This window comes from Typopeltis vanoorti, chromosome 9 (assembly GCF_054136105.1).
Source record: "Typopeltis vanoorti isolate ZY-2024b chromosome 9, IOZ_Tvanoo_1.0, whole genome shotgun sequence".
In the NCBI taxonomy this organism is placed as follows: domain Eukaryota; kingdom Metazoa; phylum Arthropoda; class Arachnida; order Uropygi; family Thelyphonidae; genus Typopeltis; species Typopeltis vanoorti.
In genome coordinates this window covers 19,301,001-19,788,587 of record NC_143557.1, presented here as the reverse complement: position 1 = coordinate 19,788,587, position 487,587 = coordinate 19,301,001, and the positions used below count along the sequence as shown (strand labels likewise).

General features: G+C 36.0%; 1 protein-coding gene across 4 annotated transcripts; it reads left to right on the top strand.

The window, feature by feature from the left end:
- The first annotated feature begins 5,821 nt into the window (after positions 1 to 5,821).
- Positions 5,822 to 465,135, top strand: LOC150102911 (DNA-directed RNA polymerase III subunit RPC5-like). 4 transcript variants are annotated; one of them, XM_090397864.1, is made up of 17 exons: positions 5,822 to 6,214; positions 33,100 to 33,228; positions 85,971 to 86,086; positions 103,215 to 103,297; positions 116,692 to 116,805; positions 136,030 to 136,202; positions 177,989 to 178,110; positions 215,426 to 215,523; positions 235,686 to 235,806; positions 271,879 to 271,960; positions 296,435 to 296,494; positions 332,208 to 332,311; positions 355,885 to 355,979; positions 360,941 to 361,443; positions 411,893 to 411,958; positions 437,163 to 437,288; positions 464,988 to 465,135. In XM_090397864.1, the coding sequence occupies exons 1-17, from the start codon at positions 6,182 to 6,184 to the stop codon at positions 465,048 to 465,050; spliced, it is 2,088 nt and encodes a 695-aa protein (XP_090253990.1). In that variant the 5' UTR covers positions 5,822 to 6,181; the 3' UTR covers positions 465,051 to 465,135. The 4 variants fall into 4 exon arrangements, with proteins under 4 accessions (XP_090253990.1, XP_090253991.1, XP_090253992.1 ...); XM_090397865.1 differs by lacking the exon at positions 411,893 to 411,958; XM_090397866.1 differs by lacking the exon at positions 437,163 to 437,288.
- The last annotated feature ends 22,452 nt before the right edge of the window (positions 465,136 to 487,587 follow it).

The following is a 487,587-nucleotide window of genomic DNA, read 5'->3' as shown; positions in this document are numbered from 1 at the left end:
ATTCTAATATTCCTGGGTTATAATGTTCGTTAGCTGAAACTGCTTTTATTAATTTCTCCTGGTCAAAATTAAAATTCCGAGCATCATTAATTTTTCCTTGTTTATTAGATGAAATTCCATATTTATCCCAACACAATTGCCTTTTGGTGTCCTGGCTGATCATACGAAACGTGTGTGCCGATTTTCCATATAACTTCAAGTCATCCGTTTACAGTAAATGGGAAACTTTAATATTATTATTAGAAATTTCATTTCCAAGTTTTGTTTTCATCATATACATGTTGAAAATTTATATATAACGGTGTTAGAGAAATGTTGAAGTATAATGGTGACAAGGAATCATCTTTGAATTTCCCGTGTATAATGCTAATATTTCCGAATGTTCATTATTGACTGTTAGTTGTTTTCCATGAATTAATAGCAGTAGAATAAAAGGAACATATGTTCAGAATATTTTTGATGATTATAGGATCCAGGAACGTGGCAAGGAGTCGGACGCTTTCTTGTAGTCTGTGTGATGTTTAATTTCGTTTTTCTTCTTTTTCAATTTCTGAAGATCATTTTACCATTAAGGATCTGGTCTCTTGTTCCTGGAACTTTTTTTTTTTAATTGCCGTCTTGTTCAATCGGATAAATCTGATCATCTGATAAGTAGGTGTGTATGCAATTTGCTATGATTTCATAAGCAGAGTTGGCAGACATGTTATTGAGCGATAGTTAATTTGGTCCGCACTCTTATTCTTATCTTCAATCAGGAGAAATGCACGCCGAGATATCATGTCATTGACTGAGCCTAACTTCAGCAAATAATTAAATTGTTCTGCCACCGAACTGTGTAGACTAATTAGATCCTTTAATCAAAATCTATATAATTCGACTTTGCCAGACACTTCCAGTTTTTTAACTTTCTAGCTTGTGAAATTGACCATTTATTAGGTAATTAACGACACTTTCCATTTCTGATTCGATATCCTTAATCAATGAAGCAATTTTACTATGTTCAATGGGATTGTACATTCCAAAATTTTACCGCGTCTTCTTTTTTTGGCGATTGATTATTTGCATTTACCACCAGGTATTTCTTCAATACAAATTGAACATTTTGTATATTTTGGTTATTTCTTATCTTGTAATTCTTTGTTCTTCTTTTTCATCCGGCAGTTTGAGACCCCTATGTTCAAATCTTTGCACATATTATTATTATTATTATTATTATTCTTGACACCTCCAAGGAGTCCGAAGTCTAATCGCGGGAGGACACCTATTGTACAATCCTCCGTCTCCACCACTAACCGAACCTCTACTACCAATCATCTACATCAGCGGCATCTACTGTCCAACACCACCACCACAACTAGTTTTTTTTGTCTGTAAATCGCGTGTGTTCTGAAGGGCCGATTTGTCTACTTGGGGGATGAAAAACCGAGTTTCCGAGAAAAACCCTGCTACCTCCGTATGAGATCGGCTAACTCACCTTCGTTTGAAAAAGTCTATATAAAGATTCCTCTCGTCATGACGCGACTCGAACTTAGGCCTTTTCCAATTGACGGGCGCAACGTACTGTCGGTCTTCCAATTGCACATAGGGGACCTATGTGCAAAGATTTGAACCTCTCCTTGGAAGACTGCAGCCGAGTTATTTTTAATCTACCTCTTCATCGTCTTCGTCCAATGTTTACATTTCAGACTATTCGGTAATCTTTGAAAAGACTTTCTCTGGAGGTGTGCAAACCATCTTAATTGCTGTTTAAAATTTATAGCTATGATGTCTTCTCTATAGTTTAATTCGTGTTTGACGTATTCACTTGTTTTGTGTTCTGACCAGTGAGTATTATTTATTTTTCTTAAACATTTCATTTCAAACTCTCTGATTTTCTGTATTTCCTTCTGATTGATTGTCCAAATCTCGGCTCCGTACGTTGCTGTAGGTATAATAAGAGTTTTATAGAGTTTTAGTTTGAGGCTTTTTGAAATGCTGTTATTTTTCCATATTTTGTTTAATTTATTCCTATTAGATCATCCTTTGTTAAGTCTGTGTTTTACTGTTTCTGTGTTGTCGAGGTTCTGAGTAATAAGACTTCCAAGATATGTAAATAGTTCTTCTTCATCAAGAGTATGTGATTTTCTAAATTTATTGAAATTTTTATTTCACCTCTTACTAGTTTCATTATTTTATTTTTTTTAGTTGATTTTCATTCTAAAAGTTTCCAAGTTAGATAGGGTAAACGGCCCCGCCTACTCCCTATACGAGAACAACATAGGCGTTAGCTGATTTTTTTTTTTTTTTTTTTTTTTTAAGTTTCCAATTTTCATTTAAGATTTCCATTATACCGGAGTCACCACCCTTATCGGCGGGTAATACGTTCAAGACCCTATACATACACACCTAATTTATAAATTAAACAATGAAGTTTAATTTATAAATTAGGCAGAGTAAGAGACTAACAACAATAACTAATAATAAAACACAGCAAATATAACAACATACTGTAATAAAAGTTTTCCGAATGTGAATGGAATATTAACAGCATCAGCATACGTTTCTTTCTTTTTTTTTTCTATTCTTATTATTTATTTATTATTTTATAAAGTCCAAAACTTTCACCTTTTCACTTAAAAGGAAGCCCTTTTCGACTTCTCTTTGACATATCCGAATTGCCAGCGCTTTGGGCCATTATTAAGTAAAATAAGGGTTATATTACTTGAACAAGCACTGTGGATACGCGACAGTCGATCTGATAACCGGGAACTGCTCAGAATGGCGCGCAATTTAAAACTTATGAATTGTCTATTACTGAAAGAAAGAGACATGCGGCTTCATTTCGGTGATGTAAAATTATATCGGCAAAGAGGATATTAGACTAACATTATTTGAAAGACGAATGTTTGTAGAAACTATGAAAGTTCGTAAGTTGACCTGAGAGCGTACAAGGATATAATTCTCGGCATCCTCTAGTTACCTTAGCTACTCAAGTCAAGTAGTACAAGCTAAAACACCTCGGAAATGATGAGGTTTGTTTATCGTACTCTCTTAGGTTAACTTACGAAAGTTTCAGTCTCTACAAACATTCCGCTTTCAAATAATGTTGGATCTAATATCCACTTTGCCAATGTAATTATAAATTGTTTATTTCTGGAATTTTCCATATAATATATTCGGATCGGAGTTGACCGCGAAGAACGGGTGGGGGACTACGATATTTTCCAATTGCTCTTTAGATTCTACAAGAATAATATTGTCTGCGTGTTTCATGTGGTTGATTTTCGTGCCATTTATTTGTAGACCTGGTTTTTTAGCTATCGATTTGCATATTTCTTCGAGATTATTATTATTATTATTATTAACGGAGACCCCTAGGAAGTCAGAGACTTCCACAGGGATACCACATACTACACGCACCAAGCAATTACAAACTTAATTTCTTTAATCGCTTAATTCTAGTGTCTGCAGTCTAGTCTACAAGTTTTCAATCTGTCTTCATAATCAATATTCCACAATCCTGATATTTTTAAGACTCATTTGCACTCTCTCCACGGTATCAGACCAGCAGACCAGACTGGCGCATATTAGCTCAAGTGAGCCCTTATGAAGGCCTTGTAAAGAGGCACCTTCGAGATACTTGTAAAGTGGCAAAATTCGAACCCGCAAGGCTGCAGTTCGAATCCCGCCGTGGGCGTGGATTTTTGTAATTTTCTGTGAAAATACTAGCGGTGGTGGTTGGCAGTAGATGGCGTTGGTGAAGATGATGAGTTTCGCAGTAGTTGGTAAATTTCGCTGTGGTTGGTGGTGATGGGGAATTTTAGTATAGGTGGCCTTCCTGATCAGTATTTGGACTCATTGTATGTGTCACATAATAATAATACAGTATTGATTAATTAATTTATAAAAATCCGCTAACGCCATTTATTCTTCAAAGGAAGTAGCAGAGGCCATTTCAGCCTTATCCAACTTTTAGAGACCGATTTAACACTCAAATTCCACCTTAGCTACTCAGAGACAGCTCACCCAAAAATATCAGTGATTATTAACTGCATCCGGGGAACAGAGTACTGTAGTCACCTGCCGCCATATCGTGGTTCCAACTCCTACTCAATATATTATTTTCTGAAATAGTGTATTTTAGTTCTGTAATAGTGGATTTCTAATTAAGTAATTGAGTACAAATAAGAAATTAAAGACAATTGTAGTCCCGTTTGCATTAATGGCCCTAGGACGCACGAAGAAACTCTTAAGCTCTGTTCTAGTTGCCTATAAATGTAGGTTTCGTAAGCCTTTCTTCGTCGTCCGGCCTCAGTTTAGTACATGTCTGGTACAAACAAGTTTTTTTTTCCCCTCCCATTAATACGAGTTTTTCATCCCGTAAACTGAAGAAAATTGACCGTGTAACCCAAACTATTTTAGAAAATGATGTATCATGTTAGAGATAGGGACCACGAGAAGGTGGAAGCCATACTCTCCTCATTGGATGCAGTTTACTATCATTGATAATTAAGCAGTAATCTTCTCCCTCAGTCTCCAAAAATGTAGATCGGGTTAAAGAGCCTTGTCTAATTCGTATAAGGGAATAAAAGGCATTAACTGATTTGATTTAAATTTTAATCTCTGACAGGCGAATGTGGAAATCGACTGACCTTCTCTCTCCAAATGTTAAATAAGGTTGAAAGTGTCTCCCACTGGGGAATAAATGTCTTTAGCGATTTTTTTTCGGTTAACAATGGCACTTTTTTTTAAAATATCTAATTTCATTGTCATTTGCAATTGCGATTTTTCCAGTAAAATAGTAAATTTTAATCACTGAAAGTACTTATTAAATTTTTTTTCAGAAAAGCAGCACCCTCCCTTTCTCTATCTCTCCCCCCCCTCTTTCTCCATCGACAGTTAACATCCTGCTATTTGTTTAATATGTACATAAATGATACAGCAAATAATCTGAAAGGAAATATTCAGTTGTTTGCTGATGATGCGAAATTGCCGTGTATCATACTGATAATACTGTACTCCAGGAAATAGACAGAGCGAGAGATTTAGGTATGGTGGTAGACAGAGGGTCAATGTTTAGAGAACGGATTGCTAAGGTAGTCCATAAGATAACTTGGCTATTGAAGAACACATTAACAGGTAGAGAAAGGAAGTTGTTATTCCTTGTGATAAGCCTTGATAGGCTCACCTCTGGATTACTGAGCACAGTAATCCAGATGTGAGCCTAAATTACAATATATAAGCCTATCAAGGCTTATATATTGGAATGTTCCCTATGAGAATTCATTGAGGGTGTGTGGATTGCAGAAGTTTGTTGATAGGAGAAAAAGAGGTGATATGATAGAAACGTTCAAGTTGCTTAAAGGATTTTATAGGATAGACACAGAGGAAACGTTTCAGCACTTGGCTAGAGGGAACAGAACAAGGGAATATCCCTGAAAGTTCAATAAAGGTTTGGTTAGTAGGGGTGTCCCGTCTACTACTGCTAATAATAATAATCAGTAGCGGCATTAAGGTCTTTGCCGCCCACGTGCAATTTCTATTTAAACGTCCCTGTAACGATCCTGGCGTGTGTGCGGTGCATGCGGGTACCCCCTTCGTAGCGGCGCCCGCACGCTAGGATTACCCGCTTCCGTCGGCCCTGATAATAATAATAATAATAATTATTATTATTATTTTAACGGTGTCTCCATGGAGTCAAAACACTCATCGCGGGAGACCCGAAAAATAAATAATAATAATTTATTTTTAAATTATGGGTATTCTAGTTTACTACCACGGGATGGTGGCAGTTGTGTTCCGTCCTTTCTGTCTCGGTCTCTTTCTTTCTCCCCTTATAATCCTTGATTCATTGATAGATCGGGCTAGCATCATGAAGCATGATGTCTGGCTATCCTTCTATCTTCAAAAGTTGGGGTATATAGCGCCGCCCCATTCCATTTGAGCAATTAAAGGCTTTAGTGGATTTATTTACTAGTATTTATATTTATTTTTATTCAAATGTGTTTGATTTCCTGGATAACGAAATAAGTGATAACGAAAGATCTTTACTGATCCCCTATCGGTCAACACTGTGAATTATGAAAGTTCTTCTGACATAGTTGTCATTTTGCTGATTATGATGCTAAGTGGTTAATTTTCAAAATGTAATGAGTTAAGGTTTATGTCAGGAGTATATTGGTCATGACAAATCATGTAAATCATGACTGATGGATCTGAATCAGTTATTAAAGAGGTTTGTTTTCTTTGGGCTAAATAGATTGTGAATGTATCTTGACAATCAGTTCAAAATTTTTCTTTAAGCCTAGTATATACTAGTCTTTACACCTTATTAAGCGTTTGTAAATCTTATGGATGAACGCATATCAATATTCTAACGAAACTATAAATAGTTTGCGGAGACGTGAGATATTTATGTGCAGAAAATTTACCCAGCCCAGTAATTTCATTTGAGCAATAGTTACTCAGTCCATATAAGATAGTGAAATTCACTTAAGATTCAGAAAGTACTATGAATGATATATATTCAAATAGGTTCATTTGAAATTTACTGATTATGCTGCTACGTGGTTAATTATCGAAATGTAATGAGTTAAGGTTTTTGTCAATTTTATGTCACAAGTCAATTTTCAGATGGATTCATTTGAAAATTGACTTGTTTATATCCGTTCCCGTACAGTTCTTTTCATGCTTAGTGGTTTTTATTATTAAGAGAAGCATCCAGCCAGTCAGGGCCTCAACAAGGGAGGCCACATACTACATTCACCAGCTGTCGTACTTATTCATGAATTCGTTAACACTGCTTGCACTCACAACATCCAATGGCAATCCGTTCCAATCATGCACTACCCTATGAGAGAAAAATCTAGCCCTTACTACATTATTAGCAGCATTCATTCTCAGTTTCCAAGGATGCCCTCTTGTCCTTTATCCACCTCATAAAATTGGAAAATTCTATTAGCTGAAATCCTGTATGACCCTTTCAGAAGTTTGTAAGTCTCAGGCCTAATCCCCCAACCCCTCTTTCTCCTGTTTTCAACTTACAAATTCTCAATCTGTCTTCATAATCTGTATTCCACAATTGTGATATAATTTTTGACACTCTCCTTTGCACTCTCTCCACTGTATCAGAATCACAATGGAGACCAAACCTGTGCACAGCAGTTCAAGTGAGGTCTTAAATGGCCTTTTAAAGAGGCAAAATTACATCCTTATCTTTACATGTGAAAGTTCATTTCAGCATTGCAATTATCTTTTGAGTTGTATTTGCAATCTTTGCTACATGGCCCTGAACTTCAACTTGCCATCTACCAACACTCCAAGAACCCTAGCCTGATCAGTTTCTACTAGCATAATCCCATCAATATAATACGACATTGAATATCTAATCACGCCGAAGTGAATCACTTTACATTTACTGACATTGAACTGACATCCATTTCCCCATGCTTACAATTTTAGCCTATTCAAATCATTCTGCAGGTACCGTATATCAGCAGCATTCCTGGTTTCCCTACTTATCTTTGCATCATCAGAATATAGCTGTATGTTGCTTGTCAAATCTTTCCCAATATCATTAATGTACAGATTGAATAACAGTGGATTAAGCACTGATCCTTGTGGTATACCACTGGTTACCTTAAATCTTGCAGACTCGCCTCCCCTTCCTCCCATATACCACTTATTGATATCATCAGCCAGCCATCCTCTTATGCTGATATTCTACAACTCAAACCCATATTCTCCAATTTGTGCAGCAGTCTACCATGCTGTGTTCTGTCAAAAGCCTTTGCAAAATCCAAAAGTATCATGAAGTATCCATTCCCTTTGTCTAGTTCAATGGTAACATTGTTATAGAATGCGAGCAAGTTGCTAAAACATGACTTTCTCTTTAGTAAACCCCTGTTGGTCATTGCAAAGTAGAAATTCACTTTTCTGAATGTGAGCTGTAACCAATTTTTGCAAAATCTTCACCACCACTCCTGAGATACTAATTGGTCGATAGTTGGATACATCAGTCTTTGCATCACCCTTGTGTAATGGAATTACTATACATTCCTGCAGAATCTTCCCTGTTCTGAGACTCATTAAACAGTCTGTCAAAGGAATAGCCAGTTGAGTTAAACACTCTTTTAGCACACATGCAGATATCCCATCAGTTCCTATTGCTGAATTCTTATTCAGCTTATACAACAGCTTTAATCTCATACACCTGAGTTTCTTCATCCAGTAAAGAGGTAACAGTGAGCTCAATGTTGCTACACCAGGTTGATGGTTTTTAACAAAATGGGCACTCCTTAGTTGAACAACATCTGCATCTGTCACCCTTACATATTTCTGCATTTAGGACAGTTATTCTTTCATATTCATTCTTTGTTTTACTAAAGTATAGCAGGGCATCTGTTAGCATTGTTTTTAATTTCTTTTGTATACTTGCTTAAATGAAATTGGTAGCAAATTTCAATTTCTTATAATTCCCACAGTAAGCTTTCATGTTTCAGCTTGAGTGTATTTTTCAGGGTTCAATGGAACCATTGAAAATTTTTCTCTTTTTAAGCAAATAGGTAACGCCCTATTCAGTATCCTTATTAAAACCTTGTAAACATTCTTCCATGATTATAATAATTTTAATATTACAGTACTTTGTGTAAATCCTGAAAATGCCACAGCTCTTTACAGTTTTTATGCTATTACCTATTTACATAAAAACAGATAAAAAAAAAAAAAAGGAAATATGCACCAACTAAAAGCTTTCACCATCTGTGCAGCAAAGAAGAATGATACATGCATTCCTTCGTTGTTAAGACTAGAATTTGAATACCACTTAGGATATAAGAAACTTTTATAAGACATTTTCAGCTTAAACAGAAAAGGTAGTTTTTTTTTTCTCCCTCCCTTTAAACAGCCAAACCAAACTGAACATTAGCACTTGACAAATATTTCCTTTTGGATGGTCACCAGCAATAACACTATCAGTTGTTTGTATATCTTTAGAAAAGTCATTTTCTGTTATACTTCATTATGTTATCTATAGCAGCTACTACAATCTTTTACTTGTCAACTTTTATTATGTTGCAGTTAATGGTCTTCCTGAGGAGGAGAGAGAGATGCACAGACCTTTAATTCTGAAATAGGATGTTGAGGGAGGATGATCTGACACTATAAAAAGTATGTCATGTTGAAGTATAGGTTGATAAATCCCAAAAGTTCCTGCCAGTGTTATGTATGAACTCAAGAAAGGGAACATCCCCCACCTCCTGGATATTTACTGATTCATTGTTTCATGAAATAAACAAAGCCCAATTAAAATTTCAGTGAATTTTAATTTTAATTTAAAAAGTTTTAAAACAGTTTATAATTCGCAGTGAAACACAAAAACACAAAGAAATATAACAGCAATAATAATAGTAATACAGAGATGTAGTAAGCAACAATGCTGTAAACAAACTGTTCATGATCCATGAAAACTGTGCATCAGTTGATTAATATCAGCATCATGCCATTAAAACTGTTGTATGAGTAAATGTGCCATTGTATAAATGGGCATTGATCATAATTGAAGATTGTCATGAAGTGTAGCCTTACTGTACTATGAACATAGGAGCATTATTGAAAACATCAAACATTCTGAATGGAGAACCTATTAAACCATTTCAGTTATTTTGGCACTGTTTTTAGTGAGAGTGAGGGTGACAAATTAAATATAGAAATAGACATCGGAATAAGTGAAGCTGTGAGGAGAGTGAGATGAATAAATTTATATGGAGTAAGAAAACAAGTAATCAAAGCACCAAGTTCAAACCAGCCTTAACTGAGAACTGGATTAGAAGCAACTATCTCTGAGAATACCCCCATAATTTTTCTCATCAATGATGTAATCTGTTTGCATTGGCATTTGTATTAAAAATGATTATATTATTGACGACATAACATTATTAGCATTTATAAATCTCCTAACAGAAGTAATTTTAGGTGGTATAGTCATTTAATCAGAAATAATAAAAGAAACATACTGAGCCTCCATAGCTCAGTCGGTATAGACGAAGCCCTTTGGTCGGAAGGACCTGGGCTCGATTCCCATCAGTGACTTGAGGAACCTTTGTATGGTTTCTTTCAAAAAAGGTAAGTTAGTCGGTCTCTTAAGAGCTAGAGTTTTTTTAAGCACCTCCATAGTGCAATTGGAAGAACGACGATACGTTGCGCCCTTTGATTAGAAAAGGCCTAAGTTCAATTCTCCTCATGAAGGGAGGAATCTTTATATGGACATTTTCAATTGAAGGTGAGTTAGCCGATCTCATATGGAGGTAGCAGGGTTTTTCATCCTGCATACAGACAAATCAGCCTTTCAGAACACACACAATTCACAGACAAAAAATACTAGCAGTGGTGGTTGTGGACAGTAGATGGTGTTGATGTAAGTGATTGGTAGTAGATCGGTGTAGTAGTGGAGACAGAGTTGTACAGTAGGTGTCCTCCTGCGATGAGTCTTCAGACTCCATGAATAATAATAATAAAAACAGATATGCAGGAAATCCATATGAGGCCTGATTAAGGCCTTACAAAGGAATCAAGAATCCCAACCTCTTCTGCTTGAAAAGCAGATCATTGAAAAAAAGATCATTGAAGCATATGTTTGATGTCAGGACGGCAGAAATAAAAGACCTAGAAGAAGACTAAGATATAGATGGATTGATTACTTAAGAAGGCCAAAATATAAAATCTGATAATGTTGTAGTCCTGACAAATAGGAAGATAATAATGTAACTTTTCATTAACTGAAAATGTGTGTGAAACATTAACTGAAAAATGTGCATAAATGTGCTGCTAACATAGCATCCCATGCAGTCCTCTGGATACATATTAGGAATTTGATTCATTAATATCAGACCCCCGTGAATTCAAAAGACTCATTGTGGAAGTTCCCCAGGATCACACAAATCTCGTTGAATCTTGCCCTAAACTTATTGTCTCTTTACCACCTCAAGACATTCTCAGACAATGCTTTTTATCATCCTTGCCATTATGTTCTTCATTCTGTAAAAAAAAAGAAGTCTGTTATACATTAACCTGATAATAACCCCTTATCAACTTATGTTTGATAATGGGTTATTCATGATGTCAAATTGCATTCATGATATGCAAATTGCACTCCATCAGTTTGTGTTGGTACCCCATGTTCCATAGACTAGAAACCATTTTCATCAACAGGGAGGCTCAGGGCAGACAGAGGAACACAGCGTGAGAAAGGTAGATGCCCCAAAAAGATGTGAATGCATGTATAGACAAAAAAAGGAAGAGAATGACCTGGGATCAAGGGAAAACAGTTGGATCTGACAAAGGTTCGAAGATGAATTAAGAGAAAAAGAAATAGCTCGAGTTAAGCATGGAGAAGTCACATCAAATAAGTGGTGTCAGTGGAACTAGCTATAGTTCCAGGAATAAGCTGCTGTGTTTGTATACAAATACTAGAAGTGTAAGAAACAAGGGAAATGAAATGATTGCATTAATTCAGTCTGTTCACCCAGAAATTGTTGGAATAAGTGAGACATGGTTGGATGAGGACAACATCCTGACAGGAATAGAGATGGAAGGGTATAATGTCTTTCGTAAGGATAGGAAGGGTAAAAAGGGAGTGGGAGTGCTATTGATGATAGAGAAAGAATTAAGTCCATAAAAAGTAGAGATGCAAAAAGGAAATAGTAGCAGTGGTTTTGAGGCAGTATGGTGTGAGAAAGAAGTGAATAGAATGAAATACTTAGTTGGATGTTGTTAAAGACCTGCTAATGTGGATGGTAGTGACTATGAAATGTATAATCAAATTAGCCAAGCAAATAAGAAAAGGGTGATTATTATAGGTGATTAACTATGGCAATATAGATTGGGATGATGAGATACTGGAAGTAAAGAAAATGAGTTTCTTGAGTTTTTGAGGGACAACTATCTCAGACAGTATGTAACATAGAGCACATGAGGATTGAGGGTCTAGGATTTGATCATCTCATCAGAGGATTTAATTATAAATGAGGTGTCAAATCACCTTCCAGTTAGTGAGAGTGACCATGAGGAGTTAGCTGGACATGAGATCAATGTGGCTTGGAGGATATTCAAGAACTATCTAGTAGAGGCAATGTCTAAAGGTATTACAAGGGCCAGAAGGCTAAATAAGGTACGTGTGAAATGAACAAAGAGATTAAGCACGATACAGAGAAAAAAAGGGCATTATGGAGGCAACATAAAAGAAGTGGTTATAACCAATTCCATGAGGATTACAAAGACCAAGCAAGGAGGGTGACTTGGTTGGTAAGGATAGCAAAAGTAAAGTATGAGCAGCAGTTAGCTAATGAAACCAAAAAGAATCCTAGGGAGTTCTTTCGATATGTAGCCAGCAAAAAAAAAAAAAAAGAATGATTATGGAAAATGGTATAAGGACAACTACTGCAGAAGATATAGTGGAGATACTTAATGAGCAGTTCATAATGATCTTTCATTCCTGTGAATGTAACTTCATGGAGAGATTGAGAGCAGTTGATGATGGGAAAGAGAGACTGACTGTAAGTGAGCAAGAGGTATATGGGGAGTTGAGCAAACTTGATGTTAATAAGGCTGTGGGAATCATATTAAAAATATATATCTACATGTATTCTGAAGGAATGTGCCAGGGAGTTGACATCTGCCTTGACATATTTTTTAAATGAGTCTTGTATTGGGTCGAGTTCCAAACGAGCAGAAGGAGGGCAAGATTGTGCCGCTTCATAAGGGAGGTGATAGAACTCGGGCATCAAATTATAGGCATATCTGTGTATCATGTGTTGTGGTTAAGTTGTTGGAGAAGCTGGTGAGAACTAGGATCCAGAATTTGGTTGATGACAGTGGTATTATCTTTGATGGACGGCATGGATTTGCTAAAGGGAGGTCATGTTTTAGTAATCTACTTACTTATTACAATAAGGTGACGGCTTCCGTGAACAGAGGAGAGGGATACACAGTAGTATACTTAGATTTTGCTATGGCTTTTGATATATTACTGCATGATAAGTTGATAGTCAAACTAGAGCAGATGGGATTGTATATTAGATTAGTGCAGCGTTTCCCAACCTTTCTAAGCCTGAGGACCAGTAAAATGCCTAAAACAATTCTACGGAACACTAAGTTATAGAAGCATAGCTGGGAGAGGGATACTCCTCGGGTGGCACTTTTTTTTTGGCGTTTAAGAAATCTTGTCATACCGTCTATAAAACAGCAACTGAGTGATGAAATTGACTTCAACAATGTCATCGACAATTTTGCAAACAGAAAAGCAATAAAAATAACATTTTAGAATGTTGGAATTAAAGTTTTACTTCGAAAATAAACATAGTGTTTTTAATTTATTTACCTGTACATCGTTTTGACTTTTTATAATTTTTTTTAAAAACCAATGGGAATTTCCAACATTTCGGGAAAAACTGTGCTATTAGAACATTATAAATCTAAATGCATGTTTTGAATACATATGGAAACATAATTAAATTGGAAGTGAACGATTAAAAGTGTATCAAATAAAAAATATATTATGATTATGTTACTACTTACTTTTAATGAGATGGTTGAGCTTCTCGGCCCTTGCAGAGTTGCTGGATATCTGGCTCAATATTGGTCAACTTAAGTCGAAGGTAAGCACACACACACACACACACACACACTAAGACGAAGTCTGCATTTTGTTTTTATTTGAAGGAGCGATGAAAATCCTTTCTCACAAAGATAGGTTGCAGAAAACTACATGACAATTTTCAATGCTTCAGATAATTCATTCAGGAAATTCACTTCTCACTGAAGGCAAGATCCAAAATCAAGCCAAACCAAGATCGCGGAATTGCATTTTAAGCCCACTGTCACTTGAAAGCTCAATTAACTGTTCTTTTTTCGATTACGAAAGGGTCATTCTCGTGACTGTAAGCCTGAAATGGATCGCGAACCCACAGAAATTTATTATAAAAGTTATTCGGAAAATATGTTTCAAAATTCTGTTTCAGATTTTTGAGGTGGTCACAAACCTTTTCGAGAATCTTAGAATAACAAAATTATCATTTTTCACTAAAAAGGATTCCAATGTTGGAAAAGGTGCAAACTGTCTGTCTTTTACATAATTAATCCATAAAACCAGTTTTTTTTTCTTGAATGCTTTATTTTGTCGTACTCATCAAGAACAGTTAAAGAATTTCCCTGAAGGGAGAGATTTAGTTCATTTAATTCACTGTAATTGTCTATGAAAAATACTAGTAGTAGTGGACAGTAGATGTAGTTGGTGGAGACAGAGCTGTGGAGCAGGCGCCCTCCCTCGATGAGTCTTTGAACTCCCTGGAGGTGTCAGTAATAATAATAATTTTAAAAAAAATGTCTGAAAGATAGGATAGTGTTGATAATCATGCTTCGTCAACAAGGAGTAATGCAAAATCAGAATTACGTTCATTTACAAACTATAAAACTTCGTGCCTTAATTGAAATAGCCTTGTTAGTACTTTGCTACTGGAAAGCCAGCGAATTTCAGAATGAAGCAAAAGTTGTATATATATTCACTGCCCATTTCATTGCAGAGTACTGAAAATAACCTGTTATTTAACGGTCGAGCTTTAATAAAATTAACTAGCTTTACAGCATTGTATAGCACAGTTTTAAATTCTGGTGGTATTCCTTTGGAGGATAACGCTTCCCTATGTATGGTATCCAATTCATATCCGGACCATAGAAACAACCCCGCTATGCCTGCCTGTAAGGGAGTGAGCTCCATCCGAACAGAAGCCTCTACATTTTTCCCACCAGATCTCTTTGTGTATTATGTAATTATTGAGAGTGTGAAATATTTCTTCTCCAGTTGTCCGGGATGGCAAAGTTCAACAAAACAGAATATCATCATGAATGTTGTTATAATGCGCATATCTTATGTAACATATTAACTGCGCATCATTTGTAACATCTTGTCTATTTTTAACGCATAATAAGGGCTCTTCTTTAACTCTTTTGATTAACTGAGATTCTATGTCACCTGCCATATCATTAATTCTGCGACCGGCAGTGTCATTTGAAAGAGGAATCAAATAAACATCTTTTAGTAACTTGTTGCCAAACATAGTTTTTACCACATCTTTTATAGCTGGAAGTAGTAAATTTTCCCAGATAGAATGAACTTTTCCTGTTTTCGCTGTGCGCAAACTTAAGAGAGGGGATGCTTCTAGTGCTTTGCTATTAATGGAACCCATGGCCGAAACTATATCTATCTAAATCCCATGATTTAATGTCCCTAAGTGTCGCTGAAAAAATTCATAATTTTTATCACAATGTTTAGTTTCTAAATGTCATCGGAGTTTCACAGGTTTCATGCACTCATTCAACAACATTTTACTTTGAACTGCTTGTTTCTTCTACTTTAATAGTATTAGATTTATTCATCGTTACAGCATGTGTATCACAATTAGGGTTAGCATCACCTGCTTCATTTGCTCTTTTTTTTCAAAGTCCTAGTTCTAAGCCACTTTTCCAGTATTTAAAAATGTATCTGAAAAATATATAATATATAAATACTGGGGTTAACACGTTCGCTACCATGCTACTTCGGCATAGTTTGCTCCCGTACGCCAAGCAGTTTCACTTCTTCAAGGTCAGTACAGTAATATCATTGCTGGCGGTAATCGACATACGAGTATACTCGTAGTTGACTTGTGCGGAGCATATTCCATCTATGAGTATACACAGTTTTGCTGCTGGCTCCACAAGCCTAGCATTTTCACTTCTTCAAGGTCAGTACGGGTAACCTCATTGCCAGCGGTTAGCATCATACAAGTATACTCATAGCTGGCTTGTGTGGTCATATACCAACTACGAGTATACTCGTAGCTGGCTTGTGTGGTTCATATACCAACTATGAGTATACTCGTAGTTGGTAGCAAACGTGTTAACAACAAGCAATTGGTTGAAATGTAGATAACACATGTTCACTTGAAATCTTACAAAACAGCAATAAGGTGGAAGCAATAAAACTATATTGTTGTTCACTTCACCCCTCTTTTATTATTCGTAATTCTGCCGTACAAATTTAACGTAGAATGACGAATAATAAAAGAGGGGTGAAGTAAACAACAGTATAGTTTTATTGATTCCACCTTTGAACATTCTGACGCTATTCATTTTTTTTAAGTCTCCATTTGATTTCAATAATTTTTACTTACTTATTCAATTTTAATTTGTTTTGTTTGGATAATTAAAAAATATGTATTTAATTTAAGTCTGCCTGCGGACCACCTGTCCCACCGTCACGGACCACAGATTGAGAAACACTGGATTAATGCATTGGATCAGAGACTGGCTGTCTGATAGGTATCAGCAAGTTGTGTATCGGGGAGCAATATAGAAGAGGAAAGTCACTAGTGTTGTGCCTCAGGGGTCTGATTTAGGACCGTTGCTGTTTAACAAATCCATGCTGTCCATCAAAGATAATACCACTGTCGTCAACCAAATTCTAGATTCTAGTTTTCACCAGCTTCTCCAACAACTTAACCACAATACCTCACACATAGATAGACCTATAATTTGATACCTGAGTTCTATCACCTCCCTTATGAAGTGGCACAATCTTGCCCTCCTAATGCTCCTTTGAAACTCGACCCAGTACAAGACTCATTAAAAAAATATGTCAAGGCAGATTTCAACTCCTTGGCACATTCCTTCAGAATATATGGAGATATATTTTTTTAATATGATTCCCACAGCCTTATTAACATCAAGTTTGCTCAACTCCTCATACACCCGTTGCTCACTTACAGTTAGTTTCTCTTCCCCATCGTCAACTGCTCTGAATCTCTCCATTCAGTCACATTCACGAGAATGAAAGACCGTTATGAACTGCTCATTAAGTTTGCTCAACTCCCCTACATCTCTTGCTCACTTACAGTCAGTCTCTCTTTCTCTTTTCCCCACCATCAACTGCTCTCAATCTCTCCATGAAGTCACATTCACAAGAATGAAAGACCTAGGTCTGTTTTAGGATCGTTGTTGTTTAATGGCTAAGATTTGGATGGGAATATTCGGTTGTTTGTAGATCATGCAAAGTTGGGATGAACTATGAAAGGTAGAAAAGATGTTGTGACCTTACAAGAAGACTTGAATAAATTGAGTGAATGGGCATGTAAATTGGGATGCAAGTTCAGTGTTGCAAAAAGTAAGCTTTTAAAATTTGGGAAACAAAAATGGGATATAGATTATAGAATTTAGAATATATACTTGGTGGGGATATATTGTTGGAGGTGGAGGAAATAAGGAATCTTGTGGTGTTAGTGGATAAGGATCTGAAGTTTAGGGGGACACATTGCCAAAATTGTGACATTCAAATTGCTAAAGGGTTTCTATAGGATTAATTCAGAGGATATTTTTGAGATCAGGACTGGTGGTGGGAGAACTAGGGGACACCTATGGACGCTGGGCAAGAGTGTGGTTAGCAGTGGTGTTAGAGCTGGGTTCTTTACTTTTAGAGTGGTAAATGAGTGGAATAAGCTGCCAGAGTCTGTTGTGGGTGCTATGACGGTGAGTGAATTCAAGGCAAGGTATGATAGATACTGTGAGAATGTCGTATAGTTGTGTGGACATGATGTTTAGGGCCTCCCTCGATGAGCCTAAGGACTCCCTGGAGTCGCCCGTAATAATAATATTATTGTTTTGTTTTATTGATGTTCATTATCAGCCCATATTTATTTCCTTCTTCACTTAGCTTCAGCACTGTTCTTTTTACTTCCTCATCATCTTCAGCACTGTTCTTTCTACTTCCTCATCTTCTTCAGTAACGACTGTGTCATCTGGAAATCGCATTGTTTATTTTTGTACCTTGAATTGAAATTCCCATTATATTATCCTCCTGTATGATATTCATTGTTCTTTCTAAAAGCATGATAAAGATGCTTGGGGATATCATGTCTCTTGTTGTCCAGAACCATCTTCTTATTTCTTCACAGTTTCTTACAGCAGCCTCTGCATTGTCATTGATGTTCTGTAAGAGACATACCTGGTTCCTTCCACTCCATGAGATTTGAGCACAGCCCCTGCAACTGTTTGATCTATACTGTCAAATGCTTTCTGAAAGTCAACAAAACATGTATAAACATTTTTATTTTTACATTGACTGTGGAAAAAGTCAATATTAATATTTGGTGCACAGTACTTCTCTGTCTCTTGTAAATCCTGCTTGCTCATCTTCCAGATTTTCTTCCATTATATCCTTATTCTTTCCTTTAATATCATCATAAGTACTTTTCCCACTTGACTTGTTAGAGCTATTGTTCTGTAATTTTTACAGTCCATTTTGCTTCCTTTTTTATGAATAATTATTAGGATTGATCTTGTTCATTATTTTGGTGTTTTGCCCTCCTCCCATGCCATGTTACAGAACCAGGACAGTTTGTCTCTTATCACCTTGCCACAATGTTTCAACATCTCTCTCTCTCTCTCTAGTGATCTCATCATTCCAGACTTTTTATGGTTTTTCTGATGCTTGACTGCCTTTACAACTCCATCTCTCAGTATATCTGTTTCTCCTTCTCTGTGCTTGGTGGTGATATTTTCCTGAATCCATCAATTAACTTCTTTTGTGAGATCCACCTTTGTGTCTTATATAACTCTGAGCTGTATCTTGTCCATATCTCTCCTATTTCTTCGGTGTTCATAACGATTTCACCATTTTCATTATTCATGGTTCTCTGCTTTGGCTCCATTTCTTTTTTGTTTCTGATCATCTTACACACTTCTTGTTTTCTGTATTCACCGTAGTATTTATCGATATCCGCACACTGTTCCTCTAGCCATTTTGATTGTCTCTCCTGTCTTCTTCACATCATTGCATTTTGCTCTATACAGTTCTTCCATTTCTGCAATGATCTCTCTCTCCTAATCTTTAATTCTCTTTTTTCTTGAATTATCTTTAATGTCTCCTGTGAGATCCACCTCTTCTTTGGCTTTTCTGACTTCAGCACCATTTACCCCATTGCCTTCTTGATTGCAGATACCACTGTTGTTTCTATCCTGCAGTAATGGGTTTTAGTTCATCCTTGAGCACTTTTCTATACACTTTACCTGTAATTTCCTTGCTCGGTGTCCTCATATATCTGATTCTGATACTGTGCCTTCACTTGAGTTTCAACTTATTGACACAAAGCTATGATCTGATTCCACGTTTGCCTCAATGTTCAACACTGCTGAACTGATATGGTCTATCTCTTTCTTATGAGTATCATGTCTAACATATTTTTAGTTCTTCATCTGGTGATTGCCATTCCACTAACTGCAGTCTTTTTGCTGAAATTGTGTGTTGCAAATTACCATGTCAGCTTCAGGGCAAATTCAAGCATTCTTTCTCCTCTTTCATTTCTTTCTCCATATCCATGTTTGCCCATTATTCTTTTCCATCCTTCATCGTCCTTTCCAATCTTCACATTCCAATCTCCTACAATAATTAGTATATCTTTCTTTGGTGTTAATTTCAAGGTTATTTCCAACATGCTGTAGAATAACTGTATTTCTTTTTCTGCACTTTCTGAAGTAAATGAATATTCTTGAACTGCTGTGACAAAGAACATCACACCCCCTCATTTCTATTTCCATCAGGATATCATTGTAATCTTAATGTGACATGTAACTTATTCCAACAGTTTTTTGTCAAATAATTTCAGTGAAACCATTTTGTCTCCCTTTTTCCTGATGATGCTCCTATCATAAATATCAGAAATAAAGACAAATGTAATCTTTAAAGATACCTGTGGCATAACTATAAATAATAAATTACACAATAACCACAGTAATTAACTTTAATGAAATAAAGGTACAAATATTTCATACTGAAATTAACAGTACATTAGGCAAGTTTTTAATTGGTAATCCACACTGTTATGTACTTTGTATTCCATTCCTTTGAACTGCTTGTTGTCTACACTGATGATGTACTGCTAATTTCAGTACAAAATATTTGTACCTTTATTTCATTAAAGTTAATTACTGTGGTTATAGTGTAATTTATTATTTATTTGTAAATAAAGACAGCACTTCATTTTAAGTCTCTGACCAACCCTATCCATGCCACCTCTCTGCTGTACTTCTCCACATCTGCTAATTGCCTGGCCACCTTTATCACCATTTGTCCCATATATTTTCTCATACTCAGCTACTTCTTTACATCCCTGGCAATTGTATTCTTATGATCATCCCCATATACACACATTCACTACTGATTTCAGCATTCATTACTTCTTTCAACTCCTCCCATATCTTTCCTTGTTGCAACCTGTTCGCTCACATTACTATTTTCTCCATTCACAAGCACTTGCACATCACCTTTCACATCACCTCTTACTCTCTGATCTTCTGTTCAGAATACTGATTACACTCCCTTCTAGCAATCTCTTGACTCACACAAAATCTATTTAAATGTATCACCCACATTTTATATTATTCCATCCTTCCCACAGATGCATCCCACATATTAACAATCTGCACACTTTTATCCTCACATAGCCTACTAACATAACATTTATGATTCTTGCTGAATCTCTCAGCTTATCATCATCGTAACTTAGCAAAACGCTTCCTACCATTTTGTTGTCTTTGAGTCTCCTCATTAAACTTTTGATCTTCTTCTAATCAACAAAATTTGTTCCCACAACTCCTACAAATATGCCTGCATGTTTCTTTTCATATCTAAAGTGGCAATCATCTTGTTAATCCTTCCTCCTGGAAAAAAGATCGTGCACCTTCTCATTTACCACATCTTTAATAATGAAATTGCCACTCTAGACTAATTTGTCACCTCTTTTTTTCTACATGCAACATGGAGTACAGCTTCAGAAAGTGTGCAAATACATAAAACCTTTGTGGCATTGCATATCTTGCAGCATGACTGCGACATATGCAATGTTATTACCCTAAATGATATATCAGATCATTTAGGGTAATGTTATTATGATGTGATAATTTTAGAAAGTGTATAGCCAATCCATTACAATGGAGAAATCATATTGCAGGAATATATACATACACATTGATTCCACACCACTGTCATTTAAAGTCATATTCTCTGACTCAAGTAACAGAAAGGTTTCAATAAATTGTGTTCTAGAAACTATCACTTTTCCAAGAGACAGTCCTTTGTTGTTGCAGTGCAAATTGGACATCATGTAAAGCAAATAGACACAATACAATCAATGAATCACATGATTGTAACTAGAATCACATGAAAGAAGTGTACCATGAGTTTAGTTCATTCTGATGGCTTTTCTCTGATTGTCTCTTCCTGAACAAGTGGCAGTTGCTATTTGTTTCAGTGTTCTAAGTTGTATGTTGATGCAGTATAGGGAAACTTCATATTTATGGGATAGGCTGATACACATTTATGGATGCACCAAATGTAATTTAATTTTTAAATGTGTTTTATTTTTAATTTGCTTAATTTTTTTTAAAACCATCTCTGTACTTATGTATACTTGTAACAAGCCACGAGTTGCCTAAGTTTTTTAATCATTATTTTCCAGTGGATAAATATTTTTGTTAATAACTATGTTTACAGTTTCTCCCAGATTCCACATTGTATCATGACTAGCCAGAGATCAGTAGAATGGAAGCACTCTGTATTCTGTTCTTGCTTTGTGTAACTCTCCCATTCTTTTTCTCTATTTGCTTTGATGAGATATTCATCACAAAATGTGTTTTATATTAAGAACTTCATTTATTTTTATACAACTTTTGTGTATAGTCAATTTGTCATGTCTATGAATTATGTTACTATTAATAATCATATCTGCCAGGAACTTTTGAGTTTATGCAGCATTCAGCTGTCAGATGCCTCAGTGGCTGTTTGGTGGCTCCAGATAATTTTTAATGCCTGTTGTAAGGTGTTCATCCTATAAGGTTTTCTTTTGCCTTTTTACCAAGTGATTTTACCAGTTAAGCTTATTTCTCAATATTTTATCTTCTGTCTGCATTGCATATTGTCTGCACGTGTGCTGTCACTACAAAAGGTTTTAATCCACACCTTTTCAGTCTTTATGAGTTTATAAAAATATATTTGAATGTTCTTGGAATGAAAGCTTTGTAGAAACTTCATATTTAAGATGCTTGAAAAAGCCCTCTTCAAGTGTCTTAAATAGGAAGTTCTGCAGATCTTTTTCTTAAGAACATTCAGGTGTAAATGTGTGTGTGTTGTATAAATAATCACTGTTCACTATTCCCACCATACTGAACACAACTCACCACATGCCTCCTCTGATCTTCTGCCAGAAAGACACTAAAAAATCCTCAAGTCTAGATACTGTATATATATATATGTGTGTATGTGGTGTGTGTTTATTTATTTTTTTAATTTTTATTTTGTATTTTCTAAAATAAATTTTAACTGGAAACCTAACTTAGGTTTGCCATAGTTTAGTAATCATGGCATTACACAAAATTTGTGTCTCAGAAATTCTATTTGTGCTTTCAGTTTAATATAGCTATTAAATTAATTTCCTTTCCTTTGATACAGACTTACTTCCATACTGTTGGGTTGGGTAGATGCCAGACAAGTATCAGCTTATATAGGTGATATACAGTGACTCTTAATTATAGAGCATAACTTTTAAGCAAAATAGCACATTAGGAGGAATCATCTGGACCAGGAGACTTATCAGTATCCAGACTATTGAAGATTTTTCTAATGTCTTTCTGGTTGAAGATCAGAAGAGGCATGTGGTGAGTTATGTTCGGTATGGTGGGGGGGGGGGTAGTGTACGGTGATTATTTATAAAATAAGTGGAGGAGATTGATGCCAAAAGGTCATCCTAATTGTTGTAGAAAGTGCAAGCAATTGTAGTTAGCATTAATAAATGTTAGTGAAATGTTAGAATAAGGGTTTGTTATTCTTTATTTTTTTAAACTCTCTCATAACTGCTTCAAGTGGTAACTTTATGTTCTCACATGAAGTCACTTGATTACTCTTGATTATGTATTTCAAACTTTCATTCTGAAAACTTTGATAGTGCATTGTCAAATTTGAGAGGATAACAATGGAAAAAACACAAGTTCTCATAAGAGTATATAAAATTTCTAATAATAAGAATAACATAAACTAATCTCCTTTGTTTTTGGAGCTTCACTTTTTGTATTTCATTATTTATGATCTCATCCTAAAGTTGTTCTGTGTTACACTTTCCATTAATTAAGGAACAAAGAGTAAAATCGTGATAACTCAGATTTTATGATGAAATTTTGTGCAATTTGGTAAAAAGCAGTATGATATAAGATGTGAAAGAAACATGCACAAAACTTGTAAATAAATAGTTTAATTCAGTAACAATTGCCAGCCTGGTTTGCCCAATTGTTAGCACATCCATTCTACAAAGAAAGGGCTGTGGATTCAAATCCCGCTGTGGGCATGGATGTCTGTGATTGTCTTTAGACAATCATAAACATCCATGGCCATAGGTGGGTGATGAATTTCATTGTCTGGTGTGAGACTATCACCCCACTTATTGGTAGGCTTACAATACGTCCCGGTTTGAAGGTATGATCCCGGCCAGTTTGTCATTTTGTCCCAGTTATTTGGTAAAAATTTAAAAGTGCAGAACATGCATGCAGTACAAAAAGTACAGCCTCGGAAAATGGCGATTAGGCAACACGAATACCCCACTTTGACTCTGGCCTGTACGCTGCGTCGCAAGTCATTGTTGAGCATGCGCAATCTTAGTTAAGTTTAGATTGCGAGTCAGTGTTTCTTTTCGGCGTGTTGTTTGTGATTTTTTTTACTTCATTAAATTAATTTAACCCCAAAATGAAACTGTGTGTTTATGGATGAATTAAAAAAGGATTATCTGTTTTTGAAAAAAGTTTGTGGTCATATTGATAAAGTGAAATGTGAACAGTGTTCTTCAGAATTTTCTGTGGCTCATGATGGACGTTCGGACATAAAAAATCACTTGACATCTGCAAAACATAAGGCTAGTCTAACAGCGGCAGGAACTTCCTCAAAGATATTGTCATATTTTAAAGGTGCCGATCCAAGTGACAAAGAATTTTTAATAGCTGCTAAAGAAGCAACTTTTGCATTTCATGTTGCTATTCACAATCTCAGCTTTAAGTCTGCCAATTGTTCATCTAAATTGATATCAAAGCTTTTTGAAACAAAGTTTAGACTGGGTAGAACAAAATGTGAAGCTGTCGTTGTTAATGTGATTGAGCCACTGTTGTTTCAGCAACTTTGTGAAGATTTAAACAAAACAAATTTTGTGACAATATCAATTGATTCTTCCAACAGGAAAGGAATTAAAACTGTGCCATGTGTTGTGCGGTATTTTGTACCAGAATGTGGAGTAAAAGTTAAACTTTTAGACTTTCAATCGGTTCCTGGTGAAACTACAGAAACACTGATAAACCATTTAATGTCAGTTATGAAAACTCATAATATAACAAAAAAAATTATTGAATATTGTGGAGATAACTGCAATAGCAATTTTGGGGGTGTAAAACAGAGAGGAGAAAACAGTATTTACAGTCAATTGAAGAAGGAACTAGGAAGAAATATTGTGGGCATTGGTTACGGTACTCACATCATTCACAACTGTCTTCAAACTGCAGTTGATGTTATACCTATTGAAATAGAAGCTTTAGTAGTCAAAATTTATAAATATTTTCACATTTATGTGGTTCAAGTCACTCAACTAAGAGCGTTCTGTGAATTTGTAGATGTAGAGTATAAAAAGATTCTTCAACATGGCTACACCTGTTTTCTTTCGCTACCTCCAGCTATTGACAGAATACTTGAAATCTATGAGGGACTGAAATCATATTTTATTTCACAAGAACACTGTCTGGTGATGATAAAACAGTTCTTTGATAATGATTGTGGTAAAATGTATTTGTGGTTTGTGCATGGGCAACTCAAATTGTTTAACAAATCTATCTTGATTATGGAAAATACAAAAGCGAGTGCAACAGATATTGTCATTGAACTTAGAAAATTAAATACAAATCTTCAGGAAAGGCATGATAATAAATTTATACCTCAAGAAGCAAAAAAGCTTTTTAGAATACTGGAAAATAATGGAAGTATTAATTCAATACTACAAGAGTTTAAAAATTTTATGACAGATGTATTTCTTACATTGAATTTGGGAAAACAGTTTTGGTGGAGCATACTTGGATAAACAACAATGAATTAACTTGGTCGGAAATTGAAGCTTCAGGTGAAAAAATTAATGAAACTCTTGCAAATAATGCAATAAACATGGATGAACTGTTTGATGACGTGGTGATTTCAAAAGTTTTTGGTTGGCAAACTATGACATTTTGAAAAATACAAGTTGCGAAGAAAAATAGATACAACTATTCAGTCATTTCAAAAAAAAGAACATTTCATTGCCCAATCTTGTCCAAATTATAGAATACATTTTCAGCCTGCCAGGCACATCTTCACCTGTTGAAAGGATATTCTCAATAATGAATAATAACATATGGTCTGAAGAAAGAGGTTGTTGTTGTTGTCTTGTCCTTTGAAGAGTCTTAGATGTTTCCGTGTGCTCTTTGTACTGCTTTGGCTATGTCTGTGATTTTGTTTGTATAGAGCTGTTGTTCAGGATTAGGATCTATTTCTTGCAAGGCTGCTGTAATTGCTGGACAGGTAAAGATGTGAGTGGGTGTCAGTTCAGTATTGGGGCAGTTGTTGCAGTTTCTATATGTTCTCGTATCATCTGTATTGATCTTCATTCCTCTATAATGTCCTGTTCGTAGTCTTGCTATCGTGGTGGAGGTCCTTCTGTCAGCATTGATCTCGGGAATTTGATGTTGTATCACTGATTTCAATGGAATTAGTTTAGCTTTTGCTAGTGCATTGGCATCAGCAAGAGTTATCATATGAGTTTCTTGGTTGAGTTCTCTGGCCTCTTTTGCTAATTTATCAGCTGTTTCGTTGTGATCAATGCCTACATGGGCAGGAATCCATTGTAAAATGCAACTTTTACCTAAACACTTTAGATGATTTAAGAGTTTATGGATGTCTTGTGTGAGCTTGGTATTGCCATTTTTGATTGCCTCCATAGCTGATCTTGAGTCACTGTAAATTATAATTCCTTCAGATTGTTGAGATGATGATAGATTTAAGTAGGCTTCTAGTGCTTTAATTATTGCGTAGAGTTCGCTGGTAAAATTGGAAGCGATTCTCCCAGATCCAACTTTTATTGCAAGTTTTTCACCTTTCGGGAGTAGAAGGAGAACACCAGCGCCTCCATTAATCATATTGGTGTCTGATGATCCATCGGTATAACAAATAACCTGTTTGGAGGATGAAAGAAGGTTGATGGTATTTAGGCCTTTTTCTTTAAGCATTTCTTTTGGTTCTTTTTTTGTACAGAGTTTGGTAAGGTTTAGATTTATGGAGGTATTTGAAGGTAAAGGACTGGAAAATAGAGGTTCTTTGTTTATGTGGACATTTAGCTGATCAAGACCTATTTCTTTCCTGATAGCGTCATCATATTGTAAAGTCGATGATCTGTGAAGTCTGCAAATTTGGTTCCAATGTTCATAAGTTTTTAGGGAGATATGATCACTTTGGTAGCTTCTGATATTATTTATGAATTTTATGGTGGCAAATTTTCGTCTGTCCTCCAGCAGGTCAAGCCCACATTCCTGTTGGGCTCTGATGTTGTTAGTGGATGAGACTGCACCAATGATAATCTTGGATGCTTTTGCTTGTATTTTGTCTAGTTTTTTCTTTACCGATGAGGCCGAAGGTGACCAGATAGGTGCTGCATATTCCATTATTGGCCTTATTAGTGTAGTGTAAGTAGTTTTGAGGATTTTTGGCTTTGCGCCCCAATTTGTTCCACAAAGCCTTTTCAGTATGTTTAATTTTTTTAGAGCTCTGTTGGAAGTGTTAGAGATGTGTTGTGCAAAACGTAATTCCTGATCAAGCGTAATACCAAGGTATTTTGGATTTGTGACTTTTTCAATTAGCTTGTTATTGATCATGACTTTGGGATTGTAGGAATGTCTATTTTTCCTGTCTGTACTAAATGTACTTAGTTTTGTTTTGTCTGGGTTGATTTTGAGTTTGAGTTCGTCTGACCATTTTTCTAATCCTCTCATGGATTTGTTTAGAATTTCCTCTGATTCTTTGATTTTAGCACTAGTGTGCCAGATGGCTATATCATCTGCATAGCAAGTTACTTTTGTGTCTTCTGTAAGGTAGGGATGAATATTATTGACATATAGAAGGAATAGTAAGGGACTGAGTACTGAGCCCTGGGGAACACCAGCCCAGGTTCTCCGCTCTTTTGATATTGCTGCATTGATTCTGACTTTGATCTTTCTTCCTCTGATGAAATCAGCAATCCAGATTAAAGCATTTCCTCTAATTCCAATATCATGTATTGTTTGTATTAATTTTTTGATCCAAACACGATCGAAAGCAGCAGTCATATCAAGGAATATGGCAGTTGTCTTTTTTGTTGGTTTTTCCTGAAATGAGTCTATTATTGTTTGGCAGAAATGGAATAATTGATCTGTTGTCGAATGACGAGTTCTATAAGCAGTTTGGTAGTAGTTGATTTTCTTATTTTTTGTCAGCCAGTGCATAAGCCTGGAGTGTATGATTCTTTCAGTAATTTTACAAAGTATGCTAGTTAATGCGATAGGTCTGTAACTTTGACATTCTGCAGCATTTTTGTCAGGTTTCAGGATGGGTACAATAACTGATGTTTTCCATTCTTTTGGAAGTTTGCCTGTTCGCCAAGAGGTATTGAGAATGTCCAGAAGTTGTTCTTTGGCATTTTTGCCAAGGTGTTTGACCATATGACCAAAGATAAGATCATTACCAGGGGATTTATTAGGTGCAGTTTTCTCGATTGATGAATTTAGTTCACTTAGTGTAAATTCTTCGGAGAAGATGTCAATAGTTTGGTATGTTCTTGCTTGTTTTAGCATTTTACTTGTGAGTTTATTGAGGCGCTTGTCCTCTCTGTTATACTGAAGTTTGGAGTTGTTTGAATAGGTTTTTGCCAGTGTGTTTGCAATTTCTTGATCTGTAATAGCTTGTTTCCCAGCATTTATGATGAAGTTTGTTTTCTGTCGGTTCTCTTTTTTGATATTGTCTAGGATTCTAATAATGTTCCAGTGTTGGCTGTCTTTTCTTGGATCCAGGTTACTGCAAAGTTCTGCCCATTTCTCTTGTTTGCACTTCCAAATTTCCTGCTCTATTTTGTGTGTTATGTCCATTAATTTCTTTCTGTAATCATCAGTTTTATTAATTCTGAATTGTTCATTGATATTGTCTCTTTCTGTGATCATTGAATCAATATTGTGATCTTTCCAGTATGGTATCCAGGTGTTTTTCCGCTGGCCTCTTGGTATTGTTGCTTTGGCAGCTTTACTGATGTGTGAAGTAAGGATTTGTAATTTTCTGTCGAGGTTTCCAGAGACAGGTTCATCTTGACCTTGAAGAAAGAGGTAGAATGGCTGAATCAACAGTAAAAGCTGTATTGCGCTGCAAACTTAATAGTGAACTAAATTGTAGTGAATTTTTCTATGCGATTAAAAATAAAGAATTTTTAAAGAAAGTTCACGCTAGTGATAAATATTAATAACTTTTTAATAATAGGTTATGTTCAGTTAAGAGTAATTAAAAATTATTACTACGAAATGTTTTTTGTTAACCACTCCATTATTTAGCCTTTTGAATCATAAGTACTTAGCGTAGAGGGCATTACTTTCTGTTTTGAACAAACTCTCAAAAATATCCCGATTTGATAAAAAAAATTTTACGGTAAGTCTACTTATTGGAGGCCTGAAGTGGCTTGAAAAAGCTCCATGTTTGGCTCTACAGCAGGGTTTCCATACTGTGCAAAAAATAAAAATATATAAAATCAATAAAAAATAATCCTTACCCCCACTCATGGTATGAGTGTACTATTGATTTAAAAATAATTGAATTGGAATTCTTAATTGTGTAAGAATGTGGTCACCCCTCACATCAATATAGTGCTCATAATGGTGTTTCATACTGTTTATAATGGTGTTCACGAGCTCAGTTGGTAATAATAATCATTGCTCCCTACAAAGCTCTCCTAATACATCAAGGTTTTAGGGAGGAGGGATTGACAGTAGCAACATATTTACCTAGAGTAGGGGTCAGCAAACTTTTGAGATGGAAGAGCCAAACCTGTCTCTCACAACAATTTAAAAATTATTTGAGAGCCATAAATATATTTTTACAAATAAGGAAAATTTAAAGTAATATTATAGTAAATTTATAGTAATATATAACAAGTTATAATATTAATTATATCATTATTAAATGAATAAAAAATCACACAAAAAATTGCTCTCATTGGTTTTAATCAGTGTGAGCAGTGAGTTTGCATTTCCTTACAAAGTTTCTGTGTGGCTGGTTTGTAACAAGTCGTTTTTAATTTAAGGCACGATTCCAAGTTGGCATCAGTAATTTGGCTTCTCAGTTTACATTTAATGAAATTCATGTTAGAAAACTTGTCTGCTTGCATTGTGAAATCAGACTGCATTTTTCTTTTTCCAGTTCTTCTATTTCAGTACCAAGACGTACAAATTCGGAGCTCCATAAGTCTTTGTTTGTCAAGGCCAGCAATTGTATTTCAAAATTAGCCGTGTCAATATCAAACGGAGAAAAATTTAATTCCTTCACATTGGCATTAAGAGGATTTGTAATAAAAGCTAGAGTCGCTTTATTATTTCTGAATTCCTGAAACCTTCTCTCATGTTTAAAACTGCTGTCTTGAAATAATCTTTGTTAATGAGGACATTGTTTTCTCGGCGATATTGAGACAAGTTTGGGAAATGAACTAAAGTTCCCCTCTCTAAATCTTCAGTGAACAGAATCAATTTCTTTTCAAATGAAATAACTTCCTATAGCATTGAAAAAGCAGTATTTCCCTTGCCTTGTAATTTACAATTGAGCTGATTCAGTTGTGATGTAACGTCCACCAGATCTTTTCCACCATAAAGTACAATTTTTGCAACCACTGATCTTCTGTTAATTCTGGATATTGAACATCCTTGTTGTCGAGGAATAGTTTGATTTCATTTATGCAAGATGCAAAACGCTTCAACATGTCGCCTCTGGAAAGCCATCGAACACTGTTGTACTGGAGAAGATCTGAATACTCGCTCTCCATTTCACTTAGCAACTCTTTAAATTGTCAATGGTAAATTAGTAAAATTATGGAATTGGTAATTAAGATTACCAACACCATTATAGCAAGGTGTTGGTAATCTTAATTACCAATTCCATAATTTTACTAATTTCTTCTGTAAATATTTGTGCACAAAGTGCTTCCTGGTGGAGTATACAATGGAAAGGAATCACTTCATTATTAATTTTTCCTTTTAAAATTGAAACAAAGCCCTTTTTCTCCCCCGTCATACTTTTTGCACTATCGGTTGCACCACTGCCCTGCCTACCATGTGCTCAACCATCCCCTCTACTCTATCTGTATATCCCCTCCAAGCTCGCTTTCCCCTTCCTGACATCTCGCATCTTAGTGCCACGAAGTTTTGCGAAACCTATAAAACAAATGAAATCACCATTATGCAAATAAAATCCTTTAAAAATTTTATAAATGAAACTATGATAGTTTTATTTTCATTTTCAATTTTACTTCAGAGCCACATGTACGTACCCAAAGAGCCGCAGTTTGCCGACCCCTGACCTAGAGCATCCTAGATGTGCTCAATAGGATTAAGGTCAGGAGACCTGGCTAGACACTCCATATGATAGTCTCCTCTTGAAGATATTGATCCACAAACTTCTTGATGAGGAGTGGCATTGTCATCCTGTAGAATATTTCTCCTATTGCATCCACATACTGACGAACATAGAGGTTCAGTACCTTATCTCTATACACAGTGTTCCTTAAGTAATGAGACAATTATTATATCAAAACAAAGAACTGTATTTAGAATTGTCAATTGCACAGATTCAAAATAATCTCCCTCCAACTCCACACAACATTTACATCTGTCCTACAGCTGTTCAAAGGCACGGTGGAAGTTATGAATGGGAATCTCCTTCAGTCTCTGGGTTTACATCACATTTGATGTCTTCAGTATCGCTTTAGCACTCTCCTTTTAAGGTGCGCTTCATCTTTGGAAGAGGAGAAAAGTCTGCAGGAGTCAAATCTGGTGAATAGGGGAGATGGTTTGATCACACAGATTGACTTTGAAGCCAGAAACTGCTTCATAGGCAGCACACAGTGTGCAGGCTCATTGTTGTGCAGCAGAAATCAGTTGTGGAACATTTCTTTCCTGAAACATCACATGTGGGCATACAGATGTTATATTACTCCTAAATAATACTTTCCTAGCTTTCACTACATTTTCATTTGTCTGTGCAGAAACCAGCCATCCATAGCATGGTTCATCATCCAGGGACTTCCTACACTTTAAATATTGAAAACCAGCTGAACACCTGTTCACAGTTCAGACAGTCATTGCCGTAAACTTTTTTTTTAGGGCTTGGAACACTTCTGTAGCAGATTTTCCTAAATTACAGTGAAATTTTTTCACAGTTCTTTGCTGCATGACACAACTTCTGACACGCTCCACTCACACACTCTTTCTTCATTGGTTGCCACACGAAAACTGCTTTGTCACCAGACTCGAAAGTTACACCTACGATTATAACACGCTCTAGCAGTCAAAACTATAGACACATTTGTTATGTTTATTCAATGGGCTGTCTTGTAAAAAATCAATTTCATTACTTAACAGGCATGCTGTGTAAGTTACAGCATTCATGGTTCTGGTAGAATGCACATACAGGTTGTTGTGTCCACCCAATAAGATGCTTCCTCAAACCATCACATACCCTCCACCATAAGTGGCATTTTCACAGATATTAGAAGGATGATGATGTGTCCCTGGTTCCCTCCATATCAGAATGCACAAAGTATCACTTTGTAGAGAAAATTAGTATGTATGAACAGTACTGACTTCTCCTATTGGTCTCAGGTCCAATTGAATTGGAGACTGGCCCATTTCAGACTTTCTCTCCTGTTGTGTGTTGTTAGTGGCATACAGACTATTGGTGCCTAGCATACAAACCACCTTTGCGAAGCCTTCTGGGCACAGGGGAACCAGATAGCAATGTTCTTGTATCTGAAGTTAGGTTGGATCATAGCTGATTTGTGTGGCATTCCTGTTTTGGCTAGCAGATAATTGGAAGTATCGGTTACCCACTGCAGTTATAGCTGGTGGCTTTTTTTCACTGCATCTTTAGGATGCTGTTTGTGACTGTTGGAATTGGTTCTGCAGTGTGTGAACCACAGACCGACGCACATGCAACCTTTTGAACCTGAAAGTACATCCGTACTATGATGCAGGTTAAGGATTATTTTTTCTTTTTTTATTGATTTATATATATATATATATATATTTTTTTTTTATTTTTTATTTTTTTATTTTTTTTTTTTATTTTGGTATTTTTATTTACTTACGTGATCCAGAAACCCTTGCTCTAGAGACCAAACATGGAACTTTTTCAAGCCGCTTCAGAGCAGTGGTCTAACTGGATGAGGAAATTCATATCTCATTTAAAGGCATTCACAAATATCTATGCCTACAGCAGAATTTGAACCTGCAACCTCCTACTCTATTGATTGGAGAGTGGATATGCTAACCACACAGTCAACCAGGGATATTCGGCTGACTTTGGCCAGCCTGCAATCTTACGATGGCTTTCCACCTGAATTAATCAGTTAAATGATGTCTTGTATCCATATCTAAGAATGTTGCTATCACAAAATGTTTTGTTTTCATTCCAGACACAAAATGGAAAATCACTCCAAAATGCCCACTTTTATGCTCTGTGGCTCATTTACATATATTGCCAATAACACTGCTCATTTGTATATTCTAACTAGACTCAGCATCATTTTTTACACAATGTTCCTAACTTTTATATGCCCCCCAAGTTATTGCGATTTTTCTCTTTGTTCTTTAATTTATGGAAACAGGTGTATTTATAAAATTTCATAGTTTTTAACTTCAATATTTTGTTTTTTACATTTTATTAATCAAAATATATTAACTTTTTTGTAATTTTTTATTTAATAGATTGACGTGTATCTATCTAAAGTCCTTGCTAAACAGCTTTATGTTTTCCAATATCCTTTGCACCCATTCTTCAAATTATGTACTGAGAGAAGTTACTTACAAGCCAGAATAAAGCCGAAACATCAGAAGGTATTATGAGTTATAGTAATGCAGTTTCATAAATTTTAGATACGTTTATAACAAATATTTTTAGGAATTTTTGTTCTTATTATGAGATTTACTCAGTATACTTCATTTTGCTGAAGTCCTGTAGCAGAAGAAGCAAAATAGTGTATACATGCACTTTAAAGAATGCTGCACTCTGGAAGAGATACAAGAAGCAGGTATCCTTTTTTTGTTGCTTCTTTTGAATGGGTATCATGGACTTAAGGTAAAGAGAAAGTAATAACATAGACATAAGAATAACTTAAATGGAACGGAGAGTGTAAATAAGAAATGCAGGATGAAAGTAGTGATGAAAGGATAGCAAAATGAAAAGAGAAGATGATGAAAGAAAAAAAAACAAAGTTGCAGGATGAAATCAGAGGTGTGACCATGAGTGGAGTGGACAAAGTTCAGCATTTCAAAGTATGCCATTATGACATTCTTTGAAAAGTATGTCAGCGAGACAGAGATAAAGCAGCAGAAGATATATGAATGATCTGGATGATTGGAGAGTGTGAAAGGGTGCAAGCCAAGCATCGTAACTGGAGAGTAAATGGAAGGGGTGATGAAAGAAGTATGAAAGTTATTGTTTCAAAATGTGCAGAATGAAAATAGGAATGTTCTAACATTCCTATTTTCAGGGATACTGATGGTTTGCAAGGAAATGTGATATTGATGTATGAAGACTTAGTGATTCTACAGGGTGGCCATAAAATAACTTTCTCTCTTTGGAGGCATCTGTAGCTGAAACCAATAAACAGAATGAGACCAAATTTTATATTGAGACTTTTGAAGGCATGGGGAGATGATTTCTGCGAAAAAAAGATTCAGTACCAAAAGTCGCCGATAGGGGAAATTTTGGCACTGGTAGAACTGAAAACAAGCGGATAATTACATTAAAGGCAAATAAAATGGAATAATAACATTTTGACGGTGTTACATTTCGTAACATTTCGACGGAGCGTTAGCGCGAAGGTCATGCGCTTATCATAATCTGCAGTAGTTAGTGCTTGCTCATGACTGAATTTATACGGATAGAAGTGAAGCATTTTCCGTAAGATTTTCCAGACTGTACCATAAGCCATATCAAGTTTGCGATCTATAGCACAAGCGCTTGGACCAGTATTGGTCCTTGTGTCGTCGAACACCACAGTAGCAACGTCTGTTACTGTCTCTTCTTGCACTGCTTTCAGTCCTCTGCCAGGTCTAACTCCTAGTGATCCAGTTTCTTCAAACTTCATAGCTCTCAGTGCTACAGCTTGTCATAGAACCTGTACACAGGTTATGAATCCTTCTAAATTCCCGAAAGGCTGCTACGGCATTGCACTGTTTAAGGTAAAACAACTTAGCAAGTAAAGCACTGAGGCAAGGTAGGACGCATATTGAGCACAATTCGTGAGTCATTCGAATAACTGCCTGAATCCCAATTCCTTTTTTTAAGTGGAATTGGTGACACTGCTGTCACGTACGCACAGTAAAATTTGCATAATCCTTTTTACCTGCGTTTACTGCAAATATTTGACTGCTTTCGGCAGTCAAATATTTGATAGGGGAATTTTGATAGGGAAAGTCACTGATAGGGGAATTTTGTACTAAATCTTTTTTTTGTGGAAATCATCTCCCCATGCCTTCAAAAGTCTCAATATAAAATTTGGTCTCATTCCGTTTATTGGTTTTAGCTACAGATGCCTCCAAAGAGGGAAAGTTATTTTATGGCCACCCTGTAGATATGCTAGGTCTTCTTGTGGTTGTTTGAAAAAATGGTTAGAGAGGTAATGTTAATCAAGTTGAATAAGATGTGAGAGCAATGGTGGAAATTGTAGGTGTGTTAGTGAATCCGTATAGAATAGTCATATGACAAATATGCTTCACACATCTTCATACTCCTCATACTCCAGAACTCATTTTCTGCAAATTCTACTTAGTGATGAATGATACGATGCCAGAATAGGGTATGTGAATTCATTTGAGAGGTGAAAATATGCCAAGAATGAGCTGCATTTGAGTCACTATGGGAATTCATACAACAACTTCACAAGACACTTGTGGAGTTGTTGTATAGCGAAAGGTTGAATGTATCAAAATTAGAGAAACTAGTTTCATATATTGTAAATATATAAAAAATTATATTTTCTCAGGATATAATTTTTTCCAAGACACAGTACTGGACTGTGGGCCACACTTGGGACTGCACTGTCTTCAAAGAGTATCTGCTTCATGTTGATCAACATTATTATGTTCATTATAAACTCATCAATCCACTGCAAGTAGTTTGTTATGCTTCTAATATTATGTATAAAAATATGAACATGTAGAAAAAAGGATTATTGATAAGATATATAACCAAATATATACATTATATATATATATATATGTCTTCAGCAGTAAAAGTTGTCTTAGCTTGCATTACTTAACCTTTTGATTACCAAGAAGTAAAAGCATTATATATACTATATTTTTTTATTTTAATCTTAAATTTATACAGTTAAGGAATATGTTTACAGAGTTTTTTAGTAAAAATATTTTTGCATGTGGTTCCACATCAAAACCACTGGGAAACCAGGTGTTGCTAACTTTTTGTGATAGTCAGCAAAACAATTCTTGTTCTTGCTCATATAGAGTCTAATTCCACATATTTGACACGCCCATTTTGTACGGTGTGGATTTTTAGCTGTACTGCACAATGCACACCTTCTGAATGTTCCCTAAACAGTTCATATGTGCATCTTTGTCTAATCGTTTCTCTCAAAGAACATACAGCTTGAAGTTGCGAGTTACCAATATGCTATTCTTAGGGGAACCTAGTTGTGTCCCTACAAGTACTGCAATTACAGCTCGTCGAAAGTCTTTGAGGTTCATGCCCTCCTCTGGATTTAGCTCCTTGAAAATAATGCTGGAATTTACCAGACGTCCAGGAAATGCCACATTATGCAGTGCCACCACTTCTTACTCTTCCGGTCAATTTTGTAACAGGACTTCAGCATGTCTGCTTTATCCACAAAGCCCATATGGGCATTGTAATTCCTTACTAATGCTGGTCATGTGATGTCCACATGCGAGCCATCTTTATTTTTGCATGACACCACTGTTGTGTCATCAACATCATGGAAATTGGAAAGGAATTGAATTCCTTTTCTGTCTTTTCAAAACATTGCCAGCAGTTCCTCTTCTGAGCACCGGAATTGGAATTCCCCTCTTTCCATACTGTTTTAGTTTTTAAAATCTGAAGAGAATCCTACTCTCCCCTTTCTCACTGTTCTGCAGGCATGCACTTGGTTCTGCCTCAAGTACTTCATCAATGGGACAGAGGTGAAGTAATGGTTGAAATATACTTCATGATTTTTTCCAATTAGTTTCTTGGTGAGGGTTTTGACAACTCTTTCCCCCAGGCACTTTTCAGTTGAGGATCCTATTTTCCCTGTGTATATTTCGAATTGTGAAACATAACCATTCTCATTAGCTCATATCCACCCCTTGTAGCCATGTTTTGTGGGTTTCTGGGGCATGTATTGTGTTAGGCTTGAGCAACCCCTGAACCTTATCATAGACTCATTGACAGCCTGCCTCTTGGTTGGTTTGTAGGAGGACAGGAATGTACCCTCCAAGAAATTGAGCAGTGGACGAACTTTGTAAAGTTTGTTAAAAGACTCTTCCCCCTTTTTGGGTTGCTTACTGTTATCATTTATATGAATGTTGCTCAAAAGCCATGCAAAACGATTTCGGGACATAACAAAAGAAATGTAATTATCCCTCAACATTAGGTCTGAAGACCAATAGTCTACATAGCTGGGAAGTTTCTTCAAACCCATAAGCAAATTTATTGCAAAGAATTTCCTTATTTCTTCTGCACTTGTCTGCTGAAAATTCGTTGATCCACACATTTTCTGCATTGCATATAAATTTGTTTGATACACTATATGATCAGTAATTTCCGAGGGAAATAAGCACTCAAAAACCTTTAGCAGTAATGTTATTCCTTCAGGAATATTTGGACCAACTTCTGCTGAAAATTCAGAGGCAGTGTTGTACACCCAGTGACGCAACCAAACAGTTTCTGCATTTCCTGCAAATTCATTATTTTCACATGCTGGCACTTGTGTGCCATAGTGCACTGTAGCCCCTTCTAAATCTTCTGTTTTATCAGCCAAATCTCAAGGTAAATGTCCTGGATTTTCAAATTCACCTTCATTGTCACTTTCGGATATACATGACTCGTCATCACTTGGTATTTCATCCAACAAACTGTACACATTCTCACTGTTCACTTCAGTCGTGCTCAATTTCCTCGATCCCATTTTTGAGGATCTGCGGCAGTACAGTTGCTCACACCCCAGTGGTTACAATCTGAAACCACACACCATTTTGTGATTTTTTTATGAAATTCTCACCAGAATAATGATTTACCATAATGCAAATGTAATTTGAAACTTAAAATTATACATTCCTTGAAAACAAGTGAAGTATCTTGTTTTATATAGTCACATGTAAACAGAAAACTAGCAACAGCACAGCAGTACATGTAAACACAACACTCACCTCACCAAACTACGAAAAAGGGGGGAAATACACACGATCTTACATTAAGTGCAACAGACCACGGCTGAAGGTCAGCAGCTGACAGTGTAATGTTCGGTTATGCTAAGAAACCACTGGGAGGCTAGGAAACCAACTTCAAAATGGTGGTTACTCACCGAAACCACTAGTAAAAAAAGGTTTAAAGAACTTTCCATGTTTCTATATATATATATATATATATATATATATATATAATTATATATGTAGAAAGTTTTTTAACTTGGGTATATTTTGTATTCAAGATACTCACAGTACTGATACCTCTGTACTAATACAAATGCAGGTTTCAAATATGTATTCAGTACATGAAACAGTCCTGGACATCTCTTAACATATAACGGGCATCAGTCTCTCTAATGTTACAAATGTTCCTACTACTGCTGTTCTCAGTAGCAGGAACATTAGAGAATGTAACCAACATTATATTTCAGCCATGTCTACATATTTTTAAGAAATATAAACAAATCCTCTTTATCATTATTATTAATAATAAACACATTCACTGTAGTTTGTGGATTAAGTGATAAAGATGGAGATTTGTAAAGTAGGTGCCTTCTCTCGATGATTCTTTGGACTCCTTTAAGGTGTCCCATAATAATAAGTGCATGTGTACACTGGTGCCCAAAAGCTAAGAACGAACTACATTTTGACCTGTGTATGAAAAAATTATAAATCTCATATCATCCTGAGATTTTATTTAATAAGGTCAAAGCACCTTGTGGCAACTTGTTTAGGTAAAATTCATAAGCTCTGCATTACTTCAACCTTAGCATTGTCAGGTCTGGCTCCCACTGACGAGACCTCAATAAAGGTCGAAACCTGTATGGGTAATGACCATTGTCTTTAATGCATAGCATCATACATCTCCGCAAGGGGATGTGCTTTACATTAAGGGAAAAATACTAAGGAAAGTGATCAGAACTTAATCCACCTTTACCACGAGTTGCCTAGAGTGGCACTACCATGAGTTGCCTCAGACTTGCACTACGTGCAGGCACAAACTTAACTTACTTGTCTGTTTGCTCACTTGGGAAATGGATTAAAAACCAAGTTTATATAAAATTATTTGGTATCTTGAATATATATATACATACGAGGGCTGTTCAATAAGTAATAAAACTAATTTTACTGTTGCGAAACCACTCATCACAATATTAATTTCTGTGGAATAAAGAAATGTTGCTGTCTGTATTAACGAAAGAGGTTGATAGATGGCATATACGGGCTGATGTGCCAAAGTGTCACGTGACTAAACGCAAGCTTGTTTAGGTGCGCCTACGAACGCGACCAGTCGTCGAAATGGAAGCGTCCTTGGAACAGCGTTATGCAATTAAATTTTGTGTGTGTTTGCAAAAATCGGCATCGGACAGTTTTAACATGATATGCGAAGTTTTCCACGATGAAGCAATGTCGAGGGCAAGTGTTTTTTGCTGGCATAAAACTTTTAAGGAAGGAAGGCAAAATGTGGAAGATCTTGAACGTGAGGGAAGACCTTCAACGTCCATCACAGAGACAATGATCAACACAGCAGCGATTATCATCAAGGAGGATCGCAGAATTACAGTATGCCAGCTGTACGTTGTCCTGAATATTTCTGAGGGAAGTGTTCACTCAGTCATGGCTGAATATTTGGGACTGAAACGTGTTTGCGCCCGATGGATTCCCAAACTCTTGACACCAGAGCAAATGCAGCATCGAGTGGATGTGTGCACAGAATGGAAAGAAAGACTGGAACAAGAAGGCAACAACTTCTTAAAACGCATCATTTCAGCAGATGAAGCTTGGTTGTATCACTATGACCCTACAATGAAACAACAAAGCAGTGAATGGAAGCATCCGTCTTCGCCTACCCCCAAGAAAGCAAAAACTGTAAAATCGGCTGATAAAGTTATGACCATAATGTTTTTTGACTACGAAGGCATTGTTTACCAACACGCTGTAGAATCCGGGAATACTGTAAACGGCTCATACTTTGCCGATGTTTTACGGACAATAGTACAGTACGTCAAAAGGAACCATCCATTGCTGAAGAATGGCTTCTTATGGCACCACGATGATGCAAGGCCGCATATTGCTGGTTGTGTAGTGGACGTTTTGCAGAAGAACAACATAGATATCCTACCACACCATCCATACAGTCCTGATCTTGCACCGTGCGATTTCTGGCTGTTTCCTCAGCGCAAGAAACCACTAAGTGGCCACCATTTCGAAAGCAACAAAGCATGTGTAAAAGCTGAGGAAGCGGTTTTGAAAGAACTCTCAAAAAACGGACTTTCACATGTGTTTAAGAAGTGGACGCAGCATTGGGACAAATGCATCGCATCTCACAGTAGTAAAGACCATGTAAATGATGACGATTAAAGGTAATCTGTTTTCTGTATAAATATAGTCTTTTTACTTATTGAACAGCCTAAGTGTGTGTGTGTGTGTGTGTATATATATATATATATATATATGGGAATAAATTTTTAACTTGGGTATATTGTATATTAGGATAACCAAGCAATTTTATATGCTTGGTTATTTTAGCACCTAATCCCAAGTATGCAAACAATTAAGTTTGCGCCTGAAACAAAGTTCAAGTCTAAAGATGGTACAACACCAGGGCAACTCATTGTAAAGGTGGGTAAAGCTTTGATCACTATTCTTAGTATTTTCCATAATGTAAAGCACATCTCACTAGAAGATGTATACTGCAATGCATTATGGGTGGGGTCACTACCCAGACCGGTTAAATAACCAAGCATATAAAATTGCTTGGTTATCCTAATATACAATATACCCAAGTTAAAAATTTATTCCCATCAATATCTCCTCCAGAGATTTTTATTAAAACTTAATACACCTTGTTGCAACTTATATAGGTAAAGTTCATAAGGCTTTGTATTACTAAAACCTTGGTATTTAGGGTCTAGCTACTCACTGAGGAGACCTCAAAAAAGGTTGAAACCAGTCTGGGTAGTGACCCCACCCATAATGCATTGCAGTATACATCTTCTAGTGAGATGTGCTTTACATTATGGAAAATACTAAGAATAGTGATCAAAGCTTTACCCACCTTTACAATGAGTTGCCCTGGTGTTGTACCATCTTTAGACTTGAACTTTGTTTCAGGCGCAAACTTAATTGTTTGCATACTTGGGATTAGGTGCTAAAATAACCAAGCATATAAAATTGCTTGGTTATCCTAATATATATATATATATATATATATATATATGAAAAAGTTTTAATGACTGTTACCGAGAGATAAAAAGATGACAAATATATTTAAAAAGATACTACTAGTTTACTAGTTTCGTTGAATAGATCAATATCCTCAGGTATCACAATCAAAGAAATATGTAAAAAAATTTTACTGTGTATATATATATATATATATATATATATATATATACAGTAAAACCCCAAATTTACACGGTAGGTGGGACCAACAAAAAGTACGTAAGTCGAATTTGCGTAACTTGGGGTAATTTTGCATGTAATTTATATATATAAACATACAATTGGGACCAAAGGTTTACAAAAACACCTGTATTTTTTAAGAAATATAATCATAATTGTAGTTTTTCGTACATAAAAAAAAGAAAGCTATTTCGATGTCGATGGTTTCATAAAATCTAATAGATTCGTCTGATGGCATAATGTCTTTTTCTTGTCACGCAAAATTTCTTCGTAGCAAGCTAATGATTTTTTTATTCCTTGCCTTGTGGCTACAATTTGTTCCTCGTTAGAATCTATGTCCTCCAAAATCTGCAGACCTTTCTTTTATGATTGTTCTTACTGTGGATTAATGTAAATCGAACTTCTTTGCTATCTCACAAATTTTCATTCCGCCTTCAAAATCCTTAATAATGTTGCGTTTTGTTTCCAAAGTTAATGTTTTTCTTTTCTTGCTAGCTGTAGAAGAATCGGATTTGCTTCTTTTGGATGACATTATTATTTTTAGTGATAAAATTTTTATCAAGAACATAACATTAAACAATCGCAAGGTTTGTAGACTATAAAAATCGTGTATGAATGGAGACCATGCGAAACATGTCAGTGCTTGTTCACAGCATGTGCGACACTGGCACATGCGGCCGGTACCTGAAAGATACGACTAGTGGTGAACCAGGATGGGAATACGAAACTGCGAATATAAGAAATATAAGAAACCGCGTAACTCCGGATTTGCATTAGTCGGAGTATGACTGTATATGAATATTAATATGGTTTAAATGACTATATATATATAGGAAATACAATTACAGTGTCAAAATAAAAGACTTTATTTTGACACTGTAAAAAACAGATCAGTCCATATTTTAGAGCCAAATATATATATATATATATATATTATTATTGTTGTTGTTGTTCCAGGCAACTCCAAGGAGTCGACAGACTCATCGAGGGAGGCCCTAACATCATGTCAAGAACAGCTATTCGACATTCACACAGTATCTATCATACCTTGCCTTGAACTCATTCACGGTCGTAGCACCCACAACAGACTCTGGAAGCTTATTCCACTCATTCACTACTCTCCAAGTAAAAAACTTAGCTCTAACACCCTTGTCAACCACGCTCTTGCCCAGCTTCCATTCATGGCCCCTAGTCCTCCCACCACCAGTCATATTTTCAAAAATATCTTCTGGATCAATCTTATAGAAACCCTTCAGTAATTTGAATGTCTCAATCATATCACCCCTCCTTTGCCTATCGACCAATTTCTGCAACCCACAAATCTTCAACCTATTCTCATAAGGTTCATTCCACAGACCTGCTATCATCTTGGTCACTCGTCTCTGGATCCTCTCCACTTCCTCCCCATCACGAAGAAACCCTGGTGCCCATAACTGGGTACAGTAGTCCAGATGGGATCTTATCAATTCTCGATACAGAGGAACAACTTGTTTGTCTCTGCATGTTAAAGTATTTTTCAGAAGCCAAGTGATTTGGTGAGCTGTTTTAGTCACTTTTGCAATGTTTCGCCTAAACTTCAATTCCCTATCCACCAACACTCCCAAATCCCTGGCCTCATCAATCTCCTGGAGTGCGGTTCCACCAATGCAATATACTTCTGCTATTCTTTTCACCCCAAAGTGCATAACCTTACACTTTGGCACATTAAATTGACATCCATTTTTCCTAGCCTAGTCCTCCAAAGTATCCAAATCATCCTGTAAAATTTTGACATCCTGTGTGCTCATAATTGCTCTACCCAACTTTGCATCATCAGCAAACAAGTGAACACTTCCTCTCAAATCCTTTCCTATATCATTGATGAACAAATTGAAAAGCAGTGGTCCAAGAACAGAGCCCTGTGGCACTCGACTAGTCACAAGCCATCTTTTAGATTCCAATCCTGAATAAACCACTCTCTGGTATTTCTCCTTCAACACCCTCCTATCCATCTCACCAACCCTATATCTATCCCATCTGCTCCAGTTTACTGATTAGGGTTCTACGTGGTATCCTATCCAAAGCCTTGGCAAGGTCCAGTAGTTTTACTGTAAACCCATTACCCCTATCCAGTTCAGCCGTCACTGTGTTATAAAACGTGAGCAAGTTACTGAGGCATGATCTACCCTTCACAAAACCATGTTGTCCCCCATACAATATCCCATTTTCATCTATCCAATCCTGTATTCTTTTCTTGACTAATTTCTCTAAGACCTTGATAATGATTCCTGATATGCTAATCGGTCGGTAATTTACAACAGCAGTCTTGGAACCACCTTTATGCAGCGGAACTATTTTCCCCTCTTTCCACCCCCTCGGGACTCACCCAGACCCGAGACTCAAATTAAACAAAATGGTCAAGGGTACTGACAATTCTTTAGCTGCTTCTCGTACAACACGAGCTGGTATACCATCCAATCCTAGATGTATTGACATTGAGGTTATGCAATAGACTACTCACCTCCACTTCATTCACCACAATTCCCGTATAATCTACTGGTGCATTCGTTTCTGCAATGTCACCACCTGGATGATATATTCTTGCAAAGTGCTCAGTCAGTAACTCAACTATATCAACTGATTCAGTTACCTCGCTACCATCAGCTTTCTTTAAAATCATTCTGCCATGTACATTATTCCATTTACTTGCTACATATCTAAAAAACTGTTTAGGATTCTCTTTAGCCTGCATGGCCAATGTTCTTTCGTAATCCGTTTTTGCTTTTCTTACCGCACTCGTTACCCTTCTGGCCTGCGCTTTATACCGTTTGTGTGCCTACCGGTCACCTTTCTCCTTAAATTCCCTCCATAGTTGTTTCTTTTTTTGCATCTCAAGCTTAATGGTGTTATTCATCCATTTAACCCCTAGTTGATTTATTATTCTGACTCTAGGTATACAGTCAGCCATTGCTTCATGCAAACACTTAACTACCTCCCATGCACTATCGACTTCTAGTCCTTACAGTTGTACATGCCATGGCACTGAACCAATCAAACTCCTAAGCTTGTCATACTTTCCAGCCCGATAATTCCACATGTACCCTGTCTTAATTGAAAATTCTACACCTTTAGCCATCTCCCAAGTCAAGACCCTATGATCACTCTCACCAATTGGTGGCAATGTGGTCATATTTGTTACAGCCAAATCCTCAGATGTAATTATTAGGTCAAGCACTCTCTGACCCCTAGTATTTTCCATTACATGCTGTCACAGATAGTTATCCCTTAATAACCGCATAAAATCCAATTCCTTCCTCCCGTGTGTCCTCTCCTCACTCCAATCAATGCGACCATAGTTGAAATCTCCCATAATAATCACCCTCCTTCCACTCATTTCTTCTATTTGCTTGTGCATACTGTCACCACCATCTTTTTCATCACCTGGTCTATAGCATTACCCAATTGTGTGTTTAGTTCTGCTAGCCACAATCTCACACCAAATGGCCTCAAATGTGCTCTTTTCTCTATCCTGCAATTCAACTTCTTTTCTCCTTGGCTGTAGCTTATCAGCTATCATCAACAATACTCCTCCCCCCATTTTATTCTCCCGGTCATTCCTGAACACACTATACCCATCACATTCAATCCCACTAGCTATATTATCTACAGTCAGCTATGATTCACTAATACCAATAACCTGTGGTCTGGAAGTGCCAACCATGGCCAAAAACTCTTCCTTCTTGTTCCTAATACTCCTAGCATTAGTGTACATGAATTTAAGACCCCCATTAGCCCCAACCTTACCTTGATGCCTTATATTAACTATTCCACTCTGATTTGTTGTCCTTATTCACTCGGGCATATTATATTCATTCATACATTCAACTGCCTCCCTAAGACTGTATATCTAGTCCCCCCTACCTTAATAAATCTAATTTCCCTGAATTTGCACATCCACCACATTCAGCAACACTTTCTCAAGTCTTCTTACACCGTAACCATTCAAATGCAAGCCATCCATCTTATATAGATCCTTTCGCCCATCGAACTCACTCCACACGTCTACGAATTCCACACCACTCGTCATACATAACCCACGCATAAAGTCATTCGCAATTATGGCCCTCCTTTTAAACATTTCACTGTCATACCGTGGCAAAAGACTAATCATTCTAACTCTCTCACTCTTTTCTTTTGCTACCTCAAACAATTCATTCAGGTCTTCTATCATTTCCATTTTGTCTCCTTTCAAATCATTCGTACCTGCCACAACAATCATTTCTTTCACCCTTTCCTTTTGCTTTCTAATAGACTCAGTTACATCCTTTATGGTTGCTCCAGGTTGGTATGATTTTTTCAAATCCTCTACTATCACACCTCGTACTAACGAGTCACCATACAGCACTCTATCCTTCATTTTGTTCATGTTCACACTCATATGTCTATTTTTCCTGTCATACTTTTTATTATTGGCTGGTTCATTCAGTCGACTTTTGTCATACGCTCTAGCTGCTGTTTTGCCCTTTGTATTGCACCATTCAACAACACGATCTCACTCATTGCGTCTATTTCATCTTTTTTATTCTCAGTAAAACCATTAATACTATCATTCACACTTTCTACATTCACACTCTGACAATTCTCTGGTACAACCTCGCTGTTTCTTGTCATATCCCTATTTTCTTCATTCTGAAGTTTGACAAAAATATCACACTCACGAAGCGAAATACTCTTCAATTTCTCATTCTCCCTACATTTTCTACACACATTCACTCCTTTATTATCATCTTACCAAACTCCGACCGCACTCCGCAAAACGTACGTTTCGCAGCTAGTACACTGAATCATCTCTTTCATACTACCGTTCTTTGATAAAGATGCCGAACCATCATTACTGGCCGCCATTTTCCTTCGTACTGGAGCCATACTTACTTGCAACGTATTTTATCAAATATAAATTATAACACACCAAAAACACACAAAAAGATGCACTAAGAGACGCAAGGCAAACAAAACTACGCAATATTAAATAAATTTATCAACGATAACTGAAAATAATACTTATCTTATCCGGAGCTTTCACGAACACTACACACTATGAATCCCTCTAGCGGTGACAGCCCCAATAAAATATGTTATAAAGACACACAAAATACTCTAAAACACGAAAATCGTTCTAATATACTATAAAACCGATTTTCTAAGGAAAAACACACACAAAAAACACCAAAAATCACCAATTTTACACAAGCGCTAAATTACACCGACCACTCACCATATAACCTCGAACCCAAGACCAAGATGCACTGATAATAGACAAATATATGGACACCTGGGCAGTACTCACATATTTTACATATTGCAAGCTAAGACAACTCCACTGCTATGTATTATATTCTCATAAGCTCTCTGGTCATTTTTGAAACTTTTCAAGTTTACACACGCACATATGAAGAAGTCCACAAAACTTACAGACAAAGAATGGAAACAAATATAGACTTTCCTGACAATGACTCGTTTGCAACTAATGAAATCGAGTCAATATTAAGATCAATGCATCCAAGAAAAACTCCTGGAGAAGACGGAATAAGCAGCGACGTACTCTTAACAGCGTTTCTCGAATTCTCCGAATTCATAACAACAGTTTACAACAAATGCCTAAAAAGAGGACGATTTCCTTCAATATGGAAACCCTCAAAAATTATACCTATAATCAAACCAGGAAAAGAAATATCCGACGAAATTAACAAATACAGACCAATCAGCCTCATAAATGTAGCTGGCAAGGTACTAGGAAAACTTCTAATGAACCGAATAATGCACTACGTCTACTCAAGAAACTTATTAAGCAGCAATCAATACACATTCGGGCCCTCAGTTCAGCACAGTAGACACAATTATGGAGGTGAAAGAGTTCGCAGAACACAGTCTACAGCAAAAAAATGACATACTACTGATCTCACTCGACATACAAGGAGCCTTCGATGCTGTATGATGGCCAGCCATAATCAATTAATAGATTTAAAATGCCCTAAAAACATACTCAACCTTGCAAAAAATTATTTTTCAGACAGAAGAGCAACTATGACACTAAAAACCACAACTATAACTGAAAAAAGTCAAATGAGGCCATCTGCAAGGTTCCTGCTGTGGGCCAGGTTTCTGGACCATCCAGTACGACTCGCTTTTAAGACTTCCTTTCACTGCTGAAACAAAAACCATTGCCTTCGCTGATGATGCAATGATAATGATTCGGGGACGCGATGGCTTACAGTTAGAAGTAACATCCAACGCAGAACTTTAAAATTGCAGAGTGGGCATGCGAGAAGAAAATGACCTTCAATAGCACCAATTCTAAAGTGCTCCACATCTCACGAAAAAAAATCAAAACAACCTGTAATAACAGTCTTCCTAAATGGAGAAGTTCTTGAGGTAGCCAGTGAGCTAAAATATCTAGGAGTAAAAAATTCACCTTCAATAAGCACATCTCATATGTTGCTGAAAAAAGCTTACAAATAGTAAACCTCCTAGCTAAGTCGGCAAGGATTAAGTGGGGATTAGGCCAACAAGCGCTAAAAATGATATATACGGTGCTATACTATCACTGATATCTTATGCTGCACTTGCCTGGAAACACTAAAATCAAAGATAAACTGACAAAAACTAAACAGAGTTCAACGTCTTATAGCCATATGCATAATTAAAGGGTATAGGACAATATCTTTTGAGGCAGCTTGCGTTATTGCAGCTCTAACACCGATCTGCCTGAAAATACAAGAATTATCTCTTATATATGAAGTCACGTCCGGAAGATATATCGAAAGTTACAACATCGATCCAAATAGCTATGAATGTCTGCTTCATTACGGTAAGTGGCCTCACCCAGCAAAGAAAACAAATATTAAGGAGAAGGAAAGCTCTGAAAGTGACGAATTCCAAATATACACTGACAGAAGCAAAACCGAAAGGAACGTCGGTTGTTTCTTCACTTTATTTATTTATTCATATGGAGTTTGCTCTCTTTTTCTCCCCCATTCCTATTGGGGTGAGTTGAGCCCCCTCATGGGGGTTAAGTATTTATGATGTAGATCTGTGTGTGTTCACGGGGCCAGTTTGCCTGCTTGCGAGATGAAAAATGTCAGATAAACTGGCGGAAAAACTCTACTGCCCAAATTCTTCACGTCTTCAATGGAAATCGAACCTGGGACACTCCTTCCCCAGTCATGGTTGTGAAGTGCACAACCACTAGGCTAACCGCGCGGCCTGTTCCTTCACTGCATGCAGTAGACCGTCCATTATACAAGAACACCGCTCTAGACTGCATCCTCTCTGTTCCAACAACCAAGCAGAACAATTGCTATAGTTCAGTCACTTAAATATCTCCAGGAATTAGAACTCAACACCTCTCAACAAAAGACAGCAACAATTTACGGTGATAGCAGAAGCACTATAGACGGCATAAAAAACCAGAACAACCATATTGCATTAATAGAACAGACAAGAAATCTGGTTCGAAATCTCACTCTAGAGGGATGGGAAATCAAGTTCTGCTGGATGAAAGCGCATACCAAAATAGCAGGAAACGAGAGAGCGGATCAGTTGGCTAAAGAAGCAGCTAGAAACGAACGGCTAGAAACAAGTTATCAGAAATTCTCGAAATCTGCTATAAAAACACTTGCAGAAGAGCCTAGACATGTGGGACGAAGAATAGAAAACATCAAAAAACGGATCAACGGCAAAAGAATTCTTTCCTAGCATCGGAAGCAGACTCCGGCTGAAAAAACATGCCATTTCTCCAGGTTTAACCACACTACTAATGGGACACGGAAAGCTAAGACACTATCTACATACTATCTACACAGATTCCATATCCTGGAATCACCATTAAGCATCTGCAGTCCACACCTTCAATAGACTGTTGACCGTGTCCCGTTAGTAGCGTGGTTAAACCTGGAGAAATGGCATGCTTTTTCAGCCGGAGTCTGCTTCCGATGCTAGGAAAGAATTCTTTTGCTGTTGATCCGTTTTTTGATGTTTTCCATTCTTCTTCCCACATGTCTAGGCTCTTCTGCAAGTGTTTTTATAGCAGATTTCGAGAATTTCTGATAACTTGTTTCTAGCCGTTCGTTTCTAGCTGCTTCTTTAGCCAACTGATCCGCTCTCTCAACTATTGGACTCCATCCATACCCCTAATACAACACATCATCACTTCCAGAGACAAGTGGCCAGTGTCAAAACAGCAACATATCGAAAAGTATAACATAGAATTAATTAAATTTGCTAATAAAATCAACTTACAATCCTTGTGATCTAACATAAATACTGATATTATGTGAATTATACTGTATAGTGTTATTATATGTATATATAAAAATATAAATGTAAATATGAAAATTGATACAAAAATATAAATATAAATGTTAATCAGTACTTGTAAGCTACATGTAATATAAGCATTGTAATGCAATGGAGCATGTAGGAATAAATTATAGAGAGAGCCAATAGTAACCCTACCTCCTGGTAGGGTTACTATTGGCTCTCTCTAAGGATGGCTCTTTTTATTTTTGCATTTTAATGTAGTTACATAGTTAGGTGAAGTATTAGATACAAATATTTTTCAATCTTTTTCATTTTGTAATTTGGCTGAAACATGCTGAATTAAATTTAAAACATTCTGAATTAAATTTTATAAGCAAATGTTTTGAATAAAAATATACACATATTAAGATTTTTTTATCGTTTTCAATGAGTATATTTTTTTGTCCCACAATATTTGTTTATAAAGTTTAATTTAGCTTGCTTCAGCTGAATATTTGGTGCTTCAGCCAAATTTCAAACTTAATATTTGAAATATTCCATGAAATACTCCAATATTAATAATATTCCATATTTGATTATATATGGAAGTGCTGAGTAATATACATATTATTCAGCAATTTCATAATAATTGTGGCTAGTGCTGAACAGAACTCCAACAGATATTTAGATTTATTATTAGCTTTACTTTTTTTCTCCAAATTTTTCCAAAACGTTTTTGTATGTTTGGTATTCATTTCCTATTCTACAAATCGCTAGCAAAATCAGGTTTTCCTTCCTTTTTTTATATCAGCTGCTTTCTCTGATGACGTGAAAAACTGCATTCTTCTCTGGTAGCATCTGCTGTAGGATTATATGCACAAATACATCTTAATGTTCACTTCCCCATTTTGATGTTTGCCCAGTCACTACTTGAAATTGCTTGCTGTTCAAGAAGATTATCTTCATGTTTATTGTTGAATATTGTATCCTACTTCCCTTTGGTTACTATTGCTTGAATCTCTCCTACATAGTGTGTGAGCCTGTTAAGTGATGAGATTGATTTTTATCAGGACAGCCCTTTGAATAAAAGTAACAAATGTGTTTATAGTTTTGACTGATAGAGTGTGTTGTAATCGCAGGTGTAACTTTCGAGTTGTGGGACGCAGCAGTTTTCGCGTTACAACTGTTGAAGTAAGAGTGCATGAGTGGAATGTGTCAGAAGTTGCATCATGGAGCAGTGAGCTATGATAAAATTTAACTGTAAATTAGGAAAAACTGCTACAGAAGTGTACCAAGACCTAAAAATGTTTATGATGAGTATACTGGCTTTCAACGTTTAAAGAGGGGGAGGAAGTCCTTGAAGGATGAACTATGCTGTGCATAGTCAGTTTCTGCACAGGCAAATGAAAATGTGCTGAAAGCTAGGAAAATTGTTGCCCATGACAGGTTAATAACCACTAGGCTACTCGTTGTACTGCTTTATGTTGGTAAGGAAACAGCCAGATTAATCTTAGAAAGAGATTTAAACAATAAATTACACGATAACCACAGTACAGTCATACCCCGACTTACGTGAATCCGGAGTTATGCGGTTTCTTATGTACATATTTCCGTCCCGCTTCACGCCTCACCACTAGTCGTATCTTTCAGTCGCCGGCTGCATTCAGCAGTGTCGCAGATACTGTGAATAAGCACTGACGTGTGTCGTGCAGTCTCCGTTCACACATGATTTTTATAGTCTACAAACCTCACGATTGTTTAATGTTATGTTCTTGATAAAAATTTTAGGACATAAAAAATAATAATGTCATCCAAAAGAAACAAGTCCGATTCTTCTACAGCTAGCAAGAAAAGAAAAACATTGACTTTGGAAACAAAACTCAACATTAATAATGATTTTGAAGGCGGAATGAAAATTTGTGAGCTAACAAAGAAGTTCGATCTACAGGAATCCACAGTAAGAACAATCATAAAAGAAAGGTTTACAGATTTTGGAGGACATAGATTCTAACGAGGAACGAATTGTAGCCACAAGGCAAGGAATAAAAAAATCATTAGCTTGCTATGAAGAAATTTTGCGTGACAAGAAAAAGACATTATGCCATCAGATGAATCTATTAGATTTTATGAAACCATCGACATCGAAATAACTTTCTTTTTTTATGTACGAAAAACTACAATTATGATTATATTTCTTAAAAAATATAGGTGTTTTTGTAAACCTTTGGTCCCAGTTGTATGTTTGTATATATAAATTACATGCAAAATTATACCCCAAGTTACGCGAATTCGACTTGCGCGCTTTTTGTTGGCCCCACCTACCACGTAACTTCGGGGTTTTACTGTACTTAACTTTAATGAAATGAAAGTACAATAGTACCTTGGTTTGCGAGCATAATTCATTCTGGAAACATGCTTGTAATCCAAAGCACTCGTATATCAAAGCAAATTTCCCCATAAGAAATAATGGAAACTCAGATGATTCGTTCCAAAACTCAAAAATATTCATATAAAAATGATTAATACAAAATACATATACCTTCGTATACCTTATAAAGGGTGTCCCAAAATTCACGCAAGATTTAAATTTAGCGCCATTTGTGCGGTAAAGTGTTGCCAACTTCTTCCGTCTTCACGAGAATGGCTACTTACCTTCAGCTGAAAAAACTCCATAAAGATTCCTCACTTTCTATACCCGGTTCTTTACAACCAAACACAAAATATCGTGTAGAATTCTCGACCATATTACTGCAATGCGCTTATACAGGGTGTCCCAAAATTCACGCAAGATTTACATTTAGCGCCATTTGTGCGGTAAAGTGTTGCCAACGAGAAAAAAAAGACAGCATGACAGCTGACAGTTCAGGGTTATTAAAAATGGAGCGCTACACGAAAGAACAACGCATTTTCATTGTTGAGCAATATTTTAAAAATAATGAAGGTTTGGCAGCTACAGTTCGCAATTTTCATACAAAATATAGTCGGAATAGTGATTTAACTTCATCAACTGTGAAAAGATTAATTAAAAAATTCAAAGAAACTGGATCAATTAGTGATGTTATACACTCTGGCCATCCTTCAACAAGTCGTTCAACAGAAAACATTGAAGCAGTTCGTGAGAGTGTTGCTGAGAGTACAGGATCATCAATTCGGCACCGTGGATTAGAAAGTAGTATACTAGTATATATAAAACATTAAATTTTCTCTGCAGCACAGTACTCTTCTTTTAGTTTTTGCTTTTATCAAAAGAAATAGTGGAATGGGGGTCTAAATCATCACCTAGCAAGAAGGGAAGAAAATGGGTGGCATTAAACATTCAGCAGAATATCAATATCATAAAAAAAAATCAAAGGGATAGGTGTCAAAGGGATACAAAAACTCTGGGATCTAGGCAAAGTGCCCAGATTTCAATATTCGATACTGTAGTAGATATTTTAGTAAAATCTCTCTCCTGCACAGAATAGTATAAGTACTCTTATTTTATGCACTTCAATTTTGTTAATTTTTTGTACCAGCAAAAAAAGGGTTCTTCTACTGCTTTATTTAAGTTGCTAAATTCCGTCTCCTTTTCCAGATAGATCTGGCATCCTTAAGACAGATGAAATTTTCCAATCAGCATTTCCTTTCCTCGAACATTTCTATAGAACATCAATTCAATATTTTCTTTTATTTACCAATACAGGAGGTCCTCAACCTACGTCGTCCTCGACATGCGTCGTTTCAACTTTACGGCGGTAATCCCATAAATAATTTTAAAAATAAATTTCGACGCATTTTGAGAAGCTCTCTACAGCGTATTCTCACGAAAGATTTGCATCTTTATGCTTACAAAGTTCAGTTGACTCAAGAACTGAAGCCTACTGACCACACACAGCAAAGAGAGTTTGTTGAATGGATTATGGAACAACAACAAGTGGATGCTTATTTTTCGAACGAAATCATCTTCAGCGATGAGGCTCATTTTCATCTTGATGGCTTCGTTAATCGACAAAATTGTTGCATTTGGGGTTCAGAAAATCCACGAATGATTGTTGAGAAACAAATACATCCACGTGTCACTGTTTGGTGCGGATTTTGGACTGGAGGCATCATCGGTCCATTCTTTTTCGAAAATGTGGCTGGTAAGGCAATAACAGTTAATGGTGCTCGCTATCGCGACATGGTAATCCAGTTTTTTGTGCCTGAATTGCAAGATATGTATGTGGATGACATGTGGTTTCAACAAGACGGTATCATATGCCATACAGCTCGAGAAACAATTCAATTACTGCATGAGTCATTTCCTGGTCGTGTAATTTCCTGTTTTGGTGATCAGAATTGGCCGCCCAGATCATGTGACTTAACGCCGTTGACTTTTTTCTTTGGGGTTTTTTGAAGTCTAAGGTTTATGCCAACAAGCCCACAACCACCCACACCTTGAAGGAGGAAATTGAGCGCTGTATCAACGAAATCCAGCCACATTTATGCAAAACGGTCGTGGAAAATTTCGACAAAAGAGTGCGTATGTGCCAGCAAAGCCGAGGAGGCCATTTACTTGATATGCTATTCCATGCATAACCCTATACTGTATACTTTTTGAATCAATAAGAAATTACAATTTTTAATTAAAAACCTGTTTTCTATCAAAATTACTTCTTGCATGAATTTTGGGACACCCTGTATATGTATACCTTTTTATATTTTTATTATTTAAATGTAACATACATAAAGTAATCAAATTTATTAATTATATTACAATTACATATTACAGTAATTGTATTGGGTAGGACGACTGTCATTGTCACTAACGGAATTACTGCTATCTGTTGATTCTTTTTGTGCGACTTTAACAAGGAACCTATCCAATGACACTTGCTTTTACTTCCTTTTGAGGATTTCATGGAAATATGACATTGCATTGTCGTTAAACAGATTCATTGCTCGCACTGCCACAGCCTTACTTGGGTGGTTCTTTTCTACAAAATTTTGCACTGTTTCCCACATTTTACACACCTCCCTAATCTCATTTGAAGAGAGGAATGTCTCTGTCTCTTTCTCCTCAGACGAGATCTCCTCCATAACCTCTTGCTGTTGCTCGGGATGCAAATCCATCAGTTCGTTGGTGGTAAACTACTGGCCATGTTCCTCCACCAGCTCTTGAAAGTCGTCCTCATTCACCTCCAGTCCCATGGTCTTCCCCAAGGACACAATTTCATCGACAACTGGCAGCTCCTGTTCATGAGCAAACCCCTCGACAAAATCAGACCACAGTTTTCTCCAAGCAGAAATAAGGGTTCTCTTGGTGACCCCATCCCAGGCTTTATTGATGATCTTGATGCAGTTTACGATGTGGAAATGATTTTTCCAAAATTCTGGGAGGGTAAGGTTAGTTCCTTCGCTCACCTCGAAGCATCGCTGAAATAGTGCCTCGTGTAAAGCTTTTTAAAGTTCGAAATGACCTGCTGATCTATGGGCTGGAGTAATGTTGGGAGGAAGGAACTTGACTCTAATGAACTCGAATTCTTCCAGTAAGATGTCCTTCTCATCCTTTAGGCCTGGAGGATGAGAAGGAGCATTATCCATAACCAGCAAGACTTTCAGTGGCAATTTTTTTTCTAAAAGGTATTTCTTCACTGCAGGACCGAAGACCTCGTTAATCCATTCAACGAACAAGATATGAGTGACCCAAGCCTTGCTGTTGGACCTCCACATAACATTTAACTGGCTCTTCTGCACCTTGCATTTCTTGAAGGCTCGTGGATTCTCAGAATGATACACAAGCAGGGGCTTGACTTTGAAATCACCGCTTGCATTAGCTTACAGCAAGAGGGTGAGAGACAGTCTTTCATGGGCTTGTGACCGAGCATTGCATTCTCTTCTGCTGTAATGTAGGACCTCTTTGGCATCTTTTTCCAAAAAAGCCCTGTCTCATCGCAATTAAAAACTTGCTGCGGCAGGTAACACTCGTAAACCATGAGCTTCTGGAACTTGGCAATGAATGCCTTTGCGTCCGAACTCGTAGCCTCTCTGTGCCTCACAACACTGGATGCCACTTCTCCTCTTAAAGTTATCAAAACATCCCCTTCTCGCTTTGAAGCCTTCTTCATTTTCTGTAGACGTACCTGGCAGTTTACTTACGAGGTCAGCGTACATGGCCTTTGCCTTCTCACAGATCAAGTTCTTGGTCACAGTATCACCTGCTAGTTGCTTCTCGTTTATCCACACAAAAGCAACTTTTCTACATCTTCCAGAATATGTGGCCGTTGCTTTGATACTTTCGTGACTCCTTTTGCTATATCTAGACCCCTTAGTTCTTCTTTCATCTTTAATACTCTGCAAATCGTTGACGTAGACTTCTTATAAAATCTTGTTCATGCTTCCCGATGATTTCCTTCTTAATTTCCACTATAATCATCTCCTCCTTCTTACCACCTTCCTTTTCAACCCTTCATTGGGTCTTTTGTCGTAGTACAGTTAATAAAGAACAGTCACTACATTTGGACACAAAATAAAAAAATGCATTACGCACACAACACTAGCACAAATGAGGTATGCCGACTGAGACTGAGCATGTGAGACGATTACCCACAATCCTGAGCGGCTTGTAATCACGTGACGCTTGGCAGACAAAGCGTATAGGTAATACTTGTATTGCAAGACCTTGCTTGTTTATCAAGTTAAAATTTATTAAATATTTTTGCTCATCTTGCAAAACACTCGCAGACCAAGTTACTCGCAATCCAAGGTACTACTGTACATATATTTTGTACTGAAAATAACAGTACATCATCAGTGCCTAGAAACAAGCAGATCAAAGAAACAGGAATACAAGGTACACACGGCAGTTGGTGGTTTACCAATTAAAAACTGTTGTGCTTGCTAGAAATTAATATTAATAAATAATATTATTAAAAACTATTTTTGATAGTTACATAAAAAAAGAGGAAGATTTGTTTGAGGTTTGTGCAACACATGTTGACATACAAACAGTTAGAGAATCAGGTTGAATGTTTCATCCATGCAGTTGATTAGATTCATGATGCATTGCAAAAAATTGTCACCGGTGATGAAAGTTCTCGTTTTCAGTTTGATCTAGAAACAAAATACCAGAGCATGGAATGGCATAGAGTGTCTTCTCCCTGGCATTATGAAACTTTTGGAAACAACTACCATGTTAGAGTGAAACTTTAGTTTAATATAAACCAAAATAGACACTCGATGTTTCTGACAGTTTTATTTTGATATATATTAAACTAAAGTTTTACTCTAACACGGTAGTTGTTTCCATAAGTTTCATAATGTATTCTGATCACTGTGTAAGCATGAAGGAAAGGTCTTCTCCCTGACAGAAGAAAGTTACGTTGCAAAAACATATCAAGACAATGATTATTGTTTTTTTCACCGCTGCTGGAATTATCCATTGCAAATTTGTTCCTGAGGGCACCACAGTGAATGGTCAGTATTATTTGGGAGTAATGCAATGTCTATACACCAGCATGAGATGTGTCAGGAAAGAAATGTTCCTTTCCCCAACAACAATTGATTTCTGTTGTACAACAATGTACCAGTGTGCTGTGCGCTGCCTGTAAAGCAGTTTCTGGCTTCGAAGTTGATCCGTGTGATCAAATATCACCAGATTTGGCTCCCACCGACTTTTTCCTCTTCCCAAAGATGAAGTGCCTTGAAAGGGAAGTGTTTCAGCGACATTGAGGACATCCAACACAGTATGATCCAGGGACTGAAGGAGGTTCCCATTCAGGACTTCTGCTGTGCCTTCGACCACCTGTACAACAGATGTAAATGTTGTGTGGAGTTGGAGGCAGATTATTTTGAATCTATGTAACTGACAGTTTCAAATATAGTTCTTTGTTTTGATATAATTGCCTCAATATTTAATGGCACACTGTGTAACGTGTAGTTATTATTTGAAGGATCTCACTTGTTTTTGCCTTAGCTTCGGTAACATTTCCGAATCATCAACAGTTATATTGGCATGTACTTCTCTTTTTCTACCAGTTCTGCTTCTTATCTATGGATACTTCTTACATTGGCGGCATATCTTGAATTCTGCTGAGTTTGAACTTGTTACTGTTCACCCTACTTCGCTGACAAAATCAGTTGTGGATTGTTTAATCAGGTGCGTTCCTATGTGGCATGATATTTCATTGTGTTGAAACATTATTTTTTTTGGTTTAAGTTAATACAGTATGTTGTTTTGCTAGTAAAATCCCAAATTGTCAGCCCATTCTGCATCCAGGTGGATATATTACAGGAGATATATACATATTATATTCAGTTGAGAGCTCTACAATGAGAGCCCTACTGCATTCAGTTTGGACCAGAGCTGTCATAGTACCCATATACAAAAAGGGAAATAAAACTGAATGAGAATTACACAGGTATTTCCCTACTGAGTGTTCCTGGTAAGATTTATGCAAGTGTACTTGAGAAATTGTTGAGATGGATTTTGGAAGATAAGCTTGGTGAAGAACAAGCTGGATTCAGGCCAAATAGAGGCTGTCAGGATCAGATTTTCACTTTATCACAAATAGTTGAGAAATTGTGGGAATATAAGAAAGATCTGTATTTAAGTTTTGTCATCATCATCAAATTTGTGGCATGTACCCTCAAGGGATATACAGGATATTATAGTACTACATGAAAAATTTAGATTAGTTTCCTCCAAATCAATCTGTTACCTGTCAGGACTCCAATCAGATCTTATGTTTCTAGTTTCTAAGGCACTTTTTACTGTATCAATCCACCTATATCTTGGTCTTCCTCTGGGTTCCTTGTGGCATGATATTTCATCATGTAGCATCATTTTCTTTTGGTTTAAGTTAATACAGTATATTGTTTTGCTAGTAAAATCCCAAATTGCCAGCCCATCCTTATTCATTCTGCACCCAGATGGACACCTACTAGTAGTGTGCAAATCACAAGATGGTGAGGATCGACATTAAGTGAGGACCCTGGTTGGTTTTCCATATTCCTTGAAAATGCTATATGGAGAACTGCTCATTCTTATATTCTTTTTTAAATCTCATAAAAACACATGCATTGGCTACTTGTAATTTTAATATCAAACTCACAAAAACATTTTTTCTTTCTTTCTTTTCTTTGGTAAATCTTCTAGTCTTATGTTTCCTATTTTCTAATGACTATAATCTTCAGGTCTTCATATGTAATGCATGTTTGTTTTTCCAAACATGAAAGAACAAACTGTCTTCTTCCCCTTCTCACTACTGATGTAATATAAGTTGAACATCCTACTTCCTATGTGACTATCCTAAAAAAAAAAATAAATAAAAAATGCTAAAATGTACTGTTTGAAAATTGCATTAACAAATAGTTTTATATGTGCTTTTGTTGACCGTTTAGGTCACAAAGAATGTTTTTACAACGGTACATTTATTTATGCTGCATTCGAATAATTAACAGTGAGATTAATCAAATTATACTTTCTTTAATTAGATTACCTCTAATATTGGAATACCATTTTTTTTTTGTTTGTTTGTTCCAGTATTAATATTCTTGTGATTGCTAAATCACAAGAATTTAGTGATGGCATGGTGAACTACAAAAGAATAATATAATAGTATAGAAGTATGTTACAACATTCAGGCTTTTACAAAATATGGTGTTTCTGCAGGAAGCTATACATAGGGCAGACAGAGACAGAATGAACAGGTGAGCATTTGAGTGAAGTTGAACAAAAAAAGAGAGAATATGAGTTAACAGCACGCATTTCAAGATCTTAATTCTTTGAACAGTAAAACAGCTGTTGTGCCTTTTTATACAGACATTAAATGAGAAAATTTTGCAAGTGAAGTCACCATCACTGAAAAAGGAATACATGAATTTCCAAATCTCTCTCTCTCTCTCTGTGGTATTTGAATCTGTTATCATTAGAACTTGGCCACACTCAATAATACATGTGTGAATGATTAGGAACAGTGAATAGCCCATGTATAGCTCAGACATGATGTGTATAATGAAACTGCTTGTTTTAAATTTGTATAGTTTTGTCATTATATGTGAACTGCCCTTATATGAAGCCTTTAAACCATCTAGTAACCTGAAAATGTGATGAATATATGGTGCATTCATTAATGTAATTATCTAAAAGTAAAATAAATATGCATTTAAATAACCTGAGCAGTTCAGTTGAGTGATGATGATGATTTATAGAAATTATATGTATTGGATATATCTGCATTTTCCCAATATTATTACTATTATGAACACGAGACCGCCATGGAGTCAAGACTCATCGTGAGAGGTACACATTGTGTAACATCTGCATTCACAACAGTCAGGCAGTGCATTCTAATTAACCATTCCCTGCAGAGCAATCCAATTAACCCGTTTCTTATGCCCTTGTTCATGCCCTCTGAATTAAGCTTCCAGGGATGTCTCCTTATTCTACCCCATTTTCCCATTCTGCAAAAAAATTCTTCCATATTAACCCAGTAACAACCCTTTCCCAACTTAGATATTTTAATCTCTTGTTATTTGCAAATCTTTGCAAATTGCATTTCCTTCATATTCCACATCACAAGACCAGTTATCACCTTAGTATTCTCTGGACACTTTCTAATATATCCTCGTTACCAAATCCAGGAGACCAAATCGGTGCATAATAATCCATATGAGGCCAGATCAAAACTTTATGAATGGAACCAGAATCTCTCTATTTCTGCACATTAAGTTCATCTGCATCATTGCTGTGAACTTCACAACTTGTGCAGTGTGACTTCTGAACTTCAGATCAATGTCCATCACCACCTCCAAGGTCTCTTGTCTCTTCAAAGTTCTCCAAAATTGTTCCACCAAGTGTATACTTTGTATCCCTCTCTTGCCTAACAAATTTCAGATGCTTACACTTTTTGCAACCTTGAACTGACTGTTCCATGCTGTTGGCCACTCATGCAATCTATTCAAGTCCTCCTTTTAAGGCCACAACGTATGCTTGATTCCTCATCACACTTTAGTTTTGCATTATCTGCAAACAGTTGTATATCACCAGTTAAACCCCTCCCAATGTCATTAATGTATGAATTAAATAACAGTGTTTCCAAAACAGACCCCTGCTGAACTTCACTAGTGGCTTTCCTCTTCCAGGATACTACATCCCCATACACAACTTGCTGATACCTGTCTGAGATCCAGTTGCTTATTCTTCTCACTAATGTCATACAATTCCATCTACTGTACTTTAGTTACCAATTTATGGTCTGGCAGTCTATCAAAAGCCTTTGCAAAATCTGATTATACCACTTTATATGCATTTCCCTCATCCAGTACATTTGTCACATTATTATACATAAGTAAGTTAGTAAAATGTGACCTCCCTTTAACAAATGTAAGCACAGAGAATACTGCTGTTATCAACCCACTTTTGTATCCTTCCTGTCACCAACTCCTCTACCTTAACTACAACTCCAGATATACAGATCAGCTTAGAAGCCTTAGCCTTATCACTACCTTTGTGAAGCAGAATAATTTTACCATCCTTCCACTCCTTTGGGACTTGTGCTGTTTCAAAGCTCATGTTAAACAGGTAGGCTAAGGCTGATGTTAACTCTCTGGAACATTCCCTTAAGACATGGGGTAATATGTCATCACGTTCTATTACCTTATTGACATATAGCTTACTTAACTCCTCATATACCTCTTGTTTGCTCATTAAGAGAATACTTACTCTCATTTCATTCTTTACACTTGAGCTTCTGATTTCACACTGAGGATGAAACACCTTGATGAACTACTCATTGAATACCTCAGCTATGTCTTTTGCAACAGTTATCAATCCACCACTTGAATACATTAACGTCATTTTACCATAGTCATTCTTCTTTCTGCTTGCCACATATATTCTTATTTCTGCTTGTACTACACTTTTGTTGTCCTTACCAAGTGAATCACGTTCTTGGCCTACTCTTTTTATACTTTTTGTGCAACTGATAATTACCATTATTCATCTTGTGCTGCTTCCAGTGTGTCGTCTTCTTCCAGATTTCATGCTTAATCCCCTCATTCATCCATTTGATGCCTACCTTCAGCCTTTTGACCTTAGTAATACATTTGCACATTGATGCTGTTAACTGTCTCTTTGTCAGTTCCCAAGAAGCATTTAATTCTTTTCCACTCAACTCCTCATTTCATGCTATAGCTCCAAGCAGTCTCCTATGCTTCTCATAATCACTGTCCTTGTAACTTCACATATATCATTTCCCCATAGAAGTATTCACTTGGCCAGTCACAACCTACATGATCACTTTAATCAGGGAAGTGCAAAACCCAAATCACAATTACATCATCTTCTCTTCAAGGATTAGGCATTTGCCTGTTCCAGCTTTACTGGTCTTCTCTTCGTGTAGCTGTTTTTTTTTTCCTTCCCCTTCCTTTTATAATATTTTATAATATAAATATAATATTTTCCCACCTTTTTTGGTAGCAATATCTTTCCATCCTAAATAGACTTTCCATTTCTCTCTATATTCCATGATCTTTTTGTTTACATTGTCAATATATAGCTCTCTTCTGATGTCGTTTTTCATATTGTCTAATTTTGTGCATTCTTTTAATTTCTCTTAAAAATCTAATTTCTGCAGCTTGTATTTTACTTTAATCTTTCTTTTTAACATTCCATGTTTCTGAACAATATAATAGAGTGGAGCGGCCATTACTTTATATATATCATCATCATCATCATCAAATTCCTGCCATGTACCCTCAAGGGGTGTACAGGATATGACAGTACTACATGAAAAAATTACATCATTACTAACTTCCTATCTACAATTTTCCTCCAAATCAGTCTGTTACTTGTCAAGACTCCAACATTATCAGATCTTATATTTCTATCGTCTAAGGCACTTTGTACCGTATCAATCCACCTATATCTTGGTCTTCCTCTGGGTCGTTTTCCTGCCAACCTGGCAGAGAACACTTGTTATATATATATATTTATTTATTTATTCAGTGTCCTTTTAATTGTTTCACAGATTTTCTGGAATTTCTTTATTTTTTCATCTATATTTTTATCTTTTAGATATGTTATTATGCATTCTAAATAATTAAACTGCTGTCACCTGTTCTGTTATTTTATTTTCTCTGACTATTTTTGATCCAACATGATCTCAATCTTTAAAATGTCATAACTTTTGTTTTATTTTGTGGAATTTTTAAATTATATTGTTGGCTCATTTTGTTTAATTCATAAACTGCTTTTTGAAGGTCATCTTCATTGTCTTGTAATGTAATCTGATTATCTGCATACAGCATTGTGTTGATAAGTTCTTCTGGTTAACTGGATACCCTGTTTTATTGTTGTTTTCCATATTTTAATAATTTGATCAGTATACTGTATATATTGAGTAGAGTTGGAGATAAGCTGCATCCCTCTCTAACACATTGATTAATTTCAATCCCTTCTGTTAATTTATTACCTTACTGTAACTATTTTTGTATCTTTATATCAACTTTGTATAGCTTGTACTAATGGATATGTAAAATGTTTTTTCATTATATTCCATAATTTTTCTCTGTATTTTATCAGAAGCTTTCTCATAATCTATAAAGTTCAGATGAATCTCTAAATTAAATTCTCGTCTTTTTTTCAGTTATTTGTTTCAGCACATAAATATTGTGTATGTGCAATCTATCATGTCTAAAACCATTTTGTTCTTCTGAGAGTAAATTGTTTGCAATATTTTACAGTCTTTTATTCAGGATTTTACTAAATTTTGTAACTTGTATTTAATAAACTTATTCTTTCACAATCATCTCTGTCTCCTTTCTTAAATATACATATTATAACCTTACCTTTTTGAAAAATAAGATGGAACCCCACATTTCCTCCAACAGTTATTTATTAATTTTATGAATCTGTAATGTAAATATTCTCTGTCATATTTCCAAAGCTCTGTATTTATGCAATCTATATTGTCATAATTAAATTCATCGATAATAACGACTTTGCTCTCATTCACTAACCTTGATCTAAATTCGATCAGTGAAACAATATCATCTTTCTTATTTCTGATGTTCCTGGCATTTGTAAATAAACACACAATTCACGTTTAGGTCTGTAACCAGTGCTGCCCATGCTACCTATTGGTTGCAATTTCCCCCACTGCTTTTTATTTTATTATTATTATTATTATTTTTTTTTTTTATGTGGCTCCTTCCCTTGAAAGGTTTATTTGTAAACCTATGTACATTCATACCATGGGCTAAGGATATTTTTTCTATTTTTTACTGATTTTATTTATATTTTTTGTATATATTTATTTTTTACGTAGTCTGGAAAGCCTTCTCTAGAGGCTAAACATTGTAGTTTTTCTAGTTAGTTCATACCTCCAATAGTCAGGGTAGTGGTCTCACACTGGGCGATGAAATTGATCTCCCACCTAAAGTCAGTTGCAAACATTCATGCCCACAGAAGTATTTGAACCCACAACCTATTGGTTGGAGAGCAGATATGCTGACCAACCAGTCAACTTACCCCATATATCTCCTCAGTCTCAATTAATCCACCCCTCCCCACATCCTGATCCATTCCTATTTCTATACTGATCATCCCATATATGCATTCACTTCTACTTACAACATCCATTCTCCTTATGCCATGTCCCACTTCCCCGTTTCTCTCCTTTTACCAAGTACTTCAATCTGATGTGTTCCACTCTCCTGATCTTTCACTTCACCTGTTACTTCCTCTGATATCATGCTTCCATCTCACACACACACACTACACTCCCCTCTAGTGATAGCTTCTTTTTTGTAGAAATCCATTTTTTTCTTCAAATACAAACGAACACATCTACAAACTGCAATCTTTTCTCTTCATGCAGTTCTGCTAGGATACCATTAATGATGCTCACTTTCAATCTCAACTGATTGTGATAGTTAAGAACAGAGATCTGCAAGTCGTTGAACTGTGTCATACAGACCACAGACAAGTGTATGCAAAAGAGCATGCAGGTAATTTAGTGTGACTGTACAGGTAATTTATTATGTCTGATACTCCTAGCATTTGTTAGGAGTATCAGAAACAAAGGAGTAGAGTTTGTTGCCTTAGTTAATATATTGGGACCTCCTATGTAGGCATCAGTGAGACTTGGCTATCAGAAGTAGATGTACTAACAGGTATCGAGTGCAAAGAGTACAGCATTTTTAGGAAGGATAAACCGGATAGGAGAGGGACATTTTGCTGATGATATGAAAAGTCTTGAATCTAGTTAGAGTTGAAATTTATGACTGTAATACTGTAACAATTTTTCATGTGGCAGTGAGTTTGAAGCCGCCTGGTGTGAGGTGGAGTCTAACAAGATTAAATACAGAGTGGAATGTTGATGAATTCCATTCATAAAAGGTTACATGCTGAACTACAAAGCAGGAAATTATGACTACCTGAAGGATATGTCATGGTATCAGTTATTTGATGGGAAAGATATTGACAGTGTGTGGGAAGTGTTTAAAAAATATTTAAATGATGCGGTATCAGAATGTGTTCCTAGAGTTCTAAGAATAAATACAGTAGGAGTGAAATGGATGTATTGTAATCTAATTAGGCAAGAGACTCATACGAAAATGGTGATGTGGAAGGAATATCACGTGCATAATGATGACAGTTATGATAATTATAAGCAGCAGGCCAGAAGAGTCACAAGTGTTGTATAGAAAGCTAAGTCAGAGTATGAAAAGAAACTGGCTCTGCAAGTTTAAAACAATCCAGAAGAATTCTGTTGTTATGCTGCAAGTAAAAGAAAGAATGAATTTGAAAGAATAACTCTACTGAATGCAGAGTATGCAGGTGATTGATGCAGAAGTGATTGTTGAACTAATGAGCAGCCATTTTGCTAAAAGCTATCAGCCTGGTATATGCTACATTGAACCCACTGCTCTCTTCTCCGTATGAGGAAACTCATATGGAGAAGAGGTAGTGATGTGGATGGGGAGTAAGCACTAGAGCTGTTGCATAAACTGAATAAGAATTCTGCAGTGGGAACTGATGGGATATTAGCACGAACGCTAAAAGAGTGTTAAGCTGAACTGGCCATTTCCTTGACCAGACTATATAATTTGAGTCTCAGAACAGGGAAGATTCCATAGGAGTTGAAAGAATGTATAGTAATCTCATTGCACTAGGGTGATGCAAAGACCGATGTATCCAGCTATCGACCAATGAGTATCTCAGGAGTGGTAATGAAGATTTTGGAAAAGTTTGTTAGGGCTTGCATTCAGAAATGGGCTTAGAGAATCTCTACTTTGCAATGAATAGCAAGGGTTTATTAAGGGAAGGTCATGTTTTAGCAACTTTCTTACATTCTATAATAATGTTACCACTGAGTTAGACAAGAAGTATGGATACTTTTGGATTTTGCTAAGGCTTTTGACAGTATACAGCATGGAATACTGTTGCTTTAATTGGAGAATATGGGATTGGATTATAAACTATTGGCATGGATAAGAGGATGGCTGACTGACAGATATTAAAAAGTGGTATATTGTGTGTAAAAATTGTTTTACGCACAATTTTTAACACAGTGTTCACACTTTTAGATAAGTTAATGTTCAGTGTTGAGGTACTTGGTTTAGGTAATCCTGCTTTGAAAAAACTCTGAAGTTTTTTTGAACTTTTGAATTCTGCTGTCTTTTTAAAATTAACTCCCTAAAATTCTGAAAATGTGTGTGTGTGTGTAATAAAACTCTGCAGAAAGTCACTCAACGCGACAAAAGAACCAATTACAGTGTAATTGTTGTGATCACGTCCTAATCATTCGCCGAACATGTTTTATGAGCAGTGACTCATTTATGTCGGCTAAATTACTGCATTGTTTTTCCAACATATGAGGGCCTATCGCCACAATTTGTTAAAAAATAATAGGAAATTAACAACAAAATAACCTGTTAATTTAATTATAATTATAAGCAAATCTTGGTTAAAAGCATTTTAAAATTAACAGGGTGTTAATTTTCTCATGTGACATACGGACCGGAAATTTCGTCCGTTAAATCCGAAGTCTGTTAAATCGAGGGGTTACTGTACTTGCAGAGTGATTTGAATAGGCTGAAATTGTGGGTATGTGAAAATGGCTGTCATTTCAATGTTAATAAATGTTGGTGTGATTAGTTAGATATCCAATGTCGTATTATATTGGCAGGATTATGCTTGAAGAAACTGATGAGGCTAGAAATCTTTGAGTTTTAGTGCACAGGAAGTTGAAGTTCAAGGGTCATATACAAAAATTGTAAATACAACTCAGAATAATGGCAATATTGAAATGATCCTTGGATATGTAAAGATAAGGATGTCATATTGCCTCTTTAAAAGGTCTTGATAAGACCTCACTTGCACTATTGCACACAGGGTTGGTCTCCTGATTTGCACAATGATTCTGATACACTGGAGAGAGAGAGAGAGAGAGAGAGTGTAAAAATGATATCACGATTGTGGAATATAGATTATGAAGACAGATTGAGAATTTGTAGGCTGCAGACACTAGCAAACAGGAGAAAGAGAGGTGATATGATTAAGACTTACAAACTTCTGAAAGGGTTATACAGAATTTCAGTAGATGGAATTTTTCATTTTGTTGAGGGTGGGGAAAGGACGTGAGGGCATCCATGGTAGTTGGGAATGAATGCTGTCAAGAAGGGAGTTAGGACTATATTTTTCTCTCATAGATTAATGTGTGATTGAAATGGATTGCAATGTGTGTGTGTGTGTGCAACTAGCACGAATGAATTCAAGAACAGATATAACAGCTGGTTCAAATAGTGTGGCCTCCCTCGATGAGTTCCTCTCTCCCTGGTGGTTTCTCTTAATAATGATTCCTCGGCATCCCACTGACAACATTTCCAATTATACTGTTATCTTTCACACTTCTCAATAATCTCCTGACATCCATCCTTACATTTTCCTTATGTCCAACAAAATCATTTATTTCCACAACCACTACTAACTCTTGCTTGTTTCCTCCACATGCCCAAAGCATGAATTAACTTGTTTTCTACCTCCTGGCTATGGATTTGCTCATTAAAAAAACCTTGGATATCCATACATATCCATTCAGTTGATTGGAGTAGAGCTGTCATAGTACCCATATACGAAAAGGGAAAAAATAAAACTGAATGAGAATTACAGAGGTATTTCCCTACTGAGTGTTCCTGGTAAGATTTATGCAAGTATACTTGAAAAACTATTGAGAAGGATTTTGGTAGACAAGCTTGGTGAAGAACAAGCTGAATTCAGGCCAAATAGAGGCTGTCAGGATCAGATTTTCACTTTATGACAAATAGTTGAGAAATTGTGGGAACATAAGAAAGATCAGTATTTAAGTTTTGTCATCATCATCATCAAATTCCTGATATGTACTCTCAAGGGGTGTACAGGATGTTATAGTATACATGAAAAATTTACATCATTACTAACTTCCTATCTACAATTTTCCTCCAAATCAATCTATTACCTGTCAGGATGTGAACATTATCAGATCTTGTATTTCTAGCTACTAAGGCACTTTTCACCGTATCAATCCACCTATATCTTGATCCTCTGGGTCTTTTCCGGGCAGAGAACACTTGTTTTGCTAATCTTTCCTCTCCCATTCTGTTTCAGTGACCACACCACCAGAGATTAGCTCTGCTAACACATTCCTGGATGCTAACAATGTCAAGTTCTTTCCTAATATCCTCATTTTTAATATGATATTGCCATTGATGCCCTCTGTTCACACCCCTAATCTTTCTTAGGACTCTCATATCTGCGGTCTCTAGTCTTTGGTCAAGTGTTTTACTTCTGAACCAGCTCTCAGATCCATAAGTTAAAATTGTTTTGAACACTGTCTCGTAATACAGCTAATTTAGTGTTTTGGCTAATTTCTCTCTTATTCCATATAAATTTATTCAGTTCACTTCCTACCATACCAGTTTTGTTAATTCTGTTGTCTATTTCCATATTTATAATACCATCTTGGGGTGTTTAAGGGGCAAAGCTGTAAAACTGAGAGGATACTTCCACATAGCCTTTAAAGGAATGTGGAGAACCGACCAGGGCTTCTGCCCTAATGTCCAATCCTCACCTTCTTGTGGTGCACCCTATTGGGTATCTACCTGGATGCTGAACGAACGAGGATGGGCTGACAATTTGGGATTTAGCCGACCAAATTGTATTCTTATTGGCTTAAACCAATATACAAAATGATGGTACAACATGACAAAATTTCATGCCGGCTTGGGCATCGCCCGGTTAAACAAGGCCCCCATTGTTTTTGTCAGTGAACCAGGGCGAACAGTGGAAAGTCAGCTACTGGAACAAATCTGAAAGCACAACCCAACTCAACATCACCAGAGTTAAAGATCGGTACTATCAACTTAAAGAAGCCTGAATGGCAAAGAAATGGAGCTAGCTGAGGAATTCAATAAGTACCAGGTCGACATAATAGGGGTGACTGAAACAAAAAAGACAAAAAGGTGAGATCTTTCCGAGCAATAAATATAAAATGTTATATTCAGGCAATGACAATCAAGGAAAAGAAGGAGTAGCCATAGTATTCAACACAAAATATGGGTTCATCATCTTGAATGGCAGGCAGTGTCAAGTAGAGTGATGTGGGCAAATATGAGAATGGGGAACGGGACAATGAGACTTATTTGTGCCTATGGTCCCACAGAAGGCTCTACTAAGGTAGAAGTGGAGGAATTTTTTTGAGGCTCTAGAGAAAGCTACTGACACAATGAAAAAGGAATAGTTGGTCCTTGTTGGGGATCTAAATAGCAGAGTAGAAATTGTCAAACATACAAAAATGTTTTGGGAAAATTTGGAGAAAAGAGCAAAGCTAATAATAATGGGAAATACCTGTTGGATTTCTGCTCAGGACATGGACTGGTTATTACCAACACCATTTTCCAACATAAAAATGTGCACAAATTCACATGGAGAGATGAGGCAAGGAATAAGAAAAGTCTCATTGATTATGTTATTGTTGATAGTGATGTTTCCTGGTGCAGGACACCAGAGTGTACAGAGGACTTGAAATTGGAAGTGATCACTATTTGGTCTTGAGCAGGATAAAATTGAATTTCGTATTGAAAAGAATGACATGTAAGAAAGTTTTAAAGCGAAAAAAGTTGAGCGGCTCTCATATGTGAACTGTAGACTAAAATACACAAAGATTATTTAAGAAAAAATGAAAGGGCTTGAGAATAAGAACCAATTTTGCACTCGATTTTGTACCAGAACATACCGCTTTTCTAATAGCCTATATGTTCTACATGGAATTCTGTCAGATGCCTTTGTAAAGTCCAGCAGCATCACTGGGTAAGCATTTCTTTTTCCAGCTCCACTATTACTTTATTATAGAAAGTAAGTAAAATACTAAGGCAAGACCTACCCCTTACAAAACCATGTTGCCCCTTATAAAGTATCATATTTCTGTCCAACAAGTCAATTTATTATTTAAGAAAATAATAATTGTGCTTTTCTCACAAAATAATTTCATAACAAAATAAACTGGTTATTATAAACAAAAATTAAAATTTGCACAATCTATTAAATACTGTAGTACATCTGTATATCTTTTCTTCCAACACCTTTTCCCCTTAATTAGGTATGCAGTCGTAATATAGTATTGTCCTATGTTTATTTTCACAGTTCTCAACATGAATAAGAAGTATTCCACAGACCTGCCACAATCTTTCTCACTTACTTCTGGATCCTCCCCACCTATCTTGCAAAGAGAAGTTTTTGACTTGTCTTTGCAAGATAAATGTGAAATGAGTGAAAAGTGCATTGTGAAAAGTAGCTCTGGTTTAACATCTAGTGCTACCTACTTTCTTATTTTTGTAAATTTTATTATTTGTCTTCCCTGTTAAATTATTCTTTATTGATAATTTATATAAATTCACCTTTCATTATGAACAATATAAACACAAACTGAGTTATGATAAGCTATGTTGTGGTGTACATTTTAAACCCACCTTAAAGGAAAGCCTATTTCTTATAATTACATGTATATTGAGAATTAAAAAATGTAGATGATAGCTTTGGCAAGTAAGCTTTTTTTCTGCCTAGTAGATATAAGTTGTATTTCTGGAGATTTGGACTGGCTTATAGTTTGACACATCTAACCTAGATTCTCCCTTATGTTGCAGCACTACCTTTTTTCCACTCTTCTGGGATTGTTCCTGTTGTCAATCTTTTGTTAAACAACCAAGTCAAGCACTGCCAGCTCTTTTGCACAAATTCCATATTATATATGGTATTATTCCATCTAGTCCCACAGTCTTATTAATATGAAGATTATTTAATATTCTAAATACTACCCATTCCTGAACTGTTAGTCTTTTGCTTTCTGTACTATTGCTATTCAACACCACTCTTAACCCTCCCTACATGGAATTTAGTAATGAAATAGTCATTGAACATTTCCAGTATATTTTCTGCAGATGTGACTCGTGTTTCATCTCCAGCAACTAAAGTTAGTCTTCCATATTCATCCTTTCATCTACTAGCAACATAACTGTAGAATTCTCTAGGGTTTTGCCTTACTGCTTCAAACATTCTTTTTTCATATGCGAATTTCTCTTTCCTTACTGTACTCATAACCTTCCTAGCCTGCATCTTATACTCTTCAAGCTGCTGAGGGCTAGTCTTCAAGCTAGCTCTATAACATGCTCTTTCTCAGAAGCTCCTGCTTATTTTCATGATTCATTTATTTTACTCCTTTATTTATCCTCTGATCTTTTGGAATACAATCTGACATTGCCATAAGTAATTGATTCCAGACCAAATCTAAGGCACTGCTGATTTTTCTCGCCTTCAACTGCACATTACCAATCTTTCCTTAATTTTTTCATAGTCTCGTACTCTGTAATTCCCCATATTTCTTGCGCTGTGAAACTTGTATCTGCATGGCTGCTTCCCATGTCAAAACTACATGATCATTTTCCCCAGGTGGTAGCATTGTGGCGACATCCTCTATTATCGCTTTATGAGATGATATTATTAAGTCTAACACACTAGTTCCACGTGTTGTTTTTTTCCTCTACATGCTGCTTAATTTATTTATCATCCTCCTGTTGCTTGCCAGTCTCATCTTTCTGAACATTTTTGAATCATCTCCCTGCCCTGTTGCAACATCACACTAAATATTTAAAATGTGTGCTTACTTTAACCTCACACCAGATAGCCTTAAAAGCATTATCATCTGCTTTCTTGAAGTTCCAAGTTGGAAGGACACAACTCTCCAGAACTCATCAGTAATACCCCACCTCCACTTTTATATTTTGTCTTTTTGAAAAATGCTGTAACCATCACATTCTATTCCTGTATGTCATCCTCTGTTAACAACGTCTCACTAACACCAGAGATGCATCGACTGACTAACTGTATCAAGGCCGTAAACCCTGCACCCTTATTCCTAATACTCTTTGCACTGGCGTATAAGTGCAGTAGTTTTCCCCTGGTCCCCCTTCCCACAATTCCTTACCTCATCATTCAAATAATTTGACTCTGTTATCCCATTGAGGTCATTCCTGCATTCCTATTTTGTCTTCCTTTGTTCATTATACTACACCAAGTATCTTACACTTACAGTCCACTGTCTAACTTTTGTTTCCCTGACTGGCTACATCATGCTCTCCTCCTCTCATCAATAATCTACCCAGCTTCACACTACCAATGTCACTGAAATGCAGCCCATCTGCAGCAAATAGATTCTGTTCTATCTTATTATAGCAGTTATCTGTTTTAGTTAGGGAATCTTGCAGACTTTTACTGGATTTATTTTAGGAGTATAAAATCTTATCATATAAAATATGCAGGAAATAAATTTCACCAACGATTTCTTACTTTAATAAAATATATATATGTATATATATATATAACACTAGGAGAATTACCCAACGACTGGAACCATGGAACCAGGATTCCTATCTTTAAAAAAGAATTAAGAATAATTGTGACAAGTATAGATGAATAAGTTTATTAAACACAGCTTATAAGATATATGCAAAATACCAAAGACAGAATCAACCCTATACTATAAAAAATTTATAAATGAACTGAATAGTTTTAGTAAAGAATGATCCTGAATAGATCCTATATTCAGCCTCAAACTACTTATTGAGAATTCAACTTAGAAATGCATCTAGCATTCATAGATTATATAAAAGCTTTTAACAAGATAGGTAAATAGACATAAGCCCTTTGATATACTTAAAAATCACTTGCATGGCAAACCTGAGATACTCAAGCTAGACCTGATCTTACTTTGTACAATATACACTTGGTTATATCATATCTGGAGATTGGTCTTGAACTCTTCTTTCCCCTCTACTCTCTCTTCTTACTCCTTCTCCTCCCCCCCCAGTGCTATTAGAGCAATTTGAGGGGGTGACTCTTTCCCTCAAACTGTAGTTTTCCACTATCTACTAAAAAAAGGCAAGCCTAGTTGTCTTAAGGTGGCAGCCCTGACGATAGGTATCCACTAGGATGCCTATCGTCATACTAGTCACTTGACATAGGGAAACACAGTACTTTCAAGTCTCAACGAAATCCAAACTGGACAGAAAACATAGGAAATGTCCGCAAACTGGAAAAGGTTAAGAAACTTTGGAATAAGAAAAACGTGGTGAAATATGCTACATGGAACATTAGAAGCATAGCACATAAAGAAGAAGAATTAGATAAAATTTTAAATGACAAAAATATAGAAATTGCAGTTCTTACAGAAACAAAAAAGAAACTTAAAGGAACAAAAGAAACAGCTAACTACAATATCATATATAGTGGAGTGGACAAACAAATACATGCAAAAGCTGGTGTAATGATTTGGATCCATAAATCAATTAAAGCAAAAATAACTCATTATACATACTGAAATGAAAGGATATTAGGTGCGATTAAAATTAAATAAAGAAAATTTAGCAGTTGTTGGAGTGTATACCCCTGAAGAAGGAAAAAAAGAAGAAAATGATTACTTTTACAAAGCATTACAAGGAATATATGAAAAATTAAATAAAACAGACCATATAATTATATCCAGAGATCTTAATGTGAGAATAGGAATGAAAAAAATTAACTCTAATATACAAAGATTTGGAGAACCAACAGTAAACAAAAATGGAAACCGACTTATTGATTATACAATATATAATAATTTAAAAATAATTAATACATTTTACAAACATAAAAATATACATGGTGTGCAAGAGGACAAAAATCAATAATAGACTACTTTATAGCAAATGAAAAAGCAGAAACCCTCTTCCTAGATGTTAAAGTCAGAAGGGAGCTAGAAATCGACACAGATTACTATTTAGTACAGGCAAAACTAAGATTTCTACCGAACTGGCTACAAAAAATACAAAAAAATAAACTAGAGAAACAAAATCTAATTACGAAGTAAGACTACTAATTGATTCAAGTATAAGAAATTTATACCAACAGAGGATTAATAACTACTTAGAAAGAATACAAGAAAATGAACACATTGAGAAAGAATGGAATAATATAAAAGAAATTATCGCATCAGCAGCATATGAAAGTCTAGGAACACACAAAAAATATCATAAAAATAAAAAATTACATATATGGGACAATAAAATAAAAACAATAATTGAAAATAAAAAGCTGGCTTTTAAAAGATGGTTAAGTAGCAAAAAACAAGAAGATGAAATTGAATATAAAAAAAAAGACTAGCAATAGCCAAAAGAGAGACCAGAAAGAGACACAGAGAAAGATGTGAAAAATTTGCTTCATATATAGAAAATGACATACAAAATAAGACCGAGTGCGTATAAAATACTTAAACACATGAATGCAGATATGAAAGAAGCTGCAAATATAAATTATGAAATAGATATAAAAGAATTCTTGGATTACTTTACAGATCTTTGGACAGATAATACTGGCATCAAAAATAATTACACCAGAAACTTACGAAATACCTTAATGATATGATAATAATGAACGAATTAAAGGACAACCTAAATAAAATAAAATATGGCAAATAAGCAGGAGAAGATGGGATAAAATCCGAACTATAAATTCGCTGGAAAAAAATTTCATCAAAGATCAAAATTTTTAAATAAAATATATATAAATGGACAAATACCAATAGAATGGAATACAAGCATAGTAATACCTATATTTAAAAAAGGGGGATAAAACAAAACCTGCTAACTACAGCGGTATTAGTTTCTTGAATACATGCTACAAAATATATAGCAGAATACTTAATGAAAAACTAAAAACATACAGTGAAAAAATATTATTAGAATGTTAAAATGGATTTAGAAAAGAACGCTCTACAATGGATGCAGCTTTCTGTTTAAAACTACTTATAGAAAAGAGAAGAGAATTTAATTTGGAAACTCATCTTTTGTTTATAGATTATGAAAAAGCATTTGACAAAGTAAAAAGATATATACTATTTGATATATTACAAAGAATAAATATATCTAATATTTTACTAGTTGCAATGTTGAATGTATATAAAGATAATGAAATAAAAATAAATGAAAAGTTGTATGAAAAACAATCTATAAACCCAGGAGTAAGACAGGGATGCCCTCTGTCTCCAACACTTTTCAATATTTACATTAATGAAATATTAATACAGTGGAACACCTTAAACAATCAACGTATAGAAATTTCCCGGAATAACAAAATAAATACGCTATTATTTGCAGATGATCAGGTAATAATATCAGATAAAGCAGACAATTTACAAAGAGCAATATATAATTTAAACATTATAGTAGAACAGTTTGGAATGAAAATTTCCATAGATAAAACTAAAACAATGTCATTTTGCAGACAAACTCCAGTTATAAGCAAAATAGTTATTAATAATAAAATAATGGAAAGATAAATACTTTCAGTTACCTTGGATGTGAAATATCATATGAAGGAGAAAAAGACATAAAATTAATAACTTCAAAATTTTTACAGATTATAGGCCATAAATAGGCCACTCAACCCAAATATAGTCCAAAAAGAAACACACTTGAAAATATACAATCCTTTAGCAGTGCCCACATTATTATATGGCAGTGAAATTTGGGCAATAAACAAACAAGATAAACAAAGAATAAAAACAAGTGAAATGAGATTTATGAGAAGAACTGCAAAATGCACATTATTAGATCAAAAAAGGCACGAAGACATTTTAAAAGAACTAAAACAAAATCAGTAGAAGAAAAACTAAACAATTATTAACAAAAATGGATTGAACTTGTAAACTGAATGGCCAACACTCGACATCCTAAACAAATGCTAAAATATAAGCCAATTGGAAAGAGAAGGCAGGGTAAACCTCAAAAAAGGATATTGGATGGATAATGAGACCGGAACAGACCAATATGGTCTATACCCGTATTTAGTGTTATGATGATGATGATGGATAAATTTATTAAGGCCACTACAGCCTATGTGAGAAACAATGATAAGCATAATAAGAGGTGAGAACAGAATCAAAGCATTTGAAGTAAGAGGAGTTCTTAGACAAGGATGTCCCCCTTTCTCCAATATTAGTTGGAATATATATGAATGAACTGATAAAAGAATGGAGGTTAACTAACAAAGAAGTTATTCATATAGAAAAGAATGTCATCTTAGATTCCTTACTTTGCAGATGACCAAGTGATATTTGGAACACCTGAGGACATTCTATAAAAAGCTGTATATAAACTGAATTTAATAATAAAACAATATATGTCAATCTCTCAAGAAAAAAAAAAACTAGAACTATGGCATTCAAAGAGAAAAAATGGCCATCTGAATAGTAGACAAAGAATCGAACAAATCAACAATTTTAACTATTTGGGTTATAAATTAAGATAAAATGAAGATTTGGACATTTCTAACAAAATTAAAATTTCTCTGAAGTAAATGCAATAATAAACAAATCATTAAAGCCAGCAATAGTTATCAAAAAGAACAGAATAAGAATGTATTTTATCAAAACCAACATTATTATATGACAGAGAAGCATGGACAATGAGAGAATGAGATAAGAAAAGAAGCACTGTGAGAGAAATGAAATATATGAGAAGAACAGCAAGTCATACAAGACTAAAAACTAGAAATAAAGATATATCGAAAGAACTAAACCAAATATAAATAATGGAAACCATAGAAAAATACAGACCCAAATGGAAATAGTATGTGTAATGTATGGCATGTGATAGAATACCCAGAAAGAAAGATGGTGAACTACAAACCAGAAGGTAATAGAAACAGAGAAAGGATCAGGCCACCTGGCCTAGATTTGTGATAGGAGGAAGAAGAGGACATTGCAAAATGTATAGAGCTCAGGTTAACATCTCCAATTTTGATATTAGGTTTAATGACTTTCCTTCATAATGCAATTCATGAAAACAATGAATAACTGGAAATAATGTGCATCCTTGTCTCACACCTGATTTAGCATCAAACCTTCTTCTTGTACTTCTTTCATTTCTATCTGTTAATAACTTGAATATAAAATGTGTAATACTCAATATCATGTCAATTTTCACCATGTAATTGTGTTTTTAACAGCTTTTTTTCTTGGCACCTTCTCATATGCATTTTCTATATCTACAAACCTTAAATATAGATCCTTCTTTATTCCTATGATTTCTGAACTATTTTCTTTAAGTGAAGGTTTGTTACTGACAGCTACTATTCATCCTGTATTTAGCTTGTTCTTTTCAGTCTTTCTTTTCATATTTTTTCTTAGCCTATTCTCAACTATGCTTGCATAAATCTTACCAGGAACACTCATTAGGGAAATTCCTCTGTAATTCTCATTCACTTTTATTTTCCTTTTTGTAGGTGTGTGTTATGAAACTACTCCAATTATATGGAATTTGATTTTCCTTTTTGTAGGTGTGTGTTATGAAACTACTCCAATTATATGGAATTTGATTCTCTGACCAGGCGTTTTGAATTATGGTGTTGCTACTGTGAAACTTTTATACCTCTATAGTTGAGCATTGTCAAATGTCATCTAGTCGTTTCAGGTTCTTGATGGCTTTTTTGTACCTCAAATATGAATTTGAACTCCTGATTACATTCTTCTTGAATATTTTCTACCGCCGTTCTGTCTTCTTGTTTTATTTAAGTCTTTTAGGATAATTACCATCTCTGATTACTTCTACATGATTCTTTCTTGCACTTCTATGCTTTTTTCAATAGCCTCCAGAATATTTTGCAGCCTTCCTGATATTTATTTTCTATATTCTTACCAAAATCTTCCCATGATTTTTTGTTTAGCTAGTTTTACACAGTGCATCACTTTTTCCTGCCATCTTACATTTTTTTTTTCCTGCATTCTCTTATGGCACACAAGTTGCAGGAACTTTTGTTATACTTGTTTCTTTTCCTTTACTGCCTCCTTACCTTTCTGAGTCATCCATGGAGTTCTGATTTTTCTACACTTGCAGACTACATGCTTCTCTTTCTGAATCAGTCAGTTTTCCTGTGGGTCTGCTGCTGAACATCCAGGGTTTGGTTGTTGTTTTCAAACTCTTTCATTTATTCTTGAATAATATCTGCATATTTGAGTCTACATTTCATCTATGAAAGCTGCTCAATGTGATAAATTTAGATTATTAATTGTCTTGGTTACAGTTTTACTCCAAATTAATCTTATTTGTCAGGACCTCAATATTAACAGATCTTAAATTTGATGTCATTAGTCTCACGAGTCTAACATCATCAGTTTACCTACATCTGTATTTCTTGTTCTTCTGAAGGAAAAAGACTGGATGGCCTTTTTCCCTGCTTTCCTAACATCAATTACCATTTTATGGTAACCTTTCCTTTTCATTTCTCTTTGAACCTCATTAATTAGCTCTCCTCACATTCCTTGAATGCTAACAATATCTTATTTTCTGCTGTTGATAACATTTGTTTACTTCCCTAATTTTTCTCATAAATCTCATATCTGTGGTCTCTAATCTTTGATCAACTGTTTTATTTCTAACTCCACTCTGAGATTCATGAAATAATTTATTTGAAAAAAGGTATTTTGTAAACAGTTAGTGTTTTGGCTAATTTCTCACTTATTCCACATAAATTTTTTAAATTATCTGCTTACCATACCACCTCTTCTTATTAAATGTATATTTCGATGTTTATCATCTTCACTAAAAATTCTTCCTAAAAATGTTTTACTTGTTCTCTAGGGTCCACATTCCTGCCTATTTTCATCATCATCATTTTACTGTTATGTATCCTCAAGGGGTGTTCATGCTATTATTACAGCACTGCATGATTAAGTTTACATTATTAATAATCTCTTATCAACAGTTTTCATCTAAATTAGTCTGTTACTTGTCAGCACTCTAGTATTGTATCTAACATTTTGTTCTAAGGCACGTCTGACTGATCAATCCACCTAGACATTGGTCTTTCTCTCGGTCTTTTTCCTGCCATCTTGGCATCAAACATCTGAGTTGCTAACATTTCCCCTCTCATTCTGGTTAAGTAACCATACCACCTTAGATTAGAAAAGCCCTGCTCATACATTCTTGAATGCAAACAATGTCAAGTTCCTTCCTAATGCCTTCATTTTTAATATGATTCTACCATTGATGCCATCTGTTCAGGCCCCTAATTTTTCTCAGAACTCTCACATCTGTGGTCTATAATCTTTGATCGAGTGCTTTATTTCTAACCCAACTCTCAGATCCATAATTTAACACTGATTTGAACATTTTCTTGTATTCTTCTAGTTTTGTGTTTGTTTATATTTGATTTAAATTTATTCAGTTGTCTATTTCCAAATATAATTTTCCATCTTCACCAAAAAAATGATGCCTAAATAGTTGAAAGTTTTACTTGTTTTGTAGGCTTTCCATTCAGATTGCAGCTAAAGTTTTCTATGTTTCTGCCCATTTTCTAGTTTTAGTCTTTTTATTACTGATTTTCATGCCAAATTTGTTACAGCTGTAATTGTTTAGTTAAAGAATCTTGGAGACTTGTACTGGATGTGTTTAGGAGTACATCATCTACATAAAGCAAAGAGCTCAGTTTGATATCTCTGATTCTAATATCAGGTAATGCTACTTTGTCTTTAATTCTTGCAGTCAGAGCTTTATTCCCTTTTTTTTTTTTTAATAGATGGGAACTATGGAGCTCTTCTCCAGTCTTCGGGGACCAGGCCCTCTGAATTTATGCCTTGTAGCCATTGCAAATTTTTTTATACTTCCATATTTGAGCATTTCTTATCAAATATCATCTATTCCAGTTGCCTTTCCATATTTCATGTTTTTGATGGCTTTTCCTATCTCAAGTATTGATATATATTGCTATTTGCATTCTGCTTGAAAATGTTCTAGTATGGTTCTGTCACTGCTTGTTTTATTTAATAGCCCTTCAAAGTAATTACTTCGGCACCTACTATATCCTTATCTTAAGTTTTCATGTCAACTTTATTATATTTAATTCATTTTACAGTACTCTTTCTTCCATTTCCAAGCTTTTTCAATAGCTTCCAGAACAATTTGCGACCTTTCTGATATTTATCTTCTTTGGCTGGCACAAATGATTTAAAAGGTGAGAAATCTGCAATGAGAGAAGATATGAAAGAGTTGTTAGTGGAAGCAACAATGAAAAGTAAGAAAGTAAAGATTGTGAGTCTGTTGCCTCAGTATGATTGGGCAGAACTGAGTAGGGCCATGATTGTCAATGAGAACATTGTGCAGGAGAAATGGTGTGCAGTTTATGATGTATGGAGTGAGTTTGATTGATGAAAAGACTTGTATATGCCTGACAGACTGTATTTGAATGGTTTTGGAGTTAGATGTTGGGAGAAAGTGTTGTTTAGTGTGAGAGAGTGATGTGCAAAACCAGGGAAACTAGAGATATTAAGGAGGAAATTAGCATGTGTCTGGCCACCCCTGTGATAAATGATCATGGGTGCAGTAATGCTTATGCAATGCTGAATGGGATTTCGCAAGTCTGCAATTTAAATGGGTTGGTAATGGCATTTACATAAGGGTAACTATGGGTACAACTTATTTACTGTCCTCTTCCGTCGAGGACAAGTTGGGTCTTCCGTGTTTCCACAACAACCTCCAGGAGTCTCGGTTTCTTGCGTGGCTTGTGAGCTGTCTATATGTTTGTAATCCAGAGTTGATCTTTATTGATATTATCCATTTAGTTCTTGGTCTTCCTTTTTTCTTTTAATCTTGCATACAGAGCAAGGTTAGGTAGCCTTTTTTGATGGCATTCTCTTGACATGTCTGTACCATTGACGTTGTCTATTTTGATCTTTTCTGTTAATGAGTCTGTATATTTTAGGTCTTACAGTTTCATTTGTTTTCTTTTCTATCCATTTTGTTTTATTTTTTGAGACATTTCATCCCAAAAGCCTCCAGTTTTCATATCTCTGTCTTCTTGAGTGTCCAAGTTTCTGAATCATATAACACAGTGGGTATTATAATTGCATTATATAATTTTATTTTTAGAGGTTTGAAGATTTTTATTATTTTTCCAGATTTTTCCTAGCTTATTAAATGATGACCATGCAGTCGATATTCTATGTTTAATAGTGGTCATGGTATCTAAGTGGTCTGTTATTACTGTTCCTAAATAGTGGAATTGTTTTAACTGTTCAATTCTTGATCCATTCAAGGAGGTTTACTTTTTTCTTCGTTTTTTCCAATTAACAAGATTTTTGTTTTGTCTGTATTTATGGTCATGCTGTATTCTTTAGCCGTATTGTTTAGTTATTAGGTTCACCATTTTTTTTCTTTTGTGTCCGCTATCATTACAATGGCCATCGTTGTAATGTAATGATATGGATACAAAGGTATGTTGAAATACATGTACTCGAATGCAAGAAGTATCAGGAATAAGGGTGAGGAGTTTTTGGCATTGGTAAGCTCAACTTGGCCAAAAATTATAGACATCACTGAGAACTGGTTGACTGAAAATGAAATAGTTACAGGAATAGAATGTAAAGGATACTGTATTTTCAGGGAAGATAGAAGGAACACGACAGGAGGTGAGGGTATTGCTGATGTTAGCTGCAGAATTAAACCCAACAAAATTAGAAGTTAAAGAGGATATTAGGTCTGAGGAAGATGGTTCATTTGAGGCTGTCTGGGAGACAAATAAGACAAAATATGTTGTTGGGTGTTGCTATAGACTGGGGGGTCCACAGGAAGATGTAGATGCTATGTATTGGCAGATTAGCACAATGATTATAGGCCGAACAGTTATTATGGAAGGCTTGAGGATATTGATTGGAGAGAGGAAAGGGGACATGGTAAGATGGAAGTGGGATTTGTACAGTTGCTAAGGGATAATTTCATGAAACAACATGTTATAGAGACTAGTGGTTTGAGAGTGTTGGATCTGATGATAGCATCAGAAGATGTATCCATAACCAAGGTAGACACTCTGCCTCCAATTGTGAAGAGTGATCATGTGGTCTTGTTCTGGGAAGTTGCCAAACACGTGGAGTTCTTTGTTAAGAAAGGGTTTGTGTTCAGTTATAAGGCTGGTGATTGAGAGACTCAGGAGTCATCTTGGAACAGTGCCATGGATTGAGAAGCTACAAGGAAATAATGTCAGTAGTGCATGGCAAGTGGTCAGAAATTGCTTGAGAATAGCAGTATCAGACTGCATACCCAAGGTCAGGAGGGTAAACCAAGTTGGAATTAAGTGGATGAATAGGGATATAAAGCAAGAGCTGAAAAAAAAAAAACATTGTGGAAGAAATATAAAAGAAAAAGTGATTAACATATGAGCAGTATAAAGTGCAAGCAAGAAGGGTGACTAGTATGGTAAGGAAGGCCAAATCAGACTACGAGAGAGAATTAGCCAAACAAGTCAAAGTCAACCCAAAAGAGTTTTTTCATTATGTAGCAAGCAAGAGGAAAAATGGCTATGATAGAATGACTTTAAGCAATGCTCATAGTAGGAAGGTGACTGAACCGAAAGAAATAGTTGAGCTGAGTGATCATTTTGCAAAGGTGTATCATCCAGGTGGTGATTTTACAGTTGCTGATGTTACAGAGATGCATATTAACATTGAGATAGATGAACAGGAGGCATTCATCATATTACAAAATATGAAATTTGATTCTTTAATGATACTTGTGACATAATGATTAGAAATATATACACGTTTACACAAGAATAATGTTTAATTTGCCAAATATTTCGGTCTGAATATTACAGACCATCTTCATTGGCTACATAGGAACTTCTATAATATTCAGACCGAAATATTTGGCAAATTAAACATTATTTTTGTGTAAATGTGTATATATTTCTAAAAAATATGAATGTGAACACAGCAGTGGGACTGGATGGTATATCATCCTGTAATCAAGAAAATTGGCATTGCCTCTTACGAAGTTGTTCAATCTAAGTCTCATCTGTGGTAGGGTTCTTAGGAAGTGGAAAGAGCATAGATAGTGCCACTGCATAAAGGTGGTTCCAAGAGAGAGATAACAAACTACAGACCAATAAATATATCAGGAGTGGTTATTAAAGTATTGGAAAAGTTGGTGAAAGGTAAAATGCAACGGTGGGTGGATTGGGATGTGATACTCTATGGTGGGCAGCATGACTTTGTAAAGGGTAGGGTCCTGTCTTAGTAACTTATTCACACTTTATAATAAAGTGACAGCAGAATTGGATAAGAGTAATGGCTACACTATGATACTGCTCGACTTTGCCAAGGCATTTGACAGAATACCATATGGAAAACTTACAAAAACTGATGAGGATGGGAATGGATATGAGGCTAGTAGCATGAATAGGGGGATGGCTGACGGACAGATACTACTCTCTGGAGTAGAGCCTAGGAGAATAATAGTGACTAGTGGAGTGCCTCAGGGTTCAGTACTAGGGCCACTACTCTTTAATTTTTGTATATCAGTGACATAGAGAATGATTTAAGAGGTGATATTCAGTTGTTTGCTGATGTTGCTTTGTTGTTGATGCAAAACTGGGAAGAGCAATAGTTGATAGAGATGATTTTGATATCCTCCAGGATGATTTAAATAAATTGGCATTATGGGCACAGGATAATGATTGTCAATTTAATGTTGCAAATTGTAAGGTTATGCACTTTGGGTTGAAAAGGTTGCACACGGTGTATCATATTGACGGTATTGATTTGCAGGAAATTGATGAAGCTAGGGATTTGGGGATAACGGTGGATAAAGAGGTAAAGTTCGGAGAGCATATCGCAGAAGTTAGTAAGATAGCTCAATGAATTACTTGGATGTTGAAAAACACGCTAACAAGTAAAGATGAGGAAGTTATTATCTCGGTTTATAAGGCTATGATTTGGCCACATCATGACTACTGTGCACAGATTTGGTCACCTGGGTTTCATGGTGATCAGGAGGTTTGTAAAGAAATTTTGAGCTGAAGCAGATCATATGGGGAAGGGGGGGGGAGAATTCAAGGTTTTTTTTCAGTCTCCGACATGACGTGTTAATTCTGATGAATACACTAGTGTTACCCTGATGTGCCCAGGCCAGGATTAGATGAATAGTATCATTAAGCAGCAAGCTACAAAAAAAAAAAAAAGTTGATGATGATGTATAAAGAGGAAGGTGATCAGAAGGCTAACACACAATAAAAAGCACAGGCAAGAATGCTAAGAAAGGCAAAATGAGATGAGTAGAAATTAGCCAAGAAGGTCAAACTAAATCCCATAGTTCCTTCATTATGTAGCTTGTAAAATGATTGGTTATATATATATATATATATATATATATATATCACTCTGTATAATTTTCCATTTCCACTCGGTAATTAGTGTTTTGTATGTTCCTTTTCAAGATGTATAAAACTTAGTTTCTTGTTATATTCCCATGATTTATTCACTATGTCTTAGTCTGAAAGTAGTACAAATCTGCAGGATTCCTTAACAAAATTGAATATCCGCAATAGCAGATTTAATATGAAAGCAATAAAATGACAACATTGCCTATGAAAATAGGCAGAAAAATTGAAAACATCAGTATGCAACTATTTAGGCACAATTTTTAAAAATGGAAAGTTAAGTTTGGAAATGGATGATACAATAAATAAAGCTGATATGGTAAGGAGTGAAGTGAATGCATTTATATGTAATAAGATTGAAATTTAGCCATGATACCAAAGTGGCAGTATACAAGACAGTTTTCAAAGCAATTTTAATTTATGGATTTGAGAACTGGGTTAGGAATAAAAACAGATGATTAGAGACGACAGATAATGGGAGTTGTGAGAAAAATTAGGAGACTGGACAGATGGCATCAGTGACAAAATCATGTTAAAATGGAGATATTAGGAATGAACTTTATATTGTTAGCATTCTTCTCATCCAATTCCAAAATAGATGACCAAGGTAAGTCACCTCCTCTTTAACCTGGATCACTGCATTGCTAACCTCATCCTCTGACATTCTACCAGCAATCTTGAAAAACTTGTATACTAAAAAAGCTTCTAGACCTGATGGAATCCCTCCATTTCTGCCCAAGAGATATGCTCTTGAACTAACACCTGTTCTTTACATCTATACACTATTATACTCAGCCGGCATCCACATACTGCCGATTTCAAAGAAAAAGTGATGTATCTACCTTCACACTATTGATTGTTCTCACCTCAGTGTTGTCTAAAAGTAATGGAGAAGGTCATCAGTAGTGAACTTATTTCACACCAGGAGAAACTGTCAACTGATCAGTCACCAATACGAATTTTGCCAATCAAGAGCCAGTGGAATAAATTGAAGATGAACTGTCATCACCAACCTTTGGACGTGTGCCATGGAAAAGTTTATAGAAACTTGAAATTACCCTTCTTTTTAACGCATTCTAAAAAAATTAGGTTCATATTATTTGCTGATATGTGGATCAGCAAACCCAGAAGTTCCTTGGAATTACAGTTCAGTGGTAATTTTCATACAACCAGATGAAGAGACAGCATTTCTCACTAAATGCCGAACTGTTAATATTTACCCTCATTTCGATCCCAGTGTAAGTTTTTTAAATGTAAACAAATAAGGAATTTTTGTTACCAAAAGATAGCTTTTGAACTAAAGCTATTTAAGGTTTATAAAGGTTGTTTTAATCCTTAAAGCATCCCTTGTTTTAAACTTGTGCCCAAATGATGTGGCTTATAAACTAGATATCACTTTTACACAACGTTGTAAGCTTTTTCTTTTTAGTCATTACCACTTGAAAGTTGAAAATTCATTACCTGGGAAATGTTTTGGCATATGATGTATTGATTGGAAATGAAACAAATTCAATTCATAGTACAGATTTGGGCAACTACTGGTAATGAATGCAAGGTAGATATTAAGCAGAGATTATGTAAATTGAAGATCTCATTCACATATGTGGGACATTGTAACTTGAAATATATGAGAGTAAACTGGGATGACAATTCTAAATTACAGATTAGCCTAATTATGTTATATAAAAATCATTTTTGAAATTTACACCATCCTCATTTATTACTTATGTAGGTAGAACTTGATCTTTCTTTAAATACTCGAAGTGCTAACTATGACCATAACAAGGGAGAGCAAATTGCACTGAATGTTGATGGAAAAAATCCGTCTGAAAATATGCATTTCAGAAAGTAAGTATTAATATTATATAATGTATGTTTGCAAGAATGATAACTATAAGAAATAATTTTCTCTTAATTTTCAATCAGAATATTGTAAACTTTGTATTAAAAAAATACATAAAAATTAAGCTCCAGAATTAGCAGCAGCTGTTGTCCATGTTTTATTAATTAGATTATTATTATTATTATAGGCTATTCCAAGGAGTCCTTAGATTCATTGAGGGAGGCCCTAAACATCATGTTAATAACTATCCAACATTTGTATGGTATCTATCATACTTTGCTTTGAACTCTTTTACAGTCATGACACCCACAACAGTCTCTGGCAACCTATTCCACTTATTCATTACTCTCCAAGCAAAAACATAGTTCTAACACCCATGCTAACTACACTCTTACTCAATTGCCATGGATGGCCCCTAGTTCTCTCACCACTAGACCAGTTTTGAAAATTTTTCTCTGAATTAATTAATCTTGTAAAAATCCCTCAGTAATTTGAATGTCTCTATTATATCACCCCTTTTCCACCTATCCATTTCTCTGAACCAGTTTCTGTAACCCACAAATCTTCAACATGTTCTCATAAAGTTCATTCCATAGATCTGCCGTCATCTTGGTCAGTCTCGTCTGGATCTTCTCCACCTTCTCCTTATTGCCAAGAAACCCTGGCACCCAGATCTGTGCACAGTCGTCAAGATGGATCATATCATGGCTCGATAAAAAAGTAAAACAATAACCTGCTTGTCTCTACTCGTCAAAGTATTCTTCAGTAACCAAGTAATCTGATGAGCTGCTTTAGCCACTTTTGCTATGTGTCCCCTGAACTTTAACTCAACTCCCTATCCACTAACACTCCCACGTCTTTGGCTTCATCAATTTCCTGGAATACAGTTCCACCAATTTGGTATACAGCTGGTAATCTTTTCACCTCAAAATGCATAACATTATACTTTGCCACATTAAACTGACATTCATTCTCCTTTGACCAGTCTGCATTCTATCCAAATCTTCCTGCAAAATTTTGACATTGTCTGTATTTAACTATTGCTCTATCCAACTTTGAATCATCAGCAAATAACTGAACAATTCCTCTCAGATCCTTTCCTATATTGTTAATGTGTAAATTAAACAGTAGCATTCCTAGAACAGAATGCTGCGCCATGCCACTAGTCACAGGCCTTCTTTTGGACTCTGCTCCTGCTGAATAATAACCTATCCTCTGATATCTCTTCATCAACCACCATCTGATATCTCTCCATCAACCATCTTCCTATCTCTCACAACCCTATATCCATCCCCATGTGCTGCAGTTTACTGATTAAAATTCCATGTGGTATCCTGTCAAAGGCCTTTGCAGAGTCATCATCATTATCATCATCATCATCAAATTCCTGCCATGTACCCTCAAGGGGTGTACAGATATGACAGTACTACATGCAAAATTTACATCATTACTAACTTCCTATCTACAATTTTCCTCCAAATCAGTCTGTTACTTGTCAAGACTCCAACATTATCAGATCTTATATTTCTATCGTCTAAGGCACTTTGTACCGTATCTATCCACCTATATCTTGGTCTTCCTCTGGGTTGTTTTCCTGCCAACCTGGCAGAGAACACTTGTTTTGCTAATCTTTCCTCTCCCATTCTATTTAAGTGACCATACCACCTGAGATTAGCTCTGCTAATGCTGACAATGTCAAGTTCTTTCCTAATATCCTCATTTTTAACATGATATTGCCATTGATGCCATCTGTTCACGCCTCTAATCTTTCTCAGGACTCTCATATCTGCAGTCTCTAGTCTTTGGTCACGTGTTTTACTTCTGACCCAGCTCTCAGATCCATAAGTTAAAACAAGTTTGAACACCGTCTTGTATACAGCTAATTTAGTGTTCCGACTAATTTCTCTCTTATTCCATATGAATTTATTCAATTGATTTCCCACCATACCAGCTTTGCTGATTCTGTTGTCTATTTCTATATTTAATTTACCATCTTCAGTAAAAATCGTGCCTAAGTAACTGAAATGTTTTACTTGTTTTACAGGTTCTCCATTCACAACACAGTTGACATTTTCAATGATTCTGCCTATTTTCATTGTCTTTGTCTTTTTATTGCTGACCTTCATACCATATCTATTACAACAGCTATTCAATTTAGTCAGAGAATCTTGCAGACTTGTAGCGGATTTATTTAGAAGTATAACATCATCCGCATAAAGCAAGAGCTGACATTAACATCTCCAATTTTGATATCTGGTTTAATACCACTTTCCTTCATAATGTGATCCATATAGATAATGAATAACAGAGGGGATAATGTACATCCTTGTCTCACACCAGATTTAACATTAAACCATCTTCCTGTACTTCCTTCAATTCTAACTGCTGACTTACAACTCAAATAAAGACTAAGTATTGCTTGATATAATGCCCCATTGACACCATATAACTGCAGCGTATTGAATAGCTTCTCTCTTGGCACCTTGTCATATGCCTTTTCCAAATCGACAGAACTTAAATACAGATCTTTGTTATATTCCCATGCTTTGTCGACTATTTGTCGTAAAGTGAAGATCTGATCCTGACAGCCTCTATTTGGCCTGAATCCAGCTTGTTCTTCACCAAGCTTTTCTTCCACAATTCTTCTCAACCGTTTCTCAAGTATACTTGCATAGATCTTGCCAGGAACACTCAGTAGAGAAATACCTCTGTAATTCTCACAATCAGTTTTATTTCCCTTTTTATATATGGGTACTATGAGAGCTCTACTCCAATCATCGGGAATTCGTCCCTCAGTCCAGGCTTTCTGAACTATGCAGTGCAGCCACTGTAAGACTTTTATACCACCATACTTCAGCGTTTCTGGTCGAATATCATCTACTCCTGCTGCCTTTCCACATTTCAAGCCTTTGATGGCTTTTTCTGTTTCAAGTATGGATATGTATTCCTGACTGCATGCCTGGTCAGTGTTTTTTTATCACTGTGCTGTCTTCACTGCTTGTTTCATTTAGCAGTTTTTCAAAGTAATTACTCCATACTTCAAGGATATCTTTTTCTCCTGTTTTCATGTGACCTTTATCATCTCTAACTCCTTTTACAGCACTCTTTCCTCCATTCCTAAGTTTCTTCAACAACCTCCAGAATATTTTGCCACCTTCTTGATATTTATTTTCTATATTCTTGCCAAAGTCCTCCCATGACTTTAGTTTAGCTAGTTTTACACACTGTTTAGCTTTCTTACATTTGCCTCTGTATTCTGTAAGAGTAAAAGCTGACTTATTTGCCAGGAACTTTTGATATGCTTTCTTCTTTTCCTTCACTGCCTCTTTAACTTCCTGTGTCCACCACGGAGTTCTGATTTTTTTATCCTTGCACACAACCTCACCACATGCCTCTCTGGCAGAATCAATCAATGTTTCCTTCAGAGTTTGCCACTGAATCTCCAAGGTTTGATTCCTGTTCTCAAACTCTTTCATTTTCTTTTCAATAATCTTTATGTATTTTAGTCTACAGTTCACATCTGAAAGCTGCTCAACTTTTATTCGCTTTAAAACTTTCTTACATGTTATTCTTTTCAATATGAAATTCAATTTTATCCTGCTCAAGACTAAATAGTGATCACTTCCAATTTCAAATCCTCTGTACACTCTGGTGTCCTGCACCAGGGAGAAAACATGACTATCAACAATAACATAGTCAATGAGACTTTTCTTATTCCTAGCCTCTTCTCTCCATGTGAATTTGTGCACATTTTTATGTTGGAACATGGTGTTAGTAGTAACCAGTCCATGTCCTGAGCAGAAATCCAACAGTTATTTGCCATTATTATTAGCTTTGCTCTTTTCTCCAAATTTTCCCAAAATATTTTTATATGTCTCAAAATTATATCCTACTCTGCTATTTAGATCCCCAACAAGGACCAACTTTTCCTTTTTCATTGTGTCAGTTGCTTTTTCTGAAGCGTCAAAATATTCCTCCACTTCTACCTTAGTAGAACCTTCTGTGGGACCATAGGCACAAATAAGTTTCATTGTCCAGTTCCCCATTCTCATATTTGCCCACATTAACTCTACTTGAGACTGACTGCCATTCAAGAAGATTAGCCTCATATTTTGTGTTGAATACTATGGCTACTCCTTCTTTTCCTTGATTGTCATTGCCTGAATATAACATTTTGTATTTATTGCTCAGAAAGATCTCACCAGTTTTGGTCTTTTTTTGTTTCAGTCACCCCTATTATGTCGATCTGGTACTTATCTAATTCCTCAGCTAGCTCCATTTCTTTGCCATTCAGGCGTCTTACGTTGATAGTACCGATCTTTAACTCTGGTGATGTTGAGTTGGGGTTTGTTTTCAGATTTGTTCCAGTAACTGACTTTTTGCTGTTCGCCCTGGTTCCCTGGCGAAAACAACGGGGGGCCTTGTTTAACCGGGCGACGTCCCAGCCGGCATGAAATTTTGTCATGTTGTACCATCATTTTTTATTTTGGTTTAACCAATAAGAATACAATTTGGTCGGCAAATTCCCAGCCCATCCTCGTTCGTTCAGTATCAAAGTAGATACCCAACAGGATGCACCACGAGAAGGTGAGGATTGGACATTAGGTCAGAAGCTCTGGTCGGTTCTCCGCATTCCTTTAAAGGCTATGTGGAGGTCTCCTCTCAGTTATACAGCTTTGACCCTTAAGCACCCTCTTTGCAGAGTCAGCGGTATCAATGTAAGTCCACCTTTATCCAATTCCTGCTATAATATTAAACAGTATTGACTTGCTCCTACTTGTTTCGATTGCAAGGACTAAGGACCTTTCTTGCAGTAGTATACAAAATGCTGTGTAATAAATACTGCACAAATGCTGTAATAATAATATATATAATTTGCTAATATAATGATATATTTGCTCCAGGCAAAATTACTTTGCTCTGATAACACTTAACACAGAACTCAGCCACATGACTCACTTACTTCTGACCAGCATCTGGTCAGAAGGTCAATTCTAGGTGATCGGAGTAGAGCTCTCATAGTACCCATCTGTATACAGGGAAATAAAAAAATGTCAGAATTATAGATTTTTTTTCTTCTGAAGGATGGCTAAGAAATGTTGTGTGAGAAAACATTGGCAAAGGACAAGGTTTTGTCTTAAAGTAAAAATCTGATCTGACCAAATAAGAATGGTCAGATTTTTACTTTAAGGCAAAAGTTGAGAACTCCTGATAATATAACAAGGATACGTAAAAGGCACATGATTATGTGCCTAGAAAACAGCTTGGAAATGTACCATCATAATAAACGTATATGTACCTATACTGACATTTCAGGCCAGCAGTAATCAAAGATGATTTAATGTGAAATCAGATTTGAGATTAGGATGTTTGCTACTGTAATAATATCTGTCTTTTAATTTTAATATTATTAATATTATTTTGTTATTTATTATTATTTAACATCAGACTGCACCTTTGTAATGTCTCTTTCTTATCAGTAAGAATGTGGATTATTCTTACTCCTTTTATTCTTTAGTTTTACTCCCCCTTTCTCTCAAGGCCATAAGTAAGCTATTTCACGTGCTCAAAGTGTAGACACAGGAAAAGCTTCTGGCTGGAATCAATTCCCTAATCTACCTTGCTGTATTTCTCTGCTATTGATCCTTATTCTTTTCGACTGTGCTATTAAGGATCGCGTAAAGAATTGTTTTTCTTTCCCCTACATGCAAGAGAAACATTCAGCTAAACACGAGAAATATCTATTAAATTAACTCTAATTCAAGTAACTCCTAATTCTTAATATCAGTCAGTTGTGGCTATCACTATTCTTTGGTTACACAGGTTCTATATTTTTATGAAACAGTAAGTTGGTAAGGCACTGTCTCATAAAAATCAAGCAAGCTATTAACAAAACAAACATGTTAATTCATTCTAAGACAAATTAATTACAAAATTTAAACTGCACATATCAAGTGTCTGGTTCAGCCTAATACAACTAGATAACAATGGAGACAATACAAATCACATGTCTAATTCTCCATACGATCATTCAAGTATTTTTGCTTAAGTTTTAAGACATAGACATTAAAATTTCACATAAATTTTCAGACACATGGATAGACTTAAACACACTTTATCTTTACTCACTCTATAAACAGAAAAAACTTAAAGCTTAATCCACATTCATTTTTTTTTTTGCATTACACAACATTAGCAAATTCCTTAAAACTCTATATACTACTTATTCGCATTCAAACAGAAGTACGGCTTTCCGACTTCTCTAATTCTTTCTTTGCTAATCGACAATAGAACCAACATTCATCATTAATTTTCACAATCTAGGAATTAACATAAAACATCTTACTTGTAATCTTGCCAGCTCATTACATATAGTCCTAGATCCTAAAGGTATACTGGCACGTTCCACTTCTTCCAAAAAAAAATTCCGATTGGGCTCTAGGTTATGGCAGCAATACTACAGCACACAAGTAGATCATTGAAGAATCATACGGTAGGACACATCTCGGAAAGACCGTCTCCGCTGCTATCTAACTTCCCATCTTCATCGGAACTGCTACTCTTCGCCAAGTGTGATTCTCTCTGTCTTCGGGAAAGACTTGGCACACGAATTAGAAACAAGCACCCTTTGGCCCCTCAATCTGCCTTTTACCTCACTCTCCCGACCTTGGCCCTTCTTCATATTAAGTCTCCCGGATTTACTGGAGAGTTTTTCTCTGCCACCCATGCTATCGTTGAGTTTTGGCTGGAAAACTCTTAATCTGGTGACCTTGTCGCTAGCCTTAGGTCTATTTGTCTAATCTAGTTTCTTATAAAAAATATTCTAACAGTTTGTTACCAGATTTAATACAGCAAAGTGAGTTATTACATTAATTTAATTACAAGTATTTTATGTAAATTTAATTTCCCATGTAAAATCGACATAGAAAAAATTTAAAAGTAAAATTTTTTCTATTTGAGATTTTACAAAGGCCAACTCTCTCTCAAAAACTTTTTTCAGAAAAAAATTTTCCTAACCCCTTGCCTGCACATTTTCTGGAGAAGACACGACTACATTTTTTTGATTTACCATTTCTCTGTGTATTTCTATTGTCTGATCTCCTAGCCTTGGTGTCACTTTCTTTTCTATACCCACAGTTGAGATATTTTGAGTAAAATCTCCCCTCTTGTGTTTAGTTCTCGAGCAGTATGCATTATGCTCATCCTACTCCAGTTTTTCCTAGGATCTCTGATATGGGCCTCCACAACACTTTGCCTGTTCCACATCAGTTGATCATAAAATTTGATTGTCCTTCTAGGTCTCTCAATCATGTTTATCTCAATTGTATTTTGATTACCTTCCCCTAAAAGCTCTCCCGTTTCTTTCTGATCATTCACTAGCTTGACGATCGATATATATAGTAGGCCTCCGAGTGACTGTTCCCTTCAGATGATGAACTTAATGAAGAGTCAGTGTGGTCATTTTGACATTCTTTGTTATCTCTTTCATTCTATTCAGTAGGCTTGACCTTATTGTCACTCTTTTGTTCTCTCTCGTCACGTGTTCTCGCAACCTGATTCTTTAAAATATTGTTTCCCTTTCCTGAATGTTTGTTACTCATTAGGAACATCTCATTTCTAGAAAAATCGCAAGAGAACTTGTATTTCTCTAGAAAGTTAGTTCCTAAAATTATTTGTATGCTTGACCGAGATGCCCTAGCGAGGACCAATAACTCTTGCCAGACACACAAATTAAACTCTGGTGAGTATAATTTAACTCTCAATTTCTTTGTCGCACATATCTCTGGTGTTGAAACTCCCGAGATAGTTTAAATGGTCTCTTTAGTTCAGTTATACCCTTCCATACATTGGATTTTATTCCTTGATAATAACTTCCAGTTATGACAGAGATCAGGGAACCTGTATCTAATAAGATGTCACAAGGTATTCCTTGAACTTTTCCCTTAATGGTCATTTTTGACTTCCCTGGGTATTCTCTGATCTGGTTCTCTCTTTTCCATGGTCTGTTTGCATAACCATGAGGAGTATGCACAAGATTTGACTCATATTTCGTATATCCGTTGGTGTGTATCTTATTTCTAAAAGAGTTGCGAGCCATGTGCCCATATTTGTTACAAACAAAACTTTTGGGAGGCTCCTTTCTGTTCCTTGCCTCATAATTCCCCTCTTTTTCAGGTGGAGTTAATTCAGAGGTCTTAGCTGTTATTTCCCCCAACTGCTTAATAACTGCATCAAGTCGTTCCATCATAGACTGTTGTAAGCTTTCTACTTCTTGTCTTATTATCGTTCTTAATTCCTCCATGTTAGTAGGTCTTAAGTCCTTCGGGATGGTTATCTGTCAGTTATTTGTTCAATGTTGAACAAATTTTCTCCTTCCTCCTTTTCTTTACGATCTTTAATTGCTTTCCCTTACCTTTGTTTGAGTCCTTCTCACACTTACTTTCACAAGAGGAATCATTTGCCTTTTCAATTACATTAATTTGGATGTTAATAGAAGTGGGACGAATGTCTCCAAGCTTCTCTTCTCTCTCCTTCACAGCGAGGTAACATTCCTCAAGATTTGTGATCCTCTTTTTGTGAGCAGTCTCCTTCAGTTCTTCCTTGACTCCTAATCCAAACTAGTGGAATACCACCCATTCAAGGTGAGGTTTGTCTTCCTTGGAGATGCTTAGACTGTTTGCAATTGTCATCAGTAGTCTGTTGTAAAAATCCATCACACTTTCTTATCCTGAGCACACCTCTGCAATTTCCAAAGGTTAAGGCTCAAGTTCTTACTTTGGAGAACTGGGAAATCAAGGTTTCCTTAAACTTCTTGTACTCCAAGTTGTCCCTAAGTATTGGGGATGAATACAGGAAGTTCTTGGCCTTCCCAACCAGTTTGCTCCTAAGTATAATTAACAGTTGGAAGTCTGACCACTTTCCAACCTTTCTTATCTCTTCAAGGAAGCTAAAAAATGCTAATACATCATCATTTTTTCGCCAGAAAATTGCGGGATGACAAGTTCAGGGTTAATTGTGCAGAAAAATTCTATGTCGTCCATTTTGGCATTATTTGATTGGTCAATACTTGAAACTTCACAATCCATTATTAATTTACAAAAATGTTTTTCAAAGTTAAAAATTGTAACTTTCTAACCTGTTACCAAAACTGTGTCAAAAATCCACAATATTTTCTGTTATTAAGTGGATTTAAATCCTGTCGGCTGCACCTTTGTAATAATATCTATCTTTTAATTTTAATATTTTTTTTTTTTATTATTATTTAATGTCGGACTGCGCCTTTGTAATGTCTCTTTCTCATCAGTCGTAATACTGAGTTTATCGTCGTTGCTTGAGCTAGTTCTTCATGCCAAAACTTGTGATTATTATTAATCCTTTTAGTCTATAGTTTTACCCCCCCCCCCCTTTCTCTCAAGGCCGTAAGTAAGCTATTTTACATGCTCGAAGTGTTGACACAGGAAATACTTCTGGCTGGAATCAATTCCCTAATCTACCTTGCTGTATTTCTCTTGTATTGATCCTTAAAAATTTATTTTTTCTTTTCGACTGCGCCATTAAGGATCACGTAAAAGAATTATTTTTCTTTCCCCTACATGCAAGAGAAACATTCAGCTAAGCACGAGAAATATCTCTTAAATTAACTAAGCACGAGAAATTATCTCTTCTATCTCACTCTCCCGACCTTGGCCCTTCTTCAGATTAAGTCCCCCTTATTTACTGGAGGGTTTTCTCCGCCACCCAAGCTGTCTTTAAGTTATGGCGGGAAAACTCTTAATCCGGTGACCTTGTTGCTAGCTTTAGGGCTGAGCTTATTTTTTGTGCATTTTTTGAAAATTATGGAGACAACTACTGTGTTTGAATAAAAACTTTAGTTTAATATAACTAAAATCTACATTCGACGTTTCGACCTTTATGTCAAGGTCATCTTCTGGAGCATACAACTGTGCACAGGAAACAAGCTATACTACAATCAAACTGGTTTGTTAAAGACACTGACCAACCGCTACAACAATTGTTGGCCTGACTTCTGGTGAGAAAAATAAAATAAAATAAAAATAAATAAATAAATAAAATAAAAAAATAAAATAAAAAAATTGTACATCAACACTAGAGTCCTATTATTAGTGTTGTCTACTATATACATATATTAACATCATTCCAGCCAGTTGGTATGGAATGGTTTCTAATACTAGCTAAGGATTGGCTAGAGTCCTGACTTATGCTGGATCTTTCATATTAGGGAGGCTGAATGTGTGCCATCCAGATCCTTGGAATTTTCATGCCATCTTTGTTGTTGATATTTGGGTGGTTTATCAGGATTTCGCAGGATTCCTTAAGTTTCCTTTCGTACCAGGTTTTTGTGCGGTGTAAGGAGCAGGTGCTTTTCCAGTTAATTTAGTGTAAGGTGTTGAGTGCGTGGTCTGAGAGGCCTGCTTCACCATAATGGTTATATTTAATGTGTCTAATGTGTTCTTTCTTGCGTATAGGGATTGTCCGTCCTGTTTCACCAATGTACAGTAAGTTACAGGTGCAGCGGATGCAATAGACTCCAGAATGTGCTAATGGGAGGAGAGGATCCTTAGAGGAGTTGAATATGGTTTTAAGTTTAGTGGGTGGTTTAAAGGTGGCATTGAGGTTATAATGTTGTAGGATTCTGTTGATTTTTTCTGATAACCCTTTAATGTATGGGATGGCTATGGTTTTACTGTAATCTAGATTCGTTTTTGTTGTAGTTTTATAGAGTATTTTATTAACAGTATTTTTGTTATAGCCATTATTTATGAATGTGTCACTAATGATTTTTAGTTCTTGTTTCAGGGTTTGCTGGTTAGAGCAAATTGTTGTGGCTCTGTTTTTAAGGGTGTTAATGACTCGATATTTTTGTGATGGGTGGTGGTATGAATTAGCATGTATGTATTGGCCAGTGTGTGTCGGTTTTCGGTAGAACGTGAAGGATAGACTGCTTGAAGGAAGACTTGTGACTAGTGTGTCTAGGAACGGGAGCGAATTTTGGTTTTCAATTTCGATGGTAAATTGTATGCGTTCATGTTGTTTGTTCAGGTGGCTGAGGATTGTGTTTAGCATTTGTCGCCTGTGCGGCCAGATCCTGAATACATCGTCAACGTATCTAAGCCAGACTGTCGGTCTTAGCGTGGCGGAATCATTTTCTCACCAGAGGTCAGGCCAACAATTGTTGTAGCGGTTGGTCAGTGTCTTTAACAAACCAGTTTGATTGTAGTATAGCTTGTTTCCTGTGTATAGTTGTATGCTCCAGAAGATGACCTTGACATAAAGGTCGAAACGTCGAATGTAGATTTTAGTTATATTAAACTAAAGTTTTTATTCAAACACGGTAGTTGTCTCCATAATTTCAAAAATGCATTCTGATCACCATGTAAGCCTAAAAGAAAGGACTTATTTTTTGTCTTTACAATTCTAGTGGTTCTTATAAAAAATATTATAACAATTTGTTACCAGATTTAATACAGCAAAGTGAGTTATTACATTAATTTAATTACAATTATTTTATGTAAATTTAATTTCCCATGTAAAATTGACATAGAAAAAATTTTACTTCTAAATTTTTTCTATATGAGATTTTACACTATGTATGCTATTATTCATAATCTGTATGGCACACTTCATTAAGGAAAGTGACATTAAACTTGATATCAAAATAGAAGATGATAATTCCACTTGTTATGCTATTCATATGATATTTTTCTCCTAAATAAATCCATTTTAAGGCTTCAGAGCTGTTTAACTAAACTTAATAACTTATGTAACAAAGCTTGATGATAATCAGCAATTTTCATACAGTCAGGTCATTAGCATAATGACCTGACTATTTGGATTGTTGGATTGCATGTGCTTGACAGAGAGGAAGAGGTCTGAATGGTTTTAAGAGTTTGGAGACTAATAAATGCAGCAGATGAATGTTACTGAATGGAGCAATGAAACCTTGATCTAGAGGAGGTCAAAAACTCCTGATGTCATTGTCCTTTGACACTACAAAGATGCAAAGTGGGATGACCTCTGAAATTTCTACTCTTCTTTTCCATGGTCTGATTATTGCTTACACTCTTCTGATCCAAACACTTGCCCCAAACAAGTCATTGAAATTATGATCCTCAGTAACGAAGGACTTCATTTTCCCTTCTCCTCAAAATTCTCATCCAGTTTCTATGCTCTGTTTCAACATAATGTATACCAAAGCTGTTTAAGAAAAAATTCAGCTTATGCAGATGGTTCGCATTAAGAACTCCAGCTTCATTCTCAGATTATGCTGAAGACACAGTAAGTGCAAACCAGTCATATGCAGATCTAAATCTGATTTCATGAAGACCAACAACAATCCAGATGGAAGCCGTGACTTCTGGTCTCCCTTACTAAGACCATTTGGATGCAACATATGCTCACCTGTCTCATCCAGATGGCACAACTGTTACAACATCTCAAGATAAATCTGACCTTTTTGCATCACTCTGCCTCTAACTCCTGTGTAGATGAAGGCAAATTGCTCCTGCCATAAAATCTGAGCATATGCCTGCTATAGTTTTTGAGCCAAAAAGACATCAGAAGAATAATGAATAACTTGAACACACTAAGAAGTCTTCTGGTTCTGATGGCATCTTTCCAATTATACTCAAGCATTGTGTTTCAGAGCTTGCACCTATGCTGTATCATCTCTCGTCTCTACAGAGCAAAGGATGACAATTTGTTTAGCAAGCCTAGATGCAATCAAAAGTTCTGGAAATGTCAAGAGCAACAGCACATTTCTCTGAATGTTTTCATCATGCATGTCCAGTGATGGGCAGTGTAAGCTCAAAGGTCAGCCATGGACCTTGAATGGCAAATTGCATACTGATAATCATTCTTTAACTGATGAAACTATAGATAGTAGAAAAGTTGGCTGTTGATGACTTTCTCCATTATTTTGGAGAGAACTGAGGTGATGACAATCGGTCAATAGTTTTTTTTGGAATAGACTGGATATATGATTGCTTCCACACAATGTGGTTAGTACCAGTTAAGTAAAAAGTACTATAGAAATGATACAGGAATGAGTATAATTGGAAAGCTGATGATAGTACTTTCCATTTATTTTGCTCATTTGACAGACCATGATGCTCTCGGACATTCCAATCTTCAAGATAATTTTAACCAGTACCTTGAACGTTGAACTGCATAACCCCTTTTAGTGGAATGAGGACAGTATAGCCACATTATGTGCCACCAAACCTCAGTCTTGCCTTTTCTATCACCAAATGGAGCTCAGCTCACCTACCTTTACCTTCAGTAATACATAGATCACCAGACAGGATCAGATTCCCCTATTTGCACTATATTTATCTTTGGCCTCTCCTGGCATAAACACATCACATCAATAGCTTTTTCAGCATCCAAAAATTAGTCCTTCTTTTCTGCTCAAGATGGTATTTTACACCCACCCAACTGCTAACTATACAAATCTCATATTCACCAATCTTGTGAGTCCCAAACATGTGAGTACTACTCACGTGTTTGGGATATTGCACCTAAAAACCTCTCTAGAAATTCTTGATGCTGTTGAAAGGAGAGCAGTTCGGCTCATAAATGATCCTCCCTTACAGACTTCAATCTCGAAATCACGAGTGCAGTATTTCAGTATTTATTTTACAGTTACTTCCATGGCCACTGCTATTCTTAACTTTAAATTATCATCCCTCCATTTTGTGTTGGGCCTGTTAAAATAAGAGCAGCAACTTCCCAGCATCCTTTTTCAGTACAGCTGAAGCCACACCGAACCTGCTTCTCCTCTTCCTCCATCCTCTTGAACAGCTTTCCTCTTCCAAACAACTACATCCTTCAACACTCTTGAGAAAAATGTCATTAACTTCTTTCCCAGTCCTGATCTGCATGCTTCACTCACACTGATGTGCTTATAGGGTCTTCAACTTCTTGTGTATGAGATCAGTATAAAACAATACAAATATATATACATGCATACATACACAAGGGGTATCTGGAAGGTGCTGATAAACACCAAACAAAAATTAATTAAATTTATGTCTTCTTATATATTTTAAAAGAAAAGGATCAAATTATTGCGATTTGATGAAACCTGGAGGTTAAAGGGTTTTAAGATACTTTCTATCTTGTGGTTATATCAGTTGCTTTATTATCATTTTTGTTCTAGGTGTTTATCAGAACTTTCCAGACCTCCTTGGTATATATATTATAATTAAATTAATAATAATATATATAGATATATATATATATATAATTTAAAAGAAGGAGAAACAAACTGCAAAGATATGAAGGGAATGTGGGAACACATCAGCTGCTTTCTTTCTGAAGTTGTTCTTTCCATTGAGAACACAACATTTCAACCATTTAGGCACAATTTTTAATGAATGGCATATTAAATAGTGAAATGGATAATAAGCAAATAAGAATAAGCTTGGTGGAGAGGTAGTTGGATACATTTATATGGTATAGGAAAGAAATTAATAGCCAGCAAAGGTTGGTCAATTAGTAGAGCCTCTGCTACTAATGGCTCATGCAAAAAGTTAAGTATGTTTGAGTGCGGTTAGTAGTTGGAAGGGATTTCATTTCTTTGATGCTGTTGGCACACTCTCCCTCGATGAGTCTTTGGACTCCCTGGAGGTGTCACATAATAATAATAATAATAATAAATTAATCAGAATGTTAAAGGATACCAAGGTATGTGGATGTGTAGTGGAGATGGCTGAGTAAATTACAGATGTGATGTGTCTAAAAGTAATGTTCAGTGCAAGAGATTAGATCTGGTGATCTGTGTATGTAACATCTTCGAGTTTACAAGACTGTCTTCAAACTGATTTTAACCTTTTGATCTGAGAGATTTGTTAGAAATAAAACAGTTGATGAGGAACCACAGAGTGAGGATGCTGAAAAAAATTAGCGAAGTAAGCAGATGGTATTGATGTCACAGTTATATTAAAAATAAGTATTACAAAGGAAAGGAACCTTGCATTGTTCACATTAATGAATGTATGAACAGAACTAATCTAAGGTGGTGTGGGCACCCGAACACAGTGGGAGAGGAAGGTTAGAGATGTTTGCCAGTGTGTCTGGAAAAGGCAGCCTTAAAGAGAAAAAATTGTAAGGTCTGATAATATTGAATCCTGACAAATAATTAATTTGGAGAGAAGTTGTCAGTAAGCTAGTAATCATAGTATAATCATAGTGTCCAGTAAGAGTCCTTTGAAGCATGCTATCAGGAATTTGATGATGATGATAATGAACACCAGGGAAGTGTGTAGGAAAGGCACAATGTAGAAAGAGACCATCTAGGCATTGATAGTATAGCTAATGACATCTAGAATTGCCATTAGCGATATTTCCTGTTTTGGATACAATCAAAAATTTTTTTAGTTCATTACTCCAGATATTGGTGGTATTCAATATTGTGAAAAGTGAGATGCAACATTTTAAGCAATAAAGGATACGAAGCTGTGTGTTTGGGGGGGGGGGGGGTGTTGAGGAAGTTGCAGGTGTGATGTGTGTATGTACCAGGAAAGTCTAAAAGTAACATTCAATGCAAAAGATTAGGTCTGGTTATCTGTGTGTTATAGGCAGGTTAATTAGGATCACTTTTGGAGGAAAAAAACACTTGACCATGTTTTAGTAGCATTGAAAGTGACTGTTGTCATCACTCCTTCGAAGGTTTATGCAGCAGTTGGGGTTTGGAATACTGATTGTAGAATGAATACCTTGAAGCATGGGATGTGGGGTTTGTTCATTTGATTAAAAGGAACAGAGCATGCTGTCATCAGCAAAACAAACTATTGATAGGGTTTTAGGTAAAGTGAGAGAAGTGCAGTTCACTGAATGCAGTGAACAACAAGAGAGAAAACTTGCTACCCGATTGCTAATTATGGTAACTAGGTAGCAAGTTTTCTCTCTCATTGCAAATAGGGCAAGACACCATAAATGACAATTGTTGAGCACTTCTCTATGCCAGCCTCTTCGGTGTTAATATAGTGCAATGCAGACATTCAGAATTTATCCTGTGAACTTCAGATTTGATTATTTCAGTCATAGTCCATTATTTGTTTTATCAGGTGCTGAGATCAGATGGAATTTGTGACTGCATCTACAAGAGAAAAAAAAAGTATACATATAATGATTTTTCCTCATTGTATTAGTGTTTTGTACATGTTACTCTCAAATCATTACAGGACCTATTTAGTATTTTTTAAAATCCTTTATGCTATTTTCTAGTGGAATCAGAATCTTCCATCTAGCAAGAACAAAAAATTGCAAGTTGAAGCAAATGTTATTTACTTAAAGCAGTGCATCTGTCATTTTGAAAATCTTATTCTTTTTATTCTTTTTTTTTTTTCCATAAAAATACTTGGCCTCTTTGTTTAAAAATTTGAGATATTCAGTTGGACTAAGATTCAAGAAGGAACATTAAAATATAATGTCACATTAATGTGACATAGCAGTCACATTAAAAGTGTGACTGCTATGTCACACTTGAAAACAGTTTAGTAACAAAAAAAAATAATAAATAAAGTAAATTGAATTTCTGTATATATGATTAAAAATTAAAAACCACCATTTCTTAAGACAAAATTAGTTAAGCAGTAGAAATATAGTTTGGGGGAAGTGGGAGGATAAAACTTCTAATTTTCAAAGGAATATTTTTGTTATCCTAGTAAATCTCATTTAGTTTCTGTGTAATTTTTTCTAATCAAGAATAATCCAGAGTTCCTTTCCATTGCAGTGTTTTTTCTGCTCCACATTAGTATAACTTAAAACATTTCATTGTTTTGCCCTTTTTCCATCTCCCCTCTTCCCATTACATATGTTTTTTTCGCTCATCTCTCAAAATTAAAATTGTGGTTCATAAGAGTATTTTATTTAATTTTTTTATCTTAATTCTTTTGCTAACTATTCTGGCATTGGAAAAGCAGATGGCCAGATCCTTGATAATTTTATTGGAGATTGTAGATGGAGAGATCTTATTATCATTAAATTATATATATATGGTTAAATAATCATCAGTTAATTATTTTTAATTAAATCATAATTAATAAAAAATAATAATTGATATGGTTAACTATTATGTCTATTTAATTTTTTCACTGTTACCTGTTGCAGTTTCATAATGGACAAACAAGTTTTGTCTTCCACCAGAGCAGTTAATTGTACTACAAAATATGCTATTGGATTATTGAAAAGAGGTGAGACTTTCTTTGAATCTGGAATAGAATCACTTGGAATTGTTTATGATTGATGTATTTTAATTATAATAGGTTTCCAATATAGAATTTTTATTTGCACAATGATAAACATATGGAAGTAGAAATTTATATATTTTAATTCTATTTGACAGTTACACTTTGGAAAAAGTGCCATTTTTTCCAAAGTATAACTTTATTAACTTATTTGACTTATGAAAAGCAACACTTATTTAATTTGTGTTTCACTCGTTATTTGTTAGCTTTATTTGTATGTTTACTCCAGTAATATTGTAGAGGTTGCTTACATGTTCGAGCTAGAATGCTGGGAGGAGACATTTAAAGACTGGAGCATTGACTATGACTTCTTCTTTATTGTCCACTCTTCATCTTCTTGTGGTGAACCTGTTAGTCGATATCAACTGGGATGTTGAATGAACAAGGATGGACTATCAGTTTTGGATTTTACTGACCAAATTATGTTCTCTCTCTTTATGAAACAACAAAATGAACATTGTGATATATAATATGATATCATGCTCATTTGGACATGTCACAGATATGCATTATCCTCCACTGTTTTAAGCAGGAGACCAAGAACAGCTTTTGAACCAGTCTAAACAGAAATGAAGATATGCATAATCAGCATATGAACCATCAGTGCAAAGAGGTGGGACTAGCGAGGAATTATAGAGATATTATGTTGACAAAATGGGTGTTTATTCAAGAAACTAAGAAGATAGAACCAGGTGAGAATAAATGAACATGAATGAGGGGGAAAAAAAAAAGATGCAAAGCCATTACTGTTACTTGAAACTTCATACCATTGAACACTGATATAGGTAAATTTAAAGTTTTTTTTTTTTTTTTTTAACTCTATCCCTTTGTTTCTGATACTGCTAGCATTCATGTACAGACATAATAATCTACCTTTTTGTTCTTTTGTATTGTCTTGTCTGCAGTCTGCCTGACACACAGTTGGACAACTTGCCCATCTCTATTCTTCTCTAATGCCTTACACTTATAGACATCTTTGCACACATTTGATGGGTCCAAACCAGACGAACACAAACCAGAACTCATTCTCTCCTCATCAACATTTCCATGACAAAGCCCATTCATGTCATTAACACAGTAATAATATTGTCGCTCTGACATTCACACCATTCCTCCCTTTATAATTTAGTTTCCCTGACTCTCTGTGTTAGGTGTCATACCAGTTATTAGTTTTTCTAGACTCCTGATACCAAACGCATTCAGGTGTAGGTCATTCCTCTTATACAAATCCAATCTTCCCTCAAACTCACTCCACACATTCAAACACTTGCATCCATTCCTTCTACACAGCCTATGCATCGAATTGTTTGCCATCATAGCCCTTCTTCCTAATTCATTTTTATCATAGCGAGGTAAAATACTGATGATTTTCACTTTCTCGCTCTTCACTCGTGCTTTTTCCAACAACCCTTTCATGTCCTCTCTCTCATACTGAACTTATTGCCAGTTAAATCGTTAGTATCTACTACAACTACGATTTCATGTACTTTTCTTTTCTGTTTTTGAATTGCTTGTGTTATATTTTTAATTTTCGCTCCAGGAAAACTCTATGTTATAACTCGCTCATCTATAGCATGTTTTATTATAGAGTCACCATACCAATAACTTCATTCATTTTACTAACAATGTCACTTACCTGATTTCCATTATTTCCTGACTTACCTGTTAACTTGCTTTGTTGTTTCTTATTTTTTGTTCATTTTTCTTTTTCTCCCTATGCTCATTTAAATGCCTCTCAACTTTTTGCAATTTCCGTGCGTCTCTGATGATCTGCTTCAACTTCGCTATTCTGATGGCTAATTTATTTTCATTAACCTCCTTTATGTGCACAATAACCTTGTTGGCAGGGCTAACCTTCTTGTTAAAAAGCCTGTGATGTTTTTTGGCATTACATTTCTTGCCCCTTTTTTGGTGCCATTTTAAAAGTATACTAAATATTGAAATAGTTTAATAAAAATATGTGATAAAATACTAATTACACTATAAAACACTAAAATCTAGTGTCTACTAGTTTACACTAGATTTTAATGTTTACTAGTATACTACGAAACACTAAAATCTACACTAGTATACTACAAAACACAATAAAAACAGACAGAAATCACCAAATGACCAAATTAAATGGTGTGAAGAAATGACAGTGGATGAAAAAGAGAAAAGAGAAGTTCTGTTCATGTTTTCATGAGCTTAGAGGAAAGTGGGAAAATGAGGATGACCAGTTCAGTGAAGCATCATTCATGAATATATCTTTAGAAAAGGGTAAAGTACAGAAAAAGAACATCAAGTCAATTTGGAGTCAATCACTTGTGGAAGAGTGATCATCCAATCCAGTTCACTTATTAAGTGAACTGGATTGGATGCACCACGCTAAATGCAAAAACAATATTCCACTGATGAGCAACTTTCATATTTATTTATTTATATACATATATATATATATATTTAATGATATCAATCCTAACCATAAAAGATATAATCATGTCATATATAAGTACTCTGTGTGGACTATGGGTTAGATAATCCAGAAACCTCTAGTGACCATTCTGTCACTAGATGGAGGCCTTACATGGCTTTTTTTAAGCCATGTAAGGTCTCCAATTATTGTGATGGTCTCATTGTAGGCAATTTGTTTTATTTATTTTTATGAATTAGTATTCCTAAAGGAATACATAGCAGCTACATGTCAATGTCCAGGCCAGAAAGCCAATCCAGGGCCTCATCCATTACCTCGTCTTGGAGGCCGCCACCACCATGAAATTGGCACCTCGGGCAGTCATTCACAATATGAGTGATCGTCTGGGCCATGGGGGGGGGAACAGTCACAATGAGGGCAGTCTGACAGTCTTCATTTATGTAATAGGTAGCCACATCTGTCCTGGTTAGTTCTGATCCTATTGATAGATGAGCAAATCTTCCTAGGAAGAGCAAAACCAGGCTGCACAGCACAGAACCTTCAACCAGGAAGCCATTTGTTGGACAAGTGTTCTCTAAACATGTCAGGTTTGATGGTAAGGCAGCTGAAAACAGTTTGTCCATGGACAAGAAAGGGTTTCTTGATTTTAGGAAAAGACTAGGTGGATTTATGAGTCTGGTGTAGGGGAAGGACTGGGTTGCTCGTTACTTTATTAAATTCTTTAATCGAGGCTTGTTTTCTCCGTATATTTGGTGCAGCAATGTTAGAGAGAACAGGGAGCAAGGGGGAGAGGGATGCTTCTCAGTGTCCCATTAATTATGTGCATGGCAGAGTTTAGTTGAGTGTCTAATGTTAGTGTGCACACTTGTTTTCCAGATGGGGGCACAGTATTCTGCTGCAGAGAATGTGAGGGCTAGTGCAGACAACCTTAGGACTTCTGCACCGAAACCCCAGGTTGTTCCATCAAGCCTTGAAATGATATTATTTCTCATTTTAATTTTGTTGAACAGGTTGGTAATGTGCCTTTTATAGGTTAGGCTTATGTCCAGGCATACTCCAAGGTATTTCAGGTGAGACTCATGTTCTACCATTTTGCCACATGAAGAGAGGTTAAGGTGTCGATTTGCCTCTGCATTATTCGGGTGGAATGCTGTGGACACAGTTTTTGTTGGATTTGGCTTCGGGCATTACTGCTTGAAGTACTCTTCCAGGATGTTCAAGGTTGTTTCCAGGTTGGCAAAGAAGGTAAATTGGTGTAGGATCGCTAGGTCATCGGCATACATATATTTCCTTGAGCTGGTATGCGGTAAGTCAGACATGTGGATGTTAAAGAGCAAAAGGGTTAACACAGAGCCCTCTGGGAGACCACTATGTAGGAATCTGAGCCTGCTCCTTTTTCCACAAATATGAACTCGGATCATTCTGTTGGAGAGAATGTATTCAAAAAGCTGAAAAGTTTTTTTGCACCTCACAATATTGCCTAGCTTTAGGAGGAGGTCCCTGATCCAGACTGTGTCATAAATGTTAGGTCAATGAAAGTGACTTCGGATTTAAGTTTCTTCTGGAAGCCTGCTTCAAACTGTGTTGTCAGGGCCAGGACCTGGTTAAAGCAACTTCTTCCCAGCATGAAGTTAGCTTGTTCAATATGATGGCAGAGACTTTGGTTTGATTTCTTATCCACATATTACTTTTGTGATCCAATCTTGTGATACCAAGCATACTTCTTTCCATACTAAATTGAGTTGTTCTTAATTTTTTGAATTTCCTTTGCATTTAGTGTCCATGTATCACAGCCATATGTTAATATAGGAAGAATATATTGGTTAAAAACTTTTCTTTCAGGTATAATGGTAGTTGGCTTTTGAATACTGAAAGTAATTTTCCAAATGCATTCCACCCAAATATCTGATATCTGATTGATATCTGATACAACAGATATCAATTCGTTCCAGTGATATCTGTTGTCCTCCTAAGTATATGTAATGATCTACTTGTTTAATTTCATAATTACTGATTTTTATTATTATTATATTATTTTGGAAAAATTTGGAGAAAAGAGCAAAGCTAATCATAATGGCAAATATCTGTTGGATTTCTGCTCAGGACATGGACTGGTTATTACTAACACCATGTACCAACATAAAAATGTGCACAAATTCACATGGAGAGAAGAGACAAGGAATAAGAAAAGTCGCATTGATTATGTCATTATTGATAGTGATGTTTTCTCCCTGGTGCAGGACACCAGAGTGTTCAGAGGATTTGAAATTGGAAGTGATCACTATTTAGTCTTGAGCAGGATAAAATTGAATTTCATATTGAAAAGAATAACATGTAAGAAAGTTTTAAAGCGAATAAAAGTTGAGCAGCTCTCAGATGTGAACTGTAGACTAAAATACACAAAGATTATTGAAGAAAAAACGAAAGACTTTGAGAGAACAGGAATCAAACCTTGGAGATTCGGTGGCAAACTCTGAAGAAAACATTGATTGATTCAGCCAGAGAGGCATGTGGTGAGGTTGTCTGCAAGGATAAAAAAATCAGAACTCCCTGGTGGACATAGGAAGTTAAAGAGGCAGTGAAGGAAAAGAAGAAGGCATATCAAAAGTTCCTGTCAAATAAGTCAGCTTGTGCTCTTAGAGAATTCAGAGACAAATGCAAGAATGCTAAACGCTATGTAAAACTAGCTAAACAAAAGTCATGGGAGAACTTTGGCAAGAATATAGAAAATAAGTATCAAGAAGGTGGCAAAATATTCTGGAGGTTGTTGAAGAAGCATAGGAATGGGGCAAAGAGTGCTGTAAAAGGAGTTAGAGATGATAAAGGTGACATGAAAACAGCAGAAAAAGATATTCTTGAAGTATTTAGTAATTACTTTGAAAAACTGTTAAATGAAACAAGCAGTGATGACAGCACAGTGGTAAAAAAACACTAACCAGGCATGCAGTCAGGAATATATATCCATACTTGAAGTAGAAAAAGCCATCAAAGGCTTGAAATGTGGAAAGGCAGCAGGAATAGATGATATTCGACCAGAAATGTTGGAGTATGGTGGTATAAAAGTCTTACAGTGGCTACACTGCATAGTTCAGAAGGCCTGGACAGAAGGATGAATTCCAGATGATTGGAGTACAGCTCTCATAGTACCCACATATAAAACGGGAAATAAAACTGATTGTGAGAATTACAGAGGTATTTCTCTACTGAGTGTTCCTCGTAAGATTTATGCCAGTACACTTGAGAAACGGATGAGAAGGATTGTGGAAGAGAAGCTTGGTGAGGGAACAAGCTGGATTCAGGCCAAATAGAGGCTATCAGGATCAGATATTCACTTTATGACAAATAGTTGAAAAGTCATGGGAATATAACAAAGATCTGTATTTAAGTTTTGTAGATCTGGAAAAAGCATACGACAAGGTGCCAAGAGAGAAGCTATTCAAAGTGCTACAGTTGTATGGTGTCAGTGGATCATTATATCAAGCAATACTCTGTCTTTATTTGAGTTGTAAGTCAGCAGTTAGAATTGAAGGAAGTACAGGAAGATGGTTTAATGTTAAATCTGTTGTCAGACAAGGATGTACATTATCACCTCTGTTATTCGTTATCTATATGGATTACATTATGAAGGAAAGTGGTATTAAACCTAATATCAAAATTGGAGATATTAATGTCAGCTCCTTGCTTTATGCAGATGATGTTATACTTCTAAATAAATCCGCTACAAGTCTGCAAGATTCCCTGACTAAACTGAATAACTGTTGTGATAGATATGGTATGAAGGTCAGTAATAATAAGACAAAGATAATGAAAATAGGCAGAAGCATTGAAAATATTAGCTGCATTGTGAATTGAGAACCTATAGAACAAGTAAAACATTTCACTACTTATGCACGATTTTTGGTGAAAATGGTAAAATAAATATGGAAATAAACAACAGAATTAACAAAGCTGGTATGGTAGGAAGTCAACTGAATAAATTTATATGGAATAAGAGAGAAATTAGTCAAAAAACTAAATTAGCTGTATACAACACAGTGTTCAAACCAATTTTAACTTATGGATCTGAGAGCTGGGTCAGAAGTAAAACACTTGACCAAAGACTAGAGACCGCAGGTATGAGAGTCCTGAGAAAGATTAATGGCGTGAACAGATGGCATCAATGACAATATCATATTAAAAACAAGGATATTAGGAAAGAACTTGACATTTTTAGCATCCAAGAATGCATTAGCAGAGCTAATCTCAGGTGGTATGGTCACTTAAACAGAATGGGCGAGGAAAGATTAGCCAAACAAGTGTTCTCTGCCAGGTTGGCAGGAAAAAGATCCAGAGAAAGACCAAGATATAGGTGGATTGATACAGTAAAAAGTGCCTTCAAAGATAGATATATAAATATAAGCTCTGACAATATTGTAGCTTCGACAGGTAACAGATTTATTTGGCACAAAATTGTAGGTAGGAAGTTAGTAATGATGTAAATTTTTCATGTAGTACTGTCATATCCTCTACACTCCTTGAGGGTACATGGCAAGAATTTGATGATGATGATTTTTATTATTTCTGGTTGGACATAGCAAATGAACATAATTTGGGTCTTCTTTAGGTTTATTGTTAGTCCAGCTGTTTTGCTAGCAATTTGGAGTTCTTGGATACAGGTCTGTAATTCATGCAGTTAAAGTAAAGGTAACTATGTTATCTGCAAAGTGCAAATGATTTAAATATCTTCCATTTATCTTCAGACCTTTTCTTTCCCAATAAAGAAGTTTGAATATTTCTTCTAGGCATGCTGTGAATAATTTCAGAGATATTGTGTCATCCTGTCTTATACCTCTCTTTATTTTCACAAAAAGAGATGTTTCCATTGAAATGAATTGCCGCTGTCACATTGGTATATGCTGATTTGATGGTTCTGATGTATGGCTCCTCCACTTATTGGTTTCGTATTGCTTTAAGTATTGCACAAGTTTTTACTTAATCAAAGGCTTTCTCATAATCACTAAAACCAAGACATAATGGTAACTGATATTCATTACACTGTTCAATAATATGTTGTACAACTTGAACATGGTTCACTGTACTAAAGCTTGCCTGTTCTTTTGGTTGTACTAGGTCCAGTCATACAAAATGAATGGTATATGCACATTGGTATATGCTGATTTGATGGTTCTGATGTATGGCTCCTCCACTTATTGGTTTCGTATTGCTTTAAGTATTGCACAAGTTTTTACTTAATCAAAGGCTTTCTCATAATCACTAAAACCAAGACATAATGGTAACTGATATTCATTACACTGTTCAATAATATGTTGTACAACTTGAACATGGTTCACTGTACTAAAGCTTGCCTGTTCTTTTGGTTGTACTAGGTCCAGTCATACAAAGCCTATGAGCTAGGACTTTTGTAAACATTTTTTGTAAACATTTTATAAACCATCAATAGTAAACTGATGGGTCGGTAGTTCGCCAAGTCTTCTACCTCACCTTTTTTATGTATCAGTAGAGTAGCCTTCTTCCATGTTCTTGGTACATCATTTTTCTTCAGGCATAAAGTAGTTTTGCTAAGAGTTTGTAGATCATTTCTCCACCTGCTTTTAGAAGTTCAGCTATAACTCTTTCTCCACCAAGTTAACCAAAATTTGTAATGACTCGAATGTAGAAGATCTAGAATGAGAACTGACTAAACCATGTTTCATGACTAAAGAAGAAGCTGACTGATTTTGTCCCAGTGGCATTCTGTAAATTGTCAGAAGTAAATTCAGCGATTGAAGTCAACTTGTCAGAAGTCAAGTTGACTTCAATTGCTGAAGACATATTCATCAGTTACAAAAAAACACAGAACAAGAAGCCCACATTTTATGTAGATTTTGTCTTACAGAAGCTAAATGTCTGTTTTAGACAAAGGTGGTCTAGCCTCCCCTTGGTTGTAGGCAAACCATATATCATCACCAAGAATGCAGACATTTCTAATGGATTCATGAATGGAACCTTGGATCAACTCCCAAATCCAGCCAACATTGGAATACTGCTCTCATATATGGGGTAGTGCACCTAAGACCTCCCAAAAATTCTTGATGCTGTTCAGAAAATGGAAATCTGGTCGATTTCCATTTTCTGAACAGCATTTTAGAGACTCCCTTTAGCCACTGTCCCAAAGAAGATCAATTTTTGTATTCTGTCTCTTCTACAGATATATCCATTACCAATGTTCAGCAGAACCAGCATCCATTATGCCTCATGTTTCTGACAGATCTACAGGAACTCTTACTACAGCTGCTCAGCATCCTTTTACAGTCACTGCATACTCACCAAACCTGCTTCTCCCAGTCATCTTTCATTCTTTGCATCTCAAATTTTGTGGAACATTACAGTTCCACAAAGGTAGAAAAAAACAAAACATGACTAAAAAGGTAACAAGAGTAAAGCGAGAAAATGACTAAAGACATGAAAGCAGAGTTGGAAGAGGAGACAAGAGATGAAGCACATGTGGAGTGAAATGAGGTTAATTAGAGATATGGAAAGAGTGAGGAAGAATAGATATGATCTAGACTGCATTTAATGGTTTTGGGATGAGTCAAAGAGACTTGCAGAAGGAAGAATAATGGAATAAAAGATTCCACCATGTCTGTTTAGGGATTCAATTACTAGGTGTGTGTGAGAGAAAGAGAGAGATGAACAAGGTTTGTTTTCCTGGAGGTAAAATGACCAGAGTGATTGAGGCACTGAATATGAGGAGCAAGAAAGCAAGAGTTAATAGTGGTAGTAGAAACAGACTGGTTGAGAAGAAGGAGAATGTGAGAATAGATATCAGGAGGGTGTTGAGGAGAGTAAAAGATAAGAAAAATAACAGTGTGGAAAGAAGTCAGTATGTTACCCAGATATGACAGTGTTGAATTGGAGCAGAGAGCAAAGATCATCGACAGTATTTGAGCAGAGATCTGCAAGGAGAAAGGAGCGCATTTTGTGAAGATGTGGAATGAATTTGAGGGATAGATATATATAACAGTATAAGAGACAGACTGCATTTAATGGTTTTGGGGTGAGTCAAAGAGACTTGCAGAAGGGAGAATAATGACTGCAGTGAATAGAAGATCTGAGGAAGTAAGAGGTGATATGGAAGAGAAGGGAAGTAAGGTGGGAGAGCTTGTGAATGGAGAGAGGCGAGTAGTGTGAATGAGGAGAATGAGAGGGCAGGAGCAAAAGATAGACCAGGGAACCAGAATGGGGTGGGGGAGATACTGTGTGAGTTCATACTGGATTTAGAAGTGAATGAGTGAGTGGTCAAGAAAGGATTAGGATGGCCTGGGATGTGGAGGAAGAATTTTGGTCCAAGTAGGATTGGTAGTGACAAAGAGGAATGGTTTGTTTTCCTGGAGGTAAAATGACCAGAGTGATTGAGGCACTGAATATGAGGAGCAAGAAAGCAAGAGTTAATAGTGGTAGTAGAAACAGACTGGTTGAGAAGAAGGAGAATGTGAGAATAGATATCAGGAGGGTGTTGAGGAGAGTAAAAGATAAGAAAAATAACAGTGTGGAAAGAAGTCAGTATGTTACCCAGATATGACAGTGTTGAATTGGAGCAGAGAGCAAAGATCATCGACAGTATTTGAGCAGAGATCTGCAAGGAGAAAGGAGCGCATTTTGTGAAGATGTGGAATGAATTTGAGGGATAGATATATATAACAGTATAAGAGACAGACTGCATTTAATGGTTTTGGGGTGAGTCAAAGAGACTTGCAGAAGGGAGAATAATGACTGCAGTGAATAGAAGATCTGAGGAAGTAAGAGGTGATATGGAAGAGAAGGGAAGTAAGGTGGGAGAGCTTGTGAATGGAGAGAGGCGAGTAGTGTGAATGAGGAGAATGAGAGGGCAGGAGCAAAAGATAGACCAGGGAACCAGAATGGGGTGGGGGAGATACTGTGTGAGTTCATACTGGATTTAGAAGTGAATGAGTGAGTGGTCAAGAAAGGATTAGGATGGCCTGGGATGTGGAGGAAGAATTTTGGTCCAAGTAGGATTGGTAGTGACAAAGAGGAATGGTCAGGGAGAGTTATGGAGTTATTGAGAGACAACTACCTTAGGCAGTACATAACAGAGGGCACACACAAGGATCTTGGAAAGGATCATCTTATCAGAGGATATTATTATAATAGAGGTGTCAAATCCTCCTCCAGTTGGTGGTGACTATGAAATGATCACGTGAGTAGTGGCGAGCACTATGACAACTTAATGATTACTGAAGGATGAATGATACTGGTTGGTGAAAATGGTAAAATGATAACCAGGATATGTAGAGAAAGGAGGCACTAATGGTATATAAGGAAATGAGTAAACTTAATATGAATAAGGCTGTAGGTTTAGATGATATATCACCATAAGTTTTGATTGAATGGTCCAAGGAGTTCCCAATCTAAAATGCATGTCAGTTTTAACAGTGCTGACATACCATTTTAACATGATTGGGCCAACTTTCAAAGAAGTGGAAAGAAGGCAAAATCATTCCCCTTTGTAAAGGAGATAAGATTAAGCCTTTCAATTATAGGTCAATCTGTATGTCTGTAGTTGTGGTTAAGGTGTTAGAGAGGTTAGTCAGGATCAAGACTCAGAAATGGATCAACAACAGCATTCTCTTTGATGGACAGCAGGGGTCTGCTAAGAGGATCATGTTTTAGCAATCTACTTACTTATTATAACAAGGTGACAAATGCAATGCACAAGGGAGATGCATACACTGTGGTATTAGATTTTACAAAGGTCTTTAATTGATTACAGACTGTTGAATTAGAAATGGGTTGTCTGATAGGTATCAGAAAGTTGTGTATGGAGGAGTGATATCCCAGAATAGGAAAGTGACTAGTGGTATGGTCCAAGGGTCTGTTTTGGGTCAATGTTCTTTAACTTGTAGGTTAATGATATGTTAGATGATCCTGATGAAGGTTTAAATGGTGATATGTAGTTGTTTGCATATGATACAAAGTTAGGAAGCAATAGGAGGAGTGGAACAGAAGCTTTGCAAGAAGACTTTAATAGACTGGCTGAATGCAAGTGTGGAATTTCCACTTTAATGTTGCACAGGGTAAAGATTTAAAATTCTGGAAGCAAGATCAAATGAAGAATGTGCAATTGACAGGGGGTATCTTAGAGGAGATAAGGTCTGGTGGAGGATGGCAGACAAGAACCTGAAAAAAAGACTTGATAAGAAGACAGAAAGAAATATAAACAGATTTCATTACACTCTGGATTTCAGGTGTGTGCGTGCGTGCGTGTGCGTGTGTGTGTGTGTGTGTGTGTGTGAGTGAGAGAGAGAGAGAGAGAGATCCAGAGGATAATGAAGTGGATGGCTGAGGTCACAGAAATAGCATGATACATCTAGAAGAGCAGAGAAAATTGGCCTTTCCCAGTAGCGGTGGGATGCAATAAGCTGAAAATAACAACAATGACATTTTCTGTCCCCAGAAACAAAATGAACACATAATTGCATTCATTCCTGCTGAAAATTTCTATTGTAGTTATACTACTGCTGAATTTTTACCCAGTAACTTCTTCAGGGATCCTTATCCTTATTTTCAGTTTTTATATCCCATTTATCATCATTATTTCTGCTAGTGGCACTGGTTTCCCCTCATTTCTAATAATTTTTGATAGTCTTCAGAAAGATTTAACCAGCTAAAGAATAATCATATTTTATATTCCTTTCCAAAATCTTTTTTCTTTGCAATTCAAGAAAAATCTTCAACATATCATAAGCAGCTTGAGATAAAAACTCCAGTTTCACACCCAACCTATACTGCAACTTACTGCAAGTGCAAAACTCAGTAAATCCAAATATGGTTCAAAAAAGAACTAAATTCAGAGATATTACCAGTTTAACCTTCTGGTTTCTCATTAATGCCAGTGGATGCAACTGCTGTCCTATCATGCTCTTCTTTTTCGTGGTCATTCTAATAATAAGAATGATGTATAACTCAAAGACAAGGCAGACCATGAAACCTAAAAACTTTGGTAAGTAATTGACAACCAACGTTTGATTATAGTCAGTGTAACCTTTAAGAAACAAATGCATTAATGAATATGGTTTTGATATTAAATAATTCAAAATTTTCACTATAAAAAAAAAAAAAAAGATCCATACAATAAAAAACAGAAGACAAAATCACAATATACATGTCCAAAAGGAATTTCGACATGCATATTGTGCACGTGATACTCAGGTAGCTGATGATTTTAATCCTTTAGACAAGCATAATATGTATGCCTTGTTTCATATGTTTGTGTAAAGGATTAAAACAAGAATATCATTTCTTGTTGTAATTCTTTATACAAGCTTATCAAGGTTCTTATTAATACCAGATTTTGTTTCTAGTACTCAAAAAATTCAATGACTACTCGGACATAACAATTATTTAAAAACATCGGCAAATTAAATAAATATATAAAGAAAATTTAAACATTCCGCATTTCAAGCCATCAAAGGCTTGAAATGTGGAAAGGCAGCAGAAGTAGATGATATTAGACCAGAAATGCTGAAGTAAAAAAATTCTCTAGAAATTTAAATAAAGATTTGTGGGAGGGCACAGCAATGATATATATATATATATATATATATATATATATATATATATCATACTGGTACGATGACATCTACAAGACTTAAAAGAAGCAAAATTTCTTGAATGGGCTCAAACTCTGTGAAGATTGATTTTAATCATGATAGTAATTAATGCTTTGATTGCATTCTTGTTTCTGAAGTATAGTAGATCTAGGAATAGTGATAATGGTTGATTTTCAGATGCTTTATTAATAGATGTGATCCTGTTAATATTTGAGTTTTTTTCCTGGCATAATTTAACCTCCAGAACTTTTATAATAGTCGATAATTATACACTTATAAAAGTTAATATTTATATATGTCTGTATTTCTTTTAATAGGAGAACTTCACCTAACGCCAGTTCATGCTATAATTCAGTTACGACCAAATTTTTCATATTTAGATTATTCAGATAACAGATCAAAAATGGAAAGTCCTTTCCCAGATGATGAGGGTAATGTATTTTTTATATTCTTTTCTTTTAATATATGTATAGTTTTTATACTTTACTTTCTTTGTTTTTCTTACATTCATCTACTCACTCACACTTGACAGCTGAGTGAGCAATAATTCATTTGCTTCTATCATTTCACTGTGTGTTTGAGTTGCACTATGGCCTAAGGTGAGAAGTCTTTTAGCATTTGAAGTATATTTGATTTGTTAAGTAAAGACTAATCTATAAATTATGTAATGCTGTTTTCCATATTCCTTTCTTTTAGTGTTACACGGTGATCAGCATTCATTTTAGAAATTATGGACTTTACAACCGTGTTATAAATAACTCTTTTAATATCCTGACGTTTCGATCTTCATATTAAGATCATCTGGAGCATATACAAATATACAGGACAAGCCTAAGTTACATTACATACAGTAAGCTAGAGAAACAATGAATTGATATCATAAGTTATTCTACTTGCATGACCTCTAGTGAAAAAAAAAGTAATAATTATTTATAAACTACATCAAGCTGAATTCTATTTCTGATAACATGAATAAACATTCTTTCTTACAGATAGTTTTCTTTCAGTAACAATGATGTCCTGCTTTTAGCATTACAATTGTTATTTTTGATTTAGGATCCTGGATTTTCTACAGATCTGTTTATAGTTGCTCTTAGAGAGAAAGGTTCCATTGTTCGAATATATGCCTTCCATATGTTTGGGATTTTTAGACATCATTATTGTTCGGATTGGGGTGGTTGGTAATAATCTCACAGGCTTCCTTAAATTTGCGTTCATACCATGTTTTAGTGTAAAGTAGACAACTAGTGCTTTTCCAGTCAATTCTATTTAAGGTGTTCAGGGCATGATCCGAAAGGCCAGATTCACCATAATTATTATATTTGATGCGTCGTTTATGTTCTTTTTGTCTGATAGGAATTGTGCATCCTGTTTCTGCTATATATGGTATGTTACAAGTGCAATAAATACGGTACACTCCAGGGTGGGCCAGCAGAGGGAGTGGGTCTTTGGATGAGTTGAGTAAGCTTTTTAATTTTGCAGGAGGTTTAAAGGTGGCTTTGTGGTTGTATTTTTGTAGTATTGTGTTTATTTTATCTGATGTCCCTTTAATGTAAGGAATGGTTATAGTTTTATTGTAGTCTGGTTTGTCTTTGTTTTTTATTGAGGTCTTGTAGAGAATTTTGTTAATAGTGTTTTGGCTGTAACCATTTTTTTGAAAAGTATTGCTGATAACTTTAAATTTGTCTTTCAGTGCCTGTTCACTGGAGCAGATCTTCAAAGCCTTGTTTTTTAGAGTATTAATGACATCTATTTTTTTGTGTTGGGTGGTGGTGGTAGTAGTAGATGTGTATATATTGTCCAGTATGTGTTGGTTTCCGGTAAACCGTGAAGGAAAGATTGCCAGAAGGAAAACGTGTGACAAGTGTATCTAGAAACGGAAGTGTGTTCTCTTTTTCAATCTCAATTGTGAACTGTATGCATTTGTGTTGTTTGTTTAGGTGGCTAAGGAATGTGTCTAGTGTCTGGCGTCTATGGGACCAGATCGCGAAAACATCATCAACATATCTAAGCCAGACTTTGGGTTTTAATGGAGAGGAACCTAGAGCAAGTTGCTCAAAATGTTCCATATAAAAGTTAGCAATGGGGGGGGGGGGATAATGGCGAGCCCATGGCTGTGCCTTCTTTTTGTAGGTAGAAAGCATTTTGCCATACAAAATAACCCGAACGCAATACATGTGCAAAGAGCGCCGAGATATCTGTTTTCCATATTTTTTAGATCTGCCCTTCTCTGTCATAAATTATTACATAAACTTTCTAAATAAATATGTTTTCCTTATTCCTCTGAACCCCAAGTTTAATCAAAAATGAATAATATACATTTATATGTAATGAATACACACACACACATACAGGATGGTTCAAAATTCCATGCACAACTTTGATGGGAAGGTTAAGAACATCAAAATCAACCATATTCACATAGGAAAGCATGACCAGAAACGCTACCTGAAAGTGATAGGCACTGTTCGCCACCGCTCCAGGTGAGCAATTGGGGCTTCCTCATTCAGGCTTTTGATGTCGTACGAAGAACATGCGTCGTTTTACGAACACTGAGATGGCAGACCATATTATGTACCCAACTACTATTGAACTGTTCAGTTATGCCTAATAAAGTTTTTTACACTACTTACTGCCTTGTGTTATTTCTGTTTCTTTGTGTCCCTGTTAGTACCTCCCGGCGACGTTTGCGATCATGCTTTCCTATGTGAATACAATTGATTTTGATGTTCTCTACCTCCCCTCAAAGTTTGTACGTGGAATTTTGAACCACCCTGTATATATATATATTCTATCACTCTAATTCAGCAATTTTTCCAACTAATTATTCCAAATGTCGAGAATATCTTTAAATTCAATGGGAGAGATTGACTTCAAATTGAGTTTATGTAGGTCAAATTTATTTGAAACTAAGTAAGAAAATACCGACAAGTTTTGCCAACTTAGCTGTTTGGCTTCTTCAGGGTAAAAATAGATGTAAAACAACTTAAACGCTAAAACTGTTCACTAGAACTTCTACGCTAAATGCTAAAACTGTTCGCTAGAACTTCTAGTGAACAGTTTTAGCTTTTAAGTTGTTTTACATCTATTTTTACTCTGAAGAAGCCAGACAGCTAAGTTGGCGAAACTTGTCGGTATTTTATTACTTAGTTTCAAATAAATTTGACCTATATAAACCCAATTTGAAGTCAGTCTCTCCCATAGTTCCGTTTGGTCAAAAATAACTCTTTATCATTATCTTTAAATTCAGTTTTTAAGTTGCTTTTTCAAATCTAGTTCCTTTAACAGCATGCTTTCCTCTATTTCAAAGCTTTATCATTAGCCTCCAGATCTCTCTCTGGCTGTATCAATCAAGGCTTTTTTAAGAGATTATTGCTGGTTTCTGAGATTTGATTCTTATTTTTCAAATTCTCTTATTTTTTTCTTGGATAAAATATATTTCACCTCAGAAAGCTGCTCAATTTGGATTATTTTTAAAACTATATTTTTCAGTATGTAATCTCCTGTGTCCTGAACCAACATAATGATATCACTATTAACAATAATATTGTTATGAGGCTTCTTATTTCTTGTGTTTTTTGCCTTGTGAATTTGTGCACATCTTTATGTTGCAACGTGGTAATGGTAATGACTAATTCACGTCCTGAATAGAAATTCAGCAGGTACTTAGCATTATCATTAGCTTTGCTCTTTTTTAAAAAAATTCCTCAAAACATTTTTGCATGTCTGATATTCATTTCCTTTTCTGTTGTCTAGATCTCTAACGTTGACCAACTTTTGTATTTTCTTTATGGGAGCTGCCTTCTCCACTTCTTCTTTAGTAGAACATTGTGTGACATCATTGCCACAAACATGGTTCTTTTGTCCAGTTTTCCATTTTGATACTTGCCCATCACTCTACCGGTCATTCAAGAAGATTATGTTCATGTTTAGTGTTGAATACTACAGCTTCTCTTCCCCTCCCATTGCTATTGCCCAGATATAACATGTATTTGTTATTTAGAAGTATCTTGCTTGTTTTTGTCATCTTTGTAACATTAATTATGTCAATATAATATTTCTTTAATTCTTCCACCATTTTCACTTCTTTTATATCGCTACTTCTTATGTTGTTGGTAGAGTGCTGCTTAAGTCAATTTTAAGTTTGTTCTAGTAGATGACTTTTCACTGTTCTCCCAGGTTACAAGATAAAATGTCATACCAACTAGTATGACATTTTATCTTGTTGTACTATTGTCTTTTGGTTTGAGCCAGCAATGAATGCAGTTTGATCAACTAAATCCCAAATTGCCAGACCATCCTAATTCATTCAGCATTATCCAGGTAGGTGCCTGCTAATGAGGTCCGTCACAAGAATGTGAGGATTGGATATTAGATTGGAATCCCCACTTGGTTCTTTGCATTCCTTAAAAGGCTTTGTAGAGATCTCCTGCCAGTTATCTGGATTTGACCCTTAAGCGAAGCTCAAAAACATAAGTATACTTTAGTATTAGAAGGAGAAAAAAATAAAATAAAACAAACAGCCAAATCATATTTAAGTACATGCATACTTTACTTTTATGTTGGGAGCTCTTTGTAAAGACATCTAAATTATTATCATTATCATTGATATTCTGTAACACCTCCAAGCAGTTCAGTGATTCATATCACAGGAGGAGACTCCACTCCACACAACCCATTTACACACATGAAGTCTACATACACATTAGTTGAATTACTAAATTATAAAAGATGTATAAAAATAACATTATGTTAATACAGTTTGAATTTATCTTGTCAGAATGATATTTCTTTATAAGGAGAACTAAGTAGCAGTGCTTGTGGATTTTGCTATCAGTAGGAGATAGCAAAATCTTCTACTGATAGCAAAAACCACTGCAACCTAACCCACACACACCTTAAGATAAGGGTCACAGTATACATATGTATCTTTTACATTAGTATGCTGTGTAAAAGTATAGTGGAATTAAAATACAAGCAGGCATTTTTCTGTAGATTATATTAAATAAGCATGAAGTGAAAATGAAGCTTTGTATTCATCATGCTACATATCTTGTCACCATTACATCAGGTCCACTAATAACGTTATTTTCATGCATTCACAATTGAAAATTGAGAGTATGTTATATTATAATGAAAAGAATAAAATTTAGAAAGGAACTGAGTTTAAGAATTCCCTAAAAAATAAATAAATATAATGAAAGAATATTGGTTTTCTGTCCGCTCGGTTAGCTAGTGGTTATGCTCTTCACAACCATACCCTGGGGAAGGAGTGTCCTAGATTCAATTCCCGTCCACGACATGAGGCACTTAAGGATCACCTTCAGCCATAGCCAATTTAGTCGGTCTTGGGTGTGTGGACAGCAGTCCCCCCCCCGGTTTATCTGGGGGTTTTCAACCTGCAAGCAGGCAAACCAGCCCATGAACACACATGGATTGCAGTCATGAATATCGCCCTTAGGGGATGCAGCAGAGGAGTGGTGAACCGGCTGCATTAATACACCAGTAATCTCTCGTTAGGAGGGGACTCAACCCGTCCTAGGATGGATGAGAAGGATTGATTGATATTGGTTTTCTGTGTTTTTGCTGTTTTGAAATTTCCTTTTTCCTAATAAAGGAAGAATTGAATCATCAGAAATTAAATTTCTGTGCAGAACATTTATATTTCTGAAGGAGTCACAATAATGGACAAAATGAAAAGCAGCGAGATCAGAAAAAAACTTAGAATTACTACCTCCCTAAATGAAACAGTTATTTGCTATAGAGAAAAATGGAAAGAACGCATACTGAGAATGAATAGAAGCAGAATACCTAAACAAATTTTAAATTACCACTCAAAAGGTACTCGATGCAGAGGAAGACCCTTAAAAAGATGAAATTGAGTCCAGAACAGGCCACTTGGCCTATAAGCCTGGAAAGGTAGAAGAAGAAATTTCTTTTTGGAAAATTAGTTTTCCTTTAGTGGTAAATGTTATCTGAATATCTGTGATTAACAATTGAAGGTGAAACAGTATAATGTATGCATGGTACTAACAGCAGGCAAATAGAAACAGGAATGTTTCAAAATAATGGTATTCTTCTTTCTCATTACTATTAGTTAAACCTTCTGAAAATAATTATTAGTGTATTTGGTTCCGACATAACCAGAGATTAAATATTTACAATAAAATACAACTAGAGAAACTGAAAATAACACACAAAATGTGATAGAGCCAATTTAGGAATAATAGATAAAATGAATAATTAAATAAGGAAGCAAACAAAGGTAATAGATATTGCATCTCTAATAGAAATACAAATGGCTCTGGTTAGTATACGTAATAAGGTCTGATAACAGATTGACAGAGAACAACAAAATGGACACCATGAATGGGTTATCAGCACCTAAGTAGACCAGTGGTAAGATGCGATGATGAGATAAAAAAGGTGTTATGGACATTAATGGTGGAGAGATGCACCAGATCAGCCCAAATGGAAGAAGCATAGAGAGGCAATTGTCCAGCAGTGGACTGAAAAAAAGCTGCTGTTGATGATGACAGCTGTAGGTACAGGTGCAACATTTGCTTTTGCTGTTTTCTATTTCTCTTAGGAAACCACCACTAAATCATATTGTTGAAGAATTGCTGTGGGACACATGCATTTTAAAAATTAAGGATGGGAGAGAGTTTTCTTAAACCATTGATATTTTGTGTGTGTGTGATTCATGGGTGGCATATCTTAATTTTTGTCTCCATGGACAGTTTTTTAAAAATAATATTAGAAACAGCTTGACCCATTTATTATTTAGGTATGAATGTGCAAGTGAGTGAGTAAAAGGTTCATTCTGTATACAGTTGTTCTACTTTTCCTTGTGTTGAATTTGTACATATACTATCATCGTCATCAAATTCTTGACGAAAGTGAACAGATGGTGAACAAGATATTATGATGGTACTAATGAAGAGAGCACACAGTTATGAAGATCCTGTCAACAATTATCCTCCAGATTAATCTCTTAACTGTCGATATTGTCAGAACTTATATTTTTGTTTTCTATTGCACTTTTTTTGTATCACTGCGCCTAAATCTTGGTCTTCCAATGTTTCTTTCTTTTTTTTTTTCTTTCCAGCCATCCTGTCAAAAAATACTCATTTTTCTAACCCTTCCTCATTCTGTCTGAGTGACTATACCAACTGAGATTAGCTGTGCTCACACATTTCTGAATGCTAACATTGTTCCTTTCTAATATCCTCATTTTTAAATCATTCTGCTTGATGCCATCTGATTTTTTTCAGAGCTGTGTTATCTGTAATCTCTGGGCTTTTTAATGTTTTACTTCTGCTATATGTTCTTTTCTCAAGTATGCTTACATAAATCTTATCAGGAACACTCCATAGGGAAATTCCTTTGTGATTCATTTAGTTTCATTTTAATTTTTTATAGATGGAAACTATGAGAGCTCTACTCAATCATATGGCAATTTTCTGATTATGTTTTTTGAATTGTGCAGTGTAAATGTTTTATACATTCATATTCAAATCAAATGGAAATGTTTTATACATCCATATTTGAGTATTTATAGTTGAATATCATCTATTCAAGCTGCCTCGAGTATTGATATTTACTCCTGAATACATTCCTCTTGACTGTTTTCTTGCAGCATGCTTGTTTCATTTAACAATCTTTCAGTGTAATTATCGTAGACATCTAGAATATCTTTATTTTCCGTGTGCACATCACCTGTACCATCTCTGATTCTTTTTACGGTACTCGTTCCTCCATTTCTATGCTTTTTCAATAGCCTATAGAATATTTCATCACTTTCCTAATTTTTTTATTATTATTATTATGTGACGCCTCTAAGGAGTCCAAAGCCTCATCGTGGAAGGGCCCTCTGCTACACACATCTAACCATCTCTCCTACTACTTAATTCGCCTGCTATACACAACTATCATCAATTCCATCTACTGCCCATCACCACCAACAGTAAATTGTGTGTGTTCTGAAAGCTGATTTGCCTGTATGATGTGGGATGAAAAACCTGTTCCTGGGAGAAATAACCCTACTGTGTACTTATGAGATCAGCTAACTCACCTTCAAATGAAAAAGCCCATATAATGATTCCTCTCATAATGATGAGAATTGAACTTTGGTCTTTTCCAATCGAAGTGTACAATATACAGTCTTTCTTCCAATTGCACTACTTAGATACTGCTTATCATTCCTATATTCTTACCAAAGACTTACCATGACTTGTTGAGCTAGTTTTACACAGTGCATTGCTTTCTTACATTTTCTCTGTATTTTCTTAGTGTCCAAGGTGACTTACTTGCCATGAACTTTCGATACACATTCTTCTTTTCCTTGACTGCCTTTTTAATTTCCTGAAAATCACCACCACGGAGTTTAGATTTTTCTCTCCTTGGAGACAATAATCTCACCAAGCAGAGAAAAATCTAAACTGTGGTGAATTTGTACACATCTTTATTATTGCAACATGGTGCCAGTAATGAATAGTGTATGTACCCAGACTTCCAGCAACTTTTCCCTAATCCAGAGTCATTTAATAATAAGGTGAGACACCTTTTGGCAACTGGTATAGGAAAATATGATTTCTGCATTACTTCAACCTTAGTATCACCTCTGGGTCTGGCTTCCACTGAAGAGACCTCAATAAAGGTAGAAACCGATCTGGGTAGTGACCCTTCCCATAATGCATAGCATTATACATGTCTGCAAGGAGATGTGCTTTGCATTATGGGATACTAAGGTAAGTGATGTGAAGTCATACCACCTTTACCATGAGTTGCCCAGTCCTGAACTACTTCAGGCACAAACTTTGTTTGCCTACACTTGGGTAAAGGATTAAACTAAATTTATTACAATGAGTGCTCTGTGGAATGCTCCTTTGAGGTTAAATCTAGGATTTATGGATTGCAAAAGTTGGTTGATATTTAAAAGAGGGAGATGATAGATACATTTAAGTTATTTGAAGGCTTTTACAGAATTGATGCAGAGAAAATGGTTCAGCACATGGCTAGAGGGAGTAGATCAAGAGGTCATCCTTGGAAATTGGGTAAGACTATGATTAGCAAAGGCATGAGGACTAGATTTTTCGTTTAGAGAGAGGTGAATGAATGGAATGAGTTGGCTGAGTGACTTGTGAGTTTGTGTTAAACATCTTCCTGAAGATGTTGTCAGCCATAAAGACAGCAAAACATATTGCAGTAACATTCAGTTAATCAATAAATGAATAATAATATATATTTTATTATTTTTTATGAATAATAATATATGTTTTATTATTCATAAAACATATATTGTACTTGTATTAGTATAGATTGAGGGTTTCACTGGTTTGACAATTGATTCACACTGTTGGTTCTTAGGAAACCACATTCCATTTACCTTAGTAATAACTTGTGATTGAAAGATATGTTTTCATAAATACTTGAGATAATTGCTCTATAATTGAATTTTTGAAAAATAATCAAGAACTTGGCTGGATAAATAAAATAAAGATATTAAAATACACAAAACGTTTTATAATTGTGCATTTTATTATATTTTTGTTTTTACATTATACTTTTCCTTGTAAATCTAAAATGTTGCTTTTTTATTTATATGCATAATTGTAACAAGCAGTTTTCTATTTTATCTTGAAGTCTCTTGGCCTGAATTCATTCAAACCTACGAAATTCATTCAATTATACAAAAGTAACATTGTACAGTTGCAAATTAAAAATACATAATCGCACTTGCATGTGTGTGTGTGTGTGTGTGTGTGTGTGTGTGTTTCTTTCTGTTTCAGACTTAATTCTCAGAATCAAGGCCACATATGCAAGAACTCAAATACAGTGTTCCTTTCTATAAAATGTTTAAAATTTTTGATGATACATTGTGCTATTGGTTGGATAACAGTACTATGGTTTGGTGCAGGACATGCAACACAAATGTTCTTACCGGTGAGAGTTTGATCTCTTTGGAGGTATTTTTTGTCTAATAATAAGACCCTGGTAATTTATGCCAGAAATCTATTCCTTTACTTTGGATGCATGATGATTCTTGAAAGATTCCTGAAATATCTGTTTCATCATCTATGCATTTTGACTATAGCTGTGCATTGAGGATGGTTGAGTTATATATATATATATATATCTGTATAATGCAAGAGACTGCTGAGCCTGATATCAGTTCAGAAGTGTGTGTGTGTGTGTGCACCCGAGTGTCTACATACACACTCCTCAACTTTCAGCATATGCGATTACAACCACTTGTTCTTACAACGTCCATCCCATTAGCATCGCTTACCAAATACTACCTCACTCCTGTAACTCATGGACAAGGATGTTATTTCTACTTCGAGGCATATTTAAAAAAAATTGAGGAATAAGAAATTTCTGCTACTTACAGGTAAGAAACCTCAGAGACTTTTGAGAGAAATACAGTATAATATTTGTAGATGCATCATGGAGTGAGGTGACAACAGAGTGTTTGGTTGGTATTTGGAAGAAGTTGCTGAAAATATATGTTCATGCATTCATAGCGTTCAACAAAGGTAAAGCCATACAAAAGTTTGGTGATAGACAGTGCTCCTGGCTAACCAGTTGGAGATTGACAATGAAGATGCAGGGTATTTTGTTGGACGTTGTGGAAGAAGAGCTCTCAAATGAAAATCCATTAGAGCTGGAAGCATAGAAAGTTGCAGAAGAAGAAGAGGGAAAAAAAAAACAGAACAAGAAATACAAGGAATAAAATGAAAGGAAAAATGCAAGGACAGATTGAGAGAATGCAGATTACAGAGCCTAGTGGATAGAAGGAAGATAGGAGATGTGACTGAGACGTATAATTTGGTAAGGGATAATTAAGAGATTAACGTGGATGAGATTTTTCATGGAATATCTGGAGACGGGAAGAATGAGAGGCCATCCCTGGAAGCTGTATAAGCTGGGTGTGATTAGTAGATTTTATGCATTGTCTGAGAGTGTGGTGAGTGCAGGGACAGTGAATGTATTTAAGTTGAGGTATGATGAGCTGTGCACGTGAGAGTGGGACCTCCCATGATGAGTCTGTTGATGATAATAAAAGTTCACAGTAAAAAAATTTGCAATGACATTTGTTAATGAGGCCATTTGTTGTTTGAAGAAATGGATCCCAACAGAGAGATTTAGTGAAGTAAAGAGAATGATGTAAGCTGCAATTGCATGCTACCGAGAAATCTATGTAGAAAAGAAAATGAAACATGTGCATGCTGCGTTGAGTGTAATGTACACATTTTTAAAGAGTCCCATTCCCGCTGACACTTCTACCCCCTGAAGGTGATCCTAGACCTTCCACCATTTATACATCTGATTAATCATCCTCAAAATGCTGTATTGCATCTCTTAAATTTGGGGAATTTGTTATTGATAACCTGGTCTCCCTGCCTCTTCTGATGATTTTCCAATCAATAAAGTAGTCACTTTGAAGAATTACTCATGCTCCATGGGTTTCCATCTAGTAAGTACACAAAAGTAGTGTACACTTATGTTTCAATATTTATTTATTACAGTACAGTTTTGTGTAGGGAAATTTTAAGTGTAATCTGCAGATTGGATTATTTCACTACAAACAAAGAGTAAAATTAGTTAAAAAAGTTTAGCAAAACAGCCACAGTTAGCATTCAGACATGTTAATTGTTAACATATCCTTATGGTTTATATAGTGATTTCCCAGTACTCTCACAGTAAATTCTCAGAACTCTCCTTTTGTATAGTGAATTATGAGGATGTAGTTCAAAAAAAAAGTTAAAAAATTGCTCTCTTTGTGGATTGTATCAATTCTTCTACATTTAGAATGGCAAAATTTCTATCATGTTGTCTAATAATGAGACCCGGGAGGACACCCACTGTACAACTCTCTGTCTTCATCACTACACCAAACCTCTACTACCAACAATCTACATCAATGGCATCTACTGCCCACCACCACAACTAGTAATTTTTGTCTGTAAATTGCGTGTGTTATGAAGGGCCGATTTGTCTGTATGTGGGATGAAAAACCCGTGTTTCCGGGAGAAAAAAACCCTGCTGCCTCCATATGAGATTGGCTTGTTAAATTCGGAATGAAAGAAGATTGAACCTATAAGCGCCTCATAGTTTAACAGGAAACGTCATTCCCAGAGTCAGTATTGGTTTATCAGACTAAATAAGATGATGTTAACTTACCAACATAATTCCTTTTTCTTTGTACATACTCTTTTGAGTCATTTAATTGTAGATAACTCTTATAAATCTCCTAATGTAATAACTGTGTGCTTTCTATAAATGTGTGCAAGAGGGAGAACGAAGTAATCAGCTTATAAAGGGAAATGGCCCGAAGCAAAACATGTGAGCAGGGCAGAGTAGCACGCGAGTTTCTCCAGGTAGCTCACCAGAGTACAGTATGGCGCCAGTTGCCAGGCAGAAGTAAGTGCCGTGCACAGTGAAGGAAAAGCAGTGACGTAGGAAGAAAAACATAGGGCGCGCAATATAAAATCGGTTGCGGCACCTACAGAGCCCTCTTGGTCCTTTTCTTTTCAACGAAGTCAGGAGGTCGGAAGGCCAAGTGGATGTGTCCAGGGGAATTTGAAAGTCAACCTATAGCCAAGCAGAGCAAAGTTCCCGATCCAGCCAGGAACCCATCGGACATTAGAATGCCATGCCGAGCTGATTGACCTGAGAGCGGCGAACCTACACTATTGCTTCCACGAAGATGTGCCATACCTGAGACCATTGCAGATTCGTGTAGATGAAGTCTCATAAGAATTAAGACGAGACCAAGGATGTGCTGCTTAGACGCACCTGTAGAAGGCCAAGTATCTCTTCATGCCTGGGTAAAGTAGACTTTTGATATGTTTTATAACTGTACTGAGAGAATCATGTGTTGCTAGTGTGATGGACTTTCAAATTGCTAAGACTGAATAGTGATAGGACTTTAGTGTTCTCACTCAAGAAATTAGAGAAAGTTTAAGCTGAAGAGCTGTGTAGAATTGCTTTAGAGATATTTTCATCGTGTTGAGTGCAAATCTCTTTCAGAAATGCATGGCGGAGTATAAGATTACCTTGTAATTGAACTGTATTCTTTAATTTATGTCTTAGAGAATGTGTAAAAATTTAAAATAATTAACAGAGTACTCTAGAGCCTTAGTATTGATATAATAATATGCTTGAAATGATTCATATCTGTATACTTTCGTGAAATTGATGATTAAATGTTTTTTTGTTATGTTAATTTATTGACTTGCCTGCTACAGAGAAATTCCAATTTTCTTCCTATTGAACTGCTCATAAAAGTAGAACCAAGGCAGGGAAAGAATAAAAGTAAAGAAGGCTACGACTGCAAAGCAAATCTTGATAGTTTAGATGATCTAAGCAATTAATAGTTTCGGTTAAGATAAACATTGTGGTGTGCTAAGCTAGGAACTAATTCCTTGATATTGCATTGTTCAACTATCTAAGACATAGAGTGGCGCAGCTAAAAATAAATTTCTCTATCTGAAAGGGAATTAGCACCAGTGCAGAACAAAGGAATTGACGTTAAGCCATGGCAGACCCTTGATGTGCTGATACACATGCACTACCGATTGGATTGATTTATGGCCTAGACTGAGCTATGTGACTTCATTGAAATTAACGTAAACTGAATTTGTAGTAGGTAACTTAAGAATGAAAGGACATAGCATGTTAGAAAACCTCAAAGATATAAAATTCACATAAGAGCGTATTAAAACGAAGTCACGAAGGATACAACAGCGCATCTGACAAAGGCGAAGCCGAGCAAGAATTAGTTAAAGTAATTAATAACAACAAGCATTAACGATACAGAGATAAATTTTACAGGCTAACTCACCTTCATTTGAAAAAGTCCATGTAAGGATTCCTCCCATCACAACAAGAATCGAACATAGGCCTTTTCCAATTGAAGGGCCCAACATACCATCGTTCTTCCAATTGCACTACGTAAGTGTTATGCCAGAAATCTATTCCATTACTTTGGATACATGATGATTCTTGAAAGATTCCTGAAATATCTGTTTCATCATCTACACATTGTGACTAGAGCTGTGCATTGGGGATGGTTGAGTTATTTATATATATAGTAGCCACCCCCCCCAGGCGCCTACGCCTCCCAACCCCCTGAGTTCCGGGCTGGTAAGTCGGTAAGACAAAACATGTGACATAAAAACGTTTCAAATTTCGGCTTATCTTTTTATATATAGAGAGTAGATATATGTATATATAATGCAACAGACTGCTGAGCTTGATATCAGTTCAGAAGTGTGTGTGTGCGAGTGTCTACATACACACTCCTCAACTTACAACATATGTGATTAGACATTAGATTCCAGATCTCGTGCACACTTTTCTGATAATTTGGCTAGATTTCACATTCTTCTCACAAACATCCCTTTTGCTCAAACGATTTTGCTAATGTCTGAAAATTTTTCTTCCTGATGTGGTGAAGATATTTGCTTGTTATACTGTTGAGTTACATCACTAGATAAAATTAGATCTACAAACAGATTTAAAGTATTTCCATGGACTATGCCTTCTAGTCGTTCCCTTGGCTGAACCATCTAGCGGATACACTTGCCACCATTCATCCTCAGTTCTCCTTCTGGACTTGCAATGTAGACAATATATTTGCTGTCTTGCCTCACTCTAAAAATGAACTAACCATCTTCTTACAACAAATCTGTTGTCTAATCTCCAACTCCCTATGGAAAAGGAGTACTCTGAGAGTTTATTTACTGTGTTAGACATCCTGCTTACTGTTACATCCTCTACTATTCTATCAGTGCTTGTTATAAACTTCTTCCACTGGCAGGTATATATATACACCAGATTTCCATTCATAATTCCTCCCAGAAGATTGGAGTTAAAACTTTAGTTAGAGCACACAACATGTGTTTTGATCTTTCTGTAAGAACTTTTTGCATTTGATGCCATCGATTCACTCCCCTAATTTTTCTCAGAACCCTCATATCTGTAGTCTCTAGTCTTTGATGAAGTGCTTTATTTCTAACCCAACTCTCAGATCCATAACTTAAAACTGGTTTGAACACTGTCTTGTATATTGCTAGTTTGGTGTTTTGGCTAATTTCTCTCTTAGTCCACATAATTTATTCAACTGGCTTCCCACCATACCTGCTTTGCTTATTCTGTTGTGTATTTCAAGATTTAACCTGCCATCTTCACTAAAAACTGTGCTAAATAGCTGAAATATTTTACTTGTTCTAGAGGATCTCCATTCAGAATGCAGCTCCTGCCTATTTTCATAGTTTTGGTCTTTTTATTGCTGATTTTCATGCCAAATTTCATGCCAAACAGCTGCTATTTAATTTAGTTAGAGAATTCTGGAGATTTACACTAGAAGTGTTTAGGAGTACACCATCATCTGCATAAAGAGCCAAGTTTGATATCTCCAATTCCAATATTTTTAGGCCTTTTCCAGATCTACAAAACTTAAGTACAGATACTTGTCATATTCCCACAATTTCTCAACTATATGTCTTAAAGTGAAAATCTGATCTAAAATCTTCTATTTAACCTGAACCCAACTTTTTCTCAAAGTTTCTCTTCCACAACAATCTTTCTGACCTCTATTCAAGTATGCTTGCATAAATCTTACCTGGAACACTAAGTAAAGGAATTCCTCTATGATTCTCACATTCAGTTTTATTCCCTTTTTTATAGATGGATACTAGGAGTGCTGTACTCCAGTCATTGGGAATTCGACCTTCTATCCAGGCCCTCTGAATTATGCAGTGTAGCCACTGCAAAACTTTTATACCTCCATACTTCAGCATTTCTGGTCAGATATCATCTACTTCAGCTGCCTTTCCACATTTCAAGTTTTTTAAAGTTTTTTCTGTCTCAAGTATTGATATGTATTCCTTTTTGCATTCCTCTTCAAAATTTTCTAGCATGGTTCCGTCACTGCTTGGTTCATTTAACAGTCTTTCAAAGCAATTACTCCAGACATCTAGAATATCCCTATCTTCATTTTTTTATGTCACCTTTATCATCTTTGATTCCTTTCATGGTACTATTTCCTCTATTTCTATACTTCAATAGCTTCCAGAACATTTTGCCACCTTCTTGATATTTATTTTCTATATTCTTACCAGTCTGACCATGACTTTTGTTTAGCTACTTGTACACCTAGCTTAGCTCTCTTACATTTCTCTCTGTATTCTTTTAAGGCATCTGTGGACTTATTTGCTAGGAACTTTTGGTATGCTTTCTTCTTTTCCAGGACTGCTTCTTTAACTTCTTGTGTCTGACATGGTGTTATTATTTTTCTATCCCTGCAGACAACTTCACCACATATCTCCCTAGCTGAATAAATCAATTTTCTTCAGAGTTTGTCACTGAGACTCCAAGGTTTGCTTCTTGTTTTCAGTTTGTTTCGTTTTTTCTTCAATAATGTTTGTATAGTCGAGTCTACAATTTACTTGTAAAAGCTGCTCAACTTTAATTCTTTTTAAAACTTTCTTACGTAGTGTTCTTTTGAATGTGATATCCATTTTTATCCTGCTTGGTACTAAGTAATGGTTACTTCCAATTTCAAATCCTCTGTACACTCTTGTATCCTGAATGAGCCTGATGATATCACTATCAGCAGTGACATAATCAATGAGGCTTTTCTTATTTCTTGTGTCTTCTCTCCATGTGAACTTGTGCACATCTTTATGTTCAAACATAATGTTCGTAATGACTACTCCATCTCCTAAGTAGATGTCCAATAAATATTTACCATTATTATTGGCTTTGCCCTTTTCTCAAGATTTTCTCAAAATGTTCCTATATGCCTGGTGGGATTCATTTCCTACTCTGCTGTTCAGATCTCCAACAAGGACCACTTTTTCCATTTTCTTTTATGTTCACTGCTTGTATGACTCAAATTCCTCCACTTCTTCTTTAGAAGAACCTTCTATGGGACCATAGGCACAAATAAATCATTGTCCGTGTCCCCATTTTGAAGTTGCCCACATAACTCTTGAAACTACCTTCTAATCAAGAAGTGTCTTCATGTTTGGTGTTAAATGTTATCACTATTCCTTCCTTTCCTTGATCATTATTGCCTGAAAACAACATCTATACTTATTATTTAGTAAGATCTTACTTATTTTTATCTTCTTTGTCTCAGTAATGCCAGTTATCTATACATGGTCCTTTTTTAATTCTTTGCCAGTTCTTCTGATGTTGAATTTATTCTTCTTCTTTTAGATGTTGATTTGGAGCTTGTTCCAGTAGTTGAGTTTTCACTGTTTTTCCTGGTTCCCAATAAAACAGCAGGAGTCTTGTTTAACTGGGCAACGTGCCAGCCGGCATGAAATCTCATCATGTTGTGTCATCATATACATTTGTGGTTTAAGCCAATAGAGAGTACAATTTGGTTGACTAAGTCCCAATTTGCCAGCCCATCCTCATTCATTCAGTTCTCAGTAGATACTAACAGGGTTCACCACATGAAGGTGAGGATTGAACATTGGGTCAGAAGCACCAGTTGGTGCTTCTGAGCTGGTGTTCTTCCTGTTTACTAAATGTGTTATATTAAGATGAAAAGCCAAAACGGCTATTTTTTTCTGGCAAGGTTGATATAAGTTAAGGGGATAAAAATCCCTTATTGTTTTTCAGCCAGTAAGCGAAACTAAGATCGAAAACTACGATCTGTAACGTTTAATGCCGACGAACTGTCAGCGTATCCAAGCGTAAGTGACCACTTGGTAGTGCCACACCACGGCAACTCGTTGCAAAGGTGGAGCAAGATCCCTCACTGTTCTTGATATTTTCTCATAATGTAAAACACACAGCTCTTAAGAGATGTAGTACTGTTTTACATTATGAGGAGAGGTCACTACCCAGACCGGTTTCAACCTTTTTTGAGGTCTCATCAGTGAGTAGCTAGACCTAGAATATCAGAGTTTAAGTGAAGAAAACTTACGTACTTTTGCTATACGATTGACCGAAAGGTGTGTCACTATATTATATTATAACATAGTATAACTAAGATGAAAAGCCAAAACGGCAATTTTTTTCTGGCGAGGTTGATATAAGTTAAGGGGATAAAAATCCCTTATTGTTTTTCAGCCAGTAAGCGAAACTAAGATCGAAAACTACGATCTGTAACGTTTCATGCCGACGAACTGTCAGCGTATCCAAGCGTAAGTGACCACTTGGTAGTGCCACACCACGGCAACTCGTTGCAAAGGTGGAGCAAGCTTCCTCACTGTTCTTGATATTTTCTCATAATGTAAAACACACAGCTCTTAAGTGATGTAGTACTGTTTTACATTATGAGGAGAGGTCACTACCCAGACCAAGGTTTCAACCTTTTTTGAGGTCTCATCAGTGAGTAGCTAGACCTAGAATATCAGAGTTTAAGTGAAGAAAACTTACGTACTTTTGCTATACGATTGACCGAAAGGTGTGTCACTATATTATATTATAACATAGTATAACTAAGATGAAAAGCCAAAACGGCAATTTTTTTCTGGCGAGGTTGATATAAGTTAAGGGGATAAAAATCCCTTATTGTTTTTCAGCCAGTAAGCGAAACTAAGATCGAAAACTACGATCTGTAATGTTTCATGCCGACAAACTGTCAGCGTATCCAAGCGTAAGTGACCACTTGGTAGTGCCACACCACGGCAACTTGTTGCAAAGGTGGAGCAAGCTCCCTCACTGTTCTTGATATTTTCTCATAATGTAAAACACACAGCTCTTAAGAGATGTAGTACTGTTTTACATTATGAGGAGAGGTCACTACCCAGACCGGTTTCAACCTTTTTTGAGGTCAAGGTTGAAACCGGTCTGTTATATTATATTATTAAATTAAATTAAATCAATTTAATATATTATTATATTAAATTGATATTAATCATATCAATTTAAATACTGTAATTTTAATATGAAAATACCTGTTTCTTATTTTCAACAAATCTTTACTTGTATTAAATGTTCTTTTTATCATCTGTATGTATTGGCTTTCTGTCCTCTAACTCTATTTTTGTTCATGTGTATGTGTGTTCTTCATACTCATACATATGGACAAAATGGGCAAAATGAAAGGTGAGTTTCTTAGAAATATTTAGCTTTGATAAACCTACTACTACTACTACTCAAGACAGGTTCACTTTTAATTTATAAAACAGGTGATCAAAATTGTGTAAATATCTTTAAGATTATGAAATGATATTAAATTTTCAGTAAGATTATATACTGTTTAATTTAATTAAAAATTGATCAAAATTAAAATAATTCAGATATTATGAATATATTTATTCATATATTCTGAAAATTAATTCATGAATTGTCATATTATTTCATATGTGGTAATATGATATGTGGTAATATGAAATTAATCATTTTTTTTGTTGCTTGATACTGAGTACTTTTCAAGGTATTTTAATTGCTTTATTATAAAGAGCATTTATTGTAATACTGATTTTTCTGACTTTTGATCTTTCATTATAATAGATTTTTACTGTAAAACTAATCTCTGTTGAACTCTTTTGTCATATTTGATGTTTCTTCTGCGAGTTTTCACTAAAGTATAGCTCTGCTTAATTCTTTCTTGGCACATTGTTAAAAATGTTGCTGTATTCTGGCTCATGTTTTATTTTATTTTATTTTTTAAAAATCTTCAGGTAACTTTTCCCAGGAAGAAGAAGAAGAAGAAGAAGAAGCAAAGGCAGTTATGGTAAAATTTGTTGGGCCAGATTCAGAGAAAGCTAAACTTGCTAAAGAACGCTCCTACAAATACCTGCAGCAGAAAATTGCTAGCGAGTGTTGGGTGAATGTGAATTACCATTCTCCATTGGTGAGTTTATTAAATAACATGATAAATCAGAATGTAACTATTGTGATTATTGTAAGATAATTAAATGCATATCTAAACTTGCATATTTTTTCATATCATATTGTAAACATGCTTATGATTTTCATTCTTGTGTATTCATCTTTTTAAATGCTGGCAGACAATTGTTCATGCTAAATACAACTATTCAAGCTAAATTTATTCCTTAATTTAGCCAGCAGTTCCACCAGGAATGTCCATATAAATAATTTGATTAATCAGATATTTCTGGTAATTTTATCCAACTCACATCTGCAAAAGTCAATGAACTCTAAATTAATAATTAATTCATACTCGCACACTTTCTTTCAATTTAAACTGTGCAATAAATCAGCCTGTACATTGAGCTCAGTCAAATTAAACAAATGCATAATGAGAAACATCTGGGCCATGAATAACAATCCATCAAATGATTATCAAATAGAAATTCATCAAACTGCAGTTCAAGCAAATTTTTAACACTGTTTTCTCTGAGTGTACATACAGAACTCCCCCCCCCCCCCCCCATTAAGAAAGAGCATTTAACAGAAGAATCAAAATAATCCTCCCTTCTAGTAGTAGAAGAGAATTTTCATCAACAGATACATTTACTTCCAGGCAATATTAAGAATTAGCGTTCTTACATAGAATAATAGAAGCATGTATAATAAATTCAACTCACCGATGACAGGAATTATCAACATTTGCTTTGCTTTCATCAATTATAACAAAGAAATCATGTAAGAAGTAATTTAAAAGTATCAGCATATCAGTTGCATTTAATAGGCTTTGTATCCATATGCTTTTTAATAAAATTTCCATTTTATTCCTTAATTTTACAGAAAGTCTCATTTCATATTATTACACTCTCCTGGCAGACTCATCATAGGAGGTTCATTCAACTGACAAGAAATCAATCATATTGATTATGTTGGAGGTTTAATGGATTTTTTACAACACTCAGAAAGAATTAAATTAGAATTTAATACTCCTATATTTCGTCCTAGTCACTAGGACATCTACGGGGATTACAAACAATTAATGTAACATGCACACAAAATCTTACAATACTAAGTCCAACCACGTGGGTGACCCTAAAGTCCTATCTAGGTGGAGCGCCCTCTAAAGGCGGTAGTAGGTGGCCTGGAATGTAAGGTGGGACCTCTGGTGATGAGTGTTTCCCAAATCTTCGGAAGCTTAATGCAACCGTATTTGTTAAGATTTGGTTGGTTTCTGAGAGCTGCTGCTGCTTCTAAGAAAAGTCTCTCTTTCTTGAATTTGCTGTGGTCGAGGACATTATGTTGGAGGTTTAATGGATTTTTTACAACACTCAGAAAGAATTAAATTAGAATTTAATACTCCTATATTTCGTCCTAGTCACTAGGACATCTACGGGGATTACAAACAATTAATGTAACATGCACACAAAAACTTACAATACTAAGCCCAACCACTTGGGTGACCCTAAAGTCCTATCTAGGTAGGATTCTGCCTACTCAAGAAAGAGAGACTTTTCTTAGAAGCAGCAGCAGCTCTCAGAAACCAACCAAATCTTAACAAATACGGTTGCATTAAGCTTCCGAAGATTTGGGAAACACTCATCACCAGAGGTCCCACCTTACATTCCAGGCCACCTACTACCACCCTTAGAGGGCGCTCCACCTAGATAGGACTTTAGGGTCACCCACGTGGTTGGGCTTAGTATTGTAAGTTTTTGTGTGCATGTTACATTAATTGTTTGTAATCCCCGTAGATGTCCTAGTGACTAGGATGAAATATAGGAGTATTAAATTCTAATTTAATTCTTTCTGAGTGTTGTAAAAAATCCATTAAACCTCCAACATAGTGTCCTCACAGCACTTAAGCCTCTACACAAGAATTCAATCATATTGAATCTTAAAATTCTTAACATTCCCTGCATTAACAACATATTCTGGTAGTGCATTCCATTCACTGACAATTCGCCATGTCAAAAGTTAACTCTTCATCACACTCTTACACAGCTTCCAGGGATGACTTCTGGTTCTTTCCCTCTCGTCTTCTACTCTTTTTATAATACCCTGTGGATTAATCCAATAATATTCCCTCACTAACTTAAACATCTCTATCATATCACCCCTTTTCCTCCTATCCACCAAGCTCTGCAATCCACATTTCTTCAACCTCTCTCCATAGCCAGCATTCCAGAGTTCTGATATTGTTTTAGTCACTTTTCTCTGGACTCTCTTCATTGTTTCCACACCACATCAAAAACCATGTGACCACATTTGAGCACAGTAGTCCAAGTGTGGTCTGATCAGTGCTTTATACAGTGTGTCAATATATACAGTGCTTTATACCTTGCTCTTCCTTAACAGAATTACAAGTATCATCAGTGCTACTTGTAATTCTCCCCAACTTTGCATCATCAACAAACAACTGAAGATCTCCTGTCATTCCACTTGATATATCATTTACCAACACATTAAACAGTAGGGTCCAAGAACAAAACCCTGGTTCACACCACTGGTTACCTCTTTTTTTTTTGAGACACTGCTTCGTCATACACGACTTGCTGGTATTGTTCAGAGAGCCAATCTCCTATTCATCTAATCAATGTACTATCTATTTCCATCATCTGCAGCTTGTACATTAAATTATCACGTGGCAGTTTATCGAATGCTTTTGCAAAGTCTAAGCATATCACTGTATCTCATTCTGCCTTATCTAACACACTTGTCACCTTGTAATAAAATGCAAGTAAATTACTAAAACAAGACCTACCCTTTACAGATCCGTGCTGACCATCATAAGTATACTATGTTCATAAACCTCATCTTGTATTCTATTCCTAACCAATCTCTCCAACACCTTAACCACAACTGCAGTTATACAGACTGGTCTATAACTGGAAACTACTGCCATTGAACCATGCTTGTGGGGTGGTACTATTTTGCCTTCTTTCCATTCTTTAGGAACCTTACTCACTGCAAGACTTTCATTAAATAACCAGGTCAAGAGCATATCTAACTGTTGTGCACATTCATTAAGAATAAGTGGTGATAGGTCATCTATTCCCACAGCCTTATTAACATCCAACCCAATCAACATCTGATACACTCTGATTCTTTCACTTCTCCTAATACTTGCCTCTCTTCTATAATTTTTTTTTTTTTTTTGTATTGCATGGTATCATTTACACCAATATGGTATATGCTGATAAAATGCTCATTCAATAATTCCACTATATCCTTTGCAATGGTCACTCTTCTGACCAGTGTCAACCTGCCATAATTATTCGTTCTCTTGCTTACCATATACTAGAAGAATTTCCTGGAATTAACCTTGGCCTAACCAGCTAATCTCCTCTCATACTGCACCTTTTCTTTCTTTACCATGTTTGTTATCTTCCAAGCCCACACTTTATACCCTTGATGGATCCGATCGCGACCAACTGTCTTATATCTCCTCCACAGTATTTTTTTTTCAGAAAAGCTTGTTTGAATTCATTTGTTTCACTGTACTTGTGTTGTATTGTTCATCTCTTTTACTGTATTTACTCACTTAACCCTTGGTATGCAGTTATACTTGTGTCAGATTCTGCCTTATGAATTTCCATGTGATGTTAACATCTTTTCTGCACAGCTCATTGACCCAATGTATCGATGCTAGTTGACTACAGAACTACTCATAATCACCCCTTATACTTTCCCATATATGCGTTTTTTTTTGGCAGTACCCTTTTCTTTTCATAACTTTTAATTTCCACCACTTCATTTTCTCTATGCTGTTTGCTCTCAGCTGTTATTTTCTAGCATCCTTCCATTGCTGGTCAACTTGCTATGTGGTATTATATGGATTGTTTCTATCAGATACGGATTCATCACTCTTCTGATTGCCACTGTCGCTGCCAACATGCACCATTGATGAATAATTTCTTGTAACTTTTCTAAAAGATTATACTTTTAACCTTTTTTTTTTCAGTATTTTCTTCTACCTTATACAAAGTCTATTGTATGTGACAAAAGAATTTATGATATAGAATTCTGAAAATATTTCAGATAAGTAAACTTTACTATATATATTTTTCAAAAGAATTTACTTTTGCAATTGCCCTGCTATGATGTAAATAACATTTAGCACTAATGTTCATGGGGTGCTTAAAGGTCAAAGCTGTATAACTGAGAGGAGACCTTCACATAGCCTTTAAAGGAATGCCGACCAGGGCTTCTGAAATAATGTCCAATCCTTACATTCTCGTGGTACACCCTGTTGTGTATCTACCTGAATACTGAACGAACAAGGATGGGCTGGAAATTTGAAATTTAGCCGACCAAATTGTATTCTTATTGGCTTAAACCAATATACAAAATGATGGTACAACACGACAAAATTTCATGCCGGCTGGGGTGTCGCTTAAACAAGGCCCCCAACGTTTTCGCCAGGGAACCAGGGCGAACAGTGAAAAGTCAGCTACTGGAACAAATCTGAAAGCACACGCCAACTCAATATCACCAGAGTTAAAGATCGGTACAATCAACATAAGAAGCCTCAATGGCAAAGAAATGGAGCTAGCTGAGGAATTAGATAAGTACCAGATCGACATAATAGGGGTGACTGAAACAAAAAAGACAAGAACTAGTAAGATCTTTCTGAGCAATAAATACAAAATGTTATATTCAGGCAATGACAATCAAGGAAAAGAAGGAGTAGCCATAGTATTCAACATAAAATACGAGGCTATTCTTCTTGAATGGCAGGCAGTCTCAAGTAGAGTGATGTGGGCAAATATCAGAATGGGGAATTGGACAATGAGACTTATTTGTGTCTATGATCCCACAGAAGGTTCTACTAAGGTAGAAGTGGAGGAATTTTTTGATGCTTTAGAGAAAGCAGCTGACACAATGAAAAAGGAACAGTTGGTCCTTGTTGGAGATCTAAATAGCAGAGTAGGAAATGATTGTCAGACATACAAAAATATTTTGGGAAAATTTGAAGAAAAGAGCAAAGCTAATAATAATGACAAATACCTGTTGGATTTCTGCTCAGGACATGGACTGGTTATTACTAACACCATGTAACAACATAAAAATGTGCACAAATTCACATGGAGAAAAAAGGCTAAGAATAAGAAAAGTCTCACTGACTATGTTATTGTTGATAGTGATGTTTTCTCCCTGGTGCAGGAGTACAGAGGATTTGAAATTGGAAGTGATCACCATTTAGTCTTGAGCAGGATAAAATTGAATTTCATATTGAAAAGAATAACATGTAAGAAGGTTTTAAAGCAAATAAAAGTTAAGCAGCTCTCAGATGTGAACTGTAGACAAAAATACAGAAAGATTATTGAAGAAAAAATGAAAGAGTTTGAGAACGGGAACCAAACCTTGGAGATTCAGTGGCAAGCCTTGAAGAAAACCCTGATTGATTGATTCAGCCAGAGAGGCATGTGGTGAGGTTGTCTGCAAGGATAGAAAAATCAGAACTCCATGGTGGACACAGGAAGTTAAAGAGGCAATGAAGGAATAGAAAAAAGCATATCAAAAATTCCTGGCAAATAAGTCAGCTTTTACTCTTACAGAATACAGAGGCAAATGTAAGAAAGCTAAACACTGTGTAAAACTAGCTAAACAAAAGTCATGGGAAGACTTTGGTAAGACCATAGAAAATAAATATCAAGAAGGTGGTAAGATATTCTGGAGGTTGTTGAAGAAGCTTAGAAATGTAGGAAAGAGTGCTGTAAAAGGAGTTAGGTGACAAGAAAATGGGAGAAAAAGATATCCTTGAAGTGTGGAGTAATTACTTTGAAAAATTGCTAAATGAAACAAGCAGTGATAGCACAGTGGTAAAAAAACACTCAACAGGCATACAATCAGGAATACATATCTATACTTGAAGTAGAAAAAGCTATCAAAAGCCTGAAATGTGGAAAGGCAGCAGGAGTAGATGATATTCGACCAGAAATGCTGAAGTATGGTGGTATAAAAGTCTTACAGTGGCTGCACTGCATAGTTCAGAAGGCCTGGACAGAGGGAGGAATTCCTGATGATTGGAGTAGAGCTCTAATAGTACCCATATATAAAAAGGGAAATAAAACTGAATGTGAGAATTACAGAGTTATTTCCCTACGGAGTGTTCCTGGCACGATTTATGCCAGTATACTTGAGAAACGGTTGAGAAGAATTGCGGAAGAAAAGCTTGGTGAAGAACAAGCTTGATTCAGGCCAAATAGAGGCTATCAGGATCAGATCTTCACTTTACAACAAATAGTTGAGAAAGCATGGGAATAAAACAAAGATCTGTATTTAAGTTTTGTCCATCTGGAAAAGGCATATGACAAGGTGCCAAGAGAGAAGCTATTCAATACACTACAGTTATGTGGTGTCAATGGGGCATTATATCAAGCAATACTTAGTCTTTATTTGAGTTGCAAGTTAGCAGTTAGAAGTGAAGGAAGTGCAGGAAGGTGGTTTAATGTTAAATCTGGTGTGAGACAAGGATGTACATTATCCCCTCTGTTATTCATTATCTATATGGATCACATTATGAAGGAAAGTGGTATTAAACATGATATCATAATTGGAGATGTTAATGTCAGCTCTTTGCTTTATGCGAATGATGTTATACTTCTAAATAAATCCGCTACAAGTTTGCAAGATTCCCTGACTAAATTGAATTACTGTTGTAATAGATATGGTATGAAGGTCAGCAATAAAATGACAAAGACAATGAAAATAGGTAGAATCGTTGTAAATGTCAACTGTGTTGTGATTGGAGAACTTGTGGAACAAGTAAAACATTTCAGCTACTTAGGCACGATTTTTAGTTGAGATGGTAAATTAAATATGGAAATAGACAACAGAATCAACAAAGCTGGTATGGTAGGAAGTCAGTTGAATAAATTCATATGGAATAAGAGAGAAATTAGTCAGAACACTAAATTAGCTGTATGCAAGACCATGTTCAAACCAGTTTTAACTTATGGATCTGAGAGCTGGGTCAGAAATAAAACACTTGACCAAAGACTAGAGACCGCAGATATGAGAGTCCTGAGAATGATTAGAGGTGTGAACAGATGGCAACAGTGGCAATATCATATTAAAAACAAGTATATTAAGAAAGAACTAGACATTGTCAACATCCAAGAATGCGTTAGCAGAGCTAATCTCAGGTGTGGTATGGTCACTTAAACAGAATGGGGCGAGGAAAGATTAGCAAAAGAAGTGTTCTCTGCTAAGTTGGCAGGAAAACGACCCAGAGGAACACCGAGATGTAGGTGGATTGATACGGTACAAAGTGCTTTAGATGATAGAAATATAAGATCTGATAATGTTGGAGTCTTGACAAGTAACAGACTTATTTGGAGGAAAATTGTAGATAGGAAGTTAGTAATGACGTAAATTTTTCATGTAGTACTATCATATCCTGTACACCCCTTGAAGGTACATCTCAGGAATTTGATGATGATGACTAATGTTCATCACATATATTGCTCTAATGAATTACATCAATTCTTGATGCTCTCACATTACATTTCACAATATAGATATATTACAATAAAATCTATTTTATCTAATTTTTTGCATGTAGAGGGAAGAAGAATGGAATTCACTACCTGAGTGGGTGATGAATGTGCAGACAGTGGATGTGTTTAAGGAGAGTGAAGTGATAGGCTGTGTTGACCTCCCACAATGAGTCTCGTGACTCCATGGCAGTCAGGAAAATAATAATTAATTCAAACAGTTTGTCTTTAACTTGAGGAAATCTTCAAGAAAAATGCATTGTGACATCAGATTTCTGTCTGTATGATTTGCCTTCTGTCTGTATCATTTACCTTTACCTTCATACTGAAGGTTTATCCACTTTCTTTTTTCTTACACAGTTTTCTAGGATGATCTGCTTTTAGTGATAAAAGATAAATTTCATACACTTCTCTCCAATAGAGTTGGAATAAATTAATAAATAAATATGTTGGAAATTTTTTTCACTTGGTTAGACTATAAATTATATATATTATATATTGCTTCAACTTTGGTATCACCTGGGTCTAGGTAGTGATCCTTCCCATAATGCATAGCATTATACATGTCTGCAAAGAGATGTTCTTTGCATTATGTGATACTAAGGAAAGTGATGTGAACTGAATCCACCTTTGCCACGAGTTGCCCCAGTCCTGAAGATACTTCAGGTGCAAACTTTGTTTGCTTACACTTAGATAAAGGATTAAACTAAATATATAATTTATAAATAAATAAATAGTTTATCACCTCATTTGTAGTGGCTGCTAAACAAACACTCGAATTATTCAGAAATTGGATCACAAGATGTAGATATAAAACATCTAATATTTAGTGATATCAGATTTTTACGAGGGAGGAGAGGTCTGGATAGTTCATAAACACCGAGAACAAAAATTAATTAATTTTATTTCTTCTTATGTATTTTTTCTAATGAAGCTCCAGCATTGAGAATACTGGCTAGTATACTCAATGCTGGAGCTGCATTCAATGCAGCCCTTATGGACGAGCTGCCACTGGTGGGTGGGTGGGTGTGGGTGTGTGTATCCTAAAAGAAAAAAAAATCAGCTAACGTCTTTTTATTCTTGTATAGGGAGTAGGCGAGGCTGTTTTAGCCCTATCTGACTTTTGGAGACTGAGTGAGCAGTTCAATCTCCACTGGTACCCAATGAGAGATAGCTGGCCCAAGGCTATCACTAATTAAGCGGCACGCAGTGAAGAGAATGGCTCAACAAATGCCTTCATCTCATGGTAACTAACACAATATATTTAATGCCTGAAATAGTGCGGGTTCTATGGCCGATTTTCTTGAGTTTACAGGACGAAAAATCTGAGTTTACGGGAGAAAAAACCTGCTTGCCCGTGCCAGTAATCGACTAACTCGGGAACCGGTTAAAAAAAAAAAAAAAGGCTTAGAAAAATTTCCTCTAGTCTCCGACTAGACTCGAAACCAAGTCTTCCTTTGTGCGGTCAAGCACCGTGGTATGCAAACGCCACAGCCCCTGAGCTACACAGGCTCCTATCCTAAAAGGGATAAAAAGAACAAATTATTACAATTTGATGATGCATGGGGGTTAAAGGGTTTTAAGATGTTCTTTCTTGTGGTTATGTCAGTTACTTTACTTTAATATCATTTTTGTTCTAGGTGTTTATCAGAACTTTAGAGACCCCCCCTGTATATGTAGAAATTTTTGTCCTTTTTTTATATGTAAACGTTTAATTTTTAAATGTTTAATTTAAATTTCATTTAATAATGAAATATTTTCTTTTTAATTGATATTTCTTTAGTAAAGGCTCTTTAAACATTTTTCATCTGTCATGACTATTTGGTTGTAATATTTATTAATATTAAGAAAGGTTAAAATGGCTCATCTCAAAAATTTTATCTCCTAAGAACTTTAAAACTTAACAAAAAAAAAAAAAATTAAATTTCCAACTAACTCATATAATTGAAAATTATATTCTTATTCTTGTTTCCAAAAGAAAACCAGTATTTTCATTTTCATTACCATGCTGCTGTACTGTGCCAGGCATTAGTTTGCTTGCATATGCATGATTCTGAATTTCCAAACAGGAAGTTCAGAATAGTTGAGAGAATGAAAACAGTTGTTGATTAGAATACATTCTGGAAAAAAAAAAAAGATAGAAATTTGGTGAGAACATTAGTATAAGGTAAGAGCATTTTGTAAATCATAAAGGAGGATAAGATCATTGTTATTGTTAAATGGTCATCTCCATGTAGTCCATGGGCTTTTTGGGAATAGCCCTAAACATTTCACCAAGCACTAACCAACATTTACACAATATCTGTCATACTTTGCTTTGAATGCATTCATTAGCAAGGCACTCAACTAGTAATCTTTTCCATTCATCCCCCCCCTCCAAACAAAAAATCTTGTCTTTACATCTTCTAACCATACTGTTCAGTTTCCAGTATTCAGTTTCCAGGGATGACTCATAGTTCTCCCCAAATATAGTCAGGTATTAAAAAATTTCCTCTGTATCAATCCTATAAAAACCTTTAGGGAACTTGTGTGCCTATCATAATCAAGATGGAAATTTGGTGAGAAAATTAGTATAAGTAAAATAAATATATTAGAAAATTAATATATTTCCTGCGCTTCTTGATCCCAACAGATCAAGTGGTGCAACAGCACCGGCTGCTGTGCACAGACTTTAAAATAAGGTCGAAGATAAGAACCTTTGGAAGCCATGGGATGAAGACAATTAAGTGGTTTCGTTTAAAAGAAGAGAGTGTGAGGAACCTTCTGAGCTGTGCAATCGAGGTGCTTGGTGAAACATCTGGAAAGATTAGAGAACAGAAGGAGGGTTGGTGGTGGAATAATAATCTACAAGAAGCAGTGAAGACTAAGAAGAAAGCAAAACAGAAGTGGGACGAGTCAAAAGTGGAAGAGGACAGAGAGGAGTACAGAAAGAGAAAGCAAGAAGCCAAGAGAGTTGTCGTGCAGGCAAAGGCCATGGCATATCAAGATCTTTATGATCAATTAGAAACAAAGGAAGAGCAGAGAAAAATTTATCGATTGGCAAAATGTAGAAATAAGGCATTAAAGGACATCTTATATGTGAGGCAGATTAAAGACTCTAGAGGAAGAGTATTAAGGAGGGATGTGGATATAAGAAACAGATGGAGAATATACTTTGAAAGGCTTTTGAATGAGGAAAATGCGAGGACTCACAGAGAAGATGGCAGCCTTATGAGGGGATGGTGCAGAACATCAGTAGAATGGAAGGGAAGGAGGCCATAAAGAGGATGAAGAATGGGAAATCGGTGGGCCCCGACAGGATCCCAGCAGAGGAATGGAAGGCACTGGGGGAAGAGGGAATTGACCTACTGTGGGACCTGTTTATAAAAGTTTGCCAACAGGAAAATATACCCGAGGAGTGGAGGGAAAGTACTCTTGTCCCCCATCTACAAGAGTAAAGGGGATGCAAATGACTAAGAATTACAGAGGAATAATGTTGATGTCCCACACAACAATGAAAATCCTAGAAAGGGTTCTTGATGGAAGACTAAGAAAGGAGATGGAGATTGCAAAGGAGCAATTTGGCTTCATGCCTGGTTGATCAATGACAGATGCTATTTTTGGGTTACGGCAGGTGATGGAAAAGTTTCAAGAGAAACAACGAGAGCTACATCTGGTGTTGATTGATCTGGGGAAAGTGTATGATAGAGTGCTAAGGCAAGAAGTCTGGAGGTGTCTGAGGGAGAAGAAGGTACCGGAGAAATATGTCAGGTTGGTGCAGGAGATGTACAGAAATGTGAAGACGAGTTTGGACCTGCCTGGGAGAAACAGAAAGTTTTCCAGTGACAGATGGCTTGCATCAAGGGTCAGCATCAAGTCCATTCCTTTTTAATATTGTGATGGAGGTGGTAACGGAGTAGGTGAGAGAAGATGCACATTGGACAGTGTTGTATGCGAATGACATCGTGCTGTGTGCAGAATCAAGAGAAGAAGTGGCAGCTAAACTGGAAACATGGAGGAAAGTACTGGAAGAGAGTGAGGTATGAGACTGAGCAGAAGTAAGACAGAGTATATGTGTTGCAAAGTAGATGGCAGCCAGGAGACAGATCTGGAGCAGGAAGAAAATGTCATCTGGAAGGTTAGGGATTGTAGATACTTAGGTTCAACAGTGAAAGAGGATGGAGAGGCTGAGAAGGAAGTGGGAAGCAGGATACAAGTGGCATGGAGGATACAAGCAGGATGGAGGAACTGGAGAGAGAGAGAGAAAAAGATGGCTGGAGTGCTATGCGATAAGAGGGTGCCATCAATCTAAAAGACCAAAACTATAGGACAGTAGTGAGACCAACTATGATGTATGCTATGGAAACTGTGGCCCTGAGGAAAAATAACATCAGCAGGATGGAGGTAATGGAGATGAGAATGCTTAGGCAGATGTGTGTTGTGACCAGAGAGGATCGTCTGAGAAATGACTATGTAAGTGGAACGGTGAAAGTTACAGACTTAGGAGCAAAGATACAGGAGGCAAGGTTGAGATAGTTTGGTCATGTGATGAGGAAGGAGGACAAGTATGTGGGAAGAAAGGCCATGCAGATGAGTGTGCTGGGAAGGAGGAAGTGCAGGTTGCCAAAAAAAAGAGATGGCGGGAAGGTGGAGGAGGATTCGAGGATGAAAAACTTGGATGTGGTTATAGCCCAAGACAGGAGGATGTGGAGGAGACTCACTAAAAACAGCGACCCTACTCAACCAGAACAAGATGCAAAAGAAGAAGTGTGCCTATCATAATCTCTCCTTTTTTGCTTATCAGCTAATTTCTGTATCCCATAAGTCTTCAACTTATCCTCATGAGGAACATTTCATAGACCTGACATCATATTGGTCACTTGCATCTGAATCCTTCGGTTACCTTGGTTTTCTTGAGGAATAGGAACAGGTGGAGAGGCTCCAGAGGTAAGTAACCAAAGATGGGATGTATGGAATGCTTCTTGATTGATAGTCACAAAAGAGAAGATATGATGAGACATACAAGTTTCTATTGAAGATGGAGCCTTATCAAGGCCTTATAAAAACATTTTTTTTTTATGTCACACCCATACACGAGAGGTTGGTTGATCCACCTATAGTACACTACTACTAACGTATATGACTGACGGGTTGGGAAAGGAGGAACTTGTTTACATTTGATTTAAAAGACTGTATATTGTATTCCATGGGAAACACAATAGGGGAAAGACTGTTTTACAATACAGCAGTTGCAGGGATGAAGGAGGTGGAGGAGAAGAAACGTGTTCTGTGGGTTTCAAGGTGCACTGAGAAGGGATGTTGAGCAGAGCTGCACGTGTTCCAACGAGCTTAGCACTAAGTGGGGGGAAATATTGATGCTGTTTCAGATGAATATTTGCCATGGAAATATTTGTAGAATACACATAATGTGGAAACCAAATGTCTGTGTGAAAGTGGGGGGAAAGTGAGTTTCCTCCCACTTTCACACATCAATAGCTGGGTGGATTTATGATTTGTATAAAGTTAACAGCTGTTCATGGGTGAAGTAACACTTTGAGCGAAAGAGAAATTATAGTTTTTTAGAAGCTGAGGATGCAGTGGTTGTGATGTGTTTATGCCAGGAGAGGCTTGATGTCAGGGTAATTCCAAGAAGAGAAATCTCATCTTGTCTGAAAATTTGAAGGTTTTCAAAGATAATACTGGGAGAAAATGGTTCTTTTTTATGAGCAGTAAGATAGAATTGTGTTTAATTAGCATTGAAATTGATGAAGTTATCTGAACCCCATTGGAGGATGATTGGTGACCAGAATCAAAGGAGGTGGTGGTTGTTGATGTTCTGAATATTGAGGTGAGTTATGTAGAGTAAGGTTTATCAAATGAAAGGGAGAAGTGCAATGTGCTGTTATCTGCAAAACTGTGTATTAGGTTGGAAGTAGATCATTGATATATAGCAGGAATAGGATTAGTGAGAGGACAGAACCTTGTGGAACGTCAGCATTAGTTGAATGGTAGGAGTTGGGAATTGATGATTTTTTCCATTGCTTTAGACAGGCCTGAGGTGAGTGAGATAGGGCGGTAGTTGGACGGCAGAGACTTGTTGCCCTTCTTGGGAATGGGTTGAATATAGGCCATTTTCCAGGCTGTGGGGTATATACAAGCGACATAGTATAATAACCTTTTTATTTTTTGCTTGTCAGGGTGTTCTTCATTTACAAGGTAAATTCCATGGGCTATTTTAGTCACTTTTGCAATATGCTCTCTGAATATGTCCATCCTTGTGGAGCATGTTCGTGGTGGAGGAGACCTCCCAATGATGGTACTGGTCCTTTTCATTCTTAGTCCTTTACTTTGCTTTTCTTCCCATATTCTTTGCTGTACTTCTCCTGAGACTTTTTACTATCTGTCTTCTAGACCACCATCATTGGGATCCAATGCCCTGCTTCCATTTGCTGTGCAGTGCAACCCATGGAAATCCTAGTAGTCATGCATTACTTTGGCCTGTTCTTCAGAAAGATGGGCAGTCCTGGATGGCCCAGCCAGAATCATTTGACTAGGAGCTGGCCTGCAAAGGTCAGTGTTGTAGCAGTAAGTCTCCTATCCCATGGTCTAGGGACATAGCCCAAAGCTTGCTGTGGTGCTGGTATATTGTTTGGGGTAACCCTAGCATTCTACTTCTGAGTGCATTTACTGCTTGCCAGGTAGTGGGCATCCATATGTACTTTGATATTCTGCAAAGAAAGCTTACAACCATGTGGAGGAGATCTCTGATACCAAAGGGTTGGAAAAACCCTTGAGCATGAATTCTCCATCCTTAGATTTTTCAGGATCCCTCACAAAGTTCCAAACAAGTACTGATACTATAGATACATCATTTGATAACAGAAGTAGGAAACAAAAGATGTATCAGTGTTCCCTATTATCCATATAACATACGAAAAGCCAGAACTACTGTAAGCAACATCAATGGGTCAAATACCATTGATGTTGCTTATTACAATGATACCTCATAAAACACTGAACTCTTCTAGAGGAGTGATATCAGAAAGGGATCTCCTTAATGTTCCAAATGAGGAGATATGCTCACTGCTTAAAGATGGAGTGACAGGTATGAGATACATAGAAATGGTCACCTGGTTCTGACCAGGAACACCATCCAGGTATCTCATCTCCCCTGTTAGGCTGTACATCCCTAATCCACTGAGATGCTTTAAATGTCAGAAATATGAACATGCCCAAACTGCCTGTCATGGCTTGACCATCTGGGTCCAAAGAGCATGATACAAATATTCTGCAAAGAAAGCTAAACGTGTCAATTATCAGAGAGATAATCCAGCTGACTCCCGTGCATATCATAATGGATGGATGAAAAATAAATACAAAACATTAAAACAGAACAAAATATATCATACCAGGATGCAAAAAGTAAGTTAAGCCACTAACATATATGTCCTGAGATCCTCTTATGTTGAGAAGGTGGCAGTTAAAAAATGTCATCAGCAGCTTAAACTTGTATGTCTATTTCACAATCTGATAATTTCACCATACCTGAACTTTATAATCATGAGTGCTTCTCTGTAGAGTACATCATTCCTTTGACCTATGATCTAACTCCAGAAACCACTCCAAATATGATTCCATTTAATGAGAGCCCATTAGTCAAAAAAAATTGTGTCAAGGATATCATATGAAGATAAACCACCAAATACCCTCACATAAAAAACGGATACTTCAGTATCCTTACCAAATGATCCTGACACATCAAATGATATAGTGAAATTTTTTTTGTCAGAAGATATTGACACTGACTATCCATACTTCCCAAAATCAATTGATAAATATAAATTTGACGCTTTGATTATGGAGAGCTCTTCTAATCCTGTGACCAGATTCAATACTCTTGTGACCTGAGCCCCCTCCACCACACGAAGCCTCAAGTAATTATCCCTCGGTACTGTCTGACTACAGATGTGAGACCCCTCGACACTTCTGCGCATGGCAGAAGAAGACAAATTCATTCCGATAATAGGGTAGTCACTATCGACCTGACGTGAACGTGATTAAACTTCTACAAAGCCAAAATGATAGGTAGATTTTTACAGTGGAACTGTAATGGGTTTTGCCAGAATATCATTGATGTCAAGATTCTACTGCAGAAATGCGAGCCCCTCTGTTTTGGTCTGCAGGAAATGTTTAAAAGCCAGTGAGAAATTTGCTTTAAGGAATTTCATAGTTACTTGTAGATGTTCCTGTTCATGCTGTAGTAGCTTTCCTAGTGGACAATCATAGTCCTTTCATGTCCAGCTTAATACTGCTCTTGAAGCAGTAGCGATTCGCCTATCCATGGGATTTCTTATTACAGTATATTCAATATGCTTACAACCAGGTTATGAGTTAAATGAGATCGAACTTGATAATCTTATATTACAACTTCCTCAGCCTCATACTTCTCATAGGTGACTTTAATGGGCACAATACTCTGTGGGGTAGTGCCAATATGAAAGGATGAGGTCACATCATTGAGTGAGTGCTCAACAATCATGACCTCTCCCATCTTAATAATGGAGTCAGTACCTTGTACCATGTGACCACTTGCTTTTATTCTGCAGTGGATCTTACAATCTGCTACCCCTGCCATTTTCCCTTTGCTCGTGTAGGATGTCAAGGAGAACATATATGGAAGCAATCATTTTTCTGTTATTTGCACTGTCTTTGCAGGAAGCATTTTCTCCTACATGGATTCCCATGTGGAAAATAGACCAGACTGACTAGAATACTTTTTTCTATCTTGCAAAATTTAATGCTGCAGAAGACAGTCAAGCACCTATCAGTGAAGCATATAACAGATTGTATTCTCCACTCAGCAAACCTCAATTTCAAAAACATTATCTCAATTCCTTCTCTATCATCATCATCATCAAATTCCTGCCATGTACCCTCAAGGGGTGTACAGGATATGATAGTACTACGTGAAAAATTTACATCATCACTAACTTCCTATCTACAATTTTCCTCCAAATCAGTCTGTTACTTGTCAAGACTCCAATATTATCAGATCTCATATTTCTATCATCTAAGGCATTTTTTACTGTATCAATCCACCTATATCTTGGTCTTCCTCTGGGTCTTTTTCCTCCCCACCTGGCAGAGAACACTTGTTTTGCTAATCTTTCCTTTCCCTTTCCCATTCTGTTTAAGTGACCATGCCACCTGAGATCAGCTTTGCTAACACACTCCTGGATGCTAACAATGTCAAGTTCTTTCCTAATATCCTCGTTTTTAATATGATATTGTCACTGATGATATCTGTTCACATCCCTAATTTTTCTCAGGACGCTCATATCTGTGGTTTCTAGTCTTTGGTCAAGCATTTTATTTCTAACCCAGCTCTCATCAGATCCATAAGTTAAAACAGGTTTGAACACCGTCTTGTATACAGCTAATTTAGTGTTCCGACTAATTTCTCTCTTATTCCATATGAATTTATTCAATTGATTTCCCACCATACCAGCTTTGCTGATTCTGTTGTCTATTTCTATATTTAATTTACCATCTCCACTAAAAATTGTGCCTAAGTAGCTGAAATGTTTTACTTGTTCTATAGGTTCTCCATTCACAATGCAGTTGATGTTTTCAATGCTTCTGCCTATTTTCATTGTCTTTGCTATTGTTTTTGCCAATGCCTAATAGAACCCTGAATGCCAAGCAGCCACAGTAGATCAAGACAGAGCATGGGGTAGGTTTCATAAATACATCATCTCATCAAATCTAATAGCTTTTAAACATACTCGAGGCCAAAGCACGTTTTGTAAGACATCACAATTAAAAGCAAGCTTGGATCCAGTTTGTATTATTGATTAATCAAACAACCACTGCAGAAATTGTATCGAATAAAGTCTGGAAAATGAAAAGTAGATATAAAACATACAATTTGTCTACCCTAGACTATGGTGGATGTGTTGTTGCTGATAACAAAGCTATTGCAGACACTTTGGAAGTAAACGTTTGCTAGAATATTCATAGTAACTTCATATCTTCCTGAATTTTTAATATTAAAAGAACAACAAGAGAAATAACTGCTAACCATTTTTACCAATGGACTGGAGTCATACGATCAGCCATTTGTTAAGGAGGAACTAAAAAGAACTCTTATTTTCTTAACTCAGAACAGCAGGTCATGATGCTATCTATTATGAGATGATAAAACATCTTCCATCATATTCTGTGGATCTCCTTCTCTTATTACACAACTGAATACTTACAGAGGAAGAGTTTCCAGATTCTTGGCATAAGTCAATTGTCATTGTCATTCTAAATCTAGGAAAGGATCCAACACAAGCAAACAGTTATCAACTTATCTCTCTGACCAGCTATCTTTGTAAGGTATTAAAGAAACTGGTTAATGCCAGACTTCTCTGGTAACAACCTGCCATGGAGGAATACTGTTATGTTTGGTGCAGGTAATATTGTCAACATTCATGCTAAACAGCTTGTATAATATCTCTTTAAAATGCATGCTAAAAGGATGTATGGCAGTCTGATGTATGTGTGTGATACTGATACGTGTTATATTTGAGGATAAGAAAATAAAAGAGTTATTTTGCTGATACTGATATATGTGATACATAGGATGTTCTGGAAGAAATTATTTTTAAGGCATAGTTAAGAGACAACTGTTTCCTTTTAAGTGACAGAGCCAGTTCATTTGTTTCAACATTCCATATATCCTGATGATGGATGGTATCCCACCACTGTTAAGGCTACTATGCCTTGCAGAACCATAGACTGGAGACCAATAATCTAGCATTGAACATGCATGTGCATGATAAAGATAAAGTAATGAAGATAGAGTATGAAAGAGATTCAATATTTTCTTCTCTTGCAGGGTGAACTTGTTAAAAAGTGATCCGAAGTATTAGGTGAGTGAAGAGGGTTGTCAGGAATTCGTGTAGATAGGTGAATGATTTGCAATAGGTCATTACTTATGGCAAACGCTTTTGATCAAAGCCTTTTCATCCAAGCTGGATGAGAGGCAGAAAGCTTCTCATCCAGCTTGGATGAAGTTTTCCAACACCATTGGCCAATTTCATAGTGGATGAAATTGGCCAATGGTGTTGGAAAAGGGGACCCAGTTGGAATCATAGACCTTGATGGAGAATTAATTAGGTCACCAAAGATGACCTCACTATTAGGATGGCTTGATTGTAGATGGTCGAGTTTTATGGAGAGGAATGTGAAGAGGTCTGAGTAGTTATCGGAGTTTGGAGAACGGTAAATGCAGCAGATGAATATTACTAGATGGGGCAAGGAAACCTTGAGCCACAGGTGTTCGAAAGCAGGGAATTCTAAATTAGCCCCCCCTCCCTCCCTCCCTCTCTCTCTCTCTCTCTCTCTCTCTCTCTCTCTCTCTGGAATGCAATGTCAGATCTTTGTGGCAAAAGGAATTGTGTGATTTTAGTAGTGGTTTTTAGATGCTATTTGGGTTTCTGTCAAGAGTAGGAGGTCTGGTCTAGATGACTGTAAGTGTTAGTGAATGTCATTTATGTTGGTGTTAATGCCATGGATGTTAGTGAAGTGGATATGTGAGTTTTTAATGTGGAGCATGGATTGGGTGTCCTGTTCTGACATGTTTTGTATGAAGGGATTGGGTATGTTGTCTATTTTTTATTGGAATTCGTTTATGTTTATAAGGGAGATTGCTTTGCATCGCAGTGTCACTCTCATTGTTTGTATGGTTCATTATAATTTTGTTCATAGTTAGATGAAAGGATAGAGAGAAGGTAGTCTCTTGGACATCCATACAGAATGCATCTGTCATTAATATACATAAAGGGCAGTAATTCCTGTAGACCCACAGCAGCCCTTACACCTTGTATTAAGTATCACCTTGTGATTTGTTACTTTTGGTACTAAAGATAGGCAAGTGAGTGTGAGAATGAACAAAAAAATAATTTTTTGCTCATTCTCACATTCACTTACCTCATTAGTACCTGCACACATTACTCAAACCTGTTTTTTTCCCTTAATAGTCTTAATTTCCCTGATTTTGCATTGCCAGTTTCACTCTATTCAGCAGTACTTTTTCCAAATGCCATGCAACGAATCTATTGAAATGTATACCAACCACCTTACATAAGTCTTTTTTGCAATCATGATCATCCTCTTTTTTGAACTCTGCTCTCTCTCCCTCTCTCTCTCTCTCTTTTACTGTGGAATTAGACTATCTTTATTCTCTTCTCTTTTGCTACTTTCTTTCAGTAGCTATTTCATATCATACCTCATTAAGTGGGAATAGTTTCCCTGTATTAGTGGATGAATTTCCTTTTAAAGAATACTAAATTGAAAATGGGGATTAGACTGTAGATAGAATTACAGAGTTTTCGTAAAGTAACAGCGAATATTTAAAATATGTAACAGTGTTCTTGTTCTGGTTAAATGTTCTAAATAAGAAAGAAGATGAATTTCTTTATATTCAAGGATAGCATTAGAGTTTCTAGAAGAGAATGGAACGTTAAGAATGCCTTACTGTGTTGGTTTTGAGTGAACAAAAGGAAACTGCATATTTGAAAGAGGCATTAAAAAGAGAAATATTGTTTTATTCACCAAGTGCAGGAAAGAGATAGGATTCTCACTGAAGTGCATGTTTTAGTAAGAAAAATTAGGTATAAGTTATCTAAATTGGAAATGATTTATTGTTGCAAAACAGTAAATCAAGAAAAAAAATGCCTATCAGTTTTAAAGGAGTTAATTGTGACTGTTGTTTCTGCTCATATGAAGTCTTGTGGTTTTAAAGAGAGGAAATTGAATTTAATTTTGTTCAGATATTTATGTTTGTTGTGAACTTACTGTCTAAGCCCTTTTAGACAGTAAGTTCAATTTATTAAGACCAGTCTTGTCATGCCGGCTTGGTGTTTCTTGATGTTTCTACAGAAACACCAAGCCGGCATGACATAGCCTTCACTTTTCCCCATGAGCTCTGAAGACAATGCACTGTCGAAATGGCTCGCATCCCGTTCTCTCACCCCTGATCTTTTCCCAAATATCTTTCTCCTTCTCCAAAAATTTCTATGTTCACTCCCATTCCAAAGTATTCTCTGCACACCCCTAATTTTTTAAAAAATATGAAAAAATCTGGGTTTTTCAAGGATGGAAAAATAAGAACACTGTGGTAAACATAAGAAGTTAAAGAAGTGGTCCTGGAAAAAAGACAGCATACTGAAAGTTCCTAGCAAATAAGTTGGGAGAGCCCTAATTTAAAGAAGCCTCTAATATTCTTATCAACTACTCTAATCTTAACAATAATGATGGCCATAAAAACTCTCAAGAATATGGATGCACATTCAATACGTAACTTCTGTTTCAAGTTCTCCAGCAGTCCCCTACTTCCAGGACTCAAATTATACAGCCACATAGGAACAGCTATTTCAGTTGTACATCTTTCAACATCTCTGCTGATATCCCATCAGCCACTATTGCCGAATTCTTATTCAGTTTATGCAATAAGTCAAGTACCTCCTCCTCATACACCTGAGTTTTTTCTTCCATTGTTGAAGTAGTAGTAAGCTCAATGTTGCATACACAAGATGGATAGTGTTTAGCAGAATGAGCACTTTTTAGTTGAGCAATCTCTTCTGCTTCTTTCACCTGCATACCATCTGCATTCAGTAGTGTTGTTGTTTCTCATTTATTCATTCTTTCTTTTACTTACAGTGTAATGGTATATTTGGAATTATCTTTAGCTTGAACATGTTTCTTTTCATACTCACACTTAGCTTTCTGTGTAATAATTGCAACTCTTCTGGCCTTATAATTTGGTTCTCCGAAAGATGTGCCAAGGCTGTACAAATGAAAAATCAAGCATACTACAACGCTAAAATTAAGAACATCATCCTCCTTCAATGTTTATACTGAAGTCCAAAATAGATGCAATAAACCTATCAATGCTTCCATGACAGAATTTAAATGGGCAAAAAGCAGGAAACTTGCAGCCATGCCATATGGTCTCTTGTCAATGCAGTTGGTCGCAACTTTTGCTATGCACTATTCCCACCCCTCTCATACCCAGATGGCCCTATTGCCTCATCACCCACAGAAAAAGCTAATTTCCTGGCTTGACACATTGACTCCAATGCACACATAACTGACAATGGTAAATGCCCCCACCAATCATTCCAACTGTCCAACATATAATGCTCCCTATATCCTTTTGCCAGAAAGAGATCAGAAACCGATTGTCTAAATTAGACACAAAAAAAGTCTCCTGGCCCTGATTGCATTCCTCCAATTGTCCTGAAGGTCTGTGCACCAGAACTGATTCCTATCCAATGCCACCTGTACATACTCTCTTACTCCACTGGTATCTATCCCAAACCCTGGAAATTGGCATAATATTTAACCTATTCCTAAGAAGGGCAACAAATCACTGCCATCTAACTACCGACATATCTCACTCACCTCAGTCCTATCTAAAGTGATGGAGAAAACCATTAATTCTCAACTCCTACACTACCTTGAAGGTACCCAGCTATTAAGTGACCACCAGTATGGATTCTGTCGCTGCTGATCAACAGGAGATCTACTCTCATATATCTCTCACCCATCTCTGGACATTCACCATGGAGAAATTTAGTGAATCTCTAAGTGGTTGCAGTTGATATCTCTAAAGCTTTTGACTGGGTCTGGCACAAAGGCTTACTAAGCAAACACTTATCATTTAGACAGTCCTGCAGTTGGATTGCCAACTTTCTGTCTGGATGCACACTGTCTGTGATGGTAGACGGTTCCTTATCCTCTCACCATCCAACTAATGCTGGGGTTCCACAAGGTTCTATTCTCTCACCAACCCTCTTCCTTCTGTATATCAATGATCTACTTGAGTTGATTCACCTCCAACCCAATACACAGTTTTGCAGATCATAGCACATTGCACTCTTCCCTTTCATTTGACAAACTTTACCCAACTCACTTCAACCTATGAAACATCAACCACCACTGCCCTCAATTCTGTCTAAGCCATCCTCCAATGGGGCTTAAATAACCTCGTCAACTTCGATGTCAGTAAAACCCAGTTCTATCTTATTTCTCAGACAAAAGAACCATTTTCCCCATTATTATTTTTGATAACACTCACATTTTCAGACAAGATGACATTTCTCTTCTTGGAATTACCCTGACATCAGGCATCTCCTGGCACAAACACATCACAACCATTGCGTCCTCAACTTCCAAAAAACTAGGATTTGTCTTTCGCTCAAGACGTTACTTCACCTCTAAACAGCTGTTAACCTTATACAAATCACAAATTCACCCAGCTATTGAATACTGCTGTCACATTTGGAGTTGGGCTCTTAAAAGCTCCCTCAAAATTGCTTGACTCAATTCAGAGGAGAGCAATCAAGACTTATTAATGACCCATCTCTTACCAACTCACTCTCCTCACTTTCGCATAGACTTATGGTCTCTGCACTATGTGTATTCTATAAATATTCCCATGGCAAATGTTCATCTGAAATAGCATCAATCATTTCCCCACTCGATACTAAGCCCATTGGAACATGTACAGCTGCTGCCCAACATTCTTCAATAGTACACCTTGAAACGCACAGTACAAGTTTCTTTTCCTCCTCAAATACATCAGTCTTCCCCCTGGTGTATTTCCCAAGGAATACAATATACAGGGTTTTACTTACCAACTCACCAAATCTCTTACCATCTCACTCCCTCCACTTTCGCACAGACTTATGGTCTCTGCGCTATGTGTATTCTATAAATATTCCCATGGCAAATGTTCATCTGAAATAGCATCAATTATTCCCCCACTCAGTACTAAGCCCATTGGAACATGTACAGCTGCTTTCCAACCTCCTTTCACAGTACACATTGAAACCCACAGAACAAGTTTCTTTTCCTCCACATTCATCCTTGCTACTGCTGTACTGTGGAACAGTCTTCCTGCTGATGTATTTCCCAAGGAATACAATATACAGCCTTTTATATCAAATGTAAACAAGTTTCTCCTTTCTCAACCCACTACTCATATACGATATCAATGTACTATAGGTTGATCAACCAACCTCGTGTGTGTTGGCCCAACATAATAATAATAATTTATAATTAAAAGAAGCTTCCCTTGCAGAAGGGGAAAAAAAGTATGATTGTATGTCTCTGATCAGGGTCAATTGGATTGTGTCACACAACGTTGCTCAGCAAGATTTTCTTTGGATTTCAAGAGAATTCAGATATTTAAAGAAGATTCACTAAATTCGAAGGAATTATACCATGATATATTTGAGAATCAGTTGATGAGATGTAATTTGTTGAATTTATTTAACAGGAGCTGAAGTGGAAATTTATTTTGAAGGTTTATGAGTTGGTTTTGAGAATATATGAATCCTTGGAGGAGAATACATAATAATAATAATAATAATAATATACATACCCTGTTAATGGAATGCATGTGAGGTTACCATAATGTTATGCATTATAGTGAGTTACACTATCCAGCCTGGTTTTTATCTTTATGGATATCTCATCATTGGTATCTAGTCCCTTATGGTGATAGTCATATTTCACATATACAGAAATCAAAAAAAGGAATATTAACATGTTATCACTGTAGTTTAAATTCTAGATAGTTGTAGCATGTTACATTAATTAGCCCACAAAAGTTTGCATGTGAAGTACAGGGTGGCCATAAATTAACTTTCCCTCTTTGGAGGTATCTGTAGCTAAAAACTAATACACTGAATGAGACCACATTTTATATTAAGACTTTCGAAGGCATGGGGGAGACAAATTCCACGAAAAAAAGATTTAGTACCAAAACTCGCCGATAGGGAAATTTTGGCGTTCAGAGCCGAAAGCAGTCATAATTTTCATAAATCCATAACTTTTATGCAGGATGGAGCATGGCCACACATTGAATGTTCAGTACAGTGCCTTTTATGCCAGCATTTCAGTAATGAGAGGGTTATCAGTCAGTTCTTTCCGACTGCATGGCCACCTCGATCCCCGGACATCACTCCATTTGACTTTTGGCTGTGGGAGTATTTGAAATCCATTGTGTATGTTGGTGGCATTCCCAACTTGCATGTCTTGAAAGAGAACATAAAACGGGCTGTTATAAACATCCAATCCAACTCCTTACGCTCAGCTGTAGGATGTGTCGCACACCGGATGCAATTTTTTGTACACAAGAAAGGTCAGCACATTGAAAATCGTGAATGTGGTTCAGGGGACCCTGATTCTGATGAATAAAACATTATTTCCTGTGAGTTCAATTGCTACATTAATTTCTATGTCTCTCGCAAGTTGTTGTTTTAGTTTAAATATTATTATTCTTATTATCATTGTAACGCGCCACATATCCAGCTGGAATGAGTGATGTGGCTGTCGCTTGCACTGTCGAAATGTTATTATTCCATTTTATCTGCCTTTAATGTAACTATCTGCTTGTTTTCGGCTCCTCCAGTGCCAAAATTTTCCCTATCGGCGACTGTTGGTACTAAATCTTTTTTTCGCGGAAATCATTTCCCCATGCCTTTAAAAGTCTCAACATAAAATTTGGTCTAATTCCGTTTATTGGTTTTAGCTACAGATGCCTCCAAAGAGGGAAAGTTATTTTATGGCCACCCTGTACTTTCATAACAAGTCCCATATAATATTGTGATATCCCATTTTGCTACTTATGAGAAGTCATATTTCTCATATACAAGACAGCTCCCAACTTGTCTGCAGGTCTGAGTCTGATTCATAATGCCTCAATAAAAAAAAAACTACTCTGGATAGTTGCTCTCACCATAATGTATGACATGACATATGTCCTGTAAAGTGGGTGTACTGTGCATTTTGAGATACATAGAGGAGTATATACAAGTAGTTTAGCTATAAAGATAATTCACACACAGACTGTTTACTCATGGTAGGATAAAATGTGGATAAACAAAAATATGATCTCTTGTCATGTCTAATATATATTGAGGTGTAATTAATATACACATACTATTTAGTATGAATGATACTAAATTTATGGAGACAGAAACATGTGTTGGAGTAATTACTTATAATTAAAAATAACACTTGATGTTTTGACCTCTATATCGAGATCATTATCAGGAAAGCATACATATACACAGGACACAAGCTACATAAAAGTAAGACAAATCTAAATCGAACAAAACATCACCTAATAGACAGGAAAAACATAAGCATAGGAACATGGAATGTAAGAACTCTTCACCAGGAAGGAGCATTGGAAATATTACTGCATGAATTAGACAACTACCAATGGGAAGTGATTGGACTCTGTGAAACCAGATGGACTGGAAAACGAGAATTCCACCATGGACAGTAGAAAATCTTAACTTCGGGCAGGGAGGACAACAAACACCAAGAAGGAGTAGCACTTATATTAAAACCAAAGGCTCAAAACTCTATTGTCCTACAATCCTATCTAACCTAGGATAATTAAAGCAAGATTTAAAACATCAATCGGATCATTAACTATTATTCTAGTATACTCACCAACTTCGACATCATCAGAAGAAGACATTGAGGAGTTCTATATAGATTTGCAAAAAGCAGTACAGCAAACATCAAGTCAGGATCTCCTAATTGTAAATGCAAAAGTAGGCAAAGACTGGGATACCTAGCCAAGAGTAATCGGAAAGTTCAAGTATGGAGAAAGCAATGAACGTGGTGAAAGACTGCTAAACTTCTGCTCAAATAATAGACTAACAATAACCAACACACTCTATAAACATCTAAAACCCCCAAAGAAAATGGACATGGATATCACCAGACAGACAAACAAACCAAGAATATGATAGACTATATTATTGTAAACTAAAGATGGAAATCAAGTATCCTAAACTGCAGATCCTTCTCTGCAGATTGTGGATCAGACCATAAGCTAGTATTAGCAAACCTAAGAATAAAGTTAAAATCTGGAAGCACTTTTAGAGTCAAAAGGAGACTTAATGTAAAAAAACTACAAGACAACAATATTCTAAGAAAATATCAACTAGAACTAGATAAAAACATGGAGGAACTACCAAAACAGAATATAAACATCGAAGAACATTGGTACAAATTAAAGGAAATGATATTAAATTCGGCAGAAAAAAACAATAGGTTACACAGAAAGAGAAAGTAAAAAGGATTGGATCTCGAATGAAGTAAAAAGGTTAAGCGATCAAAGGAAAAGCATGAAACTATAACAGAAATAAATATAATAGATTAACAAGAGAAATTAGAAAACTAGTTAAAAGAGACAAGAATAACTGGTTAGAAGAAAAATGCAAAATGGCAGAAAAGCTATCAAAAGAAAATAACCTTCATGGATTATATAAACAAATAGACCAAATTAGTAAGACACAGACAACAAAAATTATAATGATCAAAAACAAAGAGGGACAACTAATTGAAAGTAAAACATAAAGAATGGCCAGATGGGAAGAATACTTCAAAGATTTATATACTAAAAACAGCTCCCAGGATATTACGATTCCAGCCACTGAAATGGAAGAGGAAACATATATCTTTACCAAAGACATAATAGCACACAGCATAGAAAAACTCAAAACTAGGAAAGCACCTAGCATTGATCAAATACATACAGAATTCTTAAAAGCAGGAAAATAACAACTTTTGGAACCATTAAAAGCATTATTTGAATGGATCTACAAAAACGAAGCAGTGCCTACTGATTGGACCAAAACAGTCATAACTCCTATATACAAAAAAGGAGATAAAACAGAATGTAATAATTACAGAGGCATTAACCTCCTCTGTATTCCAAGTAAGGTTTTTATGAAAGTACTCCAAAAATAAATTAAGCCATATATAGAACTGGCACTAGGAGAAGAACAAGCCAGTTTCAAACCAGGGTGAAGCACAATTGATCAACTATTCACCTTAAGCCAGCTAATAGAAAAGACACTAGAGTACAACCAAAGTTGCTACATAGACTTTCATCAGGCATTTGATTCAATCTGCAGAAGAGAACTATGGAAGAATATGGAATTCCCAACAAAACCATAAGAATAATAAAGAATCTGTATGAGAAATCTGAAAGTGCAGTACGAATGGAGGACACCTTACTGTCACCAGACCTGTTCAATCTTACACTGGAAGAAGCAACCAATAAGGCCTTAAACAATGAAGACTCCAGAATCAAAATATATGGGAAAAATGTGAGAAATTTAAAATTTGCAGACAACATTGCATTACTTGCAAGCACAGAAGAAAATCTACAGCAAATTTCTGTTAAAATAAAGGAGTGTATAAAATCTGGATTAAACATAAATATAGACAAAACAAAAATTATGCAAATAGAAAAAAGAAGCACCAATCTGAAAATTGAAATTGATAGTAAGAATCTAGAGCAGGTAGAAAACTTCACCTACCTTGGAGGAGTTATTGAGTACGATGGTGAAATTATAAAAGATATAAACAGACGAATCAGTGAAGCATCCCAAACTTTTGGACGACTTAATAAAATATGGAAGTCAAGAGACATCAAACAAGTAAGAAAAGTAAGAATCTATGAAACAATGGTCCTCCCAATACTCCTCTATGGAAGTGAATGCTGGAATCTCCAAAAGGCTGAAGAGAAAAAAATTATTAGTTACTGAAATGGGTTGGCTAAGAAGATTACTTGGAGTATCTCTGCTGGATCGACTAAGAAACGAAGACATAAGGAAACGACTAAAACAAGAAATAACAATAATAGACAAAATCCAAGAATGAAGACTGCAATGGTTTGGCCATGTGACCAGAATGGGAACAGAAAGACTACCATCTAAAGCCCTGAATACAACGATGGAAGTTAAAAGATCCAAAGGACATCCCAGAATTAGAGATAGACAAAATGAAAGAGGACCTGAAAACCAAATCACAACAAGTGACACCAAACTGAACAGAATTGTTCGGACTCTCCCGGGACAGACAGAAGTGGAAAGAGTTCATTTGGCCTCATCATCATCCACATAGATGATGGAAGAGAGAAGAAGAAGAAATCTAAATGCTTTGTTAATTGTTTACTCTAGCTGCCCTCAAGTGAAAAAAAAATTACAATAATAATAAATAAAAAATTATACACAAATATAAATTAACAAAATAAAATAATTTTTATACATATAAGTATAATAATACACAGATGATAAAAAAAAAAGTTTTATAGTGGAACTACATTAAACACATCTCTGCAGTCCTCTATGTTAAGGTTTTCTTGTGTTGGGGTTCTGCCATCGTGTTCTGGTTGCTATATAGGTTGCAGATGGGTCCTCCAGATTCTTGGAATTACTAATCCATCCACCCTTGTTGAGATTTGGATGATGTTTCAGCATCTCACAAGCTTCCTTGAACTTGTTTACAGACAAGATTTTGGTGCATTATAAGGATTTGGTGCCTTTTCAGTTGATTCTATGACATATTTGAAGTGCAGGGTCTGACAGGCCTATTTTACCATAGTGGAGGAATTTAATGTGGCATTCATGTTTGTCTTTTTTTATTGCAATGGTGTGCCCCGTTTCTCCTATGTAGGATAGGTTGCAGGTGCACTGAATTTTGTAAACCCCTCGATGGGCAAGGTAGGGAAGGGGATTTTTGGATGAGCTGAGTATCCTTTTAAATTTTGCAGGAGGTTTGAAGGTTGCCTTACTGTTGTGTTTATGTAATCTTTTTTTTTTTTTTTTTTGCTTTTAATGGTATTATTGTAGAGGATTTTGTGAACTTTTTTTTTTATTATAGGCATTTTTTATAAACATTTGGCTAATAATTTCACATTGTTTCTTCAGCGCTTGCTCACTGGAGGATCAAATTGTTAGGTCTCTGTGTTTGAAGGGGCTGATGATCCCTAGTTATTTGTTGAATAGTGGTATGAATTTTTGTGTATGTATTGGCTTGTGTGTGTGTAGATTTGCAGTAGATGTGAATGAAACTCAGCCTGATGGAAGACATGTGACAAGTGTGTTTACAAAAGGAAGAGAGTTATTGTTTCAATCTGTATGCTAAATTAGATACATTTGTGTTGTTTGTTCATGTGACTTAGGAATGTATTTTATGTTTCACAGCCGTGAGGCCAAATGGTAAAAATATTATCAATGTATCTGAGCCAGACATCGGATTTTGGGCTTTCTGTGTCCAGAGCTTGTTGCTCAAGTGTTCCATGTAGAAGTTACCTGTAAGGGGAAAGAGGGATGTGGCAAGCCCATGGCTGTTCCTTCTTTTTACAGGTAGAAATTATTTTGCTGCACAAAATACCCGGAGTGAAGTACATGGGCAAAGAGGGCTGTGATATCAGGTGGAAATATGTTCTGTATGAGAAGATTAGTATCATTGATTGGGACATTAGAGAAAAGGATAGTTATGTCAAAGCCAACTACCAGATTTTCATTGTTGAGTGTTATGTTTTAATTTTTTATGTAGAAAGGGGAATGGCCTACCAACTCCTTGAGTGTAGCTTCTAGTTTCGTGGCTAAGTGATAATTGGGGCTGTAGATTCCTTCCACTAATGGTCATAGCGGTGTGTTGTTTTGAGTATTTTAGACAGGCCATGAATTCTGGGAACATGGGCATAATGCAGTAATAGTTTTTTTGTTTTTAATTGTTTCTTCTTGCAGCATGACCACTGACTTAATTCTGTTGTTTTCTCTTTAATGCAGTTTGTAGGATTGTAATTAACCAATTGGTATGTGTTGTGGTTGGATACCAATTGGTTAATTTTTTTTCAGGATATGTTGTCTGATAAAGAATGATGGTAACATTGTCTGCCTTGGTAATAATGATCACTAGGGCTAATTGCAATTTAGTTGTTTATTAGAATTTAGTATATTGAATGTTTCCATCTGTATTTCATGAGCTATATTGGAGGGGAGAGATTTTAGACCTATTTCAATGTGGTATATGAAGTCTAGTTTGTTTACCGACCTTGGTGCTATATTGTAGTTTAAACCTTTTTGCAGAATTGAGAGTTCTCCATCATTAAGTTTATGGCTGGATGTGTTGATAACTTGGCCGTGGTCTTTTGGGTGGGTGGTTGCTTCTTACTTTGCTTGTTTGTTATTGGCTGCTCCTCTGGGCAAGGCTTCCAGATTGTTTCATTCTTTGGAACTTTGCTATTAGTTTTTCTTTGTTTTTACATAAGATATGCTTTGCAGAGTTGTCTGTGATCGTCTCTGGAATATCGTGATTTATATAACTCAACAGTTGGATAATTGTTAGTTTTCTGCAGGCCTCATGGATTTGTTCTCTCAACATGGATTTACAGCAGACCTTCAGCCCAACGGCCAAGAACACCTACTTAGCCCTCTAGAGGGCACCATCAGGACTTTTAGGAGAACAGTAGCTTCATCTCTTCATTCTCAGTTGCTGTGTTGTAGTGCCTACGTGCACGTGCCTTTTTTAGTAAGTTCCTTTTGAAGATGGCAACGTGACGTTGCAGAAATATTTATTAAAGTGTAATTTAATTTATATTCATATCTATGTTGTTCAATTCCTTAAGTGATTTAATAATAATAGAGCATTGTTAAAAAATCTTCAGTTACATTATCAAAATACTGAGCACAATCGGCGAGCAACATATCTACCTGGAAGATAACTATAATATGACTTATTGATCAGATGTCTGCTGCATTGCTCCCACCCAAAACTCCCCTCCAGAAAACAAGATATATAAACTCATGTCATTATATTTTTTTATTACAACAAGGCATTTAAACAAACAACAAAGGAGACAGCCCATTCCATAGTCCAGAATGTTTTGGTGATCTAGGAAAAGGCAAGAATATTTACAAAGTTGAGAAAGCATGTCTTGGACAAAGTCAAAGGCATAGAGATCCCAGGAATGACTTGCAGTTCCTGAAAGACATTTAACTGTACAAGGAAGTAAATAAAGCAATTTTTGCAAATGATGCACTTTCAAAATTCCTAGGTACCTTTCAGAGGAAGTGATCACATTTGCTCTTTTCAATAGCAGAGTTTCTTTTCAGATGAAGCAAAAAAAAAATGTTGCAGCTTTGAAGAAGTCTGAAGAAGACAGTTCAATGCAATCAGCTACATTTGCTACAGAAACCCAGCTGTTATCATTTCTGTGAAACTGGAAGACTTTGTGACATCAAAAACTCTGTAGTTCTTCTCAATTACTAGACTTTCTACTGATTCCTGAACAATAATGGAATATTTTTTAGTAAAAAAAAAGGCCATTCAAGGCATGACAGTTATCAGTGACATTGCAGAAAGAAGCATGGCCCTGAGGGATGTATACAACAACTGCACACCAACAATAAAGACTAGCAACATTCTTTTGTTGGCCATAAGTGAGTACAGGAAGAAGTATCTCGACTGCAAGAAAGTAACACTTCTAAAATAACAGCAACAAAATCAGTAAATTTAAGAATTTGTAAACATTTGAATAATATAGTTCCCTTTTGTCATTTTTGGTATAACTGAAGTTGATGTTTATATTGAAAAAATAAATGTAAAAAATTACTAATTAAATAAAAAATTCACTTTGGGTGCTAAAGTAGATTTTTAAAATAGAAAAAGAAAATTACATAATTTTATTGGGAGTCATATTAAAAACGACTTTCACAACCTCTAAATCATTGCAAATTTTAAGATTTTTTTTCCCCTTATTATTATTATTTGTGACACCTCCAAGGAGTTCGAAGACTCATCGCAAGAGGACACCGTGATGAGTCTTATTGCAGAAATGAGTAGGTGCCTTAAAAGAAATTGAAAACATTTAAAATTTGCTATTTTTAAGAAGTACCCTAGTGTGGCTCTCCTGTTGTTTGATAACATTTAACCCCACACCCAAGTACTGATTTAGGCATTCTTGACTGTGTAATTGATGCTTTGATATTCATCTCATAAACATCCATCTCAGAAATATTTATATGCAAGTTAAGCATGAAGTTGTGATTTAAATAATTTGTGGATTCCATTGTTTCCCTAGATTGACTTAAAGCTTCTGATGTTATTATCTGTTCATTGGACATCCACAGATCACTCCAATACTTGGTGATGTGCCACACCATTCCTCACCATGTAGTCCCAGTTGTATGCTTTCCTGGAGGCTTCAACTCTCAGAAGATCAGTCACTCCACACACACACACACACACACACACACACACACACACACACACACACACACACACACACACACACACACACACACACACACACACACACACACACACACACACAATCCATCTATCTCATTGATGGTCTACCCCTTGCTCTTTTTTCCAGGAACTTTACCTTCTATTACTGTTCTGAGAAGTCCTTCCATCCTTTCAATGTTTTCAAAATATTTTAACTTTCTTTTGTCAGTATCCTTTAAAGTTCTACTGATCGTTTCTAGCATCCATCCATTTGTCTGCCGTGCAGTGTATGATACTTCAACAGCCTTCTGTAACACCACATCTCAAAAGCTGCTATCCTTTTCTTATCTGACTTCTTTAGGTTCTGAGTGTTACCTCCATAAATCACTGTTGGAAAAACAACTGCATCCAAAATCCTCAACTTTTTTCCTGTGGATCCATCCTTCCAGATTTTAGGCAAGTCTTTGACTATTGTTTTAGCCATTCTTAATATTCTTCTGAAAGCAATTCTTCACATTAAAAATGGAGCCCAGGTGCTCAAACTTGCTGACTTCCTCAATTCTTTCTCCATTAAGGTACACTTGTTTCTCAAGAGCTTCCCTGTCTGTATTATTTCCTTTGAGAATTATAATCTTTGTCTTGCTAGAATTGAGCTGAAGTTTTCTGTTATTACTGATCACATTAACTTTATTGAGAATTTTTCCTAGTTTTTCCTTGTCATTACAGATGAGTATGGTATCATCAGCATTCTTCAGATTACTGATCAATCTACCACCTATCCTAATTCCTGTCTTGAGCTCATCTAATGCTTCACACATAATGTTCTCAGCATAGATACTGAGAACATTATATCCAACCTGAAGCCAATCAGTTAATCCAACATCTGTTCTTACTGTGACTTCTTGCTTCCTGTACAAGTTAGCTATTTACCTGATTGTGTTGAGGAAAACCCATTACAGTGGAACCTCGGTCATCAAACATAATTCGTTCCTAAAGACTGTTTGCAAACCGATTTGTTTGAAAGTTGAATCCATTTTCCCATAAGAATTAATGTAAAATGGATTAATCTGTTCCCGAGTCCCAGATGATTGCTTATTTAAACCTTTATAACAGTACTTCATGCATAAAACCATATACAAAAACAATGGAAATGCATAAAATCTTACACAAAAAGAATAAACACAATAAATAGATAAAATATAGATGTAAATTTAACTTCACTTTACCTGTACGGAGGAGAGTTGATGGCATAAGTGGAAGGTGGTGAGGAAGGGGAGTCTCCTTCCATAAAAACATCAGGTAACTGTCCTGGAATTTTTTCTCTTTTCTGTCTCTTGGCACCACTCGACTCTGTTTGAGATACACTGGGCCTCTGTCTTACTAAAAAGCTGTCTAATGAGTTTGTTTTTGCCTGCATTTTAAAATGTTTCTGAAGTGAGACATGGCATTGTCATTGAAAAGGTTTATGATGCAATTTGCTGCAGCTTTCTGGGTGATATCTTTGCACCCTACCCCATTTCACACACATTTCGTTGATCAAAGAACTAGGAACATCCTCCCTTCTTTCCTCTGTCTCTGAAGACATTTTCTCCACCACCACCGTCTTTTGCTGCTCCTTCTGAGGGTGTTCCAGTTCTTCCATGTTGAGCTCATTCCTGTGGTCTTTCACTAACTCCTCCACATCAGTATTGTCAACTTCCAAGCCCATGCTTTTGCCCAGGGACACTATCATCGACAACAGCAACATACTCAGAATGAAAGTCCTCAATGTCTCTGGCTGAGTTCATGGTCCTGTAAGTCACTTGCACCCAGGCTTCGTCAAGATACTTAAGCAATGGAGGATGTTGAAGTGATTTTTCCAGAATTCTCTGAGTGTTAATTCTGTGTCAGAGGTCACTTCAAAACATTGAAACAGTATTTTGTCGTAGAGTTTCTTAAAGTTGGAGATCACCTGCTGGTCCATGAACTGGATTAGAAGAGTTGTGTTAGGAGCAGGAATTTCACTGTGATAAAATCACATGCCTCGACCAACTCGTCCTCCAAGCCTTGAGAGTGAGCAGTGTTGGATTCTAATTATATAGAGATTAGAGTAATTATTATTTGGTTCAGAATCCAACATGATCTTCCATCACAAAGGCTAGACTTGTAAATATTATTTAATGTAAACAACTTATTTTACAATTTAATATTCATATAACTACTTTAATTTTGTCTAATATCTAATTATTTAATCAAAGATATATGTATTAATAATGAGAAGACTGTATTTAAATATTATTAAGTTTATTTTATTTATTGCTATTTTAATATAAGAGTTTGTATTTAATAATTTAACTGCACATTAATTGAAAGGTAAATATTCTCTATTTATTCCTATTTGTAGAAATTTAACATTATGTAATAGCTCAATTTTATTATGTTTTGTTTTGTTGTCATGGAGACGCATGTAAGTAAGCAGCACGTTTTTGGAACACCACGTGAGGAGAAAGCTTATTGAAAAGAGTTTTTAGTTAAAGAAATCACGAGAACAATTTAGGCAGGAAGAATGGATATAAAAAGCAATGAATGCTGAAATTATATGATTAAGAGAGAGAAAGGAGAGGATCAGCATTAGGTTGGAATCGGAGCATTCAGGAATCACAGTGCGATAATAGCGAGTCGGCAAGTCACTCAAGCAGCTAATAAAGTCTACTAGTCGAGAGGCGGTTAGCTAATAAATTGTAGAAAAACAATTATAGCTACAGAAGACAGCTGAGTGACTACTAAATAGACTAGCGATATTTGAGGCGAGATTTAATTTCACGGCCGACCTGTCAAGGACACACAGAATCTTGAAATAAAGCATTGAGTAACTAGGGAATAGTAGAGCTGTAAATTTGAAGTTTACCGTTAGCTGTGTTCAGAATTGTAGGGTCTAAAGAATTAATTGAATGCCGGAAGAGTGAACAACTGTGCATATAAAACCTCAAGTTAAGAATTATTGTGTGTTGCCTTATTTCATGAGTGATCAGTAGTACATTATGCAACAACTTTATGTGTATTGTGACCGATGATTAATTCAATTATTGCTTAGAAGAATTTATTTAATGAGTGCTGTTTATTGTTAAAAGTGTTTACAGTTATAAAAAGTGTTTGTGTGTAAGTTGATGAAGGAAAAAGATTATCAGTAAGAACATTCCAACCATTAATATTCCTATGCTGAGATGTGAGTGTGTTTCATCCTAGAATTTCCTTATGTTAACAGTAACTAATGTGAAGATTAACTGAAGTGTAAATTTAAAAGTGTTTGTTTGTAAGGAGGTGTTACTGTGATTTTGTTGTATTTGGAACTTAAGGAACTGCGAGAAGACTGTATTAGAGATAACAAATTTGCCATTGTCTGAGTTTGTATGACAGTATTATCAGAAAGGCTGAAGTGTTTATAATATCTTAATTAGTGATTTGATCTTAAGCGTAAAATTTGTGATTTTAAAATTAAATGTTTGTTTTTGTTAATCAAAAGTTGTATTTTGCCTGAATCTCTTTTACTGCACCATTCATAAAATATTCGAACCAAAGCGGGTAAATTAAGTAAGTCAAATATACATCATCATCATCATCATCATCAAATTCCTGCCATGTACCCTCAAGGGGTGTACAGGATATGACAGTACTACATGAAAAAATTACATCAGTACTAACTTCCTATCTACAATTTTCCTCCAAATCAGTCTGTTACTTGTCAAGACTCCAACATTATCAGATCTTATATTTCTATCGTCTAAGGCACTTTGTACCGTATCAGTCCATCTATATCTTGGTCTTCTTCTAGGTCGTTTTCCTGCCAACCTGGCAGAGAACACTTGTTTTGTTAATCTTTCCTCTCCCATTCTATTTAAGTGACCATAACACCTGAAATTAGCTCTGCTAATGCATTCCTGGATGCTGACAATGTCAAGTTCTTTCCTAATATTCTCGTTTTTAATATGATATTGCCATTGATGCCATCTGTTCACTCCTCTAATCTTTCTCAGGACCCTCATATCTGCGGTCTCTAGTCTTTGGTCAAGTATTTTACTTCTGACCCAGCTCTCAGATCCAAAAGTTAAAACTGGTTTGAACACTGTCTTGTATACAGCTAATTTAGTGTTCCGACTAATTTCTCTCTTATTCCATATGAATTTATTCAATTGACTTCCCACCATACCAGCTTTGCTGATTCTGTTGTCTATTTCTATATTTAATTTACCATCTTCATTAAAAATTGTGCCTAAGTAGCTGAAATGTTTTACTTGTTCCACAGGTTGTCCATTCACAACACAGTTGACATTTTCAATGATTCTGCCTATTTTCATTGTCTTTGTTTTTGTATTGCTGACCTTCATACCATATCTATTACAACAGCTATTCAATTTAGTCAGAGAATCTTGCAGACTAGTAGTAGATTTATTTAGAAGTATAACATCATCCGCATAAAGCAAAGAGCTGACATTAACATCTCCAATTTTGATATCAGGTTTAATACCACTTTCCTTCATAATGTGATCCATATAGATAATGAATAACAGAGGGGATAATGTACATCCTTGTCTCACACCAGATTTAACATTAAACCATATTCCTGTACTTCCTTCAATTCTAACTGCTGATTTACAACTCAAATAAAGACTAAGTATTGCTTGATATAATGCTCCATTGATACCATATAACTGCAGCGTATTGAATAGCTTCTCTCTTGGCACCTTGTCATCATATGCCTTTTCCAAATCGGCAAAACTTAAATACAGATCTTTGTTATATTCCCATGCTTTCTCGACTATTTGTCGTAAAGTGAAGATCTGATCCTGACAGCCTCTATTTGGCCTGAATCCAGCTTGTTCTTCACCAAGCTTTTCTTCCACAATTCTTCTCAACCGTTTCTCAAGTATACTTGCATAGATCTTGCCAGGAACACTCAGTAGGGAAATACCTCTGTAATTCTCACATTCAGTTTTATTTCCCTTTTTATATATGGGTACTATGAGAGCTCTACTCCAATCATCGGGAATTCACCCCTCTGTCCAGGCTTTCTGAACTATGTAGTGCAGCCACTGTAAGACTTTTATACCACCATACTTCAGCATTTCTGGTCGAATATCATCTACTCCTGCTGCCTTTCCACATTTCAAGCCTTTGATGGCTTTTTCTACTTCAAGTATGGATATGTATTCCTGACTGCATGCCTGGTCAGTGTTTTTTATCACTGTGCTGTCATCACTGCTTGTTTCATTTAGCAGTTTTTCAAAGTAATTACTCCATACTTCAAGGATATCTTTTTCTCCTGTTTTCATGTCACCTTTATCATCTCTAACTCCTTTTACAGCACTCTTTCCTCCATTCCTAAGCTTCTTCAACAACCTCCAGAATATTTTGCCACCTTCTTGATATTTATTTTCTATATTCTTGCCAAAGTCCTCCCATGACTTTTGTTTAGCTAGTTTTACACACTGTTTTGCTTTCTTACATTTGTCTCTGTATTCTGTATGAGTAAAAGCTGACTTAATTGCCAGGAACTTTTGATATGCTTTCTTCTTTTCCTTCACTGCCTCTTTAACTTCCTGTGTCCACCAGGGAGTTCTGATTTTTTTATCCTTGCACACAACCTCACCACATGCCTCTCTGGCAGAATCAATCAATGTTTTCTTCAGAGTTTGCCACTGAATCTCCAAGGTTTGATTCCTGTTCTCAAACTCTTTCATTTTCTTTTCAATAATCTTTCTGTATTTTAGTCTACAGTTAACATCTGAGAGCTGCTCAACTTTTATTTGCTTTAAAACTTTCTTACATGTTATTCTTTTCAATATGAAATTCAATTTTATCCTGCTCAAGACTAAATAGTGATCACTTCCAATTTCAAATCCTCTGTACACTCTGGTGTCCTGCACCAGGGAGAAAACATCACTATCAACAATAACATAGTCAATGAGACTTTTCTTATTCCTAGCCTCTTCTCTCCATGTGAATTTGTGCACATTTTTATGTTGGAACATGGTGTTAGTAATAACCAGCCCATGTCCTGAGCAGAAATCCAATAGATATTTGCCATTATTATTAGCTTTGCTCTTTTCTCCAAATTTTCCCAAAATATTTTTGTATGTCTCACAATCATTTCCTACTCTGCTATTTAGATCCCCAACAAGGACCAACTTTTCCTTTTTCATTGTGTCAGTTGCTTTTTCTAGAGCGTCAAAAAATTCCTCCACTTCTACCTTAGTAGAACCTTCTGTGGGACCATAGGCACAAATAAGTCTCATTATCCAGTCAAATATACTCGGCCAGTATGTATTTTAAGGAGAAATAGTTGAAGGTTGATTTTTCTTCAATTCTTGAACTAATTCAGATATAGAGTGGTGCAGTCTTTAAATATAAATATTCTCTATATTTGAATTAGAAATCAACTCACAACTTATCAATTAGTTAAGAACATCGTAATTGTAATCATGTCGGATCCAAGGTAAAGATTTAGAAGAAGTAGGATCCAACAGCAGGAGCGTTGTCCATCACAAGAAGACATTTCAATGGCAAATTTTTTTCTTGAAGGTATTTTCTCACATTTGGGGCAAAGACTTCATGGATCCACTCAATAAAAATTGCCTGGTTACCCAAGCCTTACTATTAGCCCTCCACATAACAGACAATTTACTTTTCATCACATTATTTTTCTTAAACACCCTCGTATTCTCAGAGTGGTACACAAGCAATGGCTTAACCATGAAGTCCTCACTTGCGTTTCCACATAGCAAAAGAATCAGTCTGTCCTTTATTGGCTTGTGTCCTTTCATTGCTGTTTCCTCCTGAGTGATATAGTCCTCCTTGGCAAATTTTCCAAAATTGGCTGTTTTCATCACAGTTGAACACTTGTTAGGAAAGAAAATCCTCAGCCTTTACATAGTCACTAAATTCTTGTGCATATTTCTCAGCAGCTTCTTGATTCGAACTCGCAGCCTCCCCATGCCTAATCACACTATGTATGCCACTTCTCCTCTTAAATTTCTTGAGCAACCCTCCACTAGCTTTCAGTGCATCAGTATCACCACTTGTACCAGGATTTTTCATTAACAGGTCATCATGTAATCGCCTCGCTTTTTCACAAATTACAGCCCCAGAAACACTATTACCAGCTAACTGTTTCTCATTTATCCAAATTGGCAACAATTTTTCCACTTCTTCAATCGTCTGATCTTTGTTTAGTAAGAACTTTCAATCCTTTTGCAACATCAGCTCCCTTGATCGCCTCTTTATTTTTGAGTATTGTACAGATCGTTGATTTCACCATACTGAACTGCATAGCAAGATCCGAGACATAAACATCATTTTCATGTTTGGATATGATTTCTTTTTTCACCTCTGTCGTGATTCTAACAACTTTTCTTTTTGCTTTGCTGCTATCACTGTCCTTCTTCAGCCCCATGGTGGCTTATTTAATAAAATAATAATGGAACACGTATAGACCACAGTAATAACTTTAATTAAACAAAGGTACAAATATTTCTTACTGAAAGTAACAGTACATCCTCATTGTAGAACAAACAGTTAAATGAATGGAATACAAAGTACAGAACAGTCGGTGGAAGTTCTGTTCTGTACTTTGTATTCCATTCCTTTAACTGTATGTTCTACACTGAGGATGTACTGTTACTTTCAGTAAGAAATATTTGTACCTGTATTAATTAAAGTTATTACTGTGGTCTATACGTGTTCCATTATTAATTTATTATGCCACAGATACCTCTAAAGATTAGTCTTGTTTAATAATAATTTATAAAAAACAACAAAACACAGAAAATCAAGATAAAGCACTGCAAATTCAAGCAGGTGTCTGCACTGAGTGGAGGCTGTGGCGTAACTGACACTCTCCCACCGTACATCTCAGCCTGCAGAGTACGTGGTTGCCGGTTTGCCTGTTCAGAAACCGGTGCATTTTTTGTTCGGAAAATATGTTTGGGAACCAATTTGTTCGAGATGAGAGTCATTCTACAACCAAGGTTCCACTGTATTTTCATTACTTACTACAGTTTCACAAAGACAGTCAAAAGTTTTAGAGTAGTTTATGAAACATGTGACTATAGGGAGTCTAAATTCTTTATACTTTTCTATGATCTGTCACGGCAAAGGATCTGATCTCTGTTGCCCTTTCCTTTCCTAAAACCTGCTTGTTCCTTGGGCATCTCTGCCTCAACTTTGGCCTCAATTCTGTTTAGCATAATCTTCAATGAAATCTTGCTTGCATGAGAGATTAAACTAATAGTTCTATAGTTCTTGCAATCCTTCATATCTCCCTTCTTATGTAGTGGTATGAAAACTGACTTCTTCTAGTCTCTAGGCCATGATCCTGTCTCCAGTATTATTGTAATCAATCTGTGAAACACTCTTATTTCTCCACCCCCTGTGACCTTAATTAACTCTGCTGTGATTTCATCTGCACCCTGGGGCCTTATTGTTGTTAAGCTGTTTAATTTCCTCTTTCAACCTTATTCCTAAGTGGAGGAGGTTCCAAATCAAAATTTTCCTGTTGAGAGGGCTCTTCCAAATTTTGTTTATCCACTCTGTTGTACATTTCCTCACAGTATTCTTTCCATCTGTTTTTGATTTCCAATTCTTCTGTTGGCTGACAATAAAAATAATATATCTTTTTTAAATAATTATTTTCTTTTATATTCACAGCCAGCCAAGCCTTATTTATATATTGTGCTCAGACATGGAACATCACTACTCAATGAGCAGTTAATACCATCGGTAGGCTTTGGGACAACATGTCTTCAAACAATACTAGGGTATACATGGTAAGATCACATTCCTAATACTGTCATTCTTGAAGAAAATCAGCAAAGATCCCTAATAGAAGCAATTCAGAAACGTCAGCTAAATTTGCTTTCTTTAGGCCAACTAATGGACACAAAAGAAAACCAAGAAAACAGTTTTGGCAATAGATGAAGCTCATAAACTATCTGACATTCACCATTTGGCTCAAAACCTGAGCAACTTGGCTCACTTTCATCCAATAGACTTATCTCTATGAGTTTTTGTTATGTGAATATTTCTGTGTATATTTCCCAATTCATACACGAATGAATGATGATACACATGGCAACACTTGTACTTATGCTGAAATTTCTGCTTCTCGATATGGAGAAATGAAAAATTAAAAATAGGTATTTATATTTTTCAGAATAAGACTTCAAAAGTGGAGAAATTGAAATTGTTTTCTTCTCAAGTAAAACAAGATTCTTTGGTTTCTTCATTAAGAGCTGAAGACTGTCTTAAAGCTCTTTTATCAAACAACATGAACTCGTGAGTATTGTACTATATTTTATATTAACAAATATTTATTTTATGGAACATTGTTCTTTCTTTTAGAATAATATGCACATCACATCATTCTATCAGCTCATTGCAGATACCCACATGATAAATGGTGATAAATTATTGCACAATCAATCACATTTACTTTTGATTGCTTGCACAGTAATTTTTTCTCTTAGGTGGAAAGAGAGACTGCTTCTTATAGGCTTATTATTGTTTCTTTAAATGTGGAAAAGTAGTCCTGTTTTCATACATCTTTATGTAGTCTCTCTTGTTACAACATAGTATTGTAGCAGTTTACTGCTCAGTAGCATATACTCATAATTCTCTACTTGGAGAACATAATCACATTGATTATGTTTGCTTTTAATTTATACATTCCTTAATTTTACTTTTGGTCCACACATGCTGATATGTTATAGGTTTTTATAATTTACACGTGGGATTAATATTTAAATAAAATCTTCCTGTAAGTGTGTAGCCACTTTTATTTTTGCCTGTCATATCTGTACTTAAAATGAAGAGAGTGAACATGAAGTACAATAACTAACTTCAATGAAAGTAGCACAATATTTCACACTGAAACTAGCAGCATGTCATCAATGTATGTGGAACAAACAAGCAGTCCAAAGGGACATAATACAAGGTAAATACAGTAATTGGTTAGCCAGCAGAACAGACTGGATGCTAGAAGGATCATTAAAAAAGTAAATAGATAAAATCTTCTGATATTTATGTAGGATGAGAATTTCCCAGATTTTTTGGGGGGGGAGGGGAGACAGCCATTCTAATTCAAATTAGGTGTATTAAAGGGCTTCAGAACTTTCTTTGAAGAGATGTTCATATTTAAAACTGCTTATATGGAGGAGGTGAGCTTCATTCTAAAAGGACTGTTTGGTATCAGTATTATGTACTTGCAAGCCCAAACCTTTTGAGGTTGAAGATATTCAATGTAGTATTGATGTTCTTTAATTCTTTTTTCCACAGAATGGCTGTGTCCACAGTATGTTAGATTACATTTACAAGGAATCTGGTAAACACTAGCTGGAGATGGAGCTAAAAGTTTATCTTTTGTAGATGATAGAAGATTAGAAATTTTGTTGAGAGGAAAATATGTTGGTATGAGTTTAAACCTCTTCAGGATTCTTCCTGTAGGGTCAGAGATAGCAGAAAAAGGATCGGTAACCTGCATTCTGTTGAAGTGTCCTTCAGTGTAGGATAGACTGTTGGAGTCGGTTATCCATCATTTGGCATTCAGATTGCCATTTCACCTCTGAAATCTGAAAAGTCAATGATACAGCATGATTAATATGTCATGCCAACAGTGTCACATTGTTAAACAATGCCCCCCCCCCCCTCCTCTGTTTTCATCACTGAACCAGAGCAAAGAGTGAAAAGTCAGCTGCTTAGACTCAACATTATCAGAATTAATAGGCTTTGTCAGCATAAAGATAGCAGTAGAAGAATTAGAAAATAATATATAGATGTAAAAATATAAATGAAAATATGAATGTTGATACAGAAACAAATGTTAATCACTACTTGGAAGCTACATGTAATATATACATTGTTTACAATGGAGCATGTAGGAAATAAATTACTTCCTGGTAGGGTTACTATTGGAAGGAAAATGCAAAACGCACACAGATAGTAAGTTCATTCCATTTATTCACCACTTGAAGAGTGTTTGTTGAACAGAATAAATGGAGATTAGAAAGGTTGGTAAGGTATCTTCCTTATGGGGCCAGATGCTGGAAATGTCATCGACATAGCACACCCAAAAGGAAGGTTGAAGCTGTTAAGGAGAATGGGTGTCTTTTAAGTGTCAAAGTCTTCTAAGAGATTGGGCTTACCATGGAGGTCCCTTCTGTTGGTTTGTAAAGTTTGTTTTGACAGATGAAATAACTGCAATGGATTTTGAAGTTCAATAACTGTACTAATCTGGAGGAATGGCTTGTGCAAGCAAATGGAGGGAATCTTCAAGAGGCACGTTAGTGAATAGGGGATTCACTGTCACAACTAACTATTAAATCTGTTGGTTGAAAGGATAAATTCCTCACTTTTACTGCTAAATCTGAAGAGAGTCTTACGAAGGAATGGAAGTTTTCCATTTGGAAATTTAATAGTCAGGGAAAAATTTAACTGTGTGATCAGTTGAAGAATAATCAGTGCAGTCCATGAGCAGTTGAGACAAACCTTCTTTATGGATCTTAGATAGACCATAAAGGTGGGGGATATGAGCAGAATAGGTCTTTAATTTATCTATGGTGTCTCTGTCAAGACCAGTGACTTTTTCAAGCAGTGAGCATGTAGGGTTGTGATCACTTTCCTGATAGGTGGATCTATCACATAGTAGAAGAGAGATTTTCTTTTATATTCAGAAGCATTCATTATCCCAGTAGTTTTCCCTTAAGGCAGACATTACCAGCCTTTATATTGACACTTCCATATAAATGGGGTGTCGATATAAAGGCTGTCTATTATTTTTGTGGGGTGTAGATAATCAAAATGGCCTGTGAAGTTCAACTCTCTGTCCACCATTATCCCGAAGTCCCTAGCCTTGTCAATTTCCTGCAATTCAGTACCATCGATACCAACAGTATGTAATCTTTTCAACCCAAACCTTATATTTTGAAACATTAAATTGATAACCAGTATCCTTCACCCACAATACCAATTCATTTAAATCATCCTGTAAGATATCTACATCACCTTTATCAACTGCACGCCATGGTTTTGTATCACCAGCAAACAATTGAATATCTCCCCCTATCCTTAAATCATTCCCTGTAACATTAATATACAAATTAAAGTAGCAGCCCTAGTGCAGAGCCCTGAGGCATTTCCCTCATTCTCTTCAAATTCTGTGTGTATGTCATTCAGCCACTTTCTTATCCATGCCAGCAGCTCCATATCTGTTCCCATTTTCTCCAACTTTTGTAATAGTTTTCCTGTATTATTCTGTCAAATGGCTTTGCAAAGCACATTAGTATCATGAAGTAGCTATTCCCTTATTTAATTCTGCTTTTGCTTGATAAGGCAGGATTTACCTTTTATAAAGACATGATGCCTACCATAGAGTATTGTATTCCTATCCACCCGATCAATAGATTTTTCCTTTAACTAACTCTTCCAATACTTTAACCATCACCACCACTGAGATTTTAATTGGTCTGTAATTTGCTACTTCTGTCTTGGAGCCACCTTTATATAATGGAACTATTTCTCTTTCTACTCCCTTGGAAAAAGTGAGAGAGGCACTGCCAGTTCTCTTGCACATTTGTGTAGCATGCAGTCTGAAATACCATCAATCCCACTACTGTATTGATGTTATTTTTCAATATGCTGAGCACATCAGGTCCATTTAACTAATTTCTCAGACCATTCTCTTTCAGAATCTCCACTTGGATGATACACCATTGCAGAGGGATTACTCAGCAACTCAACTATTTCTTCTGCTTCTATCTTCCTCCTACCATTACCAAAAAATAATTTTTTTTGTGATATAGCAAGTAAGAGGAAGAATGATTATAGAGGGATGACTTTAACCTGTTTAGCTAATTTTCTCTCATATGATATTGTCTTTCTCACCATACTTCTCACCCTTCTTGTCTGCACTTTGTACTGCTTATGACATGCAGATCACTTTTTTTTTTATATATTTCCTCCACAGTGTTTTTCCAGCTCCTGCTTTATATCTCTTCTCATCTGCTTGATTTATCATCCTACCTGTGGGTATGCAGTCTGAATACAGCTTCTTTCAAACAATCCATGATCACTTCAAATACACTACTGACATTCTTTCCTTTAGCTTCTTAAGCCATGGTAATTCTCCAAGCTGCCTCCTATTATGTCTGTTCATAATTACCGCCTTTATAGTTCAGCATAAAGATTCTGTTATATTTGTGTGGTCTGCTTTTACTTTTCTGTTTATATTGTGTGTTCTTCTGCTTATATTACTTATCTCATTCACCTTTTTCACAGTTATATCTATCCACACAATTTTAGCCGATTCTTAGAATGGTTATGTATATTAAATAAATGACAAAGGATTGACTTCTGAATAGAGTTCGATCCTCAGCAATAACGGTCTGGAGTTACCTCCTAATCGAGTTCTGGCAATATTTATTTGTTCAAGCTGCGCCAGCCAGATCCCTAGGTTAGAAATTCCTTTTAACCAAGAAGTAACCCTCAGAAAATATACAAAGTAAATCAATCTATTAATTACTCCTTATATCAATTTTATGTATCTCTCTTAAAACAATTTAGATTGCAGTCGTGGTCTCTGTCATATATTTCTCTCCCGCCCAGATTTAAATATTAGCAAGCGGTGCATTGGATTCAAATCAAGGCACAAAACAGGTTGAGATAATCAAGATAATACATTGATTAGATTCAAAAGATTATACATTTACAATAAAAAAAAGCACTCAATAGGAATAAAGTTATCCCAAGTTATAAGGTTGGACATATCAACTGTAATTCACATATCACATCTAAGAATAGGCTCATTTCTCTACACAAAATTCTAGCTAACATCCCTTAAATATCTTTACTATCTTACACATATTCTATAGATCATTACTTATGGCAAATTAACTACTACTCATTCAGACAAATATTAAAGAAACAGCTATTTGGTTCTAAACACTGGTATCTAAAATCTCACTATAATCCTTCATACAAGTTTAGAGTTATATAACCTAACATCTTGTTTCTTCCATGACACATTATTCTGTTCTTTGTTAACAAAGGAATTATAAAGGATTTTACATTACCACATTCCTGTAACTTATTCCGTCTATCCTTTCTTTATAATTTCCCTCTGAATGTTCGATCTCGTCCTTGGTGATTATAACTCACGACTAGGTTTGGCCTTCTTTGTTCTGTCCTTTCATTGCATTCTCAACTGGAAACAGCATGGATTGAATCGATCCACGTGGACGTATGTGATGGCCAGTTTCTTCGGGCTTACTCGGAAAGGTACCTAACATTTCTTCGGCTATTCCTTCCTCCCGACATCGCGAAACGACAGCAGAGAATAGCTGCCCGCTATCGACTAGATCTCGAACTGGAACTCTTCCATACTCCACTGGAACTTCTCAGCAACTCCAGATGAAAAATCCTAAAAAGCCCTGAACTGAACGGGGGGGGGGGGACAAACCCATTTTATACCTCGTATCTCTAGCACCCCCTTTCACTCAAAACTTACTGCCCGACTCCTGTTTCATTCCTAACTTCTGTACGATTGCCGCATCTTCCCAGAAAAAAAACACTGTGCACGTGCCATTCGCACATAAGCAAATTGCCATGGGCTACAATTTATCCGAGGTTGTCGTAAATGGACTTTGATCCTTCGTTATTTTTATAGAGAAACTTCTTACTTTATAATCTTTTTACAGAAAAATTACATCTTTCACCTTTAATTAATATTACAGAGTTTGTATTAGTACAATTCTTTAAACAGAATTGGTATCTTCACTTATTTACAAGCATTTCCCCTTTTAGTTTTTTTTTCTTCTTGTTAAATTCTGAATGAGATATTTCTTAGTAAAAATATTTTCATTCAAAATTCAACAATTCCACGTTATGCAATCTTCCAGTACAAGACTGCTGTCATTCTCTCCGATTGGGGTGGAGTGTCTACCTTGGTTATTAGGGTATGTTCTTATGCTGTTACAAGATCCAGCACTCTCAAATCCTTGGTTCCTTCCACGACACACTGTTTCAGGTAATTATCCCATAGCAACTGTGTATAAATTCCATTTCCATCTTGGCATGTTCCCCTTTCCTTCCTTTATGTCTCCATAGTTGAAGTCCCCCATAATAATTGCACAGTCTGTACTTATGCTAATCTACCAATGCATGGTATCCACGTCATCCTGCAAACGCACTGATCTGTAACAGCAACGAGCAATATATTTTGTTCTGTTGGCCTCTATCTTGCACCAGATAACCTCAAATTAACTATCTCCCCCCCCCCCAGCCATAATATACTGCTTAACTTCAGTCTTCATTGGTTGAGGTTCTTCAGCTATACTGTCATCAGCAATACTCCACCTTCTGTTCTCTCTAAAAATGCTAATACCTGCTACATTCTTTCCCTGTAACTATATCATTTTCTATCATCCAAGTCTCACCGATGCCTATAATTTTTGATGAAGTTGAGATGTCAAAAACTCCTCTCTTTTATTTTTGATACCTCTGGCATTCTTGTACATGCATTTCAACATCTTTTTGACCCATACTTACCTTTATGTAATCTCATTACCAACCTATTCAGATTTGAACCTGTGAAACTGTGTTCAGCATTGCATTATTTTTTCTGTGCGCATGCGCTCACACACACACGCTCTCTCTCTCTCTCATTTGTCCCATAGGCAGCTGAACTCATTTAACAGCAAACCCTTCCCCACCCATCCACAGTACTTCTAGCTTCCTGAATTTTGCAATTACAACCTCCCACTGAACAACACTCTCTCCAGACATCAACTCCAAACCCATTCGAATGCAGTCCATCAGGAATATACAAGTCCTTTTTTACATCGGATTCACACCTATGTAAAGTGCCCACAATTCCTCCTGCACCATCTGCTCATTGACTGATTAGCAATCATGACTCTTCTTCTCAATTCAGTCTTATTATATCGAGGAAGCAGATTATACTCTCTCACTCCTCTTTTTCACTTCTATCAGCAACTGTTTCATATCTTCTCTCATTGCATATTTTTCACCTTTCAAATCATTTGAGCCAGCCAAAACAATCAGTTCTTTCACCTCTCCCAATTGCAATAGCCTTTAAAGGAATACGGAGAACTGACCAGGTCTTCTGACCTAATGTCCAGTCCTCACCTCATGGTGCACTCTGGTAGGTATCTATCTGGAAATACTGAATGAACGAGGATGGGCTTGCAATTTGGGATTTAGCCAACCAAATTGTATTCTTATTGGCTTAAACCAAAATAAAAAAATGATGGTACAACATGACAGAATTTCATGCAGGCTGGGACGTCACGAGGTTAAACAAGGTCCCGTTGTTTTCGCCAGGGCAAACAGCAAAAAGTCAGCTACTGTAACAAATCCTAAAACCCACCTCAACTCAACATCACCAGAGTTCAAGATAGGTACTATCAACATAAGAAGCCTGAATGGCAAAGAAATGGAGCTAGCTGAGGAATTGGATAAGTACCAGATCGACATAATAAAGGTGACTGTAACAATTTTAGTCTTGAGGAAGATAAAATTGAATTTCATATTGAAAAGAAGAACATATAAGAAAGTTTAAAAGCGAATAAAAGTTGAGCAGCTCTCAGATGTGAACTGTGGACTAAAATACATAAACATTATTGAAGAAAAAAGGAAAGAGTTTGGGAACAGGAACCAAACCTTGGAGATTCAGTGTCAAACCCCGAAGAAAATCTTGATTGATTCAGCCAGAGAAGCATGTGGTGAGGTTGTCTGCAAGGATAGAAAACTCAGGGCTCCATGGTGGACATGGGAAGTTACATGCAGCGAAAGAAAAGAAAAAAACACGTCAAAAGTTCCTGGCAAATAAGTCAGCTTGTGCTCTTAAACAGTGCAGAGACAAATGCAAGAAAGCTAAACAAAAGTCATGGGAAGACTTTGGTAAGAACATAGAAAATAAATATCAAGAAGGAGGCAAGATATTCTGTAGGTTGTTGAAGAAGCTCAGAAATGGAGGAAAGAATGCTATAAAAGGAAGAGATGATATAGGTGACACGAAAATTGAAGAAAAAGATATGCTTGATGTATGGAGTAATTACTTTGAAAAATTGCTAAATGAAACAAGCATTCATTTAGCAAACAAATGCAAACAAGCAGTGGTGAAAAACACTGACCAGGCATTCAATCAGAAATACATATTCATACTTGAAGTAAAAAGAAAAAGCCACTAGAAGCCTGAAATGTGGAAAGGTAGCAGGAGTAGATGATATTTGACCAGAAATGCTGAAGTATGGAGGTATAAAAAGTCTTACAGTGGCTGCACTGCATAGTTCAGAAGGCCTGGACAGAGGGATGAATTCCAGGTGGTTGGAGTAAAGCTCTCATAGTACCCATATATAAAAAGGTGAAATAAAACTGAATGTGAGAATTACAGATATATTTCCCTACTGAGTGTTCCTGGTAAGATATATGCAAGTATACTTGAGAAACAGTTGAGAAGGATTGTGGAAGAGAAGCTTGGTTAAGAACAAGCTGGATTCAGACCAAATAGAGACTGTCAGGATCAGATTTTCACTTCACGACAAATAGTTGAGAAATCATGGGAATATAACAAATATCTGTATTTAAGTTTTGTTGATCTGGAAAAGGCATATGACAAAATGGTGCCAAGAGAGAAGCTATTCAATACGCTACAGTTATATGGTGTCAGTGGGGCATTATATTAACCAATACTTAGTCTTTATATTTGAGTTGTAAGTCAGCAGTTAGAATTGAAGGAATGATTGAAGTAGAGCTCTTATAAACCATCTGTAAAAGAAGGGAAATGAAACTAAATGCAAGAATTGTAGAGGAATTATCTACTGCATATCTCACATGAAATTTTGCAAGCATACTTGAGAAGAAACTAAGGAAAACTCTTGAGGAGAATCTGCAAGAAGAACACAATAGATTCAGGCAAGTTCGGGTTGTCAACATCATATTTTCACTTCAAGGCAAATAGTGTAAGAAATTATGATGATATAAAAAATCTTTCTGAATTTAAGTTTATTAGATCTGGAGAAGTCATTTGACCAGATGCTAGGGAAGAAAATAATGTTTTTAATGTTACGGTTATATATTGTACATGGAACATTTGTATGAGCATCACATAGACTATATTTAAGTTCTAAGACAACGATTAGAATTGAAGGAGGCAGGAAGATTGATGTAAAAAGTGACTAAGGTGCTTACTATCTCTCCACTATCAAAAAATTAATTGTATGGATCACATGTTGAATTAAGTAACATTAAAGTTGATGACAAAATTGGAAATGTCATTCTTGTTCAGCTTAATGATGGTAAATATTACAAATATTCAGGATTCATTAACTAAATTGAATAACTGCTGTAACAAGCTTGGTATGATCCGCAATTAGACGACAAAGCCTATGAATGCAGTTTGTAGCAATGAAAACATCACTTGCATTCTGTTGTGGAAGTTACTGAAAACGGGTTCAAAAAACTTAGCTGTTTAGGCACACTTTTTTTTTTGTAAAGATTGAAAATTAAATATGGAAATATACAACATAATAAGTTAGGCTTTTTGTGCGAGGTCAGCTGAATAAATTTATATGAGATATGAAAATTAGTCAAAACACTGAACTAGGTGTATACAAGATATACAGTGTTCAAACCAGTTTTATGTCATGACTCTGAGTGTTGGGTTAGAAATAAAGCAATTGATCACAAACTAAAGGCACCGATATGAGAGTTCTTAGAAAATTATTGAAGCGAACAGATGGCATCAGTTGCAGAATCATATTAAAAATGAAGATATTAGGAAGGAACTTGAATTGTTAATATTCAGGAATATGCAATGAGAGCTTTGAAAACAAGAACCAAACTATGGAGATTCAGTGGCAAACGCTAAAGAAATAATTGATTGATTCAGCCAGAGAGGCAGGTTGTCTGTAAGGATGGAAAAATCAGAACTCCATTGTGGAAATAAAAGAGGCAGTCAAGGAAAAGAAGATAGCGTATGGAAAGTTCCTGGCAAGTAAGTCAGCTTGTGCTCTTAGGAAATAGAGAGAAAAATGTAAGAAAGCTGAGCACTGTGTAAAGCTAGCTAAATAAAAGTCATTGGAAGACTGGTAAGAACATGGAGTGTTGTGGGTCTTTTGGAAACACGCTGGACTGGATAATACAATATAAATTTGAAACATAAGATATTATATTACTCAGGCAGGAATGATTTGGCACACAGAGGAGTAGCTCTCTTAGTCCATAGATCACTTTCCCACAGTTTTAGAAGTTAAACCATGTTATCCAGAATCATAGCCATTAGACTACAAGCAAAAGAAAGAAAAACTTTTTTATTTAAATAATATGAATATGTACTCCTGATTCTTCATGTTCATAAGATCATATTGATTTCTGCCAAAACTACAAGAGGAAATTTGCTAATAATTATGGGGGATTTTAATACCAAAGTTGGACAATATTCAGATGACATGCATTATTTAATGGGTAAATATGGAATAGACACAAGAAATGAAAGAGAGAGAGAGAAGAGCATCTTCTTGATTTCTGTTCAGGAAATCATCTCATAGTTGCAAACACTGTGTTTTATCGTAGTGCTTGCCCACAAAATACACCTGTACTTCTCCAGACTCAAACATTAAAAACTGCATAGATTACTTCGTTACTTGCAAAACTGGAAAATCCTCTGCTTTGAATGTCAAAATTTTGTGATGCTGAACTGGATTCATGTCATGAGCTTTTATCTGCTAAGATCTAAATAAAATTTCATAAAAAAAAGAAACAAAGTAAAGCACTTCAAATTTTGAAAAATTCCACTTGGATACTGTTAAAGCAGCATATCAAAATGAGATCAGTTAATGTATAAAAGAAAGACAAAACAAGGAAGAAGTTAACATTGAAATAGAAAGGAATTTCTGAAAAATATATATCCAGCTGACAGATTTTTTTAGAAAAAACAATAAAACCAAGTAATCATTGAATAGCATCTGAGATAATGAGATTATGGGAGCAGAAAAGGCAGACTAAAAAACATCTGAATGAACTATGTAATGACCAAACAGAGTATATTGCAGAAGACTACACTACCATCTAGACAGGATGTACCGAAATCCAAAATGAGATTGGCTGAATGATAAAGCAGACATTGTATAAAAGCTTGTTTATGTCACGACTCTAATTTCTCTACTCTACAATTAATGAGGTTACCAAAGACTACATTCCTTCACCACTCACCATGAATGATTCTCAAAGCAAGGTAAGTGAACATATTATAGAAATGGAGAACATCTGGTACAATTACCTCTCTAATATCTTTAAAGATAAAAGCTTTCACCTACATATACTGACCAGTGAGAAAGATACAGTACCTGTAATGCTGGAGGAAGAAGCAGTCCTTTCACTTAATCAAATGAAATCATCAAAAGCACCTGGAATTGATGAAATATCCACAGAGGCCTATAACAATGGTGTACCTCATCTAATTAAACAACTAACCAAACTTTTCAGTAATATTATTTTCACTGAGGCTATCCCAAATGATTGGAAAATAGGCAAAATCTTGCCTATACTTAAAAAAGATGATGTTCAAAAATGTAATAATTATAGACCATCTCGCTCATCTCAGTCCTGTCTAAAGTAATGGAAAAAATCATCATTTCCCAACTCCTACACTACCTAGAAGGTACGCGCCTAATAAATGACCACCAGTATGGATTCTGTCACTGTCGATCAACAGGAAATCTGCTCACGTATGTCACCCATCTCTGGACAAATGCCATGGAGAAGTTTGGCAAATCCCAAGTGGTTGCACTTGATATCTCCAAGGTGATTGACTGGGTCTGACACAAGGACTTACTAAGCAGTCTACCATCATTTGGTCTGTCTCAAGACTTCAGTAGTTGGATTGCCAGCTTTCTGTCTGGATATACACACACACACTATGTGTGGTGGTGGATGGTTCCTTATCATCTCACCATTCAACTAATGGTAGAGTTCCACAAGGTTCTGTCCTCTCACCAACCCTCTTCCTTCTATATATTAATGACCTACTTCAGTTGATTGACCTCCAACCCAATACACAGTTTTGCAGATGACAGCATATTGCACTCCTCCCTTTCATTTGACAAACCTTACTCTATACAGCTCACTTCAACCTATAGAACATCAACCACCACTGCCCTCAATTCTGACCTCCAAACCCATCCTCAAATGGGATTCAGATAATCTAGTCAATTTCAATGATAATAAAACCCAGTACCGTCTTATTTCTCATAAAAAAGAACGATTTTCTTCCAGTATTATTTTTGACAACACTCAAATTTCCAGACAATTTGAGATTTCTCTTCTTGGAATTATCCTGACATCAAGCCTCTCCAGGCATAAACACATCACAACCGTTGCATCCTCGACTTCTAAAAAACTAGAATTTCTCTTTTGCTCAAGACGTTACTTCACTCCTGAACAGCTGTTAATCTTATACAAATCACAAATCCAACCAGCCATTGAATACTGCTCTTGCATATGGAGTGGGGCCACCAAAAGCTTCCTCAAAATGTTTGACTGAATCTAAGGAGAGCAGTCAGACTTATTAATCACCCATTTCTTCCATTCACTCCCCCCCCCCCCCACTTTTGCACGGTTGAGTGGTCTCAGCACTATGTGTATTCTATAAATTTCCATGGAAAATGTTCATCTGAAATTGCATCAATAATTCTCCCACTTAGTACTAAGCTTGTTGGAACACGTGCAGCTGCTGCTCAACATCTCTTCACAGTGCACCTTGAAACCCACAGAACAAGTTTCTTCTCCTCCTCCTCCTCAAATCCTGCAACTGCTGAACTATGGAACAGTCTTCCCCCTGTTGTATTTCCCAAGGAATATAATATACAGTCATTTAAATCAAATGTGAACAAGTATCTTCTTTCCCAACCCACTACCCATGCATGATACTAATGTACTATAGGTTGATCAACCAACGTCTCGTGTCAGGAAACAACATTTAAAAAAAAACAATTACTGCTCTTTGCCACTCTTTCAAAGTCTGTAGAAATAGTACAGAATCATCTAAATGACATTTATGAACTGCTAATAGAAGAAGATCGGGCCAGTTTTAGAAAAAACAGGTCAACAATTGACCATATCTTTACTCTTCATAGTCTGACTGAAATCACATGAGACAAGGGGTGGGGGGAGAGACCTTTATTAATGTTTTGTGGATTTTAAAAGTATTTGATTCCATCAATAGAAGAAAACTTATTCAGGTATTAACAAAGAAAAACATAGACTTTGAAATGTTAAGGCTTTTTTTCAAACTACTCTCAGAATACAAGTGCATTAGTTCAATATAAAAATATTACAATAAAAAACATGAAATCATGTTTTTTGTTGTAATATTTGTTGTAATATTGAAACTCCTCATTTCAATTTGAAATTGAAATGAGGAGTTATGCGAGGATGCCTTTTTAACATTTTCATCCAAGAACTCTAAAAAATTATTGTCCTCAAAAAAGGAGTAATAAAAGTCAATGAAACACATATCATCTAAACAGGTGATATAGTAATTACAACAGATAACAACAAATCAATCAAATCTCCAATACCAGCTTACAAAATTACAACAAACCTGCAGAAATTATAATATGATCATATATTCAAGTATATGCTGCTTGAATCGTTTCACTCAACATTCAAGCAATAATAGCAAATACCTGTTGGATTTCTGTTCAGGACATGGACTGGTTATTACTAACACCATGTTTCAACATAAAAATGTGCACAAATTCACATGAAGAGAAGAGGCAAAGAATGAGAAAAGTCTCATTGACTGTGTTATTGTTGATAGTGATGTTTTCTCTGGTGAAGGACACTAGAGTACAAAGGATTTGAAATTGGAAGTGATCACCATTTAGTCTTGAGCAGGATAAAATTGAATATTTCATATTGAAAAGAAACATTTCAGCTACTTAGGCACAATTTTCAGTGAAGATGGTAAATTAAATATGGAAATAGACAACAGAATCAATAAACCTGATATGGTAGGGAGTCAACTAAATAAATTTATATGGAATAAGAGAGAAATTAGTCAAAACACTAAATTAGCTGTATGTAAGACAGTGTTAACCAATTTTAAATTATGGATCTGGAGCTGGGTCAGAAGTAAAACACTTAACCAAAGACTAGAGACTGCAGATATGAGAGTCCTGAGAAAGATTAGGAGCATGAATACATGTCATCAATTTCAATATCATATTAGAAATGAGGGTATTAGGAAAGAACTTGACATTGTTAGCTTCCAGGAATTTGTTAGTAGAGCTAATCTCAGGTGGTATGGTCAGTTAAACAGAATGGGAGAGGGAAGATTAGCCAAACAAGTGTTCTCTGCCAGGTTGGCAGGAAAAAGACCCAGAGAAAGACCAAGATATAGGTGGATTGATACAGTAAAAAGTGCCTTAGAAGATAGATATATAAATATAAGCTCTGACAATATTGTAGCTTCGACAGGTAACAGATTGTATGGAGGAAAATTGTAAATAGGAAGTTAGTACTGATGTAAATTTTCATGTAGTACTATGATATCCTGTACATCCCTTGAGGGTACATGTCAGGAATTTGATAATGATGATGATGATGATTCAAGTATAATAATGTGGACAGGAGGAAGAGGGGAGATATGATAGAGACCTACAAGTTGGTAAGGGATAGTTATAGGATCAATGCTGGAGAAGTTCTACAGGAGATCGGGGAAGAACCTGAGGTCACTCTTGGAAACTGGATAAAGAGGGTGTGAGGGGCAGTTTTTTTTCGTGCAGAGTTGTAAATGATTGGAATGCCTTGCCTGAGAGTGTGGTGTCTGCAAGGAGCTTGAATGTGTTCAAGGCACGGTATAATGAGCTGTGTGTGCGATAAAAGGAACTCCCAGATGAGTCTTTGACTCCATGAAGTCTTGGGGTAATAATAATAATAATAAAACAAAGATAATGAAAATTGGAAAACACCTGGAAGATATGCAAATAACAATTAATCAGGAAATTATAGAACAAGTTAATGGTTTTAACTTAGGTCTAGGAGCTTACTTCATTTCAATATTAAATGCCGTAGAAACAGTAAAACACACTCTCCATAACAATGGTCCATAACATGGTCAATGATGAATAAAGTTGATGAAATTTGGAAAAGAACAAAATTTCTACAATTCTAAAAATAAAAATATATGAAAGTATAATATTACCAGCAGCTTTTCAGATTCTTGGACCTTAAAAGAAGAAACAGGGAAAATATTCTTTTAAAATGAAATGCTTTTGGAAAATAAGCAGACCTAATTGGACAGAACATAAGACTAATGCACAAGTGCTGCATCATCATCATCAAATTCCTGCCATGTACCCTCAAGGGGTGTACAGGATATGACAGTACTCCATGAAAAATTTACATCATTACTAACTTCCTATCTACAATTTTCCTCCAAATCAGTCTGTTACTTGTCAAGACTCCAACATTACCAGATCTTATATTTCAATCATCTAAGGCACTTTGTACAGTATCAATCCACCTATATCTTGGTCTTCCTCTGGGTCCTTTTCCTGCCAACTTGGCAGAGAACACTTATTTTTGCTAATCTTTCCTTGCCAATTCTGTTTAAGTGACCATACCACCTGAGATTAGCTCTGCTAACGCATTCCTGGATGCTGACAATGTCAAGTTCTTTCCTAATATTCTCGTTTTTAATATGATATTGCCATTGATGCCATCTGTTCACTCCTCTAATCTTTCTCAGGACTCTCATATCTGCGGTCTCTAGTCTTTGGTCAAGTATTTTACTTCTGACCCAGCTCTCAGATCCAAAAGTTAAAACTGGTTTGAACACTGTCTTGTATACAGCTAATTTAGTGTTCCGACTAATTTCTCTCTTTTTCCATACGAATTTATTCAATTGACTTCCTATCACACCAGCTTTGTTGATTCTGTTGTCTATTTCAATATTAGAAATATTGAATATATTGAATATTAGAATATCTTCACTAAAATTCGTGCCTAAGTAGCTTGAAATGTTTTACTTGTTCCACAGGTACTCCATTCACAACACAGTTGACATTTTCAATGATTCTGCCTATTTTCATTGTCTTTGTCTTTTTAGTGCTGACATTCAGACCATATCTATTACAACAGTTATTCAATTTAGTCAAGGAATCTTGCAGACTTGTAGCAGATTTATTTAGAAGTATAACAATGTCCACATAAAGCAAAGAGCTGACATTAACATCTCCAATTTTGATGTCATGTTTAATACCACTTTTCTTTAATGTGATCCATATAGATAATTATCTATATGGATCACATTCATTATAATGAATAACAAAGGGGATAATGTACATCCTTGTCTCACACCAGATTTAACATTAAACCATCTTCCTGTACTTCCTTCAATTCTAACTGCTGACTTACAACTCAAATACAGACTAAGTATTGCTTGATATAATGCCCCATTCACACCATATAACTGTAGCATATTGAATAGCTTCTCTCTTGGCACCTTGTCATATGCATTTTCCAAATCGACAAAACTTAAATACAGATCTTTGTTATATTCCCATGATTTCTCCACTATTTGTCGTAAAGTGAAGATCTGATCTTGACAGTCTCTATTTCTGAATCCAGCTTGTTCTTCACCAAGCTTTTCTTCCACAATTCTTCTCAACCATTTCTCTAGTACACTTGCATATATCTTACCAGGAACACTCAGTAGGGATATACCTCTGTAATTCTCACATTCAGTTTTATTTCCCTTTTTATATATGGGTACTATGAGAGCTCTACTCCAATCGTCTGCAATTCGTCCCTCTGTGCAGGCCTTCTGAACTATGCAGTGCAGCTACTGTAAGACTTTTATAATACACAATACTCCAGCAGTTCTGGTTGAATATCATCTACTCCTGCTGCCTTTCCACATTTCAATCCTTTGATGGCTTTTTCTGTTTCAAGTATGGATATGTATTCCTGACTGTATGACTGTTCAGTGTTTTTTACCACTGTGCTGTAACTTTTTGTTTCATTTAGAAATTTTGTGAAGTAATTACTCCATACTTCAAGGATATCTTTTTCTCCTGTTTTCATGTCATCTTTATCATCTCTAACTCCTTTTACAGCACTCGTTCCTCCATTCGTAAGCTTCTTCAACAACCTCCAGAATATTTTGCCACCTTCGTGATATTTATTTTCTATATTCTTGTCAAAGTCCTCCCATGACTTTTGTTTAACTAGTTTTACACCCTGTTTAGCTTTCTAATATTTGTCTCTGTATTCTCTAAGAGCCCATGCTGTCTTATTTGCCAAGAACTTTTGATATGCTTTCTTCTTTTCCTTCACTGCCTCTTTAACTTCCGGTGTCCACCATGGAGTTCTAATTTTTCTATCCTTGCAGACAACTTCACCACATGCCTCTCCAGCTGAATCAATCGGGGTTTTTTTGAAGGCTTGCCACTGAATTCCCAAGGTTTGATTTCTGTTCTCAAACTCTTTCATTTTTCCTTCAATAATCTTTGTGTATTTTAGTCTACGGTTCACGTCTGACAGCTGCTCAACTTTTATTCACTTTAAAACTTTCTTACATGTTATTCTTTTCAATATGAAATTAATTTTATCCTGCTCAAGACTAAATAGTGATCACTTCCAATTTCAAATCCTCTGTACACTCTGGTGTCCTGCACCAGGGAGAGAACCTATCAACAATAACATAGTCAATGAGACTTTTCTTATTCCTTGTCTCTTCTCTCCATGTGAATTTGTGCACATTTTTATGTTGGAACATGGTGTTAGTAATAACCAAGCCATGTCCTGAGCAGAAATCCAACAGGTATTTGCCATTATTATTAGCTTTGCTCTTTTCTCCAAATTTTACCAAAACATTTTTGTATGTCTGACAATCGCTTCCTACTCTGCTATTTAGATCCCCAACAAGGACCAACTTTTCCTTTTTCATTGTGTCAGTAGCTTTCTCTAGAGGCACAAATAAGTCTCATTGTCCAGTTCCCCATTCTGATATTTGCCCAAATCACTCTACTTGACACTGCCTGCCATTCAAGAAGATGAGCCTCGTATTTTGTGTTGAATACTATGGCTGCTCCTTCTTTTCCTTGATTGTTATTGCCTGAATATAACATTTTGTATTTATTGCTCAGAAAGATCTCACCAGTTTTTGTCTTTTTTTGTTTCAGTCACCCCTATTATGTCGATCTGGTACTTATCTAATTCCTCCACCAGCTCCATTTCTCTCCCATTCAAGCTTCGTATGTTGATAGTACCGATCTTTAACTCTGGTGATGTTGTGTTGGGGTGTGTTTTCAGGTTTGTTCCAGTAGCTGACTTTTCGCTGTTCGCCCTGGATCCCTGGCGAAAACAACGGGGGCCTTGTTTAACCGGGCGACGCCCGAGCTGCCTGAAATTTTGTCATGTTGTACCATCATTTTTTATTTTGGTTTAACCAATAGGAATATAATTTGGTCGGCTAAATCCCAAATTGCCATCCCATCCTTGTTCGTTCACTATCCAGGTAGATACCCAACAGGGTGCACCACGAGAAGGTGAGGATTGGACATTAGGTCAGAGAGTCCTGGTCGGTTCTCTGCATTTCTTTAATGGCTATGTGGAGGTCTCCTCTCAGTTTTACAGCCTTGACCCTTAAGCACCCCACAAGTGCTGCAAGATTTGAATATTCCTTACTCAACAGTTAACACAGTTAAAAAGTATCAATTCCATGGTTTGGCCATGTTGTGCAATAGGAACCAGACAGATATCTTTGTGTTGTATTTGGGGGTGCTATGAAGGGTACAACACCCAAGGGTAGATCAGAATTAGCATTGTGTTCTCCGCATTCCTTTAATGGCTGTGTGGAGGTCTCCTCTCAGTTTTACAGCTTTGACCCTTAAGCATCCCACAAGTGCTGCAAGATTTGAATATTCCTTACTCAACAGTTAACACAGTTAAAAAGCATCGATTCCAGTGGTTTGGCCATATTGTTCAATAGGAACTGGACAGATTTCTTTGTGTTGTATTTGAGGGTACTATGAAGGATAGATCAGAATTAGCATTACATAAAGCCCTTAGAACTGCATTGGACTTTCAAAGCTGTTAGAACCACCCTCCCTGTCCAAAGTAAACTCTTATGAAGAGCTTACTTTGGACAGGGAGGGTGGTAGTCTTATCCATAACGGACTCAACCTGTCTTGAGAACAGAAGAGAAGATTATCAAGTAATACTGTCTAATGATGCTTCTCATGATGATTTTGCATTATGAGATAATGAGGCAGTTAATGCGACAATAGCAGCACCTATATGCAAGTAGTCTAGACATGCAGACACTTTAAATGCAAGCTTTATTTGCTTAAAATTCGGAAATTAAAACCAGAATATAATTTCTCAAGTATAATATACAGCTACACTAGATATCAGTATGGCAGTGGGAATGGATGATATATTATGACTGTATATTTTAAGGAAATGGACTGATGAATTGAGTATGCCATTGACCTGGTTATTCACTGAAAGTCACCCCTAAAGAGCAGAAAGATAGTAAGTACAAATCACTGAATGAACAGTTCATCGAAAAATGAATTATAAGACATGAAGTGTAGTGTATTCATCAAAAAGAACTGAAGTTTTTAATTGATTAATTTGCGATGTAATTGAAGCTTATCATGATATTCCTTTATGTATGTTATCTAGAAGTTTGTGGTAATTTTTTTATATTTTGTGTGTTTTACATAATCTGGAAAAGATTATGTAAAAAATTTTATTATTATTATAATTATTATTCCTTCTTATTCTCCCCCCCCCCTCCTCAACTGAATGGTTGGTGAGCTAGCATTCCTATTCTACTAGGGAATAATTGGAGAACAAGATGGTTTCCCATTGTCTTCTTTATCCAGTAAGTGTTTTATGGTACGTAGATATGTGTGTTCATGGAGACTAGTTTGTGTGATGAGTTTTCAACAGTAAAACCTTCCATCTCTATATGAGACTGGATAATTCACCTTCAGTTGAACGGGATTGATAAAAATTCTTTGCATCATGCATGGATTCGACCTCGCATATTTCTAACTAAAGGGTTTAATTTCTACCAACTGAACTACGAAGGCTCCGTTATTATTAGTAGTAATAGTAGTGTTATTTTGGTGACGTCCGTGCGCGCACACACACACACACTAGTTATATTGTAAAATATTAATTATTTAAATTTGATTGTCAGCTACCTTTGTAAAATTTATTAACTTATTTATTTTAACTTAACTTTGTCTTGACTTAACTTGACCTTACTCTACTTCTTTCAACTTCACTAGGTTAGGACTATAAACTGCTTTTACATAAACCACTGAAGGGTAATCCCACCATGACCAATTTATGCCCCCCCCCATGCTGTTAATCAAACTTTGTGTTCTAAGTTTAATTAATGTATGCAGTTCCCTACTGGGGTGCTTAAGGGTCAAAGCTATATAACTCAGAGGAGACCTCCACATTGCCTTCAAAGGAATGCGGAGAACTGACCAGGGTTTCTGACCTAATGTCCAATCCTCACCTTCTCGTGGTGCACCCTGTTGGGTAGCTACCTGGATACTGAAAGAACGAGGATGGGCTGGCAATTTGGGATTTTGCTGACCAAATTGTATTCTTATTGGCTTAAACCAAAATACAAAATGATGGTACAACATCACAAAATTTCATGCTGGGTGGGGCGTCGCCCGGTTAAACAAGGCCCCCTTTGTTTTTGCCAGGGAACCAGGGCGAACAGCGAAAAGTGAGCTACTGGAACAAATCTGAAAACACACCCCAACTCAACATCACCAGAGTTCAAGATCGGTACTATCAACAAAAGAAGCCCGAATGGCAAAGAAATGGAGCTAGCTGAGAAATTAGATAAGTAATAGATCGACATAGTAGGGGTGACTGAAATAAAAATGACAAAAACTGGTGAGATCTTTCTGAGCAATAAATACAAAATGTTATATTCAGTCAATGACAATCAAGGAAAAGAAGGAGTAGCTGGAGTATTCAAAACTAAATACGAGGCTAATCTTCTTGAATGGCAGGCAGTCTCAAGTAGAGTGATGTGGGCAAATATAAGAATGGGGAACTGGACAATGAGACTTATTTGTGCTTATGGTCCCACAGAAGGTTCTACTAAGATAGAAGTGGAGGAATTTTTTGAGGCTCTAGAGAAAGCTACTGACACAATGAAAATGGAAAAGTTGGTCCTTGTTGGGGATCTAAATAGCAGAGTAGGAAATGATTGTCAGACATACAAAAATATTTTGGGAAAATTTGGAGAAAAGAGCAAAGTTAATAATAATGTCAAATACCTGTTGGATTTCTTCTCAGGACATGGACTGGTTATTACTAACACCATGTTCCAACATAAAAGTGTACACAAATTCACATTGAGAGAAGAGGCAAATCCTCTGTACAGAGGATTTGAAATTGGAAGTGATCACTATTTAGTCTTGAGCAGGGTTAAATTGAATTTCATATTGAAAAGAATAACATGCAAGAAAGTTTTAAAGAGAATGAAAGTTGAGCAGCTCTCAAATGTGAACTGAAGACTAAAATACAAAAACGAAGAAAAAATGAAAGAGTTTGAGAACATCGACCAAACTTTGGAGATTCAGTGGCAAGCCTTGAAGAAAACACTGATTGATTCAGCCAGAGAGGCATGTGGTGAGGTTTTCTGCAAGGATAGAAAAATCAGAACTTCATTGTGGACACAGGAAGTTAAAGAGGCAGTGAAGAAAAAGAAGAAAGCCTATCAAAAGTTCCTGGCAAATAAGTCAGCTTGTGCTCTGAGAGAATACAGAGACAAATTTAAGATAGCTAAACGAAAGTCATGGGAGAATTTTGACAAGAACATAAAATAAATATCAAGAAGGTGATGAGGTATTCTGGAGGTTGTTGAAGAAGCTTAGAAATGGAGGAAAGAGTGCTGTAAAAGGAGTTAGAGATGATAAAGGTGACATGAAAACAGGAGAAAAAGATATCCTTGAAGTATGGAGTAATTACTTCGAAAAATTGCTAAATGAAACAAAAAGTGATAGCACAGTGGTAAAAAACACTGAACAGTCATACAGTCAGGAATACATATCCATACTTGAAGCAGAAAAAGCCATCAAAGTCTTGAAATGTGGAAAGGCAGCAGGTGTAGATGATATTCGACCAGAACTGCTGGAGTATTGTGTATTATAAAAGTCTTACAGTAGCTGCACTGCATAGTTCAGAAGGACTGCACAGAGGAACGAATTCCCGATGTTTGGAGTAGAGCTCTCATAGTATCCATATATAAAAAGGGAAATAAAACTGAATATGAGAATTATAGAGATATCTCCCTACTGAGTGTTCCTGGCAAGATTTATGCAAGTATACTTGAGAAACGGTTGAGTAGGATTGTGTAAGAAACGCTTGGTGAAGAACAATCTAGATTCAGGCCAAATAGAGACTGTCAAGTTCATATCTTCACTTTACGACAAATAGTTGAGAAAGCATGGGAATATAACAAAGATCTGTATTAATGTTATGTAGATCTGGAAAATGCATATGAGAAGGTGTCAGTAGTGAAGCTATTCAATACGCTACAGTAAAATGGTGTCAATGGAGCATTATATGAAGCAATACTTAGTCTTTATTTGAGTTGTAAGTCAGCAGTTAGAATTGAAGTACAGAAAGATGGTTTAATATTAATTCTGTGGTGTGAGACAAGGATGTACATTATCCCCTCTGTTATTCATTATCTATGTGGATCACATTATGAAAGAATGTGGTATTAAACCTGATATTAAAATTGGAGATGTTAATATCAGCTCTTTGCTTTATGCAGATGATGTTATACTTCTAAATAAATCAGCTGCAAATCTGCAAGATTTCTTGACTAAATTGAATAACTGTTGTAATAGATATGGTATGAAGGTCAGCAATAAAATGACAAAGACAATGAAAATAGGCAGAATCGTTGAAAATGTCAACTGCGTTGTGAACGGAGAACCTGTGGAATAAGTAAAACATTTCAGCTACTTAGGCACGAATTTTAGTGAAAATAGTAAATTAAATATTGAAATAGACAATAGAATCAACAAAGCTGGTATGGTAGGAAGTCCATTGAATAAATTCATATGGAATAAGAGAGAAATTAGTCGGAACACTAAATTAGCTGTATTCAAACCAATTTTAACTTATGGATTTGAGAGCTGGGTCAGAAGTAAAACACTTGACCAAAGACTAGAGACTGCAGATATGAGAGTCCTGAGAAAGATTAGAGGCGTGAACAGATGGCATCAATGGCAATATCATATTAAAAATGAGGATATTAGGAAAGAACTTGACATTGTCAGCATCCAGGAATGCATTAGCAGAGCTAATCTACAGTGGTATGGTCAATTAAACAGAATAGGTGAGGAAATATTAGCAAAACAAGTGTTCTCTGCTAGGTTGGCAGAAAACGACCCAGAGGGAGACCAAGATATAGGTGGATTGATACTGTACAAAGTTCCTTAGTCGATAGAAATATAAGATTTGATAATGTTGGAGTCTTGACAAGTAACAGACTGATTTGGAGGAAAATTGTAGATTGGAAGTTAGTAATGATGTAAATTTTTCATGTAATGCTATCATATCCTGTACACCCCTTGAGGGTACATGGCAGGACTTTGATGATGATGAGTTCTCTACTCTTGTACAAATCAAATTAGAAAATTTATTTTATTTTCGACTGCATCATCGAATTTGAGTAAATATTGTTTGAAAGTTAGGGTAAGGAAAAACAGGAATTAATCACTAAATATATATCCAAATTCTCTACATGCAACTCGTGACTATTCATATCTTATTATACCGGCAGGTTCGTATATTTTGGAGATAGTGCATTAGCTAAAGAACAGGCCATGTAGTTACAAAACAAAATCATTTATTGTGAAACTAGATAAGAAGTACATTATACATGAGATACTGTGAAATCTTTTTACTTAACCATTTTACAGGCAGAAAATCAATTGATAAGACAAAACTCACAATACACACTGATATTGGATTAAATTGTTGGTCATAACTTGTGCACCTACTCACTCACTGTATAAACAGGTTACTAAAATCTGTCCCTTGAAGACAGACTTAACAACTGCCAGACTACATATACATTCTTAATTGCACGGCTCCCAATTTTCAAACTAAGCACACATTCATTATTTAAATATACAAGTTAACAAACAATCTTTCCACAGAACTTGTGGCTTAGTTAGCGCCTGTTTACAATCTATTTCTTGTAAGCACGTTCACAATATTGAGATACACTTTTTAAAAAATACAAAAACATTGAATATTTACAATTCTACCATGAATAAAGAGTCCAACAAAATTGCAGCATACTACATCAGGTTTTTAGGGTCTTCTTTCTGGTTTAACTTCCTTGCTGCATAGATATCACAGGTGGTCTCTTGTAGATCTTACCTCTTTCGGATATTCTAAAGAGGAAAGATCTACAAGATCTTTCTTCTTTCGAATATCAGCTGGGCTTGCGTGTAACTGCTCTCTTTCTGGAGACTAAACCTTGAGAACCATCGACGAGGAGATCGGTCACTGCAATCTGGAGATGAAGATCCTACAGTGCTCCACAGGTAGAAAACCTGCGACGGGAGAAGAGCCTCGGTGATGGGAAAGGAGAAAGCCTCAACGACGGGAAGGAGCCTCAACGATGACCGAATCTAAAGTCTTGTCGACCAGCAGAAGAAAAGCCCTAGCAACAGGAACAAAAAGCCTTGAGCCAAGAGCCACAATCTCCTTTTATGCAAATGATCGCTCTTTGTTCTTTATGCTGTCTTTTCAGATTAGCCTCTAGCAATGATGTCATTCTTCCTGTTCGGTCAACATCGGTTAACCTTGTAACCTTTGGTTGGTGTTTTGCTATCGTTTATCTGGCATAATCCCTAGTTACAGCTTTACATACAGTCAGTGTACATGCACTTTTTCAGTAAGAATTTTTTTTTGTACATTATATTTAAATAATACTAAATATTGAGGGAAAAAAACTGGAAAATCGGTTGTGAAAAATTCCCAAAGCAAAATTTTTCCGCAAGAGATTTTACAATACAGTATTCAGTTTTCAGTTCAGCAATATTTGGGGCTACAAAGAAACAGCATATCAACATTTTATATTGTAATAACTCTGACTTGGAAGAATTTCTTGGAGAAGATCAGTTTGGTTTCAGGAAGGGTAGGGGAACAAGAAATGTGATTGGACTGTTTAGAATAGTAAGTGAAAGAAGTCTGGAAGTAAATAAAGAAGTTAATATCTGTTATATAGATTTTGAAAAAGCTTTTGACTTTGCAAAATGGGATAAGATGGTGGAAGTAATGGAAAAGATTGGTATAGATTGGAAAGACAGAAGGATAATTATTTCACTATATATATATGGGACAAACTGCCATGGTGAGAGACATATGTGGTACAACAGAACCAGGTATCGTTGGATGAGCAGTAAGACAAGGCTGTTCTCTGTCACCAATTTTGTTTAACATGTATTCCGAAGCAATGTTAAAAGAAGCACTGGAGAATTTGGAAGAAGGAATAAAGATTGGAGGTAGACAGATATTTGCAATAAGATATGCAGGTTACAAGGCATTATTATTAAATACTGAAGCAGGACTACAACATCTGTTGAACAGATTACTGGAATCCTGTATCGATTACGGAATGAAAATTAACATAAGAATAACAAAGGTAATGAAAATAGCAAGGAAAGAGGCAAATATGTATATCAGAATAAATGGGGAAAAATTGAATCAAGTAAAGATATTTAAATATTTAGGAAGTGTTATTAGCAGTGATGGAAGATGTAAATTACAGTGACATAAAATCAAGAATTGCGATGGGAAGAGATGCCTTTAATAGAAAATGGAATTTATTCAGAAGTAAAATGGATAGAAAATTAAAGAAAAGACTAATAAAATGTAATGTGTGGAGTGTTGCCCTCTATGCAGCTGAAACTTGGACATTGAAGAAAGAAGAAATTAAGATTTTGGAAAGCTTTGAGATGTGGATTTGGAGAAGGATGGAAAAAATCAAATGGACAGATAAATAACTAATGAAAAGGTCTTAAAAAGAGTAGAAGAAGAAAGAAGTCTAAGAAGGAGGATAAAAAGAAGCAAGGGAAACTGGATTGAACATATTCTCAGAGGGAACGGAATCATCAGAGATGCCATCGAAGGAAAAATAGATGGATAAAGACCCAGAAGAAGAGTAAGGAAAACAATGCTAGATGACATGTTGAATGGAGACAGGTACACAACTTTGAAAGAGAAAGCTCAGAACAGAAGCGAGTGGAAATAAAGTTTCTGCTACTAAAAGACGAACCTGCTCAATTGCAGAATACTCAAGAAGAACTCTAACTTATTGGAATATGCACAAATTTCAGAATTTGTAAAACGTGTGGTTTAGTTTTATTTCCAACAGAATCTACTTTTATTAGAAAATTTTGGTAAAGAAGTTTGTAATATTATTAATAATTCTGCTCTAGCTGGATGAAAATGAATGAAATTTGTCAGTTTTGATTTCAATCTGATTGCAATCTGTTGTGAAAAAATTAGGTAAAACGAACTTTTTCGTTTAGAGATAAATCACTATCCTCACAATGAAGTAACAAATGTTGTAAAAACAACAAAATAATTATAACGTCTCAGTGTTATAATTATTTTGGCCTACATATGTTGTCTTCATCTTTGGTGATGTTCGGTATTACTGAGCACTTTAGAACAATAGTTTTCAAGAAAATTCATTTATTGATGATTTATGAAAGAATTTATCTTTTGATGGATTATGAAAAAATTCATTGAAAAATTATGGGTGTATTGTTTTTTCGATCAGTTGCATTTGCAATGAACTGTCATTCGACAAATTGTTTATTCGATAAATTGCTTTTTGGGTGAATTGCCATTTGTTAAATAGTTCCGTTTTTGTCGTTCCATGAATTGCCATTTGGTAAACTGTCTTTTGATGAATTTTCATGGAACCGTTTCAAACACTGGATATTTTGATCCACATAATTTCAGAGATAATATTTTGTTATTTGTGATTTATAGTTTATGACTTTGTTTATGATGTTAGTATTTTACTCAATGTATTTCCTCTCTTACCTCGTTGTTTTCATGATTGCTTGAGCTTGTACAAAATGCCTATAATCTCTAACTCACGTATAACACTATTATTTAACTTTAGTCCTTTCGTAATCTACTTAGCTTTACCCCCCCCCCCCCCTTTTCAATGCCGTTAAGTATACTCTCACATGTGCTAGTATCGTAGACTGAGGAAAATCCTCTGGCTGGGACCAAATCCTTGATCTACGTTGCAATAATTCAAATGTATTAACCCTTAAAAATTTATTTTTGTTAATGACTGAGCCATTAAGGATCGTGTAAAAGAATTTTCTGTCTTTCCTTTGCATACAAGAGAAATAATTTAGCTAAGCACGTGTATAACCTTTAAATCAATTTTATCTCAAGCAACTCTGAATTACTCAGTCGTGGCTTTTACTTAGGTCACACAAGTTCGATTTGTTTTTATGAGACAGTGCATTGGCTAACAAAGATCAGGCAAACTATTAACAAAATTTTAGCTTAGACAATTTATATACAAAAGTTAAGAGACATATCACGTGCTTGATTCTCTGCACATTCATTAAAAACAACTCACTTTAAGTATTAGACAAAGAGATTATTTACACTCAACTTATTAGACACGTGAATGGATTTTAGCACACACAAATAATGAAAGGAAAAATTATACTATACATGTTCTAAGCATTATATAACACAAGCACTATTCAAGATTACAATATTCTATTATACACATTCAAACTGACTTTCGGCTTTCTGACCTCTTCAATACATTATGCCATTAGTTAAACAGAATCAACATCTTTCGTCTGTACACACAATCTAGGTTAGTAACATAAAGCAATCTACTTACAAGCTCACTATTTCATTGTACAGTCCTGAATCCAAAAGGTTTAAGGATGAATTCCACTGGTTCCTTTCTTAAATTTGCGATCGGGTGCTATCAGAAGGTAGTCGCTGAAGAAATGCAGTACTGCATTTCTTCAACGATTTCAGCAACTGATTACATCTGTAACAAATCAGCACGCATGTGGATCGGTACATTCATCGAAGAATTTTACGTTAGGATATCTTGAAATACACTTTTCTGCCAGCAAACTCCCCATGATCTCCAGAACTACTGCTCGTGGGACCCCGACTCTTGCCTGCCTCAAAAAGTTTGCCACAGGAACAAAAAATAAGAGTGAGAGAGAGCTTTCACCCCTCAATCTCTGCCTTTTATATCATTTGCTGTCCCTTGGCCTTTCTTCCAAAACTTCCCGGATGTACTGGAGGCTCCCTTACGTCACCCACTCTTACGTTAGGTTTTGGTAGCAAAACTCATATAATCCGGTGACCTTTGAGACTGTTGTTGACCTTCAGTTTACTAGCCTAATACTGTCTGATCTTTTTAGTTACAATTGCTTGTGGTTCTCTACATTCAGTTATTCTAACATTATATTACAAAATTTATTACATTACAGTAGGTTACATACATTTATAATTATGTGTATTTTTTATGGCCTATGAAAAATCGATATAGGTGAAAAATATTTATATTTTTCACCACAAGAGATTTTACACTATGGTGTATTCAAATCCATTGAATTCCATGGCAGTGGTAATATATGGAAGTTTGCTGTCATATTTGGTGAACCACTCTCATATGATAACAGCAACACAATGTGGTGCATTATCCCAGTGGAACATACCTATACTCTCTTGAAACTCAGCCACTATGAAGGAATGTATCTGATCAGCCACAATGAATAGGTACTTTGTAACATTCATAATTCTGTGTACAGGGGTATCATATCTCCAAGAGATTCAGAGGAAAACATATCCCATACTATAATGCTGCCATCTCCCTCCTTTAAAAACTGCTTTTCAGATGGATCTTATTTCCAGTTATTCTATGTGGATGGTAGGTGAAGGATTGGGCAAAAACTGGAGAGTAATCATGTTAACATCATGGTGTAAAAGAAAAAGTCTTTTATACCATGATGTTGAAGTGATTCCTCTTCCAGTTTTTGTCCAATCCTTCACCTATCATCCACATAGCATAACTGGAAATAAGATTTATCTGAAAAGGCAGTTTTCCTTTTCCCAGTTGTCACTGGTCCACTGATGTCTTTCAAAGGTATAGGATGAAGGGAATATTGTGATTTATGCATACTAATGGCATAAGTATTTGAAGTAAGGGCAAGGAATTATTGGCATTGGTTAACTCAACTTAGCTGAAACATTATAGGCATTAATAGCCCAGATTGACTGAAGATAGAGTCATAGGAATAGAATGAAAAGGATATAGTACTTTCAGGGAGAATACAAGGAACAGGATGGTGGAGTGTTTGGCCAAGGAATTGAAGCCAATTGAAGCCAGGGGTGGCAAAAAGAGTAGAAGTACATTAGAAGGACATGAATGCAGAGGACAGTTAAACAGACAGAGGCCAACAGGATGAAATATGTAATTGCTTGCTGCTATAATCCAGAAGGTATAAGGGAGAATGCATATGACATTCATTGGCAAATTAGCACAATCAGCAAGACATGGTAGATTTCAACTATAGGGACATAGATTGAGAGGAGAAATTGTCGCAGTTAGGGAAGGAAATGGAATTTATACAGCTGCTGAAAGATAATTATCTAAGGCAGCATGTAATAGAGGAGATACAAGGTTTGAGAGTGCTGGATTTGGTCAGCATAAGAGAACTTAGCAGTAAACAACCTAACTTGGCTTGCATTCAGAATTTTCTGTTAAGAAGGGATATATATATGTGGAATTACAAAGCAGGTAATTGTGACAAGTTGAGGAGTCAACTTTCATTAGTGCCATGGCATATGAATTTGGATTGGAGAGATATTGGTGGTGATCAAGGAATGTTTGAAGAAAGCAGCATCAGAATGTACACCCAGAGGCAGAAGGATGAATGAGGGAATATGAATAGCTTTATTAAGCAGGAGTTGTACACAAAGAAAAGGTTGTGGAGGGATTATAAAGAAATAGGTGATCAGTATGCCCATGAGCAGTACAATGCACAGGAAAGAATAGTGACCTCTATGGTAAGGAAGGCCAAAGCTAATTATGAGAGAAAACTAGCTGATGAGACTAGAAGAAATCCTAAATGAGTTATTTTGTTATATGACAAGTAAAAGAAGGAATGACTATGGAAGGATGACTTTAAAAAGTGCTGATGGTGAAGAGGTAACAGAAGCAAATCAAATAGTTGAATTACTGAGTGAGCATGTTGTGGTGGTGTACCATCTAGGTGGTAATGTTGCATTGCCAGATGTGACATTGACTGATGCGAGATAGAGGTTGAACTAATGAAGATTCTTAAGATATTACAGAACCTCAATTCGAACATGGCCATAGGATTAGCTTGCATAGCAGCATGTGAATTACAAGAATGGGCAAGGAAATCATTAGCTCCTCCAACCAAACTCTTTAATTTAAGTCTCAGTACTGGGAAGGTGGTGCCAATGGAGTAGAAACAAGACAAAATAGTCCTATTGCATAAATGAGGCTCCAATACAGAAGTGGCAAATTATAGGACAGTCAGCATCTCAGGAGTGGTGGTGAAGATATTGGAGAAATTGGTGAAAGACAGAATTTAGGAGTGGTGAATAGGAACATGATACCCTGTGAGGGACTGGTTTTGTGAAGGGTAAGTCATGCCTTAGTAAGTTGCTTATTTTTTATAATAAAATGACATTGGAGTTGGATAAGGGTAATGGCCATCTAAGGATATTGATAGACTTTGCAAAGGAATTTGACAGGGTTTAGCTTAGAATCTTGTTGTAATAATTGGAGCAAATGGGGATTGTTATGAATTTAGTTATTTGGAATACGGGGTGGCTGATGGACAGATATCAAAGAGTTTATGGAGGAGCTGAGTCCAGTAGAAGGCAGGTGTCAATAAAGATTTATAAATATTTCTGTTTTTGAACAGATATTCTCCTTTCTAACATTACAAATTTACTGAAAGCTGCTTTCATCCTACTTCTCCTGGAAGGGCACCATATATAAACAGATAGATTTATATAAGGTGCCTTTGGGTCCGTGCCCCCCCCCCCCCCGGCCAATTTCTATATGAGTATTTTGAAAAACATACTGATAGTGACAGTCTCAAACTTCTGTTTAGTTAAGGTATATTGATAATGTGTTCTGTATTTGGCAACATGGCTCAGACACATCAGACTCCTTCTCCACTGCAACAGTCAACATCTCAGAATCCAATTCACTATTAACAAAGGAAAAAAAATCTGGCTAATGGTACCCTTTATTTCTCAGTTTACAGAAAACTCACCCACACAGGTAGATACATACATAAAATTCCCCATCATCACCTTTCTCAACTATGGAGCCATCAAAACCCTTATCAGCAAAGCCTCCAACCTCTGTTCCACCTAAGCTTCCCATACAGTGGAACTTGCCTTTATTTGCCAAACCTTCCTGTCCAATGGTTACACTGTCAAAAATATCTACAAATTATCTGTCCCTTCCAATTTCTCAGATCCCTTTCAACATAACGACTATGAGGGTGGTTTGAAAAGTTTTTGGCCTAGCAATGAAAAAACGAATTTATAATTTCAAACTTACTTTTATTTTTCAACATAATCTCCCCTAAGACTAATACATTTATTCAGTGATGCTCAATTGCCATTATCCTACCCCTGTAGTGGTTCTCATTAAGAACTGCAACCACTCTACAGCTGCAATCACCTTTGATTCAAAGAAAAGTGTTGACCAGCAAGAAAGAGTTTTAGTTTTGGGAAGAGATAGAAGTCAGAGGGAGCCAAATCTGGGGAATAGGCTGGATGTTCCAACAATTCATAGTGCAGATCCCGTAATTTTCCTATTGCCAAAACACCTTTGGGGGCAGGTGCATTCTCCTGATGAAAGATGATTTTTTTTTCTTCTGCAAATCGGGTCTTTTCTCACAAATTTTTTCGTCTAGTTGGTTAAAAGATTGGAATAATATTTCCCGGTTATTGTTTTACCATTTTCAAGATAATTAATAAACAAAATGCCTTTAGCATCCCAAAACACCGATGCCATGACCTTTCCTGCTGATGGAACCGACTTTGTCTTCTTGGCGCTGAACAACTGGCTTCTGTCCACTGTTTTGACTGCTGTTTGGATTCTGGTGTGTAGTAGTGAATCCAAGTCTCATTCTTAGTAATAAATCAATCACAAAATCAGTTTTATTCTTGTTAAAACGCTCCAAGCACTGTTCAGAGATTTTCATGCAAGTGCATTTTTCATCTGCTGTGAGCAAGCTCGGCACCCATCTTGTGCCAAGCTTTTTCATTTGCAATTCTTTATGCAAAATATATCCTATACGTTCTTTTGAAATGCCTATAGTCTCAGCAATTTCATGCACTTTGACTCGCTGGTCATCCAATACCATATTGTACTTGATCAATGATTTCTTGTGTTGTTACACTTTTTGGACATCCTTCACGTGGATCATCTTCAAGGCTGGTATGGCCACGTTTAAACTCTATTTTTTGGATATTTCGTATGTCAAAATAAATTTTATAGCCAAATAGAAGGAACAGCCATGGGAAGTTCTCTTTCTCCTGCTTTAGCCAACTTTTATTTAGAACATTTAGAAAAAGTCCTTTTCTCATCTATTTTCCCTCAACCATCCTTTTGGGTAAGATATATAGATGACATCTTTACTATTTGGCCACACAGCAAAAACTCTTTACCTTCTTTTTTAAACAGTATCAGTTCCTTGCATCATCGTATAAAGTTTACTATGGAATTAGAAGAAAACAACCAGTTATCTTTTTTAGATGTTCTCCTAATCCGGTCACCTTCAAATACTCTTACATCTACAGTATACAGGAAACCAACATTCACAGGTCGTTATATTCTTAAAGAATCAGCCCATCATCCTTGTCAAAAAACAGGAATTATAAAATGCCTCATCAGAAGAGCCAAAACTAATCGTTCTACTTTTGATTATATACAGAAAGAACTTTCTACTATTCAACAACACATGAAACTCAATGGCTTTTCTGAAAAAAGTATTCAGCATCTTATCAATTCTTATAATCCTCCACAAAACGACAAAGTTTCAATACGTCGAGTGCCAATTCCTTATATCTCCGGTATTTCAGAACCTATTGCAAGAATTTTAAAGAAATATGATTTAACAACTACTTATTCACCTATTAACAAATTGTCTTCTCATTTTCCTTCTCCTAAAGACAAATGCTCAACTTTATCTCTTCCTGGAGTTTATCAAATTCCTTGCAACTGTGATCTCTCCTATTTTGGACAGACTGGACGTTCTCTTGAAAAAAGAATCCAAGAACATCAATCCTCCATTCTTCACAACAAACCTGAAAAGTCTGGATTGGCTCAGCATGGGATTGAAACTGACCACAGCATTCTTTGGTCCAGGACTTGCCTCTTGCATAGATCCTCAAGGAAAGCGTTGAGGCCTGGCTCCATCGTCCTAACCTGAATCATAATGACTGTATATCTATTTCAAAAATCTAGGAAAGTAATCAAGATTACTCATTAAATTTTTTTTTTTTTTTCCAATCATGTCTTTGCTTCAAAATATTCCGTTTCATACTCAGTGATATAACATCATGCGGCGTGTTCTATTTTTAAACGATCTATTGTTAGTAATCTAGCTTGTATTTTTTAAAACTGTTCTTGATACCACTGAGGATGGTCTGCTATTTCCAGACCGAAATATTTGGTTAATTAAATATCTTTCTTGTGTTTACGTGCATTTATCATTCAGTCTTATGTCACAAGTATCCTTTAAACAGCAAATTCATTTCTTCTAATCTTATTTCTTCCACTTATTGTTTCTTGTGTGTTTTTGTGTGTGTGTGTTATTATAATTTTAACATTATATTTCCTAAAGATGTCTATGACTGAGATGAAATATTGAAATGATGAAAACCTGTTAATTATTTCTCTTTGTGCTGTAATTATTCCATTAAAATTACAAACATTTTGGAAGGTCTGTTTAATGCTCCCTAGATTGACAGTCTGTGGGTTTCAAAAACTGATAGACAAAAAAAGGAGACATGATAGAAGCATATAAGCCATTAAAGGTGTTTTATGGGATTGACACTGAAGACATTTTTACTACATAGCAGAAAGGAAGAGAATAAGAGGTCACCCATTGAAATTGTTAAAGTGTGGTTGTTCCATCCATCTATTCATTGGACACCATCAGATGCTGTATGGTCACTCAGATGCTTGGTAATGTGCCACACCAATCCTTGCCAGGTGGTCCTGTTGTATGCTTTTCTGAAGGCTTCAATTCTCTGAAGATCAGTCATCTCATTGATGGTCTACCCCTTTCTCTTTTCCAGAACTTCAATTCTCTTTAAACATTCTCAAAAACAGCTATTGTTACATAAGAAAAGAATAGCTGTTTTTGAGATGTGGTGTTACAGAAAAGGCTGATGAGGATATCATATACTGAAAGGAGGACAAGCAGATGGGTGCTAGAAAGGATAGGTAGACCTTTAAGACCCCTTCTATTACTCTTTTAAGAGGTCCTCCTTGCATCCTTTCAATGTGTCCAAAGTATTTCAACTTTCTTCTGTCAGTATCCTTAAGGGGCCTTAAAGGTCTCCCTGTCCTTTCTAGCACCCATCTGCTTGTCCTCCTTTCAGTATACGATATCCTCATCAGCCTTTTCTATAACACCACATCTCAAAAACAGCTATCCTTTTCTTATCAGATTTTTTTAGGTTCCAAGTCTCATCCATAAGTCACTGTTAGAAAAACAGCTGCATCCAAAATCCCCAATTTTGTTTATGTGGAGATGGATCTCTCCTTCCAGATTTTAGATGAGTCTCTGACTGTTGTTTAGCCATTTCTAATCATCTTCTGACTTTTTCTGAACAGGAATTCTTCACATTAATAATGGATCCTAGGTACTCAAACTTGCTGACTTCAATTCTTTCTCCATCAAGGTACACTTGTTTCTCAGAATCTTCCCTGTCTGTATTTCCTTTGTGAACCATAATCTTTGTCTTGTTAGGATTGAGCTGAAGTTTATTTTATGAAATTTAGTCATTATAAAGGAATACTGTATCATCCTCAGATTACTGATCAACCTACCTTCTATCCTAATTCCTGTCTTAAGCTCATCCATGATGTCCTCAGCATAGATACTAATTAGGTAAGGAGAAAGTTGGCATCCTTGCCTAACTCCCAACCTGAAGCCAATCAGTTAATCCAACACCTGTTGTTACTGTTTTCTTTCTCACTATATACAAGCTAGATATCAACCTGAATCTGTGTTGAGGAAAACCCATTTTTTCATTACTTCCCACAGTTTCACATGCTGAACACAGTCAAAAGCTTTAGAGTAGTTTATGAAACACATAACCATAAGGAGTCTAAATTCTTTATACTTTTCTATGATCTGTCTAAGGCAAAGGATCTGATCTCTGGTGCCTTTACGTTTCCTAAAAGCATCTCGGCCTCAACTTTGGCTTCACTCCTATTTAGCATGATCTTCAATAAAATCTTGCTTACATGAGAGATTAAACTAATAGTTCTTGCAATCCTTCATATTTCCCTTCTTATGTAGTGGTATGAAAACTGACGTCTTCTAGTCTCCAGGCCATGATCCTGTCTGCTGTATTATTGTAATCAATCTGTAAAGCACTATTATTCTTCCATCCTCTGTGGCCTTAAGTAACTCTGCTGGAATTTCATCTGCACCTGGGGTCGTATTGTTGTTAAGCTGTTTAATTTTCTCTTTCAACCTCATGCCTAAGTGGAGGAGGTTCCAAATTGAAATTTTCCTATGAAGAGTTCCTTCAATTTTTCTTTATTCACTCTGTTGTACATTTCTTCACAGTATTCTTTCCATCTGTTTTTGATTTCCATTTCTTCTCTTAGTGCCTCTCCATTCCTGTCTTTGATGACATTCAATTTGGCTTAAACTTCTGTTTTAGGTCACATATTAAACAAAACTTCCTTTTATAATTGTGCCTCCTCATCTGGAACTCTATCTCTTCACATTTATTAGTACAAAAAAATTTTCTTCCTGTCTGATGGCTCTTCTGACTTCTCTATGTAATCTGTTATATTCTCCAGTTTCTCTGTCTCTCTCTATTTCTCCTTTTGATTAGATCCCATGTTGAATCGGATATTCATCGATCTCTTGATCTTCTAATTGGGCTGACATACCTCTTGGTTGTATCCTGTATTATAACCTTTATTCCTTCTCAAAGCATTTCAGGTGAGTTCAACTCACTAGTCTCCAAAAGGTCATCCATCTGAGTTGATATTTCTTCTGTGAACCTACTAGGGATTACTCTGACATCCAGTCTAGTGGGATGTGCCTGACTTGGAAGATTTTGGAGTCTTAGTCTTACTTTGATTCTTACTAGCAGATGGTGTGAATCACAATCTGCTCCAGGACAAGTATGCCCATCAGCTTGTCTTTCATCATTGGAGAGCCAGGATGTAATCAATCTGGTGGTGCCTTGATCTATCAGTGTTAGATGTCCAAGAATAGGTCCATCATGGATGTTTCTGCAAGCAGGTATTAGTAATAATTAATCTGTTAGCATGAGCAAATTCCAGCAGTACCACAGGTGTTATGTTCACCCAAACCAAACATGCAGCACTCAGAGACCTAGTCTCTAGGCCATGATCCTGTTCTAACTCTCATGCTCTTTCTCACTTTTGCATTAAAGTCTCTCTGAGATGTATATCTCTCCTTGTTAGGCAGTCCAAACAGTCTGTAGGTTTTCATAGAATTCCTCACTCTCTTCATCAGACCTATCAGTGTTGGGTGCATAAACTAGCACGATTCACACTTTGGTAGGAGTGTGATTACAAGGGTGTTGGGACTAGGTTTTTTCTTGGCAGCTAGTGATTGGTTTGCCAGAGGTAGTTGTGTGTGGTTCATCAGTGAATGAATTTAAGGAGAGTTATAGTAGATATTGTGTGAATAATGATTCTCATGTTTGTGGTTGCATAAAATGTGGGTGCATAAACTACCACGGTTTACACTTTGGTAGGAGTGTGGTTACAAGGGTGTTGGGACTAGCTTTTTTGCTCGGCAGTTAGTGAATGGTTTGCCAGAGGTAGTTATGTGTGTGGTTCATCAGTGAATGAATTTAAGGAGAGTAAGGAGGTTGCTGAAAGCTGTTTACCAGATGAACACTAAGGAGATTTTTCAAAGGATACAACAAGAGAAGGGACAAGGAATCATCTCTAAAAATTGATGAAGTAAGAATTTTTTATTTTATTATTTTTATTTTTTGTTGTTTTTTTTGCATGTAGATTGCGGGTATCTAAGAATGCTTTGTTTTAGATGGTTTTAGTGTGTAGATGATAATTGAGTTTAATCTCTTTACTCACTGTGCAATAACAACTTATTTTTTTAATGATGTTATTTAAATTTATAGTATACAATGATTCTACCATATACCAGAATTGCAATTAATGAAATATCACAAATGTTATTTACAGTAAAGGAACAGTTATTTCCAACATGAAAGAACCAGTTTCTTTACATAGCATCAGGAAGTTGCCACTTTCAGATCAGATACGGAGACTTTTGTTAAGTGGTAAGTAAAGAACAAATAGTTAATTTCCTTTATATGATATTTATGAGGATAGATGTAGTGTCTAGATCACTAATATGTAACAAGTTATTGTTTATTTTTTGTTGGTCATTAAACATAGCTCTTGTATTTCTGGAAAGCACTCTTATTTAAGAGTGCTTAGAAAAATAAATATTTAATAATTATATTTTGCTAAGCATTTTATTCTCCTTGTTGATGGCATTATCAAGACTTAAACAAAAAATTGTGAATTGTTACTAATCCATTACTGATCATTGACTCAGGGGCTCACATTGGTGAGTACGGGCATGGCAAACCCGAGATACCGAGCTCGACCCGATCTTACTTCCTACAATATATCATATATATTGTAGGAAGTAAGGAAGTATCATATATAATATCATATCTGTAAACTGGTCTTCTACTCTTCTTTCCTCTACTCTCTCTTACTTCTTACTCTCCCCCCAGTGCTGTTAGAGCAATTCGAGGGTGAGGGGATGACTCTTTCCTCTCAAACTGTACTTTCCACTATCTACTTAAAAAAAAAAAAAAAAGCAATCCTAGTTGTCTTAAGGTGGCAGCCCCACCACTAGGATACCTATCATCATGCTAGTCACTTGACATAGTGAAACACATGTTACTTTTAAGTCTCAACAAAATCCAAACCAGACAGAAAACATGGGAAAAGGCTAAGAAACTTTGGAAAAAGAAAAACATGGTGAAATATGCTATATGGAATATTAGAAGCATAGCACATAAAGAAGAAGAATTAGATAAAATTTTAAATGACAAAAATATAGAAATTGCATTTCTTACAGAAACAAAAAAGAAACTTAAAGGAACAAAAGAAACAGCTAATTACAATATCATATATATAGTGGAGTGGACAAACAAATGCATGCAAAAGCTGGTGTAATGATTTGGATCCATAAATCAATTAAAGCAAAAATAACTCATTATACATACTGGAATGAAAGAATATTAGAAGTGCAATTAAAATTAAATTAAGAAAATTTAACAGTTGTTGGAGTGTATGCCCCTGAAGAAGGAAAAAAAGAAGAAAATGATTACTTTTACAAAGAGTTACAAGGAATATGTGAAAAAATAAATAAAATAGACCATATAATTATAGCTGGAGATCTTAATACCAGAATAGGAATGAAAAAAATTAACAATAATATACAAAAATTTGGAGAACCAACAGTAAACAAAAATAGAAAGTGACTCATTGATTATATATTATATAATAATTTAAAAATAATGAATACATTTTATAAACATAAAAATATACATGGTGTACAAGAGGACAAAAATCAATAATAGACTACTTTATAGCAAATGAAAAAGCAGAAACCCTCTTCCTAAATGTTAAAGTCAGAAGGGAGCTAGAAATCGACACAGATTACTATTTAGTGCAGGCAAAACTAAGTTTCCACCAAACAGGTTACAAAAAATGCAAAACGATAAACTAGAGAAACAAAATCTAATTACAAAGTAAGACTACTAATTGATTCAAGTATAAGAAATTTTATACCAACAGAGGATTAATAACTACCTAGAAATAATGAAGACAATGAAGACATCAAGAAAGAATGGAATAATATAAAAGAAATTATTGCATTAGCAGCATATGAAAGTGTAGGAACCCACAAAATATATCATAAAAATAAACAATTACATATATGTGACAATGAAATAAAAACAATAATTGAAAATGAAAAGCTGGCTTTTAAAAGATGGTTAAGTAGCAAAAAACAAGAAGATGAAATTGAATATTAAAAAAAATGAGCAATAGCCAAAAGAGAAACCAGAAAGAGACACAGAGAACGCTGGGAAAATTTTGTACTATATCTAGAAAATGACATATGCAAAATAAGACCCAATGTGTATAAAATACTAAAACACATGAATGCAGATATAAAAGAAATTGCAAATATAAATTGTGAAATAGATGTAAAAGAATTATTCTTGGATTACTTTACAGATCTTTGGATGAATAATACTGGCATCAAAAAAAAATTACACCAGAAACTTAGAACCAGAAAATATTTTAAATGATATAATAACAATGAAAGAATTATAGGACAACCTAAATAAAATAAAAAATGGCAAATGAGCAGGAGATGATGGGATAAACTCTGAACTGTACAAACTTGCTGGAAAAAAATTTCAAAGATTATTAAAATTTTTAAATAAAATATATACAAATGGACAGATACCAATGGAATGAAATACACGTATAGTAATACCTATATTTAAAAAAGGGGATAAAACAAAACCTGCTAATTACAGAGGTATTAGTTTTTTGAATACATGCTACAAAATATATGGTAGAATACTTAATGAAAAACTGAAAATATACAGTGAAAAAATATTATTAGAATATCAAAATTGATGTAGAAAAGGATGCTCTACAATGGATGCAGCTTTCTGTTTAAAACTGCTTATAGAAAAAGAAGAGAATTTAATTTAGTTACTCATCTTTTGTTTATTGATTACAAAAAAGCATTTGACAAAGTAAAAAGATATACAGGGGTCCTCGACATGTGTCGTTTCGACTTTATGGCAGTAATCCCATAAATAATTTAAAAAATAATTTCGACTTGAAGCTGCACGACGTAAAATTCAAACGTTGCAGGCGAACTTGTTTGTGAGTGCGGCGAAAGAATACTCCGTTATGCGGCGTTTGTTTAGCAGAGGTGGCGTTGCTTGGATCCCAGCATACACTGTTTGGGTACCGCGTGCTTTGTTTACATCCTCTCTCTCACTTTTGTGTTTGTGTTTTTTTGTGACTTTTTACCCTTCAATATGGCTCTTAAATGTAAGGCAGACTCTTCTGATGGCAGTGTGTTGAAGAAAAGGAAAGCTATTACATTAGAAGTGAAATTAGACATTAAAAGGGCAAAAAAGGGAGAAACGCCAATGAACATCGGCCACGCATTGAACTTAAGTCGTACCACAGTCGGGACTATTATGAAGGATAAAGTTCACATCCTTGAACACGTGAAAGGATTGGCGCCCATGAAATCGACTGTGATTACGAAAAAAAAACGCAGTACAGTTTCATTTTTGTCATTTTTCTGTACTATACAGTAATTATGTTCTCCCTTTCATTTTCCTATGGCCTAGTTCTGTTTCTTGATATATACGTATGACTTTAGGGTGTTTTAGGTTAGGTAAGTAGCTTAGGCTATGGTAATTCCGACTTGCATCGAAAATCGCCTTACGTCGGTCCATAGGAACGGATCTCCGACGTAACTCGAGCACCCCCTGTATACTGTTTGACATATTACAAAGAATAAATATACCTAATATTTTACTACATGCAATATTGAATATATACAAGGATAATGAAATAAAAATAAGTGAAAAAAAAAAGTCTGAAAAACAATCTTTAAACCAAGGAGTAAGACAGCAATGCCCTCTGTCTCCAACACTTTTCAATATTTACATTAATGAAATATTAATACAGTGGAACACTTAAAGCAATCCAGGTATAGAAATTTCCTGGAATAACAAAATAAATACGCTATTATTTGCAGATGATCAGGTAATAATATCAGATAAGGAAGGCAATTTACAAAGAGCAGTGTATAATTTGAATATTATTAGTGAAACAGTTTGGAATGAAAATTTTCATAGATAAAACTAAAACAATGCCATTTTGTGGACAAATTCCAGTTAGAAGTAAAATAGCTATTAATAATAAAATAAAATAAAATAAAAATAAGTTTTAGATCATAGGCCTGATAAATAGAACACTCAATCCAAATATAGTACAAAAAAAAAAACACTTGATAATATACAATTTTAGCAGTGTCCACATTATTATATGGCAGTGAAATTTGGGCAATAAACAAGCAAAATAAACAAAGAATAAAAATAAGTGAAATGAGATTTATGAGAAGAACCGCAAAATGCACATTATTAGACCAAAAAAGGAACAAAGTCATTTTAAAATAACTAAAAACGAAATCAACAGAAGCAAAACTAAACAATTATAAACAAAAATGGATAGAACATGTAAACCGAATGGCCAACACCCGATATCCTAAACAAATACTAAAATATAAGCTAACTGGAAAGAGAAGGCAGGGTAGACCTCAAAAAACGATATTGGATGGATAATAAGACCGGAACAGACCAATATGGTCTATTCTCGTAATTAGCATTATGATGATGATTACTGACCATCTTGAATATACAAAAAATATTCATCATGCATTTCCAGGATTTAGCTTATTATATGGCTTGTTCCCACCTCAGAAGCTATTGGCTAGTCTTTCATCAATGGATGACCTGGTCTCCTTTTCCATTTGGTTTTTAACATGTTCTATCAATTTCTGTTTGTATTTTGTAATTTTATATATTACTTGTTCTTGATTTTGTTATTTCTTCATTTCTTTGTATGATTAAAAGGCTGTAGTTTGCTGTTTTTCATTTAAATATCACTTATTGTACTGTTAATTTATATTCATTTTGCTATATGTTCATATTTCACTTCAAGAAAAGTAGTGTTAGCATGGCTATTATATTATAGACTTTTAAAGTCTCTCTTATTGATTCAGTACACAGGAGATGGAACCACCTATAGCATGCATCACTAACGTGGGGGACAACAGGTGAGTATTGGGAATGAAGAGTACTTATTGGCATTTTTCTTGAAGAATTAGAGGATGTAGTTGTTTGAAAACACTTCACAAGGAAGGATGTTCCACAGGACAGAGATAAATGGTATAAAAGAGGAATAGGCAGAGCAAATGTGGTGTGTTTGCATTTCTACTGAAAAGGGATGTTGGGCAGTTGCCACTCTTTACCACTACCAGAAAGTGAAGAAATGATGGTTGCCAACTCAGTGAATCAGTGACTATGAAAGTACCTGTAGGAAAGACATAGTTGTGTTGTGTCCCAATTTACGATTTCTACTCTAATCTTACAAATTCCTTTTATCTATATTCTTCTAACTTCTATGCCCGAGATTTTATCAAAACTTATACCAATATCTAAGTTATTGCTCCCCATAGTACCCCTAATATTTGTATTTATACTGCGCCTTTTGGGATATTTAGTTTAGGATATTACATACATAAACAAGGAGAAAGAACTCAAATATATCTGAAAGTGTAACTATTGCAGTCGTGACACTTAACTCGATTCTCAACTTAAATTTTCCGCGTGACTAAGTACAATATTTTCAAGTGGTTATCAACTGCACCATTTATGTTGTCATAAATAGGGAGAAAGTCAATCTCGAATATATCTCTTAGTATTTAAATATTATTGCAGTCGTGACTCTTAATCTCTTTCCTCAACATTAAATTTCCCGCGTGATTAGGTACGATGATTTTAAGCGGTGCATTGGATTAGCAATATCAGACAACTCTTTTATCATTGAACAAAAGGTTTATTAAGTTTCTAAACATGGTACAATTCAAATACTAAACTAAAATACTTATAGACTAACATTAAATCATTACAAGCAATATGGCTATTTGTGATTATGCCGCCATACACATTAATTCATAAATTCACCTGATGTGAACAAATTAGATCAATTCACACTATCTGATTTTTCATACTGAAGTAGATTAACACATTATTCACTGCTAACACATACTTGTGACATTTCAATTATTTTATACATTACATTAGGCATTCAATCCTTAGGATACGTAATTACTTAATTCACACTATTCTGTTATACCGTTATTTGCGCTAACACACAATTATGTCATTTAAATATCTTGTGCAATATAATAGACATGCAAAAATACCTTAGGACTCTTAATCATTCACAAATCTTTAACACTAGTCAATCTACACATAACACATTCTATCATATACTAAAGTCCTAGTATAACTTCAACAGTTCTATATTGGAATCACGATACTTTTCACAGACAAATTTCTAGCTAATATAGGTTATGATTTACAGTACCTTTCTTGAGCTTTTCGTATGGGCCTTTAATCTTTTCCAAACGAACCTTTGGTATAACTTCTCGTAACTCTGGAATACTTTAACACACATATATTTGCTCTACTATCAGCAATGAGGACATCGATCTCTTTACAGCTTTCTGCTTTGCGTAGTTATCACTAGCGTCGAAACGAAGAAGATCCCTCCTTTTCTAGGACTCTATGGCAATTTTTTCTTTGCTTCCTACTCGGGAAAACGGGAATCGAAATCCCGTTCACTTTCGTTTCTGTGTTGTGACGAGGAGATATCACCCCTGTCGCCACTCAGGAAAACCCCGTGAATTCCACCGGAACCAAAATCAAACTCCAAGGCCAAAAGCGACTAACCAAAAAAAGCCCTCTCCATGGGGGTTACCAACCCTTTTATAGCTGCTCCCCTAACGGCACCATTTCTTACTTCCTTTCTCCTCCTTCTACTTGTTTTTTAATCAATCGACCAATTAGGGTGGCGTTTTCCCGCCAAACGTCATTTGATCCGCAAGCCCGTTCTCAATGTTTCAATCCGGGGATCGGCCCTAAGCAATAGCTTTGCTTTTCTTGTGCTAGCCTGACTTAATCCCCTTTCAAACTTTTTCTATGAATTCTACTTAATAACTTAATCTCTCACATAACGTATTTTATGACTCACCCCTTTCTACTTACTTACTTAACTCTCTCATTTTTAATCGTATTACAATATTAATCTATACTTTACTTTGTTAGCTACTTATTTAGTTAGAATTCCTTATTTTAAGTCATATTACAATATTAATACATTTCTTCCTTTATTAGCTACTTTAACAACAACCCTTACGTTTTATACATATTACTGGATGCAAGAAATTTTCCATTAAATAATTCATTTTTTATGCAGGGGTTTTAATTTATGATATTTATTCTTCATGTTACACCATGATGGCTGAGAATACTATATTCCTAAGATATCAGGTGTAACAGTTGAAACAGTGAAATCTGTGAGTTAGAGATAGACGTGTCTGAAAGAGATATTATCTATGAGCCAAATTTCTCTTCTATTCTCTGGATATCATCAAGAATTTTTAGAATGGTTTTAGATGTACCACTTCAGACATAAGAACAGTATTCTAAGGATATGTGGATTTGTTATTTTTGTAGTGTTAGTAACTAAGTAGGTGAAAAATAGCATCTCGTGTTTTAAAGGAATGCCTATTTTATTTTTATTTTATTATTTTTTTATTTTTTTGAGGCTGAGGAAGCTATTGATGTTATTTTAGATTTACTGCAAAAGAAACTCAGTCTATGAGAGGCCAGTATATTATGTCTCTTAATTGTGTGTTGTAATGTCCAAGTTTGCATGTTTTGCAAACTTGGACGAAAATTGAAAGAGTATCCGGAGAAATTAATGTGACGTGTTTATGGCCCGGATAGGCCGGAGGTAAATATGGATGTTAGTCCAAGAAGAGAAAGATCTAATCTTGTGATTTGCATATTACTGAGGCTAAAGAAATTTGAGTTGAGATTTGTTTTACAAGAGAAAAGTCATGATTGTGTTTTAGTAACATTGTAGGTGATCAGGTTATCCTAACCCCCATCTAAAAATGGTATAAAAATCTGTTCAAGACACTGGTTGTAGATGATCTTGAAGCTTGTCTAAGCACTACATTTTTGTTGAATGAATATGAATTGCGTGTACTATCAATCAGTAAAGCAGTGGATAAGGTTGGTGATGATTGAGGGTAAGCCAGAGAGAAAGCTGGCTACCCAATTTCAGAGGATGATAGATACCCTGAAGAATTGCAATTTGCTTAGCAGGCTGTGATACGAAACATGATCGGAAGCCTTGGAAATGTCAAGAGCGAGAAAAAAAAAAAGATATGTTTCTCATAACCTATCAATGGTATATACACAGTGGTGGGTAATGTAAGTTAAGGTGGAATCCATAGTGGTGGTTGCTCATTTACTGGTAATTTCAATGTAGTAATGAAGTTGACTGTTGATGACTTTTCTCCATTATTTTGGAGAGGATTGTGGTGATGGTGATGGGTCAGTAGTTGGACAGCAGAATCAATTTTTCTTTTCTGCAATAGGTTGGATATATGGTTTTTTGGCTGGTACTAATGGTCTAGCAAGTGGCACAAGTGGTATGTGAGAAGATATGAAAGAGTTGTTGGTACAAGCGAATGAGAAGGATGAGAAAGTAAAAGTCATAAGTCTTCTGCCATAGTATGATAGAGGTAAGCTGAGACAAAACTATAATTGCAAATTGGTCACCATGCAGATTGTTCAGGATAATTGGTGTGGAGTTTGTGGATGTGTGGAGGGAGTCTGATGGAAGGAAGAACTTATATAACACAAATAGTCTGCAGCTCAATGAATTTGGTATTAAGTATCTTGAGAAAGTTGTCTTCAGGAAGAATTCCGAAGTGCAGAGTCAGGGAAACTAGAATGGGGGGGGGTGCAGGCTAGTATGCGTCCAGGCAAACTAGAGGTGAGTAAGTGGTGGTGTGATCACATGACTCGGAATGTCTCTTCGCATTCTTAACTTTAGTGACATAATCAACACATGGTGTAAGGGAGGTTGTGTGGGATGAAGGAAGTATTGCAGTTTATGAGTATGCTAATATCAGAAGTATTCGGAATAAGGAAGAGGAGTTTTTGGCATTGGTTAACTCAACTTGGCCAAAGGTTACAGCCATTGAGAGCTAGTTGCCTGAGGATGATATAGTGATGGAATGCAAGTGATATACTATTTTTAGAGAGAACAGAATGAGTAATGATAGCAGAAGAATTGAAACTAGAAAGAGTAAAAGTACATTAAGAAAACAAGGTGCAGAGGGCAGTTCATTTGAGGCTATTGTGTGAGATAGAGGCCAACAGGATGAAATATATTATTGGTTACTGCTGTAGGCCAGGAGATATAAGGCAGAACGTAGCACAGTGAGTGCAGGTTGAATAATTAATATGTAGTCTTCAACTATGGAGAGGAAAAGAAATGGAATTTATACAGCTGCAAAGAGTTAATTACCTGAGATAGCATGTAGTGGAGGTGGTATGAAGTTTGAGAGGTCTGGACCTTATCATAGCATCTGAGAACTTAACAGTAACCAGTCTTGCCACACTGCTTCCATTTAGGGAGAGCGATCATGTGGTCTTGACCTGTGAGATTGCATTTTCTGTTAAGTAGGGATGATATGTAATATGTATATATATGTGTAATTATAAAGCAGGTGATTATGACAAGCTGAGGAGTCAGTTTGCAGCAGAGCCATGGCAAATTTATTTGAAGAAAATACATGTTGGCAGTGCATAGGAGATGGTCAAGAGTGACTCTATAGTGCAATCGGAAGAACCATGGTACGTTGCATCCTTTGATTGGAAAAGGCCAAAGTTCGATTCTCATCATGATGAGAAAAATCTTTATATGGGTTTTTCAGTTGAAGGTGAGTTAGCTAATCTCATATGGAGGTAACAGGTTTTTTTCTCCTGAAAGCTCAGAGTTTTCATCCTGCATACAAACAAATTATCCTTGAGTACACATGTAATTTACAGACAAAAAAATACTAGTGGTGGTGATGTAGGTAGTAGAGGTAGTTTGCTGTATTTGGACAAATAACATAGTTTTGTGGAGACAGAGAGTAGGCACCCTCCCTTGATGAGTCTTTGGACTCCTTGGAGGTGTCATGTAATAATAATGGTTGAAGAAAACAGTGTCACACTATATACCCAGAGTCAGGAGGTTAAATCTGGTAGGAGTTAGATGGATGAGTAGCATGGTACAGGCAAGAATGGTGACCATATTTTGCTTGGGCCTTATTTGGATCAAAGCTAATAATAATTTAAACTTCAGTTCTGGGAATGAGCCAATGGAGTGGAAAGAGGGCAAAATAATTCCTCTGTATAAAGAAGACTCCAAGACAGAAGTAGCAATTATAGGCTAATCACTATCTTAGGAGTAATGATTAAATAAAATGGTAGATAAGGTATTCTAGAAGTTGGTATAAAATGAAATACAGGATGGGTAGAAAGGAATATAAAACTTTGTATAAGGGGAAACCTGGTTTGGTGAAAGGTAAGTTTTGCCATAGTAATATAGTTACTATAGTATAGTGAAAATTTAGTTGGATAAATAAAATGGCTTTATGATACAGTGATACTGTTAACACATTCGCTGCCACGCTACTCAGGCATAGTTTGTTCCCGCACGCCAAGTGCTTTCATGTCTTCAAGGTCACTACTAGTAATCTCATAGCCTGCTTATCAGACAGAATTTTGTTTCATACGCCAACTATGAGTAATCTCGTATCGCCCCCATCTTCAAGGTCACTACGAGTAATCTCGTAGCCGGCTTATCAGACAGAATTTTTTTTAATAGGCCAACTATGAGCAATCTCATATCACTTCTACCTATATATTACATGTGCTGACGATGGTGTTTATTGCATCTAGTTTAGTTTTAGTTTCTAGTCTCTAAGAACCTTCAATTTCGCCATGGCCAGTAAAAGAAAACTTACTGATATAGAAGTAGAATCTTATGCTAATATGAGTGATGATGAAGTTCATGAAATATTTGGTTCCGATTCCGAAGAAACTTTTGAAGATGAAGTTAGCATCCAGCCAAATACATCAACATCTACTTATTGGAAAAATTCAGATCAAGAGCCCCCACAATTTGACTTGTTGAAACTGCAGGTTTTAAAATTGACACTGGAAATTTCAGTATCAAAAGGTTAGTTGAAGTTTTCTTTTCTGAAGATTTTCTCACAATTTTAGAACAAATCAATTTATATGCTTTACAAAATATTGAGCAAAGCCGAGCGCAGATCAAAAAAAGTCAAAGAATTTCAAACTGGAAAGCAACAGACATACCTGAAATGAAATTATTTCTTGGATTTTTACTTCATATGGGTCCTTGTAATTTACTGTCTATTGAGCATTATTGGAGTACAAATCAACTTTACAATTTGCCATTTTGGTGCTCTAAAATGAGCCAAAATCGATTTCAAATTTTATTGCATCATTTGCATTTTGCAGATAATTCCCAAGCAGCTAATGATAAATTGCACAAATTAAGACCAGTCCTAGATCATTTTAATAGTGTAATGCAAAATAGCTACACACCAGACAGAAACTTATGTATTGATGTGTCAATGGTGTTGTGGCATGGTAGACTGGCGTTTCGGCAATAATAAAAAACAAAAAACATAAATATGGCATGAAATTCTATGAACTATGCGAATCGAATGGATTGGTGATAAAAATAAAAATTTATACAGGAAAATCTGAATCCTCTTTAGCGAAAATGGGTCACGCATATGATGTTGTATTCCACTTGATGGAAGAATATTTAGACAGGGGTTATGTGTTGCATATGGACAATTTTTATAATTCCGTAGCTTTGACAGAATCGCTTACCGACAGAAAATCGTACGTGTATGGAACGCTGAGAAATAATAGGAAAAACAATCCACCAGATGTTATTCAGAAGAAACTAAAGAAAGGAGAATTTGTCTGGCAAAGAAGAGGTCCTGTTGTAGTCAGCAAATGGAAGGATAAGAGGGAAGTTCTTTCCATTTCAAATATGCACAAATTTGAAATGGTTGAAGCGCAAAATCAGAATGGTAAATTTCAATTAAAACCAAATATCGTTAGGGATTATAATTTGGGTATGTCAGGCACCGATCTTTCTGATCAAATGCTTTCTTACTATTCCACCTTACGAAAGACAATTAGATGGCCAAAGAAATTGGCAATACTCATTTTTGAGGTTTACATTCAAAATGCGCATAAATTTTATAACATGATTACTGGAAATGCAATGACTACGTTAAAATTTAGAGATCAATTTATCTCAATTTTTGTTGGAATGGATGAGCTTACAGCATCAGAGAATATCAGGAGGAATCGGGATTTTCAGTATTTGGAAGTTTTACCACCAACAGAAAAAAAGAATCGCCTGACAAAGCCATGCCGTGTCTGTACACAAAACATGTTATTATTGTCCTGTTTGCCAGGAAAAACCACTATTGTGCGTGGAAAATTGTTTTAAAATGTACCATTCTTAATTTGAATAAATTCTTTTTTTATTTTACTGATTGGTTATTTTATTTTATTGATTTTATTAGTTTTAAATTGATTTACAAATTACATGTTATACTATGGATTAACTCGTGCTTGGCATAGGAGGTTGGTAATCGACATACGAGTATATTCGTAGTTGGCTTCTGAGGTACATATATAATATACTATATTTTAGTTGAAATTATTTCCCTTCTACCAAGCCCCCAGACATGCTCTCTGCTTTATTCAGAATCCAAGGGTCCAAATTAAGGTAATTATACTAAGGGATAACTCGTGTTTGCCACAGGAGGTCGGTAAATCGACATACAAGTATACTCGTAGTTGGCTTGTGAAGCTCCTATATGAACTACGAGTATACTTGTAGTTGGCAGTGAACATGTTAACTTCGCAAAGGCATTTTAGAGGATTCTACATAGAACTATGTTGCATAAATTGAAGCAAATGAGGAATGATATGAAGTTGGTGATTTCGATTAGAGGTTGGCTGATGGATAGATATCAAAGAGCTGTTTCTTTGGAGTTGAGCTCAGGAGAAGACAAGAGACTAATGGTGTGTAGAGATCCTCTAGGATGAGTTAAATAGACTGGCAGTTTTGACAAAGGTAAATGGTTGCCATTAACACAGGCATGCAGATCTTCTTCCCACTTCGGGGAGAAGAAGAGATTACACACTGTGTACTGTATTGATGGAACTGAGTTGAAAAAAATTGATGAGGCCAGGAACTTTGGGGGTGATTGTGAAAAGGGAGTTGAAGTTTAGAGAGCATATTGCAAAGGTGACCAACAGCACATCAGATTAGATAGTTATTGAAGGACACTAATAAGCAAGGATATCAGGGTTACTATTACTTTTTATAAGACCGTATATGGACTATTGCACACACATCTGAAGAAGTGCTTGCGGGAATCCATAGGCAAGTGACAAAGATTATGGTAGGTCTATCGAATGCTCTGTATGAGAATAGATTGATAGTCTGTGGACTTAAAAAACTAGCTGATAGGTGAAAAAGAGGGGACATGATAGAAACATATATGCTATTAGAGAGGTTTTATAGGATTGATTCTGAAAACATTTTTCAGTACATGACAAATAGAGAGAGAGAACAAGGAGCTATCCCTGGAAATGCAGTTAGCAAGTGTGTTAGGATTAGATGATTTTTTGCTTGGAGGGTGGTGAATAGATGGAATGGCTGTCAAAGGTGTTGTGGTTGCTTTGCTATTGAATTAGTTTAAGGAGAGGTATGATAGGTTATTGTGTGAATAATGGTCACTACCCAGACTGGTTTCAACCTTTATTTAGGTCTCATCAATGGGAGCCAGACCGACCCAGAAGTGGCATCATGAATTAATGCAGAGGTCATATTTCCATATACAAATAGTCAAAAGATGTCACACCTTATTACTAAAGTACTTTGTATTAGAGATAGATGTTGCAAGTTTTTCTACTTGGTATACAAGAAATTATATTATTAGTTTAATCCTTTATCCAACTGTAAGCAAACAAACTTTGCACATGAAATGATTCTCATGGATTCCATTCCAGCATATACTACTCTCTGGTGTCTCCCTGTCAGCCAGTCCCCTATCCATGCCACTAACTCATATTCCTATTTGCTCCAACTTATGTAATAGTTTTCTGTGTGGTATTACAATTAATCCCTTTTGCAAAATCCAGTAGTATCATGATGTAGCCATTTCTAATTCTGTTGTTGCTCATTCTATTATAAAATGTGAGTAGATTACTAAGGTAGTACTTACCTTTTACACAGTCATACTCGCACTCATCATCGAGTACCATATTCCTATCCACTTATTTCTGAATTTTAACTTTTTCCAACTTTTCCTGTACCATAACCACCACTCCAGAGATACCAATTGGTCCATAATTTGCTACTTCTGTCTTGGAGCCACTTCTATTTAATGGAACTATCTTACTCTCTTCCAGTCTCTTGGAACCTTACCAGAGCTGAGACAGATTAAACAGACTTGTCAGAGCCATTTCCAGTTACCTTGCGCATTCTCATAGTACACAGACTAACACGCTATCCAGTCCCACTGCTTAGTATGCTGAGCACCTCCAGTTCATCCATTTCATCTAGTTTTTACATTAACACCTTCAAAATTCTCCACCTGGATAACTCACCTGTTTCTTCTGCTTCTGTCACTTTCCTACCATTAGCACTGAGTAAAGTTATCCTTTCATAATCATTGTTCCTCTTACTTGCTATGTAGCAAAAGTATTGTTTAGGATTTCTTTTAGTCTCCTGACAGTTAATTTTCTCTCATAATCTGATTTAGCCTTCATTACCATGCTAGTTGCTCTTCTTGGCTGTGCTCTGCATTTGCTCAGGAGCATGCTGGTAAACTCTTCTTTATATTTCTTCCTCAATGTTTTATCCCCCCTCCCAACTTTTTTGCATTCGAATAGAAATTGTATCTAATGGTATTTTCAAGGTGCCAGAAGGCATGGCTTCTGTTTGAACATGAAGCAAATTTTTTGATATTGGCTATTGTGAAGTCAGATTTGGATTTACTGATGGTTGTTTTGCATTTATTGCATGTTGTTGGCTTTAAAAGTGAAAAGGAGAACATTGGGAAGAATGTAGAACGAAGGTCTCCATGCTGTGACTTGCTCAGAACACGTGTTCAAAAAGAGTGGAAGCAATAGTCATATCGTGGAAAGGAAGAATAGAAATTGAGAGAGGTCATCCCACTTTTTTACCTTTAGTGCCAAAAAACATGAAGTTGGGAGTGGATGAAGAGAATGCATTCTGTATAAGATTAAATTATTCAAGATTGTGATCTGTGTTATCAAGAGAAGAGATGACTTCCCCAGTATATCTGGAAGGAGAACTGGTTAAAAAATGAGTGCAGAGGGTTTATCAGAAATTTAAGTAGATAGATGTACAATTTGTATTAGATCATTGCAGAAACTTTTGCACTGCATCCAGCTGGTCAGTAATGTTGATAAAGGGGAGCCAATTGTTGGAATTACAAAATTAAGGTTGCCCAGTAAGATGACTGCACCATTTGGATAGCTGGATTGCAGAAGGTGCTTCATGGATAGGAAGGTGAACTGGTCAGAATGGTTTTCCAAATTTAGAGAGCAGTATGTACAGCAGATGAATGTTAGTTAATAAGCCAAGGAAACTTTATTATGAGTTATTTGGAGGTCAGAAGTAGGAGATTCTAAATTAGGTATTCTCTGGAAAGCAGTGTCAGATCTCACAAATGTACAGGTGGCACCTTTGTGGTGAAAGGAATCTTGTGTTATCTGGACATTGAAGGTGGACTTTTGTTGATTTAAAAAAAAGTTACTCATCTATAGTACATTAGCATTATACTAAATTTTGCATTTTTTGCTTGCTCTGTTAACCCTGCTCTAGAGATCAAATACGGAACCTTGTCAATCCACTTCAGGCTTCCAATGAGCAGGATGGTGGTTGATCTCGTTCTGAGTAATTAAATTCATCTCCCATCTCAAGACAGTCACAAACATCCATATCCATAGTGATTCAGACTTGGTACTTGTTGGTTGGAGAGCATGCTGACTACTTGACCAACTAAAGCTTCATATTTGGTTTCTGTCAGGAGCAGGGAACTGGTCTGAATGTCTGTGTGATGATGATGATGTATGGATATCATTTATGTTGTCATTTATGCCACTGACTGATATTAGTAAATTGGATGTGAAAGTTCTTTTAGGGATCTTGATTTGTTTTAAATATTGTTCTTAGTTTGATGTATTAATTGAGATTTGAGATTAGGTTCTGAGGAAGATTTATTTCATTTCAGTGCCACTGTCATTGTATGTTTCATTTTGGTTCTAGGTATGATGAAAGGATAGAATGGGGACATGCAATGAGAGAAGGCTGACTCTTGAGCACGGCATCCACACAGAGAGTTACTGTTCCCAATGTAACATGGTCTTGACAGTGCCTCCCACATTACTTGGACTCTCCCTTTAGGTATGACCTTGCAGAGAGTTTAATAGCAGGATTGTGCACTAGCTGACTGGGATGCCTCCTAAATCATCATCACTGATAGGTTTGGACCCATGTGCTATCAAGCAGCTGACCTGCAGAATCAGCATTTCTACTGATATACCCTTAAAATAGTAGAAGTTTTGAGTCTCTAAGTATGAGTGATTCCTTTCAAGACCTTTCAAAGTGATACTCTTCAAATGCCTTTGAAGAATATCACCCATATGCAGGCAAAGGTGGGGGAGAAGATGGAGCCCCTGATATGGAGATCACTTCAGGCATTTGACACTTTGGGCCTTGAAATAAGCAGAGGTCCAAAGTTGGGCCTTTGCTTATTTTGATAAGCAGGAGGAAATGCCATTTTCCTCCAGCAAGGAAGATATCTAGCTCTCTTTATACCAGGTTAGGTTAGATTTAAGAACCAACTTTATTACACCTGTTATTTTTAGGTATTTTGTCATTTTCATATTTGTTCTCTTTTCATATTCATATGAAATCATGCATCCTAAATAAGTGAAAGAATTAATTTTCATTTGATCCAAAATTTTGTTATTTATTACTATTTTATTTCTATTTGGAATTTGATCTTTAAAAGCTGTTAGGTTTAATTTTTCCTGTTGATAGTTCAATATATTGTTAGTTCTTTCTATTCCATTTCACCATTATCTCATTTTCTACTACCATACTGATCATGGAATGAATTTACATCAGCCAAAACACAAAGGTAAAATGTACCATTGAAACTGGAATACCAGTGAAGTAACATCGATAGAAAGCCTAAGATAGTGAATATATTTTATCACTATGGAGAGTTGGGTGGTTAAATATATACTGAATGATGTTGCAGACAGGAGAAGCCTTCGTCTAACTCTGTTTCTCCCCAAGATGGTGATTCTATTTCATTTCTATTTCATTATTCTTCATATATGTGTATAATAGCTCCTAGAGATTGGACTGTTTTCTTTTTTTCTATTATTATCATATATAGAATATATGATATTTTATAAGTTGTTTTAATATTCTACTATATATTTTGTAATAGGAATTAAGAATGCTTATACATTTATAATTTTAGGGTTAGGGTTGTCTCTATTAGTTTTTTTTTTTAATGGGAATATTGTTCTTTTCCATTCTTTTGGCAGGTTTTACATTGAATAAACTTTATTCGGATATAATAATAGCATCTTTCTAAATCTTATTTCTACGTATTCATATAATTATGTGTTCATGTTATCTTTTTCTGGTGGTTTCAAAACTTGATAAACTTGTCCTAGGAACAATAGTTTGATTAAAAAAAAATAATTAAATTTATTTTAAGCAGATTATTACCTGATAATTTACTCAATACTGTTAACAAGTAACCAAGAGTAGGTTAACATTCAAATGGTAATATAGACTATGAGTCCCACTTACTCAGTTATTTGAGCACAGGTTCATTTATAATTCGAAGCTGGCGTTCTTACCATTTGCAACAATCATCATCAAATTCCTGATACATAACCTCAGGGGAGATGGGTACAGGATATTATGATAGTACTACATGAAAAGGTTATGATTACTAACTTCCATTCGATGAGTAGGTTTTTTTAATTATTTTTTTTAAAATTCAGTTTTATTACATATACTTGAATATATCTATTTTTTAAAATACAAATGTTATGACTTTACTTTTATCTTAATGAAATGTAATTTACAGTTCTTTCTCTTTCATGCTCTCTCTGTTTATATTTTCTGTTCTACTTCTTGATGCAGTTTAAGGTTTTTTCTTACTTCTCATGTTAACTTATAATAAAATTAAGTAATAAAGTGGTTAACATTCATATGCAGTTTTGTTCATATTCTAACTTCAGCTCCCTCAAACTGACTTTTATCTTCTTTTTTTTCATTCACTTTCCCACCTTTGTTCTTTTTCTAAAGTTTCTCACCTTAGTTGATTTTCCTGAATGATTACAGCCTAAAAAAAAAAAAATCCTGATTTGTATGTACACTGCAGTTTTATTTCACAAATTCTGAAAATGTTAGAAAATGAAAGAAAATATACTTGGCAAAAGTACATTTTGAGTTTCTGTTAAGAGGTTTGTGATACAGAATTATTATTATTATGTGACACCTCCAGGGAGTCCAAAGACTCATCGAGGGAGCGTGTGCTAACAGCATCGAACGATTGATCCTCTTCCAACTACTAACTGCGCTCAAACTTGCTTAACTTTTTGCTGAGCCATTAGTAGCAGAGGCTCTACCAATCGACCTACCTTTGCTGGCAAATATTTGTTATGCAGCAAGCATCAAGAAAGTATTCAAATTTTAATGCATCACTTTGTCCAGTGTGTTAGGTGTCACAGTTTCAGTAGCAGCCTGGATTCACTTCTGTATTTTTTCAAATATTTGTGATAGAGGAGGGGCATAAACTATACCTTGCAAATAACTTTACATTTAATAATGCATTTGATTCAGGTCAGAAGTATTGTAAGAGGAGAGACAGGGTATTTGTTTGCCTCAAAAGATATGCATGTGATGGGTAGGTTTTCATCAAGGTTTTTGATATCAAGATGCCATTGCACAAGTGTGCACAAATTCATCTGGAACCATTTGTAATTAGCATTACATCATGTCAGGAAACATGATGCCCTGCCTTGTTCTGTGAAATGAATGGCACTTTAAAATGAAGGATTGCCTGGACCTACAGTACTGCCCAGATTTACAGTATTGAAAAGCCACATAAGTATGTGGTTTTTCAGTACTATAGATCTGGCCATGTTCAACAAATCCAAGTTTCATGAGATGGAACCCAGATTTTTTACTGTACACTACTTTATGAAGAATTATTTCATCTCTGTCTAGTAACTCCAGAAAAGTTTGTTTGTTTAACATTGTCACCATTGTTAATATGTTGCATTATCTGTGGCTTTTAAAGCTTAAGTGCCTGACCTCTTCCCAGCTATTTGTCATATTGTAGCCAATAATAGCCATATAATTTAGCCAGCCTGGTTGGCTGAGTGGTTAGTGTATCTGCTCTCCAGCCAAAAGGCTGCAAGTTCGAATCCTGCCATGCATATGGATGTTTGTGATTGTCTGTGAAAATACTAGTGGTGGTGGGCAGTAGATGATAATTGTAATTGTGGTTCATTGTAGTTGGTGAATTGAGTGGTGGAGGCAGAGGGTTGTAGAGTGGGTGTCCTCCCTCAATGAGTCATTGGACTCCCTGGAGCTATCATATAATAATAATAGCTCACACAGTGTTAATTTCTGGATACCTCAGGAAAAGAAGAGAGGGGGGGGAAACTGTCTTGCTCAGTCAGCTATTGCATCATTCACTTTTAGCCATCATCAGATGGCTAAAAGTGAATGATGCAATAGCTGACTGAGCAAGACAGTTTCCCCCCCCTCTCTTCTTTTCCTGAGGTATCCAGAAATTAACACTGTGTGAGCTATTATTATTATATGATAGCTCCAGGGAGTCCAATGACTCATTGAGGGAGGACACCCACTCTACAACCCTCTGCCTCCACCACTCAATTCACCAACTACAATGAACCACAATTACAATTATCATCTACTGCCCACCACCTACACATAGTTGTTTAAAAAAAAAAGAAAGATATTTTATTTGTAAATTCCTTCTTCACTAATATTTTTCAGATTTTCTGCAGTATTTTTTACATAGCAGTTGTTGATAGAGTCTCAGAGAATGCATCTTTGCTTTCCCCAGAGGCAGCATGTACTGTTGCATTAGTATCACTGGATATTACAGTGTCTGTGGTTGATTGTTTAATAACATACATTAGTAATCTGTATATGGTTCCAATGTTCTGTCATGTTTAGTGGTTACATAATAAATTAATGAAAGTAAATTTATAGAATAACATATCAAGTAAGTTTGGAAATTTAGTTTCAATATAGATTTATTCATAAATTTGGTGTACATCATTGAGAATAACCTTAAACTCTTGGGTTAAATCTTTCATATGAATGCCTTGGGAAGAGGGAATCGATATTAAAAAAAAAAAAAAAAAAAAAAAAAAAAAAAAAAAATCAAACCTAATACATACATTCCTGATAATTTCAAAACCAAGAGTATCAGATTATACTGTATTTCTGGTTTGAAATTATCATTATTGTATGAATTATATAATATTTATATTGTTTATAACTAAATTTTTATTATATTTAGCCAAAGTGTTGCGGTTTAAGAAACTTTTGTCATTACTACCTGAAAATGTTGATGTGACCAATGTTCTACGTGCATTGCAACAAGTAGCTATGATGATACAAGGTTGTTGGGTGATTAAAAGGTAAGCACTTTTGACACACATGTATTATTTAATTAATTAATTATTTATTTATTATTTTTTATTTATTTATTTATTTTATTATTATTTTTTTGTACATTCCAGCTTGCCATTTGAAAGTAACTCCACCTCCCTTTTATTCTCTCATCTTCACTTCTACATAGTTTCAAATGCAGGTTTTGGAATGAGAGATTTTTTTAAAAATATGTAACTAATATATTGTATTTTGAATAAATAGTATGTTATCTGGTTTTCATCCATAATAGTTTATATATTGTGGGCGAATATAAGCCAGGTATCCTGAAAATTTAATTCACATGGAATATACCTCAGAAGGAGAAAGTGGAACATTAGCATCTAAATAAGTAAATAATGAAAAAGTAGAAACCATATCATCTGAAATATTAATTTATTTTTTTATTTATATGTAAATATATATTTAAACATACAAGAGATATAAGAACCTATAGCATATGAGTGCTGTGTGTGGAATGCAGGTAAGGATTGAGAAAGAAGTCTGTTGATATTTTTCTCAAAGAAAAAATATCAAAAGAGGCTGTAGTTGTTGGGAAACACATTATGAGAAAGTCTCTACCGGAGAACAGAAGTAGATGGAATAAATGAGGAAGAGAGGAAGCAGGTTCAATTTGTTTGCAGTTACACTGAAAAGGGATGTGGGCAGTAGCTGCTCTTGTCTTAACAGCTCTGACAGAAAGTGGAGAAATGATGTTTGCCACTTCACTGGAGTAGTGACTAGAAATATCTGTAAAACAGACACAGAGCTGAAACAGTGTGTCCTCAAGAGAGTTTGTGAGGGAAGGGTCATCTATGAGCTGAATTGCTATCCTCCTGACAGCAGCAAGAATTTTTAGAGATTAGTAGCTGGGTGTATGTGAAATAGCATCTTAAGCAGAAAAGAATGCCTAGTTTTTTAGAGACCAAGGAATCTCTATTGATGTGATGCGTTTATGCCAAATGAGAACTATATGGTTAATTGAAAGAGTAGGTAGCAAAAGTGTGGTTTGAGCAGCAGTTAGCGAATGACACTAAAAGAAATCCTAAAGAGTTTTTCGATATGTGTGGCCAGTAGAAGGAAGAATGATCATGGAAGGAAGATGTTGGTCAGTGATAATGGGAGAATGATAAACACTGAGGAGGATATAGTAGAGGTGTTAAATGAGCAGTTCATTAAAGCATTTTATCCTTGTGATTGTAATATAATGCAGAACTTAGAACAGTGGGAATGGGAGAGGAACCAGAGAGGGTGAGTGAGCAGGAGGTATATGAGGAATTGAGTAAACTTGATGCCAACAAGGCCATGGGACTTACATGTTGTATTTCACTGCATGTCTTGGGGGAATGTTCCAGAGAGTTAGCAACATCTTTAGTGTACATTTTTAACATGAGTCTTCAATTATTCCAGGTCACAAAGCAATAAAGGAGGTGATAAAACTAATTCTTCAAATTATAGGCCAATCTGCTTGTCTGGAGTTGTGGTTAAGGTGTTGGAGAAACTAGTGAGGAGAAAGATTCAGAACTGGATGGACAGCAGTAGAATTCTCTTTAATGGACAGCATGGGTTTGCTAAAGGAAGATCGTGTTTTAGCAATCTGCTTACTTATAACAAGATGACGAATACATTGGACAAGGGGATGCATATACAGTAGTATATTTAGATTTTGCAAAGTGTGTAGAGGCTTAAGTGCTGTGAGGACATCATGTTGGAGGCTTAATGGATTGTATACAGCACTCAGAAAGGATTAAAACAGAATTTAATTGGATCCAATGGATAATTGGATGATTGGAAATGCCATTACCATATCCTACATCCGTGGCACATCAGAAAAAATAGCCAAGATTTAAAAAAAGTACAACCTACACACATCATTTAAGCCCCACTGCAAACTTGCTACCCTTATCTGTTCTACAAAAGATCAGCTCCCTCCTCTCTCAGTGCCTGGAGTTTATAAAGTACCCTGTTCCTGTAAGCTGGCGTACTTTGGAAAGACAGGCAGATCAGCAACCATCTGCCTGGAGGAATACAAGTCATACATCTGCAACCACGACTATGGTCAGTCAGGCCTGGCTGACCATGTCTTGGATACAACCCACAGGATCTCATGGGAAAAAACCACCATGCTCCACCACAGCAAATTCAAAAAAGATAGACTATTTTCAGAATCAGCAGCTGCTCTCAGAAATCAACCAAATCTTAATAAATACTTTTGCATTAAGCTTCCTAAGATTTGGGAAACACTTATCACCAGAGGTCCCACCCTACAGTCCAGGCCACCTACAACCGCCCTTAGAGGGCATTCCACCTAGATAGGACTTTAGAGTCCTATCTAGGTGGAATGGGGTTGGGCTTAGTACTTGTGTGGTATTTGTGTATATGTTACATTAGTTTTTTGTAATCCCTGAAGGTGTCTCAGTGACTGAGACGAAATATAGAAAATATTAAATTCTGTTTTAATCCTTTCTGAGTGCTGTATACAATCCATTAAGCCTCCAACATGATTTTGCAAAGTGTTTCAATTGATTACCACATGACAAACTAGTAGTTAAATTGGAAGAGATGAGGTTTGATAGTATTAGCACATTGGATTGGAAATTGGCTGTCTGATAGATACTTGTGTAATTTGTGAGTAAATGACATTGGAAAGGGCTTAAAGGATGATATATGAGAGTGTGCTGAAAAGTTGTGATAATCATCATGAAGGAATTAAGGAGAACCATGTAACTTACACATTCTCCACGTGTTATATACTTTTTAAAACTCTGCTGCATCATTTGCAATCCTCTGAGGGAAAAAAAAAAGTCTTGTTGCATAAACCAGTCCTCATCTGCAGATATGACTTCATATGGTAAATTTTGTTCCTTTCAAGTGTTTCTTTAAATTTGGCAATAGGAAATAGTCAGATGTTGCCAGGTCTGGTGAATAGGGTGGGGGAGGCGGACATTGAAAGCCCAAGTTCTGTATTACCTGTTTGGTTTCATACCTCTTCATACCAAGCAACATACCTCTACTCAGTTTCCCACAGCATTTTTCCTTCAGTACCTTCTTCAATTCTTTCAGAACTGTTGAATAAACTGCTGCTGTAACAGTTTCACCTTTTTTTGAGGTACTTGGTAAGGATTACACCATCTTGATGATGTAAAAAAACTTGATGACTGCCTGTGCCTCTGTCTTCAAATTTCTTTAAAACCTCTGACATGTCTTCTTATATATCCTAAAAGAAAAAGAACAAATTACAATTTGATGAAACATGGGGGGGGGGTTAAAGGTTTTAAGATATGTTCTTTCTTGTGGTTATATCAGTTGCTCTAATATTATTTTTGTTTTAGATGTTTATCAGAACTTTTCACCCCCCCACCTCGTACAGCTGTTTGCAGATGCAAGGCTGGGGAGAGTTATGAGAAATAGACCAGATGTTGTAGCTTTGCAAGAGGACATAAATAGACTGTCTGAATGGGTGAGTGTGTTGGTGATGTCAATTAAATGTTGAAAAATTTGGGAAGCAAAGATGGGATGCAGAGTATAGGATTGGTAGGGATATTTTGGAGGAGGTAGAAGAAATGAAGGATTTGAGGGTTAGAGACTTGAAATTTCATGAACATTTTGCTTCTCATAGCATGCAAGCCAACATGCTGTCTTCTTCATCTTATTTTTTAGTATGCTGAGCATCTCCTGTTCATCCACCTCAATTCTCACATCATCCTTTGGCACATATGTAACTGCAAGGTCTCCACTTGGATTATATACACCCTTGCAAAGTGATCACTTAGGATCTCAATGATTTTTTCTGTTTCTGTCGCTTTCTTATCATTTGCATTGGGTAAAGTTATCCTTCCATAATCATTCTTTCACTTACTTGAAACATAGTGAAAAGCTCTTTTAGATTTATTTGGCCTGTATAGCTAATTTTTCTCTCAATCTGATTTAACACCTTCCTTTACCATATACAGATCATACCCTTTTGCCTGTGCTTTGCATTGATCATGAGCATGCTGATCACCTGTTTGTTTATATTCCCTCAACAATGCTTTTTTTTTTTTTTTTTTTTTTTTTTTTTTTTTTTTTTTTTTTTTTGTAGCTCCAAATTTATATCTCTACTTGTCAATTTAATCCCTACTCAGTTTATCCTCCTGACACTGGATATGCAGTCCAATACTACCACTCTCAAACAATCTGACCACTTCCCATGCACTACTGACATTCTTTCCTAGTAGATTCTTATGCTATGGCACTGTTCCAAGTTTGTCACCTAAGTTTGCTGTAATTCCATGTTCATATACATGGTAAGCAACTTCACAGAATAATCACTAACCCCCACTTCGGTAGAATTACTACTGTAGTTAACAGCAGCAACTGTTAACCACAGTTACTACCGTTGTTGGATAGATTTTCTGATGCTATTACCAGATTGAATACTCTTAAACTCCTGGTTTCATACATCTTATGCTGTTTAAGATAATTATCCCTTAGTAACTGTATAAACTGCATTCTCTCTCTTGCTGTATACCACATGCCCATTGTTTTTCCAATTGCTCAAGCTCAGTTTTGTCCTTTGTTAAGGAGAGGTATGATAGGTAGTTTGTGAATAATGGATCTCCTTGTAGTGAGTCTTCTGACTCTATGGAGATACCTATATAATAATAAATTTCCATATTGCCGTGTTCCTTCTTCCAATCTATACTCTCATTGTCGAAGTCACCCATGATAATTGCTGAGGCTGCACTCATTGTGCTAATCGGCATATGCATAGCATCCACATCTTCCTTTGAACTCCAGGATCTATAGCAGCAATCGACAGTGTATTTTGTTTGTTCTATTGCCTCTGTCTCACACTAGATAACTGCAAATGAACTATCTCCCTTGGTTCTAAAATCTTCCTTAACTTCAATTTTTGTTGATTGAAGTTCTTCAGTTATCTTTAGTAATACCCCTTTTCCTACTCTTCACTCTGCATTTATTCTCTGAAAATACAATATTCCTTACATTCTATACCTGTAAACACATCATTCTCTGTCAGCCAGGCCTCACTAATGCTGATAATTTTTGGCCAGGTCAAGCTGACCAGTGCCAGAAACTCTTCTTCTTGATTTCTGATACCTCTACCATTTGTGTATATGCATTTCAACATCCTTTTGGATCCACAGTTACCTCTAGCATAATAATTACCCCTAATATCGCTAGTTTCCCTGATTTTGCACTTTCAACTGAACCTCTGCTGAACAACACTTTCTCCAAACATGTTACTCCAAAACCATTTCAGTTCAGTATATCAGGCATATACAAGTCCATCAAATTCACTCCACACTTCTGTAAACTACAAACCATTCCTTTCTGGATAGTCTTCTCATTGACTCCTTATCAGTGTCAGCCCTTCTTTGCACTTCTGTTCTGTCATTCCATGGCAACAGATTCAATCTTTACTTTCTCATTCTTCATTTTTGCTTCTTTCATATCCTCTTTCATTGCATATTTCTCATCTTTCAAATTATTTGTGCCAGCCAAAACAGTAGTTTTGGCTGTCACTAATGCTGATAATTTTTGGCCAGGTCAAGCTGACCAGTGCCAGAAACTCTTCTTCTTGATTTCTGATACCTCTACCATTTGTGTATATGCATTTCAACATCCTTTTGGATCCACAGTTACCTCTAGCATAATAATTACCCCTAATATCGCTAGTTTCCCTGATTTTGCACTTTCAACTGAACCTCTGCTGAACAACACTTTCTCCAAACATGTTACTCCAAAACCATTTCAGTTCAGTATATCAGGCATATACAAGTCCATCAAATTCACTCCACACTTCTGTAAACTACAAACCATTCCTTTCTGGATAGTCTTCTCATTGACTCCTTATCAGTGTCAGCCCTTCTTTGCACTTCTGTTCTGTCATTCCATGGCAACAGATTCAATCTTTACTTTCTCATTCTTCATTTTTGCTTCTTTCATATCCTCTTTCATTGCATATTTCTCATCTTTCAAATTATTTGTGCCAGCCAAAACAGTAGCATGTTTTTGTCACTTTCTCATTAAGTACACCTTTTACCATAACATATACATACAATGCTTTCTCCTAATTGGTTTCTTGCACTTCTATACTTTTCTCATGCACTTTTTCTTTCATTCTCCCTCCTGCTGTACCACACATCAATCATTTCTCCAGTCACTTGAGTTCACATTTTTCCTGTGAAGGACTCCACACAAGCATGTTGTTTCTCTCCTCAGTGTCACCTCATCATCCCATTAATTACTTTCAGTCACTTTTTTCATAGTCTCATTCGTATTTTGTATGCTATCATTCACTCCTTTGAGTACATTCTCCACAATATTTTCACTATCCTGCTTTTGACATGGATTGCATTTCTTGCACTCATTCACAAAACACTTGCAACTCTCTTTCTCCCACTCACTCACTCTTTCTTTTATTCTATAAACTATTCGATCTCGGCAATGAATGCATTAAATACATACTACATTGCACTGATTCCTTCATATTGAAATCAGTGCAATGTTGAAGTCATGGATGTTATTTTTCTTGTACATATCTTTCCAATATTGTGTAATAATATTCATAATTAAACAAACACTCTCAACTATACAGTCAAAAATAAAGAAAATACCATGAGTAATAATTAGCAATATCATGAATATTTTCTAAAAATATTGACTAAAAATAAAGAATTATATGAATAACACATGCACAATGCAGCTGCTTCAAAGGACAACACTATCAGGACCATTGATCTGGTCTAAGCGATTTTTAGCCAAGTTATTTAATATTCTTGTGTCTTTTGCTGAAAAACCATAGGAGGTATATGTTCCTCAGTTATGGCACAGTAGGAGGAGATTTTTTCTTCATCGATGCAGGAGTTGAAGGAAAAGAGGTGATGTCAGGGGATCAGCTTTGTCTTTGAGTGCTGCAACAGTGGTGCCATTTGGATGAGAGAGGTGGAAGTGCAGTTGTTGCATCCAGTGGCTTTTGCAAGAGACCAGAAGTTGTGGATTTCATTTTGATACAAGGCAGTTTTCTGCTGTTGGCCATTATAAAGTTGGATATAGATCTGTTGATGATTCTTTTGCATTTATTACATTCTTCAGTATAAGCTGAATGTGGAGATGCAGATTCCTGAATAAAGCTGTATGCAATAAGCTGAGTTTTTTCCGCAAGTGTTTTGATACATTTTCTGTTAAACCAGGGCTTGCAAAGCGGAAGAGAAATTTGGGTAGAATTGGGAATGAAGGCTTTCATGCCATTGAGGATAATTTTAATGACTCACTCAGACCATGGAAAGGATGAGCAGAAATTCTGTTCATCCCACATGGCATCTTTGTTGTGCCAAAGGACATAGGCTTGGAAGTGGTTGGAGGAAGTGCGTCCTACAAGAGAGGAGACTTGCATCAGGTTGGTTGTGATCTGAGTTACTGAGAGGAGAGGTGACTGTTGTGGTGTATCTGGAAAAACTAGAATAATATTGGAAGTATGAAGTGGATTATTAGGAATTCAGGTACATAAATGTATGTAGATGCAGAAAGTCAAAAGAGAGTATTAAATATAAACAGACACAAAACAGAAATAATGTGTAATAAATACATCACCAAAAAGATAGTACAAATGGAATATCAGGAAATTCATACAGTAACTTCTTATGTTTACCTAGGAAAAAGATCACAGTAGTGTTGTGTCGTACATCCTGGCTTTGAATCCACCATCTTGTTGGAACGTTATTTTTATTAAAATTATCCGTTTTTTAAATTAATTGTTGGTTGATTACTGATCCAAATATAGAGAAATTTATGTTATCCTGCACCACCCTATATTCAGATTAGTCTATATAATATAGTGGAATCAATCATCAACTAACTTTTGCAATCTCACTTTTCTACAGGCCGAGGTTAATATTATCAATTAAGGCTTCCGCAAGGTCCGATAAACTTTATGAGCATTGCAATGAAAGAGAATCAGGCAAACACCAAATTGGAATCAATAAAACAAAACATTTAATGCAGGGTTACATAACATGTACATTAAGTATAACTTTGAAAACAAATTAATGCAAATCAACTTAGTTCAAATACTCATAAGAAGCATAAAACATTAGGCATCAGACATCCAGCTGTCAATTTTACATTCTTCCGAATAATTAAAAATGGTTCACACAGTTCAATGTTACAGAATCTTACAGTAAATATTCTTAAAGTAGAATTCTCTAATTCTTTCTTGGTCAGCAAACGCTTAATTCAATTATGAGGCAGTTATCACTTCAAGGGGAAAGCACTTTAAAGCTCCATACTTCGGCTAATTTTAGTAGAACACCACAGTTAATGTTAAGATATATCGGGCAGAGCTAACTCTTATTTCTTCACGCTGAAATATAAAAAAATGGACTGCTCTTACTGGGTTACATTCTTTGCACATTGGATTCACTATAGGCACACTTAAAATTGAAGTTAACTATCACTTTGAAGTAACACTATTCAAAAGGAATCTTCACTATATAACTGAAATAATAAACATAGAGCTTCACAAGTCTTGATGCACTAGTTTCAGGTAATCTACTTATTCCTTATTTTCTTCTATGCATTAATTTCAGCTTTGCACTATTCTTCCTGAAAACAATTGGAATTCGACGTAATTTTAGAATTCCGTAGAAATATTCCTAATTGCCTATTAATTTCCCGGTCCCTTCTTAATTTATTTATGGCATTTCCAAATTCCCTTTACTGCCACCCGTTACTTCACTCCATGCTGTCCTGAATGCTTCTCTCCTGTTTACCTTCGTTTTCCAATTAAATACGTTCCTTCTTCCCGCCAAAATCTGGTTCTATCCATTCCAGCTCATATCAACTCCTTCTCCCTTCGAATACCGTAGCTCACGCTCCACCACGCGCTATCCAAAATTAACTCCGTTTCCTTGATAGTGACCATTCCAATCTCATTAGTAGAATTTCTTAAATATACTTTCACTTTCATTTACAATAAATAAAATGCACATATTACAGTCCACTTAGGATACATTTACAAATTATATAATGAATTTATACAGAATAAATAACTAAAAAAAATTACAATTATTATTTCAATAAAAAAAATAACAGTAAGTATTTAAATTAGAATTTACTTAGGAGTAAAATTAGCTCAGGATATGCAATTTATGTTAAATCATGAATGAAGTATTAATAATCATAAAATTCTTCATTCACAATTTAACAGTAGAGAGAGGAAGAAGAAGATGAAGAAATTATGCATAGAATTCAACTTTGTTGGGTAGCCTTTGTTAAATGCCATGAAGCATTTAAAGGAAACATTCCCAATCTTGCGTAAAAAAAAAAAAAAAAAAAAAAAAAATCAACAGTTGTATACTTCTGATCATGACATACAGAAGTGAAACATGGACTTTAACAAAAAAAAAAATTTATCAATAGTTGAGGATTAATCAGAGGGTAATGATCTTTCCATTTTCCTTTTAATTTTTTCCATTGCACTATTCCATTGCAGAATTAAAAGTGCAATACTTGGCTCAGAGTTTAGACTAGGGTGAGAGACATCATAACAGCCATTAAAAGATCCAAATGGTAATGGTCAGGTCATGTTGCAAGAAGTAACATCCAAAAATGTGCAAAATATCTTAATGACATCCCAGAGATGGAACGAGAGCTACAGGAAAACCAAAGAGACAATGGGAAAATGAGATTACGGAGATGGCTGGAGTTCAGTGATATAGAAAGTATAAGATAGGTAAGATATGGCGGACTTTGGGGAAAGCCTTCGTCCAGCAGTGGACAGAAAAGGGCTATGAAGAAGAAGTGCAATTTACCTTAGGTTATTGCTTATAGCAAAGGTTTTTGCATCTTGTCCTTGAACAGTGTTGGAAAAAGGAAACCAGGAAATTGCATATGTTGATGTCACCTAGGAAGATTATTTTATTATTTGGATAGCTGATCTTCATGCTCCATAAAGAGGAACGTAAAAGAAGCCAGAGTAGTTTTCCGAGTTGCAGCAGATGAATATAGCTAAATGGGGCCAAGGAAACTTTGTGTCAGAGGAATCAAAAGCAGGAGATTCAAAATGAACCACTCTCTGGCAAGCAATGTCAAATCTCACAAATGCATAGGTGCCACCCTTCTTTCCAAATTACATACTTCATCCTTGTGAAGTGTGTAATTTGAACATTGAAGGCAGACAGTAGTGGATGTAAATTTGCATAATAATTAGCTTTGTAGGGTAAATAAAGTTCACTGATACTTAATGTTATCCTGTGGTTTCTTGCGTTATGGTTTTAAATTCTAGGATCCATGCTTCTTGTATATCTGATCTTCTGGTTCAAGCAATAATTATGTAGGCCTTAATTCATTTCATCACTGCGAATGAAGTATAAAGATATTTATTATCTATATGAATATTATTAATCAGTTTTATTTTAAATTTAACCGAGGTTTACACATATGAAATACTAGCTGGGTAGATACATCTAGAATATAGATAATTAGATACAAATATCAATAACTGCTGATACATCCATGCCTGCTTTCAATGCCCAAATTACACACTTCACAATTCCTTTTCCCACAAGGATGGTACCTGTACCTTTGTGAGATGTCACATTGCTTGCCAGAGAATGACTAATTTAGAATTTCCTGCTTTTGACCTTCTCTGGCTCAAGGTTTCCTTTCCCTATTATTCATATTGTTGCATTTACAGATCTCCAAACACCAAAACCCACTTTCACCTCTTCACCTTCATGAAACTTGACCATCTGCAATGCTGCTTTCCAAATATTGTGGTTGGCCACTTTCCTAAGCAAGTTCAATGTCTGCAATTCCAACTGCCTCTGCTTTTCTAATACCACCAACCAAACCTGATGAGCAGCAGAAGTCTTTGTTATAATTAGTGACCTAACACAAATCATATATCTACCTTCATGAATTCCTGATAATCCTCTTCACTCTTCCATTAATACTCTGGATCTCTTTTTAACCAATTCTCCTTTCAGATACACTGTAGACATCACCTCTCATCTTGGCAAATTAGACCACAGTCTTGTGCAAGTCTCCTCTATAAAAGAATGCCCTTCCTCAAACTCCTCCTAACCTCTGACACTGCAAAGGTGCCAAGTGGGATGACCTCTGAAATTTCTGTCCTCATTTCCATGGTCTGACTATTACTTCTACTCATCTGACCTTAACACCTGCTCCAAACGAGTTACAGAAATTATCTTCATTGGAATATAAATGTCTTCATTCCCCATTCTACCCAAAATTCTCATCCACTTTCCAATCCCTGGTTCAACAGAAAGTATCAAAAAGTATAGAAAGTTGAAGAAAAATAAATAAAGCTTATTGTATCAACTGACTTGTATTAGTAACCCCAGTTATATACCCAGCCTATAGCAAAGCATGCAACAAATGCAAAACAAAAACTGGTCCCTTGCTAAAGTCATTGGATGCAACTTCTTCCCCTCTCATCTTGATGGCACCATTGCTACTTCACCCAAAGATAAAGCTGACCTCCTAGCATCACTCTTTTTCTTTTTTCTCAAAACCCTGCATAGATGACCAGGGCAAATCACCTCCTATTATACCTGAATCCAAGCACTATGCCTCCTGTAGTTTGTTTGGAAAAATGACATCAGAAAATTACTAAATAACTTGGACACTAAAAAGTCTTCTGTCCTGATGGCATCTCTCCATTTGTTCTCAAATACTGCTCTAGAGCTAACACCTGTCTTGGATCATCTCTACAACTTTTTATACATAGCTGGTGCTTATCCTAACACATTGAAGCAAACATATTTCCAGTCCAAAAAAAGCAAGATAGAAATCTACTATCAAACTATTGACAAATTGCAATCACCTTAATCCTCTCCAAAATAATGGAGAAAGTCATCAGTTGTCCACTTCTTTACTGCTTTGAGGTCCCTCAGTTAATCAGTGACCACATGTCATGTAAAAGTTCAGATAAACTTGCGCTGTTACTCTTGACATTTCCATAGCTTTTGACTGAGTCTGGTATCGAAGCCTGTTAAAAAAAAATTCTACCCACCACCCTCTGTAATTCAGTAGCTATCTTTCTCTCTGGTTGTTCACTCTTTGTCATGGTGGATGGCTTTTTCTCTTTGAGCTTCACTACCAGTGCAGGAATGCTTCAGGGCTCTGTCCTATCTCCTGCTGCTTTTCCTCTGTACATAAATGACCTCACAGTCACAACTAATCCTATTCACAGCTTTGCAGATAATAGTACTCTTTAGCCATTCTGCTCATTTGACAAACCATGCAGTGGCCAGATATCCTAAGCTTCAAGATCATCTGCAACCAGAGCCTTAAACATCAATGTATGTACCATCCTTCAATGGGACTAGGACAGTCTCGTCATCTTCAGTGCCACCAAAATGCAATCTTGCTTTTCTTTTGCAAAAGAGATCTCACCTCACCTACCCTTACCCTCAGTAATACACAAATCAATAGACAGGATCAGATCTCTTTGTTTGGACTAACATTTACCTCCAGTCTCTCCTAGCATCAATAGCTGCATCAGCATCCAAAAAACTGGGCATTCTCTTTTGTTTAATGGATGTAAAATGTTATTTTACATCCACACATCTCCTAATTGTACAAATCGCAAATTCACATAATCTTAGAATAAATACTGCTCACATGTTTGGGGTGGTGCACCTAAAACTCCCCTGCATGTTCTTGAAAATTACTCCACTTACTGTTGCACCTGCTAATACAGCAGCAGCACTTTATAGCATCTCTTTTCAGTTCAACTGCAGACTCACTAAGCCTGCTTCTTCTCTTCAACTTTTATTCCATCTACCTCTGTCTTCTGGAACAGCCTTCCCCATCTATCTAGTGGACATTATTCATAGCTTATTTTAATGGTATTACAACACCTAAAACAAGTCCTAAATATTCATAACTTATTTTAATGGTGTTACAATACCTAAAATAAGCCCTAAATATCTGTGCCTTTATATACAATGCCACCATCAAACTTTACATTATGGTTGCCAAACTGTTTCATGTAAAATTGCTCTTCTGATCAACTGTAAAAAAAACGATCTGGTATTTGTGAGTCAGTACTAAGATACGGCATAATACTCTATCCTAACACTTCAACCAATCTGCCAAAACTCTAATTAGTTGCTGGATATGTCAGTGGTCACACATAAAATTCTAAGCAGATTAAGCCTAAGACATATTAATACTCAGCATGTGTCTCACTACATAGAGTAGCTACTATATGCTCATGAGAGGATAAACTAGGTCAGTTACATAGAAGATTAAAGAGAAAGCATGCACCTGCACCAACAAACACACACATTAAAACATAAGTAGCAAACATTAATCCTAACTCTTTTCATAAAACGTTGTTCTTGCTACAAATAGAATAAGATTATATTGCCACACTCTGCATATATTGTCACATGAATATCCATCCTATATTACCTATATAACATTGTCCTTGCCCATAAATAATTCTAATCCTTAATTATTATATATTTTTATTTGGGGTGCTTAAGGGTCAAAGCTGTTGAAAGTTTATTTTTCACTTGGTTAGAATATAATAAATTTAGTTTAATCCTTTATCCAAGTGTGAGCAAACAAAGTTTGCACCTGAAAGTATCTTCAGGACTGGGGTAAGGTGGTACAACACCAGGGCGACTCCTTGCAAAGGTGGAGCAAGCTACCAACACTCCTATCTCGGTATCCCCCATAATGTAAAACACATCTCCTTGCGGATGTGTCTAATGTTATGCATTAAGGTAAGGGCCACTACCCAGACTAGTTTCGACCTTTATTGAGGTCTCTTCAGTGGGAGCCAGGCCCAAGTGGAGATACCAGTCAGAAGCATTAGCAAGGTCATCTCTACCTATAGGAGTTGCCAATTGGTGTGCCACCTTTTTAATAAATTAGGAAGATGTTGAAAGTCTATTTTTCACTTGGTTAGAATATAATAAATTTAGTTTAATCCTTTATCCAAGTGTGAGCAAACAAAGTTTGCACCTGAAAGTATCTTCAGGACTGGGGTAAGGTGGTACAACACCAGGATGACTCCTTGCAAAGGTGGAGCAAGCTACCAACACTCCTATCTCAGTATCTCCCACTGAGATAGGAGTGTTGGTTGCTTGCTCCACCTTTGCAAGGAGTTTCCCTGGTGTTGTACCACCTTACCCCAGTCCTGAAGATGCTTTCAGGTGCAAACTTTGTTTGCTCACACTTGGATAAAGGATTAAACTAAATTTATTATATTCTAACCAAGTGAAAAATAAACTTTCAACATCTTCCTCTAAATCCAGAGTAATTTATTAAAAAGGTGGCACACCAGTTGGCAACTCCTATAGGTAGAGATGACCTTGCTAATGCTTCTGACTGGTATCTCCACTTGGGCCTGGCTCCCACTGAAGAGACCTCAATAAAGGTCAAAACTAGTCTGGGTTGTGGCTAATGCTTCTGACTAGTATCTCCACTTGGGCCTGGCTCCCACTGAAGAGACCTCAATAAAGGTCAAAACTAGTCTGGGTTGTGGCTAATGCTTCTGACTAGTATCTCCACTTGGGCCTGGCTCCCACTGAAGAGACCTCAATAAAGGTCAAAACTAGTCTGGGTAGTGGCCCTTCCCTTAATGCATAACATTAGACATATCCGCAAGGAGATGTGTTTTGCATTGTGGGGGATACTGAGATAGGAGTGTTGGTAGCTTGCTCCACCTTTTGTTGCCCAGTTGCCCAGTTGTCCAGTTGCCCTGCTGTTAAGGTGGTACACCTTACCCCAGTCCTGAAGATACTTTCAGACGCAAACTTTGTTTGCTCACACTTGGATAAAGGATTAAACTAAATTTATTAAAGGTCAAAGCTGTATAACTGAGAGGAGACCTCCACATAGCATTTCAAGGAATGCGGATAACCAACCAGGGCTTCTGACCTAATATCCAATCCTCACCTTCTCGTGGTGCACCCTGTTAGGTATCTACCTGGATACTGAATGAATAAGGATGGGCTGGCAATTTGGGATTTAGCTGAGCAAATTGTATTCTTATTGGCTTAAACCAAAATATAAAATTAAGATTGCTTTGAATTTCATACCATCGCCCGATTAAACAAGGCCCCCCGTTGTTTTCGCCAGGGAACCAGGGCAAACAGCAAAAAATCAGCTACTGGAACAAATCGTAAAACATGCCCTAACTCAACATCACCAGAGTTCAAGATCGGTACTATCAACATAAGAAGCCTGAATGTCAAAGAAATGGCGCTAGCTGAGGAATTAGATAAGTATCAGATCGACATCATAGGGATGACTGAAACAAAAAAAAAAAAAAAAAAGACAAAAATTGGTGAGATCTTTCTGAGCAATAAATAGAAAATGTTATAACCAGGCAATGACAATCGAGGAAAAGAAATAGTAGCCATAGTATTCAACACTAAATATCAGGCTGATATTTTAGAATAGCAGGCAGTCTCAAGTAGAGTGATGTGGGTAAATATCAGAATGAGGAACTGGACAATGAGACTTACTTGAGCCTGTGGTCCCTCAGAAGGTTTCTACTAAGGTAGAAGTGGAGGAATTTTTTGAGACTTTAGAGAAAGCAGCTGACACAATGAAAAAGAAAAAGTTGGTCCTTGTTGCAGATCTAAATAGCAGAGTAGGAAATGATTGTGAGAGATACAAAAATATTTTGGGAAAATTTTGACAAAAGAGCGAAGCTAATAATAATGGCAAATACCTGTTGGATTTCTGCTCAGGACATGGACTGGTTATTACTAACACAATGTTCCAACATAAAAATGTGCACCAATTCACATGGAGAGAAGAGGCAGGGAATAAAAAAAAAGTTTCATTGAATATGTTATTGTTGATGGTAATGTTTTCTCCCTGGTGCAGGAAACCAGAGTTTACAGAGGATTTGAAATTGGAAGTCATCACTATTTAGTCTTGAGCAAGATAAAATTGAATTTCATATTGAAAAGAAGAACATATAAGAATATTTCAAAGCGAATAAAAGTTCAGCTGCTTTCAGATGTGAACTGTAGACTAAAATACACAAACATTATTCAGGAAAATATGAAAGAGTTTGAGAATAGGAACCAAACTTTGGAGATTCAGTGGCTAGTGATTAATTCAGCAAGAGAGGCATTTGGTGAGGTTTTCTGCAATGATAGAAAAATCAGAACTCCATGGTGTACACAGGAAGTTAAAGAGGCAGTGATGGAAAGAAGAGAGTATATCAAAAGTTCCTGGCAAATAACTCAGCTTGTGCTCTTAGAGAATACAGAGAAAAATGTAAGAAAGCTGAACACTGTGTAAAACTAGCCAAACAAAAGTCATGGGAAGACTTTGGTAAGAACATTGAAAATAGATATCACAAGGGTGGAGAAATATTCTGGATGTTGTTGATAAAGCTCAGAAATGGAGGAAAGAGTGCTGTAAAAGGAATTAGAGATGATAAAGTTGACATGAAAACTGGAGATAAAGACATCCTTGAAGTGTGGAATAATTACTTTGAAAAATTGCTAAATGAAACAAGTAGTGATAGCACAGTGGTAAAAAAACACTCAACAGGCATGCTGTCAGGAATACATATCGATACTTGTAGAAAAAGGCATCAAAAGCCTAAAATGTGGAAAGTCGGCAGGAGTAGGTGATATTTGACCAAAAATGCTCAAGTATGGAGGTATAAAAACTCTTACAGTGGCTGGACTACATAGTTCAGAAGGCCTGGACATGGGGACGAATTCTCGATAATTGGAATAGAGCTCTCATAGTACCCATATATAAAAATGGAAATAAAACTGAATGTGAGAATTATAGAGGTATTTCTCTACTGAGTGTTCCTGGTAAGATTTATGCCAGTATACTTGAGAAATGGTTGAGAAGGATTGTGGAAGAGAAGCTTGGCCTGGATTCAGGCCAAATAGAGGCTGTCAGGATCAGATTTTCACTTTACGACAGATAGTTGAGAAATCATGGAAATATAACAAAGATCTGTATTTAAGTTTTTCATATCTGGAAAAGGCATATGACTAGGTGCCAAGAGAGAAGCTATTCAAAACATTACATGTATATGGTGTCAATGGGGCATTATATCAAGCAATACTTAGTCTTTATTTGAGTTGTAAGTCAGCATTTAGAATTGAAGGAAGTACAGGAATATTTTTTAATGTTAAATCTGGTGTCAGATAAGGATGTACATTATTCCCTCTGTTATTCATTATCTATATGGATCACATTATGAAAGAAAGTGGTATTAAACCTGATATCAAAATTGGAGATGTTAATGTCGGCTCTTTGCTTTATGCAGATGATGTTATACTTCTAAATAAATCCGCTACAAATCTGCAAGATTTCCTGACTAAATTGAATAACTGTTGTAATAGATATGGTATGAATGTCAGCAATAACAAGGTAAAGATGATGAAAATAGGCAGAAGCATTGAAAATATCAACTGCATTGTGAACGGGTAGGCACGATTTTTAATGAAGGTGATAAATTAAATATGGAAATAGACAACAGAATCAGCAAAGCTGGTATGGTAGGCTGTCATCTGAATAAATTTATATAGAATAGGAGAGAAATTAGTGAAAGCACTTAATTAGCTGTATACAAGACAGTGTTTAAACCAGTTTTAACTTATGGATCTGAGATCTGGGTTTGAAGTAAAATGCTTGACAAACACTAGAGATCACAGATATGAGAGTCCTGAGAAAGATTAGGAGCATAAACAGATGGCATCAATGGCAATATCATATTAAAAACGAGGATATTAGGAAAGAACTCAACATTGTCAGCATCCAGGAATGCATTAGCAGAGCTAATATCAGGTGGTATGGTCACTTCAACAGAATGGGAGAGGTATGATTAGCACAACTGTTCTCTGCCACTTGCAGAGAACACTTGGTTGGCAGGAAAATGACCCAGAGGAATACCAAGACATAGGTGAAGTGATATGGTAAAAAATTCCTTAGAAGATAGAAATATAAGATCTGATAATGTTGGAGTCTTGACAGGTAACAGACTAAATTGGAGGAAAATTGTAGATAGGAAGTTAGTAATGATGTATATTTTTCATGTAGTACTATCATATCCTGTACACCCATTGAGGGTACATGGCAGGAATTTGATGACGATGAACTATTTTATTTTTACAAAATTGTAATGAATGGCATCTATGGTTATATTCATTTCACCTTTTTTTTGTATCACATTATTATTTTGTTTTAATTTTGTGTCTCTGTTGTGTCATTTTATTATTATTATTATTTGTCACCTCCAGGGAGTCCAAAGAGTCATCAAGGGAGGGCATCTACTCTACAACTCTGCATCCACCACTCACAATCCACCAAATGACCGCAACTACACCAACACCATCTACCGCTGACCACCACTAGTATTTCCACTGACAATCACAAACATCCATGCCCACGGCATGATTCGAACCCACCACCTCTTGACTGGAGAGGGGACACGCTAACCATTTTATTTAAGCTTTTGCATTGTGTACATTTTCACTTGCCCTTTTGATTGTTCTCTCCCCTCCCCACCCCTCTTACCGTGTTTTTATAATTGAGGGATATGATAGATATTTTGTTCTAATGCTGAATGTTGGATTCTCATCACCTGTCACTTTCAAAAAAAATTTTAGTTTCAATATTTTGTTTTAAAAAAAACATTGATATTTTATATCCTTATTTTTAATAATATTACTTGGACAACCGAAGCTTTTACTCTCTTTTTGACTGATATACTGACTGACAATTCACATGCATTAGATGCAACTTTCTGATGTGGAGTTGCTGTATATAACCACACCATCCTGGTTGGCCAAGTGGTTAGCATATCCTCTCTGTACCCAAAAGGCTGTGGGTTAGAATCCCGCCATGGGCATGGATGTTTGTGATTGTCTGTGAAAAATGCTGGTGATGGTGGTGGACAGTAGATGGCATTGGTGTAGATGATGCAGTTCACTTTAGTAGGAATGAGTGGTGGGGACGGAGAGTTATAGAGTAGGTGCGGTCCCTCGATGAGTCTGGGACTCCCTGGAGGTGTCAAGTAATAATAATAATAATAAATGGGGATGTTACCCATCGAAGCTTTGTATCTGACCTCTGAATCATATCAAGTTTTAAACTTTTGTTATGATTAAAAAGTTCAGTTTATTAATTTCTTGTCATCAATTCCACCTTTTGTATATTTTTTCACTTGTATATAATTTCATTGCCAGTGGTATCAGATTTCTATACTGAAATCTAAGCACACAAGTAAGATCCTAGATATGAAGAAATGTGAAGAGACTAAGGAGAGTGATAGTGGTTAGTTGAAAGTGTCACAATGTGATTGGTATAGTTAGTGTTGCAAACAGTATGAATGACGTGGTGCAAAATGAACAGAATGACCAGAAGTTAATGGAAAATATAGCTCACCTACGTGGAGTTCTTCACAGAACAAAACTTGAGATTGAGTGATTGGAGAAATACCTGGTAGGTGGTCTGACACAGATGCCAAAGAAAGGGGAGAGAAAGCAGAGCACGAAAGAGAAAAAAGCATTAAAATAAGGATCAGATTTTGTGTGATAATTCATTGATATGAGGAATCCTTGAGGAATGTATGAAGAAATTGTGTTTTCCTGGAGCTAAGATAAAGGATATCATTTATGCTGTAAGGATGCAGAGAGTTAAGGTGAAAAAGATGGTTACTTTGGCTGGTACAAACGATTTATCAGGTGACAAGCGTGATATGCAAGAAGACATGAAAGAATTGCTAGTGCATGCAAAAAAGAAGAGTGAGAAAGTAAAAGTTGTTAGTCCGTTGCCATGGTTTGATAGAGGCAAGCTGAGACAGAGAGTTCTAATCATGAATGAGTGCGCACAGATTGTGCAGGAGGAATGCTATGGAGTTTGTAGATTTGTGGAGTTAGTTTGATGAAAGGAAGTATTTATATTAGGTGGATGGCTTGCATTTAAATGGATTTGGTGTCAGGAGTCTTGAGGAAATGTTGTTCAGTGAAAGTTGAGAAGTACAAAGTCAATGAAACTAGAATGTTTAGGAGAAGGGATGCAGGTGAACATGGCTCCAGGCAACCTATAGAGATTATAAGTGGGAGAGTGATCATATGATGCAAAATGTAGCACCCTAGGTTAACTGTAGTAGGCTAAGTAACACAGGTGTAAGGGATGTTGCTGGATGAAGGACTATTGCATTTTATATATACTAATGGCAGAAGTATTGGAAATAACATTGAGTTTTTGGCCAGCCTGGTTGTCCGAGTGGTTAGCATATCCGCTCTCCAGCCAAAAGGCTGTGGGTTTGAATCCCACCGTGGGCATGGATGTTATGATTGTCTGTGAAAGTACCAGTGGTGGTAGTCGGCGGTAGATGGCGTTGGTGTAAGATAATGAATGTTGGTTGAGTATTGAGACGAAGAGTTGTAGAGTAGATGCCCTCCCTCGATGAGTCCTTGGACTCCCTTTAGGTGTGATGTAATAACAATAATAATAATAATTTTGACATTGGTTAGCACAACTTGGCCAAATGTTATAGGTATTAATGAGATATTGTTTACCGATGATGATATGGTCATAGGAATAGAATGCAAGGGATATAGTGTCTTCAGACAGAACAGAAGGATCAGATGGGGGGAGGGGGTTTGCTAGGAGAATAGTAGAGGAATTAAAGCCAAAAAGAGTAGAAGTACATCATAGGGATTCAGAGGGCAGTTCATTTGAAGATATCTGCTGTTTGATAGAGGTCAACAGGACTAAATGTGTAATTGGTTGCTTCTGTAATCCAGGGGGTGGGGGTATAAGAGAGTATGTAGATGACATGAACTTGCAAATTAACATGATGAGTACAGGTCAAGTAATTATTGTGTGAGATTTCAACTATAGGGACATAGATTGGAAGGAGGAATGGTCAGAAGGAGGGTAGGAAACAGAATTTATACTTCTGCCAAGAGATAATTACTTGAGTCAACATGTAATGGAGGATATGCAAGGTTCAAGAGAACTTGATCTGATCATTGCATCAGAGAATTTAACACTAACCAATCTAGCTATGCTGCCTCTGATTAGAGAAAGTGATCATGTAGTTTTGACCTAGGAAATAGCCAGGCATAAAAAATTTTAAATTAAGAAGGGATGTATGTGGAATTACAAAGCAGGTGATTATGACAAGCTGAGGAGTTAGCTTTCAGCAGAGCCATGGCATGAACAGTATAATGTGCAAGAATGCTGACCTGTATGGTAAAAAATCTAACGCTAATTTTGAGGCCTAAAGAGTTTTGTTTTGCTATGTGACAAGTAAAAGAAAGGATAATTATGGAAGGATGACTTTAAAAAGTGCTGATGGTGGGGAGGTAACAGAAAGAAAACCAAATTGTTGAATTACTGAGTGAGCATTTTGCAAGGGGTTGCCATCTAGGTAGTGACAGATAGCAGAATAGAGGTTGAAGAAATGGAGGTGCTTAAAATCTTGCAAAACTTTAATATGAACACAACAATGGGATTAGATGGCATATCAGCCCATGTATTATGAAAATGTGCAAGGAAATTATCATCTTTTCTAACCAAGCTCTTTAATTTAAGCCTCAATAGTGGGAAAGTGCCAGTGGAGTGGAAAGAGGGCAAAATAGTCCCATTGTAGAAAGGAGGATCCAAGACAGAAGTAACAAATTATAGGGCATTCAGCATCTCAGGAGTGGTGATTAAAATATTGGAGAAATTGGTGAAGACAGAAATCAGGAGTGGGTGGATAGGAATATGATACTCTATAAGAGGTAACATGGTTTTGTGAAAGGTAGGTCTTGCTTTAGTAATTTGCTTATTTATTATAATCAAGTGACAGTGGAGTTGGATAAGGGAAATGGCTACTCAGTGATATTGATAGACTTTGCAAAAGCATTTGACAAGATTCCACAGAGATGTCTGCATAAATTGGATGAAATGGGGATGGATATGAATCTGGTGATTTGGATTAAAGTGTGGCTGATGGACAGAGATCAAAGAATCCTTTATGGAGGTATTGAGTCCAGGAGAAGGCATGTAACTAGTGGTGTACTAGTGTAACACAGGACTCCCTGCTTGGTACTCTAAGTTTAATTTGTTTCATTTGTATATCAATGATATAGGAAATGATTTGACAGGAAATATCCAGTTGTGTGCTGATGATTCTGAACTAGAAAGAACAGTGGTAAATGAAGGTGATGGAAAGGTCCTGTAGGAAGACTTAAATATCCTAGCTGTGTGGGCAAAGGTGCAGGAAACTGGTGAGGCCAGGGACTTGAGTGTGATTGTGGATGGTGGGGGATTGAAGTTTAGATGGTATATTATAAAGGTATTGCAAAACAATTCATCACATCATGTGGTTGTTGAAGAACACATTAACAAGCAGGGATAGAGAGGTTATTGTTTCTCTACCACATCTGAACTATTGTACATAGATCTGGACTCCAGGATTCTGTGAGGGATGTAGAAGTTGTGGAGAGGATCCCGAGGCTAGTGACAAAGATTATGGCAGGTCTGTGGAATGGAGAACAGATTGATAGTCTGTAGACTTCAAAAATTAGCTGATAGGCAAAAAAGAGGAGAGATGATAGAAGTATTTAAGTTATTAAAAGGGTTTTATAGGATTGACACTGAAGACTTTTTTCAGTACATGGCAAGAAGTAAAAGAACAATGGGTAGAATGGATTGCAAGAGCTGGTTGTGGGTGCTTCATCAGTGAATTAGTTGAAGGAGAAGCTAGTGTGTGAATAATGGATCCTCATGATAAGTCTTCTGACTCCATGAAGATACTTGTATTATAGTAATAATAATTTATGTATTTTGCTCTGATAATTCTTTATCTAATCTTAAAATGAAGTCTTAAGTTCAGCATAATTAAGTAATTTGAATCTTCACACCTCTAATTACAAAAACAATAAAAAGTTTAATAATACTAAAATATATTAAAAGAAATTTACAATATTCTGAACTGTAACCACAACTTAAAGTCTAAAAAGATAATTAACTAAATCACATCTTATCTGGGCCCATAATATGCTAGCTCAAAAGAACATATATTTTTTCTAACTCATCTGTTCCTCAAAAAAGAAGTTGCATGAAACAGTTTCTTTATTTCTTCAATGGAAATAGTTCCTTTCCTGGAAACCACTTTTCTTTTATAAAATCACAAAATCCTATTTATAGTCAGAGATGTGAAAGTTCCTACTTGGATAATGAATCCTTGATTTCAAGCTATTTAGAATTTTTCCATAAAACACCTTCCAAAAAATTCACACAATGTTTCTTCTTTCTTTCTTCAAGATAAACACATTTTTTTCTCCTTTCTGCATGAAAATTTCTCAGGAAAAATTATCAAACACTAAAAATCAACTTGCTGTAACTATCTTCAAAAGTCGTTACATCCTACTGTTCTAATAGAAACTTCAGTATCCAATAAACATTTCTCCTCCTATGTGAGCAACTTCATTTATCAAGTTCCAAAGTTCTCATAAATTTCTTTCATAGTTATTATTCCAGTTACCTTGTGTTATATTCTTGGTTCCTCTTATTTTATCTATTTTACTCTCTCTATAGGGCCTCTAAGATATTCTACTAACCTAACTTGATTTCTGTGAGACGTCCCCCCCTTTTTGAGCTCAGGCAAATTTGTTTGTTCAATTGCTGCGCCAGCCTGAATCTAAGGATAGAAATACCTTATCCTAGGGAAAGTTCACAGAAATAAAGTGCCACTAATATTATCTAATTTTATTAAGAAGCTGTAGATACCTTAGCCTTGCAGTTGCAGCCCTTTTACTCTTATTTTAACCTGGATATCCCCCACACTTATAGGTTCGATATTTTAATGAATGGTGAGTCAGTTATCATGGTCAGATTACACATATGCATACATTTCAAAACACGTTTATCGAATAACTAAGAAAATACAAACATTTAATAAGATATTAAGGCAATACTAAGGTAAATTCTGTCTAAAGTTTCACACTCAACTCTCGTATTTAATATATACAAATCATGATTACAATTAAGACATCTAATAAATAACTTTCACATTAATTAGACATGAACTGGTGCTCGTCTGGCACAAAACATTTTTGTTTAAACTCTAAAGGCACATATAAGTTCAATTATCAGTTCTATTACAACATCCATTGTAATCACATAACATTAGGATTCTCAGACAGATAGTTAATGAGATTCCTTTGATTGTTCTTGAGTGTTCTTGGGTATCAAAGTTCACTTTTCTTACACTGAGGATCTAAATCTCTTTCACTCACTATTATCAAATAATATGGGTATGAAAATGAAAGTACTTATCTACACTGCATGGATCACATCAAATCCTTCGTCTGGTTCTTTGCGGTGGAATATTGCTGCTGCCATAACCTGTCGCCATGTGGGATTCACCTGCACGATACGAATTTTGGCGCTTGCTTCAGCTTCCTAACATCGGCATGTTCTCGCCGACGGCCCACACTTCTGTTCTGCTGTAATCTGGTGCTTCATCTAGCCGGAATACACTAGTCTGCTACGGGAACTTAGGAACTGCCCACCACGGGCACAGCACACTGAGAAGTTTCTGGAACAGAAAAAAACGAGAGTGGTTCAGACCCACGCTGCCGTATATATTTCCTTTTTCAGTGCCCTCTATTTATTCTGAGTTCGAATCTCACACACCAGAGTCCCTTATTCATTCCTATTTGGTGACATCATTCCGTTACCTTATGGAGTCGTATTTTAGGGAACGCATACCCCGAACATTTTTCCATGAAATCTATAGCTACGGGCGTTATGTCACGATCATGGTATTTCCGTAACCTTCGACCTTTTGTTAGCAGTGTACTAACTTTCTTGTTAACATAAGTTTTATACTATTGGTGAAGTTTATCGTATATTCAAACATGCATTAATTCTATTACATTGTCTTAGATTGTAGAAAGCCTCAGACTTAATACTTCTTTAATCTTATTCTCTCTAGTTTAACATGATAATATTTCTCTACTAAAGTTAAATTGACAGCAAAAAAGACAAGTATGGTCCTCCAGTTAGATACATCCTGTTAGATCCTGTATGGGTGATTCTTATTTCAATAAAGTCTCCCATTCACGATCACTTGTAACATAACAGCTAAATAACTTTCCAGGCATCTTTCTTTCTGAATGGCTGCTACTAACAGAACTTTTCTCACTGGTTCCAAAAACTCTTCCATATCTCAGCATATCTGTATTTCTCTCTCTTTCTCTCTCTCACACACACACACACACCTCTTCAGCTGTTCTTTTCACTCATGCATGCTCCAGTATGCATGTTGCTTCTGGTTTCACGGTTACCCTCACTTCAGTCTTGAAGTGAGGATAACCCATGACCATTATATGTTATCTTTTTTTGTTATGTTATTCTATGTTATCGCTTTTGCTTGAAAGCTGTAAAAACTCACATTTTCATTAACTAATTATGTCTTTTCAACTAATGTATTTTAAACATAGCTAAACATTAAACTATAATACTAACTTTAGCCAGACTAAATTACAATTAGGTAAATTCAGTTCATTAAAAATTAGCACTACACGTAATCATGATAATAATTGTCTAAAAAATATAAGACTTATAGATAAACTGACCATAGATTTTTAATTCGTACATATGTTCGTAGAATATTGCCTACTGGTTTCGCTAGTAATTGACTAGCTTTTCCAAGGCTTGCACAGTACAAAAAATTTATAGATGCAAAAAAGGTTTAAGAATACAAAAAACATTAGTACCTGTTAGGTAGCTAAGGTAACACATTCGCGTGACATGTCTGTATGAATTGTGACTTTCTACTAAGTATCATGAACACGTGTTACATGCAAACGTGTAATATGATTTTTTTTTTTCCCTAAATAGCTTAAGGAAAATTACAATGAATACTAGGATATACATTGAAATAAATTTTAATACACTTCCAATATTTCGGCAGCATCACATTGCCATTTTCACAGGAACTTAAAAAAAAAGAGACGTGCATACAAGCACAACAAACAGTAAATGAAGACGAAGCTATTCTTTCTCCTAAAAGTCCTGATAGTGCCCCCTAGCGGGCAGTGTTGGTATTCTTGGGCGATTGGGCTGAAAGTCTTCTGATGTAGGTTTCCCAAATTTGGGGCAGTCTCATGCAACCAAATTTGTTCAGGTTTCGATTGTTTCTTAGGGCTGAGGCTGATTCCATGAAAAGCCTTTCATATCTGTATTTGCTACGGTGTATTATCCTGGCTTTCTTCCACCGTATTCTATGGCAGGTATCCAGCGCATGGTCAGCAAGACCAGAGTGGCTGTATTGGTGAAACCGGATGTAGTTCTTGTGTTCTGAGATTCTGATATTAGCTGTCCTGCCTGTTTGGCCAAAGTAGGACAGCTTACAGCTGCAAGGGACCTGGTATACACCAGGTAGGTCTAGAGGGGGGAGGTTGGTCTTTAGTAGAGTGGATAAGGGATGCTAATTTTTTATATAGTCTGTAACAAGAAGTTAAGTCGTGTTTTTTTTAGGATTTTTGTAATTTTTTCCGAGGTGCCTCGGATATAGGGTATGGTGATGGATTTAGAGTAATCCTTGTTGTGAGGGAGGGGAGGGGGGGTTGTGGTTTATTGGTTTCAATATTTTTTGGATTTTTGGTCGGGGGGGGGAGGGTAGCCATTGGCTGAGAAAGTGTTGAGAATGTGGTTTAGTTCTATGGTTAGGGCATTTGAACAGATAAGTTTAGCCCTGTTGTGTAGTATCTTAATGATGCCATATTGTTGTGGGGTGGGGGATTGTTGATGAATGTATCTGCCTGTATGTGTGGGTTTTCTATAGACTGAGAAAACCAAGGTTCCATCAGGCTGGCAGGTGACTAGTGTGTGTAAGAAAGGAAGGCAGTAGTTTTTTTTCTTCTTTCAGGGTGAATTCGATTCTGGGGTGTTGGTTGTTTAAGTGTGTTAGGAAGGAGAGGAGTGCATCAGAGGCATGTGGCCAAATAGCGAATATATCATCAACATAGTGAAGCCATATGGTTGGTTTTTGTGGGGAAGAGTTTAAGGCTTTCTCTTCAAGTCTTCATATAAAAGTTTCGAAGGGTGCCCCCCCCACCCCGAAGAATCAAATTCACCCTGGAAGAGGAAAAAAACAACTGCCTTCCTTCCTTAGACACACCAGTCACCCGCCAGCCTGATGGAACCTTGGTTTTCTCAGTCTGTAGAAAACCCACACATACAGGCAGATACATTCACCAACAATCCTCCACCCCACAACAATATGGCATCATTAAGACACTACATAACAGGGCTAAACTTATCTGTTCAAATGAAAATGCCCTAACCACAGAACTAAACTACATTCTCAACACTTTCTCAGCCAATAGCTACACATCCCCCCCCCCCCAAAAAAATCCAAAAATTATTGAAACCAATAAACCACAACCCCCCCCTCCCCCCTCACAACAAGGATTACTCTAAATCCATCACCATACCCTATATCCGAGGCACCTCGGAAAAAATTACAAAAATCCTAAAAAAACATGACTTAACTTCTTGTTACAGACCATATAAAATATTGGCAACCCTTATCCACTCTACTAAAGACCAACCTCTCCCCTCTAGACCTACCTGGTGTATACCAGGTCCCTTGCAGCTGTAAGCTGTCCTACTTTGGCCAAACAGTCAGGACAGCAAATATCAGAATCTCAGAACACAAGGACTACATCCGGTTTCACCAATACAGCCACTCGGGTCTTGCAGACGCGCGCTGGATACCTGCCGTAGAATACGGTGTAAGAAAGCCACGATAATATACCATAGTAAATTCAAATCCGAAAGGCTTTTCATGGAATCGGCCTCAGCCCTAAGAAACAATCCAAACCTCAACAAATTTGGTTGCATGAGACTGCCCCAAATTTGGGAAACCTACATCAGAAGACCTTCAGCCCAATCACCCAAGAATACCAACATTGCCTGCTAGGGGGCACCATCAGGACTTTTAGGAGAAAGTATAGCTTCGTGCTTCGTCCTGATTTACTGTTTGTTGTTCTTGCGTGCACGTGTCTTGTTTTTAAGTTCCTGTGAAAATGGCAACATGACATTGCCAAAATATTGGAAGTGTATTAAAATTTATTTTAATGTATATCCTAGTATGCGTTGTAATTTCCTTAAGCTATTTAGAAAAAATGCATAACCAACATCTAAGCCTTTCCATGAGAAATGCTTAATATGATTATTCGTGTAGTGTAGTTCTGTTGAACTGAGGGAATTAATTACATTTTTCCAAATATCGTTCAGTGTGGCCCCTTGATTTCTGTGTAGGTTGCTGCCCGTACGTAGCACTACTGCTGCTTCTTTGAATAATCGATGTCTGTAATCATCAACTACGTAGGGCATTGAGACTGCTATCCCAGTCTATAGTGTGGTTCGAAGTTGAAAAGTGATGTGCTAAACCAGAGGTGATCGATCTGTTGTGATTTGCATCGCTAACATGTTCTTTCTTACCTTAGCTACCTAACAGGTACTAACGTTTTTTGTATTCTTAAACCCTTTTTGCATTTATCAATATTTTGTACTGTTCAAGCCTTGAAAAAACTAGTCAGTTACTTGCGAAACCGGTAGGCAATATTGTACGAATTAAAAATCTATAGTCAGTTTATCTATAAATCTTATATTTTTTAACATTTTATGACCAAAAATGTGTATAATTTAAGTAATTGTCCAACCAAGTGGAAAATAAACTTCCAACATAATCATGATATATTTACAATGAGCAACTGCATTATATATAGACAATCATTTGTGCTTTTCTACGTAGTATTCTTGCATTAATAATAGAAACTGATAATTTGAAACAGAAAAACTGAAGTTTACAGTTTATTCTTATTATTGTATGGACACCTCAGTGGAGTTCGAAGACTCATCGCGAGAGATCTTAACTATCTACACAATCTATCATACCTCTCCTTGAACTCATTAACAGACAAAGCACTCACAACTGACTGGCAGCCCATTCCACAACTGTCCAAGCCAGAAATCTAGTACTCACACTTTTACTAACCACACCTTTATTCAACTACCAGGGATGACATCTTGTTCTGGTTGCCCTAGCCAATTTCTAAAACATTTCCTCTGCATCAATCTTATAAAACCCTTTAAGCAACTTAAATGTTTCTATCATGTCCCCTCTTTTTCCTCCTATCAACTAACTTTTGCAATCCACACACCCTCAATCTATCCTCATAGGGAACATTCCACAGACCACTCACCATCTTGGTTGCTTGCCTTTGAATCTTTTCCACTGCTTCATCACCCCCCTAAGAAACCCACTGGACCAGACCTGATCACAGTAATCCAGATATGGATGTATCAAGGCCTTATAAAGTGGAATAACAGCTTCCTTATCTCTACTTGCTAGTGTCAGATTCTAGGGAAAGACAGCATATTAATATTTTAGTGTATGTTGTCTTTCCCTAAAATCTGACAGTTATGGATTACCAACGTATAAGTTTGTCTACAAGAATTACTTGCTAGTGTGTATTTCAATAGCCAAGTAATCTTATGAGCTACTTTAGCAACCCTAGCAATATACGCTCTAAACTTTAACTCTCTGTCCACCACCACCTCTTAATCTCTAGTTTCATCTATTTCTTGGAGTACAATTCCATCACTATGGTACGTAGTTTGTAAGCTGTTCATCCCAAATTGCATAACTTTACATTTCTCCATATTAAACTGATAACCATTATCTTTTGCCCGTACTGACAGCCTGTTTAAATTGTCCTGCAAGCTCTCTGCATCATCTTGGTTAACTATTACTCTCCCTAATTTTGCATCATCAGCAAACAACTGAATATTTCCTTTTAGATTATTTCCTATATCATTTAAGTACAAATTAAACAGTAGAGATCTCAGCTCTGAACCTTGCAGCACACCACTAGTCACCTGTTTTAGCCTTGAGTCTGTCCCTCTATATATACCACTTTTTTGATATCTGTCCAACAGCCACCCTCTTATCCACATAACCAGTGTCATATCAGTACCCGCTTGTTCTAATTTGCATTATGGATTTCCATGTAATATTCTGTCAAATGCTTTTGCAAATTCCAACAGAATCGTGTACCCATTTCATTTATACAACTCAGCTGTTACTCTCTTATTAAAAAAAGTTAGTAAATTACTAAGGCATTATCGACCCTTCACAAAGCCATGTTGCTCCTTATATAGTATCATATTCTTATCCACCCATTCTTAAATTCTCTTTTTGACCAATTTTCCAATACTTTCACCACCACTCCTGAGATACTGACTTTTTTTAAATTTTTATTTTTGTTTATTTTTTTTTTTAATGTTGAGCCCATACACGTGAGGTTGGTTGATCAACCTATAGTACATTACTGTATATTTGCTACTGCAATCTTAGAACCTCCCTTATATAAGGGAATTATTTTGCCCTTTTCCCACTTCTTTGGAACTCTACTAGATTGAGACTTAAATTGAAGGGCCTAGTCAGAGGCATTGCCAGTTCCCTTGCACATTTTCACATAAGCTGAGCTGATATCCCATCTAATCCCACAGCTGTATTTACATTGAGATTCTACAATATCCTAAGAACCTCCAGTTCATCCACCTCTGTTCCCACATTAGTATCTGTCACATATGTTACAGTAACCCCACTTGGATGATAAAACCTTGCAAATTGATTCACTCAGTAACTCAACTATTTTATCTTCCACTTTATAACCATCAGCACTCATTAAGGTTAATCTCCATACTCATTCTTTCTTTTACTAGCCATGTAATGAAAGAACTCTTTGGGATTTTGCTTTAGCCTGCTTGCTTAGATTCTTCTCGTAATCTGATTTTGCCTTGCTTACCATGCTGGTCACCTTTCTCCTTATATTACCCTCCATAGCATTTCTTCTTCTTCTGCAGCTCATGCTAAATGATATTACTCATCCTTCTAACTCCTACCTGATTAACTCTTCTTACCTTTGTATACAATTTAATATTGCGTCCTCTAGATGTGCCTTAACTACTCCAATGCACTACTAACATCCTTCCCTTGTAGTGTTTTATGCCATGGCACAGATTGAAGATTCCTTCTAAGCTTGTCATAATCACCTGCCTTATAGTTCCACAAATACCTCTTCTTGACAGAATATTCCTAATTTTTTAAAATCTTCCAAGTCAAGACCACATGGTTACTTTCACCAATCAGAGACAATGTGGACACCTTAGTTAAGGATAGCTCTTGTGATTCTGTGACAAGGTGCAATACTTTTGCACCTTGAGTCCCCTCCATTACATGCTGCCTGAAGTAATTATCTCTCAGTAGGTGTGTAAATTTCATTTCCTTCCTGCCCATGTCATCTTTCTTTATTCTTTCCACCCTTTATCTCCATAGTTGAAGTCCCCCATAATAATCACTCGACCTGCACTCATATTAATTTGCAGATGCATGTCTTCCAGATCATCCATGAACATCCTGGCCTATAGCAACAACCAGGTGTATGTTGTTGCTATAGGCCAATAAGACAAAACACCAAGTATTTTGTCTTATTGGCCTTCAGTTCACACAAGAATGCATCAAATGAACAGTCACCCTTCCATGTAACTCCTATTCTTTTTGGCTGCAATTCATCCAGTATCCCTCCCCCATCCTATCTTCTCTATCTTTCCTGGCAATGCTAAATCCTTCATGTTCTATCCCTGTAACTGGATAATCTGCTGTAAGCCAAGTCTCACTAATGCCTATAACTTTTGGTGAGGTTGCACTAACCAATGACAAATACTCCTGCCCTCTTGTTCTTGATACTTCTGCCATTAGTATGTAGAAACTGAAGCATCTGTTTAATTCCCCAATAACCTTTACTTCCTGAATTGTCTAGCCTATTCAATATTTTTGCTTGAGAGACTAGATTCAGCACTTGGCAATTCTCATACTCACTTGCCTCATGGGTGCCTTCAGCATGCTCGGTGAACAAAGCTCTCTCTAGACACCAAAACCAAATCCTTCTTTCCGTCAGACACAGACCACAGATCCATAAATCCTACATCATCATTCCTTCTGGACAATCTTCAAATTCATTTGCTACCATCGCCCTCCTCCTCGGTTCGCCTCTATCATAATGTGGCAGGAGACTTACAATGTTCAGCTTGCGCTTTAGTTTTGCCTCTTCTAATAAATCCTTTACATCCTCCCTCATAGAATACATCTCGCCTCTCAGATCATTTGTGCCAATCAAGACAATTAGTTCTTTCGTCTTACCTTTTTTACATCCTGATGACATGACTAATATTGTGAATTCTTTCACCAGGGAATCATGATTTTGTTACACTTTCATTAAGTACTCCCCTGATTGTTGAGTCTCCGTATATAATTTTTTACTTAACTTGATTTTCTTGTTTGTTCACTTGATCTTTATTATTACTTTGGACTACCCACTTCTTTCTTCTTCTCGGCCATGCTAATCTCTTGCTGCTTCTGCAACTTTTCAGTTTCACACTTTGTCGTGTGAAGGATAACATTCAAGCATGTGTATGGATATAATGGTGGTCTACGGATAATAATATCTTATTTTCAATAATGTTACTTGGCCAACTCTCATTTGACTGATACTGATTGACAGTTTACTTGAATAAGGTACAACTTTCTGATGTGGAGTTGCTTTAGTATAAATGGGGGGGGGGGATGTCACCCTCGAAGGTTGCTATCTGACCTCTGAGTAGAATTAGATAGTTCTATACAGCTTTCAAGTCAGTGACACCTTAATCAGATGCTGTAATAGAGGACATGTATACAAGTTTTTTGGCAAAGTTCATCGTATTTCAAATTGTCCAAGTAGAACTCTGATACTGAAGGCTATGCTCTCATAATTTCTATTGCATTTGAAACTTTTTAGTTTCTATCTTCTAATTAGTTGCCATTAGAAGATATAAAGAAGGTAAATGAAGATGATCTAGGCCCAGAGATTTTAAAGACAGAAGTAGAAATGGCCATTAAAGAACTAAAATGTGGAAAGGCAGAAGGAATAGATGAAATACCTGCAGAATTTCTGAAACAACTTCAAAAGAAAGGAACTGAAGAACTAACCAAAATAATAAATTTAATTTATAACAAAGGAGAATTACCAAAAGATTTTATGACCTTAATATTTATACTACTAAAGAAAAGTAATGCAGTGATCTGCAAGGATTTTAGAACAATAAGCCTCATTTCCCATACATAAAAAATACTTATGAGAATCCTAACACGGAGAATTGCATTTAAGGTGGAAGAATTTCTGAGAAGATTAGTTTGGTTTCAGGAAGGGTAGGGGGAAACAAGAGATGTGATTGAACTGTTAAGAATAATAAGTGAAAGAAGCCTGGAAGTGAATAAAGAAGTTAATATCTGTTATATAGATTTTGAAAAAGCTTTTGACTTTCTGAAATGGGATAAGATGGTGGAAGTATGGAAAAGAATGGTATAGATTGGAAAGACAGAAGGCAAATTATTTCACTATACATGGGACAAACTGCCATGGTGAGAGACATATATGGTACAGCAGAACCAGGTATCATTGGACAAGGAGTAAGACAAGGCTGTTCTCTGTCACCAATTTTGTTCAACATGCATTTCGAAGCAATGTTAAAAGAAGCGCTGGAGAATGCAGAAGAAGGAATAAAGATTGGAAGTAGACAAATATTTGCAATATGATATGCAGATGACAAGGCACTATTATCAACTGAAATAGGATAATATTGAAATAGGACTACAGCATCTGTTGAACAGATTACTGGAATCCTGTATCGATTATGGAAGGGAAATTAACATAAGAAAAACAAAGGTAATGAAAATAGCAAGGAAAGAGACAAATATGGATATCAGAATAAATGGGGAAAAATTGAATCAAGTAAAGACATTTAAATATCTAGGAAGTGTGATTAGCAGTGATGAAAAATGTAAAAGTGACATAAAAGCAAGAATAGTGATGGGAAGAGATGATTTTAATAGAAAATGGAATTTATTCAGAAGTAAAATGGACAGAAACCTAAAGAAAAGACTAATAAAATGTTATGTGTGGAGTGTTGCCCTCTATGCAGCTGAAACTTGGACATTGAAGAAAGAAGAAATTAAGATTTTGGAAAGCTTTGAGATGTGGATTTGGAGAAGGATGGAAAAAATCAAATGGACAGATAAAATAACTAATGAAGAGGTCCTAAAAAGAGAAGAAGAAAGAAGTCTGTTAAAAAAGGTTAAAACGAAGAAAGGGAAACTGGATCAGACATATTCTGAGAGGAAATGGAGTCATCAGATATGCGATCGAAGGAAAAATAGACGGAAAAAGACCCAGAGGAAGAAAAACAATGCTAGATGACATGCTGAATGGAGACAGGTACACAACCTTGAAAGAGAAGGCTCAGAACAGAAGAGAGTGGAAGGAAAGTTTTTGCTGCTAAGAGAAGAACCTGCTCAATTGCAGAATACTTAAGAAGTTTCTGGAGGCCAATGCCAACCATTATCAAAATCATTCACTGACAAAGCACTCACAGCCTCCTCTGCCAGCACATTCCACTCATTCAGCACTCTCTTCAAAAAATAAAAAAAATAAATAAAAATAAAAATAATAATCCTGTGGCAAGAGTACAAATGGAGACCCACATATCATGTCTAAATATTTAAAAGTCATATTACACCTTGAGGGTACATGTCAGGAATTTGATGATGATGATTTAAATCAAATAAGTCCTATCCTCTTATCTTGACAAATATACCTTCCTAATGACATGAATTGAAAAATATGTCTAAACTTATGATTTTTGTATTATTGAAAGTCAGCAAAATATCAAAGATGACTGAATTTAATTATTATTGAGCATATCTGGATGTTTTGTTGTTGGGCTGGTGATGTTTGGATGAGTAACAAAATAAAGCCGTACATAATTCATAAATTAATATATTTATTTATTTCATAAAAGTTATTTTTCCATGAGATTGATTCAGAATATTTCATATCCCTCTCCTTTTTAATAAATTAATTTGTGTGTGTGTGTGTGTGTGTGTGTGTGTGTGTGTGTGTGTGTGTGTGTGTGTGTGTGTTTTGATAGCATTTTGTTCTATCATCATTCTCCTGAACTTAAGACTTTCAGTGACTGCCTGGCTCATTTGGAAGCCTGAAGTGATATGAAAAAAAATGAAAAATCAATACATCTCATCTAGCACTTAAAGATTTGGATAAACATATGCTATCCACTCATTCATCCTTAAGAACGCTTTTTAAAACAAGTTTTTCTTCATATTTTATGGCCTTCCCATCAAGCATGCAATGCAATTGTTTGGTTTGGCTATCTCCTGTTTCATGATTTTATACTCTGTTCTGAAGTGATGGTAGATGCAATACATGTGTGTAACTGCATTATGAGAAGTTTGGAAGTGAAGCATTAAAAAAAGCAATGAATTGAAATTTGTAGGATATATTGCAGAAGTTTATTGACAAGATATTCAATTGGAATAATAAAAACAACAGTGGAGAGAATTTGTACTTAGGATGAGGTACAAAGGACCAAGCCTGGAAGAAGGTGAGAAAAAGTGTGTTCAGCAAGGGAGAAAATTTATTCATGTGGAATAATAAGTAGGTATAATCCATTGCTGAAGACATTGGAGAATGAATCGATGATAAATGAATTTAAGAGAGGTATAAGGTAAAGTTGACGGTACCTTTAGACTCCATAAAAGCTCCCAAAATAATAATGTGTTATAAATAATGTCTTTCACTAAAGGGAAAGTTAAAATGTATTATAATAAATACATTTTGTTGAGTAATTTAATTATGATGCTATCAGTCAAGAATGCAACTATGTGTAGGGCCAAATGGAAAAGATTTGAACATCAAAATCACAGTCCCTGCCCATTGCTTAATTTTGTAGAACTCATTGCTTTAAAGAATAACCATACATACTTTTTCCCATTTTATCAGTGAAACTTTAATTGTTAGGAAACATCGTTCATTATATAGTTACATTCTGAGATAACACACATTCTGATTGTTCTTCATTTTGATTTATTATTATTGTTATTTTTTTTTTATATATAGTGAAATTCTCTATCCAAAAGATAGCTGTAGTATATTGTCTGGTATTGGATCTGAAGCACTTTGCCGTGCTAGAGATTATATCGTAAGTATCTTTCATTTTATCTAATGCAGTACAGTCTCAAACCTGCTGTGTTAGAATTTGGAGATTTTCATTTTTCTGATATAAATAAAGGATTCTTCACTGGTATATCAGTATGAATTATTAAACTATAGTTAATATGTCCTCAGTATTTGTGCTTTCTAAAATGAGTTATTTCTTCAGTCTTGTAATATCCTTTATAGGTGAAGTGACATATAATTTGTCATCCAAACGAGGACATTTTTGAGAGCTGGGTGGGCTAAAAGTAATTAAAATTACCGTATATGTTGGCATATAAGACGAGGCCTAAATTTAAGGCTATTTTTAGGTTTTAAGCTTATGTCGGTTGTAACAGACGACCACCCAGTTTTTTCTTTCTTGTATTAATACAACATTAGGTATTGTTGTTATATCTGTTATTTTTATATTTATGCATATCCATTATTTTTTTGCATAGCATTGATTTAGTATTTATGTGAATTACACTAATTAAAAGTGATTTGCCCCAATTTTAATTAATTATTAATTTGGAATTTTTTTTAAATTTTAGGATTATTAAAATTGTTATAATTTAAAATCATGGAACCAGCAACAAAATGAAGAAAGTATGAAGCTCGATTTAAAATAAGGGTAATTGAAATGGCAAAGCAAACTAATAACTGTGCTGCTGCAAGAAAGTTTGACATAACCGAGAAGATTGCGTGAAATTATGGATAAATAATATGTGGAACACACGACCAGGCAGTATAATGAAGAAACGCAGTTTATTAGTATGGGATATGTTTCGTAGTCATATAACTGAGAATACTAAAAGTCTTCTAGAAAAAAATAACACAAAAATTACTGTTATACCAGGTGGTTTAACTTCTGTATTGCAACCATTAGACGTCTGCTTGAACAAATCATTTAAAGATCACCTGCTAGAAGAATGGAATAATTATATGTCGACTGGTGAAAAATCATTTACAAATGGTAGATCTATGCACGCTGCATCACTTGATAGGTTTGCAATTTTGTTATCAAAGCATAGAATAAAGTAAAAAGTAGAGATTGTAATAAATCATTTAAAAGTGTGGCATCTCTAATCTTATGGTGGTATGGAAGATGATCTGTTGTGGGACACTGATGACGATGAAAATGAAATCAATTCACCGGATTAGAACTGGGATCCATATGACGATCATTTAAACACTGAATCTGAAGAACTATTTTCAACAGATGATGAAGAAAATTAACATGAAAACTGAGGTTAATAATTATTATTTGTTTTCAAATCTTACATGTATTGTAATATTTTAAATAAATTTATGTAACAAAAAATTAATCTGATTTGTTTATAAACACTGCCCATTCTCTTATATAACGATGTATTGTAACTACCTAAATGTTCATCCAAGAAATTAAGCTTCCCTTTTTATACTTGCCGTATAAGATGACCCATGATTTTGAGGGGTTTTCTGTAGTATTTGAGAGTCGTCTTATATGCCGACATATACGGTATATAATATTTTGAAATATTTATTTATTGACTGTTTCCAAAAAATAAAGATATTTGGAAACAGTCAGAAACCTGCCTTTGCCAAAAACTGTTTCCAAATATTAAAGAAAATAAAAACAACATATGTCATTATACAACTTCATTATATTGTGTCAACATTAAAAAATAAAATAAGCAGAATAATTGTTCTCGGTAAATATTCACATACTTTAATTAGTTTATTTGGGTATATCTATCTCTAAAACTGTCAGTAGTATTTTTTTGAAGAATGTATTTTTTCAGTTTTTTTTATTTAAAAAAATTTTTTTTTTTAAATTATAATCTTCTTCAAAGTTGGATTTTATGGTTAATGTATTAAAAATTTTTGACACCTTCAGTTGACTCTTCTCAGTAGACCACAATTATTTTTAATTGAGAAAGTACACCAAAAGTGTCAAATCTCCCCCCCCCCCCCCACCTAAAGGAATTGGTTATCCCCAGCCACTCATGTCCGAGCATGCTTCATTTATCAGCAAGCAGTCTGCATGCTGTCTTTAAAATGAAAATTTTAGTTATGTTGTACCAAGGAAAGGGTCAGGAAAAAGAAGATAGAGTTAAAAAAAAAAAAAAAAAAAAAAAAAAAAAACTAGAACAAATGCTAAACTGGATGTGATGCTGGGACAACAGGCATAAACTGAGAATACCAGCCAAACCAGGTCATACGGTCACCCTATTTATAAGTGAATATAACCTGCTTGGCAAATAAATTTTGAAGCAGAAGTTAATTCATTATGTAATCAAAATGATCCTGACTATGCACTGAATGCAGAGTCGGTACTCTCTCCCCCACTTAGCTTTTAATATACCCAGGTCATGATAACCACCATATAATGTCTTTTGGTATTAAAGGAACATTATAAAATGGTGAGGGAAAGTATCAAAATGAATATGTTATGGGTAAAAAATAATAAATTGGAATATCATACTACCAGCTTTTGACAAGTCTGAAATGCATCAGTAGTAGTAAAGGAACAACAATTTGGGTACCCCCCCCCCATAAATTGTTATAATTTAGTGGTTGTTAACTCTTGCAAAGAAAGAAAATAAGTAGTTGTGGGGTCATGTTGTATTAAATGTTTACAAAAGTCATTCTGGAAGGCTAATTATTTTTATTTGATATCCACTGATTTTTATTCATCAAGTAGTAGTAATAACTTATAGATAACATATGTTGGAATTTGAAAAGCACTAGCAGCTTTTTTCTTTATGGTGCTTGAAAAACATGAAATGGCTTATATATTACTGCAAAGTCCCGTTTTATAAAAATCGAACGTCGGTAAGGTGAAGATATTTGTTCGTTGACTAACGCACTTTTTACTATATCAATACATCTATATCTTGGTTTTCCTGCCAACCTGGCAGAGAACACTTGCTTCTAATCTTTCCTCTCCCATACTGATTAAGTGACCATACCAGAGATTAGCTCTCCTAATTACATTCCTGGATGCTAACAATGTCAAGATCTTTTCTGATATCCTCGTTTTTAAAATAATATTGCCATTGATGCCATCTGTTCACTCCTCTAACTTTTTTCAGTACTCTTATATCTGTGGTCTCTAGTCTTTGGTCAAGTGTTTAATTTCTAACCCAGCTCTCAGATCCATAAATTAAAATTGGTTTGAACACTGTCTTGTATACAGCTATTTTAGTGTTTTGACTAACTTCGTTCTTATTCCATACAAATTTATTCAGTTGACTTCCTACCATACCAGCTTTTTTGATTCTGTTGTCTATTTCCATGTTTAATTTGCCATCTTCCTTAAAAATCGTGCATAAGTAGCTGAAATGTTTTACTTGTTATATAGGTTCTCCATTCATAATGCAGTTGATATTCTCAATGTTTCTGTCTATTTTCATTTTCTTTGTCTTGTTATTGCTGATTTTCATTGCAAAATAATTTCTTTATTAATAAAGAGCTGAGATTAACATCTCCACTTTTGATATCAGGTTTAATACTGCTTTCCTTCATAATGTGATTCATATAGATCAGTGTTTCTCAAAGTGTGGTACGCGGACCCCCGGAGGTCCATGAAAGGTTTTCAGGGGGTCTGTGGCAATTTTCGGCTTTGCATCATTAACACATGAAATAAAATTTAAGTTTGAGATCGTAAAACGTTCCTATTGTATCACTGAATAAGGTACGGAGACATCTGTAGGCTGTGTACTATGTTTCTCAACAAACAGTGCAATTAGAGACAACTGGGATAAAAATGGCACTACTAATGAATCGCATGACCCCTCCCACATAAAAATGCTGTATAGTAGACAATCAAAATCATATGGTGCACCGGCAACATATGGTTTTGTTTGAGTGAATGTGTTAAAACTAAGAAATATATATTGAATGTGTTTCAGATATTATATAAGGAATTCGGTTGAAGAAAATTAGCATTTCAACTGAACTGTCGGCCTGCCTTTGTCAATTAGTAGCGCGATCTTTTGTTAATACCGCACCAATCATATGAACGTCTTCATAGCTGCTTTATCTCTACTGGCCTACCCTTGCTGTCTGTTTCGAGTTCTGCTTTTAGTAGCCATTTGTTGAAGGACTGTTCGGTAAATACGGTAATTTTTTTTCGCTTTCAAATTCTTAAGTATGGATCACTGGTTAAAGACTGGATTTTTAAAATGCTTAAAAGAGAGGAACATAGTAGATGCAAGTAGCTGTCAGCAACAAGAAAATGTTGATATTGCATCTGGATCAACTGAAATTGATAAGTGTGTATCGTCTGACATCTCTAAAGAACCAACTAGGAAGAAAATGAGAAAACTTCGTAAGTACGATATAAATTACTTGAAATGTGGATTTTCATGGATGAGAAATGAAGAGCAACCTATTCCATTATGTTTAATTTGTGGTGAAACTTTAAAAAATGAAAGCATGAAACCATGTAATTTTGAATCGAAACATAATGAATGCAAGGACAAACCTGTCAAATTTTTTCAAAATAAACTAAAAAATTTCAAAGAATCTCAAAAAGTGATGTCGATCATGTCAGGAGGTGAAAACATGAAGGCTTCATATCGTGTGTCGCTATTAATAGCAAAAAGTGGTGCAGCAGAAACAATTGGTGAAACTTTGGTCAAGCCTGCAGCAAAAATAATAGCGGAAATTATGATCGGAGATAATGCAAAAAGATCTTTTGATCAGATTTGCCTTTCAAATAGTACCGAAGAATCACTGAAATGGCTGAAAATATAAAACAGACATTATTATCTGATATACGTAAGGGTCGTTATTATGCGTTGCAGGTAGATGAATCCACCGACATTACAAATTTTGCAAATCTTCTAGTGTTCGTTAGGTACGAAAAAAATCAAAAAATTCACGACGACCTTTTATATTGCCAACCCTTGCCAGAACATACAACAGGAGAAGAAATATTCAACAATATAAATACCTTTATGCATCAAAACAAGCTTGATTGGAAAAGTTGCGTTGGAATAAGCATGGATGGAGCGAAATCCATGGTCGGATTTAAAAAAGGGCTTGTTTCAAGGATAGCTGTTGCACCAAATGCAAAGTCGACACTGCTGTATACACAGGGAGGCTTCGGCTATACATATGATGTCTACAGACCTAAGAAAAGTTCTTGATGAAGCTGTAAAAATCATAAATTATATTAAAGGCCATCCTCTAAACGCCAGACTTTTCTCTCAACTTTGCACAGAAATGGGAAGCAACTATACACAACTTCTTTTCCATACCGATGTTCGTTGGCTTTCTCGTGGAAAAGTCCTTACTCGTTTATTTGAACTACAAGTTTTTCTTGATGAAAAGTTTGAATTGAAAAAGCATTTACATAATTGGAAATGGCTCAGTCAATTAGCATACCTGGCAGATATATTTACTGTATTAAATAGTCTTAATTTATATTTACAAGGCAAGGAAATTTCTATATTTCATGTCCAAGATAAAGTGAACGCCACGTTGGCAAAAATGAAGTTATGACAAAAGTAGGTTGGTAATGAAGAATTTGACGCATTTCCATCATGAATTGCTCGCAAGTTCAAATGAACAAATTGATGATGATGTGAAAATTATCATGCAGCCTTTAAAAAGCTTACAAATGAATCTAGAAAAGTATTTCCTTGAATTGGACATTAATATTGAGTGGATAAGATATCCTTTCAATAAAAACAAATTTACGCCAAAGGGTCTATCGTCAATAGAAGAACAACAACTTTTAGAACTAGCTTCTGATGGTTTCCTAAAAAATAAATATAGTGAGATTACGTTATCATCATTTTGGCTACAACAGATAAAGCTCTAAGGTTCATTTTTCTATTTCCAAGTTCATATCTGTGCGAAGTTGGATTTTCGACCCTTGTAGATATTAAGACGAAGAAGAGGAATCGCATTATAGATGTCGAACTGCATCTGAGATTGAAATTAACAACTATAGAGCCAAATTTTGCTGAAATTTTATATCACCATAAACAATTTCACTCCTCTCATTGATAATAAATTATTTCAAGTAAGTAAAACTTTATAGTATCTTTATAAAGTTTGTTCTATTAAAAATAAATCATAATTTTTTGTTTACATGAACATATAAATTCAAATAAAATAAATATTTAATTTTTTTAATATTTTAAATTAATTTATTCATTTTAATTAATTTATTAATTTTAATTAATTTATTTAGTTGTTTTAATTAATTAATGTATTTGTTTAATTAATTAATTTATTTATTTTTAATTAATTAATTAGGGGTACTTGGTAATAATGAAAATTTAAGAAGGGGTCTGTTGATATCTGAAGTTTGAGAAACATTGATATAGATAATGAATAACAGAGGAGATATTTACCTCCTTGTCTGACACCAGATTTAACATTAAACCACCTTCTTATACTTCCTTCAATTCTAACTGCTGACTTACAACTCAAATAATGATTAAGTATTACTTGATATAATGCCCCATTGACACCATATAACTGTAGCGTTTTGAATAGCTTTTCTCTTGGGATCTTGTCATATGCCTTTTGCAGGTCTACAAAACTTAAATACAGACCTTTATTATATTCCCACGATTTCTCATCTATTTATTGTAAAATGAAAATCTGATCCTGACAGCCTCTATTTGGCCTGAATCCAGCTTGTTCTTCATCAAGATTCCCTTCCACAATCTTTCTTAACCATTTCTCAAGTATGCTTGCATAAATCTTACCAGGAACACTCAATAGAGAAATACCTCTGTAATTCTCACATTCAGTTTTATTTCCCTTTTTATATATGGATACTATGAGAGCTCTACTCCAATCATCTGGACTTCGTCCATGTGTGCATGCCTTCTGAACTATGTAGTGCAGCCACTGTAAGACTTTTTATACCTCCATACTTCAGCATTTTTGGTCGAATAACATCTACTCCTGCTGCCTTTCCACATTTCAGGCTTTTGATGGCTTTTTCTACTTCAAAAACCTGAAATGTGGAAAGATAGCAGGAGTAGATAGTATGGATATGTATTCCTGATCACATGCCTCTTGAGTGTTTTTCATCACTGTGCTGTCACTGCTTGTTTCATTTAGCAATTTTTCAAAGTAATTGCTCCATACTTCGAGGATATCTTTTTCTCCCATTTTCATATCACCTTTTTTTCATCTTTAGGGATGAAAAAGGTGATCATTCTTTTTACAGCACTCTTCCTCCATTTCTGAGCTTTTTCAACACCCTCCAGAATATCTTGCCGCCTTCGTGATATTTTTATTTTCTATGTTCTTACCAAAGTCCTCCATGACTTTTGTTTAGCTAGTTTTACACAGTGTTTAGCTTTCTTACATTTGTCTCTGTATTCTCTAAGAGCACACGCTAACTTATTTACCAGTAACTTACGATATGCTATCTTCTTTTCCTTCACTGCCTTTTTAACTTCCTGTATCTACCATAGAGTTCTGAATTTTCTATTCCTCCAGACAACCTCACCACATGGCTCTCTGGCTGAATCAATCAATCAGTGAGCTGTCAGGCCAGTGAAACCTTATCAAAATGGACCAATATTAGGTGAATATATGGATGCTTTCATAGCAGGCATGTCTCCTATAAGGTCCTGCTAGGGCAACTTATAAATGCCGGCGAATGTATTCCTGTAAAATCTCTGGTGAAATTTCATATGAAACTTTTAGTTTCTGTATTCGGCTTTGAAATAATGCTGGATTTAATATCCACTTGATTGTTATAAATTTTGCATCTCCGAAGTAAAGCCTTTTGGCTCTTTATTTTAGTAAATACTTTTACACACCGACTGTGAGTTTGCTTACAAAAAATACACTTCTCTGATGTTTCAAGTTCCTTAGGACTGAGAGTTTTTGCTCTCTTAAGGATTCTGCCTGGTCTCCGTTGAAAACGAACCAGTTTGAAACAGCTGTCAGTGAAACCTTATCAAAATGGAACAATAGGAGGCAAATATATGGATGCTGTCATAGCAGGCATGTCTCCTATAAGATCCAGCTAGGGCAGGGGTCGGCAACCTGCGGCTCGCGAGCCACATGCGGCTCTTTGGATGTGAAGCTGCGGCTCTTTAGTTCCATACGCAAATATTATTTATTTTATCAAAAAAAAAAAATTTAAAAATCGTTCTGAATCGATTAACGAGGATTAAGCACCGATTCTATCTCTCAGCCACTTGTACTCGCTTTTCACCGCACCCCTCCCCCGTGACACGCATCGTCACTGTCGTCAGTCCGTCGGAAGCTCTCGGAAGTTTATATGTTTGGCAATTTTCATTGATTTCGGCATAGCTGGGCATAACACCTTTACTCGTAAACTAAGTATCTAATATTTGCCAAAATTAAAAAAAAAAACTAAAATGTGCAGACTGCGCAGTGATAAACACATTCTGACAAGTCCGTTCGTGCCAGTCGGCGATCACCACACACGGGAGGCGACCACAGATGCGACGAAACTGTGTACTTATAGTCAATCAGTACGCGAGAGAGTGAGACAAACAGTGTTTCGTGTCTAAATTATTTATTTTAATAATTAAATTATTAGAGAATTATTTATTTTATTTAGGTAGGTATTTTTAATTGGGAAATATCGTTGTAAAATGTTTTTTGATAAATTATATTTCATTATGCCCAGCTTCTCGTATCCGCTAAAACAGTACAAGATAGAATAGCTAAAATGTCTTCAAATGTAACATATTTGCAGGTGGAAGATATTCAACCTTCTTCTGCCTTATCACTTGCTATAGATGAGTCTTGCGACATAAAAGACACGGCACAAGTTGCCCCTTTTTGTCAGGTATATGTCTTCCCAAGGTCCAAAAGAAGAACTTCTAGGATTGCTACCGCTCTCGGGACAAACTAGAGGGGAAGATATAGCGAATGCCGTGCAAAAATGCCTTGAAGACAATAAGATCTTGTGGCTCTTTAAAAACTTTTTAAAATTTTGTGGCTCTTTAAAAACTTTGAAATTTTGTAAATTGTAATTTTTGACTCTTCCGACTCAAAAGGTTGCCGACCCCGGAGCTAGGGTAACTCGTAAGTACCGGCAAGTGCATTCCTATAAGCTCTCTGGTCTAATTTCATACGAAACTTTTATAGTTTCTGTATTCAGCTTTGAAATAATGCTGGATTTAATATCCACTTGATTTTTATGAATCAGTCAGTGTTTTCTTGATGGCTTGTCACTGAATCTCCAAGGTTTGGTTCCTGTTCTCAAACTTTTGTTTTTTCTTGAATAAAGTTTGTATATTTTAGTCTACATTTCACATCTGAGAGCTACTCAACTTTTATTCACTTTAAAACTTTCTTACATTTTCTTCTTTTCAATATGAAATTCAATTTTATTCTGCTCAAAACTAAATAGTGATCACTTCCAATTTCAAATCCTCTGTACACTCTGGTTTCCTGCACCAGGGAGAAAACATTACTATCAACAATAACATAGTCGATGAGAATTTTTTTATTCCTTGACTCTTTTCTCCATGTGAATTTTGCACATTTTTATGTTGGAACATTGTGTTAGCAATAACCACTCCATGTCCTGAGCAGAAATTCAACAGGTATTTGCCATTATTATTAGCTTTGCTCTTTTCTCCAAATTTTCTCAATATATTTTTGTAAGTTTGACAATCATTTCCTACTCTGCTATTTAGATCCTTAACAAGGACCAACTCTTCCTTTTTCATTGTGTCAGTTGCTTTCTCTAAAACCTCAAAAAATTCTTCCTCTTCTACCTTAGTAGACTCTTTATGTGGGACCATAGGTACAAATAAGTCTCATTGTCCAGTTCCCCATTCTGATATTTGCCCACATCACTCTACTTGATATTGCTTGCCATTTAAGAAGATTAGCCTCGTATTTTGTGTTGGATGCATTAGCTACTCTTTCTTTTCCCTGATTATTATTGAATAAAAAAATAGCAATGTAAAATAGCAGGTGGAGTTACATGTTGAGCTATTAGGAGCTCAAAAAATTAATAATCAAAGGTAAGTTGTTTTGGAAAATAATTAACCATAATTGATTTTTTTTTCTGGAGTATTATTTTGATGAGTTTTTTTTTTTTTTTTTGATTGTAATGATTGTGTGATTGTTTGCATGTTTATGTTTTTCTGGAAGTTATTGTATTTTTTATAAGTATATTGTATATCACAGCACAGATGCATGAAACGATGGTGCGCAATTTAAATTTATGTGATTTTGTTCACTGCATCATGTGTAAATTATATTCAATTTACAGAATGAAAGATTTGTGGAAGAAAAGTGAAACTGGGAGTGTATGTGCGTTGTTTTGAAATAGTGGAAGTGCCAGAAATATGAGGAGAAAAATAAGAATTATAATGGTGAGTTAAATGATGAAAGAAATGAAACTACGTGTGCAAATCTGGATAATGTTGTTGTTCTTGAGAGTAAAATGTTGGAACATGTGATGAGGATGCATGTGGTACAAAAAGTTAGCAAGAATGAAACAGTGGAAAATGAAGAGAATAACTTTATGATAATGAGGTAGATCTATCACTGTTAGATCTGATGAACTGTTAGATTAGAAACACCTGATGGGTGATGGTACCTAGAATCAAAAGGAGGGGGAGATGCGAGGGAGAAAAATCAGAGTAAGATACAGCAAAAAAGGGAAAATTAGGATTAATTTGCTTTGGTGATTTCATGGTATGAGGAAAACTTAAAGTGTGCATGATAAAATTGTGTTTCCCTGGGCTAAGATTAAGAATATTAACAGTTCTGTTAAAATACAGAGTGGAGAAGTGAAAGATGATTATCTTGGCCAGTACTAATGATCCAGCAGGTGACATGTGTGATATGCGAGTGAATATGAAAGAGTTACTGGTACAAACAAATAAGAAGCGTGAGAAAATGAAAACTGTGAGTGTGCTGCTGCAGTATGATAGAGCCAAGATGAGATGAAGAGCTATGATTACAAATGAATCTATCTAGGTTGGGCAGGTGGAATGGCAGATGTGTGGAAGGATGGAGTTATATGACATGAATGATTTGAATTTGAATGGATTCAAAGTTAGGCATCCTGAGAAAGTATTATTCAGTGATTGTTCAGAAGTGCAGTGTCAAGGACACTTGAATGTTTTGGGAGGTGGGGGTGGATGCAGATGAGTTTGGGTTCAGGCAACCTATATATGAATAAGTGTGAGAGAGTGATTACATGATGCTGAATATAACATCCCTTATACCTTGTTTTATTAGCATAACACAAGGTATAAGGGAGATTGTGGGAGATGAAGGATGTATTGCAATGCTAGAATTATTTAGAATAAAGTGAGAAGTTTTGCCATTGGTTAGTTCAACCTGGCCAAGAGTTATAGGCATTAGTGAGACTTGTTTGATGGAGAATGATGTAGGAGTATATTGTGTACAGAGAGGACAGAGAGAAAATAGAATGGAATTATGTTTTGCTAATGATTTCAGAAGAAATGAAGCCAAAATGAGTGGAAGTACATCAGGAGGACATAGATGCAGAGGATACTTCATTTGAAACTATCTGTTGTGAGATAGAGAATAGCAGGATGAAATCTATAGTTGGTTGCTTCTATAGGGCAGGTGGTATAAGGGAGAATGTGGATGGCATGAATTGGCAAATTAGCACAATTAGTGCTGGTTGAATAATTTTATGAGGGAACTATGGGAATGGAAGGAAATTTAATTTCTACAGCTGCTAAGAGATAATTACCTGAGAGGATATGTAATGGAAGAGACATAAAGTTTGAGAGATCCAGATCTTGTCATAGCATCAGAGAACTTAGCCACATTCCCTCCACTTAGGGAAAGCAGTCATTTGGTCTTGACCTGGGAGATTGCAAGACATGCAGAAAATTCAGCATGTCTTGCAATCTCCCACAAGCAGAATAAAGAGGAGTATATGTAATTACAGAGTAAGTGATTAGGCAAACTGAGAAGTCAGCTTAGAGTAGTGCACGGCATAGAATTTGGAAGAGAGATTAAGGAGAATAAATCAGGTAGGAGGTATATGGATGAATAGCATCATTAAGCAGGGGTTTCAGCAGCAATTTTAAGAATAAGGTGATTATAAGACTATAAACAGTACAAGGCACTGGCAACCTGTATGGTAAGGAAGGCCAAATTCTGAGAGGAAGTTATTTTGAACAGCGACTTTAACAAGTAGTGGTAGGGAGGTAACAGAAGCAAACAAAATATTTGTTGAGTGATCGTTTTGTAAGTATGCACCATGCAGATGGAGATATTCTAATACAGATCCTTGATCTGGTCAATTTAAATGCTTTTGTTAATGTTATGGCTAATTTATCCTGTATAACTACCCTTACTGAAGCAGTTTGTTAAGTGCTAGGCAGGAAATTCATTTTATTCTGGGCACTAGACCGTTATCCTGCTTATTATAGACCTGAAGTAACTTGAAAATAATTTGTTTGATCTCTAGAGCAGAGTTTCCAAATTAGGTAAAAAATAAAATAAAATATGGAAATAAGTAAAATTTAAAAAAATAATAGAAACATAGACATTTCCCTTAGGACTATAGGTGTGACACACACACACACACATGCAAAATTACTTATATATTACTCTGTTTAGCAGGTCTATGCTATGAAACATAAGGGAGGGGGGGGGAGAAACGAAAAGAAGAATGTTCATTTTATCAGTGATAAATGAACAAATGAACATTTATTACTTATTTATTAATGATAATGATGACTTTCACATGTTTCCGTATAGTGTGCTTTGAATCACTCTTTTATGGAGAGGAAAAAAAGCAGTGGAGAGTAAGTTATATGTAGTTGAAGTATTAAGAAGGGGAAACAGTGATATGCATATACACTTAGGTACCCCCCCCCCCACGATGTTGCTGAGACTATAGGCATTTCAAAAGAAGGTATAGGATACATTTTGCATGAAGAATTGCAAATGAAAAAGCTTGGAAGTACATCAGGAGGACATACATGCAAGATGGGTGCCGTGCAGATCAAAAACGCACTTGCATGAAAATCTCTGAACAGTGCTTGGAGCATTTTGACAAGAATAAAACTGATCTTCACAGTATTCTTGATTGCAGTGCAATCAGCCTAGTCAACTTCAATGCTTTCAGTACACAGTTTTGCTTGTTTTTCTGTATATATATATATATATATATATAGGCTGTTCAATAAGTTATAAGACTATATTTATACAGAAAACAGATTACCTTTAATCGTCATCATTTACATGGTCTTTTTCGAAGTAACTACCGTGAAATCCGATGCATTTGTCCCAACGCTGCATCCACTTCTTAAACACATGTGAAAGTCCTTTTTTTGAGATTTCTTTCAAAACCACTTCCGCAGCTTTTACACATGCTTTGTTGCTTTCGAAATGGCGGCCTCTTAGTGGTTTCTTGAGCTGAGGAAACAGCCAGAAATCACACGGTGCAAGATCAGGACTTCATGGAGGGTGTGGTAGGATATCTATGTTGTTCTTTTGCAAAACATCCACTACACAACCAGCAGTATGTGGCCTTGCATTATTGTGGTGCAATAAGACGCCATTCTTCAAAAAGCAATGGATGCTTCCTTTTGACGTACTGTACCATTGTCCGTAAAACATCTGCATAGTATGAGCCGTTTACAGTATTCCCGGGTTCTACAGCGTGTTGGTAAACAATGCCTTCGTAGTCAAAAAACATTATGGTCATAGCTTTACCAGCCGATTTTACAGTTTTTGCTTTCTTGGGGGTAGGCAAAGACGGATGCTTCCATTTACTGCTTTGTTGTTTCATTGTAGGGTCATAGTGATACAATCAAGCTTCATCTGCTGTAATGATGTGTTTTAAGAAGTTGTCGCCTTCTTGTTCCTGTCTTTCTTTTCATTCTGTGCACACATCCACTCGATGCTGCATTTGCTCCAGTGTCAAGAGTTTGGGAATCCATCGGGAGCAAACACGTTTCAGTCCCAAATGTTCAGCCATGATTGAGTGAACACTTCCCACAGAAATATTCAGGACAACATGCAGCTGGCGTACTGTAATTCTGCGATCCTCCTTGATGATAATCGCTGCTGTGTTGATCATTGTCTCTGTGATGGACGTTGAAGGTCTTCCCTCACGTTAAAGATCTTCCACATTTTGCCTTCCTTCCTTAAAAGTTTTATGCCAGCGAAAAACACTTGCCCTTGACATTGCTTCATCGTGGAAAGCTTCGCGTATCATGTTAAAAGTGTTCGATGCCGATTTTTGCAAACGCACACAAAATTTAATTGCATAACGCTGTTCCAAGGATGCTTCCATTTCGACGACTGTCGCGGCTCGTAAACGTGCCGAAACAAGCTTGCGTTTAGTCACGTGACACTTTGCACATCAGCCCGTGTACGCCATCTATCAACCTCTTTTGTTAATACAGACAGCAACATTTCTTTATTCCACAGTTTATATTGTGATGAGTGGTTTCGTGATAGTAAAATTAGTCTTATTACTTATTGAACAGCCCTCGTGTATGTATATATATATAAAAACTCGGAACTCTGCTTACTTTTGATAATACTCAGCCAAGACCAAGGCTGTCTTCTCAGATTGACTCTTACTTCAAGCCTTTCCTAGCAATCATATCACTTCTATAGCATCAACAGCTTTCAAGAAACTTGGCATCCATTTCCAGTCAAGATGGTACTTTTCTGCTGAACAGTTACTTTTGCTGTATAAATGCCAAATCCAACTAACATTGGAATACTGCTCTCATGTATGAGATGGTGCACCTAAGACCTGCCTAAAAATTCTTGATGAAGTTCAGAAAAGGACAGTCTGGTTGATAAATGACACTTCTCTTACAGACTCTTTTCAGCCACTTTCCCATAGAAGATAGTTTCTGCATTGTGTTTCTTCTACAGATATTTCCATGACCATTGTTCTGCAGAATCTACAGGAACTGATACTCACCAAACCTACTCTCCTGTCATCTTTCATTCCTTCTATTTCAATTCCATGGAAATCTCCCTCAAGAAACATTTCCAAAGGACTACAGTCTCTTCAACAGTACAAGAAGAATATCAACAGGTTACTATATTCCTGATCCTTCCCTTAAATGCCATCTGTTTGCTATAGACTCTTCTGTCTTTCATATATGGGATTAAAAAAAAAAGTTCAGTGATGAGGGCATTATCAGAACAAGGTATTTATAATTCAATACTTTTAGGAGGGAAGGTGCAACTGTTGGTGAATATGTATAAAAAAGCTTAGGTGTTGTTGATTATTAATAATAATGCTTCATGGTGTAAGGAACACTAAGAGGAAAAAAAAAATCATCATCATCATGCATATCAAAAGATTTAGACCTAGCATGGCCTGTTCCAGCCTTAGAGATCATCATTGAATCATTTAAGAGGACATCCTGGTATTCTTTTTCCTGATGGCTTGTACCTTAAGGCTTGTTTTGGTAATCTTTCTGTTTTCATTCTTTGAATGTGTTCCATCCATTTATGTTTATATTTTAAAATTTTTTCTATTGTGGTTCTTGGTTTAATTCTTTCATAATTTCGTCGTTTCTTTTGTGATCAAATAGGGTATACTGGGTGATTTTAAAATAACGTAAAGTGTTCAGCGCCCTCTAGCAAATAATGTATTGGACGAAACACACCAGTATTCGGTAGATGTACACAGTGGAACATGGGGATTCGATTTAACGAAAAAAAATAGTACCAAAAGTCGCCAACAGGGGAAATTTTGGTGCTGTTTACCGAGTAAAATACATTAATTTTCATTATCGCATTCCTTTTATTGTGTGAACGATCATGCAATAAAAGGAAAGCCTGTGAGATTTCTTATCATTCGTAGACGAACTGCTTTTCGATGCCTCTTACCTTACGTGTGCGAGCTTTGTTAGTTAAACTCTATTATCAACGGAACAATAATGCCATTGCTTGTCTTTGTGATTTTCGGCGTATGAAAAATTTACGAAAAGGACCGATTAGCATAACAAACTTACGAAAACTGATTCGGCGATTTGAAACTACTGGAATTCTATCAGTGCAGGTAGGCAGGGAATGCAAACCAATCAATCACCAACAAGTTGAACAAGTTGCAACTGCTTTTGTGGAACAGGAGATGACAAATGTGCAGGGTACCAGCAGTGCACAAGCAATATCCCGGCAAACGGATATCGTATACACGGTGTGGAAAATCCTACATCAAATGTTGAAGTTTTACCTCTATAAAATCAGTCATGTTCAAGAATTGCGCCCTGGTGATGCGACCACATGAATCGACTTATCTTTGAGATTCTAAGCATCCATGGAAGTGGATGATGCATGGCCGTGGCAGATTTTATGGAGTGACGAAACACACTTTTATTTGAACGGCGATATTAACACATGCAACTGTCGCATTTGGGCTGCAACTAATCTGCATGTGTGTCTGCAGATGCCTATCCACTCACCCAAAGTCACAGTATGGTGCGGATTTATGGCATCTTTTATCATCGGTCCATACTTTTACGAGGAAAATCGCCGAAGTGGACCAGTGACCTATTCTGTCATTGCTAACAGGTATGTCAATATGCTACAGAACTTTGTGGGTCCACAACTGCAGCAAAGAGGATGTCTCGATTCGACCATCTTCATGCAGGATGGTGCACCACCCCCACATCGGACTTCAGGTACAGCGTGTTTTGCGACAACATTTCTCTGACAGAAGAATCATTAGTCGTGCATTTCCCACGCCATGGCCACTGAGATCGCCTGATCTCAATCCTTGTGACTTTTGGCTGTGGGGATTTCGTAAAAGCATTGTGTATCAAAGACATGTACCCAATATTCCAACTTTGGAAGATCGAATAACGCTACACGTGAGACAAATCAATTCCGATATGTTGCGAGCCACTGTGGAATGTCGTGCACCATATGCAGTTCCTGGAACATCAGAATGGTGGTCATATCGAACCTCATTTGTAATTAATAATAAATGTCATGAAATCGATGTGTGCTGTCTCTCATTTGCCATTTAGTCATTCATTAGTCACACCTACTAAAATTAATTTGGCAGTGCCAAAATTTCCCCTGTTGGCAACTTCTGGTACTATTTTTATTTATTTTTTCTTTAAATTGAATCACCATGTTCCAATGTGTACGTCTACCGAATATTGGTGTGTTCCAGTACATTACTTGCTAGAGGGCTCTGACTTGACGTTATTTTATAATCACCCGGTACTTTGCAGTTTTTCTCATAAACTTCATTTCTGCTGTTGTTAATCTTTGTTTGTCTTTTTTGTTTTATTGTCCACATTTTGCTTCCATACATTAAGACTGGTAATGTATTGTATACTTTTAGTCTGGTTTGTTTTTGAAACTAGGTTTGGTTTAAATATAGAGTTAATTACACCTGCTATTTTTAAATATTTTACAATTTTTATTTTTATATCTTTTTAATTTTCATATGTGATCATACATCCTAGGTAGTTAAATGAATTCACGTGTTCTAAGATCTTGTTATCTATTACTATTTTAGTTCTTGTTGGATCTTTCCTTTAAAGGCCATAGTTTTTGTTTTTTCTGTTGATATTATCATACCATAATCTTTGGCTATCTCATTTAGATCTAAAATAGCTTTCTGTAAGTTATCTTCAGAATTTATAATTATTATTTGGTTGTCAGCAAAAAGGAGAGTGTTTAAGTTCAGTATAGGAGAAAGTTTAATTCCTTGATGTAAATTTTTATTCCATTTTATTATTATTTCATTTAAGTAGATATTAAAAAGAGTTGCTGAGAGGGACATCCCTGTCGGACCCCTTGGTTTATCTCTCTTATATATGATAGCTCGTGATTTAATCTTATTTGTATTTGATTATTTTCATATATACTTGTGATAGCTTTTAGGATATTATTTGGTATTTGTTTTTCTTTTAATGTTAAATAATATGTTTCTTTTAACTTTTTCTAAATATTTCATTACTTTGCTATTTAAGATTCTGCTATATATTTTGTAACAGGAATTTAGTATACTGATACCCCTATAGTGTTTAGAGTCATCTCTATTACCTTTTTTAAAGATAGGAATCACAATTGCTTTTTTCCATTCTATTGGGGGGATATACCAGGTGAATAAATTTTATTTAAAAATAATAAGTCTTTCTTTGAATCTTGTTCCTAATAAGTTACTAATAATTATAAAATATATACATGTTTACACAAGAATATTATTTAATTTGCCAAATATTTCAGTCTGAATATTATAGACCATCTTCAGTGGCTACATAGGAATAGTTTAAAAAAAAAAAACAAGGTGGAATACGAACAATTGATCATTCACAAATAGAACATGCTGCGTGATGTCATATCGCTAAGTATTAAAAGAGTAAACATTTTTTATCAGAGTCGTGATTAAGTTAAAGATATTAATTCAGAAATTCATGTAATAATCTTAAATAACATTAGACTAATATAGGAAATTAAAAAAAAAAAATGAATGTATTATCCTGATTAAACTTTCCCAAATTTTTGATACAGATATACAGTCATTATGATTCAAGTTAGGACGTTCAAGTAAGGCCTCTACACTTTCTTTAAATAAACGTTCAAATTTATAGCGACATCTGTGTAGGAGGAGAGTCTTGGACCAAAGGATGTTGGGGCTTGTTTCTATTCTGTGCTGAGCTAATCCAGATTTCTCGGGTTTGTTGTGTTGAATGGATGATTGATGCTCTTGAATTCTTTTTTCTATAGAGCATCCAATTTGTCCAAAGTAGAAAAGATTACAGTTACACCATGGAGATTGAAAAAGACAACGATTAATCATTTTTAGAAGTCCTCCTCATCCGTTCACCTTCAGGTATTCTTACAACAACAGCTTACAGAAAACCAACTTTCACAGGTCGTTATATTCTCAAAGAATCTGCCCATCATCCTTGTCAAAAAACAGGAATCATAAAGTGTTTAATCTGACGAGCCAAAACTAATTGTTCAACTTCTCATTTATTACAGAAAGAACTTTCGACTATCAAACATCACATGAAACTAAATGGCTTCTCCGAAAAGAGTACACAACATCTTTTCTATTCTTACAATCCAACACAAAACAGCAAAAATTCAATACGTCGAATTCCAATTCCTTACATTTCCGGGATTTCAGAACCAATTTCAAGAATTCTGAAGAAATATGATTTAACAGCCACTTATACACCTATTAACAAATTATCCACCCATTTTCCTTCTTCTAAAGATAAACGCTCAACTATGTCTCTACCTGGTGTGTATCAAGTTCCGTATAACTGTAATCTTTCCTACTTTGGACAAACTGGACGCTCTATAAAAAAAAGAATTCAAGGGCATCAATCATCCAATGATGATTGGATGATTGATGCCCTTCATCAACGCAACAAACCTGAGAAATCTAGATTAGCTCAGCATGGAATAGAAACAAGCCACAACATCCTTTGGTCCAAGACTCTCCTCCTACACAGATGTCGCTATAAATTTGAACGTTTATTTAAAGAAAGTGTGGAGGCTTTACTTCAACGTCCTAACTTGAATTGTAATGACTGTATATCTGTATCAAAAATTTGGGAAAGCTTAATCAGGATAACACATTAATTTCCTATAATAGTCTAATGTTATTTAAGATTATTACGTGAATTTCTGAATTAATATCTTTAATTTAATCACAACTCTGATAAAAAATGTTTACTCTTTTAATACTTAGCGATATGACATCATGCGACTCGTTCTATTTGTGAATGATCAATTGTTCATATTCCACCTTGTACCTATTCCTATGTAGCCACTGAAGATGGTCTGTAATATTCAGACTGAAATATTTGGCAAATTAAATAATATTCTTGTGTAAATGTGTATATATTTTATAATCCTAATGTCACAAGTATCTTTAAGGAATTAAAGTTACTAATATTTCACTTGTTTTCTACCCAGTATGATCAAGAGCACAATTATAACTGTGATGGTTATGTAGCACTGAACTAAATAACTGTGGAAGACTATTCAAATTGTAACTCAAAACAGAATTAATGTCTCCTTATGTGGCATCTTCTATGGGTCAGATAACCATAAAGTTAATTTAGAGAAGTCAGGTTATCAGGTCTCAAAATAGCAGTCTCTTTGGTAAATTAATGCTACCATTCTTGTTGGATTGGGAGAGTGTTTCATAGCTGATGCCGATTCTTAAAAAACCCTATAATTTTTATGTAGTATCAGTGTTTTCCTCCATCTAATCCTGACTTGCCATGATCTGCCAGTGTTTTTAAAGTAGGATAAACTGCAAGGAACTTTATACACGCTAGGATGTTCAAGAGGATGAGGTTGATCTTTAAGAGAACGTATGAAGGTATAGTTTGACGATAGATGAGAGAATCCTCGACATTTCTGAGTATGGCAGAAGGAGGTGAATCAGTTTTGATAATGTGGTAATCAGTCTCGTCAGATGAGTTTGTTTATAATTACACTTATTAATCTTATAGAAACCCTTCAGTAATTTGAATGTCTCAATCATATTACCCTTTTTCTGCCTATCAAACAATTTCTGTAACCCACAAATCTTCAACCTGTTCTCATAAGGTTCATTCCATAGATCTGCTATTATCTTGGTCACTCACCTCTGGATACTCTCCACCTCCTCCCCATCAAGAAAAACCCTGGTGCCCAGATCTGGGCAAAGTAGTCGAGATGGGGTCTTATCAAAGCTCGATACAGAGGAACAATAACTTGCTTGTCTCTGCTCGTCAAAGTATTCTTCAGTAACCAAGTGATTTCATGAGTTGATTTGGCCACTTTTGCAATGTGCTCCCTAAACTTCAACATCCTATCCACCAACATTCCGAAATCCCTGGCCTCGTCAATCTCCTGAAGTACAGTTCCACCAATGTGGTATACTGCTGCTAATCTTTTCACCCCAAAATGCATAACCTTACACTTTGCCACATTAAATTGACACCCATTCTCCTTAGCCCAGTCCTCCAATCTATCCAAATCATCCTGCTAAATTTTGACATCATGTGAATTCACTATTGCTCTTCCCAACTTTGCATCATCAGCAAACAAATGAACAGTTCCGCTCAGAACTCTGCGGCACACCACTAGTCACAGGCCGTCTTTTGGACTCTACTCCTGAATAAACTACTCTTTGATATCTCTCCATAAAACGAAATTCCCCAGGTGAATTTCTTTGTGTGGCTCGAACTCACAACCTTGGCATGACTCACATGCACTGTCTTATAAGTACCGCGTGCTAACCAGTTGTGCCACTGGCTTGCTTCCTATTAGAACAATTTGGAAATTTGTTTAATTGGATGGACTGATATGGAGCAGAATTAATTATAACAACCACATTTTTAAGAAGGTCTGGAATCAGTTTTTCTTCTCCCCACTTTTCGAAGATCGTAGATTTCATTTGCCATGGTAATCTCCAGTTATTGGATTGGCTTTGCAAAGTAAATTTGAATTTGGTAAAAAACCCATTTCTCCATCCACACACACAATTATTATGTACCATAAGGAATTTCTGATTTGTAACACTCCATATTCTTCTTTAGATTTCCAACATTTTGTTTCAAAATACAATATCATGAAGTATTTTCCTTAAAGTTTATCTTTTCCAAAAAAAATTATTTTTTTCCTTCAGTACAGGAATCAATTTAGGAACAGTTGCCACGTTTTTCTCGATCATGTAAAATTCGTGAATAGTTCTTCATATAATATCTACATCAAAATCATTCAAAGCTATGTTTTCGATGATTTTCTTTCTCTGGTGGTTTTTAGGAGATTCAATTTTGGCTTATCTTCACCTTTCAATTCCCTGTGAATTCTTTTAAGAGCCAACACCGATATGCTTGCCATTTCACTTGCACATTTTGTGGTCTGAGAAATTGAAACAAGGAGACAGCCTTCTAATGATTCTTTTTCACAGAATGTCAGCGCATTATGCAATAATCTTTTGCAAGCACTACTGAAAGATTTAACACCAGAATTTGTTCACGGTACTGGATCCATGATACAAATAAATACGAAAAAAATACAAATGAATATGAAAAAAAATGCAACAACAAAAATGAAGCTAGTACAGTGACAGACAAGAAAGTACGTGATTTTGCATGTTGGTGACCAATTGTACATCCCTTAATATTTTCTCCTCTTCAGCATGAATTAACTCTTCTTGGCACTCTGTCAACTATGGGCAGACTGTAGCTAGTTGAGTGAAGGGTTTGAAATTGGCATGAAGATCATATCTGCAGAGAACTCTGGCTTTTTTTTTCTGATGTATCCTTAACATTGGGTTGGGAATGGTTTTGCTGTGATCCTGTGTTGTAGGAGGGATGGGGATGCATACAGCATTTTCTCTATTTTATATGGGCTGTAGCCATTGGCTTAAAAAGTGTTATGATGATCCCTGAGCTCACTTTTCAAATAGCCCTGACATGGTAAGTGTTTTGAGGATGCTGTACTACTGGGAAGAGTGGTGGTGTGATTGTTTATGTAAATACCTTCCTGTATGAGTGGATTTTCTGTAAATGCAGAAGGATAATGACCATTAGGAAGTTGTCACTAGTGTATCTAGAAAAGGGAGACAATTGTTGCTTTTTATGTGATAAAGTTTGTTTTAGGATGTTGAGTGTTGAGATGCACCAAAAATATATCTAATGTGTGTGGACCATGAGGCCAAACAGTAAACACATCATTCACATAATGCAGCCAAACTATTGTTTATATGTGGTTGTGTTGAGTGCTTAGTTTTCAAAATATTCCATATAGAAGTTAGATACAAATTAGATACACATTAGATACAAAAATGTATCTAATGTGTCTGGACCATGAGGCCAAACAGTAAACACATCATTCACATAATGCAGCCAAACTATGGTTTATATGTGGTTGTGTTGAGTGCTTAGTTTTCAAAATATTCCATATAGAAGTTAACTGTTGGAAGTTTTTCCACTTGGTTTCCACTTTCATATACGAGTTGCCAAAAAATGTCACATCTTATTATTAAAATATTCTGGATTAGAGATAGTTGTTGGAAGTTTTTCCATTTGGTTTAATCCTTTATTCAAGTGTAAGCAAACAAAGTTTGCACCTGAAATATAATCAGGACAGGGCAACTCATATATAGAAGCTAATGACTTCACATCACTTGCCTTAATATGAAAAAATATGACTTCTGCATTACTTCAACCTTTGTATCACCTCTTGGTCTGGCTCCCACTCAATAAAGGTCAAAACCAGTCTGGGTAGTGGCCTTTTCCATAATGCATAGCATTATACATACCCCATAAGAATATGTGCTTTGCATTATGGAATACTAAGGCAAGTGATGTGAAGTCATTAGCTTCTGTATACGAGTTGCCCTGTCCTGATTATATTTCAGGTGCAAACTTTGTTTGCTTACACTTGGATAGAGGATTAAACCAAGTATATAAATTCTTGGTATCTTTAATTTATAATATAACCAAGTGGGAAAACTTCTAACTACTAATCCGGATTCCAACAACTAATCTCTAATCAGAGTATTTTAATAATAAGGTTGACACCTTTTGGCAACTTGTATATGAAAAAATATGACTAATGCATTACTTCAACCTTAGTATCATCTCTGGCTCTGGCTCCACTGATGAGACCTCAGTAAAGGTTGAAACTGGTCTGGGTAGTGACCCTTCCCGTAACGCATATCATTATACATACCCGTAAGGATATGAGCTTTGCATTATGGGATACTAAGGCAAATGATGTGAGGTCATTAGCTTCTATATACGAGTTACCATGTTCTGATTATATTTCAGGCACAAACTTTGCTTGCTTACACTTGGATAAAGGATTAAACCAAGTATATAATTTCTTGGTATCTTTAATTTATAGAAGTTACTACAGGGGTAGAAAGAGGGGAACCTTTGCAGTCCTATTCAGCTGTTTGTATATTTTTCCTTTCCATAAGAAATAACCTACTTATATGATGAATCTGAATAATTCATTTATATCAGGGAGTAAATGTGGCTTAATCAGGTCAGAGGTTTCTGTCAAAGGTATATTAGTGAATATTGAAGTAATATCAAACCTGACCATTGTGTCAGAATATGTCAAGGTGAAACCCCCACCCCCCTTGCCTTTATCTAATTGTAGACAGCCCCACCCGCAAACCGGCCAAACAATTATCTAAATTGCTTTCTTCATTTATATGCAACTCTCCCATATTACAAACTATCTACACTTGAAAACATTAATAAAAAAATTCTAATCTTGACTGATTCTCAGAATCCCATAAAGTGTCATGTGATTGCATGACACTTGATGGGCCCATTCAATGAAGAGTGTTAATCAGGCATCGTTGATTGGGCAGATGTAATTGCCTAGCATTTGGAAAAAATGAAACTCGTGGTGTGTGTTTGTGTGTGTAGTGTTGATGGGATGGAATAAATTTCCTGCAGTGAGCTTTTGCAACCCCACATAGGTTTGTTAATTATTATCATAATAGCAACAGCAGTATTTAGTTATTAATGCAGCATTCTAAAATCCCTCATTCCTTATTCTTCAGATGTGGTGCTACACCCAACAGAAATTTTTGACAAGAAGAGATGTTATGGAAGTTATAAAGGTAATTGAAGTTACTCTATTTAATGCTTTGGAAATGTTTCTTCAGATATTTGCTAGAACTACATGATATTACAATTGAATTTCTCTTCTTTATTTAAGAATTTTATTTCTCATTTGTAGTCTTACTGAGATAAATTACACACATATGCATCTTTTAATTTTTATCATAATCCATAATATGAAAAGTTATTAATATTATATTATTTCACTACTGCATTTGGGTTGATGATTAAGAGAAGATCAGAAATTAAAATAACACTGGACTTGAATCTATAGATTGTTTGATTTCGGGTTTCTCTAAGCAAACACTTACCTAAGTTAGATGACTCAAATTATACTTGTTGTTGGGGACAAACAAGGTTGAATATGAATTAAGGAAATAGAGAGGGTATATCCAATAATATTATTTGTTCCTGACATAAATTTTGGAAAAATTGGTTAGAGCTTGCATTCAGAAATGGATTGACAGAGAATCTACTTTGCATCGAACAGCATGGGTTTACTAAGGTCATGTTTGAGCAACTTTCTCACATTCTATAATAATTTTACCATTGAGCTATACATCGGGAATGGATACAGTATGATACTTTTGGATTTTGCTAAGGCGTTTCACAGAATATAGCATGGAAGACTGTTGCATAAATTGGAGAATATAGGATTGAATTATAAAATACTAGTGTGAATTAGAGGATGGCTGACTGACATATATCAAAAATTGGTATATGCAAGTGTAAAACTCGATGTAGCTTAGAAATATCAAAGCGCTTTACATTGATTTTTACATAGGTCAAGTCTCATGAGAATGTTACAAAAATAATCTTGTTTGTCTATATGTTTTATGCTAAATAATTTTTGTAAATAACCCTATGGGAATTGTCTGTAATTACTGTTTTAACTAAAGTTTCTAGAATGTCAAAAACAAAGGCAATGCTTTGCCATCGGAACTTTGTATAATAGCTATGTATAAGAACACAAGAAAATTGTTTATGATTAAGTGTGTGAGAAAGTTGTTTGCGAACTCTGTGCATGAACACCTTCAAAGTTAGTATCAAAGAGATCCGCTAGTTTCAGAGAAGCTTCCGCTACCCATCAAGACAAGAAAAAAGTGTGCACGGAGGAGAAGAAAGAACGGGTCAGCCTTAACAAAAAGATCAAGGAGAACTGCCGATTTCTTCGGGATTTACAACCCTTGATGCAAGGTCCCGAGAAGGCAAAAATAAAAGGGGACTGAGCCGAACATCGGGAGGAGAGCCCAGGTCCAGTTGCCAAGAGAGGAGAGGTGAGGTCTAGTTGCCGACAGAGGAGAGCCAAGATCCAGTTGCTGAGAGAGCAGAGGTAAGGTCCAGTTACCAAAGCAGGAGAGGCGAAGCGCTATTACTGAAGAGAGCCAGAGGCAGTCGATGGAGAACCAGAAGCAGTCAGACCCAGAGGACCAGACTTTACGGTGAACCCACGCCAGAGGAAAAAAATTGGGAGAACAGCCGATGCCAAGTGATGGTAGGATGTTCTATCGCTATGGGAAGTCAACCGAAGCCAAAAGCCACAGAACGATCTTCAAGCCTGAATGCTGAAACTTCTTGCCTGAGCTTTTGAGTACCGGGAAGATTGCAGTCCAAGACCCGCCAACATTCTGACGAAGCGCCCCCTGAAACAAGACTCTCCGGACAGAGACCTAACGCCTGAGATGAAAGAAGAACCATAGAGACTTTGATGCAAGACTTTTGGAAGGTCATCAATCTAACAGATGAGCTTAGGTGTTGATGGTTATTCATGACTTATTTTTCACGGTATTAACAACACCTCACACACTTTTATCACAAAGATGTTTTATTAACGCTTATATTTCGCCGATTTTCAACTCATCATCATCAGAGCACAACACACTTGTATATGCGACAGTGAGTGAGTGAAACAATATTGTTTCACTCATATATATTTTTTTCAATATATTTTATTGTTTCACTCACTTACTGTCGTGTATACAAGTGTGTTGTGCTCTGATGATGCTGATTTGAAAATCGGCGAAATATAAGCATTAATAAAACATCTTTGTGATAAAAGTGGGTGAGGTGTTGTTAATACCGTGAAAAATAAGTCATGACGTTTGGAAGGTGTCGCGACAAAGAACCTTTGTAAGTGTGTTACATCCTTTTATGTACATTCTTTTTTTTAATCTCAGAGATATGTCATAGATGGACTGATAAGAAATAGTAATAAGAAATATCTATAAGAGAGTCCTCTGATTTGTTGTTAACTGGAATATAAATTGTAAGATAACTTGCTATAGCTAGCTAATCGCTTTTTGAGTAAATTAGTCTCAGCTATTTGATTTTTTTAAGCAGAGAAGTAACAGAGTAATTACATTGTATACTCATTTAATATTGAAAAGAGAAAGTTTGCTTCTTTATACCAAAAGTATATAAGGATAGGTAGAGAGTGAGTAGCCTCCCTATCACTTATTTAATGTACTTTGTTTTTTTAATGTAAATAAATGTGTTTTAATTATATGTCAATTGAGTGCTGCCGCCTGATTGTTTATTTTACAATGCACTGTTCCTAAATAAATGCGAACTTAAGAGCGGGAAACCAAGTAAAATAGCCAAAGCATATAGTTAAGTGCAAATAGACCATGACTGTTTGTGTAAAGTTTTACTGAAGGAAGTTATGTTAGAGAAAGAGAGAGAGAGAAATCAACCGGCCGTATTACTGCTTTTTATGCCAAATAAAAAATACTGGTGGTGCAGTCTTATCAAATAAATTTTCCAGTATCCATAGGCATAAAACTCGTAGTGTGAAAGGTGGATAAACATAGTATGCTATTTAGAATAAGGATTTTACAATAGCGCAGTAACCAAGCAGGCCTGTAAATAGCAATAAATAGCAATCGTTTATAGAGGACAAGAGTCTGCAGGATTGAAGGTAACCAGTAGTGTATCATAAGGATCATCCTTGGTCCATTGTTATTCAGTCTGTATATTAATGACATTGGAAAGGATTTGGCAGGCAACATACATTTATTTGTGAATGATACAAAATAGGCAGGGTAATCAGAAATGTGGCTGATATGCAGTACTTTCAGAATGATTTGAATAGGCTGGAATTGTGGGCATGTGAAAATGGCTGTCAGTTCACTGTTGGTAAACATAAATTCATGCACTTTCAGTGTGATGAGATATCCATTGTCATATTGTATTGGTGCAATTATGTTCAAAGAAATCATTCGGGTAGGGACCTTGGAGTTTTAGTAGACATGAAGTTGAAGTTCAAGGAACATATAACAAAGTTTGTAAATACAACTCGGAGAATAATTGCAATGCTGAAATGAACCTTGACATGTAAAGATAGGGAAGCGATTTTGCCTCTTTACAAGGCCTTGATAAGACCTTACTTCAACTAGTGCACAGGTCTGGTTTCCATGGTGATTCTGATACAGTGGAGAGGATGCAAAGGAGAGTGTTAAAAATGATACCAGGATTGCGGAATACTGAGTATGAAGACAGATTAAGAATTTGTAGATTCCAGATACTAGCAAACAGAAAGAGGAGTGATACGATTGAAATGTACAAACTTCTGAAAGGGTCATAGAGGTTACCAATAGATGGAATTTTTCATTTTATGGAGGATAAGAAAAGGATGAGAGGGAATCCTTGAAGTTGAAAATTAACACCATCAAGAAGTGGGCGAGAACTGGAGTTTTCTTTCATTGACTAGTGCATTGATTGGATACTGTGTGCGCGCGTATGTGCACACGCGCGCAGGTGGTGTGAATGAATTCAAGAACAGGTGAGACAGCTGGTGCTGCTAGTATGTGTCCTCCCTTGATGAATCCCTCAGTCCTTGGAGGCCTCTCTTAATAATAATAATTCTTCTGTGACTAGGAGAAGACAGAGTTGTATCTGTAGGGTTTACATGTTCATGATGTGGTGCTTAATTCTGCATTTGCCACATAATACTTAGTTAAAAATGCTGGTTAACAATGTTAACAGTTTTAAAAAGTTCTTTGTTAACTAGTATATTTTCACAGAGTACTTTTATAGAAATTATTCAAACAAGAGATATTGTTTGCCTATTTCTATTGAAGAAAAGTAGTAGTTAGTCTTCAAAATTTTGTGAGAGGCAGCAACATTTTTGCAACATCTGTGTGGGATGTGAACAGCATCACTTCTTCAAGCACATAGATTTACAATACTGATACTGATGAAACATAATCTAGCAGTGCAAACAGCGTAATTAAATATAAAATTTACTTCTTTTCATAATTACGAGGGTGGTCTGAAAAGTTCTCGACCATAGATGGCAACCTGAAGCAAAAGTGTTGTCTGTATCCCTCAAAATGGATAAAATTGAATATTATGCGATTATAAAATTCTTTGTAAAAGAAGGTTTAACAACAAAAGAAATTCATTCAAAGTTCATAAAAGTTTATGGGCACCCTTCTCCTTCATTTTCGAAAATTAAGAAATGGTCTGCCAAGTTTAAACGTGCCCATACCACCCTTGATGAACCTTGTGAAGGACATCCAAAAAGTGTAACAACACCAGAAATCATTGATCAAGTGCACAATATGGTATTGGTTGACCGACGAATCAAAGTGCGTGAAATTGCTGAAATTATGGTTACAGGAAAATTCATCGAAAAGGCAATTCATCGAATGAACATGTAAACCCTACATGTTCATTCGATGACTGAACTATGCGGGCTTCATTATTATTATTGTTGCTAGTAGTAACATGCAACTTCAATACAGCAATTATTATGGGATGAATTTTACTCAGATTCGCTATGTGAAACTTTTACAAGAAAATGTCAAACCGTTCCAGTTTTCAGTTCAGCTATATTTGGGGCGACAAAGAAATAATGTGTCCAAATTATGTACTGTATTACAAAACCTCTCTGACTTAAATGACTTAGCAGAAGTTGTTGGTACAAGAAGCAGTCTGCATGGTTCAGTTGGTAAAAACGAAGCCATCCAGTTAGAAAGACCTGGGTAGTTGGATCCCATTTACGCATAATTTTTATCAATCCTGTTCTGCTAAAGGTAAGTTAGCAGGCATAATATAGATACGGCTGGGCTTTTTTCCGGAAACAGGCAAATCAGTCCCATCAACAGACATGAAACAGTTATCGGACAAGAAAGACTACAAGAACCATATTGTTCTATAATTTTTCCCTATGAAAGTAGCATTGTAATCTCTTTATTCACAGTTCAGGTTTTGTTCCAAATGGATCAATTTTCTCATAACATTTTCGAACATTTTAAATTTTCGGTGAACTGTTTTTTCGATGAATTGCATTTGCGACCAGTTGTCGTTCGATGAATTGCCTTTTCGATGAACTTTCCGGATACTGAAATTATAGGCATTTCAAAAGAACATGTAGGATATATTTTGCATAAAGAATTGCAAATGAAAAAGCTTTGTGCAAGATGGGTGCTGCGCTTGCTTGGAGCGTTTTAACAAGAATAAAACTGATTTTGTGCATCAATTTATTACTATGGATGAGACTTGAATTCACTATTACACACCAGAATCCAAACATCAGTCAAAACAGTGGACAGAAGCCAGTTGTTCAGTGCCAAAGAAGACAAAGTCGGTTCCATCAGCAGGAAAGGTCATGGCATCGGTGTTTTGGGATGCTAAAGGCATTTTGTTTATTAATTATCTTGAAAAGGGTAAAACAATAACTGGGGAATATTATTCTGATCTTTTAACCAGACTAGATGAAAAAATTTGTGAGAAAAGACCCGTTTTGCAGAAGAAAAAAATCATCTTTCATCAGGACAATGCATCTGTCCACAAAGCTGTTTTGGCAATGGGAAAGTTAAGGGATCTGTACTATGAATTGTTGGAACATCCACCCTATTCCCCAGATTTGGCTCCCTCTGACTTCTATCTTTTCCCAAAACAAAAGTAAAACTAGAAATTGTTATAATTTCCAGCTTTGCAGTTCAGCTTGTAACCTGTCCTAATTGAAACATTCATATAGTTAACTACTTCTCAGAACAGTACCACATGATAATTGTCACCAACTTGTGCCAAAACATTTACATTCTTAACAGAGATCCTGTCTGACACTGTGATCAAATCTAACACTCTTTGGCCTCAAGTTCCTTCTTTTATGCACCGATTGAGAAAGAAGGTGAAGGAGTAGTGCAGCATTCAACACCAAACATGAATTTCCTGATTTGAAGGCAATTTCAAGTAGAGTTATATTATTATTATTATTATTATTACCACGGGCTACTCCAGGAGTCCTTAGACTCATCGAGGGAGGCCCTAAACATCATGTTCACGCAGCTGTTCAACATTCTCACAGTATCTATCATACCTTGCCTTGAACTCGCTCACTGTCATAGCACCTACAACAGACTCTGGAAGCTTATTCCACTCATTCACCACTCTCCAAGTAAAAAACCTAGTTCTAACTCCCTTGTCAACCACGCTCTTGCCCAGCTTCCGTGCATGGCCCCTAGTCCTCCCACCACCAGTCCTGATCTCAAAAATATCATCTGAATTAATCCTATAGAATCCTTTAGCAATTTGAATGTCTCAATCATGTCTCCCCTTTTCCGCCTATCAACTAGTTTCTGCAACCCACAAATCTTCAACCTGTTCTCATATGGTTCATTCCATAGACCTGCTATCATCTTAGTCACTCGCCTCTGGATCCTCTCCACCTCCTCCCCATCAAGAAGGAACCGAGGTGACCAAATCTGGGCACAGTAGTCGAGATGAGGTCTTATCAGGGTTTGGTACAGAGGTACAATAACTTGTTTTTCTCTGCTCGTCAAGGTATTTTTCAACAACCAAGTGAGTTGATGAGCTGATTTAGCTACTTTCGCAATGTGCCCCCTAAACTTCATCTCCCTATCCACCAACACTCCCAAGTCCCTGGCCTCATCAATCTCTTGGAGTACAGTTCCACCAATGTGGTATACTGCTGCTAATCTTTTCACACCGAAATGCATAACCTTACATTTTGTCACATTAAATTGACATCCATTCTCCTTATTCCAGAACTCCAATCTATCTAAGTCATCTTGCAAGACTTTGACATCTTCTGCATTCACTATCGCCCTACCCAACTTTGCATCATTAGCGAACAAATGAACTGTCCCACTTAGACCCTTCCCTATATTGTTAATGAACAGATTAAACAGCAGTGGTCCAAGAACAGAACCCTGTGGCACACCACTAGTCACAGGCCGTTTTTTGGACTCTACTCCTGAATAAACTACTCTTTGATATCTCTCCATCAACCACCCAGCTATCCATCTCACCAACCCTATATCCATTCCCATATGTTGTAGTTTATGGATTAGAATTCCATGTGGTATCCTGTCAAACGCCTTTGCCAGGTCCAGCAGTATCACTGTAAACCCATTTCCCTTATCCAGTTCAGCCATCACCTTGTTATAAAACTTGAGCAAGTTACTGAGGCATGATCTACCCTTCACAAAGCCATGCTGTCCTCTGTACAGTATCTCATTTTCATCAATCCATTCCTGTATTTTTCCCTTGACTACTTTCTCCAAGACCTTGACAACGACTCCTGATATGCTGATCGGTCGGTAATTTGCAACCATAGTCTTGGATCCTCCTTTATGCAGTGAAACTATTTTCCCCTCTTTCCACGCCTTCGGGACTAAGCCAGACCTGAGACTCAGATTAAACATCATGGTCAAGGGCACTGATAATTCATTAGCCGCTTCATGCAAGACCCGTGCCGGTATACCATCCAATCCCACAGATGTATTCACATTAAGGTTCTGTTATAGACTATTCACCTCCACTTTATTCATCACAATTCCCATATAAACTAATGGTTCCTTCATTTTTTCAACGTCACCACCTGGATGATATACTTTTGCAAAGTGCGCGCTCAGTAACTCCACTATATCGACTGGTTCAGTGAACTCTTTACCATCGTCATTCCTTAAAATCATTTTGCCATGTACAGTTTTTTTCTTGCTTGCAGCATATTGAAAGAACTGTTTGGGATTCTCTTTTGCTTGCATAGCTAGTTTCCTTTCATAATCGGCTTTTGCTGTTTTTACCACACTCGTTACCCTTCTGGCCTGTACTTTATACCGTTCGTGTGCCTGCAGGTCACCCCTTTCTTTAAATTCCCTCCATAGTTGTTTCTTTTTTTGCAGCTCAAGTTTAATGGTGTTATTCATCCATTTAACCCCTCCTTGTTTTACTATTCGGACCTTAGGTATACAATCAGCCATAACCTCCTGTAAATGCTCTTTGATCACTTCCCATGCTCTATCGACGTCCAGCCCTTGCAGTTGTACATGCCATGGCACTGATCCAAGCAATCTCCTAAGCTTGTCATATTTGCCAGCACGGTAATTCCACATATACCCTGTCTTAATCACAAATTTCACACCTTTAGCCACCTCCCAGGTCAAGACCTTATGATCACTCTCACCAATAGGTGGCAACATGGTCATATTCATTACAGTTAAATTCTCAGATACTATTACCAGGTCAAGCACTCTCACACCCCTAGTATTTTCAATTACATGCTGTTTCAGATAGTTATCCCTTAATAATTGAATAAAATCCATTTCCTTCCTCACATGTGTCCTCTCCTCCTTCCAATCAATGTTACCATAGTTGAAATCCCCCATAATAATTACCCTCCTTCCACTCATTTCATCAATTTGTTTATGCATACCATCTCCACCATCTATTCCATCACCTAGTCTATAGCAGCACCCAACTGTATATTTTATTCTGCCAGTATCAATCTGACACCAAATAGCCTCAAATGAGCTCCTTTCACTATCCTGCAATACTTCAATTCTCCTTGGCTGCAGTTCATCAGCTATCATCAATAACACCCTCCCCCAATTTTATTCTCTCTGTCCCTCCTAAACATACTATAACCTACACATTCTATCCCACTAACTATATCATCTTCCGTCAGCCATGTTTCACTAATGCCAATAACCTGTGGCCAGGAAGAGCCAATCAAGGCCAAAAATTCTTCCTTCTTGTTCCTAATACTCCTGGCATTAGTATACATGAATTGCAGTGTTCCCTTTGTCCCACCCCTATCTTGATGCGTTATTCTAAATATCCCATTCCCATTTTTTGTCCTTATTGCTGGCTCAGGTACATTATATACATTTTTACACTCAACTGTCTCACTGATGTCTGGATATCCACTTCCCCCCCCTCCTTGGTAGTTCTAGTTTCCCTGGTTCTGCACATCCATTTTCACTTCATTCAGCAACACTTTTTCCAGTCTCCGCACACCAAGTCCATTCAAATGCAGGCCATCCATCTTGTATAAGTCCTTTCGCCCATCAAACTCATTCCACACGTCCACAAATTCCACACCACACCGTCCGCATAACCTGCGCATAATATCATTTGCGATTATGGCCCTCCTAAACTCCTCTCTGTCATACCACGGTAACAGACTCACCATTCTAACTCTGTCACTCTTTTCTTTCGCTACCTTTAACAATACTTTGAAGTCCTCTCTCATAAAAAATTTATCACCTTTCAATTCATTCGTACCAGCCACAATTGTTATTTCTTTCACCCTCTGTTTTTGCACTCTTATGCTCTCACTTACATCCTTAAATTTCGCACCCGGTAAGTTCGATTTAGTTACACTCCCATCTATTACTCCTCTTAATAACGAGTCACCATACAACACTCTCTCCTTCATTTCGGAAACTCGCCCACGCTGTTTATTTACGTTAGCCGAATCACTCTGGAAAGAGTTTTGCAGGTGCTCTAATTGCCGCTGCGCATCTTGTATCACTGCGCGCAGCCTAGCGATCTCACTTCCTACAAATAATTCCTCATTTTTTTTATCATTCAAACCATTTTCTCTTTCTGTATAATTGCTCTCGCTCTTTCTTAGATCACCGCTCACATTGCCATCTTGTACACCGCAATTCCCTATCGATCCACTATTTTCACTCGCATTCTGGCTTTCTTCCACCATAACTGTCTCACAACCTGACACATACTTCGACTCCTCACTTTGCATACACTTTCTACACATTCTCCCACCACTGTCACTTTCAATCCATACTCCAGCCTCATTCAGGAATGCATACATTCCACACACATCACATTGGAAAAATTCTCTCACATTATAGTTTTTGAACAATGGCATCGTATTTTTGGACGCCATTATCTTACGTTGCATTGGTGCCATATTCAAATATATGAAACGTATCGTTAAAGACTAAATTAATTTACGGAATTTACACCAAAATCACACAGACACAACAAGCTACCAAATTTAGACAATATTACGTTATGATTTTTAACATATATTCTAATTTCCATTCAAAATTCTACTTAGCTTTCGGGAGCTCCCTGAAAACACGACCGTTCCCCTGGCCCTCTAGCGGCGAATCCCCAATATCAGCAAACTTCAAAATGGAGAAGTGTACAATGAAATTTATATGAGCCTCTGCTCCCACAGAAGGTTCTCTTAAGGAAGAAGTGGAGGATTTTTTTAGTCATTTGAGAAGGTAGCTAATATGAAGAAAATGGAAAACCTAGTCCTTCTTGGAAATCTGAACAGCCAAGCAGGAACTTAATAATCCCACCTGACATATACAAAAGTTTAGCAAAAATTTGGAGAAAAGGACAAATCTAATGATAATTGTAAGTACCTGCTTGATTTCTATTCAACATATAGATTAGTCATTACTCACACCATGTTATAACATAAAGATATGCACATTTTCACATAGAGAGAAGACACAATAAATAAGAAAAGCTTCACTGACTATGTCACTATTGATGGTGATATCTTCTTGTTGGTTCAGGAGACGAGTATGAGGATTTGAAATTGGAGGTGACCATCACTCAATTTTAAGTAGGATAAAATGATTATCACATTGAAAAGACCAATATATATATAAGAAAGATTTACAAAGAATTATATTTGAGCAGCTTTTACAGGTGAACTGTAGGCTGAATTATACAAGCATTTATTGAAAAAAAAAATTAAACAGTTCAAAAACAAGAACTAAATCTCAGAGTCTCAATGGTAAACTCTGGAGGACGTTGATTGATTCAGCTAGGAAGATGTGAAGTTGTATGTAAAAATGCATTTGAAACAGTGTCCAGAGAAAAGGTGTGCAAAGTGATACAATTATATGGGATATATGAAACATTACACAGACAATACATAGCTTGTATTTAAGTTGTAAGTGAAGGAAGAAAGGAGTGGGGAACCCTAGTCAAGAGACCAACCATAGTACTTTTTTAAGCTGCTTCAGGCCCTCAGTAATGTGACAGTGGCTTCTCTCTTTTTTTGAAGCTCATTTAAAATTTAAAGACTTGTACAAATATCCATAACATACTGGGTGGAGAGCAGACTTTCTCTCCACTTGGCAACACCTTCGAGATTAGCAGATTAGTGTAATATTGGGGGGATTGCAGTGTGAATCTGGATTTAGAAATAATGATACCCTAAATGTTAAAACAGCTATGAGAAGCATAGAATTAGATTAATGTGACTCTGCAATGATTGTTTTTTATGGTTAATAAGGCAATTTATTTAAAGCATTTTATTTCCAGAAATTTAAAACCATGTGTGAATGTGATGGTGAAAAGAATTCTTTGGTGAGCATTAGGGTAATACCTGAAATTGTAAAACATATGTTTGGTGTTTGAGATATTTCTTGAAATTCGACAATTTTTTTTTAAATCAATAAAAAATACAATAATAATATTATGACATATTATATCAAAGACTTCATTAATGGGGTGCTTAAGGTTCAAAGCTATATAACTGAGAGGAGACCTCCACATAGCCTTTAAAGGAATGCAGAGACCCGATCAGGGTTTTTGACCTAATGTCCAATCCTCACCTTCTCTTGGTGCATCCTGTTAGGTATCTACCTGGATACTGAATGAATGAGGATGGACTGACAATTTGGGATTTAGCCGACCAAATTGTATTCTTATTGGCTTAAACCAAAATAAAAAAATGATGGTACAACATGACAGAATTTCATGCCGGCTGTGGCATCACCTGGCTAAACAAGGCCCCCCATTGTTTTTGCCTGGGAATCAGGGTAAACAGCGAAAAGTCAGCTACTGGAACAAATCCTAAAACCCACCCCAACTCAACATCACCAGAGTTCAAGATCGGTACTATCAACATAAGAAGCCTGAATGGCAACGAAATAGAGCTAGCTGAGGAATTGGATAAGCACCAGATCAACATAATAGGAGTGACTGAAACAAAAAAGGCAAAAACTGGTGAGATCTTTCTGAGCAATAAATACAAAATGTTATATTCAGTCAATGACAATCAAGGAAAAGGAGTAGCCATAGTATTCAACACTAAATATGAGGCTAATCTTCTTGAATAGCAGGCAGTCTCAAGTAGAGTGATATGGGCAAATGTGAGAATGGGGAACATGACAATGAGACGTATTTGTGCCTGTGGTTTCACAGAAAGTTCTGCTAAGGTAGAAGTGGAGGAATTTTTTGAAGCTTTAGAGAAAGCAACTGACACAATGAAAAAGGAAAAGTTAGTCCTTGTTGGGGATCTAAATAGCAGAGTAGGAAATGATTGTCAGACATACAAAAATATATTGGGAAAATTTGGAGAAAAGAGCAAAGCTAATAATAATTGCAAATACCTGTTGGATTTCTGCTCAGGACATGGACTGATTATTACTAACACAATGTTCCAACATAAAGATATGCACAAATTCACATGGAGAAAAGAGGCAAGGAATAAAAAAAGTCTCATTGACTATGTTATTGTTGATAGTGATGTTTTCTCCCTGGTGCAGGACACCAGAGTGTACAGAGGATATGAAATTGGAAGTGATCATCATTTAGTCTCGAGCAGAAGAAAATTGAATTTCATATTGAAAAGAACATGTAAGAAAGTTTTAAAGCTAACAAAAGTTGAACAACTCTCAGATGTGAACTGTATACTAAAATACACAAAGATTATTGAAGAAAAAATGAAAGAGTTTGAGAACAGGACAAACCTTAGAGATCCAGTGAGAAGCCCTGAAGAAAACACTGATTGATTCAGCCAGAGAGGCATGTTGTGAGGTTGTTTGTAAGGATAGAAAAATCTCAACTCCATGGTTGACAGAGGAAGTTAAAGAGACAGTGAAAGAAAAGACGAAAGCATATCAAAAGTTCCTGGCAAATAAGTCAGCTTGTGCTTTTAATTAGAGAATACAGAGACCAAAGTAAGAAAGCTAAACACAGTGTAAAACTAGCTAAACAAATGTCATGAGAGGACTTTGGCAAGAACATATAAAATAAATATCAAGAAGGTTTGAAGATATTCTGGAAGTTGTTGAAGAAGCTCAGAAATGGAGGAAAGAGTGCTGTATAGGGAATTAGAGATGATAAAGCTGGCATGAATACTGGAGAAAAAGATATCCTTGAAGTATGGAATAATTACTTTGAAAAATTGCTAAATGGAACAAGCAGTGATAGCACAGTGGTAAAAAACACTCAGCAGGCATACAGTCAAGAATACATATCCATACTTGAAGTAGAAAAAGCCATCAAGGTCTTGAAATGTGGAAAGGCAGCAGGAGTAGATGATATTCGACCAGAAATGCTGAAGTATGGTGGTATAAAAGTCTTACAGTGGCTGCACTGCATAGTTCAGAGGCCTGGCCATAGGGGCAAATTCCTGATGATTGGAGTAGAGCTCTAATAGTACCCATATATAAAAAGGGAAATAAAACTGAATGTGAGAATTATAGAGGTATTTCTCTACTGAGTGTTCCTGGTAAGATATATGCAAGTCTACTTGAGAAATGGTTTAGAAGGATTATAGAAGGGAAGCTTGGTGAAGAATAAGCTGGATTCAGACCAAATAGAGGCTGTCAAGATCAGATTTTCACTTTACTACAAATAGTTGAGAAATTGTAAGAATATAACAAAGATCTGTATTTAACTTTTCTAGACCTGCAAAAGGTATATGACAAGGTGCCTTTAGTGCTACAGTTATATTGTGTCAATGGAGCATTTTATCAAGTAACACATAATCTTTATTTGAGTTATAAGCCAGCAGTTAGAATTGAAGGAAGTACAGGAAGATGGTTTGATGTTAAATCTGCTGTCAGACAAAGATGTACTTTATCCCCTCTGTTATTCATTATCTATATGGATAATGAATAACAGAGAGTGTGGTTGAGTAAGCTTGGGTATTGATTCAAGCAGTAAGCTAGTTTTTTTCTTCATCTGTTGAACAGTTAAGTTGATAGGAATTTTGGATGGAATGAGGGATTAATGCCTTTATGCCACTAAGGATGATTTCTGTGACTCACTCAGCATAGGTGTCTGGATCAGAAGAGTGGAAGCAGTAGTCATGCCATGGGAAAGTAGAATAGTAGTACCAGAGGACATGAGGTTGGGTGTGTGCTCAGAGGAGGGGCATTCTATGAGACTGTTACTTGCACTAGATTGTGGCCTGAGTTGCTGAGAAGAGAGGTAACTTCTGCACTGTGTCTGGAAGGAGAACTAATTAAAAACACACACCAAGGGTATTGAGATTAATTATGCTATGTTTGAGGGTATTGGGTCAAGGGTATGTTTGAGGCTCAAGGGTATTGAGATTAGTTTTGCTTACTTATAAAACTTACAACACTATAAATCAAGCCATATGGCTTGATTTATAGTGTTGGAGAATGGAAGATAGTCGGAATTGTGGATATTCAGGTCATCTAGGACAATGACTTTTCTGTTTGGGTAGCTGGATTGTAGATGGTTGAGTTTCATGGAGAGGAAGGTGAAGAGGCCTTTGTGGTTTTCAGAGTTTGGAGACCATAAATGCAGCAGACAAATGTTACTAAGTGAGGCAAGGAACCTTCAGCAAGAGGGGGGTCAAAAGCAAGGGATTCTAAATTTGGCATTCTCTGGCAGGCAATACAAAGGCACGGGTGTCACCTTTATGGAAAATATAATCATGAAGGGTATAATTTGGGCATTGAAGGTGAACTATGGTTGATACCATGATATAACTGTAAGTTGGGTTCTGTTAAGAGAGGGTCTGGTTTGGATGTCTGTAAGTGGTGATGAATGTTGTTTATGTTGGCTATGCCACGAGTGTTTGCCAAGTGAATGTAGATACGATTTATTTTTTTAAATTTTTTATTTTGGTAGGGATCCTTATAAGTTCGGAATATTGTGTTTGATTTGAATTGTTTGAATGAAGTGGTTGTTGATGTCGATTTAGTATGTTTCCATCATTGTTTGTCTGTTTCATTTTTTAGTTTTGGTTTATTATTGGATGAAAGGAAAGAGTGGGACATATGTAATGGGACTCACATACATATGATTTGATTAGTGTGGGGCCTGCATGCACACATCATATTATATTGTGTTCCCTGACGATGGCAGTTTGACTTTGCTAAAATTTTGGAAGTGATAATTAAATTTATTTTAGTTACCACTTCTAATATAGAAAAATATATTAGTCTACATTGGAATTACCTTAAAAAAAATACAGTCATGAGTAGCCAACATATAAGCCTTACCACCAGACTTATTATGATCTACAGAGATTCCATAGCATGCAAGGCATGTCATTACAGTAAGCAAAAACTGAAAATTTTCAGACAACTGAATAATTTAACTTTCTAAAATACTGCTGGGATAATAACATCCAAGCAATACATTAAATTGAAACATTGGTTTAATTCACCAAAGGTTCTTTACATATACAAATGCACTAGCTCTACAAAGACCAACTAAGATATTCTCTACTAGAAGAGGAGTGGCTTGACACAACTCTTAATGCTGACCTTTGGATGATCCTTTACGACATCTCTAATGCTTTGGCTGCCAAAGAATTTCAAAAAATAAAAAGTTGAATAAAAAGTTTGAAAAGAATAAAAATAAAGGACTCCATGGTTGACACAGGAAGTTAAAGCAGCAGTAAAGTAAAAGAAGAAAGCATATCAAAAGTTCCTGGCAAATAAGTCAGCTTGTGCTCTTAAAGAATACAGAAATAAATATCAGGAGGGTGGCAAAATATTCTGGAGGCTGTTTAAGAAGCTCAGAAATGGAGGAAAGAGTGCTGTAAAAAGAATATGAGGTGACATGAAAATTGGAGAAAAAGATATCCTTGATATCACCAAAAGCTCTTTGCATAGTCTTTACATGTTGCCAATGTAATAACACAAGTAAAACCACCAAAAAAGCAACCCCCCCCTCTTATAAAGAATATGAAACACTACTGGCATTAAGAATAATAATAAAATTCAATGGCAAGACCTGAAGAGGCATGTTGTGAGGTTGTCTGCAAGAATAAAAAAAAAATCGGAACTCCATGGTGTGCACAGGAAGTTAAATAGACAGTAAAACAGTAAAGTCTCTTTAACTTCTCTTTAAAGAAGAAAGCATCAAAATTATTATTATTATTCAGGCCTCCAAGGAGTCAAAAGACTCATCGAGGGGAGCCCCCCCCCGAGAAACACAAAGTCTATCACACCACTCTTTAAACTCACTGACCGTTCTCGCTCCCACCACTCCATCAGGCAATGCATTCCACGGCTCAACCACCCTCCACACAAAGAAACCACTCCTTACCCTCTTGCTCACAGTTTCCTTTCGTAACTTCCAGGGATGGCCTCTTGTCATCACTCCTTCCCGCTGATCAACCAAGCGAAAGAACTCCCCAGTGTCAACCCTGTAACCACCTCTCAACAGTTTAAAAGTCTCAATCATATCACCTCTCCTTCTTCTATCCACCAAACTCTGCAGTCCACATTCTCTCAGCCGATCCTCATAACTATCCTTGTACAGTCCTGAAACCATCTTTGTCATCCGTCTTTGTATCCTTTCCACAGTTCATTTATCCCCTTCAAATCCTGGGGACCAAATCTGAGAACAATAGTCCAAGTGTGGTCTGATCAGAGACATATACAACATATTAAACAAAATTATTGTTTAACCTTTATATCAGTGACATTGTCAGTGGACTGCAAGGGGATATTCAGTTGTTTGCAGATGATGCAAAACTGGGAAGGATTATTAGTATCTTTTCCTGTTTAATATTGTTTGTCATCCACTTTACTCCAGTCGTGGTATACAACTTACCATTGCTGATAACAAATATTCTTTCACAATTTCCCACACACTAGTGATATCCTGGCCTTCCAATTCCTCCCTCAATGAAACTTCCTGAAGTTGACGTCTAAGACTATTATAATCACCTGCCTTATAATTCCACATAAGTTCCCGTCTCTTTGATACTCCTGCATGTCTATTCATTTTCCAAGTCAACACCATATGGTCACTCTTTCCAACTGGTGGGAGAGACGTCAACTCAGTTATTATCAACTCTTCTGATGCTATAACCAAATCCAAAACTTTTGAACCTCTTGTTCCCTCTGTTACATGTTGCCTAAGACATTTGTCCCTCAAGAATTCTAGAAATTCCATTCCCCTATTGCTACATGCATCTTCCTCTCTCCAATTTATACTACTTAAGTTAAAATCTCCCATAACAATCATTCTTCTTGCACTTGCCAAACTTAGCTGTCTAAACATCTCCTGGTCCCCATCCTCTGTGCTCCTGGGTATGTAGCAACATCCCACTAAATATCCTGTCTTGCCTACCTCTACCTCACACCATACGCTCTCAAAATCATTTGTCTCACTTCCTTCCAAATTCTCCACTCTTAGAGGACATAGGTCATCACTTATCATAAGCAGTACCCCACTACCACGCTTTCCCCTCCTATCCTGACGAAAAATGCTATACCCAGCAACTTCTATTCCTGTTGTTATATCCCCTTCTGTCAACCACGTCTCAGTGATCGCAATAATTTTTGGCCAGGCTGATGCTATCTGCGCCACCAATTCCTGGCAAATAAGTCAGCTGGGTGCTCTTAGAGAATATAGAAACAAATATCAGGAAGATGGCAAAATATTCTCGAGGCCGTTGAAAAAAAAAAATCTCAGAAATGGAGGAAAGAGTGTTGTAAAAAGAATTAGAGATGATAAAGGTGACATGAAAAATGGAGAAAAAGATATCCTTGATGTATGGAGTAATTACTTCGAAAAATTTCTAAATGAAACAAACAGCAACAGCATGCACAGTGGTAAAAAACACTCAACAGGCACACATTAGGAATACATATCCATACTTGAAGTAGAAAAAGCCATCAAAAGCTTGAAGTGTTGAAAGGCAGCAGGAGTACATGATATTCGACCAGAAATGTTCAGTTATGAAGGTATAAAAGTCTTACAATGGCTGCACTGCATAGTTCAGAAACCTGGACAGAGGGACGAATTCCAGATGATTGGAGTGGAGCTCTCATAGTACCCATTATATACAAAAAGAGAAATAAAACAATGTGAGAATTACAGAGGTATTTCTCTACTGAGTGTTCCTGGTAAGATTTATGCAAGTGTACTTGAGAAATGGTTGAGATGGATTATGGTGAATAGCAAGCTGGATTCAGATCAAATAGAGGCTGTCAGGATCAGATTTTCACTTTACGACAAATAGTTGAAAAATTGTAGGAATATAACAAAGATCTGTATTTAACTTTTGTAGACCTGCAAAAGGCATATGACAAGGTGCCAAGAGAAAAGCTATTCAAAATGCTACAGTTATATTGTATCAATGGGACATTATATCAAGCAACACTTAGTCTTTATTCGAGTTGTAAGCCAACAGTTAGAATTGAAGTACAGGAAGATGGTTTGATGTTAAATCTGGTGTCAGACAAGGATGTATGTTATCCCCTCTGTTATTCATTATCTATATGGATCATATTATGAAGAAAAGTGATATTAAATCTGATATCAGAATTGGAGATGTTAATCTCACCTCTTTACTTTATGCAGACGATGTTATACTTTTAAATAAATCCAGTACAAGTCTGCAAGATTCCATGACTAAATTTCTTGTTGAATAACTGTTGTAATAAATTTGGTATGAAAATCAGCAATAACAAAGACAATGAAAATAGGCAGAAACATTGAAAATATCAACTTCATCATGAATGGGGAACGTATAGAACAAGTAAAATATTTCAGATACTTAGGCACGATTTTTAGTGAAGATGGTAAATTTAGTATGGTAATGATTCCTCCACCGACTAGCCACAGTCCCTTGCAATTGTAAACTTTCCTACTATATTATTATTATTATTATTATTATTTTGGGCAACTCCAAGGAGTCGACAGACTCATCGAGGGAGGCCCTAACATCATGTCAAGAACAACTATTCGACATTCACACAGTATGTATCATACCTCGCCTTGAACTCATTCATGGTCATAACACCCACAACAGACTCTGGCAGCTTATTCCACTCATTTACCACTCTCGAAGTAAAAAAGTTAGCTCTAACACCCTTGTTAACCTCATTCTTGCCCAGCTTCCATGTATGGCCCCTAGTCCTCTCACCACCAGTCCTATTCTCAAAAATATCTTCTGGATTAATCTTATAGAAGCCCTTCATTAATTTGAATGTCTCAATCATATCACCCCTTTTCCACCTATCAATCAACCAGTTTTTGCAACCCACAAATCTTCAACCTGTTCCCATAAGGTTCATTCCACAGACCTGCTATCATCTTGGTCACTCGTCTCTGGATCTTCTCCACCTCCTCCCCATCAAGAAGAAACCCTGGCACCCATATCTGGGCACAGTAGTCTAGATGGGGGTCTTATCAAGGCTCGTAAGACATACAGAATATATTATATTGAGTAAGATATACAGAATATATTATAACTCCCAATAAAGCTCTTAAAAAGCTTAATATCATCAAAAGGTTTTGTGAAACAAAGTGGGGTGTAAAACCAGAGACCCTCAAAACTACATATACTGCACTCATACGACCCACTATGCCTCATCAATCTGGGTTTCAGCGTCTACTAGCTCAAAAGTAAAACTTGACAGCGTACAATCAAGAGCAGCAAAAATTATTATAGGTGCAGTCTCATCCACAAATTATTTAAAAGCTCAACAAGAGTGTGAATTTCACATATTAGAAGACAGAAGAAAACTCTCCACAGTTAAATTCACTAACAGAATCAGGAGCCAACAACAGGATCACATCTCACTCAGGACTTTCGTGGCCTGGACAAGAAAATCTAGACTAAAGGGATCATCCACTTTACAATATGATCATGAAATTAGAAAACAGATCGACTTAGAACACCTGTCCATTGAAATAAACAAAGAACCATTCCTTTCTACTATTCTACCAAAAAACACAATGATTATCTTAAACTCCTAGAACCTTGATAAAAAAAAAGGATTCACAGCATGAAAATAAAAGAAAAGGACTTTACACTATACATCACTTAAATAATCTAAACCATGTCATTGCCTACACTGATGGATCATCTGATGAAGCACTCGACCAAGGAGATTCAGGGGTTTTTCTAACTCTACCTGGAGGCGAGGAAATGCAAATCAAAACCACAGCTGGCAAAATAGCTTCAAACTTTAGTTGTGAATTAACAGCCATACAAACAGCGCTCAAGTTCTATCTCTCTAATTCAGTAATAACCATTACAGAAGGAATAACCATCTACAGCGAGTCTAAATCTACACTTGAAGCATTAAAAAATGGAAAAACAAACTCACAGGAAATTCATGAACAGCTAACAACGTTAAGTTTGAAAAATAAGAACTGTATACTGCACTGGATACCATCTCAGGCAAATATTGAAGGCAATGAAAGAGCAGACAGTCTAGCCAAAGAAGCAAGACATTTACCTCAAAAATTACAAACTATCACTAGCTGATGCTAACTCTGTCGCCAAAAGAAGATTAGTAAAACAAACACTCAAGAAGAAGAATGAAATCAGTGAAATCACCAAAATCCAAATTGATCATATTGCAATGAAAGGTAATTTTATGCATTCACACTTAGATGTTAAAGTAAAGCAAGGAAAATAATATTTGAAAATGCCAAATCTCAAACAATTAAAGAAACTTATATGAGCAGTTATAGAGAGAAAGACAAGTTAAATGAAAATAAAAGGCATTTTGTCGGCAGTTTGACAGAAGAACAACAACAAAAAGGGTTCAGTATTAGAACACATTGGAAAACTGTATGTAATGACAAGGAAAATATGCTCTGAAGAAAGAAGCAAGTTAATACTATAAAGGATACAAATGGTTTGCTGCTAACTGAAGAGGATAAGATTTAGAAGATGAAAAGAACACTTGATTTTAAATGTAGAAAACATTATAACCAAGATGATTAGAAGTTCGGTAATGGAAGAATCTCCAATAAACAGAGATTTAAATATTACACTAGAACCAACATCCATAAATGAAATAATGAATGTAATAGAGAAGATGAAATGTGGAAAGGCATGTGACAATATGATGATATAGTAATTAAATCCTCAAGACAACTGAAGAAACTGCTGCTGATAAATTGCAGCTGATCTTTAATAATATGCTAGAAACTGAAAAGAGAAGCTCCCTCAGGGGCTCATTTGCAATGACCACTGGAGTTGCAAATCTGAGGTACCTAGTCCTGAACCACCCCTCACTTCGCATAATGTATTTCTGTTATCTGTAGACTGGTCCCTCCTCTTCTTTCTGTCTCATTTCTTGTTATCTTATCTCCCTCCCTCCCCACTCTTAAAGTATTCAAGGGCTAGGGGTATATAATCTTTCCTGTCTTACTGAACTTTCTTCTTCACTGCAGTGGGAATCTACCTTCCCTCCCAGGTACAGGAAAACCCTCACTTAATGCGCTTAATTAATCCATCAATTAATGTGCACTAAGCAGAATCGTTTAAGCGAATACAATACATTTTGGAAGTTTATTTTCCACTTGGTTAGACTATAATAAATTTAGTTTAATCCTTTACCCAAGTGTGGGCAAACAAAGTTTGCACCTGAAGTAGTTCAGGACTGAGGCGACTCGTAGTAAAGATGGACCAAGCTCTCATCACTCATTGTCTCAGTATCTCCCATAATGCAAAGCACATCTCCTTGCGGACATGTATAATGCTATGCATTAAAGGAAGGGCCACTACAGAGATCGGTTTCGACCTTTATTGAGGTCTCGTCAGTGGGAGGCAGACCCAGAAGTGGTGATACTAAGGCAGAAACAATGGAGAAGTCATATTTACTTATATGAGTTGCCAAAAGGTGTACCACCTTATTATTAATTTGCTGTGGATTTAGAGAAAGATGTTGGAAGTTTATTTTCCACTTGTACGCGTGGATAGGATTATGTGTTCGTCAGACATTTTTGTAATAGATTTCACGGTTTGATATGAACATAGATGATTAAGAAAATAACTATTTATTAACTTAAAAGCTAATATTTCGCTGGTATTATATCCAGCATCTTCAGAGCACACAACACAAAGTTTGTTACAAATGCAAAACAACCACAATCTGGTGTAACAGTGGGGTCAGTAATAGTAATTGCAGCATGCAACACAAGACTAAAGTCCTAATATGGCCCCATCTAGGTTTAAAAAAAAAAAAAAAATTTAAGTTTTGAAATAATAGTCCAAATGATAGTCTTAGAAAGTTTGAAAAAATGAAATAAAATAAAAATAATAAATATTAATTTGGTCTTAACATGACTGTCTTCCAAATCTTTGGTAGATTTATACAGCCATACTTGTTAAGGTTTGGAGTATGTTTTAAGGCTTCTGTTGATTCCAGGAACAACCTCTCTTACTTGTAGAAGCTTCTGTGCATTACTTTTGTTTCTTTCCAATTGATCCTGCGTGCAGGGGTATCCAAAGCATGGTCTGCCAGACCCAATTTGCCATAGCGAAAGTGTCGGATATATTTTTTGTGTTCACTGAGGCAGATGTCCACAGGTCTTCCTGTCTGTCTATAGTAGGCTTGATGGCAAGAACAGGGCACTTCATAGACTCCTGGATGTGATAAAGGAGTGCTGTGGTTGTTTTGCATTTGTAACAAACTTTGTATTGTGTGCTCTGAAGATGCTGGATATAATACCAGCGAAATATTAGCTTTTAAGTTAATAAATAGTTATTTTCTTAATCATCTGTGTTCATATCAAACCGTGAAATCTATTACAAAAATATTTTCCACTTGGTTGGACTATAATAAATTTAATTTAATCCTTGACTCAAGTGTAGGCAAACAAAGTTTGTGCCTGAAGTAGTTCAGGATTGAGGCAACTCGTAACAAAGGTGGACCAAGCTCTCATCACTCCTTGTCTCAGTATCTCCCATAATGCAATGCACATCTCCTTGCGGACATGTATAATGCTATGCATTAAGGGAAGGGCCACTACCCAGACTGGTTTCAACCTTTATTGAGGTCTTGTCAGTGGGAGGCAGACCCAGATATTATTATCGAATACAATAAACAATGGTAATAATTATAATTCATCTATCAGTTAGCATAAATTTGGAAAAAATTACACTATAAGCTATATTAAAGGATAAAATCACCAAAGTTAATAAAAGTCAATTGCTTAAATATTTACGTAATGTCTAAACATTTGATTGAGCTACTTTTTTACAAAAAAAAAAAAAAATTAAGTAAAGATGTTTGAATTGTGCTTGACTTTTTTATCTTGTCATGCAATTTGCGATAGCTGACGATGGCTTTATCAAGAATTCAGTGGACTTTGAAGCTTTGTTCCATATCAGCATCAGAATCAAACAAAATTTCCTTAGCATACTCATTGTGATTGAAAACTAGCTCGAGTTCTTTTGCAGTTAGCTTCTTGGTCGTAACATTCTCTTCTTGTTCACACTCCTTATCTTCTTCGTATGCACACTGTTCTTCTAGTTGAAGGAGATCATTCTCGATTAACTGTTCTGAATGGGAATCGAGCAAGTTTCTCACATCTTCATTATTCAGTTCATTAAATCCAAGTTCTTTTCCAATTGTGCTGATTTCATCAATAATGTTAGATCTTGGATTTTGTGCATGATAAACTAATATAGGCTTGAGTTTATAGTCGCCTTCTGCATTGCCTCCTAATAAAAGCGAAAGACAATCTTTAGATACTTTGTATCCTGGTTTAGATGCTTCAGTTTTAGCTAGGAAAATTTTTGTTGGCATACGCTTCCGAAAAGAACCAATTTTGTCGACGTTGAATATTTGTCAATCATCATAATTATGCTTTGCAATTCTTCAGGAAACTTGGCTGCAGAATCTTTATTAGCACTAGCAGATTATTCCCTAGTTATTCTTATGTTATGCAGTCCAGTTCGATTTTTAAAGCAGTCAACTCATCCTAAACTCGCAGTAAAGCCTTCACATTTCTCTTGAAATTTGGTATGATTTAAAAATGTGAGAACTTTTGCCTGAATATTCCCTGTGCTAAGGGGGTATTCTTTTTTTGATTACAATCCTCAATCCAGAGTGATAAAAGACGCTCAATCTCGATCATTAAATGGCTTCTATTTTGGGTGATCTGCATGCTTAAAGAAGCAGTAGCAACTTTTCCTTGTTCTTTGTATTCTTTGCTCTTATTTAATATAGTCCGAACTGTGGACTTGCTGTATCCCAGGTCTCGTACAATCGTTGTATTACTAGTGCCACTTTCATATCTCTTAACTACTTCCACCATTTCGCTCGCTGAAGATTGGCAACAAAAAAATTTTGCATAACATAAAAAAATTGTGTTAACTGATTAATCACTCGCTTAAAGTGGGAAATAGTATCATTTCACGCAGTCTCGCTGACTGATTATTGCACACATTGAATTTGCATTAAGTGAGGCTTTCCTGTATTTGCTTTGTAGGCAAATATAATGGAATAATGGCAAGCCAGTTACATTAAATTCAACTCCATCAAAGACATGTATTATATTGCTAAAAGAAGTGTAGATAATGCTACTGCTACTGCATATTGGGTAGCCAACAAGCCGAATATTATGCCACAGAGATACGGTGAGAAATTGGTTATGTGGTTAGCAAAATCCATTCACTACATATTTACTGTAAACATTCAGACATTGTACAAACCTGGAAAGATATATTTGATGGAGAAAGAGTTGGAGAGATTTAAATGGAGTGTCGTGGGTCTTTCAAAAATGCGCTAGATTGAACAAGGCAGTATAAATCTGAAACATCTGATATTATATTACACAGGCAGGAATGATTTGGCACACATAGGAGTAGCTGTCTTAGTCCATAGATCCCTTTCCCACAGTGTTTTAGAAGTTAAACCCCATCTCATCCAGAATAATAGCTATTATTCTGCATGAGATGGGGACGAGGGCTGCCTATTCCAATTATAGGCAGCCCTCGGTTTACGCCTCACTTCTGTTCCTGAAAAAAATGGGCGTAAACTGAACTAGTGCAAAACGAACCCAATTTTAATGTGAGTACAAAGTTATGTTCCACACAGTCAAAAAATATGCACATGAAGTGTGTGTAACATTATTATATTTAAAGCTTTGAAAATACATACATATATATTTGTTAAAATAAAATTATTAATAACAAAAACAAAACAAAATTATATACAAAAAAATGAAACTTTGAAAAGATATTACATATTTCTATGTTGAAGTTCCTGATTTCGGATCACCTGCATTTTTTTTTGAAAAAAGTATCCAGTGTTAACTGCCTAGATTTTCTTTTTCTTTCTTTAAGGAGTTCAGTGTAAGGTCAAATAGATGCGATTACATTCCTTTTTACATTCGCACTCCGTTCGCAATCGTGGTCCATTTTGCAGAGTTCATTAGTCAATGTCTCTATGCTTGCAAGGATACGCTGTAAATTGGCCATTTTCATATCTCTCAGAAGACCTTCTTCATTTTCTTTCTCCTCCTTTGGATGTTGACTTAATTGTTCGGCTAATTCTTTTAAGTCTTCATTGGAAAGCGGTTTATCATGGCTCTCTAAGACTTCTGTCACATCTTCAGCTGTAATATCGTCCAATCCCACCTCTTTCGCAAGCTTGGTAATGTTGGATCCTACTCTTCTCAATCTATACTTTGGATCCGATATTTAGTTATTACAATGTTGTTAACTAGTTGACAGGTTTCAAGTTGATTTCTAATTCAAATATAGAGAAAATTTATATTTAAAGACCGTGCCACTCTATATCTGAATTAGTTCAAGAACTGAAGAAAAACCAACCCACAACTATCTCTCCTTTTATATGTTGTTATTATATATACTGACTGAGTATATTTAACTTACTTAATTCACCGGCTTTGGTTCGAATATTTTATGAATGGTGCAGTAAAAGAGATTCAGGCAAAATACAACCTTTGATTAACAAAAATGAACATTTTATTTTAGAATCACAAATTATACACTTAAGATCAAATCAGTAATTAAGATATTACAAACATTTTAGCTTCTCTGATAAACTCAATCATTCAACTCATACAATGGTAATTCAGCTATCTCTATTACAGTTTTCTCACAGTTCCTTAAGTTCCAAATACAATAAAAATCACAGTAATACCTCTTCACAAACAAACACTTTTAAATTTACACTTTAGCTAACTTCCTCAATAGTTACTGTTAGTATAAGGAAATTCTAGGATGAAACTCTCACACTTCTCTGTATAGAAATATTAACGGTTGGAATAATCTTACTGATAATCTTTTTTCTTCACCTACTTATACGTAAACACTTTTTATAACTGTAAACACTTAAACAGTATACGGCACTCATTAAAATAATTCTTCTAAGCAATAACTGAATTAATCGTCGGTCACTATACACATAAACAAACGTTCTTGCATGAAATACTACTGATCTCTTATGAATTAAGGCAATACACAATAATTCCTTAACTTGAGGTTTTCATGTGCACAGCTGTGCATTCTTCCTGCATTCGTTTAATTCTTTAGGCAATATATTTCTAAGCACAGCTAATGGTAACTTCAACTTTACAGCCTCTACTATTCCCTAATAACTCTGTGCTTTGCTTCAAGGTTCTGTATGTCCTTGAAAGGTCGGCCCTGAAATTGAATCTCAACTCAAATATCGCTAGTCTATTTAGTAGTCACTCAGCTGTCTTCCGTAGCTATAATTGTTATTCTACAATTTATTAGCTAACCACCTCTCGACTAGTAGACTTTATTAGCTGCTTGAGTGACTTGCCGACTCGCTATTATCGCACTGTGATTCCCAAATGCCGAAAGCTCCGATTCCAACCTAATGCCAATCCTCTCCTTTTTCTCTCTCTTTAAATATTAGATAAAATTCAAGGTAGGTATATGAATATTAAATTGTAAAATAAGTTGTTTACATTAAATAATATTTACAAGTCTAGCCTGGTATATGGTAGATTATGTTAAATGTGAATGAAGAACAAAAATATACAAAACAATTTCATTCACAGTTTAACAGTAACGTCTTCAATAACATTCTCCTCTTGCTCTAATTCCTTGAAGTCGTGCATAAATGCTGGAAGAAGTTTTCACCATGCTCCTTTTGAACACTTTGCTGACACTTCGTTCCAAGCTGCCTTGATGTTGTTAATGCCCTTCAAAATATCGAATGACTTCCAATAGTCTTTAATAGTTTTTCCTGAAGTGTCCAAGACTCTTACCATTTCCATAAATGTTATACGGAAGTAATAGGTTTTGAAGATTGATATAATCCCCTGATCCATCGGTTGCAAAAGTGATGTTGTGTTTGGGGGCATGTAAACAACATTGACATCCAATGATGTTCTTATTTCAGAAAGGTTTTGGGGATGTCCAGGGGAATTATCCAAGAGACGCAATGCCTTGGCTGGCAAATCATTATCTTTACAGAAGTGAAGCACGGTAGGACAAAAATAATTTGTGTACCAATCTATAAAAACGTCTTGTGTAACCCAAGATTTCTTGTTCCATTTCCAATAGACTGGCAGCATGGCTTTTAGACCCTTGAAGGTGTGTGGTGTCTGTGAATGGTACACCAACATTGGTTTAAGCTTCAAAGTTCCAGAGACATTTGCACCCAACAAAAGCATAAGTCTATCTTTTGCAGCTTTAAAACCTGGAACAGAACGTTCTTCACATGAAATGAAGGTGTGTGATGGCAATTTTTTCCAGTAGAGCCCAGTCTCATCAACATTAAAAATGAAATCACGAGGATAACTTCCTTGTTTTACACAGTCATGAAATTCTTTAGGAAAAGCAGCTGCTGTCACAACATCTGCACTTGCTGCCTTACCACATAATTTGACACAATGGCACTTACCTCGAGACTTGAATCTCATGAACCAACCTTTGCTTCCTAAAAATGTTCTTTGCCTCCATCTGTCTTCTTAAGATCCTCAAAAATTGTTTTTGCTTTCTCAGTTATAACAGCCTGCATCAGAGGAATGTTTCTCTGATTCAAGTAATTCACCCATAATGCTAATAATTTTTTCACTTACATCTTTTGCATTTAGTACTGCTGTAGATTGTTGTGCAGACTGTTTTATTCTGTCTGCATTTTTCATAATCGTAGTAACAGTCGATGGAGGTAAGTTCATACTTCTATAGACATTAGCACGTGTCTGCCCATCTTCCATTCTTCGAATCACCTCCATCTTCTTTTCAAGTGTCATTGATTTCCACACCTTTTTAACACCAAGTTCTGCTAACTTTTCTGCACTTCTTTTATCAGACATGGTATGTAATTACGTACTTTATCAATTTAAATACATATGTATGTAAAAAAAATTAAAATAGAACAATTAGGTAGATTCAACAGTAAAACTAGGTTTGATACATATGCATCATAGTAGCTCAGTAAACACTCAAACACTAAAGTGCCTGCTAGTGTCATTTCTCAGGCAGACCACACTACAGTAAGCATGCGCAGGCATCCGGCTCGTGCTTTCTAGGGCTGCCTGTATATATTTGGTTTAATCCTTTATCCCAGTCCTGAAGTAATTTGAGGACTGGGGAAACTCGTGGCAAAGGTGGCATAAGTTCTCATCACTTGCCTTAGTATCCCATAATGCAAAGCACATATTCTTGCAGACATGAATAATGCTATGCATTAAGGGAAGGGTCACTACCCAGACTGGTTTTGACCTTTATTGAGGTCTCATCAGTGGGAGCCAGACCCAGAGGTGGTGATACTAAGCTGGAAGTAATGGAGAAGTCATATCAAAAACATTTTTATTAAAATAATGGAAATATATGCTCCTGATTCTTCATGTTCAGAAGATCATGTTGATTTCTATCAACAACTACAAGAGGAAATCTGCTAATAATTATGGGTGATTTTAATGCCAAAGTTGGACAATATTCAGATGACATGCATTATTTAATGGGTAAATATGGAATAGACACAAAAAATGAGAGAGAGAAGAGTATTTCCTTGATTTATTTTCATGAAATAATCTCATAGTTGCAAACACTGTGTTTTATTATAGTGCCTGCCCTCAAATACACCTGGACTTCACTAGACTCAAACACTTTCATCTGCTAAGATCCAAATAAAATTTCATAAAAAAGAAACAAAGTAAAGCAACCCTCAAATCTTGAAAAATTCCATTTGGATACTGTTAAAACAGCTTATCAAAATGAGATCATTTAATGTATAAAAGAAAGACAATACAAGGTTAACATTGAAAATGAATGTAACTTTCTGAAAAATATTATATTATATTGTGTTTATTTCATTGCCAATTTTTAAGTTTGTTCTATTCTGATCAATGATTTTTTTTGTATGTTAGTGTAGTATTTTGTTAGGATTGAGCCTCTATAGCTCAGTCGGTGTAGACCAACCCCTTTGGTCAGAAAGACCTGGGTTCAACTCCCTTCCATGGCGTGAGGATCCTTTATCTGGTCTCTTGTGATGAAAGGTGAGTTAGCTGGTCTCATATGGAGGTAGGGGATTTTTTCACCCTGAAACTCTGTTTTTTCGTCCCCCAGAACAGGCAAACTAGCCCCGTGAACACACAGATTACGGTCAGGAATACCTGAGACCCAGCCGTAGGCCTGATTCGTCAGCTGTGCCAGTCCCGAGTCCGAATAAAATTAGTGGGGATTGAGATGGTGCTGTATTTCCCTGTGAAAAGGGTCTCACAGCCATTGTATCTTCATACTAAATAAATAAAATTTGTTCGGATTTTATTGTCTCAGTATTGTCAGTATTGTATCCAATTGTATTGATTGTATTCAACATGGTAGCTACCAATTTTAGCATTTCACCCAGCTCCACCATTTAAAGACTATTCACAATATAGTTGATGATTTTGTTGCTTGCTATGCATGCATTATGTGTTGTGTGTGTGTGTGTGTGTGTGTGTGTGTGTGTGTGTGTGTGTGTGTGTGTGTGTGTGTGTAGGAGACATCTTGATCTAGGGATTTAGCGGCAGTGGAGGTAGTGCTTCAGAAACAGGTGAACAGTTTGTAGAAAGCAGTACTGTGTGTTGGAGGGTGGGGAGAATATTAAAAACATATGCATGGATTTAACCTTGGGCAATGTAACAGATGGTGAAGGTTGTCTGGTAGCCATGATTGTGTGTGTGAATATAAATTGAAAGCAGGATATGTGGAGGAAGAAATAGAACCACTGAGAATGGAGATCGAATGAATGAAGATATTAGGAGGGTGTAGAGATTGACTAGTGCATGAAAACGAGAGTAGGTGTAAGAGAACAGCATCAGACAGCAAGGGAGAAATGAAGGAGGGGGAGCAGAAATTGCAGAAAGTAGAGAGTGTGGAAGCAAGGGATAGAGAGATGAGAGGGAGAATGTGGGAGAGAGAGAGATTGAAAGCTGTAAGAGTCAGGGATGATGGTGACAGAAGGATGAATGAATCTGTTTGGATCATCAAGTATAGAGATTAGATAGTTTGGGGTGTGCAGAGTAGAGTACCTGAGGAATGCTTGCCCGGTGGAATGATAGTGTGGCACTAGCAGTGAAGAGGGATGAAAATGTGGTGGAGATTATAGTAATGGTTGGAACATTTGGAGAGACTGTTGTTTTCTGGCAAGTGAGTGTGTCAGGACAGAGAAACTAGAATTGCACAGGTGGAATATAGCAGAGATGGCCTTATGTGGAGATAGTGGCTTGAGAAATGAGGGGGTGTACACTACATTACACAGCCAGGTGAAATATGAGGGGAGTAATAATGGCTATAAGAATACCTGCAATGCACTAGTTTTTCTGTATACAAATGCTATGATCATTAGAAATAAAGAGAATGCATTTGTGGCATTGATTGACTTTTCCGAAGGTTGTTAGTATCAGTGAATCTTGGTTAACTGAGGAGGATATTCTAACAGAGATAGAAATCGAAGGATAAAGCATATTTCAACAGGATAGAGATGATAAACATGGTGGTGGAATGTTACACATGATAAGAGATGAATTGTGCCCTCTCAATGTAGAGAAATGTAGTGGAGATAACATTAATGGCTTTGAGAATATATGAAGTGAGATATATGTTTATATGACAAGATATTTAGTGGGATGCTGCTACAGACCCAAGAAGTATAACCTGTGATGAGTAGAAAATGTTTAGGCAAATGTTAGTTTGGCAAGTGCAAAGTGAGTGATCATTATGGGGACTTCAACTGGGCAAAGGAACGGCATACAGAGATAAGGGAACTGAATTTTTGGATTTCTTGATGGAACTGTGTTAGGCAGCATGTGGTGGAGGAAACATGAGAATTAAGAGTTTGCGATTTGGTCATAGGACCAGAGGATCTGATTGTGTTTGAGATGACATACTTGTCATCTCAAATATCTCAAATAAGAATAGTAGATTTTTGGCTAAGATGTAAGTGGTACTGTTCCTCTTGCATTTCCAGTCTCTCTTCATCTCTCACACCACTACTGTTTCATGTACCTTGTTTTCCTGTTGTGTGATTCACTTGTTTCTACACACTGATGATGTACTGCTATTTTCAATACAAAATATCTGTACTTTCATTAAAGTTAATTACTGTGCTTATGTTATTTCTTGTTTATTGTGCAGTGTGTTGAGGAAGACAGTTAGTGGATGTTCAAGCTGCCAGTTAAGATTCTCTTAAGAATAGTAGATTTCGCTAAGATGTAAGTGGTACATATTAATTTCATGTCAGATCATGAATGATTGGGGTTAAAAAAAGGGAAAAAAATCTGCTAACTCCTTTTTATCCCTTTAAGGCATAGTCAAAGGCATTTAATCCTATCTAACATTTGAAGACTGAGTGGAAAGTTCAATCTTCAACGGTAGCCAATCAGAAATAATTGGTTCCAAGTCTGTCACTAATTATAAATGGCATCCAGCAAAGAGCTGGCTGATAAGTGCCTCCATCTCATGGTCCCTAATCCTTACACTATATATTATCTGAGATAGTGTGGGAGGCTACAGTTGATTTTCTTGAGTTTATGGGAAGAAAACACAAGTTTCCTGGAGAAAAAATTTAATTGCCCATGCCAGAGATTGAGTAACTTTAAGAACTGGTCAAAGAAAGGCTTAGAAAATGTTCCTCTATTCAGCAACTAGAATTGAACCTAGGTCTTTCTTCTGGCAGTGTAGTTCCATGGAGTGCAAATGCCATTTCTACTGGGCTATGCAGGCTCAAGTTTTCCCTATGCACTTCTTTATGTAGATTTTCTTCAGGCATGACTTGACAGCAGGGTAAGTGGCAGTGGAATTTTTTTTTTTTTTCTAGCTGATTAGGAAAGCTTCTGATGCATAACCATTGTGTTTGGTCCCATGTTCTGAGAGAAGGTCAGCAGAACCATTTTACTGCTGTGCTCTTGAAGGGGGAGGGAGGTAGAGGCTTTGAGTCTCTACAGTGTGTTCATGATAGTTACGAGGCTGTCACTCGCACCACAAAAGAAGAAGGGAAACATAAATGAGAAACCTTGTTCTGGGAACCCAACAGCCACTTCAGGCTAAACCCCTCCCACCCACCCACCCATAAGTAAAGCAGTGGTATTTCAATAGTTAAGGAGAGTTTACCTTATAAGGTGTGTAGGGGAGCATTTCCTCCCTTCCAAGAAGGGATTCATTTCTGGCATCAATACATGCCAGTCTCCAGAGTCCTATCTGTGAATACAGGCTACACTGCTGAAGGTGGGTTGGCTTGCTGAGAAATGGTGCGTGATACACATCATAGCCCAACACCAGTCACTGATGAATGAATTTTATTTCCCCACCATCCTGCTTATTAGAAGCCTGAAGTGGCTTGAAAATGCAAACACTGCTATGAAAATCTCCATAGCAGTGTTTGGATTATATGTGTGTTTGGGATTGATATTAAATAAATAAATGAAATCTAATTCTTAGTTCCACACTGGTGCTAAACATGCTACAGATTTATACCCTTTTGGATGGAATTCACACACACACACAAAAGTAAGGTTTGGATTGCATTGCCTTCTATATTGTTGCATTACTTTGTTTAAATATAGTGATCTAGACTCTGGTGAAAGCTCAGCTACAACTATGATGAAAAATAATTTACTATAATACATGTGATTATATTCCTTTCTTAAGATATATATATATATATATATATATATATACAATTATAAAGATATACATAAATATACATGGGAAGCAAGAGGATATAAAAGCATCAAGTATATAATAGTTGGTGAAAAACCAAACAAGATGGTAAGAAATTGCAGAGTATACAGAGAATGCAATATTGATTCAGACCATTATTTATTAATCAGTACTATTAAGATTCCAAACCAGAGAAATAGAAACAATACAAGAACACAAAAACAAAAGCATGAGCAATTTAAGATAGAACTGTTACAGTAAGATAGTATCAGAGAACTATATCAAAGAAGACTTACAAATCATACAAAGAAAATAAATGAAGATATAGATATAGAAAATGAATGGCAAAACATTAAACAAATAGTAAAACAAGCAGCATATGAAGCCATAGGAACAAAACTGCAAAGAAAAAGGAAAGGACTCAGAACCTGGAATTAGAATCTTTAATAAGAAAGAAAAAAGAAATGTAACTTAAATGGTTAAATGACGGAACTATAGGAAATGAAATAGAATATAAAAGAATCAGAACAAAAACAAGAAGAGAAACCAGGAAAATCAGAAGACAAGACTGGGAAAAAATTGTATCAAGATTAGAGCATTATATAAATGGACCTCATATTTATAAAAAGAGCTATAAAATCATTAAAAAAATGACTCAAGAAACAAAGAATAACCTATAATTAGAAGATCCCTCCACAAAAGAATGGTCCAATCACTACATCCAGCTTCTAAACAATAATAATCAAATTGCAATAAAACAAGTAATAAGTCAAGAAACAAATGAAGAACCAATAAGTTAAATGATCTAAAGAAAATATTGGAAGAACTAAAAAAATAGAAAAGCTACAGGAGAAGATGGAATAAATTGAGAACTATTCAAATACAGCTCTAAACCATTTCAGTTATGATTCCACAAGAATGGAAGACAGAATAGATAAACATATTCAAAAAAGGAAACAGAAACTACAGAGGAATATCCTTATTAAATACATGCTATAAAATATATTTAGATATAATCAAAATTAAATTAACACCATCGACCGAGGAAATTTATGCTGAAACAAATTATAGAAAAAAGAATAGAATTTAACTTGCCAACATATAGGGCCTTCCTAGATTATGAGAAAGCATACGATCAAATCAACAGAACAAAATTAATCAATATACTGTATGAAAAGCTTCCTGAACCACAAAAGCAATAGCAAATATAATGGAAGAAAGCTATATTAAAATTAAAATTAATAATGAAACAACTGAAAAAATTAAACCAATAGAGTGGAAGGAAGTGGTTTATCACCAATACTCTTCTACATATATATATATATATATATATATATATGGGAAAAATTTTAAGAGAATGGAGAAAAAAACAAAATCATAGGAATTAAAATAGGAAATAAAGAATTAACCAGCCTTTTGGTATGCTGATGATCAAGTTATTTTTGTTGAAAATGAAGACTAATTACAGAAAAATCTACACGTATTGAACAAAACAATAGAACAGTATGACATGAAAATCTCAATAAATAAAACGAAATCAATAGCATTTCAAGGTAAAGAAATTAAAAGATGCAAACTAGTCATCCACAACCAAGTAATAGAACAAGTGAACAAATTTAAATATCTAGGAAAAAATTACATAAGCTCCAATGGAGAAATCGACATTGCATATACAAAGCAAAAATTCCTAGCAGTCATTGGAACTTTGAACAGACACTTCAATAAACAGATGTCTATAACAACCCAAATAAAACTATATAAAATAATAGCCAAACCAATTCTGAAATATGGCAGTGAAACATGGACTTGGGAAGAATGAGATAAAAGATAAATGGCAGCTGCAGAAATGAAGTTTCTAAGACCGCTTGCAGGCTATAAAAGAATAGATAAGAAATGAAGAAATAAGAAAACCATTATCCATAATTAAAATAACAGAAGACATCACAAACTATAGAAAGAATGAATGAGAACAGATGGCCAAATATTTCTTGGAAATATAAACCAAAGGGACACCGATCAAGAGGAAGACCCAGGAAGAGATGAGCAGAACACTTTTTAAACCCTTGAAAACGTTACAGGCAAACAATTGCCTAACGCAAAGCCAAGAAGAAGATATTCCTTTCTTTATCTCATTTGATTTAGCTACCTCTGACTTTGCATAATCACATTTATCATAAACTTTCTGGATATTTACTTTAAATATTTATGTCAGTACAATGAAATTTGTGTTTTATGGAATTTATTTGATATGTGTTTAATGAAAGCTGAGGATAAAATTTTAGTAGAGTAACAGAAAACTAAATTTAAAATTGTTGTAGTGAGCCTTACATACCTGTTGATAGCTTCCTTGCGATGACATAGTGGAGATAATTAGTCAAGTTGGAGTGCAGCATTCATCAAAAGGATGGTTCTTTAAGTTTTCATTTGATCAAGAGTTTGTTTCAAAGTAAGTTAATACACACATCTATATATATATCCTTTTTATATCCTTCAATCGCTGAATATTGATAAGCATGTGTTTACTAATATGGCTAACTCAAACTATAGAGAACACATAAAATAGTTTATAGTGAATATTTTGTAAAATGGCATTGTGCTTCTAGGGCTTTGATTGAAAAAAAAAAAAAAAGGGCAGTGTAGTGTCAACTGTATTGCTCTTTTTTTTTTTATTTTTATAGTTTCTGTCTATAGCAGGCATTCCCAACCCTATGCCCGCAGGCACCATGGTGCCTGTATAGGGCACACACCAATTTGTGTGTGCCCTATAGTTAGAAATAATCACATGCACATCACTCAACAATTCATGGCATGCTATATGACTCATGCGTTAATGACACGTGATGAGTATTAAATGCATACAATGTAAAGTAGATGCGCATTCGAAGTTGTTCATTATCTGTTGCTAGTTATTATTATTGTTCCTGGCAACTCCAAGGAGTCGACAGACTCATCAAGGGAGGCCCTAACATCATGTCAAGAACAACTATTCGACATTGACCACAGTATCTATCATACCTTGCCTTGAACTCATTCACGGTCGTAGCACCCACAACAGACTCTGGAAGCTTATTCCACTCATTCACCACTCTCCAAGTAAAAAACCTAGTTCTAACTCCCTTGTCAACCACGCTCTTGCCCAGCTTCCGTGCATGGCCCCTAGTCCTCCCACCACCAGTCATATTTTCAAAAATATCTTCTGGATCAATCTTATAGAAACCCTTCAGTAATTTGAATCTCTCAATCATATCACCCCTTCTTCTTCTATTGTCCAATCTCTGCAACCCACAAATCTTCAACCTATTCTCATAAGGTTCATTCCACAGACCTTCTATCATCTTGGTCACTCGTCTCTGGATCCTCTCCACTTCCTCCCCATCACGAAGAAACCCTGGTGCCCATAACTGGGCACAGTAGTCCAGATGGGGTCTTATCAAAGCTCGATACAGAGGAACAATAACTTGTTTGTCTCTGTATGTTAAAGTATTTTTCAGAAGCCAAGTGATTTGATGAGCTGATTTAGTCACTTTTGCAATGTGCCCCCTAAACTTCAATTCCCTATCCACCAACACTCCCAAATCCCTGGCCTCATCAATCTCCTGGAGTACGGTTCCACCAATGCGATATACTGCTGCTATTCTTTTCACCCCAAAGTGCATAACCTTACACTTTGCCACATTAAATTGACATCCATTTTATCTAGCCCAGTCCTCCAAACTATACAAATCATCCTGTAAAATTTTGACATCCTGTGCACTCACAATTGCTCTACCCAACTTTGCATCATCAGCAAACAAGTGAACACTTCCTCTCAAATCCTTACCTATATCATTGATGAACAAATTGAAAAGCAGTGGTCCAAGAACAGAGCCCTGCGGCACGTCACTAGTCACAAGCCGTCTTTTAGACTCCACTCCTGCATAAACCACTCTCTGGTATCTCTCCTTCAACCACCCTCCTATCCATCTCACCAACCCTATATCTATCCCCATCTGCTCCAGTTTACTGATTAGGGTTCCATGTGGTATCCTGTCAAAAGCTTTGGCAAGGTCCAGTAGTATCACTGTAAATCCATTACCCCCTATCCAGTTCAGCCGTCACTGTATTATAAAACGTGAGCAAGTTACTGAGGCATGATCTACCCTTCACAAAACCATGTTGCCCCCCATACAATATCCCATTTTCATCTATCCAATCCTGTATTCTTTTCTTGACTAATTTCTCTAAGACCTTGACAATGATTCCTGATATGCTAATCGGTCGGTAATTTATAACAGCAGTCTTGGAACCACCTTTAGTTATATGCGCATAATTTTAACCGTGTCTTGAACTTAAATTTTTGAAATATTTTGATTTTTAATCCTGAAATGAGTGAATCAAGTAAAAGACAACGAACCTATAATTTTAACACTGACTGAGAGGAAACATATTGTTTCGTTAATTTTAAAGATAATTGTGTTTGTTTGTTGTGCAACAGTAGCGTTGCAAAAAAATATCTTCACGTCAATAATGAAAATTTTGATGAACTAAATGACTTTTGCTGGCTGTTGGATTTATGTTTTCTCACAGACATCATTTGAAATTTGAATTCTTTAAATTTGGAGTTGCAAGGAAAAGATAGACATGTCGCTAAAATGATAGTTTCTGTAAATTCATTTAAAGCAAAACTGGATTTGTGGATATCACATCTGCAGATGGGAACACCCGTTCATTTCCCAAATATGAAAAAAAATGGTAGGTGATAGTGAATTTAACTTGTCACCATTTGTTAAACATCTTGAATTGCTTAAAGAACAGTTTGAAAAGAGATTTCAGGAATTTACTATCATCGAGCCAATGATCACCTTTTTTATCAATCCTTTTACTTGCCAAGTAAATATAATGGAAATAGCTGCATGCATTGCAATTCAAGTAAATGCTGAAGAACTGGAGCTAGAAATTTTGGATCTTCAGAATGGCATTATGCTAAAATCCCATATAACAGATGAAAACTTCTGGAATCTAGTGGATAGAAAAAAGTTTCCATTCTTAAAAAGAGCAGCTTACAAGATAAAATCATTTTTCAGTTCCACATACCTTTGCGAATCATTGTTTTCAACCATGAATATCATAAAATCAAAATATAGATCGCGACTCGCTGATGAGCATCTTGATGATTGTTTAAGAACTGGAATATCATCATATTCTCCTAATTATGAAGCACTGGCCAATGAAATGCAATGCCAAAGATCACACTAACTTACATATATATATTTAAATGTTTATATAATGTAAACTTTTAAGTAATAAAACATTTGATTATAATGTGAACTTTGTATGTATTCATTTAACAAAAGAATTCAAAATTTTTGCTTGAAAAAATAGATGGTGCCCATCGCCCTACCGGTATTTTAGAATGTGCTCTAGGAAACAAAAAGGTTGGGAACCCCTGGTCTATAGTTTTAATTGGCATATCATTATAAAGGATTTTTCATGTTAGTTCAATTCAAAGATATGTGTCGTGCTTTTATTGTATCAAAATGCCACTGTTCATATATTAAATTTTGTAAACTGGCTTGATTTGTGTATTTATGACAGTCAAACACTCAGGGTTATTATCCTGTAGCACATGGATAATGCAGGAATCCTGTGCAAAAAACTCAATATTATCTATCCATATTTATGAATTTAGGGACACAAAACACACGTGGGTGACACACAACATACATGGTGCCACTTTAAGCTTGTGCTGAGAAAGGAACCTAACCTCTGGACTGTTTGTCAGGAAGAAGCTATATGATATAATGTTAAATATTAGCCTGAATTTTAATTAAGTTGAGGGAGGATAGAGCTTGAGCACGAATTAGAATATTTTCCATGTTAAAATACAAGACGGAATGCGTCTGACATACTCTGTATAAAGTTTGTATATAATTGTGCTTGAAAATTGAGCACTGGGTAACCCTGTATGGAATAATCGAGTCTGAACATAATAATATAATAGAGATATAGGATTGTTTCATTTAAACATAAGAATTGAAATTTTGGATATCTTAAACTAAAGAACGGGGGAGGGGGATTCAGACTCTCTAGTATTGAAACTATTACTTGAGGTGTATCTATGCAACTGTTTATAATAAATGTACTTCTTTATATCAAAGTTCATGAGTCTGTTGTTTCTGAGATTGAATTACCACTTATAAAATTTTCGGACCTGTATGAGTGAAGGGGGAAGCAATTTACATAAGAAAGAAAAGGGGGAGCCACGACTGCATATCACGTGATCTCTTTGTTGTTTAGCGTTATATATTTGAGTATCAGAATTTAGTTGCCAGCTGTGCGCAGCCATTCTAAACAAAAATATAAATTTGTCGCAATGAAATAACTGATATGCATGAGTGATAAATAATAGTTATATAGAATAATATAACCATAAGATAAAAAGTAAAAGAGACGAACCAGGGACGTAACACTGGGGACCAAATAAGCCAGGCAATCACTGAAAGTCTGAAGTTAAGGAGAATGATGATAGCACAAAGTGCTATCTGTGCTCATCACTCAGCATAGATTTGGTTATGAATGATCAATATGGTGACAGGTCCACTGAATGCTCCTCATGAGACAATGAAATTTGTGGGTCACAAAAGTTGCTTAACAGACAGAAAATAAGGGATATGATGGAAATATATAAATTATTAAATAGGTGTTACAGGATTGATGCAGAAGAAATTGTTAAATACGTGATAAAGGAATGGATGTTGGGGTGGGCGACCACTAAAATTATGTAGAAGCATTGTTAGCAAAGGTATAAGCAATGCCACCCTTAGACCCATGCAAGAGGGCACCTGTCCCAGGCCTTGCACTTTAGAGGGGCCCACAAAACACAAACATACACACACAAAAAAAAATTAATTTATTAAACAGGAGGCAGGGCGTATGAAATATTCTGAATCAATCTCATGGAAAAATAACTTCTATGGAATAAATATATAATAATTTATGAATTATGTACGGATTTATTTTATTACTCATCCAAACATCACCAGCCCAACAACAAAACACCCAGACATGCTCAATAATTAAATTCAGTCATCTTTGATATTTTGCTGACTTTCTATGGTGCAAAAATCATGAGTTTAGACATATGTTTCAATTCTTATCATTAGGAAGGTATATTTGTCAAGATAGGAGGATAGGACTTATTTTATTTAAATATGACTTTTAAATATTTAGACATGGTATGTGGGTCTCCATTTGTACTCTTGCCACGGGATTATTATTATTGTTTTTTTTTTGAAGAGAGTGCTGAATGAGTGGATTGTGCTGGCAGAGGAGGCTGTGAGTGCTTTGTCAGTGAATGATTTTGATAATGGTTGGCATTGGCCTCCAGAAACTTCTTAAGTATTCTGCAATTGATCAGGTTCTTATCTTAGCAGCAAAAACTTTCCTTCCACTCTCTTCTGTTCTGAGCCTTCTCTTTCAAGGTTGTGTACCTGTCTTCATTCAGCATGTCATCTAGCATTGTTTTTCTTACTCTTCCTCTGGGTCTTTTTCCGTCTATTTTTCCTTCGATCGCATATCTGATGACTCCATTTCCTCTCAGAATATGTCTGATCCAGTTTCCCTTTCTTCGTTTTAACCTTTTTTAACAGACTTCTTTCTTCTTCTCTTTTTAGGACCTCTTCATTAGTTATTTTATCTGTCCATTTGATTTTTTCCATCCTTCTCCAAATCCACATCTCAAAGCTTTCCAAAATCTTAATTTCTTCTTTCTTCAATGTCCAAGTTTCAGCTGCATAGAGGGCAACACTCCACACATAACATTTTATTAGTCTTTTCTTTTGGTTTCTGTCCATTTTACTTCTGAATAAATTCCATTTTCTATTAAAGGCATCTCTTCCCATCACTATTCTTGCTTTTATGTCACTTTTACATCTTTCATCACTGCTAATCACACTTCCTAGATATTTAAAGGTCTGTACTTGATTCAATTTTTCCCCATTTATTCTGATATCCATATTTGCCTCTTTCCTTGCTATTTTCATTACCTTTGTTTTTCTTATGTTAATTATCATTCCGTAATCGATACAGGATTCCAGTAATCTGTTCAACAGATGTTGTAGTCCTGCTTCAGTATTTTATAATAATGCCTTGTTATCTGCACGACGTATTGCAAATATCTCTCTACTTCCAATCTTTATTCCTTCTTCTGCATTCTCCAGCACTTCTTTTAACAATATCTACCTCATTATCATATAGTTATTCTCTTTATTTTCCACTGTTTTATTCTGGCTAACTTTTTGTACCACATGAATCCTCACATGCTTCCAACACTTTACTCTCAAGAACAACAACATTATCTAGATTTGCACATGTACTTTCTTGTCTTTCATCATTTAACTCACCACTATCAGTCTTACTATCAGTCTTCTTTTTCTCCTCCTCTATCTCAAAACAAAGCACATACACTCACCAGTTTCACTTTTCTTCCACAAATCTTTTATTCTGTAAATTGAATATAATTTACACATGATGCAATGAACAAAATTACATATATTTAAATTGTGCACCATCGTGTCATGCATCTGTGCTGTGACATACAATATACTTATAAAAAATATAATAGCTTCCAGAAAAACATAAACATGCAAACAATCACACAATCATTACAATCAAAAAAAAAAAAAAAAAACCTCATCGAAATAATACTCAAAAAAAAATCAATTATGGTTAATTATTTTCTAAAATAACTTGCCTTTCAGCTCCTAATAGCTCAACATGTAACTCCACCTGCTATTTTACATTGCTATTTTTTTTATTCAATAACAATCAGGGAAAAGAAGGAGTAGCTAATGCATCCAACACGAAATACGAGGCTAATCTTCTTAAATGGCAGGCAATATCAAGTAGAGTGATGTGGGCAAATATCAGAATGGGGAACTGGACAATGAGACCTATTTGTACCTATGGTCCCACATAAAGAGTCTATTAAGGTAGAAGTGGAAGAATTTTTTGAAGCTTTAGAGAAAGCAACTGACACGATGAAAAAGGAAAAGTTGGTCCTTGTTGGAGATATAAATAGCAGAGTAGGAAATGATTGTCAAACTTACAAAAATAAATTATGAAAATTTGGAGAAAAGAGCAAAAATAATAATAATGGCAAATACCTGTTGGATTTCTGCTCAGGACATGGACTGGTTATTACTAACACAATGTTCCAACATAAAGATGTGCACAAATTCACATGGAGAAAAGAGTCAAGGAATAAAAAAAAGTCTCATTGACTATGTTATTGTTGGTAGTAATGTTTTCTCCCTGGTGTAGGAAAACCAGAGTGTACAGAGGATTTGAAATTAGAAGTGATCACTATTTAATTATGAGCAGGATAAAATTGAATTTCATACTGAAAAGAAGAAAATGTAAGAAAGTTTTAAAGTAAATAAAAGTTGAGTAGCTCTCAGATGTGAACTGTAGACTAAAATATACAAACTTTATTCAAGAAAAAACAAAAGTTTGAGAACAGGAACCAAACCTTGGAGATTCAGTGACAAGCCATCAAGAAAATATTGATTGATTCATAAAAATCAAGTGGATATTAAATCCAGCATTATTTCAAAACTGAATATAGAAACTATAAAAGTTTCGTATGAAATTTGACCAGAGAGCTTACAGGAATGCACTTGTCAGTATTTACGAGTTGCCCTAGCTGGATCTTATAGGAGACATGCCTGCTAGGACAGCATCCATATATTCGCCTCCTATTATTCCATTTTGATAAGGTTTCACTGACAGCTGTTTCAAACTGGTTCGTTTTCAACGGAGACCAGGCAGAATCCTTAAGAGAGCAAAAATTCTCAGTCCTAAGGAACTTGAAACATAGGAGAAGTGTATTTTTTGTAAGCAAATTCCTTTAGGCCATGGGGGGGGGGGGGATTTGACGCTACTTCCCACTTGGTGATCTTTCTCAATTAAAAATAATTGTGGTCTACAGAGCAGAGTTAACTGAAAGTGTCAAAAACTTCACATTTATTAACCATAAAATCCAACTTTGAAGAAAACTACAATTGAAAAAAAAAAAATTAAAAATAATAAAATCATACTGAAAAAATACATTCTTCAAAAAAAATACTATTGACACAGTTTTAGAGATAGATATACCCAAATAAAATAATTAAAGTATGTGAATATTTACCAAGAACAATTATTCTGCTCATTTTATTTTTTAATATTGACATAATATAATGGAGTTTTTTATTTTGCTTTAATGTATAATGACATCTGTTGTTTTTATTTTCTTTAATATTTGGAAACAGTTTTTAACAGAACTATTTCATAGGTCCACTAATATAATAAAACTAGCATGGCAGTCAATAAATAAATATTTCAAAATATTATATACCGTACAACTCTCAAATACTACAGAAAACTCCTCAAAATCATGGGTCGTCTTATACTGTGAGTATAAAAAGGGAAGCTTAATTTCTTGGATGAACATTCAGGTAGTTACAATACATCATTATATAAGAAAATAGGCAGTGTTTATAAACAAATCAGATTAATTTTTTGTTACATAAATTTATTTAAAATATTACAATAGATGTAAGTCTTTGAAAACAAATAATAATTATTAATCTCAGTTTTCATGTTAATTTTCTTCATCATCTGTTGAAAATGGTTCTTCAAATTCAATGTTTAAATGATCGTCATATGGATCCCAGTTCTAATCCGGTGAATTGATTTCATTTTCATCGTCATCAAAGTCCCACAACAGATCATCATCCATACCATCCATAAGATTAGAGATGCCACACTTTTTTAATGATTTTATTACAGTCTCTACTTTTTACTTTATTCCATGCTTTGATCACAAAATTGCACAACATATCAAGTGATGCAGCTCGCATAGATCCACCATTTCTAAATGATTTTTCACTAGTCAATATCCAATTATTCCGCTCTTCTCGTATGTGATCTTTAAATGGTTTGTTCAAGCAGACGTCTAGTGGTTGCAATATAAAAATTAAACCACCTGGTATAACAACAATTTTTATATTATTTTTTTCTAGAAGACTTTTAGTATTCTCGGTTAAATGACTACAAAACGTATCCCATACTAATTAACTGCGTTTCTTCATTATACTGCCTAGTCGCTTGTTTCACACATTATTTATCCATAAATAATGTGTGAATTTCACACCATTTCACACCATTTTTGTCCATCCATCCTTTTTCATGAAAATGTACAAAAACACCTAAAGGAAATTTTATCTTAGGTTTAGTTTTATGTTTGAAGATGATCATTGGTTTTAACTTGGTTCCTTCAACCAAACATGACAACACGACCGTAAACTTGTTTTTTTCATGACCTGTACTTCGAACTAACACACTCTTACTACCTTTAGATTTCACTGTTTTATTGCTTATCATGTCAAAGCTCATAGGAGTTTCATCTATATTTCCAATATTTGACAATAGAAATTTATGTTCTTGTTTCAACTGCATAATAAATTTATGGAAACTGGTAAGTTTGTGGTCAAGATCTGCTGGTAGTTTTTGAGCAATTTTCATTTTTTGTTGTATTACCAGATTTTGTCTGTTCATAAAAAGATGACACCATCCTGAAGTAGCTTGAAATTCCATACTTTCATCTGGATTCAATCTTGACCATTTAGTGCATATGCTCTAATTATATCTTGTAACAAGTTGACCATTCTGCTTTTGTTCGAATACCCATTCTGCAATGTGATTTTCTAGTTGCAGCCATCAGGTGATCCCCCGTTCTCATCACATATTTTTTCTTTGGCAATTTTTTTTAAATATCTTCTTTCTTCCTCCATTCTCTTGCCATCTTCTCGGTTATGTCAAACTTTCTTGCAACATCACAATTATTAGTTTTCTTTGCCATTCCAATTACCCTTATTTTAAATCGAGCTTCATACTTTCTTCGTTTTGTTGCTGGTTCCATGATTTTAAATGATAATTTTAATAATCCTAAAATTAAAAAAAAAATGCAAAATTAATAAGTAATTAAAATTGGGGCTAATCACTTTTAATTAGATTAATTCACATAAATACTAATTCTCTGGTATCCAAAAAATAACGGATATAACTACATTATCTAACGTTGCATTAATACAAGAAAGAAGAAATTGGGATAATAAATTTAGTTTAATCCTTTATCCAAGTGTAAGCAAACGAAGTTTGCACCTGAAAATATGCAAACTACTGAGGTAAGGTACTACCTTACCTCAGTCCTGAAGATATTTTCAGGTGCAAACTTCGTTTGCTTACACTTGGATAAAGGATTAAACTAAATTTATTATAGTCTAACCAAGTGAAAAATAAACTTCCAAGCAATTGGGGGTCATCTTATACAACCGACATAAGCTTAAAACCTAAAAATAGCCTAAAATTTAAGCCTTGTGTTATATGCCGGTCATCCTATATGCCAACATATACTGTATTATTATTTTTTAAAACATTCTGATGTATTTTTCATTAGAGTTTTTTTTTTTTTTTTTTTAATATCTGCAGTTAAAACACTCATATCAGTATGAATGTCTTTCATGTAAGAGTTGTTTCAGGAAACTTCAGGAGCTGTGGCATGCAGTTGGTATGAAGGACTTGAGTACATAACTTCCAACGGAGTGCTCAGGCTCCAGTTCAAGTGTGGCTGAGGCATGTATAGTTATGGCAGTATGACTCTGCCAGAGTAAGCAGCAGCAGCAGGATTATTCACCAGCTTTTCTCAAAGCTTCTGAAAGATGCATTGCCCTCTACTTTGGGTCCTGCAAGTTAGTTGCATTATCTGACAACTAGCTTGCAGAAAACTGCTTTATTTTTTATCCCCAAATGGAGCAGACACTAGCTCTCTAGTTCAATAATAATGTGTTGAGCATGCCTAGCAAGTCACCTACACTGGATATGTGAAGAAAGGAGGGACCAAAACTGGATACACTACTCTGGAGATGAAACATGGCTGTAGCCACTTCATACCTCCACAAACACACAAACAAAAATGGGCAGTGGCATTGCACTTGGGCAGTGAAATACATCTACCTCCTAGACTGTTCTAAGTTTCATGTGCCTCTTACCAAAATTTATACGTCTGTGTTAGTTAGCCTTCTATTTATCCTTTCTCCTTCCATTTACATGTAGGTTTTTTATCCCACACATAAGAGGTACAAGAACCTATAGCACATTGGGCATCAGTGCTGTGTGTTGGATGAAAGTTAAGTTCAAAAACTGTTAACATCTTTCTTATAGAGCTGGAGGTTGTTGGAAAACACGTTATGAGGAAAGCTGTTTCAGAGGACAAAGACAGATGGAAAAAATGAAGAAGAGGAGACGCAGGTTCGAGATGTATGCAGTTTCGCTTAAAGGGATGTCAGACCACTACTGCTCTTGTTTTAACAGACCCAACAGAAAGTAGAGAAATGATGTTTGTCAGTTCTCTGGAGCAGTGACAATGTAGAAGTATCTATAGAAACAATACAGAATGCAGTTTCACTGAAAGGGATGTCAGACTACTACTGCTCTTGTTTTAACAGACCCAACAGAAAGTGGAGAAATGATGTTTGTCAGTTCTCTGGAGCAGTGACCATATAGAAGTACCTATAGAAACAATACAGAACTGAAACAGCTCATTCGATCTCTGAGATAGAGGTTAAAGTGATTCTGTGAGGAATACTGGTCATCTGTGAGTTGAATTACTCTCTTCTGGATAGCATGAGAATTTTTAAGGATTTTAGGTGCACCATTCCAATCCTGTATAAACAGAATTCCAAGGATAGGTGAATTTGAGATTTATATGGTTTTAAGTAGTTTTCATCATCATCAATTTCCAGATATGTATCCTCAAGAGGTATACTATACAGGCTATTATGACAGTACTACATAATCAAGTTTATATTATTACTAACCTCCTATTAACAATTTTCCTCCAAATTAGTCTGTTAATCTGTTAATTGTCAGCTCTCCAGTATTATTGAGAGTATAGAATATTTTTGTTTTCTAAGGCACTTTTGACATAATGAATCCATCTTGATCGGTCATTTTTTCTTGCCATCAGACACCTCTTCTGCTAACCTTTCCTCTCCCATAGCCCTGCCCACACATTTTTAAATCTTAACAATGTCAAGTTCCTTCTTAATACAGTAAACGCTTGATTTAATGGACTATTAAGGTTTAAAGGTTGTCTGTAAAATCAAAAGTCCGTTACATTGTGAATCTTAGGAATAGTATTGAAAATAAAACACTTTCAGTGGTACAGTATTAATATATTTTAATGAGAACATTTTTATGTAAATACAATTTTTACTGAGGATTGGGCTTGGAAAAAAGCATCAAGTTTCAGTTGCTTTCCACTTTTATACTGTTTCTTAATAATTAACGATCGGAATTGCTGAAAATGTTTGTAATAAGCAATCACCTCTGGATCTCAAGATGAACGAGATGATGTTATCCATGTGTTCTCTAATCACCGATAGTTCCGGACCAGCTGGAACCACTTCTTCTTCCTCATTCAACCTCTTGATCGCCGCGTAGAACATCTTCAGCAATCTCTTCCTGGCTGAGAATTTGGTAGCCTGGGTTGCCCTCGTCGATGTCTAGCCATTGTTCAATGTCATTCTCACTGACATTATCACCAGCTCGCATCAAAGTTTCACAGAAATCAGAGGTTTCAAAACCCTGAAATCGTATTCTGGTTTCTGGTTCACTACCGTTCAGTAACTTGATCCAGCCAGACAATGTTGTAGTCTTTATCTCCTTCCAAGCAGCAGCAAAATTAAAGTTCACAGACTAGATGTTGTATGCGCAGAAATTTTGATACCTTGCTCCTCTTGTATCTTCTTTGGGATTGTTTTCGTTCTCCAAGACAACCATAACCTCTTCAAGAAACTTCTTCTTATACAACCTCTTGCAGGCAACAGCGACTCCCTGGTCTATAGGCTGTATTATATGAGTGGTGTTTGGAGGAAAGAAGATACATTTTATTCTTCTATTCCTACTAACCAACTTCTCAGCATCAGGATGAGCTGATGCATTATCAAGAAGTAAAACAGCTTTTACATCTTCAGGAGAGATTTTCAGGACCTCTTCTTGGTAGGTTTGCACCTCAGGTATGAAGTAATTGAAAAACGAGTTGGAAAAAATGTCACTTGTAAACCAGCATTCCTTGAGCTGGAATAGATGACAGGCAACTGGTTCACAACATTCTTCAAAGTGTGGGACTTTTGTGCTCTTCTGATTACCATGAGCTCGAGGTGATGCGTGCCATTGGCATTAGCACAAAATAGGGCTGAAATGCGCTCCTTGTTTAATTTGTGGCCAGGGCATGCTAATCTCATATTTGTTAACGAGGGTATTTTCAGGAACAGCATGATGGAACAGGCCGGTCTCATCTCAATTGTAAACTCGAGACAAAATAAGACCCTCAGATTCAATGACTTCATTGATGTATTTTCTGAAGGGCTCAACTTGTTCAATATCGGCACTCAGTGCTTCACCACATGTTTGCCTGTTCATAATGCCATGGTGTTTACGAAAGTGCCAAAGCCACCCATCACTCGCCTGGAACTGTATGCCCATGTGTTGTGCTAGTTTTCAGCAGCCAACCTTAGTTCAACATCACAAACAACAACGCCACTAGACCACTGTTGAACAAACCACTTGTAAACTCTTTCTTCTAAATTCTTATCTTTGGCCAACTTCACGTTTCTTATCTGCTATAGTGAAACCACTTTTGGAGCTCTCAACGCTATATTTTAGCGAAGACTGAGTAAGTTTGTCTTTATTTTTGCGTATGTCCAAAACTGTTTGCTTTTTCACCCTGTAAAGTTCACAAACATGAGCAACAGATGCACCACTTTCCAACTTATTAACTCAAGTTTATGTGCTATCATCAGGTTTACTCGTTTTCTTTTAACCCCAGACATATTAACTGATATTAATAATGATTAATAATGGTTCAACTAAAAATTACTCCAGCAACAGCCTAAACACCATGTGTTTTATGCTAGCAATGCTACAGAACCAAAGCACATACACGCACGCAAACTATTACGAGTATGTACGAAATATCGCAAATATATGCGAATGTATCCAAAGATGCAATTTATAAACACTGCCTATCACTTCCGATTAACAATCGTATTATTATTTTTTTTTAATTATTTCGTTATCTGTATTTATTTGCCAGTTATGCCCATTAAATCCAAAGGCCATTGAATCAGGGGTCCGTTTAAATCGAGAGTTTACTGTATCTTCATTTTTAATATGATTCCGCCATTAATGCCATCCATTCAGATCCCGTAATGTTTCTCAGAACTTTCATATCTGTAGTCTCTAGTATTTGATCAAGTGCTTTATTTCTAACCCAACTCTCAGATCCATAACTTAAAACTGGTTTGAACATAGTCTTGTATACTTCTGGTTTAGTTTGATCTAATTTTTCTGTTATACCCATACCAGTTTTGCTTATTCTGTTCTCTATTTCCATGTTTAATTTGCTATCTTCATTAAAAACTGTACCTAAATGTCTGAAATATTTTACTTATTGTATAGATTCTCCATTGAGAAGACAGCTGAAGTTTTCTATGTTCCTGTCTATTTTCATAGTTTGTCTTTTTATTGCTGATTTTCATGCCAAATTTATTACAGCTCTTAATCTTCCCGGATAAGTCTTTGACTCCATGAGGTCTTGGGGGTAATAATAATCTGTTTAGTTATAGAATCACAGAGACTTTCACTGGAAGTGTTAATGTTACTTTTTTTCATAACGCAGTCCATATAGATGATGAATAAGAGTAAAGATAATTGTGTTTCATGTCTTACACCTAGTTTTACATCAAATCATCTATCTTCCTGTGTTTATTTCAGTTCTGACTAATAACATTAAGAATGGACTTTGCAATGCTCTGTATAATGTTCAATTCCTTTTTTTTTCTTTCAGTGCATCTCCTATCAGAGGTTGACAACCACCTTGGCAAATTTTGAGCGATCCTCAACCACTCTGAACAGTCCCCAGAGCTCATGCCACTCCACTTGTCTGATGTCTTCCAACCCAGATTTTCTTCATCTTTCTTGTCCTCTTCTTTCATTTCTCTTCCCATTTATAATCAATTGAAGTATCTTATATTTTTCTTTACGAAGTAGGTGACCAAGATATGCAGTTTTTCTTTTTATGGTATCTAAAAGTTCACATGATTTCCTCGTTTTTTCCAGTACTTCTTGCTTGAACGTTTTGCTGTCCATGAGATTTTTAACATTCACCTGTATATCAAAGGCTTCAAGTTTTTTTTTTTATTTTTATTATTAATGTTGTCTTCACAGTCCAAGTTTCTGCACTGTATAACAATACAGACCACACATAGCATTTAACCATGCATACTCAAAGCTCTAAATTTAAATTGCAGTTACACAGTGTTGATTTCATCAGGAGAGAATTTTTTCTTGCCATTTCAATTCTAATTTTTATTTCCATTTCTGGATTGCAATTTTCATTTAACTATCATCTGAGATATTTAAATTTTGCAACTCTTTCTATTTGCTTCTTGTTTGAAGAAAGTGCTGAATTAAGAATTTGTTTCTTGCTTATGGCCATGAATTTAGTTGTGGTGATATTTATTCTCAATCCCATTTTTCTCTCTCTTTGTTCACTAGTTCGAGAAGATTTTGAAGATCCTGAATATTGTCAGCCAGGAGAGCTGTGTCATCAGCATATCTGATGTTACTGATGTTTTCAACATTTATATTAATCCCTTCCTCTCTTCCTTTTAAAATTTTTTGAATTATCACTTCTGAGTATATGTTATAAAGGAATGGTGACAGCACACATCCTTGCCTTACTCCTTGTTTGATGTTAATGGAGTCTGTAATAATGTCATCAACTTGAACACATAACCAATATAATTTTAGATTTCTTTATCATCTAATCCAATACTTTTTAATAATTCAATCATTTTAGTATGTTGGACTTTGTCAAATGCTTTCTCAAAGTTGATGAAGCAAATGAATGCTTCCTTGTTTTGGTCACTACATTTTTGAAATAAGATTTGAGAACAGAAAAGAGCCTCTCTTATTCCCAAACTGCTTCTAAAGCCAAATTGTTTATCACTGATGGTGTCTTAACATTTTCTGTATATTCTTTTTTGAATTATTTTCAGAAACATTTTGAGAACATGACTCGTTAAACTGATCATTCTATAGTCATTACAAGTTTTCGCATTTGCTTTTTAGATAGCATGATAAAGGTCGACTGTAACTAGTCTTGAGGGATTATACACGTATCATAGATCTTATTAAATAGCTTTACTGTTTCTGCTGAAATTCTATCAGGGCCTAAGACTTTGCAATTTTTAGCTGAGTTCAGCGTATATCCTACCTCTGATCTTAGAATGCAAGGACCTTCCATCTGTTCATAAGTATTTTGTGTGTTTTGTCTGTTATCAGTAAACAGTTTTCTTCATATTTTATCCATTCTTTTATTTTATCATCCTTTTTGAATATTATTTCTCCCATTTTGTTTAGAAAGATACATAGTTGTTTTTTCTTAAATATACCTGAGGTCCCTGTCAGCTTTTGGTGTATATTAAAACTGTCACGTTTTTCCTGTAGAAATTCTATTTCTTTACATGATCTATGTTGATTCATGAGAGAGAGAATTTCATCAATTATCCAATCTTTCTTTTTTACTGCTTTATCAGCACACAAAGTAATGGCACATTTCTCTATGAAGATAGATTTTAATTTTTCCCATGATTCATCAACCCTCATTCTTGATAAGTGCTATTTCTTGATTCAGATCTTGACTCAGTTTTTTTTTTTATCTCTAGGTTTTTTAACTTTAATAGATCAAACCTTTTTTGTTGATCTTTCTTAAGTGTAGCTTTCCTTCTAAGTTTTAAGTCTGTCACCAGTAGATTATGATCAGAAGCAATATCTGCACTAGGATATTGTTTTGCAAGAGGAAAGGCAGGACTACATTTTGGTGTCATTGAATGTGACAAGCTTATTCTTTCACCCCACTGTAGGATGGTATGGAGATCAGTGCTTAAGTCATTGGTTACAGATTACCTTGAAGCCTGGAATGACAGAACTATATGGTTTATCAAAAGAGTAGGATGAATGGAATGTACTATCGTCAGCTTTGTTGACGATGAGAGTAGGTCACATGTATAGGAGAAAGAGGACAGCTGATAGAGTGGGGTCTTAAAGTGCCTTATGCATTTGTGGCAAAGCTCAAAGAAAGGATGCCATCCACCATGACATGCAGTAAATGACCAGAGAGAAAGCTAGCTAACCAGATATATAGAGAGGCAGGTAGACCAAAGGAATCTAAAGACTACAGTAATGCTATTACTATTCCCTGTCTGGGTGGACGCTTCAGAAAAAAAAATAGCCAGAATTTTAAAGAAATATAATCTCTGCGCTGCTTTCAAGCCTCATTTGAAGCTAGCTTCCCTTTTCCACTCTCCTAAGGATCCACTTCCTCCCCCCCCCACCCCTGTTCCAGGTGTTTACAAAGTTCCTTGTTCTTGCAACTTATCATATTATAGTCATACTGGGAGATCTGTTTACATCTGCCTGGATGAATACATAAAATACATCTGCTGATACAACTATGGTCAGTCAAGTCAAGCTGATCATGCCTTGGATGCCTTCCACAGAATCAGATAGAAAACAACTATTATGTTCCATCACAATAAATACAAATTTGAAAAGACTATTTTTGGAATCAGTAGCAGATTTAAAAAACCGTCTAATCTTAATAAATATGATTGTGTCAAACTTCCCAAAATTTGGGAAACTTTAATTCTTAGGCCTCCTACCCAACAACTAAGGCCAGCCAACGGCATCCTATATGGGTGCCGTTGGCTAGCCTTGTATACCTCATAAGATTTTACTCTTTTTTAGTCTAATTTCATTTCTTCCACTTATTGTGTATTCCTGAAGATATTTCTGTGAAAGAGATGAAATATTGAAACGATTAAACCTGCTGTTTAAAATGAATGGAGGTATGGTAATTATTATGGGGGAACAAAGTTGGTCAACTATGGAAACATAGATTGGAAGGCAGAAAGAATACAGAGGAAGGAAATGGAATTTATGCAGTTATTAAGGAATAATTACTTGAGGGGGGTTTAGAGTGCCAGAACTAGTAACTGCATCAGAGAATGTGTCTATAACCAATATAATTATGTTGCCACCAATTCGTGAGAGAGTGATCATATGGTCTTGACCTGGATATATGTGGTATTACAGGATTGGTAAGTATGACAAACTTAGGAAATTGCTTGGATTAGTGTCATAGCATGCAAAACTGCAAGGGAAGGGGGATGTTGATAATGCATGGTGTTGCGACCGTATATCTCTGATGTTGATATATCGAGGCAAATTATTTAACTTTATTCTTTCTCATTTCAATCACTATATCAAATTCTATCGCATGTACCTCTTTGTTAAGTAGGTTGCGCCATTGTTATGTGATCTTCATTAATATTAATCTTAACCTTATGTTTCACTTCTCTTATGCCTTTTCTTACGTAACTTAACTTTTAAGGGCCTTATCGAGGCAAATTATTTAACTTTATTCTTTCTCATTTCAATCACTATATCAAATTCTATCGCATGTACCTCTTTGTTAAGTAGGTTGCGCCATTGTTATGTGATCTTCATTAATATTAATCTTAACCTTATGTTTCGCTTCTCTTATGCCTTTTCTTACATAACTTAACTTTTAAGGGCCACCAGAAATTACCCGTTCCCTGAATTCTATTAGTTATCCTGGTCACTCAGGCAAATTTATTTTTTTATCTGCACCAGCCTGGGCCTTAAGGTTAGAGATAAACTCAGCCTCTAGGGTAATCATAGAACATCAGGTGCCACTAACAAAGTAAATTAAATTCTTAGAAACTTGGGTTCTCTGGCTTATTTTATTTTATTTGCAGTCGTGCCCTACTACTTTCAATTGGGGTATTCCCACACACATACACATGTTCTCAGGTTCGATGTTTTATGAAGGGTCAGTCATCATGATCAGAAACACATGTAATAAGGAATCAAAACATTTATTAAACTCAATAAATAATGCCATACAAATTAAAATGGTTATCAAATCCAACGTTAAACTTCTACCATTCATTCACTCTCTCACTCTTAAAAACAATTATGCATTGACTTCAAAATATTAGCAAATTCATTAACTCAACATATAACACATTCATAATAACAGCTCATTTGGACATTAAGGCATTTTAGCACATTTTATAATCTCTATCTAACTGAAAGTCCTTAAAGTTCACTTCAAAAACATAGTCATTTACATGGATCTTAATTCTTCACTCTTTCTTTCATTACAAATTTTAGGTTGCAGTCTCTTAACACTGTTAGTCAATTCTCAAAAGGGGCTAGAACAAGTGAGAGTACTTATCTATTCTTTATCGGTTTTCTTCCATCCTTCCTTTGTTTCGATTCTGGTTGTCTCGATCTTATCACCACGTGGGTTACACATGCTCGCCTGGGCTGGGCGCTATCTTTCTGCTAAGGTTTAACGTCGATGATCTTCTCATTGCCGCCTGCAGTTAATCTTGCCGAAATCTACTGCGGTGTCATGCCGGATCCAATCGTAAGTCAGCCCTCAAAAATGAGAGCTGAACTGCGAAGAACTCTTGGAGCACACGGAGAGAAATCCAGGAACAAGAAAAAATGGGGGTCATTTGCTTCCGTGTCATGGGTTTTATTCGCTCCCCTAGAGCGCCACCTTTCTGAGTTTGAATTTCTCTTATCGTCTCACCCATTGGTCTCCGGCTGGGTGACTTCACCAATCAACATACAGGACTTCTTGTTTCTGGGAACGTATACATCATGATGCCTTCTTAGATGTGATGCCCGCAGGTGCTTACGCTGCTTTTACAGTATTAGGGCAATCTTTGCCCTATGTTGCTGAATAATACGCATTCTTTCATTTACAATATTTCACTAATAATTTCTCTCTTATTTTGCCCCTTTTTCTGACTTACATTCATGCTAGACATATAGATACATTAATTTAAATTTATATAATTCAGAGTTTATCATATAAGATGTTGTTACAAAAAAAAAAAAAAACATAGTTACACTGCGCTAAAAGATAAGTATGCCTATATATTTTTTTGTTAATTGTTAGATTCTGGAATGGTGATGTCATGTAAAATTTGAAGTTGCCTATTTCAGATCTAACAATGGGAAGTGGTAAAGGAGTATTTAAGGAAAGTAATAGCAGACTGCATACTTAGAGTTAGGAGAATAGTAGAATTACTAAGAGAACACTTTGCAAGAGTATATCATCCAGGTTGAGATATTGCAGTAAGTTGAGGGTTTATTAATCATTGGACCTCAAACCATTCACAGGATAAAGATGGTCAGCCCTTTGCCCCAGTGTATCCTATGTCCTGTAGCATGAGTTCTCAAGGCCGGTTTTCCTGCTTTGTGGGATAAAAAATCCCAGGATAAACTGGGAAAAACACCTACTGTCCACTCCCAAGACTGGCTAACTTGGCTATAACTGAGGAAGATCCTTCAGCTCCTCACGTCACCGATGGGAATCAAACCTAGGACACTCCTTTCCCCAGGCATATGGTTGCGAAGCGCACAGCCACTAGGCTATTGCCAAGTTGTTTGCCAATGATGCAAAATTGGGTAGAGCAATAGTTAATAAATATGATGTTAAAATTTTGCAGGATGATTTGGATAGACTGTGACAGTCTGGGCAAAGGAGAATGGATGTCAGTTTAATGGGGAAAAGAGTGTAAGGTTATGCATTTTAGGATGAAAAGATTACTAGCTGTGTATCACATTGCTGGAACTCCAGGAAATTGATGAAGACACAGATTTGGGAGTGTTAGTAGATAGAGAAGTAAAGTTTAGAGAGCATATTGCAAGAGTGGCTAATGCAGCTTATTAGATTATTTGGTTACTGAAGAATATCCTGATAAGCAGAGACAAGCTGGTTATTATACCTCTTAATGGAGCCTTTGTAAGATCCATTTTGACTGCTGTGTGCAGATCTGGTCACTATTTGTTTCTTAGGGATGAGGGGGAGGTGGAGAGGATACAGAGGTTAGTGACCAAGATAGTATCAGGTCTATGGAATGAACCTTATGAAGACACATTGAAGATTTGTGGGTTACAGAAATTGGTCAACAGGCAGGTGATATGATTGTGACATACAAATTACTGAAGGATTTTTACAAGATTAATACAGAGGCAGTTTTTTTGCAGAACAGGTGTAGTGGGAGAACTAAGGGCCTTCCTTGGAAGGCCCCTTAGTTCTCCCACCGAGTAAGAGTGTAGTTAACAACTGCATCTGGACTAGATTTTTTGCTCAGACAGTGAATAAGTGAACGGAATGGGTTGCCAGAGTCTATTGTAGATGCCATGACTGTGAGTGAGTTCAAAGCTAAGTATGAAAGATACTACATGAAGTTGGATAGTGCTTGTCATGATATTTAAGGCCTCCCTTAAGAAGTGTAGGGACTCAGAGTAGCCCATAATAATAATAATAATAATTTTTTTTTCTTTGTGCTGTAGTAGTTATTCAATTGAATTGTATTATGAATGTGAACTAGTACCTTAGCCTAAATACGTGCTTCTTTCACAAAAAATAATTCCAAAAAACAAAAAATCAATGAAAACAATCCTAAAAACATAAAAAGCAACATGCTTTCTGATCCTTCCGTCATGATATTTAAGGCCTCCCTCAAGAAGTTTAGGGACTCAGAGTAGCCCATAATAATAATAGTAATAATAATAATAATAATTTTTTTTTTTTCTTTGTGCTGTAGTAGTTATTCGATTGAATTGTATTATGAATGTGAACTAGCACCTTAGCCTAAATACGTGCTTCTTTCACAAAAAATAATTCCAAAAAACATAAAAATCAATGAAAACAATCCTAAAAACATAAAAATCAATGAAAACAATCCTAAAAACATAAAAAGCAACAAAAACCTATTCAAAAAGAGCTGAAAGATTCTTCTGCTTCCATTTCTTTCATACCATCAACACTGAGCTAAGCAAAATCTAAATAAATTTGATCAAAAAATTAGATCTCTCTCAACAATAAATCAGTGAAAACTAAGTAGAAAATTCATAACTGTTTTTCCTTATAATTTGTAAGAGTTATCTGCAGTTCACTGAGATCCTTAACTATCCTTGAAGGCATACATATCTTAAAAATAGTAACACTGTCTTATGGTATTGTATTGAATATATGTGATTCCTTATCTCAATCATTGTAATTATTTTAAACAAAACATTAAAGCAAAGAAGAGTTCTTCTTTCATTTAATTAGAAATGAAAGAACTCTTCTCTGCTTATTCCACCTCTTTTTAATTTATTTTGCTTATGTTAACAAGTCGAACCTTAACAGCTGTTAAGGTTCAAGTTGTTTTGGTAGCTGGCTTTTCATCATTTGCACTAGTTCCTCGATGAAAACATTGGGCCCTATTTAACTAGGCACTGCCTAGTTAAATAGGATACCAATTTCAGTTTTGTTAGTTAAGTCATTCTCATTCATTTAGTATTTGGATACTTACTGATGAGGTGTACCACTGTGAGATGCAGCGGACACATTGGATCAGAAAGCATGTTAATTCCCTGCATTCTTTATGTTATTATTACTTATAATTCAGCTATAATTTGCCAGCCTCTGGTTGTCCAGGTGGTGTGTGTATATAAACTATAATAAAATAATAATAAAAATAAAATATAACATATATATATATATATATATATATATATATATATAATTAAGAAAAAAAGTAGAAAAAATCATTAACAATAGGTTTATAAAACTTTTCATGGGTGGGAGCCACAAAACAAAATATATAAAATGCAAGAATCCTATGATGTTATTTGTCTCATACTGCTTCTTCTGGAATCATTTTCATTGTTTTACTGTTTGCCATGAGAAAACTTTAATTTCCTAATTTCCTTGCTGACCACACTACACTACACTCTTACTTCTTTCCAAAGATGATTCCCTTGTTTTTTTGACCTTCCTGTCATTGATAAAGGAGGAGTTAAAAGGGATATGATAGATAAATTATATGTGTCTGTATTATAGTCTCTCTTTTCTGTCTAGTTACATACTCTATATCCCACATATTCTTAACCTTTTCTTATAATCATCAATCCATAATATTCATATTTTTTGGTTTGCCTGCCTTTGATCCTTTTCCACTGTGTTTCAAACCCCCCCCCCCACAAAAAAAAAAGAGAGAGAAAACCATGCTAATCTGACATAATTGTACAAATGCATTTAGATCAAGGCCTTATAAGGAACAGTAATTTTCTTTCCTGCTCATTAGTCCTTTTTTTTCATCCTCTTTTTAACATGCTTCCTGAACTTTGTCTTCTGTCACACCCATTCATTTTCTCTTCATCTTATCATATCCTTAATCAGAAATGTAAATACTTTAATTAGACATACAACCTATTCAAGTACTGAAGGCATTCTGCTTCAGAATCATTCTTCTAAATTTGCATCATCAGTAAACCTCTTTATATCCTGACTCTTCAGACCAGTCATTATATCATCAATTCCGCTACATAGAACTTTTTGACACCCTGCTGAATAACTTCATTCTCTTTGACTGCACTCCTCCTCTTCATTTCTTAAATATCTGTTGAATAGCTTTCTTGTTAGTCATGCGTGAGCATGTTATCTATTTCCAACCACTTCAGTTTATGCAATATTTTTTAACAGGCATTACAAAGTTCTAAATCTAAATTCTAATTTGAAATCCTGGGGTATCTTGCACATAGGTTACTAACTTAGAATATTTCATTATTCATGTCATTTAATTTCAAATTGGGTATTGATTATTCTAGGAAGTTTTAGTTAATTATTCACTAAATATTAATAATATTAATATTATTTATTAAAGATGATAATATTATGCTCTGTCTTATTGTTATTATTATTTAGATAATTGTTCATCTTTTTAACAATATTATATCCTCATTTGATGTATTCAAGATAACACTTTTTTTTTTTAGGCATTCTGATGTGGTTCAAAGGCAGAAAATGTTATGGGAAGCCAAGTATCAACAGATGTCTCGTATTTTTAAACTCGGACTGTTGGAAAAAAAAAGTAATTGAAAAGCTTTCTGAACATTTTATTATGAAATTTAATATTGGCTAAATGTAGCAGTTTTTTTTTTTTTTTAATCTGTGTCAAAAGTTACTGAACTGATGAGTGGGGGGGGGGGGGGGAAGAAATAGGTATGAGACAGTTTATTCTATTCTTTCAAAGCATCCTTCTTCAAAATCTATGCCTGCTTTCCAGCACAGCCATAAAAACCAGTTTTTAGCATACTTTTATGAAATATTGTTGAAGGTATCATAAGATATCATTAATTTTCAATATTTCCTGCTAGCAAAGAATTATTATTATTATTATGGACAACTCCAAGGAGTCCTTAGACTCATCGAGGGAGGCCCTAAACAACATGTCAAGAACAACTATTCAACATTCATACAGTATCTATCATACTTTGCCTTGAACTCATTCACAGTCATGGCACCCACAACAGACTTTGGCAGCTTATTCCACTCATTTACCACTCGCCAAGTAAAAAAACCTAACTCTAACACCCTTGCTAACCACACTCTTGCCCAGTTTCCATGGATGGCCTCATACCGCCACCTGTCATTTTACAAAAAGAAGTGCTGAATTTAGTAATATGGATCGAGCCACATAACTAAATTATAATTTGATAATATGGAGGAGGATCGAAGATAAATCAGCACAGATGAAACATTTGAAGAATCCTGTAATTTGATCTGTGATTTGACCTTAGCCTAGCCTTTGAAACGGTTACTGCTTGAACAGTGGTTTAAAAATAAATACGTACTTCGACTGTCACAAAGACTTCTTTGATCACTGATGCTTGATATCTGAAAAAAATCAATTTTTATTAACAGTGGTTACATTCTTGAAGAGATTTTCATTATTTTGAATACTCTGAAGAAATTTGGAATGAAATTTTTCTGCCTCAGTTTGATCGTTGTCCAAAATTTTGTAACTGTTTTCGATTCAAATGTTGCTTGTGTGAAAATTTTGTCGTACTAAAATTCGTCCTTCTCTCTTTTGAACCACGTTCAACAGAGTTCAGTTATGTAGAAAAGTTCTGGTATTGAGACTACATATTTTTAGATAAATGAGTTTAATAAAATAAACAAATGTAACCCTAAAAGTTTCATAAGTCAATATACATACACTGTCAGGGATGCTAGCAAAAGCTCCACACACAAAAAAAAGACTAGAAACAATTAAATTAACATCGTTTTATTCTGGTTACCTGTTTGTACATACTGATTGTGAAGTTCTGATGGCATAATTAATTGTTTCTTTCTTTCTTTTTCTTTTTTGTATAACTTTTGCTGGTACCCCTTAAAATGTAAGTCTGATGACTTATGAAACTTATAGGATTATATTTGTTTATTTCATTATATATCTAAAAACATGTAGTCTCAATACTGGAAGCTTTCTATAGAACTGCTAAATCACAGAAACTTATGCATTCATCTAGAGTTTAGTTATTTTAGAGTATTTTTAAATGTTTACTTCATAGCTACCCACTTTGAGCCACTTAAACAATGAAAAAAAATTTTGTTTTTGGTATAATCATCCCAGTCTGCTATCAAAATCTTGTATAGTTTCATACATTTTTTTTTTTTTTTATAAATTTGACACAGACTTTTGAACAAGTATGCATTAAAAACATCATTTAATGCAACCCGTCAACAACACAAACAGCAAGCGCATTTACAGTGCATTTAATTGTTTCACTTTACAGACTTATTTTAATTTTTTTTCCCCTCCTTTCTTACAAACTTCTATTCATTTACTCATTCTCATACCATACATAATACAGAAAAAAAAATATTAGCCCATTCACAGTATAAATGTACTATAGTTTACAAATAACCTTTCATGGGTGGGAGCAACATAAAATAAATGTTTGCTGCATTATGTTGATCATTACTGTAATTATTAAAACAATAATTTCTAAAAAAAATTCTTCATATATTTAGTTCATTTAGGTAATATGTTTGCAGTAGTTTACATATAAATTATATGTACCAAGAAATTAAATTTCCCTTTTTTCCTAAGTGTGAGCAAGTAAAAAAGCGAAAGTTTGTATGTGATGTAACTTCTTGACTGTGTTACTTATATAGGCAGATGAGTTCATCATCAAATTCCTGACATGTATTCTCAAGGGGTGTACAGGATATGATAGTACAACGTGAAAAATTTACATCATTACTGACTTCTTATCTACAATTTTCCTCCAGATCAATCTGTTACCTGTCAAGACTCCAACATTGTCAGATCTTACATTTCTATCTTCTAAGGCACTTTTTACCATATCAATCCATCTATATCTCTATTTCTGAGTCTTTATTATTATTATTATTATTATTATTATTATTACGGGTATCTCCATGGAGTCAGTAGACTCATCGCGGGAGACCCAAACTAGCAAAACCATAGCAAAACCCTGAGATTAGCTCTGCTAACACATTCCTGGATGCTAACAATGTTAAGTTCTTTCCTAATATCCTTGTTTTTAATATGATATTGCCATTCATGCCATTTGTTCACACCGCCTAATCTTTCGCAAGACTCTCATATCTGCGGTGTCTAGTCTTTAGTCAAGTGTTTTACTTCTAACCAGCTCTCAGATGCATAACTTAAAGTTGGTTTGAATACAGTCTTGTATACAGCTAATTTAGTGTTTTGACTAATTTCTCTCTTATTCCAAATAAGTTTATTCAGTTGATTTCCTACCAGCTTTGTTGATTCTGTTGTCTATTTCCATATTTAATTTACCATCTTCACTAAAAATCGTGCCTAAGTAGCTGAAATGTTTCACTCGTTCTATAGGTTCTCCATTCACAATGCAGTTGATTTTTTCAACATCTGTATATTTTCGTTGTTTTTGTCTTGTTATTGCTGACCTTCATACCATGTCTATTACAACAGTTATTCACTTTAATCAGGGAATCTTACAGATTTGTAGCAGATTTATTTAGAAGTATAACATCGTCTGCATAAAGCAAAGAGCTGACATCTCCAATTTTGATATCAGGTTTAATACCACTTTCCTTCATAATGCGATCCATATAGATAATGAATAACAGAGGGGATAATGTGCATCCTTATCTGACACCAGATTTAACATTAAACCATCTTCCTGTAATTCTTTCAATTCTAACTGCTGACTTACAACTCAAATACAGACTAAGTGTTGCTTGATATAATGCCCAACTGACACCATATAACTGTAGCGTTTTGAATAGCTCCTCTCTTGGCACCTTGTCATATGCCTTTTCCAGATCTGAAAAACTTAAATACAGATCTTTGTTATATTTCCATGATTTCTCAACTATCTGTCGTAAAGTGAAAATCTGATCCTGACAACCTCTATTTGGCCTGAATCCAGGCCAAGCTTCTCTTCCACAATCCTTCTCAACCATTTCTCAAGTATACTGGCATAAATCTTACCAGGAACACTCAGTAGAGAAATACTTCTTTAATTCTCACATTCAGTTTTATTTCCATTTTTATATATGGGTACTATGGGAGCTCTACTCCAATCAACTCGAATTTGTCCCTCTGTCTAGACCTTCTGAACTATGCAGTGCAGCCACTGTAAGAATTGTATATCTCCATACTTCAGCATTTCTGGTCGAATATCATCTACTCCCTTCCTTTCCATATTTCAGACTTTTGATGCCTTTTTCTACTTCAAGTGGATACGTATTCCTTTTGTGCCTGTCGAGTGTTTTTTACTGCTGTGCTGTCACTGCTTGTTTCATTTAGCAATTTTTCAATGTAATTACGTCATACTTCAAGGATATCTTTTTCTCCAGTTTCATGTCACCTTTATCATCTCTAATTCCTTTTACAGCAATCTTTCCTCCATTTCTGAGCTTCTTCAACAGCCTCCAGAATATCTTGCCACCTTCTTGATATTTATTTTCTATGTTCTTACCAAAGCCTTCCCATGACTTTTGTTTAGCTAGTTTTACACAGTGTATAGCTTTCTTACATTTGTCTCTGTATTCTCTAAGAGCACAAGCTGACTGACTTTCTGAATTGATTAACGTATTGAATATTTTTGCTTGAGAGATTAGATTCCTCACTTGGTCATACTCGCACTCACTCGCTTCATGGGTGCCTTCACACAAACTCACTTGCTTCCACCCTAATTGCTTAAATTTCCCTGAATTTCCATGTCAGCATGCTCAGTGTACAAAGCTCTCTCCAGACATCTAACACCAAAACCTTTCAGAATCAGTCTATCTGCATTGTACAAATCCTTCTTTCCATCAGACAGTGACCACAGATCCACAAATTCTACATCATTCGTTTTGCACAATCTGCATATAGACTCATTTTCTATCAATGCTCTACTCCTCAGTTTGTCTCTATCATAGCATGGTAGGAGACTTACAATCTTCACTTTCTCACTCTTCAGTTCCAACAACTCCTTGACGTTCTCCCTCATAGAATACTTCTAAGACAGGACCAACGATAAACAAAGAAGTACTGGATTGGATTCCATGAAAGGAAAAATGACCTCAGCAGCAACCAAAATTGTGATGAAATCATCAGAAATATCATATAATAAGCAATATATCATATAATATAGCAAATGTTCTCCTTTTTCTTTCAAAGCCGTGAAAAGCTTTTTAGTTTTATTTTTCATTTCCATTCTGATATTATCATGATAATACTAAAATGGAACTGCATATCTGCTGAGTTGTCAACAGCTTGAAATACACACTTAATAAACTGTAAGAGTGGAATAAAGATTTCTTCATTTGTTGATATTTGTAAATGAAAATAAAACAATATGCAGTGTTTAATCAAATGCATTCACACCAAAAGCAACCAGAATTATAACCATTATTTTTGTATTCAAAATGGTTGTATCAGTTATAGTATTATTAAGAATCAGACTAATAAGTGATGTAGGTTAGAATTTATTAGGACTTTTTTATTGTGTTAATTTTAATGTTAAATGTACTCTTATTTTTTAGATCTACAACAGAATTCATTCATTCTTCCAAAATCTCGACAAAGGAAAAGGACAAAGTCTTTTCAGGAGTCATTTAGTGATAATGAAAGTAGTGGTACTGAATCTGAAAAGATAAATATTGATCATTTGATTTTGAAAAAAGAATCAAGATCAAAGTATAAAGTGTTAAATACTTCTTCTGAAACAATTTCTAATTCTGGTGAAAATAAGATTATTAGTACCTCTAGAGCTAGAGCTGGATTGAAACCACATGCTCACATTGCCACCTTAGAAATTTCCCCCACACCTACTAATTATCCTTCTCCTGAACTGAAAGCAGAATTGCATAGATTTGCAAAAGAGAAGCTTTTAAATAATCACTGTTTATCTCTTAATGAAATAAAACAGTTATTAATGGAAAAGTTGCATGAATGTTCACCTGGTTATATTTTGCATACAGCAATTACAAATGAACTATTGGAAGATACACTTTTAGAAGTTGGAGCACAAAAACTTCAGAACAAGGTAATTTTTTGCATGTCTGATATATAAGTTTATTGATTAACTTTATTTTGTTTACATCCCATACTATTCTGCTATTCTTGTCTGTTATATATGTCTCTCTATTATGCTAACATGATAAATAAAACAGCAAGATCACCAAGTCGTTAGTATCTCTCTCTCTCTCTCTCTCTCTCTCTCTCTCTCTCTCCACTCAACAGTCTGTGGGTTAGAATCTGACTGTTGCAAGGTTGTTTATAAAAATTATTAGGTGATAAATGATTTTCATCATCCAGTGTGAGAGACTTAGTGTAGCTTGAAATGTACCATGTTGAGTCTAGGGCAGCTGGAAGCAGTGCATTATCCAGAAGTATTCATTCTTCTAGGCTCTAAAACTAAAAGGACATAAAAACTGAAGATATTCTGGATGTTTGGAGTAATTGCTTTGAAAGATTTGCTAAATAAGAGATGCAGAACAGTAATAAAATATATTCAAGAGTCAGGAGTATTTATCAACACTTGAGGTTGAGAAAGGCATCAGAAAATTGAAATGTGCAAATGCAACTGGAGTAGATATCATCATCATATTTATTCCTGATACACCCCAGGTGGGCACTAGAGTCACCAGAGAACGTGGTGGGGAATTTGAGCTGTGCTGAAAAAAGTGCTTTTTTAATTGGTGAATAGTCTGTTTTTCTACGTTTTTGTAGTGCTACGTTGTTTTTCTGGAATACGAGTGTCCTTCAAAAACAACCTTCAGTGGTTGTTTTTGAAGTTAGTTGTTGTCGCTATATCGTGTATTTTGGTTACCAAGAAGACGGGGTCGGAATCGGATGCATAATGGTGGAAGACAAGACAAAGATAACATAAGTTTTCATTATTTAGTTTTATTTTATTTATATTTAGTATACTTAAATGTTTTGTTTGTACTTTTACTTATATAGTTATACTCCCTTATACTTATTTAGCATTTAGTTGCGACACTATTTTTGACACTAATTAGCGACACTACTTTGAATAATGGCGGCAGTGGCAGTTAAAATTGCAAATCACCAAGTCCTCCCCATTTAAGGAATCCTCGTAGAAAGGCTTAGATGTTGGTTAAACATGCTTATTAAATAATTTAAGGAATTTACAACATACACAGAATATAAATTAAATTAAACTTGATCTACGTAGGCTGTTCAATAAGTAATAAGACTATATTTATACAGAAAACAGATTACCTTTAATCGTCATCATTTACATGGTCTTTTTCGAAGTAACTACCGTGAGACTCGATGCATTTGTCCCAACGTTGCATCCACTTCTTAAACACATGTGAGAGTCCGTTTTTTGAGAGTTCTTTCAAAACCGCCTCCGCAGCTTTTACACATGCTTTGTTGCTTTCGAAATGGTGGACTCTTAGTGGTTTCTTGAGCTGAGGAAACAGCTAGAAATCACACGGTGCGAAATCAGGACTATATGGAGGGTGTGGTAGGATATCTGTGTTGTTCTTCTGCAAAACGACCACTACACAACCAGCAATATGTGGCCTTGCATTATCGTGGTGCAATAAGAAGTCATTCTTCAGCAATGGACGCTTCCTTTTGATGTGCCTGATGATAATCGCTGCTCTGTTGATCATTGTCTCTGTGATGGACATTGAAGGTCTTCCTTCACATTCAAGATCTTCCACATTTTGCCTACCTTCCTTAAAAGTTTTATGCCGGTGAAAAACACTTGCCCTCGACATTGCTTCATCATGGAAAGCTTCACATATCATATTAAAAGTGTCCGATGCCGATTTTTGCAAACGCACACAAAATTTAATCGCTTAACGCTGTTCCAAGGATGCTTCCATTTCGAAGACTGGTCACGCCTCGTAGGTGCTCCGATGAGCACTTGCATTTAGTCACATGACACTCTGCCACATCAGCCCATATACACCATCTATCAACCTCTTTTGTTAATACAGACAGCAACATTTCTTTATTCCACAGAAATTAATATTGTGATGAGTGGTTTCGCCACAGTAAAATTAGTCTTATTACTTATTGAACAGCCCACGTATATTTCCAATATTTCAGCAACGTCACATTGCCATCTTCACAGAACTTAAAATAAAGACACATGCACGCAGGCACTATACACAGTAAATGAGGATGAAGCAGGAAGCTATTGTTTCTCCTAAAAGTCCTGATGGTGCCCCTTAGTGGGCTATGTAGGTATTCTTGGCTGTTGGCTGAAGGTCTTCTGATGTAAGTCTCCCAAATTTGGGGCAGTCTCATGCAACCAAATTTGTTGAGGTTTGGACTGTTTCTTAGGGCTGAGGCTGATTCCATGAATAGCCTTTCATATTTGAATTTACTATGGTATATTACCATGGCTTTCTTCCACTGTATTCTGTGGCGTGTATCCAGAGCATGGTTTGCAAGACCAGAGTGGCTGTACTGGTGAAACCAGATGTAGCCCTTGTGTTCTGAAATTCTGATATTCACTGTCCTGCCTGTTTGGCCAAAGTAGGACAGCTTACAGCTGCAAGGAACCTGGTAAACAAAAGGCAGGTCTAGGGGAAGTGGTTGGTCTTTAGTGTAGCGGATAAGGGACGCCAATTTTCTATATGGTCTGTAACACGAGGTCGTCATGTTTTTTTAGGATTTTGGTAATTTTTTCCGAGGTGCCTCGGATGTAGGGAATGGTAATGGATTTAGATTAATCCTTGTTGTGAAGGGGGGAGGGGGGGGGTTGTGGTTTACTGGTTTAAATATTTTTCGGATTTTTTTTTTGGGAGGGGGGGCCATTGGCTGAGAAAGTATTAAGGAAGTGTTTTTTTTGGGGGGGTAGATATTGGCTGAGAAAGAGCCACGGTAATACACCATAGTAAATTCAAATTTGAAAGGCTATTCATGAAATCAGCCTCAGCCCTAAGAAACAGTCCAAACCTCAAGCATGAGACTGCCCCAAATTTGGGAGACTTACATCAGAAGACCTTCAGCCCAACGGCTAAGAATATCTACATAGCCCGCTAAGAGGCACCATCAGGACTTTTAGGAGAAACAATAGCTTCCTGCTTTGTCCTCATTTACTGTGTGTAGTGCCTGCATGCACGTGTCTTTATTTTAAGTATCTGTGAAGGTGGCAACGTGACGTTGCCAAAATATTGGAAATATAGATTAAAGTTTAATTTAATTTATAATCTGTGTACGTTGTAAATTCCTTAAATTATTTAATAAGCACATTTGAGGACTCCATTTTGTGTGATACCATACAGGATTTTATAGCATGCGGGACTTGTGGAATGTATGCGTCCCGGCAGGTGAGAGAAGAGGGAATACGTATATGCGCAAAATGCAGGCAATGGGAGGAACTTGGTGAATTAGAGATGACTATAACTGACCTCACTGAGTCGAGAGGGAGAATTCTCCTTATAGAGCGATGAGTGGTATATGATAGAGGGAGAGAGAAATATGAATAAAATAATGAGAGTGGGGAGTATGGAAAGGGTGAATGATTGTGAAGTTTTAGGAGGTGGTCTCAATTGGGAGGATGAATGGCAAATAAGAATGACTGACTTGCAGAGAGAGATAGATGAGCCGAAAGAGCAGGTGGAATGTCTAGGGAATGAGATAAGAAGTGTGAAAGATGAGATAAGGCGAATCAGAGTAGGAGTGAGAGAGACTTATGGGAATGATAGAAGAGGAGAGAATAGGAACAGTATAAGAGGGAATGAGAGATAGTTATGGGAATCATAGAAGAGGAGAGAATAGGAACAATATAAGTGGGAATGAGAAATAGTTATGGGAATGATAGAAGAGGAGAGAATAGGATAAGTGGAAGAGAGGGAATGAGAGAGAGATATATAGGAATTATAGAAGAAGAGAGAATAGGAACAGTGGAAGAGAGGGAATGAGAGAGTTATGGGGATGATAGAAGAGGAGAGAATGGAAACAGTAGGAGAGAGGTTATGAGAGGAATGCAAGGGAGCACTGGAACTAGGGATAGAGTGATGTCTGGAAGGTAGGTAAGTAGGGAAGCACAGAGAGAAAGTGTTAGAGGAGAGAGAGTGAGGGATGCATGTGAGCAATTGAGGAATAGGGTGGTAAGAGGTGTAATGTATGGAGACTCAATGATCTGTGGTGTTCGAGATAGGATGCATGAGGAGTGTTTGCCTGGAGGAACAATAGAAAGTTGGCTATGGCAATTAAGAGAGGTGAAAGGATGGATGAGATGATTGTGATGGTAGGAACAAATGACTTGAGTGATAATGTAAATTCGGCAGTGAGAGATGTGAGATTCTTGCTTGAGGTTGTACGAAAGAAGACACAGAGAGGAAAGATAGTGTGTGTGTTGCCTAGGAATAATAGTGACGAGCTGAGCAGAAGAGCAGTAATATTGAATAACATAATAGCTAGAATGTGTCAGAGGAGAGGATTGGAATATGTGGATGCTTGGAGGGCGTTTGAGGACAGAAAGGAATTGTATGCGAGAGTCTGCTTGCATTTGAATGAGGAAGGATGTAGGCATCTGGAACAGTAGTCCAGATGTGGTCTAATCAAGGCTTTCTACAGTGGAATGACCACATCCTTATCAGTGTTCTTAGTATACTGGCATTTCTTCGCGCTGTTTTTATTATTTTTGTACATATACCCCTTGAACTTCAATTCTTTATCCCCTAAGATCCTCCACATCCTGTAATATGTCTCTATGATACACAACTATACTTTTTTGAGATCCCAAATGCAAAACCTTAAATTGAAATCCTCACTTGTCAGCTCACATAGCCACTTTATTCAAATCGCTCTGAAGCACCAGTACATCCACATCATTCCTAATAACTTTTCCCAGCTTAGCATCATCTGCAAACAGCTGAATATCATTAACAAACAAATTAAACAGCAGTGGTCCCTGTGAGGCTCCTCCTGAGAGGCATGGCACATCTGTACACTGCCATTTGATATCAATTAGAAAGCCAGTTTGCTATTCAATCAACCAACTGATTTTTCAATCCCATTTGCTGTAACTTATACACCAGTTTATTATGTGGTAGCCTGTCAAATGCCTTTGTAAAATCCAGAAGTATTATTGTATATGAATCACCCCTATCCAGAACTGTAGTCACCTTATTATAAAATGTAAGTAAATTTGTAAAACACGACCTCCCTTTAACAAACCAATGTTTATCTCTATACAGAATCCTTCCCTTTTCCACCCAATCCTGTATTCTATTCCTAATGAATCTCTCCAAGACCTTAACAACCACTCCAGAAATGCAAACTGGTTTGTAATTTGAAGCATCTGTTTTGCTTCTTACTTTATGCAATTGAACAATCTTGCCCTCTTTCCATTTATTATCAGAGTGGATAATTCTTTTTCCACTCTATATTGGAAACATGGATAAGCCATGTTCTTGATATAGCCTATGTATTGCATGATATAATATCTCACTTACACCATATAACTGTCATGCTTTGAACATCTTTCTGAACATATTCGTATAAGTCGTATTCCTTTTCCAGGACTACAAAACTTAGATACAGATCTGTTTTTATATTCCCATGATTTCTCAGTTTGTCTTACAGTGAAAATTTAATCCTGACAAACTATTTGGTCTGAATCACAGGTTGTTCTTCTCCTCCAGACTTCTCTTCAGTGATTTTTCTTACCTTCTTAAAGTTTTTCATTGAGTGTACTTGCATCAATCTTACCTAGAACTCTAGGGAAATTCCTCTGTAATTCTTACATTCAGTTCTGTAGATTTTTTTTTATAATGGATACTATGAAAGTACTACTCCCATCATCTGGAATTCGACCCCTCTGAACCAGCCCTTCTGAATGCAGTGTACACTGTAAAACTTTTATATTTTCATATTTGAGCATTTCTGGCCGAATATCATCTCCTCTGGCTGCCTTTCCACAGTTCAGTTTTTTATGACTGTTTCTTCCTCAAATATTGATATTTACTTTAGATTGTTTTCTTCTTGAATGTTTTTTCTACCACCATGCTATCACTACTTCTTTCATTTAGTAATCTTTCAAAATAATTACTTTAGACAATTAGAATATATTATCATCAGTTTTCATGTCACATTATCATCTCTAATTCATTTTATAGTACTCTTTCCCCCATTTCTAAGCCTTTGTCGTGTCGACTTTCCCATAAAACTTCCTTTTCTTAATTCTCAATTCCCAATATGGCCGTACCTCTGACAAGAATGAAGCTGATGTCTTGTGAGACAAAGAATTGCAAATGGCGGATGCCAACTTCTTTGTCTCAACTCTGGTTCTATCTCCCTATTTAAACTCAAAGAAATTTATTTGTTTTGCTGCACCACTTTGAGTCCTAGTATATATTGAAATTAAAACCAGGGAGTTAGAAGCCAGTCAGCATTCATTCTTCTCAATAAATTTTCGTAACTTGCAATCGTGACCTGATCCTTAATTATTTCCCGCCTTTAAGAAGTTCGATTAACTTTTATGAACAAGTGCAGTAACTCTAGACATAAGGAAAACTAACTTCATTGTAATAACAAAACAATTTAATTTCACTAAAATAAAACATACAAGTCATTTATATAAACTTAGTCAGTCTTTCAATCTAGATACACATACATATTATCTTATTCTTGCACACATATTTAAATAAAACACTTGAAAATTCATGTTTAAGAATACCAATACTAAATTATAAATCACAGAAATACATTACTTTGCTTGTATTACAGAATACCAAAGTTAAAGATTAGTTACTTATTTTTTTCTCTCTCTTAAACACGCTAGGAATCAATCAAAACTTTCCTTAATTGTCCTATCCAATTTAACATTTCTTTCTCTTTTCCAAGATCTGAGTAACATTAATAGTTCCTTTACAAATACATAATTCAAAACAGTGACATTATTTCTTGCATTTATATTCGGCCACAGTTCTAGTATTGTCCCTTTTCACACACCTTAGATCCTCACAATTAAATTCACAGATTAGAAAATATAAAGTTCGTCTTACCGATTCGCTGCACTAAATCTCCAGGCAACTTCAGATTTATTTCATCACAATAATACCTAGGCTTTCCTTCTGTAATTTCGAATGGACATCCACATTCTTGTTTTCCACCATTAAGTCTGCTGGGCTTTCTTTATCTCTGACTGGTAGTATTCTATGTCTTACGATTATACTTTCCACTAACTAGAGGAACCACGTGGAGGCTTCTCTCCTACCAGTCGGACGATCTATCTCACAGGTGGACAGCAGCAGGAAAAACATCTCCGAGAAAAAAAGCCTTGAACATCACGATGCATTCGCTTTTAAACTGCCTCTCTTTCCTGCTGTCGTCAAACACGCATGCGCCCTACTCTCCTGCATTTCTCCCAGCACATGGTGCCACTCGTGGCAACCAAACTAAACTCTCGTAACTTTCCATTCAGTGAAGGGGTGTGGGGGACACAGTTCTTCACAACAGACTTATTGAAGTTGGCCATACACAATTGGTATAGTATTTGATTTCTCTTTTTTAGCAACTGATTAGATGTTCACATACAAAATTTCCGACTAAGTAACTGTCACATATTTTGTACACTAAAATTTCACAATACTAAATTAAGATTATATAATACTATATTACAAAATTATACACAAACGTTCACTTCTGGTAGATTATTAATTTCTTAATTTAAACGATAAAATTGTTATGTCTTCCGACATAACAAAGGCATCCTCCCTTACAAAAAAAAAATTTAATTATTTTTAATTTTAATTAATAAAAAAAAAAAGAAAATAAAAGAATTTTTTTTTGTTTGTTTGTTCTCTCATGCTTCCTGTATGTTCTCAGGGGGAGGTTTTTATCTTCCTTCATCTGGTACAGAAACTTCTAAACTTGTTATATGAAAATTATGCTCTGATGGGTTTGGATCCCTCTGCCCCAAACTTTCCTCAGTTTTATCTTGTTCATTTTCTATTCTATCACTCAAATTTTGTCTTGTATCACATATATAATTTTCCTCTGCCACTGGCATAGTTTGAGACTCATTCTGACTATTTTGTACAATCTTATGTCCTTCTTTTTTCTGTATTAGATTACTCTCTGCTTGCATTTTTCCATTACATGATCTCTCATTCCTATTTAAATTTTTGTTTCCGTGATTCTCTCTGCCAAACCTCGTCCTTCCCATTAGACTAATCTCATTCCTGGATAGATTACAAGAAAACTCATACTTTTCTAGGAAATCATTTCCTAGAAATACCTGAAATCTTGTAAGTGATGTCTTAGGGAGCACTAGCAATTCATGCCAAATCCACATATTAAATTCAGCCAGATATAACTTTAACCTAACCTTTTTTTCTGTATACACTGGGGACGATGTAACTCCTGCTAACCTGATAGGTCAATGGAGATGTCGGATTCCCCACCATATGTGTGATCTTATTTTTTTGAAGTACTTTCCAGAAATCACTGGGACTTGGCACCCGGTGTCTAACAGTACATTGCAATATGACCCTTGTATTATGCCCCTAACCTTTAATTTTGACTCTCTTACATTCTTACGATCTTTATTCCTATTTTTATTACTACCTTTCACATGCCCTAAATTTGATTCTTTGTTATTCTCCCATGAAGGTCTATTAGAATAACAGTATCTCGCGATGTGCCCCGTCCAGTTACACTTAAAACATCTAAAGTCTTTCTTAAAATTTTCTCGACTATATCTATTCTGAGATTTACCGATATTCAGCCTTTGTTCAGTCATGGCTTCAACTTTGTTCATTAGGTCATCAATTTTACTTAATAAAGGCAGATTTTGTTGCTCTACCTCAGCTTTTACAGTTTCTCTAATCTCGTCTGCATGCACAACAGGAGGCTCTGTGGATTTTGCCGAACAAGTCGCCAACTGTTGCAATACAGCATCGAGACGTTCCGATATAGGCTTCTGTGATCTGTCCACCTCATGCTTTATCATGGAGCTAATTTCCTCCCTGCTAATCTGATTGATTTCTGCTACCGTACGTTCATCACAATTAGCCCTTTGATTGACAATTTTGGATTTGTGTTTGTCATTACATCCTGTTTTTTCATGTACTTCCTTTTCCCTTTTCTGCCCGTTTTCTAAGTTATCATTGTTTCCCGAATCAGTACTTTGTCTAACCACATTAACCTGCATTAATTTAGATGAGGGGAAAATGTCTCCCAGCATCTGCTCCTTTTCCTTCACCGCGCTATAGCATTCCCTCTAAATTGCTCAGCCTTTTCTTATAAGCAGTCTCCCTTAATTCAGGTCTTAATCCCTGCTTGAATTGTAAAAGGACAACCCGGTCTAAGTGAGACTTATCTTCACTTGATACACTGAGACTGTTTGCTAGGGTCAGCAAATGATTGTAGTAGTCAGTTACACATTCATTATCCTTCTGGGCACTACCCTGTAGTTTCCAGAGATTTGGGCCAATACTCTTCAATATAGAAAAATGTGATATTAAGGTTTCTTTGAACTTTTCATACTCTAAAGTTTCCTTCAGAATCGGGGAGGAATATAGGAAGGTCTTTGCCTTTCCCACCAACTTACTCCTAAGTAAGATTAACAACTGAAGGTCAGACCAATTTGCTAACTTACTTAGTTTCTCAATGTAGGCGAAAAATGCCAATACATCGTCACTATCCTCACCCAAGAATTTGGGAATACCTGTTGGGGATTCACTGTCCTCAAGAACTCTGTTTCATCCATCTTAGTTGTCGTACTTAGTGCCATATCAATAATATACCAGTCACAAATTCTAAGATAAGATTTCAAATTTTTGCAAGTTCACTCTTTCCTGCCTAGAGCTACAACCTGCTTACTCAATTTAACAGATTCTATTAATATTTCTTTATTAAATTAAAATCCTACCGGCTGTGCCATTTTGTCGTGTCGACTTTCCCATAAAACTTCCTTTTCTTAATTCTCAATTCCCAATATGGTTGTACCTCTGACAAGAATGAAGCTTATGTCTTGTGAGACAAAGAATTGCAAATGGCGGATGCCAACTTCTTTGTCTCAACTCTGGTTCTATCTCCCTATTTAAACTCAAAGAAATTTATTTGTTTTGCTGCACCACTTTGAGTCCTAGTATATATTGAAATTCAAACCAGGGAGTTAGAAGCCAGTCAGCATTCATTCTTCTCAATAAATTTTCGTAACTTGCAATTGAAAGCCCACCTTTAAGAGGTTCGATTAACTTTTATGAACAAGTGCAGTAACTCTAGACATAAGGAAAACTAACTTCATTGTAATAACAAAACAATTTAATTTCACTAAAATAAAACATACAAGTCATTTATATAAACTTAGTCAGTCTTTCAATCTGGATACACATACATATTATCTTATTCTTGCACACATATTTAAATAAAACTCTTGAAAATTCATGTTTAAGAATACCAATACTAAATTATAAAATCACAGAAATACATTACTTTGCTTATATTACAGAATACCAAAGTTAAAGATTAGTTACTTATTTTTTTCTCTCTCTTAAACACGCTAGGAATCAATCAAAACTTTCCTTAATTGTCCTATCCAATTTAACATTTCTTTCTCTTTTCCAAGATCTGAGTAACATTAATAGTTCCTTTACAAATACATAATACGAAACAATGACATTATTTCTTGCATTTATATTTGGCCACAGTTCTAGTATTGTCCCTTTTCACACACCTTAGATCCTCACAATTAAATTCACAGATTAGAAAATATAAAGTTCGTCTTACCGATTCGCTGCACTAAATCTCAAGGCTACTTCAGATTTATTTCATCACAATAATAACCAGGCTTTCCTTCTGTAATTTCGAATGGACATCCACATTCTTGTTTTCCACCATTAAGTCTGCTGGGCTTTCTTTATCTCCGACTGGTAGTATCCTTTGTCTTACGATTATACTTTCCACTAACTAGACGAACCACGTGGAAGCTTCTCTCCTACCAGTCGGACGATCCATCTCACAGGTGTGGTGAAAGTGAGGGGAATCTCATCATTGGCCTACTGAAAAGAAGTGGGGTCAGAGTGGCCCAGTAGAAAAGAGAAAGAAGGAAAGGGAAGTGACAGTGAGGTTGAGGTGGAGAAATGAGGGGATGGGAAAGGGGAAAAGGAGACGAGAGGGAATAGGATGGGAAGGACGGTTGGGGAGTAGGAAAAAGGAAGTATGGGCCTCAGCTCATATCTCACATCTTTCTAGCTCCATGCTATCAGATGATACTCTTACACCCCACCTTGCCGCCTGGCTCACGAGATTGAAAAGACCACGGAGGTAGCCGGTACCCAGGTGACCCGCCCTTTCAGGGCAGCCCGCCTCGAGTAGGCCTGCGCTGCCTGGGTTTTTCCTTCGAACTACCCCCGTGGGAGACCAGGGAATAAAACAGATCTCAGGGGGGACGCAGAGACCAAGGAAATGACTCGGAGTGGAGCTGCTGCAGATGGAGATCTTAAAGCAGCAGCAGGCAGAACTTGATGATGATGTGTCTGACATTACACAGGATTGGAGGTGAACAGCACTTGATCTTAAATGTGGTGTTACCCAGAGCCTCTCTTTCAAGATGTAAAAATTTCCTTAAGGAACCGTAGAACTCGTAAAGAACGATCCAGGAGAGATCCAACAGATTGGGAGGATTAGTAGGATTAGAAAATTTCTTTCTTACCTTCCAGATGTGGTATTTGAGCTCATTAATAATGAATACCACTAACTTCTGCTTGTTAGCTGGGGGAGCGAACTGCAGGAAGATGATCTGCTCCTGCAGTAGGAGGGGGGATATGGAGCTCGACGCTTAGCCTCCTCCAGATGTAGATGGAAATGGGACACCAGTAGAAGACATGCTCCACGGTGCCCAGGCTCTCGCAGAAGTTACAAAAGGGGTTCCAGGTGATGTTGAACCGCCAGATGTTGGTGTTAACTGGAAGGTGTCCATAAGCAATCCTCCATGCCAGGTCCTTTCTCAACGGGTAGTCTTGATGTTTGGAGAGGTGGCCGAAGAGGATCTTGTTGTTGTTGATCCCAGATCCGGAATATCGGTACGAAGGATGTCGAAGAAGTGTTCGTATCAGGTGTAACTGTTCCGGATCCCTGCGATGTTCACACCCGATGAGCGGAGCTGTTGCATTAGCTGGCACAGTCTGTTGTAGTCTTCTGGAACATTGTCCACCTTGGGACCCTGGTGGACTGGGATCCCAAAAAGGGGGAAGCTTGTGACCCAAGAAATACCGCACAGGATAGCTGCAGGGATGTGTAGTCTGCGGTACCCTGTTAGATGGAAGGCGGTATTACTTAGGTGTCTGATGTTAAAGGAGGGGAGGCTGGAAACCCCCCCCCCCCCGTCCCTCGCTTCTCCGGAAGTTGAAGGATGTTGAGACCAACTTCCTGGCGTAGATTGCCTCAGAAGAACTTCAGGGGCTTCCTGTAAAGCCGGATTTTCTGATCATCGCTGATGTTAGTAATGTTCAGGATGTGCTGAAGCGCAGGGCATACGATGGTTTTGATGACAGTGGCCCTGGAGGAGAGTGACAGCTGTCCATTTTTCCAGTCCTTGAGTCTCTCGATGGTGTTGTTGTCGAGATGTTCTTCGTTGAGCACGGGCTGTTCTTCAAACGGGACCCCCAGGATGGTGAGGGGGTCGGCAGTATGGACTAGACCTGCAGGGATGTTATACAGGTCCAAGACTCCGTACAACTTGATCTTAGTTTTGTCGAGGTTGGCTGTTAGCCCCGACACATTAAACTTCTTTAGGATGTTGAAGAAGTTCAGTACGGAGTCGTTGTCCCTAAGAGTGCCCACCATGTCATCCACGTAGGCGATTGAATCATCCGTGGTGAGAGGAAGTGGAATTCCTCGTACTGCATGAGAGTTGTTTACAGCCCGCAGGAACGGTTCAAGGGCTAGAGCAGGGGACTGAGGGGACACCCCTATTTGACCCCTTTCTGGATGGTAATGGGGTCAGATAGGTGTCCATTGATAAGGAGGTAGGTAGAGCTGTTGTTGTTGTTGTAGCCTCCTCTGATGATGTTGAGGAGTCCACTGCTGACCCCGACTTTCTCCAAGATGTTAAAGAGAAAGGAATGCCGAACGCTCGGTTGAGATCAATAGTCAACAATGCCATAGAATAGTTCTTGATGTTAACCAGACGTAGCACTTCTCTGATGAGGATGAGATTGAACTCCGTCGATCGACCAGGAACACCATACACTTGTGTTCTTTTGATGATATACCTCATCCCGGTTTTCAGTCTGTTGTTGAGAACACGGGTGAGGATCTTATAATCCGTGTTCGACAGACTGATGGGGCGCCAGTTTTTAATGATGGAAGGGTCCATGTTGGTCTTCGGGATGAAGACGGTATGGCATTCCAGAAATTCTCGTGGCTTGTTCCCGGTGGTAAGGAAGGTATTGAAAATTGCCATGAGAATGGGGAGGATGTGGTCCCAGGCCTTTTGGTAGAGTTCTGTGTTTAAGCCGTCTGGCCCAGGCACTTTCTTTGTACAGCACTGTTTGAAGACTGATGTTATTTCGGCCGCTGTAAATGGTGCATCCAACCCTGTTTGGATGTGCGCAGGGAAGAGGTCGACATTCCAACAGGAGTAATCCTGGGGGTACTGTTGTCTTGGTAGAGTTGACTGTAGTACCCCCAGAAGGCGTTCATGATGTTAGGTGTTGTGGTGTAGTCACAACCGCCTTCACTGATGGTAGTAATGGTTCGCTCCTGCCGGAAGTTGACGTATTGCCTGTTGTAGAAAGTGGCCGATTGCCTGTCTTCCGAGCAGAGGTGGAGACGGATCTTAATGTTCTTTTCTTCCACCTGCTTTTGTTTCTCCAGTTCAATGTCGAGATTAATGTCACGGATGGCGTTGTGACATGGAAAGCCTTGGCGTTGACTGGCCACGAACCAGCTCCTCTCCTTGTAGAGATCGCGGAGCCGAGCTCTTCTGAGGAAGACATGTTCCTGGCCCCATTTTTTCATGTTTTCTTTGATATTATTTTTGAGTCATGCCCAGGCATCCCAGTCCCAGCCAGCAGTGCTCCAGGTGGAGCACAGTTGATTAAGCTTGGCCGAGAACAGGGACGGGAAGTCTGATGGTAACTTCCAGGGGCCTGGACCAACATCTACAGCTTCTAAGGGATCGTACCTGAGCACGACTAATTTGTGGTCCGAGATGGAATAGTTAACTGGAACGTGCCTTATTGCTTCGGCTCTGAAGACAAGGGATGGTGACAAGTAGAAACGGTCGAGCCATGTGCCGATGCCTTGGCCAGTCCAAGTGTAATCCCGACAGTAGGGGTTGTGAGCCCTCCAGATGTCTGTCAATTGGAGGTTCCTAAGGTGGATTTCCAATTCCCTGTAGCCAGCGGTACCTGTGTTGGGATTTCCCCCTACTTTGTCGTAAGCCGGGTCCGCCACACAGTTGAAGTCTCCCATCAAGTTGATGTGATGGGTGCCGTACAAGTAATTATGAAGCGACTAGAAGAATGCAAGTCTTAATGTTGCATCTGCTGGGGTTTAGATGTTAATGTACCTGGTGGTACAGCCCCGGTACTTCCAGTCGACGGCAAGGACTGTATCCCTCTGGATGTTATGGAAGGCTCCGAGGAGGGGAGCTAGCATAAGTACCCCGCCCCCGACGCTGTGACTTGTGCCGAAGCTGTAAAATGATTGGACGGGGTACTTATGGCTCAGTTCCTGCATATCTTTGAAATTGTAGAAATGTGTTTCTTGCAGGAACAAGAGCCGGATGTTATGTGCTGGCATGATGTTCCACACCTCCTGCTGTTTAAGTGGTGAACGGAGCCCACGGATATTAAGAGAGGCAACACAGAAGGGGGGGGGGGGACATTATGATGTTTTTATGGCCGGCCTAGATCTTTGATGCGAAGCTGTTTTACATATTTAACTAAGTTATCAATCTGTAGGGGGGAGGTAGAGTATCCAGCTCCCTGCAGACCGGCTTCCAGTTTAACACACGAGCTCGAGAAAACCTCGAACTCGTGGCGAACATTCTTAATCTTGAAACTGATGATCTTATTGTCTTTGGTTTCATAATCATATAAATTAAACTGGGAGCCAGTTAATTTTTGATCTTGGAATTGACACTTTCTTTATGCTTGGAAGGGGTTTCCACCTCCATTTCGGACTCAGATGTTGTCGAGTCCGTATTTCTTTTGGAGTGGCTTCGGTGGTGTTTCTTTTCTGCTTTTAGGGAAGCCACTTCCTTCCTTTTTTTGGGAAGTTCCTTAGGAGGTGGAAGGTCTTGTATCCCCTCCTGTGTCTTTTGTTCTGCAGGGAGAGGAATGCTGGCTACTGCAGGGGAGTGCAGAAGAAGCTTCCTCTGATGTTGTTGAGGGGGGGGGGGGAAGAATAGCTGATGTTACGCTATCCATAGCCTCTTCTGCACTCCCCTCGGCTGTATCTTGTTCGTATTCCTATTCCGATGGTGGTGGTGGTGGAATGATGGAATTGTCCAAGGGGGGGGGACTGCTTCTTCAGCGGATGTTGTTGCTGGGGGGGGAAACAGTCTCCTCTGCTGGTGTTGTAGCAGGACACTTCTTGATCTTCCCCAAAACAGTTTGTGTGAAGGGCTTCTCCCCGATGGTGTTGGGGAGTACCGGAAATCCACTGGCATCTTTGGCAGGCTGCGATGAAAGTGCCTCAATGGGCGCCCCTGCCCTCTCTGCAAAAGTGCGCACACCCCTGCCGAAAGTGCTCTGTGCTGGAGCACTTTCGGCAGGGGTGTGGGCACTGATGAGAGATGTGCCCGACGCTGACGAAGTTGAAGCACTTGACTCGGGGGCAGTCACTACCCAGATGTTCAATCGAGCCACACTGCAACCACTGTCTTTGCACTCCGGGATATTGCACTAGGACTCGCGATGTACCGATGGTTACCAGATTGGGTACTGGCTGTCGCATGTCCGTGGTGAATGCGACTTCACTGGAGAACCAGGTGGGGTTTTCCTGGGGGAGACACTTTTTAATGTTGCTCACTTTCCCCCACTTATTGAATGTTTGAATGAGCACGTCGTCTCCAGCTTCTAGATATTCTATGAGGAACTGGCTTATTCTGATCTGGCGCACTTGGGATCCGACCATGGTGGGGATCACCTGCTTCCCTTGGACTTGGAAGCCCTCTAAAAGCTTATCCCTCGTCGTCACATTCTTTACAACAAACAGAAATCTACCCCCTCCGTAAGAGGTGAAGGAGAAGATATTCTGGGGTCTTCCAACCATGGAATCTCCACTCCTAGGTTCCGGGTCCTGGGTGGGACGAGGATTACCTTGCTCATTTCGGTCTCTGCGTCTATAAAAAAAAAAGAAAAAGAATTTGAGTCCGTAGACTCTAAATTAATCCCGTAGCACTTCAAAAGAAGTGCTACCAGCAGGTTAGAGGTTAGTAGAACAAAAAAAAAAAAAAGAACAAGTTATTACAAAAAAGAACAAGTTAGTATAATACAACAAACTTTATCAAAAAGAATGCGGCAATAATAGAGAAAAATTTCCGTCAGCACAGATATCGGCAGCAGGAAAAATGTTTCAGAGAAAAAAGCCTTGAACATCGCGATGCATTCGCTTTTAAACTACTTCTCTTTCCCGCTGTCATCGAACGCGCATGCGTCCTACTCTCCTTGCGTTTCTCCCAGCACATGGCGCCACTTGCGGTAACCAAACTAAACTCTCGTAACTTTCCATTCAATGAAGGGGGGGGGGAAGCACAGTTCTTCACAACAGGCTTATTGAAGTTGGCCATACACAATTGGTATAGTATTTGATTTCTCTTTTTTAGCAACTGATTAGATGTTCACATACAAAATTTCCGACTAAGTAACTGTCACATATTTTGTATACTAAAATTTTACAATACTAAATTAAGATTATATAATACTATATTACAAAATTATACACAAACGTTCACTTCTGGTAGATTATTAATTTCTTATTTTAAACAATGAAATTGTTATGTCTTCCAACATAACACCTTTTCAATATCCTCCAGATGATTTTGTCATCTTCTTGATATTTATTTTCTGTGTTCTTACCAAAGTTTTCACATGACTTTTGTTTAGCTAGTTTTACACAGGATTTGCTTTTCTCTGAATTCTCTCAGAGCACATGCTGACTTGCCAGGAACTTTTCACATGCTTTCTTCTTTTCCTTGACTCTCTCTTTAATTCTTGATTCCACCATGGAGTTCTGATATTTCTATCATTTCGGATGATCTCACTACTTGTCTCTCTGGCTGAATCTGTCAATATTTTCTTCTGGGTCTGACACTGAATCTCCAAGATTTGGTATTTGTTTTCAAAGCCCTTCATTTTTTTTTCTTGGTTAATATTTGTGTATTTGATTCTACAGTTCACCTCTGAAAGCTACGCAGCATAGATTCATTTAAAAACTTTCTTAAACACTTTCTTTTCAATACGATATTCAATTTTATGTTGTTCAAAAATAAATGTTAATCTCTTTTATTTTCAAATCCTCTGTATACTCCTGTGTCCCACCTAGCATGACGATATCACTATCTACAATAAGATAGTCAATTAGACTTATTTCTTGCATCTTCTCTTTGCGTGAATTCATGCATAACTTTATGTTAGAACATGGTGTAAGTATGACTAGTCTATATCTTGAGCAAAAGTTCAGCAATTATTTATTTAGTGTATGGATCACACATGAAAAGTCACATTACAATAATCTTTAATATATATACAGCAATCTCTCGATTAGTGCGCCTAATGTGTTCTTTAAAACAAGCGCATTAATTGAAAATGCTAATCGATTATAATAACCTATGAGAAAATGTATAATTCGTTCCTCAGATTTCTTTTTTGACCCTTAATTTTTTTTATAAAAGAATTAGGGTATGTCTCAGGGCCTAGTTAAAGGAAAACCATGAAGTTGAAAGACAATAAAACATATTCAGAATATAAATTTATTATTCTGCTTCTTAACAAAGAATTGAGCTAACGTAGTTTGGCGGGCATCTGTTTCTTTATTTTTATACAACTGACGGTGGCCCTATTGCCTCTTCTGCAAATTTTACTAGCTCTCTCTTCACCAGGGTCAGTTTCTAAGCATTGCTGCTTAAAAACTTCGATTTTACGAAAACTATTTTCAAATTGTTTCCGTGAAACCTCTTTGGGCTTGTCAGTGATTTAATTTTCTTCATATTCTTCACGATCTTCCTGCTGTGCATCTAAATTCAGCAGGTCGGAATCACTCATAATCTCAGAATGAGATTTAATTAATTTAGATATGTTTGAAAAGCCTCTAAAATCATTTGCACAGTAGAGAAGAATGTGCTTCCAAATGAATCGCATATTGCTAGCAGTAATTTCATTCGACTTTATAACCAGGCTGAGATTTCTCTGATTTGGCCAGAAAAGTCTTGGAAGGCATTTGCTTCCAGAAAAAAGGCTGCTTTCATCGATATTAAATATTGGTTGATCACAATAGTCTCATTATTCAATTTTCTTCAAAATCTCTGGATATCTCCTTATCTGCACTTGTAGCTTCTCCTGTGATTAGAACATTATGTAGGCTATTTCTCTTTTTGAAATTCTCAAATCACCCAGCACTAACTTGGAAATTTTCTTCTTTTCCATCATCGATAGCCCTTTCTTTCCAGGTTACAAAGAGACAATGATTTTGATTTAATAAGGTCAGTGTTTAGCGGGATCCGTTTTTGATTACAATCTTCGATCCATGTAAAAAAAGAAGTCTCTCTAATTCAATCATTATAATACTTTGATTTCGAGTGAATACATGATGAATTTGAAGCAGCCTTACCTTTCTCTTTGTATTAATCAGTTGATTCACCCATTTTTGTGTTCTTGTCCTATCTCTGCTCTGGACTCGCCTTGTTCATTTTTCTTTATTATTTCAAGTTTTTTTCCAATGAGATTAATTTTCTAATAATTTTCACACTTCTATTTTTTGCTCACTAATTATTTTACTCATGATTAAAGATTAGGAAAATAATTTAAAATAAAAAAGTAAGGAAAATACTGTAATTGCATGAGATATGATCATCAAAATACTATGTAATTATCAGACGACATAAATTTTGGCAGTAAATTTGGATCATAGTGTACATGGAAATAGTGTAGTATGCCATTAAAAAATAACTCTGTAAAATGTTTCAAATCGGTAACTAAATTATTTTATTCTGGTGAGTGATTTTTTAAAATAATTAACCATAAAAAATGTATAGATAGAAAATTTTAAAAATCTGTAACATTTATTTTTAAGATGTATATAGGTGCACTAATCGAATTTGGGTATCGAAAAAAAATGACTCACTAATCGAAAACGCACTACTCAGGGGCGCATTAAACGAGGGATTGCTGTATAAACATTTATATATATTATCAGTTATACAATACACATGATATAAAACAGTCATAAAGAAGACGCTCAGAAATAGACCACAACTGTATGTCTAGGTTGCCTATCCAATCAACTGCACTTCGTGTAGCATGAATGAAGTCTGACAAGTTTCCATGATATGCACATTGAGCACATTCTATGACTAATTATCTGGCTGGGTGATCCACAGTCTCACCTGGGTGAGGCAATCAGGTCCCATTTATAAAGGTGGTCTTCACATCTGCCATGATTGGTGCGAATTCTGTTTAAAATTTGTCTCTGCAAGATATTTCACTGTTAGGATTGGAGGGTGCCTTGACTTTAACCTATTTATTTCTAGGAGTGTGATGTTTTCATAGATTGGGAGATCTTTAATTTCCATGATTTGCTATATTCAAGTAGAAGAATGTTGGATCTGTGGAGGTGGGATGTAACTTAGCACTGGGAACCAGTAGGTTGGTTTCGATGAAATCGGAACTGTGAAATCGATCTACTGGTTCCCAGTAGATCGATTTCACAGTTCCAGAAATGAGGCATATAGTGGTGTTATGCTGAGCATTGACCAAGTACGCATGGTTGCTGTTCAGCCATACAGGTGAGCAGTATTCAGCTGCAGAGTAAACAAAACCAAGAACAGTGCAGTGAATCATTGCTGCTGAGGCACCCCAAGTTGTTCCTCAAAGTTTTTGCAGCATATTGTTTTTAACTGGGGTGCTATATTAATGAGATATGGTTTAAAGGATAGAGTTCTATCCAAAGTAATGCCCAGATATTTCAGGTGTCTGTTGTAGCATAGCAGTTTGTGATTGAAATAGACCATCAGTTCTTTGTTAGCCTGATTATTGTTCAAGTGAAAGCATCAAACTTCTGTTTTATTACTAGGGTTTGGGTGTAATCTCCATTTGCAGAAGTATGCATCTAGGATTGCAAAGGTCATTTGTTAGTATGTCTTCCATTGTAGTAAAGTTGGTGTGTCTGGTGGCTAGAGCAATGCCATCAGCATAACAAAACTTCTTGGAGGCTTAGTAGGCAAGTCTGCAATGTATAAGTTAAAAAGGAGGAGAGCCAGGACTGACCCTTTTGGTAATCCAGTGTTCTTTGATTACTTCTGTTCTCATCCAAGACCACTTGGAACAGGCAGTTGCCTGTTCCAAGTAACTAAACTCAATTAGTTTAGTTATTGTTCTGCATGGGACCAGATGGAGTAACTTGCAGATTGCACCTTGCCTCCAGACTGTATCATAAGTTACAGTAAGATCTACAGAAGCTACAGCTGTTTTTAGGCATCGCTGGTAGCCTGCCTTTGTGTGTGTGGTGAGTGACAAAACCTGATCACAGCAGCTTCGTTTGTGTCTGAATCCAGCTTGTTCCACTGGGACTTGTTCTATTATTTTAGGGGCAATTCTGTTGAGGATGAGCTCTTTTTTTAAGAGCTTATAATAGGCACTAAGCAGGGCGATTGATCAGTAATTTTCTGGTTTGTTGTTAGTTTTCTCTGGTTTTAAAATACGAATAATTTTTGTTCTCTTAAACGCTTTTGGAAGTCTACCAGTCAGAAAGATGTCAGAGAAGAAACTAGCCAATCACTGTAAAGCTTTTTGTCCTGACTTCAGCAGGAAGTCTGGATGAATACCATCAAAACCTGGAGCCTTGCCTGGTTTCATATCTGTTAAAGCAATGTTAATATCTTCAAAGGTGAAAGGTCACGAATATGAAGGGTCTGATGGTCTACTATTCTTCAAATGTGTAAGTTCTCTTTTTATTTGAATAGTGTACACACATATACACAATACACATCACATATATAGACTATATGTGATGTGTACTGGTTAGGAGAAATAGCTGATTGTTCCCAGACAGTCAGGGTGCCACTATCTAGTTTTCTTAAAAGGCTCCATGCCTTCCTGCTGGAGTGCCAAAAATCAAGTCTTTGTACCGTCTCAGTCCATTTCTTCTGTTGGTTGGTGTCAAGGCTGTGAATGAGTGAGTATGGAGACCCTGATATGTGAATATTCGGGTCTCCATACTCTAGGTATTCTTGATACAGGTTTTTGATATCATCATCCCATCCATTGATATACTCCTTGCAGAAGCCTCTTGTATGGTCTTACCTACAGCCACACATCTCCCACGAATCTTGTAATTATTGCTTGTCGGAGGAATCCAACAGCCATATTTGTCTAGATAGGCAGCAAATGTACAGTCGACTTTCTTCCAGCAGGGATGTTGGATGGATCTGATAAGGGGAACTTGCAAGCCCACTTCTAATATAATTGGTCTATGTTGGTTTTGCAGAAAGTTGGAGAGAACTAGGCTATATTAGCCATTAAAATAATAGTTGGAGAGAACTCTTCTCGATGTAGGTAACGGTTGTCCATTGTTGCTTTGAGTGAAAAAGCAGAGGTCGGGATTGTACTCCCTGTTCCTGTACTGCTAACCTGAAAGAAGATCTATCTTTTGCATCAAAGATTAGGTGCATATTGTGAATTTCTGCCTATTCAGTCAATCTCTCCACATTCATTGTTGGAAGCATATTTCCACTGCGTGTGTAATGCTGTTGAAGTCACCTATATGCATTGCAGGGGTGGTTATGCACTGGTAGGACTTGCAGAGACCACATGAATGCTGGGGATTTATACATGTTAATAATGGTAATGATCCCTATCTTAGTTGTTATCAGATGCACATCACTGGAAATGTTGGTTGTAATGAGGTAGAAATCTTCTAGAGCAGTGGTTCCCAACCTTTTTCCACTTGCATACCCCTTTTAAACCCATTTCTATAAATTGTACCCCTTGTTTTTAAAATAGCTGTGTTTAAATACTGACACTTTTGATCAGTGCCTATCTTAATGTAAAAATAGTTTACTTTACTTGTTTTTCTCCCATTACTGATTATTTTTTGTGTACCCCTGAATGGCCCAGCATGTACCTCCAGGGGTACACATACCACCGGTTGGGAACCAGTGTTCTAGAGCTGTTTTTAAAATAGCTGTGTTTAAATACTGACACTTTTGTTCAGTGCCTATCTTAATGTAAAAATAGCTTTTTGCTTCCCAGACTTCTGGATGTCAGGGCCCCCTTTGCAAAAATTAAAATATTTCACGGCCCCCCCCTCAAAAAAAAATCATAATAGAGCGATATATTATTATAATATTTATTGTATTTATATTCAATACAAAACATACACAGCGAATATTGCAAAAATCAAATGCATATATTACATTTTTTGCCTCTTACCGTTTGGTTCTGAAGACGATGCGGGCTGTTCTGGTAAAATATGAAATACTGTCCTTTTTTTTTTGAGTCTTTGGGAGCCAGGCCGTGAAGTGGAGATACCAGGCAGAAAGCAATGGAGTGGTCATCTTTACCTATACGAGCACACCTTATGACAACTCCTATAGGTAAAGATGACCTCTCCATTGTTTCTAGTAGCAAGGCTTATACGTTGGTTAGACATAACTGGTAATTCGTTTACGGAATTATCAACGCAAATGAAGTATATTAATTAAAGGTAACTTTAATGAATCACTTCTATATTTCGGCAACGTCACATTGCCATCTTCAGGAACATAAAAAATATGACCTTACTTCCTATTACAGACCATATAAAAAGTTGGCATCCCTTATCCGCTCTACCAAAGACCAACCACTTCCCCTAGACCTACCTGGTGTATACCAGGTCCCTTGCAGCTGCAAATTGTCCTACTTTGGCCAAACAGGCAGAACAACAAATATCAGGATTTCAGAACACCAAGACTACATCCGGTTTCACCAGTACAGCCGCTCTGGGCTGGCAGACCATGCCTTAGATACCCACCATAAAATTCGTTGGAAGAAAACAAAAATAATTCATCGCAGCAAGTTTAAATACGAAAGATTATTCAAAGAATCTTCGGCAGCTCTAAAAAACGTTCCTAACCTCAACAAATTTGGGTGCATGAAACTGCCCCAAATTTGGGAGACTTTCATTATGAGAACTTCAGCCCAACGGCCAAGACTACCAAATTAGCCCGCAAGAGGGCACCATTAGGACTTTAGGAACAATATTAGTTTCTTGCTTTCTTCCCATTTGCTTTGTGTTAGTTCCTGAGTGCACATACCATATCTTTATGTTCCTGAAGATGGCAATGTGACGTTGCCGAAATATAGAAGTGATTCATTAAAGTTACCTTTAATTAATATACTTCATTTGCGTTGTTAATTCCGTAAACTAATTTCCATTGTTTCTGCCTGGTATCTCCACTTCAGGGCCTGGCTCCCACTGACGAGACCTCAATAAAAGTCGAAACCAGTATGGGTAGTGGCCCTTCCCTTAATGCATAACATTATAGATATCCACAAGGAGATGTGTTTTGCATTATGGGAGATACTGAGATAGGAGTGATGGTAGCTTGGCCAGCTTTGCTACGAGTTGCCTGGTGTTGTGCTACCTTACCTAAGTCCTGAAGATATTTTCAGGCGCAAACTTTGTTAGCTCACACTTGGATAAAGGATTAAACTAAATTTATTATAGTCTAACCAAGTGCAAAATAAACTTTCAACAAAAAATATATATATATATACTAGACTTATGAATTGGCTCTTAGAAAATAACTAGATCAACTTTTACCAAACTGCATACAGCTCTCAACACAGTACAGAAGATCAATTAGTTTATCTTTGCCAATCAATCATGGCTTTCAAGGAAAACCACCAAAGAAGACAACAGCAATCTTCTTGGATCTCACAGTTGCCTTTGATCTTGTTTGGAGACGAAAGTTAATAAAAATTGCATATGATATGGGAATAAGGGGGAACGCATTAATTTGGATTTCTGATTTCATGAAAGGATGAAAAATTGAAGTAAAAGTTAATGGAATTTTTTCCAACATGCATCAAACTTGGACTGGAGTCCCACAAGATTCTGTTTTAAGCCCACTTCTATTGTCACCTATATGAACAATATTCATCCTCACGTAATAAATAACACAAAAATAGCTTGCTATGCAGATGAATCTGGCACACAAGCAGTAATCGTCAACAATCTGAAAAAGTCCTAAATAAATGAATAAATGGCTTAGAAAGATGGGCAAAGGAACTTAAATTACAGATAAACCTGGAAAAAACAAAACTGAGTATCTTCTCCACTAATAGAAAAAATAGACATAATTACAACCTCCAAATCAAAATATATAATACCAAAATAGGAAAAATAGTCTCCAAAATACTTAGGCCTAACTCTAGATACTGAACTGAGATTTACAACTCATATTACAAATATATCTAATAAAGCTCTTAAAAAGTTTAATATCACCAAAAGGCTTTGTGGAACAAAATGGGGTGCAAAACTTGAAGACACTCAAAATTACATATACAGCACTCATATGACCCACCATGGATCAACAAGAGTGTGGGCTCCACATACTAGAAGCCAGAAGAAGCTCTCCACAGTTAAAAGCCAACAACAGGATCACATCTCACTCAGGACTTTCGTGGCCTGGACAAGAAAATCTAGACTAAAGAGATTATCTACTTTACAATATGATAATGAAATTAGAAAACAGATCCACTTAAAGCACCTGTCCATTGAAGTAAGCAAAAGCCATTCTTTTCCACTATACTACCAAAAAACACAATAATTAACTTAAACTCCTAGAACTTTGATAAAAAAAAAAAGGATTTACAGCATGAAAATAAAAGAAAAGGATTTGAGTCTATATGTTACTTAAATAATCTTAACCATATCATTGCCTATACTGATGAATCATCTGACGAAGCACTCAAACCAAGGAGGAGCAGTGGTTTTTCTAACTCTACCTGGAAGTGAAGAAATGCAAATCAAAACCACTGCTTGCAGAATAGCTTCAAACTTCACTTGTGAATTTACAGCCATACAAACAGCTCTCAAGTTCTATCTCTCTAATCCAGTAATAAACATTACGGAAGGAATAACCATCTACAGTGACTCTAAATCTGCACTTGAATCATTAAAAAATGGAAAGACAAAACTCACACAGGAAATTCATGAACAAGTAACAACTTTAAATTTGACAGGCCATGCCAGGCTGTACACTGCAATTGATACCAGTCCATGTAAATGTTGAAGGCAATGAGAGAGCAGACAGACTAGCCAAAGAAGCAAGATACTTATCTCAAAAATTACACCCACTATCACTAACTGATGCTAACTGTGTTGCAAAATAAGATTGGTAAAACAAACTATCAAGACAAAGAAGAAGAGGAATGAAATCTGCTTAAATTAATGAAAATAGAGAAATAACTACAATCATCACCAGACTAAGGATTGAACATTTTAAAGACACGAAAATTCAGCCATACGGTACTAGAAGCTATGAAATGTTCAAGAACTGTCCAGGAGTCCAACTAACCTCTGCCAATATCTATTCTTGTCCAGCAATTGCTGCTGCTTAACAGAAAATTGACAATAACTCTATGAAAAAATTAAAAAGCTCTACTCCATCCAAGTTCTACAGGCCCATGGTCATGTCTAGAAGCTTGCTCTTCAATGGACTCGACAACAACAACATGAATAGTGAAATATAATTTCGCTATCTTCACTAATGGTGGGCCATCTTGTTCTAGGTTTTGCTTTTGGTCTTTTACTAAAAGTTTTACTGTGTATTGTCTTCATAAGAATACTGTCATTTTCCATATGAAAAACATGTCCTGTCCACTGCAACTTTGTAAATTTAATTACACTAGATATTGTGGGTTCTTGATAAAGTTGATGTAACTCATGGTTGTAGTATCTAATCCTCCAGACACCATTATCATTCACTTGGTCAGATATTTTTCTAAAGATTTTCCTTTCAAAAGCAGAAGTATCCATTATTATTGTTATTATAAATTGAAGATGCCAAGAAATCCTTTACCCAAGTCATACTGTCATTTTCCATATGAAAAACATGTCCTCTCTAGATAGGTGGCGCCTGTGAATAAGTTACGTTAAACTTGTGCTCCTGCATTTCATCATAATTGCAAGTGATTTTTGTGCAAAATAAGCAGTAAATGAAAAACTAACAGAGGGTACTAAGGAGCCGATTACTTCAGCACAACACATAAGTACCCATAGTCCATTAAATCAACTATTTTTTACAATTAAAAAACAGCCATGTGAAAGCGCTGTGCCTACCATGTGAAGTAAGGATGGCGGCAACAAAGGCCAACAACGGAAGATTACCTCAAGTCCTGTCAGCGTAGCGGTCACCGATCGCCAACAAACCAAATGATATCTTGAAGTACTGCCACTGTGAAACCAAAGCTAAAGAAAGAAAAAAAAGGTATATTGTGCATTTTTTGTTGCAACTGGCTGCATACTTCCTGCGTGAAAATAGATGAATCAGTGCACAAGCTCTTTATCGATTTCAACCAGCCCTACTTCTGTACGATCTGCCTCCCTTCCATTAAACAGCTACTAAACCTAGGCAAGAGAGTTGAAAACCCCGAACAACAGCTTAATACTACAGAAAATAAGGGGATAAACATCCTTTGTTGTTTTATAGCCAGTAAGCGAAACTAAAGATTGATAACTACGATCTATAAGTTTCATGCTGAAAAATTTCATGCTTGAGACTGAAAATAGGAGACTCGATGCTCTTATCATGAACTTTCTGACAGAAAACGGTGAATCCTTAAAAGAAGGTGTCGGAAAACTAGCAGGAGAATGTTATCGATCTTTAGTTTCACTTACTGGCTATAAAACAACAAAGGATGTTTATCCCCTTATTTTCTATATTAAGGTGCCAGAAAACTAGCCATTTGGCTTTTTATCTTAAGCTTAATACTACGATAGATACTTTCTCCTTCAAAATCAGAAAGTTGGAAACTAAGCTCGAGATACTTGATGACCAGCTCCCGATCGTAAGTGCACCCTTGCCTGCTAAAAACTTCGTGAACAACTCGTGTACCATTGATGCTACACGAGTTGCTTGAGGCTGAAAATAGGAGACTCGATGCTCTTATCATGAACTTTCTGACAGAAAATGGTCAATCCTTAAAAGAAGATGTCGGAAAACTAGCAGGAGAATGTAATTTCGATCCCAAAAATATCTTCAAATGCCATCGTTTCGGACCCATAAACAAAATAAAGGACGGAATGAACTTTCAACGTCTCGTGAAAGTGACTTGTGAGACACCAACAAACACATCCAAATTTATAACTGCGATAAACAACAAGCTAAAGGACATTTTTCCCCCAGTTGTGCATACATGCTCGACCTGATTTAACTTTTGCCCAGAGAGAACAAAGACGCCAACTCCGAAGACAACTAGAAGAAAAAAGGCAAAATGGAGACAACAGTTGGATGATAGACTACAAACAAACCAAACTAGTGCAAAAACCAAGTGACGCCACTAGTAGCCATCAAGGATACAAGTATGTAGGCACTGCATAGGAAACGTGTAAGACCCTTGTGGTCAAATCCATGCCTCACAGAACCTTGCATATCCACATTATCCACATCTGTGGCCTCAGTTCCAACCTATTAAGGTTGGAACTGAGGCCACTACTATCTGCAGTCCGCCAAACCCCACCTACTCCTTTTAACAGAAACCCAAACCTCACCTTCCCCCAGCACTATCCATTTCAACCTTCCTAACTATACACTATTTAACTGCTTTCGACCCAAGGGTGGCGTCTGTGCATATATTCGCTCTTACATACCCTGCCAGAGAGCACCTAACCTAGAATCACCCAACTTCGACTTTCTTTGGTTGAAGCTATCCCTCCCTACTCAGTCAAATTCATCTGCTGTCTCTATCGCTCTCCTAATACCACCAATCATTCTGAGCTCTTTCATTTCCTCTCCCTAAAAGTTGATTTTCTCCAGTCCCACTCTCCTAACAGTAAAATCATCCTCCTGAGTGATTTTAATTTCCATAACACCAATTGGCTATCCTCTTCTAGTTGTACAGATCCTTCAGGCAGAGATGCTGAAACATTTACCATCACTAATGACCTTACACAAATTGTTCAAAAGCCGACCAGAATATCAGATAACCCAAACCACTCCCCATATACCCTAGATCTCTTCCTTACTAATGATCCCTCCAAATATGTAGTGAGCCCCATGGGTAATTCTGACCACAACCTAGTGCTCATCTCCTACCCCACACAAGAGTAATTTGGCATTATAACAGTGCCAAATGGGACAGTCTTTGAGATTACTATGCTTCATTCCCATGGTTGGATTATTGTTTCTGGTCTTCCAGTCCATACATATGCACCGAATGTATCACCAAAGTAATCTTCACTGGCATGAAAACATACATTCCCCACACTACTCTGAACTGGCGTCTCCTAACTAAACCCTGGTTCTCCAAAAGATGTGCCAAGGCTGTAGAAATTAAAAATCAGGTATACCACATGAAACTGGTGCAAATCAAGAACCCCATCCTACTTCAATGCCTATACCGAAGCCCAAAAACAGATGCAAAATAAAAAATTATCAATGCTTCTAAAACAGAATTTGAATGGGCAATAATGCAGGAAGCTTGCAGCCTGTCCAAACGGCAGCCATGCCTTTTGGTCTCTTGCCAAGGCAGTTGGTCATAACTTTTGCCCTACACTATTCCCACCTCTATCATACACAGATGGCTCAATTGCAACATCACCCACAGAAAAAGCTAACCTAGTGGCTTCACACTTTGCCTCCAAGGCACATATAACTGATAATGGCAAATGCCCTCCAGTCATTTCAACTGCCCAACATACAATGCCCCCTATATTTTTTTGCCAAAAAGAGATCATAAACCTGTTGTCTAAATTAGACACAAAAAAGTTTCCTGGCCCTGATGGCATTCCTCCAATTGTTCTGAAGGTCTGCACACCAGAACTGACTCCTATCCTGTGCTGTCTGTACGCTGCCCCCCCACCCCCTACTCCACTGGTATATATATCCCAAAGCCTGGTCCTAAAAAGGATGACAAATCACTGCCATCTAACTACCACCCTATCTCACTCACTTCAGTCCTAATCTAAAGTGATGGAGAAAACTATCAACACTCAACTCCTACTCTACCTTGAAGGTACCCAGCTATTAAGCGACCACCAGTACGGATTCTGTTGAAGCCGATCAACAGGAGATCTACTCTCATACATCACCCATCGCTGGACAAATGCCATGGAGAAATTCACCGAATCCGAAGTAGTTGCTCTTGCTATCTCTAAAGCCTTTGTCCGGGTCTTATACAAGGGTTTACTAAGCAAGCTGCAATCAATTGGACTGTCTCAGGACTTTTGCAGATGGTTTGCCAGCTTCCTGTCTGGACGAACACTATGTGTGTTCGTCCAGACAGGAAGATAGATGGCTCTATCCTCTCACCATCCAACTAATGCTAGGGGTTCCACAAGGTTCTGTTCTCTCACCAATCCTCTTCCTTCTGTATATCAATGAGCTACTTCAGTTGACATCCAACCCAATACACAGTTTTGCAGATGACAGCACATTGCACTCCTCCCTCTCATTTGACAAACCCTACTCTACACAACTTCACCCCACAGAACATCAACCACCACTGCTTTTAATTCTGACCTCCAAGCCATCCTCCATTGGGCTTAGATAACCTCGTCAACTTCAACGCTAGTAAAACCCAGTTTTGTCTTATTTCTCACAAAAAAAAGAGAACCATTTTCCCACAGCATTGTTTTTGATAGCACTCAAATTCCCAGACAAGATGAGATTTCTCTTCTCAGAATTACCCTGACATCAAGCCTCTCCTGGCATAAACACATCACAACCATTGCATCCTCAGCTTCGAAAAAACTAGGTTTTCTCTTTCGCTCAAGACGCTACTTCACCTCTAAACATCTATTAACATTATACAAATTACACATTTGTCCAGCTATCAAATACTGCTCTCACATTTGGATTGGGGCTCCTAAAAGCTCCCTCAAAATGCTTGCCTCAATACAAAGGAGAGCAGTTAGACTGATAAATGACCCATCTCTCACCAACTCGCTCCCTTCACTTTCACATAGACACTTGTCTCTGCAATTTGCATATTCTATAAATATTTCCATGGGAAATGTTCATCCGAAACATAATCAATAATTCCCCCACTCTGTACTAAGCCCATTGGAACTGTGGTACTGTGGAATAGTCTTTCTCCTGATGTATTTCCCAAGGAATACAGTATACAGGCTTTTAAATCAAATGTAAACAAGTTTCTCCTTTCCTAACCTACTACTTATATACGGCACTAACATATTATAGGTTGACCATCCAACCTCTCATATATGGGCCCAACATTTAAAAAAAAAAAAAAAAAGTGTAAGCAAATAACGTTTGCTTGGGAAGTATCTTCATGACTGGATTACTTGTATAATAGAGGCTATATACAATAACCCTATAGAACCCTAGCCTTCACTACTATTGCCTCAGTATCGCATAATGCAAAGCGCACATCCTTTCAGATGTGTATATGCAATGCATTATACTGATGGGATACTTAGATCCTTAGATTTCGCTTTAATTTTTACGAAACACCTAAGTCTCAAAAGCTAAAAACCAGGAATAATATAATCCGGAAGCTTGTCTGTTCGGGCTGGAGGGCAGGAGCCAACACTTTAAAATTTGTTGCCCATGCCCTAGTGTACTCTTGTGCAGAATACTGTGCTCCAGTGTGATATTGGAGTCACTATGTCAGCAAGATTGATGTGCAACTTAATGATACCATGAGAATTATCATAGGTTACATAAAGCCTACACCTGTTGAGTGGCTACCAACACTCTCTGATATCATACCACCAGACATAAGGAGGAAAGCTGCTGTTAACAGAGAGTGAATAAAATGTATGGAAAATAGCAACTTGCCCATCCATGAAGACCCACAAAATCTACCACCTATTCACTTAAAGTCCTGCAACCCGATCTGGAAAAATCAGCAACCAGATACATATTCTCCTGAAACTGAAGGGAAAAATTGCTAGCTTACTTCAACAATAAAAAATGGACACCTCATTACAGACCCCACGTCTGAGCAGGTCAAAGCCAGGTGCCTCTGTTGTGGGGTCTGTAATGAGGTGTCCATTTTTTATTGTTGAAATAAGCTAGCAAATTTTCCATTCAATTTCAGGAGAATATGTATCTGGTTGCTGATTTTTCCAGATGTGCTACCGTGATGTAATGTACAGTACAAGTGGAGCTTGCTTCAATCTCCAACATGTGACTGTGGTTCTGATCAACAGACAACCATCAATTATATTATCCAGTACTGCCCACCTCAGAGTTTTAAGGGCACAATGATGACCAATGGATTAGAGACAATCTGAACTTAAATTTGTGATTTTTAGTATCTAGTTTTCGTGTATGTCTATATACAGGGTGTTCGGGATAAATTTGACATATTTATAATTAATTATATTTTTCCGTAAGTTACATGTATTAACACACACTTCTCTTCATTTAAAAGTTTGGACCCTTCTTCGTTCATATACAAGATGTCAGAAAGGATGGATAGCTGGAACCCACCTGAATCATGGAAGAGAATAACTTGTATCATGATGATTCGTGCCCGCCATCAAAATAAGGATATTACGACTGCTGCCCAATGCTCCCTGAATACAGTAAAAACAATCAGGCATGAACTAGAGACTTGCAATGGTGACTACGAGGATGTAGCAAGAAGAAAGATCCCTAGCAGACGATCTGATTGCGTTCGTACAGCAGAATTCCTCGCATATCTGCAGGAACAGGTGTTGAAGAACCCTGGCATTGGAATTCGGGCTTTGTTCGTGGAGTTGCTAACTGTAGTCAAGCCCTGGATAACAAGGGTAGCCAATGGTAGGCCGTATGTATGGCAGCAGGATTCGGCCCCTTGCCACACCTCTGGGAAAAGTCAAAAATGGTTGTCTGAAAATTTCTACGACTTCACCAGTCCAAATGTTTGGCCTCCAAACTCCCCAGACCTTAACCCCATGGATTATTTTGTATGGGGCGCAGTTGAAAAAGACACCAATCGCACTTCCAGTAATACAAAAGCCCAGTTAATGGATAAAATTAAAACAGTTTTTGCGGCCCTTCCCAGGGAGACTGTAGCATCAGCTTGTTCGAGGTTCCGAAGCAGAATTGAAGCTGTGATCGATGCTAATGGTGGTTATTTTGAGTAAATCTTGTTGATAGTATTGTAATTAACTCAGCCTGTAATGTTTTTTTGTCAATTCATTAAATTTAATAGATACAAAGAAGATTTTCTTTTTCCTTACGAAACTGTCAAATTTATCCCGAACACCCTGTATATATATAAAATGACTATATTATAGTTGTTTTTTCTGTTTTTATCTTTCTATTTGCACAAATCCAACCCATACTAAATGTATATATGGGATTCTAAGACAATTGATGTCAGTGATTAGCCTCTGTGTACCAGTAACCCAGTCTTGAAGATACTTCATGTGCATTGTTTGTTTATACTTGGGTAAAGGATTAAACAAGAATATAATTTCTTGGCATTTTTAATTTATAGTATAACCAAGTGAAAAAATTTTCAACATATTATTATTACTGTTAGTCTTGCCCATTTCTCCAATTTTTCCAAAGCACTTCTGTATGGTGGGATTCATTTTCTGTTCTGCTGTTTGGATCTCCAATAAGGACTAACATTTCTCTTTTCTTTGTGTCATCTGCTTCCCTATTCCTTGAAAAATTTCTACATTTCCTTGTTAGTTTCTATGGGACTATAAGCACAAATAAATCTCATTGTCCAGTTCCCCATTCGGATATTTGTCCACATCACTCTACTTGATATTGCCTACTGTTCAAGAAGATTATTGTCATATTTAGTATTGAATACTATAGCTGCTCCTCCTTTTCCCTGACCATTAATTCCTACTGAATATAACATCTTGTATTTGTTTCTTCAAAGAATTTGTCCTTTTTTTTTGTCTTCTTTTTTATGTTAACATCTATTATATTGATCAGGTATTTATCCATTCTTCTGCTAGGTCTGTTTCTTTTGTGTTAATGCTTCTTATGTTGATGGTGCTGATTTTGAGTTGGGATTTGCCTGGCTTTTCATGTTTGTCCTGACTCCTAGCCAAAAACAACTGAGTCCTTATTTAACTGGGCAATGACCCTGTTGGCATGAAATTCCCTCATTGTTGTGCCATACATGAAATGCTGTGCCATTATTTTAATTTTGATTTAAGCCAATAAAAATGCAAAAATGCAGTTCAGTTAGCTAAATCTCAAATTGCAAGCCCCCTTGCTCCATTCACTATTTAGATATATATCGACTATTGGGATGCACAATGAAAATGATAGTCCACCAGAAAATCAGATGTGGAGGTATAAAAGTTTTACAGTAGTTAACACTACATAATTAGGAAGGTATGGTCAGAAAGTCCCTGAATGAATACCCCATTCTGAATGAATGGGGTATTCATTCAGAATGTATCCATCTATGAAAAGGTAAATGAAACTAATGTGCAGAAAATTGCAGAGGAATTTTTCTATTAAGGAAAAATTTTCCAGAAAAGATTTATGGCATCATATTTGAAAAGATTTTAAGAAAAAAATGTGGAAGAACATGCTGAATTCATGCCAAATTAAGCCTGATTTTCATTTAAAAGACCAGATTTTCATTTTAAGGAAAATAGTGAACTCCTGAGATTTAGAACAAAGATATGCATTTAAGTTTTGTGGATCTGGAAAAGACATAGGACAGTGTGCTAAGTGAAAATCTGTTCAAGCAGTTTGCATTATGCGCATAATTGAGATGTTATACAAGCAGTATGTAGTCTACATTGAAATTTTAAGTCAGCACTTAGAATTGAAGGAGGCTCAGGATGTTTTAATGCAAAATTAGGTGTAAATGAAGGGTGCTCACTAACTCCACTCGTATTTATTATCTACAGTATATGGATCACATTATGGAAGAAAGTAGCATTATATCTGATATCAAAATTAGAAGTATTCAGCTCAGCTTTTTTCTTTATGTAAATGATCTTATATCTCCAAAAAAATATATTCAAACCTTTAGGATTCTTTAACTAAGTTGAATAACAGCTGTAACAAATTTGACATATGTTAAATCAGCATTAAAAAATAAAAGATTATGAAAGTAGATCAGAACATGGAAATTATTAACTGCATTCTCAGTGTAGAACCTATAGCACAAGTAAAACTCAGCTATTTAGGCATAACTTTTAGTTATGAAATGGCAAAGTAAAATAAGAAAAGCTCATATTGTGGGGAACCATTTGAATAACTTTATATGGAATAAGAGAGAAATTAGTCAAAAAGCAGTATACAAGATGGCATTCAAACCAGTTTTAACTTATCAATGTGAGAAGTGGACTACGGTTTGATCATAAGCTAGAGACCAACATGAGTATTTGTGAAAAGTTAAAGGAGTAAACATATGCCATCAATGGTAGCAGCATATTAATTAGCAACAAATTAGGAATCAGCATGAGCATGTAATCACAACTAATCTAAGGTAGTATGGTCACTTGAACAGATTAGGAGAGGAAGGTTGGTAGAACAAATATTTGATGCAAGGCTGTTAGGAAAAGATACACAGGAAGATCAAGATTTAGGTAAATTGAGGTGCATTTAGAAGTGTATTTCTGAGAAATATCAGACTTATCTTCCTATTTTATTTTATTTTATTTATTTATTTTTATTTTTTATGTTGGGCTCATACACAAGAGGTTGCTTGATCAGTCTATTGTATGTTAGTACTGTATATGGGTAGTGGGTTCAGAAAGAGGAAACTTGCTTACATTTGGTTTAGCCTGTATATTGTATTCCTTGGGAAATACATCAAGGAGACTGTTCCACAGTACAGCAGTAGCAGGGATTGAGGAGGAGGAAAAGAAACTTGTTCTGTGTGTTTCAAGGTGTATTGTGAAAGGATGTTGAGCAGCAGCTGTACGTGTTCCAATGGGCTTAGTACTGAGTGTGGGAATTACTGATGCTATTTCAGATTTATGTTTGCCATGGAAATATTTATAGAATACACAAATTGCAGAGACCAAATGTCTGCATGAAAGTGAGTTGGTAAGTAATGGGTCATTTATCAGTCTAATTGCTCTCCTCTGTATTGAGTTGAGCATTTTGAAGGAGCTTTTAGTGAGAGCAGTATTCAATAGCTGGGCAGATTTGTGATTTGTATAAAGTTGACAGCTGTTCAGAGGTGGAGTAACATTTTGAGCGAAAGAGAAATCCTAATTTTTTGCAAGTTGAGGATGCAATGGCTATGATGTGTTTATGCCAGGAGATGCCTGATGTCAGGGTAATTCTGAGAAGAGAAATCTCATCTTGTCTGGGAATTTGAGTGTTATCAAAAACAATGCTGGGGGAAAACGGTGCTTTTTTGTGAGAAATAAGACAGAACTGGGTTTTACTAGCATTGAAGTTGACAAGGTTATCTGAGCCCATTGGAGAATGTCTTGGAGGTCAGAATTAAGGGCAGTGGTGGTTGATGTTCTGTGGGTTAAAGTGAGTTGTGTAGAATAGAGTTTTTCAAATAAGAGGGAGGAGTACAATGTGCTGTCATCTGCAAAACTGTGAACAGGTAACCCTCATTAAACGCGGTACTTATACAATGTGGTTTCGATATAAGACATTCTACAAACTGTAGTAACCCTTTACTTCTCGTATATTTTTCAACGCACGACTTTAGGGGAAATACCCTTTAGCATGCATGTATATCAGTTGTTTACCATATAAAGTGTTTATTGTTGAAAATTGTCTTCGTTTTCTGCCAGGAAAGCACACTAAAAATCATAAGTGTGTTAATCTCAAGCTGAGCAATTTATTTTCTGGTGAGTTACATATAATATGTAATGTTTTTTTTTTTTTTTTTTTTTTTTTTTTTTTCTTTTTTTCATGTAAAAAAATTTATTTTTATAGTAATGGCAATATGATTGAAAACGAAATTAGTGAATTAATTGATGGGGAAATAGATTTAAATGAATAGGAACTGGTACAATTAATACATGCCGTTGAACCAAATTGCGGGGAAGTTCTGCCGAAGATTCTGATTGCAATGAATCAGTTAAAGAATTCAGTTTAAAGAAATTAGCATAAGGATTGAACTTGGCAAAAAAGTTATTTTATGGATAATGATCTCTCAATGGAGCACTCCAGAAAATTCACAAGACAGTTGGATATTTGTTTAGCTCCACATTATGAACTTAATAAAAAATTACAGCATAGTGGTAAGCAAGGTCTTATTACTGACTTCTTGATAACTAAATCAGCTTAAGTATGCAATGGGAATTATACAAATGATGTCCAAGAGATCTCAAGTGATGATGATGTCCTGCCACTGGTAAATAAAGAACATCTACAAAATGATAGTTTTGAAGAGAGTGATGACAATTAAAATATACACTTTATTTTATTTTGCCTAAAACATTTATGCATTATATGCAATGAAGTTTATGTACAATTTATAATTCTGTTTTATGCTAGTAAAACAGAACTGGGTTTTACTAGCACTGAAGTTGACGAGGTTATCTGAGCCCATTGGAGAATGGCTTGGAGGTTAGCATTAAGGGCAGTGGTGGTTGATGTTCTGTGGGTTGAAGTGAGTTGTGTAGAATAGGGTTTGTCGAATAAGGAGGAGGAGTGTAATGTGCTGTCATCTGCAAACTGTGTACAGGTAACCCTCATATAACGCGGTACTTAAACAACGTGGTTTCAATATAAGACGGTCTACAAACTGTAACCGTATTATAATCGTATTATATATTTTATTATAAAATATTTTATAATTTTTTTTTTATAATTTTATACTATGTATTTGTTTCATAGTTTATGTTTTCTTAATTTACATGAATTACCTGACTTAAATAAAAATATTTTTTTTGTTGGATATGTCATTGTTTATATAATCTTTAAAAAAAAATGATTTTGGAACCTAACCCTGCTTTTTCTATGTGATCTGAGTCTCACATAACGCGATTTATATAACGCGGCATTTCTATGGAACCTAACATCCGCGTTATATGAGGGTTACCTGTATTGGGTTGGATGTCAACTGAAGTAGGTCATTGATATACAGAAGGAAGAGGATTGGTGAGAGAGAACAGAACCTTGTGGAACCCCAGTGTTAGTTGGATGGTGAGAGGATAGGGAGCAGTCTATCATCACACACAGTGTGCATCCACACAGAAAATTGGCAGTCCATCTGCAGAAGTCCTGAAACTGTCCAAATGGTTGCATCTTGCTTAGTAAACCCTTGTATAAGACCCGGTCAAAGGCTTTAGAGATATCAAGTGCAACCACTTGGGATTCGCCAAATTTCTTCATGGCACTTGTCCCAAGATGGGTGATATATGAGAGTAAATCTCCTGTTGATCAGCAGCTATGGAATTCATACTGGTGGACGCTTAATAGCTGGGTGCCTTCAAGGTAGTGTAGGAGTTGAGAATTGATGGTTTTCTCCATCCCTTTAGATAGGACTGAGGTGAGTGAAATAGGGCAGTAGATAGATGGCAGTGATTTGTTGCCCTTCTTAAGAATGGGTTAAATTTTATGCTGCCAATTTCCAGGCTTTGGGATAGCTACCAGTGGAGTAAGAGAGTATGTACACTCAGCATAGGAAAGGAGTCAATTCTGGCACAGACTTCAGTACAGTTGGAGGAATGCCATCATAATCAAGAGACTTTTTTGTGTCTAATTTAGACAATAGGTTTCTGATTTCTTTCTGGTAAAAGGATATAGGGGGCATAGTATGTTGGGCAGTTGGATTGATTGGAGGGCAGTTGCCATTGTCAGTTATGTGTGAAGTGGAGACAAAGTGTGAAGCTAGGAGATTAGCTTTTTTTGTGGGTGATGATGCAATAGAGCCATCTTGGTATGATAGGGGTGGGAATAGTGTAGGGCAAAAGTTATGACCAATTGCTTTGGCAAGAGATGAAAAGGCACGGCTGCCATTTGGGTGGGGAGCAAGTTTCCTGCTTTTTGTCATTCAAATTCTGTTTTGGTAGCATTGTCAGTTTTCTTGCATCTGTTTCAGGCTTCAGTATAAGCATTGAAGGAGAATTGAGTTTTTGTTTTTGAGCTAGTTGTGGTATGCTTGATTTTTCATTTATACAGCCTTGGCACATCTGTTAGAGAACCAGGGTTTAGTTAGAGGCTGGCAGTTCAGAGAGGTGTCTGGAATGTATGTTTCCATACCAGTGAGGATTACTTTGGTGACTCATTTGATGCATAGGTTCAGATTGGAAGACCGGAACCAATAGTCCAATCATGGGAATGAAGCATAGTAGTTTTGGAGGCTGTCCCACTTAGCACTGTTATAATGCCAAACTACTCTTGTGTGGGAGTGACTGTGTAAGTGTTGTTGCATGAGCACTAGATTGTGGTCAGAATTACACATGGGGCTCACTACATTCACTGCGTGTTTGAAAGGGTCATTGGTAAGGAAAAGATCCAGGGTATTTGGGGAGCCAGTATTCTGGCTTTCCTCCTCCTCCTCCATATTACTGGAGGAGGAAAGCTAGTTGGTGTTATGGACATTAAAATGTCCTAGGAGGATGATTTTGCTGTTAGGAGAGTGAGATTGAAGAAAATCAATTTTTAAGGGGAGGAAATTAAAGAACTCTTTAATCTGGAGTAAAACGGTTAATATTTAGTTAGTAAAACATGACTGAATCATGTAGCTTGATATAGCACCCTCTAAAATCCTTGAGTTTACGTGTATGAAGAATTTTGAAGTTTAATATGATAATTCTTACTGACATTTATGCATGAATTTTGTTTACTTATTTTTACTCCTAGATTAGTTTTTATATTTATCTCAATTTTCTTCAGGACATTTTCTGACTTACCTGCTAGAAGGATATACAGTTGACCCTTGAACAGTGCAGCAGTTATGGGCACCGACCCCTGCGTTGTTCGAAAATCCACATATAACTTTTGACTCTCCCGAAACTTAACCTTTAATCAAAGGTGTAGCTAGGGGGGGGTGCGGAGGGGATGGTCCACCCCGGGCAGCACTTTGAACCTTTTTGAACTTTTGCAGTTAATTCTAAAATACAGTCTCAAGAACTCATTTCCAAATATTGTAATACTGTTGCGAATTTTCCTCACAATTGCTGTAACTGTTGCTATTTGTGTGAGGAGTTTTTCTAAATAAAATTGATTAAGAATTACCTACATTACTATGAAATAGACTTCGCCAATGTCATCAACGATTTTGCTACAGAAAAGCAAGAAAAATAACATTTTAGAATGTTGAAATTAAAGTTTCACTTAAAAAATAAATAGGGTGTTTTAATTTATTTTCTTGTACATCATTTTGACTTTTTGTAGTATTTTTGAGGACCGTCCTGGACGGCAAAATCTCTAGCTACACCACTGCGTTAATAGTCTACTATTAATGTTGTAGTTGACCGGAAACCTTACCAATAACATAAACAGTCGATTAGCACGTTTTGTATGGTATGTATGTATTATATACTATATTCTTACCAGTGGCAACTCTGCCATAGGTAGAGCGTATGCTCGTCCCTGTGCCGGTCCTGAGCCCGGTTAAAAGAGGAAGGTTGAGCGACGTGCTAATCACCCATTCTCATAAAAAAAAAAACATGATTACAGAAACCACGAGTGAAGCAAGAAATCCCTTGGGGCAGAGTGCTACTACCTGTGGTCTCCCAGTAGATGAATATTTACAGGACTTTAGAGGGGGAGCCAACATCTTATGATGCAGGTGGGACAAAGCCTCATGGAACCTTACTTGCAGATGAAGTCAATCACTCACCCAAAAATTAAACTTAAAATTGGAACATGGAACGTTCGCATGATGTACCAAATAGGAAAAACTAGGCAGATAGTCGATCAGATGAGTAAATACGGTTTCGATATCTTAGGAATTGCTGAAACAACTGACAAATATTGCATATTGTTTTCGGGAGATGATGAAAGACGTGAGAAAGGAGTTGCAGTGATTGTAAGTGAGAAAGCAAGGAAAAGTCTGATGGAATGGAGCCCATAAATAACCGAATAATTAAAGTTAGATTTTTCTCCAGGTTCATGAAATTGACCATCGTACAAGTATATGCACCCACAAATGATGCCGAAGAAATGGAGAAAGCACAATTCTATCAACAACTCCAAAAAGTGATTGATAAAGTCCTTAAACACGACTTGTTAATTTTGATGGGAGACATGAATGCTAAAGTAGGGAAAAGAAAGATGGAGGATGAACGTGTTATAGGAAACGAAGCGAGGTGAGCAAAATGAAAATGGAGAACATTTTACATCCTTCTGTGAATTAAATAACCTCACAATAGGAGGTAGAATCTTTAAACATAAGGAAATTCACAAACTAACATGATGGAAAAACAAAAAACCAGATCGATCACATTGCTATATGTAATACTTTCAAGAGGACATTACAAGATGTAAGGGTTAAAACAGGAGCTGATTTAGCTTCAGACCATTTTCTGCTAACCGCAACAATTAAATTAAAGCTAGCAAGAAATTCAAAACTAGAAAAAGAATAAGAAAATTAAATATAACATTGATAAACTGAAGGAAAAGAAAATAAAAGAGAAATTTACCAATGAACTGAAGAATAGACTCAGTTTTGGAAGAATAAAATGAAAATTATGAGGAAAATAAGATTGAAGCCAACTGGAAAAGGTGTAAAGAAACCTTCAATAAAACTGCAAAAGATATTTTGGGAGTGACAAGTGGGAAGTCACACAAAGAATGGATTACAGGAAAGACATTAAAACTAATTGAAGAAAGGAAGAAGATAAAAGAGAAAATAAACAACTGCAAATCAGAAAGATTACGTGGAGAATATCAGAAGCAATACCAAGAAGACATAAGATGGTAATGCACTCTGCCAGAAATGACAAGAAAAACTACTATCAGCTGTTGGCTGAGGATGCTCAGAGAGCGAATGATACTGGAAATCTTGGAGAAGTTTATAAAATTATAAGACAACTTGGAGGAACCTATCAAATGAAAGAATGTGGGGTTAAAGATAAAAAGTCAACTACTAACTCAAGAAGTCCAAAAGATGGAAAGAGCACTTTGAAGAATTATTAAATGTTAAACACGACTCTATAAATCCAAATATCGAATCCCCTTTCGAAGAGATGCCAAATCAATTCAAATTTCACGTAAACATGTTAGAGATCACAGTGCAAAAAATCATGTAAGCAGTCAAGATCCAAAAGAATAGAAAAGCAAGTGGAAATGATAACATTAGTGCTGAGCTGCTCAAAGCTGACCTAAAAACATCAGAAACTGCACTGTATAAACTGTTTAATATCATATGGACATCTGCGAAGGTTCCGAGTACCTGGAAAGAATCACAAATAGTCAAAATTCCAAAAAATGATTATCTTACAGAATGCACCAATTGGAGAGAAATCAGCCTATTGTCAGTACCATCAAAGATCTTCACTAGAATCATAATAAGCAGAATAAAAAATAGAATCGAGAAAATTCTGAGAATAGAACAATCAGGCTTTAGAAATGGAAGAAGCACAATGAATCAAATTTTTATTCTTGGAAACATAATTGAACAGAGTGTTGAACTAAATTCAACTATGCATCTCAGTTTTATTGATTTTGCCAAAGCTTTTGACAGCATAGACTGAGAATGCCTATGGAATATCCTGAAAATTTATGGATTTCCTGACAAAATAAATATTATAAAAGATTTGTATGATGGAAATAAAGGACAAATTATATTAAATGGAACAGCTTCCGAAAGTTTTTACATCAAAACTGGTGTTAAGCAAGGTTGTGTCATGTCTGGAATGTTTTTCATCATTGTCATAGATTGGATAATGTGGCATACCCTGATAAAAACTGGAATAAGATGGAACATTGACACCACATTAGAAGATTTGGACTATGCTGACGACATTGTACTACTATCATCTAGATTTGAAGACATGAAAATTAAGACAGCAAAGTTAGAGGAAACTGCTAAACAAATAGGCTTACACATGAGAAGAAAACCAAAATATTAAAAATCAGCAGTAAAAAGAATGACCCAATCTTTATAAATGGAAATCAACTAGAATGGACAAACACTTTTAATTACCTCAGAGCAACTGTCAACACAGAAGGTGGTACCAACGAAGACATTGCAATAAAAATAAAAAAAATCTTGCTGCGCATGTAAACCAGACGTAAACTTACGGTATCGATAAATACAGTGATCAATATACGTGTACATTTACAGTACTGTAAATGTACACGTATATTCACTTCCTTATGATTTTCTTTAATAACATGTTCTTTTCTCTAGCTTACTTTATTGTAAGAATCAGTCACGGCTTGTACATAAACACTGCAACAATGCAGCACCCACAAGGAAAAAATGAAAAAATTAAATTTTGCTTGTGTTTGTAAATAATAACAATGCTTACGACATTATATAAATGCAATACAACATGTTAAAGGTTGCAGCTTATGTTTCGACATCGATTGAATAATTAATAATTGGAATTGTTCGATTAATGCTTTAGATTATAAAACGAATGCACTGCGATCTAATGCAATGTCTGAATTATCACGTTCGGGCAATTGCAGCTTGACTCACCGATATTCATTAGCGCTTGTCATTGCATGTAACAAGTGAATCTGATACTGCTCGTTTGAGCAGTGTCAGATTCACTTGTTACGTGCTATTTCTGAGAGATGTGAAACTTTTATTATTGGTGCGTATTCGTGGTGAGGGTGAACTATTTTTTGTAAATATTATTTTATTCTGTTAAAAAATATATAGTTATTTATTTATTATAGATACAAGGCTGAATTATGATGAGTGTCACTGTTGAAAGTATGAAAAGAATTATATTTTTTCAATTATCATTACACAAAACAAATGCACTGCGATCTAATGCAGTGTCGGAATTATCACGTTTGGCCAATTGCAGCTAGATTCGCCAATATTCATTTGCACTTGTCATTGCACATAAGTGAATCCGACAGTGCTCGTTTGGGGAGTGTCACTACATATAAATTGTATGGATGCGAGCGTTATTTCTGTGAGATACGAAACTTTTATTATTGGTGTGTGTTCATGGTGAGGGTGAAATATTTTTAATAAAGCAATTTTTAATATGTAAATTTATTTATTAATAAATTGGTTACTGAGAAAATAATTTATTTTATATATGCAGCACCCCCACTTAAAATTTTTACTGGCCGCCAATGGTAAGACTGACTTACTTGACTTATTGCTCTTTACACCTATAAGGTGCATGAGGCCATGAGTTTAACGTGCCATCCTCTTCAGTCCAGTGCTGCTTCTCTTGCTTTCTCCCAGCTTGACCATCCTAGTTTGTTTCGTTCTTGGATTACCATCAGGCATCCATGTCAATGCTATTCTTGTGTGTTCTGATGTTGGCATTCTCAATACATGGCCTATCCATGTCCATCTGTGTTTCTTTAACTCTATTGTAATGGGTTTGGTTTTGTTGTAAATTTCAATATTTGAGAATTTATTTGGCCAGTAAATTTTGAGAATTCTGAGAAGACATTTTGTTTGGAAAGCAACTATTTTATTTTCTTGTTGTTTGGTTAATTTCCATGATTCACTTCCATAAAGTAATACAGATTTAACAGTTCTGAGTTAAAAATTTGAACCTTTAAGTTCGTTTTTATATTGGATGATTTCCAAATTTTCTGATTTCCAAATTTACGTGTACATTTACAGTACTGTAAATGTACACGTATATTGATCACTGTATTTATCGATACCGTAAGTTTACGTCTGGTTTACAAGATGAACCGTATGTCTGTCACATATCAATATTGTCTTAATAGATACAAAACACTGTAGATGTTTTACATGTTACTAATACTAGACATCAGAAATGAAATGATAATGTGTAAAAGAAATTCATATTTATTTACAGGTATAATGATTTGTTCATTGATGACAAAGAAACAGCAATATGATTGCTTCGTGGTAGCCTAGCCTATACAGTAATCAATGAATCCTTATAAAATTTTTATATTTATGCCAATTAATTTACCTATTTAATAACAGTTAATTTTATGCAGCTATGATTTAATACTGCAACTTTACGTTTGTTTACATTTCTCTTGACTTGTGTATTCTTTATGCTAGTAAATGATAAAATAGACTAGTGCTAACATATATTTTATGCATTCGTGACATACCTAACTTTTTCTTAATATTTTTAGATATATTTAGGCTATTTGGTTCATCTGCGAGAGCTTTTAAATTGTCGCAAATCTGTAAAAAAATTCCAATATATTTATTCACAAAAAAAAAAAAAACTGTATGTAAGTGGAACCGCACAGTTCAAACCCGCATTCTTCAAGGGTCAACTGTACTTTCTTCTTTTCAGGACTGCATCATTAACCTGTTGAGTCCACTATCAAGTTGAGATTGTTATATCTTTGTAGTGACGATAATAATGATTCTTACTCAGTGTTTTCTCCAGAGTTTTCTATTGAGTCTCCATGGTTTGGTTTTTGTTTGCAACTGTAATTTTTTTTTCTTCAGTGCTATTTTTATAGTTGTGTGTGTTTTTGAATGCTCTGAATGCTACTCAAATGTGATTCTCTTCAAACATTTTTCTTTTCAGTATGATATTCAATTTTATCTCACCCAAAACTAAATGGTGATCACTTCTTGTTCCAAATGTCATCTGTACTCTTGGAATTAGTGTGGAGATTTCACTGTCAGCAATAACATACTCAGTAAGACTTTTATTATTATTATTTTATTCACATTATTGATACACAGTCAAAATAGGATATCATTCAAACAACAATATGACTGGTGATACAGAGCAATTCAGATTCTACCCAAGAATCTAATAATAGTCTGTCAGGTAGTATCATAAAATATGGACTGTTTCAAGTAATACCGTTTTTTGTAGATCATATGTGTTCACTTCGTTGATGTTTAATTCTTGTAAATAGTTGGATGACTTTGGTGTGTTTAAACCACAGCTGGCCGACTTTGATTGCCAGATCTCAATATTTAGTATTTTTTTTCCTAGTTCTTTGTTGTTATCGTTGGTACAGTGATCCAAACCTGTCAATGTTCAATAATTATGTTGTCATGTCTATTGTGTTTCAAATGCTGATCAGTTTGTATTCTAAAGTTCCAGAAAATTTTTGCTGTTTTGGTTTCCAGTACTGTCTCTATTTTATGTTGCCACAAGTTATTAGAAGTAGGAAAGCCATATTTTTTTGCGTACGTCCAAATGAATTATTTTGGCCAACTTGATCATGGCAGTATTTATAATCAGTTTGAGCTATCTTGCTGTAGGCACTGATTAGATGTTCCACAGTTCATCTTTCTAATTGCATAATCTGCATTTGCTGTTATTATTGATGTTCAAAAATTTTGCTTTGATTGCATTAGTTTGTAATGTTCTTGAGTGACTAGAATAAAATTATTGATGTTCAAAAATTTTGCTTTGATTGCATTAGTTTGTAATAGTTCTTGCGTGACTAGAATAAATCCTTCTTGTCGTAGCAATGGCTACAATATATCCATATTGTAGCCATTGCTACGTTGGTCACATCAATTTTTCCTCAGTATCTTGAAGAAATTAGCCATACAAGGGATGATTTTACTATACACATATTGGTTATTTTGCTGTTCTTTTTTGTAATCAGATTTGTTTCATATTAGTTTTAGCCTCCTTCAAGCCTCTTGTGAAATGGCTTGAAGCATTTGTTTAGAGATATCGTTGATGTTATTTTTTTAATCTAATTTCTTCTCACTTGCAGCACACCCCATCCACCTATTTTTCTTGGTAGGTACAGTCTGTCAACACTTCGTGGTTGTAATGCATGATGCATAGTCATTAATTTTCTAGTTTTGCAGTCCAATTTGTCCAGGTCTTCTTTTGTCCAATCTGTTATGCCAGCTGCATATCGGATCACTGGTATAGCCCAAGAGTTCATTGCTGTAATTATGTTTAATCCATGGAGTTTTGTTTTCAGAATATTTCTAATATTCTGAAAATTTCAATATATTCTGCTGCTGCCTGTTGTTTAACTTTTGAATGGAGAATATCACTAGCTTCTAATATTCCTAGGTATTTATAGTGTTCATTAGCTGAAATTGCTTTTATATATTTCTCTTGATCAAAATTAAAATTGCTAGTATCATTAATTTTTCCTTGTTTAATAGATAAAATTGCACATTTATCTAAACTAAATTCCATTTTGATGTCCTGACTGAAAATACAAACTATGTTCAATAAAGAGTCTATTTGTCAATTTTCCATATAACTTCAAGTCATCCATGTACAACAGATGGAAAATTTTAATATTATATTTAGGAATTTCATATTGAAGTTTTGTTTTCTTCAAAATCATTGACAAAGGTGTCAAGGAAATGTTGAAGAGCAATGGTGACAAGGATTCACCTTGGAAAATTCCACTTTTATTACTAATATCTCCGAATCGTTTGTTATTGACTATTAAAGTTGTTTTCCATGATTTCATAGCAGCAGCCGGAAATGAATGTATGTTTTTTTTGCAAATTCCAAATATTTGTACTGATTTTAGGATTCAGGAGTGTGGAAGGGAATCAAATGCTTTCTTATAGTCTCTCCTTGCCATGTTTAAGTTAGTTTTTCATCTTTTTGAATTTCTGAGATCAGTTTATTAATAAGAATCTGGTCTTTTGTTCCTTACATTTTTGAAAATTGCCTTTTTGTTCAATCAGATAAATCTGATTATCTGATAAGTAGTGGTATATGGAATTTTGTATGATTGCAGTAAACAGCTTAAGCATAGTTGTTAGGCATAGTTATTGGACAATAGGTACTTTTGTCTGCACCCTCCCTATCTTTCATGAAGAAAAAAGTACACCCAGATATCATCTAGCCTTCCACTGAGCCTGACTGCAAGAAATAATTAAATTGTTCTGCCATTCGATCATGTAGACTGGTTATATGCTTTAACCAAAATCCATGTAGTGCGTTTTTGTCAGGTCCGCTCCCGTTTTTTAATTTTCTGGCTTGTGCACTGACCATTTCTTTAGTGATATGACATTTTGCATTTTTTTTGGTTTCATTTCTGATTCTATTTCTTTAATCCATGAGGCATCTTTATTATGTTCAATAGGATTATCCCAGACTGACTTCCAAAATTTGAGTGCTTCTTTTTCTAGTGAATGATTGTTTGCATTTGTATTTCTCTTGAGAGACTGAAAAAAATGATGTTGCTTCAGTTGAAGTTGCATATTTTATTCTTGTTTCATATCTTTTAATTTTCTGTGCAACTACTATAATTCTTTGCTTTACTCTAGTAATTTCAGCAATTGTTTTGTTGGCCAAATTTTATGTATTTATGAGTTTGTTTTTGATGCTATTATTTTTAAGCCATCCTTCTTTAACTCTTTAAGTTGCTCAGATCAGCTCAAAGTTTGTTGTCTTTTTATTCCAACTGAATTTTCCATGGTGCAAATTGCTTCATCCTCGGCTTTTGCAATTTGCAACCAAGCTTCACTGTAATGATATAGGTTGTGCTGTATAGGAGCTGATTTGTTTCCTTTATACTGTTGGTTGTGATGGTTATAATCACAGCATTTGTGTCTAAGAGCAGTTGTTTTAGCTTAGATTTATGTAAAGCTTTTAATGGTGGTAGTCTTACACAGTCATTTATGGAGTTCATATGTTCCAATATCCCTAACTTCATTTTACACTGCACTTCTGTCAAAACATTCTGAGGTATGTCGTCAGCTTGATGTTTACTGAGTTGAATTTCAAAGTTAGATATAGTTACCTCCTGATGATTTGCTGTTACTGGAGTTTTTGGTTTATTATTATTATTATTTGACACTTCCATGGAGTCCAAGACTCATCGAGGGAGGGCACCTACTCTACAACTCCTACTCTCCACCACTCAACTTCATCCACCAACTGCATCTACTGTCCACCACTACTAGTATTTTCACAGACGATCACAACATCCATGCCCACATCAGGATTCAAACCCACAGCCTTTTGGCTGAAGAGTGGATATGTTGACTACTCTGCTAACCAGGTTGGCAATTATGTAACTCATGCAGCTCAAGTAAATATTTTGTTGTGGAAAATGAAATTCTTTTGGTCCATAAGTCTTGTTCTATTATTGCAGATTCTGGGAATTTTTGTTTCCATATTAAATGCATATGCTTTCTAAAACTCCGTTTTTCTGGTGTTGATCTGTAAAAACATTTCATAACTTCTCTGTTTTCTTCTGCAGTCCATGTTTTACATTTGGTTTCTTCCAGTCAGTTATTATTATTGCAATTCATCAATTTAACCCTAACAAAGGACCAGGAATAGACAGAATCTGACTGAAAGGCCTCAAAAAAACACTAAACTAACCTATGTTAGGTTGTACTAAAACTGTTAAATAAAATCTTTGAAACAGGGCACATACATGAAACACTAAAGACTGTGTTAATCATTTCCATACATAAACATGGAAAAAGAAATGTTATAAGTAATTACAGACCCATCGCCACGTTGTCTGTAATCAACCAAATAATGGAGCACACTAACACACAAAACCTTATTGACCTCCAATTCCACATATCAGAATCAGAGGTCATCTACTCCAGTGGTTCAAAGCATACAGGAAAACAGAAAGCACATTGCATATAGGATCAGTGCACAGCAAAGAGCTATATGTAACCTTTGGAGTACCACAAAGAGCTGTTCTTTCTTCCATTCTGTTTAACATATATATACACACACACGCACACACAATATCAGCCATCTTCCCCTAAAAGTAATATTTCTGTTGTCTGCAATACATACAGATGACATGGCCATAGTATCCATTCACAACAATGCAAATTTAGCTTATACAAATACGCAACACAACATCAGCTTCTCACTAACTGGCTAACTGAAAATGGCATATACATAAACCCTGAAAAAACAAAGCTAATGATATTCAAAAACCACCAGACTCCACCCATAGAAACTAAATATTTCGCTATCTGACATCCATTCTCCCGTACACAAAGCACCGATCCTAAAACCACAACCATTACATACGTAAAAACGACATGTTATCTCGGACTACACTTAGATGCTGATCAAAGTTGGAATAGCCATACATATTATCTACACAACTAACTCAGGATAATAGCAAGCAAACTATATCGGTTAAAAGACATTGCTAGTAAACACATAAAAATACTAATCTATAGGGCATTTTGTGACAACATTTTAAGATGTGCAATTACATCATACACATTCTACAGTACTTAACGAGTTTCATAGAACCACACCACAAGAAGCTGAGGATTGGTGGATTGCTGATGTGCCTTTCCTACTCTTGGCTTAACAGTTACAAGAGTCTGAAAGGCCCATCTGCAAACTATATAGCATCTGGGAATGGAAAAGCAGAAAAACAATGGCATAACTCCAAAAACCTCTAACATAAGATACAATTTGAAATGTAGATCAATATATAATCGTTGAGGATGGACAGTAAGTAATCTAAAACTTAAATAATAGTACTGTAGAGGATTAAACATGAAAACTAACAGCAATTGATGTTATTTCAGTTATTTAAGTGCATAATTATTACTTTTAATATTTTTATTTTTTATTATTTAATTTTTCAGTTTCTGTAGTTATGAAACCATAACCAGAGTTATAGTTTCATAACTACAGTTGCTAGAGTTGCTAGAGTGTTGATGTAGCTTGTGCCCCTGTCTGTGTGTGTGTGTGTGTGTGTGTGTGTGTGTGTGTGTGTGTGTCATGATAACCTTAATATAAAGGGGTTGAAATATCAATTATTTTATTTTAGTTTAAGGTAGAGTAATTGCTCTAACAAAGAAATTTGTCTCCGTAATTCTACATAATGAATAAAGCATCTTGGGTAGGGGGGGGTGATGATAATAATACATACAAGGAGATTGGTATATTTTTGGGAATGAAACTATCACATATTTCAAAAGAGGAAAGCAGTAGAGAGAGGGAGAGATAGTCCCCCCCCCCTCCCACATCTTCAATATCTCTGCTGTTCTGATCTGTTTTCATGTATATTGTTTATTTTATGTGGAGTTTCTTTAAATATCTTAGATTGAATGAATTTTGTGTTCACACAGCTATATATCTAAGGAGTTTAAATATTGTAAATAAAGCTTTTTTTTTTTTTTTTTTTTTTTTTTTTTTTTTTTTTTTTTTTTAAATTTATCTAGTGGCCTCAGAACACAAATCCCGAACCATTATATGCATTCGTCAAGTATGGAGATCGCCTAGACAGGGTATGTAAACTGTAATTTTTACACACATATTCAGATAAGGCCAATGGCCATACAGTCAACTCACTATGGCATATGCTACTATTACAATCTCACTCACTGTAACAAACTACTGAAAAGTTCTTACCAAACTCCCATAGGTACGATAATGAGCGATATGAAATTTACTAAGTGTATTATAATAAACTGATCCTGTGATCCTTCAAGTTTGCTTTAGTAAGAGTCTATACTGTCATGTGTATTATTCTGTGTGTTTGTGCACATGCATGTTCACACACACACACACACATGCACATCAACTGATACACTGTTATCTGTGTTGTTATTTGTGTACAGGTATAAGTTATCAGTGCTTGATATGTATAAAGTTAGTATTGAAATAATATACTATTCAAGAAGACTACATTTGAAATTGAATTAAATATCTTATACATAAAAGAAAAATAAAATTGAAGGTATAGTTTACGTTTTAAAAAAAAAACTTCAAATGATCCTTATATTATCGTAGACAGGCTTATACATTGGTTATGCATTATTAAATCACTTAAGGAATTGAACAACGTAATTAAATTACACTTTAATAAATATTTAAGATATTTCGGCAACATCACGTTGCCATTTTCAAAAGGAACTTACAAAAAAAGGCACGTGCATGTAGGCACTACAACACAGTAACTGAGAATGAAGAGATCAAGCTATTATTCTCCTAAAAGTCCTGATGGTACCCTCTAGTGGGCTTGATCTCTTCATTCCCAGTTACTGTGTTGTAGTGCCTACGTGCACGTAGTCACCACAACACAGTAACACAGTACAACACAGCCTTTTTTTTGTAAGTTCCTTTTGAAAATGGCAATGTGATGTTGCCGAAATATCTGAAATATTTATTAAAGTGTAATTTAATTACGTCAACATATATTTCAGATATGCCGAAATATCTGAAATATTTATTAAAGTGTCATTTAATTACGTCAAACCTCAACAAATTTGGTTGTATGCAGTCGCATACAACCAAATTTGTTGAGGTTTGGAGAGTTTCTTAGGGCTGAGGCTAATTCCATAAATAGTCTTTCGAATTTGTATTTGCTACGGTGTATTACTGTAGCTTTCTTCCACTGTATTCTGTGGCATGTATCCAGAGCATGGTCTGCAAGACCAGAATGGCTGTACTTGTGAAAATGGATGTAGTCCTTGTGTTCAGAAATTCTGATATTTGCTGTCCTGCCTGTTTAGCCAATGTAAGACAGTTTACAACTGCAAATGTAAGTTCCTTTTGAAAATGGCAACATAACGTTGCCGAAATATCGGAAATATTTATTAAAGTGTAATTTAATTTATATTCGTATCTATGTTGTTCAATTCCTTAAGTGATTTAATAATGCATAACGAACGTATAAGCCTCTCTATGAGAATTGACATTATCCACGGAGATACGATCGCACGGAAGGCCCGCCAATATGGTAAAATGAAGTTGAAGCTGTCTAGACAATTAAATCGTCTAACTTTCCTGAAAGGCTGTCGGGATAATAAGGTAATCCTGAACTGTGTAAAATTCAAGCACCGTTTTGTTTAACAAAAAGCTCTCCGTATATATAACCACGCTAGCTGCGCGTTGCTTCGCAAACAAATCACCGCCACGTGGTTTCTCGTAGCAGACATTAACAAAGCTATTCGTGCCTTCTAAGATGAGCTTTCATGCACTTTAAATCACGAACTTTGGTCTATTTTACATGACGTCTTGTGTTCCGCTGCAGACAAAGAATTTGAAAAAATACGAGGCCGACAGATGAAAAAATTCGAAAAATTAAAAAAGAACTCTACCGTCAATCCAAAACTTGCTACCAACACCGTAATCAACCTTTCTTCAGTCACCCTGAAGCCTGAAGCACAACGCGCTTTCACGTGGCCACAACTTCGCCATTGCTCCAAGAAAAATACCTAGTGAGGATATTATGATCCATATCGAATGGGGAATCAGCCACCTTCCCTTCCACATCAAATCGGCAACAGTGTAAGACTGGATGTAGCTTGTGTCCTCTCCATAGCAAAACCACCAAAAACCAACATATCCAACAAGGAATATAAAGCTCTACAGGAAATGAGGAATAATAAAGAATTAGTTATCACCAAAGTGGATAGGGGAAATGCAATTGTAGTACTTAACCAAAAGGACTACACAGGTAAGCTTAATGCTCTTCTATTAGATCGGGCTACTTACCTCCCTATCGAATACAATCCCACCAACTCACAAATTTGAAAACTTCACAGGCTCCTCAAGAAAGTCACTTCTTGGCCTGTAGAAGTTACCAACAGATTAAAGCCATTTAACTCTATATCTCCCCTCGTATTTACGGACTCCCAAAAATGCATGAAGAAAATGTGCCATTACGTCCCATACTGGATGACATTGATTCCCCCACATACAAATTAGCTAAACATTTGGCCAAAGAGCTCACACACTATACTGGCAACACACCATCACACATAAAAAACTCAGCCTATTTCAAAGCCAGCATAGAAAACCTTAAACTCCAACATACTAACATAATGGTCAGTTTTGACATCTCCTTATTCACAAATGTCCCACTCAAGGAAACTTTAGAGCTAATCCAAGCTAAATTTTCTCCCAATATTTCAGCCCTATTTCAGTTCACAATGAACTCAGGCTATTTCATTCGGCAGGGAAAATTCTACAAACAAATAGAGGGGACAGCTATGGGTTCACCACTCTCCCCACCCTTGGCCAATTTCTTTATGGAGACCTTTGAGGAAAAAGCCTTAGCCTCTGCCCCACAAAAACCAACCATATGGCTTCGCTACGTTGATGATGTCTTCGCTATCTGGCCACATGGCTCTGAAACACACCTCTCCTTCTTAACACACTTAAACAACCAACACCCCAGAATCAAGTTCACCCTGGAAAAAGAGGAAAACAACAGCCTCCCTTTCCTAGACACACTAGTCACCTGCCAGCCTAATGGAACCATGGTTTTCTCAGTTTATAGAAAACCCACCCATACAGGTAGATACATTCACCAACAATTCTCCCCCCCCCCCCCCCCTTCACAACAATATGGAGTGGTGTAAACACTATACAACAGGGCTAAACTAATCTGTTCTAATGACATGGCCCTAAACACTGAACTAAATCACATCTTCAACACTTTCTCAGCCAATGGCTACCCCCCCCCCCCCACAAAAAAATCCAAAAAATATTAAAACCTACAAACCACAGCTCCCCCCCCCCTCCACAACAAGGATTACTCTAAATCCATCACCATTCCCTACATCCGAGGCACCTCGGAAAAAATTACCAAAATTTTAAAAAACATGCCCTGACCTCCTGTTACAAGCCTTACAGAAAATTGGCATCCCTTATCTGTTCCACCAAAGACCAACCACTTCCCCTAGATCTACCTGGTGTATACCATGTCCCTTGCAGTTGTAAACTGTCTTACTTTGGCCAAACAGGCAGGACAGCGAATATCAGAATTTCTGAACACAGGGACTACATCCGTTTTCACAAGTATAGCCATTCTGGTCTTGCTGACCATGCTCTGGATACATGCCACAGAATACGGTGGAAGAAAGCTGCAGTAATACACCGTAGCAAATACAAATTCAAAAGACTATTTATGGAATCAGCCTCAGCCCTAAGAAACTCTCCAAACCTCAACAATATTTGGTTGTATGCGACTGCCCCAAATTTGGGAGGCTTACATCAGCAGACCTTCAGCCCAAAGGCCAAGAACACCTACTTAGTCTGCTAGAGGGCACCATCAGGACTTTTAGGAGAATAATAGCTTCATCTCTTCATTCTCAGTTACTGTGTTGTAGTGCCTATGTGCACGTGCCTTTTTTTGTAGTTTCATTTAGAAAATGGCAACGTGACGTTGTCGAAATATCGGAAATATTTATTAAAGTGTAATTTAATTTATATTCGTATCTACGTTGTTCAATTCCTTAAGTGATTTAATGATCCTTATATTACTCTTTCATATAATAAACTGAACCAAATCATATTTTTTTTTCAAAAAATTCAGAGTTCTTTTTACATTTCTTTTATAGACTAGTGCTTACTCAGATCACTGTTTGAGCATGAGACTAGAGCTCTGAGCCTAATGTACACTCACTAGCTTCTTGCAATATTTCTGAAGAAAATAGATAAGAATGTAATAATCATAGACTTTGCTGAATCAATTATACTACTAACTGTAACTAACTTCTATGTCGTGTATTGTGGTCATCAATGCTTTCTGTGCCTACTTGCACATAAGGCTGCAACTCTGGTTTACCATCTGCCCCTGTCCTTCGCAGCTACTCTTGCTTCTACCCCCGCCCATCCTGCCTTATTCATTTCAGATTCCATCATTCTTCTCCAAATTAATTTTGAGTGACCTCTAGAGTGTTCTCCCTTCTGGTGCCCAACTCAATGCTATTTGGGGAATTCTGTCCACATGCATAAAACATGAACTGTCCATTTCCATCTTCTTAGGCGAATCTCTTCATCTATTGACTTGGAGAAAGTTTTGTTTAAAAGTTCCTCATTAGTGATTGTATTTAGCCAGAAAAATTTTAAAATTCTTCTTAAATATTTGTTTTGCAAATTATCCAATTTGTTACATTGTGCCTTGGTAAGTTTCCAAGTTAACCATATAGCAGTACCACTCACAAAATATATTTATAGATATTAGTTTTCACTTTAACTGTAATATTTGATGCGTTCCATAATTTATTTAATGACTTGAAACAGTTTTGAGCTTTAGCAATTCTTTGTAAAATGTCTTCATTGGTGCTGCCTTGTTTATTTATTATTGATCTGAGGTATGTAAAAGCATCAACATCTTCAATTGTTTCATTTTTTAACTTAATTTCTTTATTTGATTTTTCATTTATCCGCATGACCTTGGTTTTCTTCTTGTTTATATGAAGACCCACAGTTTCTGCACGATGAGCAAAGTCATCAGTTTTTAGCTGTAAGTCATTTAACTTAGAGGACAGGAGCACTATGTCTTCAGCAAAATCAAGATCTTCCAGTGTGGATGTAAAGTCCCAATGAATGCCTCTCTTTTGATGATTGATTGAGTTTTTCATAATCCAATCAATTAGGATTATAAATAATAGACCAGATAGAACACAACCCTGCCTAACTCTCAGATTTCTATGATAAAGAAGTCTGTAAGTTTTCCATCTACTTTCATGCAAGACTTGCTGCCATTATACATATTCTTGATAGTGTTGAGAAATTTATAAGGTATTCTGTATTCTTCTAATATTTTCCAAAGTTTCTATTTACTGAGTCAAACGCTTTACTAAAATCGATGAAGTTCAGGTAGAGTGGAGCTTGAAATTCTATACATTGTTCAATATAATAGATTTAGTTTAATCCTTTATCCCAGTGAGAGCAAACAAAGTTTGCGCCTGAAAATATCTTCAGGACTAAATATAGTGTTGTACTATCTTATCCAGTAAGTAGTGCAACACCAAGTTGGGATAAAGGATTAAACTAAATCTATTATAGTCTAACCTAGTGATAAATAAATTTTCTATACATTGTTCAGTTATATTTGTTGGATGGTTCCACAGCTGGTCCGGAAACCTGCCTGTTCTTCACTTAATAAGTTTTCGATTTCCTTTTTTAATCTCTTAAGTAAAAGAGATTAAAATTTTGGTAAAAACTTTTGTGGGAATTGAAAGCAGACTTATTCCTCTCCAATTTTCACACTTGGTCAGATCTCCTTTTTTTTTTTTTTGGAATTTTTATAATTACTGCTTCTTTCCATTGTTGAGGAATTTTCTCAGTCTTCCATATTTCATTATATAACCTTTGAAATTTAGTTGTAGTTGTGTTAAGAACAACCTTTAACATTTCGGCATCTATATTGTCATTTCTGCATTCTTTGTTAGATTTTAGGGCCCTCACAGCATCTTTGACTTCATTCAACAAGATCTCGTCTTCAGAAATGTTCAAAGTAGGTACTAGTTGTAATATTTTGCACCTGTTGAGATCATGTATCTGCCTTTTTATTCAAGGTTTCATCAAAATATTCCCTCCATCTTGCTTCAATTTTAGAGTCAATTGTCAATAACTTTCCTTGTTTGTCTCTAGTGGAGGGAGTTGCTTTTTTGTGTTTGCCATTGTTTCATTTTATAATATGATAAAGTTGTTTAATTTGTTTATTTTTCACAGCATGTTGTGCTTCTTTTGCTAATTCATCAATATATTTTCTCCTGTCAACTCTTGCAGCTTGCTTTACACTTCTGTTTAGTTCATTGTAACATTTACTATATACCTTGTATAATTGTTCTGAATTTTTATTATTCATTAATAATTTTCTCTTTATCTTTACCTTTTTTCTCTCTTCGATGATCTTCCAAGTTTCTGCAGTTAACCATTCCTTTTTTTTTTTTTTTTTTCGTTTACCAATTACATTTTCAGCAACTTCATTGTAGGTGTTCCTGAATTTTTTCCAGTATTCTTCTACTTTGTCATTTTCTGCTGTTACATCTTGATTTTCCTCTATTTCTAATGTATTGAATCTGTTCTTTATCTCCAAAGCAAACTTTTCCCTTGTTTCTTTAATTGTTAATTTTTCAGTATCAAATGCAGTTCTTGAACATCTTTTCTTTCTTAATATGCTTTGAAGTTTTAATTTCAACTTCGTTCACTAACAAGAAGTGGTCAGAACCAACATCTGCACCATGTTTGACTCTCACATCAAACATGGATCTTACAAATTTATATTAATAGCATGATCAGTTTGGTTTCTTGTATTGCTGCCTGGCAAAGGCCAAGTCAGTTTATATATTTCTTTGTGCTTAAATTTACTTCCTCCTATGACAAAGTTGTTCATTTCACAAAAGGATACAAACATGCCATTTTCATTTCGGTCTCCACAAGCCTTAAAAACTAATTAGTTTTCTTCAAAACATGCCCTTTTACTCACTTTTGCATTAACATTGCTAATGAGTATTATCATATCATGTTTTGGAATAGAAGTTATTAGCTTTTGGAGTTGTTCATAAAAGCATTCTTTTATTTCCTCATTTGCATCATTAGTAGGTGCGTAAACCTGTACAACAGAAAGTTTGATAAATTTAGAATAGAACCTGGCTTTTATAGTTCTCTCATTTACTGGTTCTCATTCCATAAAGTTTTTGATTACTTTTGGGTTCAGTATTAGTGCAACTCCTTTTTCATGTTTCTCCTCTGATCCAGAGTACAATATTTGTCTTGTTGTCTCTAGTTATAAGTCGACCAAAACCAGTTCATTTGAGTTTGCTGATACCTAAGATGTCTAAGTTGTAATTGCCCATTTCATTTGTTACCTCTCTAGTTTTTCCTACCTGGTACAGTGTTCTGACATTCCATGGTCCAATCTTTTAAATTTTTTGTGGCTTCATAAGTGACTCGTTCATCATCAAGAGTTCCAGAAGGCTTTCCCCTTGGTGTGTCATATATACGTTATCCACATCAGACCAGGCTAAATAACCATCTTCTGGGGTCTTGCAAGTCATGTCTGTCACCAAGAACATTTGTTAATCAGATTTGCAGTTTCCATAATCAAATAACTTTTTACAGAAAGAGATGATTAGCCCTTTGCCCAACCCAGAAGGAGGACCCGTCTATAATCCCGGGGACTATGTCTCCATTTATCACCTTTTACGATATGCAGGAGTGCAGTTGGGGTATTCTACTACCTTCCCCAACACGGGGATGTATATTGTGGTAGTGAATGCTAAAAAAAATAATAATAATATTATGAAGTAATGTTCTGTTGTTTTTATGAAGAAAATGGGAAAAGCAAAAAAAAAAAAAAGCCTTACTGGAGCAACCTTTATCTCAAAGGAAATGAAAGTAGGCTCTAGTGTCTGTCTTTTCATTAAACATCATATTAAAAGATTTCTTAGTTGATAGGTAACTTTGCTAGCAATTATTTCTCAGCTATCATCAAAGCATTTTACTGTAGGACATTTTATTATTATTATTATTATGTGACACTGCAAGGGAGTCCAAGGACTCATCGTGGGAGGGCACACTACTCTACTTCGCTAAATACATCTCATCCTCTCCACTACTACTTAATTCTCCAACTACGACACTACTAACATCAACCTGTATCAAATACAGTTCTTGAGCTTCTTTTTCTTTCTTAAATGCACTTTGAAGTTTTAATTTCAACTTTGTCACTAACATGAAGTGGTACTAACAATCAATGAAGGTTTCGTAAAGAACTATATAAATAACTTTTTTCATACACATGTTGAAATAACTAAGTTTCCTTAATTAATATTGTGTTATTAAGTTGCTTCCCTAGGAAGTGTGTATTGTCTTTCATTATCGTGAGAGTTGCTTTCGAGACCAATTTTAGATTTTATTGAAGTCTCATTAGTAAGAATCTTAACCCATGGAGGTACATTACCAACTCACTGATAAGCTTTTTTTTTTTTAATACAGAAAGTGAATGATGTACAGCCATATATTTACTCTTCTTCAGATCATCATAACAAGGATTTTTTCATATAAAAGTAAACATTTCATGTGTGTGTGTGTGTGTTTAATTCAGTGGTTCCCAATCTTTTTCCACTTGTATACCCCTTTTAAATCCATTTCTATAAATTGCACCCCTTGGTTTTAAATACTGACACTTTTGTTCAGTGCTTATCTTAATGTAAAATAGTGGAAATGAGGTAATGAATTGGGAAAGGAAAATTACTACACTAAAAGTACCAACCACAGATTTAATTTTACAATATTCATAACACAGAAATAAGTATAGCTTCATGTTAAATATTGATAATGATGATGAAGTATTTAACAGACTTTTAATTTATTATTATTAATAATATTTATTTGTGTTATCTGAAAAGTCTGTAATAATTGGTATACAGATCACTAGTTGATTGAAACATTGTTTCAATTGGTTAATGATCTGTACTAAGAAATTATCATTTCTTAGTAACATGCGATTGTTCTGGAAAGGAGGATGGGTGACAAAGTAACACATAAGCTGTGCGTAATGATTGGTAGAAGAGTTGGTTTGGGAAGTTCATAGCCATTATTATTATTATTACGGGTATCTCCATGGAGTCAGTAGACTCATCGCGGGAGACCCAAACTAGCAAAACAATATCTGTCATATCTCTTCTTGAATTCATTTACAGACGAAGAGCTCACAACTGTCAGGCAATGAATTCCACTCATTCACCACCCTCCAGGCAAAAAACCTTGTTCTGACACCTTTGTTAACCACACTCTTCTTTAATTTCCAGAGATGACCTCTTGTTCTTCCATCACTATCACACAGCTGAAACATTTCCCCTGCATCAATCCTATAAAAACCTTTTAGTAATTTGAATGTTTCTATCATATCCCCTCTTCTTCGCCTATCAACCAATCTCTGCAATCCACAAGCTCTCAATCTATCAAAGTAGGGAGCATTTTTTATATCACTCACCAACTTGGTCACTCTTCTCTGAACCCTCTCCACAGCCTCCTCATCTCCAAGGAATCCAGGTGACCAGACCTGAGCACAGTAATCCAAATGTGGAAGTATCAATGCTTTATAAAGGGGAATAATAACCTCTTTATCTCTGGATGTCAGTGTGTTCCTCAACAACCAAGTAATCCTATGTGCAATCTTGGACACCTTAGCAATGTGTCCTCTGAACTTCATCTCCCTATCTACCAATACCCCTAAGTCCCTAGCCTCATCAATCTCTTGGAGTACCTTTCCATCGATGTAGTACACAGCTGGTAATCTTTTAATCCCAAAATGCATGACTTTACACTTTTCCACATTGAACTGACATCCATTTTCTTTTGCCCATTTTACCAGCTTATTTAAATCCTCCTGCAAACTTTCAACATCAGCTTGATTTTTTATTGCACTACACAACTTTGCATCATCAGCAAACAACTGAATATCTCCCTTTAAGCCGTTTCCTATATCATTTATATACAAATTAAACAACATTGGCCCAAGCACAGAGCCCTGAGGCACACCACTGGTCACCTGCCTCATTCTGGACTCGGCTCCTCCATACACCACCTTATGGTATCTCTCCCTGAGCCATTCTCCTATCCATATCACCAATTTAATATCCATTCCCATCTGCTCCAATTTGCGTAACAGCGTAGCCATGCCCTCACCAATCATCATTCACTAATGTGAGCTAGTTTTGAAGTGTCTCCATTAGCAGTGATTCAAACTTAACATTTATTGTTCCATAATTAATGTTTTGCATTTTGTTTACTTTACTTGTTTTTTTGCCATTACTGATTCTTTTTCGTGTACCCCTGAACGGCCCAGCACGTACGTGTACCACCGGTTGGGAACTGATGATTTAGTTGATGACATTTTTTAGTTGTTAAATCTGATCCCTGTCATCAGGGATCTAGATTTTAAAAAAATTAAATTAAAAATAAAAAAAATGACTGATATTAGTTTTGATAAGCAGTATGACAGGTTAATAAATACACAAGTGTTTGCAAGCAAATTTATTTGACAGACATAGAACAGAGTAATAAGGGTTTGATGAATTCAATAAGTTTTGACATGCATCGTTTCTTGTGGCATTCATGTATCATGCATATTTGCTACTTCATGGAAAACTGATCTTTTGATGTAGTGTACCAAACTTTTATATCCCGAAAAAATATATGATGTTATATATATTTATATAGTTAATTTAATTTAATTTTATTTATTTATTATTTTTTATTTATTTTTTTTGTGATAAACCCACACATAAAAGTTTACAGGACCTATAACCAATGGCTAGCTATGGGAATTTTAATAAAGGGCTCGCATCGTCAAGGGGAAAAAAAAAAAAGCCATATTTCACGCAAGAACTTTTATTAATACAGCTTGTGTACAAATTCCAATCAAAAAGTATAAGAGGACAATCAACCTCTAAAGGCTATCATTTTCAAACAAATATTTCATGATCTAAACATGAAATATTTGCACACAATCAACTGTGTTAATTTATCTTATATAAGAACAACATTTTTTAACTATAAAAATATAATAAGAATGAAATCTTTGATAATCTTTTATAAAACATCTGATTGGCTACTGGTTTTACCATATGATAATCTTTTATAAAACATCTGATTGGCTGCTGGTTTTACCATACGATTGGCTACCAGAAGGGAGAATGGTAAAGATTGCGCATGCACTTATTTTATTTTCAAACTTGGGTGCATTCGTTATAGAGGAGTTGAAACAATAATTCGAAATAATCTATACACTGAGAATAGACTAATTTTTGTTAGGTTACCGTATGAGTTTGTCGCTTAACATGCTTCAAAAAAAAAAAAAAAAAATTTTTTTTTTTTTTTGAAGAAATAAAAAAGTAAACAAGAAGAACAAGAGGCTCGCAAATTTGAGAAAAATTTAACAAAGGGCTTGCACGAGCCCCTTATAGCTCACCACTGCCTATAACATTACAGTGCCATGGGTGGGTAAGTGATTAAGGAGAAAGTAGCCTATTGATATGTTTCTTAAAGAGTTGGAAATTATACTCAGTGGGAAAAACAGTATAGAGGAGATTATTACAAAGAATACAGTTGGATGAAATGAAAGAAGATAATGAGAAGTTTGTTTGGTATGTTTCCAGTTGGACAGCATATGAGTGTTGGTCAGTAACTGCTCTAGTTCTTACATAGTTAGATGAAAGTAGAGGAATGGTATTGGCCATTTCAGAGGAGCAGTGTCCATGAAATTGGCTATAGAAAAGGCACAATGCATAAACAGGATGCCTATTGGAAAGTGACCGAAGGGAGTTTGTGAGAAAAGGATCACCTATTAAGCAGATTGCCCTTCTCTGTATATCATCAAGAATTCTTAGGGAGATTTTGAGTGCACACCACAAATGTGGAAACAATATTCCAAGTTTGTCGGATCTGAGATCTATAAAATGTTAGGAGCTGAGAGGAAGAAAAGTAAGGTTTTGAATGGAAAAAGAATGCCAAGCTTTTTAGAGGCTGGGGAGAATATGTATGTAACATAGTCTCCCCAGCTTGGTACACTACAACACCTTGTGCTAGGATAAACTGGATGTGACAGACCAAGAAGAGAAAGCTGATCATGAAAGGAAATTTGAACATTATCAAAAGTAAGAGGAAATGAAGTAGGATCTTTATTGCAGATAATAAGACAGGCCTGAGTTTTTATGGCATTAAAATTTACTAAATTGTCTTTGCCTTCCTGTTGAAGATGTTGAGGAGATTAGTGTTTAACAAAGTTATGGAAGATGTTGAGATGTCTGTCATTTGAGTACTAAAGGGTTTATCAAATGAAAAAGAGGAATGAAGAGTATCATCAGCAGCAAAACTATGAATAAGATTTGAAGTCAGAGAGAGAGAGAGAGAAGTCGCTGATATAAAGGAAGAAGAGCGTGAGTGAGAGTACAGAACCGTGGGGTACTCCAGTACTGATATTGAAATCTGATGAGAGGAGGCATGCAGTGTGCAGTTTGTGGTGGTACAGGAGTCAGTGATGCACTCAAGATTTAATCTTGGGGGGGGGGGGACGAGTTGAGTAGATGATTTGAGAATACACACTACTTATTGCATCCAACCTATAACTGAGCATCTGCAGTGATCGCCAATACACGATACCCATGATCTCTGCTCTGGCCCGGCTCGGGCAAACAAAGTATTGCCCAAGCACTACTTCGTTTGCCTTGCGTTCACAACAGCCATGATTCCCGAGAGCCAGAGGGTATTCCCACCTTATGTGACTGCTAATTCATAAGTAGTATAGAAATAGAAGACACGACACAACATAAATAAAAAAAAAAAAAAAAAAGAATTTTAATTCGGAAAAGATTTTTGGAAAATTTTCTAGTCTTTTTTTTTTTTCCTTTCTCTCTCCCTGGGTGTGGCAATGGCAGGTGGTAATCTGCCTTGGTCATCCAAGAAACATTTGGAGGGAAAAAACTGATGCCAAGAGGTCTGCCTTATCCTTGGGTAAGATTACCATCGTGCCATCAGAATGTAAGACAGGTAGGAACAGGGAACAGCAGAAGTTACACCCAAGCCTTAATAAGGGACCAGAAGGCTTGACTCCAGTTGAGCAGGAGGCAAGTTTATTGCATATCATTCTTATGAAGTATGTTTTGAAATCATTGACAACTTTTTTTACATTTATTTCAGGCCATTGTGTTAGCTGAATGAGAAGTTTGAGTTTTTAAATTCAGCCATTGAACATGTGTTACATTTTTATCATGGACTTCAGAGGGTGTTTTTTTGAGAACCAGGTCTTGAGTGCAGATGTTTGGATCAGGAGAAAAAAGCAGAAATCTGACCATAGAAAAGAAGCATAAAAATTTTGGAGGATATCCCACTTGGTGCAATTGTATTGCCATAGGGCAGTGGTGTTCGACCTTTTTTACTACGCGAGCTACTTTTCTATAGAAAGTTATTCGGCGATCTACTCTCATATATATAAGTTATTCGCCGATCTACTCTCTTATATAGATCACGTTCCCCCAACCTGATATCTGATTATGCACAAATAAACAACTAAAAACTTTATTTGTGTATTTAAAAATTTATTTATCATTTTAATTGTTTTAATACAACAAAAAAAAACCGAATATATTGAAATAAAATATTTATTTCTCTATTTTGGAAAACCAAAGTTAGAAAAAACAACAGAATGATTACAAACCCACAAGTTACAAGGAAATGCTGGTTGATTAAAAAAAAAAAAAAAAAAAAAAAAAAAAAAAAAGAAGTTAATGTGAAATTTGGCATTGTTTGGACCTCACAATATTTTCATAGTCAAGTTAATATGAAGAGGTGGCCAATCGCAGACAATCATCCAAATGATCATTTGTAATTTGGTTTCTTAATTGATTTTTTATGACGGTCATATTTGAAAAAGCGGATTCTGACAAGTATCTCGATCCGAAACATGACAAAATTTTTCACGCAATATCAGTTAATATTGGGAATTTTTCATGTGCATACTTCCAGATGACTTCATTGTTTATTGATTTTAAATGTAAACTATTCTGAATGTTTATCATCTCAAGTTCTACTTCAGCTTGGTTTATATCAAACAGCCCACTAATTTTATTTGAAATTTCTGTGATGTTCAAGTTTTCTTGAAATGGATTATTGATAAAAGATACAATCATTTCAGTTTTATTAAAATCTTTAAATCTTGAATTTATTTCTTCCTCAACTAATTCTATTTCACGAATAAATTCTTTTAAATCATAGCGAAGCATTTCTTGATTTTGTTCAAAAAATTTTAATAATGGGAGATGTCTAAATTCGCGGTCATTTATATTTTTCTTTAATAAAAGTAAGTATTGTTGGAAAGTTTTTATTGAACTTAACATGTCAATTACATTTTTATCTCTACCTTGTAACTCTAAATTTAAATTACTTAATTTCGTACAGAAATCTACTAAAAATGATAAGTGTAACAACCATCTTTTATCACTCAGTTGTGGATAAATATCTCCTTTATCATCAAGAAAATTTTTTATATCGTTAATTAATACAAGAAATCTTTCTAACAATTGACTTCTGCTGATCCAGCGAACATTATTGTACAACAGAAGTATCCTATCATCATCTGCCTGTAATTTAAATAACTGCCGTTGCAGGGCTTTTCCTCGAACAGAACTTACAATTTTAAATGTAATATCCAAAACATCTTTTGTGTTTAATCTTTTACTACACAGTACTTGTTGGTGAATAATACACTGGTATGTTAAAAAATCTGGATATTTGTCATCGTTTTTACATAATGAAATGAAGCCTGATTTATTACCTATCATTGCAGGAGCACGATCAGTAGTAATAGACACAAGTTTAAAAAGTGGAAGTTTGCATTGTTTCACAAATTCATCAAATGCCGAAAAAATGTCTTCTCCCCAAGTCCTTCCCAATAATGGTATAATTTTCAAAAGTTCTTCTTTACTTGAATAATCTTGAAATACCATGCGAATAAATACCATTAACTGAGCAATATCAGTGAAGTCGTTTGATTCATCAAATTGTAATGAAAATGCAACACACTGGTGAGTGTCTGACATTGACCTGGCCTGGAAACTTTTCTCCGGCAATTTGAACTCTTCCTTTCAGCAATTTGAAACCTTGTCTGTGGCCTAGAAGTAGTCTCTCTCTAGCGACGTTTCGAACCGAGAGGCTCCTTTCTGGAAGCGGGAAACTCTTCTTTCAAGCACATGGATCCAGGCAGTCTCTCTGACGGTGACTCTGGACCGGGCAGCCTCCTCCGCTCTGACAGCAATTCTGGCACCGTGACCCCTTCTGCTTGCTTCAGTCCCTTTTTATTAGACCTCCTCTGAGACCTCGCATGAAGTTTGGCAACCCCCAAAGAATCGGTATGAATCTTTCATTTTAAGTTTCAAGTTTGGCACGCCTTTTGTTCTCCTCCGCTTTCTTTTGATTGTAAGTTGCCGGCTATCGGAAAGTTTATTGAACTCTTTCTGATGAACTTCAGAGATGTTTACACTGAGAGCCTGCTAGCATTTCTCATACATACAAGTTTCAATAACAATCTTTCTAATGCCATGTACAGCTTTGGCGACAAAAACATTGCCTTTGTTTTTAACACTCTAACATATTCTTATTGAAGCAGTATATACAGTTAGCTTCAAAAGAGTTATTTACAAAAACATCTAATACAAACTATACCGAGATAAACAAAGCTTATTTTTTAACAATATTGAAATGTGACTTAACCTAAGTAAGAAATCGATGTAATGTGCTTTGGAATATTTCATATTTAAGCTATGATTGAGTTTTTACACTTTGCTTATAATTGTATTCACTTGGCTCGCTGTTTGATTTCCACAGATCCAAATTAATTGATTTACCTGGACTTATAAGAAAATTACTGATTTGATAATTTTAACGAAAAATAAATAAACAATAGCAATACACTTAGAGTGAATTAAAAATAATACAAAATAATGATAAATAAATAAAATTAAATTTGTAAGTAAGGAGGAATACACAAGAGATCAACCAAAAATCGCTCTGATCGACCGGTTGAACACCCCTGCGATAGGTTATGAGGCTGAGCTTTGCTGGGAGAAAGATGAACTGTAGAGAAGGAGACTTGAATAAGATTGTGGTCATAGTTGCCATAGGGGAGAGCAGATATCCACAGTGTATTTGGAGGGAGAGCATATTCCAGAATATTGGAAGAATGATGAGGATTGTGCGGTATTCTGGTTAGTAATTTAACTATTTGAGATAGGGCATCACAAATAGTTAACCTACCAAATGATTCAGCTTACCTTCTGGCTTGATGTGTGAAGTTGGAGTAAGGAAGCCAATTTATATTATGGATATTAAATTTCCTTAGGAAGACAATCTCATAATTTCGGTAATCATTTTGGAAATCAATTTTTAGTGATAAGTGGTCAAATAGGGAGCATGTTTGTTCAGAGTTAGAGGAGTAAAGACAACAGATGAAGGCTGTAAAGTGAGGTAAGGAAATCTTGAGCCAGAGCAGATTGAAAAGCAGGGATTCCAATTTGAGTAACCATTGGCAAGGGATATCATATTTTACAAAAGCACGTGTTTCTCGCTTCCTTTTTTTGCAGTATTATGCAGGTTGTAGTTGGGACAGTTGAGGTAGGCTGTGGTCAGCGGAGGATAGCAGTTGGGGTTCTGTTAGTAAAAGTAGTGGTATATATTGCTGATGTCTGTATTAATGCTTTGAATGTTGTGGAAATAGATGTGGAAGTGTTGTTTTGTTTTTTTTTGGAAGAAATTTTGGTGTTATTTTGGAAGGGTTTTGGCATATTTTTATTATGTTTTCCAATTTTTTTTTGTTTTATTTTTTGTTATTCTTATGAGAGATTTTTTAAATCCGTAGTTAAAACACTAGTGTGTGTGTGTGTGTGTGTGTGTGTGTGTGTGTGTGTGTGTGTGTATGATTTTCTTTCATGTCATAGGTGCTGATTCAGGAAACATAAAAAGCAGGGGCATACAGCTGGGGTGAGGGACTTGTGGTGCATAACTCACACACAGGTAGTTCGCAGACTTTAATCCAAGTGTAGCCTTGGATAGCCCCCCACCCCCCATACTACTAATTCAGTCTCCCTTCAGGAATGACCTGGAAAGTAAGCAGCAGCAGAATTTTTTGCTAGCTAATTGGGAAGCCTCCAACAGATGCGTTAACATCCAGTTCGGTCCCATGTAGTATCTGGTAGCCAGCTTGCGGAAAACTGTTTTACTGCTCGACCTTCAAGTGGTGCAGAAACTGGAGACCCTACTCTGGAGATAAAACATGGTAGTAGCCGCTTCATACCTATGAAAAGCAGGTGGTGGGGTTTCACCAGGCAATGAAAGATGTCTACCATCTAAATCTGTGTGATTATATGTGAATTTGACCTATCAAAGGCTATAAACTCTGTAATATAAATTACAGATTCTATAAATTACAGATACTCTATAAATTCTTTACATCAAGACGTATAAAAAGTCTGATGTGAGATGAAGGCATATACCATCTCCGTTTTTATTCGTCATCAGTATGAATCCTATTATGTAGAAAAGTGGCATTAAACGTGACATTGCATTTGGAGATATTCAGCTCAACTCATTGCTTTTTATTATTATTATTGTATGGGCACCTCAATGGAGTACAAAGACTCCATGTTTGGATAGCTTGGGTCTCTTGCAGTGAGTGAAAGACCCAAACTATCTACTCAATCTGTCATACCTCTCTTTGAACCCATTAACAGACAAAGTATTAACAACTAACTCTGGCAACCCATTCATTCACAACTCTCCAAACAAACTAGTCCTCACCTCCCTACTAGCCACTCTTCTACTCAACTTCCAGGGATGACCTCTTTTTCTCCCAACTCTAGCCAAGACCTGAAGCATCTCCCCTGCATCAATCCTATAAAACCTTTTAAGTAAATTAAATGTTTCTATCATATACCCTCTTTTTTGCTTATCAACCAGCTTCTGCAGCTCACACATCCTCAATCTGTTCTCATAGGGATTCCATGACTACTCACCATCTTGGGTTCTCACCTCTGAATCCTCTTCACCACTTTTTTCATCCCCCAAAAAAACCAGGAGACCAGACCTGAGCACAGTAATCCAGATGTGGACATATCAAGGCCTTATAAAGTGGAATAACAACTTTCTTATCTTTATTTGTTAGTGTACTCTTCAGTAGCCAAGTAATTTTATGAACTATCTTAGCAATATGCCCTCTAAACTTCAACTCTCTGTCAACCACCACCATTAAATTCCTAGCTTCATCTATTTCCTGGAATACAGTTCCATCAGTGTGGTAACAACTTGTAATCTATTTATCCCAAAATACATAACTTTACATTTCTCCACATTAAACTGACATCCATTATCTTTTGCCAATGCTGACAGCCTATTTAATTCCTCCTCCAAGTGTCCACATCACCTTCATTCACTTCATTCATCAGCAAACAACTGAATATTTCCATTTGGTTTATTTCTGTATCTTTTATGTACAAATTAAACAGTAGCAGTCCTGGCACTGAACCTTGTGACACACTAGTCACCAGCTTTCACCTGGATTCTACTCCTCGATATGCCACTTTTTGATATCTGTCCAGCAGCCATCTTCTTATCCACTTAACAAGTGTCACATTCATCTTCATTTGTTCTAATTTGCATAACAGTGTTCCATGTGGTATTCTGTCAAATGCCTTTGCAAAATCATCATGTAGCCATTTCCTTTATCCAACTCAGCTGTTACTCTGTTATAAAAAGTTAGTAAATTACTAAGGCATGACCGATCCTTCACAAAGCCATGTTGACCCTCATACAGTATCATATTTTTATCTAATGATTCTTGAATTCTCTTTGTTTACCAATTTTTCTAGTACTTTTACCACCACGCCTGAAATACTGATTGGTCTATAATTTGTTACTATAGTCTTAGAACCTCCCTTATGCAAAGGAATAATTTTGCCCTCTTTCCACTCACTTGGAACTCTGGTAGAGTTCCAAGTGAGTGGAACAGAGCTGAGACTTAAATTAAATTTTTATTTAATTTAAACATCAAATTTTTATTTGGGGTACTTAAGAGTCAAAGCTGTATAACTGAGAGGAGACCTCCACAAAGGAATGCGGAGAACCAACCATGACTTCTGACCTTATGTCCAATCCTCACCTTCTCATGGTGCACCCTATTACTTATCCACCTTTGAATGAATGAGGATGGGCTGGCAATTTTAGATTTAGCAGACCAAATTGTATTCTTATTGGTTTAAACCACAAGAAAAAGAAAACCATGTGTAGGAATCTTACAAAAACAGAACTAGCAGCAATCGAGTCATTAAAAGCTAATCAAGATATAATTATAACAAAATCAGACAAAGATCAACTTACATTCATCAGATGAATCAACTAGTCTCTGATAACAGCACCAATCAACTTGTGAACTGTAATCTGACTAAAAGGATAAAGAAAAAACTGTGAAATTACTTAAGTCTTGGCCATCAGACACTGTTAAAAAAACTAATACCCCATTACACCGGTTCTCTCAGAATATATATTGTTCCCAAGGTGCACAAACATAACATTCCGTTTTCTGCCAATAGTTGAGGGAATAAACAGCCCTATTATCACCTAGCCAAGAAATTAGCATCAACACTCAAGGAGGTGGTAGGTCATTTCCCTTCCTATGTAAAGAACACACAACGCTTCATAAACAAAATTAAAAACATAATCTCGGCAAAATGATTTATTAGTCAGTTTTGACATTTCTGTCCTTTTCACAAATGTCCAATCAGTGACACTATAATTCTCTTACAGAACAAATTTCTGCCTGACGTTACAGCTCTCTCTTTGTTCGCATAGCACGTTCCAGTTACTTCATGTGGCAAAATAATTTTTACCTACAGCAAGAAGGTACGGTCATTAGGCTCACTACTATTCCCCCCCCCACACACACACCCAATTGCTAACTTTTCTATGGAAGCTTTTGAGCAACATGCTCTAGATTCCTTTACTTTAAAATCTAGTTTGGCTTAGATATATTGATGACGCTTCATTATCTGGTCACATGGCCCCCAAACGTTAAACACATTGCTTAGTCACCTGAACAAACAACATGAGCTCATACAATTTACTATTGAAATTGAAAATCAGAATTTGCTTCCTTTCCTGGATACACTGGTCACACGTCTTCTCTCGGGCAGTCTTATCCTTCACTGTTTATCACAAGCCTATACATGCTAACTTATATCACCACCCTTTGCAAAAACTTGGAGCCATTAACACCCTCAAAAACAGAGCTATAACAATTTGCTCTAATGAACAAGCTCTTAAACAAGAATTAAAAATTATTAGTAATACATTTATAAATAATGGCTGTAGCAAAAATACTATTAATCAAATTCTTCATAAAACTTCATCAAAACATAATATAGATTACAGTAAAACCTTATCAGAAAAACTTAATAGAATTCTACACCATTATAATCTTAATGCCACTTTTAAACCACCTGTAAAATTAAAAAAACATATTCAACTCCTCTAAGGATCCTCTCTCCCCATTGGCACACCCTGGAGGTTATTGCACCTGTAACTTACCCTATATTGGGGAAACTGGATATACAATTCTTAACCTTAAAAAAGAACAAATGACACATTAAATTTAACAATTATGGTGAAGCAGGCCTCTCAGATCACGCTCTTAACACCCTACACCAAATTGATTTGAAAAGTATTTGTTCCTTACATCGTACAAAAATCTGGTATGAACAGAAATTTAAAGAAGCTGGTGAAATTTTGATTAACCACCCCAATCTTAACAATAATGGTGGCATTAAAATCCAAAGAATTTGGATGGTTCACATTTAGCTCACTTAGTTTTCCAGCAAACCCTGACTTTGGGATTCTAAGCAAATTTTCCTCTTTTATTGGCCACTATCCATACTGGTTTGTTGTAATTTATATGTATACTTATGTAAATAATTTTTTTGTGTGAACATGTTGCTTTCCAGCTTAATTTAATTTTGTAACCTAATAGATAATAACAATAATGAGACTCTAGCTTCGATGTAGTAAGGTTTCCCCCCGCCCCCATCAGAGGTCAGGCCAATAGTTTTAACGGTTGATCAGTAACTTTAGCATACCCTGTAGATTGTAGTGCCACTTCTCTGTATATATGTGTATACTCTAGATGATGACCTTAATGTGAAAGTTGAAACGTTAAGTATTTTTTTGGTTTATATTAAACTAAAGTTTTTACTCTAACATGGTAGCTGTTTCCATAATTTTCATGATGTATTCTGATCACCATGTAAGCATGAAGGAAATTATTCAATTCTCTTTTTGACTAATTTTTCAAGTACTTTGATCACCACTCCTGAGATAAAGATTGGTCTGTAATTTGTTACTACAGTCTTAGAATCTCCCAAATACAAGGGAATTATTTTTTCCTCTTTCCATTCCCTTGGAACTCTACCAGTGCTGAGAATTATTAAACTGCCTAGTCAGAGGCAATGCCAAATTCCCTTTCACATTTCTGCAAAACGCAAGATGATATCCCACAAATGTATTTATGTTAGGATTCTGCAATATTCTAAGAACCTCCAATGCATTCATCTCTCTTCCTACATGTCTTTTTTACATATATCACAGCATTTATATATACAGGGTGTTCGGGATAAATTTGACATATTTATAATTAATTATATTTTTCCGTAAGTTACATGTATTAACACACACTTCTCTTCATTTAAAAGTTTGGACCCTTCTTCGTTCATATACAAGATGTCAGAAAGGATGGATAGCTGGAACCCACCTGAATCATGGAAGAGAATAACTTGTATCATGATGATTCGTGCCCGCCATCAAAATAAGGATATTACGACTGCTGCCCAATGCTCCCTGAATACAGTAAAAACAATCAGGCATGAACTAGAGACTTGCAATGGTGACTACGAGGATGTAGCAAGAAGAAAGATCCCTAGCAGACGATCTGATTGCGTTCGTACAGCAGAATTCCTCGCAAATCTGCAGGAACAGGTGTTGAAGAACCCTGGCATTGGAATTCGGGCTTTGTTCGTGGAGTTGCTAACTGTAGTCAAGCCCTGGATAACAAGGGTAGCCAATGGTAGGCCGTATGTATGGCAGCAGGATTCGGCCCCTTGCCACACCTCTGGGAAAAGTCAAAAATGGTTGTCTGAAAATTTCTACGACTTCACCAGTCCAAATGTTTGGCCTCCAAACTCCCCAGACCTTAACCCCATGGATTATTTTGTATGGGGCGCAGTTGAAAAAGACACCAATCGCACTTCCAGTAATACAAAAGCCCAGTTAATGGATAAAATTAAAACAGTTTTTGCGGCCCTTCCCAGGGAGACTGTAGCATCAGCTTGTTCGAGGTTCCGAAGCAGAATTGAAGCTGTGATCGATGCTAATGGTGGTTATTTTGAGTAAATCTTGTTGATAGTATTGTAATTAACTCTGCCTGTAATGTTTTTTTGTCAATTCATTAAATTTAATAGATACAAAGAAGATTTTCTTTTTCCTTACGAAACTGTCAAATTTATCCCGAACACCCTGTACATGTTGTGTTAATGCTGTGATATATGTAAAAGAGACATGTAGGAAGAGAGGTGAATGAATGAATTGGAGGTTCTTAGGATATTGCAGAATCCTAACATGAATACATTTGTGGGATATCATCTTGCGTTTTGCAAAAATGTGAAAGGGAATGTGGCATTGCCTCTGACTAGGCAGTTTAATTTAATTCTCAGCTCTGGTAGAGTTCCAAGGGAATGGAAAGAGGTAAAAATAATTCCCTTGTATTTGGGAGATTCTAAGACTGTAGTCTTAGAATCTCCCAAATACAAGTGACCCTTGCAAAGTGGTCACTCAGTAGCTCAACTATTTTATCTGCTTCTGTCACCTTGTGAACATCAGTGCTTATTAAGGTTATTCTTCCATAGTCATTCTTTTTCTTACTTGCAAATCGTGAAAAAACTCTTTGGGATTTTCTTTGGCCTGCTTAGATGGTTTCTTCTCATAATCTGATTTTACCTTCATTACCATACTGGTTACTTTTCTTGCCTGATCCTTGTACTGTTCATGAGTTTATTGGTTACCTTTCACCTTAAATACTCTCCACAGTATTTTCTTTTTCTGCAGCTCATATTTAATGACATTATTGTTTTTTGTTATGTGGCAAGTAGGAGGAAAAATTATTACTATGGAAGGATAACTTTAATGAGTGCAGGTGGTAGAGAGGTAACATAGGCAGATGAAATTGTTGAACTATGCAGTGATCATTTTCAAGGGCATATCATCCAAGTAGAGATACTGTTATTGACAGTATTTATTAACCTACATGATTAACCCTTCTTATGACACATTAGTCATAAGGTGACTAGCGTGTTGCAAGGTATACAATTTAATATCGCTTCCTCTAGATGCCCCTTAACTATCTCCCATGTATTATTAACATCCTTCCACATATATCCCTTCTTGACAGGATATTTCTCATTTTTTACAATCTTCCAAGTCAAGACCTGATGTCTCTTTCCCCAAGAGTGCCTACATCTTCCTTCTTTAGCTTGTGGGCTTCCTCGAAGGATTTCACTGATAGGCCCACAATTTGCCACCACAGACATAAAATTTCCTCCATGCAAAGGAACTATTTTGTCCTCTATCCACTCTCTTGGGATTTTTCTACAGCTGAGATTTAAATTAAACAGCTTTGTCAAAGATATCACCAGTTCCCCTGCACATTCTTGTAAAACATGAGCCGATATCCCATCCAATCCCACAAATGTATTTATGTTAGGATTCAAAACCGTCAACACAACATCAATTGTGTTGATGGTTTCGAGTCTCCTGCAGTGAGTCTTGGGACTCTATGAAGGTGCCCCTGCAGTAATAATAATAATAATAGTTCTTGTTTTTAACCATTGGGTACTCGTTCTGGAAAGCGATTCTCGTTATAATTTGTTATTATACTTCCATCAAAGTGTGTTTTACATTACGTGATACTTGGACAACTTGTGGTGAACTCAGCTTCTCTATTAATATGAAAAAAATTTAGTCGTGGGAACACTTGTCCAGAAAACATTTATTGTATGCTTATGCAGTAAGTCAAAATATGAATAGAAATAATATAATTGCTCTTAATTGTGATATACAATCAACTCTTGCAATAGCAAACATTGTTATACCAAACTATAAAAAAAATCCCAACCTTGAGTTCCCAGAGCATGATTGTTTTCAAAAGAAAATTGACTATAGACTATCCATTATAACAAATTGTTCCTGTGGGCTTTATCTGTTTTTGCAAAACTAAAATGTTACTAATTGGAAAAGAGAATGGTATAGCATTTAATATCAATGTAATAAATTAACTAATAGCAAGTTTGTCATCCATTATGTTTAACAACACGGTCATGTATTGCTTTAGCACACACTGTTATCCTAAACTCTTTAGTTATCACACTATAAGACTATCAAGAAGTCCTGGCTAAATGCCCATAGCATCACTATTTTTCTAAAGAAACACACTTTAGTACCTTCCACTTTAACAGCCTGTTCCTTTGGTCACTACAGATTTGCTATAGTGAGAGTCAACAGTAATTTGATTGACATATTGTTATTAAATTGTGAATGCTAAAGAATAAAGAAATTCATTTATTACTATTTTATTTTTTGAACCAGCCTTGATTACCAAACTGCAGAGCTATGTACAAAGTCAAATGTGAGCATTTGTGAGCATTGTTCACAAGCATAGGGATCAGATTGCAAGTGGGGTGACATAATGGGAGACATTGCTGTTAATATCCAAACCTGAGAAGAGTGGGGTATAAATAGAGAAAATTAACAGTAAGTTCACCCAAATACGGGAGGGGTGGATTCTTTATTTGATTAAAATTTTATTAAAAGGCATCTGAATCTACTCATAAGAGTAATGACTTACAACAGTTGTACTATACAAATACACATATAGGAATTGGGGTTGACATATTTTTTTACACCTTAGTTCTAAAGATAATATACCTAGTTCACAATAAACATTGAAGGCGATTTCAAGTTTTAGATTTATTTAGCTTAATTTTAGAAAATAATCAATAAAATCAAAATCATCTTAAAATTTTATTCGATAAATGTAAATATTATATTAAAATAATGTAATAAATAAAACAAAACAGTTTTCTGATGTGCTACTTATAGTTCAGGGATGCCTTAATGGATCTATTTACAAAAACTGCCAGAACTAGAATAGGACTATTTCAAAAGAAAATTGAAGATGAACTTAATGAGAGCTTTTCAGAAGGGGATTGCATTCGACTTCTAGAGGTAAATTAATGATGACCAGATTAAATTATTTTCTGATGTATAATGTAATAGTTTTATTATTTATAATTCTTATAGCTTGATGTTTTAAGGATACTTGTGACATAAAGACTGAATAATATAAGCATGTAAACACAAGAAAGATATTTAATTAACCAAATATTTCGGTCTGGAAATAGCAGACCATCTTCAGTGGCACTACAAGAACAGTTTTTTAAAAAAAATACAAGGTGGAATACTAACAATAGATCATTTAAAAATAGAACAAGCAGCGTGATGTTATATCACTAAGTATTAAAGGGAATATTTTTAAGCAGAGATATAATTGAAATAAAGATATTAATTAATAATATTAAATAACATAAAATTAATATAAATTAATGAGTTATCCTAATTAGACTTTCCCAGATTTTTGATATAGATATACAGTCATTCCAATTCAGGTTAGGATGATGAAGTAAGACCTCTACACTTTCTTTGAATAAACGTTCAAATTTATAACGGGATCTATGTAAGAGGCGAGTTTTTGACCAAAGGATGTTGTGGTTAGTTTCAATCCCGTGCTGAGCCAATCCAGATTTTTCAGGTTTGTTGTGATGAATGGAGGATTGATGTTCTTGGATTCTTTTTTCAAGAGAACGTCCAGTTTGTCCAAAATAGGAGAGATCACAGTTGCAGGGAATTTGATAAACTCCAGGAAGAGACATAGTTGAGCATTTGTCTTTAGGAGAAGGAAAATGGGAAGATAATTTGTTAATAGGTGAATACGTAGCTGTTAATTCATATTTCTTCAGAATTCTTGCGATAGGTCCTGAAATCCCGGAGATGTATGGAATTGGAACTCGACGTATTGAATCTTTGTTGTTTTGTGGTGGATTATAAGAATCGAGAATATGTTGAGTACTTTTTTCAGAAAAGCTATTGAGTTTCATGTGTTGTTGGATAGTAGAAAGTTCTTTCTGTATAAAATTAGAAGTAGAACAATTAGTTTGGGCTCTTCTGATTAGACATTTTATGATTCCTGTTTTTTGAAAAGAATAATGGGCCGATTCTTTAAAAATATACCGACCTGTGAACGTTGGTTTCCTGTAAACTGTAGTTGTAAGAGTATTTAAAGGTGACAGGATGAGGAGAATGTCTAAAAAAGATAAATGTTTGTTTTCTTCCATTTCCATAGTAAACTTTATACGATGATGGTAAGGAATTGATACTGTTTAAAAAAGAAGGTAAGGAGTCTTTGTTGTGCGGCCATACAGTAAAGATGTCATCTATATATCTTGCCCAAAAGGATGGTTGAGGGAAAATAGATGAGAAGAGGACTTTTTCTAGATGTTCTAAATAAAAGTTGGCTAAAGCAGGAGAGAGAGGACTTCCCATGGCCGTTCCTTCTACTTGGCTGTAAAATTTGTTTTGGCATAAGAAATATCCAGAGTGTATTATGAAATCGAATAGTTTTATAATGTCTTCTGGAAAGATGTCAGCAAGTAATATGAAAGTCTCCTTGAAAGGTACATTTGTATATAAAGATTCTATATCAAAGCTCACCATAAAATCTGTACATTGCAATGAGACATTTTTCAATTTTTCTAAGAAATCTGAGGAGTTTTTTAGAAAGGAACTAGAGTTGTCCATGTGAGATTTCAATATTTTAGCTAGATATTTGGCTATACAGTAAGTAGGAGAATCAATACAATCTACTATTGGACGAAGAGGAAAGTCAATCTTATGTATTTTAGGAAGACCATAAAATATCTAATTAGAAGAGCCAAAACTAATTGTTCTACTTCTAATTTTATACAGAAAGAACTTTCTACTATCCAACAACACATGAAATTCAATGGCTTTACCGAAAAAAGTACTCAACATATTCTCGATTCTTATAATCCACCACAAAACAACAAAGATTCAATACGTCGAGTTCCAATTCCATACATCTCCGGGATTTCAGAACCTATCGCAAGAATTCTGAAGAAATATGAATTAACAGCTACGTATTCACCTATTAACAAATTATCTTCCCATTTTCCTTCTCCTAAAGACAAATGCTCAACTATGTCTCTTCCTGGAGTTTATCAAATTCCCTGCAACTGTGATCTCTCCTATTTTGGACAAACTGGACGTTCTCTTGAAAAAAGAATCCAAGAACATCAATCCTCCATTCATCACAACAAACCTGAAAAATCTGGATTGGCTCAGCACGGGATTGAAACTAACCACAACATCCTTTGGTCAAAAACTCGCCTCTTACATAGATCCCGTTATAAATTTGAACGTTTATTCAAAGAAAGTGTAGAGGCCTTACTTCATCATCCTAACCTGAATCGGAATGACTGTATATCTATATCAAAAATCTGGGAAAGTCTAATCAGGATAACTCATTAATTCATATTAATTTTATGTTATTTAATATTATTAATATCTTTATTTCAGTCATGTCTCTGCTTAAAAATATTCCCTTTAATACTTAGTGATATAACATCACGCAGCTTGTTCTATTTTTAAATGATCTATTGTTAGTATTCTACCTTGTATTTTTTTTTAAAAAACTGTTCTTGTAATGCCGCTGAAGATGGTCTGCTATTTCCAAACCGAAATATTTGGTTAATTAAATATCTTTCTTGTGTTTACGTGCTTATATTATTCAATTCTTATAGCTATAATTATTATATAATTTTATATAACGATGAATTAATGATTCTTCATCTTCAGTCCAAATCAAAATTGTCATTGCCAAAAGATTAGTATTACCAATTACTAATTCCTTTTCTATAGGTTTAGCAACCAGTACATTTACATCCGCTGTAGGCTTATGAACTTTAATTCATCTTTCTTCTTCTTCCTGTGTCCATGCTGTGCTGTTTGTTTGAACAGTGTTCAGTTAAGAAGAGGTATTCTTATTGACAATTTCCTTCTAAATTAATCGATTATATGTCAAGTCTTCAATAACGTCTTTTCTTATATTTCTGTTTTATAACACATTGCTTACTGAATCAATCTATCGAAATCCTGGTATTTTCAGGGTCGTTTTACTGTCTTGCATCAAACAGGTAGTTTTTGGTAACTTTTCCATTCTATTTAGATACCACCGTACATCTTCTTTTATTGCAATTTTCCATATGATATTTGTTCCAGAAGATATTCAGTTTAAAGAGTCTCTAAACAATTTATTTAAGTACATAACATGTAAAAAAATTTAATTTTAATATAAATAAATAAATAAAAACCTGAGTTTTAAATCGCTAGTTTTTAATTTTGATGATATCAAAACTGATGTTACCTTTGTGCATATTGTGATCCATGTAGTAATTATCTATTGTGATCCACTGGAGACTGTAATCTTATTTTGCACCTGGTTTATAATTTAAATGTAGGCTATAAATAATAACTGAATAACTTTTCTTTTGGCACCTTATTATCTTCCCTTTCCGGACTTTATATATGTTTATGTTATGGTTAAAGTGATAAATCCGGTTATTATTAATAATTACCGGTTAAAGTGAATAATTTCTAGAGGAGTCTGGTAAATGTAATAAAAACATGTTTATAGGTTTTCATTCTCAATAGAAATTATAACAGCTTAGGTTAGGTTAGTTTATAATGAAAAAAGTAAGGAAAGTACTTTTTTTGCACTCAATGAAATCATTATAAACTAACCTAACCTTTATCAGTTGGAAATCATTATAAACTAACCTAACCTAAACTAATCCAAACTTTATTGGTTAGGTTAGTTTATAATGAAAAAAGTAAGGAAAGTACTTCTTTTGCACTCAATGAAATCAGAAATCATTATAACCTAACCTAACCTGGATTTCGCATGTCGAACCAGGATGTAGTCGTAGTTTGTTGTGGGCATATTAATGGGGATGAAAGATAAACGTTGTTGTTGGTCGAGCTTAATGATTGCGGGCAGATAAATGGGGATAACAAATAAAAGTTGTGTGGGCAGATGAATGGGGGATAATAGATAAACCAGAGAGGAACTGATCAGTGTTTTTCCTCCATTGATGAGGAAAGAGGTACAGCAATGACATTTATCTATTTTTCCCATTCATCTGCCCACAACAACGTTTATCTTTCATCCCCATTAATCTGCCCACGACAAACTATGACTACACCCTGGTTCGGTATGCGAAATCCAGGTTAGTTTATGTTAGGTTAGGTTAGTTTATAATGATTTCTGATTTCATTGAGCGCAAAAGAAGTACTTTCCTTACTTTTTTCATTATAACCTAACCTAAGCTGTTATAATTTCTATTGAGAATGAAAACCTATATATAATACCTATAAACATGTTTTTATTACATTTACCAGACTCCTCTAGGAATTATTCACTTGAACCGGTTAAAGTGATTAATTCTCGTAAATTATTCACTTTAACCGGTAATTATTAATAATAACTGGATTTATCACTTTAACCATAACATATATATGAGGGTGGTGAAATATATAGGAGTAAGAAATTCTATTTAGTCTTCTCTTACATATGTGAAGCTATTATTTAAAAAATTATAGTATGCCTAATATGCAAGTCTGTAGTGAACAACTTATTCTTATGGTGAGTGTTACTGGAGGCCTATCAGAAATTGTTACATCAGAATATTGTTTTCAAAGGGCTAGCAAGGCCCTATTGTCAGAAAGGTTACATCGTGTTGAGAAGCTCTTCTTTTCTAATATCAGTAAAATTTTGTGAACTTCAAACTATACTACAATCTTAGTCCTGAACATTTTGACTTATAGCATTTCTGTAGAAGTCAAAATAGTTTTGACTTCAAAGAAAAAATTAAACAACTTCATCTTCAAGATTCTGAAATGAAGGTTTTCTTTGATATAGTTTCGCTGTCCACAAATATACCATTTAAAAACAAGTAGATTTCCCTGCGACATCATCAAATTATTCACGTTTACTATCCATGCCAGTTATTTTACTTGGTATAATAAATTATTTCAGCAGATTATTTCAGGGTGCTGCGATTAGTAGTACTCTCCACATTTATGTAGTATGTGGCCTCCTTCAATGAGTCCCTGATGCCCTGGAGGTCTCTTTAATAATAATAATTCCCTGGATTTTGTCTTCACATCATACCATCACACACCTGTTTTGCTAACCATTTTTTCTACCATTTTGTAACCATACCAGCTTAAATTAACTCTGTTCATATATTATTGAATGATAGTCGTGTCAGGTTTCTTTCTAATGTCTTCCTTTTAAATATGATGTTGACATTGATGTCATCTGTTCATTTCTCAAGTTGATCTTTAGTGGAGAAAACACATCTAATGCTTTAACTAAATTTATTTAGCTAATTAGATTAATAAGCAAAGGCATCTTGATGTTCACAAAGAAATATACCGGGCATGGGCATGCATGTATGCATGCACTCACACTAGCAAGAAGGCAAACGCCTACAGCCTGAACTGGCACCTTCTGTGAGCAATGTGAATCTTGCTAAAGGTCTCATTGATGGTCTGACATTAAACAATTTCAGTGTGCTTCAGCTGAATTAGTTTAATTTTGAGAATGTTGTAGTGCTGTGGCAGATTCCAGATAATGTTTTTCTGATTTAAATTTATTTCTGTATAAGAGGGAGGGTTTTTTTTTATTATAGATCTGGTGATTTTTTTCCATTACATGGTCTGTCATCCTGAAATGAGGGCAGTGCAGATGATGGCAAAAGTTTTTGTGTTCTAGATGGATATTAACAGTTTGTTTGAGGTGTGTAAGTTTGCAGTTGTGAGGGATACTGTGGATCTCAGGATGGTTTAGATTGTGGAGGGAATATTTTAGCGAGCTGATCAGGGTAGCTAATTTTTGGTGAGGCTTGAAGAAGGTCTGTATGTTATTGTTATACCTTTTAAGAATGCATGCAGATTTTTCTGAGGTACTCCAGAGATAGGAGATGACAATGGATTCTTTTTGTGTGTGTGTGTGTCAGTATTGATACAAGATACAGTATTCTGTGGAATGAAGTTCATCTTCTCCATAAAAGCAGTATGAGGGCTGTGATGTTAGGAATGAACGAATTGAACTTCAGCAGCATTTTTGTACTGGCCTAGTGGAGCATGTTGCACATCATGACTGTTCGAGCAGATTTCTTTCTTGACAGTAGTAGATTGAATGTGGAGGTACATGTGTTAATATTTGTCAGCACATGAAATCAAGCTACTATTGTGCAGAAGGGTGTCATAAACAGTGTTAGCATATGTGGATGTGAGATTTGGTTTGGAAGTGCTGCTGGTGATTACACGTATTGAATTTTGGGAAGGGGGGAGGCATTGTTAATGTTGGGAATATACGAGGGTGGTCTGAAAAGTTCTCGGCCTCAAACATAAATGGCAACACTATCGGCAACCTAACCGTACCTAATCAAGTAGTTTGTTTTATACAGCTATCTGAAGCAAAATTGTTGTCCTTTAAAATGGATAAAATTGAGTATCGTGCGGTTATAAAATTCTTTGTAAAAGAAGGTTTGTGGGCACTCTTCTCCTTTGTTTATGACAATTAAGAAATGGGCTGCCGAGTTTAAATGTGGCCGTACCAGCCTTGAAGATGATCCACATGAAGGACGTCCAAAAAGTGTAACAACAGCAGAAATCATTGATCAAGTGCACGATATGATATTGGATGACCGGCAAGTCAAAGTACATGAAATTGCTGAGACTATAGGCATTTCAAAAGAATGTGTAGGATATATTTTGCATGATGAATTGCATATGAAAAAGCTTTGTGCAAGATGGGTGCTGCGCTTGCTCACAGCAGATCAAAAACACACTCGCATGAAAATCTTGGAACAGTGCTTGGAGCGTTTTAACAAGAATAAAACTGATTTTGTGCATCAATTTATTACTATGGATAGGACTTGGATTCACTATTACACATCATCCAAACAGCAGTCAAAACAGTGGACAGAAGCCAGTTGTTCAGCGCCAAAGACAAAGTCGGTTCCATCAGCAAGAAAGGTTATAGCATCAGTGTTTTGCAATGATAAAGGCATTTTGTTTATTAATTATCTTGAAAAGGGTAAAACGATAACTGGGGAATATTATTCTGATCTTTTAACCAACTAGACGAAAAAATTCATGAGAAAAGACCTGGGTTTGCAGAAGGAAAAAAATCATCTTTTATCAGGACAATGCACCTGCCCACAAAGGTGTTTTGACAATGGGAAAATTAAGGGATCTGCACTATGAACTGTTGGAACATCCACCCTATTCCCCAGATTTGGCCCCCTCTGACTTCTATCTCTTCCCAAAACTAAAACTCTTCCTCGTTGGTCAGCGTTTTTCTTCGAATCAAGAGGTGATTGCAGCTATAGAGAGGTATTTTGCATATCTTACTGAGAACTACTACAGGGATGGGATAATGGTGCTGGAGCATCGCTGGAATAAATGCATTAGTCTTAATGGAGATTATGTTGAAAAACAAAAATAATTTTGAAATTATAAATCTGTTTTTTCATTGTTAGGCCGAGAACTTTTCAGACCACCCTCATATAGACAAAACTAGTTAGGGATGGTGTTGGTTCCTTGCAGAGATAAAAAGTGTGATATTCACAAGGCAAGTGTTATGAATAGAAATGGCAAAAAAGACCCTTAGGAAAACAGATATAGATGTCTTGGCTCATTTGGAGGATGGTTGCAGATCATAAGATGGCTGTGGAGTAGTGATTGTATTGGGCTGTTATAATGTCTGGTTTGCCTCTTGAGAATGGTTATGGTGATGGCACACATTAAAGCCATGGTATACACTTGAACTAAACAGAAAGATCTGATAACCTCGTGTTTCTGAAATAGCGTAGTTGTAATGCAAATGCTGATAACTTGCAAAGCAGACAGATTCAACTTGATGAAACGAATGATTGTGAACAACTGGAATCATGTACAACACGTCTAGAGTTGCATTCATTCTAATAGGTTTACGTTGGGCAATGCTAGTTGTTTGTTTCAGTGCTTCTCGTACGATATATATTTTGCAGTGCAGTGTGAGGTCATATTTACTGACCCAGCTGATGTGCACTTTTATTATGGATATGCCAATAGAAATGCACAAGCATATTGGCTTTATTGAGATGCTTTCCTTGGTCATTGAATTCCATGCTCTCAAACATTTTCATCTTCATTACTGTGGTTGTGAGTCGGCCACAATTTCTTCGCCAAGAAATGAAGGGAGTGGATGGAGTAAAGAACTTTGAGGACACCAGAAACTTATGGAAACATACTGCATCTGTTGGCATGAAATCCATGCACTAGCACACAGGGGATTGAAGTGAAATAGGGTGTCTTGAGAGACATCTTCTCAAGCAGTTGTATGGTGGATCTTGCATGAAAATTAACTTTATCTGTACTATTTCCAGCAAGTTCAAGCACTTTTTACTGACAGGTGTCATCATCAATTTTTTTTTTTCCAACAGTGTATGCAAGACAAGTGATTTCTCTCTCTAGTTCTGATCACAGACAAGGTGATATTCACTTAAGATGTTAGTTTCGATTACAATAACAATAACATGTGCAGTTATTCAAGTCATCAGTAGAAATTATCCATCAATGTTTAGGCATGTGTTTATGGAAGATTAATAGGGCTATATGTTTTGTAAACAGGCTTATGAGACCTTTGCATACCATAACTTCTTGAAAAAACCTGGTAGAAAACATCTTCCATGATATGCTCAAGAACATTCCCCTGGCATGGAGGAGAAACATGGTTCATGCATGATTGACTGCATTTCAGTCATGAGGCTCAAGGGTATTTTGATCAAAGGCATCCTAAAAGATGGATTGGTCAATATGTGCCAGCTATGTGGCATCCTTGATCACCTAACCTAAATATTATGGATTTTTTTTTGTGTGTGAAGTCATTTGAATCATTGGTATATTGTACCCTAGGTGGGGGAATGTTGATGAACTGCAGGAACATATACTGAATGTGTATGCTCTGCCATGAGACACCAGCTAAGAACTTTCAAGCCTGTGAGACGATCAGTTGTGAGATGTCTCAGTAGCTGCATAACTGGCAACAGAGGTTATTTTGATCACCTGCTATGATCTACATTCATCTTGCAGTGTTTCTTTTGCTAGTTCTCAAGGGAATTCTTGATATTTTTCCTCTATATCTGCATTACAGGCTGTCAATTCATGTTGCTACTACAATGGGCTTTATCTCAGATGCAGTGTTTCCATATTCATGTTTGTTGGGACCTTTTTTGTTCAAGGTGTAAAATATGCCTTTAGAGTTATGACAGTGATGCAGAATCACCCTGAATAGTGGTTCTAAAAATGAATCACCATGGAAAGAGAACCGTTACAGGCAAGAATGATGTTTATATATATATATATATATATATATGTATACACACACACACACACACACACACACACACACACACACACACACACACACACACACACACACACACACACACACACACACACACACACAGCATTACTTACAAAATGATACATTCTCTGATATTGACTTAGAAATATATTTATAACAAAATCAAACTGACAGGTTACCATTCTCACACAATCTCTTAAAAACAAAGAAACAATTATTTAGAAAATTCTGATTTTAAATCATATTAAATTCAGACAAAAACTTTTGTTTGAGTGTTTGAATCCTGTGTAAGATGTGAGAAATATTTATAAGGACTTTTCAACTAATAATGCAATTTACAGATAAATTGATGTGCCACATAGACCCAATTTTTGCTTTTCTATTATCTAAACAAATCAGTCTGAACATGTTGAATATTGTGAACAATGTTAGTTATGAGGATCGGCTGAGGGAATGTGGACTGCAGAGTTTGGTGGATAGAAGAAGGAGAGGTGATAAGATTGAGACTTTTATCACCTGTTACATTATTATTTAGACCTCCAAGGAGGCAAAAGACTCCTTGGAGGCCTAAATAATAATAATAATACATATCCTCACTGTACATGCCTTTGCATGTTATTATAATTTGCTGAGTGCAATTCCATCCCATCTCATCTTCCTTTCATGTTAGGCTCAATGGACTATCACAACCAAATAACTTGGCATCTCAGAAACCTGATTACTGCTTCCATTACTACTTATGTTAAGATGGTTAAACCTGTCTACATTATCTGCTATATTTGTAAATTACATATGTTCTTCTGGTCAGAGTGTTGTTTTTGTGGGATGGAAATCCCAGGTTTCCAGGAGAGAAAATCCTGCCAACTCTGTAGGAAGCTGGCTAAATCACCTTCACTTGAACAGCCCTGATAAAGGTCCTTCATGTTCTTGATCTGATTCAAAACCATTTCTTTCCAACCAGAGCATTGTTGATACTGACTGACCTATGGAGGCTCTTGGGGCAATTCCATTTTATTTTACACACACTTTGTGAATGTTTGCTGGAAGCGATCACTCACAAAGATGATAATTCAGTTAAATTGAGATTGGGTGCAAATCCTGTTGATGATGATACACCTTTGTAAGAATTTTTGGCTGAGAGTAAACTAGTTGGTCTAATATGAATATGACAGGATTTTCTCTCCAAGAATTTTGAGTTTTTGATTAATCATAACATGGAAACCAGCCAGAGAACATTCACTTATGAACACGGTAGATTACTGGAATAAGGGCTTTTATAGAATTCCTGCATTATATAGTGTGAGTAGGTAGACATATGCACTTGTGATAATGGTGTGTGTACGTACACACACATTTGTCTCTATAGCTCATTTCATTTGGTAATGATGAAATATTTTCATTGGAAAGATAATCTAGGAGGGTTTTCTATCTCATAATCTCAGATGTTTCATTCTCCAAAACATGCAATTGACAGACAGTAAAAACTTCAGCAGATAGCAAACCACACTATTATAGCATTAATTAGGTTTCTGTAAAATCAAATTTTACATCATGAGACTTGGTCATTGGTGTGAAGTTGACTTCATGCCAATAACAAAGGCAGTAAAATTTAAAAGTTGCCTTCATGCTGATAACTAGTCTCCATACAGGAGATGCATATTAAAGATTTATAGAAAAGGTTAGTGTGCAAATCTTGTGTAGCTTTTCATACTACCAGTGAAAAGCATTAAGTACTTTGACAACTCGCAAAAATGCATATGTTGAATTCAACTACTGTGTTAGCAAATTCAAAGAAGTGGCTGGAAGGACACATTGTTCAACACAGGTACATTGTGATAGCTCAGCTCAATAATGAGCCACTTGTTTTGAAATCTCAGCACAATGTGCACTATCGGTTTCTAACTCTAAGTCAGCACCAACTCTACGTATAGCACTTTATGTTTTAGGAATCAGTCTGTGAATATAAGTTTTTTTTTTTTTTTTTTTTTTCAAATTAAAATATTCTATTCCTGATGACCTATGCCACTGAGTATGGAAAACTTGTTGAATAATTAGTTTTTACTTGGTGTTTTCTCCTTGTGATTCATATCAGAAATAAGACTATTTCTTCTTATACATAATAATTAAATATTATTAATGTCACGATCTTTCCCACTATCTTCATTTTAGTATGTTTCTGCCATTTCATCTGTTTATGTTTGTAATTTTCCTGAGAACCTTGTATTTATAGTTTCCAGTCTTTAATCACCTATTTTATTTCTAACCTGACTGTAAAAGCTATACATTAAAATTTTAAAATTACTTATAATCCTTGTAAATTGATAACTTGATTTTATGGCCAATATCTCTCTTGTTTTATAAATTTATTCAGCTAGCTGTCTAGAGGAACTTATTCTAAGCCTCTCTTCAACTGGTTCCTGGATTAGTTGATCGCTGGCATGAACAAGCTGTTTTTTTACCCCAGAAACTTGGGTTTTTCATCCCGTAAACTCAAGAAAATCAACTGTAGTACAAACACTGTTTCAGACAATAACGTATCCTGTTAGGGACCTGGAGATGGCAGCACTTGTTTGTAAGTCACTTCATCAGTTGCTGCTTATAATTAGTCTTGGGCCAGCTATCACTGCTTGGCTACTGGTGTAGATATGAAAAGTAAAATATTCAAAATAAAAGCTTAAAATTTTGGAAGGAAGATATAGAAAATATGGTAAAGGAAAAACAATTATCATGCAGCTTGTTCCTTCAGAAACAAACAAAGGAAGCATTAGAAAACTACAGAAATAAAAGAAATGTAGCTAAAACTATAGCAAAGAAAGTACACCAAGATTCCTGGGATAGGTTTATGAATAAAATGGAACAAGATACAGGAAACCTCGTATAACGCAGATGTTAGGTTCCATAGAAATGCCGCATTATACAAATCACGTTATACAAGACTTAGATCACATAGAAAAAGTAGGGTTAGGTTCCGAAATCGTTTTTTTTTTTTTTTAAATTATATAAACAACGACATATCCAACAAAAACAATATTTTTATTTAATTCAGGTAATTCATGTAAGTTAAGAAAACATAAACTATTACACAAATACATAGTATAAAAATTACAAATTGTACTTAAACTTCATTGCACATAATGCATAAATGTTTTAGACAATAAAATAAAGTGCATATTTTAATTGTCATCACTGTCTTCAGAAATAACATTTCGTAGATGTCTTTAAGTCGCCGGAGGTTGTCACCACTTGAAATCTCTTGGACATCATTTGTATAATTCTCATTGTATACTTTGGCTGGTTTAGTCATCGAGAAGTCAAGGTAATAAAACTTTGCTTTCCACTATGCTGCAATTTTTTATCGAGTTCATAATATGGCGCTAAACAAATATCCAGTTGTCTCGTGAATTTTCCTGAGCGCTCCATTGAGGGATCATTATCCGTAAAATAACTTCCTAACTTTCTTGCCAACTCCAATCTTTCTGCTAATTTCTTTAAACTGAATTCTTTAACGGATTCATCACAATCAGAATCTTCGGCTTCAACAGAATCTTTCCCCGCCATTTGGTTCGACGCTATCTATTAATTGTACCAGTTCCTCCTCATTTAAATCTGTTTCTCCATCAATTAAGTCACTAATTTTGTTTACAACCATATTGCAAAAGCCCTCTCCACCAAAAATGTTTGCGACGTTTATTATACGACAGCTCGGCATCCACTGGAGGTACGAAATTTTGTTCCAGAATGGCTTCAGGCCATTTTTTTTTCCAGCCAGCATTCAGCGTAGAGGGTTGTGAACAGAGAAATAATTTTTACACAATTCAATATTGAAAACTCTTCCCACACTTGAGGCAGTGTCATGTTTGGATTAGCTTCTTTTCCAAAATTAATGAAATGTTCGCCGAATATAATATGACTTAAATGTTGATATTATTCCTTGGTCGAGTGGTTGAATAAGTGAAGTAGTATTAGGCAGGAAAAAAGTTAATTTAATATTCAGATGGCTTAAATTTGTGTGGCCTGGTATGTTATCTAAAATTAGTAGAATTTTAAAGTCCGTATTCTTTTTCTTTGTGTAACTTTCCACATCGGGTACAAAACACTTGAAAAACCAATTTTCAAACATGCTAGCCTTTTTGTTGGCCCGCCAATTAACAGGTAGGGTGGACTTGTCGAGCCTTTTCATCGCACGACGATTTGCGGATCGGTTAATAAACATTAGTTTTGTCATATAATCACCTGATGCATTACTACAAAACAGTAGAGTAATTCTATCTTTGCAAACTTTGAATCTAGGAGCTGATCTTTCATTTTTCGAAATATAGGTGCATTTTGGCATTGTTTTTCCAATATAACCCAGATTCATCCGCATTGAACACCTGATCTGCACTGTAACCACCTTTAATGATTTTTAAAAGTTCTGCTGGAACAAAATCCATGCTGAAAGATTTCTTCTGAAGAATCTTGATCGAGTTCTTTTAAATGTTTATAAACTTTGAGAGCTTTTTGTTTAATAAGGTGTCCATCCAAAGGAATTTTCCTTTGAGTGCAATCTTCTATCCAAATCATTAGAGATTTCTCCACTTTTTCTATTAGAATATCGCAAACACGAGCAACGTGCTTTGCACTTACCGTTGACCCAGCAATAACACTTTCTCGGATTTTATGTTCATTTTGTTTGATTCTTCAAATTGTTGATTCATTTAAATTCAGAGTCCTTGCAACAACTGGTTTTTCTCCAATTTTCAACCGATCCAAGATTTTAATTTTTTCTTCGAGAGAAATGAATTTCCTCTTCAATGTTGTTTTTTTCCCTTTCGTTGCAGTTTTTTTTTTTTTTTTTAGTGGCCATTACAATAAAAATAAACTTACATAAAAAAGAGCATTACATATGTATGTAACTCACCAGAAAATAAACTGCTCAGTTTGAGAATAATATACTTATGATTTTAAATGTGCTTTCCTGGCAGAAAATGAAGACAATTTTCAACAATAAACAGTTTACAGTAAACCCTAGATGGTGAACCTATGGCACTCTTGCCAGAGGTGGCTCGTCTGAGAATTTTGCTGGCATGTCAGCGATTTACAGGTTGATATCCTTTTATATGCTTATAAGTTATTGAAGTTTTTTTTTTAATTGTTACAATACGTACAAGCTGAATTTTGTTTTACACAAGACAGCAGCTATAAAGACGTGCATATGATTGGTGTGGTATTAACAAAAGATCGTGCGACCCAAAGACAAAAGCAACCGACAAGTGTTGGGTTGAAATGCTAATTCTCTTCAATCGAATTCCATAATATCTGAAACTGTTATAACATTCACTATTAGTTTTAGCACATTCTCAATGGGGCGTCATTTATCGTTCCGATGGAACTTCTCGTTACTTGCTGGCTCAACTCACACAAAAGTTTCAACCCTTGGTTGAATTTTATGGCTTCTTGGCAGGCGAACTCGCACATTCATTATATGGCATGTTTCAATTCTTGGTAGTCTTTTATTTTAAGTTAGCCTTTGTGATCTGTCATGATGACATCAAGAATTTCAAATGTACTAAAACAAACACTTATTTCATAATTGGAAAATTGGACAATAGTTTTTAGTTAGATACTGTGTTTCGGTGCAACATATGGTTTTGCTCAAGTCTGTACAGCATAGTTTTTGTGAGAGGAGACGTGATTTATTAGTTAGTGCCATTTTTATTCCATCTGTCTCTAATTGCACTATTTGTTGAGAATGTCACAGACTGAAAAGCCTCTGTACCTTATTCAGTGATACAATAAAACTAAATTCGATACTTATAACTACTTGGGCAATACGGGCAGACACAAATTTAACGAAGATGAAATTTGATTTTTAAGTCCTACGGCGAAAAATATGAAAAAATAAATAAATAAAGGATTACTAGAAATTGTAGACTGCGTTATATCGAAACCGCGTTGAACAAGGGATATTACAATTTGTAGACCGCGTCATATCGAAATCGCGTTGTATAAATACCGCATTATACGAGGGTTACCTGTATACACACAAGAAATAACCTAATGAAAAAAGACGTACAAGTCAATATAATATACAAAAGAATCAATGGATAGAACATAAGAATTATGTTACGATCGAAATTTGTTAATAGAAAACAACAGTGAAGAAATAAAAGTATCAGGAAAAATTTAAAAAAAAATGGATTATATGGCATAAATACAAAACTTAGGAGATATGGTGGAAATTGATATAAAGATTATTACCTCTCTTTATCATAACTATACTGAATATCTGGACTGTGAATGTAAAGGTTACTGTGAGTAGGCACGCTTTGTCAATGTTCTTTTTCTTAATTATAGATGCATAGGATTAGTATTAGTACAAGTGATAATTGTGTTTATAGAAAGGAGTTGGTGTGAATTTGAGTTTAGGATTGTAGATATACAAAAGTAATATGATTATGATTTTGTACAAAGAATGGAAGGAACTGAATTTGATTAGAAATAAGTAAACAACTGCTCTTATATTGCAAACTTGTTAAGCAACTTGCTAAGGTTATGCAGAAGTGATGGGTTTAAGTTAACAATTAAATGAATGTTAAGCTGTTTCAGTATAGTTATGATTAAGAGAGGTAATTTCCTCACCATGAATGTATTATTTTGTAACATAGTCGTGTAGGTGCTCCATAGATAACTGCTGTGCTCTCAACTAGAGTTGCAGGCGATATCCTTTCTTCGGACTTCCTACTACGACGGCTGTTTCTATCCTCACTGGTTGGTCACTTGGTCTGTACCGGGAAGAACTCACATCCACGTGGTGGATCTCCTCCTGGAAACAGTCCGGTAATATCATGGAGATATACAGTTGACACACTACAATCTTCCATCGGGTTGTTAGGAAAGATCTGCCGAAGTCTCCATTTTCCTCTGGCCTTCTCATTGTCCTGTGCATTGAAGCAGGAACTCCACAGGTACGGCCTTGTCTCCTCACAGTCGGAACTGGATCCTATGAGAAGGGAAGGGAAAAAATGGCGAGATTCTGTTTCCTCTCAGTCCCCTTAAATATCTTTCTAATCCTTTGTTTCAATACTGAAGTTCCGTGATTGTCCTGTAATGTGATGACATCACTTCGGCTCTCCCCCTCCTAATGTCTCTAATGTGGGTGCCTATTTTTGTTCACAAGATACTGCGAACTCTTACTTTTGCTGATTCATTTTCCTAATCTTGTTTAATCTGCTCTCTTTAGTTTTTCATATAACTTTCAACCTTTGTTTCAATACTGAAGTTCTGTGATTGTCCTGTAATGTGATGACATCACTTCGGCTCTCCCCCTCCTAATGTCTCTAATGTGGGTGCCTATTTTTGTTCACAAGATATTGCGAACTCTTACTTTTGCTGATTCATTTTCCTAATCTTGTTTAATCTGCTCTCTTTAGTTTTTCATATAACTTTCAACAGGAATTATTTTATGTACTTTACAAGAATATAAGAAATTATTTAAATATTATTCTGACTTCACATTTTACGACATATATACAGGGTGTTCGGGATAAATTTGACAGTTTCGTAAGGAAAAAGAAAATCTTCTTTGTATCTATTAAATTTAATGAATTGACAAAAAAACATTACAGGCAGAGTTAATTACAATACTATCAACAAGATTTACTCAAAATAACCACCATTAGCATCGATCACAGCTTCAATTCTGCTTTGGAACCTCGAACAAGCTGATGCTACAGTCTCCCTGGGAAGGGCCGCAAAAACTGTTTTAATTTTATCCATTAACTGGGCTTTTGTATTACTGGAAGTGCGATTGGTGTCTTTTTCAACTGCGCCCCATACAAAATAATCCATGGGGTTAAGGTCTGGGGAGTTTGGAGGCCAAACATTTGGACTGGTGAAGTCGTAGAAATTTTCAGACAACCATTTTTGACTTTTCCCAGAGGTGTGGCAAGGGGCCGAATCCTGCTGCCATACATACGGCCTACCATTGGCTACCCTTGTTATCCAGGGCTTGACTACAGTTAGCAACTCCACGAACAAAGCCCGAATTCCAATGCCAGGGTTCTTCAACACCTGTTCCTGCAGATTTGCGAGGAATTCTGCTGTACGAACGCAATTAGATCGTCTGCTAGGGATCTTTCTTCTTGCTACATCCTCGTAGTCACCATTGCAAGTCTCTAGTTCATGCCTGATTGTTTTTACTGTATTCAGGGAGCATTGGGCAGCAGTCGTAATATCCTTATTTTGATGGCGGGCACGAATCATCATGATACAAGTTATTCTCTTCCATGATTCAGGTGGGTTCCAGCTATCCATCCTTTCTGACATCTTGTATATGAATGAAGAAGGGTCCAAACTTTTAAATGAAGAGAAGTGTGTGTTAATACATGTAACTTACGGAAAAATATAATTAATTATAAATATGTCAAATTTATCCCGAACACCCTGTAAATACATGTGTTTGAAACCGAGCTCGATAAATTAACTAACTTAACTTATCATGCGAGATTTTACAGTGCTGTATGTTAATACAGCACTGTAAAATCACTATTGTGATCTAAAGCTTTTACAAAAGAAAACAAACGTCATGGTATTTGAAAGCAGAGATCACATTAGTTAAAATTGTCATTGATGATAAAATTATAGAACAAGTGATACAGTTTAAATATTTAACTTGCATTGCATAATAACATACCTGAGTGACAAAGCTATAGATGAAAAATAAAATAAATTTCAGGAAATGTGTGGTGCAAATAAAATAACACTGAATTAAAAAATAATAATAATAATAATAATAAGCAAAACAGCTTAAATTTCTTTTAAAGTAATGGCCCCTATCTGATATATGATTTTCAGAAATTTCAGAAAACTGTTAAAAGCAAAGATCAAAGTAAAATATAAGCAACAGAAATGAGATTTTTTAAGAATTAAAGGATGCACAAAATTAAGTCATAAAAACAATGAAGATACTAGAAGACAGTTTAAATAAAATTATCAAGGAAAATAAAAATGCAAAGGACATTTCTATGGAATGGAGAGAGATTGATTATCTGAAGAAGTGGATAAATACAGGACATACAAAGAGAAAGAGAGAAAAAAAGGAAACTGTTTGAAAGATGGAAGTCCAATGCAACCAAAACTGTCAAGTGCTTTGTCCATGATGAGAAGAAGATTTTGATATACTCAGAGTAATTTCTGACTTCAACATGAATAGTTTAAGATGGGATTTCTTTATACTGAGTTAAACACTTGAGTCTGTAATCAGTAATAGCATTTCCTAAAGACAGACCTCAATAGAGTTTCAGCATTGAAAGATAAACAAAGAAATTATTATTATTTGGTAACCTCCATGGAGTCAACAGACTCATTGTGGGAGGCCTGGTCAATCAGCAACATGTCTATCATAACAAGCTTTGAAGTTATTTATACTACCTGCACTCGCATCACACTCAGGCAATGCATTCCACTCACTAACAATTCTCCATGTAAAAAATCTACTCCTCACACCCTTCTTCACCACATCTTTATACAACTTCCAGGGATGGCCTCTCATTCTTCCCATCTTAACATCCACTCTTTTTTATAATTTCTTCTGTATTAATCTGATAGAATCCCTTAACTGACTTGAAGGTTGCTATCATATCTCCTCTTTTCCTTCTATCTATCAACCTCTGTAATCCACATTCTCTCCAGTGCTCTTCATAGCCAACACTCCAGAGTCCTAACATCACTTTGATAATAAATTTAGTTTAATCCTTTATCCAAGTGTGAGCAAACAAAGTTTGCGTCTGAAAGTATCTTCAGGACTGGGGTAAGGTGGTACAACACCGGGCAACTCGTTGCAAAGGTGGAGCAAGCTGACATCACTCCTATCTCAGTATCTCCCATAATGCAAAACACATCTCTTTGCAGATATGTATAATGTTATGCATTAAGGGAAGGGCCACTACCCAGACTAGTTTTGACCTTTATTGAGGTCTCTTCAGTGGGAGCCAGGCCCAAGTGGAGATAACCAGGCAGAAGCATTAGCAAGGTCATCTCTACCTATAGGAGTTGCCAAACGGTGTGCCACCTTTTTATTAAATTACTCGGGATTTAGAGAAAGATGTTGAAAGTTTATTTTTCACTTGGTTAGACTATAATAAATTTAGTTTAATCCTTTATCCAAGTGTGAGCAAATAAAGTTTGCATCTAAAAGTATCTTCAGGACTGGGGTAAGGTGGTACAACACTGGGAAACTCATTGCAAAGGTGGAGCAAGCTGACATCACTCCTATCTCAGTATCTCCTTGCGGATATGTATAATGTTATGCATTAAGGGAAGGGCCACTACCCAGGCTAGTTTCGATTTTTATTGAGGTCTCTTCAGTGGGAGCCAGGCCCAAGTGGAGATACCAGGCAGAAGCATTAGCAAGGTCATCTCTACCTATAGGAGTATGATTCTTCATGGTATCTCCACTTGGGCCTGGCTCCCACTGAAGAGACCTCAATAAAGGTCGAAATTAGTCTGGGTAGTGGCCCTTCCCTTAATGCATAACATTATACATACCTGCAAGGAGATGTGTTTTGCATTATGGGAGATACTGAGATAGGAGTAATGTCAGCTTGCTCCACTTTGCAACAAGTTGCCCGGTGTTTTACCACCTTACCCCAGTCCTGAAGATACTTTCAGGCACAAACTTTGTTTGCTCACACTTGGATAAAGGATGAAACTAAATTTATTATAGTCTAACCAAGTGAAAAATAAACTTTTAACATCACTTTGGTTATTAGTTTTTGGACCCTCGCTAGTGTTTCCACATTACAACAAAATCTAGGTGACCAAATCTGGCATAATAGTCCATATGTGGTCTGACCAATGCCTTATATAGAGGTACCACCACCACCTCCTTATCCCTACATATCAATGAACTTTTTATCATAGCAGCTATACAATGTGTCTTTTGCAGTACGTGAGATGTGCCCTCGGAACTTAAGTCCACTGTCCACCATCACTCCAAGATCCTGAAGTACAGCTCCACCAATACAGTATGTAGTCTTATATCTCTTCATCCAAAGTGTGATCTCTTCATCCAAAGATTTATTAACATTAATACTATAACCCCACTCATTTGTCCATGCTAAAAGTCTATTCAAATCTTCCTGTAGAGAATTAACATCAGCACTACTTCTGATAATTCTTCCTAACTTTGCATCATCAGCAAACATTTGAAGATCTTTTGTCAATCCACATGACATGTCATTAACAAACAAGTTAAACAGTAGGGGCCCAAGAACAGAACTCTGAGGCACACCACTAGTCACCTTCCTTTTCTGAGACATGGCTCCATCATATACAACTTGCTGGCATCATTCAGAGAGCAGTCTCTGATCCATCTAACAAATATACTATCTATTTGTATCCTCTGCAGCTTGTACAGCAACTTATCATATGGTAATCTGTCAAATGCTTTTGCAAAGTTCAAGAATATCACTGTATATGATTTGCCCTTATCTAATACAACCATTACCCTATCATAGAATGCAAGTAAATTGCTAAAACAGGACCTAACCTTTACAAATCAATGCTGACTATAATAAAGAATGCTATGTCCATCCACCCAATCGTGTATTCCTTTTCTAACCAATTTTTCCAGTACTTTGATTACAACTGCAGATATACAGATCAGTCTGTAATTGGAAACTTCCATTCTCAAACCATGCTTGTGGAGAGGTATTATTTTGCCTTCTTTCCATTCCTTAAGAACCTTCTCCACTGTAAGACTTTAATTAAATAACCAGGACAAGGTATGGCTAACTCTTTTGCACATTCTTTAAAAATATGTGGTATTTATGTCATCCATTCCCACAGTCTTATTAATATCTAGCCTGAGCAACACTTGATACACCTGATTTTTGACCTTTAATTCTCCTAATTCTTGCCTCCCTTCTACATGTTGCACAGCATCATTCATACCACTATGATGTACACTGATGAATGATCGATAAATAATTCCACTATATCATTTCCTATGGTTACTCTGCTACCATAACTATCCACTAGCATCAACCTGCATAATTATTTTTTCTCTTTCTTGCCATATACGAGAAAACGTCCCTTGGATTAGCTTTGACCCGACTGACCAATAGCCTCTTATATTCTACTTTTTATTTTTTAACAACGCTTGTCACTTTTCGGGCCTGCACTTTATATTCTTCATGCATCTGTTCACTGCAAACTGTCTTGTAGTTCCTCCATAGCATCTTCTTTTGTAATACTGTTTGCTTGATTTCACCGTTCATCCATCTCACTCCTATTCTATTTATTCACTTAACTTTTCATATGCAGTTATGCATTGCTTGTGTTAGATACTATCTTATGATTTCCATGCACTGGCAACTTCTTTTCTACACAATTCATCAACTCAATGTATCGATTCTAGTTGACTATGGAGCTTCTGATAATCACCCACCTTATAGTTCCACATATAGACCTTCTTGGTAACAACATTTTCCTGTTTGACTGCCTTCCAAACCAGTACCTCATGATCACTTTCACCAACAGGTGGCAGTGTGATACCTCATTCACAACCACATTCTATATCACTAAATCTAATACTGATAAACCTCGTGTTGCTTCCATCACATGCTGCTTTAGATAGTTATCCTGCAGAAATTCAACAAATTCACTCTCCTTGTTACTATACACACTATCTCTTCTTTCCAATCTAAATTTCTCTAATTAAAATCTCCCATTCGAATCATCTTCCTTTTATTTTCCCAACTAATTTATCTAAACATTTCACAATTAATACTCTCCACATTCCCTGGCCAATAACAGCATCCTATTAGATATATGCTATTCTACTGATCTCAACTTTACATGTACTACTATTTTCCACTTTCTCAAATATGCTAAGGGCCTGATGTATTTGTCATATTGTTTTGAAATATTTGTAATTAAAGCTTAGGGGACTCCTGGATCCAATTCTGTTATCAGAAAAGTGTGGGATAAAATCCAGAAAGTGAAAATATTACCCAATTTCTTTCTTGGAATACAATGGGTGTACAACTGCTGACCTAAAAAATAAAAAATAAAAAAAACTGCATACACTTTTGGAGAGAGAGTTTTGTCAAAATATAAGCAGTACTACTTATCCCCAACACCAAGTTCTGGTTCTATAAAGCAAAGCTGAAAAACATTGAGCTCTCTTCACTTCAAATAGCCTTGAACTGTAAAGTTGCTTTGCTTCAGTATTATCCAACTGTGAATGGACTGGATGAAATAGGAAATTCAATATCATCCAAATGTCATAGGACCAGATGTTTAAACCATTATGAAACGGTTAAACACCTCTCACCACCTTCTATGGATCAAACTTGAGTAGTTGATCCATGTTACATCTGTTAAAGAGAGAGTGTCTTTAATTCTTTAATAGAATTTTCTCTGAACATGAATTTTAAGTAAACTTCTTGAGCTGTATATCTTTATACATTTCAAGAACTTAGCCCATTTTGTTCAGAAACTATCAAAATTGTAGTATTGTCAGATTACCAAATGGTAATCTGACAACATCCATGCAAGTCTACAAGGGGGGGGGGGGTCTGGAAAGTTCTGATAAACACCTAGAACAAAAATGATATTAAAGCAGCTGATATAACCAACAAGAAAGAACATATGAGGATATAAGAACATAAGTTACTTTCATAACTCTTCTACTAGTGTGTTCTTTCTTGTGTTATATCAGTTGCTCTTTAATATAATTTTGTTCTAGGTGTTTATCAGAACTTTTCAAACCCCCCCCATAGATATTAGACTCACTTGCTCTCTCTGTCTTTCTACATCAGTATACCCATAGATGAAGTATTCAGTCTTCAATAATACTCAGTATTTCAAAACCTTTTAAGCACTGCCTTCAGTACTATTTCTTTAAATGGAATAGTTGTCTTTACAAACAGCTGTTTGTTCTGGCCATAACCCCTATCTCCCTGTCTACAGATCTATTCATGGAGAACTTTGAGAAAAAGTTTCTTCCTTTAGAAACCATTTGGTGGAGATAAGTTTATAACATTTTAATTATCTTGAGACATGATATTTCAGATATAAATAATTTTGTAAATTCTCTCAATTCCTTTCATAAAAATAAAACATTAAAAAAAATCATATTAGAATTAATGAATGCAGGCAGACTATCCTTTATTGATATCCTGATCTCAAAAAACCAAGAACAAGAATTTCATTAGGCATTTTACTGAAAGCTCATTCACACTGGATGCTATCTTCATGCTTCATCTTGCTCTCCATCACAAAAAATAGGTATAATTTGTGCTACTTTAAAAAAGAAAAATAGACAGAAAGAATTCTGGTTTCTTCTCAGCCAGTTTGTTCAGAGAGAACTGTCCAAAAAATAGTATTTTCTAATCTTTAGCTTCAGCAAAATCCTGTCATTCATTTTAGAGACCCCATTTCCATTCCATATACTGGAAATCTCTTCATCAAAATTTCTTCATACTTAAAAGTCATAATAACAAAGTTGTCCATGAATACATCCAAATCACGAATTGCTTGTTCTTGTGATCTGCCTTAAACAGAAATAAGAAAAGAGGAATATCTCAAGTGAGGTAGAACTACAAGAGAGAGAGAGAAGAAGAATTAGGGCTTCCTTATCATTTTTCTAATACAACTCACATCATTGATTAGGATAAAGCTATCATGCCTTGTTTTGAAGAAAACTTCCTTTCATATTGTATCAAGTAAATGACCACTGTCATTTACTCACATCTCTCTCTAACAAAAACTAAGGACTCATCTTAAGTGATGTGTTAAAGTCATTAACACACACACACACCAGAAAGTTTGATCTCAATTAAGTTGCGAGATCTACAGATCTCTCAACATAACTGAGATCAAACTTTTCAAATGATCACTGCCATACAATCCTAATGCGTGATGTGTTCCACATATCAGTGGCTTCTTACTCCTCAATTGTCAATAATCAAATGGTTTGAACGAGATTTTTAAAATTTGTATTTAACTTGTAATCTTTACTTTATTTACTATCCTGTAGAAGCTGCTTGTCCACATGAAACATGTGTTTGTATCATTACTATAATTTCATTGACTAATAAAACTCTGACCTTTTATCACTAATTTTAATTTTATACATCAGACTTGCATATTTTACCTTATTTACATATATAGTCATTTGTTAGTGCTTTTTTCCTTTAGACATGATGAATTATAGCCGGCACATCATAAAAAATCAAAACCATAACATCTCATTTTGAAATTGTCTGCCATGTTTAGTGATAAATACTATATCTGTTCCTTTATTTCTCTGGTTCACAATTTCAAACATAACAGCTGATAGTTATTATTTAGAAATATCTCGCTTGTTTGTATCTTTGTTGTCTCTGAGGAATAATTATACTGACATTGTATTTTTATACTTCAGTTTATTGCTACACATCTTTTCTATTGATACATCTTATCTTGATGATGCCTTCTTCAGTTTCCACTGAGTTCATGATTCTTCTGGTACTTGCAGATTTTCCACTTGTTTGCCTTAACAAAAACTGGTAGCTGTGTTTAATGCAGTGATGCCCAAGCATGTGCACACAACATTTACTCATGTTGTACCATCATATTTGTGTGTTGTTTTTCCAGTTTTGTTGGTTGAGTGGATAGCATCTCTGCTCTCCATCCAATAAATTGTAGATTTAAATTTTATATATTGATGCTTGTCTTTTCATTGTCCCCAGTGTGTAAGACTGCTATCCTGCTTATTGGAGGCCTGAAATGGCTTGAAAAAGTTTCATATTTGGTCTCTAGCACAGAATTTCTATAGAACTTAACTGTTATCCCACCACAGTTATAATATGCAATAGGTTTACAGCCTTTCCTGTGTGGAAGTCAGTTCTCTGCACTCCTTCCAAACTTTTGCAGGTCTCCCCCAGTTATCAAGCCTCCATGGTTGCAATTTTATTTTTAGATACTGTAATTATAAAATTTCTTAATATTGTATGGTATTTTATACAATAAAAAGAGATCATTTTTTAAAACTCACATCATGAGAGCTATATATCAATATACACTGTTGTCCAAAATCCTAGGATGAACACTATTTCTGAAGATTACAACCACAAATTCAGATGAATCAGATTGTGACAATTTGTATAACTTAAGATTTCAAGTAGAAAGTGGGTACAGATTAAAATTTTTGAATTGCATGCAAAGGGGTCGTGTGTTAGCACTCAACAGGATAAAAGGCAAAAGGCTTCTCTAAGTGAATAGTGTTTGAAGGAAGCTCTTTTCATGAAAAAATAAAGTTGCAAAATTTGATGTCTTGTAATGTCTCAAAGACATCATCTAGATGATTTCACGTGGGGAAGAATTATTGGAAAGCTTGAAGGAGGCTGCAGAATTGCTTATATTGTCAGACAGTTTGGAATCTCATAGCATTATATCCAAGCTTTGGGCAGCATTTCAAACCAATGAAATATGTTTCATAAGTTTGCTAAGAGGTTGCTCTTGCTCTACCACGGAGCACAAAAACAGATTTTTGGTTATAACAGAAAAACGTAATCAACATACCACAGTAAGTCATCTTGCAAGTCGGCTCCATTCAAGCACAGGTACGTGGATACCTAGACAAGACGTCTGTGACCAGTTGGCCTATAGTCTGCATCACTTTATCCACAGCTCATCATAGAGGACATTTTCAGTGATGTTGTATCCATAAAAATTGGACAAGACACCAATGGGCTAATGTACTGTTGAAAGTTTATTTTTCACTTGGTTAGAGTATAATAAATTTAGTTTAATCCTTTATCCAAGTGTGAGCAAACAAAGTTTGCGCCTGAAAGTATCTTCAGGACTAGGGCAAGGTGATACAACACCAGGGCAACTCGTTGCAAAGGTGTAGCAAGCTACCAACACTCCTGTCTCAGTATCTCCTTTAATGCAAAACACATCTCCTTGCGGATATGTCTCATGTTATGCATTAAGGGAAGGGCCACTACCCAGACTAGTTTCGACCTTTATTGAGGTCTCTTCAGTGGGAGCCAGTGGGCTTCAGTGGGAGAGTTGTTTTAGTCTTTCTGCCAATTCTAGATGACATTTGATCTGGCATGAAAATGGTACTGCTTACAGTTGCAAGAATGTTCTTGAAAGGGATAGGTACTAGGTCATGACCAAGAATTCTTGGTGATGCACCAAGCTACAAATGCTGGAAAAAGGGACTGTGACTTGTGAATGATATTGCAGTGAAGTTCTTCAATGTCTTGTTCAATTGTTTATTGGTGCTGTAGGCAAAGAATTCATTTTGATGGATGACAATGCCACACCACATCGCACATGGGCAGTAGAGTTAGTTCTGGAGACTGAGGATATTAATCAAATTGAGTGGCCAGCACGCTCCCCAGATCTCAACCCCATAGAACACATTTGGGATACAATAGGGAGGCACACTGCTGCTCAAAATTCCCCTCTAGAAAATAAACAAGGCCTTATTCTTACTTCAAAGAAGGAGTGGGCCAGTTTGCTGCAAGAACCTGAATCACTTGCTGCAAAGCATGGTACAATGTTGTGATAGCTGCATTGCAGTTCAGAGTGGACATATTCCATGCTGAAATGTCTATCTGCATAGTTTTCTCTAAGCACTATATATTAATTCCTTAACTACATCCTAAGGAAATTTGTAACTTTTGCCAAAAATGTATTGCAATTTAATTTGTATGGAATTTATAACACATTTTTGGGTAATACAATTTATTAGTATGCTGGCAATAATTTATGCCCATATTTGACCGTAGTCAGGAAACCTTTTTCATATGCAAGTAAAAATGTAGTTCATCCTTAGCTTTTGGACACCAGTATACATATATAATTAAGGATTAATTATAACAGCAAACCCTCATGGCATTAGTTGGAATGTGATTCTAATAGCCCCTCCTTAAACAAGAAGGCTTATTAGAATCACATTCTGGAATTAGCTGGTGAATTTTCTAAGTATTAATGAGTGATGGCTCATTAATACTTAGGTGGTTAGAGTGATAAAGAGTGATCAGATTTGAATGTTGGATCTTATGGTTCATTGATACATATGGGTTTAACATATGTATCAATGTTACACCCATATGTAACATTGATCCATACATATGAATTACAATAATACTAAAGCTTTATTGTAATTCATATAGGTAAACTATCTATATTCATAAGAATAATTTTGTCCTCATAAGAACTAAAACGATGCTGTTGATATAGTTATTTATTTATTATCCAATCAGCATGACTGGGAGGCTCTGAATATAATTTTTATTTTAGATAATTAAATGATAATCTAATAAATAAAAACCTTTAGTGGAATTATTCAGCTTTAATGCTATTAATTTCTTTTATTTTTATTTCAGGACTACTGTATTTACAAGGCAGGCTATTATTATTTAAAAGGCACTGTAACTTCTGATTTTTGATTCTTACCCTTCTTCTCTTTCTACATTTGAGTAATAATATCTTGTAAAGAAATTTATTTGTGTGTGTGTGTGTGTGTGTGTGTGTGTGTGTGTGTGTGTGTGTGTGTGTGTGTGTGTGTGTGTGTGTGTGTGTGTGTGTGTGTGTGTATATACACACACACACACACACACATATATATATATATATATATATATATATATATATATATATATACACACATACACACATATACACGCACACACACTGCTAATATGTATTGTTGGATAAATATGTCAAGATTCTGCCAGACTATTTAGAATATTGTTGATAAAATATCTGTATGAAACTAGAGGTAATAAAATATCTCTCTGTGAAGATTGATAGCTGTTCTTTAATCATCATGATACTACTGTGAAATTATTTCACAGCAGTAATTACTTCTGTGTGAAAAGTAAATACTAAATACTATATGTAAATATTTTGATCCTTTTCAGTTAAACATTATCACATACAGTAAAATTAGAAGCATTCACATGAAAAAGCTTCTCAGAATGGGCATGATTTACATAACTTCATTTTGTGACTTGTAAGCAGTAACAAATTTAAAAAATAAGATCATAGCAGCACTGTTAATTTGTATTTATTCATTCAGACAATTTAGATCAGGCTTAAAGACTATAAGTAATGAAAAGCTGACATGTTTGTAGATTCGACGGGCTTAGGTGAGTGAAATTTGATTTTAAACTTTACACAAGTAGGTATAATTCCTGTCTCTTATGCAAGCTTTGTCACAAAACAAAATTTGACAGCCAACTTAACCCTCTCTACAAATTATGCAAAGACAAAAGTTAATAATTACTAGAGCTGATAAAGATGATGTTACTGTGGTCCACAGTACTGGTGAATATAACTGAAAAATGAATGTAGTGCTCAGACTACACCACTTAAACCTTTAGATTATGAACCCACTAATTGCCAGAAAAAAAAAATTTTCATTACCTAGAATGTATAAACCCAATAACTCCTTCCTTATCAGAAGGATCTACTTATAGTAGATCCTTCTGATTTTCCATCCTTTAAATTAGTTAAACAGTTAGCTAAATCTCTAACACCCTTACTGTCCATACTTCATCATATATGTTAAAATTTTATTTTCTTCAAATCTTTAATCGGAAATTTAGTTTTATATAATGATGACGTCATGGTTCATTTTGACATCACATCTTTATTCACAAATATTCCCCTTTCTGACACTTTACCTCAAAATGTTTTCCCTCCTGACTTCATTGATTTCTTCAATTTTGTCAGCTACCTCACTTGGAAGGACACTATATATATAACCAGATAGAGCCTCCTCTAGCTAGTTTCTATATGGGGCATTTTGAAAAACATGCCCTTGATATTGCTATCTTCAAACCTTCTATTTAAATGACATGTTGACAATGTGTTCTTTACTTAGCTACATGGCGGAGACACACAAGCCGCTTTCCTCCACCTCAGCAGACAGTACCCTAGAATCTAGTTCACTATATGAATTTTTAATGGAACTTGTGCCATTATAACATATATTATACACGCGTATTCACAAGAATATAGTATTTTTGTTGCTGCATATATTTCAACGAGAAACTAACTGGTTATCATCGGCATAATCACAAGGTGAAGCTACAACAAAGAATGTTAATCCTATTTACAGAGCTAAGCCACATGCCAGATGCCACCTAGTGGGTAGTTAAGCCCCAAATCTAAAATTAAGTGATTTGAGATAAAATTAAATTTAATTACATAATGAAATGACACAGCATATAATACTGTATTAAATTTAAAAAAATAATAATAGTAATGGAAATAATAATTAAAATGGGGAAGAGGGACATTATTGCTTACCATTTAAATGATATCAGGATTGTGGAATACTGTTTATGAAGACAGATTGAGAATTTGTAGACTGCAGACACTAGCAAACAGGAGAAAGAGGGGTGATATGATTGAGACTTACAAACTTCTGAAAAGGTCATTTCAGTTTATGGAGGGTGGAGAAAGGACGAGATGGCATCCTTGGAAGACTGCCAAGAAGGGTGTGAGGGCTAGATTTTTCTCTCAGAGGGTGGTGCATGATTGGAATGGATTGCCATTGGATGTTGTGAATGCAAGCAGTGTGAATGAATTCAAGAATAAGTATGATAGCTGGTGTATGTCGTATGTGGCCTCCCTGGATGAGTCTCTGATTCCCTGGAGGTCTCTCTTAATAATAATAATAATTTATGAGGATGAGGCTCTGAAATCTTGGCAGTAGAGAGACAGTCATTTTGATTTAAATTTGAGCGGTGTAGAAGTGCTTCAGCACTCTTTAAATAACTGCCCAAACCTAAACCTGCACCGATGTAACAGGTGAGTATTGGACAATAGGATATCATGGTCTGTGTCTGCTCTGTGCTGAACAAGGCCAGATTTTTCAGGTTTATTGTTGTTAATATAAGAGTGGTGTTATTGTGTCTTTCAGCAGAACTTCCTGTTTGTCCCAAAGTATGAATGGAAGTACTCACACACAGTGAACTTGGTAAACACTAGAGAGGGGAAGCTGCTTATTATCTGCTCTTCCAGGGATCATCTCCCTTGCCTTTCTGTTCTAGGTGTGGGTAAGGTTCCTCATTTTTGCATTTTGTCATGTTATTGACAAACTGGGAAGATTTACGTTTAAGACCCCACAACTACTGTCAATCAGGTCTAGTGTTATTTTGTGTCACTACAATTTTTATATTGTATCCCAGAAGATGTCTCTTTTTGACAAACTGGGGAGATTTACGTTTAAGAACCCACAACTACTGTCAATCAGGTCTAGTGTTATTTTGTGTCACTACAATTTTTATATTGTATCCCAGAAGATGTCTCTTTGATAGAGATTAAATATCGGGGTGGGGATCGGCTAATGACTTTTATTCTCATATGGAGGGGGCAGTTCAGTTTGCACCGGTAGCCAATCAGAGATAGCTGGCCCAAGACTCACTAATTATATATGACATCTGGTGAAGAGAGGTGACTGACAAGCGTCACCATCTCATGGTTTCTAACCTTAACACAATGTTTACTGTCTGAAAATAGTGTGGGTTCTATGGTTGATTTTCTTGAGTCTACAGGGTCTGCATGGTTAGCCTAGTGGCTGTGCACTTCTCAACCATATGCCTGGGGAAGGAGTGTCCTAGGTTCGATTCCCGTTGGTGACGTGAGGAGCTGAAGGATCTTCCTCAGCCATAGCCAAGTTAGTCGGTCTTGGGCGTGGACAGTAGGCTTTTTTCCCAAGTTTATCCTGTGGTTTTTCATCCTGCAAAGCGGGCAAACCGGCCTTGAGAACTCAACACTACAGGACATAGGATACACCGGAGCGTAGGGCTGACCACCTTATCCTGTGAATGGTTTGAGGTCCGATGATTAACAAACCCTCGTCACCACAAGGTAAAAGAAAGATGAGATTCACAATAATCCTAGATACTTTATTCCCTCTAAGATGATCCTACCAATGATATACTCTGCATCCCATTTTTGTTTTCCATATTTTAAAACCTTACTATTTATAAGAAGGCTTTTGACAATTGAAGTTCAGTGTTGAAAATAACTGGGTTTTTATTGGTCATAATATTACAGGAAATAAATTAACCTACTAGTTTTCGGCATTAAAAATATGTGTGGCTTCATCAAGGTAAACAGAAAATATAAATGTAAGGTTAGTAACTGTAAACGAAAAACACTAACCAGCAAATCTTGAAACAATTACAGTATTAATAATGGAAACATGTGGGAGGTGGTACAAGTCAACTGCTATCCAGCATTGTTTGCAGATGGTTTGCTACAAAGTTGAAATCGGGCATATGAAAGGATCTTATGAGAGATTTCCAAATGTTACACAGGATCATTCCTTGATTTTTATTAAGAGTGCCATGGGAAAAGATGACCATGGTTGATTCTTGTATCTGATGAGAGATGAAGAAATCTTCATCTCTCATCAGATAAGTAGGGGATAGAGCTCTTGTTCCAATCAGTGTCATTATGGGTGTGAGAAAAGTGATAAAAGCTAGAAAGTTGTCATTTCTGTTATGAGAAATGTTCCTAAACTGTTCTTTTTTTCTTATCTCAGAACTTCTTGAAATCTGACCTATATATGAAAGGCCACATGAGCAAGGAATTCTGTAAACCCCAAGATGTAGATAGCGTTATTGTCTTTTGAAGACCTGAGCGGATTCCATGTTATAAGAATAGATTTATAAGCCACTCTGATATCATGAGTTTTAAAGATATTAGTGATTTTTCTTGAAAGTCTACTGGTATAGGAGATGGAAACATAGTCTCTGTAGTGAATATCAGGATTCTTCTTTGGAGCAGGATTAGAAAAATGCAATTTTTGGATGAGTTTTTTTTTTTGGATACTTACTCCTGACTGACACTCCTAGCCTTTTCTGGCAAATACCATATTGCTTCTGTAACATTCTCAGCTTCAAAAAACTTGGCATCCTTTTTTTCTCAAGACATTACTTTTCATTTGTACTAACTCCATACAAATCACACAAACATTCACCCAAATCTGGAATACTGTTCTCACATTTTTGGTGGTGCACTTAAGACCTCTCTAAAGTTGAGAAGAGGATAGTTGGGCTGACTGACTCTCTCTCACTCACACACACAGATGCTCGCTTCAGCTATGGTATCACAGTTTCCAGTTGTTTCTCTTCTACAAATATTTCCATGCGCACTATTCAGCAAAAACTGTTTCTAACCTCCATCTTTTATTTCATCTGCCTTTCTTCTGTGGAACAGTCTTACCCATAAAGTATTCCCCAGAAGACTACAACTTACAACTTTTTAAGAAAAGCATATCAATAGATTACTTTTTCTTGATCCTTGCCACTGTCTATTGAATTGCTATGGGCTGTTCAGCCTCCTTTGTGTTGGGAGTTTTATTTTTAAAAAATGGTAGATGTCATCATATTTCACAGCATGATGTCACATCTTATCATTTAAGGAAAATTCACAAGAGTGCAACCTTAACATGGGTAGTTTGGAGTTGAACCCCATCATTGTGATGCTTTAAATTATTATAAGAGGAAGCCACATGTCAAATTTATCAGTTCTAACTCTTTAAGTTTAGTTAAAATATTCAAGAGTTTCATTGGAGTAAACAGAGGGTCCAGCCAAGTGCTTGAGTTGTTTAAATGTCCTTAATGTATAGAAAGAAATAATTATAATCCAAAAAGTTCACACCAGAAAATGCAAAAATTAGAGTAAAAGTAAAGGTCCATTTGCTTTTATAGACTGGACTGCTAGTCACCAAAGAATTGTTCGGCTTATACAGTTTTTCCAATATATATATATATATATATATATCAGTGGCATCATGTGCTCATTTCGATTGAGTGTACTGTGATGTGGGTTATGCAACCCGCGCTACAAATTTCACGTCAATTTGATCGTATGCATAGGCGTGCATCTGCAGAAAATTTTCCGGGGGGGACAGAGCTTGGAGACAAATAATTACATTGATAAATTTTTACAATCGTTGATTATTTAAATAATTACATCAATAAACGTTTTTATGTAATTATTTGTCGATGTAAACTATAAATACATTATTTTCATTTTGTATCGATTTTAATGATCTTTAATTCTTGGGGAAAAAAAAAGGTATTCAGAATCAATAGTTTTTAGCACAATTTCATATATATAAAAAAATTGACCAGCATATTTTATTAAAAATCAACTAATTAATTAATCCTAAATTAAATTATTTCAGTTTAAAAGCAAAATAATCATAAAACTAATAAGTAAAATAATATTAAATTACATACTTACCTTTATTTAAATTACATAAATTACAAACTTACCTTTTAAAAATGTATTTTTCTGTTTGAATTTGCTTCACTATAAATTTACAATTCACACTCAGTAACACATTAGACACAGAGGGTAAACTAAACGGTCACTGTTCACAAATCAGAAAAAGATAAACCAAAAACAGGAACACGTGTTTTATTGCAGCAATAAAACATGTATTCTATGGCTATCCCGCTGTGGGCTGGTTGAAACAGGCCAACTCATAATAAAATTTTAAGACCGACAAAGCGTTCTTAGGGTCGAGGGTGTAAGATTACATATATCAATAAATTTTATGATTATAATTCGTGGAATTTTTTTAATCGATCCCAGGGGTGTGCCCCCCCCCCCCCCTTGTGATTGCATTTTATCGATGTATAAAAGTTTTGAGAGGGCATAGCGCATCATCGCTCATCATAATTGGTCCAATGCAATTAATTGCAGGATAACATTGAATACTTCTGCACATAGAGTAGGGGAACAATCTGTTTTAAGATTTATTAGAAAACAACAATGAAGGAGAATGCTATATTTGGTTGGTATATTTGAAATACTCAAAGATGAAAATATGTAAACCATCATTTATAAGACATGTGAGAATAGGGAAGAATAAGTGTGAGTAGAAACACTTTCATTAATGGTAAAGAATAATTAATAATTATCATTTGTGATGTGTGTCACAAATGATAATTAAAGAACATAGAAAATAAGTATCAAGAAGGTGGAAAAATATTTTGGAGATTGTTGAAGAAGCTTAGAAATGGAGGAAAGAGTACTGTAAAAGGAGTTAGAGATGATAAAGGTGACATGAAAACAGGAGAAAAAGATATCCTTGAAGTATGGAGTAATTACTTCGAGAAATTGCTAAATGAAACAAGCAGTGATAGCACAATGGTAAAAAACACTCAACAGGCATATAGCCAGGAATACATATCCATACTTGAAGTAGAAAAAGCCATCAAAGGCTTAAAATGTGGAAAGGCAGCAGGAGTAGATGATATTCGACCAGAAATGCTGAAGTATGGTGGTATAAAAGTCTTGCAGTGTCTGCACTGCATGGTTCAGAAGGCCTGGACAGCAGGATGAATTCCCGATGATTGGAGTAGAGCTCTCATACTACCCATATATAGTGAAGTTGTGTATGGGGGGAACGATATCCAGGAAAAGGAAAGTCACTAGTGGAGTGCCTCAGGGGCTGTTTTGGGGCCATTACTGTTTAACTTGTATATTAATGATATAGGTGAAGATTTGGATAGAGATATTCAGTTGTTTGCAGATGATGCAAAGTTGGGACGAACCATGAAGAGTAGTGAAAATGTTGTGGCCTTACAAGAAGACTTGATAAATTGACTGATTGGGCATGGAAATGGAGATGTGAGTTCAATGTTGCAAAATGTAAGGTTTTAAAATTTGGAAAACAAAGATGGGATGCAGAATTTATGCTTGGTGAGGATATATTGTTGGAGGTGGAAGAAATAAGAGGTCTGGAGGTGATAGTGGATGAGGATCTGAAATTTAGGGGACACATAGCCAAAATGGTGAAGACAACACAAAGGCTTCTGGGAATGTTGCGGAGGACTCTGACTTGTAGAAGTAGGGAGATTCTTGTTCCGTTGTATAAGGCTTTGATTAGACCACACATGGACTATTGTGCCCAGATTTGGTCACCTGGTTTTCAGAAGGATGAAGAGATGTTGGAAAGGGTCCAAAGGCGATTGACTAAGGTAGTTACTTACCTCTGGAATGTCGAGTATGAGGAAAGATTGAGAAGCTGTACTTTTCAGAGTCTGGTGGACAGGAGGAAGAGGGGAGATATGATAGAGACCTACAAGTTGGTAAGGGGTTGTTATAGGATCAATGCTGGAGAAGTTCTACAGAAAATAGTGGGAGATCGGGGAAGAACCAGAGGTCATCCGTGGAAACTGTATAAAGAGGGTGAGAGTAGGGGAGTGAGGAGCAGGTTTTTTTCATGCAGAGTTGTGAATGCCTTGCCTGAGAGTGTGGTGGCTGCAAGGAGTTTGATTGTGTTAAAGGCACAGTATGATGAGTTGTGTGTGTGATAAAGAGACCTCCCAGATGAGTCTTTGACTCCATGAGGTCTTGGAGTAATAATAATAATATATTAAAGATGCCAAGAAACTATATTCTTTTCATTTGGATAAAGGTTTAATCCTTTATCCAAATGTAAACTTTATCCCAATCTCATCAGTGTGATCCAGACCCAGAAGCAATACCAAGACAATTGACATTTATGTCTTTAGGAGTGAAGCAAGATGCTTTTCATATTCCCCGCTATCTGTTGTGGTTACAGTGAAGGTAAAATTTATGAACAGTTTGCTTGCCCTGAATGGGCATGGAGATTATTCATTGCTAAAGGAAGCTAATATAGCTTTTGGTCTTCTATATTTGAATATGTCCTTTGCCTCGTATGCTGCAGCTTGCTGAACCAAATCGTTGGGGGTGTGTGGACGTCTTTAGGAAAAACTTGGATGCTAAGGATTGTAGAAAAGAGAAAATATATGGAATATTTGTATCTCTATGAAGTTGATTGTTTCTAACATACCACAGGGCGTTCAGAATCATTCTAAAGCACTTGTTCTGCACTCGTATCTTGATAATGTTAGTATTAGAGGTGTGGCTCCAGGCTGGAGAGGCATATAGCTGCAATTTGATTCTGTTGCTGAGCTTGCTATTTCTATTAATTAGCGGATAGATCTGAGCTATGGCTTTAGATGCCTTTGCGCACGTAGACTTGATGTGTTGGTTGAAAGATAGCTTTTTGTCAAGAATCACACCCAGGTAATTTGTTTCTGTCTGCCAGGGAATTTTAGTATTGAATAGTAACACATCTCCTGCAGGAGACATTGGCATTTTTGAGAAAAGAACGGCTGAGCTTTTCTGGGGGTTGACTTCCAATCTCCATTTGGAGAACCAACCCTCCAGCTTTAGAAGGTTTCTTGAAGCTTTCTGGTAACGAAATGGGGTCAGAGAGATCTGGTTAGTATTGCTGTATCGTCCGCATACAAAGCCAAAATGGAAGACATCGGATTATGCGGGATGTCCGAAATGTATACAGAAAACAACAATGGAGCTAGTAGGGATCCCTGCAGCACTCCAGCAAAGATATGGCGCTGGGATGATGTAGAACCGTTGATTTTTACTTGCATTGATCTATTCTGAAGATATGAATGGATTAGACGAACCATTATTAGTGAGGTACCGGCTGAGATAAGTTTGTGTAGCAGTCCAAAATGCCAGATTTTGTCAAATGCTTTGGATAGGTCTAGGAAAACAGCTCCTGTGTACTGGCACCAGTTATAGCTGGTGGTGATGTATTCCACAATTCTGTGGATTTGCTGGGTAGTACTTTGGTGTTGCCGAAAACCAAACTTTTCTTTAGGAAGGATGTTTAGGTCATTTACTGAGGCTTGGAGTCGTGAGAGGTTGACCTTCTCCACAACCTTACCCAGATTAGAGATACGACTGATTGGACGATAATTTTGCGATAGGTGTGGGTCTTTGCCTGGCTTATGGATAGGAATTACATCAGCCAATTTCCAGGTGGAAGGAAAATAGTGAAATCTTAAGATTGCATTTATTATACTGGTCAGGTGCACTACAGCTTTCCGAGGCAGCAGCTTGATCACCCTGTTTGAGATGCCATCTGGTCCAGGAGCTTTATTGTTCTTAAGTTTTTTAATATCATATAAATCAACAGGTGATGTGGGTGCAATATGGTCAGCGCTGGTATCTGGGAGATTTAAAGCATGTCTGACCCCTCTGTGGATTTTGTACAAGTGATTGAAATCTAAGTTGTTATAAGAAGGTTTGCACTGCTCCTCTAGATTCATTAGTATGGCTTCTGCCTTATTACATCTGTGTGAACTAAGCCCTGGTTTGAGATTATGGGGGGAGGGAACTGCTTTTATTTCTGATATTTCTCAGTAATCCCCAGATAGAGTGGTCAATAGGTGAGATAGAGGATAACTTTTTATCCCAAATTTGGTTTCTATGAGTTTTAAGTGCATCTCTTGCTACCCCATTTATCCTATTTAGAGCTGTTTTATCTTGTGGTGCACGCATGTTACGGAATCTTTTCCTAGCTCTGTTTTTGTCTCTGATCAAGTTCATGATGTCTTCAGCCAAACAATCTGGCTTGCGGGCAGATTTGTAGGAGGTAGCTACCTTTAAAGCAGAATTAATTTGTTGTGTGAGATTTGAAACTGCAGTTTCTACTTCTTTTGTGTGTATATGAGGAACAGGTCCAATATAATCCTTCAGTGCAGTTGACAGTTTTTCCTATGCAATGTAGGAGTGAGAAGGAGGACACAGGTATTCTTGATTTCCCAGCTGTAGTAGAGTTGGATTGTGATCGGATGATAGTTCATCCATAGATATGATGCTGTATTGAAGTTTAATATCCTGCAGGATAGCTATATTCAGGATGTCAGCAGTGCCGAACATACTGAGATGAGTTGGTTCGGTGGGGCCTGCCACAACAGCGTTGCTTGATCCTAAGTAATTGGAGAGGATGCAACCATTCTTGTTTGTGCAATTCCACGCAGGGTGCTTGGAATTCAGATCCCCGGCTATAATGTTGGGCTCTCTGATGCATAAGATGGCATTTAGGTCAGAGTGAAGTAGAGATTTTTTGGGGAGGTTTGTAAGCTGAGTAGATTTTCAGTTTGCCAGTGGAGCTGGTGACTACTTCCACGCCTGTGATCTCAAGGTTAGTGGTTGAAGGATTGCTCACAGAGTGGTGCTTAATGTAGTTTTTAATGAAGATGGCAGTGCTGCTGCCTCTGTAGAGTAGTCTGTCATTTCTGTATAGGTGATAGCTCCTGATTGTAGGATTGTCTGAGGGTCTTAAACGAGTTTCACTGATTAATATAATATCTGGTTGATACCTATATGTGAAATCTCGGAGTTCCAGAATTTTGTTGTTGAGGCCATTTGCGTTCCAAGCAACTATCTGAAGAGATGCTGGAATGAGTTTATTGCTATTCATTTACGAGAGCTGTGATGATGACCTCCGTTTCACGAAGAAATATTTTAGTGGAGGTTTCAGTAGGGTTTGATAGGCTGAAATTTTGTAGCATGTTTGCTAGTGAGGCCATAATAACAGCTGTTAGATTTTTAGGTGCTGTTGGTTGATTTTGTTCTGGTATTGGTCTATTTGTATGGGTCACATCGGCATAACTTCTTGTTTGCTTTTGGGTGTCTCTATTTTTGGAGGTCTCCGACTGTGGCTGCTGAGTCTCCGGTTTTGATGCCTAGGCCTCTGTTGTTCTTATACTGTAGGACGAGGGCCGATTGACTGCCTCCATTCATCTGTTCTTTGGGCGCTGAGTACATCCTTTGTAGTTTGCAGGATGAGGGTCACCGCAGTTGGCACATTTGGCCGAAGTGGTCCTCGGCTTTGTGCAGGTATTGGTTGGGTAGCTGTCCCCACATTTCAAAAGTCTATATTCTGCTCTACATAGATTCTGGGCATGGCCAAACTTTTGGCACCTGTGGCACTGCCCAGAAGATGATCTTTTCCGGAGTGGTTCTGGTGTGACGATGAGACCACAGATTATTTTTAAGTTGTAGATATCCTTGTATATTTTATGAATCTCAACTAGGACTAATGGCATGGGAGTCTTGTCTGCTTTGTACATTCTGCTGATCTTGATTGGAGGCAGATCATGAGAATTCAGGTCAGCAGCTATTTCTGCTGTGTCAATGTCTTCACGGACACCACAAAGGACCACTTTTAAGTTTTTTTCGGAGCTGAGCGCAAAGGTATGATACTGGATGCCTCTGTCGTCCAGTTCTTTGGTCAACCTATAATCTGTCACTGGCTGGATCTTTATACCTTCATCCATGTTTTTGGCCTTAATGAAGCCAATGTGCAGATTGGACATTGTGGATCTTAAAGCTGCCCACTTCTGCTTTTCTCTAAGGATGATCAGAGGCACCTTTTCTTTGGGAGAATGGCAGCATCCAAACCCTGAGAATCCTGTTCCATTTCATTATTGTCATTGTGCGGTTCTTCTGTTGTTTGCTTTTTGCGTGTCCGCACTTCTACAAAGTCTGAAGGAGTAGAAGGCACCGATTCTAATTGATCTTCTGCGACAACGTCTGTGACACTTTCCGGGAGAAACGTGTCGTAAAGTTTCACTTTTCTCGGCCAATTGTTGTTAAGTAGTTCACCTAGTCTTATAAATTCTTTATATACCTCCTTGAATATTGTCTCATTTAGCTGTTTTTCCATGTTGTAGTGCTACAGGACTCTGTACTGTTTTGGCAAGAGCACTGAATCAAACATTACATGATCTTCAAGACACATAATATAATATATAATAAACGCATCACAATTCCAAAACTGACCGAGCGGTACTCATAATCTGATTACCCCTTATCATCCATTGAAAAAAAAATTCACTTCACTATCTCACTAACAAGGTTGAAGTAATGTAGTAGTCATATTTCCATATACAATTACTCGAAAGGTGTCACACTTCATTATTAAAATACTCTGGATTTGAGATAGATGTTGAAAGTTTTTTCACTTGGTCATACTGTAAATTAAAGATGCAAAGAAATTATATTCTTGGTTTCATCCTTTATCCAAGCGTAAGCAAACAAAGTTTGTGCTTCAACCTCGGTATGACTTCTGGATCTGGCTCTCACTGATGAGACCTCAATAAAGGTTGAAACTGGTCCGGGTAGTGACCCTTCCCATAGTGCTTAGCATTATAACATGTCTGTAAGGATATTTGCTTTGCATTATGGGATACTAAGGCAAATGGTTCGAAGTCATTAGCCTCTATATACAAGTAGCCCAGTCGTGGAGTGACTTCATGTGCAAACTTTGTTTGCTTACACTTGGGTAAAGGATAAAACCAAGAATGTAATTTCTTTTCATCTTTAATTTATAGCATAACCAAGTGAAAAAACTTCCAACTTCAATTAGCTCTTTCTTGTTTCTCTACTCCACTGGGGGGGGGGATGGGATATTCGTGCGTTGGTTTCTGTGGTTAAGAAGTTCAATAGAAATATTCCGGTTTTGTGACCACATGTTTATTAGAGAACCATTTTTAAAAATCTAAATAAGTATTAAAAATAACCCAACAAGTTTTTAGTTGTAAGACTAAAACTTCAGGGGTAAAGAGAACTAACAGTTTAAAGCACAAATTATAAGAAATTACGAAAAACAAGTTCATTTGTTGGTATTATGAATATCAAAAAAGTTCGTTAAAACAACTGAATAACAGATCTATACAACCATTAATGCGTGTTAGTTGGAGACAATGCTATTTGTTGTTTCGTTCACGCTCACTCTGTCCGAGGTCTGAAGTGGGTAAGTTTTTAATAAACGATACCAAACTTGATTTAAAATCAAACCTTGTTTTTTGTTGCATTGCGTATTAATTTTAATCATATTTGTTGCCTCTTTGAATTTTCTTGTGAAACAATTCTTATCAGTATAGGACATGTTTGTTCTATCCCAGAGTACATCATGACTGGTAGAAGCTGTGTGATATGCTAAACCAGATTTATGTTATCTCTTCTTTTGTACGTCCTTTTGATGTTCGCTCATGCGGATTTCCCCCGATCTACCTGTCTGGCCCACGTAGCAGATGCCACAGGAACAATGAATATTATAAACCCCTGGTTTTTTCATTGGGCGATGTGGGGGGTTTCGGAGGATGAAAGATCTTGATATATTTTCAAGTGGCAAGAAAGTCACTGTTATGTTGTACTTGTAGAGTAATTTGGCTAATTTATCTGTTACTTTCTTGATATAAGGAAGGGTGACTGTGTTCTTGAAGTCTTGTTTATTTAAGTTTTTTGTAGGTGATGTATTGAGAATTTTCTTAATTATCTTACCTGTGTAACCATTCAGTTGTAGGATCTGTGTTAAATATTGTATTTCTTCTTTCCACTTTTCTTCTGTACTATGGATTTTGTATGCATTATCCCTTAAGGTTTTTATTAGGCCTGTTTTTTGCTTGTGGTGGTGTGAGGTAGCATGAAGAAATCTTCCTGTGTTTGTTGGTTTTCTATAGATGGAGAATGATAACCTGTTTTTTCTTTCATTTATTTCTATAAGGATGATCTATGAAAGGAAGTTTTTTTATTTTCTTCTAGTTCCAGAGTGAATTTTATGTTTGGATGTAAGTTGTTAAGAGAGTCTTTAAATGCAGTCAGTTCTAGTGCTGTTCCTGGCCAAATGATGAAGATATCATCCACATAGCGTAGCTATATTTTTGGTTTTATATGCCAGTTTTGTAAAGCATTATTTTCAAAATTTTCCATGTAGAAGTTTCCTAGAGCTGGTTAGAGGGGATGAACCTATTGCTAGTCCTTTTTGTTCCCAGAGTTTGTCTTGGTAAAGGAAGAAAGTATTTTTTATGTAATGTTGGTAGAGCTGTGCAATGTCTGGTGGAAAGAGATTCTCTAGGATGTTTACTGTTTCGTTTCTTGGAATCTTTCTGAAAAGGCTGACAACATCTAAACTTGCTAATATGTCTGAAGGAACTATGTGTATATCTTTTACTTTTTCTATAAAGTCTGTGCTGTTCTTAATGAACGATGTTGTTTTTCCTGTATGTGGTAAAATCAAGTTTGTAAGGTGTTTTGTCAGATTTCAGGTAGGAGAGTCCCTTCCATCCACTATCGGGCTTAGTGGTATATCTTTTTTATGAATTTTAGGAACTCCATATATTCTAGGCACTATTGGGTGTTTTGATTGTAAATTCCTTTTTAGTTCCTCAGACCAGTTTCGTATATATTCTTGATACGTTCATTAGTTTTGTTGTGAGTTCGCCAAGTGGGATAGTTATTTAATTTATACATTCCTTGACGTTTAATTTTTGTTTTTGATATGCAAGCTATTTTTATATTTTACTTATCCCATTCTTGTTTTTAGGAATGAATGTTCCAACTTCTGATCCTTAATATGTTCCATTTTCAGTGCCTTTTCCATTGTTCTTTCCTGGTCAGATCTATCTGGACAGTACAGTTGCATCTTGTATTGTTTCTATAAGCATTTAATTTTTACATCATAAAAACAGGTTACTAGCCCTACTTGTTGATGCCTCCCTGATTGAGGTGGGCATGTTGATATGGTCTTCATACCTAGGGTGACCCTTCTGGTAGTTAACAATACCAGCATACATTTTCCACATTGCCTGTTCAGTTTCTAACCACACCGAGGTAGTAGGTAGGATTGAGAGACTGATATTTTGAGTGTATTAACACCCCCACCGGCCATGACGTCTATAGACGTCCAGTTAAATCTGGATATGATTCTGTTACACCTATTGAATAACATGGATAAGAAGTGCAATTTGGTCTCACTATTTCATCCACCTCGGCCAGTAAGGAGGTTAATCATTATCAGAGTGAAAATTACTATGGCTTTTAAACTGTTAATGCATAGCACAGAAAGCTGCGAGGTATAGAACTCAAACATCTCTAAAATTTATTATTATTCTGCCTATAAAATGTTGTAAGCACATATTAAGACGTGGAGAAGCTAAGGTTTGGATATTAAAAAAAAAAAAAAAACTAATAGCAATAAATTGTATTTTGAAAAAAAAAAAAATAAAAAAATCCCCCCAAACCTGAAAGTTTTATACAATTTCTCTTAAGTAGTGAGAATGGAAAAGGACTCACAGCAGCTTTTATTTGATGACTCTTTCATATAAAAATTTGCTCCCCCTTTAAAAACATTGTTAGCAAGAAATCACTGACTTCAAATTTTTTAAAATATGAAGACTGTATAGAGTAGGAGATAATTATTTCGTGCATTTTCATTCATCATCAATTCCTCTGTATTTTCAAGGATTCTATGATAGCACTACATAATAAGGTTTACATTATTTCTAGTTCCCTGTTAGAAACTTTTTTCCAAATTAATCTGTTATTTGTCAAATCTCTAATATTCTTGGATTTTACATTTCAGTCTTATAAGGTAACAGTTCTTAAACTTTTTCAAAGTGCGGAACACTTGGCAATCCAGATGTTTGTCGTGGCACACCTGTTCTTAATGCCACTCAACGATAACCATCATGTTAAACCAAAAACAGCCCTCTGTACTTGATGATGTAATCATTGCTGTATTACTGGTGGTCAGTTGGTGGCATTTTAGTTTAATAAACCAATAAACAGAAAAATAAACCAATGTTACATAAATATTAGGCTGGCAAAAATGTTTATACAAATATAATTGTATAAATGCACTGCAATTTGGATGAAAATTTTTTTTTTTATCTCAAAATTTGGCAGAACACTTCTGGATCTCTCACAGCACACCATTTGAGAAACACTGTTGTAAGGTACTAATAACTGCATCACCCCACCTGGATTTTGTACTCCCTCTCATTTTACTAGCATTGGACACCTCTTTTACTAACCTTTCTGTTCCATTTAATATGATTCTGTCATTGATGCCATTTGTTCACTACCTCAATATTTCTCAGAACTTCTGTGGTATCTCTTTAACTCTTAGATGAGATGTTTTATCTGCTCAACTTTCACTATAAGTTAAAATATAGTTTGAATACTTGTCTTGTATAAGTTTAGTGCTTTGGTTAATTTCATTCTTATTCCATATAAATTTATTGAACTAGCTTCCTACCATACCAGCTTTGCTTATTACATTATTTGTTTCTCTATTTTATCTACTGCCTTCACTGAGAATTATGCCTATGTAACTGAAATTATTTATAAACTATAGATTCTTCACTGAGAATGCAGTTGATGTCTTCCGTCTCTTCCTTAGCATCTTTCTGGGTCTGGCTTCCATTGGGGAAGACCTCAGTGGGATTTGAAACTGGTCTGGGTGATGACCTTTCCCACAGTGCTATGCATTGGGGGAATGCATTTCAGGGCAACAACTGAGTTGGATGGATGGATGGGGTAGTTGCATCATGATACTGCTGGAGTTTACAAAAGCATTTGACAGAATACTACATAGAACTCTATTATGCAAACTGCAGCCGAGGAAGGATGTGGAGCTGGTGATATGAAGGAGCAGCATCCAGGAGAGAGGGTAGGTGACTAGTGGTATGCCACAGGGTTCTGTACTTGGACCACTGCTATTTGGTTTGTACATAAATGATATAGGAAATAATTCGAAAGGAGATATTTAGTTGTTTGCTGATGATGCAGAGTTGGGTAAGGTATTAGTTAAGGCGATGTGGAGAGCTGCAGGATGATTTGAATGGGCTGAGAGTATGGGCAAAACATAATAGATGTCAATTTAATGTGGAAAAGTGTAAAGTTATGCATTTTGGGATACAAAGATTACAGGCTGTGTACCACATTAAGGGAACTATGCTCTAGGAAATTGATGAGGTCAGGAATTTGAAGATAGTGGCAGACAAGGAGTTGAAGTTTAGAAGGCACATTCTTAAAATAGCGATGGTAGCCCACAGGATTACTTGGTTATTTAAGAACATGCTAACAAATAGAGATAAGAGAGTTATCATTCCTCTTTATAAAGCGTTGATATGTGCTCAGGTTCATATCCTGAGCACAGTCATCTCCACATGGAGATGACTGTGCTCAGGTCTGGTCGCTTGGATTTCTTGAGGATGAGGAAGTGGTGGAGAGGATCCATAGGTGAGTGACCAAGATGAGTGGTTTGTGGATTGCAAAAGTTGGTTGATAGGCAAAAAAAAAAAAAAAAAAAAAAAGAGGAAGATATGATAGAAACGTTTAAGTTACTTTAAGAATTTTATAGGATTGATGCAGGGAAAATCTCAAGCATTTTGCTAAAGAAAGCAGAACAAGATGTCATCCCTGGAAGTTGACTAGATATTTGTTACATTATTCAATTTAGTTAAATAATCCTGAGGACTTGTAATAGATTTATTTTAGGTGATAGATGAACTTCATTGCCCAGTGCAAGACTACTACTTCTAGTTGGAGAGCTGAAGGGTCTTTAGCCTGCCCACAACATTACAGATTATTATTATTATGTGACACCTCCAGGGAGTCCAAAGACTCATCGAAGGAGAGTGTGCCAACAGCATCGAACGATTGATCCCCGTCTAACTACTAACCGCGCTCAAACTTGTTTAAGCTATTAGTAGCAGAGGCTCTACCAATCAACCAACTTTTGCTGTACTAGAATAACAGCGTTTTGGTGTATGGAGGGGGAGGGGGGTTCCTGTTTAAAAAAAAAAATTGGAAGCAAAATTAAGAGCATTGCATGCATAAATGAAGCAACTAAGTTGAGTATTTCTGATTTTATACCAGGCTTAATGTATTTATGAGGATGGTCTGAAAAGTTCTCAGCCTGACAATGAAAAAACGAATTTATAATTTCAAAATTATTTTTATTTTTCAACACATTCTCCCTTAAGACTAATGCTTTTATTCCAGTGCCATTATCCCATCCCTGTAGTGGTTCTCAGTAAGATCTGCAAAATACCCCTCTACAGCTGCAATCACCTCTTGATTCGAAGAAAAACACTGACCAGCAAGGAAGAGTTTTAGTTTTGGGAAGAGATAGAAGTTAGAGGGAGCCAAATCTGGGGAATAGGGTGGATGATCCAACAATTCATAGTGTGGATCCTTAATTTTCCCATTGCCAAAACATCTTTGTGGGCAGATGCATTGTCCTGATGAAAGATGATTTTTTTCTTCTGCAAACCGGGTCTTTTCTCACAAATTTTTTTGTCTAGTCTGGTTAAAAGATCGGAATAATATTCCCCGGTTATCGTTTTACCCTTTTCAAGATAATAAACAAAATGCCTTTAGCATCCCAAAACACCGATGCCATGACCTTTCTTGCTGATGGAACCGACTTTGTCTTCTTTGACATTGTTCAATGGAACTAGCATCCATTATGTCTCCTTCATTTCTGCTAAACGCACAGCAACACAACACTTGCTCAATCTGCTGTTAAAGATGAACCACAACAATTTTTTTTACCCTCTTAACTGCAGCCCCCCCCCCACACACAATCATGTTTGCTGTAAGGTTTGTTTATGGTCTCTTGGGAGTGATATTAAAAAAAATGAAATAAAATAAAAATCAGAGATCTAATGTATTCCAGTCCAGATTGTAGTGAGGATGTTTGACAACTTCAAGTCCTCTTCGATAGCCACTGATGTGAACTCATTCCTGTGCAGTGTCTCGTTATAATGCTAATGCTAAGCAATGGTTGTTTCTCAGCACAAACATGATTAATTTGTTGTTTCTCAAGTCTTCACATATCTTTGAAAATGCATTGTAATTCCTTTCACCAGTCCCGATGAATGATACTTTGCTATCCCAAAAGATAGTCTACTTGTACTTTTCTGCAGAAGGCTGAGTTTTGAGCTTTTGGCCCTTGGTGAAGTAGGGTTTTTCATAGACTGAATTTTCATTTTATGATCACAATAATTGTGCACAGTTACATTTTATGAATAAATGTGTTGCCAACATTTGTTGCACTGCTGTGATTACATCCTGGTGTTCCCTTACAATGTAATTATGTGTTGCTTCCTGGTGATTGTAGAACTGGAACCAAAACAAATCTAAATGCAGTATCAGCATTACTTCCAAAATATGTAAACTTCTTAACTTTCCCTGCTGCATGTTGATCAATTTTAATTTGTTTCTGGTATTTGATGTTGTTTCAAAACTTTTGTTTTATTCATGTTGAACACCAGCTTTTTAACTGTTTTACATGATGCTCCCGATTTTGCTTGTATTGATAATTATATTTTGATAATAATAATTTGATAATTATTAATACTAGACCTCCATTGAGTCAACACTGTTACAATACAGAGCTCATGAAACTGTGATTTAAACTCATTGATCATGTCCACATTCACCACATCATCAGGCCACTCATTCCAATTACCAATCACTCTCCATACTAAGAACTTGCACCTCACTCTCATGCTCCTAATACAATTTCCAGGGATGGCCCCTTTTTCTATGAAATTTTTTTCATAGAATGGAAGAGGGAAGGGATATTTCCTTAGTAACATCACCACATTAATCTAGTGACAATAATTTATTATTATTATTTGACACCTCCAGGGAGTCCAAAGACTCATCGAGGGAGAGTGTGCCAACAGCATCGAACGATTGACCCCTTCCAACCACTAACCGTGCTCAAACTTACTTAACTGAGCCATTAGTAGCAAAGGCTCTACCAATCGACCAACCTTTGCCGGCATATATATATATATATGTTACCGCTAAAGTGCGAAAACCGTTAATGTGCACATTACCTAGCTAATCTGCAGTTAACTGATTTGCTCCGTTAACGTGCGGAATCAAGAGTTTTCTGCATTTTACCTAGGTAATGTGCACATTAACGGCTTCTATCGTTAAAGTTCAAAAGTTTGTTTCTCTCATTTCCTTTCCCTACTCGTTCCCCCCTCTCCCTCCACTTTTAGTTTGGTTTTTTAATAAGTAAACATAATTTTATCATATGTTTTTTTTTCTTAATTGTAATAATATTTTAAACCGTTTGATTCCTTGTATTATATTAATTGATTGATGATTGATTATATACCAAATTATATGGTTAAAGTAGTTGTCGCAGTCGGTAAGAATTATTATTCTTATTTTACTGTTACTCATTTATTTTAACAAAACCAAGATACTACTGTTTACATTTTTGTATTTTTTAAGCTTTTAACGTAATTGTTTGTTTTATTTATATGTTTATTTTGGATTTAATAAATATTTATTTCGCTTTTGATAGATTAATACACATAATGATGCCAAGAAAATTTGAATCCGGAGCTAGTAAAAGAAAACGACTTAGAGAAAATGAAAAACAGCTAAATAGTCAAAAGGTGGAATTTTGTCTTTCTTGCGTTCTGAAAATGAAGAATTTCGTAGAACTGCAGTTGTACTTCACAGTTATCGGAATGAAAACGAAACGTTGGTATCATTATCAGGAGGAGGCGAAAGTGAAAATGAAGAATATCAAAATGATGTGGAAAACATAGAAGGAGAGAAAGAAGTAAAAGAAACAAATCAAGAAGATTCTGAAGAAAATTTTCAATCGGAGTCTGTACTTACCAGCAAGCAAGCTATCTCTTATCCTACCGATATAACAGTGTGGCCACTTACTATTAATGAACAGTTTATCGAGCATATTTTAATAAATATGCCCCAGAATGTTGGTAAAATCGAAAATTTAAAAAAAGAATACACAGAACGCAATAGAATATGTCAGAAATGTAAATATATCACATTTTTACTGTAAAAAGGCGAATGGAACAAAGGAGAAACGAGAGTGGCTAATTTTTTCAGAAACCAGCAAAACAATTTACTACTTTGTGTAAATTGTTTTCGAATTCAAATAATAGCTTAATGAAGGGTTTTAATGACTGGGGAAATATAACACGAACCTTATGTGATCACGAGCATATACGAGCGATGTGCACATATCGCAAAAGAAAATCAAGTTCTGTAAATAGTCGAATTGATTCTGAATTGATCAAACAAATACAGTCTGAAGAAAATTATTGGAGAGAGGTTTTAAAAAGAATAATAGCTAGCATTTAGAGGAAATACAAATGATATTTTTTCTGATTCTTGCGGAAATTATTTATCGTGTTTTCATTATTTAAGTGAATTTGGTGATTTTTTAAAACATCACATGAAAATGTATGCTAACTGTGGTTCTGGCAGATCAAATTATCTTTCTTACCATACTTGTTATGAATTCATAGCCTTAATAGCTAAAAAAACAAGAGAAATATTAATATCAGAAATTAAGGAAGCTGCTTATTTTGCAATAATACTCGATTCAAAGCCAGACATTGCCCATAATGACCAACTAGCTATGATATTTAGGTATGTTGCCGCAAATTCTGACATTAGATAAACATTTATCGGTTCAACAGAATTACACAACATAATTCCTTATATCTAGAAGAGGTAGTATTAAAAAATTAGAAGAATTATCTTTGGATATAAAAATGTGCAGAGGGCAAAGCTATGATAACGCTGCCAATATGAAAAGTATCTATACAGGTTTACAAGCTAGACTGAAAAAACGTAGTCCCTCTGCACATTATATACCGTGCTCTAGTCATTCCTTAAATTTAATTGGCAACTATGCAGCGAAATCTTGCCGGAAGCAGTGCAATATTTTTGTTTTATTCAAAATGGATACAATTACTTTTCATCTTCAACAAGAAGAGGGGTATACTCCTTAAACATTTAGAAAAAAAAATCATTAACAGTTAAAAGACTAAGTGACAGTGGTCCGCAAGAGCTGACGCTAAATTGGCTTTGAAACGTGGATATAAAGAAATTAAAGACGCATTACTTGAACTATCCATTTCTCCTCATGAAAAACCTATTTCTAAATTAGAGAGTTCATCATTGGCTGAACGTTTTGACAAACCAGAAACAGCAATTTTAACAGTTATGTGGGACAAAATTTTACAACGAATGAATGCTACTAGTAAATCTCTACAAGATCCCGATATGGATTTGTTTTTAGCTAATAATTTGTTACACTCTTTAGTTGGTTTTATTTTAGATATAAGAAATAGTTTTGCTGATGTAAATGAAGAAGCGAATTCATTAACAGATGAGACAAAATTTAAAGATGAAAAGGAGAGAGTTAAAAAACGAAAAACAAATGAGTGACGAAGTTTCACAATCTAACATTGAGATTATATTACATGGGAAAGAAAATTTCGCTGTGAACACTTTTAATATCATTTGCGA

What these genes read in the sequence shown, in the direction of transcription:
- LOC150102911 (XM_090397864.1), top strand. Translation starts at nt 6,182, where the DNA reads ATGACTGATGGATCTGAATCAGTTATTAAAGAG. An exon ending in GAAAATATGCATTTCAGAAA is followed by an intron (nt 86,087 to 103,214) that starts GTAAGTATTAAT and finishes TACCTGTTGCAG; the next exon opens with TTTCATAATGGACAAACAAG. An exon ending in TGAATTACCATTCTCCATTG is followed by an intron (nt 136,203 to 177,988) that starts GTGAGTTTATTA and finishes TATATTTTTCAG; the next exon opens with AATAAGACTTCAAAAGTGGA.